Source organism: Lethenteron reissneri, chromosome 57 (assembly GCF_015708825.2).
Source record: "Lethenteron reissneri isolate LAM-NWPU_2019-01 chromosome 57, ASM1570882v1, whole genome shotgun sequence".
Taxonomy (NCBI): Eukaryota; Metazoa; Chordata; class Hyperoartia; order Petromyzontiformes; family Petromyzontidae; genus Lethenteron; species Lethenteron reissneri.
In genome coordinates, this window is record NC_083835.1 from 446,382 (window position 1) to 1,023,097 (window position 576,716).

Below are 576,716 nucleotides of genomic sequence, written 5' to 3' on the forward strand. Positions count from 1 at the left end.
CCTTCATAGGTGCTGCCCTTCATAGGTGCTGCCCTTCATAGGTGCTGCCCTTCATAGGTGCTGCCCTTCATAGGTGCTGCCCTTCATAGGTGCTGCCCTTCATAGGTGCTGCCCTTCATAGGTGCTGCCCTTCATAGGTGCTGCCCTTCATAGGTGCTGCCCTTCATAGGTGCTGCCCTTCATAGGTGCTGCCCGCTCACAGGACTTGCCCCCAACAGTCTCGTTCAGGCTCCACCGAGTGTCTCTACTTTGTGTATATAGACATATATACACCATATACACACACGCCGTGTATATGGTGTATATAGACATATATACACCATATACACACACGCCGTGTATATGGTGTATATAGACATATATACACCATATACACACACGCCGTGTATATGCCTACTGGCTAGTCGATACTTGCAGCGTGTATACCTACTGGGGACTCGCGCACACACACAGAGAGAACTGCTGCTTGTGTTGAGCGTTTCCTTCCCGCGCACCTTCGACGAGCGCGGGTGGCGCCGCACAGGTCCACATACATATATGTAGATATGCGCATGCATATGTGCGCATTATGTATGCGTGCGTGTGCGCCTTCGCACGACGTCAACGCGTTCGATACCGCGTGGTGATGGCTGAGTCGACGATGTCGGGGAGGCTCAGGACCGCTTTGGATTTTTGTTTTGTTCACCACGGCGAACATCAGTGGCGAGTGATACCAAAACTGGTGCAGTGTGTAAAAGTGGTGGCGCCCAGCACGTTCACAGCTGGACAGGTGATGTCGTGTGTGCAGAGGCAGTGGGCTACATGACCGATCCACTGCTGGATGAAGGCCTTCTCCACGCGGCGATGGTCAGTGGGGTTTTATTGACCATACTTCACCACACGCAGAAAAACCCAAAACAAATATCCTCCGTGTCACCTACGCAGGTTTTTTGGGGCAAGTGCTGTTAGCGAGCATCTTCGTTTCTTCAATGCGGATGCTGACACACGTTTACACGCCGCGTGGCGATGGCTGAGTCGACCTAGGGGAGGCTCAGGACTGGTTCGGATTTTTTTTCACTGATATTAGTCATGAGCGGGAATCGAACTTGGAGTTACAGGTTCGTAGTGCAGCGCGTTGGCCGCTACACGACAGCTCTCTCACACCAACAAAGACAACGACGAAGAACCCCGTGTCGCCTTTCCAGACTGTTGGGGCGAGCACCTTTGAAGGCCAACACGGCGGCACACGAGGGGGTGGGGTGGCCAGCACCACGCCCGGCGGCCTTTTGTCTCCCGAGTGGCGATGTTTACACACCGCACCGGGTACTCATTTGAGGCTGAGTCGACCTAGGGGAGGCACAGGACCGGTTCAAATAATCGTCACTGGTATTGGCCGTGAGCGGGAATCGAACTCGAGTCGCCGGGTTCGTAGCGCAGCGCGCTAACCGCTACACTACCTTTCCCTACCACTCTCTCTCACAAAGATAAAGATCCCCCGTATAGCCTTAACAGACTGTAGGGGCAAGTGCTGTTAGCGAGCATCTATAAAGGCCGGAACGGTATACGAGGGGGTGGGTGGCCACAGCACCACTCCCGACCGCCTTTGTCTCCCCAGTGGCGATGTTTACACACCGCACCAGGTACTCATTTCAGGCTGAGTCGACCTAGGGGAGGCCTAGGACCGGTTCAGATAATGGTGTTGGCCGTGAGCGGGAATCGCACCGGGGTCGCCAGGTTCATAGCGCAGCGCGCTAACCGCTATACTACCGCTCCTCACACACACAAAGCCACACACACACACAGCCATATACACACAGAGCCGCACACACACACAGAGCCACACACACAGTGCACGTGGTGATGAGCGAGTTGGTTGTTCAGTCGCCACGACCACCTCCCAAGTCCACCGAGGCAGACACGTGGCGAGAAGCAGAGACGCTAAACTCCACGGGGCACAAGGGCGGGTCGCAGCATCCAGTCGTCGTTCGCTGTTATGCAGTGGAGGCCCCTTCCACTAGCGGTGGTGAGAGCAATACACTTGCAGGGCTGTACCTCTACCTATTAGTGAAGTAGCAGCGGTAGGCCCAGCTACCACCACCACGCGTCTCCAAACTCCAACAACCAGTCAGCTGGCAGAACTCGATATGTTGTGTGTGGTGGAGCGGTGGCGCAGTTGTTGGATCTATGGGAAGCAGCCAGCCCTGTAATTAGAGGCTACTTTGACCCACACCTCCACTCTGACCAGTCGTCTTGGAACAAGGGGTGGGAGAGACTCCACTTCATCCCACCGCACGCGACTAACCTGCCCGTGGACTAACTTAAGGTGTATCCTTGCTGCTTGTTCCACACTGCTGGGTGAACAGAAAACTACTCAAACTATTTATTTTAATTTTTCCCAGGTAAACCCCACTGAGCTATATTGCTGTTTTTTAGAAGCGACCTGGTCATAAATTGTGGCTCGACGAAGTGGCTTGAAATATATAACAGCCAAACACTCGAAACGCGTCTTTCTATGAATGTGGAAGGGAAACACCGGAGGACCCGGAGAAAAATCCACGCTACCACAGGGACAAAGAGAGACACGCAAACTCCAAATATACAGCAAGCGTCAGGCTCGGGATTGAACTCACGACCTTCTGTATACCAGGCGAGGTAGTTAATATCTCCTAGCCACCGTGGCCCACGTCCCTTGGGTGGTGGTGGTGATTGGGTGGTGGTGGAGAAGGGTGGATTTAAGAAACGTACACGATTGTTTCAGCTGCCGCACCGGGAGATGGGATGGCCTTGGCGGCCTCTGGCGCTCGCCGTCGGCGCTGTTGTGCGGAGTCGCGGGTGTTGAGTCACGTTCCGTCGTCGCTACGAGGCCACATCTGCATATTTACGGTGCCTCTGCCGATGGGGGGGGGGGGGCAATTGATGTGAGAAAACTTTGGTCTCTCTCTCTCGGCGTGGCCGTATCGTTTAAGTTTCGCATGTAGATTGTTATCAGTGTTTAATTCTATCCGGAACAGTCCGGCTGAAGGCAATTACTTTGACGTCCAGCCACATGCCTCTTGCCCTATTTTGCTGTAAACATCTTCGTGAGATTTATTGGAATAGAGGGGATTAAAGCGAATAAAAGATTATTATGAGTAAAGATTATGATGGATATGCCTAACTTGTACTCCAAGTGGTAGTGCCGATCATCCATACTCCGAGCCAGCCTAGCAGCGTTGCTGGAAATACCGAGTGAGCCATGAAGCCCTAATAATGATGATGATTGTTGTTGTGATGTTGTCTCTGTGCGTGTGTGTCAGTCGCAACTGCGGTGGTGTTGAGAGCCATGCTGCCGCACAGATACCGCGCCGTGTTTTTTTGCAATTGCACCACGTCTGCTTTCCGACGTTTCGCTCCACGTGCGAAGGAGCTTGTTCAGGAACTCGATTGGTGGAGCTTCTTGAGAGCTCGCGGTTGTACAGCCGACCGACCGTGGTGAAATCAAGTCCGAGACATCGCGTGGACCGCTCACCGCGGTGAGCGAGGCTTTGGCGGGACCCGCCCTGCCTGCCACGGGACGCTCGCCGCGTCCTCGAGACTGGCGGCAGAGTGGCAGCCAAACACCGCAGATTGCACCCACTGATTCATCTGCGTCGCAGGCCGGGCTCTGTCCATCCCGTAGCCATCTCTCGTGGTCTCGCGCTGGAGCACGATCCATCTCGCTCCTGCACGCGAGCCGATTTCGCTGCTCCATCTCCGTGCTCTGGCGCGTTCACTCGCTTTGACGAGCCTCGGCCGTGCGTGTCGTACGTTCACAGCACATCGCAAGACGAGCACGATTAACAGTTGCACAATCACCTCGGGCACTCACACACACACCAACACTCAACAACACTCAACAACACTCACCAACACACACCAACACTCAACATTCCCGAGCATGTGTTTGTTTGTTTGCATGTTCACCGCAAGTGCGTGCGGTTAATGCAGAACGATGCCTTGCAAAGGGGTTCTGTTTGGTGCTTTAACATCCCAACACCTGTTGTATTGCCAGAAAGGGTAAAACATATTCTTATAAAAACACTCAAACTCATTGTGCTATGAGCAAGGATCATTGCCCGTAACGTCGCCGATGACTGTATATATATTCCCTTTCAAGGCATTCTCACTGTGATTACCCAGGGTTCTCAAGTGCAGTGAGTTGATGACCTTAGCTCGGTCGCCAATGACTTCTAACGAGAAAAAAATCTATCCCCATCGCGTTTAGTTTGGGTTTGTCCGCGATTTGGCTAAATTCCAGCTCTGAGATGTAAATTATGTATCGCGTTATCATGCGACGAGCACTCGCCCCTGTGGCAGGGCGGGACAGTGCCGTCGCAGTGCGGGGGTGTGCTGCCCTCTCCTGTAGACAAGACGTAACTCGCATTCATTTCAGCAGTCGTTGTGTAAGATCCACTTCCGCGGACCGTTCTGTGCCACGCGGGAGCGGAGCGGGTGGGGAGCGAACGGTTGACGATAACACGATGGGGGTTGGGGAGAGCAAGAAAATAATAAAATATATTTTATTTGTTACGTAATATATTATAGTTGTTGTGTGTTCACGTCTGGCAAGTGTCGCACCAGGAACTGATTTGAGACTAAGGCCCGGGTCAGGCAATCGTCAGTGGTGTTGGCCGTGAGCGGGCTTCAAACTCGGGTCTGCGAGTTGGAAGGGCATGGCGCTGGCCGGCAAGGCGGTGTTCGTGGCGGGCACGTGTTCTCATCTCGGCGGCAGCACGCGGGTGTCGATGGTTAACAGGCCGGGTGTGCTTTGGTGACGATTAAAATGTTCGACCCATTGTTACAATAACAACAACAAGCAGAAAATAAACACCCTCCTTTAACGCCACAACCATCCACATCACCCAAACATCCCAAATCACGTAAAAAAACTAAAATCAACCAAAAATTTACCACAAATCACGTTAAAAGACGAAAACTAACACCGCAAAAGACCCCAAAACAACCAAAACAGCCCACATAATCCCAAAACTCCAAAAAAAACTCACCCAAAACCACACAAAATTACGGGAAAAAAAATCCCACCCCACATCACCCAAAAAAACACCGCACAACACCCCCTCAAAAGCATGCAAATCAGAGGAGGCTTCCTCGGCTGGGCAAGCCTCCCTGCAGCGAGCAGGTGTCGGGGGGGGGGGGCGATGTCCCCCCCTCCCGACCCCCACTCCATCCTCCCAAATCACTCCGACTCTTATCCTCCATCTACCACCACCCCCATGCCCCCCTTCTTCCCCCCAAGCTCCTTCTCGGGCCTCGCACAGAGCGCCCCCCCTCCCCCAGCCCCTTGATTGACAGCCAGACCACGTGCGTGTCCGAGCCGCCCCTATTGAGCCGCTCCCGTTGCCCACGGATACGCGAACCGCCCAGAACTCAATCGAGTGAAAGCTACGAGCCAAGGGGGTTTCTCTCTCTCTCTCTCGCCCTTTCTTTTCAGCTCCTTTTCTTTTTCAGTTTCTTCCCACCCTTGCTTCGGACTCTCCCTACCCCCCTTACCCCCGCTCCCCCCCTCTCTCCTCTTCCTCCCACCCCCCTCTCTCGCTCCCGTAATGATTTCTCCGCCGCCGCAAATCTTGATGTGCAAAGCGTGGAGGAGGAGGAGGAGGAGAGGAGAGAGGAGCGAGCTGACGGGGCAATGCAAGGGTTAATGATGGGGTGTGCATGGGGGGGGGGGGGTGCTGGATGTGGGGGTGTGGGTGGTAGATGTTAGTGGGGTGTGGGTGGGAGGACATATACATACGTGTGTGTGTGTATGTACGTGTGTGTGTGCACACGAACGTATACATGCAAATAAACATTAGGCACAGACAAGTGCGCAAAGCAGCGTGGAGATATGGTCGCATGAATCGGGATGAATATTGCGCTCAGGTCGCGGAACAAGCGCGGAGTGAAGGGGACATTCGTGCGCACGTGGGCAGCAGCAGCAGCAGCGGCGGCAGCAGCAGCAGCGGCAGCAGCAGCAGCAGCAGAGACGTGACTCTCGAAGGGATGAGGGCGCGATGGGCCATGCTGGGTAACGGAATGGCAGCCAAAGGATGGAGGACGACCACCGCGGAGATGGAGCGATGAGAAACAGGCCACGAGTCCTGAGCGAGGATGGACGGTGGCGCCCGGGACCGTGAGAGATGACACACACACACAGACACACACACATACACACACAGACACGCACACACACACACAGACACGCACACAGACACACAGACACACAGACACACACACACACAGACACGCACACAGACACACAGACACACACACAGACACGCACACAGACACACAGACACACAGACACACACACAGACACACACACATACACACACACACAGACACGCACACACACACACAGACACGCACACAGACACACAGACACACACAACACAGACACGCACACACACAGACACACACAGACACGCACACAGACGCGCATTCACACGCAATATAGTGAGAGACGACACGCACATACAAAAGCAAGATCCCCCCTATATCCTTAACAGATTGTTGGGGCAAGTGCTTGTAGCACTTGGGAGGTCGGTGGCCAGAACCACGCCGGCCGCCTTTGTCTCCCTAGTGGCGATGTTCATACACCACAACAGGGACTCGTTTGAGGCTGAGTCAACCTAGGGGAGGCCCAGAACCGGTTAAGATAATCGTTATTGGTGTTGGTCGTCAGTGGTTAGCGCATGACGACCAAAATAAGTGACGAATATCAGTGACGCAGCGGCGCTAATCCACTGCGCCACCGTTCCCCACTCTCGCACACACACGCGGACATACACACACATACTCTGGAGCACACACACACTCTGGAGCACACACACACACACTCTGGAGCACACACACACACGCGCACACACACTCGCACACACACGCGGACATACACACACATACTCTGGAGCACACACACACACACTCTGGAGCACACACACACACACTCTGGAGCACACACACACTTGCACACACACACACTCGCACACACACACGCGCACACACACTCACACACACACGCGCTCAGTCACTTCTCGCTCCGCTCAGCACCGCGTTCAGCATGAGAACAGCGCAGCAGGGAGCGAGCGGTGGGGGAGAGGCGGGGAGAGAGGGGCAGGGGGAGAGGGGCAGGGGGAGAGGGGCAGGGGGAGAGGGGCAGGGGGAGAGGGGCAGGGGGAGAGCGGTGAGGAGCGCTAATGGGAGAGAAAAACTCGAGAGGGAGACGCGGTTTCCACACGGGCGCAGCCTCTCCAGGTATCCGTGTGTCTATGAACGCGCACGCACACACAGATGTAGGTACTAACACGTACAAGTTAGTACTCGCAGCTACTGCACATCGTGTGCACATAGACACACATCTACATATGCCGGTATGTATATATTAAACATGACCAGTTTACGTACATGCGACATTTAATGAGTACGTTGAACTTCTTTCGCACCGTACGTAGCCAACCGTGACCATCGGAGGTGCGCACTTGGCGTGGTGTGTACACCACCCCGCAGGGGAGACAAAGGCGGCCGCGCGCGGTGCCAGCAACACGACCCTCGCGGGTCTCCACGAGGGCACTTGGCTCACAGCAGGAGTCAAACAAACAACGACAACAACGATAATAATACAAGTAGCAGCAGCAGCAGTCGGTTTGGCGTTACCGGTAGTGGAATTACAAAACCGGTTACCGGTTTGTGCGTACAACCACAAGCGGAGCGCGTTTCACGTTCCTGGCCGCTGTTCCACCAAGCAGCAGTATAAATAATGGGTTCATCCACAGTTAGCGTGGAGTAGTAGGCCAAATACCATCCACTCGAGCACCCTCAAGTGAGGTCCCACTCCATCAGCAGTGCCGTGAGCGGGCACTTGCAGGGCTCCGCCTTTCGCCTCTGAACTGAGAAATTCGCGCAGATTTACCACGCGGTGCCTTAGGCCGCCGTGCGGTTTGTGCGCTCGCGCGCGCCAAGCCATCAGTGTGTCCATCGCCAACACGCCACTGACGACTGACGGTAACCGGTTCATACCGTTCGTCGTTTCACTCCCCGAGTGCGAAGTGACGCGGTCCGTCACGCACAGCCCACACGCACCACCACGCGCAGCGCGTCACGGTGATTAGCAGGGTTGTCGTTCTCACGATCGGTTAACCCGTTTGGAACGTCGTGAACCGGTAACCGTTTCAGTAACCAATATTTACATAAACACGCATTCGCATGCACGCTCATCTCGTAGCGTTCCGACTGCGTTCAATGAGAGTGAACCACGGGCGAATCATCCTCGAGCCGTGGTCGACCCACTGCTGGAGGAATCGCTACTAAAGCCGTGTTGCGAGATGTAACAATCCACCGCAGGCTGATTCCATCGCTCCATCTCCGCCGGTGGACGCCCTCTCGAGCGTGGCTTTGCTTGCTCCCTCCTTCCGCTGCCACTCTGTCAATAGTCTCGACCACGGGGCCGTCGTTGTCATCACTCATCGCCGTGACCACCAAGCCCGCTCACTTTCCTGCGCGGCCAACAGAGAGCGCGGTGGTGCGTGGGGGGGGGGGGTGAACATCACGAGGGCTGTAAACAACAACAACAACGACATCAACAACAACAGCGACGACAACAACAACAACACCGCTAGCCAGAAGTCTCAGCAACAGGCGTTGCGCGCGTTACTCAGTACACACATTACACAGCACACGCGTTACTCAGCACACGCGTTACACAGCACACACATTACACGGCACACGCGTTACACAGCACACACATTACACAGCACACGCGTTACTCAGCACAGGCGTTACACAGCACACACATTACACGGCACACGCGTAACACAGCACACACATTACACGGCACACACGTTACTCGGCACACGCGTTACACGGCACACGCATTACACGGCACACGCGTTACTCGGCACACGCGTTACTCATCACACGCATTACTCAACACACGCGTTAATCAACACACGCGTTACTCAGCACACGCGTTACACAACACGCATTACTCAACACGCGCGTTACTCAGCACGCGCGTTACTCAGCACACGCGTTACACAACACGCATTACTCAACACGCGCGTTACTCAGCACGCGCGTTACTCAGCACACGCGTTACACAACACGCGCGTTACTCAACACGCGCGTTACACAACACGCGCGTTCCTCAGCACGCGCGTTACTCAGCACGCGCGTTACTCAGCACGCGCGTTACTCAACACACGCGTTACACAGCACACGCGTTAGTCAGCACGCGCGTTACTCAACACACGCGTTACTCAACACACGCGTTACACAGCACACGCGTTACTCAGCACACGCGTTACTCAGCACGCGCGTTACTCAACACACGCGTTACTCAACACACGCGTTACACAGCACACGCGTTAATCAACACACGCGTTACTCAACACACGCGTTACACAGCACACGCGTTACTCAGCACGCGCGTTACTCAACACACGCGTTACTCAACACACGCGTTACACAGCACACGCGTTACTCAGCACGCGCGTTACTCAGCACGCGCGTTACTCAACACACGCGTTACACAGCACACGCGTTACTCAGCACGCGCGTTACTCAACACACGCGTTACTCAACACACGCGTTACACAGCACACGCGTTACTCAGCACACGCGTTACTCAGCACGCGCGTTACTCAACACACGCGTTACTCAACACACGCGTTACACAGCACACGCGTTACTCACCACACGCGTTACTCAACACACGCGTTACACAGCACACGCGTTACTCAGCACGCGCGTTACTCAACACGCGCGTTCCTCAGCACGCGCGTTACTCAGCACGCGCGTTACTCAACACGCGCGTTACTCAACACACGCGTTACACAGCACACGCGTTACTCAGCACGCGCGTTACTCAACACACGCGTTACTCAACACACGCGTTACACAGCACACGCGTTACTCAGCACACGCGTTACTCAACACACGCGTTACTCAACACACGCGTTACTCAGCACACGCGTTACACAGCACGCGCGTTACTCAGCACACGCGTTACTCAACACACGCGTTACTCAGCACACGCGTTACACAGCACACGCGTTACACAGCACACGCGTTACTCAACACACGCGTTACTCAGCACACACGTTACACAGCACACGCGTTACACAGCACACGCGTTACTCAAGCAACTCAATTTTGATCACAGGCAGCAGCGACACCGCCGCACTCCCCCGAGTTGCGGCAACGCGGCAGCATTCTCCTGTAAAGGAGTCGTGAGACTCGGCGAGGCTTTCCTCTGGGTACACAAGCGGAGCTCTAATACTTAAACAATAACAACAACAACAACAAAGCAGACCATCAGCGGACTTTTGTCGAGAGTGATTGAGCTGCACGGCCGCTAAATGTGTTCCAGACATGCGCCCACGTGGTTACTCACCATCATCGTCGTCGTCGTCGTCGTGGGGCACCGAGATGAGACGGAGCGCGTGTGGGAACGTCGCTGCGCTGGGCCAGGGCACCCATCACACGAGGGTGGCATATGCTCTCTATGCTCTCTATGCTTTCTATGCTCCACATGCTCCATATGCTCTCTATGCTCCCTTTACAATCAACGCGCCTCCTAATTATAGGGCCGCGCGGCTGTCATTAGCGAGGTGCCTGCAGGGACTTGTGAGTGACGGGAGCCAGTGACTCACAACACACGCGCCGACACATCACACACACACACACGCGTGCTTACACATTACACACATACACGTGCTTACACATCACATACACACACACACACGCGTGCTTACACATTACACACATACACGTGTTTACACATCACATACACACACACGTGCTTACACATTACACACACACGCGTGCTTACACATCACATACACACACGCGTGCTTACACATTACACACATACACGTGTTTACACATCACATACACACACACACACGTGCTTACACATTACACACACACGCGTGCTTACATATCACATACACACACACACACGCGTGCTTACACATTACACACATACACGTGTTTACACATCACATACACACACACACACGCGTGCTTACACATTACACACAACACACGCGCCGACACATTACATACACACACACACACGCGTGCTTACACATTACACACACACACGTGCTTACACATTTCTCAGTTTCAGTTTTTATTTATTAGGTATAGCCCTGTGAGCCATTCGGCTCTTGGATCGGGTGCAACCGCTACAAACAAAAAACAAAAACATGAACAAGAAAACATCTTAAAGTGACTATGCACAAACAGAAAAATCCAGAAAAACAGCAAAAACTTCCAGAAAAAGCACCGTACACTAACGCTGTGCAAAAATCCCAGTGGGATGCAAGTCAAACAACAAACAACCACAAGACAACATAGATTAAAGCCATCAGTCTAACTCCATACTACAACAAACAAACATGGGCAAATACATGTTTTTTTAATCACGAAAATAAAGCCATAAAAGCAATGTAACAGCGATCATAGGAACTGTGACCTAAATTTCACAATAAACGACATGAACAACATGTACTACCAAACCCTGCAGCCATAGCTGGCTGCATGAGTCACTCTCCACAACAGCAGGAACATTAGTAGGAGTATAAAACATTTGCAATGCACCTTTAAAGATCAGCACACTAAATCAAAACACAAGATCATACTTTGCAGCGGTCATCCGGAACGAAACATTTGATTTTAGGCCACTGAATAGCAGTGGCAGCTAGGGGCGGACAACTCCTCTAGAGAATTTATGAGTGAAGATCTCACAGGTAGTTATTCAAGTTGCAGTTTATTGGCAATAGCATTCCAGACCCTGGGGGCATCAATAGCAAAGGCCCTTCCTCCAGTATTTGTGCGGCAATAAGGAATATGAAGCTGGTAAATGAGCGAAGACCTTAGGTCAAATTTGTTCTTCGAAACAGAGAGGAGATCCAGCAGGTAGTCTGCGGATTTTTTTGTAAGTACTTCGTGAATAAATAAGATCTGGTGCACAAGCCGTCGAACATTTAGAGATGTTAAGTTTGACCCAATGTAGAGATCACTGGTGAGTCCTATATGGGCAGTTCAATGCAAATCTTAAGGCCGAGTGATAAATTGAGTCAAGCTTCTTCAGTACAGTACTGGGGGCTGATTTATATACGATGTCACAGCAATGAAGTGGAGGCAGTATGGTAGCTTTTATCAATTCCAAACGGAACATAGGGGGGAAGCAGTGCTTGTGTCGAAACAGAAAACCACTTTTTATCTTTGTCTTTTTACCAATATAATCAATGTGATCTTCAAAATTCAGTTTTGAATCCAGAATGACCCCAAGATACTTATAGATCTTGACTTGCTTTATTTGATAATTGTTTAAGGAAAGTAATTGGGGAAAAATAACGTCCTGCTTTAGTCCTGGCGAGAAGCATAGCACCTTGGTTTTGGAGGTATTCAGCACAAGTTTAAGAGCAACTGGCTGATGTTGTAGTTTGTTGAAATCACCCTGGAGCTTAGCAATCACGTCATCCAGAGAACGGCCAGCAGTACTCAGTATCGTGTCATCTGCAAAAAGATATACCCTGGAATGATCCAGGTCAGTGCCCAAGTCATTGACATGAAGAGAGAACAAGAGGGGGCCGAGGATGGAACCCTGTGGAACCCTGTGGAACATTACACACACACACGTGCTTACACATTACACACACACACACACGTGCTTACACATTACACACACACACGTGCTTACACAACATTACACACACACACGTGCTTACACATTACACACACACACGTGCTTACACAACATTACACACACACACACGTGCTTACACATTACACACACACACACGTGCTTACACATTACACACACACACGTGCTTACACATTACACACACACACGTGCTTACACACACACGTGCTTACACAACATTACACACACACGTGCTTACACATTACACACACACGTGCTTACACATTACACACACACGTGCTTACACATTACACACACACACATGTGCTTACACATTACAAACACACACGTGCTTACACATTACACACACACACACGTGCTTACACATTACACACACACACGTGCTTACACATTACACACACACACGCAGCAACTTACACACGCTTACACACATCATCACATACACACATACGCAGAACACACACACACGGGACAAACGAAGACACACACGCGGCAAATACCTACACCTGTGTCTGAGAGTACACACACTTTCAGATACAAAGACAAATATTCCCCGTATAGCCATTAACAGGCTGTTGGGGCAAGTGCTGTTGGCATGCCCCAATGAAGGCTGGCACGGCACACGAGGGTTCATGTTTACACACCACATCAGGCTGAGTCGACCAAGGAGAGGCCCAGGACCGTTTCAGATACTCATCGCCGATGTTGGCCATCAGTGGGAATCAAACTCAGGGTCGCCGGGTTCGTAGCGCAGAGCGCTAACCACTGCGCCACCGCTTCTCGCACACATACACACACGCACACGACTTCTCTCTCTCGCTCACATACATCATGTACTGCACAGACGGCGAACTCGTCCAGAATGAATTCCTCCTCTGTCTGTCCTGTGCTGTGGCTCGTGCAGCTAAGTCGCCGGGGTAAACTTTCCGTGAAATGTCGATGGTATAGATATGTTGTACACAGGACGTGTGTTCATCATCATTATCAATCAGCCATGACCAATCCACTGCTAGATGAAGGCCTCCTCAAGCTGCCGCCACTGACATCTTCCATCCCTCGGGATGAGCGTGGAGGTGCAGAGTGTCCTCCTCATTCGAGACCCAAGCCACGCACCACCTCCTGGCTCGGACATTCCTCCTCCCCGAAGACGCTGCTGGCGGAACCATCAAGCGCATCACAACATCAACCGGAAGCCAATGAGCGCACCTCCTTCATGAATGGAAAATGAAACAAACGAGCCACAGTGGTGCGACTTTGGCCATGCAACGCACACTATGGACTATGTTAGTAAATCCATAGAGAGACACACGCAGATACATAGAGACCCTTGTGGATACAGAGACCCGTAGATACACATAGAGACACGTAGAGATACATAGAGACCCATATATACACATAGAGATACATCAAGACAAGCGACAGGAGTGCGATTGTGGTCTTGTAACCAAAATGACGGACCCACAGTGAACAGCTGTGGCCTGCGCTCCTTCAACGCAGCAGGTGGAGGAGCAGCGACACGAACTCGCTCCTGATTTGAAGCTTTCGTGACTGCAGGAATCCAAACTCTTCGGTTCTTTCGGTAAAAGTCACGTAGGTAGAAAATAAAATAAATCACGACGTTTCGGGCGCAACAGAATCGTCCATCATCAGGTGGGAAAGCATGGTCTGCTGCTGAGGCAGACTGTTGTAAAAGGTTTGAAATGGGAGTAGCCCAAGGGTTATAAAGAAGTGGCCGGGGCGAGTGATGTTGGATTGCACCCGTTGGGTTGCACTCCCTCGTCCAGGAGGCCGCTCTCCTCCTATCTTACAGTTACATGCTAATTTATCACATTAACATCACTAGCCCCGGCCACTTCAGAACAGTCTGCGTCAGCAGCAGACCATGCTTTCCCACCTGATGATGGACGCTTGTATTGCGCCCGAAGCGTCGTGATTTATTTTATACCTCCGTGACATTACCGAAAGAACCAAAGAGTACGAACTCTCTCTGCTGCTAAAGCCCTCTCGTCGTGGCCAGCTACAGCAGCAGCAGCAACAGCAGCTACAGCTACAGCAGCAGCTACAGCAGCAGCAGCAGCTACAGCAGCAGCAGCAGCTACAGCAGCAGCTACAGCAGCAGCAGCAGCAGCTACAGCAGCAGCTACAGCAGCAGCAGCTACAGCAGCAGCAGCTACAGCATCAGCTACAGCAGCAGCAGCTACAGCAGCAGCAGCAGCTACAGCAGCAGCTACAGCAGCAGCAGCTACAGCAGCAGCTACAGCAGCAGCAGCAGCAGCAGCTGCAGCAGCTGCAGCAGCTACAGCAGCAGCAGCAGCAGCTACAGCAGCAGCTGCAGCAGCAGCAGCTACATTAGCAGCAGGAGCAGCAGCAGCAGCAGGAGCAGGAGCAGCAGCAGGAGACCTGCACATTTCCATCGAGCTCCTCCTGGAGACATTTCTGCTGCCACGACGCGCAAGAATGAAAATCCGGATAAAATATTTAAATTAACAAATAAAACTTCTCTCGCGATGCCGCCGATGGAGGAAACCAATCCGAGAATCACAAGTAGCTCCATCTCCACGGCGGACGTCCTCCAGAGAGTGGTGGTGATTGTTGGGGTCGCTACATCTCGACTGCCGCAGCAGCAGCAGCGGCAGCAGCAGCGGGGAATCGACACCGCGAGGGGATGAAGCCCTCGTCGTGTGACCGGGTATGGAGGAGGAGGACCCCGAGGCGGGATGTAGGGCACGGCAAGTGAACGGACTTGTGGGCCACGGCCGCGTGTAAATTATGCACGGGGACCGTGGCATTGTGGTGGCTTTTCTGAGCCGCTCACAAAGCGCCAATAGCCGGAACAATGGCGAGGCGAGTTCACTACATCGACAGTTTTGTCCGTCGCTTGTTGCGACACGAGAGCGCGGTGACACTGCGCGCTCCCAGAGCGGAGGGGGGGGGGGCACGCACGGCGCGACGTCGCATATCTGACCAACGCCAAGTGAACCGTGGCGATAGGCGGATATGCGAACGCCGTGCAGAAAATCGGTTGATCGATTCGACGTCAATGTCATCGTCATCATCACCAGACATGATCGATCCACTGCTGGACGGATGAGGGTCTCGCCCCACGCCTGCCCGTTTAGTTGCGCGTCGTGCGGGGAGCGGTGGCGCAGTGGTTAGCGCGCCGCGGTGTGAAACCCGGCTTCCTGAGTTCGATTCCCGCTCACGGCCAACATCGACGATATCTGAACCAGTCCCGGACTCAGCCTTAGGTAAACTCAGCCTTAAACGAGTAGCTGCTGTGATGTGTTAACACCAGCAATGGGGCAGGCCTTCACCAAGTGTGGCTACCAAAGCGTCTGGTCACTGTCGAAGAGTAGAACAAATAACACTCAAGAGTTCGTTCTAGAGGAGCCCCCTTCCGTCAGCAGTGGCGTGAGCGAGTAATTGCAGGGCCGCGCCTTCATAAATCTACTTAATAAACTAGCAAACGAGTTACACCATGAAACGATACTGCATTGGATGTACAGGGACTTCCATCCAGCGGTGGATGGACCATAGCTGGCTGGTGATGAGCATGATAACGTCTTCCACCAGTCTCAACACACTCACTCATCTTCGGCCCTCTGTGCGACGTTGGAGCCCTCGCTGTGTTCACGATATTCAAGCAGCTGTTGAGTTTAAAGCGGGACATTAAGACGAAATGAGTGGGGCGTCTATTCATGGATCACCTTGCACTCCAAAAGACAAAGGTCCCCCGTTTAGCCTTAACGAGCTGACGGGGCAAGTGCTGTGAGCGAGTAGCAGCATCTGCGAAGGTCGGCACGGCACACGAGGGAGTGGGGTGCTCAGAGCCACCTCGCCCTGCCCGATTTGACTCCCCGATGTCGGTGGCCACGCACCGTCACTAGCTACGGCACTCATTTGAGGCTGAGTCGACCTAGGGGAGGAGGCCCAGGACGGGTTCAGATATTCGTCACTGATGTTGGCCGCGATCAGCACGCATCGTACACAATACCCGAGTGTCATTGCTCAAACCGGTTTTTTTACATGAGCGGTTTATCAGTTAAACAGTCTAAAATGTTACGGTTATTGCTGTAAACAGTGTATCCATGTGTGCAGCAAACCGGTTACCGTTTTACCGGGTTTCTTTACCCATTCGGTTTGCCGGTTATGGGGGGGGGACCCTATATTCTAACAATCTTATTATAAACAAACTAAACTTCCACTGAAAACGGTTAGCGAGTTCTGAATTTCGTAAAACGGCAACCGATTAAAAACAAACCTGAATACACACACACAACACAAAGACAAAGCTCCCCCGTATAGAGGCAACACACTTCTGGGGCAAGTGCTGTTAGCGAGCACCTATGAAGGCCGGAATGCGTCCCGAGGGGGTGGGTGGCCAGCACCACCTTTGTCTCCCCAGTGGCGATGTTTACACACTGCACCAAGTAATCATTTGAGGCTGAGTCGACCTTGGGGAGGCCCAGGACCGGTTCAGATAATCGTCACCGGTGTTGGCCGTGAGCGGGAATCGAATTCGGGTGTCCGGATTTGGGCTAAGTGCTACACTCGCGCTCCCCACGCTTAGAATTACACATACACACACGCATATGCACATATACACACACACAACAACAACCGCCATTCGCCACTAAGTGGCGGTGACGTCACCACGACGCTTGTGCCAGGCCATGTGCACCTTGAGGCCACGTGAAGTGTCGAACGCCCGCTGGCAGGTCACGGGGCAGACCCAGATGCCACGGGTCGATTGACTAAGATGACTGGCTGATGCACCACCTGTGCCCCCTACTGTGCCAACGTGTTGTGCTTTAGCCACCCGGTGCTCCGCTTGTTGTTGTGAGCGTCGCTCCTCCGCCCTCCGTTGTTGTTGGAGGGCGACTGCCTCCAACTGCCCAGTAGTGTCCTTCACGAGCCTCCTCCACAGAGGCCGATCTTGACACCGCTGGTACCAGTCATCGGCAAGTCCACTCAGCTCCACGTCCTCCTGTACCACATCACTCCATCTCTTCTCTAGCCCGTGCCGCGCCCGTTTAACCACCTCGATTCGGCCGAACAAAAGCTGTTTAGGCATGCGGGCTACATGACCCAGCCAACGCAGCTTTGCCTGCCGGAGGAGCTCGCCGATGGGACTTTGCCCAGATATTTCAAGGATTTGTGAGCTCCTCACACAATCCAGCCTGGTTAAACCCAGGATGGATCGTAGGCAGGCCAGCCTAAATGTTTCTAACCAGCGAAGATGCTCCATATATATACACATATAAACACACACATATATACACAAACATACACATATATACACACACACTATATACACACACGTATTAAACACATAGGTACATACAGACTACACACACAAACAAGTTGACACAGCACACGCAGATAAATACTTAATATGTAAGTACACATATCTAAATATTCATACGTACAATGCACACATCGATACGGAAATGTAAACACATATCTATGTATGTTTGTTGAACTTCTTTCGCACCGTACGTAGCCACAGAAACAAACATAAACACACAAAGCCAAGACCCCCGTCGAGGCTGTTGGGACAAGGGCTATTAGCGAGCGCCTATTAAGGGAGTGGTGCGGCCAGAACCATGCCCGGCCACCTTTGTCTCCCCAGTGCTGATATTCACCAGATACTCGTTTTAAGGTTGAGTCGACCTCGGGGAGAGCCAGGACAGTAGCGGATAATCGCCACTGGCGTCAAGGAAGTCAGATAAGAGTGTTGAACCATGAGCGGGGATCGAACTCGGGTGGCCTGGGGCTCGGAGATCACTTCGCTAACCACTGCGCTATCTTCTTGGTTCTTTCGGTAAAGTCACATAGAATGGAAATAATAAAATAATAAGAATAAAACATAATAAAATAATTGTCACGACGTTTCGGCCACAACGCAAGCAGCCGTCCTCAGGTGAAGAACAGGTCTGTCTTCCTAGCGGCACCAGGTACTCATTTGAGGCTGAGTCGACCTAGGGGAGGCCCAGGACCGGTTCAGATAATCGTCACTGGTGTTGGCCGTGAGCGGGAATCGAACCCGGGTCGCCAGGTTCGTAGCGCAGCGCGCTAACCGCGACACTACCGCTACACAAAGATAAAGACCCCCCGTATAGCCTTAACAGACTGTAGGGGCAAGTGCTGTTAGCGAGCACCTATGAAGGCCTACCGCTGCACACACACGTGTACACACACACACACAGGTGTATATACACGTGTACACACACGTCTACACGCATACACGTGTACACACACTCACACGTGTACACACACACACGTGTACACACACACACGTGTACACACACACGCGTACACGTGTACACACACTCTAGTACCGACACAACGGCCTGAAGGTGTGCAGAGTGTTCGCGTGGCGTGGCGTCACCTGCACTACAGCCGTGCTGGGTCACATCCGTGTTTGCGTTGATTTAAACAAAACGGTTAATAACGGTTTGCTGCACCCGCGGCAAAGTCTATAGCAACAATAAAGACGACGCGTTCACGTTGTTCACCGAGGGAGCTGCCGCCGTTGTGAGCTCACGTCGCGCCGTGGACTTGCGACACGGAGCGCTCCGGTTCGATCCCATCGTCTATAGCCCATAAAACGGTTACCGGTTTACCAGGCATCGTTTAACAACCCGAGCATGTATCTATGTGTCTATGTTTTACAAGTTTGCACGTTTATATATGTGTCTCTGTGTGTGCTTGTTTTCTGTTAAAAAAAGCCTGTAAATTTGTTGTTGTTGTTATTGTTGTTTATGTACACACACACGCGCGCGCGCGTGCACCCACATATTGCCTGAACAGAATGTTGGGCCAAGTGCTGCTAGCGAGCGGCACCTTTGAAGGCTGACGCGGCACGCGAGTGGGTGGGTGGTCAGCACCACGCCCAGCCGCCTTTGTCTCCCCAGTGCTAGCGATGTTTACACACCGCACTAGGTACTCATTTGAGACTGAGTCGACCTAGGGGAGGCCCAGGACCGGTTTAGATAATGGTCGTAGCGCAGCGCGCGCACCGCTACACTACCGTACACACACACACACTCCTACACACACAGACACCTACACACACACACACCTACTCAGACACACACACCGACACAGACACACATCCAAACACACACACCTACACACACCTACACACACACCTACACACACACCTACACAAACACACACTCACGCACACACTCACTCACGCACACACATGCACACACACAATCACTCACGCACACACCCACGCACACACACTCACGCACACACACCCACACACACACCCACGCACTGAAATATTTAGCTCGGAGAGGGGGTGGTCGCTTCCACAAAGCCTCCTCCCCACCACCATCACCATCATCATTGGCGAGAGCGGCACTACCGGCCTCAATTATTCACGCGAAACGCGATGCCAGCCTGCGACCAGCCGTGCGTGCGTCTATGCGCACACACCTGTGTGCATGTGTGTGCGTGTGTGGACGTGTGTGCATGTGTGTGCATGTGTGTCTGTGTGCATGTTATGTGCGTGTGTGTGCATGTGTGTGCATGTGTGTGTGTGCACGTGTCGATTAAACAGCCTCAAACGGGTGCATCGTGCTTCAAATGAGACGAGGGCGGCCGGGCGTGGTGCTGGCCACCCACCTCCTCGTGTGCCCGGCCGGACTTTCATAGGTGCTCGCGAACAGCACTTGCCCCTACAATGTGTTCAGGCTATCTGGAGGATCTTTGCCTTTGTATCTATGTATCCGTGTGGTGCTTCGATGTGTGTCTGTATCTCTGTGTGTGAATGCATCTGTGGGCACACCTGTGCGCGTGTATGTGTTAGTGGATGAACAACAACATTACCACCAACAACACCACAGCGCCACCAACATCAACAACAGCGCCACCAACATCAATAACAATAGCAGCAGCAACAACAGCAGCAGCAACAACAACAGCAGCAGCAGCAACAACAACAACAACAGCAGCAGCAGCAGGACCTCGCGCGCTGACCCCGACTCGGCTGACCCTCACGCAGCGAGAGCGACGTGTTGAATGAGTGGCCCACCTATGGATGGACCGCCCTCGTCCCGATAACGTGGAATTTACCCATGCTGGTTGCTGAGTTAGATTCTCGCTCTCGACCGGAGTTGAATTTCCCTGCCACGGCTAACATCAGTGGCGAGAGGTTTGTTACTCATTGAAGGGTGAGTGCGATATGTAAAGCATCAGCATCAGCACCGGGGATACAAAGGCGGTCGCGCGGGGTGCCGGTGGCCACACCACCCTCTCACGCGCCGTGCCGGCCTTCATAGGTGCAGCACTTGACCCAATAGCCCTGCGTAGGCTATACGGGGGACCTTTGTCTTTGCTGACCTGAAGCAACACGATCTGTCATGGCGCGTGCTATGCTGACACCACGTGGTCGAGGTGCGCTATTGCAAGCGTTCCGCTCAGCCTGCTGTCAGCGAGCACCTATTAAGGACAGCATGGCGAGGTGGTGATGTGGTCACTAGCACCACTCCAAGGCCGCCTTTGTCTTCCCAGTGCAATCTTTAGACACACTGGTTGAAGTGCCTTGGGGATGAGATTGGTTCAATTCCTGATGAAGCTCGCTATGACGTGGAGCGAAACGTCGGGGATTGTACCGGCAAAAAAACAACGGCACGGCCAGAAAGCGCGCCCCCACACACGCACGCACACAGAGACAAAGATCGCCCGAATAATCTTAACATACTGCTGGGGCAAGTGCTGTTAGCGAGCACCTATGAAGACCAGCACGGCACACGAGAGAGTGAGTAGCCAGCACCACGCCCGGCCTCCTTTGTCTCCCTTTGGCGATGTTTACACACCGCACCAGGTACTCATTTTGAGGCTGAGTCGACTTAGGGGATGCACAGGACCGGTGTTGGCCGTGAACAGGAATCGAACTCCGGGTTCGTATCATTGCGCCACTGTTCCAATTTCATGATTCTAATTTAGAGTCACGATCATCAGCAGCAGTGGACATGATCATTTCAGCGCTGGATGGAGGCATCCCTCAGCCCACACCGCCTCCCATGGTCCCACACACACACACCTCGCAAGATCCTCGTGGCAAGCCTCATCTCACGGGACCTATGATGACCTCCAATTAGGGATAATGACTCGGCCGCTCCACGGCGCGTGGTAAAATAATCGCCGCGCGCTCCGCACTCGCAGGGCGACCACGCGCGGCCGGCGGCGGTCAGATCAGGCGCGTGAATATTCAGGGCTGCCTTTGTTGGAGGCGCCTTTCAAATTCATTTACTCCCAAAATTCTCATGCTAATCCCCTCCTACCGCCCGCCGCTTGAGCGTGTTCCATATTAGCATGCTGCGATTCTGTTCAAATGTAAAAAAAAGATAATTATATCGTTTTAATTAATCTCTTTGAGCTAATAATGTGATTTAATAGTTACGGGGTTTTTTTTGGTTTTGAAGGGCGGTGAAGATGTTAGTTTGAGTGGGTTGGGAAAGATGACGTCAAGTAATGCAGCACGCACGCGTGGCTGAGAGAAGAGGAGAGAGAAGAGGAGAGAGAAGAGATTTCAATCAGTGCGCCACCGCGACCCGATGTGTGCCACGTGGCTCAGAAGCACGGTGGCGGATGACAAAACACAAACGTGGAACAAAAATGGACAAAAATGTCACGAACCTACTCCGCGTGTCCCTCTTTGTCTCCCCACGCTTCTTTCGCGCACTTTCCAGTTTGTTTTATTCGGAGACCGAGCGGCCAACACCGACGTCTCAAACCCCGCGATGGCCCTCGACTCCGCGTGTGGACATGGAACGCGGGACGCGAATCACGAGATCTGTGCGCGCGAGCGTCTCTCGCTCCGCCCGCTGTATCTGCCCACGAGTGGCTCCCTCGGCACGGCACTCACTCGGAGCTGATGGATATCATCTCTAAGCCGGGAATCAGCCGCGACTTGAGCTGTAATGCGCATCCTCTATCATCCCATTTGCCAATCGACATTGCGCTTTATTTCACCGCAATGATGATACTAATAATAACAGCAGCAGCAGCCTTGCGCTCGACCCTCGATGGAGGAGGCTTCGCACTGAGAGAACGGGCGAGATCCCTCTCCACAGACAGTACTGTCGCCAGCCGTGCGCAGTCCACTGCTGGATGTGAGTCGCACGGCAATGTTAGTCTGTGGCAGGGTTCGGCAACCCAAATAACAAGAAGAATGTTTTTAATTCGGTGAAAAAAGCCCCTCAACGTTTGAAGAGCCGCAATGCGTGGTGAAGACGAGACGGGGCGACCTGTTAACGACGTCTCACGAAGCAGCAGCTCCTTAAAGAGACGCACGTGGCAATGTTAGTGTATGGGCAATGTTAGTGTGTGGGCAGTGTTAGTGTATGGGCCATGTTAGTGTATGGGCAGTGTTAGTGTATGAGCAGTGCTAGTGTGTGGGCCATGTTAGTGTGTGGGCAGTTTTTATTTCAAGCGTTCGTGACTGCAGGGATTCATCTTCTTGGTTATTTCGGTAAAGTTACGTAGAATGGAAATAATGAAGTAATAAAAATAAAACATAATAAAATAATTCTACGTGACTTTACCGAAAGAACCAAGAAGATGTGTGGGCAGTGTTAGTGTGTGGGCAGTGTTGGTGTGTGGGCAGTGTTGGTGTATGGGCAGTGTTAGTGTATGGGCCATGTTAGTGTATGGGCATTGTTAGTATATGGGCAATATCAGTCTATTTGCCGATCGAGCTATATAGAGACACAGAGATCGTGGCCGTGTATCACAAACTGTGCACGGCAGCAGAGTGAACGCACTGTGGACTGCGCTCCTTCTGCGGAGGAGGAGGTGGAGGAATAGCGACACGATACGAACTCTGTCTGCTGAAACCCTCTCGTCGTGGCGGCAGCAGCAGCAGTAGACCTCCACAGTGCATCGAGCTCCTTATTGCCATCATGCACAGTAATATAATTAAGTGTCCAAGCCGTTTAATTTTCACTTTCTCTAATTATTATTAGTGTTATAATTCGTGTTGTGTACACTGCTGTGATCCACAAAACAGTACATCTATCGGAACAAGTAAATAAATAAATTTTTCTTTTATAAACTAATACACCCCGTCATTTTAAACAGGCCCATCTGAGGATGTGGAATACACAGTTCCCGCCCGGAGAGTCCGCGACAAACGAAGTTGGGGAGGTCCGTGCGCGGGCCGCGTGTGTGATCGCAGATGTAATTGCGCGCGCGCACGCGACCGATGAGCGGCGCGTTGGGCCGCTCGCTATGAAACTCGTCCAGCGCGCTGCGTCTGGCGCCATGGATGGGTAATCACGAGCGCCTCCATCAACACCACACAAAGACAAAGAGCGCCCGTATAGCCTCTAACTGGCCGTTTAGGGGCAAGCGCTGTGGTAGTGAGTTGTACCTATCAAGGTTTGGGCGGCACGGCGCAGGAGGGGGCTGTGGGTGGCCAGCACCACGCCCGGCCGCCTTCGTCTCCCCGGTGCTGATGGTTGCTACGCACCGCCCCACCAGATACTCATTTGAGGCTGAGTCGACCTAGGGGAGGAGGCCCAGGACGTGTTCAAGATAATCGTCACCAATGTGTTGGTGTCCGTGAGCAGGAATCGACCTGGGGTCGATGGATCGCAGCGCAGCGCTCCTCTAAACGCCACCGCTCACCACCGCTCACCACCGCTCACCACCACTCACCACCGCTCACCAAACAGAGATATAAAGACAAGATCCCCCTTATAGCCTTAACAGGCTGTTGGGGTAAGTGCTGTGAGCGAGAACCTATGAAGGCCGGTACGGCACACGAGGGGGCGGGTGGCCAGCACCACGCCCGACCGCCTTTGTCTCCCTCGTGGCGCATTCACATACGTGCATAACAAACGAGCGCGCGCGCGCATGATTCCTCGCGACGCGGATTCGAATGGAAATGGAAGAGAAATTGCCGGCGGTGGGACTCTCTCTCTCTCTCCCGCGAGGAGCGAGGGCTGAGCGCGCGTGGGGTTTTTTCCTCCCCCTGCCCGTAATTTAATTACAGGGCTGCGAGAGAACGGCAGAAGTGCGGACGCCTCGACAACGCAAGATGATGTCGTCAGCCGAAATCGCGCTGTCAATCAAGCACTCACACACAGACAAAGACCCCCCAGGTAGCCTTCAACAGGACCGTTGCTGTTTGCGAGCAGCAACATACGAAGGCTGGGCACCGAGGCGGGGGGGGGGAGGGGTTTGTATGGCCAACGCAACGCCCCCAGGCCCGGCCGCCTTTGTCTACCCAATTCTGTGCACACACCACCACATCAAGTATTCATATTTTTAAGGCTGAGTCGATCTGGGGAAGGCCCAGGACCCGTTTAGATATTCGCCGTCAGTGTTGTTGTTGTTATTATTATAATTAACGGTGAGCGGCAATCGAATTCGGCTCACCGGGTTTGATGCACAGCGCGCTAACCACTGCGCCACCGCTCCCCCACACACGCACACACACGCACACACGCACACACACGCACACACGCATAGACGCGTGCGTGTGTGCGGCTGCGGTCGACGGGGTTTGTGTGTGGGGGGGGAGGGGGTATGAGCGGTGGGATTCGAGTCGCCGAGCGGGCGAAATTAACAGATACACCGTATTTATTGTCCCTTCCACACGCCTGCCCGGCACACATCTCGAATCTCTCTCTAAATTAGCTTCTTCCCAAACAAAAGCGACGCTACGGGGAGAGAGAGAGAGAGCGAGAGAAGGAAAAAAACCCACGGAGATGGTTTGACCCTGGAAAATGAGACGAAGTCGGGCCCTCTGCACCTCTCCACGGAGATGCTTGCTTTCAATTAAGCGAACCAATTTCGCGTCGACACAATGGCCAGCCCTGGCTTCAAGCAGATGGGGGAGGGGGGGGGAGAGAAGCGGGGACCGAGGAGGAGGCGAGAGGTTACACTATATCCCTCTGCCCTTGGTAATTAGAAAAGCATTCCATACTTTTCACGCAATTAGCCCAACAGTTTGCAATTTCGCAGATATGTTTGGGTGGTCTGTCGAGTGTTATGTTTAGTACGATTTTTACAAGCGCAGACAAGCAGACACGCAGAGAGAGACAGGACACTTTTTGACGCCGACAGAAATGCGAGTTCTGAATTTGGCCGCGTTATTCAAGTCCACCCTGCGGGCTCCGTTATCAGTGCGCTGCGAGATGAAGTCTCCCCAACGCCACCCGCCTTCCCCTCCACGCATGGGGGGGGGGGGGGGGGCTTGCCCATACTTTACCACGCTGGTCAATGCGGGTTTGAGGAAGGCAGTCGCGGTTCAGGTGACACCGGCCACGAATAGAACTCAGGGTCCATATCACTCTGCTAGGCGGCGTGGCGCTACTGAGACGGCGAGTGTCTGAGCGGGGTGACGGTGGACTCGAATCGCGTGTGGGAGAGGAGTGGAGCGGAGGGTGGCGCAGTGGTTCGCGCTACGCTGCGCTACGAACTCGGCGACGCAAGTTCGATTCCCGCTCACGGCCAGCATCAGTCCAGTAAATATAATCTGAACCGGGTCTGGGCCTCCCCTAGTGGCAGCCAAGGAACGGAACGCGTCTGGGAGGACGCGTACCGAGGAGGAGATGGAGCGATGTAATCATGCGCTATATGGATTGTTCGTGCTGGAGGAATTGAAAGGTTATAATATGGGACGTATTTGTGGTGAACATGCAAACAAAAAAACATGCTCTGATAATATTTGATGCATTGTCTTTGAAACTGATTGATCCACACCAGAGACAGCTTTCTTTAGAGCCTCGTCTCACTAACAGTGTTAGACCAGAGGACGCCACAAGGCGAACAGCATCAAGACAAAGCCACGATCAGGGCATTGAGAGCTCGGGGTGAGCAGCTACGATATGGGACCTTTCCCATATTGAAAAAATAAAAATAATTCTGTTTTAACATCTGAACACCTGTTTTATTGCCAGAAAGTGTAACACGTATTGTCACGGATTGAGAGATGTTGTTTGGCTCGGAGAGACAAATACAATAACATTTAAAAGTCGACCATGGAAACAAAGCTCACGAGTGCGCAGAGCAGTGTGGGGACACGAGAGACGTGCTGGCTGCAGGCTCGGCTCGGTCAGCGGCGGTGACGGAGCAGTGGCCGAGGGTGGGCGACACGTGGCGGCCATGGGACGCCTTCGTCTCGCAGTTGATTGACGATCGCTGCTGCTGCTGCTGCTGGTGATGGTGATGGTCAGCAGTACCGTGCACGCAAACGCGAGATGGCTACGTGCGGTGCGAAAGAAGTTCAAAGTGCGTGAATTGCTCATCGGTGGAGGCGCGCGCGCGCTCGCACAGCCAGTAAACGCTCACAGCCCGTTCGGCAAAATTACTCGGCGCGATTCCATCGCCACACTGAGTTAAAACGTCCCGCGGCTGACGTTTGAAGGCGTGGGTTGTAAACAGAAGTTTGAGAGTAAAATTCCACGGGGCGAACGATGGGGGGCTGGAGGGGACGAGGGGGGGGGGCGCGGGAGATTGGGACTGTGATGTGGTCTCAAGGCTGCAGCTGATGGAACCACTCCGCCGCTATTCCGCTGTGCGCTCTGCAAGGAGCGAGGAGGAGGAGGAGTGTTGAGTCGGAGAACCTTCATTTAGCACAACGCGCACGGGTCGCGCAAAGAACGGGTCGAGGTTAGGCGGTGGAAGGTCGCCAGAGAGAACGGGAATTGATTTGGTGCCGCGGTGGCGACCGACTCCCGGTTCGCGTCTTGCCGCCTGATGTCCTCTCTGCACCACTCCCACGGCCTCCAGCATCTCCCACCTCTCAGTCTGTATAGTGAATGCATCTCCCACCTCTCACTCTCTGTAGTGAATGCATCTCCCACCTCTAACTCTGTAGTGAATGCATCTCCCACCTCTCACTCTGTAGTGAATGCATCTCCCACCTCTCACTCTCTGTAGTGAATGCATCTCCCACCTCTAACTCTGTAGTGAATGCATCTCCCACCTCTCACTCTGTAGTGAATGCATCTCCCACCTCTCACTATGTGTAGTGAATGCATCTCCCACCTCTCACTCTGTGTAGTGAATGCATCTCCCACCTCTCACTCTGTAGTGAATGCATCTCCCACCTCTCACTCTGTAGTGAATGCATCTCCCACCTCTCACTCTCTGTAGTGAATTCATCTCCCACCTCTCACACTCTGTAGTGAATGCATCTTCCACTTATGTATGTAATGATTGATTGAATAAAAAACAAGTAACTTGACCAATGTCTCCCACAGTCAACTCCCTCCATTCTTTCTTAACATTCCGAAACATCCAAACACCTCAACGCCTGCCGTGCCAATCGACGCGTGGGTGGCTCGGGACGGAACCAATTCACTGCGATCATTACTGAAAACCACTTGCAGGTTTTTACCGCACGGAGCCGCGTGTAAAGATGCGGATACCGTGGTTCACATGTCAATGGTTTTGTTTCGTGTGAGCCGAGGCTGCGTCCTGAGCCTGGGTTGGGTCGCGCCAGAATCACGCCGACGCAGCCTAACCCAGGGGTCAAATTACGAATCGTAATGTTGGCTGCGAAAACGAAGATGTTACGGAGAGAAGGGATGGAGCCACTGCAACAGCGCTCCATCGTTCCTCGTTTCCGTGTCGAGGTGCCGATCGGAGGACGATCGCTTTCTGGATGTCAGTCGCTGTGAGACTCATCCACGCAAACACCGGACAACAACGACATACACAACAACAACAATAACAACAATAATAGTCAAATATGGATCTGAGCACTGACCGAGAACATACAATGTCAACAATTACAAATGGAACAAAAGCCCGTCCCACCGCGGAGATGGAGCGATGGGGTCGACCTCGTGTGTAGGGGCGTGCTGGGTGGATCGCTGCATCGTAGGGCTGATGGGTAGGGCACGGGAGGCCTTCATCTAGCAGTGGATTTACCATGACTGCTGGCGATGATCATGAGATCACAACTTACAGTGGCGACGGTCAGGTCGGCGGAGGTGGCCAGCTACCGCCGCTCGTCTGCGGAGATTCTGCGGGCGCATTTTTAGTGAGCCGCCCGTTGTCGTTCCACTGCTGACTGCGCCAGATGATGATGATGATTTTTATTTGTTTCTTCAGGCAATTGGAGCGAAGCCCGTCGACTGCTAAATCATGCACCAAGTCACCCAGCGTGTGTCCACACGCACTCACGCACGAATGTCTTCCCCCAAAATCATTTCCACCCAAAACAAGCCACGCACATTGCCCCACCACCGCACAGCCACACAGCTGAGGATTTGTTTAAAATCCAATTCTGTCTCATCAGGAGATATATATTTATTTATTTTCTGGGGGAAAGTCGAATGAGATTTAAGCTGCTGAGAAATGGCTAAAGGTATGTGAACACCGTGACGAGAAACTGCCTTATAAAGCAGCAACCCTTGGTTTAGATGAGCCTGACTCTGCTAATGACACCCAGAAAGGTGGAAATTACGGTTCCTGATCACGGGCCCAGACACCTACAAACGCAAAGCGGCCAGCAACAAAGAGCAGACTAATGAAGTTGTAATAGATCAGAGTTGCTTCTTGACTTGAGCGAGGTTGTATCATTGATGTAAGAACTTGGGTAGACAGAGGCAACGATGGTGATCGTGGTGATGATGGCAGGAAGCAATTCCAGAGAGAAGTGAGGTGACCTGGAGCGTGGTGAGTGAATAGGTGAGTGAGAGAGTGAGTGAATGGGTGAGTGTGTCAATGAGTGAGTGAATTATTTGGTGAGTGAGCAAGTAACTGAGTGGGTGGGTGAGCGAGAAAGTAGGTGCGTGCGAAAGTGAAGTGAGCGAGTCTGAGTTGGTGAGTGAGTGAGCGAGTGCGTGAGTGGGTGAGGGAGTGTTTGAGTGAGCGAGTGTTTGAGTGAGCGAGTGTGCGAGTGAATGGGTGAATGGGTGAATGGGTGAATGGGTGAGTTGATTGAGTGGGTGGATGAGTGAGTGAGTGGCTGGGTGAGTGGGTGAGTGAGTTCGTGAGCGAGTGTGTGAGTGGGTGAGTTAAGTTAGTGGGTGAGTTAAGTGAGTGGGTGAGTTAATTGAGTGGGTGAGTGTGTGAATTGGCGAGTTGGTGAGGTGAGTGAGTGAGTGGTTGAGTGAGTTAGTGAGTGAGTTAGTGAGTGAGTGAGTGTGTGAGTGAGTGGGTGAGTGAGTGCGTGAGTGAGTGGGTGGGTGGGTGGGTGAGTGAGTGGTTGAGTGAGTGGGTGAGTGAGTGGGTGGGTGGGTGAGTGAGTGGGTGGGTGGGTGAGTGGGTGAGTGGGTGAGTGGGTGAGTGGGTGAGTGAGTGGGTGTGTGAGTGAGTGGGTGAGTGAGTGAGTGGGTGAGTGAGTGTGCTATTTTGACCTCCGGTGTGGTGAGTGGGAAACTGAAATTTGGATCCGAACCGCGTCTCTCAGCTGTGCCGGCTCAGCATCTCTGCCCACGACGCCACTGGACCACCTCCAATAAAGCACGTTTCAAAACAAGTAATGTATATACATCTATACAATATTAGCGCGTGTTGTTTCTATTTGCGGAAACACAACTCGACTCGATGGGGGCACCTCCGTCGTGCGCGGCGTGCGCGCGAGGCAGACGTCGCGAGAAGCCGCGGCAGCTGTGCCGCTCACTGCCGCTGGGGTGCAACAGGACACCACCACCGTCATCTCGATTCACTCTGCCCCACACTAACCCATTGAGCTCTGCCCCACACAACCCCATTGAGCTCTGCCCCACACAAACCCATTGAGCTCTGGCCCACAAACCCATCGAGCTCTGGCCCCACACAAACCAATTTAGCGACGTACAGACACGAGTGTGTAGGTGGAGGTGGAGGGAGGGGGGCGCAGTGGTTCGCGTGCTACGAACACGGCGAGCCGAGTTCGATGCCCGCTATAAAAGTGGCGAATATTTGAACCAGTCGTGGGCCTCCCCTAGATCGACTCAGCCTCAAATGAGTACGTGGTGCGGTGTAAAAATATCGCTCCTGGGGAGACAAAATCGGTCGGTCGTGGGTGCTGGCCACCCACCGCCTCGTGTGCCGCGTCAGCCTTAAACGGTGCCCGCCAGGGGCACTCACCCCAGCGGCTAGTCCAGGCTACACGGGGAGGCTGGCGCCTTGCACCGAACACGTGGGCGAGGTGGGCGAGGGGCCGGCGAGAGGCGGCAGCGCGCGGTTGGGAGCATTGGCCGGTCGAGCCGCGTGCGTCGTGGGCTCCGAGTGATTGGGGCACGGTGGAGGGGAGGGGAGGGAGCGCAGCCGGGGGCCGAGAGGCGAGGGCATTGCCGCGGCAGCAGCGTGAGAGTGACCACGCGTCGCGGTTGACAGCTGCTGCTGCTGCGTATTTTGAGTAAGAAGAGGGAGGAGGAGGCGGCGGCGCTTGCGTGGTTGCGGCTGGGAGTTTGCCGAGTTCGGAGGCCGTTTAGATATTTGACAGCTTGGTTTAAATTGACTTTTAGGATGAAGAGAGCGCCAGTGGTGGCCTCTTTCAGATGTCCAGGGGAGACAAATTGGAGATAACAGAGAGAGAAGTTGCAATGATGCGTTCTGTGGGGGGCGTCCAGGGGCAAAGTGATGGGGCGAGTGGAGTGATGGGACGAGTGATGTGGCGAGTGATGGGGCGAGTGATGGGCGAGTGGAGTGATGGGGCGAGTGATGGGCGAGTGGAGTGATGGGGCGAGTGATGGGGCGAGTGATGGGACGAGTGATGGGTTGAGTAGAGTGATGGGACGAGTGATGGGACGAGTGATGGGGCGAGTGATGGGCGAGTGGAGTGATGGGGCGAGTGATGGGGCGAGTGATGGGCGAGTGGAGTGATGGGGCGAGTGATGGGACGAGTGATGGGGTGAGTAGAGTGATGGGACGAGTGATGGGACGAGTGATGGGGCGAGTGATGGGCGAATGGAGTGATGGGGCGAGTGATGGGGCGAGTGATGGGCGAGTGGAGTGATGGGGCGAGTGATGGGACGAGTGGAGTGATGGGACGAGTGATGGGGCGAGTGATGGGGTGAGTGGAGTGACTGGACGAGGCGTCGTCGAGTGGTGTCGGAGGCGGGCTGGTGGACGATGTCGCAATAGTCAAAGATTGTTGGTGGCTGTGACGATATCGAGACGGAGCCAAGGTGGGTGTCTACTGTGTCTATTCTTCTGTAGAGGAATCCAATTTAAAACAAATCGTATTGGTCATACGATCGATGTGGGCCCTTGAAGGACAGTTTTGAGTTCAAGATGAACAGAACACTTTTGGTTGTGACGAGTGCGATGTGAGTCCAGAGACTCGCCAGCAGAGGCCTCTGCACTCGAGGGTTGTGTGACAGGCACTCCGCAGGGGCCGTTTGGCCACACGGACCACACGTATTGGAAGAGGTTCGACTACCCACACTTTACCCCACCACAAAGTTTGAATGGAACAAATAATCAACGCGTCTCATGAGGACACAGCTCGTCTGCATTTGTGGCTCTGAGCCGCAGTTGGAAATTCCACATTCCCATGGCAGGAAACAGCATGGCAGAGAGTTGAACTCGCGACCTCGTTCTTTTGAATCCAGAACCTGTAGAAGATCCACAGCGACACCGGCCGCGTCTCTTGGTGTCACCTTCAGCGTATAGTCTGGCGAGTAGGTGGGTGAGTAGGTGGGTGAGTAGGTGGGTGAGTAGGTGGGTGAGTAGGTGGGTGAGTAGGTGAATGTGTAGGTAAGTAGGTGGGTGAGTAGGTGGGTGAGTAGGTGAGTGTGTAGGTGAGTAGGTGGGTGAGTAGGTGGGTGAGTAGGTGGGCGAGTAGGTGAGTGTGTAGGTGGGTAGGTGGGTGAGTAGGTGGACGAGTAGGTGAGTGTGTAGGTGAGTAGGTGGGTGAGTAGGTGGGTGAGTAGTTGGGTGAGTAGGTGGGTGAGTAGGTGGGTGAGTAGGTGAGTGTGTAGGTAAGTAGGTGGGTGAGTAGGTGGGTGAGTAGGTGGGTGAGTAGGGGAGTGTGTAGGTGAGTAGGTGGGTGAGTAGGTGGGTGAGTAGTTGGGCGAGTAGGTGGTGAGTAGGAGAGTAGGTGGGTGAGTAGTTGGGCGAGTAGGTGGGTGAGTAGGAGAGTAGGTGGGTGAGTAGGTGGGCGAGTAGGTGGGTGAGTAGGTGGGTGAGTAGGAGAGTGTGTAGGTGAGTAGGTGGGTGAGTAGGTGGGTAAGTAGGTGGGCGAGTAGGTGGGTGAGTAGTTGGGTGAGTAGGTAGGTGAGTAGGTGGGTGAGTAGGTGGGTGAGTAGGTGAGTGTGTAGGTGAGTGGGTAGGTGGGTGAGTAGGTGGGCGAGTAGGTGGGTGAGTAGGTGAGCGAGTAGGTGGGTGAGTAGGTGGGTGAGTAGGAGAGTAGGTGGGTGAGTATTTGGGTGAGTAGGTAGGTGAGTAGGTGGGTGAGTAGGTGGGTGAGTAGGTGAGTGTGTAGGTGAGTAGGTGAGTGGGTAGGTGGGTGAGTAGGTGGGCGAGTAGGTGGGTGAGTAGGTGGGCGAGTAGGTGGGTGAGTAGGTGGGTGAGTAGGAGAGTAGGTGGGTGAGTAGTTGGGTGAGTAGGTAGGTGAGTAGGTGGGTGAGTAGGTGGGTGAGTAGGTGAGTGTGTAGGTGAGTAGGTGAGTGGGTAGGTGGGTGAGTAGGTGGGCGAGTAGGTGGGTGAGTAGGTGGGCGAGTAGGTGAGTGTGTAGGTGAGTAGGTGGGCGAGTAGGTGGGTGAGTAGGAGAGCAGGTGAATGAGTGGAGAGGAGAGTAGGTGGGTTGTTAGGTGAGTAGGGGAGTGAGTAGGTGGGCGAGTAGGTGGGTGAGTAGGAGAGCAAGTGAATGAGTGGAGAGGAGAGTAGGTGGGTTGTTAGGTGAGTGTGTAGGTGAGTGTGTAGGTGAGTGTGTAGGTGAGTGTATAGGTGAGTGTGTAGGTGAGTGTGTAGGTGAGTAGGGGAGTGAGTGGGCAGGTGAGTGACTTGGCGCAAGTGGATGAATGAATGCGTGGGTGAGTTTTGTTGAGAGGGTGAGTGGGGGGGTGAGTCCAGGAACCCCCTACGTCTCGCGCGGTGTTGGGAGGCCTTCATTCCGCAGTGGACCGACAAAGAGGCAGCGATTTTTATTTATTTATAATTCACACTCCCTCTTGCTGCTGCTGCACCTGCGTGACCCACGTGTGTGGAATTCACGGAGTTGAAATGAACGATAAAGTTGCACACTCGATATAAATAAAAGATATATACAGTTTGTATTCACAATTATGTTTTCGTTACAAAATCATTTTGTCAAGGATGTTGGGAGTTCAGAGACACAAATCCGTGCTTTCATTACTTGGGATAGGAAAAACAAGTGCATAGTTCGCTGCTGCATTGACTGTGAAATTCGGCGTGCGTGAGTGAAAGTTATTCTTTTTCTTTCCCGATGAAGGTCGCTCGCTCGCGGGAGGCAGAGAGGGAGGGGGGGCCAGGGGGGCTATACTTCACCACTGGGGGCGGCCCCACGCCGACTCGCAGCAAAAACCCGCGAGCGCCTCCGCGCATTTGCAAACAAAGGCGCCGAGGAGGCAGGAGGAGCAACAGCCTTGGGCAGAGCGAGGTTGAGAAATCGCTCGCGACGCTGCGAGACGGAATTCCGAGCGGCAGCAGCAGCAGCAGCAGCAGTGCGTTCGTGGCCCCCACAAAGGCAGCGCCACTTCAACATCGAGAGTTCCTTTTGTCCGTGGCCCAATATTCTTCTCGTGTTGTGTGATTCTGGGTGGGGGGTGGTGGTTGTGGGGGGGGCGAAGAAAGCTTGGGGGGCTTGCAGAGTGGTGGGTGTGGGCGTGTGGGGGGGGGGGCTCGTCCCTAGCGGCCCAGCGAGCCCCCCCCCGCCCCCCACGAGAGCGCGTATTGACGCCCGTGCCGAGGCCGTCGGCAAACAGAAATTGCCGAACAATACCGCGAGGGCCGCCTTGAAGTGCCGCCCTCGCTCCCTTAAATAATAGCCGAGTCCATTAAGGAGTGAGTTAGACAAAAATAAGCTGCCTGTCAATACTTTACACCCCTCCCCGTGACCCGTGGCACATCATACAATTACAGCGCGAGCTGGGCGGCGATATTGGGGGGGGGGGGGGGGCAGGAGAATTGCAGGGTAGAAAATCAATGTAATGCGGGCGAAGTTTGAAAAGCTTCTCGTCAAAGCAATGCACGCCTCGGTCCATTCGGCGGGATAATGGCCGTAATAGCGGTTGACAGGGGCAAGCGAGCGAGAGCGGAGCGCAGTGCCGCCTTACGGCCTCGGCTCAGCCCGCGCAGACGCGGGTTGCACTGCGGCTGCTGTCGAGAGAGGAGAGCCCCAGAGAGAGAGAGAGAGACGGGGGGGTGAGTGGGGGGGGAGACGCTGCTCCACGCTGCTGCTGCTGCTGCTGAGGTCCCCACGTGACGCGGGGTGAACCGTCGTCGCTCCGTCACTCCGCGAGGCGCTCCTCTGCGGTGCCATCGATGGCTGAGGAAGAGCGGGCGTCGTGAGGGGTCCGTGAGGCTGCTGCTGTTGCTGCTGCTGTTGCTGCCGTGTGGGACGAGGCGCGTCTGGGTGTTCGTGGAGGGGCCGCTCCGAGTCGCGAGGGCCGTGGGGGTTCCAGCCGTGGTCAGGGAGCGCACTGAGCCGAGGTCTATTTGTCTTGGCGGGGTGGGAGGGGGGGGGGAAGTGATGCACGACATTTTATTTGTTGTTGTTATCGATCTCCAAATGTTGCTAACGGCGATATCCCTCAAAGGAACGCAACGCGTCCAAGGAGACGCTCCCCAAGGAGACGGAGCGACGGAATCATCTCGCGTGTGTCGGGTGGATTGTTACGTCGCTTCATGGTGAGAGGTGGCGGCCGCTTGGGGACGACTTCATCCAGCAGTGGGTTCATCGTGGTTGATGATATTTGCGAGTGAAGACTCCGTCAATTTTTACGCCATCTAACCCCAAACAACCCTTTATTATGGATGCTATTGGTCGCGAAAGCCTACGTGTTAAACAATGCGTCAATTTTGTTTCACGAATCGTATTTTTTCCTATTCCCCAAATAAGATGCAGGTATATTCATGATATTTGTTTCTTTCAGTCCAGGTTACAAGCAGCCGTGTTGAACCCGGGTAGTTCTCCACGCCAATGCAGGGAGTTAAATGTCTCAGCCCTGCCACAAATGACTGCATCCCCTTCCACCATCACACGGAATTTGGTTCGACTCTGAATGTGCCTTTAGTCACAGCTCTAATAATGAAGCACAAAGAATCAATCGGTTTGATGACCGTGCGAGTGAACACTGCCTCCTGCCGTGCGGAGGAGAGGCCCCTTCAAGGGATGTCAGATGTACTTCTGAGATATCCGTGTCCGCGAGCCGTTTTGCGGCTCTGCCAAAGTTCCGAACGGACATTTCGTCATGGAATGACACGAACCCAATAATAGCATAAGTGTCGAAAAAATTGTAGGGGGGGGGGCGGGGGGCTAAGACAAAAAAACATATATAATGATTAAAACAACAATAATGGACACGGTAATTGTATTCGCATTACGGCTGCAGCTCAATTTGCACCGCGGCTGTGGATCGATGTCCATTCAGCGGCACATCCTGCGGCCTCCAGCGCGGGTCACGTGACCCCCCCCCGCCTCTTTGCTCAGGGGGGCGGGCGAGCGAGCGAGCAGCCGTTCCCTCTTCACTTCGTCTCCGGCGCTCGCCCGAATCGGCTCAGGCGTGAACATTCCACATTCCCACGGCAGGGGGAGAATCTCTGCCGGGGACAGCCAAGCAGTGCCGGATTTCGATGTAAAGCTTTCGTGACTGCAGGAATTCATCTTCTTGGTTCTTTCGGTAAAGTCACGTAGAAGTCACGTAGAAGGGAGATAATAAAATTCAGACGCTGTCTTTCCGACAGACCTGTTCTTCACCTGAGGACGGCTGCTTGCGTTGTGGCCGAAACGTCGTGAGAATTGTATTATTTTATTATGTTTTATTTTTATTATTTTATTATTTCCCTTCTACGTGACTTTACCGAAAGAACCAAGAAGACCGTGCCGGATTATTCGAGTAGCAAAAGTAGCTGCATATGTTACGGGCCCCGCACTTTCAAAGGCCCTGATGCTTTCAAGCTATCAATTCCGGTTCGGTGATTCTGCACTTGCTCTATTACTATAGTACTATACTGCCTTCAACTTAAATGAACGATTGGGTGTTTAAGGTTCGTGATTTGTCGTGTTATCTGGCTGTATAGCAAATACAAAAATACAATTACTTTACCAGGCAAGTAAAACATTTGTGTTTTAATATTTACGTTTTTTTTAATTTATGGCCCCTTTATAACACATGCAGCAGGTCCAGCACGAGTTTTATCCGGCACTGCACCCAAGTCGTCGTCACTTGACTTGCGTGTAAGGCCACACCGTCCTCGCCCACCCCACTCCCAGTCATCCGTTCCCTTCACTGATTCCCAATTAAATCCCAAAACAACTTGAAGCTCACACTCAGCATCTTCATGATCTTACATGGACTTACCCCTGCCTCCCTCTCCCATCTCACCTAACTCTACTGCCCTCCACGCACTCTCCTACCACTCACCTCTCACCTCACTCTACTTCCATCCACGCACTCTCCTGCCTCTCCCAACAGGGAGGAAGGAGCCATCTGAGGATCCAATCGAAACCACCATCACCTTGCCATACATAGCAGGGGTAACCAAACGATTTCCAAAATCATGAACAAACACAAGATCCAGGTCCGATTTAACACAGTACATAAAATTCGTGATCTGATCCCATCTGTGAAGGACAAGATTCCTGACATGCAATACCCCGGCGTCTACAAACCACGCTGTGTCTGCGGCAGCAGTTACATTGGGGAAACTAAGCGACATGTCTCGGACCATGTTCGTGAGCATAATGCAGATTTGAAACACGGTAGGACCAATACCTCGGCCGTGGCTGATCATTGTTTTAATGCGGTGGGCTCACACAAAATAGATTTCTCTAAGACGAATGTACTTTGCAAACCCACTGGCTATCAACAAAGATTAGTGCATGAAGCAATCCATATATACAGATCAGTGACGTGTGGTGAGGCCAATGGCTGTGGAGGCACTGGCTCGTGTCAGAGACACTAGAGGGGGCGTGGCCTCACGGAGGGGGGCGTGTTAGACACGTCCCCCTCAGTGAGGCAGATGTGATAGCTGCCTCCCCTGGTGCTTTTTTATTGCAGTTTCATGACGAGACCAGCGGGACTAAATATATTTATACACATACGTGAAATTAGTTACCTGGAGTATGGAAGGCGAGGACATGAAATGAAGGGGTCTACAAACATTACATTTGTGACATACTGAGGTAGTAACAGGCACGTGCTTATTGCCCGCGCTCCATCCAGTTACTGAGGGGTTGCGCAATCAGAGGGGAGGCTGAGCTCATCGCTGCCTCACCTCTCGTCTCTTCCTGTATTTGCAGCGGAGCTCCGCAAATTTGGAGATTTTGAGTATAAAAATGATTGGAATCGTACAGAAATGACATTTATAACACAGATCACTGGAACAATCATAATATTTATTTTATTTGATTATTCTTTTTTTTTTCGTAACAGCTATTTTCATTGCAGTATAACAGGTGAGGCTCTGCCTTCCCTGCCTCCCCTGACCGCACATCCCTGATACAGACAGAGACACAATTTCAACCGAGAAGATGGGCACAAACTCAGCAATCACTGGAAGGACGTGATCAACCATTTCAAGGCATAACTGGCTGTAATGTTTCCATTTTAGACCTGGCAGCCCTTTAATTGGTGGTGGAAGCCCACCACCAGTACCATCATTACCCACTACTACCATCACCACTAGCAGTAGCCCTTTAATTGGTGGAAGCCCACCAGCAGCGCCGTGGTTGCCCGCGACTACCATCACTGACATTCACATTCGCTACCCCGCCCATGCTGCTGACGCTTGGGCTACGCCCATTTTAAACCTTTATAAACAATTTGCCTTTAGAGGCTAACCCCCTTTTCCTGATGACGACCGCTTGTGTTGCGATCGAAACGTCGTGGTATTTTTTATTTTTATTCACTTTATTTTTATTATTATTTCTCTATCTACGTGACTTTACCAAAAGAACCAAAGAAGAAAAGCTTTGGCCTCTCTCATGCACGAAGCTCAGCAGACCTGGGCTCATGAAATAATTCGGGGTGCAGCGAACGGAACATAGATTTTCATTAATAATAATACAGTTCGTCATTCTCCTGACACAGAAAATAACCGCAATTAGTCTAATTACGGTATTCCTTCGCACAGATACGTGACAATTACCTATTATCCGGATTATAAGTCGTACCCCAGTACGCCTGGTGTCAGTAACGTTATACACATCTGGTCACTCACAAAAACAACTATCTCCCGTATAATCTCCAACAGACTGTCCGGGCAAGTGGTGTTTGCGAGCACCTATAAAGGCCGGCAAGGCACACGATGGGGTGTTGTGGCCAACATCCATATCTGGCCGCCTTTGTCTCCCCAGTGCTGATCCTTACACCTCACATCAGGTACTGTACTCATTTATTAAGGTTGAGTTGAATTTAGGGGAGGCCCAGGACAGGTTCAAATATTCACCACTGTAATTACTGATCGTGAGCTGGAATGGAACTCGGTTGGGCAGGTTCGAAGCACAGTGCGCTGACCGTTGTACCACCGCTCCTCAGACATACAGACACACGCGCGCATGCTCAACGCTCCCGGTGATAAGTCGCACCTCTAACTTTACTTCAAAGTTAAAATTAAGTCAACGTGGGTTTCTGCTCAAATGAGCAGATGCGGTGCCGTTTACAACCCTGCAGAGCCAGTGGTGGAAATTCCACGTTCCTATGGCGGCGGCGCACCGCGTAGAACAACCACCCACTCTAGACTCCCCCAGGTGAAGGTGGGAGCGGCAGGGAGCGGCAGGGAGCGGCAGGGAGCGGCAGGGAGCGGCAGGGAGCGGCAGGGAGCGGCAGGGAGCGGCAGGGAGCGGCAGGGAGCGGGGAGTCGCGCGCGCTTTGTCCGCGAGCGCTGTGCGACGCACGGAGTCACGCGACCCCACGCCGTGATGACGGCCGCTTCAGGCCTCAATGAGCTGGCATTGCCGCTAAAAGCTTCATCAGTGGCGCGTCGCGGAACGATTTAAAGGGACCCTAAATTGATTACATTGTTTGGGAGCGATTAAGCCGAGGAGGTTCAAAATGCCACGGCCGTGAGCAGAAAAAAAACCCATACACACAAAGGTGCTTTCAGCTTATATATTTGATTCCCATTTGTTTCATGTGATTTGCATGAATTGCAAATATGCAGCGCACACTTAGCTGAATTAAAACGCCGCCGAATTCCTCTGTCCTTCCGAACATAATAATAATAACAAACAAACAAAAACTACCTCCAATGCCCCGAATGAATTTAGCACCTTCAAGGTTTTCCCTCTGAGCGCCTCTTGCATTCGACTGCGCCCGGCACGGTCGGCGAGGGAGCAGAAGCCGCCCCACGTGGAATTTTAATTTGGCAAATTCTTCTTTTTCTTCTTCTTTTCCCGCGCACACGACGATACTTTAATTGCGTGCTCGTTATTAGTTTGGTGGAGGAGGAGGTGGGGCGGTGCTTTGTATTATTTTCGTTTTTCTCTCATCGCATTTCTGTGTAACTTGAGCAGATTGGGCGTGGGATTCGCCACAGAGCAAGGAGCTGCAGCAACAGCTGCCGCGGCTGCGTCGCAAACGCTCGCAGACGTCGGCGCAGCTTCACCGATTCGCAGCATTTTCATTCTCAGCGCCAATGTGGCTTCACTGCCGCTGCAGGGAGTGACGTCGCGCACTCCGCTACGAAGGCGGCCACCTGAGTTCCATTACCAGCCTCGGCTCACACTTAACGCGAAATCTGAACCAGCCCTTCACCGATTCGCACTGACCACACTTCTAAGGTACGGTCAAAACAGCACGACGGACAGTGGATTGACAAATGATGATAACGTTATTTTGTTGTAGACGTGTCTGTCGCTGCTATTATGATTCGAAGGTACTGGTGGGAGTGCCTCGGGGATGAGATTGGCCCTGGGATTACTAACGGTTCAGTTCTTGAAGAAGCTCCCTCGGACGTCGAGCGAAACGTTGGGCAATGTGCCGGCAAAAAACAAGCGGTACAGCCCACAAGCACACACCCACACGCGCACACACACACACGCGCACACACGCGCACACACACGCACACAGCCACACACGCACACACACGCGCACACACACGCACACAGCCACACACACACACGCACACACACAGCCACACACACACGCGCACAGCCACACACACGCGCACACACACGCGCACACACACACAGCCACACACACACACACACAGCCACACACACACGCGCACAGCCATACACACGCGCACACACACGCGCACACACACACACACAGCCACACACACGCGCACTGCAGAACTGCGACGCTGCGCACGAGGGAGAGCTAATTCTTGTAAATTTGTTTTTTTGGCACCCATGCAACATGATTCATGTTGTCAAAACTTTCCAAAACATTTAACAAATCCGAATTGGATTTTGAAATAAACACTTATACGTGGCGACGCACACACGGGAGCGCACAGCACACCCCAGCTCCCACCGGTTCACTCCCCCAAAACAGCTTCTGGATCGCCTCTGAAATTTTCCAGTGAAATGAGCCGACTAAAAGGACCACGGCAGTCAGTTTGGGCACGACGCAGGAACGCGTTCGAGTTAAATGGCGAACCCCAAATCAATCCCAGCGTGATGGAGGCTGCTCTGACACCATTTTTAGCCAGGTCATCTCCCTCGAAGCATACGTAAAGCGTCGCAGCGCGCTGCCGCCGCGCTCACCGAGCGAAATCAATAACCCCGCGAGATTCTCACCTTTTACATCTTCACGGCGCCAAATGAAAAACCGCTCCCGTTCTCACGGCAGCCACCAGGAGGAACGCTGCTGAGCGTCGGCGAAAATAAGACGGTGGCCTTTTGCTGCTGTTGTTGCTGTTGTTGTTGCTGCTGTTGTTGTTGTTGCTGCTGTTGTTGTTGTTGTGGTGTACGCGCGAAGGCTGCGGCGTTGACACGGGCTGCGGTGAATCGTCGCCTTGCAGCCCGCGGGGCCCGGGTATCGACCGATGGATGTGCAGAGTCCGCACACCCCGAGTGTCCGCGTGGCAACCTCGAGTCACCGCGGAGAGACTGCGGTCCGGTCATTGCCGGAGTTTCGTCAAAATGACGCTGCCCCCGCTCGCCCCACCCCTGCTCGAAGGGAAGATGATATTGAGTAGATGACGTTTCAGACAATGACCCTTTTCCGTGAAAAAGACTCAAATTCAAGAGACATGGGCAATGTGAAACAAACAATGTGACACGAGCACTACACCGGTTAATGATGGCCTCTGTGGCCGTCTTGGCGTACGATCGTTCGGCAAACTCCGTGGGCTCGGCCAGGAGGTGTCACGGCCAAGGGTCGCCCGATCCTCAGCAGACACGACGACGACGACGGCTTGATGGCTACAACCTCGCGGCGCGAGAGAGAGAAACTCGCATCTGGCCACCCCCCGTGGCGTGGTCGGCTGTTCTCTCGCGTTCCTGTGTCCACCCAAGCAGTGCCGCGTGTGAAGTTCCTGCAGGAGCACCTCCCCAGTCAACATGAAACGTTGGACCAACGCTCGCAACCGCACACGAACGTTGGCGCGTTGTATGTTTACTGGGTCGTAAGGCGCGACCGGTGTCCAGTTTCCACGTCATCGCTACCCCGGAGAAACCCGGGTTGTTGCGACCAGGTTGTTCTTCCAGATACATTATATAAATAATAATAAAAAATCTGAGTTTATTTTGGAAGTAATCATTTTGTAATCATTGAAGGGTGTCCGTTACTCAATAGCAGCAAACAGTGTGACGATTCCTGTGGCATTTCATTTTGTAACTGGCGTTATCATAAACCATTTGTAAAAATGTAATTCTCATCAGGCCCCATTGTGTCACCGGGTGAAGTCTCCAACTCTATCGACGACTTCTCGTCTGGACTTCTGCGTGCCACGAAGACGGCCCATTGGCCGAAACGTCGTCTGTTATGTTTCTGTTAAGGCCACGCAGTGTCATTGACGAAAGCGTTGCGCTCCTTTTGTTAATTTGAGCCAGGTCCGTGTGGTTCAGCGAACCGGAACACATCCCCGTACCCGGCACACCACATCCAGTATGCACCTCCCGTCTCTATGGCTGCGGTGGCTGCTGCTCGTGGCAATGCCACCCCCACTCCCGTCCGCGGCCACCTGGAACACGCCCCGTGGGAGACGAGCGGGGGAGTGCCACGGGATGTGACGATGGCCGTGCCCTGACTAACGCAGCTCACCTCGCTGGCTCGCTCGAGTTAAAGCGCCGACGAATTGGAGTCGGCCAATCCACCTACCGCCACGGGCGGGGCGGGCGGCCTGGTGACGGAGGCAGCATTTGGACTCCACTTCCACGAGTAATTGTCTCCTACTGGAACATTTGCTTGACATTTCGAAACCGCTTATTTCGGAGCAGCAAATGACGGGCATTTCAATCACGAGAGATGCAGTGAAGCAAATTACGCGGCGAGCGTGTCAGTGGACGCCGCGCTAGCGGGGGGGGCCGTGTCCCCTCTCCACACACTCCCCCCCCCCCTGCCACGCCACAGTCTCAGCCCTTGGTAATTTCATATTTCAATTCGTCGCTCCGCAGACTGACAAGTGACTGACAAAGCAGCGTGCGACGGCCAGAGGCGATGGGGGGGGGGGGGAGGCTGCAGCTGTGCGCTTCGAGGCCAGGGATCGCCACGTGCCTTCTGCGCTATCCCCACGTCCGTTGTTACATTCTATAGAATAGAAATCTCCGAAGATGCAAGCGTGGAATAAACAGAACGGGCATAAGCAGGACTCTCGGACCGGACGAGGCGAATTCATTTAAAGACCCAGTTGTGATCTCAGGCAGGGACAGAGAAAGCAGCGGATCAGCTTCATGTTTTAGTTTTACGTTTTGGTTCATTTGTTGCGCGTTTCCACCATCCGAGAAGGCACCGCCCCAGACGAAACGTCAAAATAACTCGTTTCACTTTAAGTAAATTACATAGCGATGCTGGTGCACAAGCACAACAAATCCCAACGCGTTCCGTGTCAATGACGCTGTGGCCTTCAAGGAAAATGTGACGTTTCGGGCAATGGCCCTTCTTGACTGCACATAATTCATTATATATTTGTTTTTGTTAAGGCGGAGTTAGTTATTTCACACGTCATGGCTCGTGTGAGTAGGCTGCGATACGAATCGAGCGACCCACGTTCGATTCCCACTCAAGTCGATACACGGTAGTTGTGACCCAGTCTGAAAATAATAAAACATTATCGTGCCAATCAATGATGGGGGGGGGGGGGGGGGGGCGAGCCCTTGACGATGCCATCACCACTCACTCGCCCGCAGCACCCAATTGTATGTTACACTTCTTTCGCACCGTACGTAGCCAACCGTGCTAATCAGAGGTGACGTGTCCGACCTAAGCAGACGAATCGGACGAAGGCGCTCTTTCATAGCGCATCTTCAGAGAACAGCCGTTGACAGACATTTTCGCCCATGTTATGTTTTCCTTTGCAGGCAATGTTACCGAGCCGAGTTTAATTTTGTTTGGTGCTAGCGCATCACTGCCAACGAAGCATTATCACCAAATAATTTACTCTTCCCAAGTCGGTTCTGACGTCCAATTCGCGTTTGTTCTCATCCGTGCGCTCCTCTCGCTGCCATTCCGAGCACGTATCTCTGCGCACTCTTCAGCCCGTGTTGCGTTCTCTCTGCAAGCGACCACGTTTTCAATACAATGTAGCAGCAAGTTCACATTCCATTCTTGCGCACGATGGCACGACGCTCAGGCACTAAGTGCCAATGTCGAGGTCTGCAAGCGCACACCCACACACAAAGAGCTCCTCCTCTGGAGGACGCAGACGACAGCGCTTTACTGTACGGTCATTAGTTTGGGTTGCAATGCCAAAATCGCACTGTGGCTTGTCGTTAATGTTACATGCATGGAGATTCTGGCGATAGCGCCACCTGCTACGTGCCGCCAGGTTACATTAGACACAATACCGCCACCTGGGAGGGAGGGACGCGGTTAATTCGTAGCAAGTAACACGGACGGACTGACAACTTTTATCTGGAGGCACGCTCGTCCGTTTGCTTTTCTTGATCAAATTTTGCTGCACAAACGTGCTAAACAAAATTGCCGTTCAAAAAATTTCACCGAACAAAAGAAAAATTTGTTGGAAACTGGAATACACAAAAAAGGAAATCTAGCACAATGATTTAGGCAGGCTTCATGAAAGAGGCAAGGAAGGAGCGGGGCAGAGTGTTTTAGGCAAGTGTAATTTTACTGAAATTCACAGGAAAATATTCTAATTTGCAAGAACAGACACTTTACAAATTCACCTTTCCCAGATTTAATTGCATGTATATATTTTCAGACTACAAAAAAATATTTACTCATGTACAGAAAACAAGAGGGTTGAAGCCAGACGTGCGTACAGCCGACGAGGGTGCGGGTAAGATGGATGTCACGGACGGCGTGCCAACACCAAGCAGGAACGAGCGACGCAGACGTCGGAACGGGGAGACGATGCACCAACGTTGGAACACAACAACCGGTCACAACACGCATCCTTCCCTATCACCACGATCCCCAGATGACTTTTATGCGTTTTAAAGATCACAGCCAACTTGCCCTTTCAACATCAATTGTGATGTTACATTCAAATAAAACAACGTGACGACAAGTGTTGTTCACTTCGTTTATAGCTTTATCAGTAAATGCAAGAAAAAAAAGGAATCATTATCCGTCTGGTGCACGTAGATTTCGTACAATAAAAGTCCCTCCCCTGTGTGTGTGTGTTGAGACGTTCTGCGCAGGGGGACAGAGGGGCTCTGCCGGCGGTGCCTCACGACGACTGCCACTGAGCAACCAACCACCCACGCGAAGACACGCCGTGCCGCGTGGGAGGTTTGATGGCTACTAAAATATTCTGTGCCGATTAATAACCCCGATCCATTAAAACAAGCCAGACTTACCATCAAGGATCACAAGTAGCCACCGCTACTTGTGATCCTTGTGGGTCTCGCGGAATACCGTCGCGCGGTTGTAAAGCTTGCGCGATGCCAATCAGTTCAATTGTCATAAAATCGAACTGTGTCTGATTATCGATTTCGTGACCACCGGACCGACTGACAACCCCGATGACAATGCGACAGACTTGGAGCAACGGACCCCACTACTTGTGATCCTTGTTGGTCTTGCGGTAAATCATCTCGCGGAAGCCGGCGAGAATGCGGTTCTCTCTCTTGGAGCGTTCTTCCTTGTTGAAGGAGGCGAGCGCTCGTTTCTCGTCCGCGCTGTAGATCTGGTTCTCCTTACGCAGACGCACGGCCTCCATGCGGCGATGCCTTTGGTGCAAAAACAACACAAAGACGGTTCACGCACGCGAGCCTCTAAGCGTTGTTGCGAAAGTAATTAATGATCACAATTTGTATTTGCGCCCTTCTTATAGTACAAAGGCTATCATGAAGGCACTATAATAATCAAATACTTTGTGGATTTGAATGTCACCTTTACGCAGTGGCCATGCCAATCCTCTCTGCATTGTTCCAATTTGAGTAAACGTACTGCCGCAGTAAGCACTGTCTGTACTGTTGGTGGAGGGAGGGCACAGCAAGCTTCTGGATTGGGCAGCGTTTTTAGCATTTCTTCTCTCAAGCTTTTGCCACGCACTACCGCATACTGCGGGCAGTGTAACTCGATTGGGAGGAAGTGCAGGGAGGGGCAGGGCAGTTGGCCCACAACCAGTTCAAACAAATCAATCGCCAACGTTGTTAGCCGTGGACAGTAACGAAACTCGACCTGGTCACCACTCCCCTGGCGTGTACACGCCCTGGTCACCACTCCCCTGGCGTGTACACGCCCTGGTCACCACTCCCCTGGCGTGTACACGCCCTGGTGCCACTCCCCTGGCGTGTACACGCCCTGGTGCCACTCGCCCCACCGGGCGGGTGGCACGCGGCCGGGCGCGACGGAGCACCAACCTGCTGCCACTCATGACGTATCCCTGCGACTCGAAGGAGGCGATCTCGTCGCTCGTCAGCCCGATCTCTCCTCTGCGCGGAATCCTCTTGCCGGCCTTCACAAACTCCGCCATGGCCGCACCTTCTCCTGGGAGCAGCGCGTGGCCGTAGCTGTGACGGTGGGGGAGAAGGCAGGGAGCAGTACGACGTTAGACAAAGGTTTTACATTTATGTGCATTGTGTTGAATCTGTATAGAATATTGAATGTTTGATTACAAATAAGTTTACAGCATCAAACAGTGCCATCTATTGGCAAATATGGTTCTCGTCATCCACTTTAAATCAAGTGGATACAAGACCAGAGACACCTGGAACAAACCTAAACTCGCGGAGAACTTTATTTTCACGCTTGGGACACAATGCAAGAATGTTTGCCGTCCGATGCCAACACACAATCAGAAACGCCTTCTATTGTAAAGTTCTGATAGCACCATTAAGTCAAGTGGGTAATGCAATTACAGTGACAAAAAACTTACTTCATGGGTCTGTCCCCTCCATCCATTGCAGACAAAGGAGGCAGTGGTCCAATGAAGAATTCTGCATTCTCAGAGCCTGTAACGCAAATCAAATCATGAGCGCATCTGGTCTCCGTGCCGCTCCCACAGTGCCAGGCTATCACGAAGGTGCTGTTTCACAGGCTAACTCGGTCTGCTGTACTTTCACAGGTCATGATGTCACTGTGATTTTACCCAAAAAATATGCAAGTTATGTTCAAGTTTGGCAACATTTTTTACCGTGAAGCTGGGACACATGGCCTACTCTTTTTTAAAGTAACATCACGGAATTTGTAACATCCACTGTGAAGCAGAAGATGCGTATGCAGGTTGTTACACCCGCAGGATTAACCAGAGCGGCCGACAGGACTTGAACCACGAACCTCTGCAACAGCATGTCACCGCCACCAACTCAGGTTATTGGGTTCATAGTGCAGTGCGCCAACTCCTGCGCCATGGCTCAACCCAACACCGCTCTACCCTCCACGTATAAAGCATTATTTTGTATTTCTATACACAACTTTCACCACAACATAAAACTAAAATAATTGAATCAATTAATTGAACTGCAGTGGGAGTGAATTGCAACACGCCTACAGCAGGTGACAGATCTAAATGGATTACCCACATAAACTAAATTCAGACGAGTCAGATGAGTGTTAACAATGCATGGCGAGTGTTTTGATTTGTTGTGCTAGTGCACAACAACTGCCACTTGATCACTTACGCTGCTTCTCCACCCACACTTCATTGTGCTCATCCTCCGAGGCAGATTCCGACTCCGACTCATCCGAGGAGTCACTGGAAGACACAACCTTTGACCTCTTCTTCTTTGACTTTTTCCTGAAAAATGAGCATGGGACGCTTGACAACGATTTGCTTCAAGATATCACGCATCTTCCTCTACAATTGTATTCAAACTTGTGCTATCAGCATCGTCGTGAGACCAGGCGTCCATTCGGAATGCTTTCAGAGCAATGGACCGTGGAAGAAGAAATCACAAAACTCGCTTTGAGATCACTATAAATGTCTTTTTGTTTATCCACACGATCGTGGGAATACTGCCGAGTCATGCTCTGCAAATGACAGTCAAACGGAGATTTTACATTTTCACATTTGGAATTTAACCAAATTGAACAAAATTAAATAACAATCGCTAAACGTATTTCTTTACACAACTCCCTACCCATTCATGTCCCAAATACTCAAGCAGCAGAGTACTCAACGACCTCTCAGGGAGAGGGAAAGTCCTTGCAGCAAACACCATGTGTTGTAACCCGAGCTTCTTTTAACCAAATTGCCATGGGTTTCATCCCAGGCTTCACATCACGCGCCTTACCGCCGTCCACCAGCGACTCGCGATAAATATTCAGTGAGAAATGAACACCCGAGTGCACACGTGTGAGTACATCCCAACGATGAGATACACGAAACCCAGATTGCTGGAGGTGGTGTCCCCCTGTATCAAGCCTGTGGATGTCAGCAGTCAGGGCAGTAGGGAACGCAATCTCCTGGAACTATGAATGATTCTTGCGCTATTTTAAGAAGCATATTTTCTTACTTGTGACTTTTCTTTTTCTTTTTCTCTTCGGTCTCTGGAAATAAAGGACAATAATTAAAGTTTGTTGATGCACAATAACAAGGATCTATAATGCACTTGATCACTGCTTTGCTAATGATATAAATCATAATAAACCAGTTACTTGACTTGCTCATTAAGTCGACTCTAAGCGGATGATTTTGTTAATTATAATTAACAAAATCATCAGCACTGAACTAGTGGCGAGGGTTGGATTGTTTTTAACCAAATGGTGTTCAAAGACAGAGGAAACAGTTTATCTAACATTCAACCCACGATGGTCAGTGTGCGAGTCGAGTTAATACTACCCGATGTAACAAGAACAACTATCCCCCGTAGAAGCTTAACAGACTGTTGGGGCAAGCACTGTGAGCAAGCACCTATTAAGACCAGAACGGTGCACAAGTTGACAGTGTGGCAATTACCATGCCCAGCCGCCTTTGTCTCCCAAGAGTTATCGTTTACACATCACTCCAAGTACTCCTTTGGGGCTGAGTCAGCCTAGGGGAGGCCCGGGACCAGTTCAAATACATAATTCACCACAGATGATAGCCGTGGTCTGGAATCAAACCCGGCTTACCGGGTTCTTAATGCAGTTCCGCTAACCACTATGCCACCGCTCCTCATGACACACACACACATATATAGCCACACGTACACTACGTACATACAACAGTGGTGGGAGACAGATGGGAATGGCCAGGATCCAAGCCGACAGTGCCCCCCCCGCCCCGCTGTCGCTATCTTTTGTGTTTCAGCTGCGTGGCACTTTGCCGTTGTGAGACGCATCAGCCCCTCCAGCCCATACTGATTAGAAACAATCCAATACATTTTAGATTTATAACGCATCCAAATACAAAATACAACTGCACCTGATGGCCCTGGCACAGTTGGCATGTAATGAATCATTCAACTATCTGTTTTTAGGGTGTGTGTGTTGGACCCACAGCCAGGGTCAAAAGGGATTTCCTGCTCAAATGATCATTGAGGCAGTGCTAAACTCCTATTTGCAGCACTTTGCAAGTGTTTGAAATTCCACATTCCTATGGTGGGGGCAAGGATGATCTCCATAGAACGCTGGAGAGGTGCTCGGCTGAGTAAACCACCAATCAGGATTTGAACTCGGAACATTTCAACTGCGAGTCGCGCGCTCTGTGTGCACACCTGTGCATGCTGAACTTCTCTCGCACCGTACGTAGCCAACCATGCTAACTGGAGGTGCGGGGGAAGGACAACAAACTAAACACAAAAAGCAATTGTAGAGAAATGAGTTTTCAATCGACCGCTGAGCCAACGGGCCGGGTGCAACCTAGGTAGGCGCGCACAATGCGAGAGCTGTGCGCGTATGCGTTGGGCGTTGTCTGGTTTTAAACAGAGAGCCGGGCACTGTGTAATTAGCGTGGACAAACCTTCGTGTGCAGATCCGTCGCTCTCACTCTCATCCTCGCTGCCCGCCTCCTCCTTCCTGTGCTTCTTGCTCTTCTTGGACTTCTTCTTCTTCCTCTTGCGCTTCCTCTTCCTCTTCTTCTTCTCATCTACGTGGGGGACGCATCGCGTTGTTGCTCGTCGCGATCGGTAAGCGCGTCTCGGTGGAAGCACCGATCGGAACAAAGCGAAACGACGGGCACAGGCGTAGCAACAAAAAACGTCTTTCTCCCTGGTCGGTAAAGTGTGTGGCGAGGTCACTTCCCACTCAGGGGAACTTCCCACAAAGCCAAGCAGCATTTGGACGCAAGGCCACAACCTTGCACATATAGTGCCAAAACTACACGCACTTTACATGCTAACATACAATGTGGTTGATGGAAAAAGACAACAAAATATGGTATAAATGACAATGTCAATACGAACGAGATGTGACATTCATTATTTTTTTTACTCTAGAATGAAACTGCAAGCCTGAATCATGACAACTCATTGAGTAATTAGTTTCCTCCTTTAAGATGCACACCGGTGTGACGATCAACCGCATCACAACATCAACAGGCCGATTTGTGCATCTCCTTCACAAATGTTTAATTAAAGACACAAGCCACAGGAGTGTGACTGTGGCCATTCAACGCTGTAGTCTGGGCTCCCTCAATGGCTAGTAGACCTCATAGGCAATATTAGTAATAATATTATTATTGCCCATTATTGCCATTGGCCATAGGCAATAATTGAATAAGATGCACACTAGGAGATAGTAATGGTGCAGTAACAGTTGTTGTTACCTTCTGAGCTGCTTTTCAATGGTTCCACTTCCACAGGGGAATTTTCATCAGAACTGAAAAAAAACCCCACAAAATCCATATCGATCGTCATCAACTGCATACCAAGTCCACACTCGAGTGAAAAAACCACAGCACTAACATTTCAACAGCTGAGGTCACAATATAATGCCTATTTCCCAAGTGTGTCTCTGCTCAAATGGGCAATCCTAACCAGCGACGGATTTGCTGTGAGCAACCATGAGCGCCTATGGCAGCTTTATACAACACTCTGGACATCAGAACCACCCGGTCATCTCCTGGGGACACGCAGATGTTTGATATGCTTTACTAGTCTGGACATGATTGTTCTCAATATTCTACAAAGTAAGAAATCTTAAGCACACCTTGTTGATTAGCCAACATGTTGTGTTGTATTTAAGAATCACCTATGGATTGGGTCTCCATCAGAAATAAAACAAATAAAAAAATAAAAATCTAAATTTCCATATTATCATTTCCGTATTCCATCTGTGTGGAGATTGACAGTTATCCCCCTTGCAAGCGTGACCTCTCTCTGGACACTCACATTTCCTACCACGTGTATAAAACATTAATTAAAGGAGTTGGCCAAAGATGTCAATATCGGACCCCAGAGCTTGGACAAGTGTTGGCGCTAGTTCTGGCTGCCTTCCTGCTCGTCTGTGATTCCCGTGTCTCTGAATCATTCTCTGGTCGTGAATGAATACTGCGTGCGCTATATATTTCACATCATTAAATGTGTAAACAATGTTTTCACAGTAGCCTCCTTATTATATCCGTCTCTAATTTTAACGAAATTTATCACATCTTTAATTCTCCTTCGTTCCAATTAACGGTGTCCTAAATACGCGTATGCATAAATATATTAAGGAAATAAACCTTTGAATCCTGGTAGCGAGTCAGGTAAGTGGCCATGGAGATGGCTCAGAGCAGGAATGAGAAGAGAATGAGAATGGAGAAAGAGGACTGGGCAGACAGACCCTATATAAGGAATATGACTGACTGTGAGGTAGATGTGGAGATGACCAAGGAGAGGTGTGGAGGAACATTTACAGAAAAGTAGACATCACAAGTGCGGAAAAGAATCTGGAGGAAGAAGAATGAACAGCACTTAGTGAATATGAAAATTGGTAATGGTAACATTGGGTGCACAGTCGTATGCCAATTTGTGTTGGCAGCAACTGTGACATGGCTCACTATCAGAGACCACACACTCCTGTATTGGCACCTACTCGGGAGCGGGGTGCTTTGGAGATAAGGCCCAGAGCTCATCGCACCCCCTCTCAGCAATTCTCTTGCGCTGACGAAGCCTCCTGTGAAAATAAACACGATGACGCAAATTGAGCAAAATGCGCTTACTGATTTTCAAACAACAAAAAAGAAGAGGATCAAACCTATACAATAACCGTACATTTGGCAAAATGTACATCATATTGTGTCAGGAAAAAAAATATTGTGGCAGCAGTGTGAGAGGTGTATGGTATGTGATGTCATCATGCCCTAGACAGAAAAGGCAAATATATTTAGTGTTGCCCTTCATCAAGTTCTCAACATGGTCTGATTTGTACAAGGCGAGTAACCTAATAGCAAGAAAACTTTATAAAAAACAATAATAATTGCTGTGGATAATCTCTACGAGAGTCACGAACTTATCCCAGAAGTCCTCGGCTTCTTTGCGCAGCCGCTCCTCGCGCTCCCACGCGCGATTGTCGTGGTGACGGTGGACGGCAGTTCCGTCGCGCTCCCGAGAGCGGGAACGAGAGCGGGAGCGCGAGTGAGAGCGTGAGCGGAAGAGCCAGCGCTCACGGTTGCGGTGGCTCTCCGACTGGAAGTCATCGTCGTCGTCGTGAATCCTCGACGCCTGTGAAGCGAGTCGGGTGACAAGTCAGAGGTACAGCCCCGACCTCCAAAGCTCCCGCTAGCAGAGGCCCTTCTGTCAGCAGTGTCAATACAAAGCAAATGCATAAAGCGAAAGCATCTATGCATTTAACCTTACGCTGAAAAGCATTACAAATGTACAGCTCTTTGTTTATGTATCAAAGCACTATGCATGCTCAATTCTACTTCGCTATCAAGGTATGATGAAATCTGGCACGTTCCGGGTGATTTGGTTGCTTGCGAATAGTTACAATTATACTTCACAAACCTTACCTGTGATCTGGACTTGTGGTCATCACCGCCGTAGTCTCCCTTGGAATATTTATCTCCATTACGCATGTCCCCGCCATTCAAGTCGCCATCTTTGAATGCTCCCGCACCTGGTTTGAGTTCGTTTAAAAGTTCCTGAACCTCACGTTCTAATCTTTCATCCTCAGCAATCTGCTCTTTGGAGCGAGGCTCCCGTTTATCCGAGGAGGAAGGTTGCTCCTCGAATGCGGACTGCTCACCTCGTCGACGGTGGGTCTCCTCATCCTGATCCTCATGGTCTCGCCGATCTGACTCACGTTTATCACTCTGCCCTGAGAGCTCCACTACGGACTTCAGACTTTGAGACACAGATTCATCAGCCCGCTGCTCTGGCTTCTGATCTGAAGACGCCGCTTCATCATCACCCTGTTGTTCTGCCGTCTGATCTTGGGACGCAGCTCCATCAGATCTGTGGTCTGACTTCTGATCTCGAGAGACAGCTTCATCAGATCGGTGCTCTGACTTCTGATCAGAAGACGCCGCTTCATCAGATCGGTGCTCTGACTTCCGATCTCGAGGCACTTCTTCGTCCACCCGTTGCTCCGATCCGTGGGTTGGTGATGGATTTTCCGCAGAGCCACCAACTGATTGCTCCTCCTCCTTCGCGTCCATCGGAAGGGGAATTATCCTCGCAGTGCTGACACACATCAACGCACCCACGTTGGCAAATGTGCATAGTAGACTCGCACAAAAAAACTCAGCACATTTACCAATAACACTGCTGTAAAATAACAATATAAATAATATACACTTCGGGCAATGGTCCTTGTTATCAGAATAATTTCTGATCTCAATGAGATCATACCGTATATTTTATATTAAGGCAGTGTTGAAGAATGCGTTGTTTTTTGTAATTACAGTAATACCTCGATATGCGAATATATGATATGCATCTCGGATTAGCGCTGTTGGCTGCATACAGTGCGAAAGAAGTTCAACGTACATATGAAGTTTCAGTGACTTTGGATTTATTAACATTATTTTTAATGGTAATAGAAAAGCACTGAAAACACGAACTAGATAATACATTTCATAATCAACGATTTTTGGGTTTAGATCGCGTTTATTTATAAATGTGTCGTAACCCTCCACCACCCGACACGGCCAATCAGTAAAAATGTGTCACGTTGACAAAGACAAATAGTTCACTGCTTTAGCCCACCGGTGTGTTGAAGCAACAACATTTACAATTTGAGTACGACGTTTCGCTGGTAATTGCAACCAGCATCATCGGGCAATTCGCCAGAATGGTGAGGCTCTCCTGTGTCTCCCGTTCTTATATAGAGCAGCAGCAGGGTGACGTCATCATTAACTCGTTAACTCATCAGGTGCAAAGATTCAAGGGGGGAGTGATTGTAATTATATACTAGATTAGTAATCAGGCTATTGTTACGATGCGAGTTGTAGATTAGTAATCATTTGGAATGTGTTTTTATTGTGATTATGCTACATTAGTAATCAGTTAGTGGTTGTTTCCCTTATAAGTAATTGTAATGTATCTTATTTAATAATACGCTTCCAGGCCGCACTAAGCCTGTAGCTGTCTGAGCGATTAAAGTTATTTCTGTTTCTCTCAATTTCAATCGATTCTCTAATTAGTCTTTGCCAGTAGTAACGATCTGCAGTACAACATAAATAAGAATGCAATTAAGTATCTTAAATGTTTATTTTATTCGTAAGTTTTTAATGTTAATACTGTACAGTATAGACTATATTATTTTCAATATGAATTTTGTTTACAATGTGAACGGTAAGCTATTACGTGTTAATAGTATGCCATAGCAAGTTACGAAGGCTCAGAACGCATTCTCAAAGTACTGATATAAGTTATCAATATACTAAGTTTCAATATACGAAGACGCTCCAGCACCGTATCTACTTCATATATCGAGGTATTATCCCGTAAGCACCACTGCCAACGCAGTATCAAACTTGTAGTTGTATTAGCAGCGTTTACACATCAGTTCTCTCATTACTGTTGAGTTGTTACTTTTGCGGTTTATATTCCGTGCGAAAGAATTATCCTACAATATTGCGACAGTGCTTAGACTCTGCGTTATTTAAAGTCCTTTACAGGATTATAAATACTGTACATGAGTCTAATGTCCCCGTGGCTTTATTCTGAAAATCAGATTGAATGTGATACTGATGTTCTAACACAGGCGTGTGTTCGGAGGTTAAACACGTGTATTGGAATTAGCGGGAGGTATGTACAGTATTGGCTTTGATTTGTCGTTGTATCCGTAATTGTATCGAGTATTTTAGTGAGGTGTCCCACACAGACTATTGGCACGGTTGGCTATGTACGGTGCGAAAGAAGTTCAACATACACATGCATCTACTAATGGATAACCCTGCGTTTCGTCATTTTGTAATGCAGTGCTAATGAGGGCCTCCCATGCCGTGTTAGTCATGGGGGTTGTTTGACCATACTTCACCACGCTGGTCATTGCGTGTTGGTCAGTGTGGTGGGGGCAAGGCCGGTTCAGATATCAATCGCCACTGATGTTAGCCGTGGCTCCAACTCGGATCGCTGGGTTCGTAGCGCAGCGCCCCAAGCACTGCGCCACCGCTCCCCCCCGCACATTTTAGTGTGCACACACGCACACTCCTGCACGACAGATATTATTGCTCATCTAAAACACGTACCATCATACACGTAATCACTATAACGCTCACGCCAATTAATAATTGATTACTAAACGCATTTTGCTTCAACTTCCACACGAAGCCTAGAGAGTAGGCCCAGGATGTGCTCAGGGTGGTGCGCGACACCGCTCGTGACAACGCACAGGAAACGCGCTTGCCGTGTGTGCGCGCATCACGACGTCGCAAACTAACCGAGGAGCTTATTGCGAGCCGAGCGGAGGGTCCAGAACGTTCGCGGTGCGTGGAAGAAGACGAGTCGAGGCGCGGGCTGCGAACGCGGCCGACTCAACGCTGCCTCCACTCGCCCCGCGACTCGAGCTGAGCTCAGGGACCGCGGCGATTTCACCGTCACCCCGTCTCTGATTGGCCAGCGTCACCCCGTCTCTGATTGGCCAGGGGTCGGCAACCAAAATAACAATGAGAGGCATTTTTTTCTCGAATTCGTTCAAGCCCTCGATATGTCACGAGTGGCAGTGCACTTCGTGGTGAACGTGAGGCGATGGTCCTTGATAAAGAACGTCACGGAGCACTCCGTAAAGAGCCGCGTGCGGCTGCTGCGCCTCAGGTTCCCGACCCCTGCAGGCGTTGCACCTGCTCGTCAAATAGAGGCCCGTGACACCGCGTGTCCGCCAAGGTGCCCCTTTAAAGAGGACACGTGGTGGTGGTGGTGACACGTGCTCATCCAGACGCATTCTCGACAAGGCTGACGACTTACGATAAAACAAACCAATAAAAGGTTGAAACTGGCGTTGAGTTTGCTTGCTGAAACAAAAAAAAATTGAAATAAATATTTTTACTAAAGTGAAACATTTTCCAGTTGTGATTTTCACACCTGATGATGATTGCTTGTGTTGCAATCGAAACGTCGTGATTTAATTTAGATACTTCAATTTAGTTATTTCTTATTTTGATTTCCACCTACGTGACTTTACCGAAAGAACAAAAGAGTATGGATCCTTGCAGTCACGAAAACTTCAAATCGAGAATGGGAATCAGCTTGGAGGAAGAGGAAATGTTCTAATCTGCTGAACGCAGCATGGAAATCTCAAGATAACATATCACGCATCGTAATTTATATTTGAGTCAGATCGTGCAAGTAAAATGTGTCGTACACCCTCCTCCACCCGATGAAGCCATTTGATGAAGTTATCAAGTGAACAAACGTACACGTGTAGTTGCCTCAGTGTAGGAGAGATATCCACATTTGGCAATTGGATACAATCCAATAGATGAATATAAACATCGTTTTATATGGAGCAGGGGCCGGCCACCAAAATAACAATTGGAGCCATTTTTTTAGACTTCGGTAAACAAAAACTCACTGGGAGGAGGCTGCGCTTTAAAACCGTGCGAACAAATGCACATTCAAGCACAAAACACATTCGCAGAGTACACAAAAGGTGCAAGGGCCAACATGTTTATATTAAATTGTTGCAAAATATTTATTACAAATGTTTTTCGTTTTGTGTTAACAACATACTTTAAAACTCCGGACTCATTATAAAAGGTGACATATAGAACATGTGTGACTATGGACAATGTGATATCATGCAAGCTAAAAATGCTTAAAAGGTTAAACTTTAAATTTACCTTAAAGCATCTCTCATATGACATAGTAAGTTAAATTTTTATTTTACACTTTTGTCTGAAGTTAAATTTAACAGCGATCTAGGAATATTCCACAAATAACACTAAACACGTAAAATTATGTTTGATTACAAAGACTTCTTTACTCAAGGGAAAACACTGAAAATTAACATGCTATGATAGCGTATGTGTATCTTACAATTCTACCGAGCACGTTTCACTGAATAGATGATGGGCATGTAAAGTCGTGGCTATTTTTTTATCCAGTATAAGCAATTTAGTTAAGTTTACCATATTTTTTTACCATATAGATTATGGATGAAAGTTAAATGGAAACATTTGCAGAGATTGAAGTGTCCACAGCTTTTCTGATTTGCTACGAAGGGTTTCACACCTCTGATTAGCACGGTTGGCTACGTACGTTGCGAAAGAAATTCAACATAGGTACATAATGTACCATCTACGACTTTCAGCATGGTCATTCGCCACTATGGTAGAGGGAAATTATGGAGGGGGAAGACCTAAATACGGGTGAAAGGCGTGAGTGGTGAGGGGGCATTGGAGATAAGGGCGAGGGTCTTAGGCAGCCATACAGCAGCGCACACGCGGCAGGGTCAGAGGGCCATTGTCAACAAGCCATGGACCTATTGGCCTCCACAGGCTGGAAAGAGATGATGTGGCTTTGAGTGGCAGGTGCTCCCCAGATGGTGATCGAGATATGAGATTGAGTTGATTCCGAGTGAAGTGTACGTTCCCGCGGGATCATCCTGGGTCGCGTCATGCACGCAACAGTGGAACAGCGTGGCCGAGGGCCTCACGTACAGCCTGCAGATAGTGCTGCGTGAATTCCTCTTGTTGATAAATGCTCTTATCCATGGCCCGACCCTCCTTCCTTTACCACAGTTCCGTTTTAAACTTGTCGATGATTATCAAATATACAAGCAAATTCGAATAAAATGTAAAAAAAACGAATAAGTCGGGAGTCCACATTTACCAGAACGTCTACATCAATGTACAAGTTATGCAAATTTAGCTTAAGCTTCTTCTTCTTCTTGGGTAGCACTTGGAAGCAAATCTCTCTTACAGTCCAGGCATCACATATGCAATGTTGTCCAGGGTATTGGCCTTTGAACACACACACACACACACGAAGTCAAAAACATATATTAAATGTAAAGTTGTACTATTGTAGCATGTGCTATAGAGCTGGGCTGTCCGAAAATTCTCAAAATATTATTTCAATCATTCAGCGAATCGGATATCAACACAATATTTGGGAAACAAAAGATTAATCTCCGTTCCCACGTGTGCCGCAGGACTGGAGGTGCACACCCAAAAGCTGGACGCTGGGACACTTGAAGAGCAGACCTTCAGGGTCAGGTGGTGATTTAACGATAACTAAAGAATTTCGCTTGAAACTACATCAAGCATCTTCAGGACAAGAGACCCAAGGAATGCACAATATAGTCCAGCAAGTCAGGACGTGCTGAGCCATCAATGCTGCCACTCACCAACACAAGCCTGGAGCAGCCGTTGATCTCGTCCACCTGAGCGGTGAGGCAGGCGAGGGGGCCCAGTGCGCACAGCAGCGAGTCCAGCATCACAGACAGGCCGCCCGACACGGCCACCATGCCCTGCAACCGAGCCGAGCGAACAACGTTAGCGGGCCGAACAAATGCATTTGTGGCTCCTCTCGGGTCGGCTCGTGGAAGGTATAATTGTCAATTAGGGATATGTACCATCCAGCACCTGACAGAGGCAAACAAATCATGTCGGCACGTGGGAAAAATGTACCAATCGATTGTTTTTTAGCCAATCACTGACGGCTCTAGCCAAGGGGAATGCTGCAGCGCGAGCACCTCGGTTTCTTGTAGGCGGTGTCCAATGAGACTGAGAGACTCCCCCAGCAGCTGCAGGTGAGCGGCCACGTCCACGGCCTCCATGTCTAGCGCCCGCGGCTTGGGGGAGCCCGACATCCCCTTCTTGTGCGAGCCCCCCGACGCTGCGGGAGCGCACGGACGGCAGGTGTCATCATCGCCGTCGTCATCATCCTCAACAGCATCATCGTTATCAGCGGCAGCATCATCAGCAGCAGCAGGATCATTATCACGAGCAGCACCAGGTGGAACATCATCATCGCATTCGTCATGAAACTCAAGTAGTCTTGCCCCGGCACAGTGTCTCACGCTTCTGTCCTCTGGCGAGCAGCAGTGGTCTTAGTAGCCATCGTGACGCTTGATGATGTTCGTCCACTCGGTGAATACCGAGCGTAAATAACAACTACTGCATTTACAGAATGAACAATAAAAACGCAGGTTTTTTTCCTTCTGTAGCCAGTACTATGACCAACATTTGTTTTGGGGTTAGGCCGTGTTGCAGTCGGTATGTCAGAATGAACCCTGCAGCTGGTCAACACCTTTAGGTCGGGGCAGGTCTGGCTCCAAGAGGTCGCCGCCCTTCCTCCGCACCGTCGTGGCCTCGGCCTTGTTCTGCTTGTGCTGCAAGTACTGCTGCTTCTGTTTCCAGACCTAGTCAGACCAGAGCACACGCCAGCGAACATCAGCAACAATAAACACAAACAAAATGGTGCCCCCCTAGCCAGAGCAGATTTGGGGCAAGTGCTGTTAGCGGGCGCCTATAGAGGCCGGCATGGCACACAAAGGGGGTGGGGGGGTGGCCAGCACCACTTCTGGCTGCCTTTATATCCCCAGTGATGTTTACACGTTAAAACCAGGAACTCATTTAAAGCAGAGTCGACCTAGGGGAGGCCCAGGACTGGTTTAGATATTCGTTCCTGGTGTCTTTAAGAGGTTTCATCGATGAACTGTATGTAAATAAAAAAATTAATGAAGTAAGTATGCAATCTTGATTTGAAGCTTTCGTGACTGCAGGAATCCATACTCTTTGGTTCTTTCGGTAAAGTCACGTAGGTAGAATATAAAATAAAATTTAATTTAAAATTAATGAAGAACCAAAGTCTAGAACCAAAGAGTAAGTAAGTATGCAGTATATATAAATTTGGCTTTTTTCCCCGACAACACAATGCAACACGATATGGATTTAGTGACCACATCTGAAAGAGGCAGCGAGCCAGGGGCAGAGGAGAAGAGGTAGACCTTCAGCCTGGATTTGAGGAGTGGCAGGGAGCCGACAGCACGGGTGGCTGGGGGAAGGGAGTTCCAGACGGTGGGGGCAGCAGGGCAGAATGAGCGAGCTGGCTCAGCTGACTCGCTCCTTACCAGCTTCTCCTTCTCCGGTAGACGCTTCCACACATCGCCCAATTTTTTACTTATTTCTCCAAAATCTGCAACGAATAAAGTATACGCGCCATTTGCAAAATGCTTTATCATCGACAATAACACAATTCCAGTCTCCCCTAGATTGTACACATGTAACTTTCATAAACAGTAGAAATGGTTGTTACTATTAATGGTTTAGTTTTAGATAGTGGGGTCGTTCATGCAGATTTTAACTCTCACAACTGCCGAGATACAGACAAGCTGAACGGCAGCAGCCAGGTGGTGAGCCGGCACTACCAACAATTGTCCAAGCTCTGCAGTCCTCTATACATGAGGATGTATATATTAATCTGTATTTATAGAGCGCCTTTCACATCACGAGGTTTAAGGCTCTTTGCACAAGTGAAGTTGAAACGTTGACAACAAATGTAGAAAAATAATAAAATGCATTTAGAAAAGAAACGCAAATGAAATTATAAAACAATCCTAAGATGCCAGAATGATCTAGATTTGAAGTTTTCGTGACTGCAGGAATCCATACTCTTTGGTTATTTCGGTAAAGTCACGTAGGTAGAAAATAAATTAAATCACGGGCACTTATGTCGCGCCCGAAACGTCGTGATTTAATTTATTTTTTACCTACGTGACTTTACCGAAAGAACCAAAGAGTATGCCAGAATGAATTACGAATTGAACGCTTCTGAGGACAAGCGAGTGTTGGAAAGTGTTACAGAGAAATGTTGAAGACTCACCCATGCCGGGGCTCTCCGCGATGATGACGTGTCGATACTCCTTACTCCACAGGTGATACGCAGTGACAGCTTTCTTCTTCTGACCACATGGCACAAACATTTGCAGTGTGAGACTCGGGCTTTATTATTTCAGGTGGTGAGGCCCCATCGAGCCAAGCAGCTCTATTATGAGGATGAGTACAGCCCAAGACCGTCGGCAGTAGCCTCAGTCACATGACATCGTAGGGTAAAGGGAATGTGCACACTATAAAAAGCAAAGAAAACATTGTCCACGAAACCTATGCCAAAACCCAACCCTGCAATTACTTTCCCATTTAACATGTAGGCTGGCGGAAGAGCCTCTAATAGGAGGAGTTTTAAAGAGCAACCTCCAGAGGGGATTTTGGCCTACTCTGCCACGCTGGCCATAAGTCTTGGCCCACACATGACAACCTGCGAATAACCCATTTATACTGCTGCTGGGTGGACAGAAGTGGTGTCGTGGGATTGAAGAAAGCTTGGGAGTCAGGGCTACGTTAGTAGGTTTTTAGCACAGTTTTGGTGGTGCATACGTATATATACACACACATTAACACACATACACAAGACGTATGACCAAATCACATGGAATGCACCATTCTCCTGCCAGATCTCAGAAGCTAAGCAGAGTTGAGGCTGGAAAGTGCTTAAATGGGCGATCTTTGTTTACCACAGGTGTTACAGGCTGAGGGAGCTACATAATGGGCATAAGAAGGCAGTGCACCAAATTTAATTATTGTACTGTACTCCTACGCTCCCACGTTTATGCTTCCCGCGTTAACCAACCCACACAGACTAGCGTGCTTTAGTATGGCCAAATTACCCCCATGACACACACAATGTGGGGGAGGCCTTGATCCAGCAGTGGATTAACAAACGGGCCAAATGTATACATGTATATATGCACAGCAAACATATCATCTAAGTAGTGAATCGCAGAGCCCGAATTGTAACTTCCCACATTCGTAATTAACACTGCCGCCTTGTGACAGGAGAATATACAATGGCGCTGACATCGCATGCAATGGCCCTTATAGGCTATTATAAAAAGGCACTAATGATGAACGGGGTATACTTTATTTATTATTTCTGCTTGTAAAAGTACCGCCACCCTAACTTTTTCAATACGAATCTTCGAGTCGTTCATTAATTTATTCTCGGCAGACAAAACCCACCGAGGACAAACCACCACGGTGGCGCCGTGAGCACACGTTTCCACTTCATATTTCAATCCGGCGGCAAATTAAAAAATACACGCGCACACCACAGGCTCCATTAGTGACCTCTGCGGCACAAAGGCTGGTGCATAAAAAGCTTAGCGATTTTTTCTCACCTTTAAAAAAAAAAGCAATTTTCTGGGATATAATAAAATAATCATGCCGTGGTCGATGCGCGCACGCACGCGCACACAGACAAAAACGCTAAAAATACCCCGGCACCTTTTCAGGCTTTTCATCCTTCTCCTTGTCCGCCTCCCTTTTCTTCCTCTTGTCGGCCTTGCCGTCACTGTGGAGGATGGGAGGGGGCGGCTGCGGGATCGCATAGGGGCTGCCGATGCCCGGCACTCCGCTCATTTTGCCGCCAAACACCCCGACTCCTTCTGCTCCTCCCCCGTCGCCCAGCATCCCGCGGAGCGGCAGGGACGCCGCGGCCGCCGGCGACACCATTGCCACAACCGCCGCCGCCGCCCCCTGGCACTCGGGAAGCACCCCCGCGGCGTGCTTCCTGTGCTTCTTGTGCTTCTTCTGCTTGCCCTTGTCCTTCTTCTTCTTGCTCTTCTTCACCTTCTTCTTCTTGCGCACCTCGGGGCGGTAGTAGGTGCTCAGGAAGTCGCCCGTGATGAGGCCCTCCTCCTCCGACGTGCCCGTCACTTCGCCCGCCTCCAGGCCCGACAGCTCGAAGTCCGACAGGCTCTCGGCAGGCCCGTCCACCCCGAGGCCGACCACCGCCACCGCCGCCGACGCCGCCACTCCCCCTCCGCCCACGCCGACGACGCTGGCGCCCAGCATGCCAGGGTCGCCAACGCCGTCAGAGTCATCCGAGTCCGAGTCGCCGCTCTCGCTCATGTGGACCCTGGGGAGAAAAACTTTTATTTGTAAAACGTTTTTTCTCCCAAAATGTTATCTCGATTGTGCCTATGACCAATTGCCCAGAATTCACCTGATTCATCAACCAGGCTTAAAACAGCGTTGAGCCTGGCTACTTGGATGATGGGAGACTGCCTGGGAATACCAGGGTTCTAGGCTCGTGCTGCGAGTTGGACAGGAGATGGCAGGAGAGCAATGGATTCTTAATTCCATAAACCGAGTGATGAGGTGATCAGGTGGCTCAAAGGGCAGAGCATCGAGCCAGCACCACTGAGATCCTGGAGCATGGGCTGCGAGTTTAATCGGCACGTGGCAGCAGAGTAACGGACTCTCTGGTCTACATTGCCGGGCGAGCCGACGCACGCGGTGACACGTGACGGTGATGTGCCCGCTCACCTGCTGTCCGAGTACACCGAAGTCTCTGAGCTTTCGCTGACGCGCGCCAGTATGGCCGCGCTGCCCTTGCGCATCCTCACATAGTCTTCCTCCCCGATCTCGCCAGGCTCGAACCGGCTGGGAGGACGCCGCATCGTCGCCTTCTTGGCCGGCACCATCATCCCGTACGAGACCATGGAGCCCTCCTCCTCCGTGGAGGACTTGTCCTTGGGGGAGAGGATGAGCTTGAGCTTCAGCCCGTCTCCATCGCGAGACGAGATGCCTTCCGAAGACTACAAAGACAAAGATCCCCCCCCTATAGCCTCGACAGACCGTTAGCGAGCACCTATAAGTACTGTTAGAGAGCACTTATGAAGTCCGGTACGGCACACTGATGGGGAGGGTGGCCAGCATCACGACCATCCGCCCTTGTCTCCCCAATGGTGATGATTATGCATCAAATCAGGTACTCATTTGAGGCTGAGTCGATCTAGGGAAGGCCCACAACCGATTCAGATAATTGTCACTGGTGTTTGCCGTGAGCGGGAATCGAATTCTGGTCACCAAGTTCGTAATGCAGCGTGCTAACCACGACACTACCGTTCTTTACTCCGAAGATTGAAAACACGCACACACAGAACATGCAGGGTCACTCTAATCTAACGTAGTTCAGATTCTTTCAGAAGGCTAAGAAAGTGCATACATGCAATAACTAACGTTCAGTGCGAGCCACTCCACATCATAGCCAACACAATCCAGGCACATCATGTCAAGTAGGCGTGCGAAAATTTGGGTTATTAATGGGCATCGATTTATGATGGAGAAAAGGCTCCAAGATGCTCGGGGAAGAGGAAGACCGGATGTGAATGGAAGTCAAACTTCAAATACTGGACAGAATGCAAACCGCCTCAATTTAAAGACACAGCGACAGACAGATGTGTGTAGAGACACGACTGCGGTGGAGGAAATGGCCGAGAAGAAGAGGATTACCCGATGCCTCTTTTTCGAGGTCTTCCATGCCTCTGCAAAGGTCTCCTCTTCTTCCCGCAGGAAATCTTTGTAGGATCGTTTCTTTTCTCGTTGGCTTCGACCAGAAGTCCGCCCCAACTCCTCCACACCGCTCTCCCCAGCGCTCGAGTCTGTAAGATGGGAAACATGGTGCAACGTGTTATAATCGTAAACGCAATTAGAACAAGCACATATCACACGGATTGGACGCGTTGTCTGATCGAGAACTCAGAGGAATGTCCTTTACAATGTAAGTCATAATCAGGCGTCGGTTAATCAGCCGTGGGTTAATCAGCCGTGTTGGATGAAGGCCTCCGCAAGCCACCGCCACCACCTCTCACGATCCCCCTATGATGACCTGCAAGGTGGTTATCACTCCATCTCCTCGATAGACTCTTTCTGATACATTCCATTCCTTGGCGGCCACTGTTATTCTTCTTGGCCATTGACCATCGTCCCTCCTAGCCATTCGTGTCTGCCCAAGAACGCTTTATTTTATTCACAGTTTGAATGGTGTCATTGGCGTGAGTTTGTTCTCCGATCCATGTTAAATAAACGTGTTTTCCAGGAATAACGCGAGTGGATATACCGTGCCCTACATGCTGTGCATAACAGATTTTGTTTACTTGAGATGACCAGGTGGCTGAGGTCAGCATCGCTGAGCTTGGCAACAGCTGAGACCCTGGGGGGTTCGAATCGAGGTTCCAACCACCTGGCGATGAAGCCGGGGCTCTCGGGGTGCCGAGTGGATGGTCACTGAACTTGGTTCGAAACTTTGCCTCAATTCCACCCACGTCCACTTCACGGCGCCCGAGCCAACGAGACGTTTGGTGAAGCAGCCCTCACGTCCCGGGCGGCGTGGGGAGGAGGCGGCCTTCATCAAACAAGAGGCTTTAAAACAGGTTGGTGATTATTATTATCAATGACAGTGTTGATGGCTACGGCCTATTCATGCTCAGTCGCAATAGCTTTCCAGAATTATAACTAAGACATCAATTATCATGTTTACAGACAGTCATCTTAATAGACATTAAAACTATACAAATTACACGTTGATGGACTCTCTCGTTATAAATCATCGCGTTGAGAGGAATCCCGCCTTATTATCGAACTGCAATTGATAAAGGTGCAGGCCTGCAATGTCTCCATCACGCCACTGCTGACGGGAGGGCCTCCACCACGGAGTGTCTGGCCTACTCTTCCACGGCGACAAAGACGTCTTGGGAAGAGGCGAGAGATGAGGAGGGGGAATGCCACACTTGACCTCACCATCGCACGCGACCTACCGATTCTAGCGAAGCCATCCCAAGTTGCTGGGTGGGATTCAACAAACTCGGACCGCTGTTTCAGCTGCCGCGTCCGCGCCGTGGAGGAGAAGAGTTCCCGAGAAGCATCTCGACACAAAGCTTCGAATCTAATCTTGATTTAGTTCAAATCTCGTTGATTAACAATCGATTATTTTATGAGCACAACAAGATTAGCATACCTCTTTAGAAATTCTAGCGTGGATAGGCATAGCGCCGTGTAAAGTCTAGTGTGGATAAGCGCGCGCTTTGTATACCATACCACTGATGGACATACCGTCCCGCTTTCTGCCGCCCTCGAACGCCATGCCTCTCCCGACCCCTCCTGCTGGACCCCTGTCACTCCGCAGACTCCCGTCGCAACCCCCTTGGACCCCCTCGGACCCCCGTGGACCCCCGTGGACCCTCCTGGATCCCGCGTCCGCGCGGAGACGGGGGTAGGCGCCGCGGAGGAGAGCGCAGCCTCGGCCCGGCCTCAGGGTCCGCGACCATTTGACGCTCTGCTCGCCACGCGTTGTCCGCCCAGTGGAGGACGGCCCAGTGGGAGTGGCGGAGAATTTATGAACCGGTCCTGGGCATCCCCTAGGTCTACTCAGCCTTAAAAAAACTAGTACTTGGTGTAAACATGCTTTTAATTTTGATTTGTTTTCTATCTACGTGACTTTACCGAAAGAACCAAGAATATTAATTCCTGCAGTCACGAAAGTCTAAATTGTTTGTGTTTTCTCGCTTGTGATGGGACTTGTAGGATGAACTTTGAGATGTATAAGGGGCACGGGGTGACCAATACGGTCTGAATCGGTCTGCGATTAGGTCGGGCACTGATAAGGGGTTCACAGGTTTGGATACTCTAACATTGTTCATCTAAATTTCGTAAAAGGGTAATAATAAAATAGAACAATACAATTCTCACGATGTTTCGATTGCAACACAAGCAATCATCATCAGGTGTGAAAACCACAGCAAGAAAATTAGAAAAAATTAGAAAAAAATGTCTTGCTGTTTTAATAGTAAATTTTTATTATTTTATTATTTCCCTTCTACGTGACTTTACCGAAAGAACCAAGAATATATATCGTTCATCCTCAACACAAATAATAAACATGACTTGACACGTCCCATCAGCCCAGTGTGTTTCCTAGTGGCCCCTGGGAGTGGAGAGGGGGCCCCAGTCTCGAGCCGCCCTTCGTGGAGACCTTCCCACAACGGCGACGCGAGGCGGCACTTGCAGGGCCGCGCCTTCACCAATAACCCAACAGGGCCGCGGACGAAGAGCGGTTGGCAAACATCGTCCCTCGAGTTCTCGCTTGGCTCTCTCTCTCTCTCTCGTCCAGTGGAGACCCCTTCCGACGGCATCGGCGTGAGCGGCAATTTCAGGGGCTGCGCCTTCACCTCGTCGCCGTTGATGGTGCAGGGCGGAAGTGCCGCGGCTTGTAGGCGTGGTGTGCGGTGTGGTTCACCGCGGTGCCTCAGCAACCGACACGGCCTCGCACTGCGCCCACACAGCGGCAGCAGCAGCAGCAGCGAGTCGAGTAGCGAGAGGCGCCTCTGGCCGGCCTCGCCGCGCGGGTTGCGACACGCGGACACGGCGAGCCGAGGGGAAGCAGTCCCTGGTACCCTCCCAGCTGCTTCATCTCCATCCGTCGTGCAGTCGTGAGGCGCCATGGCGGGCACGGCGCTCAAGCGGCTCATGGCCGAGTACAAGCGTGAGTCGCCACGCGACGGACGCGGAACGCGGCGGCAACTGCCGCTAACAACGACTCACTGGTGTCTGTCTACTCGTATACACAACAACTACACTAATACACACTAATATACACACTACACAACAACTACACTAATACACACTAGTACACACTAACTACACAATACACAACAACTACACTAGTACACACTAACTACACAATACACAACAACTACACTAGTACACACTAATACACAACAACTACACAACAATACACACCAACACACAATAATATACACTAACTACACAATACACAACAACTACACTAGTACACACTAATACACAATACACACTAATATACACTAACTACACAATACACAACAACTTCACTAATACTAACTACACAATACACAACAACTACACTAGTACACACTAAATACACTAACTACACGACAATAGACAACTATACAACAATACACAACAACTACACTAATACACAACTACACAACAACTACACTAATACACACTAATACACACTAACTACACAATACACAACAACTACACTAATACACACTAATACACAATAACTACGCTACTACACACTAAAATACACTAACTACACAATACACAACAACTACACTAATACACACAAATATACACTAACTACACAATACACAACAACTACACTAATACACACTAATACACACTAACTACACAATACACAACAACTACACTAATACACACTAATACACAATAACTACACTACTACACACTAAAATACACTAACTACACAATACACAACAACTACACTAATACACACAAATATACACTAACTACACAATACACAACAACTACACTAATACACACTAACTACACAATACACAACAACTACACTAATACACACTAATATACACTAACTACACAATACACAACAACTACACTAATACACACTAACTACACAACAATATACAACTATACAACAATACACACTAACTACACAACAATACACACTAATACACAACAACTACACAACAATACACACCAACACACACTAATATACACTAACTACACAACAATATACACTACAATATACAACAATACACAACAATACACACTAACTACACACTAATATACACTAACTACACAACAATGCACACCAACACACTAATACACAATACACACTAACTACACACTAATATACACTAACTACACGCATACACACTAATACACACTAATACTACACCAAAAAACATAAACACACATTGACACTGCAAAATAAACTGGTACGCACTAATAACCATCAATACACACTGACATCAATACACACTAATTAACATCAATACACACTATTAAACAATGACACTAATAGATATAAACGCTGCGCGAATAATCTACGTAAGACTAACTTCCACAACATGAACACGCAAACGAATACAATCACCACGCTGATAAGTGATAACCAGCAACGCTCACTTGCACAACAACAACAATGAGTTGAGTTCACGAGGTCCGTTCCACGCTCACAAACATAACATGAACAACATAGTAACACGAACATAAACATCACTACACTAATAAACACAACAACATTACATTGTTAAATACAACGTGTGTAAACAACTGCATGCAGCAGTGATAAGCATATGACTAATAAGTAAAACATTGTACAAATTAAATAACTGCAGTAATGTATGTTAACTAACAACATTATTATTAAACACGAGCTTGTTTGCCCGTCCAAGGACGGGTGTATATTGCAGTAAATCTGAAATATTAAATAGAAAAACGTCAGCTCATGATTATTAATGAGGGGGGGGGGGTTGCCCCATGTTAGTGACGTCACCCGCTAATGGTTATTGGGGAGGGGTGCGGCACGTGGCGTGCGCGACCTTGTGCGTTACTCTTTGGTTCTTTCGGTAAAGTCACGTGGGTATAAAATAAATTAAATCGCGACGTTTCGGGCGCAACACAAGCGTCCGTCATCAGCTGGGACAACCACAGCAATAAATAATTGCTGAAGTGAGTAGTTGCTTCTTGTGTTGCGCCCGAAACGTGATTTAATTTATTTTCTACCGACGTGACTTTACCGAAAGAACCAAAGAGTATGGATCCCTGCAGTCACGAAAACTTCACATCGAGATTCTTGCGCGTTAGTGTAAATTTCCACGCGGGCATGAATATTAATGAAGTCACGCACGGAAATCCGTGGATTTCACACCTGATGTTCATTGCTTGTGTTGCAGTCGAAACGTCGTGAGAATTTTTTTTTATATTTTTATTATTTTATTGTTTCCCTTTTACGTGACTTTACCGAAAGAACCAAGAATATAAACACAAAATAAGCACGGCATTAACTCACAACTTTAAACATAACATTTACACAACGTTTAAAATATTTAATACAGTACACGTAACATCAGTGGACATATCTTGGCGCTGTACGTGGCAGATGTAATGGGCAATATCAGCACTGAAGTTTCCATGAGAGTCCATGATGATGCTTCGTTGCATGATTGTGTTCCTTTCCATGAGAGTCCCAGCCTACTGCTGCACGATGATACTGCGTTGCATGATTGTCCATAATAGAGGTTTTTTGGGTTGATATTGGTCGCGAAAGCCATCGTGTTTAATTTGCATGATCGTGTTCCTTTCCATGAGAGTCTCTGCCTACTGCTGCACGATGGTACCGCGTTGCATGATTGTGTTGATTTCCACACAGAGCTCACGCTGAATCCACCGGAGGGCATTGTGGCGGGTGAGTGTCTCTATTCTTGCTGTGTCACAAAAAGACGGATCCCCTGTCCAGCCTTTAACAGACTGTTGGGGCCAAGTGCTGTTAGCCGAGCACCTATGAAATGCTGAAATTGCACATGAGGTGACCAGCCTTTGCCTCTCAAGTGCTGATGTTTACACACTACACCAAGTACTTAATTCAGGCTGAGTCAACCTCGGTGAAGTTCATGACCAGTTTATATATTTTACACTGTTATTGGTCGTGAGCGGTAATCGAACTTGGGTCACCTGGTTTGTAGTAGGGCTGAACGATTAATCAATTTCAAATCGAAATCGCAATTGGAAACAATGCGATTAGCAAATCGCAAAGGCTGCAATTTTTGTGAGATTTGAAAAATCCTAATACTTTCTTATTGGAATTGTTAAAATTTTATTATAACTTTATTTATTTAACTTAACAATTGTTCTACATTTGATTGTTCAATTTAAATTAAAACATTTTAATTAATAAATGTTGGAAGCAATTAATATCTTTTAAGTTCTCATCCTTGCATTAGAATATATAGAGCAGTTCATATTTTGATGGTATCATGTGGTAATGCTCCATCACATGTTTTAAATATATATTACACAGTGAAAATTGAACTGAAGCTTGACTTTAAAAAATGTATCGCAAATCAAATCGCAATATCTGTCAAAAAAATCGCAATTAGATATTTTACCCAAATCGTTCAGCCCAAGTTTGTAGCACAGTGCGCTGGCCACAATACACTGCTTCTGTGTCATACGCAGTGGTGGCGTGTGCGAGTTTCCAATCATTTACCCGACCACTTCCATTGAATCACGGTAGAAAATGATCCTATTATACCCCATTAAATATAAGTGGAGAATTTATACGGATTTATTTTATTTCAAAGCCTTTACTCGTCTCCTAGCAATGTGATGCAAATTATAATTATGTTCTATAAAGGCTTGAGAGTGACTGACTGGTGAGAAATATAATGATTTTATTTGAAAGTCTGGAGACATCTCCCACCAATCTCAACACACTTATTCAATAGTTTGTAAGATATGCGAACCATCCCTTTACAACATTCAATCTGCTTTAAGAAGGTCATTAGATATCCGTGGTGTATGGAGGAATAGCAAAACTGCACAAACTCTCATCTGAAGCCTTCTCGTGGCGAGCAGATCTCAACATTGCCATTTAGCTCTTGATCAAATTTCCGTGGTACACAATAATACAATAGTGGGGTGTCTGAATGAATCATCCTATGTTTTTTTTCAGGGCCATGTAACAGCCCAATGAGTCTCGGTGTTGTCTCTCTTACAATACGGGAATGTACACATTGCCTTCGAACATAATGTCCCATTCAGGGCATTTCAATCAGCTCACGTGCAAGCTGCTTGATGGAGTATTAGACAGCAGCATCGTGAGACGTGGCGGCGGTGGCTTCGCTCGACCTTAATCAGCAGTGGATTGGCCACGGCTGCTGATGATGATGTTGATGAAATTGTCCATACGTTCCACAATGCTGTACGGTATATGATGTCGATACCTCTACAACATTGGCACACGTTCTAAACAAGCTAGGTTTCTGGCGGCGTGCATATTATGGTAATTTTGCTTATTTAATGAAACCGCATCGCATGATTATTCACTTTTGGTGTTCCTTGACCTGGATTAAAGGTCATAGATTTTACAAAGCTTGTCATTAATACCGTCGGTGCCAGACCCTGGGGTCAGAGTGTGCTCTGACTGGACTTTGTACAAGGATCCCTGCTCAAGTGTTTACATGGACAGCCTGCTCTTTTATTGTCTTGTTGTTGTTGTTTGTGATCTTAATCCGGAAATCCTTGCAGATTCACAGATGAGGGAGAATATTAAATGCCATGACCCTCACAGACTAAATTATTTCATCCCAAGAATATTCTAAATAAGAGGAGTTCTGAATTAACAGTTAAAATTTTTTACTGTTTCTGTAGAATAATAAAAGTAGACGGCGTGTCATAAACTTGGTGACATCTAATTTAGATAAGAAATGCAAATGGTTAACTGTCAAAGGGAGGTGTGATGTGCTTTAATGATTATATTGTTTTGGGATTTGAAATATAATTAATTTGGAAATAATGCATTTAACTCAAGTAGGATGTCGTGAGATCCATCGGTACACATCCAGATCTTACCTGGTAAGGACCCAATATGAATATTTAAAAGAAAATAGATTTTGCTTAGCACAGAAGCTACACATAAACACACAACGTGATCACAAATGGATACTTTATTTTTCAGTTTCCGAAAGAAGAAAATTACTCAATGCAAGTTTTACGTAGGTGTACATTCGTTTAGTCACTCCACTGCTGGATGAGGGCCTCCTTACACAGTGTGGGAGTTCTTTGACCATACTTCACACTGGTCAGTGCAGGTTGGTGAAGGCGGGGAGCGTGGTGTTATACACGTACGTTAAGGCAATGGATTTTGCTGCTACTCCCCACGTCACCCCACAGTCTAAACCACCCATCCAAGCACGAGCCAGGCTCAACTCTGCTTAGTTTCCAGAGATCTGACGAGGCAGGGTGCATTCCGGGTGATTTGGTCAAAAATGACAAATCGTGTTGTGTTTGGTATCTCGTTTTTAGGACCGGTGGACGAAGAGAACTTCTTCGAATGGGAAGCTCTCATTATGTGAGTACGACAGGCAGTGTTGCACCTGGAGACCACGAGGACACATTGATGCAACCTAAAACACTCGTAATCTGTAGATGATAGATTCACACCAGGGCTCTGGGTTCCGGGCTGTCCAGTAATAAACCTGAAACTTCGATTAATGGGAGAAACACTTTCAAGTGACTCTTCAGCGTGCCGCCTCGGCATTCCAGTGATATTACTCCAGCTATGTCTGCGGCTTATGGGTTAGAGCTCTGAGCTAGTACCATTGAAATCCTGGGTTCATATCTTGATTTTAACTTTTCAAGTTGATGGTCCCAGCCTGGTCACCATTAACTCTGGTTTCTCATTTAATTTGGTAAAATTCCATCACCCGAGAATTGACTATTAGTTTGACCGTCACGCAACAAACATTTTCCCAATGACCAAACTCAAAAGCAACTTTATTAATCATAATATTGGACGTGAAAATCTACGCGTTAACATTTCCATCTTCGGCAGAAATGGAAAGAGCGACACGAGTGAACCGCTGTGGCGGCATGCAAGAAGATCTCTTGTCCTCATGAACGTGGCTGGAATTGCACGTTGGACGTGTACAGCCTGCGCTCTTGTGCTTGCTTCGAGTCATCCCGCGAGTGGTGTTTGTGCCGAACGTTAAGAGCAACCGTTCATGTGCAGGGGCCCCGAGGGCACGTGCTTTGAAGGCGGAGTGTTCCCCGCCGTGCTCACCTTCCCTCCCGACTACCCGCTCAGCCCACCCAAGATGCGCTTCACCTGCGAGATGTTCCACCCCAACAGTGAGCCTCCTCTCTCTGTTCCATACGCACACGACGTCTGTACCCACGTGGCACACAAACGCACGTGTCACCCATAACCCACGTGTCACCTAGTGTAAGAGATTAAACGAGGCCTCCCACTCCAATTCCCCCCCCCCCCCCCCCGACTTCATAAGTCCAGGGCCTTGGTTCCTCCAGTCCGTGGTCACCAGTGCCGTTTGACGGCCTACACACTCAATAGCTACGCCACTGACGCTAATGAAGCACGTATCGAATAATGCAGTTACTCTGGTTACTGTACTGTAATATATATTTTCCACTTGCACATCGAAACCAAGCCAACATGGCGCTATCACGGTACAGGTGGGTTTTCCATTGGCATTTTACCATTGCGTGTGACGTCAGCGGCACGGCTCGTTGAGTGGAAAGGCAACGTTGGCTTCCTAACCCATGCTGGGCTGGCTCAGATGTGCCAGTGGAGGACAAGCGAAATGTTGGCGGGGTTAGCCACGTCGTGTGTTCATGATTGCTCTGCGGTCTCCACGTGTCCCCAGTTTACCCAGACGGGCGAGTGTGCATCTCCATCCTGCACGCGCCGGGCGACGACCCCATGGGCTACGAGAGCAGCGCCGAGCGCTGGAGCCCCGTGCAGAGCGTGGAGAAGATCCTGCTGTCCGTCGTCAGCATGCTCGCCGGTACACGACACATGAACCTCCCTCCGCGTGGGGGCCCCTGCTCTCCGGGTCAGGCGACGAGCGTGTCGCGCGTGTGCATGCTCACGGGGCGGGGGGGGGGCCGCGCTTGGATCGCGTTCGAACGACGTGCGGCCGGTGCGGCCGTTTCCTTCACGATAGGAAAATGAAAGAAGTCGCCGAGTTGTGAATGTGGTGAAGTGCGATCTGTCCGTCACATGTAATCCACCGCTGTCCATTGCACCGGACGTCCGATCAGAATACGTCGAGCAACTCCTGAGGCGTTCGAATTCATGATCAAGCTCAGGACATCGCTATAGCGTCCATCAGTAGATCTTCGATTGCCACAAGAGGGACTCGGCGATTCGTAAATGCGACCGTATTCTCCAGACTATAAGATGCTCCGGAAAGTAATATCAGCCCCAGACTTGTGCCCAGTGTCATTAAAAGTTATACAAATGTGGCCACACACAAACACACAGATACCGGATTACAAAACACACCCCCCCCCCCCGACTTTTGGTTTAAGATACAGGGGAAGGAGGAGTGTATCTTAGGAAGAAACATACAAATGCATAACAAAAATGTACACGTTTCTGCATGTTTTGACGCTTGTGGTTTTCTGGCCTACGCTTATTCAATCATAATGGGATTTTGTCATCATTCACATATTTGATTAATCTAAAGTATACGGAAATGAAAAGTAATATTACATGTTCCCTCAAAACAATGCGAGCTGATGGCACACCTTATCCCACTTCTTATGCCAGATTCCTCCAGCAGGGGTCAGCCTACCCACAAGACAACCACTTGCGCAACTTTCTTTCTTTTATATCATGTGATATTAAAAGTTCACTGAACAATTGAAGAATCAAAATCCTCTTTGAAACTGGAGAAATTCGATGAGCTATGAATATCTTTTTCACAGATGTTCAGTAGGGGCGTAAGATAATTGTTGGGAGGGACACAACTGGAAAACAGAGTATGTATTCGTAGGGTAGGCGTGCACAGCTTACACATGAAGGCCTGCAAGTTGCATGTGTTTACATGTGATGTGTTCACATCACCCTTGCAGCCACTGGCAGCTTGCTACATTAACCACATTCTTGAAAAATATTTTTAAAAAATGTATCGCAATGTTGAGTCACAACAATTCATGGTTACCGGCTGCTGATAACTGCCATAGTTGGGTTAGTAGCAGCATGCTGCGCATATCATCGGGGCTTCTTCACCCACTCACAACCGACCAGCGTGGTGACGACTCAAGGGACGGAGAGATCACGCCTGATGCCGATGCGAGCTTGAGTAAAGCTACGGGGGACTGATGACGATTTGTTGTTTGTTTTTTTACCGGGACGCGATCGCAGAACCCAACGACGAGAGCGGAGCGAACGTCGACGCATCCAAGATGTGGCGCGAGGACCGCGAGCAGTTCTACCGCATCGCTCACCAGACCGTGCGCAAATCCCTCGGCCTGTAGATCATCGGCACCTGGAGCTTGAGAGTTTTATTTTAAAAATTTAAAATAATATTACTACATGCTATAGAACAGAGCGTCCTCGGAATACCAGGTTCACTCGCGGGTGGTTTTTCTCATCAATTAGCCCGCTATTTTCTATTTTCAGTCCACGTACAGCTTGTGGCGGTACTGGTTAAGGTGCAGCGCTGCAATTGCTCCCTCGCGTCACTCCTGGCAGAAGGGCCTCCACTGAAGGAGTTCTAAAGGGGTTCTAGGGAGCCCCTTGAGAAAATGTGGCTTGCTCATCCACAAACAGCTTGTAATGTTTATGTTACTTGTTAAATTGTGAAAAAAACCCCACTGCGGACTCCACCGAAAATCACAAGTCAATTCTGGAATGCGCAATGCTGCGGTAGTCGCCGTGCAGTACGGTACTAGACCGCGACCGCCTGGCGCATGCGATGTCTCCACGCTGCGTGGAGATATGCGGCTAACGAGCAGTCAGTTTTATGCTGTGCACAATATCCTGGTGTTGAGCTTCCAGAGTGCCAGCTTCCATTCTCCAATTTTATTTCCATTTTAGGGGTCATTCTGAGAAAAACAACATATATAGCGGATTCTGCATATCCACTAGCATTATTTCGAGGACACTATCTCCACGAGTGAGAGGATTCTTGTCTTTGCCACAACACTGACCCAGTGATTATACTCCACCAAAGTTTGGTAGCCACCAGAGATGGCACCAGATAATTCAAATACAGCATTGGTAATCTGTGGATCTGGCCAACATTGACCGCTCAAATATGATCGTTTTTAGTTCACACGTAATTTGACTTTGGTCAACTCTGATTGCTTAGCAGATTTTGATTATTTAGTACAGGGAAAACGAATGATAACTTTGCACAGCTAGAGCATAGGCTGAATGATGTTAGAAGATATATACGCTCCCATTGGGATAGTAAGAGAATGCTTAGGATGTCACTTCTGGCTCACGTGCAAATGCCATTCGTCGTTGAGATGTTTGTAGTATGTACAGAAAAATGCATCGCCGTGCATGGAAGCGATGACAATTATAACATTGAAAAATAAAAGACAAAAAAATGTATATAATTTATGATCGGTGAGAGTGCGGTTTGTCTCGCCGCTCAATCGAGCGTGAAGACAACGGCCACCTCCATTGGTGGTGCCGAGCCAATGGTGGAAATATTAGTGAACGCATGGCCAATATTGCGATGGCTCTTTTACCCTCGGTGCGAATGTGCGAGCACAATTGAGCTAGCGCCGCAGGGAAAACTGGGTTCAAATCCAGGAAATCAAAGCAGATCCTGAAAGTTGTGGATGAATCGCTCGATTTTCAATTATCACAACGATCAGAACCCTCTATTAGCAGCTGGCGAATGACCATCCAACACAAGTCTCTTGCAGGACAGACCCAGGAAAATCAATGTACCGTCTTACACAAAAAACATGAAGTAACTAAGGATAAGTTGATGATTTTACTCTTTATATTGAGCAGTACAAACCTGAGCAAGCGGAGTTCCGTGTAGGCCGTGCACGCCGTGATCGGTGGAGGAACAGTTCACGAGTGCGCTCTTAACACCGCAACCCGCAACACAGACGTCACGCTATTGAACATGCACTGTAGGTCCAAGCGGAGTTTAATTCTTTACAGAATATTTTCGGGGACGCTGGTGGTAGACTGGGATAGGCACGTGACTGTAGTAACCACAGTCATCGCAAGAGGTGGTAGACTGGATGTGGTGTGCTCGGTGAGGAAGTATTTATCCAGGTTGCCGACCCAGGCATACCCGGCTGACCCTGGATTTATCGATTCAAGCCCTGTACATTTCAATGACTTGTCAGGATCATAAATCGTTTATTTATTTGCCCTTGTGGTGCAATTATATTCCACAGGTGTCCTAAATAATGTAATATCCTGTCGGTCTACTGCTGTATGAAGGCCACCCCACGCTGTGCAACTCACGGGGGTTATTTGACCATACATCACCATGCTGGTAAATGCGGGCTGGTGAAGGGAGGGCATGGGGGTAAGTTCAGGGCTGCTGCAGATATCACCTTAGCCTTCAGCTGTTCACAGTGCAGTGTATTAACCACTGTGCTGCCACTCCACCTACATATATTGGTACATGAAAAAAGTATCACTGCCTTGTTCAGAAATGGTCAATTCTTACACTCGATTGTGTACATTAATCAATATATTTTTATCTTATGATCAGTCAGTCCATGCGGTGAATGCATTTAGAGCTGGGCCCTGATTATGTAACTTAATCGATCACAAAATTGACTCCACTAAATCGGATGGCACAAAAATAAGTTAAAAAGAAAGTCTCATCTCTTCCCACATGTGCCGCTGAACGGGAGGTAATGAGTCGAGTTTGTCGACATCGTTGACTGCGTCACGCTGGGCGTGGCTTGTACTGCGGGGGTTTCCCACCTTCGGAAGGAAGCATATGGAAGGTTACCATTTCCGAAGTTGCCCAAGTTATTGACCACTTCAAAAAGGAGTAATTGCAATTTTTAGTCCATTGATCAACTTCACTGTCCAATCGCCGCGGTTACAAATGCATGAACAGCCCCACTGGGTCACGCGCAGTCTTCGGCGCACGGCAGCAATGGATTTTTGGGGCTTCCAACCTGAAACATGTTTATCCAGTATTGCCTAAAGAGGACGTTTAGCATTTTAAAAAGTTTGCTCGACTTTGCTCGGTAAAAATATATATTTTGATTGCTCTGTGGAGACATGCACATTTCTTTACCAAAAATGGTCAATAAACTCGCTCACGAATATGTCCTCCCTCGTCGCCTGTATTGCATTGTACACGCGGCACTTTTGCCACTACTGCTGGATGAGGGCCATACCGTGGGTTATTTGATCATACTTCACTATGCTGGTCAGTGAAGACGAGGAGCACATACGTGCAAGCACAGAAGTGGGGTACAACAACGGATTTTGTTGCACTGCCATCTGCTGCCCACCACAGCCTTGCAAACCCAATGACGTTACTGCGTGGCGGTCAACCCACTCACTATCTAGGCTCAAAGTTCATAGCTCCCGAGATTTGATGAGATAACCCATGTTTACTAGGTTGGTATTTTTGGCCTATTCAAAGTTGCGAGTACCCGCAATTTAACTCGCCACACGTGAAACTTGCCCCATTGATCAATTTGCTACGATGGATTTGACCTTGTGACCTCTTGATGTCAAGTCCAAGGTGCGCTCGCCATTTCACCATGGCAGCTCCCAATGTTATAACTTGTATTGCACCCATCATTAATCACAGTAAACCTGTTTTTCATAAATCATTAATCACATGACATTGACCCACTGTGTATGTTTAGCGCGCTTAAGAATCGACTCTGTTTCACGTGCTTAATCCATTTTAATTGACGAATAGATGCATTGTCACATGCGTCATTAATTAACGGAACAAAATACTGTACAATACTTTAGAAATGTGCGACACATGGTTGAGCAGTACACAGCGGTTCTAAGAGCAGTACTGGTGACAACGCATGCTCTCTTGTGACTTACCAACACGGGGATTTCTACCCCCACGAAAAATAGTGACCTATAAAACTGTCGTCACCATCTTGAAAATAGTTTTTTTTTAAATCAACGTTAAAAGTTTTTGCACTAAATAGTTAGGTAAAAATACTTGTTGATTTGAGTGCTCTTGTTACATCTTCAGAAAAAATTAAATCAATCCACTTGTTATAAAGCACTTATACTTTAGACAAGGAATAATTTTCAAGCTATGCAACACATACTCATGTGTTATACTTCTGTAAACAGGTTATGGGGATAAAGATTACATTGAATAAAGGAATTCTCCGTAAAAAAACGCTTGGGATGTTTTATATTATTAAATGTTCAAAGAACAGCAGGAACAAAGATCACATCTTTTCAAATGCCTAGTCTTGTGAACCGGGTGTCATGATAGCAGAAAGAGCATTTCAACCAAACCTCACACTTTCTGTAAACGATGAAAAACCCATCGAAATGGAACAGACCGTGCCGACCGGAAACAAACGAGAGGAGGGCCACTGTCTCTGCACGTGTTCAATCGTCATCTTCCATAGCCTCTAGCCAGTGTGAGCTTTCATATGCTTGTTCATGACAGAGATCTTTGTGAATCGCTCGCCGCACTCGCTACAAACGTACGACTTCTCTCCGTGCGTCTTCTGGTGGTTCTTCAAGGTGGAGTTCTGCGCGAACGCCCGTCCGCACTCGAGGCAAACGTAGGGCCTCTCGCCCGTGTGTATCCTGCGATGGTTCTTCAGCGTGGTGACCAACGAAAACGCCTTCCCGCAGTCTTCGCAGGTGTACGGCTTCTCGCCGGTGTGCGTCCGCCGGTGGTCCTTGAGCCGGCTGATCTTGGCGAACCGCTTACCGCAGTCTTTGCAGACGAACATGTAGGCCATCTTGCTGAAGGGGTCCGCGTGTATCCTCTGGTGCGCTTTGAGGTTGCTGATCTGCGCGAAGCCCCTACCGCAGTCGTCGCACACGTACGGTTTCTCTCCTGTGTGCGTCACCCTGTGGTGCTTCAGGGATGAGACGTCCGAGAATCGTTTCCCGCACTTCTCGCACGAATACGGCTTTTCTCCCGTATGTGTCCGCTGGTGGTTTTTCAGGTTGGAGATGCTCGCGAAGCCCTTGCCGCACACCTCGCAAATGTACGGCCGCTCTCCCGTGTGCGTCCTGTGGTGCTGCTTCAGCGTGGAGAGCTGGGAAAAGCCCTTGCCGCACTCGCGGCACATGTACGACTTCTCCCCGGTGTGCGTAGTCCGGTGGACAGTGAGGCTGGAGATCTGCGCGAAGCCCCTTCCGCAGTGGCTGCAGATGTACGGCCTCTCCCCCGTGTGTATCCGCTGATGGTTCTTCAACGTGGACGTGAGCGAAAACGTCTTTCCGCAGTCCTCGCAGGCGTACGGCTTCTCCCCCGAGTGCGTCCGCTGGTGCCTTCTCAGGTTGGACACCTTGGCGAAGCCCTTCCCGCACGCGGGGCACACGTAGGGCCTCTCGCCCGTGTGGATCACCACGTGCTGCTTCAGGCTGCAGTTGTGCGAGAAGCCCTTGCCGCACTCCTCGCACACGAACGGCCGCTCTCCCAGGTGCGCCCTCTTGTGCTCGGTGAGCAAGCTCTTGAGCGGGAAGGCCGCTTCGCACTCTCCGCAGGCGTACGGCGTCTCATCCGAGTGCGTCCTCTGGTGCACGAGCAGGCGCGAGACGCTCGCGAACCCGCGTCCGCACTCCGTGCACACGCGCGGCATCTCGAAGGCGTGCCTCCTCTGGTGCCTCTTGAGAAGCGATTTGCTGGAAAATGTCTTCCCGCAAGCCTTGCACGGGCGAGACTTGGCCACGTCATCTGCCGTCCCGTCTGGCTCGGGGCTGTTCTTCGCCGGCCGCCGCGTGGCACGGTGCTCCTGGCTCGGTGATAGTTTCCGCTGGGTCTGCGTTTGCAAGTGCTTTGTCAGAGCGTCAAGTCGCTTGAAGCGCTTGCCCAATTCCACGCCCATCAGGGGCCACTCGTCGGAGGGTGTCTCATCGTCGTTCGAGACTTGAGAATCGTCTGCGCAGCCCTTGCTGCTCTCTGTCGGCAAATCGGGAGTTTTCCTAACGTGTGTTCTCTGATGTTTCTTCAACAACGTGGTTCTGGAGAAGCCCTTCCCGCAGTCCTTGCACGGGTGCTGCCTCTCCACGGATTCTGCGTACAGTCAAACGGCAGGTCGCAAAATACATTTGATAAAATTGTTTTGGTATAGGTTTTATTTAAGCTTCCTTTTTCAAGTGTTTGTTTAGATTGTCCCAATGTAATATTCAAATTGTACTATCAGTGTCATGTCAAGGAAGTTTCTGTTTACAGCTCTCACTGCGAGCAGTGTATCATCACCCCATGTCAGAAAACAGCCCTGGAGAAATCTTTACTTAAAGCTTTCGTGACTGCAGGAATTGGGTCTTTCGGTAAAGTCGCGTAGATAGGTTCAAAGAAAATAAAAACGATGTTTCGATCGCAACACAAGCGGTCGTCATCAGGACCCATCTTCTCGGTTGAAATAGTGTCTGTGTCTGTATATATGGATGGCTTCATGAATGAATCTTTGTTGATAGCCAGTGGGTTTGCAAAGTATCTCCGTCTTAGAGAAATCAATTTCGTGTGAGCCCACCGCATTAAAACAATGATCAGCCACGGCCGAGGTATTGGTCCTACCATGTTTCAGATCTGCGTTATGCTCACGAACACGGTCCGAGACATGTCGCTTAGTTTCCCAATGTAACTACCTGAAGGTTGACATCACAGAACTACTTCTGAAGTCACTTCCAAAACGGTCTCTTTATCCACACTGGGGGATGCCAGGTCTCAACAGAAGTCTGTGGCCTCAAACCAATTAAATAATACAAAATATTATTTACAGTTGGTGTAGATTTTAAGTTTTCTTGACTGCAATGTTCTATACTCTTTAGTTCTTTCGGTAAAGTCACGTAGGTATAAAATAAAATTAAAGAAAAAAGTTTTTATTAATTTTTTTAAAATGTTTTTTATATAAAAAAGAGTGTTTTATTTAATTTTATACCTACGTGACTTTACCGAAATAATTTACAGTCCTTTGTCAATCCACTGCTGGATTAGATCTCACATACTGGGCACATTCTGGGTGATCTGGTTATAGGCACAAAGATGTGTAATTATTTCAAATCTATTCTCAAACTTAGTGAAATAACGTGTTGAATGTAGAACAAAGGTAAATCAGATTTTATCAACATTTCATTGAATTTATTTTAACTACACAAAAGCACAACATACGTTGCACCTAAACTGTTTACGATAACAAACTGTTTAGATAACAAAAGTGTACTGTCATATATATATATTTTACACAAACTTTGCATTGCCATGCAGCAACGTGGATAAAGGCAATACACAGAATCAGCTCGTGCTGATATTTCTGTCTGTTTTTGAGTCAGGCTACAGAGTAGTTTTATACCCCTTCACCACCCGGAATGATTGTCAGAACTTTAGTTCTGTTTCTCCACATGTTACACACAAGTGTTTTACTTGCTGGCCAGCTGATTGGCTGAGACCGGTCCAGAGCTTGCTTGCTTAAATAAAAGCTTGATAATATTGGTCTGGAAATACCAATCGGCTGCTGGACTGAAAACATTTCATGTATATGTGGAGAAGCAGAATGGGCTTGTGCGATTTCCTTTTATATATATATTGTAGTATCCTTTACGTGCCGTGAAACTATAGACAAAATAAACAACACAGCTCCCACCATCGCTAGTGTCTTCCAGTTCCACCTCTACCTCTGCCCAGCCTTGGTTGGGTGTCGTGTGCAAGCCCGGGACCTCGATGGGTCTAACGCTGGCGTCATCAGCTCCGATGTCTTCGTTTTCCAGGCCTGAAGAGCACACACACAAATACAACAAAGGAAGCAATCATTCAACAATTTGTCAGTAACATAAATATACAGTTTATGAAATACAGAGGGGTGCTGCTGTGGTGTCAATGTTGGCACACTGGACTTGCGGTAGAGGTCGCCAGTTCGCATCAATCTCCTGGAGCGACACCTGTGTGTACTCCCACCTCGAGAGGAGCTCTCCGAAGCTTTCTCTTGCACAAGGCCTCTTTGCCAGCAGTGGCACAAATAATTGCAAGGACTGGACCGTTCCGTAGATATATATGTACATAGCAGAATTTCAGTTACTTGAAGAGTATAAGGTTTAGTAATGTATTCATGCACTAGTACCTTGCTGTTCCTCAAGGCTTTTTCAGCAAGGTCCTGCTACATTGGTAAGCGTGGCCAAGCTGACGCAGGAGTGTTTGTACGCAAAAATGTTTATGACTGGTCCTCAACTAGCTGTGGTGGAACCCAATTACACTTCAGGGCTGACGGAGGTGGCGGGGAGGGGAATTTAAGAAAGTTGCACCAGTTTAAATTGCCGCACCGGGAGAAAGAGACAAATCCGGCAACCTCTGGATTGCAAACCCAGCGTGCTAACCAGCACGCACACAACTGTGGCGGCTGTCGCAAAAATGTGATGGTGATATTTGCTTTATGGATTTAATGGTGATGAAACAAGCGTTGGGTATAAAAGTACAGGAAACTCACTTGGGACACCTACCAGCATAATTTTCAGACTTCACTTCCGGCCAAATCTCACCAACATCACTTCCGATGTCTTGCATGATGGTGATGATGTCCTCTGACACCACAGCACTTGCATCTGTTAAAAGAGTTGCAGTTTCAAATAAAAAATATAATTTAAATTACTACCAGAAATGTTAATAGAGAATTCAAAGACATTGTTTAGTTATGTAATTTGATGCGCACTCTAAGTCAATGACCAAATCGGCTGGAACGCACCCAATCTCTTCAGACCTCATGAGCAAAGCTCAGTACTGGCTTGGATAAAACATGTTATAGGCTGCTGCTGCTGCTGGGCAGCAGAGGGCAGTGCAGCAGAGGGCAGGGCAGCAAGCATCTCTTGCTGTACTGTATTGTGCTTCCACATCTATGCTCCCTGACTTGTATCAACCCACAGTGACCATCGGTCAAGTATGGTCACATAACCGTCACAACCTGCACCGCGTGGGGCGACCCTCATCCAGCAGTCGACTGACACGAGCGGCTGTGCATGCAGAATGCATTCAGATTCCATGGACGTGTGTGTGTGTGCTGCATGTCAATGCTCATCCATTACCTTCCCCCGCTCAATCATTTACACAGAAATTAATATAAATTAATTGCACGGTCAAGTCGGTCTCGCTGGTGGTCATTCCACATTCCTGTGGCCAGTCCAGTGCCTCCATAACGCTGCCACTGCCGACTGACCACGACATTGACACTCAGCCCATCAACGGCGTGTTCATGAAGCGCCAGGAACCCAGGCGGCGCTCAAACCGCTCGGGGACAAATAACCCCGTGGCAGCGGTGTCAATTCCACACTCCTATGGCCGGGGCAAGTACCACCGTTCCCTTTCATACAAATGCAGTGACACGCTCGTTGTCGAGCAGAGCGCACAGCTGACCCCACGCGAGTTGCTTTAACTGCAGTACGAGAGACCTCACCCTGTCGAGGCACCGACGTCGAACAGTAGTTCTGCGAGCTCCGCTTCCGCGGACCGTTCTCCACGCGCAATGCTCTTTCAACGCGACACAGAGCGCGCATTTGGGGACAAGCAATAGCAGGCGAAATATGAGATTGCGTGTAGGAGGAGGTGGGCTCCGTCCCTCTCGTGGCGAGGAGCACGGCGGGCGGCGAGTGAGTGAGTGGCGTTCATTACCCACAGACTGCAGCCACGGGCCGAAGGCGCAGCGAAGCGGGCAGCCGCATCAGCCCGAGCGCTCCGAGACGACGACAACGGCAGCACGAGCCACGCCAACCAGTGCACGCGTCAATTAGCGCTGCTGTCACAAGGGAGAGATAAGAGAGAGAGATGGGAGAGAGAGAAGAGAGAGATGAGAGAGACATGGGAGAGAGCGCGAACCTTCAGGGCTCCTCTATCGCTCTGCAGGCGACCATGGCGCTACCCGGCATGCAGCGCGCGCACTGCAGAGACCGAGGGGGCGGGGGGAGGGGCGGGGGGAAGGGGCGGGGGGAGGGGCGGGGGGAAGGGGCGGGGGGAGGGGCGGGGGGAGGGGCGGGGGGAGGGGCGGGGGGAGGGGCGGGGGGAGGGGCGGGGGGAGGGGCGGGGGGAGGGGGCGGGGGGAGGGGCGGGGGGCGGGGGGAGGGGAGGGGCGGGGGGGGTTCAGTGATAATGATCCCTGTAGCAGCTCTGGCGTTATGAGTTTGTCATCACCATGGTGATGGTGATCACTATCACCATGGTGATGGTGATATCACCATGGTGATAATAAACTCATGTGAGGTTCATCTTCTTGGTTCTTTCGGTAAAGTCACGTAGAAGGGAAATAATAAAATAATAAAAATAAAACATTAAATAATACAAGAAGATGAATCCCTGCAGTCACGAAAGCTTTAAATCGAAATTCATGTGAGGTTATTATTAGTATGAAATCTATAGTTGGTTGGTGTTGTAAGTGTGTGAGTGTTTGTTACGACGGCAGTGATAGTCGTGCGTGAGTGTTCATATCGCTGTTGTTGTAGCACACTGCAGTACATCCTGACTTAAAGCTTGAGTGACAGCAGGAATTAATATTCTTTGGGTCTTTCGGTAAAGTCACGTAGATAGGTTCAAAGAAAATAACAAAAAGTCACGACGTTTCGATCGCAACACAAGCGGTCGTCATCAGAAAAAAAGGGGGTGGGGGGGGAGGCTACAGTCTACATTATAGACTGCCAGTACACTCACCCAGCTTAATAACCAGGCTACAGTCTACATTATAGACTGCCAGTGCACTCACCCAGCTTAATAACCAGGCTACAGTCTACATTATAGACTGCCAGTACACTCACTCAGCTTAATAATCAAGCTACAGTCTACATTATAGACTGCCAGTACACTCACCCAGCTTAATAACCAAGCTACAGTCTACATTATAGACTGCCAGTACACTCACCCAGCTTAATAACCAGGCTACAGTCTACATTATAGACTGCCAGTACACTCACCCAGCTTAATAACCAAGCTACAGTCTACATTATAGACTGCCAGTACACTAAACTCAGCTTAATAACCAGGCTACAGTCTACATTATAGACTGTCAGTACACTCACCCAGCTTAATAACCATTGCTACAGTCTACATTATAGACTGCCAGTACACTCACCTAGCTTAAAAACCAGGCTACAGTTTACATTATAGACTGTCAGTACACTCACTCAGCTTAATAACCATTGCTACAGTCTACATTATAGACTGCCAGTACACTCACCCAGCTTAATAACCAGGCTACAGTCTACATTATAGACTGCCAGTACACTCACCCAGCTTCATAACCAGGCTACAGTCTACATTACAGACTGCGAGTACACTCCGATTAAAAACCATGTAAGTTCATCAGTGGTTGTTATTGTAATAAAGTAGTTATATAACTTTATGGTGTGGTTGTTGATTGTGGAGGTATTATCGTATACCAGTTATAATGTTATAATGTTTGTATTGACGTAGTAGCAGTTATAAGTATGGTGCCAATGTGTACGTGTGTATTATGAGTAGTGTTTATATCATGAGTAGTGATTATTGTTCGTCACGGTTGCTGAGTACAGAATCAGAATCTGTATTTGGACTGCTGGAGGAATCTGATGAACTATGAAGCTCTTTTTCAGAACGTTACAACAACGAACACACTACACAAACACGGTGGCAGTGCAAGGTCAACTAACCACTTCAGGCTGCCAAGCGGCCAGTAACAAACATCACTCTCAATGTCGATTTAAAGCTTTCGTGACTGCAGGGATTCATCTTCTTGGTTCTTTCGGTAAAGTCACGTAGAAGGGAAAAAATAAAATAAATTAACACATTATAAAATTAAATTCTCACGACGTTTCGGCCACAACGCAAGCAGCCGTCCTCAGGTGAAGAACGGGGCTGTAATGCGGACGCTGTCTTTCCGACAGCCCTGTTTTTCACCTGAGGACGGCTGCTTGCGTTGTGGCCAAAACGTCGTGAGAATTTTATTTTATTATGTTTAATTTTTATTATTTCCCTTCTACGTGACTTACCGAAAGAACCAAGAAGACCACTCTGAATGGTTCAGAGTTAATCTACGGTAATCGAATTGAGCGATGTTGTTATAGAATCTTGGGGATTGAGACACCCACTGGACAATTATTTCCCAAAGTCGCGCAGAGCTACGCGTTCGAGTCTGCCTGTGAAGCATCCGCACATCCGATTATCACGGTTGGCTACGTACGGTGCGAAAGAAGTTCAACACGCGTGCATACATAGACGCTTCTCCGTGCGGTGAGAATAGGACGAAGGGAGGCTTCCCAAAGGGACCGGCTTGCCAGCTCGTAGCCGGCTGAGCCCACAAACAAGAGTTGAACCCGCGACCTCGCGATTGTCATTCAAGCGCTCTGTCCACAAAGCCACACGGCGCAACCCATAATACCCTCTGTGTGTGTCCATCTCCTCCGTTCTTACAGCACTTCCCCGAGCGGCCTATTCACACAAGCAACGCGCACACAACAACGCGCACACACACAAAAAACTCCGAGCGGAGGGTCACGCAAGAGCCGACGGATTGCGCACGCCGCGCGTAAATCCTCGCGCGGCTTCCAGGCGGATGAGATCAGTGGCTCACCCGGCGACACGTTTCGGAGGGGCCAAAACTTTGCCATCACAAAAGTCACTCACGTTCGGGGAAGGAAATGTGTCGGAACGAAGTGAAATGTTCAAAATAGCATCGTGAGTTATTTTGCTCAAATCAGCTTTAAAGCGGTTCACATCTCCCGTTGATAGTCAGTGGTGGGAATTCCACTTCTCTATGACAACCACTGTTGATCTCCCCACCAGTGGTCGTGATTTTAACGACCCCGGGAGGATGATGGGCTGAGTCAACCCCCACAACCAGAATGTGAACTCGCAACCTTCCGATGGCGAGCTGCTCGATCTACCGCTGAGCCACCTGGACATATACAACAAGTATTGTATTGTCTATCAGACGAGAAGCTGTTGTTGATTCAGCATCCACAACCGGCAACACCACCACCAAGCAGCAGCAGGCACGTGGAGCGAAACGTCGAACATCGTGCCAAACGACGCGCGGCACGACCCGAAAACACACGCTGGAGAGCCATCCAGCGCAACCCCAAAAACAATAACAACAATAACTTCCACAAACGGTAGAATAACGAGTCGCGCCGCTTTACAACTTCACATCTGTGCACAATCTCTAGAGCGGCAGAGGCGGTGATCCACGGCCTACGACGGCCACCCAAACAATCCCGGGCGCGGCGGTGGCGGCATGCGGGACGGTGATGTCGAATGCGCTCTCTGCTGCTGTTCCACCACGCCGCCGGGAGCCTCGCTGCTGACACGGATTATAATAGACGATAACTTGGACCCATTAGGGAATTCACGAGATGATGTTTGCTCGTGTCCTCCTCTCTCTCCTCCTCCTCCCCCTGCCCCCTATCCCGCTGGCGCTGTCCGTGGCAGGCGGCGCCCGCGATCTCCGTGGCTGATCAGCATGCGCGCTCTGTGGTGCCACGGAGTTTGCGGGGCCGGGATCCAAGGCGTCGCAAAGCGGGAGACATCCATCTGCAACGCCACAGAGACGAACACTGCCCCCTTTGTCAGCCGGCGTGGGGGGAGCAAGAGCCAGAGGAAGGGAGGGGGGTAGGAAGGGGAGTTTTAAAAAAAGAGAGAGACCGTCCTTAGACGTGGATCCCATTGAGCCAAGTCCAGCCCTTTTTTTTTTGCCAATGTGACAACCCCGGCGGCGATTTTTTATCGGAATAATTCCCATTCAGTGGAACATCAATCCCCGCTGGCAGTGTGAGCGCGCCCGACGCGCATAATAAACCCCGCGCCGCGCTGCGCATGACGCCATGGAAGCCGGGGGCGCACAAAGCGAGTTCCCACGCTGGATGTGGGCCCTGGCAGCCCGGCGCGAGGCCAATTACATCGTTATTGATATCGCGGCACGGCACGGCACGGCTGTTTACCCGCTCGGACGCCGCGTCTCCCGTCAAGATTTACGCGCGGAATTACGCCTGGCCGCGCTGTTTACCCACCAACACTCAAGTCGGTTTGGCCACTCCCGGTTCTATTTACGCGGTAATGTTTGAGTTTCGGTGACCCCCACCCCGAGTCGTGACGTTCTCACCTGCACCTACCGGAGATCTGTGAAAAAGAGCTTTCATCGCTCATCGGATTCCTGCAGCATAAGTAAAGATTCTGATTCTGAGTGAATTCGAGTTGCGTTATCGGAGTCAAATTACGGGGCAAAGGGTCTCAGGAGCAATGTGACTAGGAAATGGTCCGTGGAAGCAGATACCTCAGAACTAATTCTGAGATCCCTTCAAAGTGACCTCCTCTTATTCAAACACAAGTGAGCAGCACGCTCTCTTGTGTCCTGATACGTGTCAGTCACATTTTTTTTTTAATTCTCAGGCCTGGCATATTTGCAAACATTAAGAGTGACAAAACTAATTTGATGATAATTTAAACTTATAACGTGCACCGTATTCGCTCGCTCTCTAATCGAGAGCCATTCAGCAGCGAGAGGGACTACAGACGAGCAGGAAGGCAGCAGCAGCCACGCGTTGAGCCGGCGCCAACAATTGCCAAGGCTCTGCGGTCCTCTACATATTAAGGTGTTATCGGCCAATTAGGAAGTGTTCACATGCACAGGAAACCGGGGTACCCAGAGAAAACGTTCGAGGAGGCGCCACGCTGTCCCATAAGACGGAACACGTGGAGTCCACATTTTTGCTGTACTGCCTTCTCCTGGCAAACCAGGGTACGACACCTCAATACCCACGGGATGGGAGTTCCGCAACGTTTCTGCGAACCACCAACCCTCGCCACCACGGTGCTGGATTACATGCCACGTGCAAAGCCACCACCGCTCGCATGAGGAAATATTTGTCAGTAGTCATTGGTGACCGGGTTAAGACCATGGACGCGCTACAGCTGAGAAGCCGGTCGATTCACGAGCGGCTGGAACCCGGATTTGGAAGCTGGCTCAGTCATCTGACATCTGAGCCACCCAGCCAACTCAATAGAATCCGAACGCAGAGCATCGAAATATAACCAAAGGAGGGCAAAGCACGATAGACGCACGTGACCTGTGATGCAGCACCGTGGAGGCAGCGGCGAGGGTTGGTGGGCTGCAAGGAGCTATAACCCTGGCTCGCCAGGAGAGTGCAGTGAAGCATGCGATAGAGTGTTTCCCCCTCGCACGCGTGTGTGTAGGGTAACCATCGCTGACTTCGAACGAAGCTGTATTTTATCTGCCACGGCACGAGGCATGATGGGCTGAGTCGATGGCCGGTCGGGATTTGAGCTCGCGGCCAGCCACGCTGCGAGGTACGCGTGCTGCCACCGCTGTGCCACTTGACTGATGGTGGAGTACTTGATTTTATCCGCGAGTGTTGATGGGAAATTACGCGCTAATAGAAACGCACTCACATTCGCACGGCTTAGCTGTGCCATCCCGCGGCGGTGGCACAATGCGCCGGGCTTACGCCACACTGCGCGCAAGCATTCAAATGTCTCTTAATCCTCAGCCATTTCCTAACGGATCCAAGTTTTCATCTCGAATGGATGTCAGCAGTGGCGCACACGTAGGAGGCAAATGGGGGCAGTCCCTCACCACCTCGCAATCCCCACCTCCCCCCCCCCCCAATGAAATTCTGAGAAGGACGGTGAACGTCACGGATCAGGGGTGGACAGACCGCGTCTTGCGAGTCGCACGCGGCTCCGCGCCGTTCAAGTGCAACAACAGTTCAGTAAACTGAAAGTTCATTGAACAAAGCAAACAATCTCCGGAAGCGGGAGCCGCCCGGGACGCTCGTCCCTGGCAGCGGGGCCAGGCATGAGCGCTCCCGGGGCGCTCCTGCAGATTTCTAAATTCCAAACCACGCGGCCAACTGGCGCGGGCAAGCCGGCCGCGTGACCTCTTCAGGTGACTACTCTGAGTGACTTCCCCGCGTGACCTCTCCGCGTGACTGACCCACGTGACTGACCCACGTTAGCGGCCCATATGGCCACCCTACGGGCCCTCTCCGAGTGACCTCCCCGAGTGACCCTCGAGAGAAGTGGTTCTTAATCTTTACTGCAGCCTTGCACCCCTTCGGATTTGAATCGTCAAAAAACGTAAAATGTTGATAAATACATCGGGGTTTGATGAAACAAAGTAAATTGTACTTACGTGCCCGTGCTTGATTTGTATTTCGATGATTTACCTCATCACAAAATCTGGCCACGTCTCGCACCCCCAGAAAGGGCTTCTCGCACCCCCAGGGGGTGCAATGTGCACATTGCACCCCCTGGGGGTGCACATTGCACCCCCTGGGGGTGCAATGTGCACCCCAGGTTTAGAAGAACCACTGCTCTGGATCGTGCACCTGTAAGGCTGTGTGTGTGTCTTGTGGCTAGGATGGGTCAGCAGGCCTGGCCGTCCTTTCCATGGACCATGCCTGATATTTATCATCAATGTACAATTGTAAATAAATACTTCTCGCAATATGTTTTGATGTATTTTCCCCATATATCTGCTTTAATGATCATTTTAGACAAAGCGAATGAAAAAACACGATTGCTGGGTAGAGTGTAGTGGTTGAGTGAGCGAGTGAATAGTTGTGGCGTGCAGTGTCGTGGTTGAACGCAGCGGTGGTGGTGGTGGTTGTGGTTGCTGAGACGAAACAGTCAGAGAGCCTGGCAGACTTCAACACGCGTGGAGGAATCAACGAGTGAAGTTCACGGGCTCGGCAATCATGGCAGGAGTAGCAGTAGCAGCGATAGAAGAGCGACGAAGAGGCGACTGTCCGCGAGTAAGCGGAGAGTGACTCAGAATCTATATTTAGACGGCAGGAGGAATCCGATGAGCTATGAAGCTCTTTTTCACAGTTTTCCGGTCGCGGGCACGGGGTCAGCAGTGAGTGCCGGGTCATCAATCACCGCGACTGCTGCTGCGGTCGCAGCCGCGTGCTCCACTCCAGCGAAGACAGCGGCGGCAGCAGCCGCGAGATTCCACCCGCGTCGTAACGCCCCCACCGCAGTCTCCATCCCCACCACCACCACCCCACCCCCACTACCACCACCCCCACCACCATCTCCACCACCACCACCCCCACCACCACCACCCCCACCACCACCACCACCCCACCCCCACTACCACCACCCCCACCACCACCCTCACCACCATCTCACCACCACCACCCCCACCCCCACCACCACCACCACCCCCACCACCACCCCCCACCACCACTCCCACCACCCCCACCACCACCACCCCCACCACCACCACCACCCCACCCCCACTACCACCACCCCCACCACCACCCCCACCACCACCACTCCCACCACCACCACCCCCACCACCACCACCCCCACCACCACCCTCACCACCATCTCCACCACCACCACCCCCACCCCACCACCACCACCACCCCCACCACCACCCTCACCACCATCTCCACCACCACCACCCCTACCCCCACCACCACCACCACCCCCACCACCACCCCCACCACCACCACTCCCACCACCACCACCAACATCCCCACCACCATCCCCACCAGCACCACCACCCCCCACCACCCCCACCACCACCACCCCCACCACCACCACCCCCACCACCACCACCACCCCCACCACCACCCCCACCACCACCACCCCCACCACCACCCCCACCACCACCACCATCCCCACCAGCACCATCACCCACCACCCCCACCACCACCACCCCCACCACCACCACCACCATCCCCACCAGCACCACCACCCCCACCACCCCCACTACCACCACCCCCACCACCACCACCACCACCACCACCCCCACCACCACCACCACCCCCACCACCACCCCCACCACCACCACCACCCCACCACCACCCCCACCACCACCCCCACCACCACCACCATCCCCACCAGCACCACCACCCCCCACCACCCCCACCACCACCACCCCCACCACCACCACCACCATCCCCACCAGCACCACCACCCCCACCACCCCCACCACCACCCCCACCACCCCCACCACCACCCCCACCACCACCACCCCACCCGCCGTCGCCTCGCTCTGAACGCGCGGTGGGTGCCAAGGAGCGCTGCCGCCACGCGCGACAGCGCTGGACCCGTCACGCGATCTCAACTCCGCTCCGCTCATTAATTTGCATAAGCGCCGCCGCGTTCCATAATTGGAATAATGAGCCGGCTATCGAGCGCCGTTCCTCAAAAACGGCGCATTTCCACCCGCTGGAATATGCAAACGAGCCTGGTGGGGTGGCGGGAGCTCTAGCCCACAATGTGGAAGACGCTGGGAGTGTCCTCCTGCTCACGAATGCTTCCCATTGGTGATTATTGCTCAGGTTACAGAGAGGGTCCACCAAGTCCACCCACTTTGTCACGTATCAGAGAAATTGTCGGTAAAGACGCAGCCCTGGAACTGCTTGCTCACGCCCCTGCTGGCAGAAGGGCCTCGGGAGAGCCTTAGAGAGCCCCTCTCGGGAGGGCATATTGAACATCTTCCATGCAGGCCCATTCGTATTGTAGAATGTGGCAGTACCCACACTGAACCCCACCATACAAGGCCTACCGATGGACTGGCAGCGGTCTGCACCCACCAATACTGCCAAGCGGAAAGAGTCGGTGGGCGTTGGGAAACAAACGACAATTGCCCCGATGTTTCATGGTGTGGGTGTCTCTTAGCCACATCAAGACATGTTGCACCACACATTATAATTATTATCATTGAGCTTCAATGTGGAGAATAGAAGCAGCAACATAAATACCGAAAGACATAACGCCTCCCGCCCTTGTTTGTCTCTCCACGCGAACAAAATCGTTTTCTTACAAATCCCATCGGCCACACGGACTCACGAGAGGGCATCCCTTCGGCAGTCGCGGTGGTGAAACTCTCAAGCAAACTGCGAAGCGGGTTCGGCATTCAGTGCCTCATCTGAACAATGCTGGGGGGGGGGGGGGGGGCGGGCAACCTCGCCGCCCACGGGGGCCGCATCTCGCGCTGCTGATGGCGCTCGCCAATGAATGTGGAAAAATTTTGATTTTTGTGAAGGGCTGTGAGAACCAATGGTGATGCCGACCCCCCCCCCCCTCATCCCACCACCCCCCTCATTTCATCACCCCCCTCCTCATCCCACCACCCCCCTCACACCCCCTCCCTATTTAAGCTGATTCATGAGATGAAATTGTCAATCTGGCAGCAAACATCCTTCATTTCCAGCAGCGCGGAGGCGCTGGCGGTCAACCTCTCGTCAGGGCCAATGCCTCCCGACGCCGTCTCAGAGTTGACGGCCACTTGAAGAATCGCTCGGCTTCCTGGACGTTTTGAAGGAGCAATTAAACACACCGCGATCGGTAAGTCGCTCTCTTTCTTTGTTTTTTATCGCACGGGTGCCAAAGCTTGTCGCGGTTGTGCTGCTGTGCAGCTCCACCGATTTGGTTTTCCGGGTTTACCGCGTCCTATTTGGCACGACGGCTCGGAGCTTCAATTCAGAAGCACGTGGAACGAATCGTCGGACATCGTGCGAACAACACGCGGTACAACCCCAGAGCACCACGTCGGAGAGAGCGAGGGGTTTTCTGACGTTGCTCATACGGGGCCAGAGTTCCAGTGACCGTGTCCTGCTCAACTCACAACCTGGGCTCATGTTTGGGATCAATCAGCAAGAACGCTCCGTGGATCTTTACGAATGAGATTTGCTCACGGAATGTCAAATTTGCCCAGAAAACCGTGTAAGCGGTATTGTGTTTGCGCTGTTGGGGGGGGGGGGGGGGGGGGTTGCTCCTTTTCTTCTGCTGCCCTCAATGTCTGGAACTCTCTCACACCCCCCACGCCACCGGCCGTCTATGCCCTAGACACACCGAGCACAACTCTCAACTCAGTACAAGATCAAGATGATACCATCTTCGAGATCTTCCATGGACTCCCTCCTGCCTACCTCTCATATCATCTCGCTCCACTCCCCTCCACGCACTCTCCTACCTTTAATCTCGCTCCACTCACCTCCACGCACTCTCCTCTACCTTTAATCTCGCTCCACTCCCCTCCACGCACTCTCCTAACTCTTCTCCCCTCTCATCTCACTCCACTCCCACCCCCATGCAAGGCTTTCTGTGGATGCCCCCGCTCAACCTTCGCTCAGCGGGAGGTCACTCATTCTTCTCTGCTGCCCCCATTGTCTGGAATTCCCTTCCCCCTGCCGTCCGTGCCGTTGACCCCCTGCCCCAGTTGAAGTCCTCCAGGCACCTTCTTCTTTGACTGACTGCCTCTCCTCTTAAAATAGAAGCGATCGTGTCCAAACGCACCCACACACCTCATCTTCCCCATCAGCTGCACGTGCTAAAGCTACGTGTGGATGTTGAACTTCTTTCGAACCGTACGTAGCTCGCCGTGCTCATCGTAGGTGCGTAACAGAGCCTTAAGATGCAGTCGCATTGCAAGTCTCGCTCTATGAATCCCAATTGTAGTTTGTAATTGAGAATAGCACGAAGCTCGGGACACATGGGCACGCGTGACGCGAGGAATGACGCTACATTTGTCCCGGGAGGTCTGAAGTTCAGGGAATGGTCGCCCAAATTTCCCCCCAAAATCCGACTTTCTGCAGCGTGTCGCGATGCTGCTGTGGATGAGCACAGCGTCAGTGCGACACGCGCACCACGGATTCGGGGCAGCCAGCCAACGTGACGGTCTCTCAGTGGCCAAGATGAAGACGTCACAGTTGCCAAAGCTGCTGATGCCACCATAGACAAAGATTCCCCATGTAGCCTTGGACAGACTGTGAGGGCAAGTGCTTTTAGCGAGCGCCTATAAAGGCCAGAACGGCACGTGAGAGGAGGTGGGTGGCAAACACTGCACCCGGCCGCCTTTGTCTTCCCAGTGGTGATGTATACACACCACACCATATATGTTTCTGACACAGAAACACAGCAACACAGACACACAGACACGCAGACACACTGACACACAGACACGCAGATACACAGACACTCAGAAACACAGCAACACAGACACACAGACACACTGACACACAGACAGGCAGACACATAGACACACATAAATACAGACACGTGTGCCGCGGTGGCGAGATGTGAACTACTTCGCCTGCTGTGCAGGAGATTGTGGGTTCGATCCCGACCCTGACTCCTGTATATTTGGAGTTCTCACCGTAGTCGCGTAGATTTTTCTCCGAACCCTCTGGGTTTCCCCTCCACATTTAGAAACAACACGCGTTTAGAGCATTTAACGGCTTTAAATGTCCACGTGATGAGCTACTTCCTTATCATCAGACAAGGCCCACTGAGCTTCATAGCTCTGTTTAAGACGTGACCTGTCTATCACACATGTCAGCTAAACGAAGTGGCTTGTCACGTGGCAGTTTATAGCAGAAGCCAAATACTCTGACCGCGCGATTCTAAATGTCGAGGGAAAAATCCACGTGACCACGGGGAAATAGACACGCAAACTCGAAATATACAGCAGCAGGCGTCAGGGTCGGGGTCGAACCCAAGTCCTCCTGTATACCTGGCGAGGGAGTCAACATCTCACAGCCACCGCGGCACCATCACGATGTTGTATATCGTGGCACGATGTCACATCAGCGATACTCGTAGGGTCAGTTTTGTGACAATATCGACGTTCCAAATGTTTTATTTGCTGCTTTTGCTAATTCTGTCCTCGTATGTGTGGATACATTCCGTGTTCTCCTCCCGTGTGTAGACACTGAGACGTAGTCAACTAACACAATGCCGTTATGGATTAAAAAAAATATATTTGGGGACGTAACTGCATCGCCAAATATCTGTCATAAGACAAAGGCCCCCCGTGTAGCCTTTAGTAGACGGTTGGTGGAGGCGTGGGAAAGACCGCGCCCGGCCGCCTTTGTCTCCCCAATGCACTGCGGGACACGGGGGAAGAGTCGCAATCACGACGAGTTCGTTCCCAGAGCTGCAGAGACACCACGAGCTGTAGACACAGCAGAGACACAGCAGAGACACCACGAGCTGTAGACACAGCAGAGACACAGCAGAGACACCACGAGTGCCGGCCTGCTCAGGGGCTTGCTATTCGCTGGCGTGACTCGCGCCTACAGCTCGTTAAGGCGACACGGTGGGGAGACTGCGTCTTGGTGTATCCAGGAGGTGGACGGATCGTAGCACGGCGACACCGCGAGAGAGAGAGAGGCGACGGCTTGGGAAGGGGGGGGGGGGGTCATTCAGCAGTGGATAGACCACGACCGATGTCGTGATGTGTTCAGATCACCCTTTGAGTTTGCTGTTGTATGAACGTTGACCTTCTTTCGCACCGTACCTAGCCACCCGTGCTAAATGTAACGTGAACGGGAGCGGTTTGTTCTCGAGACGGAGCTGAACGACAACTCCCCTGGGGGGAGACGCGAAGCGTCGCCAGGCCGCGGCCCCCCAACCTCGGGGCCGGGCGCACCACGGAGACGCGGCCGCACCGCGAGCCGCAGCAGACGGCGCAGCCTCCCAGCATCGTCGTCGTCATCATCAGCAACGTCGTCATCATCGTCGTCATCGTCATCATCATTTCCGTCGTCATCATCATCGTCATTGTCATCATCATCGTCGTCATCTTCGTCGTCATCATCGTCGTCATTGTCATCATCGCCGTCATCTTCGTCGTCATCATCAGCAACGTCGTCATCATCGTCATCATCATTTCCGTCGTCATCATCATCGTCATTGTCATCATCATCGTCGTCGTCGTCATCGTCATCATCGTCGTCATCTTCGTCGTCATCATCGTCGTCATTGTCATCATCGTTGTCGTTGTCATCGTCGTCATCATTGTCGTCGTCATTGTCATCATCATCGTCGTCATCATCATCATCGTCATCATCATCGTCGTCGTCGTCATCATCATCATCGTCGTCATCATCATCTTCGTCGTCATCATGATCGCAACGTTGTCTCGTCACATCCATTGTCCATTACACACAACGGCCCTTCTTCATAGTAGAGAATATAAATCAAAGGGCCATTGCACGGAAAGTAAGCCATGTGGGCCATCGCTCGACACGTCACCTATCGTACACGTTTGTTTATTGTAAAGCCGCACACACAGCGTGGTTGTGAGTTTAACGCGTAGGCTTTCGCTACCATTATCATCCACAATACAGGTGTTTTTTTACGAGTGTGGTTGTTGTTGACACGTGTTGAGTTGTTGTTGATTGTGCTGTTTGTGCACCACTGCCAATAGTAGCATCACCTGATGATTCGTCTCAAACTCATGCGTGCGGGTAAACATTTAGGACCTGTGCTTTGACACGGGTTACAGATTACGGGGCCTGCACACCTCATCCACAAACGCAGGTCCCGGTGCTGTGTGTTTGTTGCGTGTCGCTGATGTACGTTGCTGATGTACGCCGCTGTTCCAGCAGTTCCACCATCCACACACGAGGAGCTGCAGACGGCAGGAGGACCACCCTGGAGGTGCTTGGACACCTCCATCCGTCGCCATGGCAGCTCACAGGCTGATGCTGCTGGGTCTGCTGCTCTCCTACCCACCTCTCTACCACCAGGCGAGGAGGGACCTCACCACCACCAGCGATGACCACCACCACCGCCAGCAGCAGCAGCAGCAGCAGCCCCACGTCTTCTCGCGCAAGGAGGCTGGAGGTGCAGGTCACGGCCGGGCAGGCCTGCCGGCCAAGGGGGCGTTCCGCAGCCGGGGCAGGCACCTGTGCCAGTGGAAGGCGACCGGCGGCGGCGGAGGGGGCGGCGGCGGCGGCGAGGTGACCGTGCGGGTGGTCTGCGCCGCACGGCAGCAGCGCCGCTCCTACTGGTGCGAGTACCGCGCCAAGCCGTCCCGCTGCGACGCCTACGGGCACAAGGCGGCGCGATACTGGAAGCAGGTCATCCGGCGGCTCAAGCACAAGGCGAACGCGTGCGAGGGCCGCAAGATGCTCAAGGCCGGCGTGTGCCGGCACGCGCCCAAGAAGGCGCACCTCACGCTCGCCTACCGCAGCCGCAAGCCTCCTCAGCGCGGAAACCACCGACCGCCTCCTCCTGCTCCTCCTGCTGCTCCTCAAGGTGCGGGGCGCGCTCTTCCAGGAGCTCCAGGGCGTCCTCCAGCGCCTCCTCTTCATCCTCCTCATCCTCCTCATCCTCACTCGGTAGCTGTGAACAGCGCAGAGGCACACACGTCGCCGGGCAGGAAGACCGCGTCTGCTGCTGCCAACAGAAATCCACTCGGAGGAGGAGATGGTGGTGGTGGTGGAGTTGGTGGTGGAGTTGGTGGTGGAGTTGGTGGTGGTGGAGGTGGAGTTGGCCCGCACCGCGTGAAGGTAGCTCACAAGGCCGGACTGGGGCCCGTGCAGAACGCGGCCACGGGCGTGAAGCCGCAGGCGGCCAAGGCGGAGCGCGACTTGCTGGTGGACAAGGCGGGGGAGGAGGAGGCCAAGGAGCAGTGGAGTGCAGAGCAGGTGGCCGAGGAGTATTGCGCTGAGGGATGGACGTCGCTCTGCTCGTTTCTGGTCGGGGCCTGGCAGGGTTGAGGAGGAGGAGGAGGGGGGAGGTGGTGGTGGAGCTGGTGGTGGAGCTGGTGGAGGTGGTGGTGGAGCTGGTGGAGGTGGTGGTGGTGGAGGTGGTGGTGGAGCTGGTGGTGGTGGTGGAGGTGGTGGTGGTGATGGTGGAGGGGGTGGTGGAGGTGGTGGAGGTGGTGGTGGGAGCCCCGGGGAGAACAGTGGAGGAGGTAGAGGGAGCCATGGAGGACGTGGTCTCAAAGTCCAGGATTCACACGAGGGGAGAGGAGGGGGAGGCGCGATGGCAACTGTCGAGCACACATCGCACACATCACACACATCGCACACATCATACACATCGCACACATCACACACATCACACACATCACACACATCATACACATCGCACACATCACACACATCACACACATCGCACACATCATACACATCGCACACATCACACACATCGCACACATCACACACATCGCACACTTCGTCGTCGTGGTCAATCCACTGCTGGATGAAGGCCTCCCCAAGCCACCGCCACCTCTCGCGACGACTGCGATGTCGAGTCCGCCAAGCGCCGCGTGCTGCACACCGACTGGCCACAGCGCTCCGTCTCCTGGGTGGCTCCCAATGCAAGTTGGTGAACACGCAATGCCTCGTCCAGCCACCCCATTGAAACCCCTCATCACCGAGCACCCAGTGAACATGTCGGCGTTGGCATGCGGCGGTAACCTTTGGATCAACGGTGACCCAACGTCAAGCTACCGTCCCATGTTTACTGGGGTAAAAGCAAAGCGCAGTAGGCAGTCTACAACCGCACGCATGCGGCCAGTCCGGTACAGGGGGCCTCGGCACTCTCACGCCGACTGATGGAGCTGCCCACGCCCCAGTCGGTCTCCATGCACAGCGTCACTCAGTTCTATAATCCACCCTCCTCCTCCTGCACGCACAGGAAGAACAACAAGAGATACAGCACCCGGACAACCACATCCAGTATACCTCTCACTTCGCCTGCGGAGCTACAGAGAGTCGGCGCCACCTTTGCACAGCCGATCAGGCAGCTGGACGCAGACTGAGCGGGACACGAAGCACCCCGAAGACACCTCCTGGATTACAGAAAGGACGCAGTGCAGCTGTCTCGTTGGGGTTGAACAACTCAAGCGAGCCGATACACGCGCGAACCTCAGTACCGGGACTGTGTAAAAACACGCGCACAGATCTCTTGGACTCTCCAAGCGGCATACACGCGGCGCACGCACTCGACTGCTCCCCTGTTCCCCGGATCATAAGGCGCTCCAGAAAGCGAAGAATCACCCCAAACGTGTGCCCGGTGTCAATAAAGTTGGGGCAAGTGCTGTTAGTGGGTAGCACCTATGAAGGCGGGTACGGCGCTTGAGGGGGTGGGTGGCCAGCACCACGCCCGGCCGCCTTTGTCTCCCCATTATGTTTGCACACAATCCGGAGAATACGGTCGATGTGTTTGTGTAATTGCTTGCAATGTCGTCTTTGTCAGATGCACTTATTAATTTCTCAGCAATGTGCCCGACTGAAGGCCAGTTCGCACTCACACTCTCACTTTGTAAGCCGCCTTGACACTTGCGAGTACAGTCATCGTTTTGACCAGCCCGGCTTCTATCGTCACACTGGAAGAGAGGCGAATTTCTCAGTTCACTGCGATCCACGGGGGGGGGGGGGGGGGGGGGGGGAGTTGAGAGCGCTCAGCGCGAGTCGTGGAGCTGCGTGGAGCCTCCGGCTGATCGGCAATGGGGCTGCCGAACTTGGGGAGCCGAATTGGAAAATGTGGAGATGATCTGATGATCAATAATTGGACAATGTGGAGATGATCTGATGATCAATAATTGGACAATGTGGAGATTATTTGATGATCAATAATTGGACAATGTGGAGATTATTTGATGATCAATAATTGGACAATGGGGAGATTATTTGATGATCAATAATTGGACAATGGGGAGATTATTTGATGATCAATAATTGGACAATGTGGAGATTATTTGATGATCAATAATTGGACAATGTGGAGATTATTTGATGATCAATAATTTAACAATGTGGAGATTATCTGATGGTCACTAATTTGACAATGTGGAGATTATTTGATGATCAATAATTTAACAATGTGGAGATTATCTGATGGTCACTAATTTGACAATGTGGAGATTATTTGATGATCAATAATTTAACAATGTGGATATTATCTGATGATCAATAACTCGGACAATGTGGAGATTAATTGATGATCAATAATTGGATAATGTGGAGATGATCTGATGATCAATAATTGGACAATGTGGAGATTATTTTATGATCAATAATTGAATAATGTGGAGATTATTTGATGATCAATAATTAATAATTGGATAATGTGGAGATTATTTGATGATCACTAATTGTACAATGTGGAGATTATCTGATGATCACTAATTGGACACAAATGTAAGATGGACACAACAGCGCTGTCGTTTACACTATGGGAACCTCATTTGCCAGTAAAAATATGATAATTGGTTCTTTACCCTTCTATCTGGCAACAAAACTGACACCTTTTTACAAGGAGTCATGTTTGCATAGACCGCAATACCTGCAGTCATAATACAAACAAAAGAACATAACTCTGATAGGACAGTGCACATTATCAGAGTTATGTTCTTTTGTTTGTATTATGACTGCAGGTATTGCGGTCTATGCAAACATGACTCCTTGTAAAAAGGTGTCAGTTTTGTTGCCAGATAGAAGGGTAAAGAACCAATTATCAGCGCTGTCGTTGTTCGGGAAAGTTGAAGGAACTAGAAGGAGAGGAAGACCTCACAGGGAATGGCTTCACGCTCACGTAAGAGACTGGTGTTCCACAAAGACGCGGCACTGCTTGCGCAGATTGGCACAAGGCAGAGGAAAGTGGAAACAATGACGACATGTGCAGTGGACACCGACGGGCTATCTGCCCATGGATCGTGATGATAATCGCTCTACGAACATTGTGTCACATTCTACCTTTCTAGACCTTTTAGAACGTATGATCATGTCTATGTATGTTAGATAATCATGGTGTGTGTGTGTACAATTATAATAATTATAGCACTTCCGTCAATCTGTTGGATGAATGCCTCCCCACGAAGTGTCAGTCGTGGGGGGAAGGGGGGTTGTTTGACCATACTTCACCACACTGGTCAGTGCGGTTTGGCGAAGGCGGGAACCGTAGAAGTGTACTACGATACATGTTGGTGCACCACCCTCTCCCGAGTATCCGGCCCTGTAGTCCTGTAAGCCCCATAACTGGAGGTGGCCCGTGCAAGCGCTGTGATACTATTAGGTCACGAGTCGCGTGATATGAAGTCGCGGACTCACATGAAGTCGTACGTTTAGGAAGTTGTGGGCAGTGTGAAGTCAAGTCATGGGTTGTGTAAAGTGGTGGGCTCTGTGACGTTAAGTGCGTGAAGTATACAGGACTTCATATTCTTTGGGTCTTTCGGTAAAGTCACGTAGATAGGTTCAAAGGAAATAACAAAAAACTACGTTTCCATCGCAACACAAGCGGTCGTCATCAAGAGAAGGGGGTTAGCTTCTAAAGGAAACCCGTTTATAAAGGTTTGAAATGAGCGTAGCACAAATGTCAGCAGCCAATGTTATGTAATTGGTGGGCAGTAACCACAACGGTGGTGGGTTTTCCACCAATTAAAGGGCTGCCAGGTGAAAATTAGCATGTTAACGTAAGATCGGTGAGCGGCCTCCATGACGAGCGTGCTGAGGTGGCGATGTTAACGTGAGAGATGAGCATGTTAATGTGAGAGATTAACATGTTAATGTGAGAGATTAGCATGTTAATGTGAGAGATGAGCATGTTAATGTGAGAGATTAACATGTTAACGTGAGAGATGAGCATGTTAATGTGAGAGATTAACTTGTTAATGTGAGAGATTAGCATGTTAATGTGAGAGATGAGCATGTTAATGTGAGAGATTAACATGTTAATGTGAGAGATGAGCATGTTCATGGTAGATTGCAGAGCCGCAACCCCGAGGTCTGCGCGCGAAGTGGCTGTGTTAGTGTGAACCTGTTAATGAACAACTAACATCGGAAGGTGGTAGGAGGGGAACGTCACAGCCAGTTATGTCTTAAACTGGTTGATAACGTCCTTGCAATGATTGCTCAGTTTGTAGCCATCTTCTCGGTTGAAATTGTGTCTGTATATCTGGATGGCTTCATGAACGAATCTTTGTTGATAGCTAGTGGGTTTGCAAAGTATCTTCGTCTTAGAGAAATCAAATTCGTGTGAGCCCACAGCGTTAAAACAATGATCAGCCATGGCCGAGGTATTGGTCCTACCGTGTTTCAGATCTGCCCTGTGTTCCCGAACACGGTCCGAGACATGTCGCTTAGGGCTGTAATATGAAGTGGTGGGTTATTTTAAATGAAGTCGCGGGCCGTGTGAAGTGTTGAAGTCACGTGGTGGATATGGCCCGCTCGCTGTAGCTTCATTCTCCTTGCTGTGCCCAGCATTTGGGCTGAACTCGTTATACCACAGAGAAAGCGCCGCCTTCGTGGCCCCGTTGCAGATGCGAACCCATGGCGAGGGGCACGCAGGGGCAGGCTGGTGCCCACCGCTCGCCTGACTTGCAAAGTCCCGAGCGAGTTCGTCCTGGATGTGTGTGCCGGAGCGGCGTGCGTGGAGTCTAATTGCCGTGATGTAGTCAAGATGTTTTTTTTCGTATTTCTTTTTCTCCCCACGAAATAAGCACAACTTTTGAAAACTAATAAAGGCAAATATTGTAGCAATGCACGTTGCCAACGCGTTTTACCTGTTGCCTGTCTCGAAGTCTAGTTGCATCCGTCTGGGTACTTGATAACTACGACATTGATCATCACCACCACCACCATCGTAATCACCATCACCATGATCATCACCGTCATCATCACCACCGTATTCACCATCAATATCTCCATCATCACCACCGTATTCACCATCAATATCACCATCATCATCGTAATGATTATCACCATCACCGTCATCACCATCATAATCATCATCACCACCACCGTAATCACCATCATTATCACCACCATCATTATCACCGTAATCACCATCATTATCATCATCACCGTAATCACCATCACCAATCATCATCATCAGCACCACCATCACCACAATCATTATCTCCATCATTCCCGTAATCACCACCACCACCACCATCATTATCACCATCATCACCATCACTCTAATCACCAGCACGCCTGTAAAATGGCACAAACAAGTGGCAAGGGAGAATTCAATGGAGGGTGTGGTTCGCCTGTATCGGGAGAGGGGGTGATGTGCAATTAGAAACACCTGCAGCAAACGAGATGTCAATCACCATCAGTGTGGCCAGTTTTCTCTCAACATGATGAACAGGATAAAGGGGTCATCCTGCGGCCTATTGTGAGCGCAGCGTTGTCCCAGAGATACGTTCCGGTGTGAAAGGCGTCAGGGTGGCTGGTCCAAAACTGAAAGACGACCCAACCCTCTCGGATCGCCTCAGGTGCACGGTATCGATTGCTCTCTCGCTAGACTCCACCCTCAATGTACACGGGCGTCACTTGGCTGACCACAACTATAATAGTGACAAAAGTGAGTCTGGAAAAGTAGGCAGGAACCAGAGCGCCACAGCACCACCACCATCATTACCACCATCACCACCACCTCCATCAATGGCGGAGCGCGAGAGGCCCGGCCTCCGGTGCAAGCTATGAAATGGATTTTGTTCCCCTCCGCCAAATCTCCCACCACGCTCTGCCGTGGCCCGGCGTCCCGCCCGCCCGCCCGCGAGGCCACCGCGCCAGACGCATCTCGCACGGGGCTGCCTGGCACGGCTAAGCTCCTGGGATCGGGGCATTGTCCACGCGCAGTTCAATGAGTGCTGGTGAAAGCGGCGGCGATTAGCATGCGTGCTCCGTTCCGCTGGGCCAATGAGCTCTGAAGCTGTTCAGCCATGATTCCGCGTAACATTGAATCTGCTCGCGGCCAAAACACAAACTCTTTGTCAATGTTTTTTTTAAATATACGTATATAAAAAAAAACCCGTCACAGCAAGGTCTTTAGATGCGGGTACCATTGAGACGAATTTCTGCTTTGTCTGGGCCACTGTCACAAAACCCGTCTCTGAAACGTACAGAATTATTCCCTTTGCGGCTCACATGAATTCGTGCACGAGGCAGGCGGAGGGCCGTGGTGCCAGGCCAGCAGTGGCACGAGCTGCCGTTCCCCGCGGTGGCGCTCGGATGGTCGCCCTCCGACCGCGGGCAATCATCTCGGCGATGTCCACCAAAACATCCCCAAATGTAGCCCGGTAGTTGCAGTCCAGGATTATTGAAAATTCCGACAGCACACCCCACGTGGTGAGAACGCCACCACCACCACCTGCGAGTTCCACTCCAGAGCTGCGCACCGTCCGGACTTGTTGCCGCTCCTCCATCATCGTCGTCGTCGTCAACTTTCATCGCTGGGTCACGATCCTGGAGCTCCCTGGCACGCGGCGGTGTGGGGTCAGCGGCGGTGTGGGGTCAGCGCCGTCACCAGCAGTGCGGGGAGAGGGCCCGGCACCACCGGCGCTGTCTCGGCGCAGCTGATCAGCGACGCCCACGGCCCGACGAGTCTCAAGTTCACATCGTCCCACTGGGAGTCTAAAGTGGACATCGAATTGACGCAGACCGCGTGGCGAGGTGCAAGCCGGGAGTTCCCCCGAGAGGCAGCGCGACGGACACACAGACGACAGAGCAGACCGCGAGGCAGAGACACCGGATCGGCTCTTCATTTTATTGTTACTCCGCTGCTTTACCACGGAAAGCCTCAAGGAGTGTCACGTAGATTTTTAAAATGATTTCTATTTATCATCCAAATTGGAGTAATTTTTCTAATTTGGCAAACTTTGACGGTAACGCCGACACTCAATGCCGCACTGTTGCAAATGATATCACGGGATCTTTAACGTCCACTGAAGATGACGGCGCGTCCTATTACTTAAGATGAATACGCACCGCAGTGTTAACCGGGGCGGCCGCTGGATTCAAACCGCGACCCTTTGCAACAAGTGGCGAGTGCTCCACACAACATGCTCCACACAACATGCTCCACACTACATGCTCCACACATGTTCCACACAACATGTTCCCACGTGCTGCATGAGGGTCAATATTCATTGCACTACCGTCGAATCAATCCATATGTTGGTAGTTCTCAGAGCTGCATGGAAGTCATCCAAATTAAGTGCAGAAGCAAATGTCACGCTTTGGTTTATCTTCTGCTCCTTCAGTGACTGGTGACCTGGCTGAGACCATGAACTCACTCCACGCGACAAATTAATTCAATGACGGGCGCGCTTGAGCCCCAGATTCAGTGCAGTCGAGGTCCTTCGCGATCCGCGATGGACGAGGCCGATGGGGGTCACGACTTCGGTTCGACAACAGTCACCTCTAGTGGCTGCGGGGCTGTCGCGTGAACGAGACCCTGTCCCTGCGTGCACCTCGAGCGGGAGAATCATCGACGCGAATCGATGAATCTGCGCCTCGTGGCACGCAGAGGCGCTGCAGTGCCAAGCCGCGTGGCTCGCAGGCTGTGCCACTTTGAATTGCGACAGGGTAACGATGCCCCCCCTCCATCTCCCCCCACCTCTCCACCCCCCCTACCGCGCCCCCCCCCCCACTGCCATTCAACGCAAGCGCCGTTCACACGAAGCCGCACGAGACCACATTGGAAGCTCGCGTGACCTCTGGCTGGGCCGTGACCCCGATTCTGCGGAGCGCTCCGTGTGGTCTTAAACTTGCGGCTCACAAAGGCACGCGGCGGAGCGGCAGCGGGAGATGAAGGGCGACGTGGCCACCGGCGATAATTGTGCGAAGGCACCGAGTAACGAACACTCGTCAACAAAAAGTGTTTGTTTTGGTGGAGTCGACGGTGGCTATGAGTGGTCGAAAATCATCGAGCGTGGTTCCACGGTGGCTACGGCCGCTGCCTACCAGACCATCACCACCATCATCACCACCACCATCATCAGCACCATCACCACCACCATCATCTCCATCATTAACACCACCATTATCACCACCATCACCACCATCACCACCACCATCATCATCACCATCACCACCACCATCATCTCCATCATCAACACCACCATTATCACCACCATCACCATCACCACCATCATCACCACCATCACCATCACCACCACCATCATCTCCATCATCATCTCCATCATCATCACCACCATCATCTCCACCACCATCACCACCATCATCATCTCCATCATCACCACCATAATCATCACCACCACCATCACCACCACCACCATCACCACCACTATCACCAACTTCATCATCAGCACCACCATCAATCACCACGACCACCGCTAGACGACGAATGCCGGCCAAAGCGCGAGTGACCGTGCCGAGACGGAGTTGCCAGAGTCCGAGTGAAGATGCCGACTGAGATGCTCTCGTCGCATCGTTACAGACTGCGGTGAGCCGAGGAAGACCGAGCGTGCCAATGGGCGATGTATATTTACATCAACACCACACTTAGCGAGTTCACCGATTGGCTCACCTGATAATACTGGGAGACGATTCGGGCAGTGGAAAATTGATTGAACTTTTGTACGTTCTGCACAGTTGTCATTATCACGGCAGTGGCATTCACCCAAAGAAATATGTAGCTAACGTTGGGGGAAATTTTAAGGGAGCGTTATTGACATAGAATGCGTTGAGGTTTATTGGCATTAACTGTGCTTGTGCACCACTGCCAACGCAGTAACAGCAGCAGCATCAAATATAAATTGGCATTGGGAATTCCATAACCAGGAGGGAGCGACCGTCCGTGACAGCAGCAGTCGCCTTCATGCAGCAGCCACGCGGCGAGCGGACTTCCAGCGACGCACAACTCGGCGAGACCTCCACAGGGCAGGCCCTCTTTGCCGACGAGACCGGACTCGGGCCCAGACAGCAACTCTGCCGCCGCCGTGTGCATTGCGAGCTCCGGTGGCGACGGGGGTGCCAAAGGCACGGCGCGACATGTTGGGGGGGGGGGGGGGTGGGGTTGGGGGCGCCCGCGCGCACAGAGCACGCGTGCTGTGTGGTCCCGTGAAACGCGCCCCCGTCCCCTCGCAATCTCACGGCTCGTGAGAAAGTGCCGGGGCCACCAGACAACCGCACATTTTGCACGGCCGCCCCCTTGTCAAGGGATTTAATCTAGCGGAACGGAATACGTCACGGCCACAATCGCGACTATGTATTGGCTAATTTGTCAAATGACGTGAAATGGGAAGAGGTTTGTGCCCGCACAAAGGTGCGGACCCTGGCTTGTCCTCGGGGGGACAGCCATTACCACCGTGAGAAAGCGCGTGGCACGCCGAGGTCCAGAAGGGTTCGGCTGGGGGAGGAGCCGGGCTGCGCAGGGCGCGGCGCCGAGGGTTGAGCCCGGGGGTCGGTGGGGTCTTGTGGTTTTTCTCTCCATGAGGAGGAGGAGGAGAGAGATCGGGGTGAGGGATGGGAGGTGGCCGCTCATTCCTGGAGCGAGTCGCCCAGGAGCCCAGCAACGGCGGCGCCTGCCGGGGAGCCGCTGGGTGTCGAGCGAGCGAGCGAGCGAGCGCCGCGTGAGCCACCACAGGGCCCTCCAGCCAACCTCACCCGCGACCAAGGCTCTCCCGCGTGGTCACACCTCGCAGGCCAAGCCGGGGCGGGCCTGGACAGCATTTGGAGTCTATTCTGGCGTACGATGGCATTACGTTCAGGAGCTAAACGCCAATGTTGAGGTCCGCTGGCCACGAGAGGGCTTCTCTGTGGTCGGCAGTTTCGTGCTTGGATGGGCGACCACCATTCACAAACCGGTGGCTTTGTCAGCTGTGTGGGTGGTAGAGGGCAGTGCAGAAACACACATTGTTGTACCGTCCTGCTATGATCCCCACATTCACAAACCCGTACTGACCAGCGTGGAGAAAGAGTCACGACCTACACGGCTGCAGGGAGGCCCTCATCCAATCCGGCTGTTCAGCTCAACGATTGGCTGAACATGACTTGAACTCGCAACCTTTCAATTGTTAGGTCAAGCACGATAACCGCAAGGCGCGCACACCGCGCACTCTCTCGCGAGTAACCACGCAGTCACTACAAGTAACAATCGTCTCATTGAACTTCATTGAATGTTTACAAAATAGTACAAAAATATTTTACCACTTTTTAGTTTTTTTACAAAACGGAGGCACAAACCTTTGACGCTCACCGCTCAAGTGCAAACAGCTGCGTCGACTCTGAGCAGCGCAGAGCGCACGCGGCACGCACGGCATATACACACGCACGGAACATACACATGCATGCAGGTGCGGTCTCATCTCCCATCACAAATGCAGAGAAGTCGCCTCCGGTCGCGAGCGTGGCAAGCGCGATCCGTCCATCGCGTCACCACGCACTGCACCGCTGCCCATCACGCGCTCACACGGGGGGCACCGTCGCCACAGATCAACCGGCTGCCGATGCCACCGGATGGATTACCAAGCTCAGCACACAGTTACGACATTTGGGCAAATGCCGTACGAGAGAGAAAGCCGTACGCATGGATAGCTGATGCGGTCGAACATCACGGGCGCTGGGGAAAGAGTCTGTTCGTCGGACGGCTTCTCATGACGGGACGATTGCCAGCGTGACGACGGTGTGCCAAGTTGATATCTTCTTGTTTGTCGCGAGCGATGAGTTCGGGCACAGACCCAAGTCTCCAACGGAAGAACAAGCGAGGACGTCACACCTTACAAATGCTATACATGAACGAACGAACGAGCGGTGAAGAATTTGACCGTATGAGGGTGAGGATTTGTAAACGCGGTAAGGGATGAAAATGAAAACTCTGGTAACAGACGAAACGGACGACTTGGGATGTCCGATGAGAGACGCATGCGGATAACAATGGAATGGAGGCCAGTGGAGAGAGTACGGAGGACGAGAGGTGGATAGAGACGGCGGAGACGAGGCGAGAACGTCCCGCACGATGGAGCGGGCCGGAGCGGGGAGGAGAGGCCGGAGCGGGGCGCCAGGGAGGGGCACCACGTGGGGCACCACGTGGGGCACCACGTGGGGGGCCACGCGGCGTCAGGCGACGCGGCGAGTCACGAACAGCTGCACGCTGCTGGGGAGAGACTTGAGGAGAGCCACCGCCTCGGCCTGAGTAAACCCCTGCAGGGGGATGCCATTGGCCTGCGCGTTCACACACACGGACAAATATCCCCCGTGTAGCCTTAACTGACTGCTGGGGCGAGCGCTGTGAGCAAGTAGCACTTATTCAGGGCAACAGTGCGAGAGGGGGTGGTGCGGCCAGCGCCTTGCCTGACCGCCTTTGTCTCCCCAGTGCTGATGTATTATACACTGCACCAGGTACTCCCTTAAGGGCAGTCGACCTAACGGAGGCCCAGCACCGGTTCAGATATTCGTCACTGTTATTGGTCGAGAGCGGATACCCAACTTGGGTTCGTCACGCAGTACACTAACAACTGCACTACCGCGTTCACACAACAACAACTGTCATTCACCACTAAGTGGCGGTGACGTCACCACGGTGCTTGTGCCAAGCTATGTGCACGGTAAGGCCACGTGAAGTGTTGAATGCCCGATGGCAGGAGGTCACAAGGCAGACCCAGGTGCCATGGGTCGACTGACTGAGATGACTGGCCAATGCACCACCTGTGCCTCCTACCGTGCCAACTTGCTGTGTTTTAGCCGCAACGGTGCTCCGCTCGTTGTTGTGAGCGTAGCTCCTCCGCCCTCCGTTGTTGCTGGAGGGCGACTGCCTCCAACTGCCGAGTAGCGTCCTACACGAGCCTCCTCCACAGAGGCCGATCTTGACACCGCTGGTACCAATCATTCGCAAGTCCACTCAGCTCTACAGCCTCTTGTAGCACATCACTCCATCTCTTCTCTAGCCCGTGCCGCACCCGTTTAGCCCCCTCTATCCGACCGAACAAAAGCTGTCTAGGCATGCGGTGGCTGGGCATGCGGGCTACATGGCCCAGCCAATGCAGCCTTGCCTGCCGGAGGAGCTCACCGATGGGACTTTGCCCAGATCTTTGAAGGATTTGTGAGCTCCTCACACAATCCAACCTAGTTAAACCCAAGATGGATCGTAGGCAGGCCAGCCTAAATGTTTCTAACTGTCGATGATGTTCCACGCACACGCGTGCATACACGCATACCCAAGCGCACATAAGCACACCCACGCGCGCATACACGCACACCCACACGTGCGCATACACGCACACCCACACGCGCGCATACAAGCATGAATAAGCACGCACACACAAGCACGCACGCGCATACACGCACAAGCGCACGCATTCACACGCGCTTGTACAAGCAGGGCAGCTGCGCGGGTTTTATCGGCTGCCCTGTGCGACTCTCCGGTTCGCCATCGGCTCGTGCCGCTGTGCCGTTGGGCCCGACGTCGGACATTTTGCTCAACGTGCCGGAAGCATCTTGAATCATGAAACACCCCCCCCCCCCCCCCGCCGCTCTCTCGATCTCCTGGCCCACGGGTGGCAAGTTGATATAGCCAATCATCAGTTGGTGGGTTGTCACGTGGCTCCGCACACCGATGCATGACTCCAAGGATAGCCTCAACGTGGAATCTGGAAGGAATCTTTAGAAGCTGGGAGCTGCCCTATTAAACACGCGTTTATTCACTTGTTTATCTCCCCCACGCTGCTGGGCAGGGACAGGCGAACGCCAGCGCACCTGGCCCGAGTAACTGTGAGCGGACGACTATACCTGAAGGATTTCATCTCCAGGCTTCAGCACCTCCTCCGCTGGCCCGCCAGGCTGCACTCTGTGCACCAAGATACCCTGGGTGGGACGAGAAGGGGCGCCGAGGGGCGGGAGAGGATGGGCGAGTTGAGCGGTGGCGAGGTGACGGGTGCCGATAAGGCTGGTGTAATACAGGAGGGCGTGGGTTCGGTCTCGACCCCGACGCCTGCTGTATATTTGTAGTTTGCGTGTGTCTCTCTCCCCGTTTTTTCTCTGGGTTTTCCCCTCTACACGTGCTATACATTTTCATGTGATAAGCAACTATGTTGAGCTATCATTTGTGGCCAGTCCGCTTCTGAAAAAGGGCTATATAGCTCAGTGGGCCTTACCTGGTAAATAGTTTAGTTTAAGCAACAGCAGCTAAGATGCAATGAGACATGCAAAACAACGTCAACGTGGATCTGCTCAGCGTTTAACTGTGGCCGTGACCTTGCGCCGCTGCACAGGGAACAGCGGGCATGTCGTTTTGCGGAGAGCCAAGTTGAGTTTGTTAAAGCAGGCGAGAACTCTAGCGAACGTGACCTGGCGAGAGAGACAGTCGGCCGTAAGCGGAGGAAGAAGCCGAGTGTTGAGCCTGGATGTGAATGGGACCAGCGAGTCGATAGCCCAGACGGCTGGGGGAAGGCAGTTCCATGTGGGCAGCAGATGATGGATTCTAATAATCCAGAGTTAACTACGAGCTCGAAATGGTCACACTGTTCAGAATTCAACACCGGCAATCCTCACATTGACTTTGGGGATTGCTCAAGTTTACGGTTTAGTTGCGACACACAGCTGCATGCGTGCAGGCGTCTGAACATGTCAAGGCTATAACCGATAAATGGTCAAGACAACATTGAAAGTGTGTGCATTTGATACTAAAAATATTTGATAAAATACAAAGCTACAAGAAAACCGAAGGGTGGCGTCGGTCCACCAGCGGCCACCGGTTCAATGTTTTTCAGTTGCGGCCTTGCTGCTTTCAGGACAGGCTCCCGAGCATGTGGAGCGAAACGTCGGACATCACGGCGAGCAACGCGCTGAACCCGGAAACGCCGGGGAGACGAGCGTGGGTCACGTGTGTGCGTCTGGCGGTGCGTGCGTCACCGTTTGTGAGCGAGGTTGGGTCCCCGCGTCCCCCACGATGCTGAATCCCAGGCCGGGCCGCTTCACCAGGACCACACACAGCTGAGGACAAACACGGACGTTATAACGACGACGACAACTATCGTAATAACGCAGAGTTGTAACGTGGGGCCGCACAGTATTGGCTAACTCTGCAAGAAGAGAGAACGATTCGGAGGTGCGAGGAGAAATCACAGACAAGCAGGGAGGCAGCAGCAGCCACGCAGAGAGAGGGACACACACACACAGGGACACGCACAGAGAGAGAGGGACACGCACAGGCACACACACAGAGACTCGCCACACCTCCTGCGCGTGGCCGGTCTCCCCCAGCTCCAGTGCTGCGTGTGACTGGGGCTGCGATAGTGGCGGCGGGGCCGGCGCGGGCGGCTGTGTGATGCGCTGCAGGATGAAGTCGATCAGCTGTTCGCGGGACGGCTGCCGCGGCACGGCCCTCGCTGCCTCCCGGCCCGGTGGCTGCGGCTGTTGCTGCGGCTGCTGTTGCTGCGGCTGCTGTTGGGATTGGTGTGTTCGTTGTAATGAAGAGGGGAGGATACGGAAAGTTGAGGTCACTTACTGCGACGGCAGCGATTCCCAAATGCTGAATAAAGTGCGTCCTGTACATCACCACGTAGGGGTCCTTTAGGGGTGAGACTGAGTTAAAGGTGCAGCCCTGCAATTGGTTGCTGACGCCACTGCTGGCAGAAGGGTCTCTACTAGAGGCGGTTCTAGGTGCGAGTACCTACATTTGACCCCACCACACGGAGACCTGCTGACTGACTGTGGGGTAAATCCATTCATACTGCTGGAGTGGACAGACGTGGCGGGGGAGTGGGGTGGCCAACATAATAAATGTGCACCGTCGTTTCAACTGCCGTGCCCGGATGCCCAAAGCCCTCTCCTCATTGCCAGCAGACCTCTACATTGGCACCGAGCTCCTGAAGCACATCGCTGCTGCTGCTGCTGCCGCCGCCGTGCGCTACAACAGAGGAGACCTCAGCTTTCCCATCGCCCGCGCGTCGCGTGACAACGGCAGGTGCCGCCGCGTCATGTGACAGACTCACTGCGTGCGGAGGGCACTGGCGAGCGTCCGGCCTATGCCAGTCGTGGCGAGGCCAGGGCGGCGAAATCTGCGCGGAAGTCGGCGGGGATCAGGGGAAGTGGAGGAACGACGACGAAGGAGGAGGGGGGGGGGGAATGAGGGCACACAGGTGACGGCAAAACAAACGATCAAGCAACGTGCGCATGCCGTGTTAGTAGTTGCGTGTGCCACCACCGTCACTGCCCCGACCACCACGAGCACGCGGGAGAAGAACCGCAGCACCGCATGCCTGTGTACGAAACAACGCGCGTGCGACGTCGTGCACCCACGGTGGGCGTCCGTGCGAGCGTTCGTAGCATTAACAAGCGAGGATCCAATCTTTGGTAAGTTTGGTGTTGGCGCGATCGTTACTACGACGAAAGGCGAACATCATGAAGGGAGGCGCTGCTGTGTTTCACAGACGCAGGCTGGGGGGGGGGGGTGATGATTGCCGTGTGCGGTCGCAACTGAATAATTTGCTACGCTCTCTGTCTGTCCAGGAAAGCCTCACGAGGCTCTTTCAGGAGGGCCCTGACATTCGGCCATTTCCCCGAACGTGCGTTTAGCACGTGGCAGGGAACGGAAGTAACCCAGGGAAAACCCTCCATGCATACGCGGAAAGAACGCCCAGAGCCCAGAGCTCAGTACAGACAGGTTCAACCCACAGACAGACCTCACAGTTACATATCTTGGCTTCCACGTCCAATATTATAGTGTGGGTTTAATGTCAGTTAGAGCTGCAGCCCTCCAGCACCCGACACAGCCAGACAAATCAAGTTGTCGTGTGGGCAAAGGAGCCCAATCGATTTTGCTTGTCAACAAAACTGGTCGGTTTGCTGGAGGTTCAACGAATCCATCTGCGAGGTGAACCCACCGCTGTGCTGACAAAATGCTGGCAACAGCCCGACGTCTACGAGGGCCAGGAAGCCCTCGATGGTTGCCCACCCGCACACCGACCAGGCTCAAGGCTGCCGACCTTCTGAGATCCGACAAGGTCGGGGGCACATCACCCGGTAGCGTGGCAGCGAATCTCTTCTACAGAAACCAGAACCGGACTTGTACGGAACGCCCACCCCATAATGGTTTGTGCCATACCATACAACGTGCGTGGTAAGTTAAGAAGATATTTGTTGTTATAGTTTCAAACTTCACACGGTTACGGGGGGGGGGGGGGGAAGTAGGCAGGGACGCTCGGCAGCTCCAAGATGATTAATGAGTAACGAGCGAAAGGTTTGAGTGCGCAGAGAAGCGAGAGAGGTGGTGGCATGCGTCAGTTCACGTTGGCGGGCTGGCTCTCGCTCTCCGCGGGGTTAGCGAGCTGCCCGCCACACCCAGGCGCAGGCGCAAGAGAGGGAAGAGGGGCCGGGGAGGGGGGCACAGAGTCGGGGGGCTGCGGAACGACAACGGCAAAAACACAGTGAGGATATAATCACCATTGGCATCGTCATCGCGAGATGTGCCACATTAGCTCTACACACGCCGCTGCTGCGTGGCTCTCTCTCTGGCTCTCTCTCTCCGTCTCTCTCTCGCTCTCTCTCTCGCTCTCTCTGGCTCTCTCTTTGGCTCTCTCTCTGTCTGTCACTCTGTCTCTCTCTGGCTCTCTCTCTGGCTCTCTCTGGCTCTCTCTCTCTCTGGCTCTCTCTCTCCGTCTCTCTCTCGCTCTCTCTGGCTCTCTCTTTGGCTCTCTCTCTGTCTGTCACTCTGTCTCTCTCTGGCTCTCTCTCTGGCTCTCTCTGGCTCTCTCTCTCTCTGGCTCTCTCTCTCCGTCTCTCTCTCGCTCTCTCTGGCTCTCTCTTTGGCTCTCTCTCTGTCTGTCACTCTGTCTCTCTCTGGCTCTCTCTCTGGCTCTCTCTCGCTCTCTCTCTCCGTCTCTCTCTCGCTCTCTCTCTCGCTCTCTCTGGCTCTCTCTTTGGCTCTCTCTCTGTCTGTCACTCTGTCTCTCTCTGGCTCTCTCTCTCCGTCTCTCTCTCGCTCTCTCTCTGGCTCTCTCTCTGGCTCTCTCCAGGGTGTTCTCGGGTCGTGCTGCGTGCGGTTCGGCACGACGTCTGACGTTTCGCGCTGGCTGCTTCTTCAGGAGCTGAATTTGAAGCTCCCGGAGCTCGGAGGGAAACGTCGGATTTAACGCTTTGAGTGGTAGATTTGTGCCACAAAGCTACCACGCGTATGTATGCACAAATAAAATTTACTTGACTTGACAGTCTACCCATAGCACTACCACAGCTGACTCGCCACAAAGTGGTACTCATTTTAAGCACGACAAAGATGAAAGTCGAACTTGAGACTTTCCTATTTTCAAATCGCACGCTCTAACCACTGTGCAACACCTACTCGCTGCTATCACCACCATCATCATCATCATCGCCAATAAACTCAGCACTGCAAGAACGACCGAGGACCGGGTTTCAATCGCGCAATCGGTACTCGTGACCAACTGGGTGACGATGGCGCCATGACTGTCGTACCTGCTCCGCCACAGGCTCAGGCCTCATCTCTTCGCGGCGGTGGAGGTGCGGGCTCGCGCACGGCGCGGTCGGCGGGCCGTAGGGCCGGTGGGACGGGCAAGCGGGGGGGGCGGCGGCGGCCGGGGCGGCGCGCCAAGGGGCCGACGGCTGCGTGGGCGGCCGAGGGACGGCGTAGTTGGCCCGTGCGCCGTCCGGGCTGCGGCGGCCGTGGCAAGCGCCCGCGATCACCGTGTCGCAGTAGTTGGCACGCGACGCGGCGAGCTGCATGCGCTCGGCGGTGTGCAGCGGCAGGTGCGCCGCGGCCGCCGGTGGCACGCCGACGCCGGGACAGGGGTCGCCACGGGAGGCGCGCACCTGGCCCACCGCGCCCGCGCGGCGCGGAACGCGCGGGGGGTGGTGGACGACGTGTTGGCGGTCGCGTCGATCGTAGCGATCGTGGTGGTGGTGCTCACGGCCATCGTGCCAGTGCGCTTCCTGCGAGCCGTACTGCGGTGCGATCTGCGCGTGCGCTGCCGCTGCTCCTGCCGTGTCCACATGCAATGCGTGCCGCGTTGCAAGGCCGCAGTCTGTGCGAGCCGGACAAGCGGCATCGGCTTCGTGTAGGCGGCGGTCGGCGTGCCACGTGGGCGGACCCGGCTGTGCGAGCGGGGGCACGCGGTTCTGGTGGTGCTCCTGGTGGTGGTCCTGGTGACGTTCCTGGTGGTGGTCGTGGTGGTGGTCCTGAGGATATTCCCGGTGCTCGCAGCACAGGCGGTGCGGCTGGCCGTGCGCTGCACCGCGCGGTGCCACCGAGCTGGCTTGCTGCGCATTCCTCCTCTTGGGGGGCAGCGGTGGCGGCGTCGTCGTCGCGTCCCTCCGCATCGCGCTCTCCCAGCGACCCGGGGCGAACGCCGTCCCAGGGCGTCGTGCCGACGTCGCGTCGGGCTCCGGGACGGACGCCGCGGCGCCGCGCTCCGCTGGAGAGGCCGCCCCATGGCCGGCCACGGGAGTCGCAATCTCGGCGGCGCGCTCCGCGGGAGCCGGCACGCGGCGCAACGGGGGGGACGGTGTGCCGCGATGGGACGGCGTCGAGGGGCCACGCGGCGAGGACGGCCACTCCTCGCGTGCCGTCACCGATTCTCGCGTGGAACTCTCCTGGCTCGGGCCGGGCAAGGTTACCCCCGAGTCCGCGTGCGTCGGCGTTCTCCCGTCCCCTGCACCTTGCCCTACGATGTTCTCTTGGCGTTCGTCTTCTTGTTCTTTATCCGTGTCTCCTCGCCGTCCATCCACGTTCCGCTTGATGACCCTCACCTGCCAGGGCTCCACGCGTACGGCACGCGGGGGCTCCGAGTGGACCACCACCACCAACGCCGCCACGGCCGCCCCCCCCGCCTGCAGCACCACGGCCTTGGCGGCACCGCGCATCACGCCAGCACGAGCGGCGCCCTCCGGCTCAGGTGGACGATCCGGGGAAGTCGCCTCTGCGACCTCGTTGTTGTCAACGTCGTTGTCAACGTCGTTGTCAACGTCGTTGTTAACGTCGTTGTCAACGTCGTTGTCAACGTCGTTGTCAACGTCGTTGTCAACGTCGTTGTCAACGTCGTTGTCAACGTCGTTGTCAACGTCGTTGTCAACGTCGTTGTCAACGTCGTTGTCAACGTCGTTGTCAACGTCGTTGTCAACGTCGTTGTCAACGTCGTTGTCGCCACCACCGCCGGACGGTTCTTGTGACGAACACTCCCGTAAAATCTCTTCACCAAGGATGTTCACCGAGTCATCTTCCGCTTTGACAACGCTCGGAGGACTGTCATCCCGGACGCCACTCGGAGGACTGTCGGAATGGGTAGTACTTGGAGGACTGTCGTCATGGTTACCACTCAGAGAACTGTCATCATGGACGGCACTCGCAGGACTGTCGTCACGGATACTACTCGGAGGCCTGTTGTCAAGGATACCACTCGGAGAACTGTCATCATGGACGGCACTCGGAGGACTGTTGTCACGGATACAATTCGGAGGACTGTCGTCACGGATACCACTCGGACTGTTGTCAGCAAAAACAGGTTGAGGGCTGTGAGCCATGGGACGGCTGGGCGGACCGCTCTGGCTGAAGACGAGCGGGGAACCGGTCGCGTTGAGGACGCACGGAGACTCATCGACCGTGGCCCCGCTGGTCCGGTCGCCCGTCTCCGGGACACGGGAGGAGCCGTCCGCCGCGAGCCCGCCCGGGCCCAGCATCGCATCGGCACCGCCGCTATTGTTGTCGCCATCCTCCTCCTCCTCCACCAGCAGACAGTCGTAGCCCAGCAGCCAGGGCAGCGTGGTGGTGCTGGCGTCGGCGTGGCCGGCGTCAGATTGGCCGCCAAAGCTCGGATCCTCAACCCCGCTCTCCACTGCGGCACACGGGAAGGGAGGCAGAGCGCATGGCGCCAGTTATCGGGAGCACCTGTGCGTCGAACGGTGCAATGACGCATCGCTTTAAAGCGATGAAGCCTCATCCTTAGAATTTTTACCAATGCTCTTTTGGAAAACGTCGTTTCACTGCTGCGCTCCCGAGATCTGACGAGATCGGAAGTGGCTACGTCCTCCCCAAACGCAAGCCCACAGAGACATGGGGCTCCACCGTAGTTGCTGGACAAGAGGATGCACTCCTCCCCCCCCAACCCTGTGTTTTTAATGCAACATTTGAGGGTGCGTCGTATAATCCGGTAGCTGTGCGCGTGCGTGAACAGATGTGTAACTTTGTAGACGCTGGGCACGGGTTTGGGGTGGGTCCTCGTGCGCGAAGCGCCTTGTGGTCGCGGGGACGCGGTGTGCGGTGTGCGAGGAGCGAGACTAACGAGCAGAGTCGAGGCTGATTAACGTTGGCACCACCAGCGGCCGATCCGAGATAGGGGGCAGCAGCTCGGCCATCCTCATTTCCATGCCGTCATCCTCTTCCTCCTCCTCCTCCTCTTCATCCGCCTCATCATCATCATCATGCTCACTGTAACCATCCTCATCCTGAAAAGTGTCCTCTTCATCATCGCCATCGCCATCATCATCGTTCTCCTCCTCCTCGTCTGATTTCATCTTTAAAACCTTGGGGGTTGCAACAAATGTTTGTCAGCGCGAGTAAAAGACACCGGTTCACCCATCTTGTCGTAACTCTCGAGGATGTGAAAAGAAAGTAATAATAAATTAAGGGTGTGTTTTTAATACGGAGCACCGAGGCGTGCCAGAGGGCAGCGCTCTATCCTACAAAGATGGAACAGGTGGAATCCACGCTTGCTGTACTGCCTTCCCCCTTGACGAGGCAGGTGATGGCACATCTTTGACGCCCACGGAAAGAGTGTGTCCACAACATTCGCGTGATCCACAAACCCTCGCTGCTGCTGCTGCTGCCTCCACAGCGCTGGATCACGACCCTAACCCTAACCTTCTGCATGGCCACCACCGCCGCCACCGCCACCACCTCTGGTGCCCGCAACGTAGCAACACGTAGAGCTAAACTCGATTGGGTCACCTCGCATAGAGGGCTGCGTGCACCGTCCTCGTTCCCTGGCTCTTCCACAAGGTCCTGGATAGGAGCAAACGATTGCGTACACTCACGATGTTTCATAATGTGTACCCGCAGCAGGTCGGCAATCCTTACAATCGCGACCAAACTGGTGGCTCAATTAACTGTACGAATTGCTCTATTTGTGTTGCTTTTGTCTCGTTGGTCACGGGTGTATGGATGGATGGGTCATTAGTCACGGGTGCGCGTGTGTGAGTTTGTGCGCGTGTGTGCGTGGCTGTGCGAGTGAGTGTGTGCTAATGTGCGTGCATGCAAGTGCGCGCTCGTGTGAGTGCGCGTGGGTGTGCATGGCGGGTGCCATCACCACGCTGTCCACGCTGGAGTCGCACAAGAACGCCACGCGGTGGCTGCCCCTCTCAGTGCCATCGCCGGACACCGGATCCGTCACCGCCCGCTCCAACGTGCCCTCCTCTCCCGGCTGCTCGCCCTCCTCGTCCTCCTCCTCCTCGTCGTCTGATGGGGAAGAAGAAGAGTTGCAGAAGAGGGTCGGAGAAGAGAAAGTGGTGGGCTATGAGCGTATTGATGGACAGACTCACAGAGACCCATAGACTTGCACAGAGACCCATAGACTCACACAGGGACCCATAGACTCACAGAGACCCACAGACTCACACAGGGACCCACAGACTCACACAGAGACCCACAGACTCACACAAAGACCTATAGACTTGCACAGAGACCCATAGACTCACACAGGGCCCACTGACTCAATGTGTTCCACAGTTTGTTGTGGTTCATCACAGTCGTATTTGGTTTATTTATTTTTAATTTCCCACGTCCACAGGAGGAGGCGTTTGCTCATGCCATGGCTGGTCTGGACACGATGCCGGGGAGTCCAGGGCTTAAAGAGGCACCGACACGGCGTAACGCGCTTACCACTCGCGCCTCGTGACAAGACGCATGGCGAGCGGTGAAACACAGGGGTGCGGCATGAACTCCATCTTCGCCGTGAACGTGCCGTGCGTGTACGCGTGTACGCGTGTATGTGCGCGTGTGTCCCCGTGCAGTCGGGAGCGGTAGTGTAGTGCACAGCAGGAGCTGCGAACCCAGCAACAGACGAGTTCGATTCCTGTGTATAGCCAACAGTGACGGTTATCTGAACTGGTTCTGGGCCTCCCCTAGGTTGACCCAGCCTGAAATGAGTACCTGTTGCGATGTGTGAACATCGCCACGAGGGAGACATCAGTGGTCGTGTGCTGTGCTGGCCACTCAACCGCTCGTGTGACGTGCCGGCCTTCATAGGTGCTCGCTAATAGCACCTGCTCCAACAGTCTGTTAAGCCTATATGGGGGATTTTTGTCTTTTGTGTCCCTGTGCATGCGGTACTGCCCATGCGTGGGTCCTTGTGTGCGCCTGCCCGTGTGCGCGTGCCGGTGCGTGTGGTACCGTATGTCTGCGTGTCTGGCTGCGGCAGCATGTAGTTTGACAGCACACGCATGCCCGTCTCCGAGTCCACATCGTTCTGCAGGGGCACCAGGGGCTTGGACTGGACGGCCAAAGAGATTCACGCACGGCAGTGTGAGGGGGCGCGCATCAACGCGCGTCCCGTGACACACGGCGACGGTAAACAACACGGACGCACGGGAGAGTGGTCGTCGCTAAGCCATCACAGCGAGGCCGCCGTCTTGAACGTTCCCCCCAGGCAGTCGCCGCCGTGATCCGTCGGCCCTCGCCAGGCGACGCGGCGCGCGTCATGAGAGCGAGTCACGGGGCACGTCACGGAGCGCGTCACAGGACGCGTCACGGAGCACGACGCGCGTCATGAGAGCGCGACGGTCCGCGAGCGGCACCAGGCCGGGCGTGGCCGTCACCGTGCGGGGCGAGGCCCACGGACGGTCGGGTTAAGTTCCGCATCTACTTTCGATGCTCGACCGCGGGGCCAGGCCAGCCGGACCGCCTGGTGGGCGAGGCGATACCGGCCCGTGCTACCCTCTGGGGTGAGTTTTCTCACCAGACTACAATCCCCAACAATAATGCCGTGCAGCGCACGTGACCCGACGTGCTGCTGTCGAGGCTTTGCCAAGCACCACCCCATCACTTTGGTTACGTCCAGTTCAATACCGCACTTGGTTCCCCGGGGAGCGCGACACCCGGTTATAATTAACGTCAATTTACAGCCACTTCATCGATGCACTGCTGGACGAGTGAGGGTCTCCCCAAGCAGAGCGGGTTATTAAACCAAACTTCACTACGCTCGTCGGCGTGGGCCGGTGAAGGCACGGACGTGTGGAAGTGCCGCCTGCTGCTCACCGCCTAGCCCCAGGTTCAGCCCTGTTTAGCCTACAAGATCTGACGAGATCGGGCGGATTCCACGTGGTTTGGCCATCGGCTCTTCCTCCCAAGGGCACACAGGTACGAGTGGAGGGAGGCACACCTGGTTGTCGGAGAGCCAGAGGGCGGAGAGGGAACGCAGTCTCATGAAGGAGAGGGGGAGAGCCCGGAGCCTGCGACACAGGGGGCGCGGGGGGGAGGAATGTCGGGGGTGCGAGGGAATGTGGGGGGCCGGGGGAACACGGAGAGTGTAGGGGAACGCAGGGGGTTACGTGAACGCAGGGGGTGCAAGGGGGGACACAGGGGGCACGTGAACGCAGGGGGGCACGTGAACGCAGGGGGTGCAAGGGGGGACACAGGGGTGCAAGGAGGGACACAGGGGGCACTTGAACGCAGGGGGGCACGTGAACGCAGGGGGTGCGAGGGGAGACACAGGGGTCATGGGGAAATGAAGGAATTCCAAGTTACTCACAAAGCCTCTTTGACCTCTGCCAGGGGTTCAAATATTCATTCATCAGGAAAGTCAAACGGTCTGTCTGCTCTAACGAGCAAGGCCCTAAATCCATCGGCGGACATTCCATATTCCAATGGCAGGAGCCAGTTTATGCATAGACGAAACACAGTTTTTTTTTTCTTTTCCTTAGGGCGCTGTCTTTCCGACAGCTCTGTTCTTCACCTGACGACGGCTGCTTGCGTTGTGGCCGAAACGTCGTGAGAATTTTATTATGTTTTATTTTTATTATTTCCCTTCTATGTGACTTTACCGAAAGAACCAAGAACACAGTTTATTTCTTTCCCATATCGGGAGGAACGTACAATGGGAAATGGAAAGAGCAACATGGGCATTAAAGAGCAAACGCAAGAGACACCACAGGACAGGTCGCTCGAAAAAATGAAGGCCGATGGTCGAGACTTATAACGGAGTGGCAGCCCAAGGGGGCACCGCGCTCGGGAAAACATCCACCACAAAGACGCGGCAACAAAATCGACTCGTGTGTGGGCGCTCGCCCAATGGTGGGCAACCTGCGTTCCACGGAGCCCCTCGCAGTGGCCTGGTCCCAGTGTGTCTAGGAGCGATGCGTGGGGGTCACGATGGGGCCCACCGAGCAGTGTGGGATTGCACGAGACGGAATGTGGCATCTCAAAACCAGGAGCTGTGGCGATGGCGCGGGGAAGCCTTCACCGGGCAGCGCGTCGATCACGGTCAACGGGGATGACGACAGCGGGTTTCCACGAGGGTGGCACCATGTGCGTGTGTGCGTGAGTGCGTGAGTGCGTGTGTGCGTGAGTGCGTGAGTGCGTGCGTGCGTGCGTGTGTGCGTGAGTGCGTGTTTCTGCATGCATTGGCCGTGACCGGGAATTAAACTCGGGGTTCGTCAGGTTTGTAGTGCAGCGTGCTAATCGCTACACTACTGCTCATAGGCGCTTGCTAACAACATTTGCTCCTACAACCTGTTAAAGCTATACGGAGGATCTTTGTCTTTGTGTGCATGCGTGAGTGCGTGCATGAGCGCATGTGCGAGTGCGTGCATGAGTGAGTGCGTGCATGATTGAGTGTGTCAGTGCGTGAGTACGTGCGTATGCATGCGTATGCGTGAGTGTGCATGAGTGCGAGCGTGTGTGCGGATGCGTGACTGTGCAAGTGCGTGTGTGCGTGAGTGTGCGGATGCGTGAGTGCGCACGACGACGCGGCGGACGGGGCGGCTCACCGGTTGTGCGCGAGGTTGAGCACGCGCAGCCGCTGGAGGCGACTCATCTCCGAGGGCAGCCAGGCCAGCTGGTTGCTGGCCAGGGACACGACGCGCACGGCGCGGCAGCTCCCCACCTTCCGCCAATCGCAGGCACAGCGCGGCAAGCCGTCACTCGGAGGCTCCCGGATTGCGCAACAACTCGTGAACTCGTTCCCACCGGGGTATCCCACAGGGGAGCCGCCACAGGGGCACGGCGGCCAGCGGCGCGCCAGGCTTGCACTCCGAAGGTCGCCGGTTCGATTCCATCTCCCGGCGCGGGGGTTCAAAGCACGGGGCCGGTTTCTTAAACCCCCCCCACCACCCCTCCCCTGTCCACCCAGCGGTGTGAATGGCTTCAGCACAGTTGGTCTATGACCAGCAGGCCGTGTGCGGTGGGGTAAAGAGTGGGTACCTCCCCACCTTTTTCTGAGCCGTCTGGCTGGTGGCGTGGAAGGATAGGCCAGATACCCTCTAGGGAGGGGGCCCCTCCAGTGCCGCCTCCACTGGAGGACGTTCTGCCAGCAGTGCCGCGAGCCGGCCGCTGCAGGGCTGCGCCGCTCCGTAACGACGCGAAGGGCCGGTCGCCGCGTGGTGAGCGAGGGGCGGGCCTCACCTCTGGGGGGAGGTGAGTGAGGCTGTTGAAGTCGGCGAGCAGCGTGTGCATGTGGTGCAGGTGCCCGATGGTGCGCGGCAGCGTCACCAGCTCGTTGTAGCTGCAGTCAAACTCCTCCAGCAGCAGCAGCCTGTGCAGGGGTCGCGGTGCCATCATCATCATCACCATCGTCACCATCGTCTCCATCGTCACCGTCATAACCATCGTCACCATCATCACCATCGTCACCATCATCACCATCATCACCATCGTCTCCATCGTCACCGTCATAACCATCGTCACCGTCATCGTCACCATCGTCACCATCATCACCATCATCACGATCGTCACCATCGTCACCATCATCACCATCGTCACCATTGACTCCATCGTCACCGTCATAACCATCGTCACCGTCATCGTCGTCGTCATCATCGTCTCTGTTTCCAAGCACTTAAAATAACCTTGCTCCATTAAAGAAATGTACGTATGTTGTATGTATGTTAAGCTTATTTCACACCGTACGTAGTCAACCGTGCTAATCAGAGGTGCGGGGGAACGACAACAAAAATGTGTCGTCTCTCATCTGTTACAACTTTAGTCATGCTGCTTGTCGCTGTGCTGGACTGTATAAAAAATTAATATATAAACCAGCGGCGATAAATGCACTTTGGCTCATGTAGCCCTTGCCCATTTGCTGGGCTCCTCTTGCTGCAAACGACGCCGTTCTTCCAACGCGACATAATCTGTGCAGTCGCTGGTGACCGGGCCGAGAAGAGGATGCAAACCCAGGCCCCTCAACATTGCGGGCCCAACGCTGTTACATAACGTCTATTGACTGGCGACAAAACCACTATAAAATTGGAACTTCTCAGCCACAAAATGCGAATAACCATGAAAGCCAGCAGACCGTCTCCACTTTTGTGTTTGTCGAATTGCTTTGTGGTTCGAGTGCTCGGCCCCGATGACGCAATATGCTTGGTTGCAAGGGGCGACTGGATATAAATTTAGAGCCGTTGAATTGTAAAGCCTATTCATCATCAGCCACAGTCAATCCTCAAGCCGGCACCATCGCTCATTCTTTTTAGACGTAACATTACATCCGGCACCTGCGCACGAGTTGATTTAATCGCTCCATGTCCACGGTAGTCTTTGTGTCGGACGCGCTCCTGCCTTCTGCTGCCACTCCGTCTCTACGTCTCGGCCGTTGGCCAGCGTCCTTTCTCGCCGTGGCGAGTCCTGCCCAAACCTATTTATATGTCTTAAGAGTGAGAGTGATGTGTGCTCTCCGATCCATGCGTTTCCTATCTACGTCTGTCAGCGTAATATTCCTAGCGTGCATCTCTCCACGCCTCTTGTGTCCACCTCTCAGCTTTTGTTCCACTTTCTTTGTCAATGCCCAACTAACCCTTTGGCAGAAATATGGAGAGAGATAGGATCTTAAAATCCAAGTGTGGGGGCTGAGTTTATCCACGCTGAATGTAGTAATGTGGCCGTGCATTGTGTGTAGGGAGTGCACGTGGTGAGTGCACATGTCCTTGGGTGTGCCAAGAGTGTGGTTCTGGCAAAGGTTCGAGGTTCGGTTCCAACAGGCCGCCCTGGTTAATGCGGACGTTGTGTATTTTAAGGTTAAAATGCCCGCTGTATTAATCGTAAAAATACGCACGCGTGGCGGCATGATGGTCCACAATTGAAAGACTGCCGTGCAAATCACTCAACTTTGGTATGACTTAGTCAATTCCCCGCCTAGACTCAGAGAAAAGCTCCCACTTGCAGGCCGCTGTCGAGCCAACTTTTGCCACACAGAAAATAGTTGCCACTGGGGATGCCCTTTCAATGATTTAGAGGAGATGCGATGTAAGAGCTTTGAGTTGCGGAGGCATTTAATCAAGTGCCACTGTGCATGCGGAGATTATTTCATTTGCAGCCAATGCAGGCTAAACGGAGATCTTTGTCCCTTGTATTTGGAGTGCAATGCTTGGGGTGGTGGTGTTACCCTCCTATGGTGCCGGGGAGTTCTGTCAGCTTGTTTCCATCCACCTTGAGCGTCTTCAGCTTCTTGAGGCCTCCTGCCAACACCCGCACAGCAAACCCACAGCCGCGTCTAATTCACCGGCGCTCAAGAGGGCAACGCGACCGGGGGTCGGTAGCTACGCTGCTTGTGGCCGATGGTAACCGAGCGCCGTGGAGATGGCAGCGAGGGTTGGTGGGTCACACAAAGATGGTGTGAAACTCCCTTCCCGTGGGCGTCGAGGAGGTGCCATTCCCTGGCTCGCGAGGAGAAGGCGGGACAGCAAGGAATGTGGACACCACCTGCTCCGTTTGTGATCCACTGCACAAAATCAATGGAGGCAGCGGCAGCGGTCGAACACCCGGCTTCACCTGAATCCGTTGCGTGGCTTTATGCTTGGATATAGGTCACAACGTTGATATTTACTCAGCTACACACAAGATGAATCTAAATGTCAAGTTCTTGGTGCAGTCTCTTGGGCGACCGGATTTATTGCCATGTGGGCATTTGAACAGCACGTGCTCGCGTGCAGGTATGATTGTAGGTATAGTCTGCCACCTAGTGGTGCAAAACACTTCTTACTGTATTGTGCACAGCTTTTTCTCCCCACAAAGTTTACATAAAACGTCGAGCGTTTTACAATCCACTGCTGAATGAAGGCTTCCCCACCCCGCGTTGGTCATGGAGGTTGATTGACCACACGTGACCAAGGAGACGGCGATCAGTTCACATCACTGTCCGCTGATGTTAGCCGCCGTGGCCGGGAATCGGACTCAGGTCGCTGGATTCAGAGCACCGTGCACATTTCCCACCTTGCCACTGCAGCACTCTTGTGAGCCAACCGTTTATATCGAGTTCTAGTAAGCGTGAAGCGTTACTCTCCTTGAACTCGGAGGACTGTTACCCTGCAGACCCGAGAGCGTTTTCGCTCCCACCTTCCCCCCGAACCGCAACTGACCGAGAGAGGCAGGCAGGCACGGCAGCTGATTGGACGACAGGAGCAGGTCCTGCAGGTCCTGGCAGCGCTCAATCTCCGTTGCGACGGTGCACAGGCGGTTCTCGCTCACGTCCAGGTAGCTGAGCGCAGCCAAGTGCCCGAGCATCTGCAAGCCCAGCAAAGACTCGTAACGTTGTTACCGCAAGACCGTGGTGCGGGTCATCTTAGGGAGAGCATGAGAAAAAAGACAGCCCCGATGACTATGCGAGCAAATGAGTAAGGCAATTAAATCACAAGCTGGCTTGCGAGCAGTCAGAGAAACGAACAGTAAATTGGGGAGCCAAGATGTTGTGCAACCGTTGGGTCAGCATTACACCCGGCCAGCCAATAACACGGTCATGTGACAAACCAACGATGTAACTATCCAGATAACTACTCCACCAACTAACAACAACTACTCAAATAATAAAACATGTGAAGGCTAGGGTTGGTTTTGCCCGAACGATTGAATGTTCAAATCAACGGCGCTTATTTCAGCCAAGTAAGTTAAGTGGAAACCCAGCGAGTGAACCAAGATTTTGTGGAAATGTTCTGGATTGGTTCGGGACCTCTCCGCGGCGTCACAGGAAAGCACATGCCACGCGAAACGCCGACACGACGGGCAGCGCACAAACGTGTACCAAGACGGTAAATGAACACAATCACGCAACCAAGGGCAGCAGCAACGCTCAAAGCGGAACCCACGCAAGCGGAAACACAACAGTTACCATTCGTTATAGGCCCGAGGCTGGTGTGCTCGCAATTCCGCAAAGCACGAAAAAATGGACAGAAATCAATATATTGCTTCGGACGAAAGATGCATGTTTGAATGTTATTATATCATAATGTAACAACCTTTGTAAATCCACTGCCGGTTGAAGGCCTCCCCACACCGCTGTCGGTCTAGGGGTTGTTTGATCATACTTCAACAAATTTCTCAGTGCGGGTTGGTGAAAGAGGCGGGGAGGAGGGACGGTCCAAAGACCGGTTCAATCTATCACTCGCCACTGATGTTTTAGCTGCGGCCGGGAATCAAACCCAGGTCGCCGGGCTCATAGAGCAGCATGCTAACCATTGTGCGCCGCTCCACCCAGTACGCGTTTACAACGCCTGAACGCTTGTATACATTTCGTGGGCTGCGTATTCCTTTGCAGAGCAGGGAGTGAATCCTAAACCAAATGTGCAACAGGAAAGCGACCTGGACGCCGAATAAGGTCGCGTAAATGGGTGACCTCACACTACAATGTTCTCGAAAAAAAGTCGCTCCCTGCTCCCACATCCACTGGGCTCACCTGCTAAACGCCACCGAGAAAGTTCCCTGGACAGACGGAGAGACAAGAAGGCCAGTGGCCAAGAGGGGGGAAACTCAGCACACGACTTCACTGTGGCAGCATCCAGCAGGACACAGCCGAGGTCACCTTCACCGGGATGGGTCATGTACATTTGTCAATTTTGGAAATATTATACAGATACCTCATCGATATTACAGGGATACATGAAAGAGGAAACAACATTTTTTTTACAAAGCCCAAACATGTCGCCCGCCAATCTTAATCCACTTTATTATATTCTAACTCTCTCCTCTGTAAGATATGCAAACCTGTCAACCGCTTATCAGTGCCTACCTAATCACAGACCAATTCAGACCTTATTGGTCACCCCGTGCCCTTATAAATCTCAACGTTCATCCTACAAAGTCCCATCACAAAGGAGTTGTTGTTGCCCGTATTGAAACGGCTGTACGATGTATGGACCTGAAAACTCAATTTCCCTCGACAAGAATACGGGTAAACCGTATGGGTTGACAGGTATGGATATGACAGCTATAACTTTCACAACAGTCAATCACCTGGTAATAAGAAAACGGGATAGAAATCAGTGGGGTGTCTATAAATGTATCACCATGTGAAAGTTATATTGAGCCATGTGTGTTGTCTCCAAGCTCAAACAGGCCAGTTGTAAAGATTCTCAATTCCAATGGCCTCCAAGGATGTAGCGCTGAGCTTGGGCTGCCGAGCATCTGGATTGGAATCCAGGTTCCAGCCGCCCACGATTAAAACCGGGTTCTCAGTAGACTGGGCACACCTACTTGGCAACAAGCTGGGTCCGTAGTTACCTCTATTTATTTGCTATCACTTTCTTTTTTCACCAAGGTCCTCCGTGGGTCACTCGTGAAACAGCTCAAGGCTGAAAGTTGACTTAGCCCGAGTCAACAAATAGAATAAAATCACATCTAAAGTGGAGTGAGTTTATGGTCTCAGCCGAGTCATCTGGTCACGAGAAGAAAAAATATCGTCAGATGAAATTTCATTCTGAAGTTAATTTCGTGTGTTATTCGAAAAAGAATAGGCCATGTGCACGGCATCACGGTCATATTTTTTCCAAAGATGAAAATTTACATCGCCCCCCCCCCCCCCCCCCTACTGGCAGCCTACTTGTGACACGGGGCCTTACGCTGTAAGACTGCCGCGATCACCAAATGTACGAAAATGATTTTTTACATTATTAGTAAGCATCGCTCAGTGCCATGGTTCTCAACTAATATGGTAAGGCGGATCCCCAATCAAGACCACTGGTCCCAGCCCCACCCCCACAACCCCCCGCGCCACCTTCCCCACACCCCATCGCACGTTCCAAAGGCCACAACACACAGGGAGATCACGAGGCCACGCCTCTGGTCAACGCAGCGTTGGTAAGGCATGTGCTTTGTGTTGTGTTTGTGTGCTTTGTGTTGTGGTTGTGTTGTGTGCTTTGTGTTGTTTGTGTGCTTTGTGTTGTGTTGTGTGCTTTGTGTTGTGTTGTGTGCTTTGTGTTGTGTTTGTGTGCTTTGTGTTGTGTTTGTGTTGTGTTTGTGCGCTTTGTGTTGTGTCTGTGTGCTTTGTGTTGTGCTTGTGTGTTTTGTGTTGTGTTTGTGTTGTGTTTGTGTTGTGTCTGTGTGCTTTGTGTTGTGTTGTGTTTGTGCGCTTTGTGTTGTGCTTGTGTGTGTTGTGTATGGATGATGCATTTTGCAGCCCCTCCGCCGTCCCAAAAAGTATTCGGGGGGGGGGGGGGCAGCCCCCTGACAGTTTGAGAATCACTGGCTTAACGCTCGTATGAGCAGAGAGACACTGTGACCTCACGTTCCCCGGATGCCGTGAGCACAGCACGTACCGCGGGGAGGATGAGCAGAGAGTTTCCGTCCATCAATAGCTCCTGTAGGGTGGTCAGCTGCTGCAGCACAGGCGGCTGACATTCGCACACACACGCGTGCGGACCAGATGTCATCGTTATGACCATGGTGAGGATCGTTCTTTAGGACAGCACCTTCTGTCGGCTGGGGCATCTCAAGAGTGCTTTAACACACGATAAGCGACTTTCATCTCAACAGCGCAACTAAAAGGGCAGCCCCAGTGGCAGCTGTTCCTGTGCGGCACAAGTGACTCAGCACCTGGCCTTCCCAGCGGGCATTATTTTGCCGGTAGGGGGCGATAATTATAATTCCGCGCTAGATACAATATGCGGTGTAATTTTTTTTAAATATGGCACATTTGGACCATGACGCCGATAAGCAATGGCCTACTGGGTTTAAATTCCATCGGAGGATCTTTAACAAACGCTACGAAGCAAACGACGCGAAGTACTTTACAGTGACTACACCCACACTATTTACTTGGGTGGGCTGCCCAATACACAATGCACACATACACAACAGCAGGGCTCTTCAGCCATGCTGCGCCGTGGGCCACAAAATGAGGGTGGGCTTGGCGAGCCCACATGACGGCATAACGTCTGTGCGGCGGCCCTCACCACGTGACTGAAGTCATTGCAGCCCAGGTCCAGTCGTCTTAACTGGCTCAGCCGGTGCATAGCCCTGCCGGGGGGTCGGGGGTCATAGGTCACAGACAAGCAGAATGTCAACAAAGTTTTGGCGTCAAGTCCGAGAGAGGCCATCGCGGCCAACGTCAATGACAACAAACCTCAAAACGACTTCCTTCACTCTGCTAGATTTAGCAGCTTTTGCACAATCGATATTCCACCTGCAGGTTGGGTCTGGCGTGGCCCAGGAATGCGCTACGCTGGAGAGAATGGGTTCCTCTTCAGGATGATATCACACTTCAATACGGTTACCAAGAGTGCAATGTGTCAGCAGCTCTTGATCATTTTACTCGTCATACAAATGAGTTTACGTGTAATAAATGTTTGACTTTGAAGGGTTCGTTTGTTACACTATATCTACTCATGGGTACCTTTCAAAGTAACAATTTAAGACTGCTGGAAAGCGGTGGCTACACGCGTCGCATGTAACCCAGCGCTGTGGACACGAGGATTGGTGGATCACCGCACACATCTTGTGAAACTCTCTTCCCGTGGGCATCGAGCAGGTGCCATACCCTGGTTCGCCAGGAGAAGGCGGTACAGCAAGTGGACTAATCGCCACCTGTTTACATTCTTACGGAGATAGAGCGTTGCCCCGTCGCGCTTCTTTTATTCTCTACGGGTGCTCTGATTTCCTCCAACACGTATAAACAAGTCATTTATTTGCTAAAGACTTCTTAAATTAAAACCCAATGCAGCAGGACCCGCTTGAAAAAGAGTCCTATGACTTCCCTGGACCAATAAGTAAATTATGTATTATTATTGTACGTTCATCTAAGAACATTCTTAAAATGTAATTTCTATCAGGGCCCCATGGTACATCGTGGAGGCTTCTATCACTCAGTCTCTCTGACCTCTCCATCTCTCTACAATGAAGTATGGCCATTGTCTGAAACGTTGCCGATTACCATATCCTCTGGATTATAAGACGCAACTCGAAAATAAAATGCATCCCAAACTTGTGCCCGGTGTCAGTAAAGGCTTACAAATCTGGAAACACACCACACGACTACCGGATTACAAGACTCACCCTCAACTTTTACTTTAAAACACTGGGGGGGAATAAAAAGTGTCTTATAATGCAGAGAATATGGTAGATCTCTGTTCTTGTGGGCAATGTCTCTGGGGGGTGAGTTGAGTGCCGGGCGGGGCTCACTTTGGCAGCGAGTTGAGGTGGTTGTCCCTCAGCTCCAGCACGCGCAGCTTGCACAGCCTGCGCACAGACAGGGCAGCAGACGATTGGCTCTCAGCCTGCTCACCAATGGCAGCACGACAGAGCCGTCCGGCCCTTCACGCACGGCTTTACCTAGAGCTGAGGCGCCTCGTAGATTTAGTCGATTAAGCAACAAATTATTGAAATCAACTCCTCTTTTATGGTCGATTACTCAGGCCCTGTTGAAAACAGACATTCCCCCCCCCAATATCCGACCGCTTGAGTGCGGGAAACCTCCTAAAATCACGCTGAGCACGACTCAGCTCAAGATGACGTCACCAAACCCCATCCATGACCACCCGTCCAGGGGCACACGTGGGAACAAGAGATTCAACCGTTTTTCTCCGTTTAACACGCAGGCTTTCGCGACCAATATCATCCATAAAAATGTTTTTTGTGGGTTAGATCGCGTAAATATATAACAGTTTTTTTCTCCAAATATGTTCGTGCTATCCGACAAGTCGAGCAATCGAACCAACAATCGGTGGGTAGTTGAACAGTTAGATAGCCGGGTGGCAGCTGGTGCATGACCGCATGCTCTTGACGACGCTGCCGTGTGCGATGTGCGAGGACTCACCGCCCCAGACTAGCCGGCAGGAACTCCAGGAGCACGTCGCTGAGGTAGAGCTCCGTCAGGCTCACCAGCTGCGTAAGGCCGTCCGGCAGCCTGGCGGCAACACGCGTATCACGCCGCTCGGGACACTTCGCTCAAGGCAAAGGCGCAGTACCGCAATGCCCTCGCTCGCTACGTCGCTGGCAGAAGGACCACCGCCATCACTGCACTCAAGGGAACTTCAATAAGGCCCTGCTAGGCATGTTTACTATTTCACGCTGGCCTGCAACGTGCGGTCTCAGCGATTGATTTTCAGGGCTTGGCTTAGTTGACAGGGCTTGTGGCAAAGAGGTATGAGCTACCAAGTAGCTCCTCAGACGGAAGAAACTACCGAGAGGTCAGATGAGAGCGTGACACCTGCTTCCGTCCTGGCCTGCTGCAGGCTTGTCAAGGCCGGCTAAACTTTGTTTAGCACCAGAGACAACAATGGAATGTAATGCAATCGGCATCGCAAGGCATAGAGTTACACTAAGAGAACGGGGATCATTAATAAACAAGAGGAATAGGAGAGCGGACAGGACTCGGGCGCAACGTTCGTCAGCGTTGTTAACAGATGGAGCAATTGCCATAACCAAGAGGGGAAGTTGGATCGACAGGATAACGTGTAAGCCATCCTTTGCAGGGCCAAACTGATTGAAATGATGAGGGTGGTGCCAGACCGAGGCTGTGCAGTGGGTGGGCGGTACTGATCTGAAAGGCACCCCCCCAGGCAGTAGTAAGACTGGATGAGGTTTACTGGATGGTGTTCCCCATGCCGCCACTTCCCGACACTCCACATCCTATGCCCCCTTGCCCACTCCCACCAATCCACACTGACCAGCATGTAAGTGGATTGACAAAGGGCTGTGCATCGTTATCGAGTGTAGAAATTATCCTGCGGTCATTCAATTGGTTTCAAATGTTGCATATTAAGTCACCTGGAGAGTGTGTTGTTGCTCACATTCACCACACTCAGTTGCCTGCAACTCCTGATGTTGTCTGGGATGTCCCGCAGCTCTGCGAGAAAAAAAAAAGGCCTCCTGTCAGTCCAACACCTCTCACTTGTAGCCCCATGACAACATTTCCTCCGTGACAGCTATCCAATGTGTTGCCAGGTCGTATTGCGTGTTGTTCGGTCTGATGTCCGAGGAGGAGCCGTACCCTAGCTCACCAGGGTATGGGTCCTTCTTGATGCCCACGGGAAGAAAGTTTTACAACGTTTGTGCATTGCACCGACCCTGGCTGCCTCGGTGCTGGATTACAGGCGTGTGTCGCCACCGCCGCCCGGCTAAACATCAGCCCCCACGGGCTTACCCCTGGCTGTATGTCACGAGTGTGCGTGCGTCTCTCCTTGCCGTTACGACTTGCGTCGATGCGACGCAGGCCGGCCAGGCCTCCGATGGCAGGCGGCAGGCTGGCCAGGTCATTGTCAGCGACGCTGAGAACCCGCAGCAGAGGCAGGGCGCACAGCTCCTGTGCACGCACGGACAAGGTGAACACATGGACAAGGTGAACGCACGGATGGGCAGGTGAATGCACGGACAGGGTGAACGCATGGATAAGGTGAACGCACGGACAGGGTGAACGCACGGACAGGGTGAACGCATGGATAAGGTGAACGCACGGACAGGGTGAACGCACGGACAAGGTGAACGCATGGATAAGGCACAGCGTCTCCTCCCACTGTGCGCTACAGCTAAGGCAGCGCACCGAATTTCCGAGCTGGCTTGCTGACGACGCTCAGAGCAGCTTGAACCGAACGTCGCCGTGCGTGGAAGTGGAATTCAGCCGTGAGAGGTCTCAGGCCAATGGCGAGGAGCTTCGTCGGTCAGAATTGGATCAATACATATGTGCAACGTCTGCATAATAATACTGGGCTAATGTGAAAATATAGTCGCGTGGTGGAGGGTTAATGACAATCATTATGGCAAAACACTACCGCCATGCGACCTAACCCAAATACATGGGCTAATTGTACTGGATGAGGACCTACGTTTAAAGTTAATCACGTGGGAATCAGTGCTTTTTTATCCGTATGTTTGGTGATGTGACAGTTCCCCGCTAAAACTCACATGTGATGGATGAATAAGAGTTGGAAATTCTACATTTGCATGGCAGGACAACTTCTGGCCAGTTATTTACAAAAAGAAAGTTTTTTTTATAAGTAACATATAGAGTTTATAAATAATAATGAATACAATAATCGCCCTGTAATATAGAGTTGAGCGTGTAAGATGATTGATTTTCTAAATACAAGAAATAACATTAAAATATAGGCAAGGCAAGATGGCTTAATATTTGCCTATGACCATGACATAAGAATTGGTTTTAGCCATGCTGCCAATTAAATAGTTGTGTTAAGATGTTAAAACACCAGAAACCTTTAGGAAGGACTCATGTCTGCATTAAACACACATACTTGTGTTTTTTTCCCCACAACCCCACCCCAGTCCCCCCACCGAGTACGCAGCGACGTTGCAGCGCTGTGCGGGCCACGTTTCGGTACGGAGGCACGTGCGTGCGTGCGCGTGTGCTTGCTCGCAACCTTGGGCAAGTCCTGAATGTAGTTTCCGTCCAGGTGAATCTCTTGCAGAGACTGAGCACTGGCTGGCGTGTACACTTGTGGGGGGACCGTGTGGAGACGCGTATGGGAGAGGTCAAGGATGAGGCTGTCGTCACCGCCCTCCCCATCCTTGATCCCAACACCTCCTCCTCTCTCCCCACTACCGCCGCTGCCGCCACCACCACCCAGGCACGAGCACACCAGCCGGGGAAACGAACGCTGCTTGCTCTGCTTGGTCAACATTCCTGTTTCACGCACGCACACACAAACGCAAGCGGCGACAAGATGGCAGATCCTCTAAAGCAGGGGGTCAGGAACCGATGGCCCCACGACTTTAATTTATGAGGCCCACGACTTCATTTCAGGAGGCCTGTCACTTGCAAAACAGCCCACAAATGACGATTCTCCATCAATGAAAGCATCTTAGCCGCACTAATCGGGCACTCGAGATGAATATTCTCAATGTGGCTGCAACTTGAAAGCTAAGCAAGGTTAAGCTGAATCTTTTAGTGCACAACTTTCATGTTATCCCGTAGACAACAAGAGTTTCCTGTGGCTTCTCTGATTTCCTGCCACGCGAAGCCAAACACTCATTAACGGAACTGGACAAACATTCCAATACAGGACCCTGCTGAAAACACAGCCTTGAGACTCAGCACTGCCATCACCATCGTTAACAACGCGCAATCTTCACGCAGGCCTTTCGAATGTACGCCACAAACCGGTGATGTCATTTTTGTAATGGTTCAGTGTTCGTCCTGGCTTGTTTAAACATGTTCTCGACATAAAATGGTTTATGATAGTTGTAACAGCAGGATAATGCAGTAAACTTTGTACGACATGGTCAGCGGCACAGATAAGTTTTATGGAGTTCACAAGGCACGCCTTGGAAGGGGAACTTTAAAAAAGGCTGGGCCATCGATGGTTTGCTAATTAAAAGTTGGGACACATTACGATTGTTAATAATTACATAGTTAAGCTTATTCTCAGTAAGTGTATGTTAATTCAATAACGTGCAAAGTAAAAAAAAATGCCCTGGCTTGAATTAGATTTCGATTTAAAGCTTTCGTGGCTGCAGGGATTCATCTTCTTGGTTGTTTCGGTAAAGTCACGTAGAAGGGAAATACTAAAATAATAAAAAATACAATAAAACACAATAAAATACATTTCTCACGACGTTTCGGCCACAACGCAAGCAGCCGTCCTCAGGTGAAGAACAGGGCTGTGGTGAAGTATGGTCGTCTGAAAGACTGCCCTGTTCTTCACCTGAGGACGGCTGCTTGCGTTGTGGCCGAAACTTCGTGAGAATTGTATTTTATTGTTTTATTTAATTTGTTATTTCCCTTCTACGTGACTTTACCGAAAGAACCAAGAAGTTGAATTCGATTTTTTAAATGTGGTAAAATTGTAAATCCATCCGATGGCTTTTACAAGGGCTGTGTGAAGCGCAGCAGTTAAGGGCACTGCCCACGAGCCCAGCCACCTGAGTTTGACTCCTGGGGCTTGGCCACGAGTGGCGGCGGGTGATGTGTGCACAGATCTTGGGCGCACCGTTCACCAAGCCACACCGATTGTGGTTAAGTATGGTCGACAACCCCACGTGACCAACAACAGTGAGGTTTCTTCGTCCAGTCGTGGATTCACCGCAACATTTTTGGTGGAAGTTAAAACCTCCACAAACCTTTGTCCTTTGATAAACGAAACCCGCATTCGGCGGAACACAGTTGTGACCCATTGACACTGATCTACATAGGCGGCGGCTAAGGGAGCCTTGTGCTTGTACGCGACTCTGTGCGATGCTATGAGAAGCTAAAGTTGGTTCAGAAACGTGTTGACCCTTCCGAGTGCCGCCAGGAGGCAAAGTACACAACACGGCTCGGGTCGAGGCGGGCGCAGGGCGTGAAGTCGTCTCGCGCGGACATTCCACACCCCCATGGCAGGGCCATGTCTGTTCACAGATCACCCGTGCGCAGTGCCGCGTGTGTGGAAGACGATGACGACGATGATGACGATACGTCTATAGTTTATTATTGCATATGGCAATAGGTTCAGGAGCTAAATGTTGAGGTCTGCTGGGCCTTGTGTTGTTGTGGGTTGCCGTGTTGCTAGTCGCTGTGTTGCTGTGTGTGGTTGTTGTGTATGGTTGTTGTTGTGTATGATTGTTGTTGTGTTGCAGGTCGCCGTGTGTTGTGTTGTTGTTGTGTGATGTTGTTGTGGTGTGTTGTTGTGTTGTGTGTTGTTGTGGTGTTTTGTTGTGTGTTGTGTTGTTGTTGTGTTGCGGGTCGCCGTGTGTTGTTGCGGGTCATCGTGTTGCTAGTCGCCGTGTGTTGTTGTGGTGTTGTTGTGTGTTATTGTGTGGTGTGTTGTTGTGGTGTGTTGTGTGTTGTTGTGTTGTTGTTGTGGTGTGTTGCTGTGTGTTGTGTTATTGTGTGTTGTTGTGTTGTTGTTGTGGTGTGTTGCTGTGTGTTGTTGTGTTGTTGTGTGTTGTTGTGTTGTGTGTTGTTGTGTTGTTGTGTTGTTGTTGTGGTGTGTTGCTGTGTGTTGTTGTGTTGTTGTTGTGGTGTGTTGTTGTGTTGTGTGTTGTGTTGTTGTGGTGTGTGCTGTGTGTTGTTTGTGTGTTGTTGTGGGTCGCCGTGTTGCTAGTCGCCGTGTGTTGTTGTGTGTTGTGTGGTGTTGTTGTGTTGTTGTTGTGGTGTGTTGCTGTGTGTTGTTGTGTTGTTGTTGTGTGTTGCTGTGTTGTTGTGTGTTGTTGTGTTGTGTGTTGTTGTGTTGTGGCTCGCCGCCGCCTGTCGTGAACTCCGTCTCGCGCTGTTGTCGAGGCGAGCGCCCGGAGTGGACGTCGCCACTGTACCTCCCCGTGCGTCCGACTCCTCTCGCCTGCCGGTGGAGGCTCTCGCCGCCGCCTACACCAACGCCTTGGCCTCCTCCTCCTCCCCGCTGCTGCCGCCGCCGCCGTCGTCGTCGTTGTTGTTGTTGTTGTTTTCTAAGCGAACGAGCACAGAGAGACGGCGCCCGCATCGACCGAACCGAGCCCCGACACAAACGTCGACTGGCAGCAATGAATGGACACCGAGACGCGGACAACACTCAAGGCCCCGGAACCTGCATAGACTACACCTGAAGGCCCCAAAACCTGCATGGACAACGGTCAAGGCCCCGGAACCTGCATAGACCACACTCAAGGCCCCGGAACCTGCATGGATAACACTCAAGGCCCCGGAACCTGCATGGACAACACTCAAGGCCCCGGAACCTGCATGGACAACACTCAAGGCCCCGGAATCTGCATGAACAACACTCAAGGCCCCGGAACCTGCATAGATTACACTGAAGGCCCCAAAACCTGCATGGACAACGGTCAAGGCCCCCGAACCTGCATAGACTACACTCAAGGCCCCGGAACTTGCATGGATAACACTCAATGCCCCGGTACTTGCATGGACAACACTCAAGGACCCAGAACCTGCATAGACCACACTCAAGGCCCCGGAACCTGCATGGACAACACTCAATGCCCCGGAAACTGCATAGACTAAACAGACACAAGGCCCCGGAACCAGCATAGACTACACTCAAGGCCCCGGAACCAGCATAGACTACACTCAAGGCCCCGGAACCTGCATTGACAACGCGAGCGGTTCCGGAACCAGCCATTGGCATCTCACGCCACCCCCTGGGCAACCGCACGCATTGCCATATATATAATAGGCGACGTTTCGGACCATGACCCTTCTTCGTAGAACGTGGGTTGTCTATGTTCTGGACGAATATGTTGAGTTTTTTTTTAACGTGCCTTTTGCCCCACTGCTAACGTAGAAACACAAAAAAGTCCAACGGGATGTTGAGAGGGTTGACATTTGTAATCCAGTATTCATCAATCCACTGCTGGATGAAGAACTCGCAAAGCTGCCTCCATTTCTCACGATCTCCCGATGTAACATTCCACCCAGCCTCTGCAAATCAACTTATGTAATCGCTCCATCTTCCTCGGGTGATGCTCTCTCAGACGCGTTTCATTGCTTGAGTGTTGATAACAATGCGATAATGCAAGATAGCCTCGCTGAGTCCCACGCCTCACGTCAGGGAGGGTGCTGCTACCCTGGGATGTGGCCAATTCCGTGAATGACTGTTGTTGGCTTCGTTTCGGAGGAAACCGGAAAACCAGAATAAAAAACCCACAAATACGAGCGTCTAACGTTGAAAGCGTCTGAAAGTGAAATTTTATAACTCACTTGCTGTACTGCCACCTGCTGGCCACCTCGCCGAACCGCAACCACGTGTAACGAAATGTGTGTGACGAGCTGACTCAATGATATAATTATCCATTTCACGGACACGGCCAAAGTACTCTATTCCACACGATGGGCTGGGAGCTTCAGAGCAGCATTTTAGCAAAACGTCGGACATCATGCCGACAAACACAGCACAACCGTAAAAAAACACATACACAGAAATAAGACCCACGGTGTCACCAATATTTATTTGTGCAAAAACTCCGTAATTTCACATGCAATTATGAGCATACATAATTACACAGTACAGGAGTACACGTGTGCTCATGGCATGTATCGTCACAACCACAATGAAGACGTATATAGAATACATTTAAAAAGTGTTGATCGTCACGAAAATCTTTCATAAATAACGAGCTTATTTTAGATATGTTACGGCCCTTAAACAGGGTCACTTCGTCACGTTAGCAAGTTCTACACAATACACATTTCTTCATTGATACATTGCGTTTTGTACGGTTAGTAAGATCATTTTAGTAATTCAACATCTGTGCCATATTGTATGCTAAGCTGTATACATGGCAGCGTTACTAATGTTAACGTCAGCTGGTCTGTGTGTGGAGAGGGACCTTGCACAATACCCCGAGACAAGCTAAATGTTTCAGATCAGGGGCAGCCAAAGCTCCTGTGATCCTCCGAGCCACAAACCAAACCCTCCACGTGGCTGAGCTCCCAAAGCACGCGGGACTTTTCACTTGATTTCTTTCGCTCGTGCTGATTGGCTGCGGGAGTTTAAATTTAGAAATCCGCAGAAGCTGCCGGGGGAGTTCAATTATCTGGCTACGCTGCCAGGGGCGAGCGGTCCCGGGCAGCAGCTGCTGCTTCAACAGATGCTTATTTTTTTGCTGTTTCACACAGCTTTACATCGAAACGTTGCATCTCAGCAGTCTCGGTTGAGCGAATTTCTTGGACTGGGAGTCGCGGTTTGGCCACAGCTCTTATGCACAAAGAGCACCGAAATCCATTGTAAGGGGCGTGATTGGTAAACAGGTAAAACCGAAGGGCCTTCAGGTTTACGTTACAATTCACGGTTTAACTGCTCACATCCAGTGTGGCGCTCTAATTAAAAAAAATAAGTGACAGGGTGCTAAAGAGTGACTTGATGGATGAGAGGTGATTATTGCTTCTCAATTGCACGAAGGGCTTAATTTAAGCCAGGCCTGGCTGAGTTGGCGAATATTTCCACACCCTGCACACCGCATCCAGTACACCTCTACCGATAGCTGTGGTAACTGATCACGTGCCACCCAATCCTTTCCAGCTCTGAGAAATTAAGCCCTCGATTTCCAGTAAACGATTATCATATATTATCATCTCCCTTCAGTCACTCTCTTGCACCCTATAACGTTTGCAACTGTATAGGCTCACGAGGACACCAAATACTTGTTTCGCTAAATCAGGGTATGAATCGATCACACGAAACCATTGTTTTAGAAACAAACCATAAGGTATGCTAATAATATGTTAACATTTACAATATGTTAACAATATGTAAAAAAATTCCTGAACGTTAATGCGGCAAATGTAAAGCAGTTTTAGAGTCAATGCTTCATTAAGCCTTGTCACAATAAACTACAAGTACAAATCATTATATTTAAACACACAACGAGCAATTATTCTCTCAACTAAGCAACGCATAACACTGACGAATGACATGTCAATTACTTAGTCATTAAATCAAATGCGTCATTTGTTGGTCATTAACTTTAATAAAATGTCCATTCTCTTCGTAATGAACCGATGTAAAAAAAAAATCTATACTTGGCATTAAGTAACTTTTAATTGCTCTGGCACTAAAACATCAAGTACTCTGATTGGTATTGCAATGCCAATACGGTCAGTTTAAGAGCCAACTGGAAAATAGCCCAGTTGCACAATTACAAGATTGTAAGACGGAAAAATCATGCATACGCATGGATTTTGTAAGACTTTCCAAAACGCATTTGTCCTCGGGAATGGGGTTTAAGATGAACCTCAGATGCATCATTCTCTCTCGTATTTTCACATTTATTTTGATAAATTAATCTTAGAGATGAACTAAATACAATCTGAAAGGCCATTATCAAACCTCTTCATGCTTCCACATCCAGTGGTCGTCGACCTCCCACCTCTGCTGCACGGTGATGACGACGGGAATTCAGCTGCAGAAAAACCTCAACACATGCGTCAAGAACACTGTGGCCTTAAAAGAAATACATTATATAACAGGTGACGTTTTTAGAAATGACCCTTTTTCATGCCATGTACTTGAAGAGGTTCTGTGTTAAGTGGACCCTAGCTTCCAGATGAGAGCTGCTTTTTATTTTTGCGTGTTTTGAGCTTCGATTTCCTCATCAGCCCATGGTGGTGCTGGGGTTGCCATCTCTGAGGTACAAAACACCGAAATTATCTCACAATACTGACAGAGGGGAAAGCTATATGTAATTGCATTGTCTTGGGTGGTGTGTTACAATACAACGTATTTTTCATGCCTGGGAAAACGTTCACATTTCCCAGCACAGCTGCCCAAAATTACCCCTTTTCCCAAAGGAACATCCGAGCTGAGGTAGCACGAGGCTGTCACGGTACTGGCGGTTTTCCATTGGTAATTAACCGTGCCGAGCGACGTCAGTGGCACGGTTCGGCTTCAGCAGTGGGACAAAAAAACCACCCAAGTGCCCCCCGAGCCACGCCGCCCGAAGCTGGCTCGGCACGGAAACCAGCGCGGCTCGGTTGCGCAAATGGAGAAAGAGTAATAGGAGGAGGACGAGTCCGGGAAGAGGCAGAGGACCGGCGGCGCCGCTAGGCCGTGCACGCGCATCCGCGCACCACGCTGATGGCGCGGCGCCTGACGGTGGCGCGCGCGCCGGAGCCGCAGCGCAGGGAGACGGCGCGCGCGACCTGCGCGTCCGGGAGGCACGCGCACGACGCCGCCAGCGCCGTGCCGCCCGCGCGGGGCACGTGGAACGAGCCGCAGTGGCCCAGGCAGAAGGCGTTGTCCACCAGCGCCGGCTCGCAGCCAGACACCCACACGCGCTGCACCAATAGAAACACGCGCAAGAATGTGAACACGCGCGCGAATGTGAACACGCGCAAGAATGTGAACACACGCGCGAATGTGAACACACACGCGAATAAAAACACGCGCGAATGTGAACACACACACGCAAATGTGAACACGCGCAAATGTGAACACACGCGAATGTGAACACACGCGAATGTGAACACACGCGAATGTGAACACACGCACACACACGAATGTGAACACACGCGAATGTGAACACACGCAAATGTGAACACACACGCGAATGTGAACACACACGCGAATGTGAACACACACGCGAATGTGAACACACACGAATGTGAACACACGCACACACACGAATGTGAACACACGCGAATGTGAACACACGCGAATGTGAACACACGCAAATGTGAACACACGCGCGAATGTGAACACACACGCGAATGTGAACACAAGCAAATGTGAACACACACGCGAATGTGAACACACACGCGAATGTGAACACACGCAGGAATGTGAACACACGCGCGAATGTGAACACACACGCGAATGTGAACACACGCACGAATGTGAACACACGCGCGAATGTGAACACACGCGCGAATGTGAACACACGCAAGAATGTGAACACACGCGAATGTGAACACACACACGCGAATGTGAACACTCGCGAATGTGAACACACGCAAGAATGTGAACACACACGCGAATGTGAACACTCGCAAATGTGAACACGCGCAAGAATGTGAACACACACGCGAATGTGAACACACGCACACGCAAATGTGAACACACGCGAATGTGAACACACACGCGAATGTGAACACACACACACACGCGAATGTGAACACGCGCAAGAATGTGAACACACACGCAAATGTGAACACACGCGAATGTGAACACGCGCAAGAATGTGAACACACGCAAATGTGAACACACGCGCGAATGTGAACACACACACAAATGTGAACACACGCGAATGTGAACACACACACAAATGTGAACACTCGCGAATGTGAACACACACAAATGTGAACACACGCGCGAATGTGAACACACACGCGAATGTGAACACACACACAAATGTGAACACGCGCAAGAATGTGAACAGACACGCAAATCTAAACACACACGAATATAAGCACACGCAAATGTATTTATACACAAATATAAACGCACACAAACACACGTAAGCATAAGCAATTGTTTCATGTGAAACTTGGCAAACGCGTTTCAACTCGTCTGACCTTCTCGTGGTCACTTTATTGTACTTAATGCAATCTCCAATGATTGATGAACTCGAGCAATCTCAGCTCTTCCATAGCAATCCCACGGTTGGCCAGGCAAACACGGTTGCCACGGGTAGCAGCACCCTCCGCGTCTCACGCGCACACGGTTGCCACGGTAACCCCTCACCTTGCAGTTGCCACGGTAACGTCCTCCTCACGCAATACGGTTGCCTCACGCGCACGGTCGCCATGGTAACCCCCCCATCGCCCCGCCCCCACCTCACGCACCTGCTGGAAAGGGATGGCGCGGCACTCGTCGGCCCGCAGGTCCTGCGCGTGCACGGGGAGGGTGAGGATCCCCCCACCCCTCGCGCCTCCCTCCTTCTCCTCTCCCTCGGCGCGCGCCACGAATTCCCGCCAAGAGCGCGCGGCTCCGTCACGTGACACCACCGCTGTCGCGTCGACGCGCGCCGCCACGTGGCCGCCACGCGGTGAGCCTTCGACGATCTCTTTGTTCTGCGTCGCGCGTTCTCTCTTCTCGTCGAGGGCGTTCTCTTTTTTCTTCTCGTTCAGGAGATTAGTTTCGCTTTTGAATATCGCCGTTTTACTTAACTTTTCGTGTTCTCTTTCTTTCCCTCCATCTTCTAGATTTGTATTTTCCAACTGGCCTGATGAGGATCCCTCCACCTCGTCTTTCTTCTCACTGTAGCCTATTTGTTGTACAATTGTCACCTTCGCTTCATTATCTCGAAATAATGTGTCTGTGTGTAGAGTATCTGTTGTTTTAGGCCCATCCTTTTTGGCCTCCACATGTCTTTCTTTCTCCAGCCCCTCATAATCCTCTTCCACTTCCTTGACGTTCTTCTGTTTGTTCTTGTACTCACCTCGCAGTAAGTTGTCTTCCGCCATCATCGCCACCACCGTCTTCTCGTCATCCTCCTGGCTCGGGGCTGACGTGGCAGATCCGTCATCATACTCATCGGTCCATGTTGGAGGCGGAGGCAGAGGAGGCATCGATGGTGATCTCACAGAGCCCGAGTGTCGTCCTTTGGCTAAGAGACCGGCCGCCTTTGAGTCAGGAAAGTCAGACGATGACACCTGGAATGGCCGCTCATAATCTGATGCCTCTAGCTGCCTGGTTGAACTGAAACCTTCATCTTCTGTCGCAGCAGAGGTCCCAAATAACGTGTGACCCGGTTGCCTGTGAAATCTTCCATCTTTGAAGAATAATTGCTTCGTTAAAGTAGCAAAATCCACACTGTGGGTTTTTTGTTTTTCAATCTTGTAGTCAGCAGGACGGATCTGGTGAGAGGTCGACTCGTGGTGAAACTCAGAGGCGTCTGCTGAGTTTGCGTTCCCTGCAGCAGCAGCAAGAAAAATTCGCTTGTACAGGTCAACTTTGTTGCTCGCAACTTGCGTTTTGTGTTGCCCCGAGTGCGCGTCGTGCAGAAGAGGCGCCGCAGGTTGTTGAATCTTGCGGCCGGGAATTGCGGGCGACCCCGGCAAATCCAGCGTCGTCTTCATCAAGGCAAATTCACCAGACAGAGGCGAAGACGCCAAGTCCTGACTTGAAAGAGCACCACCGATTTCAGGAGGAGGAGGAGGGACATGAAGGGAAGCAAGACGAGGACGAGGAAGGCGGTGCCCGTGCCAGGAGCTGAGCCCGGCGAGAGGAGACGCTCTGGCTGCCGTGTCGAGGCAGAGCACGGCCGTCAGGTAGAGGGACGACGTCGCGAACATCGCTCGCTCGATGGTCACGTGTCGGGCTTAGAGCCCCGGCAGAGTTTCAAAGCGCTGGAAGGGGCCTCAGAGCGACACGGGCCCTGGAGTCGGTGTTACTGCTGGGCGAGGAGAGGCCGCTCGGTTTAATACGCGACGGGGCTTAAGCCGCATTAGCTCGATACAAAGACACAGCTCCCCCGTATAGCCTTCACAGAGTGCCGGGAAAAGTGCCGTTAGCGAGTAGCACCTATAAACGGCACACGAGGGGGTGATGCGGCTGGCACGAGGTCCGGCCAGTGGATCTGTTTGCACAACATCGCACCAGCTCCTCGTTAAATGCTGAGTCGACACGTGGGAGTCTCAGAGCCGGTTCAGATCGTCACTTATGTTGGCTGTGAGCGGGAGTTAAATGCGGGTTGACGGGTTTGTAGCGCATTGCACACTGACCATCGATATAAACTCCACTTATTCAGTACTATAACGACAAAGGTCGCCCTAGAGGCAATTGCAGACTGTTGGGGAGAGAACTGTTAGCGAGCACCTGTGAAAAGACTGTCACGGCACACGAGGGGTGGATTGCCAGCACCACGCCCGGCCGCCTTTGTCTCCACAGTGGTGATGTATACACAGCGCACCAGGTACTAATTTGAGGCTGAGTCGACCTAGGGAATGCCCAGGACCGGGACGGGTTCAAATAATCGTCATTGGTGTTAGCCGTGTACGGGAATCGAACTCGGGTGGTCGGGTTCGTCGCGCAGCGCGCAATCCGCTACACTACCGCTCCCAATAAGCTCCAACAAAGACAAAGATCCCCCGTATAGCCTTAACAGACTGTTGGGGCAAGTGCTGTTAGCGAGCACCTATAAAGGCCAGCACGGCACACGAGGGGGTGGTTGGCCAACACCACGCCCGGCCGCCTTTGTCTTCCCAGTGGCAATGTTTACACAACGCACTGGGTACTCAATTAAGGTTGATTCGACCTAGGGGAGGCCCAGGACCGGTTCAGATAATTGTCACTGGTGTTGGCCGTGAGCGGGAATCGAACTCGGGACGCCGGGTTCGTAACGCAGCGCGCTAACCACAACACTACCGCTCCCAATTAGCTCCAACACACACACACACCTACATCCCACCTCTGCCACACACTCAACACACACACACCTACATCCCACCTCTGCCACACTCACACACACCTACATCTCACCTCTGCCACACACACACCTACATCCCACCTCTGCCACACACTCAACACACACACACCTACATCCCACCTCTGCCACACACACACACACCTACATCTCACCTCTGCCACACACACACCTACATCCCACCTCTGCCACACACTCAACACACACACACCTACATCCCACCTCTGCCACACACACACACACCTTAATCTCACCTCTGCCACACACACACCTACATCCCACCTCTGCCACACACTCAACACACACACACCTACATCCCACCTCTGCCACACACACACACACCTACATCTCACCTCTGCCACACACACACCTACATCCCACCTCTGCCACACACTCAACACACACACACCTACATGCCACCTCTGCCACACACACACACACCTACATCTCACCTCTGCCACACACACACACCTACAGTCCCACCTCTGCCACACACTCAACACACACACACACCAACAGTCCCACCTCTGCCACACACTCAACACACACACACACACCTACATCTCACCTCTGCCACACACTCAACACACACACACACAGTCCCACCTCTGCCACACACACACCTACATCCCACCTCTGCCAGACACACACACACACCTACAGTCCCACCTCTGCCACACACTCAACACACACACACACACCTACATCTCACCTCTGCCACACACTCAACACACACACACACCTACAGTCCCACCTCTGCCACACACCTACATCTCACCTCTGCCACACTCAACACACACACACCTACATCTCACCTCTGACACACACTCAACACACACACACCAACATCCCACCTCTGCCACACACACACACCTACATCCCACTTCTGCCACACACTCAACACACACTGCGCCCACTCTTCCTCTCCACTTACACAGTCCAGCCGTTAATTAGACCACAGCGGGGGTGTGAAAGCCAAGCAGAAGGCTTACCATAATGGCCAGATTTTAAGACGCACTTATTTCCGCTGTACGGTATATTAAAGCAAAAGTTGGGGGGGGGGCGTCTTATAATCCGGCCCGTGTGTGTGTGTGAGAGAGAGACACCAGATGTTTATCACTTTATCGATACCTGGCACAAGTGTGGGCTGCGTCTTAATTTCCGCAACGTCTCCTATATGTGATCAGGAGAACACGGTAAGACGTATCGGCTATCGGCATTCATTTAAATGGCAACACCGGCAATGCGTAAAGTTAAATATCTTCGAACGCATTTCACATGAACGTCAATTAGAATGAATGCTCATAAATCGACGGTGAACGATTTCCTTAACCCGGTTAATGTGCTGTGTGAATTTCAGACGACACATTTACCCTGTTTGCAACAATTACATAACCGATGTCTCCTTCACCTGATGGTCTCTCAACATCCGAACACCAAAAGCATGTCTTACACAAGCCATCAGCCCCACGGCCATCTGGGAGTGTAACATTTCAGCAGCATTGATTCAAAACAAGCAAGCTCTGGACCGGTTTCGACATTCACTGTCTCATCAGCAGGGTCAGGCTCGCTTCAATCAATGCTGGTGAAATGCCAGATGTTTAGAGACAAGGACCCTTCTCTCCACGACGTGGGCTCCTCAGTCTGAAGCAACATTATATTGCAATACATAACTCGACGCGACTCTTCGCATCGTTGTGGATAATATCCATATCGCAATGGATAAGCAATGTCTCCTGCACATATATGGAGAGATGGGCGTTTGTAGGAAACACTGCTTGTTATTTTCTTATTTATATTCTCCACAACGGCACTGATCACGTACCTCGCTGATCCCGTGCCCATGCTGGACATCTGTGAAAAGAGCTTTAGAGCTCATCGGATTCCTCCTGCAGTCTCGATAAAGATTCTGATTCTGTATTGAGTTATGCACACTGCAATGAGTATGGCGCTCCATTGTCAGCAGAGGGCATTGCAGACAAAACATCTAAATATCTACTGTTGTACTGCACAATGCCTCGACGTCTGCGCTCCCCGCCTTCATTCACCCGCGTTGACCAGCATGGTGAAGTATGGTCAACTAATCCCCGCGACCTATACGGTGTGGGGAGGCCCTCATCCAGCGGTGGATCGGCAAAAGGACTGCATGTCAGTGTTCATTTCTGGTATAAAAATAAAGTGACGGACGTATTCGGAAACTGCTTTAAAAATAATTGCAAAGATGTTCATGACTGCCCACCAAAATACCAAAGCGTGCCGAGATGATACTTGAATGGCCACACAGACTGAAAATAATTTAACGTAATCACTGTAACAAAAATAAAACTTCCGTCATGTGCCTAATTGAAATTCGATTTAAATAAAATGAAGCGCTGAGTTTGTGTGCTGGCCGCTAATCAGATTAATCAGGGAGGGTTAAAACTGTGAAGAGTCGACTTTTCGCATGGCCCTGCTTGCGTTTGGGATTAAAGCGGCAGCTGTGGTTGCCAGAGTACCTTTCTCCCGATGGCCCTAGCCCTAAACACAACAATTGGCAATAACGCTGAGTGGCAGCAGTGTTCCTCGAGAAGAGCGTGTTTATTCAGTGCTCACTCCGCGCCACGACACGGTTCGGAAATCAAGCAATCGCGATCATTGACGATAGCATGGATCGGAAATTGAAAAACGGGTTAATGGGTAACAAATGAACCGAACGTCAGAAGAACCCCTGTCGGAATGTCCTCCTACGATGGTCAGGGGATATCGCCTCGAGAAGGTGAATCTGGAGGAGCCTCCTGCACAGAGGGCCCCCGAGCGTTGAACAAGCAGCCGCCGCTCAGCACGAGACCCACTCCAGCCACAGATTCATTTTCTGGAGACTTATTCTCAACCTAACCAGGTCCAACTAATTTTACCGAAAAGTACCACAAACTACTGCAAAGCACTAGAAAGCCTCCCCCCCCAACTGAGAGCCCCCCACCTGCGCCCCCCCCCCTCGCTCACTCCTCCCGATCCCAAGTGCGACCTACGCGGCCCCCCATACCCTCCCCCCGATTGCTAGCCCCCTCTCGCGGGCAGGGCTGCCCGGTGGACGTCCTGCGGCATCTTCTTTCACTCTGTGACACGAGCGTCAGTTTCTGAAAAACAAATCACGCGCTCGTTACGTTGTCGAGTGATCACGTTAGCCGCTGCGATCGCGGAATCATGTGGAGATCATTCAACAATCCACATGCAGCCCTTTAAGGGCACCCCCAGTGGCAGCCGTCCCTGTGGGGACAACATTGCTCAGAATCGCCTGGCCTGCAAACCGGCATTTGTCTGGAAGTATGGGGTGATGATTACTTCTATGTGTCATCACAATTGATGAACCCATTCCAAATTCAACGTCATGTTAATGGTGTTTGGCCAGGCGAAAGTCAACTGAGATGAATTGTATATTTCGCTATTGAGATTTGGATAGCATTTGTCACTGAGCACATTACATTTGCTATGAAGCCAGTTAGTTTGTGGTTAGTAAAAATTGTTACAGTCCTTACCATGGGAATGTGGTATTTCCTCCACTGGCTGCTTGTTGCCAATAACGAGGACCTCTGTGAACATCAAAAACGAAAAGTGGCAAAACACTGAAAGCCTCACCCACTGCCCTGGGGACAGACGAGCGTAGACCCTAACGAGCTAATCTCTCACTAATTCTAGCCCTACCCCTACATCTTATTAAATAAATAAGCCATATTTTCTAACACTATTCGCAGTTACCTTCAAAATGATCCCGGAGTTAATGTTTAGCATGATTGTGAAGTGTTATCCGTGAGGTTACATCGTTATCGCAACTGCATTTTCTGGGAAATCATTACGGCGTGCAACCGACAGCTTGGGAATCGATGCTCAATCACAGGGTGAAGGTGCAGCCCTGCAACTGGTTTCTCACGCCACTGCTGGCGTATGAAGGGCCTCCACTCGAGGGAGCTTCAAACTGCGGCGTGGGGAAATGGAATCGAACGAGCGACCTCTGGGTTGCAAGTCCGCGGTGCTGACCGTCACACTGCGGCAGCCTCCTTGGGAATTAATAACTTTACACAACGTGTAAGCGTCAGGGCCGTTCTTAGTGGGGGGGGGGGGGGGTGCGGGGCCCGGGGCAAAGCCCACCGCGTGGGCCCCCCGACGGAAGTATTACATCTGGCAGCGTGACGTCGAAGCGTCTCCCCCCCCACCCCAAAGCGTGGGGCCCGGGGCAGTCGCCCCGATTCGCCATTCCCGTCGGAACACGGCTCTGCGTGATGATCACAGTGAGCGTGGCGGCCCGCAAGTGGTGGGTGCAGCTGCTGTGGTTGTCCCACCTGCCACGTCGCTCTGGACGACCGGGCGCTCTCTCATAGCCCGCAGGGTGTGGATCCTGAAGGTTTGCCTATCGGCGACAATGTGGCCAGCATTACAACACACCACTCGTGATGCCATATTATTGTAGTTGTTATGACCACTAATGCTACTGTTGTCTACCCATGAAAGTCTTACCGAGTCCCGTGAACTTGTTTCAGGAGGGTCCTGCTAATTTTTGCACCAGTCCAAGTTGGCGCCAACAATTGCAATTGGCCAAGATCTGTGGTCCTACGTTGGGCAGTTTGGCGAACTACACGAATGAGATGAAGATTCAGCCGTGAGACGGGGGGTCATTCTAAATCCCCCATGCAGATGGAATACGGATGGAAATTAACCCAGCCACTTGCTGTACTGCCACCATTACCCCGACAAGCCAGGAGATGCAATGTAATAAGCGTCTAAATGCAACGTCATCTCCAGACGCTTCACAGATCTGGGTGGTGACCTCGACGGCCCACGGGCAGGTGAGGGAGCTTCACACATTCCTGTGTACCACCAACCCTCACTGCCTCCACGGCGCTGCATTGCTAGGCGTGAGCAGAGAGTTCGTGATGGCCTTGCCGTCAGACCGAGCGCGTGAACTCCTCGGGCGGACCCAGGGGTGACACGGAAGCGCTTACCACTTTTTGAGGGTCCTTTTCCCTGAACAAGAACAACACAAGGACACCACCACACAGCACAGGCAGACACAGACGCGGAGTCTTACATTAGGGGCACGCCCACCTCGAGGGGGCATTGCCGAGAGGAGCGGGCCCAGCTCCCCACCGCGTGGATCGTCACAGCGACACAACCGAGGGAAAGTCTCGACCCAGTGAGGATCTCTCCCCATCTCTGGTGGGTCTGTTCGAGGATATTAACTTCAAACTCTCATAATAAACACAACATATCCCCATGAATTGTAAACTGATGAAGGATAAGCATCCCATAAACCAGGGAGGCGGCCGCTGTGTAATGGTCAGCAGCACGCTACCGGACTTGCCATACAGAAGTCGCTGGTCCGACTGCATCTCCCGGCGTGTAAGTTGAGACAAGGGTGCAAGTTTATTAACCCCCCACCCCACCTCCTGCCGCCTCTCGCCACCCAGCGGTGTAAGTTCGCTCAGCGCGGTTCGTCCATAATGGGCGAGTCGCGTGTGGTGGTGGGGGAACGTGTGGGTGCTCCCACCTCGTTTAAGTCGTCTGGCCAGCGTGCAAGTCCAGGCCACATACTCTCTAGAGGAGATCTGCAGAGCTCGTTCGAGTGGAGGCCCTCCCATCAGCCACGGTGTGAGCGAGCACCATTTACAAAACAAAAGCGCACCCCTCCTGCGCAGTTCAAGAAGAGTTCACAATCCGGCCTCGGACCCCCACGGCACGGCGCTCTGGCCCATTGAATGCACCGCTGGCAGGAGGCAGAGTTTGGCACTTACGTCGGTTGTAATTGAGCGCCGTGTCGCAGAGGCAGCTCAGTAGGGGCACCGTGGCGACCATCCCGATGCCGATCCCCACCGGCACCAACCAGAGCACGTGGGGGCACGAACGCGGGCAATTGCACGGCGCTGGCCCGGTTCCATTCGATGTGGCGTTGGTGAAAAAAAAAAAACAATCAAACTTTACTTTTATCGCAATATTCGTGCAAAAAAAGGAATACATAGTGCTTTCCAGGTATGTACAGTAAAAATGAAATTCTAGGCAAAATAAAATCAATTTGTGACACATTTCTGGGAAAGGCATAATCAAACTAACACAATTAAAGAATCCTAATTCAAAGCAAGTTTCAAAAGCAAGTCAGGTTTTAGATTTATTTTAAAAGTGCCCAACGATTCTGAAGCGCTCAGATCCCCTGGCAGGCCGCTTCGCCCGAGGCTTTGGTCCTGGCCGTCGTTGAGGTTCACGATGCGAGCGCCAACGGAACGGACAGAAATCGCATGACATTGCTTGCTGATGCTGCGTCGACGCTATGTCTTATGGAAGAAGGGCAAATGCTTGAATCGTCGCATGTTGTATATATATACATTTGGTTTAAGGGCCACGGTGTTATTGGCGAACGCGTTGAGGCTGTTTCGTTAACCGTGCGTGTGCACCGCTGGCAACGGAAGCAGCAGCAGCAGCAGCAGCACCCAATCACTTTTCGACTCCACGAGCGGCTTCTAACCCACGGACGTCGGCGCCGGGAATCTCCGGGGGTCGAGGATTTGCCCGCAGGAGTGCGCGGCGACAGATCCAGAGGACGAACACTGAGCGCACAGCCCAACTCGGACCCCCCCCCCGCTCTCCCACGCCCCCCACCCCGCTCCCCCCCGCTCCCTCACTCCCCCGCGCTCCCCCGTCCCCCCCGATCCCCCCCCCCGCTCACGGCTCGAGTCGCACGCTCCGACGGGCGGATCGCGGGCGTCGACTTTGGTTTTAAATCCACCGGAGGGAAGGTCGCTCCCTGGTCACACGCGGGTGGACGCTCCCCGCGGATCGCCCCCTCGCTGACGGAGTGACGTGCTGGCTGCGCTTTGCTATATTTTGTTTGTTTTAGGAATCGGCGTGCTGAGGTTGAACATCCACGTCACGGCTCAGTGAATAACGAGACGTGTCCAGGTGCCAAGTCCCCTTGTATCGCGTGTCTGTGCGAGAGGGCAACCCCATTACACGCGCGCGGTTTGTGAGCTGCTTTGCTCATTCGATGTCACAGCTTATACATTTGGAGTGTTTCACAATCTCCGCGTGGCTTAATCACCACAGGTTTACTCATTTGTGCTGTTGCATTGCTGTGTATGTGTTCGCGGTTGTTCTGTGTAGAGCGCTGAGGGATATTGTTTTCAGGTTGTGCCGCTTCTTGTTAGCCACGATGCTCGGCGTTTCGCTCCACGTGTTGTGGGAGCTGAGAACCTTCAGCAGGTGGAGTGTGTGAAACGTCGGACATCGTGCCGAACAACAACAACGCTATTTCCAACCCAGACAGACATCCGAGGGCTTAGCCATTCTCTCCCTGAAATGTAAACTCCCAGCGCTTCTCAAGTTCCCACGACTCCCGTCGACCGAATCGCTCGACACTGCATCACGACCCTTGCCGAAAGTGCTCGGTGACCGCGTGATATACTATCCACAAGCATCGAATTGTCTGTTCGGCAAGGTTATCATGATCGCATTGTGATCATCCCAAATACACAACAATAATGTATGGCAAGGATCGATGATGACCACGGTGGTTGGTGCTGCTGGTGACGATGGTGACGACGATTACCCGCGTCCACCCTCAGCTCCGTTTCGAAGGTCACGTGGCTGGAGTGGGCAGAGGAGAGGGTGCAGACGTAGACGCCGGTGTCCTCCTCCCTCGCCCCCACGATGCGCAGCGAGAAGTCTCTGCTGGCCTGCCCGGGCACGTCCATCCTCCGGGCGAACGCCGCATGGCAGCGCTCGGCACTCGGTGTCACCGCGGCTTGGCCGAAAGTGGCGATGGACACGAATTCGTCGTTCTGCAAGTCTGGATACCATCTCCAGGTGCCGTTCCGCTCGGAGGGATTGCCCGACGGGCACGGCAGATGAACGGTTTTGCCGGCGGTCGTCACGATGTTGGAACCGAGAGCTACCAAAATAAAAAAAAGCAAAACAAATATCCAAAATAACCAGAATATAACAATCTAGATAATAATAATGTCAACTCGTCACGATGCGCTGCCGCCGCACTGTTTTCACTCGCTCTCGTAGAGAGAGAGGGAACGACTCAGAGACAGAACGACTCAGAGGCAGAACGATTCAGAGACAGAACGATTCAGAGACAGAACGACTCAGAGACAGAACGACTCAGAGACAGAACGACTCAGAGAAAGAACGATTCAGAGACAGAACGATTCAGAGACAGAACGATTCAGAGACAGAACGACTCAGAGACAGAACGACTCAGAGACAGAACGACTCAGAGGCGCGAGAAGGAACTACAGACGAGCGGGAAGGCAGCAGCAGCAGCAGCCACGCGGTGGCGTGGAGCCGGCGCTACCACTAATTGCCCAAGTTCTGCATTCCTCTTTATATAATGTTGTTATCGACCAATTAACGAGTGTTTACTGGCGGGAAAAAAATCAGAGCACCTGGAGAAAGCCCACGTGTGCGGAGGGGGGGACACTCTATATCATACCGATGAAACAGGTGGAGTCCACATTTTCTGTACTGCCTTCTGGCAAGCCAGGGCACGGCACCTCGTTGACGCCCATGGTAAGCGCCGTGAAGGCATCGACAACAAAAATATCACAGCTCTTGGAGAAGCTCCCAGCACATAAAGCGAACGTCGGAGATGGTAGGAACACGACGCATCATAGCCGGAGGCCACATCGGCGAGTCGGCCAAGCCCACGTTTGCTCAGCTTGGGATTCACTCAAGCTAAACCAAAACGAAACTATTTTTTATTTTACCAGGTAAGGCCCACCGAGCTGCATAGCTCTTTTTAGAAGCGACCTGGCCACAAATGATATTTCAACGAAGTGGTTAATCAAGTGGACACTTATAGCGGTCAGATACTCTCAAACGGATGAGTCTCAATGTGGAAGGAAAACCCGAAGGACCCGGAGAAAAATCCATACGACCACGGGGAGAACATGCACACTCCAAATACAAAATCGACGTCAGGGTCGGGATGGAACTCACGACCTCCTGTATTCGAGGCGAGGTAATTAACATCTGGCCACCGTGGCGCCCCACGTACCTGGCGGGGGACCGATGGAAAGAAGAAGAAATACTACGAGAAGCTGAAAACCCACAGCCCCCATTGTGTGTGCGTGTCGCACAAACGGGCCGAGCGTGGAGCGACCGCCGCGTAGCTGTTGAAGCCCCCTGGCGAGTGAGGTCCCTCCGAGTTGGAATCGCCTCTTGGGGTTCACGACGATTTCGCCGCGTAGGAGAAAGGCAACGTCGTGGTTTGTTTACAGAGAAGTGGTCGCCGTTAGATCCCCCGAAATAAACTGCAGCTGCATCCTGCACAAACATAATCTACAATTTTTTAGGAATTAACATATTTAGTTTTTGATTTAAAAAAAGATGAAATATTTTCCCCGATTGTTGCTGTCGGCGTCATGGACGAAGAATCCATTTGGGAGCTCTGTTGGATTCTAGATTTGAAGCTTTCGTAACTGCAAGGATTCATCCTCTTAGTTCTTTCGGTAAAGCCACGTAGGTAAAAAATTGAATTAAAATTAATATAAATAAAATAAAAATCACGACGTTTCGGAGGCAACACAAGTCTCCGTCATCAGGTGGGACCGTCACAGCCAGATTTTCTGCATCAAGGGAGCTCTGTTGGAGCCGCGCAACCCCCTCGTGTTGGCAGAGCGGCGCCCCGAGGTCCCTGCACGCGATGCGCATTCACTGCTGCGCTGCGCCCCGCCGCTCTGCCCATGACAGTGACGTTCGCTTGACGACGACGAGCTCCGATATTTAAATTCTCGGAGCTGGCATAGCCCAATTAATTGTAAGACGGAATTTAATGCGATTGTTTGTGCGCAGTCGTTAGTGACTGGCTTGAGCCCATCATTATCTTCGTTTTAAGTAAAAAAAAATTAGTTTTTTGTTTTATAGTTTAGTTATGTATGCTCACTAAGATGGAGAACTCGCTGTAATCACAGCATTTGAACCCAGCACCTAAAACGGTGCTGCTCAGCGCTTTGATCCTTGAGCCCGGCATGGGAACTCTTCACGTTCTGAACTAACTTCACGAACGTAATCTCTGAACGTTCTGTCAGAGATGTTGGGATAATGGGTGGCGTTCCATGTGTTTTTTTTTTATTAAAAGCAAGAGATACGGAAAGATCTCCGACTTGCTAACGACACAGTCAGCTGCAACGCAATTCAACTGCAGGAAATGTTAGACGCACTGAATAAACAGATGTGTGTGTAACATTTGGTTCAGGATAATCAAGAGCAAATCCTACTTAAAAAAAAAAATCGAGTTTCAAGTTGATTTCGTTGAACCAGGCGATAATTCAAAAGCACTGCAGGGTGGGTCTCATTGGGGCACATGTCGGAGGCCAGGAGGGGGCGCTGGTTGCCGCTGCGTGCGGGAGCGAGATCCCAGGTGGAGCGAAGTGCGGTGAAACTTTCGAATGTGGACGATGGGAGCCGGGCGCGCGGCACGCATTGGCCCACTCTTGCGCCTCACGTCAGGGGATCTTTAACCACCACTGTGGATGAAGCAGGCGGCGCCCGTAGTATTATTAGCACTGGGGTTATTACACCGCGGTATTAATCAGGGCGGCCGCTCGAATCGAACCGCGAACCTCTGCCACTGCTGGGCCACCGCATCACTGCCCCCCAAATCAAGGCCATATCCAGAACAAATTCACTGAAGAAATTGAGACGTGTGTCAAGAGGGACACAACACACACGTACAAACACCCAGCAGAATGTCAGTTTTCCATTCAGCTAAACTCACGTTTAATGGTTAATGCGTCACGCGTCGAGGCAGAATGTGATCGCCTGCCGTGAGTAACGTCAGAGCGGACATTGCTTGGTTTGGGACCTGAACACAGAAGAAGTGTTCAGGTCCCAAATCAAGCAGTGTCCTACCAAGGCGATGGACTTTCTGTACGCCGATGTCAGACCAAAAAAAACGGTCCAATTAGCATGGTTGGCGACATACGGTGCGAAAGAAGTTCTACATACAGACATACATACGGGCGTGAAGATCCAATGTCTGCCCAAAGAGGGAAGTAGGCGCGTGTGGTGAATGCACGTTGGGGGTCATCTCGCCATGTGCACGGCGCTGATAAAGCGGAGGCTTCATTTGGAAAGGGCACGGGCATCTGAAGAGGACGTCCTCCCCACAGCACGTGGCACACTCCTGGCTCTGTGCAACCCCTTCCCGACTGGCACGTGGAGTTCGGCACGGTGTGCGTTGTTTTCCATTGGCGAAACGCGGAACTGAGCCAGAACCAAACCGTGATACGCTCGCCGCGTGAATTGGCATGACAGTCGCCCTTCCAAGCGCTTCCCAAGCTCAAGCCTGCTTAGCTTTCGAGATGTCATCAACTCGGCCACGTTTGGGGAATTTCTTCTTCTTCGTTAGTGGAGAGCGGCGGCTCCGGTTTTACTTTGAAGTGGTTGCTGAGACAGATAATTGCGGAAGGGCGAGTGGAGTGCATCGCTGTGATGATGCTGCCTCCTTCATCTAGATGTCTGTCTGAGTTTAAGGGCCTCGATGTGATCGATGGGTCTCAGTGTTAATCTATAGTTCTTTGTGTGATATCTATGGGAACTTTTTGCCAGTATAAAATTAAATAAAAACAAGCTTTACCCATTCCGGCAAAAAAACAGGTGTTAATATGTTTAAACACCAATTAGATAGTTTAACAGGTCGGCTGTCCGCTTGATGATGCGAGTTGTAATTACTGGCGAAACGTCGTACTGGAATTGTAAATGTTGTGGATGTTACTCTCCAACGGACCGGCGTGCTGTCCTAGTAACGAATTGCCATGTTCTGTTCACGTGACAACCCTTACTACTAAGTGGCTGTGTCGGGTGGTGGCGTCGGGTTTAACGACACATTTATATTCACGCGATCTAAGCGAATTTTTTTTTTATGGACTAAATGGACAGCTATTACAAGGCACCATGTCTGCATTAACCACACGGACGGTTGGCAAAACATGCAGACAAACATGCGCTGATAGCACACACATATATAACATAGATATGCATACTCTTTGACACCGATTGGCCCACAGCAGAGAGCAGCATCCTTCCCCATGGCCACGTCCTCACCACCGGTGGCTCGCTCGTGCGGGAGAGGGCGTCACGTGACGTCTGAGCGACCCGTGCGGCAGGGGGCAGCACGCGACCGCCGCCGTCGTCCCGAGCGGGGAGCCGCACGGCGCGGCAAGGGGCGGCTGTCGTCGAAGCAGCGAGCCGTAACAGCAGCAACATCAACGTCGCCATCAATCATCTTGATCGATCCACTGTTGGATGAAGGCCTCCCCAAGCCGCCCGCCTCCCCCTTTCACGATGCTGCGATACAACGTTCCACCCAGCGCCTGCACACGGATTTATTTCATCGCTCCATCTCCGCGATGGGTGTGCTCTCGGACGCGTTCCATTCCTTGGCTGCCACTTGCGCTACCATTCGTGACCATCGACCGTGACGCGTCCCTGCCCCGAGCGCCGCTCACTTCCCTGCACAGTTTGGACGATGCCATTTAACGCGGCTTGCGTTCTCTTTCTATCTCGCGATGTTCGCAATGGCGAGCACGTGGCCCTGCGCGCTCGTAAAGTGCTCGTGCCGCTTATTTCGTCGCTCGCGAAAGCGGTGCCCGTGGGCCACTCATTGGCTGAGCACGACGATTCTGGTTGAGGCGATTCGTACAGGCTGATTCAGGTACGTCACAGGCTCACTCAGGTGACGTCACAGGCTCACACAGGCACGTCACGGGCTCACTCAGGTGACGTCACGGGCTCACTCAGGTGACGTCACAGACTCACTCAGGTACGTCACAGGCTGATTCAAGTACGTCTCAGGCTCACTCAGGTTCGTCACGGGCTCACTCAGGTGACGTTACAGGCTCACTCAGCTACGTCACGGGCTCACTCAGGTACGTCACAGGCTGATTGAGGTACGTCACAAGCCCAACATGATGAATCTCAGCAGCAATTAGCAATGTTCTGCACTCTTATTATGATTCGTCTTCTTGTCGTTATCATGAAGCAGCTGATGGGAGTTCCATCATCATCATCATCAGCCTCGAGGGTGGCCCCTCTCCGAAATACAAAACACGGGGAGACATCGTGGCAACAAGAGGAAGACTATCTCACAGGGCAGAGAGGGGGCTGCGTGTAATGAATTGTCTCCAGTGGTGCATGGTGGGTGTTGTTGTTGTTATTGTTGTTATTACCACGCAACTGAGGAAGACCGAGACTCACAATGTCCCGGGGAAGATCGACAGGTGTCACGTGACAGCGGCTGCTGCCTCCTCGACAAAAGGATGATCCCGAGGAAACCGGGACAGATGGCAACCGCTTCCTACACGCAGCGTGGGTGTGGGGGGCTCAGCTGCCCCTGCTGAAGGTGTACCCCCCCCCTCCTCTCCTGCCCCCCCAATAAAGTGGCATTGAAGACGGAGGCGACTGCTGGGATGCTGCGCACGATAGACGGAGGGAGTTGTCCCTTCCCCACAACGTACATACAACATACATACAACATACATACAACATACATACAATATACATACAACGTACATACAATATACATACAACATACATACAATATACATACAACATACATAAAACATACATACAACATACATACAACATACATACAACATACATACAACGTACATACAATATACATACAACATACATACAACATACATACAATATACATACAACATACATACAACATACATACAATATACATACAATATACATACAATATACATACAACATACATACAACGTACATACAATATACATATAACATACATACAATATACATACAACACACATGTCACGTACATACAACATACATACAACGCACATACACGTGGAGTGGCGGTGGCGCCTCGCACACACACGGGGGGGGGGGGGGCTGAACGCACCGTGTTTTGTCCGTACGCCGCCCAACGTTTGTTTAACGTTTCGTTGAACACTGACGGTGTCGTCGTGGTGCCCCCCTAAGTGGTTTGTGTGTACCCCCCCCCCCAGTCCACTGAAACAAGGTGACGCTGCGACAGGGCTTGCCTGCGCCCGTAGTGCAGTCTGCTCCCAGCACGAGTCCGCAAGGAGGACACAAAGACCACGACGACGACGTCGTCCCGCGTGTAGCCCACGCAGCCTCATGGGGGGGGGGGGGGGGGCACGTGCTGGGAGCGAGCAGCACCTCTCTGGTGGGGGGGGGGGGGCACAACCACTCCTGGCCGCCTTTGTCTCTCGCCGGCGCTACTGTTTGCACGCCATCGCGGGAGCTCCTCGTTATTTAAGGCTGCGTCGACCTGGAGAGGCGGGCCGCGAGTTGACTCAGACATGAGCCGCCGCTGGTGGTGACCGCGGCCGCGAATTGAACCTGGACCACCAAGTTTGAAGTGCAGTGCGCGAACAACCGCTCCCTGCTCCCCGTGGACACAATCAACACGGACAAGTACATCCCCCGCTGTTAGCGAGCGCCTATTGAGGCGGGCAGGGCGACACGCACACGCACCCTTAAACCCTAGCTCCCCCCCCGCTCTATTCGAGTTGGGTGGAAGCACAGCACAAAGAGAGAGAGAGGGGGGGGGCAGCAACGGAGGAGAGAGAGAGAGAAGGAGCGAGCGAGAGAGAAAACAACCCTGGGAAACGGAATTACAATGTCAGTCACGCACCGTAGTTAATTATGCTTGACTGCAACAGAAGCAGCGCCGGCACTGCACGAACTCCCCTCCTCGGCGCTGGCAAGGCACCGGGTGAGCCTCGCAGAGCGCGCTCAGCCGGACCCTGGGAGCCCCCCAATCGGGGCCGCGGCCCCCTACCCATCCTCCCCAAGCTTCTCCCCTCTCACGCCAACTCGTGACGCTCTGCCCGCCGTCGTTGTTGTCGCCTTTTTAACTTTCCGTTCTTTGCATTCCATAATAGCACATCTTGGTGGAATGAATGGGATGTGTGGAGCAACCCACGGTCACTCGCCCCCCTCCCCCCACGCCCCCTCGACCGTCCCTCCCCGCCCTCTCTAGCCCATGGTGATGTCGTGGGGCAGTGAGCAGTGAATGCGGAGCGAGTTATTAATGGAATCGCTTCTTCACCCCCCACCCCCATCTCCTCCTCTTCCTCCTCCTAACGGACTGTGCTTCGTTTGAATAGCAGAGGCAAGACGGGGGCAGAGGGGGGTTGGGAGAAGACGGGGGCAGAGGGGGGTTGGGAGAAGATGGGGGCGGGGTGAAGGGGATTGGCATCACGTGTTGTGAATGCAGCTCAAAATCCCCCAGCCACCCAGCCGGATTGACCCTGGCCGGATCCACAGAGCCCAAGTCCCGTGTTTTGTTCGTGGTGCGTGGCGACGTTGCTCGTGCGACATTTTTTTTGGGAGATTTCTAGAAAAAGAAAGGAAAACAAAAAAAATAATCGCTACAAAAAAAAAGCCAAGATAATTTATGACGGCGGTTTCTGCCAAGGAGTGGCCGCATTGCTGGACTAATTTCACCGTTCCGAGTGGCGAGTGAGGGCTTTTGAAAGGCGCGCTGGGCAATGGTAAGTGGCCTTCAGATGGTATTTGTCCTTGAATGTCGATGATTGCCTCCTGATGCCGTTACTGCCATCGCTAGAAGAGGATAATGCAAAAAAAAAACATTCTGCAAAGTCGATTAGTAGAAGCCACAAAGTGGCATTCTAACCTTTTAAATTTAAGACCATCATACTTGTTCTGTTTAACACGTAGGCTTTCGCGACCAATGTTATTCATAATCAACGATTTTTGGGTTTAGATCGCGTTTATTTATAAATGTGTCGTAACCCTCCACCACCCGACACGGCCAATCAGTAAAAAATGTGTCACGTTGACAAAGACAAATAGTTCACTGCTTTAGCCCACCGGTGTGTTGAAGCAACAACATTCACAATTTGAGTACGACGTTTCGCTGGTAATTACAACCAGCATCATCGGGCAATTCGCCAGAATGGTGAGGCTCTCCTGTGTCTCCCGTTCTTATATAGAGCAGCAGCAGGATGACGTCATCATTAACTCATTAACTCATCAGGTGCAAAGATTCAAGGGGGGAGTGATTGTAATTATATACTAGATTAGTAATCAGGCTATTGTTACGATGCGAGTTGTAGATTAATCATTTGGAATGTGTTTTATTGTGATTATGCTACATTAGTAATCTGTTAGTGGTTGTTTCCCTTATAAGTAATTGTAATGTATCTTATTTAATAATACGCTTCCAGGCCGCACTAAGCCTGTAGCTGTCTGAGCGATTAAAGTTATTTCTGTTTCTCTCAATTTCAATCGATTCTCTAATTAGTCTTTGCCAGTAGTAACTAGTTTTACACAACACTTCCACGTTGTCAAAATCAATTGAGTGTCCCTGTTGGCATGCATGTTCTGCTACTGCCGACAGTTGTGTTTGTGATAGTTTAATATTTCTCTGGTGTTCTTTAAGTCTTACACTAACGTTACGCCCTGTCTGTCCAATATAGCATCTGCCACATACACAATTAATCCGATATACACCTTCTGTTGATAATTTAGGTAATTCGTCTTTAGTGCACGTTACTAGTTGTTGAATTTTGTGTACTGTACCAAATCTTACTGTAATGTTTTGCTTTTGCAAAACACGGGCTAATTTATCAGTTACTCCTGAGATAAATGGTATTTTTATTGTTTTAATAATCTGATCGCTTTCAGCAGTGTTGCTTTGCGATCGTGATTTGGCTTTTAGTGCTCTGTTAATTTGAGCATTATTGTAGCCATTCTGTCTTAGTGCTTCTTTAACATGTTTAATCTCTCTCACTAGACTTTCACCATCTCATACATCGGGCTAAAACAGTGTCAGATGGTGAAAGTCTAGTGAGAGAGATTAAACATGTTAAAGAAGCACTAAGACAGAATGGCTACAATAATGCTCAAATTAACAGAGCACTAAAAGCCAAATCACGATCGCAAAGCAACACTGCTGAAAGCGATCAGATTATTAAAACAATAAAAATACCATTTATCTCAGGAGTAACTGATAAATTAGCCCGTGTTTTGCAAAAGCAAAACATTACAGTAAGATTTGGTACAGTACACAAAATTCAACAACTAGTAACGTGCACTAAAGACGAATTACCTAAATTATCAACAGAAGGTGTATATCGGATTAATTGTGTATGTGGCAGATGCTATATTGGACAGACAGGGCGTAACGTTAGTGTAAGACTTAAAGAACACCAGAGAAATATTAAACTATCACAAACACAACTGTCGGCAGTAGCAGAACATGCATGCCAACAGGGACACTCAATTGATTTTGACAACGTGGAAGTGTTGTGTAAAACTAGTTACTACTGGCAAAGACTAATTAGAGAATCGATTGAAATTGAGAGAAACAGAAATAACTTTAATCGCTCAGACAGCTACAGGCTTAGTGCGGCCTGGAAGCGTATTATTAAATAAGATACATTACAATTACTTATAAGGGAAACAACCACTAACAGATTACTAATGTAGCATAATCACAATAAAACACATTCCAAATGATTAATCTACAACTCGCATCGTAACAATAGCCTGATTACTAATCTAGTATATAATTACAATCACTCCCCCCTTGAATCTTTGCACCTGATGAGTTAATGAGTTAATGATGACGTCATCCTGCTGCTGCTCTATATAAGAACGGGAGACACAGGAGAGCCTCACCATTCTGGCGAATTGCCCGATGATGCTGGTTGTAATTACCAGCGAAACGTCGTACTCAAATTGTGAATGTTGTTGCTTCAACACACCGGTGGGCTAAAGCAGTGAACTATTTGTCTTTGTCAACGTGACACATTTTTTACTGATTGGCCGTGTCGGGTGGTGGAGGGTTACGACACATTTATAAATAAACGCGATCTAAACCCAAAAATCGTTGATTATGAATACTTGTTCTGATTCACCATACTTAGCAAGCCGCCACTTGTTCACTTAAAACAATTGACATGTAGAAAGTGTACGTTTCAGGTTGCGATTGGGGAGGAGCAGTGGCGCAGTGGTTAGCGCGTCGCGCTATAAATCCCGGAGAATGAAGTTCCGCTCCGGGCCACGGCTAACATCCGTGATACGGCGAGTGACGCACGGACCGGTAGTGGTGCCCCACACTCCTCGCAACGCCCGTGGGGGTGCAGCAGCAACGCGCTGTGTGACTCGGAGGGGGGGGGGGTGCAGGGAACGCCATTGTGACGGATGCACCGATAGGCTCCGACTTCTGTGCTGTCTTCACCAACCCGCACGAACTAGCGTGGTGAAGTGCCGTCAAATAACTCCCGTGACTGACACGGCATGTGGGGAAGCCTTCAGCCAGCATTGTATCAACAGGAACTGTAAATTATTGTTGTTGTTGCAGTTCAAAAGGTCAAAGCGATTCCCTCCACAAATGAGCATTGATGCATTGGCACTCATCTCTAGTTTAAAGCACTGTATCGGGCAGTCGAAGTTCCACATTCCTATGACGGGGGTGAGTCTATCCGTAGGACAACCGCTGTTGACCTCCCCACAAATTGGTACTGGAATGTATCGACCCCGGGAAGGATGATGGGTTGAGTCGACCTTCATGCAGCACTTGAACCCGCGGCCTTTCGCTCGCTCGCCGCCCCTGCAGCCGAGAAACTCTGCGCATTTACAAAAAGTGGTGCCGCGCACTGTATTTGTGTAATGAATATTTGAAAACACGGGGGAGAATAAGGTTTAATTTAATCAATGTCTAGCCCATCCAGGGAAATAACGCAATGGATGGAATATATATTCTTTCTCATTTTGGGAAGTACATTAAAAAAAAAAATCCTTTTTTTGTTATTACCTGATTCACAATCGCACCAAACAATTCTGGCCGCAGTGTTCCGTTGAATGCTCAAACACATGAGGGGTGCTTAGTCAAATAAGGCGCAGAAAGCCATGAATTTAGATCAGAAAGCACGCGGCACATTTATACCGGGGAAAATCCACAGCAGCAGCAGCAGCGAGGACCGGCTTATGAAACGTTCAGTGAATCAGATACGGCTTGATCTCCCCGCAATGAAAAGAGAAGGGCCATTTTAGGACCGCGGCGTTATTCACGGATGCGTTGTGTGTGTTGTGTTGTTGTGTTGTTGTTGTGTTGTTGTTGTTTTGTTGTTGTGTTGTTGTGTTGTTGTTGTTTTGTTGTTGTTTTGTTGTTGTGTTGTTGTTTGTGTTCATGCGCCACTGCCAACGCAGCAGTGTCCCCCCACACGTTGTCTCCGTTATTGTATGGATACCAGATGTTAGAGAAGCTACGTCGCTTGTGTTTGCTTTATTGATGGAGGGGCCCTCTTTAAAAAGCGACATACTTCCGACAGCCGCCCACCTGCCACCATCGGGAATCTACTCGACACTCCTGTGCAGTTAACCGTTTGTGATCTCAACATTGCAGAGCAGCGCGCGAACCACTCTGCTACTGCTCCCCACGGAGACACAAACACAAAGATCCCCCGTACAGCCTCAACGGACTGTTGGGGCAAGTGGTGTTAGTGATTAGTGAGTAGCACCTATGAAGAGGGTGTGTGGCCAGCACCACGCCCGGCCGCCTTTGTCTCCATAGTGGCGATGTTTACACAACGCACCTGGCACTCATTTGAGGCTGAATGGACCTCGGCGAGGCCCAGGACGGGTTCAGATAATCGTCACTGGTGTGGCCGTGAGCGAGAATCGAACTCGCGTTGCTGGGTTTGTAGCACGACGCGCTAACCGCTACGCTACCGCTCCAAAAGACAAAGATCCCCCATGTAGCCTTAACAGACTGTAGAGGCAAGTGCTGTTAGCGAGCACCTATGAAGGCTGGAACGGTACACGAGGCGGTGGGTGGCCAGCACCACGCCCGACCGCCTTTGTCTCCCTAGTGGCAATGTTTACACACCTCACCAGGTACTCATTTGAGGTTCAGTCGACCTAGGGGAGGCCCGGGACCGGTGCAGATAATCGTCACTGGTGTTGGCCGTGAGCGGGAATTGAACTCGTGTCGCCGGGTTCATAGCGCAGCGTGCTAACCGCTACACTATCGCTCCCCACGCTACCGCATTACACACACACACACACACCTACACACCTACACACACACACACCTACACCCCTACACACACCTACACACTATCCCTGGTCCAATCTCTCATGAAGTGCCCGCTGGGATGCGTGAGGTGCAGGTGACTTCGGTCATCTGGGTCACAGCAAGGGGAGGCTATCTACACACGAGCACCAGGTCAAGGTGTACGAAAGCAATCATCACACAGACACTCGCCCCCCCTGTATTAACCCGACCGTCCGACAGACGTTCGTAGAATCGTAAAGGCGCAGCCATGCAATAGCCAGCTCGCGCCACTGTTGCCGGAAGTGGCCTCCACCAGAAATGGCTCCCGAGAGCCCTCCGCTCGAGGGTATTTGGCCTACTCTTCCACGCTGACCCAGACGTCTCGAATAAGGTGAACGAGTGTACCCACACTTTACCCCACTACACGATTAGCTGACTGTGTTGAACGTGTTTCGCATTCACACGGCTGGCTGGGCAGAGGCGTTGGGAAGGGGGGAGGGGGGTAAGAAACTGGGCCCCATTGTTTAAACTGCCGCGCCGGGAGATCGGCCCGGCGACCTCTGGTGGACAAGCACCAACAGACACCCATGGCTCACCCTCTGCTGCGCATGCTACTTCTTGGCGTCCACTCTTGAGGACGTTCTCTCTCCCATCAACACGAAACTTTGTTCGCTTGGCAACGTCACAATAACAAGAAGCGAGCCAATTTCTCCCAGGACTCCCACAGTGTCCAGTGACGAACTACAACTAGAGGCCGGTCAATTTCCTCGCTCGCTCTCTCTCTCTGCCCTGACGAAGGGCTATTGCCCGAAACGTCAGCCCACCGCACAGTAAGATTCTCGCACGATGAGGCGGGGGAGAGCGCTGGATGTGTCGAGGTTTGCGTCTCGCGCTGTGTTTCGTCACCGCTGCCAATGGCAGGGCCCCTCATTCGGACGTGAAAGTTTCATAAACAAGAACTGCTTACGTTTTGCAAGGTCAGTGCTAATGTTTTAAACTTGCGATTGCACTCTAAGTTAAGATTAATTCGCACCGAATGCTTTTGTTGGGTGGTTACAGAACGTGCACACTCCTCGCTGCTTCCCCGATGTTTGTATTTCTCAGTCTGCTCACGCTCATCGCGGATGGTTTTCAGAGCAGCAAATTTCGACATTCAGACGCAATAACCGGTGCCCTCTGCACTGCACGGGGCCCGTCATCCAACGCTGCTGTGGAGGCAGCAGCAGCAGGAGCAGCGAGTGTCGGTGGATCACTGCAGACAAATGTTGCTGTGAAACTCCCGTTCCGTGGGCGTCGAGGGGAAAGTCATTACCGTGGCTCGCCAACAAATGAGTGTTTAGACACTAGGGAGGAAACCGGAGCACCTGGAGAAAAACTCCCACGCATGCGAGGGGGCAACACTCTATCCCGTACAGATGGAACAGGTGGGAGTCCGCATTTCTTTTACCGCCTTCTCCTGGCCAAGGTAGAGGGGAGTTTCACGCGATCTGCGTGTGATCCAACAACCCTCGCTGCTGCTTCCACAGCGCTGGATCACGACAGGCAGCCACGTGTAGCACCACCATCACCACCACCACCATCACCACCACCACCATCACCACCACCATCACCACCACCACCATCACCACCACCACCTCCGTCTCTGCGTACGCATCACGCGCGGTGTCTCTGTCAACGTCCTTGCCTGGTCCCACAGGGAGCTGCGCGGGTTTGTTTCTTACCAAGCAAGACTTTTGCTACGTAATCGTGCTACACCGCCCGTGAGAAATTAACACACACACATACCATATATTTCATCTTCCCTCCCCCGACTTGAATGTAAAGCCTGCTGAGGATACGTGAGGATACACGTGAGAATACACGTGTATGCGGTGGCGGTGGCGATGGTGGTGGTGGTGGCGGGCACGAACGGTGACGTCTACTTCCGGTGAACCTTGTGACGCAGCGATGGCTGTGAACGGCGCTCCGCGTGCTGCTCCAGCGGCCTCCCTCCCTCGACGTTGGCGTCGCGAGCCCTCCTCTCTTCGTGGAACGACGTCATCCTTGTCATTAGGAAGCGACGTCATCCTTGTCATTAGGAAGCGACGTCATCCTTGTCATTAGGAAGCGACGTCATCCTTGTCATTAGGAAGCAACTTCATTTGCATGTGAATCGGGGCCGGCAGTGGAGACATGTGAAAAGGCGTACAGTTTCGATTTAAAGCTTTCGTGACTGCAGGGATTCATCTTCTTGGTTCTTTCGGTAAAGTCACGTAGAAGTAAAATAATAAAATAATAAAAATAAAACATAATAAAATAAGATAATTCTCACGACGTTTCGGCCACAACGCAAGCAGCCTGAGGACGGCTGCTTGCGTTGTGGCCGAAACGTCGTGAGAATTATTTTATTCAGTTTTATTTTTATTATTTTATTATTTTCCTTCTACGTGACTTTACCGAAAGAACCAAGAAGGCAGACAGTGTTTAGGGTGTGCGATCGAGCGTGGTGATCCGGCGTAAGTTTCGTGTAGTTTTTAGCTCTCTCGCGGTATAATGCGTAATACTGTTAATGTCGTTATTATTAGTAATGATCGCAGTACAATGTATTCATGAAAGTCTCGCAGTGGTCCTGAGTGCGACATCCACCCGGCCTGAGTTATACTTATTCAATATTATCATATAATTTATTTACATGGAGTAGTCTGGCCAAAGTGAGACGCATAGTGTAAGTTTTAACGCCATCAGTCTAATGTTAAAAAATAATCCATGTAATGTATTTATCCAGGAAAGCTTCAAATAATAACAATAATTCTTGTATTTACCTAATAGAGTGCCACGAAAGAGCCCTCCTCCCAGAAGGCATCTGGCTTCCTATTCCACCTTGGGGGCCAGAGACGTCTGGGATAGACTCTCTGTGGTAAATCTACTGACACTCTCTGTGGTAAATCTACTGACACTCTCTGTGGTAAATCTACTGACACTCTCTGTGGTAAATATATTGACACTCTCTGTGGTAAATCTACTGACACTCTCTGTGGTAAATATATTGACACTCTATGTGGTAAATCCGTTCACGCCGCGGAGTGGACTTGTGAGTTTAACTCGCGCGAGTTTAACACACGCGAGACACTTGCACACGTTGTTCCAGCTGCCGTGCCGGGAGATAGAATAATCTAACCGGTGACCTTTGCCTTGCAGATCCAACGTTAGTCCAGTGCGCCAACCATCACACACTGCACGACAGCGTCCCTTGTGCAAGTGTAGAGCATGAATGGAATACAATTCCTACCGAATGGAGAAAACAAAAATGGACTCCCACCGTGATGTGATTTATTTACATATTAAGCTATTTGTGTGCCCTTTTCCCCACTCACTCGCAATTATGTTCATTGCGGAACGACGCGGGCCTCGGTGATGCCGACGCTTGGCCGGCTCTCAGATAGCGCCAGGCCTCATTTCCATTTAGACTCCCCGTCCATTGTTCGACGTACGCCGTTCAAACGGCTGCGCGTTCCATGAAAAAAAGATCCGCCACATTCAGCACTTTTCACGTTCATTTATTTTACCATGAATTTGACCTGCCAGTTTAAAAAGCTGGGGACAACCACGTGATTTATTTCCCTATTTTACGACGTTTATCGCTCGATATTAGGGCCAAATCGTCCTAACCACGCGCAATCACATCGAACATTGGCAGCTAAGCGGGTTTCAGAGCCTGGATAAGGACTTGGATGAGCAACTCCAAGGGCTTGCCAGGTGTTGTAGGGATGGGGGTCTGCGATATGATGGGGCTAAGTGTCTCCTCCTCTTCATAGGGCAGTGCGGCCTGGGGTTTCTTTTGGTTTTACGGGTTTTTCCCACACGAAACCAACTCATCGCTCACGGACGTGGGCAAACATCCCAATGCGGCAGCACTCCCCTGCCAAGCGACTCCGCAGACGTCGCGAGATGACGTCACGCGCAATGACGTCACAGGGAAGCGAGGCGAGCACGTGGCTGGCCCCGAAAAGGCTGATCCTGAGAGAGATTTTATCGCCAAGGTTTGGGTGACGACCCTTTGACGACCAATTGGACCGGTTTTCTCTAGGGTCAGTCCCGAATAGCAAGACAGCTAACTTTACACTCGAGTTTAAATTAAACTGGAGAAGCTTGACGATTATCATGACTTCGCGTTACAGAGAGACAGACCGAGCGGGTGCACGAACGCTTTCAACTGTTGTTGGAAAGCATGAAACATGTAGTGTGTGTTTTTATTAGTACATCCGGTGTGTTTTTGGTTAGCCCTTCTGGTGTTTTGGGCCCTGAGAAGAATGTCCCGCTTACCCCCACTCCACCCCCCACCCCCAACGCCAGCCCTTCAGCTCAGGACCCCTTCAGAGGCCAGGTGCATGGGAACCCCAAGACCCCCTTAATCCGGCAGTGGGAACCCGGCTTTCTGTCGAGACGTGAAGCACCCCCATTGTGTGTTGACGATCTCGCACTTAGCTGCGCATAAAACAAATTCTGGAAATGTGTTTTTAAACCTCTTTGTCGCTGGACGCGGTTATAAACCACAACAGCGAAACCAACGAGTTCCTGGAGGCGGTCATTGTCAGTCTTGATTTTAAGCTTTCGTGACTGCAGGAATCCATACTCTTTGGCTCTTTCGGTAAAGTCACGTGGGTAGAAAATAAAAAAAATCAGTTTGCCACGCGTTGGAAGGAAGGGAATGCGCGGGGTAGCCGCGTAATGGCCACGTGACCTCCACGGCGCTGCGGTTGTTCCGAGCGGCACGGGGGCGACTTTGTGCCGGCGACCCGCGGTGGTTTGCCGAGTCGCGGTCGGAGCCTCTCGTCTCGAGCGCTTCGAACTCAATCCCGTCCCGATCGATACCTCCACCTTGTCTCCCGTACAGTCTGCGGATGTGTGTAACACCGCCTTGAAATCAAGCTTCAGAAATAAAAAAAACATCTAACAACAACAATGCACATGTACGACGCCCAGTTTCACTACCACAAGCGTCGGAGCACGTGTGCTATGAAAAGGGATAATTGCCCGAAACGTCGCTTGTTATCTATATATATAAAGTTTTCCATTTGTTGACAAGGAACGTGTTGGGTGTTGGGCACCGCTGCCAAGGTGGCAGCAGCAGCAGGAGCAGCAGCAGCAGCAGGTGCAGCAGCAGGAGCAGCAGCAGCAGGAGCAGCAGCAGCGGCAGCAGGAGCCGCTGCCGCTGCTTCGTCGCCGTGCGGATTGCAGCTTTGACTCGGCCCCCTTCTCGCTGGGAAATGCTGCCACTGTGTGGCCCATGGCGACAAAAGTTACTTCGCGTTTCCCAAACAGTTAAACCACTTTGAAAACAAAACGCGTTCTCTAAAAGGTTAAGGTGCAGGCCTGCAATTGCTTGCTCACTCCACTGCTGATGGAAGGGGCCTCCACTATAGAGAGCCCTAGAAAGCTCTCTATAGTATTTGGCCTACTCTTCCATGCTGGTCGAACGTCATGGAGGATGCAGGAGTACCCACACTTTTCCCCACCACCACAGAACCACCCCGATCCACCATGTGGCGTTACCCACGAGGACTGACGGGAGGCCAGAGGCGTTGGTGGGGGAGGGGAGTATTTAAGAAACTGCCGCGCCAGGAGATCGCCACAGGGACCTCTGGGTTGCATGTTAAGTGTGCAGGATTTAGTCGGCATATAGATCCACATCGCGCTGTATAGAGACGGACAGACCTACATAGAGACACGTGTGTTCACACAGACACCCATAGACTCACATAGACACTCATGTGTTCATACAGACACCCATAGACTGACATAGAGACCGGTGTTTTCACAGACATTCATGGACTAACATAGACACTCATGTGTTCACACAGACACCCATAGACTCACATAGACACTCATGTGTTCATACAGACACCCATAGACTCACATAGAGACCCGTGTGTTCACACAGACACCCATAGACTCACATAGAGACCCATGTGTTCATACAGACACCCATAGACTCACATAGAGACCCGTGTGTTCACACAGACACCCATCGACTCACATAGAGACCCGTGTGTTCACACAGACACCCATAGACTCACATAGAGACCCATGTGTTCATACAGACACCCATAGACTCACATAGAGACCCGTGTGTTCACACAGACACCCATCGACTCACATAGAGACCCGTGTGTTCACACAGACACCCATAGACTCACATAGAGACCCGTGTGTTTACACAGACACCCATCGACTCACATGTAGACCCGTGTGTTCACACAGACACCCATCGACTCACATAGAGACCCGTGTGTTCACACAGACACCCATCGACTCACATAGAGACCCGTGTGTTCACACAGACACCCATCGACTCACATAGAGACCCATGTGTTCACACAGACACCCACAGACTCACGTAGAAACCCATGTGTTCACAGACATTCATGGACTCAAATAGACACTCATGTGTTCACACAGACACCCACAGACTCACGTAGAAACCCATGTGTTCACAGACATTCATGGACTCACATAGACACTCATGTGTTCATACAGACACCCATAGACTCACACCGAGACCCATAGACTCTTGACTGCCTCTATAAAATGCATACGCACACCGTTTCCGTGAGGCATCCAGAGATGTGCTTTCGCATCTGGACGCTGTATAATCTGAGCTGGAGCACAATTGTAATGTAACTGCCTGCCGTGGGCGCGCGGGCTGCAAAGCAGTACAAAGTCGTGCTCGGAATTATATTGAGAGACACAGAGAGAGAGGAACACGTGGCTTAGAGAAGTGTTCAGAAAAGTGAGTGAGGCATGGGCAGGACGCGTCGCGGCCAGGAGGGACGGTGTTTGGCGGCCAAGGGTAGTAGCGGAGTGGCAGCCGAGGGACGGGACGCATCCAAGGGGGAGTCCACCGAAGAGATTGAGCGATGAAATCAGCTCGCGTGCAGGATCGGCAGGCTTGTGAGAGATGGCGACGGCTTGGGCAGGCCCTCATCCAGCGGTGAATTGATCATCGGTTCAGGTGGCTACGTACGGTGGGAAGGAAGATCAACATCCTGTACATGTATACAGCAGGGCGCTAGGTGCAGTGTGAATGGCCCAGGCCACATGTGAAGTGGTGCGACCCTGTGTCGCACCGCATTGTCTCAATGCGCTGCAGCGTGCGTGTCGCAGGTGGCCTGTTCTGTGAAGTGGTGCGACCCTGTGTGCGTGTCGCAGGTGGCCTGTTCTAGTAATGGGGTTAGTACCTGCCGACCTGTTGTCGACATGCCACCGTCAACAATCAATACACTCCGCGCACAGCCACGTGCCGAGGAGTCCGCGAACCAGGTCTTGCGTCGTTCCGTCTCTTCTTGGTATTACTATTATTATTTGTATTATTAGGAGGGTTATGCCACGTGAGGTTATCTGTGTGGCTCGTGAGGCATACGCGCTGAGCCGCCACCGCTGAGATCCGGGATTCGAATCATGGTTGCAGTCGCCGCCTGTAACCAGACCGGGTTCTGCTCGGTTACAAATGACTACACACACGTACACAAAAACCCACCCCATCACATTAATGAGGAGTTTTCAATTAAGTTATATAAACTTTAGCTCGGGCAACTAAATGATTTCGGATGAATTGACGTGTGACGGACACTCAGTTGCAGGGCCACGACGTGCACGAGGTTGTCACCCTCGCGAGGTGAGACGTAGCTCCGTCACTTCTACTTCTGCGGCCGTTCCGTCTCACGCAGGGTGACGCGCTGCTCGCTGCGAAAGCTTCCTTGATGGAGGCGTCCTCGTCCCATGCCAAGCCGCTGGCAGCACACCTGGAATGATCTTGTGGAGGGAAAGGGGCACGGGGGGAGGGGAAGGTAAATAAACACACAAATGAGACTTTCAAAGGAGTACACAAAACACGTGTCAACAAATATTGCATGAACTATGGAATGTGACTATCCAGTTTTCTAATAAGTTCGCATTGCCATACTAAACACAATGTAGCCAATGTACGCTCGTGTTACAACGACGGCCAGCGGATAATGTGTAACTCGTACACACTTGGCTGTCGGTGCACGGTACACATCGTGGCAGCAGAAAACACGGCCCTTGTCAACACCGGCGCATCGGTGGGCTCCGTATTTATTATTTTAGTAAACGGTGAATCGCGCGTGATAGACGTGTTCAAAGGTCACGCGCATAACTCAGAGGGGCCGTTAAGAAAACCGCGAATAACCCCGTGAAGTGGGCCTTAATGAGGCTTTAATATTCGTGTAAGTGCACACCATTTATTTAATCTGCGCGACCGTTAGCAAAGGTGAAATGTGCAGGCGGTGACAGTGGAATGGCGATCTTTGTTAGTTTGTTTGTGCTCGTAGCGCTCGCAATGTTTCACCGTCGCTTTGAAAGCGAATCTAAGCGGTGTCTTCGATCAGAACCAAGCGCCTTGTTTTGCGTTAATACCGCAACTCAGAAGATTACAAACGCTGCCATCAGCAGCCATTAAATCAGCCTTCGTAGTCGGGTCCCCAGGGGGGATAAAACCGCACATCCGAGATACGGATTCGTCCAGAGACCATTACCCAGTCTTTTTGTGCCGCCGAGAGGAAATGGAGCTGTCGACGGTTTGGGCCACCACCCTTCTGCAGGAGCAGTTGAGGTTTACGAGCCAGTGAGACCCTTTCTTTTGTCCTGAAGAAGACACGTTGGCCGAAACGTCGAGATATTTTATTTCCTCAAATCCCATTACAATTACTTGCAACGAATCTGTCATTCATTCCACAAGGCCAACGAGGACAACATTCGTAAGTAAACGGAGTAACAATAATGTTCGGTCACGAAAAAATGTATTGAACTACGGCAATTCCGCCTAAAGTGTTCAGGTTAACAGACGACATGTTCCAATCCCAGGCTGGTTTGCGCTGGTGGGTCCCTTTAACCTCCTTAGACACACGCCCGTGGCGTGGTGGCTCTCGTCGTGACTTTGTAGCCAAGGACACGGCAGCGGCTAGGCCCGTGGGTTGTTTGAGACGCGCACGCATTTTGTGGGAGGCGTGAGCGCGTCGGGTGCCGTGCGTCTTCAAACGTCACGCTCCAGTAAGATGCTCGCACTCGGCCTGGGAACGTCCCTCGCTATTGAGTTGGAGAATCCTGGTCCCAGTCCCCGTATCTGCAAGCGTGTTGCTTGGCCCTGGAGATGGGGGTCTCGTCATGGTGGATTGAATTGTTGTTTTGATGTTCGGTGGCCGGGTCGATGATGGCAACGGTCGTGGTTTCTCACCGAGCAGCGGTGGGCCCGCGTGAAGGCTGCCCTTAGCCACTCCACGTTCCGAGTTATGAGCGTAAAAGAAGTTTCCATCCCGAGTAAGCAATCGGCACCACGAAACAAATACTCCAATCGGTACTCTCACGCGGGAGTGCAACCGTTCGTGTTAGAGAACGGCCCACGGAAGCGGATGTCACAGAGCTACCTCTCAACCCCCGTAAAATGACCTCCGTTCGGCACAGTAGAGGGCAGCACTTTCCCACCAATGATGTCACAGAGAACAAATGTTTATCGCCTGATGGTCAAAACCGATATATATATATTTTTTAAATTCTAGAGCTGGAGTTTAGACACATTAAGTGCAGAACCAAATTGAATTGTCGGTGTTTTTTGTTGGAGTGGTCATTCGTCACGGGGCTGATGCCATCAACTGACGACACTTGAAACCCCGTTTTAATCACAGGTAGTGGCCGAAACATGGATCCGAACCCAGGGCCTCAGTGGTGCCTGGCTCAGCGTTTGACCTCTGAGCTACCCGGCTGCCTCTCAATTCAAATCTCACTGCAGCAAAGGCTCCATTCATTGATTGGTGGAGCGAGTTTAATTTCCAGCGCTCCAGGGAGGCGCGGACAATGTGCCCATGACACACGAAAGCCTAAAAGTCAGAGTGATTTCTTGCTGAGGAGCAGTGAGCCAAGGCTTTTATTGTTCCTGTTGCTTATCTGTTTCATGTAACGTGATAAACATTGATTCTTTACCAGTCAATCCTGTAAAAATACAATTTCACGCGGGCAATTTTAATGTTTGAAAACATATCCAGACATTTCCAGTTCATATTATTTCAAATCTGCGTGATTACGATACAATTAATCCGTTTGTCGTGTTGATTCACTGCTGGATGTAGCTCTGCTCCACCAATGCAGCGTCGCTCACACGGGCTCGTCAAGCCATTCTCCACCACCTGCAGAGCCAGTGGTGGAAGTTCCACATTCCTATGGCGGCGGACACTTTCTCCATAACGACAACCACTGGCGACTTCTCCTGAACGTGGTAGTCGTTTTTCCGACCCCCCCGGAATGATGGGCTGAATGACACATGAAGCGGAGCGTGGTTTCCAGCTGAGCTCCCCCCGGGACAAAGACGTGAAGTCCACACGCCGCTTACCACGGACGCCGACACGAGCGGGCGGCGAGCCCCCGGCTAACACCGTGCCGTGTGTTCATTGCTCAAATCTCTCTGCTTCCGACACTATTTTAGTTTGTTACATCCCCGCACATCCTCGCGCCGCGTCATGATTAAATAGCGAACCGACAACGGCGGCGTTCGGTTCCACGGTAAATTAACGCTGCTGCAATTAAAATACCGCAGGCAGAGATTGTGTTCGCTATATATTTATTTATATTTGTATTTCTTTACTATTATTCTGGAACCTTGGGAAGTGATTGCTTTGTGATTACCGCGGCCTTTGGCGCGTGTGGCTTCTCTGGCCCCATTTCTTCATCAGGCCGCACCGTTCGTTATCCTCCTTGAGAGCAGCACCTATTTCACGATCGGCCATGCCTCCCAACAGCTGTTTACTTCTCTCAGCCCTCCACTGCTTCCCCCGGTTTAGTTTGTTAAAGACGCCGAATCCATCGTTACCGCCACCTCCTCTCCCTTGCCTCGCTTCGCTCCTATTTCATTTAGATTTGTATCAAGAGCAACGCGTCGTGCCTCGCCGGCCATACACTGCCCGTTGGTTTAAGACAATGAATAGGCAGGCGATGCGCCCACTTCACATGGCCGCTCCCCGCACGAGAAACCTACGAGACGCATCACGTGGCCTCCTGGAGTGCTTCATCCCAACGGGGTGGGGTGGGGGTGGCACGGGGTGGGGTGGGGGTGGCACGGGGTGGGGTGGGGGTGGCACGGGGTGGGGGTGGCACGAGGTGGGGTGGGGGGTGGCACGGGGTGGGGGTGGCACGGGTGGGGTGGGGGTGGCACGGGGTGGGGGTGGCACGGGGTGGGGTGGGGGTGGCACGGGGTGGGGTGGGGGGTGGCACGGGGTGGGGTGGGGGGTGACACGGGGTGGGGGGTGGCACGGGGTGGGGGTGGCACGGGGTGGGGGTGGCACGGGGTGGGGTGGGGGGTGGCACGGGGTGGGGGTGGCACGGGGTGTGGTGGGGGTGACACGGGGTGGAGGTGGCACGGGGTGGGGGTGGCACGGGGTGGGGGTGGCACGGGGTGGGGTGGGGGTGGCACGGGGTGGGGTGGGGGTGACACGGGGTGGGGGTGGTACGGGTGGGGTGGGGTGGCACGGGGTGGGGGTGGCACGGGGTGGGGGTGGCACGGGGTGGGGGTGGCACGGGGTGGGGTGGGGGGTGGCACGGGGTGGGTGGGGGGTGACACGGGGTGGGGGGTGGCACGGGGTGGGGTGGCACGGGGTGGGGTGGGGGTGACACGGGGTGGAGGTGGCACGGGGTGGGGTGGGGGTGACACGGGGTGGGGGTGGCACGGGGTGGGGTGGGGGGTGGCACGGGGTGGGGGTGGCACGGGGTGGGGTGGGGGTGACACGGGGTGGAGGGTGGCACGGGGTGGGGTGGGGGTGGCACGGGGTGGAGGTGGCACGGGGTGGGGTGGGGGTGACACGGGGTGGGGGTGGCACGGGGTGGGGTGGGGGTGGCACGGGGTGGGGGTGGCACGGGGTGGGGGTGGCACGGGGTGGGGGTGGCACGGGGTGGGGGTGGGGGTGACACGGGGTGGAGGTGGCACGGGTGGGGGTGGCACGGGGGTGGGGTGGGGGGTGGCACGGGGGTGGGGTGGGGGTGACACGGTGGGGGGGGTGGCACGGGGTGGGGGTGGCACGGGGTGGGGTGGGGGTGACACGGGGTGGGGGTGGCACGGGGTGGGGTGGGGGGTGGCACGGGGTGGGGGTGGCACGGGGGTGGGGTGGGGGTGACACGGGGTGGGGGTGGCACGGGGTGGTGGGGGTGACACGGGGTGGGGGTGGCACGGGGTGGGGGTGGCACGGGGTGGGGTGGCACGGGGTGGGGTGGGGACACGGGGTGGAGGTGGCACGGGGTGGGGGTGGCACGGGGTGGGGGTGGCACGGGGTGGGGTGGGGGTGGCACGGGGTGGGGTGGGGGTGACACGGGGGGGGTGGTACGGGGTGGGGTGGGGGTGGCACGGGGTGGGGGTGGCACGGGGTGGGGGGCACGGGTGGGGGTGGCACGGGGGTGGGGGGTGGCACGGGGTGGGGTGGGGGTGACACGGGGTGGGGGTGGCACGGGTGGGGGGGCACGGGGTGGGGTGGGGTGACACGGGTGGGGTGGCACGGGTGGGGTGGGGGTGGCACGGGGTGGGGGTGGCACGGGGTGGGGTGGGGGTGACACGGGGTGGTGGCACGGGGTGGTGGGGGTGGCACGGGTGGGGGTGGCACGGGGTGGGGGTGGCACGGGTGGGGTGGCACGGGGTTGGGGTGGAGCTGACACGGGGTGAGGTGGCACGGGGTGGGGGGTGGCACGGGGTGGGGTGGGGGGTGGCACGGGGTGGGGTGGGGGGTGACCCGGGGGTGGGGGGTGGGCACGGGGTGGAGGTGGCACGGGGTGGGGGTGGGGGTGGACACGGGGGTGGGGGTGGCACGGGGTGGGGTGGGGGGTGGCACGGGGTGGGGGTGGCACGGGGTGGGGTGGGGGTGACACGGGGTGGGGTGGCACGGGGTGGGTGGGGGGTGACACGGGGTGGGGGTGGCACGGGGTGGGGTGGCACGGGGTGGGGGTGGCACGGGGTGGGGTGGGGGTGACACGGGGTGGAGGTGGCACGGGGGTGGGGTGGCACGGGGTGGGGTGGCACGGGGTGGGGTGGGGGGTGGCACGGGGTGGGGTGGGGGTGACACGGGTGGGGGTGGTACGGGGTGGGGTGGGGGTGGCACGGGTGGGGGTGGCACGGGGTGGGGGTGGCACGGGGTGGGGGTGGCACGGGGTGGGGTGGGGGGTGGCACGGGGTGGGGTGGTGACACGGGGTGGGGGGTGGCACGGGGTGGGGGGTGGCACGGGGTGGGGTGGGGGTGACACGGGGTGGGGGTTGCACGGGGTGGGGTGGGTGGGGTGGCACGGGGTGGGGGTGGCACGGGGTGGGGTGGGGGGTGACACGGGGTGGGGGTGGCACGGGGTGGGGTGGGGTGGCACGGGGTGGGGGGTGGCACGGGGTGGGGGTTGGCACGGGGTGGGGGTGGCACGGGGTGGGGTGGGGGTGACACGGGGTGGAGGTGGCACGGGGTGGGGGTGGCACGGGGTGGGGTGGGGGGTGGCACGGGGTGGGGTGGGGGGTGACACGGGGTGGGGGGTGGCACGGGGTGGAGGTGGCACGGGGTGGGGTGGGTGGTGACACGGGGTGGGGGTGGCACGGGGTGGGGTGGGGGGTGGCACGGGGTGGGGGTGGCACGGGGTGGGGTGGGGGTGACACGGGGTGGGGGTGGCACGGGGTGGGGTGGGGGTGACACGGGGTGGGGGTGGCACGGGGTGGGGGGTGGGAGTGCGGCCTGTGGGGGAGGGGAGAGTTGACCGAGCTCAAGGGACTGGGCGGCTCAGGAACACCGCAGTCATCAAGAGCGACAAACGTGGAAGGGAACTGATCATTACAATTGCGCAAAGCAGCACCACGGAGATGCATGCTGGGAATTAGACTGACAGATAGAGAGAGGAACGCGCGGATCAGAGAAACGCACCTCCGATTAGCACGGTTGGCTACGTATGGTGAGACAGAGTTCTACATACATACGCAGTAGTAACGTGAAGGTGAAACTCCGTCCAAAATGTGAAGCTGAGCGGGGCTTGTACAGGGCGCGTTGGGGCTCACAGGGTCGACGACCAATCAGAATAGCGGAGTGGCGGCTGAGCAATGCAACGCATCCGGGAGGGGACCCAACGATGGTATACGATTACTCATCGTGAGGCCGCCACAGATGATAACAGCTTTGGGTGGGCCTTCATCCAGCAGTGGACTAATCGTGGCCGATGATGATGATGATGATGGTGACGGATGATTGCGGAGGGCAGCAGCATCGTCCGGGATCGGAATGTCAGAGCTAAACATGCCTCTGTGGTTCATCTTCTTGGTTCTTTCGGTAAAGTCACGTAGAAGGGAAATAATAAAATAATAAAAATAAAGCATCATAAAATTCAGACGCTGTCTTTCCGACAGACCTGTTCTTCACCTGAGGACGGCTGCTTGCGTTGTGGCCGAAACGTCGTGAGAATTGTATTTTATTATGTTTTATTTGTATTACTTTATTATTTCCCTTCTACGTGACTTTACTGAACCAAGAAGATGAATCCCTGCAGTCATGAAAGCTTTAAATCGAAAAATGCCTCTGTGGGTTGAGCGGGCGGTCGGCGCGTCTTCTCGGGGGCTCTCAGGCGAGAGATCGCCCCGGGGGGTGGAGTGCGGCCGACTCTGGGTGGGGGCAGAGCGGGAATAACAACAACCACCACCACCACAACATTGCACGACTTGGCAGCGCACAGCGGGAGATGAGTTTGTGTGACCATGGGACGCGCGTTCCTCCTGTAGCGCGGCGGGGGTCGCTGCAGTGGCCCAGTGAGCGAGAGGGTTCGGGCCGTGGCCACAGAAGCAAGGCTGAACGCACCTCCGATTAGCCACGGTTGGCTACGTAGGGTGCGAAAGAAGTTCAACATGCATACATCAACACCGGGAGGTGGGATGGGCCGAGCGTGCCGGAGCGCCGTGCGTGCTGGCAGTGGACATTTGACGCCGACTGTCCCCACCCAGAAGTCGACATGGGTCCACCACGGTTACTCGATCAGCAGGTCGCCCACGGTGGGTAAAGTGTGGGCACTCGCATCTCTCTCAAGACGCCTCATCAGCGGAGAAAAGTAGTTCAAATAGACCTAGCCAGGTGGCAATGTGACGTGACGCTGGACTTACGATAGTGAACTGTTACCTTCTTCTTGCAATGTGGCAGTGTTCAGGAGCTAGATGCCAAACGCGAGGTCTGTTAGCCACGAGGGAGCTTCAGCAGAGAGACAGAGTTCCTGTCGTGTTGCTGTTCCTCCTCCTCCATTGAATGAGCGCAGACTCCTGCGGGTTTACTGCGCGGTCCACAGTTTGGGTTGCATGGCCACGGTCGCACTGTGGATTGTCTTTGATGTTCCATTCGTGGAGGAGCTGTGCGCATCGGCCTGCTGTTGATGTCACCCTGCGGTGGATAGTCCCATCAGCAGAGTATTTGAGGAGGAGGGAGGAGGACGGCCGCGTTGTTCCACTTCTGTTCGCCAGCGTTCTTCTGGATGTGAGTGAGGTTCTAGAAAGGTGCCCGCAGCAGCAGCAGCAGCTGCAGCTGCAGCAGCTCCTCCTTCTGGGATCGCGCTGCTGCAGCTGGTGCTGCTGCTGCTGCAGCTGCTGCAGCTGCTGCAACTGCAGCAGCGCGATCCCAGAAGGAGGTCGCGACTTGAGTCGGCGGCGAGGAACCTTGTCGAGGTCTTGGTCGATGATGGCCGTCGTTGGCAAGACAATCGTGACCAGCCTCTAGTGGAGGTCCTTCCGCCAGCAGTGGCATGAGCAAGACATTGCAAGGCTGCGCTTTTACTCTTTTCACCGGCAGCAAGCAATTATCATGATTAGGAATCCGCCCGGCTATCTTCGGGACAGGAGAAGGTTCGGTTTTGAGAATGATTGCTTTGCCTGTATCATTTGACATCGGGTTTTTTGGTCTCCCGTGCGTCTAATTAAGTTGCCTTCAATTTGAGGGAAAAGTTCAGGGACTGCATTAGCGACGGCGCACGAGCGCAGAGCAATGGATCGCGCCACTCTAATAATTACGTCTCTGCTTTTTAAGACGACGATATGCAGGGATAGTGCCCGCATCCATGAGCCCCGCTTCTTGTAAGTAGTACACCGCTGGTGCTCTGCGTAATTGTACCCAAGGAAAGCCTCTCTGAGCTTCGAGGCCACCCGCCGGTCGAGAGGCGCTCGATGGAGCTCCTTGGGGTGGAGGCGCCTCCGCCGGCAGTGACGCGAGAAAGCCAGTGCAGGGCTGCGCCTTTATCCTGTTACCGCATTGCACGTCGCTTCCTGTGGTGCTGATTTTCAAGCTTAAGGTTCGGCACCTTTACGCAATTCAAAAGTTAAATCCGCGAAATCTGAGCGCTCGGAGAAAACGGAGTCATCGTCTTCTTCGCACGGCTGATGTTGGTGCGGAGCAACAGCGGCGACTTTACGTCGACGGGGTGAGCCGGCTGATGGCGGAGTCAGGAGTAGCGCAGGGGTGATGCCTCCTCCGTCGTGGTTGTGAATCGGGCATCGAGTCTGCAGGAAGTCTAAAGTCTAAATTAAATATACACGAGTATTGGCATTTAAATAATAATAATACTTTGAGGCCCATTGTCCATCCATTGCTGGATGAAGCCTCTTGATGCCATGTCAGTCATGTTTGACCATACTTCACCACGCTGGTCAGTGCGAGTTGGCGAAGCGGGGGGCGCAGGACTGATTGTGAAATCGCTCGCCACTTGTGTTTGTCGCGGCTGGGAATCGAACTTAATTCGCACGGCTCATATCGCAGCGGTGTTAACCACTGCGCCACCGTTCCCCCGCCCACACTGGCATTTCGTGTCCTGACAATGGGAATCAATTACCGGCGGAACCGCGTCCGCTGCCGCACATCGCGATTGATAGCGGGGTTTTAAAAATCATCACGTAGCAGTTAGGCTCAGCGTCTGGGATGAAATCTCTAATTTAATTTTGACAAAAGTCAAAGAGCGTGGAACGCACTCGTGAATAGCACGGGCGTCATTACTCGGGGAGATTTTAATTTGTACGCCTCTTGCCGCCTAGGGAGAAGCGATCGGCCCCCTTCTTCATCGCGCCGTCGACATCGGCACGGGGACATTCACGTGTCGCTCGTTGTCGTGGACGGTCGCCGCGTCTCCCGCCGTGTCCGCCGGATCGAGAGACAGCGCGCTGACCTCATTAGCGGACTCCGCGCCGCGTGCCGAGAGCGGCAGCCGTCGAGGCCGCGTGTGAAGTTCAGGAATTGCTTTCCACGGGAGCGCGCGATCCTGAGAACAATCACTGCACTCGACTGGCAGTGTCTGTTCGGCTCTGTCCGGACGAGTTCTGATTGTCGGGACGTTCTGTGTGACGACAATTCGGACGTGACTTGTCCGATTGTTTCGTTTTGTTGGTTTTGTTTTTTTACGTGAAATTAGTGGATGAGGTTGGCCCGGTTATTTGACCATACTTCACCACACTGGTCAGTGCAGGTTGGCTGCAGGCGGGGAGCGTATATGTGGGAGCACAGAAGTACGGTACAATAAAGGATTGTGCCCCACAGCAGCAACGGCAACTTGTGGCGCACGACGATCGCCCATCCAAGCACTACCCAAGCTCAGCCGTGCTGAGATTCCTACGTCTGACAGGATTAGGTGCATTCTGCAGGTTGATTCGGTCATACGTTGCTTGATGATTATAGTCACCGAAGACAATTAAGATGCACGTGAAGACTGCATGAGGATATTCAAAACACGTCACCCACGTGCAGCGAAACACGTGATGCGCAACTGCCCGTTGTGGGTCCTCGGGAGGTCGTTTGACCATACTTCACCACGCTGGTCATTGCGGGTTCGCAAACGTATTGACAATACATTTGGAAGTCACCGTAATTAAGCATTCAAGATTTGACTTGCAATCAACACTTGACTAAACATGTACTGTACTCTCTAATACATTTACTGATTGTTTCATACCATAACCCGTTTACATTCGTAAGGCACGTGTGTATGTTGAACTTCTTTCGCACCCTACCTAGCCAACCGTGCTAATCTGAGGCGCGGGGAAGGACGGCAAACTAAACACAAAAAGCAGTTCTAAGAAATGACTTCCTCAATCTAGATGATGATTTATCAGAGCATCGCTCCAGTGGTTCCTGATGTCGGAAGGAAGATCGTTCCAGAAGGCAGCAGACGCGCATCTGAAAGCGCCACGTGATGCAGGGACCGTCGTAGACAATAAAGTTGCTGCTGCCGCTGCTGCCGCTGCTGCCGCTGCTGCCGCTGCTGCCGCTGCTGCCGCTGCTGCCGCTGCTGCCGCTGCTGCCGCTGCTGCCGCTGCTGCCGCTGCTGCCGCTGCTGCCGCTGCTGCCGCTGCTGCCGCTGCTGCCGCTGCTGCCGCTGCGAGGATGACTGGGGGAGTTCGCGTGATGATGGATTATGCTCCTTGACGAGATCAGCGAGGTATTGTGGTTCACTTGTGGCAAGCACTTTGTGTGTAATATGCGCGGCCTTATAACAATGTATTGGTTCGGCAACCGGTTAAATGGGATTGGCGGATCGGTTTGAAGCTTGGGCAAACTTCTAACGTGGAAGTGTGGTGGTGTAGAGGCCGACTGAAGAGAGGATGGAGGGTTATGGTTGAGTGTTTGGCATTCTAATTACACCAGGATGATCTACCCCTCCCCCCCCCAAAAAAAAATAAGCTAATTATGAATCAAGATATTGGTCGTGTAAATTAGCACTCGCGTCCCAACGCAGCAGGCACAGAGAGGACATACAGCTGTTAGTTCCTTACACCAGTCGTGGTTACACGTGTCACAAGAGCTGCTGCTGCCTTCTTAATGAACAATCTAAGTCATTAACACTTGTGTGTGCAGTATGTATACACTATACGTGGAAAGAACGGTAATTCCAGTTATACGCATAACTCCCATAATTAGACGACTTAATTATCCGAATTGCGCAGCACAATATGAAGAGATGGCTTTTTTATTTCATGACATTGTCAAATTACACTTCTAACTGTGTAGACCGAAAATTTAAATGGGCAAATATAGCGAAGTTGTTCAATTACGATCACCACGCGCTCTTGCCATCATCGCCATCTTCAAATTCACGTTGCTCAGCAGCCACGGACTGTGCAGACACCCGCGGATCCAAGTGCACCGTACCACGTGCTCACAAGAACCAATCTCCCCACAATGCAATGCGTCGGCAACGTTTAATAAATGTTGCGTTTGGTATAGCTGGGTTTGTTATTTAGCAGGAATACTTTGTGATTATTGAAGGGGTTGTCCGTTATTCAGGAGTTACGAATAGGTGACTATTCATATGCCCATTTAAAAAACTGTTCATGAGTAAACATGTTTCACGAATGTCATTCTCATCAGGCCCATGGTGTTAACAAGTTCCGTCTCCAACTCGTATCATCCACTCCGTCTTCTGGCCTCTCGATGTGCTATGACAGAAGGGTAATTGCCCGAATGCATCGAGTTTTTATCTTCTTTAGCCATGATCTATTTACTGCTGCGTGAAGGCCTCGAGAAGCACCGTCAGGCATTAACAAGAGTGCATCTCTCGCCTTGGTTGGCTCCGTTGGGTGGTAGTGAAATTATGGCGTCATGCCCCTACGATCTAACCCCAACATGAACTCATTCTGAATCACTCCACTTCTCGGCCGCGCCTCCCTCCTTTGGCTGCCATTCCGTTGCCAGTCTCATCCCATGGGCCGTCATCCCTTCGCGTGACGAGTCCTGTACGGACGCGTGGGAGGGAAAGCGATGACTCGAGATCAATGGAAGCTCCAGATCGTCAGATGTTCATCGCTGGCTGCACACCGTGACCACCTTTCTAATGACCCCAGGGTCACAAGAGTTTTCTCGCTCCGAGTTTTGTTGCATCCTTGTGTCCAAATTGAAACCTTGAAACTTTTTTTTATTTTACATAATTGATGGGGGTCTCATACGTGGTCACTATAATATATATAAAGTCTCGACACATCAGTACAAAGTTAGCGGTGAGCCTAATATATATATTTTTTACCTACAAATGTACTTCATTTTCTGGGTCATAGACAGGGTGACCTAAAATGTAATTTTCAGAAATGCCCTCTGTGTATGTAAAGCGATAAACTTTACACAGAAGTAAACTTTTGGCACACGAAACTTTAATTCGTCTTGGCCAAAATAATTCTCCCTGATGTGTCGTGGAGATTGCTTATTTTTTATGTTAAAATTCACAGCACAAGTCGGATTAATTTCAAGGCAGTGTACAAAAGGGTGGGGCATGTGCATCTCAGCCAGAGGCGGCTTGAGCATTGTATGGAGTGTCACCCGCTCAGCATGTGTAACAACAGCCGCCATTCAGCGCTAAGTTGTGCCAGGCTATGTGCACCTTGGGGCCACGTGAAGTGTCAAAGACTCGCGGCTGGCAGGAGGTCACGGGACAGACCCCGATGCCACGGGCTGACTGAGATGGCTGGCAGATGCTGAATTTTGTCTGCCCGGCGCTCAGCTCGTTGCTGTGAGCATTTCTCCTCTGCATTCCGTTGTTGTTGGAGCGCGACTGCCTACAACTGCCCAGTAGCATTTTTCAAGAGGCACCTCCACTGAGGCCTATCTTGACACCGATGGTACCGGTCATCGAAATGTCCAATCAGTTCCACGTCCTTCTGTGCCACATCAGTCCATCTCTTCTCTAGCTGGTGCCTCGCCCGTTTAGTCCCTTCAATCCGGCCAAATAGAAGCTGCTTGGGCATGCGGTGGCTGGGCATGCGGGATACATGACCCAGCCAAACGCAGCCTCGCTTGCCGGAGGAGCTCACTGATAGGACTTTGTCCAGATCTTTCTTGGACCTATAAGCTCCTCACACTGTAATCCAATCTGGTTAAACACAGGATGGATCGTAGGCATGCACACACACAGGAATGAACACATATGCACGCCATGTGTCATACAACTCATCTCTACCCTGTGGTACCAGGGAAGATAGGACATTTATATTCTGACTAAAACAAGCATTCTGTCTGGGATATCGGTTGCGTAACTAATTGATTATTCTACCGATTAATTATCGGTTTATTACTCGACTAATCGGATTACAGGAGAATAGTTGCAAAAAAAGTCTGACCTCTCTTCCCACGTGTGCCGCTGGACGGGAGGTCACGGACGGGGTTTGGTGATGCCATCGAATAAAGTAATCGATAATTATTTTTCATCCGGTTAATCGACTAGATCAACGAATCGCAACATAAAAACCGATGCAGACGGCTGATAACCCAACACTGGTGGCTTGACAGGTCAGAGGTTTCCCCTCTACATCCAATGCGGGCTAATTCTGGAAACTCGGCATTCAGAGTTTTGCCAGCGGGCTCTCGCGGGGCCAATTTAAGTTCGAAAGTCTTTTTTTAACACTTTATTTGTACCAGCTATAAATGTTTAGTGCCTGGGACAGAGCAGAAATCAATACGGCTTCAGGCAGCAACAACTTTTAGCAATGCAGATGTATGAACACGGCCAAAACGAGTGTGGACTATTCGATAACCGCCCCTATTCCAAGTGCCGATCGCATCGCTCGATGCCATTGGCCACGCAGAGAGAAATAGGAGCCACTGAACGTGTCTGCCACGTCAGGCGGCACCTACAAGCGAACAACTCAACTCGTTCATGGGTAAAACACGGTGGCGTTCACGTACGTATATAATAGGTGCCGGTTCTGGCAGTGACCCTTCGTAGCGCTTGAAGCATGAATGAGGGACATTTCACGAAACGTGACGTGTTATATGGAGAGTTTGTATTTGAACACCACAGTGTTATTGAGGAAAGTTTTGAGGTTTGTTTTACTTGTTAATTCTGCTGAGCTGGCTGACTGGAGAAATCGTTATTATGTTTAAGTGTTTTATTTAAAGTCAGAGTTTCTTGTTTTTTTCTAGATGATGGATTTTGTTTTTCTTCTAAATCTGCACGTAATTTGCCTATCAGTCGAGGCACTTAAAACAAATCAACGATAACAAACGCCACGTGTCCCCATCTCTGCACACAACGCAGTTGCGTCTGACGAGCACTCTCGTGCCCCGCCAATTATCTGGCGTCTTGGGAAACGTTCAGCGCGTTCAGTCGCTCCGTAAATCCACGCCGAGTGTCGTCTCGTATTGAGGATCGCATCGCAACGATGCCATTTGCTTGCCATTGGAAACGCGCCGCGACGTGACGAGGGAGCCGCGTGTGTCAGACGCGGCTCTGCCGCTGTGATAGATTATACGGAGACGTCCCCAAGGCGCCTCGGAGCCGCGTCTGCCGAGGGTGACATTTAGACGGCATAGGCCGCGGGTGTACGAATCAAGGGGGCAGGCATCCCGACACGCGTCCTGCGACGTAGAGGCACAGCACACTGCACGGAACGAGCCCCGCTGGTCTCGCCATCGCAAACCGCTCCCCTCGCCCGCCACCCCACCACGAGGCTGCGCCTCAAAGGCCGCTGCTGGGGTTAGGCGTTAGCTCCTCACCACCGCCTGGCTGCTGCTGCTGATGATGATGCTGCTGATGATGATGCTGCTGATGATGGTGATGCTGATGATGGTGATGATGATGCTGATGCTGCTGATAATGCTGCTGCTGATGATGCTGCTGCTGATGATGCTGTTGATGATGGTGATGCTGATGCTGCTGATCATGCTGCTGATGATGATGCTGATGCTGCTGCTACTGATGCTGCTGATGATGCTGCTGATGCTGCTGCTGATGATGCTGCTGATGATGATGCTGCTGATGCCCTTCCCGCTCCTCGTCTCTGATTCCTCCTGCCGCCTCTGAGTCGTCCCCTTTCTGTGAGTCGTCCTCTCTCTCTCTAAGTCGTCCTCTCTCTCTGAGTCGTCCTCTCTCTCTGAGTCGTCTTCTCTCTGAGTCGTTCTCTCTCTCTGAGTCGTCCTCTCTCTCTCTGAGTCGTCCTCTCTCTCTCTCACTGAGTCGTCCTCTCTCTCTCTCTCCCTGAGTCGTCCTCTCTCTCGGAGTCGTCCTCTTTCTCTCTCTCTCTCTGCGGTGGCGGCACTGCGTTACAAGTTCACACCATTGTTACGTCTAACCCACGTGTTCCGCATCCCGTCTCTGAATGTGATGCCCGGAATGCGTCTCTGCACACTTCTCTGCACCCTTGTCGGCTCTTGCTCCACGGCGGTGTTCCTCACTGCAAGCCCCACGGCCCACTGGCGGCCCCGAGGGGCCTTCAGTCCCTGACGTGCGGCCCCCAACAAAATACACGAAGTGAAAACACCCCAATCATCATCGTGCTGCTGGCAAACCCCCAATGGTTTACAATGTGTGGCGGCCCTCACACTGATGATGTCTCATTGGAGAAAGTGGCCCCCCCTCTGTAAACGAGTGAGGAACACTGGGCTCGTGAAGATTCATCGCCAATGGCTCCATTTCCGACTCGCGTGTCATCGTCGACCAACGAACGTTCGTCGAATCGTCTCAACTCGAACGGAAGCAATGATTGAGTCTCCTGCACACCGGTGTCTACCTCACCCACCGTCGTTGTTGTTGTTGTTGTTGTCGTTGTTGTTGTTGTTGTTACCTTCCTGAGCACCGCCGCTCAATCTCGCCCAAGGCTGCATCTCTCGGCTTGTAAGCGGCCTTGGCTTCGCCCGGAGATTGTGGATGAGCCACGTGGGCGGTGGCCATCGCTCAGCGCGGTGGCGACGGCTCCGCTACGGCGCCGCGGTCGCGGTGTTTAACCGCGTTACGGACGGGGCGGTGAGGCGAGACAAATTAAATGCGTTTCGACCCCCCCCCCCATCCCCTACCCCCCAATGCCTTCTCCACGCCTACATCTCCCAAATATATCGCTTCCAGCGAATTTATGGTCTCCAAAAAAATGTGTTTATATTTTAAAAACGTCGTATCGTCAGTTGAAGTGCCCGTTTCGGAACTCTCGCCAGAGCTCGGTGGAAATATTCGTGTCAGAGAAGGGTCCACGGAAGAGGATATCACAGAGCCACCTCTGATATCCATTCCAGTGACCTCTTGCCCACGCGCGCGTGTTATTGGGGGATGCTGCGGCCCCTGGCGGCCTTTAGTGGGGGCCATCGTCATGCTGCTGTCAAACCCCGAAGGTTTCAAAAGGTGTGGCGGCCCTCACACTGATGATGTCGTATCGGGGAAAGTGGCCCCCCTTCTAGAACATTAGTGAAGAACACTGGAGCACAGCCAGCCACGCGAAGAGCAGCCACCGCGGCCCAGCTCGTGACACCACGCACACGTAGGTTAGCAGACGAGAGAACAGCTCGGAAAATAAAGCTGCAAAGTTTGGCTCAAGATAAAATACCGCACGAGCAAAGCAAACTTCACGTGACAGGTGCTTTAATGTCAGCCGGAAACGTCGGAAAGACCGACACGGGAATGAATTGAGCGCGCCACATCCGTCATGTAACTGCTCATTAATCGGCGGATGACACCTTCATATTTAGAGGATCGCAGAACTTGGGCAATTGTTTGTAGCGCCGCTTCCTCACCGCATCGCCGCTGTTGCTGCCTTCCCGTTCTTCGTCTGTGGCTCCTCTCGTCTCCCCCCCTCTCTCTCTCTCCGCGAGCGAGCGAACACTTCTGCAGTGGCACAGTATTACAAGTTAAATTGATATCATTACTTCGCCTTATGTTGTCCTCATTTGTTGTTGTATATAAGGGTGCTTAAAAAATGTGCACACTTCTGAGAATTTGCAACAAAAACACGAGAGATGCGCTGCCTCTTCTCCAGGTGGAGACCACCTGGAGAAGATTCGAGGCGCGCGTTGACAACGTGGCGAACACGTGGGAGAGACTCTTTGACTTGTTGAAGCTACTAACATCACATTTGTCATCACGTTGCAGTGTATTATCCGTTCTTTTTCCATAAAAAAATTATAGTCCCATATAAGTGTTAATATTCTTTTGACGTACCCTGTATATAAACCTGTTCATACGAGGCATTATAGGAACATAGGGTACGATAAAACGGGATTAGTACAGATACGCGTAATCTAATAGTACTCTCGTGGTAGTACCTTACGCCGATAAATCCCCACTACGAGCCAGGCGCCTTGTAGCATCTGTCGGGACAATATCGAGGGAGGATCGATGGAGGCACGGCTCCTGGAGGAGCCATCTCCGCCCGTCGTGCGTGCGGCTGGAGCCACGGCGAGCCCACGAGAGGAGTCGCGGGGTGAGAGTGGCGGCTCCGCGCAGGCCGTGGACGTCGCCTCGCCCGGCGGGCGAAGGTCGCGTCGCTCCACACGGGACTCGGAGCGAGCGAGGTCTCAGCAACGGGGCCTCCCCTCCCCTCCCGTCCCCTCCCCTCCCTCTCATCCCCTCCCACCCCCCCATCGCCTCCCCTCCCATCCCCTCCGCTTCCATCCCATCACCTCCCATCCCCTCTCTTCCCCCCCCTCCCCTCGCCTCCCCTCCCATCCCATCCCATCCCCTCCCCTCCCATCCTCCCCCCTCGCTTCCCCTCCCATCCCCTCCCAATCCCTCCCCTCCCCATGTTTCCCCTCCCCTCCCCACCCCTCCCCCCCCCACCCCTCCCCTCCCATCCCCTCCCAATCCCTCCCCTCCCCATATCTCCCCACCCCCCCCCCCCCGTCCCCCCGTATGGCACCCGAAGTGGATGTGACTGGCGAGACCCTTGCAAGCCTGTGGCCCAGTTTTGGGAGTCGACCCGATGACATCTGCAGCCGCTCGACTGAGGAGCGGTCGCGACTGCGTGGCTGCTGACGGCCTCGCGTGGCCTTGCCCGCCAAGGGGTTGTGGTGCGGCAATTAAATCGGAGCGCGATCGTGCCGAGCCGCTACCTGCTGACAATGGGGCCTCTTCCGTGGGGGGCGGGGAGGGGGCGGTGAGGGGGGGGGGGCTAGGGATGACCTACATCGTGAGATATTGTACCACGTGCTCTGCCAGATAAATTAATGTGTGGTGGAGACATTCTTATAACGTGCGGTATACTGAGGCTCATAAGATTTCCAACTCACTTTAATTGGCATTCAGGTTAAACACAGTTTGGAAAACCAATGTAATGATGTGAAAAAAACAATACATTTATATTTTAATGAAATAAATTCCTAAAATAGATTCATTCTATCCAAATCACAACGAGTACAAATATGTCATCATCATCATCACGATTATCATCGGCAGCCATGATCTATCCACTGCTGGGTGACGGCCTCCCTAAGCCGTCTCAATCTCTCACGGTTTTGCGCGCTAACAATCCGCACAACGCGAGCTGACTTCGTTGCTCCGTCTCCTCGGTTGGATCTTTGCGGCTCGTCGAGGCCGCCTTCCGGTCTGTTGGTCGGGCCTGGCGCTCCGTGATGATCGCTGACCCCCCATGGGCAGCGTCCCCTCTTCCCTGACCTGCCCGCTCGCCCGCCACTGCTGCACCACCACCACCGCCTGGTGCCGTCGCCTCGCAGGTGACGTGAAGAAGACGCAGATAAGAAACAAAGACGGCGGTGCAATATTTGTACGCGTGGAGAAATCTCTCCGACCCATACGACTGCAAAATTCAGAAATAGCTTCGTCATATGAAACCATCACTTGCTTGTGTTCATCTGCTGCGTTCTAAACGCATTTAAATGTAAACAAACGTAATCGATGGTGTGCTGTCATTTTAGAGTAGCTTAATTTTTTCACAATAATTCCTCATTTGGTTTTCTATGGTAAAGGTAAAGGCGCGGCCCTGCAATATCCTGCTCACGCCGCTGCTGGCGGAAGGGGCCGACCACTGGAGGGAGCTCCGGAGAGTCGCGGTTGAGGGCGTTTTGGTGCTCACGGGAAAGGAGTTTCACATCATCCGTGTGTGACCCACCAACCCTCGCTGCTGCTGCTGCCTCCACAGCGCTGGGTCACAGGCAGCCACGCGCACAGCCACCACCACCGCCACCGCCGCTGCCGCGTTCTGGCTGTGCCCACTCAAGGCTCGATGATCACCACGAAGCCAACATCGCACATTTACGGAATTCGGCCAAATATCGCAAATGTGGCAGGAACCTTCTGAAAGAGTCTTGAGAAGACTCTGCCCGAGACCAGATCACACGGAGTCTCGCCCGATATCGTCCGATCTCAGAAGATAATCAAGGGGGGACCCCCTTGGGGTGCAGACCCCCAGGGGCTCGCTATGGGGGCGGGGGGGGGCCCTTGGGGTGCAGACCCCCAGGGGCTTGCTATGGGGGGAACCCCTTGGATGGGTGACCGCCGTGCACCAAACACAGGTGCTATAGGCTACGCCGAGCGCAGCAGAGGGCAGCGCAGCGAAACTCAATGTTGTCCCGCTGCACTCTATACCGCCACACTTTCACCAAGCCCGCACTGACCAGCGCGGTGAAGTATGGTCAATTAAGCCTCATCTAGCAGTGGAATTGACGTAACGGGGTCGTATATTCCGGATTATAAGACGCACCTCCACCTCCACCCAGGGTCGGATTCAGGCACGGAGCTTCAGGGGCTGCAGCCCAGGGGCCTCCACCAGCTGGAGCTTCTCCAGAGATGAAGTGAAAAGTTATTTAATTTGTGAATGCTGAATTTTATTTGTTGTTAGCCTTGTAAAAATAAAATTTTATTTTTCTTCAACTTTGTTTTCCTTTTGAAAATATCACTGGGGGTCTCACAGTACGTGTAGCCCAGGGGCCTACGCAATCCTAACGCGGCCCTGCCTCCACCACACCGACCCCGTCTTGTAAATCAAAAGGCGAGGCTGCGTCTTATAAATCGGTAAGCTGTGCGTGTGATCAGCTTCGTGCGTGGGAGCGGTGGCGCAGTGGTTAACGCACTCCCTTCAAACTCGGCGTTCCCGAGTTCGATTAACGCTCACGACCAAATAACAGCGGCGATATTATAACCCGTGCTGGGACTCCCCTAGGTCGACTCAGCCTTAAACGACTATCTGGTGCGGTGTGTACACATCAGCACTGGGGGTGAGACAAAGGCGGCCGGGCGTCGTTCTGGCCACACACAACCCGCTTTGAGTACCGGCCTCAATAGGTGATCGCTAACAGCCCTTACCTCAACATCCCGTCAAGGTTACAGATTTGTGTCACTTTCCTGTCCCCGGGGACAAGGGGAGGTGGCGCGTCTCACTTCCCGGAGCGTCTCACAATCGGGGCGAGACGCGACTCCACGTGGCAGGCTGCTGCGTGAGCGCGGGGCGCTGCCACCTCCAACAGCGTCCTCGTGTGGCGGAGAAGCTTCCCGGCAGCAAAGGCTGCGTGCCTTTTCATCCTCCAGCCCCTCCTCCTCACCCCCCCTCCTCCTCCTCTCCCCTCGCGCTCTCTCTCCCCGCACTCACCGCCTGCGCGGCGCGCTCACAGGAGGCACGGGGATTGCATCGCTCCACTTTCTCTCGCTCGCCGCTCGCAAGCAACCCGCTCTTCGATTTGCCAACGGCATCATCAGGGGACCATCTGCATCAGCGCCAGCGATGCGAGTGATGGTGGCGATAGCGGTGCGTGCGCTTTGTGATCGTGTGCATGCGCGTCTTTGTCGGTGCTCGCTAACAGCACTTGCCCCAACCGCCTATGTGGGTTATACTGGGGACTTGTGTCTTTGTGTGACCGTATGTGTCTTTGTGCAGAAATGCTTGCTAGGAGCACTTGCCCCAACATCCTATTTAAGCTATACGGGGGACCCATGTCTTTGTATGTGTGTGTCTGTATCGGTGCTCGCTATCAGCACTCGCCTCAACAGCCCGTGGAGGCTATACGGGGGCTTTATCTTTGTGTGTGTTCGCTTGTGCCTGAGCATCCATCCCGCGGGTGAGGCTGCCGCTCAGCCGCTCGAAGTGGCGTCGCGGGCGGGAGACCCGCTCCGTGCCAGGGACGCGGATCAGCTGCATCGCCCATGCGACTCATCCATCTCACTGATGCCCATCCCGTCCCGTCTGCCCTCTCCTGTCCCCTCTCTCTCTCTCTCCCTCTCCTCTCGCTCCCGTCATTTCTCCCCTGTCAATCTCTTGGCTTACCCCCCCCCCCCCCCCATGTCTCTCTCTCTCTTCTGTTCTCTTCTCGCTCGTCTCCTCGACCGCTCTCTCTCCTTCATCACTCTTCTGTCCTCCTTATCTCGCTCCCTCTTCTCGCGCTCTGCCTCTGTTCTTCTCCTGCACGCTCTTCTCTCTCCTCTGTCTTCTTCTCTCCTGTTTGCTCCCCCCCCACCACTCTCTCGCCCTCGCTATCTCTCCCTTCTCTCTTCTTCCCGCTCATCGTCCCCCTCTCTTCCCCATCACCTTAGGCGAAGGATCGATGTGGTGGCGGCTCTGGGAGGATGTACGAGGCGACGTCGTGAGCGAGTAGACATCAACGGATTGTAAATAAAACAACAACAACTTGCATCGAGAGAGAATTGGGAATTGACCGTCTCTGTGGTGCCGCGGCGCGAAGACAGCGCGACTGTGGGACGACGTGGAAGCCTCGAGCGAGCGAGCGAGAGAGCGACATCGGACGTAATTACACACAAGCTCGATATTCGTGCTCACTCTCCCCGCCAGCCAGCCAGCAAGCCAAGGCGGCCATCCGTCGTCAGTGAGCCACCCATCCCCTCGCTATTGTTCCTCTCAAGATGTGTCGCTCGCGTGGAGGCGGCGGAGGAGGAGTTACCGAAGCGATGGAGCGAGGTTTGCTGCTGCTGCGCTCTCTTGCGAACCGCGTTACTCCCGCTCCAACAACTTCATCATCAGCAGCAGCAGCAGCAACATCATCAGCAGCAGCAACATCAGCATCAGCAGCGTGGCGTTCCACGTCTCCTCGCGGCATGCTGCTGCTGTTGCTGGCGTGGGCGGTCGTGGCCGATGCGGGTGCCACGTCGTACCCGACCATCAGCACGACGTCGGGGAAGCTGCGCGGGGTGCGAATCGTGCTCAACAACGAGATCCTGGGCCCCGTGGACCAGTTCCTGGGGGTGCCCTACGCCGCGGCACCCGTGGCGGAGCGGCGCTTCCAGCCGCCCGAGCCGCCCAAGCCGTGGCAGGGAGTGCGCAACGCGACGCTCTTCGCTCCCGTGTGCCCGCAAATCATTCGCAGCGACCACCCGGAGGTGATGCTGCCCGTGTGGTTTACGGCCAACATGGACGTGGTGATGCCCTACCTGGAGGAGCAGAACGAGGACTGCCTCTACATGAACATCTACGTGCCCACGGAGGACGGTGAGTGGGCGCGAGAGTGCGTGAGTTGTTGTTGTTGTCGTCGTGGTGTTGTTGTTGTTGCCGTGGTGCGCGGTGGTGGCCACAGCTGTGTGACAACTCACTCCCCTGCTCATCATCCCTCCATGCCGCTGGCCCACTCGCTCGCTCACTCGCTCATCCACTCGGCCATCAACCTGTCTGCACGGACATTCACCCAACTCGTCTCTGTTCGTGTTAATGAATTGTTTCATAATATCATGCCAGACGTGTCCACGGCGCACTTGTCCATTTGTCTGCCCCATCCACCAACCAACCACCACAATCATCGTCGTCGTCGTCGTTATTATCATTGCCATGGCCATCGGCATCGCCAGCACCGCTGCTGCCCTGTTCACGGCGTGGAGGTAGACTCCTCCTGCATGCGTGTCTCGTGCCATCCATGGAGCGCCGCCCGTGTCTCTCTAGCCTTAGCCCTGCCACAGATGGACAACGCATGAGATAGACGAGGCACATTGAGACAGGGAAAGAGCTAAATGCGACAGAAATACGGTCTCTCTCTCTCTACGCAGATATGTGAAGTGTCCCTGTATTTGAAACCAGCTGAGAAAGCCCGTTGAGAATATAGGGCTAGGTCGCTGAGAAGATCTGGGACGTTAATATATAACAATCATATACATGTAGACAAGAATGGAAGAAATATTAATAAAACAAGATGACCATCATCTAACAGAGACGTGACACAACACACGCCTGCAATGCTACACATCACAGCGATGTGGGTAGACATCACTTCACCCAGCAAGTAACTCGGCAGTGCTTACACGCGCACGATGCGAGGGCGCGGATTTAGAAGCAACGCTCGTCACAAAGGCGTTACAATGACGTTACAGACATTACAATGACGTTACAAATACGTTACAACGACGTTACAATGACGTTACAAAGACGTTACAATGACGTTACAAAGACGAAGCGACATCGTGCTCGACTGAGCTGACGTCGTTACTGGCTGACACACAACGCGACGACGAGGTGGTGGTGAGGAGTGGTGGCGCAGCGGTTAGCGCACTGCGCTGCCAACCCGGCCACCCGAGTTCGATTCCCGCCCACAGCCAACACCGGTGACGGTTATCTGAACCGGTTCTGGGCCTCCCCTAGATTGACTCAGCCTCAAACGAGTACCTTGTGCGGTGTGACAAAGGCGGTCGGGCGTGGTGCTGGCCATCTCGTGTGCCGTGCCGGCCTACGTAGGTGCACTTGCCCCAAGAGTATGTGAAGGTCTCCGGGGGACCTTTGTCTTTGGCGCTGATTGGAGGCAGTTTAATCTCGACAAGATTCGGCGGCAGATTCAAGATTTGCGTGGACTCGCAATTATTGACGGCCCCGACACACACACGGGAACGGAGATGCTGCCATTTAGCAAACTCAGAACGAGGCCGTTGAGTTTCGCATTTAATTTAAATGGGATTTTTTTTTGTCATATCAAGAGGAGACGTGGGGGTGGTGGTGAATAATTGATGCGAGAGAAAGGAGTAATTTAACGGTGAATAATTGATACATCTCGCGGGCTTGGGGAACATCCGACGTCGATTTATAACACAGCCGGCGCAGCACGTCGGAGCGAGCCACAATTTAATAATTCTCTTGTTAAGGATTTAATAATTCAGTCATTCATTCAGTAAATACGAGTGTGTGAAGCTCAAGTCCGCTTGCGTGGGTTTGCGGTTTTGGTTTTAACGCCAAAATATTCCAGCCGTGGGGGTAGTGTCCGATAACGTTGGGGGCGTGAAGCTTTGAAGAGGCATTGTTGTACAGCTCTTCACGTGCACCGCCGAGACGCGGTCGCCTCCTCAAGCCCTGGCCATGATAATCGTGCTGTCTCAACTCACCGGTGCGCGCACGACGCCCCCCGCTATCCGAAGCCTTGTCGGTCATTGAGCGGAGGGAGCGGGGTCACCATACTTCACCGCGCTGGTCAGTGCAGGTTGGTGAACGTGGAGGGGGGGGGGGCAGAACCAGTTCCGATATCGATTGCCACCGATGTTGGCCGTGACCGGGAATCCAACTTGGATGGCAGGAGTTCGTGGTCTGTGCCGCCGATCCACTCCCCGTGGTAGCAGCTGCCAACATTCCACCCTTCAGTCGCACAGCTCCACGTGATCGCGGCGATAATTCGGTCTACAAGGGATTCTTAAAATCATATTCGATCGATACGTTGGCACCCTGTGGCTAGTGAACAGGTAACAACGATAATTATAAAGCATTGACTTGTACATGCAGGGTGCGGGTCTGTGTGCACGGGGGCAGGTCGCGTGGTCGTTAGCGCGCTGCGCTACGAACCCGACCACCCGAGTTTGTTTTCCGCCCCCGGCCAACGCCGGTGACGAATACCTGACCCGGTCCTGGGCCTCTCCTAGGTCGACTCAGCCTCAAATGAGTACCTGGTGCGGTGTAAACATCGCCGCTGGGGAGACAAAGGCGGCCCGCCGCGATGCTGGCCACCCACCCCCTATGCGCGCCGTGTCGGCCTTCATAGGCGCTCGCCAACAGCACTTGCCCCCAAAAAGTCGACTCAAGCTCTATACGGGGAGTCGTTGTGTTTGGGAGCAGGCCACCCGGGCCCTAGTGGACGCTCCCCACGCCAGTAGCGGTGGACAGCACCAGGGCACCGGCACATGTCGCAATCGCCCGCGGTGAATGGCGCCAGGCTCCAGCCAACGAGTCGCGTGGTGCAGCCTCAGCAGGGGGCGATGTCACCATTTGGCTTTACCCCCAGCGAACGGCGCGGAGGAGCCGCCGCCTTCACACGGCCGTGTCGCCGCGTAACACAATGCAATACTAAATAAAAACAAGTATGTCTAACTCAACACATCAGGCCGCACGGCCTCATTTGTGTGAGCGGATCATGTGAGCAGCATTGATTCAAGACAAGCAAAACCTCTGGACCGGTTTCAACATGCAGCTGAGTCAGGCTTTGCTCGGGTCAATTCGCGAGTCGTAAAAACGAAAAATCCATCAATTCGAGCCGTGCCGCCTGCACACACACACACACCCACACACAATTTCCTACTCGAGATTGTTGTTTTTTCCCCGAGAAACGTCACGGGGACTCTGTGACCTGCTGCCGTGAAAGCGGACGGCGTGTCCTTGCGGTTGGTCAATGCAGCCCCCCCTTCCACCTGCCCCCAGCGCAGCATTAACCAGGGCGGCCTCCTGGGGGTTAAGCCGCGACACCTTTGTGCAGCGTGCGGCAAACGCGCCGCCACCACTCCCGGGGGCAGTGTCCCGTCGTCCCCTCCAGCTGATCGCGAGCGCCACTCCGTTGGGTGTTTGAGAGTCAATTCTCAGCCCTGGCTGTGTGTGCGGCCGCGGTGCACACAACGAGCCCCTAAGCGACAACAGCAGCCTCTACAACCCACTACCACCAGCAGCAGCAGCAGAAATAATAATGTACAAAGAGAATCAAACAAGAGTTTTCGATCACCCGCAGGATTTAAATGAATTAACATTTTCCCACCACCAATCTCTCCCTCCCTACCAGCCTACGGGCTCTCGGCGCATTAATTTCCGACAGAATCGTTTTTTTGTAAAGTAGGAAAACGATGAAAAAAAATCGGTTTCCATGTTTTGCAATCTCGTCAGCAGGGCTGTGGCCCGAGTTTGACACGGGTTGATAAACTGCGGCCCGGTTTCGTTTTCAAAATCCGTCTGCTCTCTAAGTAACGGCGCGGCCGTCGAGAGCAGAACAACAGAGCCGGACTGCTCATAACATAGATCTCCCCTAACATAGATCTCTAGTGACATAGATCTCTCATAACACACACTACAACGTTGTCACCCACACACACTACAACGTTGTCACACACACTACAACGTTGTCACACACACTCACTACAACGTCGTCACACACACACTACAACGTCGTCACCCACACACACTACAACGTTGTCACCCACACACACTACAACGTTGTCACCCACACACACTACAACGTTGTCACCCACACACACTACAACGTTGTCACCCACACACACTACAACGTTGTCACCCACACACACTACAACGTTGTCATCCACACACACACTACAACGTTGTCACACACACACACTACAACGTTGTCACACACACACTACAACGTTGTCACGCACACACACACTATAACGTTGTTACACACACACACTACAACGTTGTTACACACACACACTACAACGTTGTTACTCATACACACTACAACGTTGTCACACACACACACTACCACGTTGTCACCCACACACACTACAACGTTGTTACACACACACACTACAACGTTGTTACACACACACACTACAACGTTGTCACACACACACACTACAACGTTGTTACTCATACACACTACAACGTTGTCACCCACACACACCCACACACACTACAACGTTGTCACACACACACTACAACGTTGTCACACACACACTACAACGTTGTCACACACACACACTACCACGTTGTCACCCACACACACCCACACACACTACAACGTTGTCACGCACACACACTACCACGTTGTCACACACACACACTACAACGTTGTCACACACACACACTACAAAGTTGTCACACACACACACTACCACTTTGTCACCCACACACACTACAACGTTGTCACACACACACACTACAACGTTGTCACACACACACACACACTACCACGTTGTCACCCACACACACCCACACACACTACAACGTTGTCACACACACACTACAACGTTGTCACACACACACACACTACAACGTTGTCACACACACACACTACCACGTTGTCACCCACACACACCCACACACACTACAACGTTGTCACGCACACACACTACCACGTTGTCACACACACACACTACAACGTTGTCACACACACACACTACAACGTTGTCACACACACACACTACCACGTTGTCACCCACACACACTACAACGTTGTCACACACACACACTACAACGTTGTCACCCACACACACACACACCCACACACACTACAACGTTGCGTCATCCACACACTCTGCGGTCCGCGCTGCCTTCACAGTGGGCGCCATTATTGATCACCTCTCCCCGATAATTGGCACAAGGAAGCCCCCCCCCCCCTCCACGACCCCCCACTTCCCCCCGCCCAACGCCGCTCAGAATCAGAACGGCCACCGCGTCTAATTGGCAAGACCTCCTGCCACTCAAGCGCCTTCGGTGACATTCAAGACAGCCCCCCCCCCACATCACCTCCCCACTCGCCCGCTGTTTATTTTAAAGGGGGACTGTGGCGTTTTGCAGGTCTCTCGCTCTCCATTCTCCATGGGATTTGGGCGAGAAAGGTCAAAGGGGTGACTCCCAAGTAGTCATCAAAAATCTAGAAGGGCGCAGGGCAGGGAGGAGATGGGGGGGGCAGCAGTGATTGTCGATACGCATGGCGTGGGGAGTGGTCAGTCGGTGTGCGTGCTGCCCGAGCATGGCGGGGTGAGGGGGGGCCGCTGGGGCTAAGGACGGCGTTTGACTCTCGCCGGCTCCTCATCTTAGACGGTGGCCATCTCTCAATTGGGCAAAGGGGGTGTCACATTGTCCTCTCCTTGCTCAGCTATAGATTATTGTTGTTATTGTACGGCAGTTATATTAAACCTCTTGTTTATTGTTGATATTTTTTACGACCAATGTCATGATTCATCACTGGGTTCTTTTGAGTTAGGTCACCGTGTGGGTATCATGTCAGTCGTGAACTGATAACCCTCCAGCACCCAACGCGTGGGCAGATGTGCTCATTGATTTTGTGCGTTCACAAAGCCGATTCCGTTGAAAGGCGAGACAATTCTTGACAATTTTATTACAATTGTCAACGTTTGGCATAATTTGCCAAATGTCGGGTGGTGGTGGGATATATAGTTAAACAATTGACTTTAAAATAAACTGTGAAGCCCCTTATTCTTGTGACGCCGCACAAGCACAGACGACAACAATAACATCAACTCGACACGTTCGTCAACACTGCTGCGTTACAAAAGAACAGAAACAAATTAGATGACGTTTCGGGCAATGATCCTTCTTCGTATCAGAGAAATGTCTGCAATGACGACCCTATCAAAACCATACGGCTCTCTCTCTCTTGGCAATTTCAGTGAGCTCTGCTTCAAATAAACACATTTAGCCCGAAGCGTCACATTGTGGGTCTGGCGTGGCACAACCCAGCGTCGCGCATTTACCCGATAGCCTCGTGAACACAACCACAGAGTGGCCTCAAAGACCCTTTGCATGAAAAATGAAACAATGCACTCCGCCCCCCTCCCTCCCACCGCTCGATTTTTGTGGCTGAGTGGAACCGAACCCAATGCCGCTTCCACGAGGCCAATCCGCTCCGCACGTGATGCATGCTGGGTCATGAGTCCAGAATGCTTTGCGGCGAGCACGCTCCCTCCTCTTGGACGACGGCGTTTTGTCACGCCCGTCACGATTCACGTGGGGGAGGAGGAGGAGGTTTACCGATGCGCTGCGGAAAATGTGGTTCGTCGGTGCACACAGCTCGTCTGAAGACTCTGCCACGGCCGTGGAGGCAGACGCCCGCCCGCCCCTCGTCTCTCTCCTCCGTCGTAAACTCCCCCGGGGCTGCCACGTTCAGAATCCCACTTTGAAAAAGCATTCAAAACGAAAAGAGATCGTGAATAAATGTGTCATGCCAAGGGACGTCGTGGCCACGCTGTACATGACGCGTCGTTCAGAGTCGTGGACGTTTCGCTGCGCAGTTGTTTGGGCTATAGTCGGGTTCATCACCTATGTTGGCTACGTACGGTGCGAAAGAAGTTCTACATACGTGCATACATTACGCGAGGCGTCGATGCCGCCTAGACACGAATACAACTGGGAGGGCTTGGGCGTTGATACTGCAATTGTGTTTGGGGTCGTTGCAAATGTAAATCGGTACGTGAGGACGTGTGGTCACATTGTGAGTCTATTTTCACGTCCATTCGTAATAGAAATATAGAATTCGAAAAACATACCGCTCTTTGCAAATTGATAACATACCAGTAAGAATGAATTGTCATTTCTCAGGCAATATCATGATGGTGATACTCAAAATGGTCACAATCACGCCACTAATTCTTATTAGAGATATAATTTCAGTTCCTTGAAGACCAGGAAAGAGGTTATTGTGACCTGGGTCAAACAGACGAACACAGGAGTGACACGTCTTACCGACAACCCGTTTCTAGAGTACAAAGTTAAACACAATAAAAGCGGACATGATGAGGTTCAAAGGGTTCTTGAGTTCCAAAAACATCGTACATCTCCTTCACAATTGTCAAATTCGAGACACAAGCCACAGTAGGTAATAAAAATAAAACAACAAAAGAATTTTATTATGTTTTATTTTTATTATTTTATTATTTCCCTTCTACGTGACTTTACCGAAAGAACCAAGAAGATGAATCCATGCAGTCACGAAAGCTTTAAATCGAAATTCAAGCCACAGTAGTAATGGCGGGGCGTGCACAGTGAACCCACTGTGGTTTGTGCTCCTTCAACAGCGCCACGACACGAACTCTCTCTCTCTCTCTGCTGAAGCCCTCTCGTAGTGGCCAACATCAGTAGCAGCAGCAGACCTGCACATTGGCATCGAGCTGCTGAACATATTGCTGCAATACACAAGCATAAAATAGCGCTGACAATTCCATTCAATGGGACCGCAAACAGGTTCACATTACCACCAAGATCTATGGTAAAACACAACAGCGTGTTTAGGAGCGCTAGGCGTTAGGTGTCAAATCTCAGCGTTGTCTGAAAAGAGAGAGAGATGCCAACGGCGCTCCATGTGTGTGCGTGTGTGTGTGCGTGCGTGTGTGTGTGTGCGTGTGTGCGCGCTCTTCCATGCTGCCCTGCGAGCTCCGGTGCTCTCAGAACTTTTGCTGATGTCCGCCAAGCCACGCACGGTGCCGGTGTGGCACAGAGAGGCAACACGAGCAAAGCTCGAGGCCTTAACGACGCCACTCGCTGCTCGCCCCGAGAGTCGCGCGGGGAACAAAAGGGTAACGATCGAAATGAAATCACAAATCCGATCCGGTAAAAAGAATCCCGGGTGCCCCAAAGATCTGTCCGGGACCAGCGGGATTTAAGTGAGCGTGCATATTCTACGCCGGCGATAAACTGAGACGAGACGCGCGTGCCCCACCCCCCCATCCACCTCTTCCTCCACCCCCCAGCGTGCAGTAGTACACAGCGCGGCCGTAACGCAAGCGAGAGAGAGAGAGACGAGAGATGTAGTGAGGACGTTAACTCACGGGACCCGCTATAGTCCATAGCGCCACCGCCCGAGTTTCCCCACCTTCCCTCCCCACGCCACGGAACGCCGCCACTTTTCCGGCGCTGATGAGCGAAGCAGGGGAGGTAGCGATGGATAAGTTCATCCCGGTGACTCGAGACAGGGGGCGGGTTCACTGTGGGACCCCACCACCCCCAGCCCCCCCCGCCCCCCCTTACAGCGACGTGCTGCATGCTCCTTTTTTTATTCGTCTCGGTCTTCTTCGTCTTCCCGGCCTGGCCCTGGGAGCAAATCTTATTTTCTAGTTTCTATTCACTTTTTCAGTCAAACGAATATCCAAGGAATGCGCAAGAAAGCCGGGCAAGAAAATATGTAGGAAAGGAGGTAGGTGACTCGCCTTCCCCGACACTCACAGCAGCCGGTGAGAAAACACGGCTACCACCACCACCCACCACCACCCAGCACCACCACCACCACCACCACGGCGAGGGGTAGGGTCGGCGCGAGGACATCTCCACCGGCGGAGGTGTCTTCCGACCGCACTCCGGATGTGTGCATTGTTGTGCGCTGTGCCTGAGTGTGTGAGCCATGATCATCTCAAGTGAGTAGCTGGTACAAGTGAAACATCGCCACTAGGGAGACAAAGGCGGCCGGGCGTGGTGCTGGCTACCCACCTCCTCGTGTGCCATTCCGCCCTTCATAGGTGGTGCTCGCTAACAACACTTGTCCCGACAGTCTGTTACAGGCTATACGGGGGATCTTTGTCTCTGTGTGTGAATGAGTGTATGAGTGAGCGAGTGTGTGTGAATGAGTGTATGAGTGAGCGAGTGTGTGTGAATGAGTGTATGAGTGAGCGAGTAAATATATGCGTGGCAGTAAGTGTGCGAGCGAGTGAGTGAATATTCGGGAGTGAGTGCATATCATGGCGTGTGTTAATCTTCGTAAGTGTGTTCATGTTAGTGTGTGTGTGTGCAACACAATCTGCAAGGTTTCTTTTCATTCCTGCACAAGCGCTTATTTATTGTTTAAAGTCTAAGCAGGTTACAAACGAATGTGAGATCCCAATTGCATTCAAACCGCAGCAAAACACGCGCACTTGATTTTCTCAATCGCGATGTTGCTCTCCTTCACTCAGCGGTACATTGTTCGGGAAAAAAAAGACACGCTTTGTCCTCGTCTCACACAAATGACGTATTATTTCCCAGCCAAGGTTACACCTGTACATATTTTTTGTTTATAAACCGTAATAATAACACACGTTTACGAATCAATACCAACACCACCGCCATTCGCCACGAAGTGATGGTGACGTCACCAGGGCGCCTGTGCCAGGCTAGGTGCACTTTGAGACACATGTTGACTCACCATACCAAGAGAAAATCCATTCCATTATTTTACCACAAGACAATACCGGTTGAAATGCGGCGTGGGATTCTTGGCTTTGAATTCACAATCACACACAGGGTCAATGTCAGTTTTGTTTCTATGGACCTGGCAGTGTCTCCTCTGCCGTATCGACGGGGACACGGCTGCACGCGGCTCTCTGGCTGCGGTTGCACCGAGAGAGAGGCCACTGGGCCGCATGCCCTGCCCGAGTGTGCTTGCTACGGGTATTTTAATTACACAAAGTCGGAGGCACTTTGTGTAATTAAAATAAATTAAACTCACCTTGAGACGAGAGTGGGCGCGCGATGGATGGGCTTCCGTGGAAGGATGGCATGAATCTTGCTTGTCACCAAGAGGCATGCATGCAGATTAATAAACAACCACGACACGGTCTGCAACACTTGCGCGATACGCTTCCGTAATTAATATGTATGTGTATTGCTTGTTCTAAAACTAAATAATAACCCGGAGACTTTCGTGACTAATCTTACGACTCGTAATTTATTTTTGGGTCAAATCGCGTCATTAAAAGCTGTGTCATGTACCCTCCTCCACCCAACGCAGCCAGCTAATAAAGTTGTCACGAGAGCAAACGTGGCACATAAAGCACTGCTTCAGCACCACAGGTGTGTTGGACAGCGATCGATGGCATTTACCAACTTAGTCCTGTTGTATATGTTGGGTATGAAAATTTGTTATGTTGTATGCGTGCGTGGGTGAAATTATTATGTTGTATATGTGGGTTATGAATATTCAGTGGAAATAATAATAATTAAATGAAATTTGGCCAAATATGTAATTATCCGGAAATATGTTAATTTATGTAATTACGCACATTTTAATTATGCCAATTCGAGAGGTAATCGTATTAATTATGCGAGTGGGTGTAATTATGATAACGCAAGTCGTTATGATAACCAGACCCCGGTTCACCCCGTTATCGCTTTAACATTTACTGAGTATGTATTAGTGTGTTTATTAAGGTCACCAAGTTCAAATCTCAACGCAGAAGCAGATCTTATGCATAGATTTCAGGAAAGAATCACACAACCACTTCTGTATTGATCAATTTATTACTAATTCAACCTTAACTATGATATAGTATGCGAACTCTCAATCCCGGAACGTCAATACGGCATCAATACAGTATCATCAACGATTGTCTGATTTCACTTTGACAACGGCACATGGATCCCGCATAACGCGATGGTTGTTAGTGAGAGAGAGAGTCGTTAAAACATGCAAATATGCTAAGAAAACCTTAACGTTAATGAATGATTATACTCAATATTGTTCACGCAGTACCGCACTCCTTATTGATCATACGCAACCCTTATCACGTTGTTAGCACCTTGGGTCACGGAACAGTTGAATATTCTGTAGAGGATGCGAGTACGTGCGGCGATTATGACTGAAAGATACTTGAAAGATTATACGGCGATAAAAAAAAAACACAATCAAAAACAGTTATTATTCTTAAAGGCACCAATCTCAACAGATACATCGGCAGGTTATCTCAGAACGGCTCGGAGTAAGGGCCTGCGACGGTGCTCCTTTTCCGAAGCTCGTTATCTTATACCAAGTTTACTAATTGGGGACCAGATCACCTGATAAGGATCCGGTGGGCCACCACTCCCCACGTGAGCGTGGCTCGGCGGAAGGAGGTGCCAAGAATCAGTTCGTATTGATGGATCTGTTGGGAATTTATGCGATTAAGAGTACAGCCCACTAAATATTAAAGATAAAAATTAAGAATACTCTTATAAGAGACGGAGGGCCATCCCTCGGTCTCGTTGTGATGCTTTCCAGCCACGGATGGCTTATGGGTTCGAGTGTTTTTGAGTGGTAAGAGTTGTCTTGAATAGTCAGTGTTCGGAGTCGATTCTTTAGGTCAAACAGACGCCTGGTGGTCGTGTGGTGAGGGGGCGGTGCGCGTCATACGTATCAGTCGATCCCGTGGCGAATTGGTTCGGATGGCTGTTGATACGCTGTCGCAGTTCGGAACCCGGTCGGTAGGTGGCGCCCACAACTCGCTCGTAGCGTGCAGCGCTGGATCGTCGCCAAACCGCAACGATCACCACTCCGGCGGCAGCAGAGATCTCCGGCGGCAGCAGAGATTGACGAGCTGAAGATGAGTCGAGCCGACCCGCTGGTCGCAGCTCGCTCCTGAGTCGACCCTCCCGGTCGAGCTCGCTCCTGGGTCGACCCGCTGGTCGCCCTCGCTCCTGAGTCGACTCTCTGGTCGCACTCCTGAGTGGACCCACTGGTCGCACTCCTCCTGAGCCGACTCCCCCGGTCGCGCTCCTGAGTGGACCCTCTCGTCACACTCGTTCCTGAGTCGACCCTCCCGGTCGAGCTTCTGAGTGGACCCTCCCGTCGCACTGGTTTCCAATGCTCAGGATCCTTTACTTTATGCCGAAAATTCCCCCTGGATCCCGCCCACAAGGCGGGGCTTCTTCCGATTTTTGCTGTGTCAGGATCTGTCCGTAGGCAGGTGTGTCCATGTGTCTGTCCGTATGTCCGTGTGTCCTTGTGTGCATCACTGACGGTATATTCGTTGTCACACTCCCTCCATAAAACCCACGAGCAAACAATCAGATGTTACAAATTGCCTCGAAGTCGTCTCTCTGTCTGGGTGCAATATTATCTCTTGTCTGGCCTTCTTCATGACCCAAAACACAGACGTTACAAATCGTCTCATAGGCGTCTTTGTTCGTGTTGCACAACCTGGAGGGAGGGGCAACACTCTCTCCGACCCGGCGCACAAAGAAATGGTTAAAAAGTTTTAAGTTAACATTTGTCCCTTACTATTTCACAGTTATGATTCTGTATGTAACCTAAGGTCTGTCGTTTCCCATCGTGGTGCCCGACCCAAGTGTAGGTGTTTCCCCGAGCGTACACACACTCCTATCCCGCGCTGCGGGGATACAAAGACGGCCGGGATCTCCCTTTCTCTCCGACCCTGGGTTTAACATTGTTTTTTTTTATTATGTATTTATATTCGACCTGGTGGTGATTCATCCCGTTATCCTGGCTTTTCCATAAGTTTTACTTTTGTCTTTTCATGCATATACTTATTACTATTAATTTATTTCCGATATCTTAGGTTAAGGGGTAAGTTTCTTGATCCTAGGAATTCGTATTCCTTGGTGCCTGGATGGTTATATAAGCGGAATATAGTTTACGGTGAATAGCGTTAACATTGATGTTATGTGCGATATTATGTATTGTGATGTCTTTAACTTAACTTGTTTGTCAGGGCTTTACTGACACGAAGTTGCATTCATAGCCCGCAGTCTTTGCCCCACCCTATCTCTGCTCGCCGTGGTTGTTGCAGTCCAGCTGCCGTTAATTCAAGGCCTCATTAATTTCCGTCACTCCTGAGTAGGTGAGGGCGGTTGAACCTTGGAGTCAGTTCTGGTTTTTGTCTGCCTGCTTCTTCTTGTGTCCCCTGACCCCGGGAGTTATTATTCTACTTTATGGCCTGTCGAAGCCCCACTCGCTGTTGCTGGGCTGGTGTTGTTCCCGGCTTTTTGCTTACGTTTGCAGTTCGCCGTGCTCTTGATTTCCTTCCCTCGTCAACCTTATATCGATTATTCGCTCCTGTCTGGGTGCGATTCAATTTTGACTTAGGAAGGTTCTGATTGTCATATGCTTCGGGTCGAATTGTATAGAAAGTATTGAAGTATGGAAATAACATTTCATATTGACTTAATAATGGTGATGGTTCAGTAGGCGTAACTTGTGGCCTGGTTTAATTGGAGTGGGTGTGAATATCAATAACTTTAGCCTACCCTGTTGTTAAATTCCGACTTTAACGTTACTTTAATAGCAATACAGAATAATTGGGCTTTTTGCCTTAACTATGTCTGGCTGACACTCCCACTGTCTCTGCCCTTGCACGGGTGACATGTGCCCGTTCATCAGGCCTTATCTTTCCTTGAAGCAAGGTTGCAAATTCTGCCATCCTAGCCCTCCTCCGGTTCATTACTTAACAACACCTGGTGTTTTGCAGTTTGGTGCGCTTTGGTGTGTTTCACTCATCAAAAAAACAAGTAAAAAGATAATATATAAAAATCATCAAATATTATTAATCTCAATTATGGAAGAAGGGTTAGGATACAACATACCGCCCTTTTAAAAATGACCAGTGGTCAAATGGCCACGGGTTATTTTTAAAAAAATGTATACCCTTCTTCCATCATGAACCATCGATTGTCCTCAAGTTTTGCTGCTATTCCTTACAACGCGCGCGTACGTGTCACAACTTAACATGGTTATATTTGAATTGAGCAAAGAAAATTAAACAAGCGTTAAACATCGATATTGCGTTACATCGGTTCTGATACATCATGACTCCGACGAATATTCATTTTTGTTTTTGTTAAATCCTGGGAAACGCTAGGTAGCGGTTTCGAACGCATTTATGCGTTACCTTCCTCATGTTGCCTCGTTCACCACTTATCACTTCGATAATTCGATCACGGTTTTCGGGTTCGTTTTTGTAGTTTCCTCTCTGACTCTCTGTGTCGTGGGAGTGTGTGGTGAAAAATTGTGCTGCACATAACCAGAATTCGCGCACACGACCCACTTTGACACTTGGTTCGAGGCATTCGCTCTCTCTGCGATTACATGCACATTTGCCGAGTCAGTGTGTCGATTTAATTCTGTCCCTCGTAATGTTGCCCTCTTTGTTTTTACTAGTGTGTTGGATTTCAACACCATTCCCGGTACGTCATGGACATTCGTCTCCATTTTAGCACTCCGATCCACATAATTTTTGGTTTCCCTTGGATATTTTCCATTCAAAGGCTCATGCCTGCGCTCCTCAGGGCGTGTCCCTGCTGTCTGTTTTTGTACTGTCCGATCACGCTTCAATTCAACCCTGTCCTTGTATTCGATCCGCGCGTCATTTACGGGAGCACTGTCCACGTTTTTGCCCGCCCTGTCACTTGCAGCCTGCCTGTATTTCACATTGAGCGCCGGGTTTAACACCTCGGCGGGTGTGGCGCGTATGGGCTGCCCGCTCTCAATCACTGTGGATGGTTCATCACGTATTTGGACCGTATTCTGTGTTATTCCTCTATTCCCTCCTGGTATAGCCAGTGGAGGAATTGGTCGGAATTGTATCGATTGTGTTTGACCTCCCATCCTGCGATTCTCGTGAATGTTCGCATCCATACCTCCGCGGTATGTGTAACACCTTCCCGCTAGGTGGTTATCTTCCCATCTCTGTGCGTAATTTGAACCTTGCGTGTGTCGTGGGATGGGGTGTTGATATGGTTCTGCTCTGAACCTCTCCCTCCTACGATTCTCCTGCACCCTTGGCCCAGTGTTTTTCCCATTTGGGTGCCAAATTTTTCCTGGATTGTTACTTCGCCATCCCTGTGGGTAATCTTGACCTTGCGCATGTCGGGGCATGGGGTGTTGGTATGGTTCTATTCTGAACCTCCCCCTCCTGCGATTCTCCTGAATGTTCGGCTTTGTGCCGCTCTCATTCTCGTGCCAACCTCTCTCTGGGTTATTTTGCCATGTGTGCGTGCGTTTCTGCTGCTCTCTGCATGGTGGGACTGCTCGGTGATTTTTATTCCTCTCTGAGAGGCTGGGTTCCTCATCCCTCTCCCTGTGTTCTGGATCCGAATTATGATTCTTAGCTCTGTATAACCATGCCATGTACGCCTTGCTCTCTATGCGGCGTAAGGATGCGGTTTCTGGATTCAAAACCATTCTCACCCTTTCTGTAATCTCTGGGCTCAAGGATTCAAAAAACATAATTTTGAACATTTTATCCCCTTCGTGGTATTGATTCACATCGCCTGCGTAATACGCTCTTTTAAATTGGACGAGGTAGTCACGTGGATCTTGGTCCATGCCCTGGGTCATCGATTTTACAGCATAAAACCCCTCAGTGAGTGTCGAATATTCTCCAAACTTCCGAATCACTGCCAGGCTCAATTGTTTAAAATCATTTCTAACCTTGTGTGGTAGTGACTTTACCCATGGAATAGATTCTCTATGTAAGGTCCGTTTCAACAAACTCGCTTTTTCATCCCGTCTCCTCAGCCCTCTAATCATTGCCTCCTCTTCTACTGTCGCGATATGTGTGTGGATATCCATAGTCTTATTGTGGGGGTCAAAATCGGGAATTCTGACTAGAGCCTTGTCCATCAACTTAAGGGTTTTACTGGTGAACAGGTATTCCGAAAGTTGATTGCTGACAGCGTCATCATCAAACAAGTTATCATCAGGCAATCTGTCACTTTGGTCTGTGCTGTGTCTCTTGTGTTTAAGTGGTGTGCATTTTCTGTGTGCGCGCCCAGGGCCGTGTCGCTCGTGTTGCCATTTCCCTTCAGTTTTTGCCTCTGCCCTTAGTGTACCATGTCCTGGCGATTTTACTTTAACTTTTGTGCGATCAATCCCTGGACTCTGTCCACGTACCCAAGAGAGTGATTTGATGTTACTTCCATATTTATTCTGTGGCTCAACGTCTGTGAGTTTCGCTGGTGTCGCGAGCTTTGATTTCCCCTCCCTCTCGAGGGTGTGAGGACATTTCTCGTCGTTTATTAGAGACGATTTCTCTCCCGTTTCCTTTCCAAATTTTCCCTCATTCCACAATCCCTGTCTGTACGCCTGTGTGAGAAGGTATGAGTCCTGCCCTGCCTTCTCTGCAGTTTTTGCATCGTGTTCGCCTTCGTTACTTTTTATCCAGTCAATTAGTTTCCCCCAAGGTGTGTTCGTGTTATCGATACAGCTCCCTTCCCATATGTCACTCTGACTGTACTGCTTTGTAACAGATTGGTCGGTACGTTTAAATACGAGCTCCCCGTATCCCGTAACCCATTCAAATATTGTTCTTAATCCTAGCATCTTAAGTATGGCAAGAGTTACCTTAATATTTCTTTTCAGAGTGCATATAAACAATTGTATCACAGGATGCGTCAGTTCAACTCGAGCAAATAATCTCAGCCCAGCTGTCTTTGTTATACTCTGCTACTCTGGTATTTCCCTTCAGAGCGCGTTTTGTTTGTATACCCCCGTTTACAATCACAAGGCAACGTTAGTTCACAACACTTTGATTAACACATCAGTGATTCGTTCCTGAATTCATGCACAAACTGTCTGCGAGAGATCCCGGAAGACGAGCCCCCATTATGTTGTATATGTTGGGTATGAAAATTTGTTATGTTGTATGCGTGCGTGGGTGAAATTATTATGTTGTATATGTGGGTTATGAATATTCAGTGGAAATAATAATAATTAAATGAAATTTGGCCAAATATGTAATTATCCGGAAATATGTTAATTTATGTAATTACGCACATTTTAATTATGCCAATTCGAGAGGTAATCGTATTAATTATGCGAGTGGGTGTAATTATGATAACGCAAGTCGTTATGATAACCAGACCCCGGTTCACCCCGTTATCGCTTTAACATTTACTGAGTATGTATTAGTGTGTTTATTAAGGTCACCAAGTTCAAATCTCAACGCAGAAGCAGATCTTATGCATAGATTTCAGGAAAGAATCACACAACCACTTCTGTATTGATCAATTTATTACTAATTCAACCTTAACTATGATATAGTATGCGAACTCTCAATCCCGGAACGTCAATACGGCATCAATACAGTATCATCAACGATTGTCTGATTTCACTTTGACAACGGCACATGGATCCCGCATAACGCGATGGTTGTTAGTGAGAGAGAGAGTCGTTAAAACATGCAAATATGCTAAGAAAACCTTAACGTTAATGAATGATTATACTCAATATTGTTCACGCAGTACCGCACTCCTTATTGATCATACGCAACCCTTATCACGTTGTTAGCACCTTGGGTCACGGAACAGTTGAATATTCTGTAGAGGATGCGAGTACGTGCGGCGATTATGACTGAAAGATACTTGAAAGATTATACGGCGATAAAAAAAAAACACAATCAAAAACAGTTATTATTCTTAAAGGCACCAATCTCAACAGATACATCGGCAGGTTATCTCAGAACGGCTCGGAGTAAGGGCCTGCGACGGTGCTCCTTTTCCGAAGCTCGTTATCTTATACCAAGTTTACTAATTGGGGACCAGATCACCTGATAAGGATCCGGTGGGCCACCACTCCCCACGTGAGCGTGGCTCGGCGGAAGGAGGTGCCAAGAATCAGTTCGTATTGATGGATCTGTTGGGAATTTATGCGATTAAGAGTACAGCCCACTAAATATTAAAGATAAAAATTAAGAATACTCTTATAAGAGACGGAGGGCCATCCCTCGGTCTCGTTGTGATGCTTTCCAGCCACGGATGGCTTATGGGTTCGAGTGTTTTTGAGTGGTAAGAGTTGTCTTGAATAGTCAGTGTTCGGAGTCGATTCTTTAGGTCAAACAGACGCCTGGTGGTCGTGTGGTGAGGGGGCGGTGCGCGTCATACGTATCAGTCGATCCCGTGGCGAATTGGTTCGGATGGCTGTTGATACGCTGTCGCAGTTCGGAACCCGGTCGGTAGGTGGCGCCCACAACTCGCTCGTAGCGTGCAGCGCTGGATCGTCGCCAAACCGCAACGATCACCACTCCGGCGGCAGCAGAGATCTCCGGCGGCAGCAGAGATTGACGAGCTGAAGATGAGTCGAGCCGACCCGCTGGTCGCAGCTCGCTCCTGAGTCGACCCTCCCGGTCGAGCTCGCTCCTGGGTCGACCCGCTGGTCGCCCTCGCTCCTGAGTCGACTCTCTGGTCGCACTCCTGAGTGGACCCACTGGTCGCACTCCTCCTGAGCCGACTCCCCCGGTCGCGCTCCTGAGTGGACCCTCTCGTCACACTCGTTCCTGAGTCGACCCTCCCGGTCGAGCTTCTGAGTGGACCCTCCCGTCGCACTGGTTTCCAATGCTCAGGATCCTTTACTTTATGCCGAAAATTCCCCCTGGATCCCGCCCACAAGGCGGGGCTTCTTCCGATTTTTGCTGTGTCAGGATCTGTCCGTAGGCAGGTGTGTCCATGTGTCTGTCCGTATGTCCGTGTGTCCTTGTGTGCATCACTGACGGTATATTCGTTGTCACACTCCCTCCATAAAACCCACGAGCAAACAATCAGATGTTACAAATTGCCTCGAAGTCGTCTCTCTGTCTGGGTGCAATATTATCTCTTGTCTGGCCTTCTTCATGACCCAAAACACAGACGTTACAAATCGTCTCATAGGCGTCTTTGTTCGTGTTGCACAACCTGGAGGGAGGGGCAACACTCTCTCCGACCCGGCGCACAAAGAAATGGTTAAAAAGTTTTAAGTTAACATTTGTCCCTTACTATTTCACAGTTATGATTCTGTATGTAACCTAAGGTCTGTCGTTTCCCATCGTGGTGCCCGACCCAAGTGTAGGTGTTTCCCCGAGCGTACACACACTCCTATCCCGCGCTGCGGGGATACAAAGACGGCCGGGATCTCCCTTTCTCTCCGACCCTGGGTTTAACATTGTTTTTTTTTATTATGTATTTATATTCGACCTGGTGGTGATTCATCCCGTTATCCTGGCTTTTCCATAAGTTTTACTTTTGTCTTTTCATGCATATACTTATTACTATTAATTTATTTCCGATATCTTAGGTTAAGGGGTAAGTTTCTTGATCCTAGGAATTCGTATTCCTTGGTGCCTGGATGGTTATATAAGCGGAATATAGTTTACGGTGAATAGCGTTAACATTGATGTTATGTGCGATATTATGTATTGTGATGTCTTTAACTTAACTTGTTTGTCAGGGCTTTACTGACACGAAGTTGCATTCATAGCCCGCAGTCTTTGCCCCACCCTATCTCTGCTCGCCGTGGTTGTTGCAGTCCAGCTGCCGTTAATTCAAGGCCTCATTAATTTCCGTCACTCCTGAGTAGGTGAGGGCGGTTGAACCTTGGAGTCAGTTCTGGTTTTTGTCTGCCTGCTTCTTCTTGTGTCCCCTGACCCCGGGAGTTATTATTCTACTTTATGGCCTGTCGAAGCCCCACTCGCTGTTGCTGGGCTGGTGTTGTTCCCGGCTTTTTGCTTACGTTTGCAGTTCGCCGTGCTCTTGATTTCCTTCCCTCGTCAACCTTATATCGATTATTCGCTCCTGTCTGGGTGCGATTCAATTTTGACTTAGGAAGGTTCTGATTGTCATATGCTTCGGGTCGAATTGTATAGAAAGTATTGAAGTATGGAAATAACATTTCATATTGACTTAATAATGGTGATGGTTCAGTAGGCGTAACTTGTGGCCTGGTTTAATTGGAGTGGGTGTGAATATCAATAACTTTAGCCTACCCTGTTGTTAAATTCCGACTTTAACGTTACTTTAATAGCAATACAGAATAATTGGGCTTTTTGCCTTAACTATGTCTGGCTGACACTCCCACTGTCTCTGCCCTTGCACGGGTGACATGTGCCCGTTCATCAGGCCTTATCTTTCCTTGAAGCAAGGTTGCAAATTCTGCCATCCTAGCCCTCCTCCGGTTCATTACTTAACAACACCTGGTGTTTTGCAGTTTGGTGCGCTTTGGTGTGTTTCACTCATCAAAAAAACAAGTAAAAAGATAATATATAAAAATCATCAAATATTATTAATCTCAATTATGGAAGAAGGGTTAGGATACAACAGTCCGACGTCTTTCCGGTATTTACAACCAGAATCATCAGGCAGTTGCCATTCGCTGTGTCGGGTGGAGGAGGGTTCACGACACATGTTGTACTCACGCAATCTGACCCACAACTCAATCATGAATCGTTAAAGTAAATCTATTAACTTTCCGAGATTTTGTTCCCCTGCGTGAACTGACTGAGATATTTTCACCGGCGCAATTGGTAATGATAATGATGAGGTTGCATAATCAAAGTCTTTCAGGCGAGTGTGGACAGGTTCTCAGCCAAATTACGGAAATTCCACATTCATCTGGCAGGGGGCAAGTATGCCCACAGTACATTGCTTTAAATTTCAAACTAAATGTTTTGCATTTTATTTAAATGCATATTTAGTGTTGGAGGGGCTGCTGTGAGCATCTGCAGAAAAGCGAATTATCCTCGACAGCACCAGAGCGAGGCGCGGGCAGCTTGCTGAGGTTGTAACATTCATGGCTGCGGCAGTGGTGGCTACGCTGCTGCCTGTAGACATCCAGCACTGTGAAGGGTTGTTGGTTCACTGCACACTGACACATTGTGTGCCGGGTACAGTACCCCAGCTCGACAACAGAATGCAGTGCAGCGAAGTGTGGACTGATAAAACCCGTGTCCCTTCTCGATGGGATCGCGTGTTGCTTCCTCGCATGCTTGTGGTTTCTCAGGGTGCTCCTTCCACATGTATGCGCATTCACTCACTGGCTGATAACATCTAAACACGTGGAGGATTACAGAGATATTGTTGGTAGCACCGCCTGGCTGCCTTCCAGCTCAGCGATTGTGAGAAATGCAAAGTGCATGAACGACGATCACGCTCTATAAATGCAATAATTATATTTTTGCTCTATATATTTAGATTTATTTCTGAAACTGAGTCTTTATTTCGACTGGAGGAATCCGATGAGCCTTGAAGCTCTTTTTGCACAGATCTCCAGTCGATGTGTGTCACCAGATTCGTACAACTGCATTGGGGTGCGTCGTATTTAACACGGCAGATGTGTGTGTGTATGCCTGCGTGTGACCAGATTCGTCTTTAACTCGTTAGTGGCGGGGGTCGCGAGTTTGTTGTTTGTCGGTGAATCTCTCTCGTGCCGGAGCGCCTTAACAAAGCGGGCAGCCACGGGAGAGCGACACGTGACGAGTCCTCCCTCTGTCGCTCCCGATGTCTGCCCCCCTGGAGACCAAAACCGACCGAGGACACGGAGAGTAGCGCTGTTGACCACCCTGTTCAAAGTTAACACGACTGTTACACTCTGCGGGTGAACGAGCCGGAGAGCTGCGCTCATAAATCATTCGCTATCAAGCGCCCGTCGCACCGCCTCCAAAGTAATAACCCTCGAAAAAGCGGTAACACACAAAAAATAAAGAGAAATAAATAAATATTTTAAAGGTGCGCGAAATAAAATTATTCGATGTATTTTTGTTTGCGCACCCACTCCCCCCCCCCCACTACTATTATATATTGATACATCCTATCAACGGTCGTTTGGGGGAAAAACGAGCATAAAATATTAAAGAGTTGGTAAAACCGTGACAGGAGCGATAGTGACATCTTGTGATGGAAGGCAGGATGATGTAGTATGGGCCGTGCGTGTGTGTGTGTGCGTGTGCGTGCGTGTGTGCGTACATGTGTGTGTACGTGCATGCGTGTGTGTGTGTGTGCGTGTATGCATGCGTGTGTGTGTGTGTGCGTGTGTGTGTAAGCATGCGTGAGTGTGTGTGTACGTGCATGCGTGCGTGCGTGTGTGTGCGTGCGTGTGTGTGCGTGTATGCATGCGTGTGTGTGTGCGTGTATGCATGCGTGTGTGTGTGTGCGTGTGTGCGTGCGTGTGTGTGACACACGGCTGTTTGTTCGCGGCACACGGAGGGGAATACTTGCAAACAAAACTAATTGCGGCATTAATATTTAACAAACCTTCACACGGAGATTTAACAAACATAAAAAAACGCGGCGCCTCATCAAACGCGCAAAATAACTTGCCCGCAAAGCAATTCCAGCAAATTAGCCCCACTCATTGTGAATAAATAACCGTATCATAATAACCAAATAAATAATACCCACGATTTGTGACGGGCGCAATCGGCAATTTGACGCAGCGTTCAATCGAGAACTCAGAGGCGCGGAGCCAGAACTTCAAGTCTCTCGTATCGCCTGAACAGATGAGAGCCTGAACGAGTTCATGGCCTGGACCAGGTGCAGGCTTGGATATGTGAGAGCCTGAACCAGGTGAGAGCTTGAACGAGAACATGGCCTGGTACAGGTGAGGGCCTAGATAGGTGAGGACCTGAACCAGGTGAGAGCCTGAACGAGGTCATGGCCTGGTATAGGTGAGAGCCTGCACGAGGTGAGAGCCTGAACGAGGTCATGATATGGTACAGGTGAGGGAATAGATAGGTGAGAGCTTGAACCAGGTGAGAGCCTGAACGAGGTCCTGGCCTGGTACAGGTGAGGGAATAGATAGGTGAGAGCTTGAACCAGGTGAGAGCCTGAACGAGTTCATGGCCTGGACCAGGTGCAGGCTTGGACAGGTGAGGGCGTGGACACGAGAGCCTGGAGCTGCTGTTTGCAGGTGGATGATGAGGCTGCGTGGTGGATGATGAGGCTGCGTGGTGGATGATGAGGCTGCGTGGTGGATGATGAGGCTGCGTGGTGGATGAGGCTGCGTGGTGGATGAGGCTGCGTGGTGGATGATGAGGCTGCATGGTGGATGATGAGGCTGCGTGGTGGATGATGAGGCTGCATGGTGGATGATGAGGCTGCGTGGTGGATGCTGCTGGGTGGTGGATGCTGATGCGTGGTGGATGAGGCTGCGTGGTGGATGATGAGGCCGCGTGGTGGATGATGAGGCTGCGTGGTGGATGATGAGGCTGCGTGGTGGATGATGAGGCTGCGTGGTAGATTATGAGGCTGCGTGGTGGATGATGATGCCGCGTGGTGGATGATGAGGCTGCGTGGTGGATGATGAGGCTGCGTGGTGGATGATGAGGCTGCGTGGTGGATGATGCGTGGTGGATGAGGCTGCGTGGTGGATGATGAGGCCACGTGGTGTGCGGTGGGAGGGAGTTACAGACGATGGCGGCAGCTTCGGGGGAACGGCGCTCAGCCAGCCCGGGCAGCTCGTGCGAGGAGCTTCTGCACTTTGACATTGACGCCGAGCGCACAAACTGTAATGACATTCGGGAACAGGCAAAAAGGAGATAAAACAGGAACATGCGTTGGCTCTCTGTATATATATTTCGTACTGATAGTTTCACCGTAGTTTGTTGTTGTGGATTATTCCTGGTCACGTGTGAACGTGACGCCGGCCGTAGCGATGCCACCTCGATCGTCTCTGCTCCTGAGCTCCGGCGAGACCCCGTGCGCCTCGGCGCCTTCCTCTCGATGAACTCTCAGACAACTTTGTGGCCACATTTAAGGAACTGTAAACGTTCTCACGCAGTGTCGCAACTCTCTTAAATCACCCACCCCCACCCCCGCCGCCTCTGTCCACCCAGCAGTTGTTGCTCTGGAAGCCGGGAGACCGTTGATCGATGTCCGGTCGCCGTGTCGATTATGGAATTCGTCGCGATGTATCAGCGAGCAGCGTGGGCCGCGTGAAGGCTGCCAACTTCCACACCAACCCGGCGGTACAAATGTGTGCATCGAAGTTCGTCAATCGGCCGGTCGCGTTATTGGTGGGGTAGAGAGTGGGCACTCAACCTCTTCCAATACGTCTGTGACCAGCATGCCAGAGGGGGCCAACAATGACCCTCACCGAGACGGGCACACGAGGGCTTCCTCCAATGGAGGCCGTTCTCTGAGCAGTGGCATGAACAAGCAATTGCAAGGCTGCACCTTTAGCCTTTCTATAAATGCTTGTTGGAAGAGAGGTTAAAACGTCTGGCCGGCGTGGAAGAGTAGGCCAAAAATAACCCTCTCGAGAACTTCGCCGAGTGGAGGCCCTTCCGCCAGCAGCGGCCTGACGAGCCATTGCAGGGCCGCGCCTTTACCTCTAGCGGGACGGTGACACGAAAGTGGCACACACCGGCACGGCGTGGCCGAGTGCCAGAGCGCACCGGGGCGAGTTCCTCCTCCACCGCCCCCCACGGACGCCTCTGGGGGGGGGGGGGCGTTGGAGCCGCCTCCCCCAGCTCCCCCTGCTGCTGTAGCCGCGGCTGCCACCTTGCCAGGAGCGCTGCGCTCGCACGCGCCACAGGTGTCGGCAGCATGCGGCTGCCACGCGCTCGTGCCAAGCGGGCACCGGCACGCGCCGCCGTGCTCCATCACAGCCGCCCGCAATCACCGCGGGGCCCTGAACGCGCCGTGCGCCAAGCCACGAACCTCCCACGTGATTTAAAGCTCCAAGCGAGCGAGCGGTGGAAGCGCCACGTTCCTGTGACGGGCGCAAGTCGATCAAGCACGGGTCAATCGTTGTTGACTTCTTCACGACGAAGAGGTGACTCATTCCATCCACGGCAGATGGACGACGGTGGGTGACTGAGTCAACTCACACCCCCCCCGCATCCCCGAACGAGGCTCTTGAACTCGCACATTTCCAACTGCGAGTCGCTCGCTCTGTCGCTGGGCCACGCGGGCGGCCGATGGGAGAGTGTCGCGCTTGGCACCTTGAACACGACCCACGTTTTAATACCAAAGCTTCTGGCGGATTTGATTGATTTTCATAAATATCCATGCGTAAGTAGGCGGCACGGTCGACAGGCGCTGACTGTAATTAAACTTCTCATTAAACACCCCACGCAGGTGAGATTTAGATAACTTAATTTAACCCGTGCATTGCTATTTTGTTATTAATAATGCAATTACCTTGGAGCGGAATAAAAAATAAAGTGATTGAACAAGCCGGGCCAATCGTAATGGGTTGTGAAGGACAGGCGAGCGTTGTGATTGATGCGTTCACAAACACCGCCGCCATCGCGCACTCGACTTCGCTACGTCACACAAAGACATCGAGGCCACGTGCGGCGCGCTCCGTCGCGCGCTGCTGGCGCCAACTCCCGGACGACGCGGCGATGGCGTTGACATCAAACGGCACCGCCGCACTCGGCCTCACTCGCGGTCGGTCGCCGATCGCGACCACCACGGTCGCTCACCCATTCCCGATTGTCCCAGCATCGCCCTCTGGGTGAGGGGGCAGCCGTTGCTGCCCTGGGAATTCTGTCCGTCAGCACCAGGACAAGTCCAGGCGCGAATTATAACGAGAACAACACCAGCGCGTAGTTGGTGTTGTGAGACATCCCTCGACTTCCCATGATGTGCCCCGAGTATTTTTGGAGCTCAGAGATTAGGGCCTCTACCCCGCGATGCCAAGGCCAAGACTGAGAGCCGAGGAGGCGGACGTGTGCGAGCCGCCCTCGGGGGCCCGGGACTGATCCACTCTTCGCTCCTTACCCACGCACCCGTCCGCTATGGAGCAGCGGTGATCGTAACAGCAGCGACGTTTTGAATTTTTTTTTATTTTCACCCCCCTCCCGTCAGTACAAAGACGTATAAAACATCCTTTGTTCAAACAGAAATTCTCAAAAGTCCCCGTAATTAGCTTTACGCATGCTTCTGACACCCCCCCCCCGCCAACGTGTTGTGAGTTATTATTGTCCCAGTTGCCGTGTGCGTTGCCTTCATGTGCGAGGCGAATCGCGTGATGGTGATTGCGAGCGGCGGCGACGCGCTCCTGTTGGTTTTGCGCGCCGCCGCTCCCGAGGTGGCCCGACCGCTGAGGCCTCCACTTCCGAGTCGCCTCGCGGCTTCTCCAACCTGCTCGCTCGCCAGACTGCTGCGCGGTAGCTGGAGGCAACCTTGTGTCTTGCAGCCGGGGGCAGATCCGAGGCGGTGGCGGGGCGGGTGGCTGCTGCTGCTGTTGTTGTTGTTGAGCATCAGCACTTGGGCAGCAGAGTAGCGAAGCGGTTCGATTCCCGACTCGGAAGTTTTTCTGCGTGGAGTTTATATGTTGAACCCCTGTTCTGCAGCACGTGAGTGAGTAAATGGATGAAGGCACCCCAAGCCAACGCCATCGTCTCTCACGCTCCTAAGATGTGACAACTCCACCTAGCTCCTACTCGAGACGAGAGCTGATTCCAACGCTCCATCTCCGCAGCGGACGTCTTCTCTCTGGCGCGTTCTATCGTCTCTTCGAGCAATGACGTCCCTGAACATTTCAAAACGCAATGCCCTTCAAGTGATGCACACGTTGCATATGTTTATCGAAATTATAAATGCCATTTCCCCATTTTTTTTCTTTTCATGATACGAGCGCTTTCAATTAAATACTCATTAAAAAAAACACAACTTTCATGAACCTGTCCACAGACACTTTGGCAAATCAATTAGGGGAATTATAACTCGGTGACAGCCCTTTGAGATGTGGCGCCTTCCTTGCAAGCGACACCTGGGGTACAAATAACACAGCATTACACGGCCCGAATCATTACACACAGCGGCGGCACCAAATAAGAAAATCATTAAATATAAACAAACATCATAATGGGAAATATTAACATAATATGTTAAGGAACCCGACAATCCCTTGCTGACGCCACTGCGATCGGATGGGCCTCCACGAGAGGGAGGTGGAGAGAGCTGCTATCGAGGGCCTCCTCTTCCCACTTCTCGGTGGAGGTGGGGACACCCCCCACACCTTAGCGCACCGACACGCAACCTCCGCAGTTGACTCGCTGCGGCGAACCCGTTTACACCGCTGGGAGTGACGGAAACTTGTGTCTTGCGATAGTCACGCCCGGGAGCTGGGATCGAACCGGCGAGCACCGCGTCGCAAGTGCAGAGCGCTGAGCACAGCACCGCTGTGTGACAGCATACCGAGTGCCAAATGCACGATGTCCCTCACCGGCGAAGTTTTGTAATTTGCCTCTCTTGGAGTGTGATGACGAAGGCAGCAGAAATGGGCAAAGCCCGCTGATGGTTAGTGGGCAGGCGAGCCGTACGGTACGTGCGTGCAGCTGGTGTGAGTGTGGCCCATAGGCTGGATAAAAAAAGTTACATATAGAGTGCATTGAAAGTAGTGATTAAACATAAAAATCTAGAATTAATTTTAACTTTAAAAACCTAAGCATATGAATCCTTGCAATCACGAAAACTTCAAATCTAGAATAGAATAAAAAAAAATCGGATTATATTCTCGCGTATGGCAATGACTTCAGGAGCTCGACGCCACCGTGGATGCCTGCTGCTGCAGCTGCTGCTGCTAGTCACGACGAGAGGGCTTCAGCAGAGAAAGAGAGAGAGAGTTCAGTGTCGTGTCGATGTGCCTCCACCTCCTGCGTTGAAGAAGCGCAGACGACAGTGGGTTCACTGTGCGGTCCGTAGTGTCGGGTTTTCAGACCACAATCACAACTACTGTGGCTTGTGTTTAATGTTTTATTCATGAAGGCGATACAAATAGATTCAAAGCATTCTTCGTGTCTATGGGATGTTTTTTGTTCTATTCGTGTTTTTGTCATCATTTTGCCGAGCTGTAACGCAGCTTTGTGAATGCGCAGTTATTATGAACATTCTTCGAAAAAAATATTTCCATATTAATAGTTTTGTTTAATTTGTATTGAGCGGGGTGTGTGTTGGGGGTGGTAATGGTATTCAGCGGTACCTGCCAGGGAAATTGGGCAACCAGCTGCGTGGAACACTTTGATGTGACTGAAGGGACGAGCTGCAGAGGAAGTTCGCAGGGAGGAGCTCATCACTTGATGAGACTGATTACGTTTCTCCGTTGCTTCTCGTCCATACTTCAGCCTCGAACATCTTCAAAGCTAATTCTTCACAAACTCCAGGCTCATGTTCCTATAATATATACACACACACACAAACACTCCTCTATGAGAAGTTGTTTCTTCAGTTCACGTACAAGCTCGTAGGGGCCCGGATGGGGCCGGGGGGTGGTTCAGGGGTGGGGGCACGGGGGGGGGGTGAATCAGCAGATCGCTACCAATGGACGGGTGGCAATTCCTGCGTGGCGCACATGGGGATGACCTTTGTGGAGGCCCAAACGTCTTTTTGAACGAGGCGCTTTAAGTGAATTTAGTGTGACAAAAAAACGACAAAAATTACGATCAAGAACATGTCTGCGCGTGACGCAATATTACGTAGCATTTGCGGGACCCAGATTTATTGTTGCAAGGCATATCAACGCGTTCGCATAATGCCGGGATAGTCTCGCGATCCCGCAAGGCCGCTGCAGCGTCTGCTGCCACCGTGCTTGCCGGTGCCACAGCGAACGCGGCCTGCCGTTCGTTGGACGGCTTCGCGGTTCGAGCCCAGCGGCCGCCCCTGGGCTCACCGTGAACGCTGCGGCGCCGTCTGCTTCACAGCGGAGGTCACACATGCCGCGACGTTCTTGTCGACCAGGGGTCGCCAACCAAGATAACGACAGGATTTTTGTTTTCTTTCGAATTCGGTTAACATAAAAAACAATACTTCAAGAGCCGCAATGCGATGTGAATAACGTCTCACGCAGCACGCCTTAAAGAGGCGCCGCACGCGGCTCCATAGCCGCAGGTTGCCGAACCCTGCTCGAGGCCACTGCGTGCCGGCCTCATGGTCCACATTTTCAAACAAGAACTCGTCAAATGCCTCCATTGAGTATCGATTCCACGGTGTAAAACCACGGAGCAACGTCGCCCCGACTGGCAGACGACACCTGTCTGTGAAACAGGGCGCCTTCCTGATGCCTCGTGCCACAAGAGCGTGCACGTTCCAAATGTGCAAACGACCATCACTGCTTTGTAGACGCGGAGGCTCAGCGGTGGCTCAGTGGCAGAGCGGACGGGCAACTCGCAAGCGGCAGGGGGCGAGTTCAAGTCCTGATTGGGGGTGGGGGGGGGGGGCTTGACTCAGCTCTGCGGAGTCGCTACAATAAGTAACACATTCTTGGGAAGTCAAGAGCGGTCGTTCTTTTGATGAACTCCCCCCCACCACCCCCCCAACTTAGGAATGTTGAGATTCCAGCGACTGGCTCAGGCCTCTAAACAGGAGATGAGCACCAATGGCTTAATGCTCACTTGAGCAGGAAATGACGGTGACCTTTTTGTCCCACTCTGTATCGCTATTAGTAACGTCGACCCACGGGTGCCTTCACACATTTGTGAATGAGACAAGAGCGCTCATTCACTCACGCAAGCGGGCAGACAAGACCCCCCCCCCCGCTCCTGGAGCGCCGCGCGGCCTACAGGGTGGGACATCGGCACCCCCCCCCACACCGCTCACAACCAAACGGTGGAGGGGGTAAGCGGTTGATGGGGTGGGTGGATTGTGCATTGAATAAAGACGCTCTTTGTATGATGACGTCGCTCGTCATCTCGGCGATGCGCGACACGCCGTGACCCACGACGGAAGCGGTGGCATTCCTGGAATTCCGTGGAAATGCCCGAGGCTCGTGGAGGCCGACGGCGGTACACGGACGGGAGAGGGTGGAGGAGGGCACTCTTGGTGATGCCGCCACAGCTGCCGCTTGACGAGCCCGCGGCACGCTCAGAACGAGATCCACAAAGGGGCTCTTAGATCCAGGGGCTAGCGGGAGGGGCTGAGCACATTACGGACTTGCACTTATTCCGCATTAGATGGAAGCCGATTCAATTATATTCTTAAACACGCTATATATATGAAACTCTGTGTATCGATGTATATATTTTCATGATTATTTTGACTGCCCGTCCGATCATTAGCATATTAAATCCATAATATAGGGTTTTTTGGGTTAAACCCGCCACCACCCGACACAGCCAATTAGTAAGGGGTGTCACGTAAAGAGAACGTGCCAATTCGTCACTAGTACAGCGCACTGGTGCGTTGGAGAGCCAAGCCACCACATTTACAATCTGAGTATGACGTTTCGCCAGTAATTACTACTGACATCATCAGGTGCACAGCAGCCAGATTTGTGCAGAAATCCTTCAGTTTTGTTACTTAAATAGAGGGATAGATGTGATGACGTCACTGGTGAGCCCTTCACGTGTGAAGGGGGGGGGGGATTAATGAATGCATCTAAATTACAATGGGTATCCATTGCCGGTTGCGTTATTCATATGGTAATCAACGCATATTATCCATGCATATTGTCATTGTACCTCCTGTCATTTGTGTCCACTAAAATAGCAGTGCCTCTTATTTTCTGCGTGTGGGTAATCCCCATTGGCGTATAGGCATGCTTTCAAACAACGAATTATTTGATGATTCTCTTTCAAGCAGCACTACGCCTGCAGCTGTCCGAATTGTTAAAATTATTTTAATTTCTCTCAATTTCGATAGATTCTCTAATTTGCCTTGGCCAGTAGTAACTAGTTTCGCACAGAACTCCAACATGATCAAAATCAACTGAGTGTCCTTCTTGGCCCACAGTTGTATTTGGGAGTGTTTAATATTCCTTTAGTGTTCTTTTAGTCTCGTGCTGATAATTGTTCCTGTCTGTCCAACATAGCATTTTCCACAAGTACAATTAATCCGGTACCTTCTGTTGATAGCTTCGGTGATACATCTTTAGACCCAGATATTCGTTTTTGTATCCTATATACCATGCCAAAATCTAACTCGGATGTGTCGTTTTTCCAAACATCTGGCTAATTTATCAGTTACTCCCACAATGTACGGTATTTTAATAGTTTTAATTGGTCGGTCAGTTTCAACTTTCGTGTTATTTGATTTGGTTTTGTCATTCAGCGACGTATTGATTTGGCCCAGAACTCAGCCATCTGTGTTCATAGTGCAGGTGAGCTCACCACTGCACCACCGCTCCTTTGCGATATGAGTTTGAAAAAAATATGTTTGCACATTATGTTATTAAAGCAGACATTTGAAAATGAATGGTATAAATACGATTATAAATATATTTACTCGAATAATTGTTGGGTTGTGATATTTCAATTTTTCATTTTATTTGTTGTTTCGTCTCATCCTCACTCTGTTCAAGTACCACACCGCAGGCCATAACACACACACACTCACCCACCCACTCACCCCACTCACCCATTAACCCACCCAGCCACTCATTCACCACACGGCAGGTCATACCAACACACTCAATCACCCACTCACCACACTGCAGGCCATAACACACACACACTCACCCACCCACTCACCCCACTCACCCATTAACCCACCCAGCCACTCATTCACCACACGGCAAGTCACACCAACACACTCATTCTCCCACTCACCACACTGCAGGCCACAACAAGTAATATTCCCCAAGTTCCTATAGTAAATAACCTCACTCAATTTAAGAAAACATGTCAACTGTTATCTATCACACTGTCAATAAGCGTGCAGTTTGTTGCTGGCTGTTTGTAATTCTGGGCCTTTGGGCCCTGTGCTCAGCAACCATAACATATAAATAATGAAAGCGTCGGACACAAAGGGGGTCTCTTCTTCTCGAAGAGAGTGAAAATTTTTGCCGAGTCACGTCCTGAGCCACGAGACACTGCCCCACGTGACGCAAAGGCCTGTAAAATGGCGTCGCTGGGTCAAAGGTCGATTTTGGGAAAAAGTTGACATTAGAACGAAACTACTGCCGTCTATGGATGTCTTTATTATCGGGTGGAGGCATTTATTCCGGCTTGTGGAGGCCTTCGTCCAGCAGCTGATAGACCATGGCTGATTATGACGATTTAGTAGAATTTTCTTTCAGAAATGAATGCCGTCAAAGACTGCCAGGTCAAGGCCTGGTCTATTGAGAAAGCCTTTCCTCTCTCTAGGCAAGTGCAGTGCCATTAACGATGTAAAAAAAAACACTGCCCCAATGAAATAGCGTTTGGGCGCATTTATATTTATATCTTTTTTTATTCGAAACAATTTTCTTTTTTGTAGCTGCCATGAACTGTGGAGTCTGGTAATGTTACATCACATGCCGGCCTCTTTTGTGAGTACTCTGGTGGCTCAGTGATTCCAACAATGTGTCCATTAGGCTAATGGATTTACAAACATAGGTAATTTTAATTGGATGAGTGCACAGATCTTTAAACCATAAAATATATTTTCCAAAATTAGACATTACCCTCTTTCATAATTCGTGTAAAAATAAATATTCAAATAACCAACTCGTCTGGAATGCACCCGATCTCATCGGATACTGGAAGCTAGGCAGGACTGCTTCGTAATTCTGATTGGGGGACTGTCTGGGAACATCAGCTGTTGAAGGCTTGGGCTGTAAGGTGACCACAAGAAGGATTCAATATAACCGTGCGGTGTTAGTCTCGTATTCATGGGGTTTCTCCGGGGGAAGCTTCCACAGTGGAATGGCCAGCACGCTGGACTTGCAATCCAGAGATAATCGGTTCGATTCTATCGCAGCAGTTGAAACAATGGGGCAAATTTCTTAAATCTGCTTTGCCTAAATCCACCCAGCAGTGTGAATGGGTTCACCGCAGTGAGTGGATCAGTAGATCTTGTGTGGTCGGGTAAAGTGTGGCTACTCTCACGTCTTCAAAGACGTCTGGCCACAGTGGAAATCCGAACTCTCACGAATGGAACTATGGAACTGGCCAAACATGCCAGGACCCTCCCGAGACAACAGTCCCGATGCTCGGTGTGGCTGGAGGGAGTTCGTACCGGGCGATGTCATCATCGAGCCATTGAGAGGGTTGGCAATAAATAACGAGCAGACCGCACTCGCTGCACGTCGACAGAGAGAGTGCAAGAGCAGTCGATGGACATCCAATCGCAGGTGGGGGGGGGGGGGGCGAGGGGGATGGGGGGGGCGAGGTGGCGTCACGCCGAGGTGGGTGGCGCGCTTCTCAATTACCGTAGCCGCGGGATCGCGGACCGACTCGCGGGTCCGCAGCCGTTCCGTAACGTCTGTGATTTAATAACCAATTTGGCGACAAAAACAGCACACCTCTGCATTGTGCATGAACCAGTGCAAGCAGCTGGGCAGGGGGGGGGGGGATAGGGTGGGGGAGTCTACCGGAGCCGGACGGTCGGGGTGTATCGATCCCACGGTGTAATATTAATGGCTATAAAAAAACCTCATTAGGTGGGATAATGCGTCGCCATTGAGCTCCGTGGCAAGCATTGCTGAGCCACCCAGTTAACATAAAACATAACACAAGAACAATCATGCGGGAGCTCTAGAGAGGCCTCCCCCCACGCCCCCTTTAGAGGGTGCTTTGGCCTACTCTTCCATGCTGGCCAAGACACCTTGTATGAGTTGGGAGTACCCCGCATTGAACCACCACCGCACGCGACCTGCCGATGGGAGACTGACTGCGCCTCCCCACGTGTGCTCCTGGGCGGGTAGAGGCCGCGGTGGGAGGGTGGATGGAGGAAAGTGGCGCGCCGTTGTTTCAACTGCCGCGCCAGGAGATCAGATCGAGCCGGCGATCTGTGGTTCCACGGCAGAGTAAAACTGCCTCGTGGCGTGAACGTTGCCTCGGCTGTCTAAAGATGTAACCGCGCCTGTGCCTTACTTCTAAAACCAACTTTAATTATCTCACGTTAAAGCTGCGAATGCTACAACGTTTGAGTTCATTCCCCACTCAGCTCGTACAAATTACCGGCGTGCGGTGAACGACTGCCGTGCTTCGGCTGTCCCACGACGCGTTCTTTTAATTACGAGGCTCGCCTTGAAAACCGAAAGTGGGGAAAGCGAAGAAGCTCGGGTAGAGACGGCGACGTGGATTCCACACCTCCCAGCCCCGGAGAGAGAGAGAATATCCCGTGGTCAACTGAGCCTCGGCGCACAACGCCATCGCCGCCTCGTCGTCTGAGCAGCTTCTCACAATATCACACGGGCAAGAGGTAAAGGCGCAGCGCTGCAATCATTTGCTCACGCCACAGCTGGCGGAAAGGACTCCCGGGACGAGAGGGAGCTCTGGGGAGAGATACTTTTTGTCGTCTACCAAATCTCTCCTCGCTCCTGTCGCCCTGCACTACGGCTCACGGCAGAACTCGGCACGAGAGCAGCAGCAGCAGCAGCGCGACTCACAACCACCTTCGCCGTGGCAGTCCCCGTCGTCTGGAACGCGGTCATCATCATCGTCATCATTCGTCATAATCATTGTCGTCATCATCATCGTTATTGTCGTCATCATCATCGTCGTCATCTGCGTCGTCGTCATCGTCGTCATCATCAACGCCCCCACTGCGGTGGCGTTCACCCGACACGCGACTTTTCAGAGACACTTAAATGCCCCACTTCTATCTCCTGGCTTTCGAGCGACACTAAGCTTGGTTCCACGCCCCTAAGTCATTTCTGATGTCTGAGACATATTGTGCGCCTTGCAAGTTGAATGACCGTCATTATTCGCCTTCTCGTTTGTTGTTCGGCGGTTGAGACGGCGGGGTTGAGGACGTCAATGATAACGCATTCAATGTGGGGACCAGGGCTGAACACGGCAGTAGACACCCATAGGCACACGCACCACACACAGACACCACAGACACCACACAATAGCGCGCGGCAGCATCTGCGTTGTGACGCGGAACCATTCACTGGCCCGGTGCGTTTGCATTCACGAGCGCACTTTCAATTACGCGGCCGGGCTGCAGACTTGAAAGGATGCTCTCGGGGCTTCGATTTTGCCGAGATATTGCCAGGGCACACGCGGGCCGAGAATCCACCGCGGCGATATCGTCCAGGTAGACTACGGATCGCCGGCACACATGACAGCGAAAGTCAGGACGCAGACAGAGCGAGAATTTAAATGTGAAGAAAAAGAAAACTCACAGCGACGCCGCTATCGCCGTCAGCACGCCTCGCGCAGAGAACACGCGCCGAGTGCCCTCTTAGTTCCTGTTTTTCCTTTTGATCGGCTGCGTTTTTTGTTTAAACAAATCGAATCTCAGTTTGTTCCACGTGGCCCAGCTGTGAGAGCGAGCCGCTCGCCACACCGCAAGCTTTGCGAGTTCAAATCCTGGCCGTGGGCGAGGACGACCTGATGAGCGTCACGTTGTGTGAGAGGCAACGAACATGGAAATGTGGAATTTCCACCACTGCCTCGGAGCCGCCAGGAGGAGTGGCGCAAGGCATCGTGTTCACTTAAAAAAGAAACGTCATCAGCGAATCCCGTCTCGTGTGGATTGTCGGACGCGGTGCGAATGGGAGGTGCATCACAAATGAGACGGAGATGCCCTCCGATAGGCCACGCAGGCCGTGTGGGCAACTTCCTGCCGGTGAGCGTCTACTATGGCCGGCACGACGCATGCGCTTGCCCGCCTTTGTCTCCCTTATGCTGATGCTCGCTCACCGGGTGCTCATGCAAGGCTGAGCAGGGAGACGGCTTGGCTTGGACTGAGCACACTTCAGAGACAGGCAGCAGCAGTTCCATTTCAGAGACACGTGATTTAAAATAGACGGCACGTTGAAGGCCGTAACGCTGGCAATCGGTTACGGCTGCGATGGGAGGGCCGCACTTGAGGTCGCAGCCCTGACAACGACCTTAGAGCGGCTCTCGGGCACCTCTTCCGGTGACCCGAGGCCACGAAATGCCGGGAGCCCGACTCCCCACCTCTTCCATCTCATCCTGGATGTAATGGAGAGCCGCTGCTGCTGCTATCCGTCCATGAGCTGTCGTGCCACTGCGCGCGTCGCTCTCTCGCCCTTGCGCTGCGTGGCCCTCCGCTGTGCGAGCGGGTCGCGCCGTGCGCTGTTGGGCACAAAGTCCGACGTTTCACTACCACTTGCTGGGAGCGTCTTGCAATTCTTGTCGAGTTCGCTTGGAGCTTCTTTCGGTTCAATGCGAGCAGAATCCCCGGATCGGTTTCGATGTTCGGCGTCTCATCAGCAAGAGCGCGCGAGCCCACGCCGTTGACGGGGCTAGATGAGATGAGAGATGTACGTTTCGCCTTCGTGGTGTCAAACGAACCCTGGTTATGCAGCCGTCTTTAAACAAACCAACAAACACTTTCCCGCCGTTACGAAGGGGGCCGAGATCATTGCTCGCGGAAGATTTCGCTGGGATCTTGTGGACGAAGTGCGGGAACCGGTGCAGGACCGGCAGCAGTTGTGACCTCGTGGCGAATGTCAACTGATGCAAGAGAGGCATTACAACGGGCGGCAGTACTTACAGCCGCTCTCTCTTTTTCCTGGAGCTTATTTAGAGGAGACAATTCACCCCCCCCCCCCCCCCGCTGTGAAGGAGCAATTTATTTTGTCTGTCACTTTCGGGTCGGAAAAAAAAAGAATCCCGATCGATATTTCGCCCTCGGCAAAAAAAAGAAGGCAACCGCCGTGATGGCTATCGGCAGTCCACGCGCACACCGAGGTGCGATCTCGAAGCTCATTAGTCTAGAGAGCGTGAGAACAACACAAATGGCGCTCGGACGAGGTGCTGCGCGCGTTAGGATGCGGACGAGCGCTCGCCACCAGGTGTTGGGATGAGCGTTGTTGGTACGGCCGAGGGGAAGACATCGGAGCAGATGGAGGGCGTCTGGCAGGGTGGCTCGTGACGGTGGCTGCGTCTGGATCGTTGATCTTGACGTCGTGTTTGTGATGTGAATAGCAAGTGGGGTGTATTCCCCGTTTAGCAGACGTGACGGCTTACCGGAGCCTCCCCGGCTTGCGCGAGTGAAGGCCAAACTACATTTAAATGTTGACATCGAGAGGTGGTCACGGCCAAAGCTGTTGATGCCACCACCATCGCCGCACCTCCTCCGCTAGGAGCGCTTTGCACCCTCCTGCCATATCCCACAGCTGCTGCTGCTGAACAGGAGACACACGCAGACACTTCCTAGATGTGCCCGGACAAACTCACTCCATCTGCTCTCAGATATTCCCCTTGGTCGCCAAATGTGTGGAACCACCCCCAATGGCTGTCTTGATAATTGGCCGTCGTGCATCCTGCACACGTGTTCAACAGAGCGGGGCCGTTTTCCCCGTTCATATATCTACAGTACGACCATCTGCCAGATCCTGCAGCCAGAGGCAGCCAGTCGTCGGCCAAAGAGTCTGGACTTGAAACAGGGGCAGAGAGTCGAAAGCACAGACGGCTGGGGGAGGTCGAGACCATGGGCTACAGCAGAGAAGTAGGAGCGTGCGGCTGTGAAGGAAAGATTGCTGCAACGTTGGTGCTCGGGATAGAAGAGAAGGGAACAGCACGAGGCACTGTATTGACAATGTAAACAACAACAATGGATTGCATGAATGGTGATCACGAACCATTATGATTTGTTGATTTTACAGGGATCGGGGAGGGGGGGAATCGTTACACCCATAATGCATAGCGGTCATCCTCTAGAAATAAGTGTCCCTGCCATGGTAATGAGAAATTTCTACCTGTGGCTCAAGGAGATGAGCACCTCCAATTAGTTCGCTTGGCTACATACGGTGCGAAAGAAGTTCACCATACATACATGAGCACAGCCGTATTGCTCATTTGAACGGAGAGATTATAGCAACGCTAAATCATCATTACTTCGTGCGTGACTGCCAGGGAAGCTTCATTCATATATTGCTTTTCTGGAGGACACCGTTGAATCTCTGCCCTTAATTTGGAAGCTGCCGCGAGCCCACGAAGAGACAAAGAAGAGGACTCCGCGACTCCTCGGGAGGGGGTCTCGGGGCGCCAGGGAGACCGATCTTCGCGGGGCTGAGCCGCCCCCGTCGGGGGGTGCCCTGGGGCTCGGCTCCTGCCGTGCCCGGGGTATGGCGAGCACACAACATAATCTCTCGCGACGCCTTCACCGACGTTAAATTAAAAAAATACCCGCTGCGCACGAAATTAATTCACAAGCGTTCAGTATTGATTAAGGTCGCGAGTAATATCAACCCCCACACCGCAGCCGTTTGAAGTCGCTTATCCTGCATGATTTAACTTTTATTTATGTAGCTTTATTATCAAACACCAAATATATATATTTTTTAACTTTTCTCGTTATATTGGCATGAGAAAAAGTGAAGGGAGACCTCTCTTTCTCTTTCTCGGCGGTGGTGTTGGGTCCTGCCACTCACGCGCCAGCTGTTGTTGCACCGCTCGCAACAATCCCTCGAGCGAAGACCACGGCAGAAGCTCAAACTTTCATGTTAAAATGTGTGTATGTTGCATTTCTTTCGCATCGACCGTGGAATTGGCGGAACGATTTGGGGGGACTGGAGAGCGAGGAGATGGAGCGGTGCTCCCGTGTCGGTGCTGGGTGGATTCTTGAAAGAACCAGAGAATATGGATTCTTGTAGTTGTTTATTTCATGGCGGGTGTCGTCAGATCAGCGGTTCTTAACCTCTACCGCAGCAGTGCACCTTTTTGGCTCTCAATTGTTAAATAAATGTAATGTTAATAAAAAACATTGGGGTTTCATGAAACAAAGTAGTTGTACTTACGTGCCCGTGCTGAATTTGTGTTTCGATTATTTACCTTCTAGAAAAAAATCTGGCCACGTCTCGCACCCCCAGAAAGGGCTTCTCGCACCCCAGGGGTTAAGAGCCACTGCGTTAGAGGGTGGCAGCAGCTCGGGGAGGCATTGAAGCCAGCAGCGGAACGAGCATGGCTTAACGATGAAATCTTCGTCTACTTTGCTGAATTGACCCAAGCAAAGTGTTTCTCACTCGACGTCTGCTTGTATTTACACAAATGTGTCCTGTATAGGAACGGAAGCGTCTATGGGTTACACATGGTTCACGTCTATATTTATATAGCAGTGGCAATTACCCTGGGAAATGTACGTTATTTATGTAGATATCTGTTGCGTGTTTGCCCTGAAACTCATTCCATTGCGAGTCCCTGGACTGCCCATTTATACAACGGCGACCATTTATTAGATTATCACTCTCGCTCAAACCCATTTGCTCTTTGGAAAGCAGCGTTGTTGTTGTGCATTGTTAACATGTGGGATTGTATACACAACCAGCAATTAACTCACGATATTTATCGCCCCAAATTAAAATCACTTTTTTTCAAGCGCCCCCCCCCGACATTCTCAATCGTCGTCTTATTATTATTATTATTTTATTTATCGAGGATAAAGATTTGAATTCATGATGAAGCACTTAAATGCCACGGCATCTCAAGGCACTTCGCCCAAGTCAAAAGACGAAAATACAAAGGTCGCCGGCGGCGCACAAAAAGGGGAATGAAGAGCATGGAACAGCGCGACAGGGAAGGAGACCGCCAGCCAAGGACATCGGCAGAGAGGCCCGGGGAAGGCCCGGGGATGGGAACGCAGAGGAGGTGCTACCGCCAGGGCCCAGCGTGCCGGGCACCTCAACCAATCACAACCGCGAGATCTCCACCAACCGTCAACCCGCGTGACCTACACCCGGCCAGCAGAAGCCACCCGATCACCACCAACCATCAATCTACACCACCGGAATGATGCGGCTCATGCGTATTCACCGTGGAGAGATGGAGCGATGGAATTAGCTCGTGTGCTGGCCCTGTATGGATTGTTGCACAAGCAGGACTGTAAACATTAATTGATGGTTTGGAGAGGCATTCATCCAGCAGTGTATTGATCATGTCTGATGACGACAACGGTGATGATGACGAGTCACGTCCATGGAGCTGTAGTTCCTGGGCTCAATGAGTCCTTTCTCTGCGCTGGATCAAAAACTTCCCACGGAACGTCTTGTGCGGCCGCTTGGTTGGACTGGGGAGCTCATTCCTCGCTTCACTCTCCTCGCGATACAATGCACTTTGCCGGGATTTCAGCAATCAATAGCGTCTACCAGGTACGGAAAGGTTACGTCAAAATGAGTTTGTCAAAGCCAATTAAAATTCATTTTTTCCCCTCCTGCCTGCCAGCCATTCCGAAGGCGGCGCTGCTTCTCCAGCAACAGCTGCACTCAGCTAACGACTCCGTTGTCATTCTGACACTTCCTTGACAGGGTCAAGGCGCAGCCTTGCAATTGCTCGCTCACGATGCCTGCTCTTGCGGAAGGGCCTCCACCGGAGGGAGCTCCAGAGGGCACTTAGGCCTACTCTTCCGCACAGTAAAGCACGTCTCGCAAGATGTGCGAGTAACCCGGACGTTACCCTGCACATCTGCCGACCGTCCAACTATGGCTGTACCATGCTGGGTGGACAGATGTGGATTTAATAAACTTGCCCCATCGCACCAACTGCCGAATCGAGCCAGCGACGTCTGGATTGCAAGTCCGGTGTGCGGTGGAGTGTTGACAAAGGGCTAGATTGGCCAAGAGAAAGACGACGTTCCCTGACACGTGACCTGCGGATACTCGAAGAGCGGCCAGACGAAGAGGACCGTAGCTCACAGACTGGGCCCGTGAGAGCGAGGGAGGGTCAAGGCCGACCCAGAGGAGCTTGGACTGACGAGGCAGTTGCTTGGACAGGGCCCAGTGTGGGACAACTGGCAGGAACCGGCCAAGACAGAGGAGGCCCGTGGCTTCGGATAGTCCACCTGGCATGGATATGGCAGCGGCGGCGTTTACAACGCAGCTCACTTGTGCTCCTCCTGTCGATTGGCGCGCCATGTTCAGAGTGTCATCAGATTACATAAACTCAGCACCGGGCGATTGATTATATGGTTACTTTCTGTGAGCTTGAAACTTAAAAAATGATCGTAGTAAACGTATTTACACCCACACGCTGTTCCTTTGTCGCAATCGATCCGAGTCAGTGCGGGGATAGCACGGTACGGACGGTTTTCCGCTGGATATTTACAGAACCGAGCCATAAACAAGCAGTGCCTTGCTGGCCTCGCAGAGACAACTTCTGCACCTGGCTCGGGGTCAGGCCGGGCCACAGGCGTGGCTGATGACGCGTTCATCGCGTGTGACGTCATTCATTGTGTGTGACGTCATTCATTGTGTGTGGGGTGATGCAGTCGACTGTGAGGACGCGGCATCAGCGCGTCATATACTCCTCGTGCCTCGACTCAGAACTACTTCTGTTGTCACTTGTAGTCACACTACAGGCCCAACGAGTAATGCCCTGCAATAGGTCGCTCATCACGTGTCAGTCAAAATTGATCGCTTTAAGACTCACAGCTGAAACAAGCTGAATCAAGTGAAACACCAAATCATGACGTGTTTTATTTCAGCGAAGTCACTGGTGACTGTAATGAGGCCACCAGCTAATAACACTGTAAAGTTCTCTTTGTTAGTTTCGGTATAGTCACGTAGGTAAAACAATAAAATAAAATAAATGAAAACAACTCAATTAAATCACGACGTTTCGGAGGCAACACAAGCCTCCCTCATCAGGTGTAAAAAGGCACAGCAAAATAACTTGTAGCGAAAGTTACTTGTGATGTATAGGGTAAGAGGAGGGGTAGGAGCCAAGGTGGACGGGCGCAGGATGGTGGGGGGGGTTGGGGTGTGGGCGGAGCCAGGCAGGTGATAGAGCCCAGATTGTTCGCGGGCGCGGCGGTTGGCTACGCACGGTACGAAAGAACGTCAACACACACACGCGCGCGTACGTGCGTACGGGCGGCTGAATCACAAATTCAAACCGAGGGTCTTGGCGGTGGCAGCTCAGTGCTCTGACCCCTGATCCACGCGGTGACCTCGAGTCGGGTTCTTGAGCAGCACCCTGACCTTCTAGGTCCCTTGGCGATTGGGGCGTGACCTCTTCCTCCTCGCAGTTGTCTCTCTCCACTCCCCAGCGTCCAACCCACCCGGCGTTTGGTGTTCTGACGTCCACTCGGATCGTGGTTTCCACTCTGAAAAGTATCACCTTCCACGTGTTCCCTCCATCACCGTCCTACGCAGCTTGTCACCATTCATCCGGGCCTCACGTCCGATATATCGCGGCGTGCTGTGCCTGCGCTGACTTAGTAGCCTCGATTATTTGTCTGCGTCTGACGTCTCTGCTCTCTCGCAGCTTCCATTCCGCTCCGCCGTGACGACGGGGGAACAAAACAACATTATTGCATCGCTACGACTGCAATTGCTCCGCTGCTCAGCCTCCGGGCAGCGTCTTGATATTCCTCACCAATCGCGCGAGTAACAATCACGGCTCTGAAGGCAAATTTATCGCGCGCACTTTGAGCGTAAAGATCCTAACGGTCCCGCTAATTCAACACCGTAGTGTCGTAAAACAGTGCAACCGAGTTAGAAAGTTAATCTCATTCCCATTAAGCTTGAATCAATGAGTGCCGCTACCTGAAAACTGAGTAAAAATTGCAGACACTTTGGGCATCGTAACGATAGCCCCGGGTTTACCACTCCCACGCAGAGCGCCGTTACAGCGAAGCCGTCTCCGCGAATCTCCCCTTCGTCCACGGGGGAGGCGCTTCGCTCCACGGCGTAGCGATCGTAGCGCCTCCGCTCCGACGAACGAATGCCCTCGTCAAGGCGCGCGCGGCTCCGTTTGTCAATCCGCTGCTGGAAGAGGGCCTCCCTACCCACCGCGGCGCGGGTCGTTCGACAAAACTGGCCGAGCTGTTCGCTCGTTGCAGGAGCTTCGCGGTTCGATCCCCGGCGGCCGCCCTGGTTAATACTGCGGGCGTAGCAATATCGCGGAGCGGTGAGAGAAAAGTAAACAAAACACCCACGATGTGACCGGAGGTGAAACATGATGCCCCAAACCGGCTGGAAGCTGCCTCAGTTGAAAGCTGTCTCACAGCGACAGACAGAGCAGAGGTGGAGAGAGGATCACACGCAAATATCGGTCGAGGAAACGGGCCACGGCCCTGTGGTCCCAAAGGCCAAAGGCAATGGGATGTGTGGTGTGGCAATGCCGCGTCACCGCACCACGGGAGCCGCAGAGCGTGCACGTCACACGTCACGCACCTCCATTGGCAGCAGCAGCAGCAGCAGAGTGTGTGTGTGTGGAATGTTGTTTTTATCCGTTCGCCGCAAGAAAGTGATGCGTGCGTTCCTCAAGAACAGCAAGGGCATTTGACCAAGCACATTGGCTGCAGGATGTATCACCTCCTGATGAATATTCAAAACATTACCACATAAGTACGGACATTTATTGCCACTCGTTACGTGTAGGAATGTTGTCAGCAAATGGGATAATTTCGCGGCTGTACTGAAGCGTCCTTTGTGCAAAGCAGTGAACGGTAAATTTCGTTTAATAGAGAAAGCCCTGGAAGGAGGTGTTTTTTGTCGTTGAAGAGAGCCAAATATCAGGGCCGCCGGCTGTCTCGAGAGCATGAGGACATTCTTAGTCTGGAGTTGTGTTGGGTTTAATTTGGGCAACAGACGCCTGGCTACAGCAACAACAACACACGAAAGAAGCGAGTAACAACTGTGGAGATCGTGCTCCGAATGGGATGGTCGTGCACGAACTTGATACAACGTGGACGCGCATTTTAGCGGTGCCACGTGACTCAGTGGCACAGTGAGGCGGCTCGCAGTCGGCAGGTCGCGAGCTCACATCCTGGTTGGCGGTGGTGGGGGAGGGGGGTGCCTTTTCCCATCATTCCTCTGGGGTCGATAAAATTAAGTACTTTCTGGGAAAATGAACAGTGGTTGGCTGATGGATAAACTCGTCTCTGCCATATGAATGCGGAATTTCCACCGCTGGCTCAGGGCAGGGAATCGCGTTGTTTGATATTGTAATGTTTTCGTAGAGGATGTGCCTGTTGTGTAATTATTTAAGATTCATGTGAATTTATAAATTGTGCTTGGGGAGGGTTGGGGTGATTGGGGGAGATTTATTTTTCAGATAAATGCAGCATTTTGCGGAGGGGGTGGGGGGGGGGTGTGCATGAAAAGTATCCTCGAAAAGATATTTCAATGTTAAATCCATCTGCATTGAAAAGCAATGCGCTGGGAGCTTGGCAGCAGATGTCTATATGGTGAGACCGTGACACCAAAACCCAGAGCACTTTGTCAAGGCCTGCCTCGCGGAACAGATTAAACGCATTGCGTCCGGCTCCTGCGAGGTGTATCAATGCATAAAACATAACGCATTCAATAACGCATTTGATTTACAGAAATCCCATAGATGAAATGCGTGCAGGGCACTTAATTAAACCGTGCGCTTCAGAAATCCATATGCATCTAATTGGGTGTCCTCATTACAAGCTCGGTGCCGCTGTAGGGAATCTGCTCATCGCCGTCGTCGTGAGCGCCACCATCTGTGGGGCACGCGGTGCCAGAGGGCCGCGCTGGGACGTTCAGACGATTCGCGCTCACAGCTTTCTCAGCAGGCCATGTGACCTCCTGCTGCTGCTGCTCAATTGAGCCCCATCGAGGCGTTTGGTTCTCGTCACCCGTTTACAGTTGCGAGCCAGCGGTGGAAATTCCACATTGCTATGGCGGGGGCGAGTATATTCATTGGACAACCACTGTTGGCGTCTCCGCATAGCGGTGAACATTCAATCGATCTCGGAGGGATGATTGGCTGAGTTAACCCCCAAGTAGGAATCGAACTCGCAACCTTCCGATTGCGAGCCATTCGCCCTACCTTGTTGGATAAACAGTAGTATAATATCATTACGTTATAATATATTGATGTATTATAATCAGCCATGATCAATCCATTGCTGGATAAAAGCTTCTCCAATCCGCTGCCAGCGCTCACGGCCGTGTGATGTAACAATCTGCATAGCAGCACCGACCAGTGGCGGCCCAGATGCATGGGGCGTTGGAGTGGAGTCGCTCACCATACAATAGTTACCCATCGTTCCTGCTGCCGCGCCGAGAGATAGCAATCGAACCGACGACCTCCGTATCGCCGTTCCAGTGTACCAGGCGCTCCACCGCGGCAGCAGCCGTTGTTGTTGTGAACAGGACGGGATTTATATTCCGATACTTGCTCCACTGAGAATAACGTGAACTCACCGATAAGAATGTTGACGTTTGTGTGTTCCTGAAGGGAGTTTCAGTCCAACAGCCCATTATTGTCAACACATGGTAAAAGTCTCTCGCAGGCATGGCCCATTTACCAAGTCCTCGACTTAACTGCAACATTAATGAGGATAATGTGGCTCAGTGTTACATCGCAGTAATGCGCCCACTTACTGCAGGCAGTGGAATTCAGCTGACCATCCACACTTCGTGGAGCCGTAATGAGGACAATGACAACGCATAAAACCAGCCGACTTCCGTCTGTCCCACAACACACAGGGGCGGTACATTTGAGTCCATCAGTCAAACACGCGCCTTCTGCACTCGTGTTCTTCGGCAGCATAATTTGTTTGTGTTGGCAAACTCTGGGCCAGATTTGACCTTCGGGGTGTCTCATCAGCAGTCAGTTTGGCTTGCTTGATACATGTGTATCTAATTGACGATTGCGACAGGAGTTGCGGAGTGGTGCATCACCGCCGCTGTGATGATGCCTCCTCCGTCGTGTCTGTGAATCGAGAATCGAGCCGACCTCACGTGTTCCCTGGTTCTATTCTGGGCGGTGGTCACAGTTGCCGCACACTGCCCGGAGAGGTTTTATTTTTCCATTTGCGCATCACGTGACCGCGTCTGCCATGCTGCTGGGTGACGTTAGTTCAGGACGCTCATGGGGCTGATGGACTACAATGTATTTAACTCTTATACAGACCGATACGACGGGTCAAGGGTCATCATGGATTGGCAGTGAACGTTTGGAACGCGTCAAGGTGCACGTCCACCGAGGAGACGTAGGAACGAGATGAGTTTTGTGCAGGCGCTAGGCTGATAATTATTTATGTGGCAGGATCGTGATGATTGCAGCTTTGAGAGCGCCTTCATCCAGCTGCGGATGCACCACGGGTTGTGATTGATGCTGACGACGAGACGATAACGTGTCTTTACCAACACCACGGTTCTACTGCTGTGGCTGGGGCACTGAGCCCAGACTCCCTGAGCTGAAATCCCGACCACGGTTGACATCAGCGGCGGGGGATATTTCAACCTCTCCCGCCCCCACCCCCCTCCACCAACCCGCACTCACCAGTCTGGTGAAGTCCTCTCAAACAACCGCCGCAACTGACGAGGCATAGGGAGGCTTACATCGAGCAATGGATGCACACGGGGCTGTAAGTCGCTATCGATGGCGCGTCCTGGGCGCGTGAACAAATCGGACTCTGGGCACAGAGACGGGGGGTGGGAGGACGCGGGCGGGTGTAGCACGGAGCGACGGTTACGGACGCAGGCTTCTGACCGCATTGGCAGACGGCTGAGACGAAGAGGACATGCGCCGACACGAGCGATAGATACCGGGCGCCTTTGGGGAGGCCGTGCGAGCCATCGATTCGCGATTGACGTTCGGTCAGACGCGCCGATACGATGTGGCTCGCGTGCAGAGCCTCGACACAACTCGTGAACGTGTAACGAGGTGTGTGTGAGAGAGAGAGACCAGCGAGACGAAACCGCAGCGGCTCTGACGCTTTCTAAAAGCGTGCACGCGTCGGCTCGCTGGAATCAGCACCCTGAAATTAGTTTAAAACAGCTGCAAAAGTGCAGGCCAGAAAAAAATGTTTTGTTGTTGTTGACCAGTGTTATAAATCCTTCCGAGGATACGTGCACGTGTGTAGTAGGAGCAGCGTTACGGCAGCCACGCGTAAGCGAGTGTCCTTCCTGTTAAAAGTGTCCGCTGAGCACATCATCCAATGCAAGTCCATTCACCATGCCTTCGTCGGCATGCGGTTGGTACTGTTCGGACTAACGTTGGCCCACCGTGCCAGGTTTACTGGGGATGATTCCTGCAACGGTGAAGACAGCTTCACTGACTGAAATCAGTTTCATTGACGATTAAACATTTAACGAATCATCGACTAACTCACGCGAAAAAACATTATCCTGCTCATGGCACACCGGGGGTAAAGGTGCAGCACTGCGGAATCATCACACGCCGTGAGGCCCACCGCACACACCACGTGACTCCTGCATGTGATGCTGCTCGACGCAGTGGCGTCCAACAAATGGGGACAATTAAATAATTACGTAATCACGACGAATGTATGGAACCTCTCGCGTGAATGAAGCGAGGTGGCGGGGGGTGGGGGGGGGCTCAACGCCCATTGGTGGCGGCATCTGTCAGTCGCCAATCCACGCGGCACGGCCGGCTGGTGGACGGACGCAGTGATTCTGCGCCTGGAGGCAGCCCACACAGAGTACACACAGAGCACACAGCACACACAGAGTACACAGAGTACACACAGAGCACACACAGAGTACACACAGAGCACACACAGAGTACACACAGAGCACATACAGAGTACACACAGAGCACACAGAGTACACACAGAGTACACACAGAGCATATGCAGCACACAGAGTAAACAGAGCACATACAGCTCACAGAGTACACACAGCTCACAGCTCACACACAGCACACAGAGTACACACAGAGTAAACACAGAGCACACAGAGCACACACAGAGTACACACAGCACACAGAGTACACACAGCTCACACACAGCACACACAGCTCACACACAGTAAACACAGAGCACACACAGAGTACACACAGAGCACACAGAGCACACACAGAATACACACAGAGCACACACAGAGTACACACAGAGCACACACAGAGTACACACAGAGTACATACAGAGCACACAGCCCACACAGCTCACACAGCCCCACACAGCACGACACACAGCCCCACACAGCACGACACACAGCCCCACACAGCACGACACACAGCCCCACACAGCACGACACACAGCCCCACACAGCACGACACACAGCCCCACACAGCATCCCACACAGCCCCCAGCTGCTGCTCCGGACTCAAGGGCAGATGCGGCAGCGAGCCCCGGCCATGAGCCCAGGGGGCGACCAAAACCGCGGCTCGAGCATCGCGTGCGGCTCCCCGAGCGGGCAAGTCTTGCGCGGCTCCACAGAGGCGAAGATCACGTGTTCCTTGTCGCGACAGAACTTTATTAGGAAGAGGAAAATAAATCCGCGGATGCCGTTTGAGCCGGACGCACGCCCCTCGCAGCGGAGCGGGTTTATGAGGACAATCTCCTTGGACGCTCTCGCAGATTTCTAAATTTAAAACCCTCGCGGACAGTCAAGCGGGGCGAGCGAGCCGGCCACGGTGACCTTCCCGCGTGACCTCCATTCGGCGGTGGTGTTGTAGGTCTCGGCCAGGAGGAGATTTTGGTCTGTGGCCCGCAGGGGTCAGGCAGATTGGCCACCCCTGCCATAAGTAGTGGACACGAGGTTTGGAATTCCGACAAGGCCGCCTAAAATATCCGCCCCGCTCGCGATGTGTGCACTCCGCTTAGACAGCGCCGCATGAATCCCTTTACTCAAATGTCACAACACCTTCCACTTGGCCTTTCGTCTTTACCCGAGCGCTCACGCCGCCTCTCAGCTTCCTCCCAGTCACCGATGCCCCCGCTCCCTCCCCACCCTATTCACGAAGCCCCTCTGGGTGGTTAAAGTCCGCAGGTGGACGCCCGATAGGATGACCACCTGCGGAAGATGGAGCGATGACGTCATCCCACGCGCTACGTGCACTGCTACGTTACGCGGGACCATGGGAGACGGCTTGGGGGAGGCCTTTATCCAGCAGTGGATTGATCATGGCTGATGACGATTAACACGTGCGTCATGAGCACTGCGCTACGAACCCAGCGAACTGAGTTCGCTAATGCCATTGGACCAGTGATGGGTGTCAGTCGGTGAAGAGAATCTCCACTTTCGGGCATCCCAATGTCACATCAGCATCATAGGCATCCCCATTATCACCGCGGTCATCGTTCATGATTGACACCGCTAAGCCTCACATACCGTGGATCTTCACACCAGAGCAACGGGGGTCATTGAGTTACATTTCTCTCAGTAATCAAAGGTGGGGTGGAGGCCGCACACGATGTCCGCTCACATCGCAGTACGGACGACGCAAGCTGCAACGGGGAGTTGATCCCAGTGCCATGTCCCTCTTCGTCAACTTCGAGCCCCTACATCTAAATTACTACGGATGTAGGAATGCTCCCGCGTACAATTACATCACCACCATCGGCATCAATTATCATACAAAAAAACATCGACAATTAAAACTGTAGGCATCAAATATAATCGACGTCATCGCAGTCATCGCTGTCGGTTCGCTCGAGATTCAGACAACGGCAGCCCCAACAGACGAGCGCCGCTGCAGATGCCGTATTCACATCGCTCCCACATCGAAGTACTCACACTCACGCTGCCGTGCGATCGGAGGATGTGGCCACATCGCTCGCACGTTCCGTCGATTCACGCCACTAGATTCGCTTCTCGCCAATTGAAATTGCGCCTTGACATCGCTGCAAAGCAAACAGATGCCCACCGCTGGAGACTCTCTAAATCCTCAGCAGCGCCGATCGCAGAGCCCTGATGTAAATTTAAATAACAAAAATATCCCTAGAAACGTCTAACGCAACAGCGACAGTGGAGCGTTGCAGCGCGTGTTGTGTTCTTGTGGTGTGTGTTGTGTTGTGTTCTTGTGTTGTGTTCTTGTGTTGTGTGTTGTGTTCTTGTGTTGTGTTCTTGTGGTGTGTGTTGTGTTGTGGTTCGTTCTTTTGTTGTGTTGTCTTCTTGTGTTGTTGTTGTGTTCATGTGCGAAACGGCGCTCTTGCACGAGGGGAGACAGGGAGGTCGCGAATGAGACGGCGCGCCTTGAGGACTTTGCGGCCGCGGCTTCTCAAGGAGCCGCGGCAACGGCCGCTGTGTGCAGGGTACTAACTCGGGGCAGAGTTCGCGTGCTGGTGCCACTGCAGATTGCATTCTCACCGATCTTAGACGAAAGTCCACGTGGTGGCAGATGTCAGAGTCACCACGGGCGACTCCACAGAGCCGCACCACCGTAGGAGTCACTGCTCCTGTGTGTCTGTGTGTGCGCATGGAGGGGAGGGGAAGGGGGGAGGGCATGCCCCCTTCTTCCCCTTCAACACCCCCTAAACAGTAATTAATATTTTATTTAAGAGATATATTTTGAAAAGGCACGTCATACCCAGCTTTAAACTCCCGATCTGAGCATTTGTGTTGATTAGGTGCTGTGAGGGTGTTTTCGAGTTTCTCATGGACATATCAACCTCTGTGATTTTCAATATTTTGATCCCACTGTGCTTTCAATCGCTGCCCTAGATGTGCAGCGCAACACCAACGCGTGTTGCAGTCGTGCCTCTCGGGACAGACACCTCCCGCTAGTATCTGACGAACCTGCAGCACGTGACCCTCTGCTAGGCTCGTATTTATCTTGGGACGCGACTTTGTATTCCGCTCTTGAATTAAATTATTTCTTGCATTGGTCGTTAGAGTGGCCATGCCATCGGTAGAAGCAGCGATGGGTTATGTTTTGCTGTCCCATTCACGTTAATGCGGTTGTGCGTTTCTCAAATCTAGGTCTGTAAAATGTCTTCGAATGTTATTGTGATGAAACGGGATGTCCATGTGTGACTCCCCTTAAATATACACTAATTCAACACATTCGTTAATAACACGGTGTGGCTTTAAAAGAAACCCGGGCAAAAACCCTTCATAGCGCATTGAGCACCATGTAGAAAGGAGCATTACAAATGTAATGTATTATCGTACTGTAGCCATGTCCTTTGAAGAAGCACATGGCCTTCTAATAAGTGTTTCGTTATTTCCTTTATGCGGTCTCAGTGCAGCTGTTCTACTTTTGTAATTGGGTTTTATTCAAAATATGCGGTTTTTTTATTTCACGTTGGCCTTGGACCGTGAGCGCTGGCTGTGGCACAATCCCGGCTGGCCACACTGGTGGACTGAGGACTTGGTGTGGAGCGAGCGATTTATGTAGGACTGGACTTAATGGGAAGGCGTCGTATCGACACGCCCAAAAAATACGTTTCTAATCATCCAGATATTGTCCCCGCTATGACTCGTGGGTCGGGACACTGGCAAAAACAGCGGGATACAAAGCTGAAGATGGCGCAAAGACACGCGGGAGGGGATGAAGGTTTGGAGCATTGCACTGAGAGGCAGGAAGAGGAACGCATTTATCAGGAAGCATAGACGATGATGAAAAACAAGAATAGGCTTGAACCTTTCTGTCCATGAAACAGGAGGTGGCAAGATTTTCACACACCGAATAGAAACCTACCGCAAGACGTCAAGTCTGCATTACCCACGCGTGCTTGTGGTGAAACATGCAAATGAACAAGCTCCGATCATATACGGGCATTGTCTTTGAAACCGATTGTCCGACACCAGAGACAGCCTCCTCGATGGCCTTGTCTCACCAGTGTTTGACCAGAGAACGCCAACAGGCGCACAGCAGCAACGCTCCCATAGATACAAGCGTGCAATAGTGGGAGGCGTGATATCATAGACGGTGTGGAGAACTCTGGGCGGGATGGCACGCTGGCGGTCGTTGCTCGATACGAATGTTGTTCACGAATGTGGATCGTTGTTTCTTGAGCATATGCAAGGGTGCAGCCCTGCATGTGCACGCTGACACCGCTGTTTGCTGAAGGGCCTCCACTCGAGGGCCATTGGGACGACTCTTCCCACGTTTGTCCAGACGGGGTGAGACGAGTTCGGAGTGGCCACACTTCACCCCGCCACACACGACCTGCAGCCCGACTCGGGTCGCGTGCAGGAGCGAAATGTGTGCCGCCGCTTCGTGACCCTGATGGCAAGAGTTTGGGGGAATGATTCATCTAACAGTGGATCGACCATGGCATACGCTGCTGTTGCTGATGGTGATGCTGGAAAACAGCACAGTGGGTGGCTATGGATTGTTGGGTGGACGGGGGGGGGGGGGGGGGGGGCGGGGGGGGGCGGAGGGGGGTTATAATTTACGAAACTTGCCCAGATGTTTTCCAAGTCGTCTGCGGGTCCCGTGGAGTCGGGCGAGCTAAACATCGCGCCGCGGCAGGAGCAGCAGCGTCGCGCCACGCCATTAAGTATGCAGTTGCAAATCAGCTGCAATATTTACTGCAAATAAGATTACCGGGGGCCCTGACCCACCCAGGAACGAGTGCCATGAATCTGGCCTTACTTAGCCGCGACCGTAAAACCGTGCCAGCCGTGATGCAGCTAATTTGGTGCAGTAAACAAGTGGTGTCCACTCGGTTTGTAAATCTTTTGGACGGCGTGGTCGACCCCCAGCGCTGACCCTCTCACACTCCAGGGCTCGCTGCCGAGGCGCCGTTTGTTGATTAAATTAGATGGAGATGCAGTGGGGGTCAGGGGGGGGAGGTGCCCTTCTGGAGCGTGGTGGTGAATGTGCTCAGATGTTTTGCGAATGCTTCCGCCGCGTCCACTCTCAACTCTGTCATCTGCGTGCCCCCTCTCTCTCAGGGCGCTACCTTGTTAGCCCGAATGATGAACGGCCGCGATTGGAACTGAGGCTTCGTGGGAACTCGTCGAAGATGAGGAGGAGGGGAACACGCAGGGCGACAAATTTAATCCGCGAGAATATTTGATTCAGTTAACATTAGGAGACAAACTCCAGGCCATGCTGCGTTGTGAATACGCAAAACGAACGTGTCTAGTTGTTGTTGTTGTTATTATTGTTGTCATCGCAGAGAAATAAACTCAACATGTTGCACTCTGAGCAACGTGCTCGTGTTACAGATTACCTACGCAGATTTAACAACACAAAAATATGCAACTCTACGGTATACAGTACATTAATTATTAATCAGCACGCGACCTGCGTTTAATAAAGGGGCATTCCTTGCCGCTCACCTGCGCTGCGTCTTGCTCTAAGCGGCGTGCGTCTTGCTCTAAGCGGCGTGCGTATTGCTCTAAGCGACGTGCGTCTTGCTCTAAGCGGCGTGCGTCTTGCTCTAAGCGGCGTGCGTGCTGCTCTAAGCGGCGTGCGTCTTGCTCTAAGCGGCGCTGCGTCTTGCTCTAAGCGGCGTGCGTCTTGCTCTAAGCGGCGCTGCGTCTTGCTCTAAGCGGCGTGCGTCTTGCTCTAAGCGGCGTGCGTCTTGCTCTAAGCGGCGTGCGTCTTGCTCTAAGCGGCGTGCGTCTTGCTCTAAGCGGCGTGCGTGTTGCTCTAAGCGGCGTGCGTGCTGCTCTAAGCGGCACTGCGTCTTGCTCTAAGCGGCGTGCGTCTTGCTCTAAGCGGCGTGCGTCTTGCTGTAAGCGGCGTGCGTCTTGCTCTAAGCGGCGTGCGTGCTGCTCTAAGCGGCGTGCGTCTTGCTCTAAGCGGCGTGCGTGCCGCGGCCACCCCGATTGCCTCGCTCGTGCGGGTGGCCACGCATCGCTCCGTGGAGATCCCCGCACGAGGCCGTGAGCTGTGCCCGTCCCTGCTTAGCTCAATGGGCCTCACCGACGGAAGCAATACACCGTCTGGGTCTTAGCCTGCGAGTCTCTACGTAACGCTGTCGATGTCTGTGTTATTCCATGCGTATTTGTGTTGCTATATGCGTCTCTTTCTAGCTCTGTGCATCTCTGTGTAACTCTATGAATCTACGTGCAACCATATGTAACTATATGTAACTGTACCGCTCTCTATGTAACTCGATGCAACTGCAATGTGCCGTCGTGACTGCCGCCACTACGCAAAAGGTCTTGGGCTGTGTCCCTCCTCGTAAGAGAGCCGCTTTAGCTGAACATTGGGGCCTCGCCAGCCGAGACGATCCGACCTGAGCGAGTCGCGCGCACGCCGCTGGGGATGGATCGTGGCCTGGCGCTCGTGGTGGCGTCACTGCGTCTCGACCACCCCGCGCGCACGAAGCCTCCGCGCCACGACCCCTACACACGACGGCGCAACCAGTCGCGATTGAGCACGGACTCCCGCCACGATCTGCTTTAGTTGTTTTTAGTTCTTTGCACAGGCTCGCTATTTCTCTTTACACTTTCAATTAAGCGTAATTGCGTCAGCTGTTCTGTGCGTTCGTTCGTAACGGGGTGGGGTGGGGGGGGGGGGGGCACGTTGACTCTCGTAACGATGATCCCACACGGACCAAAAACCCTTCCCCGTCAGGTTTTGTCGCAGTTAGAGACGGCATCTATTGGAAGACGGGTGACTGTGGTGGAAGGGTTGCCCCCAAAAACCTTGAGATAAACACGTGCACTCAAAAGGACAAACGCATGTTTGGAAAGCGTCAAAGATTCCATGCATATGCACGATATCCCCCCTTTCCTTGTTTAAATGCTATTTGCCCTCTTTGTCCTCGTTTTGACCCCAGGAGCGAACCCAAAGAAAAATGCCGATGATTTAGCAGCTATTGATGGTGACGAAGATGAAGGTATTTTTTGGTGCTATGAGAGCATGATGCATGAAAACACAAGAGAGAGAAAAACAGAAAACAAATAAATATTTTTAAACATATGTTTTGCTCTAAATCTTCTTTTTTAAAAAACTAAATTCATGGTGTACTCTTTTCGTGCGCCAATCATTGCCCACAAACTTTCGAGCGTCCCATGTCAGCAAAGTGGCCGACGAGAAAAACCGGCGCAAATTCAACAAATCGTCAGTTTAAGACAAAATTACCAACATCTTTCCCTTTTCCGATCTTTTTTTTATATAAAGGGATACTGTATAACAATACAAATTTCACGATGTATATTAACAAACTATTTGGAATCTTTTCAATATATTATCAGATGAGCATCAAATGCACGCTTCTTGACGAATCTAGTGCACATTTGCAATATTAATTTTATACCTATACAGTATCTCTTGTGACTGTACTCGAGTGGCCTGGCATCGCTGCTATTGTTTGCATGCGATTAAACAATATCACCCCCCACCCGCCCGCCCCATCCGATCCCATGCAACTGAAAACAAAAACCTCATCGTTTGTTCCCTTAGCTCATTTCCATGACTCCGTTAATTCGATGTGAAACCCCCGTGTGACCACGAGCGGCGGAACGCAAATCCGGCGTGCGGACCTCATGCGCTCGCGCGCGCGTGTGTGTGTGCGCGCGTGTGTGCGTGTGCGCGCGTGTGCGCGTGTGTGTGTGTGTGTGCGCGCGTGTGTGCGTGTGCGCGCGTGTGCGCGCGTGTGCGCGCGTGTGTGCGTGTGCGCGCGTGTGCGTGCGCGTGTGTGCGCGCGTGTGTGCGTGCGCTAGTGCGCGTGTGTGTGTGTGCACCTGGCGTTTCAACGTGGGTCGTGTGTATTGTGGTCCGCGCGCGCCTCTCCGTACCCGTGCGAATTCTTCGCGTGTCCGGTGCGAATCGGCGCACGAGAACGTGCCCTTGAGCGATGCCTGAGTGCGCGCGTGCCGCCGTGTTCGATGGTCGTTTTCGTGGCGTGCTTTTTTGTTCGTTTGTTTTCCGCGCCGTTCGAGATGATCGCCTTGCTGCATTTTTGCTTCCTCCCTGCCCCCCGCCCCCCGCTTCGCCCGCGACAGACATCCGCAACTCGGGGCCCAAAGCGGTGCTGGTCTACGTGCACGGCGGCTCCTACATGGAGGGCACAGGCAACTTGCTGGACGGCAGCGTGCTGGCCAGCTACGGGAACGTTATCGTCATCACCGTCAACTATCGCCTCGGCGTTCTAGGTCAGTGCCACGCGGTCGGCAGCCGGCAGCAAGCCTGGCGGCTGGGGTGGACTTCGCCTCGCGGGCACTCAGCCCCGCACTCCGCCGGCCCAGAGAATACAATCGCACGGCGCGGTGACGGATGCCGCGCCGCTCTTTCAAGGTGGAGCGATGCGGGGGTGGGGTGGGGATGCGCGTGTGCGTCACGTTGCGTGTGTTGACCCGTAACGCCTCGGTGTTCCCCATCATCTCCTGCCGGAGAGACTTCACCACTTCACGTGACCTCAAGGTGTACCTAGCCTGGCACAAGCGCCGCGCTGACATCAATGTCAATGAATGGTGAATGGGTGGCTGCCATCGTTGTTTGTGATGTGTGTGTGATGTGTGTGTGTTGGGAAAAGTGCTGTTCGCGAGCCCCCTTCCACACTCCTCCACCGCACCCCATAGCATCACACTCTTTGTGGTGTGGTAAAGTAGTGGCCAGCACGCAGCGCTGCGGACGCGATAACTCCGAGTTCAATTCCTGCTCACAGCCAAAATCAGCGGCGAATATCTGAACCCGGTGCCGAGCCTCCGTTTGGTCGACTGAAGTCTTAAGCGGGTAGGTATCTGGTTTCACAAATGTCGTCACTGGGGAAACAAAGGTTGTCTCTGTGGATACTGGCCACATCACCCCGCTGTGCGCCGTGTCAGCCTGCATAGGCGCTCGTTAGCCGCATCCGCCCCAACCAACGTTGTCGCAGGCCACACGCAGAGAGATCGCTGCGCTTGAGACGGCAGCTTGGAGGCTTGGTCCCAAACACCGCGCGCCATGACAAGGCGTCGTCGGCAGCGACGCACCGCGTGGCGAGCTGCCAACTCCGAAACATTCCCAGGGCGGGCTGCGCGGGGCAATGTTCGATGAGTGGCGTTGTAAAGCGACTGCAGAGGACCTCGCAGTGAATTGCAGAGCACGGACGTCAACATTGACAGCATTACGCACACGCGGGCACTTCTGTTTCGAGTGCCCTATTGCGAAGGATGCACAAAAGGTCGTCTCTATTTACAGCAAACCACTCGTAACGTCATGTTGAAGCAGACAAAAAAAAAACACGCGTGCGTCAATCACAGAGCTGAAACCGTGGTGTCGTGGTTGGTTGCTGGTCGACAATAACTACATCTCTCCCGATATCGGTGATGCGAGTGAATCTACCAGAGGTCACCTCTGCCTTTGGTGATGCCGTGAATACTCAGGGACCCATTATGCAGTTGTTAGTACCTTTAGCCTCCGGCTGGTTTCATTATCTTTAGTGGTTGTACTGAAGCAATACCTTTGTAGGCCGGGAGGGTCCCGACGGTTTCAGAAAGGCTGTCCACGTGTTCTGAAGCATTTGCATAAAGTTGGGATTTTGTCCCAGTTTGTCCCAACATTTTCTGGCCTCATACGGGAAAAAGGCGAAGCAGTCTGAGCAGCGGGTGGGGCTACCATTCTTCGTGTGTGGGGCTCCCTGGGCAGTGGGTGGAGCTACCTGGACAGTGGGTGGAGCTAGCTAGGCAGTGGGTGGAGCTACCTGGACAGTGGGTGGAGCTAGCTTGGCAGTGGGTGGAGCTATCTAGGCAGTGGGTGGAGCTACCTGGACAGTGGGTGGGGCTATCTGGGCAGTGGGTGGAGCTATCTGGGCAGTGGGTGGAGCTATCTAGGCAGTGGGTGGACCTAGCTTGGCAGTGGGTGGAGCTACCTGCGTAGTAGGTGGAGCTACCTGGGCAGTGGGTGGGGCTATCTGGGCAGTGGGTGGAGCTACCTGAATAATGGGTTGGGCTTATGAGCAGTGGGTGGGGCCAGTGTAGGAACGAGCCAGTAAGGAGGCTGCTCACCTGTGAGGCCACTCACACCTCAGTACCTGTGATGCCACTCACACCTCAGTACCTGTGATGCCACTCACACCTCAGTACCTGTGATGCCACTCACACCTCAGTACCTGTGATGCCACTCACACCTCAGTACCTGTGATGCCACTCACACCTCAGTACCTGTGATGCCACTCACACCTCAGTACCTGTGATGCCACTCACACCTCAGTACCTGTGATGCCACTCACATCTCAGTACACAAAGTGTATTTAGTGAAATATCTCCGATGCGTCTTTTTGCCGCGCATTTTTCGGCACGACCTTCAGTGCATGAAGAGGCTCCCAGCACGTGGAGTGAAACGTCGGACATCATGCCGAAGAACACGCCAACTACACATTGCAGAGTTGTACTCATTCATTCCTATTTATTGCAGCAGCTCCCCGTTTCTGCATGCGCTACTTGACAACATGAGGCTGGGAGGCACCGTGGGCTGATGAACTACGATATATACAGACAGATATTTTCATGTATATATTTGCGTACACAATATATTTCATTCTGGGCCGAATGAAATTCCATTTCTTTTATTGTATAAAGATGAAAAAAGCATCGCTACGCTTGCTGAAGTATCTAGATAGACACCATAAATACTCTTGACCCAAACGTGCACTAAATCAGAAGAACAGCACGCAGAATAAACCAACACAACAATTTATACAAAGCCATCACTCCCTTGGTGTGCCACGTGTGACCCACTTCCTCGGTGAGTCACGACACCAAAACTCCCAGCGCTGACAGATTACCACCGCGTCCACCCCCTTGCTGCCTGCCTCCGTCTGCTTCTACTTATTATTCTGCGTACGGCTGTTGTTGATGTAGAAAAACAGCGATAACTTTACATCGAGGTGGTTGACGGGGCAGATGATTGCGGAGTCAGGAGTAGTGGAGTGGTGCGCCGTCGCCGCTGTGATGATGCCTCCTCCGTGTTTGTGAATCGGGCATCGAGTCCACGTGGTTCGGTCCCCGTGGTTCTCTTCTGGGTGGTGACCACAGTCGCACATGTCCAGAGTTTTGAATTTTCCATCGGTGCATCGGCATCTGCTGCTACTGCTGTCATGGTTGGTGCAGTCGATGCGGTTCGGGGGTTGACGTCCATGAGCTTCGGGGTAGAGATTGACGCCAGAGGATCACCTGCGTCACCGGGTCCCTCACGAGGAGGAGTTTGTTGTTTGTGGCTCCTTGTGCACTCCATTCGGTTTGCCAAGCGTCGTCATCATCATCGGGGTTGAGGTTGCATTGACAAAGGGCCAAGCACGTGCGTCCACGACGACTTCGTGCGGCATCGAGCGGTGGCGGTGAGGGACATTGTTGAGATCTCCTCGCCACGTTGTTGTTGTCGTCGTCGTTGTCGCACGAGAGCGGAGGAGCTCGCGTGCAAAGCCCTTGCTAGGGTATGGCGAATTGGGGGCGACCGCCCCGGGCCCAGCGTTCTTGCGGGGCCCCGCGCTTCGAAATCACGCTGTCAGATGGAATAGTTGAGGTTTAGTTTGAACTTGAGCTGCCCCTCCCACCGTGTTGGGATAGCCCTGGTCACGTGGCGCGTCTCGGCGACTCACTTGGCGCGGGCCGTGGGCGGAGCCGGAGGGGCTCGCCGCGGTGACGTCACCGTGCACGCTGCCTGCTCTCCTTCACTGGAGACGTCCACTGGACCCATCTGGTGTTTACGACTGCAGCCCCCGCCACGATAAATCACCGAGGCCCTCCGAGGTTTCGAAGGGTGAAGTCCATTCAGCGTTTCTCTCTCTTCTCCCTTCGCCCAGCCACACACCCGCCTAACCACCAGGCCAGGCAGCCACCAATACCCACCCACCTACCCACTCACCCATAGCCACCAATACCCACCCACCTACCCACCCACCCATAGCCACCAATACCCACCCACCTACCCACCCACCCATAGCCACCAATACCCACCCACCTACCCCTCCACCTACCCATTCTCCAATAGCCACCAATACCCACCCACCCACTCACTCACCCATAGCCACCAACACCCGCCAATAGTGACGCAACCACCAACGACAACACGGCACAGCTGCCTCTCGACTCATTCAGCCTTATCAGACACTAAGCCGTGAGATATTGTACTCGGCATCAGTGCATCAGCCCCGAGTTAAAGGAGATGAATGTTTCTCCCTTCGTCTGCGATCCCTTGTCATATCTGATTGTTCTCTAAGGCTCCGCACGGTCACAGAAGATGTCGCTTGACAGACGAGCGCTAATTCACGATAACGCTCTAAACACTCGGCTCAATCTGAGCGGCGCGCACTACTTCAAGGAGTTTTATTAAATTTCAACCTTTGTTCTTCCCGTAAGAGCGGGAAAAAAATAACGTGTCACGGTTGTCTATTGAACTACACATTCCGTTGATCTTTTTTGTTGTTGTTTAAATATTGCCCCCAAACGAATTGTGCATCGGCCGTTTACCCGCGATCACCCGAGAAGTAATTTCGTTCTGAAGTGAGCAGAGCAGCAGGCACGCTGGGCGACACGGCACATCACTGCGGTGGTTACTGTCGTGAGTTTTTTGTGTCTACTCATCTGCGGATATCCGCGTGTCTGTAGAGAGTTGTATTTGTCGACGACGGAGCCCACTGGCATGCCCCACCGCCCGTGTTCGCGTTCACGCGGCGAGGTGCGGAGCGCTCCGAGGTGGGGGGGGGGGCGCCGCTAGCATGTTTTCGATGAACGTGTTTGCTAATTATATTTATTTAATAACCCAATGAGCTTTTAGATTTTCGGCAGAGTAATTATTCTTAAATTCGCCACGGCGAGATCTCTTTCCGTATTTAGGCCGGTGAATAATTACGTGGAGAGAACGTTTTCGTTTACAACTGCTTGTTGTTCTATCTCGTTTGTTGTTCTCCCCCCGCACCTCCGACTATCACGGTTGGCTACGTACGGTGCGAAAGAAGTTCAACATACGTACTACATACATGGCCACTATTCCCACGCCTGAGACAAAGGCGTCCAACGGGGAGAAGGAGCGACGGAATCGGCTAAACGCGCTCACGCTCGGTAGATGACCACATCTGGGATGGTGAGAAGGGTGGCATGCATCCCTCCCTTCCATCACGCGTCTCAGTTTGATCCACGTTGTTATTGTCAATGACCGACATTTAGAAGCTTCATGTCACAGCAACAACCCCTCGGTTTTCTGTGGCTTAGGCAAGGGGTGGACAACCCTCGGCTCCGGAGCCGCGTGCGGCTCTTTAAGGACCGCTCCGTGAGACGTCATTCATTGAGGACCACCGCCGTCTCCAATTCGCCACGCAGTCCATTGCAGCTCTTGAAATGTTGAGTTATTTTTACGAATTACAACAAAAACATGTCTCTTCTTGTTCTTATCGTTGTCGACACCTGGCGTATTAGGCAGAGCTGGGTCGCTCTCCAGCACGCCGGTGGTGCTGACGCAGTGGCAAAGTACAGTAACACCGTGCTCTTTGGTTCTTCGGTAAAGTCACGTGGGTATAAAATAAAATAAATCACGACGTTTCGGGCGCAACACAAGCGCCTGTCATCAGTTTCGGACGCTTGTGTTGCGCCCGAAACGTCGTGATTTATTTGATTTTCTACCCACGTGACTTTACCGAAAGAACCAAAGAGTATGGATTCGTGCAGTCACGAAAGCTCCAAATACAGTCACACCATCGCGTTTGGTCACGTCACAACTTTACTCATGTGGCTGTGTCGAGTGGAGGAGGTAATACGACACACGTTGGCATATCACTCACACAGCGAACTGACCCACAAAACAATGATGGATCTTACCATCGGCCAGTAACAGTCGTGCTGCCCACGCCGCACATTCTCACACACCGGCTCGATAGGCGATGCCAATACGTGCACGTCTCACACCGGCGAGGAGTGACATCAAAGTCCATCGCGGCGTTGGGAATCGCCGACGCGACGTGAACGACTGCGGGCCGCTCGCAGTATCGGGGTACAAGGTCACCGCTGCTGGGCGTGCATCGATTCAAAGATTCGCATCGATCCTCGCGCTGACAATACTCGCATCGAACTGCGCCTCTCCCCATCCTCAATCTCTATCAAGGGGTAAGGGCGCAGCCCTGCTATGGCTCGCTCACCCCACTGCCGGCGGAAGGGGCCTCCTCTAGAGGCAGCTCCATGGAGCCCATTTAGAGGGAATGTTGGCCTACTCTTCCACAATGTCCATATCAAGGAAGGTGAAAGCGAAGGGATGAGGGGATTTAAGTCTGAAAGATGGACAAACAGGGCACGGCTCAGAATAAGAATATTTATTTAGACTTGAGAAATCCGATGAGCTATAAAGCTCTTTTTCACAGATGTCCAGTAGAGACAGAACGTTACAACAACAACATAGGAAAGGTAAACAGATCACTTTAATAAACATACAAATAAAACAAAACTTTGTTTTGTTTATCTTACCAGCTAAACCCCAATTAGCGACGAGCTTCCTTTTCAGAAGTCACTTATCACGTGGAAATGTAAGACGAGCAGCAGGGAGCCAGACGGATGAGGAGGGCGGGGGGAGACTTGGAGGAGGGAGAGTTGGAGGAGGGGCGAGCAGCAGCAGTGAGCTGCACGGAGGAGTCTGTTTCCACAGGGGGCGGTGGGGAGGGGTCTAGAGTGGGGGTGGTCACACATACGTCACGTGATTTGCAGGAGACATCAGCTGATTGAGATACAGAGATTATCAGTTCTCAAACCATTTACAAAAACATGGTGTCAATTGGCATCCTGGACACCTCTGCACGGCACAATCCAACAACACACACGCAGTCTGGCGTTACAGGGCGTGCGGATCCCGCAGGAGAAACGCAATAGGAGTCGTCATAATAATACTTTGAAATGCTGATCCGCGAATCTCGCCGATTCCTCAACTCGGCCGGCGCCCACTCGTGGCCGCCACTCGCCGTGCCCCTCAATTCATCATCTTCCCGTTTCATCTTGGAACACTGCGCATGGACCCCCTTGGCTCCGTAACCCATGCCCGCCCAACCACCACCACCACCACTTCCCCCACTACACTGCTTCAAATGCTGCTGACCGGCAGGAGAGGCGGATAAATGCAGAGACGAGAGGGAGCCCCCCCTCTCTCTCTCTCTCTCGTTTGTTCCTTAATAATAATAATGTGAGCACAGCTACAGAGCATGTCCATGACTCCCATGGCTCACAGTATATATATAGCACATCATATGTATTATATATATACGTGCGCGTGTCGAGTCTAATCCCAAAGGCTGCCACTGGCTGAGATCGGTTCTGCGCACTCCTCCAACACCCGGCTTGCCCATCTCGACGCCAGTCCGTGGGGGGCTCATCAGAGCGGCCGCTACCCCCCCACCCTCCTTCTCTCCCGTGAGCCGACGCAGGGAGTTTGTTTTGAGAACTGACCACGATCATGACAGCCGTAAACAATTCCGGCCGCACTTCGATTTTTTTTTTTAGCTGCGGCGAATGCACGGCTCATCATTACCGGCCAGATCAACGTGATCTACGATGCACCCTGGGCAAAGGTAGTCTTTTGCAACAAAAGGAAAACAGTGTTCTCCTACATATCCATACAGACTGTCGGGGAAAGTGCCATTAGTTAGTGCCTATTAGGGATTAGGAGTTTCATTTATTGGGCACGTAACTACCCCCAGCATCCTAAACCACTTACATCACATTTTATCTCAATCATTTAAATGCGCAGCTGCAGTTTGTCTTTTTAGTTTTTAGCCGAGGGGACCCCCTGATGGCAGCTGTCCCTGTGAGTCACACAAGGTGAGCGCAGCGCCAGCTTGCAAGCAGTGGGCTTTAGTGTCTCTGTTGGGACGCGATCGCTAATGGTTATTCCAATTAACTCATTTGCCAGTTTTTTTCTAAAAAATTTGGCAAATTCAGGCTGTGATGCCCAAGGGCCACCAAATGCAGGCCAACTCGGCACGCGAGAGGAGCGGAGTGGCCGGCGCTGCCCCCGCGCTGCTTCTGCCTGAGTCTCCCCGGCGCCTGGGTTCACACACCGCGCCAGGCTGAGCAGGGCGGTGGCCAGAGCGACTTTCTCGAGGTGTGGACATTTTCAGACCGATGTCTCACAATGGCAACACGCAAAGACCCTGAGTCATCACACGTATATAAATAGAGCGACGGAATAATAACAGCAGCAGCATTGCACGACAACAAAGCAGATGATTATTAGTGTTTTCACTGAATTACGAGACCACAATTCGCTCTTTAATTTATTTTTTTTAACCTCCAAACGCGGCGGCCACGCGGCTGCTCACCGTGCGACATCACGATTTATCTCCCGCGCTGTAATAACGCCGGGGGTATTTACATTTTTTTATTATTAGCGCCAGACAGTAAATAAAATGAACACTTATACGGCTTTTCAGTAGTGCTTCAAATTTGCTGCTTGGAATATTGCGCAGTGTTCGGCGTTATTGATCACGCCGCGCGTTATGTAACTTTTCTTTCGGCCCTCTCCACGCGGCCGTTTATTTCAGAAGTGCCTCCCTAACGCACATTCCACCCCCCCGATATGGACAACGCATTACTTTCAACTTTGTTTATTGCGACTCGCGTCGCCGCAGATTATGTTTGGCACCTCCGGTGGACGCTATTCCACCCTCCCGCTGGCTCCAATCAGATATTGGGGGGCCCGGTCTTAAATATTTAAAGCGTCAATTTTTTCTTGATTTTCAAATCAATGCAATTCATTACAGCTGCCAGCTGTAATTGTAGTGTCGTGACTCTTAATGTGTACTTGCAACTTGCCACTCAATCCATGCCTCGCTCAGTATTAATTATATATATTTCCCTTTCGCTGTAAGCCCAACATTGATTGTATTTAATTATCCGTAATTGGCGTGGTTTGACAGCGGGCCCTATGAGCAGCCTTCGCTCAATACGCACACCCGCACAGCGGCCTGTGCTCGACACTGCGATGCACGTTCGCAGAGAAAACTATAATGGGTTTTACAGACACATATTCGTTGGCTGCCTTACGGCTTCATACATCTAAAGTAACATTACTACATTTACATATACAGTGCGACTCCGAGCTGCGTAGGCGAATTTTGTGAGGGAGAATACAAATGTGAAACGAGTTTGAGTTTTTTCGCAGAGGAAAAAATAAAATATCACAATGACGATTTCACGTCACAAACGTTGTCGATGCGGCCTGCGCATGGTGGCGCGCAGCGACGTCTCACGGACGTTTGTCGCAAGTTGTTCGGTTTCCTTCTCCAGGGGTGGTGAAAAAGAGCTTCATAGCTCATCGGATTCCTCCAGTGTAAGCAAACATTCTGACTCCGATATGGCAGCGTTTCCGCTACACGCAAACAGAGCGGGCCATCGGGCAGCCTCCGAACAAAGCACCCTGAGCGCGCCTCGTCACTTCGCGTCTCCAAAGCTAAGCGGGGCTCAGCCTGGCGAGTGCGTGGACGGCTCGTCAGGTGTTGTAGGCGTGTGGCTGTGAGTTGGCCAGGAGAGGGGGAGAGTGCTGAGTGTCACGCCTCTTGTATCGGGGTTTCTGCCTCCTCACAAAGCCTCACCCTCATTCGTGCCATTGGCCAAACACGCCACGTTGAGGTTTATTTGGTGAACCGGGAGTGAACTCGGGGGACCAGGGTACGTCTCATTGGCAACAGTGACCCGGGTCACCGACACTACAAGAGCAATGAAATAAATTACAGGAATCGGAGCAAAACACAACCGCGTTACAGGAGAAATCGTAAATGCCAAGGCGGGAACCACTTGAAAAACCGAGTCTTCAGACTCACCGAGGTTGCCTCGACTAACCGATTGCCATCGTTATCGGACGCGATCCGAGCAGGTGAATGTTTATTTCGCCTACGAGCAGAGCGATCGTCGCGGACCATGAACATCACCGCGGGTCTCCTCTCAACAGCAGCCTCCCCGCCCGCTCTTGTGTGGCAGAGCCTTGCCCTTGTGCCACTAATGGATGCGAATGCAATGTTTGTCAAGGTCACGCGTACTAATACCAGCAATGCCGCTCTCAACATCGGGCTATTTTTCACACACAAACATCTCACACTACATATGTATATTAATTAGAGTTGCCCTGTGTGGAGTATTCAGGTCAGAACATCCGCATAATGCTCCGCTGCAAGCCGCCAACTCCCCCGGCAGCACGTCGAGAGCGCGCTGCCTCACCCCCTGCCGCCCGGCGGCTGCACGGAGCGCGCGTTCACGGCCGCCGTTCGTTTCTATCGTTCGCGACCGTCGTTCAGGGCACGGCGGTAATGTGGGCAGCGAGCGGCGATCTCAGTTGAAAGCCATGAACAACCTGCGTGGCTACGTGCAGGCACGCATGCAGAGAGCCGCTCGGAAAAAAACCACACACACACCCCCCCCCCCCCACGTTTGGCTTGTGAGTCGTGTCCAACGTGAACGCGTGACACTCGCACAGTGGACGCGCGCTCTGGAATGACGACGCCGCTTTTTCGAAGGTTGTTGCACAATCGGCTCAGGTTCAGGGATGGATCCTGAACATCTCTGCCAGCAGTCACCGAGTCCCCATTGTGCCCGCGCCGCCGTCGTAGTTTGGAATTAGTTCTTGTGAAGTCTACAGCCACTGGAGGTGCTACAATGCACGACGACGATTGTCCTCACAAGGACAATCCATCCCACAATGTAACGTGCCAGCAACATGTAATGATACATTTTCGCATTAAACGTGTTTCTTTTGGAATACTTTTGATCGACTATTACGTAACTATTCATACGCCTATTTGAAAAAACGGATCAAATTATGATTTTAAATGTCAGTTTCATCAGGCCCCATGGTGTAAAGTGCAGCCTCCAACCCTTATTATGTATTCTATCTCGTTCGCCTCTGCTTTAGTGTCAAGTAGAAGGGCTATTGCTCGAAACGTCACTGATTGTAGACAGTTGTACCACGCGCTATGCATGGTGCTGGTGATAGAATGTTGTCTCTCGGCCAATCAGTTTCGCTCCCACAGCTCACTCCACGAATTCCCCCCGAATCTCTGCACGGAGCTGTGGCATCGTGTTTGGTGGGCAACGCAGCCTTTTACACTGGTGCGTGTACATATATTATACAGTACACGATGTTCTTTTGATTAATGTCAGTTTTAAAATACTGCACAGTATAAAATATAATTTTATTTTGTTTACAATATGAATGGTAAGTTAATAAGTGTTTGTGGTGTGAAATGGTAAGTTTCGAAGGCTTGGGATGCATCTTCATCGTACTAACGTTTTAAGCTATCAATATACGAAGTTTCAATGTGCAAACGAAGTGTCAGGAACGCATCTCATGCGTATCTGGAGGTATTGCTGCATTTTAAGGAAGCGCTGTTGGCGATTGTGTTGAGGTTTTTGTTCTATTTGGATTAAATTCTGACCACGCTCTCTTACCCAATAAACAAAGACCGTTGGGCCAACAGTTACATTCATGCCAATGTTGGCTCGACGTTGGAGTGAATTGGTGTGGCTGCCATTACTGGGGTTGTTGCCATTCAGGTTGGCACAGCGCACGCCCGTGTCACACGTGTCGCTGTGCCGATGCTTCCTTTATCTCCGCACTGCCGGTGTTTACACATCCCACCAGGTACTCGTTTGAGGCTGAGCCGACCTAAGAGAGGCCCAGAACCGGTTCCGATAATTGTCATATCGCGTGACCGGGTTGGTAGCGCAGCGCGCTCTCCGCTACACTACCGCTCCCCACACGCACGCAGACACACAGAACACGAACCCTAACACTCGTAGGTCAGCACGAACCTGCACCGCCAACCCCTTCTCTCAAACAATGCCGACGCGTGCCGATGCGTACCGCCCAGAGAGGTTCGCTAACGCACGGACCCACGGTTGAAGATCGATGCCTCCGAAGCCGAGATTTAACATGTATTGTCGCCAAGGTGTAGCCAATCAGAAAGCATCGCAACAGTCACTTGATCACTCCAAGACGCATCCCGAGCAGCAGGCTTCGTCACTCGCGGTGACGAACACTCCCCCGGATCGCGCGCGCGCCAGATGCGCATCTCGACAGGACACCACGAGAGTGCACTTCGCCTCGGCGATTTGCCGCAATTTCCTGTGATGGAGAAAACCGCCGACAACGTTCTCGATAGAAACGAGAGTGACGTGAGAGGTAGGAGAGTGCGTGGAGGGGAGTGAGATGAGAGGGGAGAGGTGGGAGAGTGCGTGGAGAGGAGTAGAGTGAGATGGGAGAGGTAGGAGAGTGCGTGGAGGGGAGTGAGATGAGAGGGGAGAGGTGGGAGAGTGCGTGGAGAGGAGTAGAGTGAGATGGGAGAGGTAGGAGAGTGCGTGGAGGGGAGTGAGATGAGAGGGGAGAGGTGGGAGAGTGCGTGGAGAGGAGTAGAGTCAGATGGGAGAGGTAGGAGAGTGCGTGGAGGGGAGTAGAGTGAGATGAGAGGGGAGAGGTGGGAGAGTGCGTGGAAAGGAGTAGAGTCAGATGGGAGAGGTAGGAGAGTGCGTGGAGGGGAGTAGAGTGAGATGAGAGGGGAGAGGCAGGAGAGTGCGTGGAGGGGAGTAGAGTGAAATGAGAGGGGAATGGTAAGATAGTGCGTGGAGGGGAGTAGAGTGAGATGAGAGGGGAGAGGCGGGAGAGTGCGTGGAGGTGAGTAGAGTGAGATGAGAGGGGAGAGGCAGGAGAGTGCGTGGAGGGGAGTAGAGTGTGATGAGAGGGGAGAGGTAGGAGAGTGCGTGGAGGGGAGTAGAGTGAGATGAGAGGGGAGAGGCAGGAGAGTGCATGGAGGGGAGTGGAGTGAGATGAGAGGGGAGAGGTAGGAGAGTGCGTGGAGGGGAGTAGAGTGAGATGAGAGGGGAGAGGTAGGAGAGTGCGTGGAGGGGAGTAGAGTGAGATGAGAGGGGAGAGGCAGGAGAGTGCGTGGAGTGGAGTAGAGTGAGATGAGAGGTGGGAGAGTGCGTGTAGGGGAGTAGAGTGAGATGAGAGAAGAGAGGTGGGAGAGTGCGTGGATGCTCTTGAAGGTGCGATCTGGATATTGATCCGGGATTGGGTTGGGAGCCGGTGGAGGGTTCAGATGACCGATGGCGTGGTCTCATTTAATGGCGCGAGTCTGGCCATGAGTGACGTGTTGGAGTTGAGAGATTGGGGGAGGGCATAAACAATGAGAGAGTTTAAAAAAGTCGAGTCGAGATGAAGCGAGGTAGAAATGCAGAAACCAGGAGAAGGAGAGAAAGACTCGAAAGGGAGAGAACGACAGACAGAGAGGCAGAGGGAGCAGAGAGGAGAATCGTCAGTTCATTGCAACAAAGATGAAGTTACTATTCGGCTTCAAAGTCAGATTGGCGCGGTGCCAAGTACTGTATTTGGCCGAATGGCAAACCGCGCTGCTGGTTGCTGCCTTAACACGAAAGGAAGACTGTGGCTGCAGATCCCATTGGCTCGCTCAGAAATGTGGACGGTTAAATGCTAAGCTGCATAGAAATCAAACTATAACGGAAAAACATAATTTTAAATGGCTTAGCCTTCACAAAGTACTCAGACCGTGAAGGCTAATGCAATTTCAAGCAAAGAAAAAAACCCACATATTTTTTTCCCCCCGTTGCACACCTCGTGACACGATGATGTTGTGCAGCAGATGAGACCGCGGGAGAAATGGAATCACCCCGTTGAGCGTGGCAGCAATGGGCCCTGCGACACGAGGCGCCAGCCCATGAGGTGGCCTTCCCAACGATGCGGTGCCGAGTTCCGTTTCAAGCACAGGCAAAGGTGCAGCCCTGCGGTTTGCAAGCCCGCGCCGCTCTTTGCTGCACGGCCTCCACTCGAGGGAGCTCTCCAGTGATGATTGGGATTGCTCTTCCACCCCGTGCCAGGCATCTAAGAGTCGAGAGTATCCGCACGGAACCACACCACACGGGACGTGGCAAGCGACTCACCGAAATTATTGATTAACTATAACTGTTGTCAAGCCTTTTCTACTGCTGGATGGACAGAGGCGGCGGTGCGGTTTGGGAAAACTCGCACTCGTTGACGGACTCTAACCGGCGGCTGTATTTGCAAGTCCGGTCGCGTTCTGCTCACCGTCATCACACCGCCGTGCACTTTGCGTTTGAACGTTCGCAGGGAAAGCGTTCGGCCGGCAGGCTGCGAGCTTGTAGTCAAGTCGGAATTCTTAATGAAGCCCCGACACTTGTTTTGTGATCTAATTGCTTTGTTAGCCCCGGGCAAAACCGAGGTGGCAGCGAGCGAGCGAGTGAGCGAGCGAGCGAGTGAACGAGCGGCGGTCTCATTGTGCACGGGGCAGCGCGTGAACAGTGCAGCACGCGCTCACGGAGCCACGGAGTGTGCGCTCGCTCCCCATTCCTCGTTGCTATGATCACGCGTCGGGTGATGAAACTCGTGAGGATCGCAAAAACAAAACGGAAGTGGCTGTGCAGTCTGTTCTTGTCGGCAGAAACCATCTCTGTGTGGTTAAAGTACGGCGCGTGAGAGTAGAATTAGCAAATGTTTCTCCGTAATCTCTCTCAAGTACGTTGACGCTAATTGTCAAATTAAACTCGTGATAATGTGTATTTGGGTCTGTCCTGGTCAGCGACCCGGAAGATTCTTCCTCGCCCGGCACGCGCTCGTCCACCGTGCCCACGTCCTCCGGTCGGTCACAGCGGAAAAGATTTGAGTGAGAAAATGAAGCGCTGGGTTTGATAAATGCATCTTTATACGAGAAAAGGTTTTTTTTTCGGAGTCAAGAACGAGGTGACCTCAAATGCCACGAATGTGTACGAGGAAATCACATGCTACCCGAGTTACAAAATAACATAATCATCGGAATTGTCGACAATAAACACCCCCTTAAAGGCCAACCTAACGCGAGGACATTTATACGTTCGTATAATTGGTTTGTCTTGCTTACAAGCGAGGGACAACACTGCGATGGCTTTGACATTTCGGAGTGTGCTTACAGCAGCAGCCAGTGCGTCGGCGGTGTTGGTGAGTGGGGGAGCCATCTGCGGTGGAGAGGAGTCATTGAAGAGCCCGCGACGGCGATCGCGAGAGCCCGGGTCATTGCCGGCTGTCATCGCGCTCGTAGTTTTGCAAATTGCACCATTCACCATTTACCAACTCAAAAGGGATGGCGCATTAATGTGGGATGCTCGTCACGTGTCTGCCAGTGCGAGAAGCGTCCTCTGGGCTACGGAGAGACGCCAACCTCCACCGGGATCGTGAAGCACGCGAGGAGTACGTTTAATTGAGTGGGAACTCGTTAATAGTTTGTTATTGGTTTATAAAGGGGAGGTTATGTGGTCTTGGGGAGGAGAGGCGGAGCAATGAAATCGACTGACGTGCAGGTGCGACGTGGATCGGCACTTCGCAAGATGCTGAGATGGCTGGCGGCTTGGGGAGGTCTTCATCCCGCAGTCGATCGAGCAAAGCCAGCGATGGTCGGCAGTCGTCGGCGTTGGCCGTTGCTTCCTTGTCGTTTGTCAATGTTTGAGATGTGGTTACATCGGTTGTGATACTGCATCAGCCATGCAACAATTGATTCACCTTGGATGTTTTGGGTCAGATCGCGAACCCACGCATGCAGTACATATCGAGGAGCCAGAAAAAGGTGGATTTGAGAAGTACTGGAAGTGATTTCAGACGAAATGTGTGTAAGTATGTTGAACGTCTTTCACACCGTACGTAGCCAACCGCACTAATCGGAGGTGCGGGGGAAGGACAACAAACTAAACACAAAAATACTGTTCTAAAGAAATGAGTTTTCAATCTAAATGATGATTTAAAAGTGCAGGGCTCTAGTGGCTTCCTAATATCGGAAGGAAGAGCGTTCCAGACGGCCACAGAAGTACATCTGAAAGCCGTGCAATGCAGTGACCGCCTTTGTTCTATCGCTAGCCAAAAGCCGCTGCGAATACGATGGTCAGACCCAATGCAGTCAATCTCGACACTCCGCACAACAGCCGAGAACAAGATCAATGTGAATGGAACAAGATGTGCTCGGGTCTGCTCGAGGTTCTGTTCACTTGTTTCGAGTTATTTACGACAATGCCCACCCCTCCTCTCCCCTCTCTCTCTCTCTCGCCTGCCACTGGCTTCCCCTGCCCGAGACACGCCATGCCATATATTTAACCTTTCAAAAAGTCAAGCATATCTCGTCTCTATATTGCACTAACTTAATACAAAAACAAAATCAAAACATTCGCCAATGACACTGCCCTACCGCGAAAGATATAGTTATCGAATAGGTGACGTTTCAGGCAATTACTCTTCTTAATTTCAGAGAGATCGATAGGCCAGAGGGCTTGAGTGATTAATAGTTGGAGACTGAGCGAAGGAATATACCGACATGAACACGATGTGAAATGTGCGTTAGACATTTTTACATTGACATGTGAACAATGTTGAGTTTATTTTGCTATTTGTGCTCGAGCACCACTGCCAATGCAGGAGGAACCATTTTTTTCTTTAACTTTTGAAAAATCAAATTTCCGGAAGACGAGTCCATGGATGCATGCAGAGGATAGCGATGGGGGGGGGGGGCAATGGGGGGGGCGAGGGGGGCACTGAACCCATTGAGCGTGGAGCCACGCGCCTGGGCTATGGCTGTGGTGTCCCTGTGCAGCTCCTTTGCCAGCGTCGGTCCCAGTGCCCATCGATACATGTCACTCCTGTGTCACATTGGGTCACATGGTGTCACTCAGTGTCACATTGTGTCACTCCTGTGTCACATTGTGTCACTCCTGTGTCACTCCTGTGTCACTCCTGTGTCACTCAGTGACACATTGTGTCACTCCTGTGTCACTCCTGTGTCACATTGTGTCACTCCTGTGTCACTCCTGTGTCACTCCTGTGTCACTCAGTGACACATTGTGTCACTCCTGTGTCGCTCCTGTGTCGCTCAGTGACACATTGTGTCACTCCTGTGTCGCTCAGTGACACATTGTGTCACTCCTGTGTCGCTCAGTGACACATTGTGTCACTCCTGTGTCACTCCTGTGTCGCTCAGTGACACATTGTGTCACTCCTGTGTCGCTCAGTGACACATTGTGTCACTCCTGTGTCACTTTGTGTCACTCCTGTATCACTCCTGTGTCACTCAGTGACACATTGTGTCACTCCTGTGTCGCTCAGTGACACATTGTGTCACTCCTGTGTCACTCCTGTGTCGCTCAGTGACACATTGTGTCACTCCTGTGTCGCTCAGTGACACATTGTGTCACTCCTGTGTCGCTCAGTGACACATTGTGTCACTCCTGTGTCGCTCAGTGACACATTGTGTCACTCCTGTGTCGCTCAGTGACACATTGTGTCACTCCTGTGTCGCTCAGTGACACATTGTGTCACTCCTGTGTCGCTCAGTGACACATTGTGTCACTCCTGTGTCACTTTGTGTCACTCCTGTGTCGCTCAGTGACACATTGTGTCACTCCTGTATCGCTCCTGTGTCGCTCAGTGACACATTGTGTCACTCATGTGTCGCTCAGTGACACATTGTGTCACTCCTGTGTCACTCCTGTCGCTCAGTGACACATTGTGTCACTCCTGTGTCGCTCAGTGACACATTGTGTCACTCCTGTGTTGCTCAGTGACACATTGTGTCACGCTGCAGCCTCTGTCTGTCTGCCACCCATGGGGTGGCAGACAGAGAGAGGGGGGGGGGCTCACTCTGGAGATGAGAAGCGAGCCTCGGTTTATTGTTTCGCGGTTTTCCTCCCCTTTTTCAGTCGGAAAGGCCACCTTCACCCCTCACTGACTTCCAATATGGTCTTTCTGAACAGAGGCGGTGCGTGTTTCAAAGTCAGAGAATGGAAGAAAAAAAAACCTCCACCACCACCACAACTCCGGTATACAGCCGCGCGCGTGTGTACGTGTGTTTGTGTGTGTGCGCGTATAGATATAAAAGGATACTTTTTAATGATTTAGCGACTCCCCGTGGCGTGAGTCGGAGAGGGGAGCCTTAATGGAGTCTCGCACGCGCGAAGGGGCTTCTGCTGGAGGGTGGCAACAGGTGGCCAGGTCACGTGGCAGGCGGGCAGCTCACGTGACAGGCGGACAGTTGGCCAGCTCACTCAAACCATCATCCCTCCGCGGTCAATAAAATTAGTACCACTTTGCAGGGAAGTAAACGGTGGTTTACATCCCTGCGATAAACAAAAAATCGGCACCAATGCAACTCCGATTAGCGTGGTTGGCTACAGTACGTACGGTGCGAATTAAGTTCAGCACGCATACTTACATTTGAGCTGGAAATCACTCAGACTCTTTTCTACGCTTCCCCGGAGTATGGGATGCATTCTCGATCCAGAATTTACACGTGAACTCATTTCATTGCTCCATCGGATGAATCCCATTTCTAGAAACGATGACTTTAACGTGTAAATGATTGCTAACTTCGCATGAAGGTTCTCATACAGCAAGAACATTTTTAGAATGAGACGGAACAAGCAGACAACTCGAATATTAAATATACATCAATGGGCGTTCAATTAATTTCACAATATTCCAGACTCTGGAATAACAGTGATGCGGCGATAGTTGTCTGCAAACTTTAGGATGTCGTGGGATTGTAATGATTCATCTCGCAATTAACGACAAAGGTTTATTTTGCAGCCAACAATGCGATTCGAAACAAAACATTTTTAGGTTAGATAAACACAAATGGTCTGGCCACGTTTCCGACTTCCTGGATCTTGTCCTGAAGATGCTTAACGGAGTTTCAATAATAACAATAACAACATCAATAACAATGAACATTAATTTGTATGGCTCCTTCTGCTAATGTCTTCGTATGATCTCAACGCAACATTGTTGATCTTCTAAAACGTCGCTCAACTTAGCAAGGAGCTGAAACAATAAGAAGACATGCCGGCTAACGTTTAGTACACACGCCAGATTCTATGTTTTTTGCCTATGCCGAGTGGTGGAGGGTTCCGACAACACAAATGTAGCCAGACTATTATGTGGCCTGACAAAAAAAATCAATTGTGAATAATTCGAGTCACCGCCGTGCGTTAGGGGAGTGAGCATTAAGCAGCAGTAGCAGCTTATGAAAGATGGGGAGCAGTGCATTGAGTCATCTTTGTTTACGAGGAGCAAAGGGGAAAAAAACGTTCCTTAATTGCGTGGATTAATTGGCTGCATAGAAAGCGGTCATAATCACCTCCGCAATTAGAAGATTTGTAATTGGACAAAACGCACTATGTCACAAACAGTGGTATAATTATTAAGTACTAAATTATTTTTTTTACAAGTACGCTTGATTAATTCATAAAATGACTGCATCACAGTTCAATCAGAAAATAATGACTTTGCATGTACAGTGTGTGTGTGTATATGTGTGTATAATTGTGTGTATATCTACACAAATTTGTGTAGCATTGTGGAAGTTTGATGAATATTGCCTCGCTGCACTTGAGCACGTTAACGTTAATGTTTAACGGATATTCACTTCGTATGTAATAACACATCAATGAATCCATGAATATATTAATATTAATAACTTAAGCTTACAACACACACAATATTCACTTACTCGCAGATGACTGGGAAGGCAGCCACATGATAGCCATCTCCAACAGTTGCCCAAGCTCTGCAATCCCCTTTATATATTAAGGCGTTATCGGCCAATAAATGAGTGTTTACGAATGGGAGGCAACTGGAGTACCTGGAGAGAACCTACGCGTGCGAGGGGGAAACACTCTATCCCATTCAGCACGACAGGTGGGAGTCCACATTGTTGCTGTTTTGGGTTCCCGTGGTAGAGCCAGGGTACGGGCTCTTCCTCGACGCGCACAGGATGGGAGTCTCGCAACATCTGTGTGCGGTGGCCCGCCAACCCAACGCTGGGTTGCAGGCAGCCACGTGCCTGGCCGCCACCGCCCACGCAAGGGTAGAATCGCGTTTACAAGAATCGATCATTGTTTAGTTTGTGCGTCTCATGTGAGATTGGCCTGTGCAAACCCTGCAGCCACTAGACGTGTTGAATCAGGAAATGTATTTGGACTGGAAGAATCTGATGAGCTTATGAATCTCGTTTTCACAGATGTCCAGTTAGGGGCGCGTCGGCAAGTCACATGCTTCACGACGGCAGAAGGGCCTCTGCTAGAAGGAGCTCAGTGCAGGGCAGTGGTGCTTAACCTGGGGTGCATCATGCAACCCCTGGGGCTGAGAGACGTGGCCAGTTTTTTTTAGAAGGTAAATAATCGAAAAGACAAATTAAGCACGGGCACGCAAGTACAACTACTTTGTTTCATCAAACCCCTATGTATGTATTAACATTATGTATGTCTTAACGATTGAGAACCAAAGGGGTGCAGGGCTGCAGTAAAGGTTAAGAACCACTGTCTAGAGAATCCCTTTAGCCTCGAGGGTAACTTGGCCTATTCTTTCACGCTGCTCCAGAAGTCTCAAAGAAAGCCGCGAGCACCCACAATTTACCCCGGGCCCCCGTCACACGTGACCGGCAATCGATGAACTGTGACAGCGGCGAACCCATTTAGGCCGCTGGGAGCACAGCGGTGGCACGGGGGATTTATTAAACCTGCCCCGTCGTTTCGACTTCCGCGCCAGGGGGAGTTGAACCGGCGACCCCAGCACTGCGAGTCCAGAGCACGCTGAGCCGTACGCCAAGGCAGCGTCCCTATTGACTAGCAGAGTGTTCGATAATAATGGAATAATGTGTATGGGTTTGAAAAACTTGGGTTTTATCGACCTGGAGTTGGTAATTGTCAACCGGAGAGAGCGAGAAAGCGAGAGAGAGAGAGAGAGAGCCGGCGTGAAAATGGATAACAAGAAAATATTAAACCAGAATGTAAACGAAAAATAAAATCCCATCGAATTCAGGTTGACTGGGTAGAAACTGAAACTGCCAGAGGGGGAGACTCACATTTTGGTTGGTACAAACGCGCGTCACCACATTCACAGCACTCGCTGAGAGGAGATCACAGGCTGCATCATGAACTCCCTGAATGCGTCTGGGCAGGTTAATTCATTCTGGGCAGGTGAATTCATGTGCGAGCAAAGTGAGCAGGTCCACGTGCACCCTCGTCACGGCGAACTCCCCTTGTCAGGGCGGCACGCGTTCCGCTCTCTTAGCACAACCTCACGATCGGCACGAAAGCGAGTCGACGCATCATCGTCACCGCCATCGTCAGCCGTGTACAATTTACTGCCGGATGAAGACCTCCATCCCCCCCTCAAAGCAGCCACCATCCGTCACAGTCACGTGATGTGATGATCCACCAGGCTCCTGCCCCCGAGCTGATTTCATCGCTCCGTCTCTGCCGGTGGATGTCCTCTCGGCCGTGTCGCATCCGTTGTCTGCTGCCTCTCTCGATATTCTTGACGTGGTCCCCCCTCGTGGCGACGTGTCCAGTCCGACACCACTGCTCCCCACGCTCAACCGCGATGTCTTCAGCCTGCGAGCTTTCTCTAATTGGCGTCCTTCTCTTCGTGTCTCTTTCAATGCGAATCCAAGCGTGCGACCTCCTCCCACCCCGCTCCCTTCTTTGTGCATCATTTCAGCTTGTGTGTGTGCGTGCGCGTGTGTGTGCGTGTGTGTACGTGCGCGTATGTGTACGTGCGTGTGTGCGTTTGTGTGTGTGTGCGTGTGTGTGTGCGTGTGTGTGTGTTTTCCTAGTTAGGTAACACGCTTGAAATTGAAAAATCGCATTATGCAGCCAGTGGCTCGGCGAACGGAAACTGCCGGGCATAATTAGCGGGCCATCGTAAGCACGGCACGACTCCGCGTGGTTACTCTGTTAACGGTCGTTGAACAAAAACCTGGCCTCAAAAAGGACAGACACACACGCTTGGGTTTTAAAAATATTTTTGTAAAAAATATGCGACGTTACTGAAATGTTGATTGGGCCGCCGCGTGCCAATGCCCGTTGGAAACAATCTCGGAGCTCCGTGCAGAGGGAGCGGTGGGCACGGCGCTGGACCCGGAGAAAAATCCACACGACCACGTGGAGAGAGAAACACGCAAACCCCAAATATACAGCAGCAGGCGTCAGGGCCGGGTTCGCACCCACGACTTCCTGTCTACCAGGCGAGGGAGTTGACATCTCTTGGCCACCGCGGCGCCCTAAAACACTCGACTAGGCACCACAATCCACCGGGGAGTCTCGTTAGGAGGCCACTCCGAGGATGGAAGTCTGATGCGGCTTGGTGGGCCACTCGGCCCGCGCGTGGCTCCCCGCCGCCGCAGCGTCGCCGTCTCTCGCGTGACTGACGAGGGGACGCTGGGGCTTCGCCGCTGGACCTCGTTAATTGCTTGATTGAGAGCGCGCTAAGTGACTGTGACAAACGATCCGTAGATCCGTCACGTAAAGACGACCGTCAGTGCATGTCAAACGGAGCGGCGTGCGGCGGCGGCAACGGCGAGCGTTTGCGTGTGTGCGCGTGTGTGCGTACGTGTCTGTGTGTACGTGTGTGCGTACGTGTGTGTGTGCGTACGTGTGTGTGTGTACGTGTGTGTGTGTACATGTGTGTACGTGTGTGTGTACGTGTGTGTGTGCACGTGTGTGTGCGTATGGTCACGGGGAGCGGTGGTGCAGCGGTTAGCGCGTCGCGTTACGAATCCGGCGAGCCAGGTGCGATTACCACTTATGGCCAACACCAGTGATGATTATCTGAACTGGTCTTGGGCCTCCCCTCGGTCGACTTGGCCTCAAATGAGTACCTGGTGCGGTGTGTAAGCATCTCCACGAGGGAAACAAAGGTGGCCGGGCGAGATGCTGGTCACCCACCCCCTCGAATGCCGTGCCGGCCTTCATAGGTGCTGCTCGCTTACAGCACTTGTCCCAACAGTCTGTTAAAGCTACACGGGGGGATCTTTGTCTTTAATGGTCTCGGGGCCCTAACAGAGGAATTGTTTGTAGGAGGCCTGAGATATCCCCAAAGCGGAGGCTCCTTTGCCAGGAGTGGCATTTTCAGCGCTGCACCTTTACCCTCCCCCTGAACCACGTGCTCCTCTTCCTTTCCCCGAGTGTGACGGTTATCGGAATTCTGGAAGTTTGATTCGAAGCAATAATAAAGCTGCTGGAACGTGAAGTGCTCGGGTGAAACCCCAGGAGCATTAACGCGCAGCCCTTGACGGTTGCCCCACGCAGCTCCCTGCGTTTGTTGGACTGTAGTGCGGTGTGTTGTTAGGCACGATGTCCGACGTTTCCTTCATCTATTCAGTTCCTGCAGAAGCTCTCAGCACGTGGAGCGAAACGTCGGACACGGTGCCGAACAACGCGCGGATCGAGTAACCGAGCTTGGGCAGAGTGAGAGGGGTTGTAGCATTACAACAGCGTGGGGGAGGCCTTCATCCAGCAGTGGATGGAACATGGTCGATGATGATGATGATGAAAATATAATTTGATTAAACTCAGATGGCATCTTTTTTTGTTTATATTTAAATGAGTGAATTTAGGACTGAGTGAATGGAATAAAATGAATCGTCTTGGGAGCGTCATTGTTCCTACTTTTCAATGGAAAATTCCGTGACACAGCAGAGGGCAGCTGGAGGTTGGTCCGAAGGATCGCGGTGAGTGCTCAGAGTAACGCGTGATGGTTGAACCGGTGGAATTAGAAAAGAGAAAAAAACCCCGACACGCGTGCCTGGCACTGTAAGCAGATGGCACCTCTGGAACTTCACGGCACGAGTGGCCACAGACCCAGACGATGAAGTCTTTAATTAGTTGCCGACGTGTGAGTGATTGCACTCAATTAGGCAAAAAAAAATCGATGCCTTTATTTTATTTAACAACGGGTGAGATCTCCCCGAGACGAGTAATCTGGGACAAGGGGGGGGGGGGTGGGATGAGCGGTCGGGGTAACGTTTCGTTACTCGGGAAACGAGATTTTTTTTTTCATCACTCGTTTTTTTGTGACAGCGGAGGCAGAAATGGGGGCGTGGGTGGTTCGCTCCGCGTCGTACAACGGCGCCTTTTGAAAATGCGATGCTATCTCGAGAATCCGTCGCGGTCCACACGATGTAAACCGTTCGCAGTTTATATCGCGTTAGCTGCTGTCTGACGCTGTGCGTGAGGCACTCGTTTTACTCTGAGTTCACCTGCGGAGCGCCACATCATGGGCCACGTTTACTTTTGGTAGATCCCTCATCTGCTGCCTCAGTTGACACCTGATCTCTTAGAACCTACGCTGACAGTCTCGCCACCACCACCACCACCTTCACCACCACCACCACCTTCACCACCATCATCGTCTTTGACCACCTTCACCACCACTACCACCACCACGTGACTCTAGGTCTTCTCTTCTCTCGGGTCGCCGACAACTGCAACGCCTCTCGATGAACCGCCCTTCGCCACCCGACACGCGTGTCCCACCCATCACAGCCTCCTCTTCCTCATTATAACACATTCCTCCTGCGGAGGGAGCTGGTAGGAACGTTGGGTTGCTCGGTCAATTGCCAGGGCCAATGACGGCGTGGTGTATTCCGCAAATATGGCCGACTGTGAGGGTGGGCACAAGCCGGCGTGAGTAGGTTAAACGTTGAGTTTTATAAGGGCACCACGGGGTGACCAGCCCCTCCCCACCCAGCCCCACCCCTCCCTCCCACCCCCCACCCAGCCCCACCCTCCCCACCCAGCCCCTCCCCACCCTCTCCACCCAGCCCCACCCCTCCAATTTTTGGATGCACGACAGACGGACGGACGGACACAATACTCCCCTGTGGGCTGGTGGAACCAGGTGGTTGCTACCAGTATTATATTCTCAACTTCAACGTTAGGTGGCCCTGCCCTGCGGGAGGAGCGCAGATCCCGATTGACTGAATCGCTGAGGATAATCTCCACGACGTCTCTTGTCGAGAGCTATTCTAGCCAGAAGGGACGCCCTCTGCATTCAGTGGGAGCCCCGTTGATGGATCAGAGCTTCTGCTCTGCTTGTGAGTTATGATGTCGGTTGGCGCCTTCTGCTGTAGAATTCAGGATGAGCCTGATGGATGTCAAAACTTTAAAAAAATGTTGGCCAAATCTAAAGTTAGACTGAGCATTGAGTAAAAGTGCCTACGGCTCACAGCTGAAGTTTAACTAAAGCTTCTTCACCAATAGGCTTCTCAGCACTTGTGATGCCACTCACATCTCAGTTCCTGTGATGTCCCTCGCTCAGGGAAAGCTCTCCGATGCGTTTTGTGTTCGTGCCGCGCGTTGGTCAGCGCGGTGCCCGACGTGTCACTGCACGTGCTGGCCGCTTCCATAAAACGTCGGACGTCACGTGATGGTCCTTCCGCGAGCCTCCTCCACGGCCCTCTAGTGCCCCGATCCCAAGCGAGCTCATTCCCTCCTAGAGATACGCTCGCATGTGAACATCGCAGGTCAGAGTATTTATTTAGACTGAGGAATCCAATGAGCTATAAAGCCCTTTTTCACAGTAGGTAGGTCACCGTGCAACTGTGACCCGACCCAGAAACCACAGAGGAGCGTCTGCTAGGCGGCCCCCCCCGCGCGTGTTGCCCCCTGGTCGCGGTGGCACCGCCACGGCAGCGGCGTGGCCGGAGCCGCGGCGGAGCGACCCGAGGCAGCGCCGCCCCCCGCGGGGCTGCGGCTCAGGCGCGCCGGGGGGGGCGGGGGGCGTCGAGCGCTGTTCCCATCACGAGGCAGAGCGCCGGAACGGCACTGCAGCGCCCCGGCGCTAAACACATATTGGGTTCGCTGCAGTGGAGTGGCGTGGTGGCATGGCATGGGTCCTACCAACGTTCAAGGTGCAGCCCAGGAATGTCCTGCTCGCGTCGCTGCTGGTGGAAGGATGCACATTGGAGGCACGTGAGAGAGCCCACCCCTCCCCGCGCCTCTTCTCGAGGATACTCCCCCTACTCTTCCATGCTCGCTACACATCTTGGAAGAGGTGGAAGTACCCACACTTGACGCCACGATGCGCGACCTGCCGGTCGTACGCCAACTGCAGAGCGTTCATTTCTCCTGCAGGGCGGACAGGGGCGGCGCGTGGTGCGTGTGGTGCGTGTGATGCTTGGCACATTCCAGTTCGGCTGTCGTTAAAAGTGGCAGAGGGGACAGAATTGGAGTACACAGCCGAGATACATTCCAGACAATCGCTGATACATGAAGGCCTCCCAGGCTGTGGCAGCGATGGGGTTTTTGTGACCATACTTCACCACGCTGCTCAGTGCGGTTGGTGCAGGCGTCAATTCCCATTCCCAGCCACTGCAGACGAGACTGGTGAGTGATTTCGTGGAGCACTGAAAATAAGAGTTTAATCCCGAGGCAATTTGTCCCGGTTAAAATTTCCAGTTAAAACCATAAATATTGTGAGGGGGACTTAATAATTTAAAGTGGGACGCACACACACGCACATTCATGTAACACTCTCTGCGTAATCCGATCTGATTGGGGAATGTGGGGGGGTGAGATCTGTGAGCCAGTCATCGCCTTTTACCAGAGAGTGTCGTCTACTTTACTTTCCAAGAAACTGAGTTTCCAATTAGAGTGGAAAAGCAGAAAATTCATCAAAGTTAAATAAAAATATTAAATCTGTCTCAATATTTAATGAGCAAATGTTGTTCTCCTCTCAATCGATGGCTTTGATCGACTCGGAGCCATCGATGAGGATGAGAATCAGAGGAACTAAACTCCCGTCCATTGACGTTCTCACAATGCGGTACGAATTTTATTGACTCCACAGATTTGTTGCAAGCCGAGCTTACACGTCACGCTGGATAATTTAATCATCTGCCGTAGCACGGCAGTTTGGCAGTACGTCTAAGAAGCAACATTTATAGAACTTTATTTTTTAAATCACCGTTGCTGATTGGAGGCCTAAAGGCCCAAAATGACAAGCGGTCAGTACCAAGCAGCACACAAATGAAGGTGTAATAGGTAGTAGTAGTAGTAATAATAACAAGTACATTTCTTAAATTGAGAGGTTATATACAAAAGAGCTGATGGAAGGGAATTCCAAAATGTGAGCGGTTCAAGGGAGAAAGAAAGAGCTGCGTTGTGAGCTGCTGTTGTGAGTCACGTGTTGAGGCTGCGATGTTGTTGGGAGCTGCTGTTGTGAGTCGAGTGTTGAGGCTGTGATGTCGTTGGGAGCTGCTGTTGTGAGTCACGTGTTGAGGCTGTGATGTCGTTGGGAGCTGCTGTTGTGAGTCACGTGTTGAGGCTGCGATGTTGTTGGGAGCTGCTGTTGTGAGTCACGTGTTGAGGCTGCGATGTCGTTGTGAGCTGCTGTTGTGAGTCACGTGTTGAGGCTGTGATGTCGTTGGGAGCTGCTGTTGTGAGTCACGTGTTGAGGCTGCGATGTCGTTGTGAGCTGCTGTTGTGAGTCACGTGTTGAGGCTGTGATGTCGTTGTGAGCTGCTGTTGTGAGTCACGTGTTGAGGCTGCGATGTCGTTGGGAGCTGCTGTTGTGAGTCACGTGTTGAGGCTGTGATGTCGTTGTGAGCTGCTGTTGTGAGTCACGTGTTGAGGCTGCGATGTCGTTGTGAGCTGCTGTTGTGAGTCACGTGTTGAGGCTGCGATGTCGTTGTGAGCTGCTGTTGTGAGTCACGTGTTGAGGCTGTGATGTCGTTGGGAGCTGCTGTTGTGAGTCACGTGTTGAGGCTGTGATGTCGTTGGGAGCTGCTGTTGTGAGTCACGTGTTGAGGCTGCGATGCCGCTCGCAGGCAGAGCCCAGAAAGCAGCGCACAGCATTCAGACTTCGAGGCCAAAGGTTCAGTGTCCACGGCTGCATTGATGCAGACAGCAATAGAAGGGTCAGTGCCAACAGACGATGTTATTCCATTGTTAAGTCGGGCTCCATGCATGACGTAGCATTCATTGTTTGTCAGTGAAAAAAAGACGAGTTTTTCACCGAGAAGGTCGTGGCCTAGCCATATCACGTTGAAAGGCAATGCAGTCGGTTGGGCATTTTGTGTAACGCACGCCATAAATATGGCCTGCGTAAAATATGACTGTCCTGCATTCTCATGCTGAACTTATTTCATTAGGATAAATGGATTGTTATTTATATATTTATTGGCATCCTTGTGTCAGGCCCGTAGCCAGCTGAGATGGAGCGAGTGGGCAGCAACACACTTAAGCAGGGAGGCACGGCCGTATTGAAGATTTACACCGCAGCAGCGTGGCTCGTGATGGAGGGGGCGGCGGCGGCGACGTTACAGACGGAGGGGGCGGTGGAGTTAGTCTCGACCAGTGGTGGCCAATCCATGGATTGCAATACACCGGTGGATTAGAGGTATTATTTCGTGGATCTGAGGACAAATTACACTAAACATTGACACTGGCATATAATAGTGGTGTGCAGAGCGTTTTGTCGCGATTAGCTTAGGGACTATGGGCGTAAACTTTATTCCCTGCCCCTTTCTTTGGACGGATATGCGGTCACGTGACTGACTTGTCAGAGTAGCGAGGTGAGGACTGGTGCCTGAGGAGCAAGCAGCTGATGATGGCGACCTCATTCTGTCTGTGACGCACACCACGTCACAGAGCGCCTCCGAGGGTCCCCACACGCCCCGTACCCCCTGGCCACGTCCCGTCTGGTGATGCTTTTGTCCCGTGTCACAAGTGGTCGGGGCTCTTACAGTGGACAAATGGAGTTGTTCGACAAATTCTACCAATGGCCCAGGGTTCTCCGTGGCCACGCCACCCAGATAAACCAGTGAATCCCCAGTTAGGACCCCGGATATTTGGAACCTGGCTACCCGTACCCCCGTTTCCTCCCGATTAACAGAGTTGGACTGCTCATTCACTAACTTATTATTCTATATATTCAAAATGTTCGTGGTTGCAGAGATATAGCGATTTCAAATCGGGTCCATCTTTTTGAAACATCCTGTATATTCATATTCTATATTACTGATGATTAGAATTGTGTGGATGGCTGTCGGGCCTAGTTAATTTCGCTAAAGGTAGAGTCTGAGTCAGGCCTAGTCGGCCATGCACAACGTGCAGCCTGCACTTAGGCCTAGTGGGTCACCACACATGGCAGGGCTACGGTGACGAGATGTTAACATCCTCGCCTGGTATACCGGAGGTCATCGATTCGAAACCGACCCTGACGCCTGCTATGTATTTGAAGTTTGCGTGTCCTCACCATCGCCGTTTGGATTTTTTTCTGGGTCCTGCAGTTTTTCCCTCCACATTTAGCATCAAACATCACGTTTACAGTATTGGGCTGTTATACATTTTCACGTGATAAGCCACTTCGTTGAGATATCATATATGGCCAGGCCTCTTCTGAAAAAGAGCTATATAGCTAAGTGGGCCTTACCTGGTTAAATAAAAATAGTAGTTAAGTTAGTTTAGAGCCTGAGTTGGGCCTCGCGATGCACTAAATGTGAATAAAACAATATATCCATGGGGTACTTTAATTTTTTGGTATTTGCATTCGGATGATGTTTTATGAACGAATGCAAAGACAACAACTCATTTACTTAAGTTTATTTTACAGAATACAGTTATGGATTTAAAGTTGGCAATTTGTGACCAACTTTACAGGCTCGTCAAAAATAACATCGTGTCTGTTTCATACGCTTCAATTTGCACATTTGTTACGTACGCAACACTTTGTGGCAGGACATGAGAAAAAGTGTTTTTGTGCGTGAAATGGAATAAATAAAATATCTTCCCTCATTTTAACAAACAGTGCTTCGGAATGACAGCGTTAAATCCAGAGAATTTTTTCGTCAGGAGCCTTCTTGGTTGTCCCCGGAGCCCGTTGAGAACAACCAAAATGAAAGATGTCACTTGGTGGATTGGCCACCAGTGACCTCGACGGTGAGGGGGCAGTCGCGTTTGGGTCACGGAACGTCACGATTTGGGCTTGCGATTTGATTTGAGAATGAGTTCTCTTTCTCATCATTTACGCTGCCGGTCTCATTTATATTTTGCGTATCCTAGATTCTGTCCGTCTTGTTGCTGTAATCCGCTTTGTACAGCCCATCGTCTTTGTCTTGTTTGGCTCGCTTATATTACCCGCCGCGTGGTGTTCTCACTCATTTTTATAGCGCCGACGCTACCCATGCTAGTGATGAACCGCCTATGTTTAGATCCCTTTTTTCGTACTCTGGTTCTGATTTGAAGCTTTCGTGACTCATTTTTTTTTAACGTGTACCAATTTTCAGAGATACTCATTACGTTTTGCACACTCTTTTTAGCTTTCTGTCACGAATTGCTTTTTTTTTAAGCATGAACTGAAAAAAATTATGTAACGGGCCTCGATGTTGCCAAAAAATACATTAACTGGGACTGGTGAACCACTGTAGTAGAAACATCATGAATGGCACACAGACCACGATTAGACAATGTCATGTTCTGTCTAAAATCTCGCCAATATGAATTACCAAGTGAGATATTTGCTAAAAGTCGGTCCAAACTTATTGTGAAAAAAAATAGAAAGCACAGTTTAATCAACAAAAGTACTGTGTTTTTTTGTGTGCAATCATACGTGCCCACGTGTCAACACGTGCACATTTCCGTTCAAAGGAACGTGTAAGCATTTACATTGTGCCACTGTATTGATGTGCCATACATTGTAAAGCAGGCCTCGAGTTACGGCCTGTAGCCAAATGACTCAAAATAACCATTTACTCGGAATAATTACAAACAAAAATATTAATCTGCCGACGAATCACGTCGGCCCTGATAAAGCACAGAAGCTTCTCGCTCAAAAGCGAAAATCAAAAGTTTATTTGGCTGCGTGCATAAAAATTACAACAACAACAACGAAAACGCTCCCCCATTTTTCATACTTTGAATGGTAATGAACTTCTCTTGGCGGGGTGGGTGGTGGGAGAGAAACACTTTTCTTGAGGCCCCGTGCCTTACAAACAACACAATTCCCTCGCTGCCAGGGACTTTAATGTGGAGTTGGAATGTGCAAGTGGCACCGCGGAGCGACGGCCTGCTCCTGGCTACGAGGGTGCTGAGCCATGCAACTGGAGAGCCTGGCTGTCAAGATAGCAGCAGCAGCAGCGTCACACACACACACTTACACACACACAAACACTTACACACACAAACACTTACAGACTGTCCATACAGTGCACTAAAAAAAACCCCGGTGCAGTAAAATGTTAAAGCTGCGTTTTGGCCATCGTTGTCAAAACCCTGGCTTAATAAATTACTTACAGCAACACTGCTGCTATATCTGTTATCGCCGTGACTCGGATTATCTGTAGAACCAAGTTCATCACTGAAATATTTTGTTCGCCGCAAATCGGCGCGCGGTTTTTCCATCGTCCGCAGTTTTTCCTCGGGATATGCGAGGAGTGTTCCCCACAGTGGCGGCAAATGTGTTGTCCTCTTGTCTTGCCGGGTGGACAGAGGAGGACCGCTGGTTTAAGAAAGGTGCACATTGTTCCAAATGCCGCGCTCGGAGATTAAACCGGTGACCTTTAGATGGCAAGGGCCATGTGCAAACCATGCACACCACAGCAGCATCTCAAAATATACTCGATGTGAATCGATCGTGGTATATTTTTCACGACATCGGCTTATGTTGTGTAAAATATATATATTGCGAGTGTAGGAATCGATTAATTGTTAGATTTATTTGTCAATTCCAATCATAACCTGCACACTCTACATTCCCAACCAGGGAAGAAGCTAGGTCATTAACAGACACTCATGGAGGGGTCCACGCCTCGAATGAATTGCATTGGGAGACAGAAAATAAACACATTAGGATGGGAGAACAAAAACAGGTTAATGACGGCAATTCACACCGTAAAGAAAAGTCACGTGGACTTGGGTAGGACACGTCACGGCCATAACGGAAGGTGATGGCCGATGGTCGAGAATTATATTTGAGTGGCGGTCAAGGAATGGAATGGATCTCGGTGGGTCCGCCCAACGAAGAGATGCAGCGATGAAATCGGGCCACGTGCAGGCACTAGCATCGCGGGATGGTGAGAGGTGTGGCGTTGGCTTGGAGAGGCCTTCACCCAGCAGCGGATTGGTCATGGCTGATGAGGATGATGATGATGATGGCCACGGAAGGGTGGTGCTCTATTACCTGTGAGAGGCTTAGGCAATCAGAGGTGACGTCGTCGCAGTGGGCTGCTAATCAGGGCCGCTTAGGATTTTGTTCATGCACGCCGAACCTGCGCCCGAGTGAAATCCTCAATACAAATTTAAATTCCTTTTTATATTTCGCATTAAACCAAATCCAATTACAACTGCATTTAATCAGTTATCAGCATGCGGGTCTGATGTACAGTAGTAGCTATTGTAGCATCATCATCACCACCATCATCGTCATGATCTATCCACTGGTGGATTGTCTACCCTATTCATTCCGCAGTCTACTCACGCACGGCCTTGCGATGTCACAATCCACCTTGCTACCGACTGCCACGTGAACCAAATACATTGCTCCATCTCCACGGTGGTCATCCTCCCATGCACGTTTCCTCCTTTAGCCGCTCGTCCATCACCAGTCTTGCCCATGGTCCTCACCCGTTTAGAAACACGTTCTGCTCAAGGCCAATGCGTGTTGATAAACATGTCACTCACGTGTCACGTTTGTCCCCCGATCTGTCCGTCTCTGTTTCTATCTCCCGACCTCCATGCCTCTTTGCACATCACCCAGAATGCACCCGGCCTCAGGAGCTGAGCTTGGCTCTGGTTTTCAATGAGCAGGTCAGCGCTTGGATGGGAATACCAGGTGTTGTAGGCTTGAGCTTTCAGCCAGCCAGGAGATTGCAATCACAGCAATGGATTCTTGAATCTACCTGTGCGGGGCATTCAGTGTTATCTCCCTGTATGCGTGGGTTTTCTCTGGGTTCTCCGGTTTTCTCCTTTAAACTCGCACTCGTTATTAATGGAACTGGGCCCAACATCCCAATGCAGGACTCTCTTGAGAAAGAGCCATGAGACTCAGTGAGGCATTCCTGGGTTAACAAAGGAAATTATTATTATTGTTGTGTATTCAGAAATCACTGCATTTAATAATTATTTGTCTGATTAACTTCTAAAATTAAATTGTTTTTTCTTGTCCGACTTGGATTTGAAATAAGCACCGTGCAGCGGCGCCCCACCCTACATGACATGCGATTGCAAAAACCGTTCTCTGTCATAGGCTAATGATTATGTTAATTGAATGCATAATTGCTGTATCGCTATTGCCACGGCTGCATTAGCGATCTCCCGATATTAAATATTTTGTCCTACAAAGGGCAGTTTGGCTATCATTTATCAATCTCTCTATATCCCCCCCCCCTCGCCCACCCAGGATGCAATGAAGTATTCCCCTAGGTCATGTGTTATGGCCATGAGCCTCAGTAGGGAAATGGCCATTATGAAATGAATTGTTTTTGTTGTATTCTTTCCAAAATATATATAACTGCCTACATATTGGACATGGCCAACACATAAACAGATGATGGATTGGCGCGTCAATATTTTAAGTGCTTCCTTGTACGTGGCCTATAATGAAACCTCTGCACGCGGCAGACGCGTTCCCAATACCGAGAGACACCTGGCACACGTGGGGCCGTCGCGGCGCGCTTTCATTGGACGTTTATTGCCGTTTATTGCCACTGTTGAAATCACGGACGTGCGTAAAATAAGTAAATAGAACAACCGACAACAATAGCGGCGACGACGACGACCAAAACAGCAAAACAATCGGGTTTGACACGCTGTCGCCAAAGTGTAGCCTGCGGCCTGAATGCTTTATCTAAAATGTATGGCGTAAAAGGAGAGGCGGGCGACAAGTGTGCTAATGCGACGGCTTATTGGCCTCGTGTCAAGCGGGGACCAGAGGCTGCCGTGGAAGTGCAGCCACGGCCGTCTCGGCGCTCTCTCGGCTCGGTCCGCCACTCCGGCTTCCTTCCGCAATTTCTCTCTCGGCCGCCAACGACGATTGGCCATCGGCCGCTCGATGCGCTCTCAGGCCGCGCCGCGTCGTCGCTTTGGGCGCAGTGCCCGACGTTTCGCTCCGCTTGCTGACGGCCGATGTGTCAGGAATTCCAGTGGATTATTAAATTGTGGGATGGTGAGAGGCGGCGGTGGCTTGGCAAGGCCTTCGTCATCCAGCGGTGGATTGACCGTGGCTGACGATGACGACGTAAGTATAGGTGTTCGTCTGCACTCTGTGCAAAATTATTATTTTATAATAATCTGAGAGGTGGCCAGGAGTGTCGTCACGTCCCTCCTGTGTGTGCGTGTCCTCCGGGCACGCCGCCGTTTCCTTCACGTGCCAAAAGAAAAACACTCGGCAAGGGGATTGACCAAACGTGTCCCCTTCCTGCTATTGAGCGCGAACTACTGGCACCTCCTGCAGGATGGGTTCCAGCTCCTCGAAGAAGCTCCCAGCACGTGGAGCTAAAACGTCGGGACACTGCGCCACAGAGTAAACACGCACGGCACAACCCGGGAAAGAAGGGGCGCATCGGAGAGAGCCGAGCGGTTGTGTGGGTAGATGGTGGGCCCCGCCACCACCGCCGTTGTGGCTGCTGCTGCTGCCGCTGATTCCGCACGCGCCGCCGCGCTCCGCTTGGGAAGGAGACTGCCGCCGAATGTCGCTCCATGCGTGCAAAGCCGATGGAAGCTGATTTTTTCTCGTTAGGCGGAACGACTGACGACACGCTGCAATTTGTCCAGCGTGCCATTGCCGGTTGGGGGGGGGGGGGTCACCGTTTGTTCTTGGTGGTGTGCATCTGTGTGTGCGTGTGCGCGCGTGTCTGTGTGTGTGGGGTGCAATAGTGGAATGGTTAGCGCGCGTGGTGTTGGCCAACCACCCCCTCGTGTGCCGTTCTGGCCTTCATCAGTGCTCGCTCGGACTATACGGGAGGATGTTTGTCTTTGTGCGCGCGTGTCTGTGCCTGTGTGTGCGTGTGTGCGTGTGCGCATGTGCGCGTGTGCGTGTGCACGTGCGCGTGTGTCCGTGTGTGCGTGCGCGTGTGTGTGTGTGTGCGCGTGTGTGTGCGTGTGCACGTGCGCGTGTGTCCGTGTGTGCGTGTGTGTGCGCGTGTGTGTGTGCATGCGCCGATTCGTGTCGCCTGCACTGCTCAAAAGAAATCTCCGCTGGAATGATTGCCACGTCGTATTGCACCGTGCGTTTAACAACAACAACAACAGCAGCAGCCGCAGCAAAATGACCTCAGCACACTCTTGTGTGTAGCCTTGAACCTGGCGAACTGAATGTGACCCCTGGACACGGCTAACAACAGTGGCGAGCGATTCCTGAACTGGTCCTGGATGGCCTCTTCACCAGTTCGTGCTTGACTCTACTCTATTGATTTCCTCCCATCGTCTCGAGCCCCAAGTTCCCGCGTAATTAAAGAATCCTATTAACTTTTACGATCAATTACAACTTTCAGTCGTGCCGTATGTTGCTGGCTGCTCGATGCTTTGCGCGTGAGTAATCCGTGATACAATAAAACCCCGCACCGACCGGCGTGGTGAAGTATGGTCAAAGAACCCCAACGACCAATACACGACGTGTTAAGGGGGGCCTTCGGATCGACAGAGGGCCGTGCACGTGCATCAGGTTCACTTGATTGTGTTTATTATACAGGTCATGGCATCAACAGAGGTGGCGCGGTAGTGCAGCGGTGAGCGCGCCGCTGCCACCACCGTTTGCCGGCGAGCGCCTTCCCCAAGCAGTCACCCCGATGAGGGGCGGCTGCCGAGCGCGGGCCGCGGAGCCAGGCCGGCCCGCGAGCCTGCCGCTCGCTCGCTCGCTCGCTGGGGGTCGGGAGGTTAAACTCCCGCAGCTGCCCAAAAGCGCCGCGCGGAATTAGCGAGGCGTGCCATCTGCCGTCGAGTTTAGACGCTCGCGACCCCGCGACATCATTTGCAAGAGTGATGTCACGGCGAAATAAAATATGCTCTCGTGTCAAGGTCTCAATCTGCTAACTTTGAAACAACTGACAAAGGACCGATTTGGAAAAATATTTTCGTGAATAATAGTGAGAAACGGGCCCCGCGTTCTGGTGATTGAACCCGACTCCACGTCACGTGCCAACAGCGGAATAGAGATTCTTAGCATTTAGTGAAAGTCACACTTTATTGGTGTAGGTATTTAATAAATAATGACGAAAACTCAAACATTTCGTCACGAACATTGCCACAAAGAGGAACAAAGTGATGGGTGACATTTTGAGCAACGGCCCTCCTTCACAAACCATCATTCGATGCGTTTTTGACATTTTGTTTGTTATGCGCTGACTGTGACTCGACTTTGCCATCGGTGGTTCAATAAAACAAATCCGGCAGCTACTGTTGCGCATGCACAGAATGACACAGGTGAAGTGAGAGATAGCAACGGCTTTGGGAGGAGGGCCTTCATCCAGCAGTAGATAGACCATGGCTGCTACCGCTGAGTCATTCATTTATTTTTATTATTATTGTTTATTAAGTCGTGAGCCAGATGGCCATGACTGGGCAAAGACATTTACCACTTTTCACCCAGATAACCGGAGAGCATGATGGACTTGTGTATTTGTGAATAATAACATGTTTAATAATGCACAAGTGAAACGTAAACATATACTCTTAAATTGAAGAATGATGATAACAAGTTTTTAAACTTGAATTCTACTCCAATATCATCATCATCATCATGCCTGATGTCCGGTGATTTGGAAATAGGGTTGTGGGAGGCAAGTACAGGAAGGTAGTAGAGAAAGTAGGTCATCGTAATATGGGTATTTAATGCTGATACTCCTGGTTGAAGTTCCCATACAAAATATTTTAAGTCAATTTGCCAATTTTTCATCGACAACCCTTTTGAAAAAGGGACCTTGAGACTTGATAATCAATTTAATTCATCAAACAACAATTCCGTGTTTTGTCGTAACATTTTTGGATGATGACCGTTTAAAACTTTCACAGACAATGCCGTCATGGCAGGCATTATTCAATAAGCACAGCGCAGAACATCGCAATTGCCCTCCTGAATTAATAATACCGGGTATGGAGCATTACTCAGAATAAACTAATCATAATGTTTTTACTTATTTATTCAAGGGTGCTTTGGCATGATTAAAAACAAATCTTGTATTTGCTGTTTGGATAAGGAAGCTATTACATGACATGTAATTTTATGGCAATAGCGAATTTATAATACATGCGGTTGTTGCTAAAGAAAACATGGTTCTGAAATGGTCAGAATGGGGCCTTGCTTGACTGTATTGCATTGAGAGAGAAAGAGGAACACGCGGATTAGAGGACATATGGCAAGTAGGTCAACGACGTCACATTGACGTTTAAGAAAAGCAAATTGGTCTTGAGCAGAACGCGTGAGTGGTCAAGACTAATGTTAGAGTGGCAGGCAAGGAATGTAACACGTCCGGCATGACGTCCAACCGTGGGGAAGCAGTGATGAAATCAGCTCGTGCGTAGGTGTTGCACGGTTCGCAGCAACGCACGATTATGAGAGATCACGACGCCTGGCAGAAGCCCTTCGTCCAGCAGTGGATTGACCATGGCTGCTGCTGACGACGACGATACAGCACGATCTTCAAGGCACACACCTGCGTCTCCTGCGGTTGACACGGAGGCCCCTGCGCGTGCCGTTCGCACGCAAGCCACTGGCGCACAGAGGTCAGGGCTCGGCTGCTTAAGCATTCGTGTTTGCGGGGTCACGTGTTCCCCGCAGTGCCCTCTGGCAGGACTAGAGAACCAGAACAGCAGAGAGAGAAGTTTCCTTTAATGGGCCATCCCTTCCAATCAGTGTCACAGACTCGCATGTACTATGCAGATTGAAGCTGCGATGGGAGGTGGGGGGGGGAGCTCTTCCTGCATCTCCCGCAGGGCAGGTGGTTCCGCTTGTTGTCCACCGCCCACCCACCGCTCCTTGCCGGCTCTGCCCGTGCCGGTGCTGTCTCGTGAACGCCTGGCAGGGGTCGTGCGGTGGCACGGCGCTCGAGCGAGCCACTCGCAGTGGGTGAGGTTGCGAGTTCAAATCCTGGTTGGGGGTTGACTCGGCCCATCATCACCCCTAAGGGGTCGATAAAAACAAAACGAGTGCCACTTTGCAGGGGGATATCGACAGCTGGTTGTCCTGTGGATAGACTCGCACCCCCGCCAAAGGAATGTGGAATTTCCACCACTGGCACAGGGCTGTAAACAAGTGATGGGCACCACCTCAATGCTCGTTCGAGGAGGAAATCACTTTGATTCTGAATTGAACTCAGGTGGCCGCAGGGGCAGATCTTGAACATTCCCAGACCCTGAAATGTCAAGCCGTTTACATAGGCCCTACATTAACAAACTGCATTGTCTCTGTTAAATCTTAATGAGGCACCAATTTCCAGGGTCTCAAAGGGAGGGGGGCAATCCCCCACGCCCCTCAGCCTTGGATCTGCCCCCTAGGGGTTGCTGTATCCATAGCGCAATGCGCTAACCACTGCGCCACCTTTCTAACCCATTGTATCCACTCGCAACATCGCTCCGGCTTCACCGTCCAACCTGGCCCCATCCACCACACAAGGCCCTCTTCAGAGACTCTCTCCACGGCACCCCATGAGGCCGGACGTGCAAGCCAGTGGACATGCGTGTGGGTGTTCAGCCAGCGCGTGGGTGGGTGTTCATCCCGCACGCACTCTTTAGACGTCGGGTGTGTGGCGGGACTTTGAGTCCACACAACAAAAGTCCCACGAGCCTTGTTTTAATGCCCCAGCCCTTTTCATTTGTTCTAATTAGGTAAATATTGCGTGCATAATCAAGCCAGTGAAAAATTAAAGTGTCTTTGTGCTCGACGGAACGCCTTATCCCCCGTCGCTTGGCGCTGAGTCAGCGGTGAAATTCTAGCATCTACGTGGAGTTCCTCCTGACCGCCGACCAATTTAGAAACGAGTTACCGTTTTTTTTTGTTTTACCAGTGAACATTTTACAACCCTAATTTTCCGTGGATTTTCGTGACGTGCCTGCATTGATTCTCAAGACCGTCTTTCAGGAGGTTCCTGTATGGGGCTGTTTGGCCACGAGTTCTCTACCCGAGCGTTTGGCTCACGGGAGGGTAACCGGAGCGCCCGGAGAAAACCTACGCGCATGAGGCATTCGCCCAGCAGTGGATAGATCATGGCTGATGGTGACTATGAGTTATTGCCGACACAGTATGGCCACTTGAGCATTATAAGGTTAATATTTACTTCAAATAAAAAGTTCGAATATATATTAAAACATAATTTGGAGCTTTCGTGACTGCAGGAATTACTCTTTGGTTCTTTCGGTAAAGTCATGTATAAAGATAAAATAATAAATTAAATAATAGCATACGACGTTTCGATTGCAACACAAGCAATCATCATCAGGTATAAATGAAATAGCAACAAAAATCTATAGTTTTCTGGTTAGATTTTTGTTGCTATTTCATTTATACCTGATGATGATTGCTTGTGTTGCAATCGAAACGTCGTATGCTATTATTTAATGTATTATTTTATCTTTATACTTGACTTTACCGAAAGAACCAAAGAGTATATATCAAAACGCCACCTGAATTGTCAGTCGTAGTTCGGTTCAAGAAGCCGTTGCTGATGCTGCGATCTCGCAGCCCAAGCTCTATAACACGTGGACATGCGAATGCTGACCAGACTCAAGCCCTGGTCAGCTTCGCTCCCAAGATTTGACGAGATCGGGCACATTCAGGGGGATTTGGTCGGAGTAACATTATGACACTGATGATAATGCAGATGTGTAAAACAATGCTGGCTACGTTAAATTTTGCTTTGAAGCTTTCGTGACTGCAGGGATTCATATTATTGGTTATTTCGGTAAAGTCACGTAGAAGGGAATCGTCGTGAGAATTTTATTGTTTTATATTTTTGTAATTTTTTTTCCCTTCTACGTGACTTTACCGAAAGAACCAAGAATATAATGCTGGCTACGTTTAATGTGCACTATGAACGGCACCGCGTGTGACGGGTTGAGGAGAGGAATCTGGGGCACGGCAGATCGTCGCGAGGCGATGCAGCTTGTGTATTTTGGGTGACTTGAAACATCGACTCGTTTTTCAATTCGCGCAAAGAACACGACAAATTGAAAAATAATTTGGCGATTTCTAAGGCGGTCGTTTTAACGTAGTGGGGATGTGAATATCTGCCTCGTGCGGAGTGTTGGGATTGTGAGACAGGATAATGGATGGTTTGGGCAAGGGTGTCATTTTTGTAATACCATGGGTCTGCAAAATGTAGTCGGTATCACTACGCACTACCCTTGCTCTATCCCCGTACGGACACGTGCTTATCACCGTGATCACCAACGTAGCACGCTATTAATTTCATAACGGTGATGACAACACGGTTGAACCGGTGGAGCGTGAATACCTCGTGCAGTAACTGAGGGGTTTGCGAGACTCTGGTTGTATCGAATCGCATCGAATGCTCCGACATCTAAATTTTGACTCGGATTACAACAAATCTGATCAACGTTTCTTTATTTGCCAATCTCATTAGTTGGGGAGCAAAATGAAATCTCAGTTGGTGAGCTGGGAATTGCAGTACTTCATGGCGCTCTACAATATCCTGTCGTCATACTCGTTGGTTCTTTCGGTAAAGTCACGTAGGTATACAATAAAATAAATCACGACGTTTCGGGCGCAACACAACCCGATTACGGACGCTTGTGTTGCGCCCGAAACGTCGTGATTTATTTTATTGTATACCTACGTGACTTTACCGAAAGAACCAAAGAGTTTGGATTCCTGCAGTCACGAAAGCTTCAAATCAACCATTCACGCTGCTAGGCGGAACACACGCAGTGGAGGATATTTAATCAAACTTGCCCCGTAGTTTCAACCACCCTGCTCAGAGACAACATCGAACCGGTGACCTCTCAATTGCAAGTCCATTGGACTAACCATTACACCACGGGAAGGGAGTTTTCGCCGATAAAGAGTTTTACTTCTTTGTGATTGCACCCAGAGGGAGAAGACGGGAGTTGCGTGCGAGTGGCCTCGATGGGAGGCGAGTTTCGGTAACAGTTGAGCGTAATCGGCAAGTCGATGCAGTGGCGTTGCGTGGGTGGCCGTGGGCCCTGACTCAGTGGGCGAAACGGGGCCACCTCCTCCTGTCCGCCTTCATCCCCCCTCGGTAGAGCCTGGCACCTGCACCCCCCCCCCCCCTCCCCACCGGCCTCGGCCCAAGCACGCCACGGTCACACATCTAATGATCTAATGCGGTGCGTCGTTTGCGTCTTCATAGCTCATCAGATTCCTCCGGTATAAAACGTGTTCTTTATTCTGATTTTGTGTGCCATACAATCAGGCTGTGTTGGCACGTCGGATCGCATGGCAGCGATAGTGATGGCACCAACAGGGCTGATGATGACAGTGATGAATTACGTGCGAAGTAGCGCCAGGGGTATTCTTTAGTTAAGCAAAAGGTGAGATTTTGTGGAGGAATTTTTGTTTATGCAGACCAAGCTAATCTAACTTGATTGAATGCCAGGTTTTCAGTTCGAGGCAGCCCGGATTATTTCTAAAAGAGAATACAAATGTTACGTTCAATAGGTTACTCTTTTCATAGCGGGGCATCCTGCCCCGGCTGTGACAGGACTCTAGAATCTCGACTTGCGAACGGGCACACCTGGCCAAGTCGACCGGCAGGTTCGCGGGTGGTGGGGGGCAAAGTGTGGGCACTCACACAATTTACAATTCGTCGGGCCGGCGTGGAAGAGTAGGCCCCAGTGGAGCTCGCTAGAGTCCCGCGGCCAGTAGTGGCTTCAGAAAGAAACTTGGAGGGCTTCCCCTTTGCCTCTTCGCCATTCCCCAAGGTCGCGTTTGCGCACGAGGCTAAGGGACGGTGACAGTTTGGGCACGCGGGGGTCGTGGTCCCGACGGCCTCTGTGCGATTGATTCTCTAGAAACACGAGGAGGAGGCTGCTGCTGCGTGGTGCAGGGAGTCGGAGTGGCGAGCCGGCGCTTGAGTCGAGTCCGGGCTCCAGCCACCAACCGATACCCGTGGCTCCATGGGGGATCTCGAGAGCAGTGAGTTAATGGTCTCAGCCTGGTCGAAACTAAACTAAACATTTTTTTTATTTCACCAGGTAAGGTCCACTCAGCTATATCGCTCTTTTCAGAAGCGACCTGGATATCACATATGATAGCTGAACGAAGTGGTTTTATCACGTGGACATTTATAGCAGCCAAATACTCTCAATGCATATTGCTAAATGTGGAGGGGAAAACCGGAGGACCCGGAAAAGAATCCGCACGACCACGAGAAGAGAGAAAGAACGTGCAATGCAAACTCCAAATATACAACAGGCGTCAGAATCGAACCCACTACCTCCTGTAAACCAGGCGAGGTAGTTAACATCTCCTCACCACCGTGGTCACCAATGACTCCTCATCGTGAACGTTCTTGTCCGTCAGTTCGTCAGCAATGTTGGGACATAACCACTTTCAATGATGGGAAAGAACTACTTTCTATTGCGTGAGTACATATCACTGATTCGCTCTCATTGCCTTCTCTTCTCCACGTTTCACCCCTGCCGGCGTCTAACCACGTTAATTTCTGCCTTGACCTCGTCGTGTTTTCATCCACCGTAGCTTGCATCCCACAATGTTTGCACAGAAATAAAATAAAAACCACGAATCTTTGACAATTACGAAAATAAGTGCCATATCCCGAGGGTGTGATAAGAGGTCATTGGACGGGATTTCAGCAGTAGTTCTGCGATATTTCCTTCCGCGGGTTGTTCACTACCACGAGGGTGACGCCGCTCCGCGCCACGGCGTTGACGTGACGCCGATAGCACAGCTGGAATATATTTGGGGAAAAATAGAAAAAAAGAACCATCTCATCCTGACGAAAGAGACTCATCTGTTTTAAAGTCGGGTTTGACATTGGATTCCGTTTTCAGCAAGTTGAATACAGCAACCCATTTGTTTAATTAAACCTGCGAATGCATGCTATGCTCTACTTTACTATTTAATAACAAAAATGATACCAAGCATGTAAATGTGTTCTCTCTGAATGGTAATATTGCTACAGTGCCTCCGCCTGCATCACACGGCGCGCCCCGAGTCGTTGCTTGGGACACGCAACGCATCGCTTTCATGCAAGGGCACATCCTCTGCTATTTTTGGAGAGAGAGAGAAAAAACAAATCTCAGTTCATTTCATAGCTCATCCACACAGACAGAAACGCGGAAAATTAAATCAATAAATGTGTCGAAGGGACGCGATATGTGTGGGGTTTGTTTAAAGCGCGCGCGTGCATGCGTTCGCGTATGTGCGTGTGTGCGTGTGTGCGCGCACATTGGGGGAGCAGTGGCGCAGCAGTTAGCGCACTGCGCGAAGAACCCAGGACAGCCCCGAGGTCGATTCTCGTTCATGGCCAACATCGGTGACGAATTTTCGAACCTATCCTTGCCCATGCCCGCCCCGAGGTTGACTCAGCCTCAAATTAGCACTTGGTGTGGTGGGTTAACATCAGCACTGGGGAGACAAAAGCGGCAGCGCGTGGTACTGGCCACTCCACCCTCCTCGCACGCCGTGGCGACCTTCCGAGCTGTTCGCTAACAGCACTTGGCCCAACAGCCTGGGAAAGGCTATTGGGGGATCTTTATCTCTGCGCACGTGCCTGTGTGCGCGCGTGTGCGCGTGTGCGCGTGTGCTCACCACCTCCGCCGCCACCAGTGCAGAGAGCGTACGTGAGCCACATGCACCTCATTGCAACTCGCGCAGAATGCTAATGCGGAGTTTGGCATGGCTCGCCGGCACTCAGCACCTACAATCATTCGGTTGTGCAGCTCTTACAGGGATTGAGAGGGGAGAGCTCTCTATTGATTTACGAGCGGAGGCTGTTATCAGAATTGTTCCCGCGCGCAGATTGATCATACGCGTCAGATGCAAACAGAGATAAACTGCGGGCAATCACATTGGATTATTTTTAATTTTAGCCCCTGATGTTTCCGTGCCATCCCGCCGATGAAGAGAAATGTCCCCGCGACCCTCCGGTGATAGCGGTGGCATTGGGCGTGAATGCTAATGGTCGGGGCGCCGTGTAGAACAAAAGGGACATTGGATGCAGTTGCACAAATCCAATCTAACCCGAATTATTCAAACGTAGCTTTGCCGACCTCGGGTCATCGTTTCCAATAGGCCTTTAAAAAGACTTTATGAAATAAAATATCGTTCGCCTGCCCCCCCCGCCTCTCTTTCCCCCCTCCCTGCCTGCCGAACACCCTCACGTTGCTATTTGTCATTTTGATGCCAGGATGAGGGCTCTAATATGTTCACAGTGGGAGCAGCTGTTTTGCGTTTATGGCCCGGCGAGCGATGCGTGTGGGGTAAAGAGAATCGTCTCCGCCAAGCGCGGCACTCAGTGCTGGCTCCCCACGAGAACTCTCTCGCTGACTTCTTTTTTGCTTAACAAAAATACAATCTCCTCTCGAGAGAAATGCGGCACACACACACACAAAGCACACACACTACCGGAGAGAACGCATCACCGCTTCATCATCACGAGTCGACACTCCACAGCTGGATGATGGCCTCCCAAAGCTGCCAACTCCCACAATCCCACGATTCAGCGATCCATCAAGCGCCTCCTTGGTGGACGTGGGCATTCAGATGTCTTCCATTCCTTGGCTGCTACTCCGCTATTAATATTGACCATCGTACATCGTTCCTGCTGTATTAAATACTACAATAGGCAACGTTTTCAGCAATGGCTCTTCGTGGTCTCTCTGCTATGAATCAAGGGCCATTACCCGAAGTGTCATTTTTTTATCGACTTATTTTTGTTTCCTTTTAAGGCCACAGTGCTACTGACAAATGTGTCCAGTTTTTCTTCTAATTATTTGTGCCTGGGTGCAACTGCCAATGTAGCAGCAGTATCACAAGCAACTTTGTTAAACGTAAACGTGGCATTCCCATCCAATGGGACATGGGGCAGTGCTGATCGGGGTCGTAACACGCTGTGTAAGCTGGGGGATGTGCTACGAGTGAATGGGTCCCGGTGGTGGTGGTAGTCGTGGTGATTAGTGGTCAGGTCACAGATAGGGTCCTCAAAGTCCTCCCTCCCCGACTTGGTCACGATCTCCGCCACTGGGGTTGTGCCCGACCCGAGGCAGCCACCGCGAGTCCGCGGCCTGCCTCGTGGCCATGGCCAGCGGTCACGACGCCTCGCGGAGCGGAGGAACTCTAAAATAACCGGGGCCTTGTCCCAAATATCGTGGTGGCCTCTGAGCCACACCCAGACGTGTCCTGTCAGTGTCTCCGAGCCACATCTGAACGTGCCGTGCGGGTTTCTTAGCCATAGACATCTGAACGCGCTGGAGGGATACCCGGACACCCACGGCGCCTGTGGCGGCTGACCAACGTGCCCTGAACTCGGAGGGTGGCACCGTGACCCCCCCCCCCCGCGTCGCCCCCACCCCCCCAAGCTCTCCTCACTCTCCCCGTGTTCCTGCCGGAGGGCGACGCCGCCCCGAGTCCCCTCCACTCGCTCGACCTTGCACAGGAGCTGCTGCCAGGCAGAGACGGAGAAAGAGAGAGAGAAGCAGAGAGAGAGAGAGAAGCAGAGAGAGAGAGAGAAGCAGAGAGGGGTTGAGGTCGGCTCGGAGGGGTGGGGAGGGCAGCGATGCAGCGACTGCGCCGTCCATCGCGCGCCATCAATCACGTCGCATGGACGCACTAATACGGGCTTCAGTTGACCTGCAATTTGAGGTTCAAACCTGGATCTGACAAGCTAAATCAAAAAAATTGCTCGCCTCAAACCTCATTATAAAGCACCATTTTTCTTTGGCTGTTATTGTTCTCGGTGCTGAGGTTTGTGTTGTTGTTGAGTAAATGCACCGGGTTTAGTCTCCCCCCCCCCCCCCCCGTGTGAGCTGACGGGGACCCGTGGCGAGATTTCTCTGCACTTACCCCCCGGGCCCCCCGTGGCTGCTGCCCCCCAAGGAGAATTATTTTTGGGAGCCCTCCCCACCCCCTCCCCACCCCCTCCTCACCCCCACCCCCTCCCCACCCCACCCCCTCCCCCACCCCACCCCCTCCCCACCCCCTCCCCAGCCCCTCCCCACCCCCTCCCCACCCCCACCCCACCTCCTCCCCCCTCCCCACCCCCTCCCCACCTCCTCACCACCCCCTCCCCACCCCCTCCCCACCCCCTCACCACCCCCTCCCCACCCCCTCCCCACCCCCTCCCCACCTCCTCACCACCCCCTCCCCACCTCCTCCCCACCTCCTCACCACCCCCTCCCCACCCCCTCACCACCCCCTCACCACCCCCTCCCCACCCCCTCCCCACCCCCTCCCCACCTCCTCACCACCCCCTCACCACCTCCTCCCCACCTCCTCACCACCCCCTCCCCACCCCTCCCCACCCCCTCACCACCCCCTCCCCACCCCCTCCCCACCCCCTCCCCACCTCCTCACCACCCCCTCCCCACCCCCTCCCCACCTCCTCCCCACCCCCTCCCCACCCCCTCACCCCCCCCTCCCCACCTCCTCACCACCCCCTCCCCACCCCTCCCCACCCCCTCCCCACCCCCTCCCCACCCCCTCCCCACCCTCCTCACCACCTCCTCACCACCTCCTCACCACCCCCTCACCACCTCCTCACCACCCCCGCTCCTCACCACCTCCTCACCACCTCCTCACCACCCCCTCCCCACCCCCTCCCCACCTCCTCCCCACCCCCTCCCCACCCCCTCACCACCCCCTCCCCACCCCCTCCCCACCCCCTCCCCACCCCCTCCCCACCCCCTCCCCACCCCCTCCCCACCCCCTCACCACCCCCTCCCCACCTCCTCACCACCCCCTCACCACCCCCTCCCCACCCCCACCCCACCCCCTCCCCACCTCCTCACCACCCCCTCCCCACCCCCTCCCCACCCCCTCCCCACCCCCTCCCCACCCCCTCCCCACCCCCTCCCTCTGAACTTTCGACTTATCAACTCCCCCGTGAGGCGGTGGAAGCGATGCAGACGCGAGGCAGAGATTTGGTGCATTGAGAGAGATGTGGAGAATTGCGAAAGAGAAATTGTGGCCATGGAGAGAGATGTTGAGGATGACAAGATAAGATGGAGAGTTACGTAAAAGACGAGAGATGTAGTATGTGGATGCTGAACCTCTTTCGCACCGTACGTAGCCAGCCGCGCTAATCAGAGGCGCAGATGAGACAGATGCAGAGAGATAAGAGAGCTGTGGGCAAAGTCGATGTTAGATGCCAGAAGAGAGATACATATAGACGATATGGTTGAGAGAGATCATTGCTATTTTTCTTGCCTCAATCAGCTGTTACGTTTTATTAGCGTTTGCATTTGAGCGACCGTTTGGTTGCCTCCTGCAGTCTGCGAGTGCGGGGCCCTGAAGCTGCCCGTGGTCCAGGCGATGCCTGTGGCCCTGAAGCTGCCCACCAAGGGTCCTGGAGCCGCTGCTCACTTTGCTTCGTGCCTCTCGCCACCCTCTGGCTGCGGCCCCCTCCCCTGCCCTCCCCTCCACTGCGCCGCCTCCCTGCCTGACCTCCAGGCACCCGTCACACTCTCTGGCGCTAATGAACGCTGAGGACATTACACGCGAGAAACACCGAAACAACCTTGGCGGGACAGCGGCATTAATGACAATGCAAATGAAGCTTTACATTCACTCTCGCTTCAAAATGTTCCCTTGCAGGTCCATTTGGGTAAATGTCTATGCCCACGTCAACCCCTCTCATCCGATGTGACGTGGGGGGGGGGGGGGGGGTGCTACCCATGTTTATCCGTGCAAATGACTCCTTTTTATCTGAGTGGCGAAGCGTGGATGATGTTTTTGTTAGGCTGTCACTCACCACTGCTGGCCAAAGGCCTGCCCCATTTTCTTGGCGTTTCTATCTTAGACTCACACACAGACCCATAGACTCGCACATAGACCTATAGACTTTTACAGACAGCCATAGACTTGCACATAGACCCATAGACTCACGCAGAGACCCGTAGACTCGAACAGAGACCCGTCGACTCATGTTGTTGTTGTCAGGCTGCCAATTCTGACTGCTGTCCAAAGGCCTGCCCCCATGTTCTTCCCCTTGCTTTCTTTCCCCAGCTGCTCATGCCCAGTTGTGACCTCTGAACTCTGCTATGTCGTCTCACTGCTGCCAGTTCTTCCGCTGTCTCCTTCCGCTTCGCTTGCGCTGTCTCGCTATCCACCGGACACTGAGGGCTGGGATAGACATGCATCAAGGGATTTATTTTCCGCCACTTCTTGGCCACCCTGCTTATCCATAGGAAGGCCCTGATTATGGGATGGATTTATCGCTACTAAGAGGCTAATTCCCAGCTAACTCTTAACCCTTAACTCGCACACTAGTTTTGAGAATAGGAATGATTTCATGGCGCTTCCGACCCGCTCCTCTTATCCGTGCAAAGGCTCGGATATTCGGTAAAATCACCGCACGGTTAATTTTAACTTGTGTTTATATATTGGTGATCACGGCTGCTCAGCACAGGTCCAAAATGCCAAGATGCTGGCAACAAACAGCACTGGTGAAGTTGCAATGGATAGGAAATGATACTTTCTTGAAATAAGGAAGTTATAAAGAAGTTGGGAAAACAGACGATAGCAGGGAATTCCAGAGTGTAGGAGTGCAGCAAGACAAGTCTTGTAACCTGCAGTGGGGTGACTGGGTGGGTGGGTGAGTGAGTAAGTGTTTTGTTATTGTGACCTGCAGTGTGGTGAGTTGGTGGGTGAGTGAGTGAGTTGTTGTTGTGACCTGCAGTGTGGTGAGTTGGTGGGTGAGTGAGTGAGTTGTTGTTGTGACCTGCAGTGTGGTGAGTTGGTGGGTGAGTGAGTGAGTTGTTATTGTGACCTGCAGTGTGGTGAGTTGGTGGGTGAGTGAGTGAGTTGTTGTTGTGACCTGCAGTGTGGTGAGTGAGTGAGTGGGTGAGCGTGTTGTAGTTGTGACCTGCAGTGTGGTGAATGAGTGGATGGGTGGGTGCATGGGTGGGCGTGTTGTTTTTGTGACTTGCAGTGGGGTGAGTGGATGGGTGGGTGGGTGAATTGTTGTTGTGACCTGCAGTGTGGTAGTGGTTGAACGCTATGCGGTGGATGAGATGAAGCAACCGGTGTCTGCGTGGAGGAATCAACTCGTGAAGTTTACGGGGAGGGTTACTATGCCAGTAACAATAGAAGCTCTAGTGTAAATCTTGACTTAAAGCTTTCGTGACTGCAGGAATTCATATTCTTGGGTCTTTCGGTAAATGTGTTATTTTCTTTGAACCTATCTAAGTGGCTTTACCGAAAGACCCAGCAATATAAGCTCTAGTGTGTTGTACGGATAATAGGAATGATAGATAATATGTATACAGATAAGAGGAGTTTCATTGCAATATAGGACTTAAAAAGTGAATGTGCACTTGGATTATTGCCGCGGTCAATTTTCATGGCACCGTGAATCTAGACCCAGCGGGCTCATCCGACCCAGCGGGCTCATCCCGCGCGCAACGCCATCCATAGGCAACGCGAGAGACGCCGTCAATGAACGATTTCCCGTCTGCGCCGCGATGGCGCCGTTGCGTTTGAGCACGTGGGCACGCAGGGCACGCATGGCAGGGAGGGCACGCTGTCCACACGCAGGTCACGTGCGCTGGGGCTGCCCGCGTGCGTTCGCACACCGCCTGTCGGGAGGTCGTGGGAATCGAGCCTTGGTCTCAGCGTGTCTCCTCCACTTTATGAAAGGCGGAGAGCATTTCCCTCCTCTGCGCCCTTATCGAGCCGAATCCAGTGGCCACTCAACGCTTTTGCAATTCTGTAATCACCGACAACTAGCTTGGGAAATTAAGCTCCTCATGCCCTCCCCGCCACAACTTAAAATAAAGATGAGGAGGCGTAGCAGTGGCGGGGTGCTGCTGCCGATGGCGCCGTGGCGGTGTGAGCTTCACACTTGACTCGTAATCCAGGGGTTGCCAGCTCGATTTCATCTGCCGTGTGTGTGCTTTTACGCGGTTGTTGAGCACAGTCCTGAAGGCGCAGCATGTTGAGCAGCCAGCGACAAACGGCACGATCCAGAGTTCTCCTTGTAAAAAAGGTGTCAGTTTTGTTGCCAGATAAAAGGGTAAAAAATCAATTATCATATTTTTCTACTGGCAAATGAGGTTCCAGTGGTGTGAATACTCACACAGAGTGAACGAGCAGGCCAAATGCTCTCTGCAGAGGACTCTCTATTGTATTCACACTCTCGTCGAAGCTCTTCCACCAGCAGTTCTCTCCGCAAGCGACTGCGGGGTTGAGCCTGGACCACCTTCACGAAGCACCTTGATTGTGAGCCGTGTGTATTAGCTGTATGTTGAACTGGTGTAGTTGGTGGAGGGGGGGGGGGGGGCAGCATGCGGAGACGACAAGCGGCGAGCCGAGGCGATGGGCTGGGAGAGGGCGGGTCGGAGCCGTTGGCTCGTGGCTACGCGCGGGCATCCCGAGCCCGCCGTATTTTGACAAAGTGCACGCGCAAGACCGTGGTCATTTTTCGCGCCGCCCAGCAACGTATTTATTGCAGACGACAGCTGCCATATTTTAATGGCCTCTAATTTAGATCTGTTTTGAAGCCCACTAAATCTGATGTCGCTGTAAAAAAGGCCGTATCCTGCGCAGCCAAATGGAACCCTCGTATTTCCCAAGGATTTACATCCGATGTGCGGCCTGCTGTGTGGCACTTACCGTCTGAAGAGACAATCCTTCGTCTAATGGAAACATCAAACCTTGTTTTCAGTTTGACATTGTGGCTTCTACCGCCGATGCTTGGCACGCTGCCGATCCCATTCTGCCGTGACTGTCGCGGGCATCTTGGGTCCCGAGGCCTCCCTCACGTGGCTTTCAGGTGCAGGTAAAGGTGCAGTCATGCAATTGCTCGCTTACACCACTGCTGGCAGATGCGCCCTATAGCTTCCTCTAGGGGGCATGTTGCCTTACTCCTCCATGCTGGAAGAGCTGGGAGTGCCCACACTTTACCCCACCATACGCGACCTGCCTCACTGGTGTACCCCTTCAAACTGCTGCGTGGACAGAGGCAAATAGATTTCAGAACTTGCCATTGATGCGGCAACCTCTGGATTGCAAGTGTGCTGCGCTGCTCACCATTCCCACCACCGTGGCCACGAATGGGTCAGCGCTCGTGTATGAGAGTGGGAGGCAGTGCATGGAAGAGGCACTGTGGGGATAGGTGGACAATGATAGGGAGGATATGTTGTGGCGGTGAGAGTGAGACATTGAGATAGTGAGAGAGAGAGCGAGCGAGTGGCTGGGCGATTGCGGAGTGGAGAGAGTGGGTGTGCTTCTCGTGATGAGGACAAGTGCGACACTTGGGGAGTTGTGATCGTGCTGTGGGCGAGGGGAGGGGCCAGAGCTTTGAGGGGCGAGTGGGTGAAAGAAGATGGAATGGCAGGCTGAGGCTGACCTTTGCCTGGCGTTTGACCTTGTGACCTTCCTAATTACGTGCCACAAGACAGATGATGAGTTTACACCGGATAATGAGAAAGGAAATGCTCAATTTTCCTGAAGCTGTCTTTAAAATTACCAATTTTTACCAATACATTAATTGCATACTATTGTTATGATTGCACATGACGCAGTCATTAGCGCGCCTATATTACACACGCGTGCGACATTTGAACGTTATTTCAACGTTGGATTTATGGGCAAGCATCCGCAACGGCTAACCGCCGGCATGATATAAAACAGCACGTTTTCATCCGGGCTGTTACATAACCCCCTTCCTTTATCTCGGTGATTTATTTGGCTCTGTGTGTCATTGAAAAGAGCGACTAAAATGGCTTGCGCGGCCGCAATAACGCTGGAAACATGCGGCAGATTAATGTGGAATCATTTCCCTTTTATTGCATAGGAGGGATTTGTTTTTTATGCTTTGTCAGACAGCGCCATGTGAAATGTTGGCCGTGTCTTCCCTGAATTGAGCAAAGCTCGCCCTTAGCTATTGCTGTTGTTTGATGATGGTGGTGCTGCTGCTGTTGTCAGCCAGTAACTTCCCACTGTTGGCCAAATGGCTGCCCCCAAATGTTCTTCTCGTTCCTTCCTTTCCCCAGCTGCTCGTGCTGGGTCGTGACCTCTGAACTCTGCCATGTCGTCTCACTGCCCCCGTCTCTTCCGCTGTCCTCCTCTGCTTCTCCCCCCTTCTTCTCGCGATCTCCGCTCCTGGAGTTCATTTTTGTCTCTCATCTCTCGCCATCTGTTTCCATGACGTTGCTCTGCCCAGTCCCACAAGACCACGTGATAAATTGAAGTTAATGTTTCGATGTATAATCGCACAATTTATATCCACGTGCGTTTGCCTTCGTAGCATCACACGGGAATGTGAAGCGCCATACCCAGCCACGCCCATGTTGAAATCACCCAGAATGCACCTGATGTCATAAGATCGCAGAAGCTAAGCAGTTTGAACCTGCATAGTGCATGCATGGGAGCCCACGGTGCACAGCAGGTGGTATCGGCAGTTGTGAGATTGTTGCTATGTTGTGGTCAAGAGAGCAGTGCAGCAAATTCCTCTGTTGTACTGTACTGCTATGCTTCCTTCCACCAGCCTGTGCTCGCCGGTGAGGTGTGGTGGAGGAAGGCCCAACAGTTGCTTGCCGTAGGGAGGCCCTCGTCTCGCTGGGGACTGACTGAGAGCTCCCTTGTACACGTGCCATGCGCACGAGGGATCAGGTTCACGGTGAAATATTTCGTATTTTGGAATGTTTAGGGACAATTTGGATATGTATGTATTGTTTATATATATAAAAAAAATAGATTTGTACGGAATTCGGTAAAAATTGTAACGTGTCTCCAAGCTTACAAAAGTGACTGTCACCCGATGCCACATGACATAATGTAAGTGATGTTATTTTCTGTAGCATCAAATTTCTGTGTCAATCAGAAACTAATGTTTTTTTCCAGAAAAAGTTCACATCCAGGAAAGATTTTCTGATTTTTTTTTCTGGGGGGGGGGGGGGGGGCGTAATCTGAACATGAGAATCACATCTTGAATGCTGACAGGCGTCGTTGCAGAGAAAATGAAATCGTTTGTCCATCGCTGGTTTATTACCGCTATCCAGAATAATGAAGGACTCTGTGCAAGTTGGTGACGCTGCCTAAAGTATGACTCAGAACGCGTGGAGATAAGGGCGAGGGCATTGAGCAGGGACTGGGTTATCGCCATTACAATAGTAATTATATGGAAGAAAAAATGAATGTCTGTAACCTACCATTCGCGATAAACTGATTGTATCTGGAGAAAAAAAAATATTCGTTGCCGAACAGAAATGGATGAATTGACTTGTCAGCAGAGAGGCCACCTAGCAGAACTTTTTTTCTTCAAATTATGATTTTGTGTGTGTTCGAGGAGAGCAGAATGTTTCGTCGCTTATTGCGTTTGAGGTTTGACATCCAATCTCCGTTCACCCGACGCGAGGCCACGTTCACCGCATCCTGGCTCGGAATTGTCCACGCGCGTTTGGCGAGAAGCAGAGTTCACGTCTGGGAAGTTGCGGAATTTTAACCGGAGTTGAGATTACACTCTCGTGGGCCTCTAAGGTCCTCGTAGCTTGTGGCTCAACGTATGTGTAAGTGCAAACGTCACCAGAAAAGAATCAGAATATTTACACACCAGAAATCCGATGAGCTATAAAGCTCTTTTCAGAGATGCCCAGTAGGGGCGGGTAAGAACGTTACAACAACTAAGAATACAAGAACATGGTAGCTGTGCAAAGTTTAAGAAAGATAAACAAATCACCCGAACACATACAAATGAAACTAAACCAGCCCGAGAGACCCTTTCATCGGGTATTTTGGCCTACTCTTCCACGCTGGCCAGATGCCTTAGAAGAGGTGTGGGTACCCCACACTTTAGCGCATCAGAATCACAATGCCGTGTATATTCATCAGGTGTGGCCTGCTGGTGTACTAACTGTGGCGTACACATTTATACTGCCGCGGTGGACAGAGGTGGCGGGGAGTGATGGGGCCGAGGGGTGGATTTTGGAAACTTGCCCCATTCTTTCAACTTGCCGTTTCAGGAGATTGAACCGGTCACCTCTTGATTGCAGAATCAGAATATTCTATTTATCCTAGAAGAATCTGATGAGCTAAGAAGCTCTTTTCCGCGGTTGTCTGGTAGAGGTTGCAAGTCGAGTGTTGCTCGCCGTCACACCACTGTGGCAGCGTCGTCTGGTCTCAACCACAGCGTGATGCATCGAGAGCCTCGTCACTTGTTTACGCAGCAGAGCACCCACCGTGTGTCGCGACTCTTTCTCAGCAGGGTGCTGCATCGGGATGTTGGGACAATTGCACTGCGGGGAGTTTTTATTTAATAATGCGGGATGAAACTGGAGCACTCACAAGGTCCGCACAGATGGGTTCATAAACCACACTGGCTGCACTGTCGCCACATTGATAAAGACACTCTGCCGACACCTGCGCACAACGACATGGTTATAACGCATTGAGAACGATACATTATGCAATATTTAAACTAATTATCAGGCAACACGAAAGCAGATTCATTATATTTCTGGTGCAGTGAATCCCTGAGTGGCAGTTTATTAAAACGAGGGCGGTAGTTAAGGGCTTGTCTTGCGAGTGCTACAAAAACAATTTGAAATACTGTAGATTAGGAAACCAAGTGACCTTGGAAAATTATTTAAGGAAAAAAAACAATTAACGTGGCAGATTTTATTTCAGACCTTTACATCCGCGAGATGTTGCGTGTTCCGTACAAATTCTCCGTGACCCATATTCACATTTTTTTAACCAAATGGCTGGAATGTCATCACTTTGGCGATTCGCCCCTTCCTCCTCTTGCTGCCCCTGTGGTGTGAAACAATCCCTCTCGCCAGACGCTCGTGCTGTCGACCCCCTGCCCCTGTACGAGTCCAGGTTTTGAGACTTCCCTCTTCTCCTTTGGCTGTGGCTGCCTCTCTTCTAGGAATGCATATACTGTATGTGTGCAACAGCTGGAAACTTGGACGATCAAATACATCGATTTCTCTCCTACTGATTATCGTTTCAATTACTCGACTCATCGGATTATATAAACATTGTTGTGCCGCTGGACGGGAGGTGATCGACACATGTCCTAGCCAACGCAAACCTTTTTTTAGCCTTTCATCATTGCTACATCATGTTACCTGGCATGTTATCTTCCAGATGGCTACTTTGCCTAAATAATATCTAGCCATGGCATTCCTTTTCATCTCTCGCAGACACCTGTACTCAAAGTGCGAGCAACTGGCTGCAACTGCTGCTTTAAATAGAAACAATCACGCAATCATTCACATTCACAGCGACCTTGGCTCCTACCAATCAAGAATTCCGCACATGCGCATGTGTTCGTGTAATCTGTGTACACCGTCAAGCAACTAAACTAACCATTAAACCAAGCCATATTTTATTTTACCAGGTAAGGCCCACTGAACTATGGAGCTCTTATTCAGAAGCGACCTGGCCACAAACGATAGCTCAATGAAGTGGCTTATCAAGTGGAAATGTACAGCAGCCAAATACCCTAAACGCATGTTTCTAAATGTGGAGGAAAAAAGCCGAAGGACCCGGAGAAAAATCAACACCACAACGGAAAGAGACACGCAAACTCCAAATATGCAGGCGTCAGGGTCGGGATCGAACCCATGGCCTCCTGTATACCAGGCCAGGGAGATGACATCTCCTAGCCACGGTGGCGCCCCACGCTCGCCTACACTGTGACGTCGGCTCAAATCGAGAAGCATCCAATTGTGTTGTGCTGTGCGAATTTAAGTACAACAGCAACGCCACTCTACGTCGCTTGTTTTCTTCAAGGCCTCTCTTCCAGGCGTGTTTACGATGTGCAAGTCAGCAAGGCAGCGTATTGGTACAGAGCCCGGCAATTAACCTCCAGCTCTGCGGAGCGTCATCACTCCGGTCCTTAAGTGGGTCATTAGCCGGAAATGTTGGCCAGACCCAGCGCAAAGACGCGTTCTCTCACCCTCTCCAACATGTCGGTGAAAGCATTTCAACCGCCCTCGTCATTAGCACTGCCCCATAACTAGAAAAATATAACAAGCTGTTTCAGGTAATGGCCCTTATTCAGAGCACAGACTTATTTTTATTATACTTTTGCACCTTAATTTTGTTGTCCGGTTCATTCACGCGCACAGCCGGCCTAATTGGGGTTCCGCGGAGAGAATGCGGAGTCTCTGAAGAGGCTCTGGGTGGTGGACAGGGCCACGTTAGACGGTAATTCCAAAACGATGTTACGAGTGGATACGATGGGTTGGAAGGGTGGCACGGTGGTTAGCGCACTGCGCTATGGATACAGAAACCTCCAAGTGGACAGATCCAGAGGGAAGGTGGACTGAGTCAACCCCATCCCAACCCTGACTCATCCAGAGGGATGATGGGCTGAGTCAACCCCTTCTCAACCCGCTCGCAAGTGACATCTGACCAGTGTGGTGAAGTATGGTCAAATAATCACCATGACTAATGGGGCATGGGCGAGGCTTTCATCCAGCAGTGGACTGACAGAGGGTTGTAATTTATTTCCTTATTAATTAAGGGATAATATACGCTTGCACCCATAATGCTCCACTGCTGCGCACAATGAGCTTGTGTTTGACAGAGCGCTGTGGCCACTTCCGTGGGTGCTGTGCGGTTGCAGTGCGGCACTAGCGCTCATGCCTCACACCATCAAGCACCACCTGGGATTAGATTCCCCACTCGGGTGCTGCTGCCTCACTGCTTGCGGCGTTTGTGTTTCTTCCCCTTGTTCTTCACGGGTTTCCTCAAGCTCCTCCGGTTTGCGTCCTACGGCCACAAAACACAAAGCGTGTGATGTAACTTGTGTTGGCCATCGAACCCCCAGTTCTAACACAGTTCCCGTCAATGACTCAATTGGGATCGCACAATAGCAGCAACATCACCCCCCTACTGCGAACACACTTGGCAGAACCGTCCTGAAAAATAGTCTTGAAAGTCGCTGATGCTTTCCTGGATAAACAAGCATAGTAAGACACAAATAATGACTGTACAGTGCATTTAACGACTGCAGATGCAGGCGGATGAAATGATAAGAGGATGAGTCTGGTTCGTAATGCTTCGTAATGCGTTAGTGTGGTTTAACAGAACACCGAATAGCTTTTTGAAACGTACAGCGTCCTATTCTCGCACCACTCTGCACGTAAAAATTAATTTGCCGAGGAGTATAAAGCTGGCGGAGAAGCCACGCAGACTTCCTGCCGTTCACTTCACACGCAATCATCGGCAGCGCAATGCCCCGGTTGAAAGAGGTAATTAATTTTGCTCAACAAGCCGAATCTCATTGCAAAAAAATAATAATAAAATATTTGGGCATTGGTCTTTGTTTTTTTCGTCCATCAAATGTGGTTCGGAGAAATGTGCAGAGTAATTATTGCGGTTCGGGCAAGCTGAGAATGACAGGAATGATGAGATGCAAATGGGGTCTGTGTTCATTATACCTGGTAGATTTTTGTCACTTGTCTTGACGCACTGATGATATTTTGGCGATGCAATGCGGTCATGAATTGATTAGCTCGGTAAAACCAAAAACTAAAAAACAGGTCGATGCCAAAGAAAGAAGTGCGTTATGTTCTGAGTAAGTCAAAGGGATGGCTCAAGGAATGAAGGTTTTAGGAGAATGGGGACCAGCGGTGGCACCGCTGTTAAAGAAGCTGCCCAAGTGACGAGGGGCCGGGCAGCTCGAGCGCCACGAGAACCACTGGCGAGAGATGAGAGGCAGAGAGTTAAGGGGCCGCCCATAAATGACGTCACGCACCTGGGGGGGGGGGGGGTCAGACATTTGTGACGATGTGTGACGACGGGGCGGGGGAAGTTTTGAAAAATGTGACGTCACATCAAAATGCACAACTTTATATAAACAACACGTTCTACTTAATTAAAGTGACTTTTTAATAAATATTTCTCCTACAGCATCAGAGTGCAGCACCACATTAAATACGCACTATAATGACAACACAGGCAGTCCTCTATTTACGATGGAGATGCGTTACGACGACCCCATCGTAAGTCGAAAATATCGTGAGTCGAAGATGGCCTAGCCTACCCAGGAGTCTTACAGAATGGTGATAATTTAGCAAAACAGAGCAATTTATCGTGGTAACCTTAAAATTAAATCGCTAAAGCTACGTATCATACATGCATTGAAAGTATCGTAACGTATCTTATTGTACTGTACTCACCAATATTCTGTCCGTCGTCTGCACACTTGAACGATGTTAGGCTGTTGATGGCAAATTTTGTCAAATCGCTATCGAAATATCGTAAGTCGGACCATCGTAACTCGGGGACTACCTGTAGTTAAATGCGATTTGAAACATGTTTTATTTTCTTTTGGGGGGGGGGGGCAGAGCTTTGTGACGTCATATTTGAGTGTGGGTCTGACTTTTTAAGACGCCGTGTGACGAAGGGGGGGGGGGGGTCAAAAATCGTCCAAAATCACGTGACGTCATTTATGGACGGCCCCTAACTACGCGGCGATGTGAACACGTGCTCGTTTTAATCGAGTGACGAGTCGCAGGCCAGTGGGTGGGGCGTGGAGGTTTGGGGGCCGGGGGTGGTGAATCGTTCCACTGCTCCTAAATGGCTGTAGCAGGGCAGTTCTCATCTTATTTTATGACCCTGCTGTGGAAATTGCATCGTCTTGTGATAGGGGCCAGCCAGTCTTTGTGCAATGAAATGGAAACTGCTAATTTCCTACAAAGTGAAGGGATGTTGGCGTGAATTCACCGCCCCCGACTAGACTTTGAATTTGCAAGCTTCCGGTTATAAGTTCGAGTGTTTTTGCCAAGAGATGTCACCCATCTGGGATGGTGTTCAAGCACTAATAGTGCACGGGAGATCTCGAGCTCGCCCGGCATTAGTTCCAGGCCACACGAGTCCCCTGGCCTTGGTCGTGAGTCACCCTCAAGAGGTGCTTGAGATATTTGACTCCCGTTTTTATGTGTAGTCGGGTTGTTTGCCACACGTTTATCCGGTGCAGCATCAATGGTCTTTAATTTAACGAGGTCCAGTTCACCGAGACGCGGCGCTTTAGTTCAAATCGCACCCGGTTACGTTTGCTTCAGCCAAGCGCTGCGTGCGTTCGCGTTTTGGTTTCTGCGTCGGTGCTTTCATGACAGTAGTATTATTTCGATTTAAAGCTTTCGTGACTGCAGGAATTCATCTTCTTGGTTCTTTCGGTAAAGTCACGTAGAAGGGAAATAAAAAAAGAATAAAAATAAAATATAATAAAATACAATTCTCACGACGTTTCGGCCACAACGCAAGCAGCTGTCCTCAGTTCAAGAACAGGGCTGTCGGAAAGACAGCGTCTGAATGGTCTTTCCGACAGCCTGTTCTTGAACTGAGGACGGCTGCTTGCGTTGTGGCCGAAACGTCGTGAGAATTGTATTTTATTAAGTTTAAGTTTTTATTATTTTATTATTTCCCTTCTACGTGACTTTACGGAAAGAACCAAGAAGATGAGTAGTATTATTATTGTTGTTGCGTCGCAATTTTTTATAGAAATGCGTTTGCGCAAATTTGAGTTATTTTAACAGCAACAACAAACAACGATAATGACGAGACTGCAGCCAACACACGTTAGGGGCTCGCGAGCAGAAGCATCGCATTGTCACATCGCCATCGAGCAACGGACGTCCGTGGCACGGAAAACGCTCCAAAATTACGCGGGGCATTAACGGAGAGGTAATATACGCATGCTCATTATTGAGACGTTTAACCAGTGCGTGGCACACGCTGTTTTGAATTGTACACGTAATGTGCACGATGGGCTTCTCATTTATTTGAGAAATTAAACTAATTTGGCGGACAGGCGACGCACAACGCTTTGACGCGTCGACGCAGCGCACTCCGTCAGGACGCCGCGCTTGCTGCGTGCGGATTTCAGCAAGAGCTGGGGCCTCGCCGCTCATCAGCCACGCAAAGCCGCGTGGAGCCACCGCTGTGTACGGCTTTTGACGCGCGCTTTCTGCCGGCTTTATGAAGCCTGAGCCCGGCTTCGTGAGCCCGCGAGGACGTGTGCAGTGGCGTCATTCCCACAGGGACGCGCGTGCGGCTCTTTCGCCGCAACCGCCGCGTGTAACCGCAAGCACCTTCGTTACCACCACCACAGCCGTGGCAGCAGCAGCCGCACGCGTGAGACCGTGCGTGCCGTGTGGCCTCTGCTGTTGGCGAGGAAGCGTTCTCACGGCGGGCAGTGCGCAGGCGATGCGACCGCGCTGGGGTCCAGCCACCAGGACACATAGAGGTGGGGGGGGGGGGGGGGTGGATGTTGGGCAGGAATTGGAATTCAACGGAGGTGCGGGGGAAGGACAACAAACTAAACACAAAAAGCAGTTCTGAAGAAATGAGTTTTCAATCGACATGATTTAAAGTGCATAGCTCCAAAGCTTCCTAATATCGGTAGAAATAGCTTTCCAGACGGCCACAGAAGCGCATCTAGCGGGGGGGGGGGGGGGGGGGCGCTTTCAGCAGCAGTGGCGTGGCGGCAGGGCTGCACCTGTGCCTCCGGCATGATGTAATCACGTAGCAGGGCGGGATCACTGGATGCGTGTGGCCTGACTGATGGGTTCATGCACCGAGATGAGTGAGTAATTAGCTCTGTATCCACCTTCTCAAAGCGGCAATTAGCGACGTGGAGAGCAAATTAGCCATCATGCACAGCGGACAGGCCACGCGGTCTTTGCTTCGCACGGTGAAGCGTTGCCAACTTTAGCCATTGATATCGCCCGCTTGTAAAACGGACGCTCCCGCTAGCGGGTGAGATTGGGGTGCCTTCTGCCATCGGTGGCAACGGTGTGAGCAGGCAATCCCTGTGCGTGGGAGGCTCCCGAGTCGCGCCTGACGGGCCGTCACGCACGAGCCGAGCGCCGGGGACCTCGCGCGCCACATTAAGCGGCGCGCGGGGACCGGTTGACCTCGCTTCCTCCCTCGGCGGTGGTGAATGTTCTTGTTTGCGCGTCAGCCGGAATGCGGCGCCCTCATTTGCAATCGGACAGGTGGTGGAGGTCGGCCAACCCGCGGCGACACCGCTTAATGGAAGCCGGCAGGCTCGTTGCGCAAAGCGCGTCGCGCGTCGCGCTCGACGTGCCGCTCGCGACGCTGCGCCCGAGCCGCGCTCTCCGCCCCTGTGAGCCAGTGGCGGGCGGCAGAGTAACGACATTGTCAGCTCAGGGGGGTGCGCCAGTCGCTCACGTGGGGAGTCCCAACATTTGATTCGCCTTGCACGGTCGCCAAACGTCACTGCTCTAATTAAATTAAAATAAAATGTGGAATACTTTTTGCATAAAATAATAATTTTAACCGCAGTTTAAATAAGTGTTGTTGTTCCTTTACACTGTTGTTGAAATATATCTCATGGTGGTAGTCAAGGGGGCCCCAACTCGTAGCTTGGGCCATTAAGGGGGTCAAGGTACCCCCTGCCTGCCCCCACGCTCGTTATGCTCCTGCTGGGAGTGCCGTCTCCGCTGTGAGTCTCCATCCAGTGACGCATCTCCGTGATGGGCGGCACATCGGACGTCGCAATGCAGAGGTCATCGGTTCCATTTAATCTGCGGGCTGTTTTGTTTTTGTAACAGTTTGCTAAGCAGGGCCACAAGGGGCCTCCAGACATTAAGTGGCCAGTAACAAACAGCGTTATAACAAAAAATGATGAGGTCTTAGAATAATCAAGCAGCCCTGCAATTGTTGTGCTTGCGTCCCTGCTGGCAGAAGTGCCTCCACTGTAGGGAGCTCTAGAGAGCCCCTCTAGACGGTATTTGGCCTGCTCTTCCACGCTGGCCATGCGTCTTGGAAAACGTGGGGAGTATCTACACTTTACTCCACCACACATCACCTTCCAATCGACTAAATGAATTGTGCCCGTTTATACTGCTGGATGGGACCAGAGGCAGCGCGAGTGAGTTTTAGAAACTTGCGCCATTGTTCCAACTGTCACGTCGGGAGGTGGAATCGGTCTGGCAAACTCAGGATTCGCATGTCCTGTGTGCTGCTCGCGGTTGCACAGTGGCTAGGTCGCTGCACGGCATGGCGGTCCTTGTGTTGCTCCAATCAGCGGCGCTGCAGGAAGTGCCTCGTCGAGGCGGTTGCTGCGCTGGCAGCACGCGGTAGCTGCTGCACTCCCTTCCTGCCCTGTGACGTCACGGCGCGTGAGGGGCGTGGCATTCAGAGACGTATTAATTCTAGATTTGAAGCTTTCGTGACTGCAAGGATTCATATTCTTAGGTTTTTTTCGGTAAAGTCACGTAGGTAAAAAATGTAAATGAATAAAAGTAAAATAAAAAGAAAATAAAAGTCACGACGTTTCGGAGGCAACACAAGCCTCCGTCTTCAGGTGGAACCGTCACAGCACGATTTAATTAAATTTTTACATACGTGACTTTACCGAAAAAAACCTAAGAATATTCAGAGATGTATTTGAATTTGCCTGAACACATCATCACGATAATTTCTTTACACGTCATTACGCCAACATTATGAAACATTAGCATATTAATGGGTGCATTGAAGATACAAATGTAATTTGCGAATTAATCGCTGTGTTTACAATCATACGAAAGCCCGCTGAGATGAAATGTCCCCTTTTTAAACGAAAACGTAATGCTGTTTGAACACTTTAATAACTTTGTAAGATGGTGATGTGCCTTCAAAGAACAGTGCAAGCAAGACTATGGCGATTTCGAATTATTATTATTTCTACAATTCATCAGTGACTTTTGGGTGAGGTCACGTAACGATCTAGCCAAGTTTCTGTCGTAAGACCCTCCACCACACCTCCGGTTAGCAAGGTTGACTACGTATGGTGAAATATAAATGCAGAGTACATACACCACCCGACATAGCCACACACATTTCCACGTGGCGTACAAGCGTTTAACAACATGCATCATCAACTGTGCTTGTCTCAGCTCACCCACCCACCAGTGAGTTGAAGACGGATCTTCAAAACCAACATTTAGAGAGGCGTAGGTTATCGAAGCCATGCAGTAAATAATAATAATAATACCTGTGCAATTTTATCAGGTGGTGGAGGGTTAATGGCAACAATTTTTGGTATAAAACTACCACCACGTGATTGAACCCTAAAACAATTATGGGTCATCGTGCGGTACCTGATTGCGGAGCCAATAACAACTATGGGCACGTTAAACTCTCATGCACCACATCACAATCTAACTTGTTTGGCTACGTTGGGTAGTGGAGGTGTCTTACAACAACACATTTTGTGAGATCGTTAAGTGGCCTAACTCACAAATCTATTTTCAATTATAATATTGGCTGAGAAAAACCTGAACTATCCTTTGGCCTGTGTCTGCTGATGAGATGCAGGAGGTTGAATGTGGGCCCGAGTTAGCCTTCTTAAACAATATAGCCACTTTTACACATTTTCACACATAGCAAATAATATATGACACTTAAATGCGTATTTTTGTCATGGCCTTTAGTCTTCACAGTATTATGTAAAATTATGATATAAATATCAATAAATGTAATTAATATCACTTTAATATAAAATTAATTACATTGATTGATGTCCTCTTGAACTGCAATAGATAATTGAGATAGATTATTTTAATTATATTCTCGTAACATTTATTTCGTAATGTGTTTAAATGCTCACGCTGCTTACTTGTGCAGTCGCTGCTGCCGCCAAATCTTGAACGGAGGAAATGAGGACTCGAAAATTCCAGCAGAGGAGAAATTGCGACTCAAATGACTGTGCATTTGCAAAGCGCTACGCATTATATTTTCCATTCAGATACAACTTGTAAAAAAACAATCATCAAGTGCTCTCCAGATATGTATATATATATAAAATATACATACCACTGCATTTCAAGCTGGTGCTAATGCCACGGGGAAAACAGAGGCAGCCGTGGCTTCACACACTTGCTTCAGCGGCCGCAAAGAAAATGAGATGTCCTGAGCTGAACAATCAGTTGTGTGCAACTGACCCGCTTATGTGTCGATGTTTCTGTTGCTAGTTGTGAGCAGTTACACAACCAGTTGCTCACAGTGGAGATGTTCGACCCGATGTTCAGTCATTCGATCCTTCGCTCGGTGAATTATGGCGACGTGTTGCATCATCACGTGACACATTTGCGCCACCGTGATTGGTCGTTACAGCCCTGATGTGGGTGGGGCGTGAGCAGATCTCCACATAGAATGAGCATGGTTATGGCGTAGAGGGCGTGGCCACTTTAGCCTACTCCCAGACGCAACTACTTGCCCAGACGTGGACAAAGCAGTCGCGGCCAGTTTTACACTGAGCGGTTTGGACAGAGATTTGGTTTGTGCAACCGATGGGCTTGACGGTGACAGGAGATGTTCAGCCACCGGCATCGTTCTCTCTTCGGCCCGTAGCGAGTGCTTGATTCCTAATACCCTCCCGCTCCTATCGATTTTCCATTAGCGCGGCTCTCCTATCGCCTCAAACAGGAATTGATTTGTTCCATCCACTCCAGCCAGCCTCGGCTCAGATGAACGCAAAACGTCGAAACGTTCACTTTAAATTTGGTTTTTCATCGTGAGGAGCTCATGTCAAGATTGGACTGATAATGGTTAATTAAGAGTCCAAAGGGCTTTTTCCTAAGAATATTGGCTGCTTTAATTGACCCGTACATCGGGGTTCTGTTTCCAGCCAAAGACCGATCGCCTCGTGTAACATCGACCGACGACGATGCAGTCACAAAAAAAAAGAGGAAAACAAGAAAGGGACCGTGCGTGGCACTCTCCAAGTTCTCAAGGACGGCCACTCGGGGGAGTGCAGCGGCCTACAGAGCATCTGGTCAGCGGCCCGAGTGCTAAATAAAAAAAATAAAGTCAATCCTTAGAAGCTTGGAACAAACTCAAAAATTCAGAAAATGGCAACTCAGCACACCGGCCCCGAAACCCTTTTAAAGCATAAAAGCCAAAGCGGTGCACGAGATGGGTATCTTGAGAAGTGGCCACTGCACAGTAGTGCATGTGGGCAACTGTTGTACTCCCCGGCAGACTCGTGATGCTCACCTTACTGAAGGAATATGAAGATTCAGTTATATACACACACACGCACGTATATAGACACACACGTAAGTCAAATATAGCGAGTGTTCGGTAGAATATTGCAGTGGAGGGGCAGCAGTGTTACGTTGGTTCACACAATGTGCTACGAACCCGGGATTCTTAAGTTCGATTCCTAGCCCACAGCTAACATCAGTGGCGGGCGATGTCTAAACTGGTCCCCGGGACCTCCTTTCAGCAACCCGCACTGACCAGCGTGGCGAGGTATGGTCAAACAAATCCCACGACTGTGGAGAGGCCGTTAGCAGTGGATTGAGACCAGGCTTTAAATGATTCTTGTTTTTATGATAACGTTATGAACCATAAGAACGATCGGACAAGGCTAAGAGATTGTCACGGTCACTGCTGCTGATGCCACCACACCTTGCCAGGGCTTCCTTCCTTTTGCTCGATGTCGCAGCTGGTGCCCGGGTGGCACATGACCTCTGGGCGCTGGGATTATGTTGTGCCACCATCTGGCTTTCGTATAGATTGCCAGGCGCCAATTTCCGTGGTGATGTGCTGGTTTTAAAACAGACAAGGTAGTGCCCACTGCTCAAAGAGACTCGCGTTATTGTTATTTTATCATAGCGTGGTGATGGTTTGTTTTTTGAATGAAAACATTATAGAGTTGGGACTCTCTCAAGTTTCACTCTCCCTCTGCCAGTGACACGACAGGAGATAGTGAGCTTCAGTAGTTTCTAATCATCCTGAGCATATCATAGCAGATGCGGGATGTAAGCTAAAATGTACCTATTCTGTCACTTAGTGGATCCCTGAAATGTCAATGTAATGCACAATTAAACATTATTTTAGTTTTTTTTAATTTGTATTTTACTGGTTGATGAATTTCCATAAGTTTGCACTCACAGTTCAATTCAATAATTGGTTCTATTTCAAAAACATTGTGGGGAATTGTTTATTTTTGTTTTTTGGGTTAGGCCACAGTGATCTGGTCGATAATATATTTTAACACCCTCCACCACGCGACCTAGCCAAACACATTGGGCATAACATGCAAGCGTTTATCACAACCAAATTGAACTATTATATACGTGCGAAGATTCTCTTCAAACTGCATTAAGCATCTTCAGGACAGAATCCAAGAAGCTAGATGACTTTCTGGGATCTAATTTCTAAAATGCGTTGTAAGAAGTCTTCCTTAACTTTCCGGTGATCTGAAACTATGATTGGTGCGTTAAATTCTTGCCCATGTCACAATGTGTTTGGGCATGTCGGGTGATGGAAGGTCTTACGACGCTAAATTAGTCAGATCATTGTGGCCCACGGAAGCATCTATTATGAATCACGATGCAGTATCGATTGGCTGCCATAGTCGATGTGTCAAATTGTGTTGAATAACGGCATCTAGTGGCTGGAGGGTTCACATGAGTCCAGTGCATGCAACATATATAAATGACGTGATTCAATGCATGTGTCGCAGGCTTAAGAATCGTTATTAATTGACGAAAGTCTGAATCCCTGCCAGGACGTATACATTGGTGATCCAGATGTAAATCCCATAACCCTGTGTCATTGCTGCCGCACGGAACGTCAGTGTCATAGTGAGCTGCATCGTTCCTATTCCGGGTAGCGGTTCGTCTGCTCACTCACGGAGCCTCTTCCTCGCACAGCCCAATTACGTCGGCGTTGATTGAATCGGGAGCTTGCAGCATGCAGTTTAAAACCTGCGAAAAGCCGTCGATCGCAGAACAACGGCTGACAGATCAAAGGTCAAAGACACCCCGCTCGCCACGACCCGGAGCAGCTTGGATTATGGACACAGACAGCGAGGAATTTAATCCGTAAAAAGCATTCTCATAGAGCACAAAAATAAAAGTTTCATTGGTTCGTGAAAATTTGATTTGCGGGGAGAAATTTAGAACCGGCGTGCGTGTCGGTGGGCACGGAGCGGTGGTGGACTGGGGCCCATCACGCCAGCGCCGCCCTGTCAAGCACCGAGTGGCGGGCCGCCGATTAGGAAGCCCACCCGTGCATGTAATAATAATATATCCGCCCTGGCGGCAATCTCGCGCCTCGATGTGTAATGCGATTGCTTTGCTCCACTTTGCAATAAAAACGAGGGCACGGCGGCACCAGGAGGGAGAGAGGGGGACGGGAGAGAGAGGGGACGGGAGAGAGAGGGGAGGGTCCGAGGTGACGAATCGGAACCGTGGAGCCGCGTGCGGGAGGCGGTGTGCCGGGGTGGCAGCCCCGAGCCGCGCTGCCCCCCCATTAACCTTCCATGTGCTGGGACTGCGGCGTGTGGCCCCTGCGCCTGAGTCGATTTCCACTGTCGCCGGCTGAAGAGGGCTTCATCCCAGGTGCGCCGTCCCCCATCGCTCGGCGGTGGTCAGGACGCAAGCTGCCTCTCGTGGAAGTGACGCCTCGCTCCGCCTTTATTGGTGCTCGTGGGCTTAATGAGCCGAGGCCGGAGCGTGAGAGAGAGAGCGAACAAAAAATTGATTATCCATGTCACGGTTACATAAAAACCTTATCACTCTGTCAAAACTTTACACTGGAAATGAGGAAAAGTATCACTTATTCTAAAACTGCTGTGCGACGAGTCAGCTCCGAGTGCGCTTCATGACCCCTGTAATGTCTCTGGCTTGTGCCACGTGACCCCCGTACTTGACTCCGCGTATCCGCAGTTATTAGAGAGTGGATCATTAAAGGGACGCGTTGCTTCCTGCGGGCAATCGCAACAAACTCTTGCCTCTCGCTCTGAGCCGCCAATTAATTGCACCACCACCCCCCTGGCAGCAGCGGCGTGAGCGTGAGAATTGAAAGACGACGGGGGGGGGGGGGTGGGGGCGATTCTTGCTCCGACACATGTGCTATTACAGGTCCTATCACACGTCCAAGGCCACAGTGGCCTCCCTCGCAGGCTTCACGGTCAGCGCCTGCAGGTTAGGTAGGTCAGGATGTGCTCCCGGGTTTCGGATTAATCTGAATGTCCAGAGAATTCAAGACCCAGATACAGCATTTTGGACGATCTGTCAAAATAGTTTTGGATTATTCCTAAAATGGAAGCGTCGACGTCATGTATTATGACATCACGTATTATGATGTCACGTATTATGACGTCAATTCGGCCATTTTCACACCAAAAATGGTGTCACGTGACATCGAGCGATGCCACATTTGTGAGCCCGGATGGCAAAAATGTACAATCACATTGTGTAAATTATCATACGTTTTTTAGTTAAAGCCAACATAAAAATTATCCTTAATGTTTCAATCTGAAACTCATCTCTAGCGTATGACGAGCTACCACACGCTCTGCTGTATACAGGGCTACTCCGGATTGTGTCGCTGTGTGTTGCTCGGCTCGATGTCCCCATGTGTTGCTCCGTGAGCTGGGAGCTTGCTCGGGACCCGTGCGATCGAGGGAGCCCTGCTCATCTCAATGTATACAAAAGCTGCAGTGCTCTCGTAATATCAAGTGTTTGTGGAACGCGCCCGTGGTGGAAAGGCAGAGGAGATGGTGGGGTACAATCTCACTCCATCGGATTAATCACTCAACTCACCACAAAGTGCTACTCATTGGCTGTGGAGGGTTAGGCTTGCCACCTGTCCTGGGTTTCCGAGGACGTTCTTGGGAAATCCTTCAAGGGACATTGAAAGTCCCGGTTTTTGCCATATGTGCAACAAAAATAGCAATGATCCACAACTCAAGACAATGAAGTTGTACAGTGCTCTCCCCTCTTCCGCTGTTGTGAGATATTCTTCTTTGCACGATATGCCGCGGATCTCTCTGTTGGCACAAATGCCACAATTTCCATGGTCGGGAGCACACCATCCCAAGAGGATGACTGCTCAACAACCCCACCACAATGGTAAAGTACTGTTTGTACTTCTTTGATTGACCCGGGGTGAAGTGTGGCAGCGACGATGATGTTGTTGACGACGATACACTTGGTACAGTGTAACTTACTGTATGGAAGTGTACGGAGCGCTCGGAGCAAGGGCATTGCTTTTAACAATGTTGTTAAGAGACATTTTGACTGTGTGGACAGCGAGAAGAAAAGCTTGTTTAGGGCTTTCTTTCTCTGTACTCTCCCCAGTGAAGTTAAGTGCACACTCTGGCGCGTGTAGGCGGAGATTAAAGGGCGTTATTTATTTAATTATCTCATTGTTTGCTGAACCTTCTTTTCTGCCAGGAAATGCCAGAGGGGCCCTTCGGGGGCGGCCTCTTAATGCCTACTTCTTCCTTAGCTCGCGGGGTGTCCAAAAGGACTCTTTCAGAGAGAGAGGTGCAGCCTCCCCCAAGGGCGTTTTCTCGCTGGCTTTGAAAAACCACGGTAGCACTTCTGTCACATGGGACCTCTTACCGATTCCAGTTTTTTGGTTATTTTTCTAGAATGATTCCCGATTACGCGCATTCCATTTAGCGAGGTGAATCTACCGCGTGACACGCGGTGTCGGGGCGCTGCTCAGCCCTGCGCCCCGCGAGACGTGTCGCGATCGAGCGCGTGGTGGGGTCAACTGGGTCAGCGCTCACATTCCCCGAGCTGTCCAGCGAGCGCTGAAGAGTAGGCCAAGTACCACCCAGAGGGGCTCTGGCGGGGACGCACTTCTGCCACCGGTGGCTTGAGCGAGCAATTGCAGGGCTGCACCTTTTTCTCTTTTTTTACAATTGGTACAACATGCAGGGCCAGCATTTGGTATTTTTAACCAGGCAGAGCAAACGAATAATTGATCAATGGATCGCTGCAAAAGAGCATAATTGAGCACAATTAATGCTTTTTTTTGGGGGGGGGAGAGAGCGCTAATCAATTAGTTATATAAATCAAGTTAATCGCCCAAGCCGAGCAATTTTGCCACAAATATGCGTGGATCGATCGCGGCCCAGCGGAGTTGCCGGAGCGTTGCGTTTCGCACCGATGGGAACGCGACGTCACGCACGGTGGCCCACAGGCAACGGCACCGCGTGGCCACGCGAACCAGCCCGGCTCACAGGGGCACTCACCCCCCCCCCCAGCACTGGCCACAGACACTGCTGCGCGGTTCATTACACGGAGCACGTGGGCGCCTTTTTTGCTCGAGGTTACGTGCCGTCCATTGCTGGTTCATTCGTCAAATGCAATGCGTCTTAAGGGGCGGCGACATGGCCGAGCGGTCGCGTGTTTGCCGCTCGCTGCGGAGGGTCGTGGCACGCCCGCCCCCCGCGTTGTATAAGCGAGCGATGACAGCCCTCGGGTGGCATCATCCCGCGGTGCGAGGCGAGAGCCTTTCGCCCGGGGACCTCATCTCTGCTGTAGCCACTGAAGTCCCCCTGCGAGAGAGCCCATTGCAAAGCGGGAGAGCAACCGAGTCACCGCGGGACAACCAAATGAACGAATAGTGAACGTGAGTGTCCATATCACCACCAGAGTTTAAGCAAAAAGCCAACATTTATTGCGAGAGGGTTTTTTGTTGTTGTTTGCAGCCGTTGGTGACTGGGATGCGACTCGCAACTCGCTACACTTGAGAACCCGGATTAATTTTGGGTGGCTGAAATCCACATTTAAACTTAGCATCCCAGCCATGCCAGCTCAGAAATTTGATCTCTAAGCCACCCGGCGATCGGATTTCAAACGCATTATCTCTCGCACGTCACCGCAGGAGAGCGATGAAGTAATCTGTGACAACTTGGCTCTCCCTGATCCATGCTGTTTGCCTACAGCGCGTGTGCTTGAAGGATTCTTGCGCGCATACATGAACACACACGCATGCACGCACGCAACTGCATGGCCATGCAGAAAATTAGTGTTTAATCTGTTGCTCCATCTCACAGCACACAAATGTACAATAAGTCTTGCATGGCACCATGCAAATTGATGCATTACGTAGGGTTATGCATGCGAGTACTTGAGTCTCACGCACACACGCGTGCCCAGCTGTATTGCGTATGCAGCGTTTGGGAGTAACTTTGCTTTACAAGTCATGCCATTGTTGATATCATCAAATCACCAATGTTAGCTGCTGGTAATCCTGTGTCATTTCCGGTGATTCCCTGTTCAAATGAGAATCAAGGCGATGCTCTCCCTTTAATTACAGACCCGAGCCAATGGTGGAAACTCCACAGTGTGATGCTCATTGCCCTGGCCCTGTGTTGAGGGCCCAATCAACCCCCATAACACCGCCATTGCAGAAGTTCAATCGATCTCACGGGTGACTTCACGATAGTTGGAAGAAGTCAAAGGCGAGGTTTTGACGGTGGTGCACGCTGCACGGATGTTTGCGACGGGTTTTCGGCTTGTGTAGCCTGCCCTTAGGCACGATGTCCGACGTTTCGCGCCACGTGCTAGGAGCTCCTTTAGAATCTGACGAAACGTACACACGCGCACGCATGTACGTGCGTGCGCACCGTATCGCGTGATACACTGCGAGCGACACCGATGTGAAACTGCGGGTCATGGGGAGCATCTCGCCTGCACGGAGAGATTAGGAGGTCGACCCCCCCCCCCCCCATTGCCAAGCGGTATCACCCGTGTATGTTGCAATCCATCCCGCTCCCCCGTCATCGTTCCCGGGCAGCGTCTGCTTCACAGCGGACGTGGGACACCCCGCGGGCCCTTGCACGCAGGCGTCACGTCGCGAATTTGCCCACGTTTTACATTTTTTTGCTGCAAAAGACTCAATCGGGGTTATAATCGTCACCCCCTACTGACAGAAAATGCCCACTTGCAGGCTGGCGCTTGATTAACTTTGTGCCGTGCAGGGCCAGCTGCCACGTGGGGGTCCCCTGCAAATGTTTCAGATGGGACGTGATGTCAGGTGCTTTGAGTTGCCGATTTATTTAAACAAGCAGCCTATGAATACAAATATCCGTATTATTTTTCGTAAGCGGGGATCTTCGGCGAGCTGCGGCGTTTCCGGCGCAGTACTCGTGGGCCTCTTCGCGATGCCCACCGAGGAACGGGACCTCGGTGCCGGTCCGGCCCTGTCGGTTCCGTGTCCACGTGGCCGCATGTGCTTCTTTCCCTTCTTACGTCTCTACACGCTGGCCCCTACCCTCCCGTTATCCTCCACGGTGATTGCTGACCCGCCCACACTGGACGTCTGTGAAAAATAACTTCATAGCTCACCGGATTTTTCCTGCAGTCTCAATAAAGTCTCTGATTGTGAGTGGCTGGGGCTAAGAGAAACACCGCTCTACCCCCTTCTGCCTGGGCCAACCCCACAGAATGACCATTAGCTCCACGGGGTCGCCACAAAAAATAAACTTGCAATCTGTGATGAGGTAAAGTAAGTGTGGATACTTCGATGGGTCCCCCCGCTCGCCAACGTTCTGCAGAATCTCCGGCTCGTTCCGGCTCGTTCTGGCTCCTTCCAGCTCATTCCGGCTCGTTCCGGCTCGTTCCAGCTCGTCCACCAGTGCGCACACTCCGGCTGCCGTGCGCGTCCGGCGAGGAGCGGCACCGCGATGTTCGCAACAACGGCGACGACGTCGCACCTCGCTTGCGGCGGCCGTCCTGCCCGTCGCCTCCTCTCGGGCGAGGTTCGCTCGTGGCGATCGGAGCCGCCCACACGCCGCAGCCGAGAGTTGAAACTTGCGAGCGGCGGGGCTGAAATCGGCGAACAAAATCTGAACGTGCCGGTCGCGCCGCTCGCCCCTCGCCGTTCGTTTTGGAGGAGGCGCTGGCCGGGCACAGCGAACTCCCGCGTGTAATCCGTGGTGTTTGGTGTTTGCGATTGTTTGACGTTATCTCGCGAGCGGTAAGAGGATCGGGGCGAGCCTAATCCGGGACAAGTTTGTGTAATTTGTACATCTGTGACGGCTTCTCGCCGAGATGCCGTGGGATTGCTCGACTTAATACACTGTCCGAGTTTGTCTGAGCGGGCATGGGGCCGGACGTCCCCCGGACGACGTGCGGGGAACGTCGTGCAGTTGGCAGGCCCCACGGCACGGGACAGCACGGGAAGGCACGGGATAGCACGGGAAGGCACGGGAAGGCACGGGATGGCATGGCTGTGGAGGAATGGCCGGCACCACCCTAAATATGTCCCAGACCATAGAGAGCTCATTACTGCACTGATACAGATATATCACTGTTACTTTCACAACATTTCCATTGTGCACTCCCTATTTAGGAATCTCTGCAATTAAAGGACGCATGCGCACATGGTGGGGTGAACGTGTGGGGTGCTCCGACCTCTTCCAACGATTGGCCAGCATGGAAGGGTCGGCCAAATGCCCTCTGCAGTGGCTCTCTCGGGGGTCCCCGGAGCTCCTGCTAGATGGAGCTCTTCTGCCAGCAGTGCCATGAGCGAGCAATTGCAGGGCTGCGACTTTACCTAAGCTTCAGCGGTGTAAAGCTTCGCGATCACATTTTTAAGAGAGAATCGATTCGTTTTGCTTACTGTGGCGATTTTTACGGCCACTCTGAGCCTAATACGTGAGCGTGCGGGAAAGCAAAATGTTCACAATTCAGTGCACATACGGTGTCGGTGAGAAATCCGATCTGACCTATAAACAGGGAGCGCTTAACAATAGCGACGGCACCACCGTGGACGAGCGTTGACCTCTGGGGACACGGGCGCGGTGTAGGAACGGAGGGGGATCTTGTCAGCTAGCGGATGGACTTGGGCATGGCAAGGAAAGAGCCACCGCGAGCCATTCCCAGCGGTGGGATGGGGGGGGGGAGTTGCGGAACATGGCATGTCGCTCCCGAAGAAGCTCCCAACACGTCGAGCGCAACGTTGGACATCGTATTCTTAGGTTTTTTCGGTAAAGTCACGTAGGTAAAAAATTAAATTTATAAAAGTAAAATTAAAATAAAATAAAAATCACGACGTTTCGGAGGCAACACAAGCTTCCGTCTTAATTTTTTTTTTGACTTTACCGAAAAAAAACCTAAGAATATGAATCCTTGCAGTTACGAAAGCTTCAAATCTAGAGTTGGACATCGTGCCGAGCAACACGCGGCACGGCGGGCGTAAGAGTGGCACTCGTGGTCACATGAAGCCAGCGGATGATGCCTGGGAACACCCGAGCGGGTGGACGGCATTGAGTGCCCCTTGTGAGCTCGTCTGCCTCCCTGGAACTTGCCACGCGCGCGAAGGGCGCCATCCACTTTGCGAGCAACAGGCTGAATGCATCCAATGTTTGTGTGCATCATCTCTCTTGCGTGAGTGCTTATTTGATTTTAAGATGCAAATTTTTTTGGTGCTGTTACAAGTCGTGGGTGCTCAGATTCAGTATTCTCAAGTAAAAAAAATTTAGTCATACTTCAGTATCTTATTTCTTTAGGATCGTGAAAGGTGGCAGTTTGGGGAAAGGGGGGGGGGGGACATCATCCAGCAGCGGATTGACCAGCGGCAGCACACTCGTTGTTATCGCGCACGACGGAGAGCAAATGAGGAGGATGACGGAGTGAATTGTTGGCTTCTGGGACGGCGCGCTCACGTGCGAGGCGGCCGCGAGAGCCCAGTCCCATTTGCATTTTAAATGTTTAATCAGCGTTCAAAGCGAACGAATTTCAATCTCGTTCTTCTCCGCCCGATGCATTGTGTGTTGTCTTTCATAGAAGTAAAAAAAAAATCACAAAAGCCCTGATTGTAATGGACGAAATGTATGCATTCGGCGTGTGTACACAGCGCGGACAAATTGTGCGCGCGCGTGCGCGTTTGTGCGTGGGTGGGTTTCGTTCTCTCGAGTGCGCGCGCCTCTTCGAGGCACGTGCGTGCGTGGCACACGTGGACGTGGCCGCGTGTGGGGTGGGGAGTCGCTGTTCACGAACACGTTGATTATAGGGCCCGGAATGGATCACATTACCCGTAATTGAAAGTGCTGAAAGATGAAAAGTATGCTTATGTATTTCAACTTGTAAACATTCGTTTTTAACATTCATATTCATATGCAATATACTTTACTTTAATCTATACCATGCATTACCCAAGCAAGCCGTAACATTCTCTTTAATTCTGCTTTTTAACTGTAATGCTTGGGATACTGTGAGGATTCAAATGAAAACGTATTTTTTATCAACCGTGTTTGGTAGTTTGCGTGAATAATAATAATAATTAACAGTGGTCAACCAATGGATAAACTGCCCTTCCTACCACCCTCCCCTCCCCCGCCCGCCAAGTGAACGTGGAATTTCCACTCCTCACTCGGTGCCACTAACCGCAGTATATTGCAACCCCAATGCAACGGGGCAGCAGTCAACACACAACGGCAGTGCAGAGCCAGTGGCAGTGTTGAACCCTGGTCTGAAGGTTGACACCGCGGCGTGCCGACAGAAGAGATTGTTTCATTGGGCGCACACGACCGGCAGCGAGTCGTGGCCCGGTGACGCGGCGTTCACAAAGACAGCGGGAGCGCAACAACGGGAACGTGTGCAAATGAGGCGTGTCGAGGTGCATGCTCGGAGTTACTTTGAGGGACAGAGAACGGAAGACGGCTGTTTTGGGCATGCACCGGTTAACGACTCGTCATTCAAACTGTTGGAAGAGTGGGCTTGGGCAGGAGGCGTCATGGTTACAAAGGGATGATGGGTCAAGAAAATAATCAAAGAGTGGCATACAAAGGTTGGAACGATTCTGAGCGGACGTCACCCCGAGGAGATGGAGCAATGAAGTCGGCTCGTGTGAAGGTGCTGGGTTGTGGTGGCGGCGGCGGCTCAGGGAGGCCTTAATCACCCAGCGAGGGTTTTATCCTGGCCGATGATGACGCTGATGACAGCACGAGGTTGTTTGTATGGTTCTGCGTCAATGTGGGGGGACACGTTTAAACGTGATAATTGGTTCTTAACCCTTCTATCTGGCAACAAAACTGACACCTTTTTGCAAGGAGTCATGTTTGCATAGACCGCAATACCTGCAGTCATAATACAAACAAAATGACGCCAAAAGGTGCGCCTTTTGGCGTCATCTGGTCCAACCCATATGAGACTAGGCTCGAAGGAAAGCTGTCTCGGGTGTGGACCAATCAACTTCAAGGACAGTGCACATTATCAGAGTTATGTTCTTTGGTTTGTATTATGACTGCAGGTATTGCGGTCTATGCAAACATGACTCCTTGCAAAAAGGTGCCAGTTTTGTTGCCAGATAGAAGGGTAAAGAACCAATTATCATATTTTTACTGGCAAATGAGGTCCCCATAGTGTAGACGTTTAAACGTGTTTGAGTGAGGTGATCGGCACACGGTGAACCACGCTGCACGAGGCAAGAAGCAGCGGTGCGGTTTTGTGGTGGCTGATGAGAGAGGAACTCTGAAGAGACGTTTAGAGTCCTTATGGAGCGTCGCTTTTCAGGCCTGGTCTGTTCCACAACGTGATGGCTCGTAGCTTTCTGTAGAGAATTCCAGGACTGTCAACCTGTGATAAAACAGGAAAGCGGGCGGCTTTAATATTAAAATCATTCCCGTACGTTAAGCAACAGGCACACATTCTTTGTGTTTCCGATCTGTGACAACGTGCCAAATATGAAGTGGCTGGCGAGGCAAACATACATTCATTATCATCATCATCATATCTCATTATCAATCCACTGCTGGATGAAAGCCTCCCCCAATCCGTTGGTTACCCACCACTCGCGATCCTGCGATGCACCAATCCCGTCCAGCATGTGCACGTGAACTGATTTCAACATTCCATCTCCGTGGTGACTGCCCTCTCGGGGGTGTTCCACTGCTTGGCTGCCACTCCATACTGCAGCAGGTGCATTGTCGCGATACTGTGATCCAACGGTCGGATCCAACAGTTGGTTCATGTGGCAGGCACTAGGATGGATCGCTACATCGCTTGGGAAGGCCTTCATCCAGTAGCGGATTGATCACGGCTGATGATGAGCCATTCCACGTGAAAAGGAATGGTAACAGTGTGTTAACGTTAACAGATGCATCATGAGTGCAAGTGAGAGGTTTTTTGTTACACGTGAAAATCCAATTACAGCCCATATATTTCAGTTTTTTTTCTAAAATTTTGATCTTTTGCGGTTCAAGTTTAAGAATGCAACCGTGAGGCTTTAAACTTAATACCTTTGCTCAGATGTTTTAATTAAAACGTGCAAAGATAGTAGATATTTCACCGCCTAATGGCGGCAGAACAGGGCACGATGATCATGTCTTGCGCCCGACGTGAGACGCTATCGCGTTGCTTGGCACGTCATCACTTCTCAGCAGCCATCACGAAAGCTTGCACGCGGAATTAATTGCACATCTGGGCAGTTTTCATTATCATCACCATCATCACGAGCTGATGCCTGTCCACTGCTGCGCGAAGGCCTCATCGTGCAGTCATCAACCCTTCCACGGTCCTGGGTCGTGCAGTGCAAGCACCAGCGTTGGGGAGACAATAGCAGCCGGGGTGTGGTGCCGGCCCTACTCCCCTCCCTCCTTGCGGTCTTTGCCGGCCTTCGTAAGTGCTCGCTGACAGCACTCTGGCCCAGAAGTCTGTTAGAGGCTACACGGGGGATCTTGCTAGAAATGTCCACGCGATCAGCCACTTTGGTGAGTTATCATTTGTGGGAAGGTCGCTTCTGAAAACGAGTTGTGTCGCTCAGTGGGCTTTAGCTGGTTAAATACAAATTGTTAATACTGAATCATCTTTCTATGCACGCGCTCAGTTACTAATTGAGAGTTACGGGATGCTGCGAGATGGGATCGGAGATGGGGCACATCTGGGGGTCCTCACGAGGATGCTGCTGGGAGACGCCGCTCCGACGGTGCCGAGGGATGCTCCGTCGCTCCGTCCCCTTGACATTTCCACTTTGATCGCTGGAGCCGCACGTCGGCACTGTACATCCAAATAAAACGGCACTCTTTGCAATGGGATTATGGAAAAAGTGCATGAAATAAAATAATAAAGAAGGGTACATTTCCTGGCATTTTCTCTTCAACGGTGTTTCAAATCTAACACCCCGATGGTTTTGCAACGCGCGTTCACAAACGTCAATAATCATCGCCAATGTTGCAGCTTACTCGCTTTGCACCAGTCGACTGAGGCGTTAATTGCATTACGAGATGGCTGACATTTAAACGGAAAATATTGGTCGTAAAGCAGTCAGAAGTTGGGCTCAAGGGTCAGAGCGCAGAGCCAGCACCGCTGAGAATCCGGGTTCGAATCGGGGCATCCACCCGTGGTGATCTCACAGCAGGGAGACGATGGTCCCCATTCACTCGTCATCACCGTCATCAGCCACGACCAGTCCAGCTGCCGCCACCTCTAATGAACCCGCAATGCCGCAGCGACCCATCCAGCACGTGCCTATTCAACGATGTCCGTCGCACCATCTCCTTGGTGAACGTTCCCTTAGACGCGTTCCATTCCTTGGCTGCCACTCCGTTATTGTTCTTGACCACACCAATTAAACCCCGTCACTCGACATCGCTCCTTAATTTGGCTGAATGGCGCGGAGAAGTCAAATATTATGTTTCATTGCCATTTGACGTTTCCCGTAAAGAGGTCGTCTCTGCCGAAGCGACTTTGGCAGTAGTTCTGTGATAGAGCCATCTTCCGCGGCGATTCAGTGGCACAGCGTGGTGCACCGTTAGCTGCAAGAGTTCCGAATGTCAAGTTCTCAATCTTACCACTTGACGTCGATTAACACAAATGGAATGTATTTGGTGGGAAAAATAACTCTGAGATTATCGCCGCTGGTCCGATCTCCCGGCGCAGCCATTGAAATGACGATCGCGTTTCTTAAATTCCCTCGGAAAAGCCACTCCAATGACACCGACTTGTGCGAGATCAGGTACCTTGGTGCAAGGTTCGGCGAAGTAGCGTTTGAGAAACGCTGACGTGAGCGAACCACGAAGAAATCTCATTAAGGCAAACTCCCTCCGACTCTCTTTCCTTTGCTTTACCAATCGCGCTACAAACCCATACAAAAAATCCATAAACAAACACAAATCTACGAACAAAAACACAAACACATCTCTCGCGTGTAGTTAGAACCTCCACTGCTCGGCTGGCAGCTCCATGGCAAAGCAGCAGGCCGAGCACAGGGCACCACGGGGCCCCTTCCAGCGTCTCGCGCAATGAGGATCGGTTAGCTTCCCCTTGGAGGGAGAAGGAGCTGTGGACACAAATGTCTCCTCTTCTGCCATGCTCAGACATTCGATGAATCGCTACGATGCAGGGTCACGATCCGATATAAAAAAGAGACGTTTTGTGATTGTTGCTACCTCGCTCTCGCCGTCTTGTCGCCTTCACGCGTCAGCTTGTTTAGGCCGCTCCACTTGTGCCGTCTCCGTGCGCGGTGGCGTCTTTGCTCTCCGCTCCGAGAGCCTAAACGAGGCGCGGAGCACGGCACGGATCCGAAACGGATTTCTCGTCACGTGACCTGACGGCGACAGCACGGCACGGACACTAATTGGGCAGACGCGGCAAAGAAACAAAAGAAAACGTAGAAAAAGGTTGGCATTTGCATACAAATGAGAAAGCCAGGCCCTCCGATGATTTGAGGAATTATTTTCACACGCGAGGTCCGAGCTCTCGTTAACACATGCCGCTGCTGGGGTGTCATGTGCAGCGACACGTCGTGTAGGATTGTTCAAACTTGGTGCGTCGTCGACAATTCCTGGGCCCCTCCGCCATCTCGAGCAACCCTCGCACAGCGATCTGAGCGCTGCATGGGGCACGGCGCTGCCCCATTCCCCGTAGCGGCTGATTTGAAGTCGCTCACGATGGGGACAAACATGAGCGGCCTCTAGACATGAGCGGCCGACCCTATGGTGGAGTGGTGGTCAGCGCCCCACGCACTGAACCCAATGACTGCGAGTTCGATTCCCGCCCATCGATGACCATCAGTGGTGACTGACATCTGGACTGGTCCTGTGCCTCCCTTACCCCTTCACCAACCTGCCACTGGCCAGTGTGGTGAAGTATGGTCAAACATCCCCGTTGACCAAAGTGCCGTACGTGTGTGCAACGTTTTAAGGGAATGTGTTTCAAATTAGTCATTTGGTATGTAACATTGGTTACAAAGGTTTCCTTTTTTTCCGGAAGATCACTCAAGTAAAAGTTGTATTGTGTATTGTAAGAGACCTTGTAATGAGTGCCTCTCACTCGTAGTGTCAGTGAGTGATAGAGCTGCAGAGTCGGCGTGCTGCCACTGTGATTGGCGCCCTGACGCCCCCCCCCAGGAGAATCAGAGACACCCCCCCGCCCCCCCACAAAGAACTCCGGAATGGCAAAGAGACGCCCACATCAGGCCTGGTAGAGGTGGTTTGCAGACACCCACAACAGTTATGTTAAATTTTTATTATTTTATTACTTCCCTTCTACGTGACTTTATCGAAAGAACCAAGAAGATGAATCCCTGCAGTCACGAAAGCTTTAAATCGAAACCCACAACAGTGTTCCCCATTCCCTCCCCCACCGCGTGTCCCGAAACCGTAGCCGCACTGGCCGCACCGCCGCCGCTGCTGTCCGACTCGGCGCGAGCGAGTTGTCCCCTGACTCTCGGTCCTTCCTCTCGGCCAACCGGCCACAATCGTCCAGTCCCCCCCACCCCCCCCATCAAAATGCACTTTCGCCAGAAAACTCGCGCTCGCTTAATAACGTATTGACCGCGGCGAGGGGGAGAGAGAGATCGGGAGAGTCATCGAGACAATGAAGGCTTCCTGAATGTTGCTGTCGAGAGCGGCGTCGCTACGGCCCGCGCGAGTTCTGCGTCCTCCTGGAAGGGAACCGCGCGGGGGTAGGTCGAGCGAAGGAGACGGATCGTTGGAAGCGGTCTCCGCTGACTATTGCCGGGGGAAGGGGTGAGGGTGGAGGGAATGGCGAATGGGACCGAACGGCTTCTGCTGCCGCATTACGTCCTAGAGCCATTATCGCACGGCTGCTGCGCCTTCCTACGTGCTAATGAATTAAATAAATCACCTTCCGTTCCATGCTCGGTGCGCGTGTGTGTGTGTGTATTAACATAAAAGTAAAATGCCTCTTGCTTGTTTCAGCCTGTCGAGGTTTTATTATGGTAATGAGCTGCTGGGCAGAAACGACGGATCGAGTGGGGAAGTGAAACGGGATGCGGTTTTCTCGCGAGAGAGAGCGAGCGGCAGTGCCTGTGATGATGTCTCGAGCCAATCAGCGCTTCATGGCTGGAGTACGGTCTGTGCCTCTTATTAGTGAAATGAACTATCGGGTCGATCTGCTGGTACATGATGTGGTATTTGTGGCCGTTCTTACCGCGCCGTGGCAATCCCCAAGGCACTGCCGCTTGCAGACGAGCGCAGCCCGCTGGAAAGTTTCCCAGTTGGGGACGGTGTTGCTCTGCGTGGTTTTTATCCCGTGAGAGCAATGTGCAAGTATTTCTTTTCAAACCCGCTAAAATGTATTCTGGTTGCCGCCGGCTCCCGTGGCCCCGCCCACGGTTTTCTTCGACATTTGCTGCGAATCCGACGGTGTGCGGTAACTCATGGTTATAAACACCACAGTATTAACCAGTGCGGCCGTGGGGCTCGAACCGCGAACCCTTGCGGCAAGCGGAAAACGCACTGCCGCACGGCCGTTGTGACCGCACAGAGCGCTGGCGCGTTCGCACGTCGGAAGTAAGTCGACGTGCCCGTATTAAATCAACACCCAAAACTTCGGAATGGACTGTCCAATGTACGCAGCCTTCTGAGCTGCGATGGAGGGGGGAGACGGGGAAGAATTAGTTGCCCCGGATCAGCTGAACAATCTCTCCGGGCGGCCGCGTTTTCCGAGCTGTATCGTTTGTGGGTCACTCCACGCTGTGCCGCACGTGGACTGCAATGCGGCGAGACCCCGATGATGATGCGCGCGCGCTTTTTAAAGAACCTCCGTTGAGTTGTCAGCTTCTGTCACATCTGGGAATGGAAATGGCGTAAGATTTGCCATCGGGGTTGTGTACCGCGCGTTGTTCCGGTATGATGTCCGACGTTTCGCTTCCACGTGGAGCGAAATGTCAGATTTCGTCGTGCCGGGCAATAATTCGGTACAAGCCGGAGAACACATCGGGCAGCTGTTCAGGTATTTGCTTTTCAAGTTTATTTTGTTAAACCTGGTGAGATCTCAAGACACCTGAGTCTCATTTGCAAGAGTGACCCGGTGCATTCGTGTGCTGGTGGGGCGCAATGATTGCTGCCGTGTGTGTCATCACAATCGAATAATTTGCGGTGTAGTTTTAATATTTGGCAAAGTTGAACGCCTTACGCCGGCGAACAATGGCCTACTCTTGCGGGGCCACGGTAGGGTCAAGGCGGGGTCACTGCGGGTTCACGGCAGGGTCACCGCGTCACCGCACAAGTGGCGTGCAAATGGCTGAGCCAGCACTGCAGGAGGCAGTTTGCGAATACGGTGGGTTAAGTGTGGCTACTTGCACGTCTTCCGAGACATCTGGCCAGTGAGGAAGAAGAGCGGACCAAAAATACCCTCGCTCTGAGGCGTTCACTCGAGTGGAGGCGCTTCCACCAGCGCATCCGATTAGAATGGTTGGCTATGTATGGTGCAAAAAAGTTCAACGTACGTAGCATGAGCAAAGCGACTGCAGGGTTGCGACTTTACTCTTGAGGACAGCTAAAAAGCCCAATTAAAAGCTACTGTGAGGAATCCTGCTGCTTTTCCAGAGACTCCTCCCTGTAGGGAAGTGTAGTTCTGTAGTCCGCGGGGGGTTGTGTAATGGAACAGAGATGCCTTGCTGCCTTGGCTGCTACAGATAACACCGCTGAATGGTGATTTTTGTGAAAAGAAATGCATTTACGGAATATATTACGTAAAAGCAGACGTGCTCCAGCAAAAAATGTCACAGACAAAAGATCGACTGTCCGATTACAATGACACGAGCAGCGACTCTGTCACCACGACTAATTGAAAGTTCGCATTTCAATTAACCACACGGCGGGTGAAGTGCGCGCAACAAATCTAATTGTAACTACTTGCTCGTCACTACGTGCGAAGCCACAATGCTTCGCCGCACTTCAAAGTCACTGTCTAATGCGAGAAACAGAAGATAAAAAAATACTCGCCGCTGCAATTACGAACACACACGTTTGCACGGTGTAGCCGAAACACAAACATTAGTCAACAGATATACTCTGGGGGATGAGCTTTAGATTTAATTATATGGATTTTATTAGACCCAATTTGAGAATTTATTTTTCAGTTTTCAGACGGAGGAACTCTGGTCGCCAAGGTTACGCGAGAGTTAACGCTGCTTTGTGCGTTTCCTAATTCCAGCTCCTGGTGAAATTCAGGATCCACGCACGCACAGCTTCTGAGGTCCGGAGAGATTCTGTGGATTCTGGGTGCTCTGGTCATCAGATTTTTATTTCTGTATAGTTTAGTGTCCAATGCAGATTTTTTTGTAAACTGCTAACTATTATTATTTTACCAGGTAAGGCAAACTTTGCTGTTTTGCTCTTTTTTAGAAGTGACCTGGCCAAAAATGATAGCTCAACGAAATGGCTTATCACATGGAAATGTATAGCAGCCAACTAATCTAAACACATGTTTCTAAATGTGGAGGGAAAAACCGGAGGACCAAGAGAAAAATCCACGCGACCATGGGGAGAACATGCAAACTCAAAATATACAGGCATCAGGGTCGGGATCGAACCCACGACCTCCTGTATACCAAGTGAGGTAGTTAACATCTCGTGTGCGTTGTACTCTAGCGGTAGTGCCTTAGGCCTATAATCTTTACCTCAAAGCCATCCTAGCAGCGCTGCGGTAAAATATCGCGACAGAGACGTAGCCGTGGATTAATATCACCGCTGTGAAAAGCCTAAACCGTGGAAATATCCAAATACTTTGTTTTAAATTCCATTAACGTCTTCAAATATAACTTTATTTTTCACGCAGTGGCTTAGAGCGCTGCCGTTTATGTTTAACGTGTTGGCGCTCACGATTTGCACTGCATGGGAGGCACAGTCGTATCGAGAATAAATGATGATGATGACGATGATGATTATGTGTGCTCGGGATATTTTCACGGAACATCGCGATTGGTTGTGATAATTGCAGTGCAGCCAGAAAGAGTTAATTCCATGAACAGCTTCCCCAGTGTGCACGCTAAAGCAGGCCATATAATCATAACGGAAAGGCCTGGGAGTTGTGTGTGTGTTTTACGTTACGAGAAATTATTATGTAATAATGAAACCACTTGCACAAACATACACAATCTGGCATTACTCACACGCGAGAACAAAGTTTATTCATGACACATACTTAATATTTACATTCATAACCTTTTGCAAGAACGTTTGTAGCTATGAGGTAGAAGATAAAGGCGCAGCCTGGCAACTGCTTGCTCACACCACTGCTGGCTGAAGGGCTTCGAGTGGAGCCACCTTTAGAGAGCCCCTCTGGCCAGGTGTAAAGGTCGCTTGGGTTTGATCGCTTACAATGAATGTGGAGTGGACCAACCGCCACCACCCGGGGACGCAGCCAGTTCGTTCGTCACGTCAATGAAAGGTGGCGACTCGCTACTGCTTCAGCACGCCGCTGTGTCGGAGAGTAAACTCGCAACATTCACGTTGAGTAAGGGTGTCGGGGGGCGTGAATTGACGCATACAATAAGCGTGCACAAATGTGCATGCTTAGTAGTCGAGAGTTGGCAAGTTTTGAAATTTGCATTTACCAAGAGTATAATGAACGACGTGAGCAGCCTACAGGAAGCGCCCGATCTCAGCAATTAAGCAAATTGCCGTTTACAACTGTAGTGAGTTACTTCCGGCACACGTCTAGTAGAAGGCTTCTTCTTTATTAAGAGGACAGAGGGCGATACACTTCGTCTGCCAGAAGCACAGCCACGTGGTCGAAGACGAAGAGATGATGACGGCAACGACGTAACCAGGACCCAGACCCCATGCTTACAGCCGCGAAGCTCTGGTCCGGTGCTCCTTATATCTGCCTGGCGAGGACAAGCTCCACCTCTGGCCACGCCCCCTTTCTAGAACCTTCTAGACCCTTCGGGATGGTTCCCAGAGCTTCTCGACTGACTCCGCCCTTGACCTTTACCCCAGATACGCCCGTTCATAATAAGGCATTATGTAATGCAGCTATAACCGTAATTACCCTTACTTGCCGGCAGGTGTCACCCTGTCATTACACATCGACCGAAGTATGGAAACCGAACTTGTACGGCTGCTGTGCAATTATTAAGGCAAAGCAGTCGAGAGTTGGCAAGTTTAGAAATTTGCATTTGCGATTTGAATGGCTGCAGAGCATCCTCATTAACAGCGCCCGCAGCAGCAGCGCCCACCCTCGTGCAACAAGTTGAAAGGCCCCGCACGGTGGAGTCAATGAAACAGAGCCGCCTCGCCGCCTCGCCGCCTCGCCGCCTCGCCGCTTTCATCTCGAGCCGTCCAATCTGCAAAAGCGCTCCTCACATTACCAAAGAACGTTGTGTGCGCGGGTGTTTGTGTGCGCGTGTGTTTGTGTGCGCGGGTGTTTGTGTGCACGTGTGTTTGTGTGAGTGCGTGCCTGCGAGTGCGTGGTCCGTTGGTCAAAGCGTCGAGCAAAGCGCCGCCAGAGATTCTCGGGTTAAAGTTGGGGTATTCACCCATGGTGATGAAACAGGGATGTCAAGTGTTAATGGTCTCACCCCAGTCGCTAATGACATGCAGGAAACCGTTTTCGTATCTCCACATAAACACAAACATTTATTTTTATACATCGCATTGGTCGCACGGCCCTCCGGGAGCGCATATTTCAGCAGCGTTGGTTTTCGACACGACTAAACTCTGGACCGGTCTCGACACGCGGTGTCTCATCAGCAGTCAGGTTTGCTGACACCAATGCTGGTCAACCACCCCATGATTAAAGCCAATGAGTCTTAGTTCCCCGATGCGGAGAATCATGCCGGCGCACGGCTCGACGTTACTCTTTGAACTCCCGATAATTAATGGGCATTGAAAACACTTCCAGCAATGCAATTCACGCACCATGCCCCCGTAGACCAATACTCGCACTCGAGGCAGCTCTCTCCGGGCCTGTTAACACGAAGCCGACATTAGGTATTGATGGCATAGACAGGATCACGATGAAAACGTTTGAGCGGCCGCTAAAGGCGGAATGCAAATGCGCCTTCGATGGCGTGTTGTTTCAGCAACAATTGCTCCTTTTACAAAACTCGTCCCTGCAATATTCGCCCACCATAATGGTCAGCCACGGGCAATCCACTGCTGGATGAAGGCCTCCCCAGCCGCCCGCTGTCTCTTGCGATCCTTTGATGTCTTGAATCACACAGAGAACCTGCACACGAACTGATGTCATCGCTCCGTATACCCGGCAGCATTCCATTCCTTGGGCTGCCACTCCATTGCTGTCCATCGTCCCTTCTGGTAATGACATGTTTCTGCCCAAGCCCAGTAACTTTTCCTGAAAGATATATTATTAAGTAACAACAATATAAAATGAGGAAAACAATTATATATATATTTATGGCAGCATTTTAAGTTTTACAACTGACGTTTTTTTATTCACCTTTAAAAAAATGTTCCACAGGAGCCATGTAATGTAGTTTATAATGGTTTCCGCAAGTAATGAAATGCTAGACTAGATTCTATTTGCATCTCTACAAGCTATGCCGCTGTAATTCCTTCAATCTGGTGGCGCTCAGCCGCACATTGGGATCGGCGGGGGCAGCGTTGCCACCCCGCGGTGGTTACGGGTCGTCCTCTTTTTAGTTTGCGAGGTTCGCGATTCGAATTCAGCGGTCGCCCTGGTTAATACCGCGGTGCGTATTAAACGTTAAAACGTACCATGCGCCGTCTGCTTCGTTGTGGATGTCAAAGATCCTGTGATGTCGTTCGCAGGAGCGGGCCACTGTGTATCGGTGTCACGACCCAAATTGGCCAAATCTTAAAGGTCATGAAATGTAAAATAACTCACTCTGGATGAATATGCATTGCAGACATTGCCCTCGACTGCGAAAACCGGACAGGACTGTCTTGAAAAGAGTCACAAGGCTCGTTTTCCTGCGTTAGCAACAGTCGAATTAGAATTAAATAATGGAAAATATCAAACTTGAATTTCGAGTGGCACCCTAGAGTGGTAGGTAAGTTTTATTGGTCAATGGGAACAGACAGCAACGGACGATGCAGTGGCACAAAGGGTGATTCATCCAACTTGCCGTGTCTAACACCCCCCCTCGGTACTCAAAGGCAGCATGGGGTCCCGTTATCTTGCGATGACATTTTTTGTAAGTGTACGTTTTTGTAAGGGGAAAAAAAAAAGATTTAGAACAGTTTTAAAATATATCATAGCGTAGTCATTCTCCGAATATGAAAGTATACTTTTGACTTTTGTTAGATAAAGAACATCGTCGTTGTGTTGGTGACAATGGCCGATTTGCAATTGTTAAGCCGCTGCGGCAACAGCAGCAAAAGTAGGTGAACAACGACACTTATCCTGTTACAGAAACATAGCAATTCGCAGGTGTATCTTAGCCAGTGCCAAAAATGCAAATACGTTTCTGGTTTGGAAATTTGCAGTTTTTTCACGCGTTGGCATTCAATCAGATGGCCTTGGCTTTATCCATTTTTCAAAAGTCTCTGTGAATTACAATAGTGCATTGGTTTCAAAGTGTCCCTCGGCAAACAGGGCATGGAGACACCTTGACATGGCAGGCTCTTTCCTTGCCTGTGCCGACCTTCTCTTGTCAGCTCCCAAAAATATGAGGATTTACTTTTTTCTTTTGTAAACTTCAGACAAAACATATCTCCGCAGTCGTGTCTGTGGCCCTATTTTGAGATCCCTTGCGTCAAACATACATTTTAACAAACATGTGGCGGCCCAATGTTAACTGAAGGTCGGAAGAGTAGTAGCAGCGCGCTCCGAAAGCAGTGATCTGAGTTCGATCCCTGGCCATGGCTTAAGATCAGTGGCGATATCATCTGAAGGAGTGCGGCCCAACCCCCACTTGAGGCACTCCAGCCATCACCAATCCATGCTGATCAGCGTGGTGAAGTAGGGCCAAACAATACCCATGGCATGGGGTGGCATCAGACGCAGAATCTTTATTCATTTTCGAGAAATCCGATGAGCTGTGAAGCTCTTTTTCACAGATGTCCAGAAAGGGCGGGTGAGAAAGTTATACATTTAAAAAAAAAACGATAAGAGTACAAAGACATAGAAAGCAAATCACTCAACAAAAATAAATATAAACAAAACTATTTATATTTTATCCAGTCCGGGAGTGGAGCTGTGATTTCTTTTGTTCGTTAAAAGTAAAAAATATGTTGCTCCTAGACAACTGTCAACAAATTATTGAGTTGTGAGCCAATGTTAATGTAAGGTCATTGCCCAGTATTTTACCAATTAATTAACATGGTTCTGGCCAATTCAATTAGAGTTTACACTCATGTCGGCTTGTTAGCGAAAAAGTTTGGATTTGAAAAATATGATTTTCTGTGCATTCCCATTGCACACGAAAGTAAAGAGCCTTCGAGCTGGCGATCGTGAGGTCACCCGACGGCATGCGACTGCTCGTCACAATTCCAGCCGAAGTGACGTCACTTCCGGTTTTCAGATCAATCCGCAACAACTTCAAATTGTGGGTCGGGAATATTGTATCTCGGTATGATGTTTGGATTTTCTCGGGAGTAGCAGTCGCTAAGCCATCAGTGGGGCCGCAGTTTTAGAGCCTTCCTCCAGGTGTTGGGATCCATCGGCCCTCACCAGGCCGCCTCCTGCACAGACACGGAGCGCGTCACGGCATGCATCACGAAGAGCGACAATCCGTGAGCGGCACCAGGCCGAGCGCGGCCGTCCTCGTGCGGGCCGAGGCCCACGCACGGTCGGGGTTTAGTTCCACGTCGTATTTCGACGGTCGACCGCTAGGCCGGGCCAGCCGGAACGTCGGCTTGTTGAAGGCGAGCTGCGTTCCTGGATGAGGCCTTCTGCGTTGGGGAGTCCAGTGCGGGTCGTCACCGTGACGGTTGTGACCGAATCAGATGACCCGGCACCAAGAGTGCGTCGCTGACAGCGCATACAAGGCAATCGGGGAGCGCGTGGCTCCTGCGTATCACATTATTGCTTTTCTGAAATGCGCCCCCATTTAAGCATCCTCGGAGATTCTGCAAAAAAAAACAAAACACCTTGGCAAACGTTATTTATTTTCCAGGTGCTGATTTTACACCGAGCTCAAAATCGCCGGGGTGGAGGCGAGAATGCTGATGTCCCCCAACTTGCACGCACGCACGCACGCACACAGCGAAGTGACCTGGAGAGGACATTTGGAGAAGTGACATCGCCACCAGTTAATGTCACGAGACCCACAATCCACTTGCATCGAGCACGCTGCACCTTGTTATTTTTGCCCCTTTTACTCTGAGACCTTTGCGGATTTTCCCAATGTCAGGTTGCGTTTGTGCTAAGCCGGACAAAGTTGACGTTTTTTTGTTTCGTTTCCTCGTCTTACGGGGAGAGAAATCAATCAAACGTGGATCGGTGACAGATCGCCACAACATTCCATTCGTTACTCGAGACGTTTAGCGTCAAAACGAGCGCTGTGCGTCCCACATTATAAAGTGCGCCCGCATCGACGGCCGTGGAACACTTTCACACCTGACTGGGATGGGGGAGCTAAGTTGTACACGTGGAGAGGCGGATTTGTGAACATCGGTTTTTAAATGACAGTTGTGCAATCTGTGAAGGGTGTGCGCAGTTGATTCGTCAGCGTGGATATGTGGCGGTTGCAGCATTCTACTGTAGCTCTGTGAAGTTTCTGCCGGAGGGAAGTACGTTAACCTCCCCTGCTTTTCCACTGTGAGAATAAAAAAGTCGGATGGAGCGAGAGCAGATCGACACTCAGAACAACTGTTGTTCCAGAATTTAAGATTGCAGATTGTGCAGCGAAACGTCAGACATCGTGCCAAAACAGAATCTCGCGGCGCGACCCAAAACGCATCGGAGAGCTTCACAGCAGCGCAGTGCGAGAGATGTGATTCTATAAAGAAGGACTTGTTCACTCATATCAGAGTCCCTCTGATACCCGAGCAACTCTCTCTGCTGGAGGCCTTCTCGCGTGTCATTTTTCAATGACGACATTCTCAACTTTTGTGTCTGTGGGGTCCAAAGCAATTTTGTTTAGAACATCCTCAAGCATTGTTCCCAGGCTGAGACACCAAATTGTTCTCCCTCCACCATCCCCCATCTGTTGTGGTTTGTACAACGCAGTGGTGACTGTCGGCCCCCTTCCCAGCTCGATGCTCTGTGTTGAGAGTCACGGCGAAGGTGCGTTGACCGATGAGCTGGGTAGGAATGCCGGCGATCGTTTGGGATGTACGTGGACCTCGACGCGCGCTGTGGGGAAGAGAAAAAAAAAGCATTGCCCGAAGATTGTCATTAAAATTCTCGCTGCTGGCACACAGAGGCTGAATTAATCAAGTTCTGCGTGGCACTCATTCATTAGTGAGAGACCACGATGGCGGTGGAATAACAACGGCCCAATGAGGTATGACACCTCATTACATCTGCGCAAAAAAAAGGCCTTTCCAATAATTCTGTTTCTGCATGTAATTTATTGAACAAAAAAAATGAGATTTTGAAAATGAGACCGAGTGTCCGTGTGGATTAGGCTGATGAAGTGACTGCGGGAGGAGGAGGAAGGGAAAAAAAACATTATTTATATATATTTTTTTACATCCAATCCAAACCTATTAGCTGTCGGCATCAACAGCCACCCCTGTCACATGAAATAAGCTGTCATTTTCAATCTTCGGCTTATATAAGTTTTGATTTGCATAAAAATGCAGCCTTCTGACAAAAGCAGGCAATTTGTCATGTTTTATTGTGAACGCTCGTAATGGAATCCTCGGAGATAAGGTTCCTCCTCATCAAATCGTCTAATAGCCATCACTGCTGGTCTATCTCCAGATTCAATTCAAATCTGACCCCCTATGTTTCATTGCGAATATGCACGATGTATTAATTGTTATTTATTTATTTAGACTGTGCATTCGTTACCCCACCCCCCACCCCCCAACACCGATATTGGCTTCCTCCTCGAGTCGGCTTTAAGTGCCAGCGTTTGGGACACAATCTAAAAACAAACAAGCAGATGCATTTCGGTAACGCTTTGATCTGAGGCCGGTGTGCGTCACCGCCTAATGCACCGGTGGCCGCTGCCGTGTGCTGCACAGAGCCCCGCTGCCGCAGTGCTCACGCAGCACTCCTCATCCTCGCGTGTCTCGGTCGCGAAGAGCGAAACGAGTGCAGTGCTCCGTGCACGAACATTTTTACATATACAAAAAAAATCCAGGAGAGCCACGCAGAGTCGTACGACTCTTTTTCAGAAGGCTCCTGCTACATATGTTTTCAGCCAGCGAATGAGCGTTACTTATTATACTTGTTGGAGGAAACAGGAGCACCCGGAGAAAACCCACGCCTTGTGCGAGGGGGGGAGGGGGGAGGGCAACACTATATCCCCGTACAGATGGATACAGATGGAGATGAGCCCACTCGACGTAGAGCCTGCTCTTGGCGAGCCAGGGTACGGCACCTTCTCGACCAACTCCCGCTGCTGCTACCGAAGTGCCGGGTTACCGGCAGCCACGTGCAGCGGTGGAGCCACCACCACTAGCACCACGTACCTCCTGGCGTGCGCAAGATGAGAAATGATGACAATTACATCTTGTAGAACAAATTCTTAACGCATTTTTCAAGAGCACGGCATTCGGCCAATCGCCTTTCTGCCCAGCAGGGAAAATATATATATGATAGGCGACGTTTAAGGCAATGGCCCTTCATGGCAGAGGAATGCATCTTGTGTGAAGGATGGCTCTCATTTGAAGCGTCGCCTAATTTTTACAAAAATAGATGATTTTGTTTTCCTTCTGGGGATGTCTTGTTGATCACAGAGTTAAGTTTTGGGTATTACTTGTGCATGACTGCCCAATGCACCGTGTAAGCATATATTTTATCAATGAAATCTTGGTTGGGAATGTTTTACTAATAACAAAGTGTGAATAATTGCAATGTTGCCTCGCCAAATATATATAAAAAAAATTCAATTTCCATTACCAGGCAGCAGTTATCCATTAACACCCTGCGCTGCAAAATATTAACATTTTATAAGGTGTTTCATAGGATATTTATAGGAATTTGTCTTTAGACACTTTACAGCACCTAACCACTTAAGAACCTGACAGTGACAGATGGTAAATTTGCGAGATTAATCCATTTATTTCGCCTCCCGTGTGCATCTAATGCTCAAAACATCGATTTGAAAGTCACATGATCTCAAATATGATTTTTTTTTACATTTGCATCAGGAGTGTTGCATATGCAGAAATTAAACGAAGTATTTGTTTGGGTTTTCTATATACACTCGCCTTTTGTCCGTCCAAGGACGGGTGTATTGGAGTAAATCTGAAACTTGCAAATACAAAGCAGAGCGCGACGTGATATTCATTGCATCAATTTGTGTGCAATTTGTAAGGACGCGGTGACACAGACTTATTTTATTTAAAAGTAATAATCCCTTGTTCATCATGACGTCCTTTTTACTTTAATGTCTCAACAACAGCGTGACGGAGATCGCGTGACGTGAGGGTTCTGCCTTTGTAGTGAGGGTTGTAAGTTGTGGAGTGACGTCACCTGCTCATGGTTATTAATGAGGGGGGACCATGTGGAGGAAGTAACCTGTTCATGATTATTAATGAGGGGGGCTGGTTGGCGTGGAGTGACGTCACGAGCATTAAGGATATTCCTGGGTGATTACAGTAGGTATTTGTTCCCATGGATACACCATGGGACGGGGAGTCGTGTGAAGGATTGAAAAGTGAATGGAAAAAGAGAAAGGAAGGGGAGGAGGGTATGGCTCAAGATGAGCGGCAGGGAGAGAGGAGGAGGAGGAGGAGCGCCGGGCAGGAAGGGGAGGCGGGGAGAAGGAACGACCGGGCCAATGTGTCGGGAGGAGAGAGTGGTGGTGGTGGTGATGAGAGGCGAGAGGGAGAGAGAGGGACGGAGAGAGCAGCGGCGAGCTGCACGGAGGAGGCGGCAGCAGCAGCAGAGGCTGTTTCCACAGTGGGCGGTGGCGGGGAGAGGGGAGGGGCTCACAGTGGGCGGTGGCGGGGAGAGGGGAGGGGCTCACAGGGGGCGGTGGCGGGGAGAGGGGAGGGGCTCACAGTGGGGGTGGCCACACAGAAGTCACGTGGTTTACAGGAGGCTTGAGCTCATTTATCTAGAGGTGTTTTCCGCAACAGATTGGAACAAATTCAGTTTGAATAATGCTAACATATTTTTTATCCTGAATTTGTTGATGCAACAGAAGTCACTCGGTAACAGGTAATAAGTAGGGAGAAAAAAATGAATTATTCTCAAAATTCTGCAGTTTTTATTCAAATAAAGTAGAATACCTTCACCATCACCAATATCTATTGATGCGTAACTCCCTTCTGTGTCTCCACGTGAAAAGAAAACAATGTTGTTTTCGTAAATTGGCTTCGTAGCCTTCTAGACCAATATTATCGAGCAGCATTACTTTAAGCAAGCAAATTCTTGACTGCTGTTCACCTCCTAGGGTCTCATCGTCAGGCTTGTTAAATATTAATTGTCTCCTTAATGGTCACTACTGATGTCATTTGTTGTGATTTAAGCGTTGATATTATATGCACGTCTTTTTTGCAATGAGAAGGAATATGTCATATGCATCTTATTTTTGACATACAAGATGTTCATTGTGTCTGGTAATGCATCCATTCAACAAAATGTAAAATAGATATGCATCTGTACCCTTGAAACATACGCTTTTGGAGCCGATATATTATCAACGGACGGTTGAAATCGTATGCAATGAACAAAGGGGGTATAATGTGTGCACAGTAAAAACTAAAAACCCGTGCGCTAAACGTTTAGCGTGAGGTCACCGGTTCAATCTCCCTCGAACAACGGAGCAAGTTTCCCAAATCCCCTCCCCCGCCTCTGTCTGCCCAGCAGGAGGCCCACAATACCCTCTGGAGTGACTCTCAATCGAGATTGAACACTCACTTCTTAAGAACTGCTTTTTGTGTTTAGTTTATCCTTCCCTTGCACCTCCAATTAGCACGGTTGGCTACGTACGATGCGAAAAAAGTTCAACATACGTACATACATAGTGAACGCCCTTTTGCCAGCGGTTGCACCAACAAGCAACTGCAGGGCTGCACCTTTAACTTTACCACCTTCACCTGATTTATAACGGGCCATCCGTGAACAACAACGTTCTCCCGCCCTGGGTCGGCAGCTACCTGCCTGAGGCCGAGCGGGCGACAGAGGCCAGGCAATGTGGACGCTGCCCCTTTACTGTCGAGGGGAGACAAAGCGTGGTGAGCCAAGCTGGCACCGTGGAAACACCGCACCACGCCAACTCACCGCAGCCGCTCAGAGAGCAGCGTTGAGAAACGGATGCAGGCTCCGGTGCGGCCAACGGGCGGTTTCGCTGTCCACTAGAAATTTACCAGCCAAACCGGTTTAGTGCAACTGGTGATTGAATTTGCCCAATATGCAAAAAAAATGAAAATTTGGTTAATGTTTTTGTTATTTCATTTTCCCATGGTTTTTTTCACTTTGATCGGTTATCTTAGCAGTTAATGAGATTGCATTGAATTGCCGGCGTTGTGGGTTGGCGTGCTGTTGCTACGTGTACCTCAAAGACACGTCCGCGTTCATACTTGTTAGATTACATGCAACCCTTTTTTGGAAAAAAAACAATTTGAAATGCAAATTGATTGGAAAATCGATAGTGCGGGTAAAAATGTCGACGTCCTCCCAAACAACTTATGTTTTCCAGCAGTAAAATCGTCGAGTTAAGCGCTTGTATGCCAAGTGACAATTTTAATCAATTGGCTTAAGTTGCGTGGTGAAGGGTCCCATGACACACACTTAGCCAGGTCATTACGTGGCCTGACCCAACAATAAATTATGAATATACTATGTAACACAACTTTTGTTCCTGGGTAGTAAGTGTTATTTCGTAATTGCTTATTCCTAAAAGTACAGAAAATGGCTATTATTCCCCACAAACTTTTCTTTTGTGACCAGGACAGTAATATTTTTAAATTTACCTATTTTCAATGAGAAAACGGGCGAATTTTTGTCTTTTCGTTCACATAAAGTCAGAAAGAAGCAACATATGAATCAAAATGAACATGTATTTATACTAAAGTAATACAAAAATGACTACAAACATATTTAGAAGTGAGTCGTTTTTCGAGATTTACGGTTATACTGTAAATCACTTTCACGAATCAGCCCCCAAATGTGGTCTCCCATCATGTTCTCGTTATACTGTCCTTGGTAGCGGCGTTCAAAGTCCAGTTTATCCTGGTGGAAGCGCTTGCCTTGCTCCTCCGAGTACGCTCCCATGTTCTCCTTGAATTTATCAATATGAGCATCAAGGATATGGACTTTGAGGGACATCCTACAGCCCATTGTGCCATAGTTCTTCACCAGAGTCTCAACCAGTTCCACATAGTTTTAGACCTGTTGATTGCCCAGAAAGCTACGACCTGCGACAAAGCTGTTCCAAGCCGCTTTCTCCTAACTAGTGAGCTTCTTGGGGAATTCATTGTGCCCCAGGATCTTCTTTATCTGTGGTCCGATGAAGACACCGGCTTTGACCTTTGCCTCAGACAGCTTAGGGAAGAAGTCTTGAAGGTACTTGAAGGCTGCCGACTCCTTATCTACAGCTCTGACAAATTGTTTCATAAGGCCCAATTTGATGTGCAGTGGTGGCATCAGCACCTTCCGGGGGTCCACCAGTGGCTCCCACTTCACGTTGTTCCTCCCCACAGAGAACTCGGTCCGCTGTCGTCAGTCCAGCCTGTGGTAGTGTGCCTTAGTGTCCCTGCTGTCCCAAAGGCAAAGATAGCAGGGAAACTGGTAAACCACCTTGGAGACCCATCAGGAATGCCGCCATTTTGAAGTCTCCGATGACCTCCTAGTACAATTCTAAATATCAATGTTCTGGTCACAAAAGCAAAGTTTATGGGGAATAATATCCATTTATTGTGCTTTTGAGGCATAAGCAATTAGGAAATAACACTTACTACCCAGGAACAAAAACAATGTCGACAGTGTAATGAATGCTAAACGCTTTTCTGCTTGGGTCCATTTTCCCAGCAGTTCGTTTGGTTATCGAAATACCACCCTAACCCTGAGTCTTCATTGCGTCCCTTTTGAGGTTATCACTTTTTTTTCTGAGGCCCCTCTCTGCGGTATTTAGTCCAAATGCGCCACACACGATTCTTGTTTTCTCCTCGCTATTATCGGTAAAATAGAAGCAGTGCCTAGATGGAAATCTCCTGACAGATTCCCGCGCTAGCTCTCACAAGTTCAACAATTTTTATATGAACCTATTTTGTCAGGAACAAGTCGAGCTGTGTGCGAGCGCTCACATTAATTTCAGTTGAAGATTTGGAGAATGGGGTTGAGTGAAAAAAAAAACGTGAGCGTTTTATTTATTACATAACTGCAAAAAAAATCCCCTTTTTAGCACTGACTCCATCTTCAATTTTCTAAACCTGATTGAAAACTTGATCGGGAAATTGCCGTAAGAAAATTGGTGGGAAATAAATAATGAAACAGAACTCACTTAAGCAAAAAAAAAAATACGAAAATACAATGATCCCCACCACATTTGTAATATAAAATACATTAAAGCGGCGATTGACATTCCAAGAAGTGAAATGTGCAACATCAGAAAATTTAGTTTGAAAGGCATAATATTATTGGCCCTTAAACTGTAAGACCACGTGATGATGCAGAATGCATTGTTGTATGCGGTGTATCAATAAAACGCGGTTTTTTTCATGCAATTACGTGCAATAAAAATGATTGCTTAATAATTTCCCGCGCAAGGTTTCCGCACATGCTGCATTGTTCTCCGATGTGCTCCCGGGTCATGCCGCACGCTTCGGCACGATGTCCGACGTTTCGCTCCGCGTGCCGAGTTGGGAGATTCTTTGAGAACTGAGTACGGTTTCACAAAATAGTTCCATTCATCTCTTCGGTGGGTTGTGAGTGAAGGGATAATTTGTGAATCTGAACGTGACCATCTGATGCTGTCACGAATACAAATATACCGCTGCTGTTCTCTGCTTCAAGAAAGGGCTGCTGCCCACAACGTGTTCCCACTACACGGAGTGTTCCTTTTATAAGGCAGGGCAAAGGGCGGTTGTAGTGAAGTATATCTGTTTCTGCCTGTCTTAAGGATGTGCTGAGAACTATCGTTGATGCAGTAGTTAGCTCACTACGCTATAAACCCGGTGACCTAAGGTAGATCCCTTAGCCGTGGCCAATATCGATGACGATTGATTTCGGATCTGGTTCTGGGTGCCTCCCTCTGCCCCTCACCCGCCACCCCATTCACCAACCCACACTCGCCAGGGTGGTGAAGTATGCTCAAACAACCCCCGTGACTGACACTGCATCACGAGCCACTGGATTGATAAAGGGCTCTGCATTATCATTATGATCACAGCCCTTTATAGCCACTGTTATTTACAGCTCTTTTTCAATACACTGCTATATACTAAGGCCTCCCCACGCCATGTAGGGAATGGAGCTGTGTCTAACTATACTTCATCACACTGGTCAGTGCCGGTTGGCAGATGGATTGGGGGGGGGGGCGTGCAGATGGGAGTGAGGAGGGTTGCCCAGGACCGGTTCTGATGCCACCTCTTGCCACTGCTGTTCCCCACGGCTGGGAATGCGACTCGGTTCACCTGGTTCATCATGCAGTGTGCCGATCGCTGCATCGCTGCGACACCACAAATGTACGCGTTCGTTCCATTGGAACCTCATTTGCCAGTAGCAAAATAGGATAATTGTTTTTTTACCCTTTTATCTGGCAACAAAACTGACACCTTTTTTACAAAGAGTCATGTTTGCATTGACCACAATACCTGCAGTCGGAATGCAAACAAAAAACATAACTCTGATAATGTATTGGCGTCATCTGGTCTAACACCATGTGAGACTAGGCTCTAAGGAAAGCTGTATCGGGTGTGGACCAATCAATTTCAAGGACAGTGCATACATGATCAGAGTTGTGTTTTTTGTTTGCATTCCGACTGCAGGTATTGTGGTCAATGCAAACATGACTCCTTGTAAAAAGGTGTCAGATTTGTTGCCAGAAAAAAGAGTTTAAAACCAATGATCATACGCGTTCATTGTTGACGGCCATGTACCAGCAGCAGCAGCGGTGTTGGTGTCCACGTGCTCGTCCCCAGGAGCGACACCTCTTGTTACCCTTCCTCTGCTCCGACGCGGCTGCAGGTGCACGGTCGTGAGCATCTCGCCATCTCACGGCACAGTTTCCTTTCTTCCCTTTCTGCTCTTTCCAAATGGGCTGTTGGAATTGTAACCGCTCCTTTTAAGTTCCCCATTGAGCCAGACTGCAGATTGCATGGTGGAAGTACATACCTTGGGTCATTAAACTTAATGGGTTTTCATGGCAAGAATTCTCAACGTGACCCAGTGCTTACGTAAAACAACAATGGTCAGAGTTCAATACGTGTCTATTACACGCGCGCACAGGGAGAGTGTGTGCGCGTGTGTTTATGTTTGTGTGTGTATGTGAGTGGTTATGAGGAGCTGTTGTAAAGCGCTCTGATGTGCTTGTGTTGTTCGGCCCGATGTCCGACGTTTCACTCCACGTGCTGGGAGCTTTTTGAGAAACTCGATTCGTGCTGCACGGCACAATCGGGAAAGCTTACGCAGCAGTGCTGGAGCAATAACATTCAATTATCACGGTTGGCTACCTACGGTGCGAAAGAAGTTCATCGTACATAGGACACAGTGCAATTATAATTAGGATTCACAGAGCGTCTATCGTTTTTAGGTCTCCCACAGCCTCTGTATACCTGGCAGTGTGAATGGGTTAGCAACACAGACTCGGCACGCTCACGCACGCACAGCGAAAATGTCCATGCGCATTGCCGCATGCATATAGCCGTGCACTCGGTGAAGACGTCAGTCGTACGGACGCCTCGATGGCGAATCGTTAACGTTCACGTGACGTACCCAGGCAGATCACACCCATTACGCCAAACGGGGGCGTTGATTGGTTCATGAAGGCATTGACGCATGGGGAATGAGGTTTAACACAAAGGCTTTCGTGACCAATATTATCCATAATACCCCCCAAAAACCCCTGCAATTATGGGGAGTGAGGCTTATTTGGAGTGTGCATGTGCCTCTCTCTCTCTCTTCCTGTGGTCACGTGGATTTTTCTTCGGGTCCTCCGGTTTTTCCCTCCACATCTCTAGATATGCGTTTAGAGTCTTTGGCCACTCTACATTTCCAAACGATGAGCCACTTCGTTGGGATATCACTTGTGGCCAGGTCACTCCAGGAAAAAGAGCTACATAGCTCTGTGGGGCCTACCTGGTCAAATAAAATATGGTTTGGTTTAATGGTCGGTTTAGTTGGCGCATCAGTAAACGCTTGTACAGGTGAATATTTAATTTGTTCCACGATGTCAGGCGGTGGAGGGTTTCAAAACATACATTTGGCCAGATAATTACGCGGCTTAACTCAAAAATCAATTACGAATCCGGGACGCTTCAACTGCTGCTGCTCAAGGCCAGACGGTGGCAGAGAAAAGGGGAACGCTGCAGAGAAGCGAAGCCACTGAACCACCTTGTCCTTATGAACAAAAGTATATTTAAATAAGTGTTTAATAATAATCGTGTTCAAGTCCTGAATGGCTTTGTGCTATTTGCCTTCACAAATCCTTCAGGCTTTAAAAAAAATATGTCGCTTGAATTTAATGTTTGACTCTCCCCCCACCCACCCCCATCTATTTTACACACAGTAGCTGATTAACTTGAATATTCCCTCATCGGACAGTCTGTTACATTCAAATATACATGCATTTGGTGGGTTTTTATAATTTTCCTGTACTGCACAAAAAAACCCCAACAATCTCAGTTGGAAATTGGATTTGACATCTCTTTCAGTCTCCGTCAATTCTATTCAAGGTCTCTCTGCATCCCCCGTCCTTCAGTGCATCATTAATTATATCGGCAAACATGCTTGCATTGTCTGGACCTTCCCGCCCAAATGAATTACATTATTTACCAGTCCGCGTACGTTTTAATCTCAGGCTCGAGGCTTAACTTTTGGGAGCCGACTCCCTGACATGACCGTCATATTACGACGTGTGCGCCCATTGAACTGCACGCGCTCATGCTTTGTGACACTGCGCGTGTACAATGAGAACACGTTAAAGTTGTAGGGTGAGGGCGCAGCCCCTGCAAGTGCTCGCTCACGCCACTGCTGGCGGAAGGGCCTCCACTGGACGGAACTCTAACGGGGAGCCCCTCGAGTGAGTATTAGGCCTACTCTTCCACTCTGTCCACATGTCTTGGAATAGGTTCATCACACTTAAGCCCTCCGCACGCGACCTGCGGATGAACTAACTGTGGCATGCCCTTGTATACTGCTGAGGGGGGGGGGGGGGGTTTAAGAAACTTTCCGATTGATGCAACTGGCGCGTCGGGAGATCGAATCGAATTGGAGACGTATTGATTGCAAAGCCCGAATGCAAACCATCACACCGCTGCAGCAGCAGCAGCAGCATAATCATAATTAGCCAATCGGCATGAAAATTACACGGCATTGCTGCGTTTAGACTAATGGAATGAACAACAGTGCGTTAAAGAGACAGGAGGACAATGTTGCTATGTTTAGATGAAATACGCACGAGACAGAGGGTGGCTCGGTGTGCATTTTAAGTGGCTCGTCTCTCGTCATTGCTCCGACATTACTCCTTGGGAACAGCAACACCACTCAGACACCCATCAATCAGTCGCCCCACTTGGTAATGACGATGAAGTCCCCGCCTCGTCGTCATCGTGGCCGCGGCGGGCGTGAGCGGCTCTCACGTTCGTGAGCTGCGTCTTCCCAGTGTCAGGCGGCGGGCTGCCCGGCTGGTTTACGGTGCGGTATTTCGGGAACAAGGTGACCTTTGTAATAAGTGTGATCATTGCCTTCTCAGTGAAGTTGAACAAAAAAGCCATTTTTATGTATTTTTTATTTTATATATATATATAAAGCATCAGCAACCTTGCTGGCTTTCAATCACGGGGACAAGTGCTATATTTTTATTTGACTCTTCTCTTCCCCACCCCGCACCCCACCTTGGGAAAATATGAAAGAGGTGACGCGTAAAACATAAACAGATAACCTTATTTTATGGTCAAAGTGGAGACAGCCCCACGTTGAATGAAACCCAAACAGGAATACGTGGATTTGACGCTACACTCCAAGGTGAATAGTGGGTTACGCGTACCGTCCTGGTGAACAGTGGATACATTAGACTTACCTTCCCGGTGAACGGTGGGGTTAAACGTACCTTCCTGGTGAACATTGGGAAATTGCCGTGATTGTAGCGGTGAGCACGATGGACTTGCAGTCCCAGATGTCTTCTGTTACGATTCCGTCTCCCGGAACGGGGGCTGAAACGACGGTCCAAGTTTCATGAATCCCGTCCACACTGCCTCTTGGCATCGAGCAGCACGAAAGGCAAATCCCAGCCGTGTGGGTGGGGTAAAATGTGGGAACTCCCACCTCTGCTGAGAAGTCTGGCAAGTGTGGAAGAGTAGGCCAAATGCCATTTAGAGGGGGCTCTAAATGCAGTAGGGCCCTTCCGCCAGGAGTGGCGTGAGCGAGCACTTGCAGGGCCACACCTTTACCTGCTTCTACCTTGTATAGAGTGCGCAAATTATCTGAGAGAAACGCACCCCTATGACAGGTTGTAAAATTGAATCAGTGTTCGCTCTTGTAGAAATTACTTTTTAATGTATGAATTTAGTCAAATAACACGAATAATAATACATATAACCATATTAATCTTACTATTATCATAATCCCGATGTTCCATGGTTACTGTCTGTTTAGGTTTTATTCCCAAGCCGCTCCGTGTTTGGAGAGATGATGTGACTGGGTTGATATTGGACAGACGTAAGAAAAAATAGCAAGAGACAGTATAAATAACATGCATGATTTATGAGCTCCTTGAATTCGCACGATAAATTATCATCCGCGGTTTTTCCCTTTTGCGCCGCTGAATGAAAGTCTGCCGGTCCACAGTGTGATGGCGTTAAGATGCTCTTTCTTTTTAAAATATGCATTTGCGAAAAGGTCAACAGAATGTAACACTCAGCTTCTATACCATCGACACATTGGTTTCAGCTGAAATTATAAAATACTGCTTTGAGTTTGCTTATTGTTTCACGCGGCGTCTGAATCCAAATATAATTATTCGGCAAAGTACATTACTCCAGCCGCCTTTCCAACAATTACATCACATTTATTACGTGTAATTATGGTCACTTGTGGAATCCTAATAGAATAAATTAGCGGACATGGCTTTGTTGTTACGGAGTAAGTAAAATGTGGCCAAAAGCAAACGTTACGTAAATTGTTATTTTGTGTTGTTATCTGTACAGAGAGTCGACGTAAAGTGAAAGATTTAAGCGGTCTGCCTGTCGCTGGGACAGGAGGCCAGGTCACTGAGTGTGGGGGTGTTGTGTGAGCTTGTACTGTACTTCTATGCTCCCGCATCTGCGCTCCCCGCCTTCGCCAACCGGGGCCGATCAACGCGGCGAAGTCCAGACAAAGACTCCCTCGCGACTAACCGCACACGCGGAGCGGCGAGGCCCTCATCCAGCAGTGGATTGGCAAAGGGGCTGTTTGTGAGGATAATAACAATTCAAGTTGTACGTATGTTGAACTTCTTTCGCACCGTACGTAGCCAACCGTGCTCATCGGAAGTTCTGCGCCTACGGTATTCCGGGATCCGATGCGATGGGGCACATTCAGGGCGATTTGGTCACAATGCCAACTTCATTATCAAATAATTACCGCATTTACATTGAACTACAGTCACCCCGATATGCTTTAAAGAAAAGGCTATGGATTTTGATGGGTGCTGACCTAGTTAAATGAAGCACGCTGATTCGTGTTGACGTGATAGTGTGGTAAGGGCTACAGAAATACAACAGACACTATTGCCATGACTGCGGCTACTGCTGCGACATTTTCATAAGTAAATTGTTTTCCGTGCGATGGTGAACGAGGAGTGCAACAATCCACCTCACCCAGCGAATCATCACGAATCTGAGCCACCTGTGGATCCCAGAATCAATGATTGCTTGGCCTCCTGTGCCGTGTCTAGAATTGTTGTTCTTCCGATCTCGTTTGTAGTTATGTTTTACTGCCTGAGCCTGAAAGTTGCCGTGGAATTCGATGTGCGTACACATTTGCATTAATAGTGAAAGTTTGGTTCCGTCACGCGCGATTTTTTTTCGCATGCGTGCGTCATCAGCGTAGGAATCGACTCGGGCAAATCTACCCATTGATTTGCCTTCCGACATCCTTCCCCCATTCCCACCCAGATTTTCCGAGGAAGCAAATAGGTTGGCACATTTGCCCACGCGACAATTTGATTGGCTGTTGGGGAGCGGAGAGTTATAAACACATTCCTCCTGCGGAGGGAGCTGGTAGGAACGTTGGGTTGCTCGGTCAATGGCCAGGGTCAACGGCGGCGTGGTGTATTCCGCAAATATGCCCGACTGTGAGGGCGGGCACAAGCCGGCGTGAGTAGGTTAAACGTTGAGTTTTATAAGGGCACCACGGGGTGACTAGCCCCTCCCCACCCAGCCCCACCTCTCCCACCCAGCCCCACCCCATCCTCCCCACCCAGCCCCTCCCCACCCTCCCCTCCCCACCCAGCCCCACCCTCCCCACCCAGCCCCTCCCCATCCTCCCCACCCAGCCCCTCCCCACCCAGCCCCTCTCCACCCTCCCATCCCCACCCAGCCCCACCCTCCCCACCCAGCCCCTCCCCACCCTCCCTCCCCCACCCAGCCCCTCCCTCCCCACCCAGCCCCTCCCTGCATGACGGACGGACACAATAATCCCCTGTGGGCTGGTGTAACCAGGAGGTTCCTACCAGTATTAAATGTTGGCGTTGTGCATGCACGGCGATATCATTGATCGCAGGTAGCCGTGTGCATCTTTACAAATATTTCCTTGTTGTTTGAAACTCACGGTTTTCCAGGGCACACTATTATTTTACTATGATATGTTTTCTCATAGTTTTAACATATTGTATTCGCAGGCCCATTGTTGTCTGACTTTACGAAATAAACAGTGGTGTGAGTCTGTTAGGTGAGCAATTACCATTGGCGCCGATATCATTTTTAAAAGCCAAAGGTGCAGCTCTGAAATTGCCTGCTCACGCCACTGCTGGCGGACGAGACTTCACCAGAGCGAGCTTCGGAGAGGGAGGGCACGTGCTCTTAATCACCGAGCTCGTTGTTTAGAAACTACTTTGTCGGGAAAGTTGAATATTTCTTGAAAAGCGAGTGATCAACGATCATCACGATGTAGGGGTACGTGTGCCCATCGTGGACGAGTGACGGCGGCATCCTTCTCGCGGCGCTCCGCTCCGCTGTGTCCTCCCGAGTCGCCTTGAACACGACCCAAAGACGTCGTCCTTGGACGTGGCTCATCGGAGCCACGGGCCGCCGCGTCGCCGGGCCAACTCGCACACCCCGCGTGACATTCGCACGCACACGGGCAGCTTTCGTAGCTTCATCGTGACAATAAAACAAAACAAAGGACGGCGCTCAAAACAAAACTGCGCGCTCAGGCGAGCGGGAGCCATAGGTTTCTTCCCGTTGGTCTCCATCGCAGAAAATGAGCGTCACGTGCCCATGCGCGTCTGTCGCAGCAATTCGCAGCGACGTAACGACACGCGATCACTGCATTGAGCACGTGGGGTTTTGTCTACGTTTTTTAAACACAACGTTCAAACAGCAATGTGCACGTATACCAACGAGCGGCAGGACGCGTGCCGGGCGGGGTGAAGTGTGGGTCCTCCCACCGCTTCTAAGACGTCTGGCTAGTGTGGAAGATTAGGCCGCAATACTCTCACGAGGGAGCTCACGGTAGGATATTTTGGAAGCCCTTGAGCTCGCAGTGGCATAATTAGAAAAATTATCGGTCTGCAACTTGACCGTTTACACTGTGGTCACGGGCAGTCTTTTTCTTTGTAAATCTTTGTATTAAAGCGTGTGTGTGTGGGCGCGTGGTGCCTGTAATTGCAATGGAAAAAACAAACAAATTGATACACAGCGGTTTATTTGTTATTAAAGTTCCTTGTGTGTTTTCATTTAAATAAATACACCACTCATCTTTGTTACATAATTTACTCTATCGGCCGGTCCACAACGCTTGTTGCATTTAAATAACGTAAACGTACTCTCTGTGTGGTGTGTGTGTCGTGTGAGCACGCGTGCATGTACTACTGTGGTTTGCACGCTCGTTAGCACAGCACACGTAATAAACGTTGCTCTGCCCCGTGGCAGTCAGTGGCAGTCAGTGGCGCGTGTTCTTTGTATTTCAAAGAGTCCTCTTTTTGCCCGCTTTACAATCGACAATCGGGCGAGTCCCAAACGGCAACGCATATCATGCCAAAGATTTGTTCCAAATTGGACCGAGAGATGTTAAGCCCCCCCCACCGCCCTTCTCCGCTACACGTGGGCAGGGCCAATGCGTGAATGCTTTGAACCTCAGACGACGCTGTCCACCCGTATATGCTAAATCCTGCTGATGCCCTTGATTGGATCCGTACAAATAGTGCCACATGTGGATACCGAATGCACAAGTCTAAAAGAAAAAAATGCCACCCCTGTGTGCGACTGTGGCTATGAACACCAACACCATGGACCACGTTACTGCACACTGCCCCAAATATACATGTGAAGGTGTTGAGTGGGTGGGTGGGTGAGTTTATGGAGTGGTGTATTTGCAATTTGCCAAATCTGAGACGAAGCAATTGAATGGCTCAACATCTTACAACGGAGCCTCCAGTGGTTCCTCTTTACTTGGCCATACGGAATCGGCAGCTCACCGTCCTGCCGATGTAAGCAAGAGAAAAGCTCGCGATGACAACACGCGACGGGTAATGCGTTATTATTGTACTCGGCCAGCTTAAGAGCAGTCATGAGTAATCTCACGTTGTCTGATCTGAACTCTCAGCATGGTGATCTGATCCCAAGGCCGGTGACTTAAAGCACGTAGGCGTTTGCGACCGATCTTGTGATTCACGATCGATGACATACGTCAATCGGCGTGTTACGCACGCAATCCGAGCCAAAAAAAATTAAAGTATGAGATCATAGCATTCCGGTTAATTACTCCGACGGACATTGGTAAACAACAACAATAACAACAAGGAGACGTCTTGCGTCTGTCGGCAAACATGGGGACACTGCAGAGTGACGGCATCGTCTAGAAGACGACGCCGTAGTCAGGACGACTGTCCCTGCCGTTCGCAGGCTTCTAATAAACACCGGGGGAGCGCCTCGCACGGCAACAGCAACAACAACGACGATTCCTCAACGCCACTAACACACGGCCGACTGTAATCATGATAAACATGTTTGCTTTGGCGAGGAAAAATTAGGCAATTCCTTACATGTTTTTTTTTATTAATCACAACTGTATTATTTTTCGATTTAAAGCTTTCGTGACTGCAGGGATTCATCTTCTTGGTTCTTTCGGTAAAGTCACGTGACTTTACCGAAAGAACCAAGAAGATGAACTGTAGTATTGTTGTTATGAACTTGATATCATTGTAGCAATCATCATAAGAATCTTTATTGTTATAATCATCATTAACGTCACAATTGTCAGTACAATACATTTGTTACAGCGATCATCATATTCGTCACCATTTCCGTAATCAGAACACATTATACAGAAACTTCGTAAGAGCACAGTTCGGTTATAAGCCAACACATGCTTACATTAGACTTGTGGAGGGATGCCCGAGACGTGTGCATCGACCGAGCTTCCACTGTCATCATCGTGACCATCATCGCCATTATTTTATATCATCATTTCGAGCAACTGTGCGTTTATCTCTCTGACACATTTTCAGGTTGCACCTCGTGCTGCTCGGCACGACGTCCGACGTTTCGCACCGCAGTCCACGGTGTGTAAAGAAGCTCCCGGGCCGCGAAATCCCGCGCGGCGCTGTAACCGTGTTTTTCTTTTTCTCTCATCCCCTTCCCTCCCCCCTCTGCCCCCTCCCCACCATTTGCCGTTGCAGGGTTTCTCAGCACTGGCGACCAGGCAGCCAAAGGAAATTACGGGCTGCTAGATCAGATCCAGGCCCTGCGCTGGATCAGCGAGAACATTGGCTTTTTCGGGGGCGACCCGCTCCGCATTACAGTGTTCGGTTCAGGCGCGGGTGCGTCCTGCGTCAATCTCCTTACCCTGTCCCACCACTCTGAAGGTAACCGATGGAGCAATTCCACCAAAGGTACTCAATTTAAAGCGGGACCGCTGATATCTTTTTGATCAATTTCGGTGTCTGCATGCTCACCACCCACACTCACCACCGCCATGCCCCCCCCCAACCACATCCGTGATGGTCGCGTGGTCTCGTGGCATGTTGTCGCTACCCACCCCCACCGCCCCCCACAGTGGCTCCCCGTGACCGCGTGTCGTTACCCCCACCGCATGCCGCGTTACCCCCACCGCGCTCGACCCCCCGCCAGGGGTTCATTCGCGATGCGCGTCGCCGCATCCTCCACAGCGTGGGGCTGCCGCAAACCGTTGGGGAGTTGGCCCACGCCACCTGAATTCGCTTTGTCCTCGCAGAAACACATTTACGTTGGTTTTTTTTGGGGGGGGGGGGGGAGGCGGTTAGGGCGGTTTAGCGATCGGGGTGTACCACCGCTCCGTCGATTACCGATGCGAGGCTGTTGCGTCACTGTTTGCTGTGTTGCCACAGTGGGGGGGGGGGGGGGGGGGTAACAATGGTTAGCACCTCGCTGACTCGCAATCACGAGGTCGCCCGTTCGATTCGATGCCCCGGCGGTGGCGGTGGTAACAACCCAGCGGTGTGAAGGGGCACGCCCACGACAACGAGTCGATCGGTGGGGTGCGTGTGGTAGAGTAAAGTGTGCGTTCTCCCACACTGAGCAGCGTGAAAGAGTAGGCCAAACGCCCTTTAGCGGAGCTCTCTGTAGCTGACTGAAGTGGAGGCTCCTACTGCCAGCGAGTGGCGTGAGCTTGCACTTGCAGTGCTGCGCCTCTGCCTCGGGCAACTGATGCTGTTGTTGCATTTAGACGATAAAAGACAAAACTCGATTTGATTCAACAATTTTCTCTTCAACAAGCGCGATGAATGGCGGCGCCTCTAGTGGCTGCCGAGATGAGCTGAACCCGTGTTACGCAACAACAGATCAGACATTGAAGACGTTGAATCTTACACGCGCGATGCAGCGCTAAATCATCGTGAGCATAAAGATCGACTCCCAATTGATGAATCGACACGCCGTTCCATTGCAAGAATTGACCAAATAAGCCCCTTGCATGGCATTGCAAGGCTTCTATTGTACAAAGGGCTAAAGGCGCTTGCAATAACCCCGGGGGGACTCCATCGCTGACCCAGATACGACAGCGAAACAGGCGAACATTCACAAAGTCAACGTCAACGAGTCCAAGACCTCTCATTCACCCTGCCGTTTCTATGGCAGCATCACGCTAATTGACCCATTTGGAGTCGTGTATTGAGCCACGCCGTCGTATCCGTGATCACTGCCCCGGCTAATGCTGTCGCATGAACTGCATGAATTCACTTTGTGTTATTAGAAGGCATCCTCGTTCATTCTCCACGAATGCATTTGAAGCACCGCACACACATTGACATGGCGACGTGTCCACGACAATTGAATTCAAGAGAGACCGAAGCCTTTACGACTCTTTTAACAGTTTCCGATAGCGACGTTTGATGTTTTTGTTATATATCAATGTAAAATATAAAATATCCCCGACGTCTTCCGAGCATATGCACCGTGCCTCGGATGTCTGAACTCGAGGCGCCGCACGCTGTGGTTGAACTTCACCGGTGATGATGTTGTGGTTGAACTTCACCGGTGAGGATGTTGTGGTTGAACTTCACCGGTGAGGATGTTGTGGTTGAACTTCACCGGTGAGGATGCTGCGGTTGAACTTCACTGGTGAGGATGTTGTGGTTGAACTTCACCGGTGAGGATGTTGTGGTTGAACTTCACCGGTGATGATGTTGTGGTTGAACTTCACCGGTGAGGATGTTGTGGTTGAACTTCACCGGTGAGGATGCTGCGGTTGAACTTCACTGGTGAGGATGTTGTGGTTGAACTTCACCGGTGAGGATGTTGTGGTTGAACTTCACTGGTGAGGATGTTGTGGTTGAACTTCACCGGTGAGGATGTTGTGGTTGAACTTCACCGGTGAGGATGCTGCGGTTGAACTTCACTGGTGAGGATGTTGTGGTTGAACTTCACTGGTGAGGATGTTGTGGTTGAACTTCACTGGTGAGGATGTTGTGGTTGAACTTCACCGGTGAGGATGTTGTGGTTGAACTTCACTGGTGAGGATGTTGTGGTTGAACTTCACCGGTGAGGATGTTGTGGTTGAACTTCACTGGTGAGGATGTTGTGGTTGAACTTCACTGGTGAGGATGTTGTGGTTGAACTTCACCGGTGAGGATGCTGCGGTTGAACTTCACTGGTGAGGATGTTGTGGTTGAACTTCACTGGTGAGGATGTTGTGGTTGAACTTCACTGGTGAGGATGTTGTGGTTGAACTTCACTGGTGAGGATGTTGTGGTTGAACTTCACCGGTGAGGATGTTGTGGTTGAACTTCACCGGTGAGGATGTTGCGGTTGATTTTCACCGGTGAGGATGCTGCGGTTGAACTTCACTGGTGAGGATGTTGTGGTTGAACTTCACCGGTGAGGATGTTGTGGTTAAACTTCACCGGTGATGATGTTGTGGTTGAACTTCACCGGTGAGGATGCTGCGGTTGAACTTCACCGGTGAGGATGTTGTGGTTGAACTTCACCGGTGAGGATGTTGTGGTTGAACTTCACCGGTGATGATGTTGTGGTTGAACTTCACCGGTGAGGATGCTGCGGTTGAACTTCACCGGTGAGGATGTTGCGGTTGAACTTCACCGGTGAGGATGTTGCGGTTGATTTTCACCGGTGAGGATGCTGCGGTTGAACTTCACCGGTGAGGATGTTGTGGTTGAACTTCACCGGTGAGGATGTTGTGGTTGAACTTCACCGGTGAGGATGTTGTGGTTGAACTTCACGGTGAGGATGTTGTGGTTGAACTTCACCGGTGAGGATGTTGCGGTTGAACTTCACCGGTGAGGATGTTGCGGTTGATTTTCACCGGTGAGGATGCTGCGGTTGAACTTCACCGGTGAGGATGTTGTGGTTGAACTTCACCGGTGAGGATGTTGTGGTTGAACTTCACCGGTGATGATGTTGTGGTTGAACTTCACCGGTGAAGATGCTGTGGTTGAGCTTCACCGGTGAGGATGCTATGTTCGCGTGGAATGGAGAAAGTCTCCTTGTTATTTTTGTTTGTCAGTGGCCCAGTGCGGACGTAACCACGATCTCCCGTCATCAACTCGCGTCGTCAGCAGCAGCGATGTGAGCGAGCGAGTGGGCGAACAGGCAAGGGCAGAGAATTGGGGGGGGGGTGGGGAGGTTTAGTGGGGGGGTGGGGGGGGGGTGGTTCAGGTCCCAGGATGGTTCGCCGTGGAGAGTTCGGTGTTTGCGTGCCGAGCTACTCAAGGTGGGTGCCGAGTGCTCACGTAGTGAGAGAGAGCGTAGCCCCCCCCCCCCCGCCTCTTGTGGCGCTCGTCACGGCGCGTGCCTTTGAGCTGTCGCGGCGCTGTCGTGCGGCTGTCTGCTGCTGCTCGCGCTGGTGCTTTAACTCGGAGGTCACGACTAACGCTCCTGTCTCACCGGCACCTCCACTTCAGGGTGACGCGCATGCCTCTGCTTTATCTCAATACTAGCTGTACTACCCGGCTTCGCCCGGGACTTGTATCCACCACGGCCGGCCGCCTTTGTCTCCCCAGTGGCGATGTTAATACGCCACAGCAGTTACTCGTTTGAGGCAGAGTCGACCTAGGGGAGGTTCAAATAATCGTCACCGGTAGTGGCCGTGAGCGGGAATCGAACTGGGTTCGCCGGGTTGGTAGCGCAGCGTAGCGTTAAGCACTACACCCACCGCTCCTCACACACCACACACGCACAGACACACACACAGACACACACATAGACACACGCAGACACACACAGACAGACACACACACAGACAGCACGCTAACCACTACACTACCGCTCCCCACACACCACACACGCACACACACAGACACACACACAGACACACACACAGACAGCACGCTAACCACTACACTACCGTTCCCCCTACACAACACACGCGCGCGCGTCCATAGGTACACATACACTCGCTTGCTGCAGACACACACATACACACACATACATACACGCAGACACACACATACACACAAACACACATACATACACACAAACACATACACAGTGACATGCGTATTCCCATCGCGGGGCACGGGACGTGCCTCCCGGCAAATCCCTCGCAAGCGATCGTACACAGATGGACAGACAACTGAACAGTACGACGTTTGGCTGGTAATTGCATCCAGCATCAGCGAAAGGACGTACTCTGAAATGGGAATTGTTGTGGTTTTACGCTTGTACACACCGGTGGGCCAAAGCAGAGACTTATGAATGTTTTATCAACGGGACACTTTTTGACTGATTGGCCGTGTGGGGTGGTGGAGGGTTACAACACATTAATAATTAAGGCGAGCGAAAGGCAATAAAGTTATTTTTGAAGAATGGTTGCGAAAGCGTACGTGTTACAAAAAGACTCACTTTACTTAAGAAGCAGGCTAATGTGTACATGATAGACTGTCAGTACAGCCACCCAGAAATATAACCAGGCTACACTGTACATTCTAGAGTGGCAGTACGCTCAGCCAGCTTAATGAGTATTTGTTGAGTGAACATTTAAACAAATCCATTATTGGCGCGTGTGGTTTAAACATAATTATACAGTAGTTTTTTCATGAGAAATGGTAATTGTTGTGGTTTTCCGCTTAAACACACCGGTGGGCTAAAGCAGTCAAGTCTTATTTTTTTATGAACGTGACAATTTTGTGCAGATTGGGCGTGTCGGGTGGTGGATAAGGGTGACAACGCCTTAATAAATAAGGCGATCTAAACGCAATAACGTTGTTTATGAATAATGTTTGCGAAAGCGTACGTGTTACAAATTGACTAACTTTACTTCCTAACCAGGCTAATGTGTACATGATAGACTGGCAGTACACCCAGCCAGCTGAATAAGCAGGCAGCAGTCTACATAATAGACGGGCAGTACGCTAAAGCAGCTTAATGACTATTTGTACAAAGAACATTTAAAGAATCGATTATAATAACCAGGCTGCAGTCTACATTATAGACTGCCAGTACACCCACTCAGCTTCATAAGCAGGCTAGAGTCTACATGATAGAGTGGCAGTACGCTGACAGAGCTTAATAAGCAGGCTACAGTGTACATAATAGACTGTCAGTACGCTCACCCAGCTTAATGAGTATTTGTACAGTGAACATTAAAATAATCGATTGTTGGCGCGTTGGGTTTAAAAGTAATATTAATAGCACACATTGTGGTGGGGGTGTAGTGAAGAGTAGGAAAAACTTTGATGAATTTACCTCAGAGTGGCGTGGTGGGTGTCGGGGCCTAGTAGCGTGCAAAGCCTGCGGCCTCGCCTAAAATTGTCGGCTTGGAAGAGGCAGGGTACGGGTGGCATTCCTCCCCCCCCCTAGCGCGCCAACAACACTGTGTAATGGCTATTATTTAATTAATTACGGAGCTTATGAAAGTGGCGAAGGCGTGGCTAGCGGTTGGCAGGGGCAACCGCCGTCCAATGAAACTGCAGCCCTTGGCGAAGGCGTCGCTAGCCGTTGCCAGGTCCAATGAAAGCGGCGAAGGCGTCGCTAGCCGTTGCCAGGGGCAACCGCCGTCCAATGAAAGTGCGTATGTTCCGGAGACACACAGACACACAGACAGACAGACAGATTCACGATTTTATATATATAGATATGTTTTATGTCCCGGACTCAACACATGCGCACACATGTAAGCGTTGCGTGCATGCGTACAGGAACACGAGCTTTGCTGTTCGCTCGTTATGCGAGTCAAACGTAACCACTTCTCCCGCGTGAGAGTCGATGCAGTGATAAAGTAGAGATTTGCATCTTTGACCGTGAATTTGTTTTTTTCCGTTAATATTTTTGCTGCTTGTTTCTTTTTTCTTCTAATATCCCCTCTGAGTTACGTTGGCGATTGCGTGCCACCTTGGTCCAACTAAACCCTTCATGTGTATTTTTATAGTCGGGGATGTTACAGATTGTTGTGTATTTCTCCAACATTTATGTGCATCGATAAGAACGTATAGACATCGGGTATGCTTTGATATTTACAGCACAGATCCTTGTTCGGATTATTTTGGTTGATATGAATGCAACGATTTGAATATTTAAATTTGATACATTTTCTTTGTAGAAATACTGCAAAAGAACACAGACATGCACATCACAGAGGCTTGAAATCAGAGGATATGGACATTTCTCACCAAATCGTTGCCACGTAGGAGATGCTGTTTATTATGCAGAAATGCAGTGACTTGTGTGTTTGGTGGTGAATGTGATTCCTATTCTACGATGCAATCACCGTCAAAGTGCTGGTGTCAGTGCCCGTGGCCTATACTCCAGCACTCTGTAGGCCGCAGCGAGAGTTGGTGGAACACACCGACCTTCGCGTGGTTCCCCCTCACATGAACACGTGGGGTTTTCCCCCTGTCCTCTGAATTACTGCTACAAGTAAACACTCATTAGTTGGCCAGCAACACCTTCATATGTGGAGGACTGTAGAGCTTGCGGGTGGAATGTGCTGCTTCCCGCTTGTCCGCGGTTTCTCTTCACGCCTTTGAGTCATCCTCTCTCTTCGAGAGTGAGCAAGTAGGACGCACGGTACAAGATGAATGAATCATTGTTTTCACTACAGAGCTTTGTCAATAGATCATTACACACTCACACAGAGAACTCTTCAGTGGGACTCGTTACATGTGTCAATTTTAATGACGTCATGTACATGCACAGCCCACTGTCAGTCGACTGCTGGATGAGCACCTCCCCACACCTCGAAGGTCATCGTGGTTGTTGTATTGAACCAGACTTCGCCACGATCGTCAGTGAGGATTGGCGGAAAGCTGTCACTGCGTGCTCAGAATTCTCCGGGGAGACCGCTGGCGAACGGCTAAAGAAGAGGAGAGGCCAAGCCCCGGCGAGTCGGCTAACTTTGAGAGCGCGCATTGGAAATCGATGTTGCTCATTTTCGGGGGTGAACATATTCTAGAGATTTTCCACCCCCAGGGGGATGCGTTCATTTTTTTTTTGGTGGCGAAACTGTTCGCACTCCAACATCGGAGCGCCATTTATTTTTGTTAGCGAAGCAATTATAACACTTCACCGGAGATGTGTTTCTAGCCCCTCTGCCAGCGATATGGGTTTTAATGGCTCACTAGAGATTCACTCGAACGTTAAAATCGTTACTTACTACCCAATACGTGGTGACTAAGGCTCATGTTGCTTGGGAGGGGTCGGGGACTATTTTCGGGGTTCACGGAGAGGTGGGCAGGAGCTGCTCAGCGCAGCAGCAGTGGTCGTGTTCGGTGCGCAACACAAGTGGACTTCTTGTTTCATTTAACTCTTTAAAGTGGCCACGTGGCCTCGCCTGCAGAACTAAAGGGTTTCCTACCTGCTGCTGCACGTGTTTGAGAATCAGGAGTGTATTCCACCAATGAAGCCCAATGGGCTGAGAGGTTCTTTCGCAAGGGCGACTCTCTCCTCCGTAGAACCAGACGGAGATTGATTGTTTGAACAGCTGGACAGCGCAACCGCGACGAAGCTTCGCAGGGACGAATTGGCGACCAAAATATTCATCAACAAATTTTTCCATGTTATTTAACGGTGACTTAACGAGCGGACGTTGTAAACCGGCGAATGCGAGCCGAGATGGAGTTAGCCCGAGTCCGCGCCGGGACTCCGACTGAGATAATGGAGGAGCGTCATTAGAGACTGCGGTGCATGGAGCAAGACCACAAACACACACAAACACGCGGTAATTGGATTTGTGTACGTACATAGCATATACACTCCGTTGACCGATTGGCTGAGCTGATCATAATAATACTGTACTGGGAGTGGGAACGAGGAGCAATTTAGAGCTACCCCCCGCACGCCAGCAATGAATGATTGCGAGTGTCTGATGAAACGTTTGACTGCTTTAAATCGACGAGACCGAGAGAATGAGTCCATTTAATTCCCCAGACTGAGGATGGACTCGCACCACATGGGTCGCCGTCTTGACTCACACTTTGCCTCTCCGAGCGAGAGAAAAAAAAACTGCTTCCTAAATGATCACTGCTAGAGGACAACGGCGGTGGTTTTCGCAGCAGCCGTCCATCTTCAAAGGGCCGATGGACACTCTCGTCGCGGGTTCCGCTTCCTCACACCGAATCGCAGAAAGAAACAAATGTACTTGATGATGCGTGCGATGACGACGCCGCCGCCGCCGCTGCTGCTGCGTTGGCAGCAATACACAAGCTCAGCGAACAAAAACACTCAACACGTTCCTCACGAACACCGTGGCCTTACACTGGAGCATAAATATAACCGGCGATGTTTTGGGCAATGGCCCTATCTTCATAGCGCGCACACAGAGAGGCCAGAGAAGAAGGGGCATCGCTCGAAACGTCGCCCGTTGTTTACATACCCTGAAACGGCCACCCTGTTATTGATGGACGTGTTGCATCCCAGAAGCCGACTGCTGCTGCTGCATAAACAAGAGCTCATTTGCAGCCGCGTAGCAGAAGCTTGATTGGTTGCTTGTGTAATCAGAGCCCTCTCGTATTTCTTGAAAAGGCCACATTTGATTGGTTTTGAATAATAACCTCTCGCTTTAATGGGCTCGGCCCCGCTGTGTTCCGAGGGGCCCCGTTCCGCCTGGCTCGCGATGAATTCTGCAAACCGCTGGTGTCTGACGTGCCGCTGTTCGTCAGCAGGGCGCGCGTGAATACAAGCGCGATGTTTTGGGGGAACGAAGCAAGAATTGAACAGCACGGACGGTGTGTGTTCTCGCCCGGTTGCAGATTGCAACGGTTTGGTGGGTAAAAATCCCACCTCGGATTAAATTGCATGATACACATAGGGGCCGTCCATAAATGACGTCACGCACCTAGGGGGGGGGGTCAGACATTTGTGATGATGTGTGACGAGGGGGGGGGGGGGTGAGAGAGAAATGTGACGTCACATAAAAATGCGCAACTTTAAATAAATATGGACAACACGTTCTACTTAATGAAATAGACTTTTAAATAAAAGTTTTCTCCCACAACTTTAGAGCGCAGCGCCACATTAAATACGCACTACAATGATAATAGTTTAAAGCGATTTGAAGCATGTTTTATTTTGGTGGGGGAGGGGGGGGCAGAGCTTTGTGACGTCACATTTGAGGGGGGGGGGGTCTGACTTTTCGTGACGTCGTGTGACGAAGGGGGGGGGGGTCAAAAATCGTTCAAAATCACGTGACGTCATTTATGGACGGCCCCCTAGAAGGTGCACTCTGAGACTTCACCGAGTCACACTTCGATCCCAATCTCATAGTTTTACATACGGCATCGCTGCGTGTTTGGCAGTGGTCTTCCTATCAACCGTGGTGGTCCTGTGGAAACCTTCATCCCCGCCGTGGCAAAGTAGAATTTCAAGCACTTGGTCAGAGCTCTCAGCAGCAAATGAGCACCGGACAGAACCCGATTGGAATGGGGAACCACTTTATTTTATACCTACGTGACTTTACCGAAAGAACCAAAGAGTTTGTGTACAGCAAGTTGGTTAGGCATGTATGAAAATCGGGAGTTGTTCCGGTTAGTGGGTGGAGCTATCCGAGTAGTGGGTGGGGCCACCCGAGTAGTGGGTGGGGCTACCCGAGTAGTGGGTGGAGCTACCCGAGTAGTGGGTGGAGCTACCCGAGTAGTGGGTGGAGCTACCCGAGTAGTGGGTGGAGCTACCCGAGTAGTGGGTGGAGCTACCCGAGTAGTGGGTGGGGCTACCGGAGTAGTGGGTGGAGCTACCCGAGTAGTGGGTGGAGCTACCCGAGTAGTGGGTGGAGCTACCCGAGTAGTGGGTGGAGCTACCCGAGTAGTGGGTGGGGCCACTCGAGTAGTGGGTGGGGCTACCCGAGTAGTGGGTGGAGCTACCCGAGTAGTGGGTGGAGCTACCCGAGTAGTGGGTGGAGCTACCCGAGTAGTGGGTGGAGCTACCCGAGTAGTGGGTGGAGCTACCCGAGTAGTGGGTGGAGCTACCCGAGTAGTGGGTGGAGCTACCCGAGTCGTCGAGTGGTGGGTGGGGCGACCTGAGGGGCAGGTGGGGTCAGTGTCAGAAAGAGATAGTTCATGTAAAAAGTTACAATTATTTTATTTTATTTCTAACCACGTGACTTTACCGAAAGGTCCAAAGAGTAAAGATAAGTGTTGTGTAGTTTTCACCATCTCCTTTGTATTTTTTTTCTTTCATTTTGTTATTCGTTCCATTAGCCTTAAGGTAACATTTCCAAATTAAATTTCATGAATCGTACATTATTGAGTCTTAGATGGATGATTCATTGCACTATCATGGGCATTAGAATCAAGTAATACTTTCTTACTGCATATATCATTTTTTTTCGATTTAAAGCTTTCGTGACTGCAGGGATTCATCTTCTTGGTTCTTTCGGTAAAGTCACGTAGAAGGGAAGTAATAAAATAATAAAAATAAAACATAATAAAATAATTCTCATGACGTTTCGGCCACAACGCAAGTAGCCGTCCTCAGGTGAAACCAGGTCTGTCGAGGCGACAGCGTCATTCAGGTGAAACCAGGTCTGTCGAGGCGACAGCGTCATTCAGACGCTGTCGCCTCGACAGACCTGGTTTCACCTGAGGACGGATACTTGCGTTGTGGCCGAAACGTCGTGAGAATTATTTTATTATGTTTTATTTTTATTATTTTATTACTTCCCTTCTACGTGACATTACCGAAAGAACCAAGAAGATGCATATATCATATACAGCACTGGTTTTATTCAGACTTTTATTTTCTTTGTGACTAAATGCATACAAAACAAATAGTTACCAATAAATACAATTAACTTTGCACGGCTACCAAGTAGATTTACAATTGTGAATATCACGCTTGAAGACAAATACAGAGACGTTGGGGCGATGTCTGTGCGCCGCGTCTGTGCCTGCCGGGTGCCGCGTCACTGATTGACGCTGCCGCGTGAAATGTGTCCCAGGTGCCGTGGTGAGACACGTGGTGGGACAGGTAGGGGGGTGGGGCTGCTGGGGGCCGGTGGGGGCCCCACCGAGATCTTTCTCATGCTAATCGAGCCACGCGCAGCGTGCGTTCTACAGGTGCGAGAGACGAGCTGCCAGTTCACTTCTGTCAAAGTCTTCACAGCAGCAGCAACAACAGCGGCTGTCATTCACCACTTAAGTGGCGGTTACAGCACCGCGGCTCTCGTGCCAGGCTAGGTGAGCTGTGAAGGAAAGGTATTTTACTCGTCCTCATGCAGACGCACGTTGCGTTATGAAACGACAATTAATGCTGACGGAAATAATTGCAGGAAATGGGCTAAAGCCCCCAAAACAATTCACGGTAATTGATAATTGGTGTGCACCTCCCCCTTGGCATTGCGATACAGCGTGTCGATAATGTGTGACGGTTCGAATCTCAAACGGAGTGGCTTTTCGTGTAAGCACTCATTAATTGTCCGATGACATCTTAATATATGGAGGACCGCAGAGCTTGGGCAATTGTTGACGCCGGCTCGCCGCGTGGCTGCTGCTGCTGCTGCTGCCTTCCTGCTCGCCTGCGGATCCTTCTTGCGTCTCCAAGTCGTTCTCTCTCTCTTTCTCTCTGCGCGTACACCGTGAGTGTTGCAAGCTAATATTATTACTAATTATGTTTGCATATTCGAGTGAATGTCAGAGATAGATGTATGAATATGTTTCGACGTTACTAAACACGGCAATGAATCATGAAACATTTACTAATGCAACTAATTGCATGCGTTGATGGAAATCTTCACAATGAAACTTTTGAGTGTGAAGTCATCCAAAGTTAAATCAGACAGTAATAGCCAAGGTCACTTTGGCAGACGAGCTGTTGATGTGCGATTTGTTCAAATGAGCAAAGTTGTCTCGCAATAAATAAATGTCTGAATGCCAATTGGCTGCAAGGTATGACTCAACCATCACTCGCTGTTCGTCTGCATGCTGTCAATGTGCACGTGTTAAAAACTGTAAGTGAACGCACGCTTGTCTTGAATAATTTGCCACTTTATGCACGGATAGTGATTGTTAGATGACGCATACGCTGATACACCACGGGGTAGCAGAGACACTGGACTTCAAAAACGAAGGATATATCATCCCCATATTAACATGTACCCAACACGAGCTAGACAAGCGTTAAAGGATTTGCCTTACAATCACGGGAACAGTTATTTTGGTTTTCGTGAGGTCGCGTGCCCGTAAATGTGTCGTACACCCACCTCCACCCGGCGCAGCCAATTAGAGAGGTTTGTCACGTGAACTGAACGTGCCAATCAGTTACCACTCCAGCACACCGGTGTGTTGGAGTGTGCCGGCCTTCATAGGTGCTACTCGCCAACAGCACTTGCCCCAACAGTCTGTTAAGACTACACGGGAGAGATCCTTATCTTTGTTATCAAGTGACGCAATTGCACGTGGGTACCGACACGGGCCAGACCGGGCCGGCTTCACCTGTACAAGGCATCGGCCTCGCACTCGCTGGCGCTAGGAGAAAATAATGAGCGGTGGGCAAGCAAGGAGTGAGCCTTTAGACACTCATTGTGAGACCCGTTGCTTTGCGATTGGGGTCAATTTGTGTTGCCCTCTGCAATCTGTGGGATAGGCGGTTGATGAGTGATTATCAATTTGCACGGCGCTTCAATGGTTCGGCAAGTCAAAGCGTTTAGAAGGGCACCCCCAGTGGCATGTGGCGACTCAACAGCAGCCTTGCAAGTGTTTAATTAGTCTGGTAGTAGGGAGTGATGACTGCTCTGTGTAATCCAAACAGAGTGAAATTTGAATCACGACGATTCCCGCACTGTTTGCACTCAACCAACGCCCTGTTGTGGGCTGGGCTCTCTGACCAAAGCGCCACCCAGTGAGACTCATGCAAAAGAAACAAAACGTCGGATCCCCTGGGATTCAATCCGGCCAGGTGGCTCAACGGAAGAGCGGCCTCCTCTTAATAGCAAGGTTTCTACTCCTGGTTGGGGAGATTGACTCAGCCCATCATCATCATCCCGTCCAGGGTCGATAACATAACGCACTACTGGGTGGTGAAATCAACACAGGCTCTAAACACGGGATAAGCACCAATGCCTAATACAGTTTTAGCAGGAAATCACTTTTACTTGACTGATTATTGTGAAGTTTACTGTTGGGTTTTTTTTTATGAAAGTTTCTGACAAAAGATCCGCGCCTATCATGAACCTCATTAGAGTCGGCAAAGCAGGTCTGAGAGTGCTTATCGGTCGAAATGACACTTGAAAACTGGCTAATCGTAATCAGATGAAAAGGCTGCGGTGCTCGCAGATATCCCGAGTGGAACGGAATGGGTGGTGAGAGAGAACGGGGCAGAGCTATTCGCGCTGCAGAGTTGGCAAGGAAACGCGATTCACTGCGCGAGATGCAGCGGGGCAGGTGATAGGAGAGTGTCAATGATGAGACTGGAGAAGGAGCGCTCGCCACTGATGGAATTGCCCGATGGAACGGAAGAAGCTTGCTCCATCCTCGATTATGGAATGGAAGAGGCGGGGGCAAGCTTCGGGGTGAGGGTGAGACAGAGCGGCGTAAGATCCCGACAGAGTCAAATTGTCCATAAGACAAGAAGACGGCTTTTGCCGTAACTCTAATGCACCGGTCCAGATGCGGCAACAGTAGTACTCCATTCCCGGGTGAAACAATGCCACCTGGGTGAAACAATGCCACCTGGGTGAAACAATGCCACCTGGGTGAAACAATGCCACCTGGGTGAAACAATGCCACCTGGGTGAAACAATGCCACCTGGGTGAAACAATGCCACCTGGGTGAAACAATGCCACCTGGGTGAAACAATGCCACCTGGGTGAAACAATGCCACCTGGGTGAAACAATGCTATTGCTTCTGAACCGCTGGTGACGCTGCGGCTGCGCGATGGTGACCACGCTCCCGGCCTTGCAGTCCATGGTCGCCGCGTACACTGCTCTGTCCACCCGACAGCGCACGTGGGAACTCCGCAGTTAGCCCGTCGTCGGTAGGTCGCGTGTCGCGGGGTAAAGTGTTGGTGCTCCCACCTATTCCAAGACGTCTGGTCAGCGTGGAAGAAGGGGCCAAAAACCTTCTAGATGGGCCCTGTAGAGCTTTTCACGTCACGGGTTTGTTGGGCAATGTGTTAACCACTGCACCACCGCTCCACCCTGTATACATTTGTTACCGGTCTTTAAACTTAAGGACTTTTTTTTTTACTTAAAGCTTTCGTGACTGCAGGAGTTCATACTCATTGGGTCTTTCGGTAAAGCCATGTAGATAGAAAAATAATAAAAAAGTCACGACGTTTCGATCGCAACACGAGCAATCGGTTTTGTCAAAGTCAAAAGTAAAAAGTGTCTATGCACATCTCGGTGAAGCAGATGAAACACTTTCCCGAGGCAGTTTTTTTCCAGAAGAGTGGAGATAAAGATATCATCACATTGTCACCAAAGCTCAGACAAAAATAGATATTCACCAACACATGAGAATGTCGGGCCCCAAGTATCTCTATTGTCAAATGAATATTGAGTGGAGCTCATTGCATTCGAAGTTTGGAGCCATTGGTGGGAATTCCATGTTCCTATGGCAGGAACTACAAGAAGCTGACCACTTGATAGCTTCCTAGTTACCGTGGTCGTCAGCCATGGTCACTCGAGTGCTGGATGAAGGCCTCCCCAAGACATCGCCACATCTGTCGTGATCCTGCCATGTAGACATCCACCTTCAACCAGCACGAGGGATGTGATTTCATCGCTCCATCTCCTCGGTGGACGTACTCTGGGACGTGATCCGTCTCTCGGCTGCCACGCTATAATTCGTGTTGACGTGTCCTGCTCAAGCCCACTCCCTGTCCATTACAGTCCGAACGATGTCACGGACACTTGATGTCATGAACACGTGATGTTCTCGAGTCCACGTGTGCCTCGAATCATCCACCTCTTCAATCGAGTCGCGAGTGCGCGGCCATCTGTGATCCTTCGTGCACTTTTCAGTCTCCCCCCCCCCCACCGTGTTTGTGACGACCGTGTCTTCGAAGCGGTAGGCAGCGGGCTCACGGTGAGCGGTGCGTTGGCCTCTCAACCCAGGGCCGCCTGTTCGATTCCATCTGCCGACACGGCAGTCAGAACGATGGAGCAAGCTTCTTCGATCTGCCCTGCACCCCCCCCCCCACCACTACCCAGCGGTAGAAATGGTTGCACTGCAGCTGCTCGATGGGCAGCTTGCGTGTGGTGGGGTAAAGTGTGCGTACTTTCGTTTGGCTAGTGTGAAAGAGTAGGCCAAGTTACCCTCTTAGTTCGGGGTTGCCCTTCTGCTGGCGGTGACGTGAGCGAGCAACTGCAGGGCTGATCCTTTATCGTTCAGTGCCAGCGAGGTCTGTTGTTTACAGCTGTGCGAGACGGGAATTAACGAGAGAATGCAAACCATTTATTTTACGGATCATTTTGAACGTAAAATGCATTCGTCGTGATAACACCGCATTAATTCTACCAACGCACTACCTTAATTTAGTTTTATTATACATTTGTGACACGTTTGGTTTCCAGTCACTTAATGAAACAAACGGCCTCGCGCCTGTCAGGTTTATAAGTTGGCTTGATGGAGCGACCCCAATTTGTTAAGATCACGGAAGGAGGGATATTACAAACGTACCTGCAATGCATTCACCGATGGCAGTAGGGCACAGAGTATGGCGTTCGTTATTGTTGTTGAGACAAGCCACGGTAGTGAGATAGTGGCCATGCAGACCTAAGACACGGACCAGAGAGTCGCGTAGTTTGCGTTCCTTCAACGGGGGAGGACGAAGCCCAAAACCGCACGAACTCCTGAAGCCCCCTCGTGGCCAGCAGACCTTGACACGTATGACAGCGAGGTTTTTGTTGCGTTTTCGGTCAAACCACTATTTTCATTATCAGAACTGGAATTTAGCAAACTTCGGTGCAGTCGCATTTAATGTGGGATTTTTACATTTTTCTTTGACTGTGCAGTCATTTTTGGATTTAAAGCTTTCGTGACTGCAGGGATTAATATTCTTGGTTCTTTCGGTAAAGTCACGTAGAAGAGAAATAGCAAAATAATATAAATATGAAACAATAAAAATTCTCACGACGTTTCGACTGCAACACAAGCAATCATCATCAGGTGTGAAATCCACAGCAAGAAATGTATTCATATTATTTTATTATTTCCCTTCTACGTGACTTTACCGAAAGAACCAAGAATATGTGCAGTCATTGCTAACCGGGACTGAGACTCAACTATCACTCGCCCCTCGAGAGCTCGGATTAATCACAGGTCACTGGCTACATTAAAACCCAGCATATCAGTGATTCCCATGTTCATTTTCTTTGCGGGACAATAAACATTCCAGCAGACTGCAGTTTAATGTTGAGATTCTATCCACGATGATTACCATTGTTGGCTTGGTACAATTGCAGTCTGAAATGATTGTTATCCTTTCGGGCCACTCCGCCACTGCCTGAACTGTGGACTTTTTGTTTAATGCAAACCGAATGTTTTATTTGTTTCTGTGGAAATTGACAGCCATTCGTTTACTTTTTGAGAGAAGTTTATTTTGTCAGGAGCGAATTATAGATTTCTTGTTGGTCTTTAATTCTCCGCCTTTACATGCGGCAGTCCTTGTCTAAAAGTGACAGATGTATCATTCTGAAACATTCCTAGACAAAATGTTTCATACTGAAAGATAATTAACCAGACATTCCATGCAAAGGGCTTGTTCTGAGACTGGGTTAGGCCTCACTCTAAGAAAACAGACATTTTTTCCTTGCCCAGATTGATTTTTTAAGTGCGCGTTTGATAACTTGGGCTCTGTTGCTGGGTATCTGTAGAATTTTAAACATGTCAAGATTATTATCTGTTCCATCGCAGCCTTACGTCCAAACAGAATAATAAAGTAGTCCCAGAAACATCCTGGCAAGCTGTAATTTTTTTTAAAGCCGTCGGGTCCAATTCTTACTCAGAATGTCTAAGCCTGTTAGCAGCTGTGAAAGGCGAAGCAAGAGGAAAGGCAGTCGACCACAAGTCATCAAACTCCCATCGCTAATCACACCCATGCACGTACAAGGCAAGGTGCAGCCCTGCAATGTCTTCACTCAGTGCCATTGTCGGCAGAAGGACTCTCTCTCTCTCGCCATCAACGGGGTTATGAAGAGGGACAACTTCTTGGGGGTATGAGGCCTGCTCTGAAATGCAAATTCAAATCGAGTCAACTTTATTTTCAATTCCTCTGTGGCACCTTCGTGACAAAGATCTGCCATCCAAGGCGTCAGACGTGAACAAAAATACGGCACAAACTAATTTTGAAGAATTCAATATCTGTTTTAAAACAAAAATCCAATTTAAAGCGCAACACCACCGTCACCACCATCACCATCGTCACCATTGTCACCATTCTTAGAAGAGGTAGGAGCTACCCACTCTTTACCCTACCGCACGCAACCTGCCATCGATAGGCTGCGACGAACACAGTCACACTCCTGGGTGGACAGGCGCGGCAGGGGGAGGAGGGATTCACAAAACTCGTCGCGTTGTTTCAGCTGCTGTGCCGCGAAATGGAATCGAACCGGTGTACTCAGGATTGTAAGTCCATCATGCTGACCATTACGCCATGGCAGCCCTATCCTTCAGTGTCCCTTCGTGTCTAACGTGCTGCGTTATTCTCAGCACTCGTGCAACCTACACTCGTGCTTGGGGTGTTTTATTTTTTGTACAGCAATAACGGTGTTATATATCCGATATGCGCCACCCTTTTTAACGGGTCAGAAATATTGGGCTCAGCAAGCTTGTGACGCAGTCGGGTTCGCAAACATTCGCTGGACGCTTGACAGGTTTCATTACTCGCTCCTCTACCGGGGCAAGGGGAGTTGCATTTTAATTCCTCGGCAAAAAAAATATATTATCATAATCTCAAAATACCAAACAAAAAAATTGTCGCCGTCTCATCTCAAACGACACGGCGGCGGCTTTGTCGCGTGTCAGCAGTATTTAAAAGAACGCTGATGGCATTCGCGTGAGCAGGTGCAAAATGACAGGGTTAGAGTGCGCAAGGCCGTCGCCGGGAATGCTGGTTATTTCCAATGCAATCTAAATGTCTCAAACACTCAATTACACGGCGACAAGCAGTCCTGTCGCCTTGTCCAAAACCATTCAACGAGACTCCGGATAACGCACGCAGATTATCTTAGACTGATTAACTCGGATCGTGGAGGGGGTGGTAATACAATTATTCACCCACCCTCCCTCCCGTGTCCATGTTTCGCGACCTTATTACATCATCATCGCGATCAGCCACGTTGGCTCCACTGCTGGACGAAGGCCTCCTCTCACGATCCGGCGACGTATCTAATCGCTCCGTCTCCTCGGTGGACGTTCCCTCCGCCGGGACGCGTTCCGCCAATGAATCTTTGACCGCCGGCGATCGTAATTTCTGTGCGTGACGCGCGTCCTGTCCGGGCTCCGCTCGGATTGATTCACGAAGCATCTCGACGCATTCGTCAGCAACACCGCGGGACTTTAAAGGCACAAAGAGCATTGTCGTGGGCCAACCTGCAACACAGGCTAAGAACCGCCAGTGCAATCGGCGTCTTCCTGCCTCTCAACGTTATTCTAAACATGCATCTACCGCCATAATACAAGTTTATTTTTGGGTTAGATCGCGTAAATATATGAATGTGTCGTCAAAACCCGCCACCACCCGACACAGCCAACGATTAAGGTTTGCCCACGACAATGCTATCTGTGCCTAGTAAGGTTTGTCACGTAAACAGAACGTGCCAATTCGTCACTAGTACAGCACACTAGTGTGTTGGAGAGCCAAGCCACAACATTTACAATCTGAGTACGACGTTTCACCAGGAATTACAACTAGCTTTATCCGGCGACAGCCAGATTTTGACGGGTTTAACAGCACATTTATATATTTACTCGATATAACAAAAAAAACACCTGTATTATGGACGATATTGGTCGCGAAAGTGTACGTGTTAAATTGATGCATTTACCTCTTCACCATTTCATTTGCGTGCTTTTCAGTTTGCTCAGAACAAGAGATTAAAATTAGTGGACTCCGAGATGACATCCCATTCAAAGCTCCGTCACGGCGCATATAAAAAACATCCAAGCGCAAGGAGCGCGCCAGTTTTCTGTGCGAGTGTGTCGCTGGGGCGGCGGGGGTCTCCGTGTCCGTCGTCTTCTCCGCACTGTTGACCCCGTGGCTCGTGCATGCGTATGGCAGGTGAAGATTACTCAAACTCACCAACCCGCATCTATTTTGCATGCGCGACAGTTTGTTCAAATCAAACGCTGGGGCAGGCGCGTACGGTGGCAATTTCTGCTCGGGGGTAGGTTCTTTGTGTTTTAATGCCATGGCCCAACATATCCAGATTTTTAATTACCCACAACAGTTTAGAGGCAAGCATGCTTTTCCCCTCTGGGGGTGTGAATAAGCCGACAGGAAGATGCAATGTCTCAAGGGGGTGTATCCCACGCGAATGAAGGACGTTCTTTGATTGACATTTCCCCCATTTCACGCGAGGAAGCGAATCGCCACGCGAGAGTTGTATAAAAACACAAAAAAATATGCCATTGCGTCGTGCATACGCGATATCTGATAACATCAGCTGTCCCTCAATCCTGTGAAATATGTATGTATGTATGCGTGTTGAACTTCTTTCGCACCGTACGTTAGCCAACCGTGCTAAGCGGAGGTGCAGTGTCGAGTTTATGGGCAGTGTTAGTCTATGGGCAGTGTTAGTCTATGGGCAGTGTTAGTCTATGGCCAGTGTTAGTCTATGGGTAGTGTTAGTTTATGGGTAGTGTTAATCTATGGACAGTAAATATGTTGAACTTCTTTTGCACCGTACGTAGCCAACCGTGCTAATCGGAGGTGCGGAAGCAGTGGCGGAGTTCGTCGAGCTTGTCTCTCCGTTGTGTTTTCTGGTTGCGCCTCGGCATGATGTCCGACGTTTCGCTCCACGTGGCTGGAAGATCTCCCCCGTGGACGTCCACTCTAGGACCGCGTTCCATCCGTTTGGCCGCCGCCGCTCCGTCATTGTCCCTGACCATCGGTCACCATCCCACGCTCGCGACGCGTCCCGCCCAGCGCGCTCGCTTCGTCTCAGCACCTTGGACGGTGCCATCGACTGGAGCAGTTAAACTACTCAATTGATTTTTTAATCGTTACCAGGTAAGGGCTACTGAGTTGTATGGCTCTTTTTTGGAAGCGACCTGGCTATCACAAATGACAGCTCAACGAAGTGACTTACCGCGTGGAAATTTATTGCAGAAGCCAAATACTCGAAACGCACGACGTGGATTCTAAATGTGGAGGGAAAAACCAGAGGACCTGGAGAAAAATCCACGCGACCACGGGGAGAGAGACACGCAAACGCCAAATATACATGTATCGTCAGAGTCGTACCCACGACCTCCTGTCTACCAGGCGAGGGAGTTAACATCTCCTAGCCACCGCATGTGGAGGGAAACCAACGGACGGCGTGCCCAACGACGCGTGGCATGACCTTACGCAAGTAGCCCGTGGGGCAGATTCAGTTTCTCTGAGAATATTTTTTGTGCAATTGGCAGAGCGAGTCACGGGGTAATTATGTTAAACGTCGTATCAGACCTCGACTCATTTCAGGTTGAATTTCCCATTCAGAATGAGAATATTGAGACTGCAGGAGACTGTAGGAGGAGGAATCCGATGAGCTATGAAGCTCTTTTTTACAGATGTCCAGTGTGGGCACGGGGTCGGCGAGTCTCAACGGCAAATACAAAATAAAGAAACAGGAGTGCAAAATTGAGAAAACTGGAAAGCGAGTCGCTAAATATACATAAACAAGACCTTAATGAATGAATTAATAATATAAGTCCGATATCTCTCGGTCACTTTAAACCAACTAAAATCTGCTGGGTGCTCGTTTGTTTGGCTTTACACGAGCCAGGCATTTGGCACGGGGCGTAGCGCAAATAAAAAAAAACATTCCATTTTGAAACACTAAAAAAAATGCCTCCCCTGTCGCATCGATTGACCGCATCGGCACCTTGTATCCTCGCTATCGAGATGCTTTTAATGTCATAATTTAATAGGGCGCATTAAACAAGGTGCTTTGGCGGCATCGATCTTGGCGTGTCATCTTAATTGATCGGGTGACCAAGGGCCTAACGACGGCGGCTGTGTGTCGTTATAGTGCAGGCCCCCTGGCCACCGTTGTCACGGCACGTGACGGACAAGGCCCCTAATGGAAGGGTTGGCCCCACAGCAGAGCGGAAGGTTGCGAGTTCTAATCCTGGTCGGGGTGCAGCGGCGGGGGAGGGAGGGTATGGTTGACTCAGTCCATCATCATTTCGGGGTCTGTTAAATGACGACCACTTTGTGGCGATGTCAAAATGTGGTTGTCCTTATCGATACTCACCTTTGAATTAGAACGCGAAGTTTTCACCAGTGGCTCAGGGCTGTAAACAGGGGACGAGCAACAATTCCCCAGGGCTCATTTGAAAAGGAAATCACTTTGACCTTTTCACAAATAGAAGTGTCCAGCCCTTGACAGCAGCGTTTATCTTCATCTGACCCTCTTGCAAGGATCATGCAGGGACATGGAAATCCTTATGATCCACACACTTGCCACCCGGTCAGTTGTCATGGGTTCAGCAGGGTAGATCCTATCAAGTGTACTGTGGATCTCGAGCCCTAGTGTCAATCCACTTCTGAATGACGACCTTCCCCACGCCACGTGTGGGTCGTGGGGCACTGTTTGACCATACTTCACCATGTTGGTCGGTGGCGAACATGGAGAACGCAGAAATACAGCGCAGGCCCTCAACCCCCTTCTCATCGCAGCCACCTTGAGGAGACTCTCGCACGATTTGTCTGGAGCTCGTTATCTGCTGCGTAAGTAAACGCTTCCATAACCGGCACACCACATCCAGTCTACCTCTCACTACGGCGGTGGCAAATAGTCTGGTGCCGCACACTCCAAGTCAGTGCCGGATTATCCTCGTAGCAAAAGTAGCTACATATGCTACGGGCCCCGCACTATCAAGGGCCCCGCGCTAAATGCTTTCAAGCTATCAATTCCGGTTCAGTGATTCTGCACTTGCTCTATTACTATAGTACTAGACTGCCTTCAACTTTTAGGAACGACTGGGTCTTTAAGTATAGCGATTGATCGTATTATCTGGCTGTATAGCAAATGGAAAAGTACAATTACTTTACTATGCAGGTAACAAAAATTGTGCTTTAATATTTATGGAATTATTTTAAAAATTTAGGGCCCCTTTATAACATATGCTACAGGCCCTGCACTCGCTTCATCCGGCACTGACTCCAGCCCATCGGCCTCCCCGGATGACGGTCAGGAATGAAGCCCTGGGCAGGACTGGAGGTGGTTCGGTGATGCGAGGTGGACGGAGTAACCCGACATCTTTATGAGGCGTGGGTTAAGGGCAATATCCGCTAGGGGACAGGTCCGAGGACGAGAACGGTTCACCAAGATCAACAGGATGTGTTTGTTTGTTCCACCAGCTGGGGAACTCGGGAGAGACCCCAAACTCTTCCACTGCAAGAGTGGCCAGGGGTCACCAACACAGTCGGCGCCGCGAAGGCCTTGGCAAGAGAGAAGGGTGTGGAGTGGTGGAGACGGGGAGAGAAGTCGTGGAAGATGGGAAGGCACAGGGAAGAGAGTTTCTCTTCCAATAAATACAGCAAGGGCCCGGAAACGCAGACTGTTGACCGTGGTGATGATGAATCCGATCTCCCCTGTGCGGTTGACGTAGGTAGGATGGGTATGATTCACACCGTTGGTAGAAGGGCACTCAAGTCCAGCGGAACGCTTCATCTGCGCGCATTTAAAAATGTATTTTTTCTCAATGAGCTCCGCCAGGGCGCCGGCCTCGCTGTGCCGAGCTCTTAACGGCCTCCTGCCAGCAAACAACGGCGAGTTGCGACACCGCTCCTCCTCCCGAGCTTAGTGCTCATTTGCGGGGTTCTCTACCGGGGGGTGGTGGCGACGCGTCGGTCCGTTGAGAGCGTTGATTTTTGCCAACGAAAAAGAAAAACACAGAAGCAGAATGCAAAGGTGGGGGAGGGGGGGTTGCTGAGTCCGTCATAGATGAGGTGGATTTTAAGGAAGAACGCCGCTGGGATTCAAGCTAGGTGAGGGGGTGGCTCGGAGGGGAGAGAAGAAATTATAAAAGCAATGGAAACACATTTTAAGCCGACAATCACTAGATTCTTTGGGTCTTTCGGTAAAGCCACGCAGATCTAAAAATAATACAAAATCTGAAAATAATAACAATATCACTATTGGGAATAATGCGTGTCTCAGGTATGTTGTGTAATTGGTTCAACACGTGTCCCCTGCAGCCACTCGAGGCGCTACAATGCGTAAAGCAGATATCCTTGAATCGAATTTGCGAAAGGGAACGAATTGCTGCTGGCCTCGTTCTTACTCATCTGCCGTAAAGTAACGATGCGGCCGCCGTTCGGGAATGTTATCTTTATTGAGTAAAGTTTCATCTGCACAGCCTTGATTGGAAATCAAACTCTTAAAAATAAAGACGAGCAGAGCTGCGCTCCATGTTCTCTGCATAGACACAAACGTCGTACGGTTCATCCGCCTACTGGCTTTACCAACCATATATACGATTTTACCCACGATGCTCCACTCTAAAACATACATGGGATTTCGTGGTTGTGCTCTCTTCAAAGATAAACAAATTATTGGGTGATGTTGCTGCTTGCTGCCTTGGCAGTGGTGAAAACGCACAGTTAACAAACCAAAAATAACTCAACGCAATCGTCAACAACACTGACCTTAAAAGGAAATATATATCATAGACGACGTTTCGGGCAATGGCCCTTCTTCAGAGCACACCACACCTAGCATGTGCGATGAAGGACGGGCTGGCGTGTCGAGTTGGTGTGGGGCTGGGCAGGATGCCTCATGGCGAGACGGGGGACGGTGGCCGACGGTCAAGAGCGGTAACGGAGCAGCGGGCAAGGATCGGAACGCGTCCGAGAGAGGACGTGCACCGGGGAGATGGAGCGATGGGATAAGCCGGGTGGATTGTTACGTCGCTGGATCGTGAGAAATGACGACGGCTCGAGGAGGCCTTCATCCAACAGGGGATCCATCGTGGCTGCTCGGAATGACGATGATGTAATAAGGTGTTGAAACGTGCACGTTGGGAAACGTCGCCTATTCTATATTTTTTCCCCCTCTTAAGGCCGGCATCGCTATTGACCAATGTGCTGAGGAGTTTCTGTTGTTGTTGGTGTCAGTGAAGCCCCTCTCGTGTGTTTTTGGCTCGAAGCACGCGCGGTGCGCAAACGCATCGGAGATTTAAAAAACACGCCGCTCCAAAAACGATCGTTTAATACAAAAGCTAACGAGAAAATGAAAGTCATTAAGCCGCCCATTTGAAAAAAGAAAATTGACAATTTTCAGCATCGCGAAATAATTAAGTAGTGACCCCCCCCCCCGCCCAGATTTTTCCGAGGCGGCTAAACATACCTTATGATCACAACCCGTTTGCTGTACAGCGCATCATTATACTGCCATCAGCGGTTAAGCAGCGATGCAGACGAGTGCTATCGGTAATGCAAAACTGATGAGAGATGCATTTGTGGTTTGTGCTGGAATTAAATACAATCTGTTATTTCATAGACACACCTCGCGCGAATTTTAAAAATTCATTTGAATCGACAATTTCCGAGCCCCGGAGGTGCATTACCTTAAGGCATTGCGGTAATTGGAGACCCGACATTAAATTTCGCGATACACCCGTATATGATTCCAAACGTAACACTCGTAACCACACCGATGGGCCGAAGAGAAATCCATTATGCAATGTTTGTTGGAGAATTGTGGGTGTAGAAACTAAATAAATAAACACACGAAAATCAATTTCTCCGCATAAAGATGAATTTACGGTTCAATTCAGCCAACGAGGCATCTCAGAATCATACTTCTCAAGAGCGTTTGTTAGAAGCCCCAAACTCCTGGACAGGTTTCGGTAATTCTGGAACCCGTCAGCACTGTCGGGCCAGTAACTCAAATGTCACCGTGTAGCGAAATGCTTCACGCATGCTGTGGGGCCCATGAGCATAATATAAATAATGTCTAAACATTACTAATTGCACGCTGTTGCGCATTATTGTGAATAACAGCCGCATAGACAAACATCCATCTCTGCACATCAACATTCTAGCCGACGGACAGACAGTGAATGCAAATAATGTGTAAATATTCATAACATTCCGTGGACCTGTATGATCTATACTTGTGCATATATGCAAGCCTAACCGTTGCTAGTGGCTATGATAATGTTGTACAAAGTTGTCACTTTGAGGCATGTGGATAAAAAACAAATCTGCCGCCGCAGGTGCGACTCGGGAATCGGTCTGCACACGGCGAGCTGCAGCATTTCTCTTCACCGTCGGTCGTGTTTTTTTTTTTATCCCATTAAGTCGATGTATTCTTCCTGCTTCGTCGTGGAGAGCCCAATGGCGGTGTGGACGCGAGCTGCGTGTCCGTGCACGGTCGCCAGCGTTACACCGCGGGAGCTTCGCTCGCTGCGCGAGGTGGTGACGCGTTTCTATTTGAGGTTGTTAAATGCTAACCGGTTTAAACCGATAGCTATCTTCAGACGAGGCTACTGGTTTCCCGAAAAGTCAGAAACCTGTAAGCGATTCCGGTAGAATTGTATAAACGGAACGCACCGATTGAAACCCGAACCGTCATTTCAACTGCGGTGCCGGACGACTGGGATCTAACCGGCGACCTCTGGATTAAATATCCGATCTGGGAACCGTGTTACCGTCAATGTTTCTCAGTTGAGCGGTTAAAGAGTTTTCTGTTCACATCTCTAGACATTTCTACGTGTGAGGCAAACCGGCGATAACTGTGTTTGGTTGTTGTTTTTACGTGGTTACTCGTGATGCAAAAAAATTGCGACTTTAGCAATCAGAAATGCCTTTAAAACAGAATCATGTTCTGTGAGAGGTAGCTCTGTGATATCCACTTCCGTGACGCGACTCCGATAGCACAATCGGGATACAGATGGCGGGGGAAATCCCATCAATAAATATAACACACATTGTTGCTGAGTAGAGGCCCAGAATTGTAACTGGCCGGCGACAAACATCAATGTGAATGAGATGAGAGTTAACAATTGTTTAAATTATTCAAGGTTATTATAGGAACTTGGGGAAACAGGAAAATGGGGGTTATGCACAGTGTTTTTTTTTACCGTTGAAGAATTCATCTTTGTCCTTACCTTCGGCCGTCTCCTGTCGGCAAAGCAAGTGCAAATTATACATTTTAGATTGTGGGTTTATGCAACGTTCAGTATTGGGGTTGAAACTTCAAGTGCGCTGCCTTATGGCTATTGCTGTCCACCCAAGGGACAAACCTGGAGCTAGAATTTGGGTTTCAAAGGTGATGGCTCAACACCCCGGCACGCGCGGCTCCCCCTCGCTCGGAGGGACCCGTCCACATCTCCCCGCACCTGTCTTGGCGTGATACGCAGGTGTCATGATAAATAATCAACAATAGAGACACAATTGTGACTGTTATACAGAGACCCACAGACTCACACAGAGACCCATAGACTCACAGAGAAACGCATAATCTCACACAAAAACCCATATAATCACACAGAGACCCACAGACTCACACAGAGACGCATAGACTCAAACAGAAAAACAGAAACCCATAGAATCACACAGAGACCCATAGACTCACACAGAGACGCATACACTCAAACAGAAACCCATAGAATCACACAGAGACCCATAGACTCACACAGAGACGCATAAACTCACACAGAAACCCATAGAATCACACAGAGACCCATAGACTCACACAGAGACGCATACACTCAAACAGAAACGCATAGAATCACACAGAGACCCATAGACTCACACAGAGACGCATAAACTCAAACAGAAACCCATAGAATCACACAGAGACCCATAGACTCACACAGAGACGCATAAACTCACACAGAAACCCATAGAATCACACAGAGACCCATAGACTCACACAGAAACAGTCCGGGAATGTTAATATTGTTTTTAATACACCTCCTTAAAATGTTTTAAATCAGTTATTAATAGAGTATAGCCAAGGAATGGAACCCATCCGTAAGTGCGTATCCCAAGGAGATGGAGCGATGAAGGCTGTTCAGATGCTTGGCAGATTATTATTACATCACTGGATGAATGGATGGCGGGAAGGGGCAGCGGCTTGGGGAGGCCTTCATCCAGCAGTGGATTTACCATGGGTGACCATGAAGATGATGATCATGAAAAGTCATGTGGCAATAAGCTGATGAGGGTGAATCCGTAAATGTAGAGCTGCACTTGGTTCTTCTGTTACTGCCATTTTAACATCCAAAATTTTGAAACGCAGATAAATGTGCGACATTTATTTTATCTGCAATCTCTCATGCTGGAACATGTGGGTTGGTAACAAAATGGGGATATCTTCATCCAGCAGTGGATGGAACATGGAGACATGTTTTGGGCAAATGGCCTGTTCTCATTGCTTGCTATATATTTGTGTTAATGTTGCAAGGCCAGTGGTTGATGTTTTCACTTGTTCTAATGCCATCTAATCTCTTTGCAAAATTAATTGGCATTCATTACACATTCGTGGTTGTTGTAAACACAACAACAACAACAGCAACATCGACGTGCTGAGTTGTAGCGCGGTTCGCGATCCTGGCAACATCAGCAGCGGCGTTCGGAGTCGTGGACCGCACGCTCGGAGCGCGCCAAGCAACAGCGCAAATTAGACGCGGAGGGGGGGTTGGAATGGCAGCGCAACGCCAAGGTTTTGTCCAAACGGATTCAAAGGAGGTTCGCGTGGAGACTTGGAGAGACGCACGGGCGCAGGTGGTTCGGAGGCTCGCGCACGGGTCGCCAAGCCCGGTTCGCGCCGTGCCAAGGGCTTGCGACGTCCGTGGCAGGTGCCAGCTTCCTAGGGCTGGCCGGGGGGGGGGGGGGGGGGGGCTGGCAGCTCAGTTCGGAGGGGGGCGATAGGCACACGGGACTTTGTATGAAAACAAAAATAGGTGCAGCCGTGCAATTTCTCGCTCCTGCCACTGGTGCCGGAAGGGCGACCCTGTACCCGCCGGGCAGACGTCAGTTTGGAGGAGGCGGGGGTACCCACGCGTTACCCCACCAAAGACAAATATCCTTCACGTCGCCTTAACATTCTGTAAGTGCGACTCGCTTACAGCCCTTAGAGCAAGTGCTCGTAGCGAGAAGCACATATGAAGGCACGCAGAGCACACGATGGCGTGGTTGGACAGTACCACGCCTGGCCGCCTTTGTCTCTAGTGGCGATCTTTACGCACCGCACCAGGTACTCATTTGAGGCCGAGTCAGACTAGCAGAGGCCCAGGACCGGTTCAGATAATCGTCACTGGTGTTGGCTGTGAGCAGGAATTGAACTCGGGTTCGTAGCGCAACGCGCTAACCGCTGCACTACTACCGCTCACCACCACCATCACCACACGCAACCTGACAATCGACTGCGGTGTGCCCATTGATACTCCTGGGTGGGCAGAGGCATGGGCGGCGGCGGGAGGGCGCTGGGGGGATTTCAGAATCTTGGCCCCCATCGTGACAAACACCGCGCCGTGAGATGGAATCTCACCCGGTGACCCCTGTATCTGCCAGCTGAGCGCGTCGCTCCCCACCACTCCAACACCGCCACCACCACACCACCACACCACCACCACCACACCACCACTCTACCACACCACCACCACACCACCACCACACCTCCACTCCACCACCACTCCACCACCACCACACCACCACTCTACCACACCACCACCACACCACCACCACACCACCACCACACTTCCACTCCACCACCACCACTCCACCACCACCACACCACCACTCTACCACACCACCACCACCACACCACCACACCTCCACTCCACCACCGCCACCACCATACCACTACTCCACCACCACCAAACCACCACTCCACCACCCCACCACCACTCCACCACCACCACACCACCACTCCACCACCACACCACCACCACACCACCACTCCACCACCGCCACCACCACACCACCACTCCACCACCACCACACCACCACCACACCACCACCACACCACCACTCCACCACACCACCACTCCACCACACCACCACCACACCACCACTCCACCACACCACCACCACTCCACCACCACCACTCCACCACACCACCACCACTCCACCACACCACCACTCCACCACCACACACCACCACCACACCACCACTCCACCACACCACCACTCCACCACACCACCACCACCACCACCACTCCACCACCACCACACCACCACCACACCACCACTCCACCACACCACCACTCCACCACCACCACACCACCACCACACCACCACTCCACCACCCCACCACTCCACCACACCACACCACCACTCCACCACACCACCACCACCACCACTCCACCACCACCACACCACCACCACACCACCACTCCACCACACCACCACACCACCACCACCACCACCACTCCACCACCACCACACCACCACCACACCACCACTCCACCACACCACCACACCACCACCACGACACCACCACTCCACCACACCACCACCACTCCACCACCACCACACCACCACTCCACCACACCACCACCACACCACCACCACACCACCACTCCACCACACCACCACCACACCACCACACCACCACCACCACACCACCACACCACCACACCACCACCACACCACCACCACACCACCACTCCACCACACCACCACCACCACACCACCACTCCACCACACCACCACACCACCACCACACCACCACACCACCACCACACCACCACCACACCACCACACCACCACCACTCCACCACCACCACTACAGTGGCGGCGGTAGCATCCCCGGGACACGGGGCGGCGGTGCAAAAATTCAAATGAACCACTACCTTGGGAGAAGGAAACACGCGTTGGCAGGGTACATTTTGAAGAAAGAGATTTTTTTTCATGCCGGGACGTGTGCATGTAACCGTCAATGTAAAAATATGCAGCCTATTTTGTGTTGAATGTAAATGCAGCTGCTGACTGCCGTGCTCTTGTCAATGATACTCAAGGTTAAAGATTGTTTTTCCTCCGCGTAGAGGACGTTGCTATGTCAACCCGCATCACAGTTGCGAGCAGATAGGCGCAGCGGCTTGGTTTGCATCGGGCGGAGAGACAAATAACTCGGCTCAATTAGATAAATTCCCAAAATATTAACTACCTGCCCTTTCAACTTAACAAAAGCGTACTCAAATTAAGAAATCATTTAATCCTTTTGTCATTCATTTATGATTACATTACCGTCGCTACTGTCATCACGCGCGGTTATTCACAAGACCGTTGATGCATGAAAGTAATCACCAACACACGTGCGACGTATACACAATTTGTGTTTGCTGCACACCAAAGATCCCCCGCATAGTCAGTAGCAGACTGTTGGGGCAAGTGTTGTTAGCGAGTAGCACCTATGAATGCCGATATGCCACACGAAGGGATGGGTGGCCAGCACGTTGCCTGGCCGCCATTGTCTCCCCAGTGGCGATGTTTACTACACACCGTACCGGGTACTCATTTGAGGCTGAGTCGACCTAGGGGAGGCCCAGTACCGGTTCAGATATTCGTCACCGGTGTTGGCCGTGCCCGAGAGTGGAACTCGGGTCGCCGCCATCTACACGCGCACACGCAGACACCGCTGCACGTCCGACGTGTGTGCGTCCACATGAAGCCGGGCCCTGGGGGCTTGGCTTGTCCTGGGGGCTGGCTCGCTCTGGGGGGCTGGCTCGCCCTGGGGGCTGGCTCGCCCTGGGGGGCTGGCTATCACGGGGGGCTGGCTCGCCCTGGGGGCTGGCTTGCACGGGTGGATGGCTCGCCCTGGGGGCTGGCTTGCACGGGTGGATGGCTCGCCCTGGGGGCTGGCTTGCACGGGGAGCTGGTTCGCCCTTGGGGCTGGCTCGCCCCGGGGGCTGGCTCGCCCCGGTGGCTGGCTCGCTCTGGGGGGCTGGCTCGCCCTGGGGGCTGGCTCGCCCTGGGGGGCTGGCTCGCCCTGGGGGCCTGGCTCGCCCGGGGGGCTGGCTTGCCCTGGGGGCTGGCTCGCTGGCTCGCCGGGAGCTCAGCCACTTGCTCAGCCAATTGAATCAAGCCGGACGTGTGCGCAATCGCCTAGCAACATCGCGGGGCACAAGCGCCGTGCATTGTTATGCAATGAGTCGAAATGTAGAATGCTGCTACCAGGGCCGTCCATAGCGCGGGGAGGGGCGGGGGCAACTCATACCGCGTGCCCCAACACCATCCCCCCAAAACGTGGGACCCGGGGCAGTCGCCCCGATTCGCAGTAGCCAAGGGGCACGGCTCTGGCTGCTACCGTGATGGTGTAATGGGTCGGCATTCTGGAATAGAAATCCAGAGGTCGCCGGTTCGATTCTATTGGATTTCCTGGCGTAGCAGTTGAATCGATGGTGCAAGGTTCTTAAATCCATCAGAACCCCGCCGGCCCCCCCGCCACCATCACCACCTACAAGTTGAAGGCGGTATAGTACTTTAGTAATAGAGCAAGTGCCGAATCACTGAACAGGAATTGATAGCTTTAAAGCATTTAGCGCGGGGCCCTTGACATTGCGGGGTCCGTAGGATATGCAGCTACTGTTGCTATGACGATAATCCGGCACTGAGTGGCGGCGTAGAGAGAGAGGCTGATGCACGACACGTAATCAATGTTCACGCAGAGAGACGACCGCGGGGGGGGGGGGGGTCTTGTTTATTTACTGCGCGCACTCATTGCGTTCGCAGGAAGCGATGTGGTCATCAAGTCCGTCTACATAGACTCAATCCGTACGTTCCCATCACTGCCGATGGGTGACACTGTGGGACACCGCGGGATTATTACATAAGTACGTGAACTACTGGGACGAGGCTCCGCAGGGCGCGTTATTTCATTTGTAACACTTTAGTAAGGATCAGGATTTGGATTTAATGAGAGTTTAAACACCACGAAAACAACAAGGAAAATACAAAGTCAGGATGACGTCGTAATTGTTGAACCACAACAGGTCTCGCGATCAGGGGTGGGGGTGTATGCAAATATGTAATAGATCAGTAATTAGCCACTTAACATGTGACTCACCTGTAAGGAATTGCAATATGTGTTGCGTATTACTTAATAATACGCTTTTAGGCTGCGCTGAGTCTGTAGCTATCACAGCGGTTGAAATTATTTGAATTCTTCTCAATTTCGAATGATTCTCTAACTAGCCTTGATGACGTCATCCTGCTGCACTATGTAAGACCGGGAGCAGGTGGAGGGCTTCACTTTTCTGGCAAATTTCCCGATGATGCTGGTTGATGTAATTTCCAGCGAAACGTCGTACTTAAAAATTTAAATGTTGTGGATTCACTCTTCAACACACCGGTGGGCCAAAGTAGTGAACTTTTGGTCTTTTGTCAACGTGACACATCTTTTACTGATTGGCCGTGTAGAGTGGTGGAGGGTTGCGACACATTTATAAATAACGCGATCTAACCCAAAAACCTGTATTATGAATAATACCCGTCGAGAAAGCCTACGTGTTAAACCGGCTCTTAAACACACGACGGTGAATCTAATTGTGGAGGGAAAATCCGGAGGACCCAAATAAAAATCCACGCAACCCGCGGGGAGAGAGCATGCAAACTCCAAATATTCTACAGGTGTCGTCAGGGTGGGGATTGAACCCACGGACCTCCTGTATACCAGGCGAGGCAGTTAACATCTCCTCGCCACAGCGGGGTTCTTGACAGCGACTTGCCGTCAATTGGTTGCCGTAAATGTATCCAAGCGCGGCTGACTTTAACGCGTCTGCCACCTTCGATTGCAACGGAGTTTGCTCGCAAAGCCATTTGACGCTTGCCATTTTCATTGACGTCTTTCACACGGAAAAAGTTTGCAAACTTCGGCGTGCGATGATTGAAATGGCGCGCGACGGTTTTTATTTCCATTCTCCGTCGGGCCAAGCGGCGAGACGCAGCGCGTAGCAGCGCAACGCGCTAACCCATCAGCGCAGAGCTGCCGTGTATCACAATCAGCATCTTTATTTAGACTGCGGGAGGAGGAATCCGATGAGCTATGAAGCTCTTTGTCTCAGATGTCTACTATGGGCGTGTCAGCAAGTTACAACAACAGCAAAACAAACCAACGATAGGAGTGCGAAATAAAGAAAATGTTAAGCAAGTCTCTAAATATGAACAAATAAATAAAGAACACTTTCCATTATATAAGTCAGATTTATCAAGCTTGGACAAGGCAGCAAAAACAACAACAAAGCAGTCCCAGACCACACCAACACAACACACACAACACACACAACACACACAACACACAGCACACAGCAGCAGTCCCAGACCACACCAACACAACACACAACACACACAACACACCAACACACCAACACACCAACACACACAACACACAGCAACACACAACACACACAACACACACAACACACCAACACACCAACACACACAACACACACAACACACACAACACACACAACACACACAACACACCAACACACCAACACACACAACACACAACACACACAACACACACAACACACACAACACACACAACACACACAACACACACAACACACACAACACACCAACACACCAACACACACAACACACCAACACACACAACACACTAACACACATCAACACACACAACACACACAACACACAACACACACAACACACACACACACAACACACACAACACACACAACACACACAACACACACAACACACACAACACACACAACACACACAACACACCAACACACACAACACACACAACACACACACACACCAACACACACAACACACACAACACACACAACACACACAACACACACAACACACACAACACACACAACACACCAACACACACAACACACACAACACACAACACACACAACACACACAACACACACAACACACCCAACACACACAACACACACAACACACACAACACACCAACACACCAACACACCAACACACACAACACACACAACACACACAACACACACAACACACACAACACACACAACACACACAACACACACAACACACACAACACACACAACACACACAACACACCAACACACACAACACACCACACACACAACACACCAACACACACAACACACAACACACACAACACACACAACACACCAACACACACACAACACACACAACACACAACACACACAACACACCAACACACACAACACACACAACACACACAACACACACAACACACACACACACACACACACACACACAACACACACAACACACACAACACACACAACACACACAACACACCAACACACACAACACACACAACACACACAACACACACAACACACACAACACACCAACACACACAACACACACAACACACACAACACACCAACACACACAACACACACAACACACACAACACACACAACACACCAACACACCAACACACACAACACACACACACACACAACACACAACACACACAACACACCAACACACACAACACACACAACACACACAACACACACAACACACACAACACACACAACACACACAACACACAACACACACAACACACAACACACACAACACACACAACACACACAACACACACAACACACACAACACAACAACACACCAACACACACAACACACACAACACACACAACACACACAACACACACAACACACACAACACACACAACACACACAACACACACAACACACACAACACACACAACACACACAACACACACAACACACACAACACACACAACACACACAACACACAACACACACAACACACACAACACACCAACACACACAACACACACAGCAGCAGCAGTAGTCCCTCCACACAATGTCGCATTAACACTGAACAATCGATACTCGACTTGCAAGGATCACAGTCGCAAATCACATTTACAATGTGACTGTGGGTGTGTGTATATATAGCGCCACCGTGACAACCTGCTCACTCGTGGTCGTGGTGTTGCCGAGACGAACAGCGCTCACGGTGTGGTTCTGTCCAGGGGCCCGACGACCCCCCAAAGGGGGGCGATGCGAATCTGCATCTGCGCGCAGACGCGGCGGTCGCAGCGCATCGCACCTCCCACGAGCGCGGCTGGCTGCGTACGGTGCGAAGGAAGTCCACCCTTCTCTTCTTCTTGTCCGTCCATCAAAGTTGATGATGACCATGGCACGTTTGTCATTTTGTTGGGTTTTGATGAGTGCGCAGATGGCTGAAGAGGCCAATCCGAGCCCAGAATTCCCTGTGGCACACTGGACAGGTCAGGGAGGATGTAGAGCTCTGAGGTGTAGCCACACGTCCTTCCTTGGTAGATTTGCGCTGCTGCCTCTTCAAGATAGCACAGGAGCGTCTCCTACTCTCACAGAGGACTGCACCTTCCTGTACTTTTCTTCTCCAGGCAGGTCGGTCCTGTGCTAGGGATTCCCAACTTTTCAGGTCGAATCCAAAGCTCTTCAAGGAAGCTTTAAGGTGCGTGCAATCGGCTACATGCGAATGCCTCTTACGGAGCGCTCCATTGACTGGTCGGGGATGGCGACATGAAGTCCCATGCTGAGAGTCGATGCATCCCAACTCCGACTGCGTAGTCGGGAGTCACGTGCGTTGTTGATCGGCGTTTGACAAAAAAAGATGCCGGTGTCCACCGTTGTCGAGAATTAGGAAACATCATCAATCCAGAGGGTCGCCAGATCGATGTGATTTTCCGGCGTAAATCCCCCAGATTATCTGTCTACGCATGTGATGGGGCAAAGTGTGGGTACCCTCACCTCTCCCGAGACCGTCTGGCCAACGTGGAAGGGTCGACCAAATACCTTCTCGAGGGGCTCTCAGAGATGCTTGTAGTAGAGGCCCTCCGCCAGCAGTGGCGTGAGTGAGCACTTGCAGGGCTGCACCTTTTCCTTTATTAGGAAGTGACTTCTGACTTCGGCTGTGTGCAGGAATGAGTCTCCATCATCACTGCAGCACGGATTCTTTCTCTCCTTTATCAGCACTCTCGTGGAGTGTTTTGGCGGCTGTAATTGGGCGAATATTATTTTTGACACGCGGTAAATAATGTTGCGTGTGTGCGAGTGTGAACATGCTGTAGTGGGGAGCGGTGTCACAGCGGTTAGCACGCTTCGCTACGAACCCGGCGACCTGAGTTTGGCTCCCATTTATGGCCGACACCAGTGACGATTGTCTGATCCCGTTCTGGGCCTACCGACGTCGACTCAGCCATAAATGAGTACCTTGTGCGGTGTGTAAACACCGCCACTGGGGAAACAAAGGGCGGCCTGGCGTGGTGCTGGCCACCCACCCCCCGTGTGTGCCATACCGGCCTTCATAGGCGCTACTCGCTAACAGCACTTGCCCCAACAGTCCTAAGAAGGATATACGGGGGATCTGTAACTAATGTAGACGTGACATCTGACTGCTCGAGTGCCTGTGCAAAAAGGCCATCATTGCCGTGAATTCTTTGTCAAGGGTCGGTGTATCGCCGGGGTTATCCATTGCAACGAATGTGCCATGTAATATCCGATTGGCTTTCGTAGTTAATTCCTGCATTATAATATCCGATTGGCTTTCGTAGTTAATTCCTGCATTATAATATCAAGATTGACTTCCGTAGTTAATTCTTGCATTCATGTCCTCTGTCCTTAGTCTGTCACATACCATTTACACTGCATGTGTCTTCCAGTTTCTTTTGAAAGTTGCGTCAAGTGCCCTCTCCAAGCGCATTTCTGGCGCATGACATTTGGACTATCTCCCCGATTGCTATCTCCAGCGATGCGCGTGGAGGGAGGGAGGGGAGCGAAGAGGTGGTTCCATCAGCGGAGGATTATAGCCGAATCGCATGCCCCCTCCTCTCTCTCTCACTACTCCGACGCTCACTGCCGTGTAAATGTCTCCCATTTAAAATTATCTTAAAAAAGCATTTTCCTGGGATTGGCTGTCTAACAGATGCAGTTTCCTGGTTCCCCGTGCCGGCCCCCTCCCCATGTGACTGCCCGTGAGTTGTCATCCATCGTACAAAGTAGGCTTTCGCGACCCATATTACGATTCGTAGTTGATTATTTTGGCCCAGATCACGTAAGTAACATGCGTGTCGTACTACCCTCCTCCATCCGACGCAGCCAATTAATGTTTGTGTGCATCTTGAATTTCTCTCGCACCGTACGTAGCCAACCGTGCTAATCAGATGTGGGGGGGGGGGAAGGACAACAAAGTGCACACAACAACAAGCAGCAGTTCTAAAGGGATGAGATTTCAATAAAGTCATTGCGTGACCAAACGTGGCACTTTTTTCTGATTGAACACAACACCAGTGGATGGCCCTTCTCGCGGCAGCAGCAGCAGCAGCAGCTGGAGCAGGCAGTTGCAGGGGTGCACCTTTACCGCTTGAGAAACCCGGCCTTAGTCTCAGCCGGGCAGCTGCTCGGATCAGAACCCGGCTCGGTGCTCCGACCTCTGAGCGACCCCTTTGCCACCTGTTGATCACGGAGACTGAGTGACTCTGACCTGTAGTAGTAGGTTTGTACCCTTTCAACTGGTACAAAAACTGACACCTTTATACAAGACGTCATCTGGTCCAACACCAATGGAGACTAGGCTCTAAGAAAAGCTGTCTCGGGTGTGGACCAATCAACTTCAAGTACAGTGCACATCATTATCATCATCACAGTTGTTTCTTTTTGTTTGCATTTTGACTGCTTGTGTTGTGGTTATTGCAAACATGATGCCTTGTATAAAGGTGTCAGTTTTTGTACCAGTTGAAAGGGTCAAAACCTACTACTATATTTTGCCACTGGTAAAGGAGGTCTCATAGTGACTCTGACCTGTTTCTGATGCCTGTGATCGGGGGGGGGGGGGGCACCGCTGGTGGCTGGCGCGCGATGTGGAGATGCAGGCAAGGTCACCCTGGCTCGAATCGTGAGGGTGCGGGTGGGGTGAGCACACGGACCAGCACGGAACATGCTCACGGCTTCCTCCTCATTATATTTTATAGGACTTTTAGTAAAGCTCTAATGAAAGCAATGTTAGCGTTAACTATCGCTTGAATTAACTTAACTTTATTTGTTACCATTTTGGCAAGGCATATTATGTTAATTAGGAATTTCCATTGTATTCCAAGGAAGTTGATTATGTAAATTATCCATTAGCGGTTACAGATTCAATTATATCTGTGCTCGTTCTAATTAGATTAATCTGTAATTCGAGCCTCGACCAGCACTTCTAAATCACTATGACCATGAGTATCCAAAGGTAAGAAATCCGTGTGGTGGCAATTCCACAGTCCTGTTGCAAGATCCAATGTCTTTCATCGGCATTGGACGTCCACATCGGTTTGTGAAGAAGCTCCCAGCACAGTGCAGCAAAGCGTCGGACATCGTGGCAACAACACGCGGTAGGGTCGTGCGCAGATCGATTTTTTTGACCCACGACCCGAACCCACAACGACCTTCAGCACCACCACCACCACCACCACCTTGCCTGCAACGTGATCCGCTTTGATGAGACCCGCAACCCGACACGGCCTCGCTGTCATTCCACCCACAAGCTGACCAGACGTGCGTTCATTGGACTCGCAATGAGACGTGCGGGACAACACAAAATCGCACCGTAGAGCGATACGGCACGAACGCGAAGACCCACGCAGCGGTGCCTGAAGCAGTCCTCCTCTTCTGTGGGCTACTCTCGAGCACGGGGTGATGCACTGCTCACTGAGAAAGATCCGAATGGACGCTTTGTCTCGTGGCGCGATGCCGGTAGCGCGCTCGGAATAGAATACGGTGGAAAAATACCAAAAACTAAATGGAAAATTAAGAAAATATCGTCGATGAGCAATGTTATTTACAGTCGGCTTTCAGATGTGCCGGAGTTCGTTTGGCACAAAACAACAGACTGAAGCTGGAATCAATTGCTGTTCTAATTCAGAGAGAGAAAGATCGCCCATACCAAGATAGCTCCATCGCAAGGGTTAGAAACTGCCGTGAAATCCTCATAATCACTCCAATAATCTAATCGTCACAGCTGCGACGTGGGCCAGCTCTGACGATTAGCTTACGACACCACGAGCCAATGCTTTACCATATTATCCCGATTATAAGATGCTCCGCAAATTAAAATGGACCGCAAGAGTGAAGCCCGATGTCGATCGAGCTCCGCGACTCTGGTGACACGTGCCGCACACACCGCTACCGTGTGACAAGACACGCCACTGAGTTTCGCTCGCGATACCGGGACAAGGTCCCTTTTTTCGTAATCCGGAGAATACGGTAATTGTGATTTTTGGCACGAAATCTTTGAATTGACCAACATGGTGAAGGGGAGCCCAGCCGAGCGCTTTGCCCCCCCCCCTTCCCACCCCCGAGTGTGGCTGAGCGCGGTTTGACACTGCCAGCCGGCTCGCATTTGCGAGCGCTGAGCGTGGGTTCAACAGCGTGGCGACAGCAAAATGTTATCAATGTGCAAAATGGGAGAGGAAAACTTCGCAGGGGAGCGAATGGAATTGGGGACATTGTTGGAAAGATATGCGGGTGTCCGCGTGCAATACAAGGTGGCGCAGCGGCCACCAAAGTTCAACACGAACAATTGTTATAATCGGCGATCATCAATCCAATGTTGGATGAAGACCTTCCCCAGGCCATCGCCATCTCTCACGGTTCTTTTACCTCTTGTCTATTCATTCATCCCCGAATAACATTTGGAACGTGCACAAATCTAACTTAAATGGGACATTCAGAGGCACGGGAGAATGAATGAAAGTGAGGACATTCTTGAGATTCCGAGAGAAGGTCGGCATTGAAGCTGACTCGTGGTGCAGCGAGAGAGGGGGAGGGAGTGATTTCCAGACTTTTTTATTTTACTAAGTAAGGCTCACTGAGCTATATAGTTATTTTTCAGAAGCAACCTCGCCACAAATGATAGCTCAACGAAGTGGCTTATCACGTGGGCATTTATAGCAGCCAACTATTCTAAACGCATGTTTCTAAATGTGGAGGGAACAACCGGAGGACGCCGGAGAAATGCAAACTCTAAATATACAACGGGCGTCAGGGTCGAGATCGAACCCACGACCTCCTGTGTACCAGGCGAAGTAGTTAATATCTCCTAGCCATCGTGGCACCCGGAGGATGCGACGCAGAAGCCACATTCGCTTCTCCTGGCTCGAGTCGGGCTTGGCGAGGTGGCCGCCACTTGAGGAAGATGCCGGACGACCCCTCGCTCGCCGTACCTCCGGAGAGCACCCCCAGATGCGGTCGCATTTAGAGGCGATAAATACATCCGCACTGCGAGTGATATTTCTATCCCTCTCAGCGGGTTGTTTGTTTGTGACCATTATTTAGTTTTGGCAGCTGCCCTGGGTGATTTGACGTCATACCACCCCATGACATTATTTTTTTGCCTGAATTACATAATTCATATCGTAGGTCATCCTGTGATGATTTCACCACCATAAATATAACAGCTATTTGAATTCATCTAAAACAGAGGCCGTATATCTCAATGGGCTCTTGTCTGGATAAATGAGGCGCACACACGTATATATATTTTTTTTTTGCCAAAAAAACGTAATGCAGCAATTACTGACAGTATTTAACATTCCGACGATCGCCGAATGCATTTTTTGTGCAATTCTTTGCTGCCGAGCATTGATTGGGCCCCGAGGTGTTTAACGGAATGCTCTTGTTCATCTTGGTTCTTTCGGTAAAGTCACGTAGAAGAGAAATAATAAAATAATAAAAATAAAACATTATTAAATAAAATCTCACGACGTTTCGGCTACCACGCAAGCAGCCGTCCTCAGGTGAAGAAGAGGGCTGTCGGTAAGACAGCGTCCTAATGAACACCACCAAGCTTGGCAGCGTATATTTAAGCTGGGCTAGAGGAGGAGAGCGCCTTGACAAAGGAATTTACATATCACTACGGGAATTGGAAAGATCTTGCCTTCATCATCATGCCACCCACACATCGGCAGCAGCGGTAGCAGCGGCAGCAGCGGCACCCGCTAAGTCACACTGCTGATAGGACCCAAAAAGTCGAAACCGGAGTTTGCTACTTAAAAAAAAAACTGTTCAAAAGAATTGGTCCAGAACACACACGTGGGCCGATACAGACTCTCGTCCGCTTCACTATGACCTTTCAATCAAAGATGATAAGTAAGAACGTGACTTTAAATCACGTGGCGGGGGTCCACCATAATTCACCATCCCAAAAAAATATGCCAAGTCAACCGTTGGGTCGTCCTTCGTTCGGCTAGACGCACCGAAAAGAGGAACATGGAATTACCACCAGTTGCCCTGCAAGGCTGTAAACATGAGATGAGCCACCAATGGCTCAACGCTTATTTGAGAAGGGAATCCCTTCGACTTGAAGTCTCGGTCACCTCGCGTGTCAAGTCTCTGCTCTGGACCAGCTGAGTGAGGAGACACTTTTACTTGAATGTTTTTTTCTCTTCTTTCAAACAACAAAAACTGTTGACCAGCACCAGCCATATAGGCCCCACAACGTCAAACGACTCGCGACAGACAGCCCTGCTAATGATAGAGTCGACACGTTTCTTGTATTGAATCAATTACAATTGCATTTAAAATGCAACATTCGGTTGGCTCCAAAGTGCACGATTAATTGGAGTACATTAGCAGTGAACCGTGCTGGAAAATGTACATCTTATAATGCCATAGTATCACTATTACCACCAGCATGAGTTTTAACATGTAAATAGAATATTAATTACGGATGGGACCGAGGTCACGGCCGACGTCGGCTTGTTAAGGCGAGCGCTTTGCGCCCCAAGGTCACAGTGGCCCCGCATGTCGCCTGCGACGTGAAGGACATCTCCGCGATGAATCGGCATGCGTGCACTTCCGTAGTTCTGTAGTGTGGTTCTGTAGTTCTGCATCTGGGCCCATCGTTGTCACTGCATCTTCGTGCTCGCGGAACGCCGCGGCTGAACGAGTCGACGCGAGAGCTGAAACGTGTCCACACACATTTTTCTGATGTAGCGATTTTTGTTTTATGACTTGAAAAAGCAGTTTTTCTTTGTTTTGCCAGAATGCTAAAAAATATATATATATTTGAAGAGAAGACGTTTTTGGGCGCACGCCAAACACATTCGAGTCTCTCTTTGTGCGTTAAATTTGTTCGTACGACTCTCCCTTTGACTGTTTGACGACGGTGGCACGCATCGTAATAAAATAACGTGAACGGCGCGCGTCTCTCCAGCCTGTCCAAACACAGCATTACATCGATCCGGTGGCTGCTTTAGAGCCACCGCCAGACAGCGCATGCCAAGCACAGCGAGAGCCGGACGGAGCCAGGTCGAGATCTAACCCTCCGCGCACCACCTTCTCCGCTTCGCAGGGCTTTTCCAGCGAGCCATAACGCAGAGTGGCACCGCGCTGTCGAGTTGGGCCATCAACTACCAGCCCGTCAAGTACACCCGCTTGCTGGCCGAGAACGTCAACTGCAACATGCTGGACACGCAGGACGTGGTGGAGTGCCTGCGCTCACGCTCGTTCCGTGAGCTCGTGAACCAGGACATCAAGCCGATGCGCTACCACGTGGCCTTCGGGCCCGTCATCGACGGCGACGTCATCCCCGACGACCCGCAGATCCTCATGGAGCAGGGCGAGTTCCTCAACTACGACGTGATGCTCGGCATCAACCAGGGCGAGGGCCTCAAGTTCGTCGAGAGCATGGTGGACATCGACGACGGCGTCTCGGCGGCCAACTTCGACAACATCGTCTCCAACTTCGTGGACAACCTCTACGGCTACCCCGAGGGCAAGGACGAGCTGCGCGCCACCATCAAGTTCATGTACACCGACTGGGCGGACCGCAACAACGCAGGAGACGCGCCGCAAGACGCTGGTGGCCCTCTTCACGGACCACCAGTGGGTGGCGCCCGCCATGGCCACGGCCGACCTGCACGCGCAGTACGGCTCGCCCACGTACGTCTACGCCTTCTACCACCACTGCCAGAGCGAGATGAAGCCCGCGTGGGCCGACGCGGCGCACGGCGACGAGACCCCATACGTATTCGGCGTGCCCATGGTGGGCCCCACTTTGCTCTTCCCGTGCAACTTCTCCAAGAACGACGTGATGCTGAGCGCCGTCGTCATGACCTACTGGACCAACTTCGCCAAGACCGGGTGAGCAAGTGTGTGTGACTCGGTGTGTGGCTGTGTGTGTGGCTGTGTGTGTGCGTGGCTGTCTGTGTGTGTGTGTGTGGCTGTGTGTGTGTGTGTGGCTGTGTGTGCGTGGCTGTCTGCATGTGTGTGTGGCTGTGTTTGTGTGTGGCTGTCATCTCGGTCATCTCAGTCAGTCGACCCAGTGGCATCTGGGTCTGCCCGGTGACCTCCTGCCAGCGGGCGTTCGACACTTCACGTGGCCTCAAGGTGCACTTGGCCTGGCACAAGCGTCGTGGTGACGTCACCGCCACTTTTGGCGAATGGCGGTTGTTGTGTGTGGCTGTGTGTGTGTGTGGCTGTGTGTGTGTTGCTGTGTGTGGCTGTGTGTGTGGCTGTGTGTGGGGCTGTGTGTGTGGCTGTGTGTGGCTGTGTGGCTGTGTGTGGCTGTCTGTGTGTGTGTGTGGCTGTGTGTGTGGTGCTGTGGGGGTGGGGAGCGGTGGCGCAGCGATTAGCGTGTTGCGCCGCGGACTCGGAGACCCAGGTAGTTCAGTTTCCGCTCACGGTCAACACCGGTGATGATTATCCGAACCGGTCCTGGGCCTCCCCTAGGTCGACTCAGCCTCAAACGAGTACCTGGTGTGATGTGTGGTGCTGGCCGTTGTTTGCTGTGCCAGCCTTCATTGGTGCTACTGGCTAACAGCACTTGCCCCAACATTTTATCGAGGTTATATGGGGGATATTTGTCTTTGTTACTGTGTGTACACATACTGGATGTGCATTCCATTAACCGGTGACGTAATTGTTTTTATAATGATTTCACTTCAGACCAATGAAACGGTGTGAATGTGGTCAGCTTTTCTTCAGTGTGGTCCAGATGTCTCGTGGCCACCATTTAATTATCAAAAAATGTACAATGTTCCATACCAATGGGTGTGAAAACAGAAATGAATTGGGACATTTGTTTATGGGTCAATTAATTGGGTGTCACAATACATCTGCACCACCCTATCTATATATTAGTCTTAGTCAAATACAACCTATGGCATTTTAGTCAAATCTCAGTCTGTAGATTTTATGGAATCATTCTCTCGATCAAGTCTACGAAAGCAGTCCCACATTTAGTCAAACCAGCTTGATTGTTAATTCACGCTGGCGTGATGGGTGCACAACTTATTCCCTCACAATGTTATCAGGCCAGCCAACCCGTGAACTCGGTCATCCTGTGTATATGCACGCACACATACATACACACATCAAATTACCACGCTCGGTCTTCCTCAGTTCCACTGCAGTGTCTTAATGACGCTCAGATTATCTCGGTCTGCGCCAACCATTCAACCTCCTCCGCTCGGTTCTCGCCGCAATCGTCCGCGCTGTGGCCAGCGGGCGCAGTCACCGCCGCGGTGCTCCGAGTGACATCCGCTCGGCGCCACCGTTCACTCCTCGCCGACCTCGTCGGGGAGCAAGAACCATCATCACGCCAGCTCCGGTCGCCCTCGCAGCAGCAGCAGCAGCGGCAGTGGCAGCAGCAGCGGCGGCTTCTGGCTGGCCATCGAACAAAGACGGTCACCGCATCGCGCGCTTTCAGATGCGCTGCTGTGGCCGTCTGGAACGTTCTCCCTTTCCGATATTAGGAAGCCAATGGAGCTGTGCACTTTAAAATCATCCAGATTGAAAACTAATTTCTATAGAATTGTTTTGTGTTGACTTTTTTGTTCTACCTCCACACCTGCGATTAGCGCGGCTCGCTCTGTACGGTGCGGTGCTACATCGGCACGTAAGACTGAAATACGAAACACTTTGGCAACTGAGGTGGTCGTTAGCAGCCAACGGTTTTGCTTCGCCATTCGTCCTCTCTGCCCGCGGTAAAGAAAGCGTCCTGCAGAAACGGCGCTGATGTGGATCGAATCGTCTAGCCGGGCAACGGCGGCGGTGGTGGCCACGCTGCTGCACGTGGCTGCCTGTGGTGATCCAGCAGCAGTAGCAGCAGCAGTAGCAGCAGCAGTAGCAGCAGCAGCAGCTGCAGCAGCAGCAGCTGCAGCAGCAGCAGCAGCTGCAGCGAGGGTTGATGGATCCCTCACAGACGTTCTGAGATTCCCTTCCCGTGGGTGTCGAGGAGGAATCATGTCCTGGCTTGCGGGAGAAGGGGGTAGAAAAAATCAACTCCATTGGTTCCATCTGTATGGGATAGCATTGTGCCACTTGCATGTGAGTTTTCTAACCAGTGCTTCAGTCTCCTCCCACATGTAAGCCCTCGTGATTTTTACACTAACACCTTCATAGATAGAGGACCGCAGATCTTGGAGGGGGTGCATTTTGTGGCGGCTCACCGCATGGCTGCTGCTGCTCCCTTCCCCGCTCGTCTGCGGCTCCTCCTCACGCCTTCGAGACTTTCCTTCTCTCTAAGAGACCGAGCGGCTACTGTGCATTGGTGGTGGCACAGCGTTGCAGTGATAATGACAAATGAAATACTCGCCGCTCAATTCCATCGCATGCCACTTGGCGGGACGTTTTTTGCCATTTTTTTGTAGCTACAGTATTAATGTAATATGAGCTCGATTTGTCACCAATGAAAACATGACTTGTGCCTCCGGTCTGAAAGCCTAGTTAATGTGCGTGTTAAGTTTCACAAGAGGACAGAATTCAGAGGCAAGGGTCCGAGTTTCTATCCTCTAATGAGCATTGGGGCGGTGGAGTCACGTGGCAGAGGCCAGTCTCTCTGTATGATGCAGCAGCGCTACCATGCTACCGAGAAGAACACAGCCATTGTTGACACTTTCACATCGTGCCGCCGAGTAGAATACAACTGTTGACACTGTCACATCGTGCCACCCGTGTAGAACACAACAACTGTTGACACTTTATCATCGTGCCACCCGAGTGCGCAAATGCAGTAAGGAATACGAACACTTCTGCGCAAAACATCGCTGGGAGGGATAAACACAAATAAAACTTATTTCTAAACATTAGCCGAGTAAACCAAACAACGGGGAGATCACTCCCGATGCTGCAGAGCGATGAGAGTAATGCAGACTGATGGATTACGGCTACACGGACTTTAGGCAATGACTTTTCCGAGAAGAGGGCTTCTACCATGAGTGGATTGAACATAACTCATGGCGACGACACTGATGATGATGACAATAATAATGGTCCATGCAATTAGTAACGCGCACAATATTTCACGGACATCAATGGCCGTGACTCTTGAAGCAGCTAGGCCTTGGAGAAAGTGGGGCCCCTTTAAGCATATTTTACAAGTCGGTGCAGATTGAACGCTGCTGCTGCTGCTCCTGCAACTGTGTAGTGGGGACGATGATAGCAGCCTTCCAGATGGCAGGGGCTGCCATGGGGAAACGGCGCCTGGCAGTGGCCACGGGTCTCCTGTTCCCTGGTGGGAAGAGGTGGTTGTGAGCTGCATTGCTGCTGCTGCTGCTGCAGAGAGTCCTATCGTAAGCCGTAGCGACGCAGCGATGGCACATGCAGCAGGAGATCTTGTAGCTGACCATGTTGGTGATTATGGGAAGCCAGTGGAGGGACTGTAGGGAGGTGAAGAAATCTAACCGAGGATGATGATGATGATTCATAGTGGCAGTCATTGCACAGAGCAGGGCAACAGCACCCGTATAGATGCTTGTGTGGACAAATGACAGTTAAGCTTTGGATTAATTTAACACTTTAAGACTAAGGTTGAAAGCGTTCATATATTAGCTCTGTCAATTTGGCTATAACGTGGGGTCATGATAACTTTCATAAACAAGAGCCAATGTAATTAACAATTTGTTGTAACGTTGGGATGCAATTAGGGACTTATCCGCGAGAAAACCAGGCAATATTACCAAGGGGTTCCTAAAAATCTTGCGATAAAACCCGGCGATAACACACAAGCCCTCTTTAATCCAATACGATGGAGAGCCACTGCCATGTACTCGCCTCAGCTCTCGATGACATCACTACACGTGACGTCGCTATTACCGCGAAGTGAACGCTTCCAGGGACAAGCGCATGTTGGGAAGTGACAGAATCCACGTGTAAGCGTGATTTCTCTTCTCTGTTCAGTGATGTGGTAAACAACCTGTAGACCGCATGGGTACGAACCATTGTATGCAGCAGCGATGATCAAATGTTATTGACATTTTAATTCATGCTCATGGCAAAAAACTCATTATCTTGTATTTACTTGGCTTGCTATAGGCGACATGGCCTGGCAAATATTTGCTTGTTTGAGCAAAAGGAAACTGCATGGTGTACAATTTTAATGATTTGAGAAAAAACAAAAAATCACAGGCGTGAATATATATTTATATTTGATGCTCATCCCAGAAGGCAAGCGACGAGACGTGTACGGTATTGGACGTGCGTGTCGACTCGAGAGGGCCATTTTCAGCCAGCGTCATGTTCGTTATTTGTCAAATTTTGAAAAAAATAATAATGTACACCGCAAATTGCTCAATTGGATGAACAAATGTTCGTTTGTTTCTCAACCCGCTTGTCCTGGTGAGGTTCGCGGAGGTAGCACGTTGAGTACGGATTCGAGCTCCTATGAGGGAATTCCCAGGTGTTCCCAGGCCAGTCGAGCGACATGGTCCCGCCAGCATGTCCTTGAAGGGGAAAGGTGAACGCACGTATCAGATGGATACATTATTGTCATTTCTATTATTTCCATTGCTATGATGTATTTTGAGAAAAAGGATGACGATGCTGCTGTGGTGTAACAGTGAGTACCCCGCAGTCCAGAGGCCACCGGTTTGATTCCATCTCCCCGGGCGGATGGTAAACAATGGAGCCGGTTTCTTAGATAACCCCCCACTCCCCACCACCGCCTCTGTCCACCGGGCAGTAAGAATGAGTTCACTGCAGTTAGTTGGTTGGCAGGCCACGTGGTGTGGGAAAGAGAGAGAAGGTCAAGAGGCCCTGGCAAGCGGTGCTCTCCAGAGCTCCCACGAGCAGAGGCCTCCCCCTCTGCCAGCAGCCAATGGCAGGGCTGCACCCTTTACCTTTCAGATGTCGTACACAGACTCGGGCCGTGACTTTATTGTACAATAACACCAACCCCGAAATCAATGCGCTTTGACAGCGGTGCGTGATGCGCGGGTCAGCTTAAAGAAAAAAAAATAAGCGTATTAACGCTGCGAGTTTGTTGTGAATGTCATTTTCAAAATGCTTTGACACGCACGCGCGCACGCGGCACTTATCATCTCCGCATTCTGGCTGACAGGGTTTGTCTTGATATCTTCCGTATCTTGAAGGGGGCACACAGACAGGGACAATGGCCCCTTTTGGCCCTATTCTTCTGAGAGAGGAATCATATGGAAACTGAGACTATAGAAATGGTGTGTGTTTTTTCATGGGGAGCGGTGGAGTAGTGGTTTGGGCACCCTGCTACGAACCATCATCCTGGGTTCAATTTTCAGCCAACCAGTGGTAGGTTGTAGCCGATCCTGCCGTGGGCCTTCTCTAATGATAATAATAATAATGACTTGTTTGCCCAGGAAAGCCACACTGAGTACTAAGACTCTTTTTGTGGAGGGTCCTGCCAACCCGCCAGCCAAGTGGACTCCACTTTAACTCGTGACCTCGTGCAGTGTGCGTGTGTGAACATTGGCAGTGGGGGGAGAGAGACAAGGACGGCCGGGTGTGGTGCTGGCCACACTATCCCTCCTGTCATGCGTCACGTGGTGGCTAACAGCGCTTGCTCCAACATTCTGAAAGATTCGTCACTTGGACAGCAGGGCCATGTTCGATAGCTACACCTTAGCGATAAAGATGGCGGTGCATCTGAGAGCACTGTGTGGACATGGCACGCATCTTATAAGGCCGACTTCCGTGCCCGCGAGCATCATCATTTGATTAATGCAAGTTTGAACGCGTTTGCGTTCGCTTACGTGAAAAAAGGAACGCACACAAAAAAACCCGGAACGTTACAAACGGACACCTTTACCAAGCGTCACCTGACTTAGGTGGCGTCCGCTTCCAGCGATGGAGGACGGTCTGCGTAGCGAGGGCAGCGTAGGCAAGCAGGCGACGCATCCAGCCCGGTCTGACGACGATCAATGATGCCCTTTCACGAGGGTGAGCATCCTCACCGCGGATGCAGGGATGCGGGCGGCGTCGCGCCGATCTGCATGCGCGCCACGGCGCATCGCGCGAGCGAGCGACCTTGAGACCGATCCACGACGTCCAGTCGCGATGTCGTGCGCACTCCTGCCGCTCGGGAGAGATTGCGAACTCGTGGTGGGGGGTGGTCAGGGTCCGGGTCAAAGCGAGTTCCAATCGTGCCTGATCTCAAGATGAATCGGTGGAATGAATGTTGATGAAACCGTCCAGAAGAGCGATGGGTGCTTGGGTAGGACATGCCGCCGGAAGGCGATGATGGTCAAGAGTAGCGACGGAGTCCCGGAGATGGAATGGAATTGGGTCCGGGAGGACGTCCACCGTAGAGATGGAGCGATGAAGTCGACTCTTGTGCAGTCGGTGGATTGTTAGAAGAACAGCACTGTGAGAGTTGCGATGGATTAGATTGCACGTTTCTTAAATTGAGCGAGGTTGTTATAAGAGCTTTGTGACAAGAGATGTTGGGAGGGAGCTGTGAGCTGCAGAGTGGTGGGTGTGCGGATGGGTGAGTGTTTTTTGTAGCCTGCAGTGTGGTGAGTGGATGGGTGATTAAATGAGTCGACCTGCGGTGTGGTACTTGAAAAGAGCATGGATGAGACAAAGCAGGGGCTTTGGTAGATCGTGTCTTCAACGTGGGAGGAGGATTCAATGGGTGCAGTTCACGGGGAGTATTAATTGTGGTAGTAGCAATGGAACAGTGACACGGCGGAAACCGACTACCGGTAAGCGAGTGCCCGGAGTTAATCAGTGAGTGCTGGGATTTGAACTTGCAACCTTCCCATTGTGAGCGACACCACACTCTACCGCAGGCCCATCAGGCATTCAATCCTGTAACCAACTCACGATTTCCAACGTGTGGTCAAGTTTATCCTGCGACACTTGAAACGACTCAGGCCGGCAACCACTGCACGGTGTACGTGGATTCGCATTCGTAGGGGGAAAAAAAGAGTCATTCTGCGTGACCTCTCTCTTTAATCACGGATGACAAGACAGCGCTTCATTGCATGAAAGGCAAGGATGGCGAACGTTTTTTTTACTAATTGGGAGATAATTTATGCCACCAAACGCGCAATTATGAAATGTAAATGGCAGCACACAGCCTTTGTTATTTTAAGACCGTCAGATGAATGATTACATCACCAATCAAGTGACAAAGCGCGACATCGATCATCGTATGGACTTCTGGGACCTATGACGCAATCAGCAGAATGACGACATTGAATTATTCCCAGCATTCATTGTTAACACCAGCCTATTGCGTCATGATACAGGATTATATGTCTAACAGGGGCATTCACGACTTTTATAATACAATTGGATATCTGATAAAGCACGGATCTTTTGCCCTAAAACAAAGTTAAGGTCAAGGATTGTTCCCTCTGAGTGAATGAATGTTGTGGGGGGCATTAGGAGTTTAAATTGTTTACTGAACAACATCTGCCTGATCTTGGTTCTTTCGGTAAAGTCACGTAGAAGGGAAGTAATAAAATAATAAAAATTAAACATAATAAAACAATTCTCACTAGTGAGAAACAATTCTCACTAGTGAGAATTCTCACTAGTGAGAAACAATTCTCACTAGTGAGAATTGTTTTATTATGTTTTATTTTTATTATTTTATTACTTTCCTTCTACGTGACTTTACCGAAAGAACCAAGAAGATGAATCCCTGCAGTCACGAAAGCTTTAAATCGAAATTTAACATCTGCCTGGAACTGGCTGTGGTCACCAATTATGTATTCATTATGCGTTTGACTGTGTGCGATGTTAACTATGTAAATGTATACTCTGCAAGTTACAGATGTAACATGCGTGTATTTCTGCCGTTGCGTGTTTGCTACATACGTCTTCACTTGACACCCTGGGCAACCCCTGCAAGTCGAGACTTTTCAATATTGTTCCATCTCGCTGTCGAGGCAAACGGAATCATGGACCCTGAATTTTTACGATTAATCGATTCGCTGGGGGAGGGAGGCAGGCAAACTGTGTTTACCCCTCGTGGAGTGTCATGCTGCTATTAAAAATAATCCATAGCCTCGAGTTTCCTGGCTGGCTGCTGGCTGGCCGCCTCTCCATCCCGGCAATGACTCTGTTGTTCGTGGATGCTGCGGGTGGAGGGCGTTGTCACTGATATGATAGCTGGGTAGTAGCTGACTACATGGGATTATCCGAGTAACAAGTAAACATTGAGTTGAGCTGAAATGGTGGAATAAGTTCGGAAGACATTCAATTGTAGATCGTGACACCGAATAGGTTGGAGCAGCGAATACAGAAGACTGACGGGGATAATTTAAAATTTCTCCAACTTTTCATGCAGTTATTTTCCCAGAACATTCTTTAAATCCTAGAGGAAATATTAAAACAACCTCCTAATACATATCATCTTGCCAGTTTATTCTTACTTAAAATAGCTTCCGATTAACGAGAAGATTGTGAGAAGAGCGCGTGTAAGTGACGGCTGTCTCTTATGTAACATTGCAGAGAAATGGGTTCTGTAATAGTTTCAATCAAAAAAGCGAATTTTTTTTCAACAAAACTTCGGAGCATTTTTTTTAAAATAGCTGCTATTCTTACACCCCCCCCCTCTCCCAAAAATGAATCATATTCCCATCTTCTCGTCTCCCTATGCCACAGAGACCTGTGCGACGCGATCATCTTCGACGTCGCGCGCATTCCCGTGCAGCCGTCTCCCACCGAGCGCGATAATTAATCCATCTATCAAACAAAAACTCCACATCAGTAGTCAATAAGCCAATCAATGCCACGCTCAATCATCTCGTTTGATTGGGGTCACAGCAATCTTGGGCTTACTCAATACCTTAATCCTGCGCTGCGCCACATGCCCACAGGCTACATACATTAACAGAAACAAAGTAGCTACCAGCACCCACAGGGGACTCGTACGTTATTCGAGAATGCCCCAAGTGGCAGACTTGATGCGTTTAAGCAGAGGCACTGCAATTGGAGGCTCAGTCAGCGCCTCTAGAAGAACGCTGGTCTGTCTCCACAAACAACAACCGCCATTGGCTACTCAGTGGCAGTGACGTCATCACGGCGCTTGTACCAGGCTAAGTGCACTTTAATGGCCACGTAAAGTGTCGAACGCCCACATGCAGGAGGTCACGGGAGAGACCCAGGTGCTATGGGTTGACTGACTGTGATGACTGGCCGATGCACCACCTGTGCCCCCATCTGTGCTAACTTGCTGTGCTCTGTTGTTGCTAAGTCACACACGTTTGTGTCTTAGCAACCGCGTATTGCTAAACACTTGTTCAAAGCGAGCAAACTCTTGAGCAGTTTCAACCAATCTGGGTCTCGTCAGCAGTCAGGTTTGTTTAATAAAGGCGTTGAGGGACGCCAGATGTTCCTGGCGATAGCAAGCCATCTAGACAACGGGCCTGTGTTGAGAGCAAAGGGCAACGCCGGATGCAAGTACACCCACAGCAATTACAACATTCACACTTATTAGTATTATTATTGATAACCACAAATAGTCCATGGCCCAGAGTAGAAATTGTTCACCAATAAAGTGTCCAAGACCTCAGTCAGATTGATTTCCTGCTCAAAATGAGCACGGAGGTATTGGTATTCTTTCGTTTACAGCCTTGAGCCAGTGAAAGACATTCCGCATTCTTATGGCGGGGGGTGAGTCTATCCATATGGGGGGGGGGGGGGGGAGTACTAATATCATAGAGAACGTGGGATAGGTTGTTGGTTGGATGGTCTGGCAGACTCACGAAAGTCAGGAACCACCAAGAGAAGGAAGTAAATAACATTCCAGCCACTGCGTGAGCGGATCATTACTAATTTCGAAAGCAATCTGCGTCGAGCGTCAAACGAGGAGATTGCACAAGGGCCAGGCAAATTTCCCAGCTCAATGAAAATCACCGCTGGCCATTATTACGTTGTCAACGCCGAGGGACCTTGTCACGGGCGAGCGGTGGAGCTCGTGCACGCCCGCCGCACCTGGGGGCCGCAGACATCATTTTCACGGGAAGATTTGCCGGCGTGGGGAATGTCACTAAACACGAGTGACATTTATCCGCCGTCGCTCGCAATGGGCCGTGTCAGGTTTCCTGAAATATAATCGGAGCGCTGCCCATGAACTTAGGTATGGATGCGACGCGCGCGCGCACGCACGCACGCGCGAGAGGCAAGGGCACGGAGCCGCTGTCAGATAAATTGAGACGGATCTCGTGACACGGTCTCCTTCAGGATCCAGATGAGATAATACCCCGATAAGTGCGGGCGACCGTCCCTGTAAGCAGAAGCAAGTAGCGGGGCGGGGGGGGTGGTGGGGGGAGGGTGAGGCAAGTCCACCAGCCAGTCAGCCCTGGCGCGGCGTGCTAATAACCTCACGCTGGCGTGATACCTGGGTGGATTAACGTCAATGGAGAGTTCCGCAGGGTCAGCATGGCCGTCAATGCCAGGATTGTCCCAGACGCCGCGGCGATTAGCGTGACGCTCGCACGCCATGGGGGGGCTGGACCATTGGCGGGCGGCCTGAGATGGAATTAGTTTTCGGTGCCCCCTACCCACCCAACCCACCCCCCCCCCCCCCACACAACTATTCCCTTCCTCTCTTTCGGTGTATTAAACTCCGAGTGAGATAGCAGAAGAGGTATCGACAAGAGATACAGAGGGTAATGTAGCCAGATTGAGAGAGATGTGGGTACGAGATAGGGATGTAGTGATATGATGGAAAAGAGATAGACGAGAGACAGACGTTTAATGAAACGAATGAGTGAGATCTACTGAGATGAAAGGAAGAGGGATGCAGACACAGCAGAGATGAGAGCGGTGAATTAACCCGCTGGTCTTATGGTGCTCACCAACATCGTCCGGCTTGGATCTCCACGAACGCACAGTTGTTTGATCATTGAAAGTATCACATGCGTGTAGAGATTAAATTAACGAATTTCTGTTCTTGAGCCCATGCTCTTTATTAGGATCTGAATTCGAGCTCACATTGGGGCGCTGCATCCGTATTTTGTTCACGAATCCAGGAAGCCAGCGCCGAGCTGCTTGAGGCCGCTAAGCATGCGCCGAGTTTGGTTCGACCTCCCGTGGCACACAGCGGCGGTGCCAGATATTTGAAAGACATCTGCGGTGGACGCAAAAGAAAAAATAAACGTACGGAACGCGATTAACTGGAAAATTAATGTAATAACAATATGGTAGTTGAGCGCAAGGGCGTTGCAAAGGCAAACAGTGCGAGCGTTAGTGCGCACGTGGCCCGAGCGTTTTTAATAGCGGTTCTCACCGCGTGCCGTGTGGCCGACCGCGTGTAAACCACGCACCCTCTTGTAGCGATGTGCCCACTTGTGTGCCCACTTGTGTGCCCACTTGTGTGCCCACTTGTGTGAACACATCGAGGTAGCGGTGTGTCCACTTGTGTGGGCACATCGAGGTAGTGACGTGCCCACTTGTGTGGGCACATCGAGGTAGCGGTGGCCACTGCGGTCGTGACGTCGCGAGAGCAACGAATAAACCCGCAGCGACAGCGGGCCCCGGTGACGCCACGGCGAGGTTATTAAGGCAGCAATTGTAAATAAGCCCGACCAATAGCGACGTTTTGTAAAGAACCACACGACGCTTGCAGACATCACCTGCGCTGCCTGCAACGTGCGGCGAAGGATGCGGTCCAGCGATTGCCGACTGGCGGCATTGCCGGCAGATGGAGGCTCCACCCCGGCCAGGAGTACCCACACTTTACTCCACCACGCGTGGCCTCCTTGATCGACTAACTCCGCTTATGAAATATACAAGGCTCCATTCGTGCCCAGCCGAGCTAGCCCGGGAGTGGCGCGGGGGGAGGGGGGCGTGTTCACGTCTGCGCCGTCTCGCGCAGATGACAAGTCCCGTTGATGCGTTGAGCGCGATGCGTTCACAGCAATTTCTGGGCACTGCGGAGGTGCCGTCTGCCGTGAAGTGCCAATTATAGACCGTGCAACATTATTTGCGAAGAGCAGACCAATTTGTGCCACTGTGTGGCCCAGACCCCAAGTTAAAATGTTGTTTGTTCTTTCCCCCCGCACATGCGATCAGCACGGTTGGGTTACGTACGGTGCGAAATAAGTTCAACATACTCATGTACCTACGAGTCGAGGATGAACACCCGGTCACGTTAGTGCTGAAGTTCCAGCAACTTGACTCGCGATTGCATGGGCACGGTTTTAAGTGTCGTTCGGGAGTGGACTCGGGCCATCATCCCTCGAGGGTTGATAAATAAGCACTGCTCTGGTTTCCTCCCACATGTAAAACGCTCATCAATCCGCCGATAACACTTTTGATATATAGAGGAGTGCAGAGCTTGGACAATTATTTGCACCATTTCTCCGCGTGACTGCTTTCTTCTTGCTTGCCACCGAGTCGTTCTTTCTCTTTGAGGACAATTGGATGGTGCGCGGTGAGTTACTATCATTAGAATTGCAGAATGGTAGAGGTAGCCCCCTCTATACAGAACCCCACTCTGTCCTCATTGTAATTGACAATTAGCAGGTGTGTAGCAGTGCGTCAAATTCGAATCTAAACACCGATTATTATGCTCGTGGCACGTATATCGAATTGTGTACCTGAAAATCTATTGTTATTCGTTTAAAGCAAAGGCAAATATTACATCCAGGCGAATGTAACCAAAGAGAGAGAACCAACAGAGACATACAAAACACAGACAGAGCAAATCGAGACAGACAGGACAGAGATGGAGAGAACAAACAGACAGACAGAACAGAGGCAGACAAAACAAACAGACACAGACAGAACATACAGATAGAACAAACAGAGACAGCTGCTGCAGAAAAGGAAGTACAGATGAGACTGAGGATACCAGTGATACGTACAGGACAAATAAGGCTAACTGAACGAACGAGACGGGCCGAACAAGACAGACGGCGCAAATGAGACAAAAAAAAAACCCAACAGAATTGATTCTGGAATCACAACTCGAGCCGAATAATGAGAATTCATCAGCCCACCCAAGAGGTGGATTGCTACACATGGAGTGGTTAAGGTGCCTTCATCTCGGGCTGCAGAGCAATCTGAGTTTACGGACTAGCCCGTCGGTGTCTAACCACCGCTATCCTATCCTCCTTGCGTATGACGATGGAAAAAATGGAACTGGGCGACAATACTATTTTTATAAGGGGTCGTGGCCAACACCTCATAGTCTCCCCGTTTGCTGGTGTTTACACCAGGTATTCATTTAAACAATAAATGTATTTTTATTTTTTATTTTACCAGGTAAGGCCCACTGAGTGACCTGGCCACAAATGATAGCTCAACGAAGTCGCTTATCACGTGGAAATGTAAAGCAGCCAAATACTCTAAACGCTCATTGATTCTAAATGTGGAGGGAAAAACCGGAGAACCCAGAGAAAAACCCACACGGCCACGGGGAGAAAATGCAAACTCCTAATATACAGGTGTCAGGGTCGGGATCGAACCACGACCTCCTGCATACCAGGCGATGGAGTTAACTTCTCACCACCGCAGCTGAGATGACATAGGGGAGGGCCTAGAGTCGCTCCAAATATTTGTCTCTTGTTATTGGTGAGTCAGCAGGTTCGTAGCACAGTGCTCAAACCCACTGTGCCACTGCTCCCCCACGATACGGAGGTACGTACACACTGCGTGCACTGCAGCAAAGCAAAATACAAAAATAAAGATGTGCTGTGAAGAAAGGGCCATTGTTACCCCGTAAGGTCACCTATTATTATTATTATATCATCTTTATCTAAAGCCACGGCGTGTTGACAATTGTGCTGAGTTCTTTTGTTTGTTAATTGTGCTTATGCACTGCTGTCAACGCAGTAAGAGCAGCAGATGATTGTATAAATATAAAATTGAAAAAATATTTTTTATTTTGCCAGGTAACGCCTACTGAGCTGTAGAGCTATTTTTCAGAAGTGACCTGGCCACAAATGATAGTTCAACCAAGTGGCTTATTACGTGGACGTTTATAGCAGCCGAATACTCTAAATGCGTGATGTTTATTATAAATATGGAGGAGAAAAACCGGGAAAAATCCATGCCACCACGGGGAGAGAGACAAGCAAACTGCAAATTTACAGGCATCAGGGTCGGGATCAACCCACAACCTCCTGCGCAACTGGCGAGGTAATTAACATCCCGCGACCGTGGCGCCCAATATCGTTGCGCTTCCGACAAAGTTGACAACGGCCCCCTTTAGAGTGATGTCTGAGACCGCGGATGCTTTTGCCGATAGTAAGTGGATTTGCGGCGAGTACATTACGCGTGTGCATTAGCAATCACGCGAGCGCGACACCACCGAATATGGCTTTGCGTGCGCATGCATGCACAAGCCGCAGATTCACATTGGCAGAAGCAATGTAACAATAATAATAATATAACATTACAATACTTTCCTCTATCAGTGGCACATTTGTTATCGGACACTTTCAGCGCTGGCACCAGAGACAGGCCGCTCCGTGGCGGAATATTTCTTGGCAGTGGCAGCCGGGCGTTCGGGCTCTTGTGATAAAATAATAATGTTCGAGAAACTCAAATCACAAAGTGTTGGCTCTCCACGATGTTGTTGAGAGAATCTGCCGTGCTCCTTCCACACAATTCTTTTCAGACATGGGTGAAGGACAGGGCAGGAGGAGCAGCTCAACCCCCAGATTATTCGACAAGCACAACATTGACGACAACATTCAAATCGTTCGTCAAAAACACCGTGTCCTTGACAGAAAAGAGTCGACAATCGGTGACAGTTTAAGGCGATTGTTCTTCTTCATAGATAAGACAGATGTATAGATGTTATTTATTTAAGCAGGAAAGGCCCAATGAGCTGCTCGCTTCAGTTTCATGGGCATATTGCGACGGTACGGATTGGATAGAGTACAGGTCTTAGTCACATGTATGTGCTCTACAGTTTAAGTTATTTGATGATGCTACGTTGGCGGTGGTGCACGGGAATAAAAGAACTTGCAAACGAAGAAGGGCCACTGCACAAAAAGTCGCCTCTGACGTCAGTTCAACGCGTTGTAGGGTTTCACGACCAATATCATCCGTGAAATAGGTTTTGTTATGGAGTTAGATCGTGTAAATATATATGTGTCGTTAAACCGCCACCACCCGACACAGCCAACTAGTATTGTTTGTCACGCAAACAGAACGTGTCAATTCGTTACTAGTACAGCACACCGGTGTGTTGGAGAGGAAAATCCACAACCTCTTACATATATATTTTTATTATAAAGCCACTGCAGCGTTACTGACAAACATGTCGAGTTCAAATGATTGACGTCCGGTTCCAGCCATCGCAATAAACAGAATTCTGTTGCCTCCACTACCCGACACGGCATCGGAGAGTCGTTTAAAATCCGATCCGATTTTCCGAGGTGGCTTATAAAACGCCTCTGCGGGCGTTTTGCGATGCCCAAATTGCTTTGGGGCCCTCTCTCTCGTCCGTCCGCTTGCAGCCACCGCGGAGTTACAATGAGATCGGACCGGCCCCCCTCCCCCTTTCCCTCGTGCAAATGTGCCACTGGCTCGGAAATGAAACAAGAGGGACGGAAGTTGCAGAAGTCCAATTTAAAAGGTCGTTTTAATTTATGGCCATTAAATGCGTAACCTTTCACAGATTATGACCTTTGTGGGGCCCTCAAGAGTGTCGTGTGGGCGGTGAGTATTTTTCTTTTTTGGATTATATTTCGCGTTAACAAATGTCACACTCCTAGGGCACTTAGCTACTCGGATGTGCGATCCGGCACGACTCCTGTCCCCGCCCCCTCCATATGGCCTTGCTCACCTCGGCAGGTAAATACGAACGCACGCAGGTAATTGGTAGTTGCACGCGAGAGGCTGCGAGAAGAAGCACTGGCATCGTGTCAAGAGCGACCTGGCACACGCGGCGTTGCGGTCAAGTGTTCTTGTTGGCAGCGAGATATCATCCCTTTGTGAGACGCTGCTTGCCGAGTGTTTTAGATTATGTATGCGGATTGGGGTGCTCAAATTGATCCAGTATTCATGGGCCATTCGCGAAAATCCTGCTTGTAGCCCGAGACCGATAATGTTGAGGCATTGCCAGAAATCCGTGTTACAAACCCTGTAACAGCATCAGGGGCAGGGTGGCGGTGCAGTGGTTAGCGCGCTGCGCCTGCAAACAGGGAGACCCGAGTTCGATTCCCAGCCACGGCTAACATCAGCGGCGAGTTTGATCCGAACCTGTCTTTGCCACCCCCCTCCCCAACTGCCCCCCCACCACCCCCTCCCTCTTTGATCAAATTGCACTGACCAGTGTGGTGAAGCATGAAAAAAATAAAATGAAACCCTCGTGACCAACATCCATTGGTGGATTAATAAAGGGTGGACAGACAATGTGGACTTGCCCAGAAACACAAAAGTGGGGTCTCTGTGAACACTCATTCGACACGATGTCATAAACAAACAAAAACATGGATTGCGACGAAAGATACGAAATGTCGGCCACTTCACAGCAAGCAAACTAAAATCCAATTCTTCACTCTGTTTGAATGCCCTGTCAGGATTGTATATTTTAACTTCAGAAATTAATGTTTCAGCCTAAAGGAAGGCACAGCTGGCTCTTTGCGAGTGTCATCAGTCATAATCAGACAGACAGCGTCACAGCTATTTTGAGCACGGGTGGAAGGAGCAGCCTTGAAGTAAATATTATTTTACATGAATCCACGAGGGTTTGATTATTTTAGGCTTTCGCCGTTCATGTTGTCGCGCGTCTCCAAAGAGAACGGCCCTCTTCTTCGTGCGTTGTGTCAGCCGAGAATTCGGGCGATGGGGTTTACGAATCCTCACGCTGACAACAATCGCAAACGTCCCCGCCGACAGGTTTACAGCCACCGCGCGACGCGGCGAGCTCAAGCACATTTCAGCGGAGCCCGACATATTTACGGCTCCCGCATGGCACCGCGGAGAATAATATGCAGCAATAACCTGATTATGCGCCGAATTTTAATACGGCGCATACATTAAAACGACATTTTATTCTCAAGTTTTACCATATTTAATGCCTTCGAAGATAATTTCCAACAAAGTTTACTCTGCCGATGTAATTAAGGCCCCTAATTTAAAGGCTGCCAGGGACTTTTACGCCTTGCATTCCTAACTTCGTGCTCACGTGTGTCACCTGGCACGCCTTTCTTTGGGCTTCTATCCACAAGGAAACATCGTTCGTACAATATCGTTGTTGTCATCGCCATCGCTTAATATCCACACCGTGCTTCTCGCACGGGACCTCTCGAGGAATCCCGTGGCAGGGGACCTCCCTGGTGGCAGCTGTCTCAGCCAGGTCCAAGGTGAACTCTGCGCCGGTTAGGAACACGTGGACATTAGTATGCCAATAGGGGGTGTCAAATGTTGCTACGTGGCTTAAGCCAATAGTTTTTCTGTGAGCAAATTTATACATTTTGGCACGTGGCCTACAGAGTGCAAACGTCGGGCCAGCGCTGGCACGTGATGAGAACGGCTGGCCCTACTTTGGCCCAACGTTCCACGTTGATTGGGTTGAGCGTGAAGCATTTTATGGTGAATATAGCCGCAATATTAACTAGAATGGCCGCTGGGCTGGAACCGCGAGCCTCTACAACAAGCGGCAAGTGCGTTACCGCTCGGCCATGTGACTAGCAGATGATACCAAGGCAGTACGACGTTACAGACGTCTCGAGGCGTGGTGGTCACACGTTGACTGATGCCACTTCAGTCGCAATGTTTTTCTATCGGTTCAAAAAATAATAATCTGTGTAGCTTTCGGATGCATTTCTGGGTCATACCGCGTGTTGTCCGGGACGATGTCTGACGGTTCGCTCCTCGTGTTGAGGGAGCTTCATTAGGAACTGGAGAAACTCTTCCCAGCATTTGGAGCTTCACCACTAGGAGCGAAAAGTCGGATATCATTCCGAACATACACGCGGCATGACCCGAAAACCGATGTAGCAGCAGCAAGATAATCCACATTTATCGCAGCAGTGAATCCTCAAGCTCCGGCTAGGGTACAATCAGTTCAAGCCTGGGAAGAACAAACTAAAACCTAATCTTAACAACAGATGTTCCTCGTTCTCATTTCACAAACGCAGCTCAGTCGGGCCAACAACATTCCAAGGTTCATGAGCAGTTCGATAACTGCCCGATACCATTTACCACCCATCCGGAATACCCGTCTGAACGAAGCTTGTGTCGTGGCTTATGCTAGCCTGTTGTGCTGGTGTCCGAACGGATTGTTTGGGCTTTTAAAACAAGGGGAGGTGATGTTGATTATCATAGCAAGGGGCCTAACTATCAAGGGTACATGGATTTTCCGTGTCTCCAGAAAGAGGTCTCAAGACCGCTTTTTGGCATTTTTTTGAATTTAAATAAATTTTACCTCCACGGTATCACAAGGAATTGTTACCAGCTTTAGCCAATGAACCAACACTCCAGATTTTTATACAGTATAATACAAACATCATTCAAATGCAGCGAGTTATTCAGGACACTTCGAATGCAGAAAAGCTGTCATCTAATTTCATTCAAGACAAACGATGTCGGCCTCAAACTCGCTAATCATATCATGCTTCTTTATATTTCACCCTGCCTTGCATCGTGTGCCTTGTATTTTTCCCCAGACCTTCCGTGGATTACTAGTATAAATTACTCACCTGGTGGTACAGGTGATGCATATTTAATGATGTTTTAACAGATGTTGACGATGTTGGTAATGGTTCGTGATCAACGATAGACGATGACGATCACATAGTGCTTCCTTTTTCTATTTGTGTCGAAGTGACACCTAAAACCTTCAAACTAAGTTTTCACGCCGCGAAAAATTGGCCGCGTGATTCCCGTCATTTTGAGTTTTACATCGCATCGCCATTCGGACAGATCCAGAAAAGTGGCCCCAAGAAATCACTGGGGGGTGCCGAGCGGGGAAAAAATACCGCCATCACGAAATCAAGAGCACCTCTCGGTGCCAAGAGCCACAACGTGCATCGGCAGGGGGCCGGCGTCAGCTCGCTCGCCTCAACACCCCCCTCATCTCCTGCACGTCCATCCGGCAGAGCCATATTTGTTAGCCCGTCCTCTGCGTTTTCATCTCCATCGCCGCGTTCTCGCCGACGTCTGCTTTTATCTCTGTCTGGTCTGCCACTCGCTCGCTCGCTCGCTCCCTTGCCTGCGTCTAGGTCTGTCTGCTCCTGTCAATCAGTCACTCTGTCTCACTCTCTAATCTCTCTTTTCCCTCTCGGCGGCACTCTATCTCCGCAGGCTTTGTTCTCTCTTGCTCCCTTCTCTATCTTTTTCTCTCTCGCCGGTCTAACGCTGCCACTGAACAGTGAGTTACACCTCGTTATTTAGGCCTTCGTTTTTGGCCTGCAAGCTGTGTTGGCGGGCGGGAGCGGTGATGGGCCAGCTGTGCTGACAGGCGAGGAAACGTCAGCGCCATAGCAACCAATTTTTCATCACTTCACCCGCGGGGTAAACACCCCCTTCAGAAGAGTGAATTTGAATTATATTATGATATGTATATATGTATTAGAAACATATTTTAGGGTTCATTATATCCACATTTTAATAGATATCATAAATGTATTGGTATTTCATTCACTGCTCGCTTTTTTTATCATCACGTTTGCCGAGCATTCTTCTCGTCCGTCGGGTATTATCGCTCACTTTTCAAGTTTTGTTCCGTTCGCGTGAACTTTCATCGCTCTCGAGGGAATTGCCAAGCTTAACTTTGCACCTTCTTTAATTCGTAGAAAAAAAATACTCCCCGCAGAGTCGTTTCTGCTCGTGACAAAACACTGCGGCGCCTGCAGCGTGCTGGCGGTTTCATTCGCAGAATGCAACGCGGTTTTCCGCTGCCGCCGTGTGATGGCCGGCGCACCGGACTTGCGATCCAGGGGGTTGCCAATGCGACCCCGTCTCCCGGCGCGGGCAGTTGGAACGACAGAGCAAATTCCTCCCCCCTCCCCTCCCCCTCCCCGCCTACCACCTCCGTCCACCCAGCGGCAATACATGGGGTCGGCCACAAGTTGGTCTACGATCGGCAGGTCGCGGTGTGGCGAGGTAAAGTGTGGGTTACTCCCGCCTCTTCCGAAGACGTCAGGCCCGCGTGGAAGACAAGGCCCAGGCTACCCTCGAAAGCAAATGGAAAAGTGCCCCCCTTTCCGCCAGCAGAGGCAGGAGCGAGAAATTTCACCACCTGCACCTCTGCCTCTTGTACCACCGTCAGTTCCTGGCTCCGTTCGTTATTGCTCATCTCGTTGCTCTGTCTCGTTCGAGCGTTTCGGCGTCGCTCCGCCCCCAAATGTGATCCGCAGAAAAAAAAGGCATCAATGGGTACCCACTGAGAGCGGAGATCATTTGGGCGTAAAAACCCCGTGTTTGGCAAGGACCCAGTGGCAATGCTGTGAGAAAATTAGGCGATTGTTTTTGCTCGGGCACGCGTAGCGAGAAAATGAGAATTAAAAATTCCCAGCGGCGACGAAACAAGCCTCGGCAACCGCGCCGCGGTAAATATGTTCTCATTTGATCGAATTTGTGGAACTGGCTCTACGTGTCGGGGGTGTTACTTGTTACGGCAAACGAGGCCGTGTAGTCGGAGGTAATGAGCGCTGTTTATAAGCGGCCTCGTTAGTCCTAATATCCTCGAATTCTCAGTGCTTGGATTTAGGCACCGGCGGACTTCAGCCAACGGTATAACCAGAAGCCGGAGGACACGATAATGTCTTCATGCCCAAGCGAGCGTGAAATGGGCAAAAGTGAGATTCTTCACCGATCCCTCTGCCCGTGAAGAGGACTCGCAGTAGATATCGTGTCAATGTTATCTTCCACAGCGATCGGCGCCAACGTTGAATCCACTATCCACAGCTTGCAGGACTTGTTTTCCTACCCACAATCTTACGATCTAGCACGTGCTGATCGTGCACCGGCGATCATTCGCCTCCTTCTCGCTACTTTATCGCTACTTTCAACAGTTACCATTTGCATCACGAACTTCACTCGCCGATTCCTCCACCCATGCTGAGGACTCGGCAACCGTGACAACAAGAACATGACGACAACTGCTGAAAACTATCCTGCTCGAGTGCGCTTTGCTAAACTCAAATTCATAAAGTTACAAGTTGAAATCGTGGGTAAACTACACCAATCATTGTCAAAATATGGGATCAATAATAGGGGCCCGGGTAGTTGTAAAGTCTGCAGAGTTTTGGTATCGGGAGTAGGGACGTCAAGATGCATCGATCTGTCAATTAATATCGCTCACGAAAGGTGTCCCCGATCATGCACGCGGGTATCAATTATTCACCGTTAACTGTACGAATGAGGCAGAAAAAAATAGCAGCAATACGAGATTGTAAAATCGATGCAAGAAAAATAATTGAACCTTGAACTGAATCGTGACCACCCCAAATAGTGACGATTAGTGTACGTCTCTGGAGGGGCATATATTATGACGTGTCTACGAAACAGCCGTACCGACAGGCTTTCTAAGCTCTGCATATTTTACTTCATATTTTCAACATAAACAACAGCAGCAGATACAGGATGAGACACAACCGGGCACATGACCTCCAAACGACCCACTCAATATGCACGCTAATGATAGCCGCCTCTTGGTACGATCTAGGAAATAATCCAACAGGAAGGAAATAGGGAACAACAGGATGCAATACAAGTGGAAGGTGGAACACAGGGTAGGATTAGAAGACGATTGATTCTATTTTTAAAAAAGCCTATAGATCTCGATCGATGTGAAAGCCACGAATAGCCAGGGCATGCAAGAGGTGACACCGAGGGGACACTGACGCCGCCTTTTCTCCCACAATGCCGGAGAAATTTAGTGCGGCGACGGCGCTTGCATGGGGGGGGGGGGGGGGCAAAACGTCCGGCGGCGCCGTCGGGGGCCGGGCGACGCTGCACGACGAGCATCAACCGTGGGGACCTCAGCTGCTCCGGAGCGACGCTCAGCCTGACCCCAGTGGTGATGCGCAAAAGCGCAGTCGCGCAGTCACGCCCGCAAGCGTGACGACCGGCCGTCGGGGGAAATGGGTCTCTTTCTTTTGCCGATGCTAATTAGCCCACGCTAATTACTTCTGGGTGTTTTGTGTTGACCCGTAGATGTAGTTGAGTTTTCTCCCCCCCCCTCTTCCGCCTTTTTATAGCGTATGCAAAATAGCAAGGTGTGAATATTAATAATGTAATTACGCGCGCCGCGAAAAACGTGTCGGAATTGACGCGTGGGTCCTCCTGCGTAGGGTTTCGCGGCTCGTTAATTGTTTCCAGTGAAGTGGTTTGGAGACGTTGCGTACAAACATCGCGGCACGCCGTCGGAACGGTGCGTGATGATTCTCCCCCGGCTGGAAGTGTCAACGGCGTGGTGGGTTACTCCAGAACGGTTGACGCTGACAATCTCTGCTGACCCATCGGGTGCCAGGCTGAGATGAAATGTTTTAGATTTTATTACAAATATATAGTTTCGTTTAACTTTTTTAATGTTTCCTGTTTGCAGAGATTAATTTTCTTTTGCCCCATCAACCAAAGTGCAACAGGTCATTTCCAAGAGATTTGCATAATGAATTAATCGTCTATCCTTATGCACGAGGTTTAACGCCTGCATCGTGAGCGAACACATCAACTTTAATCGATGTGATGGACAATCGTCACCTGCCTTGTGTGTGTGTATATATATATTCAAGGTGCTCAAAAAAATGCTAACAATTACATGGGACTATAGTTTCTAATGAAAAAAACGGATAATACACTGTAACATGAGAACAAATCTTGACTTAAAGCTTTCGTGACTGCAGGAATTCATACTCTTCGGGTCTTTTGGTAAAGTCACGTAGGTAGAAAAATTATTAAAAATCACGACGTTTCGATCGCAACACAAGCAATCGTCATCAGGTGAATTTTTTTAGCAAGAGAACTACTGAGATGGGTGCAGCCCAAGGGCGAGTGGGCGGGGTTAGAAAGGGAACATCGAGGACACCCCAAAGCTGTTGGGCTGGTCATTGTATCGTGAGAGATTAGCTTGTCAATGGAGCCACCGCCACATCGAGGAATGCAACTCAGAGAGTCGGAAATAACTGCTAACATCGGCAGGTAGGATGGAAACATCACAGCCAGTTATGACTTAAACTGGTTAATAACGTCCTTCCAATGATTTCTCAGTTTGTACCCATCTTCTCAGTTGAAATTTTGAAATTTTGTCTGTGTTTATATATCTGGATGACTTCATAAACGAATCTTTGTTGATATGCAGTCGGTTATTTTTCTATCTACGTGACTTTACCGAAAGACCCAAAGAGTATGATAACAAATGTGATGTTAATAGCTTCAAAAAGTCAAACAGTCTCTCCCACTTGTTAGCCATCGTTGTCAACGCGCGCCTGGAATCTTCTCCAGGTGGTCTCCAGGGCCCGGAGGCAGCGCATCTCTCGTGGTGTCGTTGCAAATTCTCAGAAGTGTTAAAACATTCTTGAAGCACCCTGTGTATGTCTATAGACATTTTCCCACGTAATTGGTCGTCTGTTAAAACGTAGGTTTTATCTGAAAACACATCTAGGTTTCTGTCTTCACCGGTGATATCGTGGACAAAAGGAAAGCCCCCAATTATTCGCGCGTGGCTCTGGATATCAGTGGGGGTTTTTCTTTCCTTCCAAATGCAGGTGACGTGAGCAGGCGGTTAATTGATTAATTGGCGTGCAGAGGTAATGTATTAGGAAGCATCGGAGCGCTGGTGCCAGATCGGCTCTCTTGGGAAGGCCGTGTGGATATCACGCGGCGGAAAACACGAGGCAGGAATCTACACGCTTTTTTGCAGATTGGGAAGAAAAAGAAAACCTACCGTGGCATTTGCCTCTTTATTCGTGGTAAAAAAATCTAAAATCGTAAGTAAACCGTGCATTCATGCTTAAAAATATGCATAATGTAACCGCCACGCGAAATAAAATACAAAATTTCACCGTTACTTCGAAATTAATGCGGTAAGGATAGAAGCACCGTGCAGCTTGTACGATCTGTATTCGTGACGTTACTTTTAGTTTGTTCCCAGTCACGATGCCATAAACACCGCATAGGAATAACTTGGCGAGGTTCCCGCGTGGTTCAAAGGGCTCCGCCAAAAAGCACGCCTTGTGAATTACGAAACACAGCGTGCCGAGCATGAGGAATTAGTGAATAACCAAGCAATTAACCACGCTAACAAAAGACACAACGTTTATTTTTAAGATTCTTAATGACTCCATATATTTCATTTGTTTCATATACTGCACTACATATTAGCCAGAAGTTACCTATTATCTTGCCAGAACTTGGTTTGAGGCTGCATAGTGCTCGTGGTGTATAAAACACGCACAGGCGATAGAGGGCACGTCGTGCGGGTTAGAGGGCAGTGCAGTGGAATCCACTGACGTTCTGCACTGCCTCCCCCACCTTCACCAAGCCACACTGACCAGTCTGGTGAAGTACGGTTCAAAAAACCTCACGGTGTGGACGGGCATCGATTGACAAAACGGGGTGCGCGCGTGGCGCCGCAGGAAATTGCGGAAGGCAAATACCGCCGTCGCTTTCTACGGCAACGAATGCACGAAACGGTAAAGATAACATCGGCACGCACACATCGCTTTGTGATTGCCATTATGAATCAATGAGAGGTAACTTTGTACAATCAGCAGAGGGCACCGCGCCACTTTGGGGAAGTACATTAAAGAGATGCGGTGACGCCCGAGGCCCCACGCTGCGCGCGTGCGGTGCCTTGCCCCACTCCACGCCTGCGGGGCCCACACACCGACCCAGAGAGTCTCGTCAGTGACGAAACCCCGTTCACGTTCCTTGTATTGGACTGGACGTTCACAGGAACTGGACTGAGCAAGCCACCCCGTGGCGTTGATGATGAGCCGATGTTTTGATGAGCCGATGTTTTGATGATGAGCTACCACCTGTGGTATTGATAATGGGAGTGGAGAGAGTTGGAAATTGTTTTTGCGAAAGCTATCCCCGGCGACATGATGCGCACCGATGTTTTTGTCCGAAGTGTGTACACAGCGGTTGTTCGTCTCTGTGTCTGTGCCAGTTGATGGTGTGTGTGTGTGTGTTGTCTTTGTGTGTACGCGTCTTGTGCGTTCGTGTGTCTGTCTGTTTGTCTGTATGTGTGTCGTGCAAATACATGCACAGACACTGTTAATGTGTTGTGCACACATGCACAGACCCTGCGAATGTGAGCGTAGTTTTTGTGGACGTAGGTGTCTGTGTTTTTGTGTATTATGGGAAGCGGTAGAGTAGTGGTTACCGCACTATGCTGTGAACCGGGTGACCCGAGTTCGATTCCTGTCCATGGCCAACATCGGTGACTAATGTCTAAACTGGTGCTGGATCTCCCCTAGGTCAGTTCAGCTTCAAATGAGTGCACGGTTAAACTTGTAAACAACCAGTGGAGAGACAAAGGTGGCCGGGCGTGGTGCTAGCCACACCACCCCCTCATGTTGCTGTGTTGGCTTGAAAGGGTGCTCACTAACAGCGATTGCCTCAACAGTGAGCTGAAGCTAAAGGGGGGTCTGTGTTCTGTGTGTGTGTGTCTGTGAATGTGCTGGCAGTGTGGACAGCTGAAGGATGCAAAAAGTAACAAACAATGTAATTCTTTAGATCTTTTTGTGAATTTCTTGAACACATAGCAAAGGCGGTGTACTTGTGTGTGTGTGGAAGGAGGGGAGCCTGGCAGTTGGACTCAGGAGGTGAACACCGTCTTTATCAGTTCTTGGGCACAAGCACTGGCCAGCCTGAGGCGATTTCACGGGACATTTTGAGCAATTCATTCTGCGGGTGAGGGTAGAGGATACAGTTGAAAAGTCAGAGTGACCACCATCACCACCACACAGTCCAGTGAATGTTAGAGGCATTGCTCATCTCCAAATCTCGGTCGTGTGCCAGTGGGTGAAGAGAAATTCCATCTCGTTTTTTAAAAAAATTGTTTACAAAAAAAAATCCCAATTTTATTCCAATTTTGCTCCTGCCATCACGCTACGTACGACACATATAAATGTCTACTCGGAACTCTCGCTGAACAGTACATTACCTCGTATTTAGAGAGTGTCCCACAGAAGGTGATTACCCAGAACAACTGTTGAGATCTCCCTTCAAGTGACCCCCTTACACACACACACACATTATTCCAAATATGTTTGCTTTCCCAGACGTTATGCCTAATAGAGAGATGTTCATCACCATTGGCAGTCAAAACTGAAATTTCGGCAAATGAGGTAAAAAAAACCCACGGATTTAACATCATACATGACGTCATAGATAACCAGATCCCGGCCGAACCATTAACTCGCAATAGCTCGGCATCTGCTGCTTTGATCGCAAACGGATGAAACTCAGATTCGAACCCAAGATGCCCGAGGTGCCACCTCGTCGGTGTTTCTGACCTCTGAATCAGACGGGCTACCTTAGAAATTTCATTTTCCATGACAAGAACCAGTCTCTCCATGGATGTACTGTACATGTGTGCAAATAGTTCGACATGAAATAAGATGAGTCAATGACAGCAGTGGTGGTGGGTGAAGCACAAACTGGAAATACTTTTTCACTGTTGTCATGAACAATGCCTTACAGTTGACCTATGACCACATCACTGAGTGGACCCATGTCTCACCAGATAGCAGACGCTAAGGAGAGTTGGGCCTGGTTTGTACTTGGATGGGAGACTGCCTGGACTGGAATACCAAGTGTGCCAGTACAGAAATAGAATGTTGAATCTATCTGTGTGGAGCTTTTAGTGCCATACTGTCATACGTGTGGGGGTTTTTTTGTTCAAGCAAACATCATAATTCAGGACGCTGCTGAAAAAAAAGCCTGAAGGATTTTCCTAAATAAAGGACAATATTTTTTTATTGTCGTCATAACTGATACAAATATAATAATCTACCATTTCTTGCAGCAGTCGTTCTTCAGGGAATGGTAATTATGAAGGGAGTGTTTGTTTACAAGGTGGAACAGAAGACGAATTTCGATATTTCTTCGTGCTGGAATAAATTCCGAGGTGTTAATCAAGCGTTGCATCACAACACAGAATATCAATATTTAATTTACGGGCAAAGGCATTCGCACACAATAACACAACCACTGTGCCGCCTTGCATGACCATTGTTGTTGCTGTTTTTAATCTGTCACCTCATTGAGAGCGGAACACTTGGTCAAAAAGGTAATGGAAAAGATCGGTAAAATAATTAAATCACGCACATTCATTCATTTATATATGCTATTTATAACCAGGTGAGAGGATAAATAGACCCTCTGTTTCTTTTTAACCAGCGTTCACACAATACACTATGTATACATTTGAGAAATGGTTCCTAACAGTGCATAAAACTTTTACGAATACAAACAAATTAGGCAGGAATAAAAATAACGCGGTTATAGCATTTTTTCAATCACAGCTTCTGGGCACAGGCCCAAGTCTTCAAGATTCTAAACAGCTGCCCCGACACGCGACGTGGCTGGCGCGCGCCCGTTGTACCGTACTCACGCGTCACCTGCCTTGCCCCCCCCCCCCCTCCGGGCGGATGCAGGGACCCGAACGCGCCGGTGCCGCAGGACACCAAGTTCATCCACAACAAGCCCAACCGCTACGAGGAGATGGCCTGGTCCAAGTACTCCCCCAAGGACCAGCACTACCTGCACATCGGTCTGAAGCCGCGCGTGCGTGAGCACTACCGCGCCACCAAGGTGGCCTTCTGGCTGGAGCTGGTGCCGCACCTGCACAACCTGCACGACATGTTCCAGTACACGAGCACCACCACCAAGGCGCCCTCGCCCTACGCCACGCCGGCCTCCTCCTCCTCCTCCGCCGGGGGAGCTCCCCGCCGCTCGGGGACGCGGCCCTCGTGGTCGGTGACGACCCGCCGGCCCGCCGCCGCCGTCGCCTCGTCCGCGGCGGCGCCCGGGAAGGGCCGCGGGCAGGACGACGGCGTCAAGAAGGGCGGAGACGCACGGGGCCCCGCCGACGCCTCCAGCGTCCTCGTGGAGGACCAGCGAGACTACTCGACGGAGCTGAGCGTCACCATCGCCGTGGGCGCCTCGCTGCTCTTCCTCAACGTGCTGGCCTTCGCCGCGCTCTACTACCGCCGGGACAAGAGCCGGCACGGCGCCTACCGCCGGCAGAGCCCCGAGCGCGGGTGCGGACCCGAGCGGGCGGGCGCCGGCGAGCGGATGGGTCGCGGCAACCGCGACGAGGAGGTCATGACGCTGCAGATGAAGCAGCAGCAGCAGCAGCTGGGCAGCGGCGTGGAGGGCGAGGAGCACACCTGCGACTTCCCGTGCGTGGCCCTGGACGCGCTGCGGCCCAACGTGGCGGGCGGGCCCGAGTGCGACTACGCGCTCGCCATGCGGCGGTCGCCCGACGACATTCCGCTCATGACGCCCAACACCATCACGCTCATCCCGAGCGCCATGCAGCCGATGCACACCTTCGGCGGCTTCGCTGTCATGAACAGCGCCACTCTGCCCCACGCGCACTCCACCACCCGCGTCTAGCCGCATCGAGCCGCCGGCCTCTGCCTTTTGCAACTCTTGCTACGACGACAGACGACCTGGTGATCACAAAACAATGTACAGAGACACGGATGTGCCAAGACCTTTTGATGTGCTGAACAACGAACGGTCTTTATTGAGGTGATTTTACTCCTATTCTCATTTAGCCCGACAGCTGCCGCTACCTTGCCAGGCGCGACCGGCGTATGAAGCTGTCCTTTGTTTGGTTTTATACAGCAATAAAACTTTTTCGTAAAATCTCACCCCCCCCCCTCGCCGCCTTCCTCCCCTCTGCTAATTTTATACCCTGTATACAAACAAAATCCGTTATGAAAGAATATATGAATAATAAATAAATGCTTGGAGCAGACTGTACTCTATCAACGAAACATGACAACTATCAAAGTAGTGGGATAAGCGAGCGCGCAGAAGAGAGAATGTGTGTTGTATATGCGGCGTGCGTATAGACTACACGCAGTCAGCATATGCGGTATATGTAAGTGTGTGTATATAAAACAAAGTATACATAGCGTACATTATTAGCATATAGTATATATAACAGCACAGTAAGATGTCTTTAAATGCACTTGGCTAGGATTTATGCCAAATTGGCCTTCAAGTGCTCTGTCAAAAAAAGCCCAGAACAGTCCGCGTACTGTGGCATTGCTAGCGAAGTGAAGCAATGGTTAGTCACAATATCAGCACCATTGTCTGTCCTTGTACAATGGACTCCACTGCTATAAATGTATCTTATTTTTTCCTTTATCATTCTGTTGAGTGTACAGTGAATAAGTGATTCTTACGAACAAAACAAAAGAAATATGTATAGTATATATATGTGTGTGTTGTGTATCTGGGGCAGTCACACACGGCCGACGAAGCTTTGTTAAGAAAGCGATTTACGGTCTGAGAGCCTGGTTAGTGTAATTCCTCCACATTATGAAGGCGTATCGATGACACCTGCACATTGAAATTGGTCCGATCATTCCCAACGTCGGCGATGTGTAAAAGTTAAGCAATTAAACATTTTCTAAGACTAACGACTTCTTGGGGAATACAATGAAATAAACACTTTTACAATCAAAAACATTCAATTTACAAACAAGCCATGTTAAGTCGGGGCCGTCGTAGCTAGTTGCTTTTTTCATATCGTCAAAGAGAGCTTTTAAAAAATATGAAAGTTATAGCAGTTAAAATATCTGCCGAGGGGGGAGGGAGGGGTGCTCCTGTTGTTGGGAGCGGTACTGCCCCGTTGACGTGGGGCAGTGAAAGGGATGAACCCAAACACGAGGCTGCAACACCTTCGCCAGGTTGTGTTTCCTCACGCCCGATGCTGCCCTTGTTTCGAGCCCTCCTGTGCCGCGCGCAGTCGCGTGCGCCTAGCAGACAGCACAACTCCCATCATGCCTTGCACGTCGCAACAACGCTCTCAGTCTTGTCCAGACCACCAGCCCCCTCTTCCCTCTATCCCCAAAGGAGCCGCCCGGTAAATGTGCAACGTTGGGCTAACGTTGACCCGACGATGTTCCGTGTCCACCGGGTGAGCCTGTGGCCGCCGTGTTGTTATTATTGTTGAGGTCGCACAGCATGCAGGGCACGATGGGAGTCGTGCCTTCCTGCTGGTTGTGAGCAGCGCGCCTTTTGCTCGTCGCTGTTTCTCTTTGTTTCCAGCCTGCACGCGTTCTCCTGTTGGGATGATGTGGGTTTAACTCATCGCTGACGGCAAAGTGTTGGGTTTGCGACGAGATGTTATCGACCCCAACTTTTCCACAGCACCGTGTTTTTGTTGACGCGTGTTGCTCGCAGAGCCAAGGATGACGACGATGATTGTCACTCTGCTTGCAGCCGACTGATTATTTCTCACCATGTAAAATTGTTATATCCTGTACTTTAATTTCGTTACAGTATTTGTTTTCAGGGATGAAAGACAAATGATAATTACATGTTGATCTTTTTTCTTTATGGATTACATGGATGTAAGTGATTTGCTAACGCTGCTTAGTGTATAAAGCTAATAAACATGAAGTGACAACGCTTAATATAACTCTTTATTGTGTATTGGGCTCTTAGGGACCTCGTAGGGTTACTTTTCATGTACTTAGAGCCGTTATTCTTTACAGTGTTACACCTTAGTGAGTGCAGTGCCATGCAATGTTGCGTTACAGTTATTTTCCATAGTCTACAGTCATTTTAAAGTGACCATCTTAATTATATCACGATAAATGCTTTGTTGCTCACACATAAATTGCCCAATGTGCTATAAAAAAGAAACTGTCTATAATGAATAAAAAGCTATCATACACAAGGTGTGTGTATGTGTGTGTCCATGTTGTCCGTGTGCGTGCAACGTCTTCCATAAACCGCTCGGGCGCTGTGGTTTGCGCGGTTGGAGCCCGGCGGGCAGCCTGTTTAATACTGCGTGAGAATAAAAAATAAAAGAGTAGGCGCACATGTTTCACGGAGCAGGAGAAGGCACCTGTGTGTCCACCACAGGGTCTAGATTTGTCTTTTTTTTTCATAAATTCACCGTAAATGACCGCATTGGGAAATTCAAGCAGCAACATCACCCAAACTAATGCCACTGTCATTACTCTTAACCATTGGCCATCCATTCCTTCTAGCGAATGAAACTAATTCATGCCTTTAAGCGAAATGTACACCCTAATATATTTATGTTGCTAATTATTTTACTATATTTTTCAAGTTGCTCAGTACAGGCCCAAAAACACGAAGCTTCCAGCAACACACAGCGTCAAAGTTGACAATAGATGAGCGTATTCACATTCCTAGAATTTAGCGAGGTTATAATGAGAGCTTGGGAAGAGAGATGACGAGAGGGAATCTCAAAGTCGCTCTCTGTGAGCGCAGAAGCAGAGAGAGAGAAGCGTTGTGATCTGCCGTGCGTTGGATGAACACAACGGATGAGATGGAAGTGAGTGTGGTAGGTTTGCACATTGGGTGTGTAAAAACACTGGCAGCCCCACATCACGACTCCGATTTGCCACGAGAATGGGAGAGGGAATGCCGTATCCCCACGTTGATGAGGTTTGCATTATCGTTGTGGCCTCATAATCGGCAGGGCCATCGTCCCAAAATTGAAGCTGCTGGATAATGACCAGGGAAATCAAAGTCCATCTCGTCCTGAGTACACGCAACAGCTTGCCCCAAATCACGGCAACGATTATCCAAGAGTAGAAATTGCAGACAGACGAGGCTGGGCCACAGTAGTAGGAGGCGATTATCAAGACGTTCAGAGCAGACGTTACCGTGGTTCAGTAATTGACGTATTGCAAGAACAAGCGGCCAGACACTTCCATTTCATCAGCATCCGTACGTAGGCAACTGCAAGGCATGACACTTTGCAGATGTATCCAATTTTGTTGGCTTGTCAGTGTACCACAATATTTACAGCACTCTGACCTAGAAATGTAACGTTTGGTACACAAATCATTCTTCCGCTGCAATTCAAGATTGCTTCATTTCGGAGAGACCAATGTGAAATAAGGTACACAAATTCATTATGTGTTGCCGTGGAGCATTGTGGGTAAAATAAAATATAAACTGAGTCCAATTCTGTGTCTCCGTATTCAAACACTCATATATTTAGTCCATCAGCCAACGGCTTTCAGACCAATATTGTCCAGTGGCATGTGTAATTGTAAAATTATAATAGTCATGCGAATAATGGTAAATTCCAGAGTTTTCCTGCTCACATAAGCGTGGTGCAGCGCTCATCTGTCTACAGTCCTTAGTCAATGGTGGAAAATCCACACAGGGATGAGAGTCTATCCATAGGGCTACCACTGTTGAGTTTAAAAATAAAAATTTTACAGCCCTATGTCAATCCACTCGTGGATGAAGGTCTCCCAATTCCCATGACCATACCTCACCATGATGGTCAGTACAGGTTGATGAAGAGGGAGTGACGAGGTACGGTTGTGGTATCGATCGGCACTCTGGCCAGGGATTGAACTCAAACCGCAGGGTTAATCGCGCAGCGCGTTAACCACTTTTTCTGATAAACAATGCAATCATCTTTAACGATCATTCAGAAATGCAACACTGAAAGACATTGGTGGTGAGTGTGCGGGGAGGGAGGTGGGAAGGCTTTTGTAGCGTTGCAATTACCGAACGCGCAGAGAGGCTCAGTGTGTTGCTTCTAAACTGCGTCTGCATGATAATAGCCATATAATTTATCGTAGAATTTTCACGTTTTCTATCGCCCTACAATCCCCAACTCCCTGGATCCTACCGCCACCCCCACCACCCGCAAATCCCAACAGATCGCAAGAAAAAGGTGTGGTAAGGAGGAAATAGGGAAATGATGGTTCGTATTTTTCAGAGCTCAGTCCCGGTGAGCTCCGGCTGGAATGATGCCCTGATATCAATGACCATGCAGCCAAACAACAACCACAAGCATTACAGTGCAGCAGCAGGAAAGCAGGCAAAGAGAGAGGTTGGGGCGTTGGGAGCATTTCAGCTGCTGGGCTGTGTAGAGTCAGGCCCCGGCGTACTGCTTCTAACCTGATTGAGTCTCACCCAGTGAGCCAGATTAATCCTGATAGAGCATCGCTCTCTGCCACCGCATGCCCTTCAGCCAATCTGTACCAAGGACAAATCTCCAGATTGCTTCATCCAGAGACAGTCGGTCTAACCATTAGCGCGGTGTGCTCATTAGAGCGCTATTTTACACGTACAGTATTCTAAAACAACCTCCCCACTTGACGTAAAATACAGAGTGAAATATGCTTTAAAATATTTAATCGTCCATTTTGCGAAGTTTTGAGAAAGATCTCATATGCATAGGTGTTCACAAAGGCCATTAGCAATTGCACAGACGGTATTCAGTGACACTCATGGGAATAGTCTCTTCCCAGCATGTGGTTATGCGTGACTTAAACACTCAAATATTGTTCGCCTAACACAGTAGGACGGCATTGTTTAGCTATCACATTATGTAGAATAACAACAAAATAACATCAGCGACACGAAAGAAGGCGTAGACATGCAATGATATAGATGTAGCTGCCTAGGACCTTCCTGAATAGTTGTAATTGTGGTGGTGTATTTTGAGTACACGTCTCCTGTTGAGTGACTGGATAGAGCCGGGAGGCAGAGGTTAGAGCGGACACGAAATACACTCGAACATTTCCATCGGAGAGCTTTTGTTCCTGTTGCACTTTACACCACTGATTAAAAGATCCCACCTCTACTCCCCAGACAAAACTAATATCTGCACATCACGACGTCTCTTTCCCATCTCGAGCCGGCGGAGTAGTTTTCCGCAGCTGGGGCCAAAATAACTGATATTCAATTTCAGTTTCGCTCTCCTCGTGTCCTTCCCACAGGGCTCAGCGCCTGGGGCAAGACCAGTCTCTCTATGATAACGAATATAGAGTGGACTGCGACAAGCGTAGTTGACAAAAGGGGTTTTTATTAGTGGCGTTGCCCGAAGACAAAAACAAATGTCAGCTCCACGGCACTACGAGATTATTTGTGACGGATTTGCACGGAGTGGAGAGGAATTGTTGTGAATGGCGCGGCTTGTGCCCAGCGTGTGCACAGTATCAGGATGCTTCTGCACGTTTTGCCCAGCAAAGGCATTACGGAGCAGACACGGATTGCTAAAATATGTCCCGCTTGGGATCTTCGGCCAGTTGCATTTGAAAGAGTTATACGTGCACACAACGACTAGTCGATTCACTGCTGGATGGAGGCCTCTCCATGCCGACATTACCTTTATGAGAGAGTTTAAGTGAACTCCTTTTTAGAGAGCATTTGGCCTATTCTTACACACCGGCCAGACATCAGGAAGAAGGTGGAGCACCCACACTTTGCCCCACCACACCTGACCTGTCGGTCGAATACCTACCATGCACCCATTTACTGGGTGGACAGAGGCAGTGGGGAAGGGGGGGGAACGTTGTTTCGACTGCCGCACAGAAACATGGAATCGAACTGGTGTCCTCTTGATTGCAAGTTCAGTGCGCTCACCATGACCCATTTACACCGCCACAGCATCCCTTGCCTATGGGAATACGGGACCTTGAAGTCACCGACACAGAGGAGAGGATGGCGCTCAAGCTCCACACAAATTGGTTAGAAACCCTACTTGATGTACTGCCCCCAATAGGCACGTCATTGCCCAGCAAAGAGACTCGCACACAACACTCCTCGTGAACTTTGTGAATTCTGAATGCACGTCCGCACACCATGTACCACGTGAACACCCAGGCCATCGGGGGAAAACACGGTGTGAATTAACACCATTAGCTTCATGCAAATCGGTTGCAAGATCAACGCTATTATATTATAATTTCTATCGAAAATTGTTCTGTACAGCTTAATAGCATGGAAATAATGAGGTGGCAAGCAATGATTACACCGAAACATCAAATACAATTAACAAACAATTGGCACATTCACTATTAATGCTCCCCTATATAAGATAAACACACGAGCCTAGAGTTGCCAAAATGACTCATTATTTAACGTACAGAGCGTTATCTTATTAGACATTGTGTTTAAAAGGGGCAGCCCTGCAATAGCTGGTTCAAGCCACTGCGGGAAGAAGGGTCTCCGCACTGGAGAGCCCCTCTGGATTGTATTTTGTCCGACTCATCAACGCTGGGGAGACGGTCGTGTAGGAAGGGTGCCTGGATGGGTAACCACCACGCACAACAGCCTGTTATTGTAGGCCGCAGGCAGACGTGCATTGGCAGAGAACTAGCCTTGCAGCAGCAACATCTATTGTTGTTATACTGTAGTTCTATGCTCCTATGCATATGCTGCCTGTTGTTCACGGAAGCACACCACGCCGCAGGCTGGAGGTACGGTCCAAGAACCGAACCCACACGACTCGCACGGCGTGAGGGTGTCTTCATCCAGCAGTGGACTGACCAGGGGACGCGTGCTTTGTACGCAACGGGTTCACACGCCCCTCCTGGAGTCACCAGAGCAGTGTTCTTCACTCATTTTCAGAGGGGGGGCACTTTCACCGATAAGGGGCCGTCCATAAATGACGTCACGCACCTAGAGGGGGGGAGTCAGACATTTGTGACGATGTGTGACGATGGGGAGGGGGGGGGGTGTTGAGAAATGTGACGTCACATCAAAATGCGCAACTTTAAATGAATATAGACGACACGTTCTACTTAATTAAATAGACTTTTTGATAAATGCTTTCTCCTACAACATCAGAGTGCATCGCCACATGAAATACACGCTACAATGGCAATAGTTTAAAGCGATTTGAAGCATGTGTTTATTTTTGGGGGGGCGGGGGCAGAGCTTTGTGACGTCATATTTTAGGGGGGGTCTGAATTTTTATGACGCCGTGTGACGAGGGGGGGGGGGGTCCAAAATCGTCCAAAATCGCGTGACGTCATTTATGAACGGCCCCTAAGACTGCTCAGTGTGAGGGCCACCACACATTTGACTCCATTGGGTTTCAAAGCACGATGATGATGATGATGATGGGGTGCGTCAGGGGCTGCACTAAAGGCCACAAGGGGTCACCAAATGGCCCGAGGGCCTTGCAAAGAAGAACTGCATACGAGGCTGCCACAATCACAACAATGTACACATATATAAACAAACAAAGATTAAATTATTTAATGGAATTGTGGCCGTGAATTGTGACGATTAATTAAATCGGCAAGTGCGGAGAGTGGTGCCACCCCAGACGAGAGAGGAGCGGGGAGGAGAAGGGACGGGATTACCTCCCCATCCGTGTGGATTCAAGAGCGAGCCCAGGTGACCAGGCAAGCAGGCAAGAGTTCTCTCAGAGCTGATCCAGACTGTGAAGGATGGGGTGGGAGGGGAGGAATTATGTCAGAGGGGTAAGCAGGGGCGCGAAGGAAATTGAAGGTAATGAGACAAACGCTTCGGGTGATCACAGTGGACAGCGTTGCACAGGGCTGGGGCTGCAGCGCTTTAAGTTTACAACGATGAGTCCGGGTGCCCGGCCTTGCGTTCACTTTTGTTCGCGAAGTTCGAGACGAAAATGCTCGTCAGAAAAGTATTTGAATTGACGAAATTCAAGCTTGACGAAGGACCACCGCCCACCGAAGACCGACGCGCCACTGACCGTTCCAAGACGAAACCAGCCGAGTGCGAGCGGAGACGCAGACTGAGATCGTTCAGCCGCGTCACTGGGGACTGGTGCGCTGGGGAAGACCGCGGCGTGATGGTTTCTGGCTGCGTATCCGTACACAAGCCATCTCTGACATGGTCACATGCGGTATATCGTCCCCAGCATTGTTGGTTGGCCGGCGCTAATAAGGAATGTGTCGAGTTATTGACTGTAGTAGAGTAAACAGTAATGACCGAGGGCGTTTGACCATATTTTTAAGCAATTTCGTCAACCAAAGACAATCACCTCACTGAAATCCACAAAATACCGTGACTTAATTTCTTCTTCTTCGTGTCGTCTAACCTAAATTTGGCCCAACCTAGATTTGGTCTTTTCCCAATATTCTGCACAGGCCACCGCTTCTGGTGTTGGCATTGCCAACATCTGGAGGAGTGCATTGTGGGTGCTGCAGGGCATCTCAGGAGATGGATCCATGGTGCTCTTCTCATGATAAGCACATCGTTCGGTTGCCCAGAGCCCCCCCCCCACCCCGGGCCCATGATTTCATGACAGAGTTGCATCTGCCGAAACCCACTACTCAAGTCTGCTTAGGCTGACTTAACTGACACTCTACCACAACTAAAATGACCATGACACAACAAAAGCGGAGAACGGCCACGAAAACGAGCACCGGTGCCTCCGCTGCCGGGTTCCACGCCGCGTGACGCTCACGGGGTTCATGGTATAAACATTTTGTTGCGGCTCTGAGACGACTACGACGACGACGAACGTTGGAGAGACCATGGGCATTTTGTTGTTGTTGGGGCAGTGGAAGGAGGGTCAAGGGGCGCTTGACAGAGATGAAGGGCGCGGTATGGGGGTGGCTGTTCGAGAGCAAGCGTGAAGGGGACCCCCCCCCGCCCCAAATCACCCCACCGCACACCCCCGCCGCTCGTTCTGAGCAGAGATGAAGCCGATCGTCCGCCGGACGTTGAAACGCATCGGGAAAGCGTTCGCTCGCTCGCGTGCGCTCTCCCGTTTGAGTGCGGGATAATTGGATTCGTTTTCCGCATTTGCATATCACAATGTGATGCGAGTGATGTTAGGGGGGGGGGGTGGACCACACTTTAAAGAGAACACTAAAGCTCACTAAGTGATTGCTGCCGACGCACGGGAGACAGTTGTCTGTGTGTGTAAGCGCTGTGATGTGTAAATACGTCTAGAAATACAATGGGGGGCTGTAGGGGCTCTCTCAACAAACAAGAAAGTGCCAATTGTGTGAATTACAAACGCTTGTTTACACACCCGTTAATAGCGCCCTGATGCTGGGCAGAGAAGCCTCGTTGATGCACTACAAGGTGCGACATGACAGTCCAATTTGGTTTTACAGAAACGGTCTCGGCCATCGTGTCTCCCTGCCTAGAGGGGGAGGGGGGGAGGGTCGGCTGAGGCAACCCGCACACGGGACTTGAACTCATCGCCTTCCAAATGCGAGTCAAACGCTCTGATTGCAGGAGGTAATCTAATAATGATTTACATTTGTAAGGCGAATTTTATCCGTATATTTCCAATGCGGCTAAATAGTGTGAGAAGAACGTCCTATGATCAAATCACCCGCATCTCGCATAGAGCCTGCCCAGTGAACGTGGAGCGTTGCCGCAACGTTGTGCCAACGTTAGTCCAATGGTCCCTAACCACGTGCCAACATTGGCCCAAAGATGGCATGTTCACTGGTGGATAGTGCTTGCAATGGGGGGGGGGGGGGTCCCCCATGCATCAAGCGGGCATTGGAGGCTGCTGGCTCGGCACCATTGTCACCAGAAGGGAAGGTAGCGGAAACCCGCAGTTACACTCGGCTCCAACGTCAGTGACCAGCAGGGTGAAGTATGGTCAAATGTCCCCCAGGGTTCGCACAGCATGGGGCTGGGAGGTCCTCATCCAGCAGTGGATTTATTTCAGGGCTTTTGACACCATGTCACGCGATTGCATTATCACAGCAAGGTGTGTGTTACAAGACACGGGTACAGACAGGGCCACGGTTAAGCAACTACGTACACAAAGGCAAAGATCCCCCGTATAGCCATAACAAACTGTTGGGACAAGTGCTGTTTGCGAGCACCTATGACGGCTGGCACGGCATGGAATGGGGTGGATGGGCAGCACCACGCCCGGCTGCCTTTGTCTCCCTAGTGGCGGTGTTTACACACTGCACCAGATGCTCATCTGAGGCTGAGTCGACCTAGGGGAGACCCAGAGCGGGTTTAGATATTCGCCGCTGGTGTTGTCCGCGAGCGAGTATCGAACTCGGGTGGCCGGGTGCGTAGCGGCAGTGCGCCAACCGCTGGCTCACGACCGCTACGCACACAGCACACGCGCACACTTGACAGAGAACGACCGGAGGGGTCGTGGGGAATTGAAGAGAGATAAATCAATATGAAACAGTTCGGTCTTTAGGGAGAGAGCTGAAGATATTAGGGAGAGAGTCAACAGATATGGCGAGCGTGGGGAGGAATGGCTTGGACTCCGAGAGCAGACTCGGAGGAGGACGAGGAGAGAGCAGAGATTGATGGCAGGTGAGGAGGGAGGAGAGAGCGGCACGATGAGAGATTTTTAGAGAAGGGATCCTGCGTGTGAGCGCCATCGCGCTGCTCCCACGTCGACAGATAATGCACCGATGTTTTCACGAAGCCATATCACCTGCCGCGGATTTATTTGGTGACTCTATTTATTTAGGCGACGTTTCAGGCGACGGGCTCTCGTACACAAACACGTTTAGTGCGCTGTGAAAAAGGGCCATTGCCTGAAACGTTGTCCATTATACAACTATACCATTACAATGTCACGGTGTTATTGACGAACGGGTAGAGGATGGGGGGGGGGGAATCCCAAGGGGCCTGGGGGGGGGGGGGCGAGATGGGGGGGGAGACTCCCAAGGGGGTCGGGGTGGGGGGCGATGCGGTTTCACGCAAGTCACCCACACAGCAACCCAATAAACATGGAACGTTGGCCCAACGTTCACCCAACGGATTTTAAACCACGTGGCCAGCGTTGGCCCGTCGCACGTTAACCAGGCAGTCGCCACCGCACGGCGACCTTGGTGAACACGCCAACGTTGGCCCAACGTCGCTGGGAAGTTCCCGCCGCACGGCACGGCCCGCGAGCCGCCGTCTGCTCGCGAAGCAGAGCGGGCCGATGCTCGCGCGGGATCCGTACCACGGAAATCCTCGAGCGATTCACGGGACCGAGGACGCAAGGCGTTAAAAGAGCGAGGTCCCCACTCCGTCTCGTCTGTGTTTGCGGGGGAGGGGGCGGGGGGCGCTCGGGGAATGGATTGCTGCAGGTGCGTAAGTTAAAGGCGCTGCTTGGTCGCCTAACGCGGAATTGTGCATCTTGCGCCAGCCACGAGGACTCTCTCTCAAAGTAGATCATTCGTCTTGCTGCGTCCCTTGCCGCAGAGCCGCGCTGACACGCCGAAATGGACCGGGAATTTATTCCGCCGCTTGAAAAAGAGCTCCCTTTCTCTCTCCGCAAAAAAAGTTTCGCCTGATATGAGTGTTGTGTTACGCGTCCTGTAATAGCGGCACTTTTGAACAAACGCACAAAGCGCAGCGCCAATTTCACCGACAAAGCCAGCATCAGCCCATCCGGTTGTCAAGGTAAAGGTGCAGCCCTGCTATTATGTTGCTCAAGCCGCTGCTAGCTCAAGGGCTTCCACACTAAATGTACAAGAGAGTACTTTGGTCTACTCTTCCACGCCGTCTTGGAAGAGGTGGAGGCACCCACACTTGACCCCACCGTATGCGACCTGCCGATTGACTGCGGTGGACATTGATACTGCTGCTGCGGGGACCAGGGGATGTTATGAACGTGTATATTGTTAGAGAACAGCCGCGCTGGGTCATGAAATCAAACCGGCGACCTGTGGATGGACTAACGCCACGCCATAGGAATGTGGAATGTCCATTACTCGGCTCGATGCTCCCAACACCGACGGGCAGAGTTATTTTGAACCGATGAGCACTCGAACGAAAGGCGCACGCAGAAGTCATCCGTGGGAGCCAATCGTCGTTCGACGTTCCACACCACCCCCATTCACAACAAGGCGTCCAACGGAGGGCTGGGGACGACCGCAGCGCAGCGAGTTAATTCAGTTGTAGGAATTGTACTATCAAAATCTAGGAACGGTGACATCAGGGCTCAACGCCCAAATCCCGCAAATCATCTATCGCGCGCTTGTGCTGAACCCGCCTTTTCAAAGACTGCAGTTTGTCTCCGTTTCCCGCGGACGTCGTTAGCCAGCGGCGCCGGCCGCGCGAACGGGACGCGTGCGTCCTGCGGTGCGTCGCGTGCACGTGGTGCCATCGCCGCTGCCGGGCCGTTGTGGCGTCTGCCGCGAGGTCGGACCTCGGGTCTTGTTGAAAATACATCGGCTTGTCAATACTCGCGGCACCCGCCGATGCTGTTTGCTGGGGAAAAAAATAATAATAAAACACCGCGCGAAGCCATTTGCCGTTCGTATTTAACAGCTCCACCACCATAGCTGTCACAGCCACTGCAATCCCTTGCTTGCCCTGCAGTTATTTACATCCGACGGGTGGAATTACAATGCCCCCAGGGTTGACGAGTCTGTGGAAGGTTACTCGAGGGAACCGTGTTCTTGGTGGAGAGGGAGGAAGGCTATTTTTGCCTTCATTTGACGAATGCCTAGCATCACATCACCTGCAATGTGCCTGATCTCTCGCGGGATAGGTGGCAACGCGGACCGCGACTGCTCTGAAAAGTGGTTCAAGACCCACAGAAGCTCTGAACAACAATTTTGTTTGTTGAATGCTCGTCAGGAGAACAGCAGTGTTAAGTGCAGTCTCCAACTCGTATCCGCTCTCTCCGTGGCCTATGTATCCGACACGAAAGGGAGTTATTGCCCTGCCTGTTATATATTTGTCCTTTTGATGCCAGTTTAAAGGACCAATGGTTCCGATTTTGAAGCGAGGAGGATCAGCTCAAAGCCCGCTGCACGATCAGGACCATCACGTGCTTCGGCTGGTCTCACGCTCCCTCAATCGCAAATCACTCGCGCACAGTTGATCAAATCTTTACATCATGAGCACCATTGCACGCAATTTTGACTCAGATAACATAAAGGTAGTGGAGTCAAACTTGTTTAATTATCTTTTGTTAGGGAATTAGTGAAAGCCTCTTTTTGTTCGAGATCATTTACTGCATGTGGGTAGTGTTTAATACGAGTGTCAATGTTAATTGTCATCAAGGTAAGCGAGTGGATTTGCCCAGGCGTTGTTAAGCCAAGCATACAGAGATTCGGATTCAAGGATGTCTCGTTAAATTCTCGTCTTAAATTTTAAGGCCCAGGATCTTTCAGCAGGGTCACATTTTACGAGGGAAAAAGAAAATTAAGGTGGCTTTTAAAATAAATAAACGTGGACTGCTTATGGCAGATGTTGTAATCTATGTCGCCTTGCCATATTCTGGCAACCTTACAACTTCTTGAGTGCTGTAATGAAATTGTAATTCGATAGCGAACAAAATGCGTGCTTTTTTAAAGTTGTTATTGTCCGCAGGTTGTCAGGCGCGGTGCCGTAGGCTAACGACTCTTCTCCGTACGCGTCCAGATTGCCACGACGCTATCACGGCGTCACCGCTGCTCTGGGAGGTCTCGTGGGGGCGACGGCGCGAAACGTTGGACTACGAGGGTCGGCCGGCCTAGGCTATCAAACCGGGGTGGAATGAGAGAACCGCCACCAAATGCCTGGAGCCGAATTCGCTGTCGAAGACCCCCTTCCACAAACCACTCCACCACCGTGAACAGATGACCAGTAGCGGGGTCACCTGACATCCGGTGACGTTTCGTTTGAAATCCGAAACGCATCCCTGCTCTACAGATCACTCTCACAGAAGAAGGCGAAGTCTCTCAACGCCGGACAAATTTAGGGGAGGGCATCGCCGGTTGTATATACCGCAAATAATAACAAGAGCACATTTAACAATTACGTTTGCGTGTACTGTAATTACAGGATACACCATTTAAATAAAACGTAATGACTCAGAACATATTTACAATGTCATATTTATAATTCAGTCACAACTACCAGGGAAAACGACAACTTACATTTATGTGCCCAAGAATATTGCAAACGTCTCAAGAGTGCAGAATAACCGAGGAGGAACTGGGAGGGAATGCGAGGAAGCGAAGAGGTGGAGAAAAGATGAGAAGCCACCCACACATACACTCACTCACTCTCCCACCCACTCGCTCACCCACCCACACACTCACTCACTCTCCCACCCACTCTCCCACTTACTCGCTCACCCACCCACTCACCCGCACACTCACTCACTCTCCCACCCACTCGCTCACCCACCCACACACTCACTCACTCTCCCACCCACTCGCTCACCCACCCACACACTCACTCTCCCACTCACTCTGCCACTCACTCTCCCACCCACTCGCTCACCCACCCACACACTCACTCACTCTCCCACTCACTCTCCCACCCACTCTCCCACCCACTCGCTCACCCACCCATATGCATCTGAGTGCATGAATTCTCAATAACTTCAAAACTTCCAACAGCAGTAAACACACACTTTACGCCGGTGTACGGGGAAATAACGATCAAAGTAAATGTGTCGGAACGTCTATTCTTTACGATGGCATAAAGTTCCGCATCTTAACGTCCGAGTGCTCCTTGGGACGGCCTCTCGCTTGTCACGCCACCTGCCCCTGACTCAGCAGATTGTCCCCGATTATTGCGGCGCGCGAGTGCCACTCGCTGCTCCGTGGCGGAGTCCCATTACGGCGAGAGTCGCCTCCCGAGCCACTTCAGACGCTCTGCGGGGTGAATGGGGGCGACACGGCGGCGAGACGTTCACTACCTCGCCTGGTTTGCAGGAGGCCGTGAGTTCGACCCTGACGCCTGCTGCTGTATATTTGGAGTTTGCGTTTATCTCTCTCCCATCATCATCGCGGTGGCTGGGAGATGTTAACTACCTCGCCTGGTTTGCAGGAGGCCGTGAGTTCGACCCTGACGCCTGCTGCTGTATATTTGGAGTTTTCGTTTCTCTCTCTCCCATCATCATCATCATCATCGCGGTGGTTGGGAGATGTTAACTACCTCGCCTGGTTTGCAGGAGGCCGTGAGTTCGACCCTGACGCCTGCTGCTGTATATTTGGAGTTTGCGTGTCTCTCTCTCTCATCATCATCACCGCGGTGGCTGGGAGATGTTAACTACCTCGCCTGGTTTGCAGGAGGCCGTGAGTTCTACCCTGACGCCTGCTGTTGTATATTTGGAGTTTTCGTTTCTCTCTCTCCCATCATCATCATCATCGCGGTGGTTGGGAGATGTTAACTACCTCGCCTGGTTTGCAGGAGGCCGTGAGTTCGATCCCGACCCTGACGCCTGCTGCTGTATATTTGGAGTTTGCGTGTTCTCCCCCTGGTCGCGTGGATTTTTTCTCTGGGTCCTCCGATTTTTCTCCTCTACATTTAGAATCAACATGCCTATAGAGCATTTGTCTGCTATAAATTTCCACATGATAAGCCACTTCGTTATTGGTGGCCAGGTCGCCTCTGAAAAGAGTTATATAGCTCAGTGGGCCTTTCCTGGCAAAAATAAATATATAGCCATATTTTGTTATATAATACCGTGCGTTCTTCTCAATGGGCGTCAGCGACTCCGAGCATTGTATACCCACGGGGTTTCGTTACGGAGAAGGGGATGATGAGAAACGCGGCTTGCGAGTTCACGTCGTCACATCACAAGTGCTCGTCTCAGTTTTGACACGTTGGCACGCTCGCTCCACCTACGCGGAATGCTTTGATCGCTAAAATGATAGCGGCAGCGGTTTCGACGCATTTGCCAACCCACCTATTTGCCAGCCCACGTGCTCAATCAAAAGGGGTCCCCTGACATTGATGGAGCGGGTTGAGAAACAGGAGATAGCGCACGGTTCGTTGTCATGTTTATTATCACGCGGAGGGCTCTCCCTTAACCACGTCAACCTTCTTCTTTGTACGACTGATGTTGGTGTAGATCAACAATTCCCAGTTTTACGTGGAGGTGGTTGAGCCAGATGATTTCGTATGGAGTGGTGGAGTGGACGTTGGGAGCCTTCACGCGGCCCGCTTTCTGCCGAGTGAGAAATCCCGTTCGGTGGCATCATCAACACGGCGACCGAACATCAATCAACGATCTCCCGGTCTCCAAAGCAACAACTCAAGCCGATATATCAATAACGTGACACGTGATAAACCCTCTTTATCCACAACCCTATTACCCACAACTCCTATTATTTGTGGGAGCTGTAGGGTCCGTGAAAAGTCAATTATCCACGGCCCATTTATTCCAATTATCTGTGATTATCCTAGATTGTTTTTCCAGTGGATAAGTGGACGAAATTTGTGAATAACCCTGCAGATAAAAGGATCTGAAAAATCAGTCCTTTGCATGTATCACCGCGGATAAGAGATGTTCTACAGTAAATAACTCCTCCTTTCTACATTTATTTCCCTACGTAACAAGTTAAAGTTACTTTTTAACACAACCAATCAGCTGCATAGCCTTGGAGAGACGTATGGGATTTAGGCATTATTTACATTTCCATCAACATTCTTCACAATGACCCCTACTGATTATTGTGTTACGCATTGAATAGCTTTGTTTATAAGCAATTTAGGAGCCATTTCTAACAGAGAAAGAGCGTCCTTGCTTGTAAACTTTGGGCAGTTCACCAATCAAGGCCGACTCTGCTCAAACAACCTTGAGGAATGTTGAAAAGCTCTGCTCCCGCGCGAGAGTGGAGCCCTTGTCAATGCTGGATGTAACCTCCGGTGAAACCTCGTGTAAAATTGTCAACATTTTGCTCCCTTTTCAACATTCCTCCTCCTCCGCTTTGTTCTGAAAAACCAATAAATTGGCGTGTTTAGCCCCACGTGGAAACTTGATTTGATTGACTCTGTGGTGGGAAGGTTACAATAAAATATTGACATTGTACCTCCATGACATAACACAAAATAAATTATTCATGAATCATTGCACGCTTACAATTCAGAATTTTTAAATAAAATAAAAAATGAGCATTATTTTATTGAGTCAGCTGCGGCAAGAAGCCACAAGTGTGCATACAGAACGCTAGCAACTTTGCAACCGTTTAACCCTGATCTACACAGCTACGTGTCGTCAGCAGAGACTGCTGCGGATAATTAGGTTAAATAATTACTGCGGTAATTACAAACCACTGACCCCCGATCAATTACGGAGTCGGCTTCCGTTTTTTTACTGCAGTCGGAGTAACAACGATCACCACCACCACCGTTGTTTTGTCGCTACAGACTTTGTCCTTTGACCTCGCTCAGCCATGTTCTCTCCGCAACGTTCTCGTCCAAACGCGAGCCGGAGTGGCTCTCCGGGCCCTCGAAAAATGCGTGCGTGCGTGCCACGCTGACCTCATCGTCCTGCTGCCAGACTTGCGCGCAGCATTGCTGCTGTGTCAAGCATCGTCTCATTTGTAGCGAGGGCGCGAGGCATATTAACAATCTCGGCACAACGCTTAAGGCCCCAGGCAACGTAATATCAGCTCGGAGTTCCATTCCTAACAAACATAGAAAAGGCCAAGAGAACAAAACGAATAAATCTCTCTTCTCGCATCTAACTCCCATCGTCTCTGTCCCGTGTCTACATCTCTTTCATTTGACAGCTCTGGCTCATGTGAATTTTGCCGGATATCGTAATGTCGCAATGCTTCCTCGTCTGTTCCAAATCAGGCATGAGTTATTGGGCGATTTGTCTGCTATTGAGGCCATTGTCCGAAAGAGCCTAATTTTTTTGTTGGCCAGTGTTACTGACGAATGTGTTCATTTTAAGTTTGTATTATTATTAACTAGTAACGCTTGAGATGGATTGATGACCACTGCAATGGTATTAATGTATCAAAGTTCCAAATGACCACTGCTGCTTTATTGTGAATACTTGTCTATGAAGAAGATGAAAATGCAGACCAGTAAAGTTTTATCACGTAATTTTCCACGTATGAGTAATGGCTTGGGTGCCTCTCTTGCGAGACCCACGGGGCTCAATATTGCACTGTCATCGCTTTTATTCATTCTTTCGCTGCATTTACATTCGTTCTTCGGCCCTTTGGGAACATTGCCACTGCAATACCTTGCGCGGCAAAGTGTGCAATTTTTTAATGATTAGGGTTGAGATATAGGAATAATCAAGCCTCTGAGCAAGATTAATGCAAGATCCAAAAGAAACAACAGGAGGGTCAATAGTCATGGACTAAGTTGCACTGGATTTGTTTTCATAGCGAGAGATAAAAATACATATAAAGGTGCAGCCCTGCAAGTGCTTGCTCAATGCCACGGCTGGTGAAAGGGCCCCCAATAGAGACAGCGCGAGAGAGCCCCTTGAGTGGGTCATCATGATCAATATCAACACGATCCACGGGCAGATACTGTAGCTCTTAGGTGTCCAATATGCTCAAGTAGTGCACACATCTTTCTGGAACCCAATCTCTCACGTCATCAAGGCATTCTCTATGACGTCTTTCTCTCTTTCCCGTTATTTAGTGGGTAGTAAAGCCTCGTCTTCAACGCTGGCCAGACATATCGGAAGAGATGGGGGTACCCACACTTCACCCCACCACACGTGATTTGTCGATGTACTAAACTGCAGTTGCGACGAGGGCTTACTTATATCGCCAGGGTTGTCTGGGGATGTGCTCAGGAAAAACAAAAAACGCACACACCACTGTACCACCATTGCACCCGTTAAACACATCCTGAGAGTGGCTTTTATTAAGTTCCCCATTGATTGAACAGGGGCCACGTTGACACCTGCACCGCACGAGTGAAACGTGTCCCTACAGCAGTGGCACGACGCTTCTCGTGTCGTACATCAATCGGTTCGTTGACCAAACGTAACGAACAGGTGGCGGCATTCTCCCCCAAAACCATGAATTATAGATATCGTACACTCAACGATCCTTGCACAGAAATACAATTAAAGGGCCGTGAGGGTCAGCAAATTGAAATGTTTAGAGAATTACAATAATAGGTAATTACAGCAGTGTATATTCCCGTGAACCCCGAGAGAATAGACCGTCTGCACGGGATTTTAATCAAAAAGACAACAACGCTGCGGTGCAGCGGTGGGCGCGTGCTCTGGGGTTGTGATCGACGGTTCGATTCCATCTCCGGGAACGACGCATGAAACGGCGGCGTGGTGTGGGCAAGGTTCTGAAATCAACCGCCCTCTGCCTGTGTCTGCCCAGCCGTACACAGGTGGGCACGCAACAGCAGAGTTTGTCAAGCGGCAGGTCACGTGTGGTGGGGTAAAATGTGGGTACTCCCCACTTTTTGGCCAGTGTGGAAGAGTAGGCCAACATACCGAGTGGAGGGGGCCGTAGAGCTCCCACAAGTCAGCGGAGGGCCTTCCACCGGCGGTGGCGTGAGGAGGCAATTTGGAGGTTGCGCCTTTACCGTTGGAGATGACATTAGCTGAGGAGATGGAGCGACGCGTGGCGGTTTGGGGAGACCTTTCATCCAGCAGTGGATTGACCATGGCTGATGATTGACAAATGCATATAATTAAATATTAAATCGCACAGAGTAACAGGATGTGCAGCCCTGAGCCAGTGGTGAAAAATCCACATTCCTTTAATGTGGGTGAATCTCTCCACAATGTAATGCACTGTTGATTTCCTCACAAAGCGCTCCTCATTTTTATCCAATCGGGAAGGACGATGGGGCCACGTCAACGCCTCAAGTGAGAATTCGAACAATGCTCGTTGCACCTTCTGCGGAATGATGTCGGACACGTGAGGTGTGATGCCACGCACGTGACCCTCTCGCTGCTCGCCATTTGAAATGCACTTCCATCCGGGCATTCGAGTGTGTCAGGTTTGTTGGGAATCTTTGTACAAGGTCAGTCTAACACCGACACTGTCTCGCTGGCAGACAGCACCAGCATATGGCAGTTTTAAAACTGCCACGTTGCTTGAAGACCTTAAACACATTTTAGCAGAAGCTGGCATCTTTACGATACCCATGTGGCCCCGGACATTATAATAAAATTGGTGTAATTACACAATGAGTTTTAGTGTTGCTGTGCATGCTTTTTGAATACGTTTATTCTGGATGTTTCTTTTTTTAATCAAGAATGCATCTATATGCCATATCAAACACAATTTATTATATATAAAAACACAATTATCCCAATCGTGAATGGTAATGATGACAATGATTTTAATTTTCACGCGGAGGCTCTTTCGACCAATATTACGATTCACAATTAATATTTTGGTAGGATCGCGTGAGTAAAATGTGGGTCGTAGAGCCTCCACCACCCGACATTTATTTCATGTTGTACATCAGTGTGTTTTTTGTGAGTGAGCCATTAGTTTCATGTTGTGTGTCGCTATGTTTTGTCACCACAAAGTGGCGCTGACTTTCCCCGTCCACATATGCAATGTCCTCCTGCCCGGTATCCATGCTATAGTCTGCCCCCCCCCTGACTTGCTGGGGGTGTGACCGGGGGCTCTGGACCCGGATGTTCTAATCTCTGTACCGCGCCTACGTCCAAATTCCTTCCACTGTCAACAACAACTAATATTGACATAAATCTAAACCTTCATCATAAGCTGTGCCACCGATATTTATCAGTTGCAATTAACTAATTTGTTTGACTCCACCAGCAAACACACCGTTTGTTCACCAATGATTGCAACATCACATTAACATTTTTAAGTTTCTCGCTTAACTTGTACAATATTTCCACTTTGAGAATGAGAATACGTTTGTATCCAATGCGACACATATACCCTTGTAGCAGCACGCGTGGCTAGAAAGTGTCACTTCAAGGGGTCTCGGAGCAGTTTCTTGCGAGGAGTCCTTTGGTAATGCGGTTGTTGTTGTTGTTGTTTTCCCCCGATTTATATTTGACAAATTGTTTGGTGATGTCGCTGCTACTGCTGCTGCGTTGGCAGTGGTGCACAAACACAAATAACAACAACACAACTCAACACCATTCGCCAATAACATCGTGGTCTCTAAAGAAACAAATATATAACAGGCAATGTTTCAGGCAAAGGCCTTCTTCAGAGCCCGTGATGTGCTCTGATGAAGGGTCATTACCCAACATCTCTCCTCTTGTATATTGTTTTATTTTGAGGTGCTATTATTGAGGAATGTGTTGAGTATTTTCCGATTTATATTTTGCTTATTGGCTGCACTTTACTTTGTGTTGGCGACCCAGGTCACCCGCGCATACGAGACTCCTCCTGAGCCATCTCCGAGTTCGACTAAACAAACTTGAATCTTGTTCTCTCACACGCACCGATGCACTGTTTCCAAGAGAGAATTCATCTCGTCACCCGATGCCGAAAGCGCAATTGGATATAAACTGTCGAAAAAAAGTAAAAAATATATATTACAAATTACGGCTGAGAAAGCAGAACGCATTGTAAGGAGTGCTTGATTTCATTAAGTTAACACACCTTGTCTGGCATGAACCCATCCTAATCTAACTCGATTCAGGGTTGGCGGCTATCCGTTAATGCACACCCTGCATAAAGCTGACACCAGCAGTAAGACGTAGGTGCTCGTGGAAATGATTGAGAATACAATTAAGAGGCTGATATAAGCTCCAGAATGGCTGAGAATCGGAGGAAAATTGCAGGCTGCTGACGCCCACAAATGTGGGGATAATTTCTTGTTTGAAAAAACCACGCGTCAAGAGTCAGAGGTGTTGCGTTCACGGTTTTTTTGCGCAGCGCTTTCGAAAGCATTTGTCATTAGTGACGCATACAAAGGTCGGCGTACAAAGTGCAAAATTGGTGGAAAAACGGCAGCAATTGCATCAGTTATTTTCCACACCATATCAATTCAGAGGAATGGTGACTTCCTGACGAAAAAATAATAAGACCGATTATTTAAAATATGCGAAGATGATCCGATATCTATCGCGATTATCGAGATGACGAGCAGCTTGCGTCATGGGAGCCACCGCTGCCGAGGACTTTGTCGTGGTGCTGCACGGCACTCCGATGCGTCGTGTGGCCGTACCGCGTGATGCTCGGCACGATATCTGACGTCTCTGTCCACGTGCTTCAGCAACTGAAGGACTTCATCCCTGCTGCTCTGGAGACTTTCGCTTTGTTTCCCGAAGAAGCTCCCACGCTCGCGGAGCGAAAGGTCGGACGTCGTGCCGAACGGCGCGTAGCACGACGACCCGGAAACCCCACCAAAGACCGATACAGCAATGAGTAGCAACACACAAACACACACACATATATATAACACAAACACACATATATATAACACACACAATTTCTTTTAAAGTCTTTTTTTCGTCAATCTTGGGACAAAAAATCCTACCGATCTGCGAAAAGGAAATTTCAAGGTTTGTGTGGCAAAGCTTGCAGTGATAGTTGCATGGATTTCGTGATTTTAGTGCCAATTGTGGGAAGTTCCTTCAGACAGACAGAGACAGACAGACACAGACAGAGACAGACAGAGACAGACAGAGACAGACAGAGACAGACAGAGACAGACAGAGACAGACAGAGACAGACAGACACAGACAAAGACAGACAGAGACAGACAGATAGAGCACACAGCCAGACAGAGACAGACAGACACAGACAGAGACAGACAGATAGAGCACACAGCCAGACAGAGACAGACAGAGACAAACAGACACAGACAGAGACAGACAGAGACAGACAGAGACAGACAGAGACAGACAGATAGAGCACACAGCCAGACAGAGCCAGACAGAGACAGACAGAGACAGACAGAGACAGACAGATAGAGCACACAGCCAGACAGAGACAGACAGAGACAAACAGACACAGACAGAGACAGACAGAGACAGACAGAGACAGACAGATACAGACAGATAGAGCACACAGCCAGACAGAGACAGACAGAGACAGACAGACACAGACAGAGACAGACAGAGACAGACAGAGACAGACAGAGACAGACAGAGACAGACAGACACAGACAGAGACAGACAGAGACAGACAGAGACAGACAGAGACAGACAGAGACAGACAGACACAGACAGACTAATATCTCTGGCTTGGCACAGAGTTGACCCGCTGCCTTAATGCGATTCAGAGGGGACCACAAAATTGCATCGCTCATGATACCGCACGGAATGATTAGGCAATATTAGGCGTGCTCGATTACAGCGCGCTATTCAAAATATGCCAAACCTTAGGCCGCACATTTCCAACGTTAGTGTGAAAACGATGCTGCTGTTGAAACAAATAGCGTACAGCACCCGCGCTCAGCATTTGTGCAGGATTCGCAATCGTATCCATGCATACTCCCACCTTCCACAGTGATGTTGTAAGAATAGCGTCCGAGTATCTTCTCTATTCAAAAGCTATTAAGGTATTTTATCAGGGGTACCCAGATTATTCGACATATTTGACAATAAACTAAAATATTCTGGAGCTGCCGTTGGGTAATGGACAGCGCGTCGCGTATTGCCGCTCGCTCGATTCAATTCCCCGGCGCGGCAATTGATACAACGGAGCGAGTTTCTTGAATCTCCCCACCCCCACCACCCGCTTCCGTTAACCCAGCAGTATAAGCTAACCGAAATGAGTACATTCTGACGTGTGGTGGGAATTAAGTGGCAGTACCCCCCTCCCTCTTCCAAGACATGCGGATACTGTGCAAGAGTTGGCCAAACCCCCCGTGAGAGATGGTGGGGGGGGGGCTCCCTGGAGCTCCCTCGAGTGGAGACCCCTTCCGCCAGCAGCGGTGTCAGTGAGCCATTGCAGGGCTGCACCTTGACCCCTCTACAAAGTAAACCCACTTCAGGAGCCCTGCACAACGCCGCCACCACACTGCCCTCGCCAGTTTTCACGCGCGCGACTGTCATCTGCCGACGCATTTCAGTTTAAATAAAAGAGTCGTACTCGCCACTCAGGAGCACTTGGCGACATTGCTCTTGTCAGCGCATTTCCACTGCCACGGCCGTTATCAATTTGAGGACTGTCTGTCTCGGTCTCCGTCCGCCGCCGCAGCCCACACGGGTCGGGGATTCGGCTTCTCCGCCACTTTGCGTTATAGCCTGACGACTGCATGGCATTTCATTTAAGCCCGCGTCTCGCCAGGGTGAGTGAAAACGCAATCTGCATCCGCCGCGAAACGTGGCCCCCGCTGGCACATTCAGCAGACAGCTCGGAGCAATCACTCATCGCTCAACTTTCCAGCTCATCGGCCCCCCTCCCGCCTAGCGCCCGAGCTCAAGGTCTCCGAGCAGCCCGTACTCAAATCAGCACAAAACCATTTAATACATATCCGACTCGAGCTCTCCGCATTTCACGGACGTCGGGCGAGCCGTGCCTGGCGCCGTACAGCTCGCTCGCGACATTGCTGGCTAAATCGCCTCCACCGGGAGGAGCTCTCATAGCCCCCATCTAGAGAAGACCCCCCACCCCCAGAGTGTATTTGGCCTACTCTTCCACACCGGCACTTGGAGTACCCACACACTTTGGCCCACCACACGTGACTCGACCGATTGGGTGCGGTGGTTCCCATCTAGACGGTTGGGTGGACAGAGGCACTATTGCAGAAACTTGCGCCATCGTTCCAGCTGCCGCGCCAGGAGATCGAATCGGCTTCCCCCATCTCCTTCATCAACCCTCACTCCCCCTTCCTCTGCCTCAGCTGCAGCTAAATCACACCGCAGCATACTGCATCGCAGCATACTGCGGTGTGATTTATAAACGCATTGACGAAAAAGTGCATTACACAGCTGTTTTAATGGTAACTGATTAATTAGAAATATCAATTTGATGGTAATCAACATGATAGATAACGGTTAGCAATAACGCTAACTCCAAGGGGGGCTCTGTGTTTACACGCTCCGAGTGTTCCTCAGACTCGTGTGTGCAGATCAAGTGCCGTGATTAAAACTGGAGTCTCTCTAATCAACCCACACGTTGCAGTTGTATACATCTCCGAAATACCACAAACCGACGATCTAACCCAAAATAAACCAATTATGAATCAAATATCAGAATGACTGCGTAGATTTATTGTGTGTGCGTGTCCCGAGATGCATCTTGGGACAATTAATCTCGCTCAACATCGGAAGAGGGGAGAGCTACGTGAAAATGTATTATCCAGAGTTGTGTATCATCATCATGACCATCATCATTATTGTTATTATTTTGACGAAACAAGTGAAACTAAATCTTTGAATGCGCGGGAGAGAGTCGGAAGGATTGGTAGGGCAGTGGTTGGCTCCTCAACAAGGGGCGGTTCTGAAATGGCAACCCAAAAAGTGCACCGTGCGTGGATTTCAAAAGTCGAAATGTCAACGAGAATTCTTCCTCAAATGATTATTAAGGCTCACTACCTTCTGATTGGGGGCTAGCCTACTCTGCCGTTGAGCCACGTGAATGGAGTGAGCAAGTGTCTTGTATATATATGTGTGTGTGTATATACAGTATACAGTTGCGGTATATGGATTGTGGGGAACGATAATGTGGTGGCTATGTCGCTATGCTACAGAGCTGGTGACCAGTTTTGATTTCCGGTCACGGGCAACATCAATAACGAATATCTGGTCTCGGGCTTCTCCTCGGCTGACTCGGCCTTAAATTGGTAATTGGTGTGGTGTGAAAAACATCAGCATTGGGGAGACAAAGGTGGCAGGGAGTGGTCCTAGTCACCCACGCCCTTGTGAAACGTGCCAGTAGAAATAGGTGCTCACTGATGGCACTTGCCCCAACAGGCTGTTAAAGGCTACATGGGGGATATTTGTCTTGTTGTCTTTGGTGCAGCAATTCACAAACCTCCTGCGTTCACCTGAGCGTGTCCATGTGTGACGTTATGAGCAACGATGTGGCAGCTCACTGAATTATGATACCCTGTGACCCAGGTTCAATTCCCGACCACACACACCAGTGACGAATGGTACCAATGCCCTGATGCTGTATGAACAACATCACTGGGGGAGACAACGAGAGCGAGGAATGGTAATGACCGCACCGATTCAAAGGCGGCCGTGCGCCATAACAACTCTTGCAGCTTGCCAAGATGCACAGCTCCTCGTGAACGGCACTTGCCCCACCGAGTCTAGCCGTGGTGACAAAAATAGAATCGATGAATGCCTTGCAACGTGCCTCTGAAAATTACTGGGCCCGGAACTTTAATGGGGCGAACATCTGGGAAAGGAAACAACTTGGGTCAGAAGTAGAATGGAACATTAAAGGGAATGAAAGAGGGAGTAGCAGCAGGCTATGATGAGGTACAGTATGATGGCACAATCGAGTCAGAATGGGCAGCAGGCGCGTTGCAGCTACAGACGCTAATGAGGCATCCGTGAGAAGGCGGAGAAGGCACCGTTAGGGGAGGGGGCTGGAGGGGCCCGAGGTCCACTAGTGAAGCCTCGCCCCCACCCCCCCCCCTTGATAAATCCTTATAATCAAGTCGGGACGATGTTCTGATACAATAGCAGCACCGGTGGCGAATTTTCTTCAAAGTTCACCAATTTGGCAAAACGCCGATAATCACCGCATCTGCAGCAGTCAAACAGAGGATCGGACAAAATGCACTAATGAGCAGAATTCACCGACGGGGCATAGCAGGGGAGGTCGTGAGAGCACGGTAGGCAAGAGCATATTATTCGCATTGTTACTCATTCCCTTCAGGCGTTTAATAATTGTTTACAGTTTTCTTAACGTTGATTGTGTCGTGTGCGTAGTGGCTCCGCAATTGCCCTCGCCCAGCCGGAGGGAAGGGTGGATGTGCGAGTGGGGTGTTTCGAACAATGTGGAAGGGAGGTTTTCATGGAGGTGTGTGGTGGTAGAGACAGGAGACAAGGAAGAAGGTGCTGGAAGGACGGTGGGGCTAAGTGAGCAAGTCTGAACACGAGTGGAGCGCAGCGAGCTGAGCCGAGCGAGTTGGGAGCAGCGAATGGAGCCGAGCCAACTCTTATGAAGTGCAGGGCCCAGGGTAGACATTCCTTTGAACAAGATCACCCTACAGGATTGTGCTACACGATTGGGGTAAAGGGTTAATCGTCGCTCTGCATGATAAAGGAGATAAGAAGAAATGGTGTGTGAATTACGGACGAGAAACCAACTCGTGTTACTGCTCAAGGATAATAGACAGAGTGGGAGAACGGAGTTTGGGGGAAGAGGTGCAGGTCACAAGGTTAACTGGCGATATACTTTCGTCTGCAGGGAGTCAGATACGCAAAATTCTACAGTGATGTAATAGTTACAAGAGTGGCAGTAATCACGAAAGTCTACTTACAAATCTTTAATAAAGTGGGTTGTTTTTCTTCCTCGATCATCAATTGCTTAAATGCCAAAGGTATGTGTGTGGGTATTACATAATGAGCACAGAGACGATACAACCACTGCAATGCAGTACTTTCTATTCTGCTTAAGGTATTCGGAAAACAAGCAAATCAATGGAAGTACCCCCAATGAGCGATGTTCAATATGGTAGCTATTGAGCTCAGGGCAGCGCCGTATATTTGTGGTGCCAAATTTCGTGACAGTCAATATTCATACTAAAAAACAAATTTCAAAAAGGCTGCCTCCCCCTACAGCTCAATATGTTTTCATGATACACGGTATTGAGCCGGCGTTGATGGAGCGCGCCGGCTTTCCAGTCGATATACCTGTGTTGAGTTTCACGAGGACAAACGTCCTCCACATCTCAAAATACATCACGCTTATTGAGAGGGGAAAACCAAATAATTATAATTTACATAACGGACACGTCGCGTGGACATTGCCGTTTATTAGCGACGGAGCCATTCGGCCCCTCCATGAACTGTCACCCTGCGGGTAATTGGGATGAGATTCAAAATGATTTGTCTCACATTGGAGGTTGTTTTTTACCCACAATTCACCACTTTGGTCAGTGTAGTTTGTTCAAGATGGGGAGCATAGCCATAGGAGTATAGTTCAGTACAACAATGACTTTTACTGCACGAGCCTCTGCAGAAAACAAGGGCCGCTAGAGTCGAGAGCAGCTGTTTGGCAGTGGTCCGTCCAAGCACGAACCAGGCTCAGAACTGATGGATTCTGAAAACTGGCCTACATTTCCACGCTGGTCAGACATCGGAAGAGGTGGAAGGACCAACACTTTACCCAACCACACGAAACCTACCGATCGACTAACCGTACAGAGGTGGTGCGAGGATATTTAGGAGACGTGCCACGTTGTTTTCAACCGCCGTGCCTGAAAGTGCGATTGAGCTGGCGACCTCTGAAGTCCAGTGTGCTGATCAGTTCACCGTGGCAACTTGTGCGGTCACCCAATCGAAGCGGTCAAACTCTGCCTGGCTTCTGAGATCGGCTGAGATCCGGTGTATAGCGTGGAGCATCGTGGTTGTATAAAATGATTAGGCACACGTCCCATGCGCCTCTCCATACGCAGCGTACGATGCGTATAGCTGCGAGTGAGCCGCCACCACCAGCGGCGTATGGGACAATTGGACCCCAAATCCACCACCGAAGAATCACACAACTGTGGCTTCTGCGTGTGATTACCCACCGAAACCACTACAGAGACCGATAACACTATGTAACACGATTTTTGTTCCCGGGGTAGTAAGTGTTATTTTCTAAATGCTTATGCCTCAAAAGTATAGAAAATGGCTATTATTCCCCACATACTTTGCTTTTGTGACCAGGACTTTATGTGAAGGAATGGCGCAAATGCACACGTTTTCTCATTGAAAAAAAAATAGGTTAATTTCAAAATAGCCCTGCCCTGATCACAAAAGCAAAGTTTGTGGGAAATAATAGTCATTTTCTGTACTTTTGAGGCATACACAATTGGAAACTAACACTTAGTATCCAGGAACAAAAAAAATAAAAAAAATTGTTACACAGTATAATCTGTCGCATGAAGACGCTTGCCTCTGCCTGCTGTTCCAAATAAACCTTCACCGTGAGGTCTGCGCTGCAAATGCTTCTTTGCGAGGCATTCGGAACAACGATAGCCCCCCTGCTGCCCCCCCCCCCCCCGTTAAGGATGTTGCTGCAGTGGTGTCAATAGCTAAAACAGAAACAGCGGTGCAAGTTTATTCAACGTTTCCACCTCCCACGCCGCTGTTCATCGCATTTCGGCGATCAGCGGGTGACCTGTGGGCGGGGTACAATCTTGGAGCTCCCAGGTCTCCCACAATGTCTGGCCAGCATGAAAACGTGGTCCAAAATGCCCTTTCGAGGGGCTCTCTCTCTCTCTCTCGAGCGCTCCCTCTCTGTTATCTCTCATTCGCACGTGAATGTTATACCGTTCCGTCCACTGTATGCTAACAGAATAAAAGAACAACCACAATGGAGACAACAACGTGTAATTACTCCCGCAGTGTTTCAGAGAGTCAATTAATATGGCTATTCAAAGTGATATATTTTTTCTTGTTAAACCCTTAAAATGTCTAAAAATGGAAGTCGCTCGTGATGTCTGCTCAGTCACCAAATTGAACTGGAGTGGTGTCCTCACTGAAGCACGGCACTCATTCCTTTAAAACATGAAAACAATTCATTTGTCGATTTAATGGTTTAGTAAACGAATAAGCAGGGCCATATTTAGAGCCACGATGATTATCTATCACATTCCACCGCGTAGGTTTTCGCGGTTGTGCTGTAAAACCTCTCAATGTGTTTTTTTCTTTCCGGTTGTACAATATCCGACAATTATCTCTGCATGCTGGGAGCGTCTTCAAGGAGCTGGAATCCATCATCCTGCAGGAGCTGCCAGTAGTTTGCGCTCAACAGGAGGCAGGAGGGGACACGTTTGGTCAATCCCCTTTGGCACGTGAAGAAAACGGTGGCGTGTCTGGAGCACACCAACACACAGCAGGGACGTGACGACACTCCTGGCCACCTCTCATATTATTATTAAATAATCAATTTGAGTGCAGATGAACACCTATACTTACGTCGTCTGCTGGATAATGATGGTTTTCCCCAAGCCACCACCAACGCTCACCATCCCGCGATTTAATAATCCACCCAGGACCTGCACACCAACTTCCACCACCACTTCATCTCTGTGGACGTCCTCTCGGACAAAGTTCATTTCCGGGGCTGCCACTCCGCTGGTATTCTTGACACAAAGGCCATCCCTTACAGCCACGGCGTGTCCTGCCCCAGCTCCACACACCTACTTTGCTTCAAGGTTGGAACGATGCCTTTAACCTGCACGTGTTCGCTAAGCCACGTGCGCCCCTTCCTCCTTTCCGTCATTCAATGGAATTACTTGACAAGCACGCAAGTGTAAATACAAGTAAGAAACGGGACCTATTGGACAGGACGGCAACGGGAAAAATGTCGGGATGGGATTACAAGGTGGAGAGAACCCAGCCTGGCAGCGCAAACCCAAGATCGATGTGCCACGAAGGGGAACATTCTGGAAATTGGCCATGAAAGGACGAGAATTACAAGACGACCCTTGCTGCATCGTTTTTCACGTGTCCCATACAAGGCCACTTAAACTGGGCATTCCCACGATACATGGCTTCTGGCCACCCATTGCTGTAGACAATAGATGATAAACGGCAGCCTTTAATGCATATTCCGATTTTACAAATGCTGTGTATTGATCCAGAAAACGGTCTCTCCATATTCATCAATATCACTGCAGGCTGATGTTTCAGACAATGTGGCCCTTCGAGTTGTGTGTGGTTGAAGCGTACGAGCTGTGTGTGGTTTAAGCGTACGAGCTGTGCGTTCTCAGGTTACACTGCGTGTTATTCTGCATGCTATCCGACGTTTCGCCCCCCTTGCTGGGAGCTTCCTCAGGCATTGAATTCACGTCCTCAAGTGAATTTGTGGTACACCACAGTGATTGGAGATTCGTACAGCACGACTGCTAAAATATACACCACAGTCAATGGTCCAATTCCTTTGGCCGCCGTATAATCCCTAGTTTCTTTTAATTAGCACTAATAACAGCTTACTAGACATCTGTCTAGCATGAAAGAGTAGGCCAAACACACTCTAGAAGTGCCTTCTGGAGTTCCCACTTCCGACAGCAGTGTGTGAACAAGCAATTGCAGTGCTGCACTTTTATTTCTATTTATACGAACATTGCAAGCCAATAGATCCGTATTATTATTATAATGGAGTCGAAGCGTATACATTCCCTTTTCAAGCTGTGGGCTAGTACTGCACGTCAACTTAGAGGTAAATGTACAAAATGTGACCTTATTACTTTTGGAACGAAAATTGAAACGGGGTGAGCAGCGCAGACAGCCAGAGGGATGGAAATGCACGCGCGCAGTCGGAATACAAAACCCAAGCGCCCTCCAACATCGTCTCGGGTGGCACAGGCGATGGGGTGATTGGTCACTGGAGTCTGTGTACGTGTCAGATATAGCGGAGCAGAGGTTTCACACACACACACACAGACTGCGGATGTCGCCACACTAAGTTCATTTCCTGGCCTGGCTGTGATGCTCACAATCAGTGGCAGATAATCCCCGACCCTGACCTGGTTCTCCACGCCGCTGTCTCGGCCTTAAATTAGTATCCCTTTACACATTTAGAATGATTATACATTTTTGACAAATAGCTATTGCATCATGGTGTCATTTTTCTTGAAGATGGCGAGTAATTATAAGCGTCTGCACTGCGCGAGTGTTCTGGGAAGCTGAGTGATGTGAATCACAGGGCTGGAATGACAATTAGCGGTTCCCACTGCGTATCACCACACTCGCAAGAAAACAAAATAATTACAACAAACTACAAAAGTGCTGTTAGTTTTTTTATTACCGCCATATGTTCGTGGGATTTCTTTGCAAGTTGCCGAGATAGAATTTTTTTAATTTTAATTTTACAAAAACATCTGCGAGGTTGCCCTACACTCCCCCCCGGCCCCGCCCCTACTCCTCGGCCAAAGTGGTGCCGTCGGCGAAACCACTACGTGGAGAATCCGTTCCCGAGCTCTTGCAGAGCAGGAGCGCAACCCTTCGCGTTCAGAGAGCGGGCCTCGAGCAAGTGGATATCACAGAACTACCTCGGAGATCCCTGCAAAGTGACCTCTGGTTGACGCAGTCGAGGACCTTGCTTTCCCAGAGTGTCGCGTGACGGTAAATTCGATATTTAATTCTCAAGAGATGGAAAGTGAGCCAGATTAAGTGCAACGTCTGCACAGCTTGTTCAGAAGCAAACACACCGCTCTGATGGCTAGCAATAGGTTGCTGAGTACAAGAACACCAACACAGGGCATTCACTGTCCACTTTTAAAAGTTAAAAGTGCCCTGTGGTGTAATAGGCAAAGGTGTCGCCCTGCAATTCCTTGCCCACGTCACTGCTGCTGGAACGGCCGCCACTGAAGGGAGCCCTGGTGAGCTCCTCCAGAGGGTTCCACGCATGCGCGCAATCTACGAACTGATCGATTGTAGTGTTAATTCTAGATTTGAAGCTTTCGTGACTGCAAGGATTCATACTCTTAGTTCTTTCGGTAATATCACGTAGGTAAAAAATGAAATTAATAAAATAAAACAAGTGATTTTTATTGTTATTATTATTGCTTTATTTTATTAATTTTAATTGAATTTTTTACCTACGTGACTTTACCGAAAAAACTAAGAGTATGATTGTAGTGTTACCCATCTACACTGCTCGGCTTACATAGGTGGCAGGGATTTAAGAAACCATCGTTTCAACTGCCGCGCCCGGGAGATGAGATCGAACCGGATACCTCTCTTTTGCAAGTCCAGCATGTTAACCGTGTACTGCAAGAGTATGTGTGTTCACCATCATCATCATGGTCAATCCACTGCTGGATCATGAAGACCTGCCCCCCCCCCCCAAGCCACCGCCACCTCGCACGATCCCGCGACGTATGAATCCACCCCGGCACTTGAACCCAATCCGATTGCATCGCTCCATCTCCTCTGGTGGGTGCGGTAGACCTTTGGACGATGGAGGGATGATTACGTTTTGTTTGTATCATTCGTTAAGGCACCTGCTGAGCAGTTAAGCAAGGGTGGTTGGAGGGTGTGGTGGGGGGAGGGGGTCACGCGACCGTTGCTGTCAATTAGGAGTTTTGTTTGCTGGCTGGCGCTGAGATTTGTGCTCGAGCCAATCGCACCCCCGCGTGCGAAACGTGACGAATGCGGCACGAGCGGCGGGGGCAGCTCCACTCCACCCACCTCCCACTGCTGTTAATTAAAGTCAAGCAACCCCATCTGCGCGGCACGCACCTGGCAATTATAGAGCCCCGCCGCAGAGCCTCCCCCCGTCGCACGCGAGCATCGTTCAGCAGCACCGGCGGCGGTGGCGACAACAACAGCAACAGCACAACAGAAGCAGCAGCACAACAGAAGCAGAAGCAGCAGCACAACAGAAGCAGCAGCAGCACAACAGAAGCAGCAGCAGCACAACAGAAGCAGCAGCACAACAGAAGCAGCAGCAGCACGACAGAAGCTCTGCCGTTGTATCGCACCTCCCCAACCCAGCAGCAGCAACCGCTAACAGCAGCAGTAGCAGCATTCCAATCGCGTCCAGGGAACACAGGCAGGTTCTGATAACGTGGATAACGTGGATAACATGGATAACGTGGATACCGTGGATAACCGGTAGGAGACTTGACCCCTGATCCCCCCGTTAGCTTCGATGTCGCGCTCGAACAGAGGCGAGTAACTTTCCCTCGCTCTCAACGCCCGTTAACAACACTGTGGTGTGGCCTTATAGGAATAAATAATCAGCGACGTTTTGGACGACGACCCTTCTACATCGCACATAGAGAGAGCCAGATATATATATAGACAGGTATCCCCCGCTATAGGTTGCTGACTGATGTGTTGTTTCACACATATGTTGCTCATTAAATGCGGCACACATAGCTCCGGCAAAGTTTGATGTAATGAATGATTTGTACGTGTGTGTGATGGGGCACGGGTTGTGCCGTTCAAGGACGGCACGGGCTGCGTCCCGACGTACAAATAAAACCACAACTTAACGAGTATCCTAACTCAATGAATATGTTATACCACGGCAGCAACGGATTATTTGCGACATCTCCGCATTCATCAAAACCACTTTGGTGTTCCCGTGAGCAGCAAGGTTCTCGCAGGGATGAGGCCGATGGGATTGTGAATTAAACGAGGCTGGTTCCGCATTTAATCAGCTCTTGTGCTTCATCAGCCATTTAGTCAGACTCATATTTTATATATATAATAGCAATGATGATTATGTTTCAAGCTCCTGATCCCCCTCAGGTTTATAAATATGCATTGTTATTTTAATTAAACCAAATGATAATTCATTTGTAATTATAATGAATGCTTCATCGGCGTGTATACTTATTCAGCATTAACATGCTAATTGCACGTGTAATATAGGCTAATGGAGTAATTCACACAAATTATTTCTCTGCAGTCAAATATTTGCACACATTTTACAATTAGTGTTCCTGCGTATTGCGGTTCGGTTTTTTAAAAATTAATGTGCATACAATATGCATGGGTAAGACTCTCTTTTTTGAGCTCCCATTAAAAAATATTTATAATTACGGAGAATTAAGAGAAATGTGCAATAATCTGCAGTATACTCTCGTTAACAATGTTCTGGCTGTGCTGCGCATGAAGTGCGGCCGTCCTCTGAGCTAAACTTTTCCCAAGCAGTTATTCCTTACGCACGCAACGATCTGTCAAGCGGGAACTCTTAACTCACAACCGAGATATTCAAAGTTCAACTCCGCATCAAGGCACGACTCAGCCCATCATCTCTCCGAGGTCAATTACACGAGAGTCGCTCTGTAGACGGGTTTGTCTCCGTCCATTGAATCCCGATTGTGCTGTCGGCAACGTCACGAGATGCATAATCCATTGGGGTCTCTCGCAGCGCAGCGCAACCCTTCCTTTAAAGAACGCCCACGGGAGTGGATATCATAGAACTACCTCTGAGATCTTGTCACGTGACTTCTGCTCCACATGGTAGAGGGGCAGTGCTATTCCAACTGCTCTGTAAATGTGATTAGCATCAGACAACGGAGAACCATCAACTCACTCCACTTGAGAACTTTGTTTAATCACGGGCTACTGCCTGGAGTTGAACCTAGGTCTCAGAGGTGGCAGGCAGCTCAGTGTATGACTTCTGAGCCACCCGGCCACCACACAATTCAATTATATTGATCCAATAAAAACAAAAATGTGGAATTTACATCAGTAGCCTGTTGCAGCTAATGGAAATGAGATTCTACGATATTACTTTTCACAGAAGAAAAATTAATAAGCTGATCTAATGGCCAAACAGTTTATTCACAACTTAATGGTATCTTATTCAGGCATGAACGTGGTACGTTTGCCCCCCACCCCCGCCAACCTCGAGAGGTTTTGCGATGAAGCTGATTTGGGTCCTCGAACTGAACGCCTCAATATCACTCCAACATTTACCATTCCCAGGCCTCCCAATTCAGCATCGTGGTCATCGTGTATCCCTTGATATCACGTCTCACATGCGTATAAAACAAAGCACCATTTAACAGAGCACTGCATGCAGGAAGCCAGTACAACATTCCAACGTTGAGCCAACGTTGGGCCATGTGGTTGAAACGATTGACCAACATTAGCCCAACGTTCCATGTTTTCTGGGACCAGCACACTGGAACCGAGAATCCCGTTTCTAAGACAAGCGTCGCATCCTACAATTCGTGTTGCTGTTGTTGTTGTGATGCTGCGTTGGCGGTGGTGCGCAGGCACCAGCCACACAACCCCAACACGCTGGCGCGCTGCTCCAGAGCAGATGAACAAAGAGCCATAGCTTGAAACACCGCCTCTTGCGCACGAGTTCCTTCTCGAGCAGCAACAGCAGCAGCAAGCAGCAGCAGCCGCAGCAGCAGCAGCAGCCACAGCAGCAGCAGCAGGGCTATTTATGAATGCATTGAGTTGTTGTTGTTGAGTGTGGTGTGAAAGAAGGAAAAAAAAAAACCACAACAACCTTGTATACACTTGTGCCTTGTTATCACGTCTATCTGATTCAGGGCAGGAGCGGCGATGGTGCAAATGGGCACGGGTGCTAAGGCGGGAGGAGGGGGGGTGATACGCGGGGAGGAATGCGCGCCCCGTGAACACCGGGAACGTAACTCGAACATCTGCTGTGGTCTCTCTGTCCCATTCCGAAGCCGAGGTCCCCTAGGGACCAGCAATCGGGTCCTGATCTTGTTAAAGGCCGCCCGGCGGCTAATTCCTTCGCCAAGATACTGAGCACGCGCCGCCCGAGATTCTCGGCTCATATCCTGGGCGGACTCCGCTTGAGACAACGGAGTTTCTTATCGGGAGTAAATTAATGATCTCGGTTAGGTTGCCAATGCTAGCAGGGCAAGAACCACCGCCCACCACCACCACCACCACCGTCGTCGTGTGTCGCTTTCGTCGTCTCTCTCATCGACAACGTGACATTTGTAAATCTTTATCGGATGACCACAGGAGCCCATCGTGAACACAGCGAGGACCAGCAGCTCCTGGTGGCGGGCAGCAGCGCGCGACGCCGCTGGCGAAGGGGCTGCGGTGTCGTCTCCCACAGCAGTTTGACGACGTAGTTTGACATTCGGCGGTGGGACAGCGAGTTATTATTGACAATTAGTAAGGGCAGGCTTCTGGCGGCGCGCTGGTGACATTTGTGCCTCGCAGCCAGAAGGGCCTGGGTGCGATTCTCTGTTCTCCGTGGGTTTCCTCCGGGTTCTTTCGTTTCCATCCATGGCAAAAAAAAAAACACGTGAATTGTAACTGGGATTGGGAAAAAACATCCCCAAAGCTGAAACATTCCCGGAAATTTACTAAATTGGGATTGCAACGTATCAACATCGCCCCCTCCTGCAAACACTTAACAGACTGAAAAATGAGCCCAGGTACCTGAGTTCGATTGCCAGCCAAGAAGAACATCAGCAGAAAGAAATGAGTGTTTGCAGAGAAAACCCGCACAAACTCTTCTATTCCTACTACTGAGCTAGAGTTACACTTCCCAAGAGCTGCCTTAATTGATTCCTGCGTCCATGTTGAGGACTCGGTCGACCAGATGAATAGTTTTGTCTCATAATTAGCGTATTCAACCACCACCACACCGCAGGTCACAATGTGACACACAACTCACCGGCTCCACCAGCACACCACGTGTCTACAACACGTTTCCTTCCGCTCATTCCACTCGTGCTGCTCACACTTTGAAATTCCCTCCCCGTCGTCTCTTTTCATAACGTCTTAGTTCGTACAACCTTTGCTCGTTCCCACTGCCCTTTGGTTCCGTGCTCAGCGCCCCTTGCTTCAAAATAATCCAATTACTAGCCCAGTTCAGTCCTGCTAGGCTCAAGTTGGATTGGCTGCATCAGGGTGATTTTGGTTGCAGCTGTTGAAATATAAAAAAACCCCAGCTCTGTACCACCCCAAAGCTTTTCTTTGTTCCCACCCCTCGTGTTTATTTAAAGAACACGATGGCCAACCTTGTAAAATCCTAGCGATGAGCTGCGCAATTACGAACGCGTACAACCTGTGACACTCGAGTGTCGCGTGGTTCAAACATGTGAACAAAGGAAAAAAACGGCCGTGCATTTTTAACACTCTCGCACGTACTCGCTTTCCTCTCCTCTTCATCTGCATAAGGAGTCTCCGGACCCTGTGGCCACGGTTTTACAGAGGCCACTACTGGACATCTGTGAAAGAAGAGCTTCAAACCTTATCGGATTCCTCCAATCCAAATAAAATTCTGATTCAGTTCAGTCAGCGTCTTGAAAGTGGGATGGCAACGCCTGAAATCTCTGAACCCATTCTTCCCCCGACCCACCTGGTTTCCCGTCAAGTGTTTCTCTCCGGGTCATTGAAGTCGGCCGCATCAATGCGACGGAGTCAACAGAGAAAGCCTTCCACGAGAGGAGTCCCTGTGGGCCGTACACTGCACAGACAGCGGAGCTCGAGCGGTTGATTTAAAAAAAATCGTCCTTAGCTGCCAGTCAGCCCGAAGCGAGGGAATAGCTGCCTTAGAAGCTTTAAAGAGAATGGATGATCACGGAATGATGATTACGGTAAAAAAACGCCCTTAACATTGCAGAGGTTTTCGGTATTCATAGGCAGGTGGCATTTGGGCGCTTTGTGCGCTGCTACATGTATGGTGAATGATTTTTAGAAATGATCTTCGTTTCGCTTGACAATCCTCCACTGGGGGGGTGGATAACCTTTACAAGGTGAGGCAAATTGTTTGGTCGGTCTCATAACAAGTTAAATTTCGCACATTGTCAATAAAACCAAAATTCGAACTATCCTCGGTTCGCCGATGGATGCAGACCATTGCCGTGTTGGTAGTGGGATGTTTTTTTTGTACCGTGCTACACCACGCGACTCGGTGCAGGTCGTGAACGGGGAGAGGGCAAGACCAGCTCCGATGTGGCACTTGCTACTAATGTTAGTCACGAGTGGGTGGATGGAGCGGCGGGCTCAGTGCCTTACTCGGCGAGCCGAATACAATTCCTGGCTTAGGCAAAAACGTCAGTGGCGAGACGTGTTGGAAGAGCTGGGGAAACCTCAAACTTTACCCCAGTGCGTGCAACCCCGCCGATAGACTGTGGTGGCATCATAATATTTATTTTGAATAGTTTGCAAGAGAGAGCAAAAAACAGCAGCAAAGTTCAGTCTCACACCCAGAGGTGTTCATGGCAATATTCACCTGGAAATTGTGTTGTACAACAAACGTGGCCCATATCAAGCTCCCAGCATGATCGAGGTGCACGAAACACAACACAAGAGCGATAGACAACCTTAATATGCGCTCCAATGCCTCATGTCATCAGCGGCAGCAACTGTGGGCGATCCACTGTTGGATGAAGGCCTCCTCTTGTTTTCAACCACCTCTCATGGTTCTGTGATGGAATAATCCACGAGTACCTGCACAACAAGCTTGTTTCATCACGACATCTATATCAATTTCGATTTAAAGCTTTCGTGACTGCAGGGATTCATCTTCTTGATTCTTTCGGTAAAGTCACGTAGAATGAAAAGAATTATTTATTATTATTTTCTTATTTCCCATTCTACGTGACTTTACCGAAATAACCAAGAAGACATCTATATAGTTCGTATTTTTTTAAGATTGGTTTTTAAAAAAAAAATGTTTGTGTGTGTATATATATAAGTAGCATCGTTCATACAAATTGCATCTCACACAACCGCTCAGAACCACAGGAACGAGCTGGAAATCTGCCTGGTGGTGAGCTGGTGCCAATAATTGACTGGCGTGTTTTCGGTGGACGTCCTCTCGAACGCGTTCAATTCCTTGCAGTTTAAAGTGGTGGAATTTCCTCCCGAATAAACGTCAAAAGAAATCATGCCAAACGACCCAGAAACACAATTGGAGAGCAATAATTTGAGTTTCCCGGCACTCTAACAAAAATTCACACCCATGATTTTTACCACGATTCAATTTGTTCTACAAAAATGTCATTGAGATGAAAGAGAGATTAAATGAATTGCGGACTCAAACGCCGCTTCATTTATCTAACATGTCATGCTGACAATTTGTTTAACAAAAATAGTTTTCAGTGGAGAAAATGTAATTTGTCTCTTATTGCAAAAATGTAACTGTGGACTGAACGAATCGGGAGTCCTTCATAAGGCAAAGGTGTCACTGTGTTTGCTAGAACCATAAACATTAACTCTTGTGTTTCATTATACGTAACTGAAATCGATGGTTATGCCAAGATCCAGTAGCCAGGATGATGGTTTAGTTGGGTATACTGTGGTCTACTTTAGGAGAAGCATTGCATTAAGGTTACCATATCCCTCCTCACTGCAATGAGAATAATAACAGGAACTCTCAAAGCAACACAAACCGCGTGACATCCCGTCTTCGCGAACTCAAACCACATCATCAAATCAAACGCAAAGCTGCCCATCGACGAGGCGCTAAAGAACCCTCCTCGGGAACATCGAGTCTCGTGAACCAACCACGGCACCCCGCTCGACGACGAATCCCATTTTCGTTGTGGAAGCGAGACAGAGGTCCGCAGCAAACACCTCCTGGTTGCTGCTTTTGGAGACCCAATGCAACAGCTGGAGGGCATCGACCTGCCCTGGAAACGTTGGCCCGCAAAAGGAAGGATTCCGTACCACGACGACGCTGTGCCTCCCGTACTTCGCGAGTGCGGTTCGCAACGTGACTGCAGAGGTGGTGACCAAATGATGAAACGCGTCGTGAACCCTTGCCCGAAGCAACGCTTCGGGGAACACTCGAGTGTATCAACGAAGCCACGCCAGTTATGTGGCCCACGAAAACCTCGGTATTCAGGTTAAGTTCTTCACACATAATCCAAGCAGACACCAGAAGGAGGAGAAGATGTATTTAATTCTCAAATGCCAAAGGGAAGAAAGTGGCACGATCGAAAAAAAAAGCCAATGTGATGGACAGGGTGATGAAACCTACTGCAGAATATATAATTGGGTCCTGGTTATGTGTTTTTGTAATTTGAGCCCATCTTATATGTTTCACACCGTCAACAGCTTACACGTACGTATGGTGGAGTGTTATATTCGTTACAAATTTAAACCAAATACCCTATTTGTTCTGCACAATTTTCCAGCGGTGACTTGTATAATTCCGTACACACGGGAGATAAACGTTCAGTTAAATGGTCAAAATAGAGAAACGCATGAGAAAAACAATAAAAAACAACTCAATGTGTAAACATATTGATGCAGTGCCAAAACAAATGAAAGCCGAAGAACACTGCAGCCTAATGTTTAATAGTCTTGTATTCGTTTCCAATGCCGACGTGGAACATTTTATTCGCTCTATTACATGCTGATTTATTTTCGGCAAATTTCCCGATTAAATAAAAACAATCGGACATGGTTCTTGACCACGCGGTGTAGGGGATTTACAATACTATTCATTTTTAAATGCAGAAATCTTGTAGGGGGTGTGCGGGGAATGATTGTTGGAACATTGAAAAAAAATCAATATTTGATTGAAAATGTAAATTAAAACCTTCAAAACAACCTTCAAATAAGCACCGAGATATTCTGAAGTCTATTGGCAGGATATCTGCGGCTCTATACGCGCGCGCTTTAAAGAGAGAGTAATTTATGAAAATTAGTTTTTGTGTAAGAAGCACATGACCGCATACATACATATATATTTTTTTACCCAAATAAATTTCAAGCAAGAATTATTTTGCAAACGGTTGCACATACAACATATCTGCCTGCCAACCATTGTAGAGATAAATTGAATTATTAAAATAAAGGCAAGGTTCAGCAAAAGACACATCATGAATTTCTTAGCAGAATATTCAAAACTGGGAGAGGCATTACCGAATCTCAGTGTGCCGTTTTTGAACAGAGCGGATTTAAAAATTCCCCCTGGGTACCAATAAAACGAAAGACTTTTTTTTAAATCCTTTCCCATCTGATTGAAATTAAATATATAAACTCACGGGTATTGCTTATGCACACGCCTGATTACAGGTACCTTTGTATGTATGCATGCATAGGTACATATGCATGAACGTAGTATTATAATGCTTGAGGTCAGGACACCCACCTATCAATTGCCAGAGAGATTGTGCCTCCAAGAGAGATGTTGATGGGCTGAACGAAAACGGAATACGTGTTCGTGAATGCCATAAGGGGGTGCATAAAACTGACCTCATTATTTCACGGCAATCCATATCAATTTGCGATACATGTTGAAGTATCATTATTATTTGAAGCGATGGTATTTCATCCCGTGAGCTACTCCAAAATGTGTAATTGGAATTCTTCAAGCCTTGATTGTGAATGCCCCCTCTCTGTTTGTATAGTCATAATAAGCGCCTTGACCATTCGTCAACGAGTATTGTATGTGTCCGTCCCATGTTCCGTTTTGGAAATAATTCGGCAAAAAGCGGTGGTCTTTGTACTGATGGATCACAGCGTTTTTCTCGCCGGGCGGTGGTGGATATGCATGCCTGCAATTCAGCAGTGTCGAGGCAGCGAGGGCATCACACGCATATTGTGAAATCCCATCCCCTGAGTCTGGAGATGCCCTAACCTGGCTCGGCAGGAGAAGACAGTACAACAATTGTGGACTCCACCCCTTCCATCTGTATGGAATTGAGCATTGCCCCTTGGCACGTGTGAATATTTCTTTTCCAGACGCTCTGGTTTTTTCCTTCATGAAAACGTGAATTGGCTAACTACACCTTCATATATAGAGGACTGCAGAGCTTGGTTCCTCTTCTTCGTTCTGCACTGTGCGATACACGTTTAGAAGATTGGGCTGAGTTGACCACTAGGAGGATTTTTATTTTGCAAGTGTTGATATTAGGACTATGTAATTTCGTCCCCTTTCAGCACGTGAAGAACTGTCACGGCTTCGGGGGTTCGTGAAACAATGGTTCTATTCGCAATGCTGTACTTCTCGTGGCTGCCGGGGTCCCACACAAACCAGCTACCAGGAATGTATTCAAATTAAATTCACCGATTCCTGTGCGCACGCTTGATTGTGTGTGCCGTGAGTACAGGGATCAATATTAATTGAAGAATCAATGCATCATTAGAACCCTTGCATGAATTAAACCTCCTCAAATTAGGCTGCATACAGTGCAGGCTGCTATGCGGTGCAAATCTTATTAAGCATACTTGACTGTAATTCTCTAGAATATCAAGACAATTTGTGCTCAAATTAGCACATGTTAAAACTCCACAATACAATCAGTCCAATTATAAAAAAAATACACACTGAGAGACGGAGCTAGCCGAATGGACATAATTTAATAACTAATATTTTTTTGGCAATCATTCTTAATTTAAAATATCTAGACATTTTATTGGCGTGATAGTGGCTGCCACTATCGTTATATTTAACCACAGGCCACTGTACCTTCTAGCCGTGACGTAGCCTGCCCAAGCCCACTTACTTTACTTAACAGTCAAGAATGTTGCCTCCAATCACAGTGTTGTTCTACTTATCCACGTATTCCTCCTTAACAACATTGCAACTGGCATCTATGTTAACAAGGCAATAGTGCAGCCCTGCAATATCTTACTCACACGGTCACACCATTGCTGGCGGAAAGCGCCTCCACGAGATGAAGGTGCTCGAGACGGCATCTTGGTCTACTCCTCCACGCTGCCCAGGTGTGTTGGAAGAGGTGAGAGTCGCCGCACACGTCACGACCACACCACACGTGACCAACGATCAACTGACCACGGTGAGCCCCATTATCACTGCTGGGCGGGCAGAGCCAGTGGGGATTTAAGAAACTTGCACCCCCATTGTGTCAAAATGCCAAACCCCGAAGATGCAATCGAATCGGTGACCCTCTGGTTTGCAAGTAAATTGTGCTCAACATTACAACTACGGAAGCTCACAAAGATAAGACATAGTTCTGTATATTGGACTGGGCATTCCATTTTAACCATTAAAAAACTGCAGCTCTTCCCCCACCTCCCAATGTTGCGGTAGAACAACAAAGCGCACGCTTACCGTGAAAGCCACGTGTTCTGTTCGTCACAGATGCTTGGAATAATGGGTTAATGAAATGTGGTGCCAATGCAATTTAGCAGTGACACTAAGCAACGTTTAATTGGAACCTACAAATACGAATAACCGGTTTCTAGCTGCCATAAACCCTACTTGCCAACAAGAGAGATGGATGATGGTGTTTTATGATACTATAATAGGATTTTTCCCCATTAATGTTTTACTATGCAAAAATGTTTAATTAAGTTAATCTGTGTCTCCCGTGTTTAATTAAAGCACGTTGTGCGTCTGCTCATCCACAGTGAGTGCAGTATTTAAACATTTACAGCACATTATACATCCACTCGGCACTACATCAAAACAAATATGTCACACTCACATTCTTGAAATGCAATAATTTTTTTAATAAAACACAATGTTTCCCCTTTTCCTGAATTCCATTTGCATGGCCTTGTGGGACTAATATTGACACAAATACCACAAAGTGAGCATCTGCCAAGTGAAGAGAACGGCGAGAATGTAAACGCCGGGTGCGATCATTAGTATACCATTTCGAGGTTAATGCGGAGGGTTTTAACCCAAAGCACCCATCCAGCGTCCCGCCTCTGGGGGTGCGAATGCCTCCTAGGGGGGTGGGCGGCGCTGATGCCGTGGGGGTGAAGATTTGAGTGTGTCCCGAGAGCGGGGGGCCTAAACGCCGTGTAGCAACGATAAAACACGGCAAAAGACACCTGACGAAAATGCCTTTACGCATATACACAGTATGCAAAAACATTTCTTCTATCACAAAACACTAATATACAAAATCTAACAAATGCCTTGCACAAAATTCTCACAAAAAACTTACATATGCAAAGCTTACTAATATACAACGTGCAACACATACCTGATGAACACAATACACACTAATATACACCATGACACATGTGTAACACGGAGGCTTTCGCAAACGATTCAACTTTGATTGTGTGGTTCATATTGCGTGAGTAAAACGAGTGCCATCCACCTTCCACCACCAAACACAGCGATCTCATGACGCTGTCACGTGATGAACAACCGTGACAACGTGTTACTCATTCAGCAGCAAAGCCGGCGTGGTGCTGGACAGCGATTCACGTAACAATTAACAATGTTGTGCGACGTTTCTCTGAAGATGATTTCTAGTCTTGGGCCTTAAAGAGGAGCGATGTCATCAGTGTGCCGGCAAGACAGTCAGCCGTGGCAGCAAGCGATACGTGACGTTTACGGAATTTGAAAAAAAACAAAGGGATGTTAGATAATAACATTATAATTAATTCAGATATATTCAGCAAGGACCTTACGCACAAAAGCACACACTAATTCACAACATGAACCAAACGCCTTACTCACCCCGCGTTGACGAGAGGTGTTGACATGTGATCTCGCTTGATGTCGTGGCCTTAGCAATAGCGACACGGGGGTGCGTGGGGGAGTAGGAGGGCCAGTGGTCTTTATTGGGGGAATCATCATCAAGGTTGCAAACCGCGGGGCGAATGCATTAAGAAACCCGTAATGAATGTGCACATGCGTTGCTCGTGATTTTTCATACACCACTCCACAATATCCCTATTACAGAAACAAACACTCGATACATTCCTGTTGGTCGTGCAGCAGGTCACTCAAGCACTCCACCTGGCCCACTTAATATGCTCTAATTGGCATTTTTTGCAACACAGCAAAGCGTGTGCCCTTCCTGTTTGCATTCTATTACCGGGGAGGGAACATCTGGGCTGTTTCACTCCACCATATGGCCTGCTACGAAATAACCTCAGGCAGCAAAGTCAATATTTGCAGTGTACAAGTCTCCCCTTCGTCTCCCTCCACCGAGGCCACTTGTTAGGAGGAGCCACAGGAGATTGTCGCCAGTGGACCAGATGCTACCAAATAAAGAGGCCACGGACCCTGGCTCAGGATCCATCCCAGGGTATTCGGCGAGGCAGCCACTCTCCCCACACTGCAGCCGTGTTTTGTCATTCGCGTCGTTTTGTCGTCTCGCTACTGTGTGCACCCAGCGCGTGTGAAACCCAGCGCGAAAGAGCCACTTACTTCCGATTCCTGTTGTTTTTACTGTTCACCGCGTATCGTAATTTTTTTTTCAGATGTTATACCGTCGTCTTTCCTGCATTGTACTTGAAGCGCCCACCACTTCAGAGTGTGAAGCTTGCAGCCCGATGCAGGGTAGACGTCAGTGTCCTCCTTCCGTTCAACGTCGAAGCATTGAGGCCGCCCAAGGTCAATTTATGTGACCCCCACCCCCACTCCAAACCAAGACAAACCACCTCGATACCTCGACTCGACCACTTAGATATCGCCATCACCTCAAAGCCACCAACAAGAAGATGAAATCCAGGGTCAAAATCATGCAAAACCTGGCAGGGACTACCTGGTGATGTGACGCTGCTGGTCGAACCCTTCGGACACCAACGCTATGGCCCCGGTCCATTCTGCGGCAGAATATGTTGTGTTTTTGCCTGTGGTGTAGCAGCTATGCCATTGGGCTCGCTGACACTCAACGTGGCATGCGGAAAGCAGCTCCCTAAACTCCACGCGACTGCTGCCACAGTTGAGTCTACGAAGATCTTGGAAATTCCAAACCTCTATCTGCATATCGACAACATATCCCCACTTGTCCTCCCGTCTGAAATCGAGATGACAATTTTGGACACCTGGTCCGACTCCTTTGTCAGCCGAAAAGAACTCCCACGCCATTGCCGAATGGCACAAGACGTGGGGGGGGGGGGGGGGCACAGCGGAACCCCCAAAAGAACCTCACTGAGGACCAGTGAAGGGACAGCCCTGACCAACGACAGTGGGGACCGCTGTCGACTGCGTCACCACAACAACAACAACCACAACAACAACAACCGCCGCATGTGTCGTGGAGGAAGGCGCGGGGTATTTCCTCCATTCGCGGAACGATCATGGACTACACTCAACTGCGAATGTGGTGAGGTGCAAACCATCAGGCGCACATCACCGGCGCCTACAGCAACACGCGTACTCTGGGGGAGCAAGCGGTCTCCACTTAGCTACCACCCCAGAGGCTCTGGAATGGCTGACCATGGAAAATAACACTGTAGCCTTGTTGCCTTTTTTTAAAACGCCATGCGAGATTTCAGACGTACGTTACTGGTAGGCATATTACGATGCAAATGAGGCATCAATTGAAATAAATTGATTTTTAAGCGCATGATGTATGAATGGAATTTCGCACGTGAGAAACGATTTATTTCCTATTATTTTCTATTTGAATCAAGTGTAGTAGCATTGGATGCTGGCATGGTGTAAATAGCGAGCACACCGCACTTGCAATGGGGCAAGTTTCTTAAATCCCCCCGCGTCTGACAACCCAGCAGCGTACAGTCGGTTGATCGGCAGGTGGCGTGTGGTGGGGCAAAGCGTGGGTACGCCCACCTCTCCTAAGGCATCTGGCAAGTGTAGAAGAGGCGGCCAGCTCCCAGAGGCCAAGCAGGCCTGAGCCCGTAGAATGCTTCCCTCTATACAGCTCCCTCTGGTGGAGGCTCTTCCGCCGGCAGTGACGTGAGGACAAGCAATTGCAGGGCTGCACCTTTATACATCCAGGAACACCTTGCCCCAACGTGGCTTTATAGAACGCGTGTTTTGGCTAGACACGGTCTCCCTAACGAGGTCCGTGTTCCGCAACACGGGGCTGTACGCGGTTTGACGCTGCTCAGATTCTCATCTGTACGTTGGAGTGCTGCATCCGTGGAAGGTGTGAATGAATCGACAGTGAGAGATACATATTTACCATGCCACGTTATTTGTGTGTGTACGTTTTATTTGTATGTTTGTTTTTTGCGTAATAACGTAACACACTCAACACGCCCACGCACAACGGCACAACGCAAATGTTCACGCACGTCTGCATGAATCTCGCACTCTAGTCGTTGGCGACGTCAATCAAACGGATTCCTAAGATGGCGAATCATCAGAAATGTTCAAGTGACAGCGTCAGGGGCGAAGAATAATGGAGATGGGGCTTTTGAGTGAGGTGAAATTGAAAACTAAAGAGTGTTGACACACGAAATGGAGAGTGAGTCGGCATCCTTTCGTACAATATGGGTGGAAATATTGTAAAATGAATTAATCAGAGAGGGAGGTGGTGATCATTTCGGACCCAGGAACGCAACCCTATATTTCCCATAATGTGTCTTCTTTGCCAAACGCAGTTCTGCCCACCACGCAGTAATTTCCCAGGAACTTAATTCTCAACTTCATCTCGGCTTTCCTGTATGGGTAGTAATGGATGTGTATTTATTTGTATATGTTCTACGTAACGGTTTAATTTGATTTTAAAATAAATGGATGGATTATTGAATGAATTTCATACGTAGGCTTTCACGACCAATATTATAATTCATAATTTATTTTTGGTACAAATCGTCGATTAGTATGATGTGATTTTTTTTTACTATAATCCACCACCTGACAGATCTAATGGAATCAGGTTGTCACAGGGAAAGTTAGCATATTTGTGACAATTCTCAATTAAAAAATTATCAAAACTTAGATATCACCTGACATATTTGCCCACGTGATCATTTCGATTGGCTTGTTGGGTGGTGGAGGGCTACAGAGAAAACAACATGATATTATACCTAACCCAAACGAAAATAATTATTAATTGGATTGGTGATTTGTGACCGTGAATCACGACATTTGATTCAATTGCGGGACAGGAAAATCATTACAGCCCTAGAGGAGGAAAAAAAGTACATCCTATATATCTTGTGAAATTGTTAATATTGTTTGAACAATTGAACCTTATGGCGTTACCCCGGGGTACCATAGTACCTCGGCTCTCGCATAATGTCCGTGATGCAGTCATGTTTAGTCTGTTGATGGTCGGCGATGCGGCAATCGACTCATCTCGACGAGCTGTACACGATGATGCACCACCACTACGGTGCGTACCGCGAGCTTTCAGGGTTTCAGCGCAATCGTCCTCGCTGCGTTTCGACATCACGGAGTGGCACTTTTTCGGATAGATTGGTACCCCAGTCGCGGAGTTAAGTTACACCCCTGGAAAAAAATAGTGTCCCAGAAATAAAATATTTAATTGCCTCGGCCACTTTGTATTATTTGGTACCCCGGGGTACCGCCATAAGGATCAATTACTAAATATAATTATTTTCATCATGAGCCAGATAATTGTTGCTCCAGGCTGCCAAAACATTGACTCAGTCTGAGGTTAAGTCGAAGAGAGTACAAAAAACAATTAATTATTCTAAGCCAGTTGTTAATAATTAGCTCCACCAGCTTGCTACACTGTTTGAGCCTGGAATTGTATTTGACTTTCCAGAATTTACATTGTATATTCTTGTCGAAATGTTCAAAGTGCAATTCAGTTTCGTTTACTTAGCCTCGTTAAAATGTTCTTAAATAATTGTAATTTGTGTTCGTAGCCAATATATTACATTAAAAATCATTAGAAAAATGTTGTGTGCCTTCATGGTTATAAAAGTTGCCCCTTGCAAAAGTGTAAATGATGTGCCACGTGTCTCAATTGGTTCTATTTTTATCTGCTGGTTAAAAAAGGATACCATTCTTGTAAACCCTGTGAATACAAAACCGAGGTCACAAACTCTCACAGCAGCAGAGTTGGCAAGTACGAAACGGGAATGATTATCTCAGTGACTCACCAGGCAAACCAGCATCCTCTATATTTTAAAATAATTTTCCTGCACGTAATTAAATTACGGTAAAATATTCCACAGAAGAAAGAATGCGTGTTTTGTAATGGCTTGAATATGCATGCGGAGGAACAGAAATTGGCCAGAGAACAAAAATACAAAACATTGCCATTCATCAAAATAAAACAGCGGGATGGGAGTAAAAGTAAAACTACTTTATTTTTTAACCAGGTGAATATTCTAAAAGCATGTTTCTAAATGTGGTGGGAAGACCCAGAGAAAAATTCACGCGACCAATGGGACAACATGCTAACTCCAAATACACAGGCATGAGGGTCAGGATCGAACCCATGACCTCCTGCATGCCAGGCGAGGTAGTTAACATCTCGACACCATGGCGCCCTCCACAGTACTGTCCTCCACATTGCAGACCAGAGGTCACTTGAAGGGATCTCCAGAGGTAGCTCTGTAATATCCACTTCTACGGTCCGTTCTCCAATACAAAGTTTGACAATTCTGTGCGACAATTCTGCATGAGTATCTCCATCCCATAGCACGATCGGGATGCAACTGAGAAAAAAGTAAAAATACATGTTTATTCAACAGGATGAGAACCTTAGCAGTGCAACGTGAAAGTTGTGTAAAGCAGACACATTTCTGAGTGCAGGCACATACGCAAATACCCACGGCCACGCATGCACCTTCAGCGTGGCGGCTATGCGAGGCACAGCGTGTCAAGATTTGGTGGAAAACGAGCCAGCGAGCAGGCCATGACGGCCCACGGGACAGCTGACGGCTGCGGCGCGAACGGTGGATGGACGGGCGGGCGAGCTGGGGGGATCATGCGGATAGGGAGGTAAGACGCGGCAGCCTCCTCGGAGCTTAGCGGCTTTCGTGCCCCGAGCGTGCAACGCTTTATCTCCAGCTGGATTCGGGGTTGCCACCTCCAGGGTACAAATGCGCCATGGCGTTTCGTGTGAAGAACAAAAGAAGACGACATGTGATGAACAAAAAGCCATGACTTTCAATGTTTAATGTTCCAGGAAGACTAACAGACTTCAAATATAGTCGAGTCTCGGCTTACACGGAGACAAATCCGAAAACTAAAATAGTTGCTTTTGGGCCCCTGGGAAATTATGTTTTGGGGAGATTATACAGGTTGTATTGATTAAATCACGTAATGTGACTGCATCAAAGGCAACGATTAGTCGAATCTACTATATTTGGTATTCGTGCAATTTTTATAGCACAAAAATATTGAAAAGGTGCCATAATTCATGGTTGTGGTGGAGTATACCCATAAGGGGGGCAACGTTGCAATACGATTTTACACAATCAGTTAAGTAATTTTCATATTGGGACCATGACACTGGCACCCAAGGTCTACTGATTTTTGAAAAGCGTAATGGGATCTTTGACATCCACTGTGAAGCAGATAGCGCGTAGTCTGTGAGCAATACGACCGCAGTGTCAACCTGGGCAGCCACTGGCCTTGAACCCTACAAAAGAAAAGATGTTTCCAGAAAAACCAGGACAGTTGGCAACCGGATGCCTTGGGTCCTGCCGGTGGGGCAACTCCAGAGGGGGAGGATCAAGTCAAGTCTTACGGTTGTGTTTGCTATACGGTGGGCATAGGCTTATGGAGTAAATTGTGTTTGTGCACCGGTGGCAAGGTGAGAGATGAGAAACCAAATTAACGAGAGCATGCAAACTTCAACAATGGAGAAGCTTAGGGAGACAGGTGGAAGAGATAGCAGCAGTGAGGGGACATCAATGAGTTCGGAGGCCACGACCGGACGTTGGCAACTGGCGAAAAGGAACGAGATAAAATATGGGAGGGCTTTACTCGGCAGTGGGATGTTGCAGGCTGACAATAACAACAGGTGGCAAGGAGGTGTAGTATTTGGTGTGCTCACCGCTGGACCAGTTGACATGGACCTGACAATTCAAATGTCACTGCCAGCTTGGCAATTTGTGACGGGCATCGCAGCAGCGTACAGATTGTGTCACGCAGGGATGACGGCCACCAACATTATATTTATAACATTTCTACATTTTGCCCATAATCATTCAATCCAGCGTCAACTGTACCGGTCCGTGTGGGGCGCTGCTGCTGGTAAGAACAGCCCAGACTGTGACATTTTCTCGCTGAATGATTCAATAAAGCTCTTAATGCACATATAAGCGCAACTCCATTTTGTGCCGTCACATACTGTATCAATAAAGAACATTGCCTATTGGCTTTTCATAACAGGATTATTCAGCAGCATTGTTTGAGCAAACTCTGGAAAGTTAGCACGGTTGTCGAAGATTTATTGATGATGGAATAAAACACATTTTGACGTATATGTTGAGGCTGCGGACAGAGTTCTGCTTATATTTGCCTGGGCCCCAAATGCTCCATGGCAGCATACCACTAGTGAGTTTGTGTTTGCTGTCTTTAAGGTGTATTGGGGGTTTGAGGTGTCATGGGTTCGTTTTTTGGAATTGGTCGACTGACCCTGTGCAAACCGGCACATGGCAGAGTGTTTCCACAACATGTATCAACTATACAGTTACATTATTACAATTTATTCAGTGCCTGATCATGGGCAATCAATGTAGCATTGCAACATTACATTAAAACACGTATGTAAAGAATTTCAAAGATGATCCGTTATTAAACGATTAATTTCATCATTATCCATTTGGCGTATTGCTGTTCCGGGACGATCCTGATTGGTGAGGTGGAGCAGCCACTGACAATTGGATTGGCTCGGGGATTCAAACAGTAGGCAGGAGTATGGTCAAAATTGTAACAGCTGATAGATTGTCCGAGGAGGAGGGCACCTCACAAGATAACACATGGCTCTAGAAGGTACAATTCGAATATTAAGATTGGTTATGGGGACGTCATATTGACATTGGCGGAGCTGTCAAAGCGTGAAGTTTAAGCGATCAGTGGCTGTGGCAGTAGTGGGAAGTGTGATAAGGACGCAGCTGAGCGATGCTGAAAGTGACTGGAGTGAATCAGGGAGCACATTCATCAGTGTGCACAAAAGCTGGATCCTGTCCAGAGGAGTAGGGCAGGAACTCGAGGCTACAACCCAGATATGGCACCAGCAAAGCTCAATGATGGGCTTGCACCAAGTCCCAACTAGGAATTGAACTCACAACCTTTTGATCACATGCGAGGGATTGTCATCACAGCGCTACCCAGGCAGACGGTACAACATTAATGCATTTCTCTGTAGGTCAACACAACACATAATTGCGACTAATTGATGTCAACGTAATTGTTACACGTGCCCACTTGAGTTGTCATCACACGATGCCCTCTGAAGCCGCGATATAAAACGGTCACATACTCTCTTGTTTTTAACACGTCCCCGTGCGTCGCACGAATCAAGTCATGCTGCTGATCTTTACAGCAATCACATGGCTCCTCAGATTATCTGTTTCCAGAGCAGTTAATCCGTTCGCTCTGATGTTATCGGATTAACTTCAAACACGACCTGTTCGCATTGCCTGCCGAGACAATGCAGTGTGTTCTCTTTTTTACCTTGACCATTCATGAGGAGGAAGACCGAATGCTTGAGACATCCTTTAAGTAAACTATAACTAAAGATAAGTTACTAAAACAGTGCCCTTAACACAAGGCCTCACTGCGCTTTACATAAAATAGCCCAACCCTAGAGAAACCTTTTAACGAATACAACTGAATAAAATCCTTAACATATACAAATGGATACAATTCTAAACGAATAAAACTCTTCACAAACAAATGTGAATGCAACGAAAAGGAATTCAACCAATGCCCGATCATTGTAGAATTATTCCACGAGGTTGTATCCTGTAGTCTCGCAGTAGCACCTTTTGCGGATGAAAGTATTTCACCAAGTGGAGGGGATAGCCTTTGCTTGTGGAGAGGAACTCCACCTTTTGTTGCACGAGCCGTCAGTCATCTCTCGTCGGCAGCCACATTTGTCCATCACGGTCTTGCGACTCGCCCCCGTGCCCTCATCTCCTTGGCAGTGCTCTTCCGTCCCGACCTGTGACCTCTCGTGTCCTGCCACATGTCCCATTGCTGTGCCACGTTGTTTGGGGTTCTGCAGGAAATTCAACTTGGTCGTGCACGTTTGTATTTCCCGATTGTATGGCAGTCAATTTCGGATCAATAACGCCTACATATTCAATTACCTACTAATACACTCCAGACCAAACACAGCAAATTTGCTTTGTTCCTTATTCCTTGTTATCACTGGTTTTCTGTTTTGGTTATAAATGTTAGCCCTATAGACGAATTATTGGACAATTACTCAATTGGAATCTAACATAGCAATCATCAGCCCCTACTGGGACAACTTGGCAGGACCCTCCTGAACGACATTGGTAAGAATCAGCGAGGCTGACCTGGGTAATATAATTATCAAGCGAAACTATGATGGTAGAACAGAACAACAAAAATCAATAACATAGAGGGTGGTGTATTTATAAATACCCCATTGATTTCAAAGGCCCTCTTTCTTCTCAAAGTGTTTGAATATTGTGAAAGCGATTGATCCATATATTTCAGAGGGGAGAGTTACAAGATTTAATACGTCCATTGAGATTGGTGGAAGACGCATCGAGGCTTTGAAATTAATGTTGTTTTTTCGAAAATCTTTCCCAATTTTATTCGCGAGATATCTATACACGGATCACCCTGCATATCGTTGTCTGGATGAAAAACAATATTTAGTAGAATCCACACAGCGACAACTTTGAAAAATGCTGTTTGTCTTATTTGGAGATAGCTCGAGTGTTGTAGATGGGCAGGGCACGAGGTCGACCACTGAATAGGGACACACACACGCACACACGCGCACACACGCACACACACACGCGCACACACGCACACACACACGCACACACAACAACAACCGCCATTCGCCACTAAGTGGTGGTGACGTCACCACGACGCTTGTGCCAGGCCAAGTGCACCTTGAGGCCACGTGAAGTGTCGAACGCCCGCTCACAGGAGGTCACGGGGCAGACCCAGCAGGTGCCACGGGTCGACTGACCGAGATGACCGAGATGACTGGCTGATGCACCACCTGTGCCCCCTACTGTACCAACTCGTTGTTGTGAGCGTCGCTCCTCCGCCCTCCGTTGTTGTTGGAGGGTGACTGCCTCCAACAGCCCAGTAGCGTCCTTCACGAGCCTCCTCCACTGAGGCCGATCTTGACACCGCTGGTACCAGTCATCGGCAAGTCCACTCAGCTCCACGTCCTCCTGTACCACATCACTCCATCTCTTCTCTAGCCCGTGCCGCGCCCGTTTAGCCCCCTCGATCCGGCCGAACAAAAGCTGTTCAGGCATGCGGTAGCTGGGCATGCACACACACGCACACACACACACACGCGCACACACGCACGCACACACACGCGCACACACGCACACACACGCACACGCATACACACGCACACGCACGCACACGCGCACACGCACCGCACACACACACACGAACACAAGCACACACACGCACACGGTTAGGTTAGCAGATACTTTCTCAAGGTCATTACACATCGGCATTTGTCACCGGCAATAGTTTCCAATCGGTTTCCAAAGGCAAACGTCTAATCGCTCTCTGCCATTGCCATGCTATTTTGACAAAGTTGCTCACAGCAACTGCTGTGCCACTCGGAGAATGGCACTCCGACCGACAGCTTTGTCTTGAGACGCCGTCTTGCAGCTCGGCTCCATGGAGCTGCCAGCATGAACGTCATCTGTCTACGGTTCTCATTCGAATGTATTTCATTACGGCGTTCGGCATGAAGCTCACCTCTCACATACACCTAATGTCTGTTGCATTGGCACCTGTGCATTCCGTTAAGAATTGCGGAAAAATTGTAAAGTTGCTTAAGAGTTATTTTATCGTCGGTGGCTGTGTGGATGAGAGAGGTCAGTGGCTCGGTTCGAATCCGTGCAGCTACCTGTGATCAAACCGGTTTCCCAAGTGTAGTGAGTTGATAGTTTCAGCCCAGTCTCCGATGACTGTACAAAATAAACAATAATTATATTTGGTTCTTTACTTAATTTGACTTCATTAAAGCTCTGAGGATTAAATAACAAATATGCTGTCATGCAAATACCCTTCATGATTTTTTTTATGTAAAGCAGCTGGAATAGCGCTGCCCCTCTACCGTGTGGACCAGAGGTCACGTGACAGGATCTCAGAGGTAGTTCTATGATATCCACTCCCGTGGGCGTTCTTTACAGGAAGGGTTGCACTGCGCTGCGAGAGACCCGAATGGATTATGCATATTGTGACGTTGACGACAGCACAATCGGGATTCAATGGACGGAGACAAACCCGTCTACAGAGCGACGCTTGTGTAATTGACCTCGGAGAGATGATGGGCTGAGTCGTGCCTTGATGCGGAGTTGAACTTTGAATTTCCCGGTCGTGAGTTAAGAGTTCCCGCTGCAGTGGAACCCTGCTTGGCAGATCGTTACGTGGGGAAAGTTTAGCCCAGAGGACGGCCGCACTTCATGCGCAACACAGCTCCAGAAAGGTGTTTATGAGAGTATACTGCAGATTATTGCACATTTTTCTTAATTTTCTGTAAGGAAAATGTTATTTTTACAATGGCCTAGCGATATGTCCATATGAAAACTTTGTCTGATAACATCATGCCATTAAAATGACAAACCAATGTTTCTGTTTTAAAAATATATTTTACCACTGCACCCACCTAAAAGGCATAATACCACAGGCGTTCAGAATTCGTGGGTAAGGAGTTGGTAAAAAAAAGTCTGCATAACACGTCTGAGACATGACATGCGAATGTTGATGTCTGGCAACCTGCTGAGAGGGACCTACTTTGTGTTCATCTGCGGTGTTGCTTCAGTTATTTATAGGTCGGTGCTGTGTTCAAAATAACTTTTCATTTCTACTTAAGGTCATGGCCCTTTTTGTCTACAATTGTTGATAGACGACACAGGTGTTGAGCGAACCCATATGGGCTTGAGATATGGGGTTTATGCCTAAAAAGAATGCAACACTTTAGATCAATATTTATTACTTTGTTAATCTGTGTTTACCCTTGTCTACTCAGGAAAAATTCAGTCCCGAGACGATGTTTTGTTAGAGGAGGGTCCTGCCAAGTGTTCGTAGTGCGGGACGCTGTCGCTATGTGTAATCCTAAATAAATGTTTTCACCATTAGCATGGTTGGCCAATACCAGTATTGTTAGCTGTGGGAGGAAACTGGTTAAACCTGGAGGAATCCCATGCAAAACACTCCAAAGACAAAGATCCCCCATATAGCCTGAACAGACTGTTGGGGCAAGTGCTGCTAGCGAGCACCTATGAAGGCCAGCACGGCAGACGAGGGGTGGGTGGCCAGCACCACGCCCGGCCGCCTTTGTCTCCCCAGTGGCGATGTTTACACCCCGCACCAGGTTTTCATTTGAGGCTGAGTCGACCTAGGGGAGGCCCTGGACCAGTTCAAATAATCGTCACCGGTGTTGGCTGTGATCAGGAATCGAATCCGGGTCGCCGGGTTTGTAGCGCAGCGTAGCGCTAACCGCTGCACCACCGCTCCCCACAAACTCCACTCACAGCAATAGACATTCCACGCCTTGAAGTGGCAATGACGTCACCACGACGCTTGTGCCATGCTAGGTGGACTCCACACACTTACTCTCACACTCTCTGCAGAACAGGTGGGAGAACCTCAAAAAAATCCACACAGAAAAGGCACCCAAGTCGGGAATCGAACCCAGGTGCTTCCTGGTGTGAAGCACAGGTGTTACCACTGCCAGCATCAAAGTAAACAACACTTTCCTATGGACGTACTCATCCCAAGCATAAGTAAACCATACTTTGATACTGGGAAAAAAGGTCCCATGATGTAGTTGCTCACCCCAAGTTAGTAATGCCTGATACGTGCATTGTCCTTGTGCTGGTCGCCTTTTGGCGTTCTCTGGTCGAACGCTGGTGGGACGAGGCCACGAAGAAGACTGCCTCTGGTGTAGGCCAATCAGTTTGAAAGGCAATGCAAATATTATAAGAGAATATTTGTTCGCATGTTCACCACTGGTTCGTGTGATTACAACGTTTATATTTGGTGTTTGAACACCTCAGCACCTGTTTCATTGCCAGAAAGGGTAAAACCTATTATTTTTTTAAGACTTTTATCTTGGCACAAATGTCCCATGATAACGGAAATCCACTTTGAGTTTTTTTCACTGCATTATGTCACTAGACAGAAGTGACTGGATTACATCATAAGATTGTGGTGAGTAGAAATGTTAGCTGTCGGGTTGTTTTGTATGTGTAGGTACATCGATGAATAGATCATGGAACACATCTGCCCTCCCAGAGAAATGCAACTCGCCAACTGATTGGTACGTTGGGCCAAAAGAGGCCACTGTTTGAATTTTCTAAACGTCTATATCACCACCAAACAAACGTGCCCCTAAAATACTCGCACGGTTGATGGGTGACAAAAAATTCATGGTGAGAAACATATGAAAGTACTCTTTGAAATTGGTTAGGAATGGCTGCCAAATGTTTAATTCAGGTGTGGCTGTCTCATTAAGCCTTTAAAAAACCTGAGCTTCATACACTTGATCATTCTGACACTTCAGAGAGGGCCCTGTCTGATGACATTTAACCAAATTAAAAGTTTCAAGCACTGTTACTGTGGCTGCGTTCCTTTTAGTTAACACCGGTTTAGATGTACGCTTGCTCCCACATTGTATTTATTTAATCAGACACGGCTGTTAGCGGTGGAGCAGTGGTTTAGCGCACCGTTCTATTAAGCCAGCAACCCAAGTTCAATTCCTGGCCACTGCTAAAACCATTGGCAAATGTGATCAAAATAGGTCCTCAGTGCTGCATAGAGTGGGGTGGTGAGGGGACCTTACACCAAAGAGGGCCCCACAACGGGCCTGTTATTTCATCACGAGGTGGCATTTTGCTTCAGGCTTCCAGGAACCTGTGTGCATCTCTGCTCACCTCCACCACCAACTCGCATTGACCAGTGAACTATGGTCAAACAAAAGCGCGCATGACAAGACACGGCGTGGGGAAGGCATTCGTCCAGCAGTGGATTGAGAATTGTTGGCACCAGTTTTACTTAGAATCGGACACAAGCTGCGCGAACAGCGGAGATCAATGTCCATGGCAGGCTCGGGCGTGGGCTGAACCATTCGCTGTTTTTAATCATCTCTGACAATGTTCACTGTCCTTTTGTCTTGGCCGAGAAACAAAAGAAAAACTTGTTTTTTTTCCGCGTGGTGTTTCGTGTGTGTGTGTGCACGTGCCAGGGCCAGACTTGGAATGGGACAGCAAGTGATGGATTGCGTGTGTAACACCTGCTGCACACAGCTCGCCGAGCCGGCGAAGACGAATTCAATCTGCATGGGATGGAAACGCACGCGTCCGCGCTGATGCTCCCCACTCGGGCCCGAGCAGTCGTTGAGGTGTGCGAGGGCGTTTGCCGTGCTCGGGCCGAGGCGAGGGATCACGCAGCCGTCACTTGAATCCGTAGCCGGGAGACGTTTTCGACAACCTCCAAAGTTGGAAATCCATCTCTTTGTGTTGTTGTGTTGTTGTTTTTTAAGGATCCGAGTCGCGCTCGGACTTTAGTTTGTCGCAAGTTGTGTCGTTGTTTTTTTTATTGTTTTTATCATCAGCCACTATGAATACACTGCTGGATGAAAGCTTCGTCATCACGAGAACATGACGATTGCTCGTGTTGCGATCGAAACGTCGTAGTTTTTTGTTATTTTTTGTAATTTTCTTTGAACCTATCTACGTGACTTTACCGAATGACCCAATAATATATATTATTGCATTCGACAAGATGCTTAGGAGATAGATGCCAATGTCAAAGTCTGCTGGCCACGATCAGAGGACTTCAGGAGAGAGAGAGAGAGTTCGTGTCGTTTTGCTGTTCCTCTTCCTCCTCTGTTGGAGTGCAGACCACGGTGGGTTGACTGTGTGGTCCATAGTGCGGGCTGCATGGCCACCAACCTTCGCCAGCTACTGCAACGGTCACCTACGATATGGCAATGGGTTAACATCGTGGACTTGCAATCGTGGATCTGATAACGTCGAGGAGGGAAATGAATACTACTTTAGGATTGCCCTGAGAGACGCAAGGGGACACTTGGGGTCGCAATTCCGAATACCGCCTTGTTAATAATTGGGATTCCCACAGACTGCACAATGGTACAGGAGCAATATTTGGAATCACAGGACTGAGTCTGCTTCTGAATGCAATATCAGAATACTTGACTCAGCACTAGGGAGAAAAAACCCAAATCTACCCCTGAAAGCTGATATTGTAATGCAATGCGGCACTGTTTCACACGCGCGTGCACTCGCATTAATTTGCATGTGCAGCCGCACATAAGGGAATAATATGCCATGACCACGCGTTTGGTGGGACAGGTGTCTCCTCTGCCCTTCCCCTGCATCCGTCTCTGGCTGACATTTCACGACACTCTTTTACATTATACAAGCACCGCGCTATAAATAGGCGCGAGGCTTAACACTTGTAAAACATTGCCTTCACCCACAACATGTGGACACACACCACTCTGCCACATTACGGTATTTGGCAGCCTTCCATCCGGCAAAACAACAATAAAGATAAAACAATAAACCTCTCGCTGCAAACGTTAGGTGAGCTTGCAGGAACAATACACATCGGTACAGGATGGTGCAACGCGAATAGTGTAAAGGTGCAGCTCTGCAATTACCGGCTCATGCCACTGCTGGCAGCAGGTATCTCAACTCGAGGGGCTGCACCTCTACAGAGAATTTGGCCTGCACTGGTCAGATGTCTCGGAAGAGGTGGAAGTACCCACACTTCACCGCACTACACGCGACCTGGCGATCATCGACTAACTGTGGGAGCTGTCGAGAGCTCCCTCTAGTGGAAGCCCTTCGGCCAGTAGCGACGTGAGTAGCTCACCAGTTTACCCGCTGAGCAGATACATTTGTGACATTTACCGGCGTATACTTTAAAATGTAGAACGCACACGGCCGTGGAGGTTTCCACGGCTGCGCTATGACGCACCGCGTGCTCGTTCCTGGAGAAACTTCCCAAGCATGTGGCGCAAAACGTCGGACATCGCGCCGAAACAACGAGCGGCCACAACCCGAGAACACATGGGAGGGGCGTGATTAGAAGGCGCGCACCGCCCGTAAGAAGTTATGTAGATTGTTTGTAACGTGTACCAATTCTTCGCCTTTTTCGGCGATTAAATCCAAAAGTCCACCACCGCCGCCGTCGCCGCCGCCGCCGCCACCAAGGGCGCCACGGACGTGGTCACGCGCTGCCACTTCTCGTCCCTTCGAGTCGACGCTGAGAGTGGAATCTCTTGAGGGCGTTTTGATCCTGTGGAATGGGGGAAGGAAACATGTTTTACCAAAGTCCAGTACTTATTAAGTTATATTAGTCTCGTGATACTAAACTCTGTGATCGATCACGATTTCGTTTTTACTTTTTTTAAATTAAATTATAATGGTGTCCCGTGAATATCAAGCAAGACACGTTTTTCGCTAAATCCTCAAGGTGACAGAAGGTCAAACAAAACAAATCCAGAGAGATGTTGTGTAGATGAATTTGAAAAAGCATTAACGATTGTTGAACTCCTTCGATGTAATTTTCTTCGTTTAAAGAAAGGGGAAAAACACACAGCTAATGGTTACATAGCACAGTCGCGGAGCCACTTTGGATGTCGTGGGAGTCTGGAGAACCCTATAATTTTGGCAAGATCGTGGCACAAAATACCGCCTTAGGCATGAATGCACTTTTTTTTTTATCCCTTAACCAAGGCGACACAGATGCTGATGACCACCAGAACCTCTAAGCACGCAGTGGCGCGCGAGCAGTCGGCTCAGTGTCGAGACCGTGGCCGGTAGTTTACTCTAATCACGGTTCAGGATGCCTCTTATCCGTCACGAAGCGGCGGACGAACTCCGCAAGCGCCCCGTGTAATCTCCCCAGCAATCAGCAGGGCCCACTGGCTAGGAAGCGGGCCACCCCCAGCTCCCACGGCGTGCCGCTCCACGGCTCGGGCGCAGACTGTGGCCACGCGGTCAGCTGCTTCGCCGCAGCTTCGCGTGCGGACTTTGACTGTGAGCTGCCCTGAGAAGTAGCGTGGCCCCGACCTGGTTTTAGTTTAGTTTCGTTCAACATGGCAAACGTGTCACTCCGACCCTCGCCCCGTCCACCGGTGCATTACGCATTTCCACACAAAGCTCTTATCAGTGCGGCGTCCAGAGCTCCCCGCGCTGCCGTGCGCTCGCCCGGAGCCTCGCTGCGTCTGACCCCTTTCCCCTTCTCGTGCCGCGGAGATTAACTCCGGCCTCGCCTCCTACGACGTGTCTCCCTCGCCTCAGGTGACCTTTCTATCATCAGGGGTCACGTGCCCCCTACGCCTGGCAACACCCTTCCTCGGGCTACATTTGACATCGACTCGAGCCCGTTACGTTAAGCCCTCGCTGTAAGTAATTGTCTCGGCAGCCCACAGGAAACATCCGCTCAGCTGCTCACTGCATCCGCACGGATTCGGTCTACCTTGCCGAGGTGGTGTGCTGAAATAAAAATTCACGAGCGTTTTAAAATTGTGTCGTTTGCACACCATGACAGCGCATACTCGGCGAGTCACTCTCGTGTTTCGTCTTTTTAAAGGTGAATTATTCCATTGTACACAGCTTCCTCTGTAATACATAATACAGCGGGTCTCATGGCAACATACGATGCTGATGTCACACAGAGGAAGAGCTACATTTAACCGTATGATTCATGAATGCATTTTGCTAGCAACCCGTTTCAAACATCGCACGAATTGCTAGGTGCCTGCATTTGTACAATAAAGCTCACAATGTTCATCAATAACATTGTGGATTTGACAGGCAACAATGTCATGCGTGATGTTTCGGGCAACGGCCCTTCTGCGTGGCTCGTGAATAGCGAGGGCAGAGAGACAGAGTGGATAATACGATTTAAAGCTTTCGTGACTGCAGGGATTCATCTTCTTGGTTCTTTCGGTAAAGTCACGTAGAAGGGAAGTAATAAAATAATAAAATAAAACATAATAAAACAATTCTCACGACGTTTCGGCCACAACGCAAGCAGCCGTCCTCAGGTGAAAACCAGGTCCGTCGAGGCGACAGAGTCTGAATGAAACAGCACACGGGCTTAGAGCATATATATAAGCTGGGCGCATTGACAAAGGAATTTGCATATCAACAGGAATTTAGCATATTTATGGGAAATGCAGGAATGTAATTAGTACTGCATATGCATGTGCATTATGCAGGATTAACAGCATCAAAGGGAGCTGCAGTTACTGCTGCTGCAGCAGTTGCTGCTGCTGCAGTTTCTGCTGCTGCTGCAGTTGCTGCTGCAGTTGCTGCTGCTGCTGCACTTGCTGCTGCTGCACTTGCTGCTGCTGCTGCACTTGCTGCTGCTGCTGCAGTTGCTGCCTTATCCATTTTAATATAACACTATGTATTATTCTACCCACCCTAATGTGTATCATACTGCTATATGTTTACTGTACAATTACGACACCATACATTACTCTGCACACTGCACCATGCCAGTGAGTGGAACGCGGTCTGAAAGTCACCGTTAACGTGAACACAATCAGTTAAGATCCGAAATGGTTTATTACGTCCTTCCAATGATTGCTAAGCCAGAATCCATCTTCTCGGTTGAAATTGTCTCTGTGTTTGTATATGTGGATCGCCTCATGAACGAATCTCTCATGATAGCCAGATGGCTTGCAGAGAACCTCTGTCTTGGAGAAGTCAATGTCATGTGAGCCCACTGAATTGTAACAGTGATCTGCCACGGCTGAGGTGTTTGTCCTACCGTGTTTCAGGTCTGCCTTATGTTCACGGATGCGGTCCGAGACATGTCGTTTGGTTTCTCCAATGTAACTGCTGCCACAGAGGCAACTTAGTTTGTAGACGCCAGGGTACTGTATGTCTGGAACCACATCTTTTACAGACGGGACCAGATCACGGATTTTATGTACTGTGTTGAATCGGACCTGGATCTTGTGTTTAATCAGGATTTTGGAGATCTTTTTTGTGACCCCAGCAATGTAGGGTAAGGTGATGGTCTTGAAAGGCTCCTCAACAGGATCCTTCTTGATGGTTGGAGTGATGGCTTTGCGGATTGTGTAGTCGGAGTAACCATTAGCCTTAAGAGCTTGGCGTACGTGTTTGAGTTCACTGGAAATGTGTTCATGGTCGGAGATGCATTGGGCTCTATGATATAGAGTCTTGATGAGGGAATTCTTCTGGGATGGATGGTGGTGGGAATCCGGTTTTAGATAAGCATCCGTGTGGGTGGCTTTCCTGTAGACAGAGTGGCTCATTGAACCATCAGGTCTCCTTTTGATTAGGACATCCAAAAAGGGTAGCTTGCCATCATTTTCGACTTCCATGGTGAATCTGATGGCTGGGTGTATGGAATTGATGTGGTCGAGAAATTGGTCTAGAGCAGGTCGGCCATGTGGCCAGATGACAAAAGTGTCGTCTACGTACCTCTTCCATAAGGTCGGGCGTAGAGTGGCAGTCTGGATGGCGTCCGTCTCAAATTTCTCCATGAAGATGTTGGCTACAACCGGAGATAGGGGGGAGCCCATTGGGGTGCCCTCAATTTGCTTGTAGAAGGTTCCATTCCAGGTGAAGTATGTATTGGTTAAGCAGTGTCTCACCAGGGGGGGTACCCCAGCATTCAGTCCTTGATGAACCAAGTCTTCAATGATTGCGATGGTGTCAGGCACAGGCACCTTGGTGAACAAGGAAACCACATCAAAACTGACAAGCAGGTCGTCTGGGGACAGGGCAATCCCCTTGATTGTCGATACCAGGTCAGTAGAGTTTAGTACTGCAGAGGTGGTTTTTCCAGTGAAAGGCCGTAGGATTTCGGACAAAAAACGAGCCAGTTTGTAAGTCAGACCAAACAGTTATCGTTGAAACCTTCTGCAGCCAGGCCACCAAGATTGTACGGCTTGCCAAAGATACATAAAGAAGATACACCTCTTCGTCCCATTGTCTCTACTATCAACTCCCCCACTTACAAACTGGCTCGTTTTTTGTCCGAAATCCTACGGCCTTTCACTGGAAAAACCACCTCTGCAGTACTAAACTCTACTGACCTGGTATCGACAATCAAGGGGATTGCCCTGTCCCCAGACGACCTGCTTGTCAGTTTTGATGTGGTTTCCTTGTTCACCAAGGTGCCTGTGCCTGACACCATCGCAATCATTGAAGACTTGGTTCATCAAGGACTGAATGCTGGGGTACCCCCCCTGGTGAGACACTGCTTAACCAATACATACTTCACCTGGAATGGAACCTTCTACAAGCAAATTGAGGGCACCCCAATGGGCTCCCCCCTATCTCCGGTTGTAGCCAACATCTTCATGGAGAAATTTGAGACGGACGCCATCCAGACTGCCACTCTACGCCCGACCTTATGGAAGAGGTACGTAGACGACACTTTTGTCATCTGGCCACATGGCCGACCTGCTCTAGACCAATTTCTCGACCACATCAATTCCATACACCCAGCCATCAGATTCACCATGGAAGTCGAAAATGATGGCAAGCTACCCTTTTTGGATGTCCTAATCAAAAGGAGACCTGATGGTTCAATGAGCCACTCTGTCTACAGGAAAGCCACCCACACGGATGCTTATCTAAAACCGGATTCCCACCACCATCCATCCCAGAAGAATTCCCTCATCAAGACTCTATATCATAGAGCCCAATGCATCTCCGACCATGAACACATTTCCAGTGAACTCAAACACGTACGCCAAGCTCTTAAGGCTAATGGTTACTCCGACTACACAATCCGCAAAGCCATCACTCCAACCATCAAGAAGGATCCTGTTGAGGAGCCTTTCAAGACCATCACCTTACCCTACATTGCTGGGGTCACAAAAAAGATCTCCAAAATCCTGATTAAACACAAGATCCAGGTCCGATTCAACACAGTACATAAAATCCGTGATCTGGTCCCGTCTGTAAAAGATGTGGTTCCAGACATACAGTACCCTGGCGTCTACAAACTAAGTTGCCTCTGTGGCAGCAGTTACATTGGAGAAACCAAACGACATGTCTCGGACCGCATCCGTGAACATAAGGCAGACCTGAAACACGGTAGGACAAACACCTCAGCCGTGGCAGATCACTGTTACAATTCAGTGGGCTCACATGACATTGACTTCTCCAAGACAGAGGTTCTCTGCAAGCCATCTGGCTATCATGAGAGATTCGTTCATGAGGCGATCCACATATACAAACACAGAGACAATTTCAACCGAGAAGATGGATTCTGGCTTAGCAATCATTGGAAGGACGTAATAAACCATTTCGGATCTTAACTGATTGTGTTCACGTTAACGGTGACTTTCAGACCGCGTTCCACTCACTGGCATGGTGCAGTGTGCAGAGTAATGTATGGTGTCGTAATTGTACAGTAAACATATAGCAGTATGATACACATTAGGGTGGGTAGAATAATACATAGTGTTATATTAAAATGGATAAGGCAGCAACTGCAGCAGCAGCAGCAAGTGCAGCAGCAGCAGCAAGTGCAGCAGCAGCAGCAAGTGCAGCAGCAGCAGCAACTGCAGCAGCAACTGCAGCAGCAGCAGAAACTGCAGCAGCAGCAACTGCTGCAGCAGCAGTAACTGCAGCTCCCTTTGATGCTGTTAATCCTGCATAATGCACATGCATATGCAGTACTAATTACATTCCTGCATTTCCCATAAATATGCTAAATTCCTGTTGATATGCAAATTCCTTTGTCAATGCGCCCAGCTTATATATATGCTCTAAGCCCGTGTGCTGTTTCATTCAGACTCTGTCGCCTCGACGGACCTGGTTTTCACCTGAGGACGGCTGCTTGCGTTGTGGCCGAAACGTCGTGAGAATTGTTTTATTATGTTTTATTTTTATTATTTTATTACTTCCCTTCTACGTGACTTTACCGAAAGAACCAAGAAGATGAATCCCTGCAGTCACGAAAGCTTTAAATCGAAATTTAACCGCCTCTACGGGGAGGGTTTCCACATAACTTTGAGATCCTTCAACAAGCTCCGGGATAAGAAGGCTCAGCTAATCGAGTCTCTCACCTTTCTGAAGAGATGCCGCGACTCTAAGGTAATACCAAACGCATTTACACTAACATCTGCTGCTGTAACTTCTTCTAATGCGAAACGAATTCTGTCTAGAACTAGTTTAGCTCTTATCTCAGAGAAAATCAGACTTACGCGCACCGAACTAGATCAGTTAGACAAGACACTCTACAAATCACACTTATCTTTGAGTATAACAATGTCCACATCGGATTGGGAACATGTGGAAAAAATGACTGCCTCTTCAGCTGCCGCTATGTCGAGTAAATGTAAGGACAACTTGATTTCCAAATTCAACCGCCTCTCAAACAAGAAACCGGACCCACACATTGAAAAGCTAGATGTTAACAAAGTCGTAATTAATCGCAGTAACAGTCCTATTTCTGAAGGTTTGAAATCCGTTTTAGCTAAAGGACTAAACTTTGCAGTCACACCTAGACACATACCAGTTAATGATATCATTGCTCGAGTAGATGTAGCTCTCAAGGGCTTGAGTCACATCGCTGCAGACGTAGCAAGATCTGAAATCTCTGTAACCCTCAAAAACGCTAAGATGCCAGCTAGCAACATTAGCAAAGATGAGCGTTTTGAATTAGCTCAATTAAAAAAGAGGGATGACATTGTCATCCTCTCAGCCGACAAAGGCAATGCCACTGTCATCATGGACAAAATAGAATACAACAACAAAATTCAAGAACTACTCAACGATGGCAGCTATACAAAAATAAAAAGAGACCCTACCAACAGCCTCGTCTCCAAAACCAACAACATCATTTCTGCTTCAACCGCATTAATTGATCAGACCAAACAGTTATCGTTGAAACCTTCTGCAGCCAGGCCACCAAGATTGTACGGCTTGCCAAAGATACATAAAGAAGATACACCTCTTCGTCCCATTGTCTCTACTATCAACTCCCCCACTTACAAACTGGCTCGTTTTTTGTCCGAAATCCTACGGCCTTTCACTGGAAAAACCACCTCTGCAGTACTAAACTCTACTGACCTGGTATCGACAATCAAGGGGATTGCCCTGTCCCCAGACGACCTGCTTGTCAGTTTTGATGTGGTTTCCTTGTTCACCAAGGTGCCTGTGCCTGACACCATCGCAATCATTGAAGACTTGGTTCATCAAGGACTGAATGCTGGGGTACCCCCCCTGGTGAGACACTGCTTAACCAATACATACTTCACCTGGAATGGAACCTTCTACAAGCAAATTGAGGGCACCCCAATGGGCTCCCCCCTATCTCCGGTTGTAGCCAACATCTTCATGGAGAAATTTGAGACGGACGCCATCCAGACTGCCACTCTACGCCCGACCTTATGGAAGAGGTACGTAGACGACACTTTTGTCATCTGGCCACATGGCCGACCTGCTCTAGACCAATTTCTCGACCACATCAATTCCATACACCCAGCCATCAGATTCACCATGGAAGTCGAAAATGATGGCAAGCTACCCTTTTTGGATGTCCTAATCAAAAGGAGACCTGATGGTTCAATGAGCCACTCTGTCTACAGGAAAGCCACCCACACGGATGCTTATCTAAAACCGGATTCCCACCACCATCCATCCCAGAAGAATTCCCTCATCAAGACTCTATATCATAGAGCCCAATGCATCTCCGACCATGAACACATTTCCAGTGAACTCAAACACGTACGCCAAGCTCTTAAGGCTAATGGTTACTCCGACTACACAATCCGCAAAGCCATCACTCCAACCATCAAGAAGGATCCTGTTGAGGAGCCTTTCAAGACCATCACCTTACCCTACATTGCTGGGGTCACAAAAAAGATCTCCAAAATCCTGATTAAACACAAGATCCAGGTCCGATTCAACACAGTACATAAAATCCGTGATCTGGTCCCGTCTGTAAAAGATGTGGTTCCAGACATACAGTACCCTGGCGTCTACAAACTAAGTTGCCTCTGTGGCAGCAGTTACATTGGAGAAACCAAACGACATGTCTCGGACCGCATCCGTGAACATAAGGCAGACCTGAAACACGGTAGGACAAACACCTCAGCCGTGGCAGATCACTGTTACAATTCAGTGGGCTCACATGACATTGACTTCTCCAAGACAGAGGTTCTCTGCAAGCCATCTGGCTATCATGAGAGATTCGTTCATGAGGCGATCCACATATACAAACACAGAGACAATTTCAACCGAGAAGATGGATTCTGGCTTAGCAATCATTGGAAGGACGTAATAAACCATTTCGGATCTTAACTGATTGTGTTCACGTTAACGGTGACTTTCAGACCGCGTTCCACTCACTGGCATGGTGCAGTGTGCAGAGTAATGTATGGTGTCGTAATTGTACAGTAAACATATAGCAGTATGATACACATTAGGGTGGGTAGAATAATACATAGTGTTATATTAAAATGGATAAGGCAGCAACTGCAGCAGCAGCAGCAAGTGCAGCAGCAGCAGCAAGTGCAGCAGCAGCAGCAAGTGCAGCAGCAGCAGCAACTGCAGCAGCAACTGCAGCAGCAGCAGAAACTGCAGCAGCAGCAACTGCTGCAGCAGCAGTAACTGCAGCTCCCTTTGATGCTGTTAATCCTGCATAATGCACATGCATATGCAGTACTAATTACATTCCTGCATTTCCCATAAATATGCTAAATTCCTGTTGATATGCAAATTCCTTTGTCAATGCGCCCAGCTTATATATATGCTCTAAGCCCGTGTGCTGTTTCATTCAGACTCTGTCGCCTCGACGGACCTGGTTTTCACCTGAGGACGGCTGCTTGCGTTGTGGCCGAAACGTCGTGAGAATTGTTTTATTATGTTTTATTTTTATTATTTTATTACTTCCCTTCTACGTGACTTTACCGAAAGAACCAAGAAGATGAATCCCTGCAGTCACGAAAGCTTTAAATCGAAATTTAACCGCCTCTACGGGGAGGGTTTCCACATAACTTTGAGATCCTTCAACAAGCTCCGGGATAAGAAGGCTCAGCTAATCGAGTCTCTCACCTTTCTGAAGAGATGCCGCGACTCTAAGGTAATACCAAACGCATTTACACTAACATCTGCTGCTGTAACTTCTTCTAATGCGAAACGAATTCTGTCTAGAACTAGTTTAGCTCTTATCTCAGAGAAAATCAGACTTACGCGCACCGAACTAGATCAGTTAGACAAGACACTCTACAAATCACACTTATCTTTGAGTATAACAATGTCCACATCGGATTGGGAACATGTGGAAAAAATGACTGCCTCTTCAGCTGCCGCTATGTCGAGTAAATGTAAGGACAACTTGATTTCCAAATTCAACCGCCTCTCAAACAAGAAACCGGACCCACACATTGAAAAGCTAGATGTTAACAAAGTCGTAATTAATCGCAGTAACAGTCCTATTTCTGAAGGTTTGAAATCCGTTTTAGCTAAAGGACTAAACTTTGCAGTCACACCTAGACACATACCAGTTAATGATATCATTGCTCGAGTAGATGTAGCTCTCAAGGGCTTGAGTCACATCGCTGCAGACGTAGCAAGATCTGAAATCTCTGTAACCCTCAAAAACGCTAAGATGCCAGCTAGCAACATTAGCAAAGATGAGCGTTTTGAATTAGCTCAATTAAAAAAGAGGGATGACATTGTCATCCTCTCAGCCGACAAAGGCAATGCCACTGTCATCATGGACAAAATAGAATACAACAACAAAATTCAAGAACTACTCAACGATGGCAGCTATACAAAAATAAAAAGAGACCCTACCAACAGCCTCGTCTCCAAAACCAACAACATCATTTCTGCTTCAACCGCATTAATTGATCAGACCAAACAGTTATCGTTGAAACCTTCTGCAGCCAGGCCACCAAGATTGTACGGCTTGCCAAAGATACATAAAGAAGATACACCTCTTCGTCCCATTGTCTCTACTATCAACTCCCCCACTTACAAACTGGCTCGTTTTTTGTCCGAAATCCTACGGCCTTTCACTGGAAAAACCACCTCTGCAGTACTAAACTCTACTGACCTGGTATCGACAATCAAGGGGATTGCCCTGTCCCCAGACGACCTGCTTGTCAGTTTTGATGTGGTTTCCTTGTTCACCAAGGTGCCTGTGCCTGACACCATCGCAATCATTGAAGACTTGGTTCATCAAGGACTGAATGCTGGGGTACCCCCCCTGGTGAGACACTGCTTAACCAATACATACTTCACCTGGAATGGAACCTTCTACAAGCAAATTGAGGGCACCCCAATGGGCTCCCCCCTATCTCCGGTTGTAGCCAACATCTTCATGGAGAAATTTGAGACGGACGCCATCCAGACTGCCACTCTACGCCCGACCTTATGGAAGAGGTACGTAGACGACACTTTTGTCATCTGGCCACATGGCCGACCTGCTCTAGACCAATTTCTCGACCACATCAATTCCATACACCCAGCCATCAGATTCACCATGGAAGTCGAAAATGATGGCAAGCTACCCTTTTTGGATGTCCTAATCAAAAGGAGACCTGATGGTTCAATGAGCCACTCTGTCTACAGGAAAGCCACCCACACGGATGCTTATCTAAAACCGGATTCCCACCACCATCCATCCCAGAAGAATTCCCTCATCAAGACTCTATATCATAGAGCCCAATGCATCTCCGACCATGAACACATTTCCAGTGAACTCAAACACGTACGCCAAGCTCTTAAGGCTAATGGTTACTCCGACTACACAATCCGCAAAGCCATCACTCCAACCATCAAGAAGGATCCTGTTGAGGAGCCTTTCAAGACCATCACCTTACCCTACATTGCTGGGGTCACAAAAAAGATCTCCAAAATCCTGATTAAACACAAGATCCAGGTCCGATTCAACACAGTACATAAAATCCGTGATCTGGTCCCGTCTGTAAAAGATGTGGTTCCAGACATACAGTACCCTGGCGTCTACAAACTAAGTTGCCTCTGTGGCAGCAGTTACATTGGAGAAACCAAACGACATGTCTCGGACCGCATCCGTGAACATAAGGCAGACCTGAAACACGGTAGGACAAACACCTCAGCCGTGGCAGATCACTGTTACAATTCAGTGGGCTCACATGACATTGACTTCTCCAAGACAGAGGTTCTCTGCAAGCCATCTGGCTATCATGAGAGATTCGTTCATGAGGCGATCCACATATACAAACACAGAGACAATTTCAACCGAGAAGATGGATTCTGGCTTAGCAATCATTGGAAGGACGTAATAAACCATTTCGGATCTTAACTGATTGTGTTCACGTTAACGGTGACTTTCAGACCGCGTTCCACTCACTGGCATGGTGCAGTGTGCAGAGTAATGTATGGTGTCGTAATTGTACAGTAAACATATAGCAGTATGATACACATTAGGGTGGGTAGAATAATACATAGTGTTATATTAAAATGGATAAGGCAGCAACTGCAGCAGCAGCAGCAAGTGCAGCAGCAGCAGCAAGTGCAGCAGCAGCAGCAAGTGCAGCAGCAGCAGCAACTGCAGCAGCAACTGCAGCAGCAGCAGAAACTGCAGCAGCAGCAACTGCTGCAGCAGCAGTAACTGCAGCTCCCTTTGATGCTGTTAATCCTGCATAATGCACATGCATATGCAGTACTAATTACATTCCTGCATTTCCCATAAATATGCTAAATTCCTGTTGATATGCAAATTCCTTTGTCAATGCGCCCAGCTTATATATATGCTCTAAGCCCGTGTGCTGTTTCATTCAGACTCTGTCGCCTCGACGGACCTGGTTTTCACCTGAGGACGGCTGCTTGCGTTGTGGCCGAAACGTCGTGAGAATTGTTTTATTATGTTTTATTTTTATTATTTTATTACTTCCCTTCTACGTGACTTTACCGAAAGAACCAAGAAGATGGATAATACGAGTTGGAGACGTGCGTGCAGGGTGCAGTCTTCAACTCTTATCCACTCTGAAGGAGGGCGAAACGTACACGTTGGCAATTTGGCTCACGTAGCGATCTGACACAAAAATCAATCGGAACTCATAAAGTAAAAGGTTTACATCGCAGGGCCGTGAGAGATGACAATGGCTTGGTGCGGACCTTCATCCAGCAGTAGACTGAGCATGGCTGACGACGATCGTGAGTTATGCTGATGGTTAGGAGCCATGTTGGTGAGCATGCAGACAATGCGACACACGCCGTTTCCTGGACACACCGCGCAAGGGCGCAATGGGTTAAATGTGATGCATTCTCATTCACGGGTTGAAAAGACAATTCAGCATAAAGCTAATAGTATAATTAATGTTCAGACACAGTAACAGTTCAACGTTGCCTTGCATATGTCTGCAGTTTCCCCCAACCATAACAGAAGCGGTGAAGCTGAGTTCGCATTTGTGCAAGACGAGTGGTCGTGTTTCACACACAATTTATATGGAAAAAAAATAGGTTACCACATGTGATCAATCCACTGCTGGATGAATGTCTCCACCATACTGTCACCATCGATCGTGGAACAACTGCGCTTTTATTCAACTGATAACTTTGTTGGAGTATAATATTTTATTTCCAAAATACTGCAGTATCCATAATAGAGGCTTTTGGGTATGATCGTGTAAATATAAATGCATCGTTAAATTCGCCACCGTCACCTGGCACAGCCGATTAGTAAGGTTTGTCACGTAACTAAAACGTGCCAATTCGTTACTAGTACAGCACACCGATGCGTGGGAGAGTAAACCCACAACATTTACCATTCGAGTACAACGTTATGCATACATAATGTGCATGCGTAATGTGCCCACGTAATATATGTTGATTACCCTATGAATAACCGACCCGGTAATGTTTATTCATTGTCATGTCTATTATGCCCTCCCCCCATGTGGCCTTCGCGCCCGATTGTCTCACAAGTGACGACATCACGTGTGTCCCTCAAATTAGGAGGATATCTCCACAAATCTGTCTGTCGCCTGATCACGATGATTGTAATTACTGGCGAAACGTGGTACTCCAATTGCAAATATTGTGGGTTTACTCTGCAACACACCGGCGTGCTGTACTCGGAACGAATTAACACGTTTACTTTACGTGACAAACCTTACTAACCGGCTGTGTCGGCTGGTGGCGGGTTTTAACGACACATTTATATTGACGCGATCTAACCCAAAAACCTCGATTATGGATATTGGTCGCGAAGGCCTATTACTTGTTAAACTATATTGCCGTGGTTTTGCTATCGGCACCATGTCACGGGGTTAAGAAATGTATTGTTTGGGAATTCTGCAGTTGCCACTTGCCACGTGCGTCACCCCGTGTCGGAGCCCTCCAATGACGTCGATAAAAGTCATCGCGATCCACACGAGAGGCATGCTGCTTAATGCACCAACGATATATTTCGTTTCCTGTCAATCGCGTCAACATTTTTGAGTCTTCACACCTATAATAATCCAAAACGAGTGAGAGAAAAACTAACTAACTTCAATACGAAGATTTTGTGTGGCTCTGTAAGTTCATGACCGGACCGAACCCGTCGATGCACCCACCCCACGTGACAACGTGACGTCATCGCAGTTGTCTGCTCAGATAAACTCGGGGATGCTCAGCGCCACCGTCGACCTCACGGCGTCTCCGAGTTTCACGGCGACTGGGACAGCGTGTCCAAGGTGAAGGCGCAGCCCTGCAAGTGCTAGCTCACGCCACTGCTGGGGGGGATAAAGGCCTCCACTCGAGGGGGAGCTCTGTAGAGCCCCTTTAGAGAGGGTATTTTGTATTTGCCGATCAGCTGGCTGTGTTGTACACATTACGCTGCTGAGCGGTGGGTTGGGATTTAAGAAGTGTGCCATGTGTTTTCGGCTGCAGCGCCAGGAGATGAAATTGAATGGAATCGGCGACCTCTGGACTTGTACGTCCAGTGTAATAACCATTACAACAGCTGCAAAATCCCAGTCTGTGTGTGTGTGCCAAATGTAGCCCCTCCCTTTAGCTGTACGATTGCACATAGTCACGATGTAAATGTATACAATAGCTGAGCCACGAGAGAGCTACAAATGTGTCTTGTCTGTCCTCTGAGAATAATGATCTCACGCCCCCCCCCCCCCTCTCGCTTCCCCCCCCCCTCTCGCCCCACGTGACAAGGCAATGCTTCATTTGCTGGAGGAGGAAACAAGCACGGAGCCACGTGCACGGAGTGCGGCAGTGCCACTATTTGCCGCAGAAGAGACGACAACGCATGCTGGGGAGACTACGAACGAAGATGCTAAGGGACATCGCACGCGGATGAGGCGGCTGGATGGGCGGCGGACTTCTAAGAGGCAGGGCCACCAATCTGACACGAATTTATCTCTCGTCGCCGCCGAAAGTAAATCCGCGCAAATCCACGCCAATGATCCCGTGCATGCAAATAAAAACAGGCCGAGGTCTAGCGGCACTATCTCTGAAGTTTAGGCACCAGAGGTTGCAAATAAACCTTTTATTTTGTAAACGAGGAATGTGCAAGACTCGGGGTGAATTGCTCCGCCATTAACTCACGAAGGGCTCCCTCGGCTTTGAAGGCGCGTCCAAGAGATACTTGTCAACCGCGGGGCACTCTGTTGTTCATCGATGCGCGAGGAGACCGCCTCAACCTGCAGCGCGATGTTTCTGACGCGGTTCGATGTAGAACATCGTTGGAGAGAGCAACCTTAACACCCAGAGAGGTTTTCATTTGGCTCCCAATCAGCCAACCAGATTCTTCCTGGCCCCAGAGTGTTTTCCTGTGAGTCACTGCACCGTTCCTCCATCTCGTCCATTACTCGGAATTCTCCTCTGTCCTCCCCCCGCAGGTCGCAATAATTCACGTGGAGGTCTCTCGCACAGAGCTTCTCACTCTCCACAGAGTCACTTGGGGCCATTCTTGTTCCGTCGACATGAGCCACTCTGGCGTCTTGTCGCTTCCTTACGGAAGCCACTCAAATCATTCAATTGTCCCGCGAGTTTTTCGAGACTGCTCTCCAAGGTACTTCACCGTTCTACTTTGTGACTCACCGAGTGTGTGGATGGCCCGGTAGTGCAGCAAGGGCACGAGCTACCGAGGCGGTAAGAGGTTTGTTCTAATAAACGCGTTTTAACTACATTTAAAAGCGCGAATGCATCAGCGCTGTTCCTATTTCTTGTCTAGAAATAGCAAGGTGTGCTGCTCACAAACAAAAGGAAGACACGACTCCCATTATGCCTTGCGTGCGTATCATGTGACCACGTTTAAAATAATTATTTAAACTCTTAGCGCACCTCACGGTTGTTCGCTCGCTCTCTCGAAGAGAGAAATGACTCAGAGGCTCGAGGAGAGACCACAGATGAGCAGGAAGGGAGCAGCAGCCACGCGGTGAGCCGGCGCCAACAATTGCCCAAGCTCTGCAGTTCTCTACATATTGAGGTGTTATCGGCCAATGAATGAGTGTTGACTTGCGTGATGAAAGCAGACCACCCAGAGAAAACCCACGTGTGCGAGGAGGAAATCATTTCTATCACATACAGAAGGAAGAGGTGCGGGGGGGAGGTCCACATGTTTTGTTGTACTGCATTCTCATGGCTTGCCAGGATACGGCACCTCGACACCCACTGCGAGGAGAGTGTGATCCATCAATTCTCCAATGCGCGGTGCTGGATTTCAGGCCACGTGCATAGCCGCCACCGCCCGGCTCTGTGCGCGCATTGCTCTCAAACTACCTGTCCAGCTGTCCGTCCATCTGTCTGTAACATTGGGGTCACAGTAAGCCTCAGGAAGATGACCCGATGTAAATACATGTTTACTTTGAAGTTGTGTTGCCCCGTCAGTCTTTAGTCCTGGTAATTTGCATTTAATTCACCTGTCGACAGCCGCCGTTATTTGTTGTTGTTGTTGCGTGGTTTATTCTTTTCACGCGTCAATTAAAGCTTCGCGCGTTCACTCACACCGCTTCACCCTGCCGCGTACGCCTCCTGGTAACGTATCTCGCATCTCGCTCATTTTTGCCCGTGGCCTCTGAATAGATCTCTCCCGGGGACCTGCTCGCGGCAGGCGCGCCGCGGAGTGACGGCGCGCGGAGAATCTTGATGCCTCTCCATTGTGCTCGGTGAACAATTGCGACGCCGACGCGCGGTGTGTCACGTGGCGGTTGTTGTTTTTTTTCTTTCTCCTGCTTCGTAAAGTGGAACGAGCTTGGAAGAGCGGTTTGTAAAATAATGACTAAATGAACACGATAAGATACGTGGCAAAGCGAAAACATAAATACCATTATCGTCAGCCGTGCTCAATCCACCGCTGGATGAAGGGCCTACCCCCAAGCCTTCGCCACCACCTCTGGCCATCGCGCGACGCAATAATCCCCGCTCGGCACCTGCTCACGAGCTCATTGCGTCGCTCCATCTCCGTGGTCGGACGTGCTCGCGGATGCATTCCGCTCCGTTGTTATTCTCGACCATCGACCCATCGCCCCGACTCGCAACACGAGTCCACTTTCAGTAATGTCACGCATAGCGTGCACGCCTTCTCCAATCCACGTGCTCCCCCTCCCCCCTTTCCGCCTCTCAATGTGATTCCGAGCGTGGTGTCCCAGCGTGCTTTTGTGCGCACTCTCCAATTCTTTGTTCCGTTTCGTAGTCGCGCGACGAGTGAGCGGAGGTGCGGTAAACTCACAATTTGTATCGATTCGCTTTTTGTTGTTGTTCTCTGGATTACAATGTCGAAGGAACCATTAACGGAGATGGGCGAAGTTAATGATGCGATGGTAATTGTGCAATGGTTAAGTGGTTAAGTGGAAAGGGGAATTGGAGCGGTGGGCGCACTGGTAAGCACGTGGCGCTATGCACCGGCGACCGTGCGAGTATGATACCCGGGCACGGCTCTCATCAGTGGCAAGCGATACCGGTCTTGTCTCTCCTACCCTTCACCAAGCCGCACTGATCAGCGTGTTGACTGTTATTAAACCAACCTCCCCTCCATGACCAACATGATGTAGGGAGGCCTTCTATCATTGGCAAATTTAGATTTGCTGGAGTTAATTTCATGTTTTGTTTAAGAGTCACAATCACAGCATTTAAAATGTTCTCTTTTATTTCAATAATCGTGGGTTTTACCTCATACCAAAATAAACCTAACATAACCTCATGGCATAGGCAATTATAATCCAAACACGAATAATAGCGTTTACTCATAATGTCCCATTGTAGTTTCAGCAAATAATTATAGGATGAAAATAATAATCACGTGACTGTTAGAAAAAGTGGAGTCTACCCCAACACGCAGCCTCCAGAGCACAGAGTTGGACCCAGAGATAACTATGTGCACAGCAAGCGTCACGAAGCGGGATGAGCGTCTAAAGTGTCTCAAACAGAGTTGGACCCAGAGATAACTATGTGCACAGCAAGCGTCACGAAGCGGGATGAGCGTCTAAAGTGTCTCAAACAGAGTTGGACCCAGAGATAACTATGTGCACAGCAAGCGTCACGAAGCGGGATGAGCGTCTAAAGTGTCTCAAACAGAGTTGGACCCAGAGATAACTATGTGCACAGCAAACGTCCACGAAGCGGGATGAGCGTCTAAAGTGTCTCAAACAGAGTTGGACCCAGAGATAACTATGTGCACAGCAAGCGTCACGAAGCGGGATGAGCGTCTAAAGTGTCTCAAACAGAGTTGGACCCAGAGATAACTATGTGCACAGCAAGCGTCACGAAGCGGGATGAGCGTCTAAAGTGTCTCAAACAGAGTTGGACCCAGAGATAACTATGTGCACAGCAAGCGTCACGAAGCGGGATGAGCGTCTAAAGTGTCTCAAACAGAGTTGGACCCAGAGATAACTATGTGCACAGCAAGCGTCACGAAGCGGGATGAGCGTCTAAAGTGTCTCAAACAGAGTTGGACCCAGAGATAACTATGTGCACAGCAAGCGTCACGAAGCGGGATGAGCGTCTAAAGTGTCTCAAACAGAGTTGGACCCAGAGATAACTATGTGCACAGCAAGCGTCACGAAGCGGGATGAGCGCCTAAAGTGTCTCAAACAGAGTTGGACCCAGAGATAACTATGTGCACAGCAAGCGTCACGAAGCGGGATGAGCGTCTAAAGTGTCTCAAACAGAGTTGGACCCAGAGATAACTATGTGCACAGCAAACGTCACGAAGCGGGATGAGCGTCTAAAGTGTCTCAAACAGAGTTGGACCCAGATATAACTATGTGCACAGCAAGCGTCACGAAGCGGGATGAGCGTCTAAAGTGTCTCAAACAGAGTTGGACCCAGAGATAACTATGTGCACAGCAAGCGTCACGAAGCGGGATGAGCGTCTAAAGTGTCTCAAACAGAGTTGGACCCAGAGATAACTATGTGCACAGCAAGCGTCACGAAGCGGGATGAGCGTCTAAAGTGTCTCAAACAGAGTTGGACCCAGAGATAACTATGTGCACAGCAAGCGTCACGAAGCGGGATGAGCGTCTAAAGTGTCTCAAACAGAGTTGGACCCAGAGATAACTATGTGCACAGCAAGCGTCACGAAGCGGGATGAGCGTCTAAAGTGTCTCAAACAGAGTTGGACCCAGAGATAACTATGTGCACAGCAAGCGTCACGAAGCGGGATGAGCGTCTAAAGTGTCTCAAACAGAGTTGGACCCAGAGATAACTATGTGCACAGCAAGCGTCACGAAGCGGGATGAGCGTCTAAAGTGTCTCAAACAGAGTTGGACCCAGAGATAACTATGTGCACAGCAAGCGTCACGAAGCGGGATGAGCGTCTAAAGTGTCTCAAACAGAGTTGGACCCAGAGATAACTATGTGCACAGCAAGCGTCACGAAGCGGGATGAGCATCTAAAGTGTCTCAAACAGAGTTGGACCCAGAGATAACTATGTGCACAGCAAGCGTCACGAAGCGGGATGAGCGTCTAAAGTGTCTCAAACAGTGTTGGACCCAGAGATAACTATGTGCACAGCAAGCGTCACGAAGCGGGATGAGCGTCTAAAGTGTCTCAAACAGAGTTGGACCCAGAGATAACTATGTGCACAGCAAGCGTCACGAAGCGGGATGAGCGTCTAAAGTGTCTCAAACAGAGTTGGACCCAGAGATAACTATGTGTACAGCAAGCGTCACGAAGCGGGATGAGCGTCTAAAGTGTCTCAAACTGAGTTGGACCCAGAGATAACTATGTGCACAGCAAGCGTCACGAAGCGGGATGAGCGTCTAAAGTGTCTCAAACTGAAACCCAGAACTAAATGAAAGTACTATTTTACCTTTTTTTTTATTTTTCCACGCAAAGCCCACTGATCTACGGTAGCTATTTTTCAGAAGCGACTGGCCACAAATGATAGCTCAATGAAGTGGCTTAACACGTGGAAATTTATAGCAGTAACCAAATACTCTAAACGCGCGTTTATAAATGTGGAAGGAAAACCCGGAGCACTCGGATAAATATCTACACGGCCATGGGGAGAACATGCAAACTACAAATATACAGCAGGCGTCAGGGTTTGGGATCAAACCTACAATCTCTTGCATACCAGGCGAGGGAGTCATCATCTCGCCACCGTGGCGCCCTCAATATCCAGCCAAACCATGGACAGCTGCATTCTCTTCAACTAATTTCAAGCGTTGATCGGTGTTCTGTGACGCACAGCTGCTTCAACTACGTGGTTTTCCTTATTATAAAGCCTTTAAATAAGAGGTCATTATTGAGCAACTGGGGCAGGCCTCTGAAAGGCCAGTGGCAAGCGGTATCCTTCTGCTGCCCACGACGCCACTTATTCAGAATAGTCGATACAAATGAAAAGCAAGCTGATCGTTGTAATGGCCTTTCACATCGATAGCTTTATTTGCTTCACCGCCGTCTGAGAACATTTGTTGAGGGTTGACCGGTCGTCGGAAGATCCATGGACGTTGTGGACAGCTGTTTTGTGGACTCTAGATCAGAGTGGTGGTTGGTGGGGGGTGTCTGATTACTCTGATGTACCCTTCGCATTTGAAGTAAGTAGTCTCTAAAAGCAAACCTCATTTACTCAGTGTAGTGGCTGGAACATCCTGTCCAAATGGATATTATTCATGATATTCCTAATTAATGTTATCGGGGGTTATTAGCATCTCTGAAGCTGTCATCTTTCCGCTCATTGCATCCGGCAAAAAAGAAAGAAAAACCCACCGAATTCTATCATGCCTTTTAAAAACCTTTGTTATTAGTTTTAATACCATAGCATTAAACCCTATCCCTTTAAGCACACTATTTTATATTCATGAGTTTGCATGTCGGTATCAACTGTGTTTAAATTACTTGGCCTGCAACGATATTACGGCACCAACCAAGCCGGCAGGGTTCAGTCGCACCGAATTTCCGTACTCTATATTCAATTGCGTCGTTTGAGGAGCACGGTGCCCGTGATTCTATCGACTTTGTCTGATTTTTACGTCGGCCAATGGCTGCTTTAAATTAGGTCACAACTGGCTCGACTTTCATACATGTATAATTTATCTATGAAAAGCAAGTTTTACTGAAACTGCTTTTGACGCGGCGAAAGTCGGTGAGATAGAGAGAGAGAAGAGAGAAGAGTTGCCTGCGACCGCGAGGTTCCTGTCGCCGCTATTCCCGCGTGGAGTTCCGAGCCCGCTGCGGGAGCAACGTGCGGGAGCAACGTGCGGGAGCAACGTGCGGGAGCAACGTGCGGGAGCAACGTGCGGGAGCAACATGCGGGAGTAACGTGCGGGAGCAACGTGCGGGAGCAACGTGCTGTGTAGGATACACGAACTATTTGTTGAACTACGAACTGTGTATACCAGACCCTTGGGTCAATGCTTATTGCAGGTATAGCAGCGTTGTGAGCTCATATTACAATTACAACGTTGGTGATTGCAGTTCATCATGAATGTGTGCTTGTGTGTATGTATGTTGAACGTATTTCGCACCGTACGTACCCAATCGTGCAAATCGGAGGTGTGAGGGAAGGAGAACAAACTAAATGCAAAAAGCAGTTCCAAAGAAATGAGTATTCTATCTGGATTTAAAAGTGCATAGCTCCAGTGGCTTCCTAATATCGGAAGGAAGAGCGTTCCAGACGGCCGCAGAAGCGCTTTTGAAAGCGCCACGTGATACGGTGACCGCCGTCTTTGTTTGATGGGCAGACAAAGCCGCCGTTGCTGCTGTGAGGATGGCCGCAGTTCGCGTGATGGTGGTTAATGCCCCTTGACCAGGTCAGCAGAATGACACAATTACAACGACACAATTATAGTTGTGATGCACTGCAGATCTGGTGTGCACCATAATCACTCTGCACTGGGGGTGGGCGGTTCATTGGCCAGGGCGGGCGGATATATGATGGTCATACATGCGGCGACGTACCGTGCCATACATAATTGTGGGATGCAAATGGTATGTTTCTTAACCGTTCTTTGTAATTATTATTTTAACAAGGTGAATTTCTGTGGGTTTACAATGAAACCACTTTGCCGCGTGTTTTTTTCGTGCTTTTCAGACCAATTTGTGGCACTAAGCGCCTCGTGCTTGGTTTATTCTTCACTGAGACTCTCTTCTCGGTCTCCACGGAAAGAGAGACGCGCTATCTCACCTGCTTTAAATGAAGGATATCAGTCAATCAATCAAACTCGATACTGCATTCATACGTGTTTGTTCGTGTGGGACATTCATTAACTGTGACCTCCTGGCAAACAATTTAAGAGATTCGCCACCGCCACCACCACTACAATTGAGCATCTTCCATCGGTCTTCGCCGCTACGGGGTACGCGAGATGAAATTGATACGCTCCGTATGCCCTTGAGGCAATTGCGCGCTCTGAGAGTGTGACGTGATCCTGACAGTGGTCTGGGAAGGGAAGGGTCAAAGTGCAGACATTGCACAGCGCTCGCTCAGATCATGCGGCTGCCTTCACGCTCCTCAAATAATAAAAATGCCCTTCATGTACGCGATAATGCCTACGGTGTAAAGGTTAGCGCGCTGGACTTGCAATCTAGAGGTCGCCGGTTCCAAGCCACCTCCCGGCGGGGGAGCGGTTGAAACAATTGGGTCAAGTTTCTTAAATTCCCCCTCACCCCCCCCGTCAACTGCTTCTTTCCACCCAGCGGTGTAAACGCAGTCAACCGGCGGCAGGTTGCACGTGGTGGGGTAAAGTGTGGGGATACCCACCTACTCGTCAGCGTGGAAGGCCAGGCCACAACATTCTCTAGAGGGGCTCTATGGAACACCACCCCCCCCCCCCACACCGAACCCCCCAAGTTAGTGGAGGCCCTTGCACCCGTGGTGGAACGAGCGAGACATGGCAAGGATGTCCCCGGATTTACCCAGCAAAGCCTCACTCTATCCCAAGGCTCTTTTTGCTGTTGTTGTCAGGAGGCTCCTGCATTGGAATATTTGGCCGATTACATCCACGAGTCTTTGGCTTGCACGAGGAAACACACAATCCGTGGAGAAAAAAAAAAACCCACACGCACGACTTGACAACACTCAAGAGCTTCACGCAAATATATTTAATCCACCGGTCTAATCCATAGCATGTAGTATTTAATCCACAGATCTAATCCATTGCATGCTGCAGAACATCAACTGGACCCATTTCTATCCTGCTATTTCCAGGCTTCCTCACAGCCCAAGCCTACGACATCTGGTGTGTCTACGGAGTCACTAATTTAAAGGGATAGCCAGCTTTAACTCTGCTGAGCTTCCCAGATCTGATCAGATTGGGCACATTCAGGGTGGTTTGGTCAGACTAACGCGCATATAGAGGCCATCGCATTAAAAAAGTGGAGGTGGTTTGGTGGCTCCGAGCTTCGAGTGCGGGGCTGCCACCGCTGAGATCCTTACCTCATGCCGGGGTTTCAGCGATCCAACGTTAAAATGAAACACATTATTTGGTGATGCTGCGTTGGCAGCGATACACGAACACAAATAACACACACAAATTAAACACATTCGTTAAAAAAGGACAAACTAAAAAAAAACGGTGAGACCAATGGTGCTTTCTCCGTGCCTTGTGAAAAAGGGCCACATTCCCATAAAACATAGTGATATATTTTTGTGAAGGCATCAATTTAATAATAATAATTCCACTTATAGAGCGCTTTTCATCGAGGATCTCAAAGCGATGACACTCAGCCTCAAATCATAATAAATATATTTTAAGAATAATTTACCAAATGAACTAAACGTTTAATGAGCGGAAGAGTATAACTAGGTTTTAATGTGCATTGTAAAAATGTCCACAGACTCAGAGATCCTGACATCTCGTGGAAGAGCATTCCCTAGCCTGGGGGCGACATGGGGAACATCTCGGTGACCCACGACCGAAACCTCGAGCTGGGAATGCAGAGAAGATCTTGCATCCCCAGTTCTTAGGGACCTCGAGGGGACATATGGGTACAGCATGTCAATGATGTATGCTGGGGCAAGATGGTTCACTTCTTTGTAAGTTAATAATAGTATTTTAAACTGTATTTTATGTGAAATTGGAAGCCAGCGCAGAGAGGCCAAAACGGGTGCAATATGATGTGAAGAAGGTGGGTAGTTAGTTGATGGTCTTAGCCCAGTTACACGCAAAAATCACAAAAATACATTTCGTATTTCACTTATTTTGCACTAAACTCAATCGCTGATAATACAAATTAAAATCCAGGTTTGACTGACACCAAACATGTCTCTGTAGCAGGTCATGGTATGAAGTGCTGCCCTCGTGTGTGCATGGGTCTCCCAAGTGGTTCTCTGACATCACCTTCCACTGGCCATTCTCTCTGCAGCACAAAGGGCCGCAGTGCTCTACACGAGTTCCGAGAAGACGCCAATAGCACAACCGGAATATAATTAATTGTTAAGTAAATTAAAACACGCAACAATAATCAGGGGTAGAGTATTCATCCGTTCTCCACCGACACACTAAGCCTGACATTCATTATCCACTCTTCCCACTGAGCCCCTGTCGGGACCATCTGCTCCCGAAGCTCGTGTTGACATAGTTACAGCGGCAACACTACACATGGATTCACTCCCACACGTGCGCGCACACCCTGCTAGGCGGATCTCAGCGGTGCCTACGGAATGCGCCGTGCACGACGCAGGTCTGCGGTCTACCCCGCTTCAGTTGTTCCAAACAACCGCGTGGCCTCATCCTCGCACCTCCGAGTGGCACGGTTAGCTCCGAACGGTGCGAAAGAAGTTCAACATCGTACATCCATCAAGGGAGAGAATCTGCAAAGGATTTTTTTATATTTATCAAGCAAATGGCAGATTTTTGGCGTTAATAAAGATAACTCTCGATCAGTAATAATGATAGCGATCAGCCTCTAGTGTCCTACTCCTGCTTCTGGTCAAGCCCCGAGTCTCTCCAACCAGACGAGGCGAACGTCGCTTCTCTGTCGCGACTCCAGTCGCATGGAATTCACTCCCTCCACAGACGACGGCGTAGAGACTCACACTGAGACACATTCCGCTGCTCACGCATCACGGAAAATAGCCAGGCAACCGTCTAAACGGAATCTTCATCATCATTCGAGTAACAAATCAAATAAACTAAACAATTCAATTTGGAGCCAATAGATTTGGAGACATTATGATAACATTGGCAAGGATAAGATGAGACATACGGTGTTTTGCGTCATAATTATTTGGGCCATCTTTGTGAAAGGGGTTGACAGATTTTATTGTCTCCCTGTCAGCGTCTGCCTCTATCCTGCATCTCGCGCCACCGCTCTCTCCCAGATTGGAGCATATCGAGCATCATGATCCCTTGTCAAGTGTCAAGATCAGCGAGGTTGGATACGTACGGTGCCAAAGAAGTTCAACATACATACATCTAAAGGTCATCATAGAGAATGCTGCTTATGCTGCCACCTCCTTCCTTGTGATAAATGCCACAGTTACTATGGGGTCAACCCTCCAAGGAGCACTCTTAGTGTCCAGACCGTGTGGCCTGTCGGTCTCTCCTCGTTGATCTCTGGGCGCCACTCCAATGCCTGTATCGGTAACCCCTCCCTCCCTCTTTAAAAAAAAAATATGTATTTGTATTTACCGATCAGTCCCAGGTTTGTTCACATATCGTGAGCACCATTTGTTCATCATTTTGGCGTATTTTCTTTTGCAGGTGAGTGTCCATTACTTTGGACAAGAAACTAAAATGTGCTCGTAAAGTAAACAAAGAGTGGTGCGCAACTACCAAGAGGAGGAGGTCCAGCTCAGTCAGCCATGACCAGGATTCCAGGACCTTCTTTTACCAGTGCAGCTATCAGGTGCCCGGGGGGGAGGGGGAGTCCAGGGAGTAGAGGTGGTGCCACAGCATTGGTGTCATGAGCTGGTTCACCACCAATATCTTCCCTCTGAAGCTGAGGAGCCTGCACTGGTGTTGCCAGATCCTCCGCCCCTCCCACACCTTGCACTCCAGCTCCTACCAGTTCCGCTGAAAGGAGTTCTCTCCGGGACCCAGGAACACTCCGAGATGGCGCAGAGACTGGGTGCGCCAAGTGATGCTCTGGCCTGTTCTGAAAATTGGGTTGGATCCCAGATCCCGACCTGTAGCCCACAGCACTTGCCCCAGTTATTTTTTGCAGATAAGGCATTGGAGTAATTGTCCTGGCAGGGGTAGAGCTTGGGGATGTCGCCCAGTGAGCCCACGGTGAGGAGGATGTCGTTGGCATATGCCGTGAGCACCACTCTGAGGCTTGGCTCTCTGAGGACCAGGCCGCTCAGCCTCAGTCTGAGGAGTCACAGGGAGGGCTCCACAACGAGGGTGTGCAGCTGCACCGACATGAAACAACCCTGTCGAACACCCCTCCTGAAGCTGACAGGAGCAGTGAGGGTGCTGTTGTTGACTTTGATTAGGCACTGGGCTTGAGTGCAGAGCAGACGGATCAGTCCCAAGAAACTGGTCCCAAAACCAAACACCCTCAGTGTTCCCATCAGGTACCCGTGGTCGACCCTGTTGAACACTGTCTCCTGGTCGAGAGAGATGCGCGAACAGGAGGCCCTTACTCTCGGAGAGGGTGATGAGGTCTCTGACGAGGAGGGCGCCATCATGAATTGTTCTCCCTGGGACCGTGTAGGTTTGGTCACTGCCCACTACCTGAGCCAGCACCGTCTTCAGCTTGGAAGACAGCACTTTGGCCAGAATTTTGGAGTCAGTGCAGAGCACGGACACCGGTCGCCAGTCATTCAGACACCTCAGGTCATCCTTCTTAGGGAGCAGGGTGATCACCGCCCTTCTCCGCGACTGATGCATGGTTCCTGCACGTACCGCCTCCTCCAGAACTGATGTGTATTCCTCGCAAAGCGTTGGCCAAAAGGAGATGTATAATTCTCTGGTGAGGCCGTCAACCCCCGGACACTTGTTTGTAGCCAGTTCCTTCACCGTTGTGTCCAGGTCGCTCGGCATGAAACTTTGATCCAGCGCAGTAGACCAGGCTGCTAACAAGACAAAACCCGAGTACAACCAAACAGAATAAAACACAAAAACCTGCGCCAAAAAGTATCACAAAACACAGAGAGGGGAGCCCCTCGCCCGTATATATTGTTGCGAACACAAACATAAGAAAAAAGACTGGAAGAGATTTTGACCGTTTTCCAGGAGCTCTGAAAACCCAGTCTGGCCCTCCTCCTCGCACGCCTTTCTTGCACAAAGCAGACACTTCTTTCTGCTGATTAGTGCGGCAACTTTCTTGTCACATTCTATTCCGAACTTTCCAGCCGCTCACCGCCAGTTCGTCGCAATGTTCCGCGATCAAAAGGCCAGAAGGTTCTTCTCAATAGTTGCGTGATGAAGTTAATCTACCAGACACTTGCAGTGGCGCGGACGTCACTCGCCTCTCTAAAGTAACCACCTCCTCAAGCACAAACTGCCCTCTGTCCTTCTCAACAGCGCATTTCACAAAACAACTTAGCACATTCGTTAAATAACATTGCCTTAAAACCAAAAAACTAATATTGGCGGTGTTTCAGTTAAATTGCCCTTCTTCATAGCCATACGTAGAGGGAGAGCAGTGAGAAAGAGTGGATAATAAGAGTTGGAGAGACTGCACTCAGGCCTGATGACAATTAAAATGTTTTATCTGGCACATGAAGTTACAACGAATAGTGGATATCGAGTAACAGACAACCCGCTTCAATTATCACTAAACATTACTACCACGACGACACGAACTCGTTTATATTAAAAGTATAAAACGTTGCTGGCACAATGCATCTTGCAGAGCTGTTGATTAGTTCGCTTTCTGCTCCCCTCCAGCAGGAAAGTTAATCGATCAGCACCACAGCACTCCGACTCCCTGGAGCAGCCGCTGCTTTGTCCGTGGCCCGAGTGTGACGCAACCGTTTTGTGACCTTGACATATATATATATACATATATAAACAGAGTTAAAGGCGCAGCCCCGCAAGTGTATTTATGTCTGCGTCCTTGCTGGCCAGACGACTCGAAGCACCGCCCCCACCCTCCCCCCACACTTGACCCCTCCACACGCGAACGTCCAATCGACACACCCATGCGGCGTACGCCCAAACATTCTAGTGGACATCTGTCAAAAAAAGAGCTTCATAGCTCATCGGATTCCTCCAGTATGCCTAAAGATTCTGATTCTGGTTGTGCCGGGTGGACAGAAGCGGTTGGGCCACGTGATGGAGGAATTTAGGAAGCTTGCCCTCAATGTTTCTATAACTAAACTATTTTTTTATATTTTACCAGGGAAGGCGACCTGACCACAAATGATAGCTCAACGAAGTGGCTTATCGTGTTGGGAATATATATCAGCCAAATACTCTAATCGCATGTTTCTCACAGTGGAGGGAAACATCGGAGGATCTGGAGAAAAATCCACGTGACCACGGGGAAAACATGCAAACTCCAAATATACAGCAGGCGTCAGGGTTGGGATCGGACCCACGACTTCCTGTATACCAGCCGAGGGAGATCACATTTCGAGTGGAACCGGTGACCTCTGGGATTGCAAGTTCAGCATGCGAGCCGCTACACTGCTGCGGCAGCTCCCTTGTTGCGAAGTGTGCATCGTAATTACGAATTATGTCGATGATGTTGATGATGATGATGATAACGGATGAAACTGTTGTAAGTACATAAACCTACCACTCCCTTGATAGTGCAGAGTGGAATGAATAGTGAATGTGCGATTCATTGTCTCAGAGCGCTGGCATTCACGAACTAGCGAGTGGACATATCAGCAGATCATACTTACACAAATGTAATTACCCGTAGCTATGAATGAACCCAGGGTCCTTTATTAAACGTGGACATGAAGCACCGTTGCGAGGCAGGGTTGCCGCGGGTTCTAAAGGATCGAATCAAATGTGGACAGAAATTAAACGAAAGGTGAAAGATAGCAACCAGTGAAGGGTTTGATCAATGTGATGACAACGCAGCGGGGGAGATGGAAAATATCGTGCAGAGACGGCCCAAGATCGGCCTGAAACGAAGTCACATTAGCAAAATGTATCGCAATATATCACAATGTATCGCAATGTGTATCACAATGTATCACAATGTATCACAATGTAGCGCAGTCTATCACAGTGTATCACAATGTAGCGCAATGTATCACAGTGTATCACAATGTAGCGCAATGTATCACAGTGTATCACAATGTAGCGCAATGTATCACAATATCTCACAATGTATCACAATGTAGCGCAATGTATCAACAGTGTATCACAATGTAGCGCAATGTATCACAATATATCACAATGTATCGCAGTGTATAACAATGTATCACAATGTATCACAGTGTATCACAATGTATCACAATATATCACAATGTATCGCAATGTATCACAATGTATCACAATGTATCACAGTGTATCACAATGTATCACAATGTATCGCAATGTATCACAATATATCACAATGTATCGCAGTGTATAACAATGTATCACAATGTATCACAGTGTATCACAATGTATCACAATATATCACAATGTATCGCAATGTATCACAATGTATCACAATGTATCACTGGACTGGGCTGGCGATGCAATGGCTGTAATCCAGCACTGTGAAGACGAGGGTTGTTGGATCACACACTCGCTGTGCAACTTCCCTTCCTGTCGAGGTGTCGATGTGCCATACCCTGGCTCGCCATTTAAATGCAGCACGGATAAATACGTTGCATATACATAAATAAAGTGTATATCGGAAACGGATCAGGTCTGATCAGGACTGAGCCTGATTAGTACTCGTGCGGTGATCGCCAGGGCTTGCGAGGTGTTGTAGGTGGGGGGCAGGAGGTGACCGATCTGAGGGCCACCCCCTCCGTACGCGTGGACGTGTTCTCCGGTGTCTGCCCACGTGAAGCCAAACACCCGTCAATGGAATTGGTCAAACATCCTTACAGTGGGACCCTCTTCTCACAGAGACCTCAAGACCCAATGAGGCTTCGCTTGGGAAATGACCGGCATAATAATAAGAAATAATAATCGTTATTATGCTTATCACTATCGTTATTTTCTACGACAAAAAAATGTGCCCAACTTTTAGCAAACGAGACGAGGAGTAATTGGAGACGAAGGAGAATGACAACGAACGCCCCAGAGACGTACTGCCTGATCCCTTAAATATGGTTTAAAATCTTCACAACAATTAAAGCAACAGCTGTCAAGATCCAGTAATGGAAACATTTGTTACCCGTATTGGCGAGAGGTAATGGGGTGAGCATAATTTAACATAATGTGTGAGCTTCACATGCAAATGTTCACGATGATTTGTTTTCTGAAGTCAATTTACTATTTATCACCTGAGCTATTATGTCATTATCATAGGTATTGCAAACTCTTCTTCATTCTGCTGTATCAATAATTAATATGAACATTGTAAATTCTATATACTTACTGTGTAACAAGAGGCGGTTTTTATAATAAGTCCGTTATTTATCCAGGAAAGCCTCATCGAGTCTCCAGCAGAGTTGGGCAGTCCCTACAGGCATTGCGCACGATTTATTTTAATGAATCGATGCGTCTTTTCAACCCACTGCTTACCACCCTACACCACAGCGCCACTCATCAATTCGCCCTGCCCTGCAATGGCCACGCCACGGCTTTAAGAGTAATGTAACGACGCCGCGTACGACGTTCATGAGTGATGACAATAACGCTGATGGTTATAATTGACCGTGACGTTAAAAGGAGAGTTATTGATTATGGTGACCAAGATTGGAAAATCAAGGGAAGCCCGGAATATGACTCGCGGCGACCCTGAGAAAACCGTGGAGCGTATTGCGAGCCACTGCAAACTACGAAAATACACAATTCCATGCGCAGGAATACGTTATGATAATGATGATGATGCCGTGTGGATCACAACACTCTGACTAACATTCTTCTACCCTCCCTTATCTCCCATGCCAATTCGGAGTTTGTTTTACTCTGAACATTTTCACCAGTCAGTACTAATAAGCGTTTGCCAAGACATTCACACGAAACGTTTTCAAAACATTGGAAGAGATTTACTCCCTGTCCCATGAGCGTTACATTCTTTATTCCATTTTAACCTTTTGGAGCTTCGTTCGGCTTTTGTTCTAAGTGCAGTAATATGAAAACTACTGATGAAAACAGGACGAATACGAAGAAACATATCCTTACTATCTCGCTGATGTTTTCTGGAGTTGAAAGACAGACGCAACAAAAGTTGTGGATGAAGACGAAAGAAGGAAAGTGTGTTGGTGTCACAGGCTTCACTCAACACGGGAATGTGCATCGTTGGCCATGCGAGCTAATTTGATAAAAACCTCGAATTTGCGAGCATATCAGATGGGTTATCCTCATGCTCTATATATTACCGCGCAGAAAGCGTGTCTCAGCTGATGGAGCCACACGCAGTTGCGCTATTAATATAAACTGAACATCTGGTCCACATAAGAGGATTACGCTGGAATATGATTTCATGCTTCATAGGGTGGTACATTTGCTTTTCAGTTCGTGTGGGGATTTCTTCTTCTTTTGAGTGTAGAACACGAACGAAGAGCCGCACGCGCACCTCCGCACGAAGAACGTCCGTCTCGCTGCAGCGTCTGTCGAAGGAAGTGCTGCTCATCGAGAGGACCTGTTAAGGCCAGCGTGGCCCATGCGATGGTCGAGCTGCCACTATTTGTCTCACCAGGTGCTGATTTTCACATGCGGACTGCACTTTGCACTCACTGAACGATGAGCCAACATCGGGGAAGCCAAGGACAAGCTACCAGATACCACCGCTCTTGTTACTGCCTGGGAATCTAACCTAGGAAGCAATGTTGTGACACCCCACATACGTCATATAACCATCGTAAGCCATGGTTGATCCACTGCTGGATGAAGGCCTCTCCAAGCCACCACCACCTCTCACGATTCAGTGTAGCAATCGGCCCAGCACCGGTGCACAAAATGAGTTTTAACTCGTATACGATTCCCATGCACACGAATACGAACACACACGTTTAGCCGTAAAAATCGTGTCGGCATGTGCCGCAAGCGAGCACCTATTAAGAATGGCACGGATCATGAGGTGGTGGGGCAGACCCAGAATTTCTATCTCAAAGTGCTGATGTTTACATACCAAACAGTTTAAGGCTGAGTTGACCTAGAGGAGCTTCAGCACTCGTTCAATGATGCCATGTAGGGCCAGGTGGCTAAGTTTTTAGTTGTAATCTCTTCTTGCGAATGGCAATATGTTCAGGAGCTAAATGAATGATGTGGAGGTCTGCTGGCCATGATGACTAGAGAGTCGGTGTAGTTTTTCTCCTCTGTTGAAGGAGAGCAGACGACAGTGGTTTATTACAGGGTCCATAGTTCGGGTGGCATGGACCCGCACTCACACTCCTGTGGCTTGAGTCTTTAATTTTCCATTTGATTGATGGTTCCACCACCGGTGTCTTCGAGGAGGAATGTCAAAGCCATGAGGTGCGATGATTGGGGCTGGAATGGGGAGTTTTTTATTATTATTTTGGACGCCCGCGTTTTTAGACCACGAGGCCAGCACACGAAGACCAAATCATGGCGAATGACGTCACGGAATCTCGAACGTTCATTGTATTTGTAAGTTTCCGTCACCCGCTGTAATAATCAGGACGGCCGCTCGATTCGAACCGCGAACGTCTGTGTCATGCGGCGAACGTGCAACCACTGGGCCACGTCACCTTCAACGTCTGCGTCTAGACCTTCCGGCGGATAAGTAGCGATGACGACACGCAATGACAGCACCGGGGTTTGCTTCGGGCGGAATACGAGGGCAATATAATGTGAAGATGAGTCACGGCCAAGTTATCTCACTGCCACGCGCAGAGGAACATTGCTGGTATAATGAGTTCCTGCCAGATGCTCGCATCGGCATTTCTTTAACACCACGAGTTCGTGTGAATAAATGAGCTCGCCTCCATCGGAGGTGATAACCCGCAAAAGTAACATCGAGAATATAAAGCGCGGGGCCGTGCGCCGTAATGACCTGCCACGGTGAGCCCCGTGCCACAGAGCGCCGTGGCAGTTCAATACTGGAGCACGCAACCACCAACACTCGGGATGGGGGGGGGGGGATGCAATCCATAGTCGGTGTGATTCAAGTTCTCTGTTTCCCATGCATTTATAATGTGCAAATCAATGCTTTTATCATTAATGTTTATTACTTTTAAACACATCAATGATCCCGGCCTTCATATCGGATATCGGCAGGGCTGCCAAGGAGAGGGGATTTCATGCGAGGAGTTCTGAGGAGCCACGATCCTTGGGGGGCGGGGGGGGGGGGTGTGGAGTGTGAGAGGGGGCGAGGAGCCGTTATCGGCGCGCACAAAAAATGTTTTGAGACCAAGAGAGCATCGTTTCGCACTCTGCAGGCCCAAGGAGCATTGTGTCACGTGTCAATATTCTGGCGCCAGATATATCTGAATAACTTTGAGCGATCGCTAAGACCTGCGACCACATGTTCATGAATGAACCTGATCGTGGAGGCCTTCATCCAGCAGTGGATTGATCAACGGCGATAATGATGATGATCCATTTTCTAATCAACTTTGATTTCAATTAAAAGTGAATATGTGTATTTTATTGACTTATTCAAATCAAAGTTCCGTTCGTTTTGCAGAACGGAGCTGTCCGTGGTGCTGAAAAATAACAGATTGGACAAACGGTCCATTGCATATCGAGTCTCTTGGTACACGCACGGCGTGGAGGCAATGGAACTACAGCTGAGACAGTTTAGATGATTGCAACTACCAGCAGTGCAATGTGGACAGAGGGGGATTTGTTTGTTCGGTTAATAGCATTATTCGCTATTAAAAACAACCCATGTGCATTGCACAGCATGCTGAGCATATATCGAGCAGATGGAAGAAAATAGAACTAATAATTTTAATCCTCGAATTCGTAGGAAAATCCTCGGCATTACAGCATTGCCTATTATACCATCACTAAATAAAACACTGCAATTTCCAGCTTTTTCAATAAACTGCTGGACGAAGGACTTTCCCCATGCTGTCAGTCAAGCAGCTTGTGTCGACCACTCTTGGTCAACGCTGATCGGTCCGTGTTTGGTGAAAGTGGTGGCTGCCCAGACTGGTTACTATATCACACGCCACTGAATTGAGCCTGAAAAACAGCTGTACCGTACATTCCGATAGCATGCGTTAAACAAAAAGAAGTTGGCTATGTATACACCTTGACCAGAGTTTGTCGATTGGCAGGTCACGTGCGGTCATGGCTTACTTCTGCCAAACTTGATTTGAAGCTTTCGTGACTGCAGGAATTACTCTTTGGTTCTTTCGGTAAAGTCACGTAGAAAGAAAATATCACACGCCACTTTTCTTTTTACGTGACTTTACCGAAATAACCAAAGAGTTACTCCTGCCACTTCCAAGAACAGCAAGCTGGAGGCCTTTCCACCAGCAGAAGCAAGCAAGCTGCAAAAATAACCACTCTACCGTATTATTACTACGACTACTACACATGTAACGGTCATATAAGGACCCATTTCGTTAACTACGTAATACACGCACACTTGATGGGATTGGCTGGGAGGTTCAATTGGTAGGAAAACCGGTTGATGAGGGAGAGGGGGTTTAGGGATGGTGAGGGAAGAAATCGGGCGTTTGGTGAAGGAGGAGGGGGAGGTTCTGCAACGTTCACGAAGGAATGGGATGAGAACGATTTCAGGGGAGCTTGCAGACGGCATGGTGACAAGCTTCCGATGAGTGCGTGTGTTGAGTTCCTGGAACAATAAAGTTCCTTGCCCGAGCTCGAGTCGTGGGAACTCTCTGTGAAGTAAGTTCCACGCAAGCATTGGTGATATTTCAAAACGATTTTTTTCGCATTGCTCCGAAAAATAATTTCCTTTGCATACATTCTATCCGAGCTCGTAGTACATTGAGCTGGGTAACAGCCGCTCTGTGTCTACGGCAGCACTCGCCGGGCGTGTTGACGATTGTTGTGAGCCAGTGCATTGTGGCGTTGTTAATGAGTTTGTGTCGTATCGAGATGTCCCCTGCTGAGCTCTGGTCCCACCGGAAGCTCTCGCGAACTGCATTATTCTTAACTACAGCTCTGTTCTTTTCAGACACCGTGGACTCATGGCCCAACGTTTAATCGGTGTTGCCAATCCACACTTCCTTTTTGTGCCTTAACTCTTATTGTGTTTACACAACAAATTATGTATTCATAGTGGAGGGGATGATGATGATGATGATGGTACTAATGTAAACTTGTAACGTGCCCGCTGTTCCAGTATTGGATCACTCTCGCAGAGAGAGAGAGAGAGAGTGGGCGACGCAGAGGTGCGAGGAGGAACCACAGACGAGCGGGAAGACAGCCACGCAGTGATCCGACAGTCACATTTTCCCAAGTTCTGCGTTCCTCTATATGCCATGGTGTTATCTGACAATAAATACGTGTTTATAAATGTGGAATGAAACTGGAGCACCCCGAGAAATCCCACGCACGCGAGGTGGCGACCACTTGGTGAGGCCATTAACATGCAGTCGGAGATTGATCATGACTGAAGATGATATATCGTTAGGAAAGTGGTAAAATCTAATATTTGGGCAATGCGACATCTCTCTACACTTCATGCTAACACATGTTGAAGCAATTAAGGCTCAAGTATGAAACATAATGTATATATATAGTATTTGTATATATATACTAAACGAGATTACAGTATTACTGTGTTTAGCATGGAGTGAAAGCCATCGGTCTGGCATGTGTCTGGATTAGTCTACAAAGCAATTCCCGTGCGTCTTTTGACGTAAAAATGTACTTGCAATTACGATAACATAATAACACAATGTACTTCATAAAGAATATAGGTACCTATGCTGAACATATGCCTCCCCAGTGCGTGATCATGTCCTCTTACACATGGCAAAGTTTATGATAGGAAGATTAAGGCAAGAGGAGCATGATGATTTCGTTGGAGTAGTGTTGTGGTAAATTTTACACGGTAAAAAAAAATACTCAAATAGTTAGAAGAAAATTATGAGCTAGAAATATCAAAACATTTCAACATTGTAAACTATATTTTAAGATTACATTCCCGATATATTATATACATACTGAAAGGCAGTGGCAGATGCTTTGAATTCTTAAAAATATTACAAATGTAGATTGAAAATTAATTAATTTAGGAAAGAAGTTGAATATACACGTACATTCGTGGTGTTGGGGAGTGGTCAACACCCATTACACGATTCGGTTGGGACGATTCTCTGGTAGTCACCACCCGCGTCGCCAGGTGGATGCCAATCAATTGTGACCGATGCACGATGTCCACCGGAGTCGTCCGCAGGGCAAGGTAAAGCGTTGTCGTAGCGTTTCTCTCTCTTTGGGAAAACTCTAATTTATAGGTGCTGCGTTCGGCTCGTTAAAAAATATAAAGTATTGGTTTCGAGAGACATCGCCGCAGGCCGCTGTAGGCGTTTTTCACACTTTTTTTAATGGGATAGCTAGGACGCGGTAACCCCGGCATTGAAGCGAAAGGGAGTTTTTGCCTTTGGCCACCGTCGAGGAGGGTGTTTGGCCGATGTGGTGCATCCACACGAGTGAGTCTGAGCTACCGGTGCAAGCGTCGTCCCATCGAGCGCACCATCACGTTCATACAAAATGACGGGAATCAATAAATTGCGACGACGACAACAACAACAACAGCAGCAGCAGTGCGTATTGTGTTCAGCCACACTTAGGGTAAATGTTCTGTGACAGTTTGAATTTTACATATTGTACATCAGCATTCACTGTGACTGCGGCGCTCATCTGTCAAGTCAAAGCCGCGTCGTCACGTTTCCCTGCTCGGACAAACGATGGGACGGTACTCATTTAAGCTCAAAGTGAAAATTCCACATTCCCATGGTTGGTGAGGGCCATCTTCCTGCAAGACCACCAACTTCATATGGGCGGTGATGGCCACGCTCGTAGCCTGTAATCGAGTGCTGTGGCGGCAACAGCGAGAATTGGTGGATCACTACACACCGGTGCCATACCCTGGCCTGTGCTACAAAAATGTGGACTCCATCTGTTCCGTCGGTATGGAATAGAGCGTCCCCCCTCGCACGTGTGGGTTTTCCCTGGGTGCTCCGATTTCCTGCCACGTATAAACACTCATTATTTCACTGATGTAACAGACTTATATATCGAAGATCACAGAGCTTGGGAAATTATTGCCGCCAGCAAGCAGCGTGGCTGTCATCCCGCTTGTCTGTGGTTTCTCGCGCCTCTGAGTTGTTTTCTCTTGTTTTTGAGTCAGTGAATACTGTGCGGTTTGTTACAAGTTAAAATTATTATTAAACCAGTACCTATTTTATCGACCGTGTAGGAATGATAAACGGATTTGGTTCCCAAATGCGATTTGAACTTGCGACCATCCAATTGCGAGTTCTCTGACCTCCACACTCCCCCGGGTGGACTGACAGCTAATTTGAGTTATGCGTTTGATTTTCATTGCTCCATGTACTGAGATATTTTTGTTTTTATCGAACGCACGTTAAAGAAATAAACACTGCAAGCCGCTCTGGATGCCACTGTAACATTGGCTGTGCGGCAACCTTCTTTTCACTCGGGCACAAAACACGAATAGATGCGAATAGGTGAATCTAAGTACAAATATTTTGTCTGTGGCCCCTGCGGTCAAGATAGGCTGCAGAAGAACCGATTTGCTTGGAAGCGCTTATGAATTAAGACGAAATGGCTTCTACGAGATATGCCCACGTTCAACATAAAGTTAATATTTTGACAAAATACAAACAATAAATTGCATGTGTTGATTCATAGGTTAAAATTAGTTATAATGCTCAAGATACATGCATTGATTGGTGCACATATGCATAAATGATGTATTAGTTATATGCATAACTCATAAACGATACACCTTTCCACTGAGGAGATGTCGCGGTGTAATCGACTCGCGATTTGGGGAGGTTTTCATCCATCAGTGGATCGAAGTGACTATGATGGTGATGATGATGATGATGATATGCCGTTCTATTTCTGCTGATGGAGTGAACTGTATTTTACATGCAGGACGGAAGAAAACGAGAAACAAAATACCGAATCGTTACAATTGAACCGCTTGGGAGAATAGTTTGATCATCATCATCCTCAGCCATGGTCAATCCACTGGTGGATGAAGGCACCCCTAAGCCTCCGTTTCCTCTCATGATCCTGCGATGCGGCAATACATTCAGCCAACTGTACGTGAAACTAATTTCATCAAACCCAAAACTTTTATTATAACGACACAGCAATCAACTATCCCCACGTGCACTAACCACCGGCACCCCCACGTATCTCTCTCTGGCTCTTGTCAAATGTATAATGAACCTCAATGGGCACTCTCGCGGTCAGATACGGGCATTTATAGTATGAATTAGAGGTCGCGAGACCTCAATCTGACACAGATGACAACTTCGCTTGGTCGGCGTCACTTGCGTGTCACGTGAACGGAGGGCATGTGCCCTCAGCCACGTTCGCCGTCGCTTGCGTACAGTCGGCGAGACGCAATTTATATTCAGTCCCGAATTTACCTACATCAATATTACAATTACGTTCTGAATGAATCGGCGATATGTCAGGCAGGTTATTTAAAATATGCCTCGTTCCCTTTTTTTTGGAGCGATTCCAATGTTGAAAACACTCTTTTTATATTAATGCAATGGACACTTGGAATAATGCACACTTAAAATAACAAGAGGGCTGGTATTACAGAATACATAATGCAAAACATTTACCCTGCCTTTGGCAATATGGCAAATAGCCAGATGGTAAATCATCTATCTATACGTAAACAAAATAGTTGGTGATGCTGCTGTTGTGTTTGCAGTGGTGCACAAGCACAATTAACAATAACAACAATACATTCATCAATAACACTGTGGCCTATCAAAGGACAACAAATATATAGTCGGCGACGTTTCCGGCAATAATCCTTTTTCACAGCATTTTTTTGCCTTGAAGGCAGTGACCCAAATGTCATGGAGAACATATTCGCCCAAGAAAAATAATAGTAAATGGGACACAACTGGGATGCAGAACAGAATGGTTACCTTGAGCAACTGTGGACGAAGGAGAAACTCGCGATCACAACGATGACATGAAGGGGGTGAGCTTGAGCAGGATGGAGGAGTGTATTTTTTTAATATAATTTGATCATCCACAGAAGACCACCACCGGAGTGCCTGCAAAAAGACTGAGACTACTGCCTGCTCTGCCAAGCGATTCCAGACACATCGGGAATTAAAATAAAATGGAACGCACGGTGAAAGATTAGACGGATCCCAGCATTACAGGACTGCGAGTGATGGAAAAAGCTCAAGGAGGCATTCATCGAGCAGTCGAGAGACAATTGTTGATGATGACCATGATGACGGTTCTCTTGGGTGAAGCTAGGATTGCCACCTGTCGAGGCTTCACCTGTGCAGTCCAATTGTGTTCGGGTGGCAGGAATTTAGTTGTAATAAGATCTGGTACGTCTAATCAAAAAGTATCAAATTAATAACTTGTGAGAATTATGTTTTTTTTTTTACTGAATAACTTTGTTTGTGAGGGAGCTGAAACAATGACAACAATCACAATTAACTGTCGAACCAAATATGGCCTCACCCAAAACTCAATCATGAATAATACTTGCCGTGGAAACATACTGGTTATGACGTCCAACGTTTCGCTCTACATGCGGTGAGCTTCTTCAGGAACTGAACACGTGACATAAAGATTTTGCGCAGTGCATTTCCGTTGGAATAGTTCTGGATGCTGTTCCGATAATAATTTTGGAACCCCACTCCCATCTCGCCGCACTTTGTACCAAACTTGTTCATAGAATGAAATTAAAATTGGGAACAATAGTATAGGGTAGATGTACCTTGTAATCTAGTGGTAGTGCCTTACCCCAAAATAAAAAAATCCCCACTCCCATGGCAGCCAGGAAGAATTTAGAAAAATATCGTGAGAGAAATTAAGCTGTGGCTATACGGCTCTTAGAGTTACGCAGTACAAGTGCAGATAATGTTTATTTTATGTTTGTAGATTTGCAGAAACCAATTGTCTTTGTGTCCACCCTCGGAACATGGTCTCTCGGCAGACATCTCTAATTCAGCCCAAATAATCTCTCCGCACATTCATGGTCGAGAGCCAAAAACGGACGCCAAGCCGTCGCGCAAATAATAGGTTTTAGACTGTGCCGTCACATCAGCGCTGTCCAGATGCCACACACAGACCACGCCAGCAAGGGTCTGCCTCGTGTTCCTCGTGACAGCTGACAGACTCCCCCCCCCCCCCCCCCCCGCGCAAGACGACTGTACCATTGCTACACTTGGTACCGCAGGGCCTGTGCACTTCCACTACGCCACCCTGGGGCTTAGCTACATGAACAAGATGACGGGTAAATATTAGCCGAGGTCAAATTTTTTTTCTTTTGGCACCGGGGTCAATATTTACCCATCAGCATTGCTCCATCAACTCGCCAATGTTTCCACAACGCCATTGCGTAGTCCACACATCACCGTTTTTCTTTTGCTAAATTAAGTTTGGCTTGCATGATTAAGTTTTTATGTTTACTTCAGTGATTTGATTCCACGTTATTACATTTTTTAATGTCGTGCTCTGCGATTTGCCTTTTGGATGCCTGCTCTGCCGTTGCAACGACGTTTCACTGAGAGGCATCGATTTTCTAAAGCAAATCTGTAAACGGCTTATGACCCCCAAACTTTGCAAATGGTTCAGAGTCATTTAGCGCACCAATTCAGCTGTGCTGTCTCTGACTAAACGCATCAATTTGAAAACAAATGAAAAAAAAATACCCATCTTTTGTATGTTGAACATCTTTCGTACATCGTACATAGCCAACCGTGCTAATCGGAGGTGCTGGAAAACACCGATAATTGTAAGGGGGACACAACAGAATGTTTACCTCGAGCAACTGTAAATGAAGGCTCATGGTCACAACGGTGAAATAATAATGTGTGAAAAAAAAATCAACCTCACACTCGAATTTAAAATTTAACAAACACGTGTACGCCTGGGATTTAATGCATGTGCAGAGGAGATTGGAAGATGAACTTCGTTTATTATTTATTTATCTGCCACAAACACCTTCGTAATTTAAAATTGGCACGATTACCTCCCATTAGCTGGCTTACAGCATGATACCATTACTGCCGAATTCCCATTGGCTCGTTGTCAGCGTTATATCAGCACTGCCGAGCTCCCATTGGCTGACTGTCAGCGTTATACTGCCGAAGTCCCATTGGCTGACTGTCAGCGTCATAACAGCACTGCCGAGCTCCCATTGGTTGACCGTCAGCGTTATACTGCCGAAGTCCCATTGGCTGACTGTCAGAGTTATAACAGCACTGCCAAGTGCCCATTGGCTGACTGTCAGCCTTATACTATCGAAGTCCCATTGGCTGACTGTCAGCGTTATAACAGCACTGCCGAGCTCCCATTGGCTGACTGTCAGCGTTATAACAGCACTGGATGATCGCTAGCGCACACCGGATTGGTGGCGTGTGGGGCGGGTTCGCCCTGATTGGCTGAGAGAAGCTGCAAGGTGAAAGCGAGGACAATTTAAGAGAACGAGGGGGCCTTTAAGTGGAAAAGAGATGGGATTGGCCAAAGGGATGAGGACTGTCAGGAACGTTCGAGAACGGGATCAGGTTCGCCATGAAATGGCCTTACTCGGGGTTTTCGTGGCGTTCGTTTTGCTGAGGCTCTCTGTAAGTGTTGTGTGGAGCGGCTGTCGAATAACAAAAAAAAATCCCTTTCATGAAACCACTGGTCTCTGACTGCTCTTGGCACTGTATTGTGTGTTTAATAATTATCAATGCATGCATCGTTCCACCTCGAATGTACATAAAGGTTGTTGAAGATTTGCCTACATCCACTTAGATCTTTGCAAGGCAAGCGATAGCTTGTTTTCGTGTGTGTGTGGGGGAGTGTGGTGTACATGGTGGGGACAAACACCGACTTGGAGAGAGGGAGGCACGACACGTTGAATGTTAAACGAAAGATGAACGTCGAACAAGATGAGTAACGATGCGATCTGCATTCCACGCTAGCTCTCTCGCAAGCCCACCCACGCTGCTTATGTACGTTTAATTTACGTGTAAAAAAAACCCATCTCACTTGGATCATTCCCTGAGATGGGATATCCTCATCATTCGCGGGGACATCCGTGGTGCATGAGGGGGAAATGACGATGCCCACCAATCAATTGTATTCATTTTAGAGCCGAGGGTTTTGGCCTCAATATAATGCAACATATTATAATACAACATAATATAAGACAACGCCATTTAATTCAACATAATAAAATACATCACATAATATAATACAATATAATATAATACGACATAACATAATACAATATGATATGATATAATACAACATAACATAATACAATGTAATATAATACAATATAATATAATACAATATAATATAATACGACGTAACATAATACAATATGATATGATATAATACAACATAACATAATAAAATGTAATATAATATAATACAACATAATATAATATAATACAACTTAGCATAATACAATATGATATAATACAATATAATACAACATAATATAATACAACATAATAGCTCTCCTTCGGAGGGAGTTTGGGGCGGGTGGGGGGGGGGCTCAGCCCCCTCCAGCCCCTTGCCGCTGTGTGGCCACGTGATACCGTGGCATGACATCACCTCGGCAGGGTCGGGCACTCTCCCCCTCGGCTCTTGTGGCACAGAGTTTCGCGGGGAGTCTTTTGCGCAGCGCACGCCGAATAGAAGCCGCCGCTCTGCTGCTCAATTCCGAGCGCCGGGCTCGGCCTTCAATTACACCTTGCTGGATACACCCCCAGTAAAACAGTTCATTGACCCTCAATTGTTCTGTAATATGCCATGGGAACATTTACGAAATGGGTGTGTGGGGATCTGAGGGATCACGCGCCATTATGCACAAGGGGAAGGCAATTGTGTGTGTGTGTGCGCGTGCCAATTATAACGGAGCCAAATTTGTGGAGGTGAAATTAGGGCAATTAGAATATTGGCGTGGAGGAGGCTGCGATTCCGTGTAAGTGAACCCACGCACCTCCACACAGTCACCGCACTCCGAGATGATGATGATGATGATGACGTTTATGGTAACCGATCGCTGCAACCCTGACACCGCGCGTAGATGAGGCTCGCCGCTCACTGGAGTCACAATGCCCCGAGGCCTTCATCTGTGAGAGTTTTCCCGATGCTGGCTTTTGTCCATCTTTTGGAGCTGGTCAAGACCTGCGCTGCAGACATATGCTGACTCGGACATTCAGCCTTTCTCTGATTTCCCTCTTGACCTTGTTGCTTTGCTAACGCGGTCCTAGATCATTTAACCCTGACTCTTACATCGAGATTCTGTACACCCACGCGCAGAGATGTCCCGTGCTAGACAGCTGAACCCACAATTAAAAAGGTGAGTGAGTACTAACCAGAGCTAGGTGATTGCCACAGTCCCTACACCTGGTCATCGTGATCCCATTCTTGGAATCGAATATGATTCCTCGCAGGATGATGAGATCACGCAATCAAATTCTGGTCAATACCAGCTGGCCTGTGTGCCATCAGCTATACCTTTCATCGTGCCCTGTACACTCAGTAAAATAAAATAGTGCCTTATACTGCTGATCCCTACCCCAAACCAGCTTTAGCAGCGTTCCGAAAAAATATTGAACGTCAAATAAAGCCCCGCGCAAGAACCACGACCTCCAATCCCCGTGCACAACAGGGGGAGCACATACACGCAGAAATGCGTCCGAGTCGGGAATCGAACCCAGGCCCTGCTTGCTGCGAGGCACGAGCGTTGTTACCATCGTGCCACCCTGCGCCGAGCCATTAGCTCGGCACACTTGAGACGGCGGGCTAATGACGGACGGCTCAACCCGAATTCCATCCCAGGAACTCAGCGGTGCCGGCTCTGTGCTCTGACCCTTGAGCCATCCGCCCATGCCATATATATCCCTAATTTATTACCACCTGCAACCCTAACGGAGAGCTCTCATCATGAGGCCTGCGACTATGCGTCATTGCATTCTCATTTGGCCCCAGCTGGCAACGAAGATCGATTGAGTGAGGTGGGAGAGACGCGCTGCGCTCTCTCGGCCGGTGGTCGGGTTCCTCTAGCGCCAGTGGTTGTTTAAAAATAGTGAACAAAACCTGTGGTCTGTAAATGGCACCTTCAGCGCAATGGGCGAAAAAAAAGAAACCTGCAGCACAGCGTGTACAAGTCTTGTGGGAGGGGGGGGGGGGGGGTTGACGTTGTTGGTATTCTGTACGTGACCCGGGAAGGGGGTATGAATTTGCCACTTTCAAGAAGGCGAGGAGGCTGATTTGAATATCGCATGGCGTTGCAGGTCCACTCGAGCAGCAGCAGCAGCTAAAGTGGCACGGAGGGCATTTGCCTGCGGAAGTAATAAGAGGGGGGGGGGGTGTGAAGACGCGGCGAGGAGGCTCACTCGCATTCACGCGGGCAGCCGACCTGCCATGTCACCAGGCAACGTTTGCTCAACGTTGTACGTAAGTATTTGGAACTTCTTTCGCACCGTACGTAACCAATCGCGCTAATCGGAGATGCGGAAATAAAGCATTGGCGCAACGTGTCCACGTTTACTTGGGTGCTAGGGAAAACCTCGCACTACCAAATGTCCCTTTGGCCCACGCCAAGGTCACTCTCACTAGCGGTGGCCCCCCACACAACAGCTTTACTGCCCCCCCCCCCCCCAATCTGAAAGGAGCTGGAGCCAGGTCTGGATACAAGTACACAGCTGAATTCCTGGCATTGCGAGCGAGTGCCCTTTCATATGTGACACCAGGAGGCAGCTATGTGTAACGCGTGTCATGTGTACAGTGTACGTGAACTCACTCTCAATATCAAGATGTAATCGCGGATAAAGGGGGCTGATGCCCCCACCGCACTTCGCTTACAATGCTCGCTGCCCTCCACATTCCGCAGCTTCTGCACAGTAGATACACAGCGACCGCCAAGACATTCCCAAACAGTCTCCCTCCATCATCGTCGAGGTCTTCTCAGTTCCTTGGTCGCTGAACTCGTCCAGAACATCCCAGTGTCAGTCTCGGTGGCTGGCACCTCCTCCGACATCCTGCACGGCCGTCCTGCCTGGCGCTATCTTCCTTTTTGCCATATCACATAGACGAAACTTTATCCTGCCTTGGTTTCTTCCCAACCCTGGAGTCGCTTATACCCTATCCTCCTCTACCTTGCACAGGCCCCAATGCGTAACATAAAAATAAAAATAATATTGGCGAGAACAAACACTACTATCTGACTGGATGAAAAACGAAACAGCTTATAAAACTGTTTTTTTTTCTTTTACCAGGTAAGGCCCACTGAGCTATATAGCTATTTTTCAGAAACGACGTGGCCACAAATGATAGCTAAATGAAGTGGCTTAACATGTGGAAATCTATCGCAGCCAAATGCTCTAAATGCATGTTTCTAAATGTGGAGTGAAAAACCGGAGGACCCGGAGAAAAACCTCAAAACCATGGGGATAGAGAACATACAAACTCTAAATATACAGCAGGAGTCAGGGTCAGGATTGAACCCACGGGAACTGTGATCTGTCCAACACTGTGAACTGGGATTAATAATGACCAAGACCATTTACAGCCACCTGTTAGATATTAGCCCAATTCACTTCCTTATGCCTGTTTAAGGATTCGTTGCGTCAATGCTGAGCACTCTGCCAGATTGAAATTTCCCTCCGCGTCCACAAGAATTATCCCACAGAGGCAGGCCTAGTTCACTTCATGGGGAGGGTATTTTTATGCGAAAAAATATTTAATTCATTTTATATCTCTATAACCTGCTGGCAATAATGTTGGCAAAAATGCATTATTTACAAAAAATGCCGCATTTCCGTGCGGGCTGACTCGAGCGTAGTTATTTGTTATTGTCTAAAGTGAGTTTAGAAAAGTTTGAGATTTTGCAAAATAAGTCGAAACTTCCGGAGGGTTTCCCCTCCCTCCCCCCCCTAAATGTGGCAGCTGTGATGATGATGATGATGAAGATAGTGCGAGTGGCTCTCCCCGAAGCCTTGCCTTGGGGCACACATACCCCGCTCTGGACCTCTTGAACCAAGGCGATTGCGTGGAATTAGTTCACGTGCAGGTGCTGGGTGCATTGTTGATGACGAAGTCGAGCTTTTTTTTCTTGTTCTTATGCATCGCTGGATTGTGAGATGTGACGACGGCCTTGGGGAAGCTATCATCCAGCAGTGGTTTGACCATAGCTGATTATGATGACGGTGACGAAACATAGTTCATATTTTCTGGTAGGTTTTTATGTTCATATTAAATATCAGTTCCGATACTTGCAATACGTATACGCCACATTGAAACAAAAACAAAGTGGACGGAAAGGGGGATGGAGTAGTGGCACAGTGGTTGGTGCTTTGCTTCATGAACTCGGTGACCCAGAGTTCGATTTCCGGCAACAACAACTAACAGCAGTCCTGACCCCTGCCTTGGCCAACCCACACTATCAGTGTGGTGAAGTATGACCAAACAACCCCTATGACTGACAGGGCATAGGGAGGAGGTCTGCATTCAAACAGTGACTTGACAAAGGGCTTTAAATTATGATTATTACTACTATTATATATGTCGGTTTAACATTCCACAGATTTATCGATAATTATTGATTCGTTTAATCTCAAGATACATGCATTGAATCATGTGCGTGCAAGAATGTTTTTCAATTTGTTTACTTCGCAATGGGTTCACGTGACCCCTGTGGCAGCAGGATGGTGATACATTCCCCACAATGTAGAAAAAAAACAGCCCCATGTATTATTGAATAGCATTGTGACTATGAACTGCGACAGTTCATCATAATAAACAAGATGCAATTGGGTGTGCTTGATGTTACAGGTGAGAGCTCTCTACACAACGAAATGGGACCCGAGGTTTTTCAGTACGGCTTGAAAGCTACTTTAAGTGAGGCTTCTCTCAAAAGTGATTTTGTGGCATAGGAACATTGAGTTTCGGGGTTATGTTGAGCTAGATAATGTATACGGTTTAACGTTCATTTTTATGTGATGGTAGGATATTAAAGACTTGTTTAGCCACTGCAACTTTGCGGCTTTCCAATGCCACGAGAAACCAAATTTACACGAAATGGTCTTTTAAAATATTTGTTGGATATTCCAAGCATGTTCTAAAAAATGTTGGCAAATTATTTGAAGAAGCAAGCTGACATTCCTACCCATAAAGGGAGTTCATTTAACGTTTAGTATGGAGCAAGCAGAGTGCACGGTCTTTCAATGCTCACAAAGTAACGTTGATCGTCGCCGGTAAGGATCCCAAGTGGGTCGTCGTTCTGTTCTGTGAGCCTCAGGCATTATCACGGATCACTGCGGGGACCTTCGCCCGGCTGTCCGAGAGTCGGCTATCACATTGAGCGCTGAGAATCCCAGGACTGACTTTGGTTCCTAGCGATAAGAGCATGACCATGAGGCCATGGGAATCGTAATGCTGCCTCACTCTGGTTCTGTTAGGATCAGTTCATTGAATCTCATCCTTGGGCAATCAAAGGTTCTGTGGCTTTCAACGACTCAAGACTTCGATTAGCAAAGAACCGCAAAGATCCTAAAGGGTGCCTTTGTCTGGACCTCATATTTGCACATTAATATTATCATCATCATCATCATCAGCCATGATTAATCCACTGCTGGCTGATGGCTTCTCTTAGCTGATGCCATCTGCCACAGTCCTGCGATGTTCTTCGGCCACCCGGCACCCGCAAGAGCCGATGCATTTACGTCACATCCGGGTAGGAGATGAGGATTAAACCTTTTTCTTGGTTCTTTCGGTTAAAGTCAAGTAGAATGGAAATAATAAAATAATAAAAATAAAACATAATAAAATAATTCTCAAGAATTCTGAGAATTATTTGAATAATAAAATAGTACAAATTAAACATAATAAAATAATTCTCAAGAATTCTGAGAATTATTTTATTATGTTTTATTTTTATTATTTTATTACTTCCATTGTACGTGACTTTACCGAAAGAACCAAGAAGATGAATCCCTGCAGTCACGAAAGCTTTAAATCGAAAATTAAACCTTTTGTTGAATTTTATTGTAACTATTGCCAGCACTAAATTATTACTTAAAAAAAAACTAGTATTGCCTCTTCGGGAACTGAATATGTGGATTAAATACATTTAAAATGAGTTAAATCTCGATTCCCTAGAGGCCCTAGACATTGGTCCCTGAACTTTTCTATAACAGTTATCAAATGTAACACTCTGTTCACAACTTTCATACTCACTGTAGGCAGTTTGCACTTGCGAAATCTGAAAATTACATCTCTTCAGCACTCGAACGAAAAGGCGAAAATGCACTCCACTTTTCCCGTGAAAGTGCACTTGGTCCACAGGAAGATGAAGCACCGTATCATTAGATTGTAGGTGTTTAAAGGTAAATAGACAAAGGCGAGCCTTTGATCGCTCACGCCACCGCTGGCATAAGGTCCCTCACCAGAGACAGCTGTAGAGAGCGCCTCTATGGATGGCACTTGGCCTACTCTTCCACGATAGCCGGATGTCTTGTAAGAGTTGCGAGTGCTCACACTTTATCCCACTGCACAGTGACCTGCCGATCATCTGTGGTGAATCGATCTGTACCTCTGGGTGGACAGAGGCTGTGGTGGGGGATGGGGGGTGTATGAGGGAAGAGGTGAATGAGGTATCAAACTTGCCCCATACTTTCAACTGCAGCTCCAGGAGATCAAACCAATCAAGTTCTGTTGGTGACCAAAAGGGAAGCAGCATTCACATTAATTCACACCTTGCGCAAATCCAAACCTCTCCTTCTGCAACCAACGAGACGACCCGAGTGAGACGCGACTTTTAGAATTACTTCATCAGAACAAAAACGCACAATCAAGAGGACGTGAAACGGCGCGGTGCTATAAAATTGGAAACCGAAACCTATTACGTGAACGAGGCATTTCCGTCGATGGCATGGCAAAGCGGCGTCCGCCCTGCGTGTGAGAGGGGAGTGATGGAACGGTGGAGGTGAGGAGGGGACGTTGGGATCCTGAAAGCGTGTCGATCAATCGCAGTGCGCGTCAATTTACCCGTTAAAAATGTCAATGTGTGCCGTGTGCAGTTCAGCATTTGATTACCGTGCGCAAGGCTTATTACACTGCTGCATACACAGCCCACCGTCATCCTCCTCATCATCATCCTCGTCGTAGTCATCATCATCATTCTTTTTAAGTCAATAAAACCGAGTTTATAACCATGTTGGAATTCAGCATATCTATGACTTGCACGTTTTCTCTGATCCACGTGTTCCTCTTTGCATTTCGGTAAAATAACGCTACCTCTCCACGCTTCTCTGGGCATTTTTCAGCTTTTGTAAAAAAAAATTAAAATAATTGTCCATGATTGTGATCCGTATGCCATAGCGGGTGATATACACGGGGGTGTACATCGAGTAGATACACTGAGATTGCATGAACTAAGCACGTGTGTGTGTAGAGAACAGGTGTTTCTCTCTTGTACTTGAGTGCGTGTATATGTCGCGTGTATAGCGAAATGCCGACTCATATTATCTATCATCTGCAAAAACAACTATTATCTGCGGATAGATTCTTCCTGTTTTCCAGATTTTTAAAAGATTAAAGGAGAATAATGGAAATCGCAGTAAATTAATTGTTTTATCCGTCCTTATCCATGGATAACCACACGGATATCTGGAGTTATTTGAGTGGCCAGATCGAAATAATAATATCAGCCAAGAGCATCCCCTACATCTACACGGAAGCCATCGCGGTGTCACGGTTCGCCGTTCGCATCCAGAGGTCGCCGGTTCGATTCCATCTCCCGGCGCGGCAGCCTAAACAATGAGGCGGATTTCTTAAATCTCCCCTCCCACCACCCCTGTTCACACGGCAAAATGTATCAGCAAAACACCGTCGATTGGTAAGCCCCGTGTGCTGGGGTAACGTGTCGATAGTCCCACTCCCACCTCTTCCAAGATGCCTGTCATTGTGGAAGAGGAGGCCAAGATGCCATGGCTGATTGCTCCCTTCCGTCAGCAGTGACGTGATAAATCAATTGCATGTTTGCACCTTTACCTCATTACATCCACATGGAAGGGAAATGAGTGTTGGATTTAATTATCAGACTTTTGGTGGCTGAAGGTCATCTTAATTTATTTATTCATATAAATCCGTGACTTTCTTAAACTGACAAATGCATTTGTGTTTATTGGTCGGCTGTGTGTGGGCATACGCTGTTTCGTGCGGCATAACGACTCGTGCGCTGTGCGTGTGTACAGGGTTGTGCCTGCACGACCAACATGTCCTACAAGCCGTGCGACGTAAAGCGAGACATTTTCACAGGCTCAACCGTTCTACTCAACTTCTCAATTTCATTAGCAAAAAATCCTCGGCGATTGATGGCACTGCATTGCTTTCCCTAGAATATATCAGAATGTAAGATGTCGATGTGGCATAGCGGTGGCGCAGTGGGTAACGCACTGCGCCATAAACTTAGCGATCTGCGTTTGATTCCCAGCCACGGCTAAGATTGGCTGTGAGTGATATCTGAACCGGTACTGAGTCGCCAGTCTCCTACACTTACCTGCACTGACCAAAGTGGTGAAGTATGACCAAATAACCCTCGTTATTGAAAAGGCACGGCGGGGGGAGGGGGGGTGTAGGCATTTCCCAGCAGTGGATTGACAAAACGCGATGCATTCTCATTCTCAATGTGTGAGCGTCTACCCCACATTCACGGCGGCCTCACTTCAGGAAGTAATTAGTCTCCATGGGTGCTCACAAGGTTAATATAAGGGCACTGATTGATTGATTCACGTGTACAATATAAATTGTTGTGGTTTAATTGAGTCAAACTAATTAAAAATAAATGCAATAAAATGGGGGTCTCTTTAATTAATGAAACAAAACAATATTATTTTGACCTAGGGCCTTCGAAATCGATGTTTCGCTGGACCGTAACTCAATCAGAAGCCTGTGCGTGGTTTCCTGCTCCTTTGAGTGTCATCAGCAATATTCAGCCAGTTGTACAAAGGAAGACGTCTTGGAGCGATAAAATCAGTTTGTGTGCAGGCGCTCTGTGGATTATTAAATCGCAGGACCATGAGGGATGGCTTGGCGAGGCCTTCATCTAGCAGTGCATCGATCATGGCCGACGATGCTGATATACAAACGCAACAAGTTTTTAGGTTGGGAAAATAAATCCTAATATCCGTGGACACACATTACCTATCTCTGTTTTAGCAGATAAGAGGGATGACTTATAATCCACATCTATCAACAGATCAGTCCCATGGACGTGTTCTCCCAGAAATGATGAATCCATGGCGCTCGGGTCTCTTCGTGGATAAGAGCAGAGTTTACTTGCAGACAGAGCTGTCCGGGGCTGAGCTCCTTTAGAAAAAATCACTGCCCCCCTTCTCCACCCCCACCCCCCAATTCCCATTTTCTGTCGGGCAGGAACTGAGTCCGATGGGTTGGGGATTGGGAGACCCAGGAAGAATATCCCTCGAGATATTTAGTTCCGGATAAGATAAACAGCTCGAAAGTGGTGGCGAATTTGTTGACATATCCGTGTTTATTTATGGACGAGTTTGTCGATATTGGGAGTTATTTTCACAGATATGCATGGACAATAGCAGATGATAAAAGAGTCCTGAATTTCAATGCCAAACATCTCAATATAGGGCCAAAAAGTTTGCGTAATTTGCTGGTGCCGGTTCCGGCTGTCTTTGTGCTTGTCTCCGACTGGACGTCCGTCGAAAAGAGTTTTGCAGCTCATCGGATTCCTCCAGGATAAAGAAAAAAAAGATTCATTCTCAAATATTCCGATCGTCTGTGGTTTCCCACGCCTCTGAATCATTCTCTCTCTACAAGAGAGAACATTTAAACCGTGCACATTACAAACCCTTCATCGCAATTATAAACGCGGATGAGAAGTTTCATTGTGCTGAGTTTTGATGTCATAGTCACGGGGCTTAGAGCACACTGAGATCTACGGATGAAATGCGCCTGACAAATGTACATTATTATTATTATTTAGGAGGCAAGAAAGGGTGTGTGCATGTACAATCTGCTCAGTATTTTTTTTACGAGTACAATCCCCTGCTAGATGGAGGTCTCCCACGCCATTGGGGTTGTTTGGCTCCATACTTCACCACCCTGGTCAAGGAGGGCCGGTGGAGGGTCGGGGAGGGCATCGCTCGCACACTCACTTGAGCCGTGGCCCCGGAATCGAACTCAGGTCGTCTGGTTCACAGAACAGTGAGTTACCCGCTGCATCAACACTTAATCTTCCTGTCACCAGGCCTTGAGAATAGATTGGATAATGTCTTTTTTTGAAGGCCTTTGGGTTAAAAAATAAATGGTGTTCATCAATCAAAGGTAGCATTTTTGTCTTGTTTTTATCTTGTGGAAGCTTCCCATGAAAAAAAGAGCAATTAGAAGGCAGGTGAGTGCTGTTTACTCACCCAGTTGAGGCTCTCCAACTATATATGGTACATGATCAATGTTTCTAAGCATTTGAAAATATTAAGAAATACGTAATAATAATAATAATAATGAATAATGACTTCAACTTGTAATGCACCGCACAGGATCCGTTCACGCTCGAAGGAGAGAATGAGTCAGAGGCACGAGGAGGAACCACAGACCAAGGGAAAAGCACCAAATTCCAACACCCCTCCCCCCCCCACCAAGCTCTGCAGTCCTCTATATATGAAGGTGATATGGGCCAATGAATGAGTGTTTGCATGTGGGATTAAACCAGAGCACAACCCATGTGTGCGATGGGGCAGCACTCTATCCCGTATGGACGGAACAGGTCGAGTCCACATTTGCTGTGCCGCCTTGTTTTCCTGGCTCCTCCACGCACAGCGGCAGGGGGCTTCACGATCAATCTGTCATCCACCAACCCTTGCCTCCAGTGCTGGATTACAGGCGCTTTGTAGCAACCACCGCCCCGCATCGAGGCCCTCATGCATGTTGAACTTCTTTCGCACCGTATGTAGCCAACCGCTCTAATCCCTATCCTAATATCTCCTGCCCCTTGGCTCCCGTTTTCCCATTTATTTTCCATCTCTGTCCTCTTCTTCCCTCTTCCTTCTTCCCCGTTATTTTCTCTCTTCCCATTGATCATTGACTCTGCCCCCCCCCCTTTTCCCTCGATGTACCACGGGTAAAAAAAAAAAAGTTGCTCGTATAGGTCAAACACAGCAACATTTGGCACCAAAATCATAGAAATGTGTTCCCAAATAAAATATTTCCCGCCGCGGTAGTCAATTACCCGTAGTCCACACTCGCCAACACCGCCAGTGGCTTCCTGTCTCGGCACTTCATCGCAGGGCCGCATAGTCGTGGGGGCAGCGCGTGTGATCTCCAACTGAAGGTGCTTGATAAATTGTCTGCCCAGTATGATCAATAAGAGGCAGAGAGTAATCAGCAGGCAAGCGCCGTCGTCGTGCGATCAATAAGTGGAGCGCAGTTAAATACCTTGTGTCTCACATTGTCTATTTGCGTCGGTGTGGAAATCATGAAAAAAGGAAAGAAACAAATAATATGTATTGAGTGAGCCGCACACACTTAGCAATATAAATTATCGCACAAAAAAAAATATAAAATGGGAATGTTTTCGGCGATGAGAAATAGGTTAACCTCTTTCACGCTGAGGAGGCAGCCGAAAATCTGTCCCGTGGATAACAAGCTAATCCGCCACACGATTTGGAAAAAAATAAATATTGAAAACCCCCCCTAGGTGGGAGTGCGCGTTACTTTAGAGGAGCTGAATATTCCTTCCATCCTTTCTCTCGTTGCTTTCATTTCCATTACCGTTGCGATTTATTTTCCCGTTTGCGAAGACGCAATTTTGTGTGTATTACAAGAGACTTTAAACCGAGATGAAAAAAGCCTCCCGTCTCTTCACGCGTCCACGGCCATCTTATCCGTTGTCATCCGTTCACCCGTTTGTGTTTTCTTCACAGAATGTAAAAGGTGAGCTTTGCTGGTTAGCTTGAAACAAGCAGCTACGTCCACTCACTGCAAATTGAGTGGCTTATATCACTGCCACGTCACCTATGGGCTGTTTGTAATGTTGCATACCCATGTGTAATGGTGGACACGGTTGTGTTTGTTGAGCCTGAGGTCGTGCTCTGTGATTCAAAGCAGTCTCACTCCACTCCAATGCCGTTAATGTCCCCGAGCACCCTGCCCCTTGTTAGGGCTGTAAATAATCATTCATTCGGAGATAAGCAACACAATACATGCTGCGCACAGTGCTGCTGTATTTTTTCTGGTTACCTCTCCACCAAAGCGCACTGACCAGCGTGGTGAAGTATGGTGACATGAGCACCCCCGCGACCTATCCGTCGCAGGGAGAACGTCATCTAGCAGTGGATTGCACTCCGAGATATACTTTTTGCAGAATTAAGCAAAAAGATTGTGAGAACTTCAGTCACAACTGGAGTGACAATGAGTTGTAAATTATGATTGTTATCATTGCCAAGATGATTACACTCATTATCTTGATGGCTTTTTATTTTCAAAATATACAGGGATAATTCACAACAGTGTGCAACTGTCGTCTGAGTAGGCAGTGCCACGGGGGCAGCAGACTAAGCGTGTCATACAACCGTGCGAATCGTTGCACATTCCGCAAAACACGCTTTTCACAATTTGCTTGCAGATTCTTCGTAATGCGTCGTACAAATAACTCGCTTATTCAGTAGCGGGCTGCACTTGGAGAGAGAGAGAGAAAAAACTACTTTATTTTCACTTAAAGACGCTAAAAGCCTTCCCTCCCGCTGAGAACTGTGATTGTGGTGCTTGAGGTTTCTCTTCACAACGATCGCCATAGACTCATAGAGGTACGGGGGTCCTTTGTTTTTTTTTCTGGAGTTTATGAAAATCACCGCCTTGAATGATGTATGCACGTGAAAGCTACGTCCTTGGACGTGACATCTCTTTCCTCTTCGAGGACCGGAGAACCGAAGAGAAAAAAAAATGACAGAAATACGTTGGGACATAGTTGGCATCAGTGAAATGAATTGGAAAATGTGCAACGTCGAGATGAGAAGAAAGGGATAGAACTCCACACTGCTAAAAAAGTAGCAACTTTTTCTAACAAGAGAGTGATCGTTGACAGTTATAATGGAAGAGTAGGATAATCTCTCCGGGATTTAAATATAAAAAAAATGATTCAAAAGGTTAATAAGATAGTTTCCCAGCAAGTATTACGGTTCTTTAACCACTACAATTTCAGGATAATTCAAATACATGCTCCAGCAACTCGGACTTTATTTCAGTTGGTAAGGCCCATTGAGCTAAAAGCTATTTAACAGACACGACCAACAACAAGCTGTGATGATGAAGGAACAGATCAAATGTGTGAAGAAATTTACCAACTGCAAAAATGAGGGCACGATTCAATGCAGGATCGCGATGGGTGATTTTAATGCAAAAGCACACAAACGACATGATTGGTAAATATGCCACTGAAGTGAGAAATGAAAAAGGTGAGCGTCATCTATTCGCGCTCGCAGCCTGCAACTAAACACAAATAATGAGCACAATGTGGCATCTCGGAAATGGTCGTGGTGAAACCCTAACGGTGACGTGTGGAGAGTGAGATTGCCTTGCATCTCGCGGATAATCTCCGATCGGCAGAGACGTCTCTGTGCTCAATTAATTCGATGTGGGAAGTGACCACAGGGTTGGTGCGATGCGAGTTGCACTGCAACGTCGCCAACGAGAGGCAAACGAAATTCGTTGGCAAAAGCAAAAATAGTTGGCAAAAACAAATCTGGAGCAGCAGGTTAGATAGCTGACTTTCAACCAACCAGGAGAGGAGTTCAGTTAATGTAACGGTTGTCACCACACCTGCATGAAGTACAATGTTCACGCGTAGTGCATTTGAAGCAGGAGAGAAGAAATTTTCTGAATCCACAACAGACTTTCAGGGGAAGAGGAGAGGTCTAAAAAAAGAGATGTGCATCGTAAATATAACTCTGTAAATGCACAGAACTCTGGGAAATGACGAGATGAAGAATGAGAAGAGAAATCAGAGAGCACAAATCAAGATGCCATGGGAAGCAAGGGGGAGGGGGGAGCTTGAGAGCAGCACAACGGAGGTTGATGATTGGCAAATCACAAGCGGCATCCCCTGGTGAGAAAGATGTAACTATGACGCGTGGTAAAGATAGGAGCTTAACGTTCCTGGAGAGGAATTTGATGCACATATCCGAGGAATCAAGCGGGTTTTTCTTTTTTTCAAATGCAGAGGTGGAATTTCCCGATGCCATACCTTGAAAGCTTAAATGCTGTACTTCTCCTCCCATGAGTGAACACTCGTCAATTCGCCGAGAACACCAATATATATAGAGGACCGCAGAGTGTGGGCAATTGTTGGAGGCACCAGCTCACAGCATGGCTGCTGACCTCCCACGTGTCCATGGTTCCTCCTCGCACCTCTCAGTCGTTCTCTCTCGTCGAGAGCGAGCGACGACTGCGCAGCGGCAGCGTGTTACAAGTCAACATTATTATTATTATTGTTGAACTGGGAAAGCAACTGAATGTAGCAGGGCCCTACTAAAACAGTAGTGCTGAGACTCGGTGAATCTTTTTTTCCATAAGAAACTCAAGGTCAGAAATTATTGACTTTCTTCTGCGACAGTAGCACAACCCTGTTATTTTTAATTAACCTGTTGTTCGGAAATACGCAATACGGCTCTCTGCGCTGTAATGGCGCGCATGATAACACTATGTAATACAATTTTTGTTCCTGAGTAGTAAGTGTTATTTCGTAATTGCTTATGCCTAAAAAGTATAGAAAATCGCTACTTTGTGTATTTTCGTTCACATGAAGTCAGAAAAAATAACATATGATTCGAAATTTTACATGTATTTATATTAAAGTAATCCAAAAATGACTACAAACGATTCGGAAGTGAGTAGTTTTCGAGATTTACGATTATACTGTAAATCACTTTGACGAATCAGCCCCGAAATATAGTCTCCCATCATGTTCTCGTTATGCTGTCCTTGGTAGCCGTGTTCATATTCCAGTATATCCTGGTGGAAGAGCTCACCTTGCTCCTCCGAGTACGCTCCCATGTTCTCCTTGAATTATCAAGATGAGCATCAAGGATATGGACTTTGAGGGACATCCTACAGCCCATTGTGCCGTAGTTCTTCACCAGAGTCTCAACCAGCTCCACATAGTTTTTGACCTTGTGATTGCCCAGGAAGCCACGAACCACTGCGACAAAGCTGTACCAAGCCGCTTTCTCCCTACTAGTGAGCTTATTTTGGAATTCATTGCACTCAAGGATCTTCTTCATTTTTGGTCCGACGACGACACCGGCTTTGACCTTTGCCACAGACAGCTTAGGGAAGAAGTCTTGAAGGTACTTGACGTTGTTCCTCCTCACCGAGAACTCGGTCTGCTGTGGCCAGTCCCGCCTGTGGTAGTGCGCCTTGGTCTCCCTGCTGTCTCAAAGGCAAAGATAGCAGGGAAACTTGGTGAAACCGCCTTGGAGACCCATCAGGAATGCCACCACATTTAAGTCAATGATGACCTTCCAGCCGTACTCATCATACTTTAAGGCGCCCAGCAAGGTCTTGATGCTGTTGTAATCCTCCTTTGAGGTGCACCGAGTGAGCCAGGGGAAGAGACGGGTACTTGTTACCATTATAGAGCAGCATGGCTTTGAGGCTCCTGGATGAGCTGTCAATGAAGAGGCGCCAATCATTCTGGTTACAGGCGATTCCGATTGCCTCGAATAGACTGGTCACATTTTGGCATAAGCAGAGCTCATCTTGACGGATGAAGAAGCTGCAAAAAGGTTGGTGATGCTTCCTCTGATCTGCGACTTTCACATTTTCATCCAACAGGTTCCACTGCTTGAGCTTAGATGTCAAAAACTCAGCATTGGACTTGGTGAGACGACGATCTCTGATCAAGTCGTTGTGGTCTTTTTGATTGGGGTATTATGGATTTCTCTCCTCAGCTCCACCTCTGAGATTGCCATCTGGGTCTACAACGTCTTCCCCGCTCTCTGGCTTGCTGCTCTTTTCTCAAGACGGCTGCTCTCTCTCCGGAGGAGTGGGCACGGGGAGCTCATGGCGGTGTGGCACTGGGGCGATGGATGAAGGAAGGTCCGGATATGTGATAGCAGGTGCTTTCTTGCCAGTCCGGCGTTTGGAAGGGTCCACCATGCAGAAGTAACAGTTGCTTGAGTGGTCAGTGGGTTCCCGTCAAATTTCTTGGGATAGCGAACTTCATGGCTCTCTTTTCCTCTCTGTACCATCCTACAAAAACAAATTGATTTCACCCATGACTAATGTGTAAGAGATTCTCGCAACATTTTTCATGCACGATATATATTTTCAATAACATTGAAAATTGTAAAACATTTTAAAATTAAAAACTTACAATTTTAAAAATGCTAACAAATTTTATAACGTAAAATTCCGAGCAACAATTGTCCATCTTACCTTCCAGAGTTTTTTGCATTGCTCGCAGGTGAAATGAGGTGCCCAGGGTTGTCTTGATCCCCGACAAGCATGCCGAAATATGCCTTGTAGGCCTCACACATCTCAGCAGATGCTTCCGCAGAGTACTTGTTCACTCTTGTCTTGATAAATTGGCCACAGACATAGCAAAATGCGTCTGCTGGATGCTTGCAGCCTCTTGATGCCATCTCAGAAAAATTCAGATGTGTATCCACTTAGGCAGCTGGAATTAAATTGAACTGGTGGGCTTGAAGCCCCTGTGTTTATACTACTATTGATATTACTGGACAGTTCTAGAATGTTCTAGAAGTTACTCCAGGTTTACTCAGCACTGACTCTATCTGAAATGCTCTGGAAAATAAGTAAATTTCAAAATAACAATGTCCTGCTCACAAAAGCAAAGTTTGTGGGGAATTATAGCCATTTTCTGTACTTTCGAGGCATAGGCAATTTGGGAATAACACTTACTACCCAGGAAAATTTTTTTTTGTTACACTGTAATTGTACGTGCGCCTCTTCAATGCAGCCAGAATCCCCAATTACTGGCGCAACCCCCTGCCCCCCACTTCACCCTCTGTATCTACCGCCATCCCCGCTACGCTATCCTTCTGTCTCTCCTAACCCCCACCCCGCCTGCCAATCCTCGACTGCGGGGAAAACCTCCGAGACTATTTAGCGCAGCTTCTAATCGACAACGATGCGGCCCTGCGTTGTGTTGTTGGAATGTAACGATTTAAGGAAACGTGACCCTTGCCCCGGAAAGAGGTTGGACCAGGGGTCGGCAACTTGCTGCTCTGGAGCCGCGTGCGGCTCTTGAAGGGCTGCTCCGCGTGACGTTACTTATGAAAGACACACCACCTCCGATTCAGTCACGCGCGTTGCGGCTCTTGAAATATAGCCGTAGTTTTTTTTTATACCGAATTCGAATCAACAAAGGACCCTTCTTATTATTTTGGTTGTCGACCGCTGAGTTAGATGAATTGTCACAATTTGGGTAAATAGAACCATCTCTAGAGAGCCCCTCTGGATAGAGGTCATTTTAATCTACTGTCATTTAAATAGTCACGTAATGTAAATGTTCATTTAAGAAAAGCTAAGTCATTCTAATAGAATCTCTAATGCGTGTTCATTAAATTACATTTGAAGGTCTCCTTTGAAGTGGTTGAACTCAGGGTTTTGTTCTTGAGTTTGTCTGGGCAGAGGATTCCACGCGACCAGGAGCCCAGCCTTCTGAAGATAGTCATCGCTACGCGTCTCCATGCCGGGGATTGGTGTCACAACAACAACAAGCAACAGCCATCACGACAACAACCACAACAACAACAACAAGAACGAGATCACCGCGAGCAACAGCAGCAGCAGACCCGATGTGGTGTCGTGTCTGATCGTTGGTGACAGCCGTGCATAACCGCCGACAAAAGTGCCACACCCTGCAGGAACTTTATATATAAATATAGTCAGACAGAGCTTTCACTTGGCACGCTGTGGAGCCCGAAGCCACACGTGTTGGAAGAGGTGGGCACGCCGCACCACATGCAACCTGCCGATCGACTAACTGCGGTGTAGCCAATTGAACTGCTGGGCGGATGGAGATGGGGGGGGGGGTGATTTTAGAAACTAACGCCACTATTTTTTTTATTAATATGAAATGAGTTATTTGGCGATGCTGCATGCTGTTGTTGGCAGTGGTGCACGCAAGCACAAACAGCTGACAACGTTCATCAATAACAACAACGCATGGCCTTAGAAGAAAAAGTGTCTCCTCACATTGCCCTGAACACTGCCTTTTAAGTTCGTGTTTTTAAATAATGTGGCCGGTGTTTTCATTTTTATTTTATATATTATTTTTAAAAATAAATTTCCATGCCAAGAGGTTGAACCAGAAATCTCAGGTTTGCAAGCAGTCGCGGTTCGTCCATTACGGCGTTGGGGTACCGCCCCACCTAGCAGCTGGAGATAATACATTATTTTTGTAATAAAAAATACTTTTCTATTCAATGTTTTGTTGTATTTAAGCAGAATGTATAATTATTCTTCCAACGTGAATTGCCGTGCGGGCCAATCGCGGTTCGGAGGCCATCTCATGGAAGTGCCAGAGACAATGTCGAAGTCTCCGAAGCACTTATCGGCGCGTTCCAGATCCCGGGGAGGGAGGGAGGGGGGCTGCCAAACGATCCCCGGCAGTGACCGCGATTCCTCGTCCTTCGCGTAGACAGGAGGAGGTGGTGAGTCGCGCTGCTGCTGCTGCTGTGGAGCCGGAGTGCAGGGCCACAGGAGCGAGGAGAGGTTGGGGTGACGTCTGTGGATCGAGACGTGGTGGCACAGGCTGTAGACCCTGCTGGCAAGCCAAGCCCAGCATCATCACAAACAAATATATATAGAGGGAGAAATTAAGTCCTGGAATTACACAAATGTGCGTATCTATTAAACGTTTGTAGATATCAGCCACATCTGAAGGATTGCTTTTGTGTTGTGATCTCTCCATAACACCGTCCGTCTTTTGAAACGTGCGTATTGTCTGTGGACTTGCAGGGGTAACAGATCTTATTGCACAGCAATAAAAACGACCAAGTGTAATTCTGGAGATCCCACCGAGAGAGAGAGAGAGCGATAGAGAATATTTAATTGTCGAATTAATGTTTTAAAAGAGAGACTGAAACTTTAAAGAAAATTATGCGCAACATTCACAGATAAATAATTCATTGGGTATTAACACCGGGAGAATGTTGGAGGCGCAAATACAAATGGAAAGTTATTCCAGCCAAGGGGTCCCTGGTGGCACAGCAGCACAAACTGGCAGCAGGCACAAAGACACGGCCTCGTTTGAAATAATTGTGTTTAATTGTGAACCTTAATCCACGAATACATTCGGTGCGAATGGTGGCGCAGTGGTTAGCGCATCGTGGTATGCGCCCCAGCGAACCGAGTCCGATTCACGGCCGCCACTCACACCAGTGGCGAGTGATATCCAAACCGGTCCTGGGTGCCTCCCCCCCCCCACCAACTTGCGCTGACCAGCGTGGTGAAGTATGGTCGTGAAAACCCTGAAAACCAAAATGCCGGGGAAGTCCTTGAATCCAACATTGGATTTCCACAGGGCTCTAAATTACATCGAGATATTGAGCAGCGATGCGTGTAGTGAAGTGTGGGTTGATTGACAGACCAACGGTTTATCGTGGGGGATTGGGACTGGGAGTTTTTGGATATGAGAGGCCTGGGTTGTGAAATATCAGAATCGGAATATTTATTTATACTGGAGGCATTACGATGAGCTATAAAGTTCTTTTTCACATATGCCCAGTAATTTCAGAGATGTCCAGGAGTTTCCACAGATGTCCAGCATCGAGTAAATACATGTTGTATACAACATATACGCTCTTCACATGGTATATCGACTGTCCATGATATGTGCTGTATAATTTATATACAATGTTCATAGTGAAATCACTCCCAAGTCGTCGAAGTGTGATAATTAATTAATCATGAATGATCGCAATACAACTAAATAATGGATATTTGTTTTGTTGACATTGTGGCGAATGCATTGGCTACTATCGGAGCTCCATCATAACAACATAGACCGTGCAAATGGGGAATACAACAACATTTCATTTTTACACTTGCACATTCATGCAATCGATACATCTCCGCTCACAGGACTCGCATTCACAAGCCAATTAGACTATGTTGTAAAATAGGCCTGCTTCTTTTAAGACTCAAACTGTGGTTGGTGAACATAACGAGCATTTACCAGGGCGGCCGGTCCGATTCACCGACTTCTTCTCTATGCACCACATCATGACGCTGGTTTTCCTTGTCGAATGTAATCTCTAAACTCGCTCCGTACCGCTCTCGCATGCCTCGATTTCATCAATTCGATCCCAGGCTGCCTTCAATAACTGCCCTGGGTGTGTAAACTTTGCTCTCTATTTTTTTTCTTTAAAATTTGTGTCCAATCGACAGTTTAGTGGTCACCTGGTTATACATTTGCTTGTGTTTTTTGCTAATATTTATCCTAAGCCATATTAGCATCTGCTCGAACGGCCTTAATTCACTGTTCAGGTGTTCAATAATTTAATATCCTGTACGCTCGGTCGTTCATTACCGTCGGTTGTCCAAAATATCTGTCATCAGCAAGTCTGGCACGGTTTCATATTTTCGTATGCACCGTATTTTTAACTTCTTTCGCACCCTACTTTGCCAGCTGTGCTAATCGTAAAGGTCCGCGAATAAATATATGCTTTCACCTGCTGTCTGCGTTCGGGTTTGTGTCCGGCTGCGCATCGAAAGTGTTTTCACACGCGACAGTTGCCCGGGATATTGACCCGAGCGAGGAGCATTGTTATCTACCCTGTCTGCTGTTGCAAGTGATACCTCTTGACTCAACTCTTTTGTCTGCAGACGGTGACACGAAGCCAATATCACTTCCTGAATTAATTATGCTCCCATTACAGGAGATTTGATAAAACCGTAATGAAAGTGTTGTAATTAAGTGCAATTAATCATGCATGAGCGAGCCAATACTTGTCTGCGCCGTGACCCGCTCACTGGTCCTTACAGTTCGTGATGGATGATAGAATAAATGAGAACATCTCACACAATCGCTATTGTTGTAAAGTGGCGGAGACAATGCAGGGGGAGTGAGAGATATCGAATAACTTGACTGACCATCGCAACTCTCCAGTGCGCGCGCTCGTGGCGCGTGACCTTACATCAAACGATTGTTTAATTTGCCAGGGTGACGAGACAACATTATTATTATTATTATTTGGTTGGCGGTTCACTCTCTGTACTCTCCCCGCATGGCTCAATTATTAATACTCAGCTTCAAGATAATAATTTCTTATCGGGATGTATTTGTTCAATTACCACTGATCTGTGTGTTGACTGCAGCACGTGTTCACAGTTCAGTGGGTTAAATGACACGGACGTAGCCTTCCCACCTGAAAAAGATGATAGGATGTTCAACCCATGGGAGAGAATACCATCAGCATCGTTCCTCCCTGCAGGAAGCCGGATCATGCGGTCAATCATGGCCACTTCCTGAACACCTGGGATTCTGTGTGTGCGGCCCTCGGTTGATAGTAGAGTTGCCACCTTGTCCTGGGTTTCCCAGGATTGTCTCCTGGTTGAGGAGGCATCTGCCGTCCTGGGAAATCTGTAACATTTTCCCGGGACGTTAAAAGTTCCGGAGTTTATAAGTTGTGAGCTAACGACGATGATGCACCGCTCACGACAACGCATTCACGTGCATCTCCACCCTCCTCTGGTCGTGCCGTGAGAGAGAGAGAGAGATAACATTCGTGCTGTGTTTTTATACCTCCAGAGGTAACAAGCTTAGTTAGCAGCACGTTGCTTTCTCTCCCTCTCTGAGGGCAAACTCTTTAAGATTTTTACAGAGTTCAAAAGTATTCTTGTGCAGGATGTATTTCACGTACCGCGATTATGGGTGTTGTTACATGGCAACCACTCCTGCAATTTCAATATTGACCAGTATATATTACAAGGACTGATTTCTTGGAATTTCTCTCAATTGATACAGCTATCGTGCTGTGATGGTTTCAGCTGAAGACGGAAGCTTGTGTTGCCTCCGAAACGTCGTGATTTTTATTTTATTTTTATTATTTTTTTTACCTACGTGACTTTACCGAAAAAACCTAAGAATTTGAATCCTTGCAGTCACGAAAGCTTCAAATCTAGAATTGAAATGCCCTTTGGACTCATCGGCCAGGTGAAATATTGTATGCATGTTAAACTTCTTTCGCACCTCACATAGCCAACCGAAACGAATGTCTGGCTCGCAACGACATTCTGCAACCTGTGTCTGGTTCCCAGCCAGAGCTCCAGTGAGTGGTGGGCGATATCTGACCCACCCTAGCCCCTCCCACCACCCTTGCCATTCCGCACTGAGCAGCATGGGTGAAGTATGGCCAAATAAACACCCACGTGGCCAACGTGCGGTGGGGGATCCCTTCAAGCGGCGTTGCTAAGCTTGGCTCCACTTCTCAGAGTCATCCGTCATTCAATGTGCGTGAAATATTGTGCACGCTATGAACTGCAGTTACTACTATTAAGGACTGTACTTATTTGTTTTATTTTCATAAATCTACATACGATAATTATTCTGGCAGAGATCCTAATTTCCCTGTAGGTGGTTGTTTTGTGAGCCAGGCGATCCGGTCTAAGCATGAGCTGTTACAGGACAATATACACACACACGCGTACCAACATCCCTTAACAAGACGGATTCTTAAAACATGCATTTGAGTCAATTAACTCACTGGATCCGATGCATTCAACTGATCATGTGGTCAAATTCCTGTCTGACCACATCTGATCTTACGCTTGACTTATCTGATCACCTGATCTAATCAAACATATTATAACACTGGACTGTAATTCTTTATGAACGGAGTTTGCCATTTTTAGGTGCATTGCATCATACGTTTGAAAGAATCCCAGAATTTTCCGAGAGCCACGTTCTCCCGTAACCAAAAAAATAACCAAATGTAGATGTCAAGATCAATGGAATAAAATACCGTCTTCTCGGGATCATAAGAAGACGCCCTGGAAAACAAGGCACACCACAAACGTGTGGTCACACACACGTGCACACTTACACATGACGCATTTCCAACTTTTGATTAAAAATACGGTGTCTCATAATCCAGACAATATGGGATACATTTTGAATATGGAATACATATGTTAGTCATATAAATGATGGACAAAGCAACCAATAAACACTCAACATTAGGATAGCTTTTACATTATGAGACCTCCTTTGCCAGTAGCAAGATATAGTAATAGTTTTTACGCTTTTATCTGGCACCAAAACTGACATCTGTATACAAGGGGTCATGTTTGCAATAACCACAACACTTGCAGTCAAAATGCAAACAAAAAGAGACAACTCTGGTAATGATATGCACTGTCCTTGAAATTGATTGGTCCACACCCGAGACGGCTTTTCTTAGAGCGTAGTCTCACATGGTGTTGGACCAGATGACACCAAAAGGCGTCATCAGAGTTGTCTCTTTTTGTTTGCATTTTGACTGCAAGTGTTGTGGTTATTGCAAACATGACCCCTTGTATAAAGGTGTCAGTTTTGGTGCCAGATTAAAGGGTAAAAACCTATTACTATTAGGATAGCTACCACAGTCACAATTCCATTTTCCATGATTCACAATGTCTGTCTGCCTGTTTGTAAATTTTATACATGCACATCTCTCACTAGAGGGTAAATTAAACTTAAAGTCACATAAATCAATAAACTACCATGGATTATTCGTGCACTGCCTGGGGGCAATGCTAATTTGTTAATACGTTGCTGAGTGCAAACTGGGAATTAATTGTTAAATATTCCTCTGTTGCAACACATCGGGATTTCTTGTTGTTGCTAAACGCCAACCATTTATTTCACAGCGATATGCTGTGAAATAACTAAACACCACAGTCGTTCGGCAACCTTGTTAAAAAAACAAACACACACACAGGTCAAAGGTGTCAGGAATAACAAAATAAGATATCTACCAATTGAAAAATTCCCTTTCCAAACAAAATCAATAAAGTAAATGAATAATAACAAAATGGCTTATTTTAAAAAAATCAATTTCATTTCATTTTTTTTGCAGCCGCCGAGTCGGCTGAGTGCACAAGGAGGAGGGACGTGGGGACTGCAAGCGACGCCTCCGCTCGTTGCCTGGCGTCAAAAATGAAAAACATTTCAAAAATCAACAACGAGCACTCGCCAAAATGAAATCACCCACCGACGGCAGTATTTCACGTCTCAAACTGCGGCGTGCACTAAAAACGCGTTGGGGACAATCACACAAAGTAATGAAGCGCCGGTCGGTCCGGTCGGCCGTTCACACCGTCGCCTTCCTTCTGGGCTGTAAGACGCACGCGCTCTGAGCTCTGTGCGTGCCCGCAGGTCTGGTGAATAGGGTTGCCACCTCTGAGCTACAAACATTTAAAAGGATCCCAGCAGCAGCGTATCACGTGGGAGGGAGAAGAAGGGGGAGAGATGTGCGTGAAGTGCGTTGTTTTGAGTGATGTTATTTTTATTGTTGCACAATTGTAAAAAAAAAACGGAACTTTTAACGTCCCGGGGAGCATTTGGAGATTTCCCCAGGACAGCAGCTAATGCTCCTTGACGGGTGGCAACCCCAATTGTTGATGGGTCACTTGATTACTGCAAAGAAAAAAAGTTTCAAGCTTCGCTGGCAAAAAAAACCGGGCGCAATGCAGTGTGTGTCACAGACGTCGCATATATCCCACCGTCACATGTCCACCCTGGCCAGAGCAGCGTGCACACCCCAGCGCACGATTCGTGCAGGTGTCATCGGCATAATCTACAGTTGTTCACACATCCGACCTGTTCACATATCCGACTATACCTCAGTCGGATATGTGCATATTTAACGACTAGCCTTTTGCCCGTCCACAGACTTATTTCATTTTAAGGTTATAATCCCTCGTTCATCATGGCGTCCTTTTTACTTCTATATCTCAACAGCGTTACGGAGATCGCGTGACGTCAGGGTTCTGCCTTTGTAGTGAGGGTTGTAAGTTGACGCCGAGGAGGGGGGAGGAGGGGCCTCGGCCCTCCATGTGGAGTGACGTCACCTGCTCATGATTATTAATGAAGGGGGAGGGTGCTCCATGTGGAGTGACGTCACCTGCTCATGATTATGAGGGTGGCTGGTCGATGTGGAGTGACGTCACGAGCGTTAAGGACAGACATTCCTGGGTGATTATAGTCGGTATATATGGTGCGTGAGGAGGAAGAAATATGAAGGAATTGGTAAATGTTTAATTTCGGGGCACGGTAAAAATCTGTGTACAGGCTTAATATTTTTGATAGCATGTTAAACATACAGTTTGGAAATTTTAGCAAAGATCTGTTAGATCTGACCAGCTGAGTCAGCTGGGGAGTGAGTGGCTCGCAATCTGAAGGTTGCGAGTTCAAATCCTGGTTGAGAGGTTCACTCAGCCAATCATCACTCTGCAGTCAATACAATTGGTACCACTTTGTGAGGGAAGACAACAGTGGTTGCACAATGGATACACTCACCCCTGTCATCGGATGTGGAATTTCCAGCATTGGCTCAGGGTTGTACGCAGGAGATGACCACCAATGCCCCAATGCTCACTTGAGCGAGAATCGCTTTGGCTTTGACCTTTTGTGACGTTAAAAACTGTTCGGCCCAATGCTTTAATTTTATTGTTTGAGGTTTTCACAGTGCAGTTTGTTAATTTGAACGGTCGAAGCATTGCTCCTATACTCACCAATTAAATCAAACGCTGCGTGACCGCATTTATAAGAGCAAATGACCGTTACATTAAACAATGGAGCGGGCAAGAGAATCATTTTTCTAATGCGCAAACAAGGTGAAGCAAAACACATCGATTATACATTGTGTTTTCATTTGCGTTGAAAAATAAAAACACAGCCCCTTAAATATGATTTCCATGACCGTGCAGTCATTCCATAAATATGAAAAATCGAATCACTAATCTCTATCTACGCATTGTAAATGAATGGAAGTGTTCGCTGTTGTTTTACAATGCGATGCACCGAGCATTTGCATGCAGTTTTTTTGCGTGTTTAGTTCGTTGTCCTTCCACCCCGCACCTCCGATTAGCACAGTTGGACTATGTTACGGTGTGAAAGAAGTTCAACACACGCACATACATAGATGCACATACGAACATTTGAAAGTGAGCACCCCTCCCATAATTCTACGGTTAAAGCTGATGGCGAGAGAGACGTCCTCATGTTGGGCTATCGAGGGCACGAGGCCGCCCGCCCACTCGCTCGCCCCGGACACTGGCTCAGCCCCGCTTTGTATTCTATGGGAGAGGCCTTGTCGCACTCGGCGTCACGCGTTGGTGTGAATCTAGAGGGTTGGTGGTAATCTAGAGGGTTGGTGGTAATCTAGAGGGTTGGTGGTAATCTCAAGGGTTGGTGGTAATCTAAAGGGTTGGTGGTAATCTAAAGGGTTGGTGGTCATCTAAAGTGTTGGTGGTCATCTAAAGGGTTGGTGGTAATCTAGAGGGTTGGTGGTAATCTAAAGCGTTGGTGGTAATCTAGAGGGTTGGTGGTAATCTAGAGGGTTGGTGGTAATCTAGAGGGTTGGTGGTAATCTAGAGGGTTGGTGGTAATCTAGAGGGTTGGTGGTAATCTAGAGGGTTGGTGGTAATCTAGAGGGTTGGTGGTAATCTAGAGTGTTGGTGGTAATCTAAAGGGTTGGTGGTAATATAAAGGGTTGGTGGTAATCTAGAAGGTTGGTGGTAATCTAGAGGGTTGGTGGTAATCTAGAGGGTTGGTGGTAATCTAGAGGGTTGGTGGTAATCTAGAGTGTTGGTGGTAATCTAGAGGGTTGGTGGTAATCTAGAGGGTTGGTGGTAATCTAGAGGGTTGGTGGTAATCTAGAGGGTTGGTGGTAATCTAGAGGGTTGGTGGTAATCTAGAAGGTTGGTGGTAATCTAGAGGGTTGGCGGTAATCTAGAGGGTTGGTGGTAATCTAGAGGGTTGGTGATAATCTAGAGGGTTGGTGGTAATCTAGAGGGTTGGTGGTAATCTAGAGGGTTGGTGCTAATCTAGAGGGTTGGTGGTAATCTAGAGGGTTGGTGGTAATCTAGAGGGTTGGTGGTAATCTAGAGGGTTGGTGGTAATCTAAAGGGTTGGTGGTAATCTAAAGGGTTGGTGGTAATCTAGAGGGTTGGTGGTAATCAAGAGGGTTGGTGGTAATCTAGAGGGTTGGTGGTAATCTAGAGGGTTGGTGGTAATCTAGAGGGTTGGTGGTAATCTAGAGGGTTGGTGGTAATCTAGAGGGTTGGTGGTAATCTAGAGGGTTGGTGGTAATCTAAAGCGTTGGTGGTAATCTAGAGGGTTGGTGGTAATCTAGAGGGTTGGTGGTAATCTAGAGGGTTGGTGGTAATCTAGAGGGTTGGTGGTAATCTAAAACGGCGAGGCAGGGGTGAGTGCGTGGCGTGCTGTGTAATTGCATTAAAGACTGCCCCCTTCTGCCACGATGAAGTGTGAGTCAACATTTTTTTGGAGATTGATTTTGTTGTTGTTGTTATGGCGTGCTTTATCTATAAAAAATAAAAGGCAAAAGCTACCACCCCGTGCAATGGGTTGCTAATGAGACTGCTGCTGTTAGGAGGGCCTCCTCTAGAGATCGCCTCTAGAGCGGAATTTGGCCTACTCTTCCACGCTGGCCACACACGCTCGACCCCCACCGCACGGGCCCTGACCTGCCGGTCGACTGAACCGTGGTGAACCCAATTACACTGCTGGCTTAGACAAGGGACTTGCTCCTTGTTTCCGCACCAGGAAATCGAGTGGAACTGGAGACCTTTGGGTTACAAGGCCAGCGTGCTAACTATTACACTATGGTAGCATCGTCAAAATAAATTAATGTATATTCTTATATAATTTATATTATATATATACACAGTACAGCGTATGTGTAGGTATTTTTGTTTCTCAATTATGCGCTATTTCACCTCTTGCTATCATGTTATGTGAGAAAAAAGTGTTCGTTCACAATGCTCTTGTAGAGCATTACACCATCTTCTGTTACAGAATGGTAAAAAAGAAATGCGACATCATGAAGCTAAATTTCGATTTGAAGCTTTCGTGACTGCAGGGATTCATCTTCTTGGTTCTTTCGGTAAAGTCACGTAGAATGGAAATAATAAAATAATAAAAATAAAACATAATAAAATAATTCTCACGACGTTTCGGCCACAACGCAAGCAGCCGTCCTCAGGTGAAGAACAGGTCTGTCGATAAGACTGTTCTTCACCCGAGGACGGCTACTTGCATTGTGGCCAAAACGTCGTGATAATTATTTTATTATGTTTTATTTTTATTATTTTATTATTTCCATTCTACGTGACTTTACCGAAAGAACCAAGAAGATCATGAAGCTACTTTTTTTAGGTCGTACCGCGTGTTGTCCGGTGTGACGTTTGACCTTTCACTGCACATCCTTCATTTCCTTAAGAAGCTTCCACACAGCGCGTGGAGACGGAACGTCGGACGCCGTGCTGAGCAACGCGCGGTGCGACCCGAAAACGCATTGGAGAGATTTGGCACAAATTCTCTGACCGCATGGTGTGTTTCGCAACTCGGCACGTCAGCGCAGGTAGATATCTTTCCCACAGCATCACAGCGATGATGAACCACCACCACCGCAGAGGCAGGTTGTTTACACAAGGTGAAGACCGCTGCTTACATTAAGCGAGATAAATATTTGTCGGGAGAAATTAAGTTGTTTCATCATTTACTAAAGGGATAACACAAGTTGGCGAAGCATAATGATTAAACCGAAATGTTTGCATGAAGAGCCAATACACCTTATTTGTTTGCTAACCCCTTAAGCTCAGTAATTATGAATGTGTGTATGATTGTGTTGTGGGGACAGATAGTGTAGCGGTTAGCACGCTGCGCTACGAACCCGCTCATGACAACCACCAGTGACAATTATCTAAACCAGTCGCAGACCTCCCATAGGTCGACTCAGTCTCAAATGAGTACCTGGCAGTTGGCACGGTGTGTAAACATCAACACTAGGGAGACAAAGGCGGTGCGCCGTGGTGCTGACCACCCACTCCCTCATGTACCGGGCCGGCCTTCATAGGTGCTCGTCAACAGCACTTGCCCCTCAAGTTTGTTGAGGCAATACGAGCTTTGTCTTTGCATTGTTGTAAGTGGCTGGAGATGCTCAACATAGCAATCCTTGCCATCTACTGCACCTGGCTGATGCCGAACACAGGACTCGACCCATTCACATCGGGCAGCGTGGAGTGGGAAAGCATTGTTCACCCAGCCAGCCAGCCAGCAAGAACATCTCTCAATGTTCGACGGCTTGTGCATCAGATCTAATTTATTCATTATGTACTTACAAAGAAATCCGCAGATTACCTGCTGGATCTTCTCTCTGGTTCAAAAAACAAATGTGACCTAAGGTATTCGCTCATTTACCAGCTTCACCTTCCCTATTCCCGTAGAAATACTGGAGGAAGGGCCTTTGCTATTGATGCCCCCAGGGTCTGGAATGCTAGTGCCAATAAACTGCAACTTGAATTACTACTTATGAGATCTTCACTCAAAACTTCTCTAGAGGAGTTGTACACCCCTAGCTGCCATTGCAATTCAGTGGCCTAAAATACAATGTTTCGCTCCGGATGATCGCTGCAAAGTATGATCTGTGTTTTGATTTAGTGTGCTGATCTTAAAGGTGCATTGAAAAATGTTGATACTCCGACTGATGCTCCTGCTGTTGTGGAGTGACTCATGCAGCCAGCTATGGCTGCAGAGTTTGGTAGTACATGTTGTTTACGTCGTTTATTGTGAAAATTCGGTCACAGTTCCTATGATCACTGTTTCATTGCTTTTACGGCTTTATTTTGGTGATTTTCGAAAAGTTTTTTGGTTTGGTCATATTTGTTTGTTGTGGTACAGAGTTAGACTGATGGCCTTAATCTAAGTTGGCTTGTGGTTGTTGTTGTTTGACTTGCATCCCACTGAGATTTTTGCACATAGTGTTGGTATACGGTGCTTTTTCTGCAATATTTTGCTGACTTTTCTTGGATTTTCTGTTTGAACATAGTCACTTTAAGATGTTTTCTTGTTCATATTTTTGTTTTTTGTTTGTTGCGGTTGCACCCGATTCAAGAGCCGAATGGCTCACAGGGCTATACCTAATAAATGAACTTGAACTTGAAGAAGTGCGATGCATTTTTACGATTAAAGACACAGGAATTCAATTGCAATGTCACCGTTTGTTTTGTTTGCCTCGATCGTACCGTCTCATATGTTTCCGTTTAGTCTCGTCTGTTCTGTATGTCTGGTGTGTCCTGTATCATCGGTCCCGCTGTCTCAGTTGTCACGTCTTCATTTGCACAGTCTCATTGGTACTGTCTCGAATGTTGGCCGTCTCGTTTGTGCTGTTATGCTCACACTGTATTGTGTCTGTTGTCGTCTATGCTCTCAAATGGAATATAAAAAGCTAATATCATCATCATCCTCATCTTCATCAGCGCTGATTACTCCACTGATGGATTGACGGCTTTTCCCAGTGGTCGTCTCTCACAGTTCTGCAAACGTAACAATCCACGTACAGCCCCGACTCGTGAGCTGATTTCATCACTTCGTCTCCCAAATCGAATTCCCCTCCGACACATTCCATACCTTGGCTTCCACTCCTTCGTTTTTCTTGACCATCGACCATCATTTCTTCTAGCTGTCACTTGCCATGCCCGCTCGCTTTCATTAAGAGTGTAAGTGATAATATTTAGCCAGAGTATGCTCTGTCATCAAAGCATTCTTTTGTTTCTCAATGTATATCCCAAGCATGCTTCTCTCCTTGCTTCTTCGAATGCATATTTGCATATTCTTTTCATGAACAGCTAACTAACAAATCATTACACGCACGGTTGGGCGCATACACATATATATCTTGAGCATGAAAATAAATCAGTTTTATGCAATTAATCAATGCACTATTTGAATGCCTCGCACGGAGGGTAATTGATCCCAACTATGCATTTAACACAAAGCCGCAAAATATTCCAAAGTGAGATTATTCCTGAACGTGCGGGCACGGAGGGACTCTGGGAGTCGTGCAGATCAGAGAGCAGCGCGCGTGCCACAGGACCCCAGCGGCTAAACAGAATCGGCCCAGGTTTAATAATAACCATTTTTATTGTCTACAGCACCTTTTTTTTTTCTTAAAAAGGGGCCGAGCCCAAAGCACTCGAGCCAACGCGGGCTGATGAGGTCAGGCATGACAGATGACTCCGCCGGTGCTTTGCAAACGAGACACTGCTCGGCAGGAGCTCGCCGTCGTGCGATTGTGTCCCGGTGTTTGAATTTCAGATCGTTGGCGCAATGTCCAATGCCTATTCCAGTGGGTAATGTCACGGGATCTCTAACCCAGGCTTCGCAGCAGATGGCACGTCTGGCCATCGCTGGCATGAGTTGCGTTTACGCGATTTGCGGTGCTCGGTTGGCGTAAAGCACTTAACTCAGCTGTGCACAGCAACAACAACAACAGCAGCAGCAACAACAACAACTCGCAGTGATATTTGTGCCCATAATGTAACAAATGTCTCGGAGCGAAGATATTTGTTTTTTTCTTAAGCCTAGGGAACGTCCATCGTGCACTGTGCAAGGCGGCCAAGGTCGTGCCCCGCTCCTGAGTGGCCCCAAGCAGAAATCACGTTGAGCCTTGGGTCGCGTGACTACATTACGTGACGGACACGCTGTTTGTATGGCAGTTGTGTGAAACAATTACGTTAATAGACTAGTTAAGCAATAAACAAAAAAATCACGAGTGCTATTAGAAGGATATCTTCCAAGTAGTCTCACCAGCGAGGAAGAAGAGGCCAAAGTAACGCTCCTATGCACGAGCCAATTCCATCGCACCATCTCCCCCAGTGGTCGTAACCCAACCACGCTGCTCAAGATACATTGCGCGTCCGGTCTCCGAACAAAAACCATGACACACGCAGCGTGCGATGCTCCTCGTGCGAGTTGTCAAACGAACGTGCAAAATGCATGACAATCAATAATATAAATACTGGCTGTGAAGTGGCCGAGCGCGCTCATCAACGCTCCTCTCGACGCCCACAGAGCGAGTGGCGGTGCCCGGCCACAAAGCCTGGCACGGTGGTGGTGCGTGTGGCTGGCGAGTGTGGTTCGGGAGCGGTGAGGGAGTCTCGTGGAGGACGCTGCTGGCCGGTCAGCTGGAGGCAGTCGCCCTCCAACAACAAGAACGGGGGCGCCAGAGGAGCGACGCTCACAACAACGAGCGGAGCGCAGCAAGTTTGCACGGTAGCGGGCACAGCTGGTGCGTCTGCCAGTCATCTCAGGCAGTCCCGTGACCTCATCTCAGCGAGGCGTCGACACTTCACGCGGCCTCAAAATAACGCACCTTGCCTGGTACAGGTGCGATGGTGACGTCACCGTGACTTAGTGGTGGATGGCGGATATTGGTATTGAGTGGGGAGCGTTAGCGTAACTGTTAGAGCTACGCTGCGCTACGAACCCGGCCACCAGAGTTCGACTCCCGCTCACGGCCAACACCAGTGACGATTATTTGAATCGGTCCTGGGTCTCTGCTAGGTAGAGTCGGCCTCAAATGAGTAGCTGGTGTGGTGCGTAAACATCGCCACTGGGGAAGATCAATTAGGCCGAGCGTGGTGCTGGCCACCAAGCCTACATGTGTCGCTTCTGGCACATGCCCAAACAGTCTTTGTTTGCGTGTGGTGGGGCATGTGGAGGTGCCTGCCTTAATCCGGCAGATCGTGTAACCTTTGGGGTGGAGTGAGTACAGCAAATAGGATGACGATCTATCCGTCAGTTGTTTTAGTGTCACCACCTTACATATATGTGATTTATCTTGAGGTTTCAGCTCGCCACACGAAAGCAGTGGGATTCTCATGAACTATTGGCGTGGCTGCCATGGTGTAATGGGTGGCATTTTCTTAAAAACAAAAAATGGGAAAGTGTATTCAATGCCTGCCTCTTGCTTCTCGCCACCCGGCAATGTATCTGGGTTTGCCACAGGTAGTCGAGTGGCAGGTCGCGTATGGTGGGGTAAAGTGTGGGTAGCCCCATCTCCTCTAAGACATCGAACAAGCATCGAAGAAGCAGACCAAATACCCTTGAGAGAGGTCCTTTAGAGTTGCCTCGAGTATTGGGCCCTTCTACCAACAGTGGCACGAGTGAGCACTTGCAGGGCTGCAACTTTACCCTGTATTTGTTTCCGGCAGTGGTGTAAATTTATTTTTATTTTTCACTTCAGGGTAACTATTTCCCCCCATGGATAAATGCCGATAACAGAAGGAATGTACTTGCTGATAAATATAGGATGTTACATGGATGGGAATGGTTTCGTTTTATTTGTATGTTTTTTGGGTGATCTGTTTACCTTTCTTGTACTTTGCACTGCTATCGTGTTTTTGTATTGTTTGTTGTTGAAACGTTCTTACCCATCCCTACGGGACATTTGTGAAAAAAGATACACAGCTCATCTAGTATAAATAAATACAGTATTCTGATTCTGATTTTATATGGGTCGCATATGTCACGAGTCAAGGATAAAAGGATTGCAGATAAAATTAATTCTGCTGCATAGGGGGGAGATTGAATTTATAAACATTTAAAGATAAATTACAAACACAGCTACATCTTTTGTTTTTATCAAGGATGTTTAATTATGTATATTTAATATCACTGGTGCATTTACGTTATGCATGCCATACACACCAAATGGAATTCGTCAATTTAACCAGCGGCAAAAATATCGGCAATATTTAAACGAGATAACATTTTGAAAATGTTATTTTTCTATCCGTTCAAACGATGAATGAGCAATATCAATTGACTCAAAACCCTCTTTAGAAAAGCAAGCCAAAGTATAAATTAGCCAAATTAGGGATTTAAAAGCAATACCATTGGGCTTTGAAAATCCAGGTGCACTGGTGACAAATGCCTTAATTCCATTTACATTTAAAATATTTGAACAAGAGATTTCTTTCCAATTCTGTTTTAACAGTGCTCTTCACTTGGTCAACTCCATCTGTATGCAGCACGGGCCCTCGGAATGACCGAGGAGTTAACGCATGGTAATCAGACTTCTGGCACAGAATGAGAATTTACCACGAAATTAATTACCGCAATTTCGTAGTTCAGTCAAGCGAGTGCCAAGCCCCTTCACAGGAAGGGGTCTCCATTTTTATAACAGATGCATACATTCAGCTATTCTGGCTTTTCTTGCCACTGCTGCGCCCGCAGAAAAACGACTTGCAATCGTGTTTTGTTTTCTGTTCGGCACGGTATTAAGAAGTAAATGCGTTACCGACCATGGCAGTCGTCTCGCGTGGAATATGGTGGCTTTCAATCATTTGCCGATGTCTGGATGAGTCTTAAAGATGCTATTTTCGCAGCCTTTAACCCCATAACCGCAACAATTGGACTTGAATAGCGCAATGCGTTTCTTCGCATTTTACTCATTCGAGAAAATGAGTTTGAGAATATATAACGCGCACATGCAAACCATTGGCGATGGAGTGATAAAATAAACAGCAATCACCATGCCTGTTTATGGAATTGTGGTGGGGAACAATAATAATAACAACAACAATAATGCCCATTGTTTACCCAGAAATGTCTCACTGAGTCTTAAGACTATTTCTGGAGGCTCCTGCTATCGGGGTGTTGCCCTTCACGAGCAAAGCTCTGCCGATCCACGTTTTCGGGTCGTTTGTTGTTCGGCACCGTGTCTCACGTTTCGTTCGACGTGCTGCTAGCAGCCTCTTCAGGAACAATACGCAAAACTCACGAAGACGCATCGGACAGCTGTGGGGCACAGCCGTGAAAACCGACGCAGTTCCGGTAATGATCGTTTTGGCCAGAGGAGGAAAGGAAAGAATCTACGCACACGGGAGACGCTCAGCGCTGTTAGCTCCTGGCCAGGCCTCGAGCTGCAGAACCTCCAATACCTGGCAAGCTCTGGCGGTGGTCACCCAACCAATTCAACAAAAAACTAAAGATTGTATTTAAATAGGTAAGGCCCACTTGAGCTGTATTGCTCTTTTTCAGAAGCGAGCAACCTGGCCACAAATGATTGCTCAACGAAGCGGTTTATCACGTGGAAAATTAGAGCAGTCAAATACTCTAAATGCGTGATGTTGATTCTCAATGTGAAGGGGAAAATCGGAGGACCCGGAGAAAAATCCACGCGACCACGGAGAGAACATGCAAACTCCAAATATACAGTAGGCGTCAGGGTCGGGATCGATCCCACGACTCTTCTGCATACCAGGCGAGGTACTAAACATCTCGACACCGTGACGTGATCAAATAGCCACGGCCTACTGACATTTGGTAAGCCTGCTGTAATTAGGGTTATCTGGCCAAATGAAAAACTTAACCTGTAAGCATCGAGTTAACGTGATTTTCTGCCCAAATAAGCAGGAAATCGCGTTTTTGTGGACACTCCACATTCCAACGGTGGAGGCAACCCCATTCGTATGTCAACCACTGTTGACTTCGCCACAAAATGGTACTAGTTGTATCGACCCCAGAAGGATGATGGGCTGAGACAACCCCTTACCAGGATTTGAATACACAAGCTTCTGATTGCGATTTGCTTGCTCCACTACTGAGCCACATGGCTGGTTGGAGCATATAGAGGACTTATGTATATACAGGGTGATCCATTTGTGGACATTCAGAGTGGTATGGTCGTTTGCGAACACATTATCACGAATGTGCATTTTTTTTTCTCAACACAAAGTCCAAATTTCCAAAATCACTCTGACTTTTGATTCCCGTCGCCCTCAGAAGCCGCCGTAGGTACAAATTGTCCGCCGTATTTTCAAGTCGAGTCCCTTGAAATGGACAACAACGGGCATTGCATTTCCTATCCTAAGCGCTGCGAGTTTTACACTCGATAAGAGCCACCTTAAGCACCGTACAGAGAGTCTAGATAATGACAATTGTCACAACGCAGAGCGACGAGCCAGTTGCCTGCCACGTGACGCGACGTTCCGGGAGTTCGAGGGCGCTCGCGGTAGCGCGCGCGCCTGCCGCGCTGACGGCGCCGATCTCTTTGTCGTGCGCTCAATGCTATTGTCACGTTCAAAGAGACACGAATCCATCATATTGCAAACTTGATGAGGCAGGTAATGGTGGCAATGTTTGAGCCCCCTGAAGGATCACCTCGGCGCTATGAAGTTTCGTGTGAAATCAGAGACGCCCTCAAAAGAGTTTGTGTGCAGCGATCCTGAGGGCTTGACGCGCGCCGCTACAGGGCAGAGGCATTGCTTCGTAGACAGATGTGCCCTGCCAAAGTGAAACCTGCGCTCGATTTCAGCCCCTCAACACTGCACATACGCTCTGCTCTGGGGCTAATTATGGGATTGTAATCGTTTTTTTACTCCTACATGTTTTTTTTTTCTTTCATAAATCTGTCCGTAGGATTATAATGAGCTTGTACAAGCCCGCTTGTTACGCATGCAGTTTTCGGTACGGATAGTCGCAGACCCTTTTGCCGATGGACGTCCTCAGCAAGGGAACATTTTGTTTTGTCAGTTTAACACGTAGGCTTTCGCTAGCAATATCATCCCTAATGGAGGTTTTTTGGGTCAGATCGCGTTAACGACATTTTCATATATTTAAGTGATCTAACCCAAAAAAAACTGTATTATAGATTTTGTTTTGTGCATGTTGTCCTCCCATGTCGTGTTTGGGAGATCAAGAGCGTTGCAGACGGAAGGGCAGGCAGACACATGCGGTAAAGACTTTACCGAAAGAACCAAGAATATGAATTCCTGCAGTCACGAAAGCTTTAAATCAAAATATAAACATAGTTGTTTTATTTCACCAGGCAAGGCTCACTGAGCTATAAAGACCTCTTTCAGAAGCGACCTGGTCACAAATGATATCTCAACGAAGTGGCTTATGACGTGGAAATGTATTGCAGCCAAATACCCTGCAGACATGTCGATACTAAATGTGGAGGTAAAAACTGGAGAACCTGGAGAATATCCGACGCAACCACGGGGAGAATATGCAAACCCCAGATATACAGCAAGTGTCAGGGTCGGGATCGAACCTACGTCCTCCTGTATACAAGGCGAGGTAATGAATATATGTAGATATAGGCAGCGTTCAATGAAATATTGAGTGAGAAGTGAAGTCCTGAGCGAAACGACACGAAGCTGGGTACGCTACGATCGCCAGTGTGTTCACCGGCTCTCGCTGGAGCGCTCGGCTCGCAAGCGGCAAGCTTGTCATACCCAACACCCAGGCATCACATTTAACAATCTTACCTTTTTTACTTCCACGTGTTAAACATTGCGCAACCTACAAAACAGTTGATTGCCACTGCAACAACTGTCCAATTTTAGTGAAGCAATATCTAAGAATTGAAATTGTGCAAGTTGTTTTACTTGTCATGTACGGGAGAGAAAGGTAAGACGAGCCACAATCTAATACTCACATGTTCATATTCTCATGTTAGCAACAACATCATTGCTTGAGTTTTATTTGACGATGTTGGTGTTATATTACTGGAATGTATAATGCCTTAACCAGAGAAGCCTCGCTGAGCCTCCAGACTGTTGCATGAGGGTCCTGCAAGAGCCACGCTTGGCCAATCTCATGAATGGAGTGTTATTGACGAATGCGTGGAGTTAATTTAGTTTGGTAATTTTGCCTGTGCACCAGTGCCATTGCAGCAGCAGCAGCATCAGCAGCTTCACCGACTCATGTCAATCATGAGCGTGTTGGTGTTGTGTGCAAGGGAAGGCGAGTACCTGAACAAATCACATCGCATGCGTACGGGGTGCGGTAACACCTTACAGCCTAACGCCTACAACACCTGACAAGCCCTATCGGCCACCCATCCAAGTGCTAAAAAGGCTCAACGCAGATTAGCTTCTCACACAATCGTATGCCTATAGGGTGATGTTTAAACCTCTCTCTCTTCTCACGCTGAACCTTTAACAGGTGACACTGGGTCCGTGAACGTCAAGCAGCAGCATTAGTCCCTATTGCTGGCAATCGTCATCGTATCCCTCCTGCTGACGATGTGGCCATGTGGTTCATTTCTGCTCGGTCGTTACCCTCGGCCTTGCAATGAAGCGCCTGGACCCTGGGCGGCACGGGGCCTGCTGGGCAGGGCTCGTGGTCACCGCCGCGGCAGCTCGAAGCCAGGGGATGAGGTCAAGCGGTGCTCAGTGTCGTGGGTTGACTGAGTAACACAAGTATTGTAATAGTGCAGTGGCGGCTCCTGCAAAATCTCTCAGGGGGGGCAAATGTCTGGATGATTGATAAGGATAAGTATGTAAAGGCAACTTCACTTCTTTAATATTAATGAAAAATAAAGTGACTCTTACAATACATCTTGTTTGTTTCTATACTCACTATTAATACAATCCACTCAAGTTTCTTTTATTAAAGATTCCACTAGGTGGCGACAAATTTTATTGTTGGATTAAACGTGCTTACGTATGATGACGTAAGCACGTTAGTGCGAGCCCTCCCGGAAGCCATAGAGAATGCATTGCAGCGCCCCCCGGTCGAAAAAAAACATCTTTGAATGTAAGTCTATGGGGCCACTCGGGGCGATTCTCAGCCGGAGTGAAATCGCCTAAAAAGAGGCAGTACTCCACAGAACGTGACATGACGCTGATTGGACTATATCCAGAAGCACAGTGACGGCTAGCGTGACTCTGTGGTTGAATGACATTGGTGGTGCGTCGCCCAATCGCCCTAATGAATAAACCGCCCCTGTAATAGTGGTTATAATAATTATACAGAATAGAGGTTTTTTTTTTTTTTGGGGGGGGGGGGTTAGAGCGCGTAAAAATAAATGTGTCGTTCAACCCGCCAGAGCCAATTCGTAAGGTTTGTCACGTAAACAAAACGTTCCAATTGGTTACTACTTCAGTACACCGCTGTGTTGAAGAGTAAACCCACGCCATTTACAATTCGTCTACCACGTATCACCTGCAATTACAACCAGCCTACGCGTTAAACTGAGTAATACTAATAATGGTGAATATTGTCCGTTTGGTTCAAGCATAAGATTATACAGGCGAACAGGTTGCAAGTCAATGGCATGGATATTCGCCCGTCAAGATATCCGCATGGCTGTCCATTTTTGCAACCCTCGAGCAAAGAGAGAGACGACAAAAAAAGCGGTGACTGAAAAATAAATGAAACGCGTCCCAGCCTGTCAATAATAAATATTGACATTTCACAGAGGCGTAAATGTGTGGTCTTCCTCCTTGTGGGACGCCGCTTATGGTCAGCAACTGCATCATGAATAAATAACTGGACACCGACTTCACTCTCCTGCATAACGGAGCAGGCGCACCGATAGCCCCGTGTGTGTGCACGTGTGTGTGTGTGTGTGCACGTGTGTGTGTGTGTGCACGTGTGTGTGTGTGCACGTGCGTGTGTGTGCACGTGTGTGTGTGTGCACGTGTGTGTGCACGTGTGTGTGTGCACGTGTGTGCCCGTGTGTGTGTGTATGCACGTGTGTGTGTGTGCCCGTGTGTGTGCACGTATGTGTGTGTGTGCTCGTGTGCGTGTGTGCTCGTGTGTGTGTGTGCACGTGTGTGTGTGCCCGTGTGTGTGTGCACGTGTGTTTGTGTGTGTGTTTGTGTGTGGGTGCACGTGTGTGTGTGCCCGTGTGTGTGTGCACGTGTGTGTGTGTGCACGTGTATGTGTGTGCACGTGTGTGTGTGTGTGCACGTGCGCGCGTGCGGGCTAGCGCATTAGGACAAAGACCTCACGTCGTGCCCGTGTCACGATCCCTCGTTCTGGGCGCCCGGCGACAGATGAGTGAGGGCACAGTCCCTCCTGCCGCCACCGTGTGCGGCGTCCACGGTATGATGAAGGGGCGAGCCTACCGGGGAATTGTAGCTCATTAGGAGTTTTACTTCCCCATTCGCAGCCTAATCTCCCCATTGCCGTTGTTGTGAGGGATTCGTTTGTGAGTAGGGGGGGGGGGTGTAACCGTCCGCACACTCGCGACGCGGTTAGCGTCGGTTCGACTCCGTCTACCGTCGTCGGCAGCGGTAACGATGGGGGGCGAGTTTCTGAAATCCCACGCCTCTGTCCGCCCAGCGACACGATGGGTGGCAGCCACAGGCATCGATCGGCCACCTCTTCCAAACACGTCCCAGCGATGTGGACGAGTAGACCAAATACCCTCCAGAGGTTGATGTAGCGGAGGCCCCTTCCGCTAGCAGTGGCGTGAGCAAGCGACTGCAGGGATGCACCATTGGCCATTATTATCTAACTATTTGTTTCTGGCAGCCGATGTTGGTTGTTTATGCATTATGGATATCGCCGCATTGCGAGCACACACGAGCCGGATGCCCGTCATTGGCCTTCAGCTCCGTCGCGCTGTGCTCACTGATTTTGAACGCGAACAAATTGGTGGCGAGCTTCGCGCCGGCACCAGAGCGGACGCGTCCTCTCCCCCCGCCCGCCAATAATGACGGCGCGGAGATCAATATTGGCATATCGTGACCTGTTTTGCTTGCATCAGAGTATGAAGAAGGTGTTAAGATGTTCCTAACACGAAATAGTTACCTTTTTCAAGAAATCAAGTCTGCATTAACCGTGCGTACTTGTGGTGCATAACATGCAGGAACATGCATAAAATGTATAACGTCCACGGACATGCATAAACATGCGTAACATGCATGGACATGCGGTAACATGCAAAACAAGCATGTTCACCACAAGTACGCGTGGTTAATTGCAACTTAAATCCTTGCAAGAGGTATCTATTTGGTGTTTGAACATCTTAACACCTGTTTTTTTTGCCAGAAATGGTACATCTATTCCAACTACGGGCATGTTGCGTAACGCAACAGAGACACCAACTCGGGCACAGTGCACAATGAATAAGCATTGGCGGTGCGTCGAACCATCAATGAATATTGATTCATGAGCTCACCGTGCCATGTGTAGAATTGTACGCGTGGGAAGTGGTTGCCTTCTGTTCTTTCTGCGTGTTTGTTTTGGACGAGGCCGGTGAACGGAATGGCAGCCAAAGGAGCGATCGCGTCCCAGAGGACGACCGCCACAGAGATGGAGCGACGAGATCGGTCCGCATGCAGGAGATCGTGGCAGCACTGGATAGTGAGGAATGGCGACGAAGTGGGGAGGCCTCCATCCAGCAGTGGATAGACAATGACTGATGATGAGTCTATTTTGGATAGAATTGGTACACGTGACTCTACCCTTCAGCCACTAGACGCCGATGAACCAACTCACAACAAACTTAAACAATGGATCTCCCTCTTACACGAGAATCCCCTGGATCCCGTCAGCGCTTGATTGTTACCGATCGAGGCCTCCCCTCGCTGCCACGATCCCTCGCAATCCCACAATGCAACGATGCACCCAGCAGGTTGCGCACAAAGCCAATTTAATCGCTCCATCTCCTCGCAAAACGTTCTCTCTGAACTCGTCTGCAGCACCTCTTGGCAGCCCTTCCCTCGTTAATCGTTGCCCGTCGGCCATCACCCCAAGCCCCATCATCCCAAGGACACGGCGCCATCCGCCCAAGCCCCCACTCGTATTTAAATTTCACGTCATTAACATAATTCCGTTTGGCATATGCATGACCATGCATTTGTAGGTTCGGCTTCAACAAACACAATGTAGCAGAAGTATCTGGCAATAAATTGCAGGCTTTTGCCCTAATACAGCGACATTGTGTTTCCTTATTTGTGCTTCCAATTTAGTTTTTTTTTTGCT

The 576,716-nt window shown here is 50.1% G+C and overlaps 9 protein-coding genes, 2 long non-coding RNA genes and 1 other non-coding gene across 32 annotated transcripts; 4 read left to right on the plus strand and 8 right to left on the minus strand.

The window, feature by feature from the left end:
- Nucleotides 1-45,814: 45,814 nt before the first annotated feature.
- On the minus strand, nucleotides 45,815-56,217 carry LOC133357186 (NF-kappa-B-activating protein-like). The gene is made up of 11 exons (XM_061575010.1): nucleotides 56,069-56,217; nucleotides 53,192-53,864; nucleotides 52,690-52,901; nucleotides 52,273-52,353; nucleotides 51,023-51,075; nucleotides 50,219-50,344; nucleotides 48,792-48,825; nucleotides 47,958-48,073; nucleotides 47,213-47,288; nucleotides 46,698-46,847; nucleotides 45,815-46,061 (listed from the first exon to the last, which is right to left on the minus strand). The coding sequence occupies exons 2-11, from the start codon at nucleotides 53,837-53,839 to the stop codon at nucleotides 45,890-45,892; spliced, it is 1,668 nt and encodes a 555-aa protein (XP_061430994.1). The 5' UTR covers nucleotides 53,840-53,864; nucleotides 56,069-56,217; the 3' UTR covers nucleotides 45,815-45,889.
- Nucleotides 46,190-46,296, minus strand: LOC133357352 (U6 spliceosomal RNA). The gene has a single exon (XR_009756963.1). It is a non-coding gene; the product is annotated as a U6 spliceosomal RNA (small nuclear RNA).
- A 1,072-nt stretch (nucleotides 56,218-57,289) lies between the features above and the next one.
- HMGXB4 (HMG-box containing 4) lies at nucleotides 57,290-66,720 on the minus strand. 5 transcript variants are annotated; one of them, XM_061575094.1, is made up of 10 exons: nucleotides 66,524-66,720; nucleotides 64,925-65,073; nucleotides 63,956-64,161; nucleotides 62,912-63,545; nucleotides 61,455-61,533; nucleotides 60,703-60,767; nucleotides 59,880-59,991; nucleotides 59,323-59,465; nucleotides 58,975-59,097; nucleotides 57,290-58,588 (listed from the first exon to the last, which is right to left on the minus strand). In XM_061575094.1, exons 1-10 carry the CDS (start codon nucleotides 66,552-66,554, stop codon nucleotides 58,544-58,546), a joined length of 1,587 nt encoding a protein of 528 aa, XP_061431078.1. In that variant the 5' UTR covers nucleotides 66,555-66,720; the 3' UTR covers nucleotides 57,290-58,543. The 5 variants fall into 5 exon arrangements, with proteins under 5 accessions (XP_061431078.1, XP_061431076.1, XP_061431077.1 ...); XM_061575092.1 differs by having other exon boundaries at nucleotides 63,956-64,227; XM_061575093.1 differs by having other exon boundaries at nucleotides 66,509-66,720.
- Nucleotides 66,721-67,695: 975 nt separating this feature from the next.
- UBE2G2 (ubiquitin conjugating enzyme E2 G2) lies at nucleotides 67,696-79,068 on the plus strand. Its single transcript, XM_061575095.1, has 6 exons — nucleotides 67,696-67,952; nucleotides 70,650-70,685; nucleotides 73,304-73,349; nucleotides 74,010-74,128; nucleotides 74,662-74,802; nucleotides 76,167-79,068. The coding sequence occupies exons 1-6, from the start codon at nucleotides 67,910-67,912 to the stop codon at nucleotides 76,277-76,279; spliced, it is 498 nt and encodes a 165-aa protein (XP_061431079.1). The 5' UTR covers nucleotides 67,696-67,909; the 3' UTR covers nucleotides 76,280-79,068.
- Nucleotides 79,069-79,289: 221 nt separating this feature from the next.
- LOC133357246 (gastrula zinc finger protein XlCGF26.1-like) lies at nucleotides 79,290-88,603 on the minus strand. 7 transcript variants are annotated; one of them, XM_061575083.1, is made up of 5 exons: nucleotides 88,298-88,603; nucleotides 85,567-85,687; nucleotides 84,405-84,506; nucleotides 83,555-83,680; nucleotides 79,290-81,984 (listed from the first exon to the last, which is right to left on the minus strand). In XM_061575083.1, exons 3-5 carry the CDS (start codon nucleotides 84,466-84,468, stop codon nucleotides 80,363-80,365), a joined length of 1,812 nt encoding a protein of 603 aa, XP_061431067.1. In that variant the 5' UTR covers nucleotides 84,469-84,506; nucleotides 85,567-85,687; nucleotides 88,298-88,603; the 3' UTR covers nucleotides 79,290-80,362. The 7 variants fall into 7 exon arrangements, with proteins under 7 accessions (XP_061431067.1, XP_061431068.1, XP_061431069.1 ...); XM_061575084.1 differs by having other exon boundaries at nucleotides 85,567-85,690; XM_061575085.1 differs by lacking the exon at nucleotides 88,298-88,603 and adding an exon at nucleotides 85,771-85,789.
- A 6,486-nt stretch (nucleotides 88,604-95,089) lies between these two features.
- On the plus strand, nucleotides 95,090-100,480 carry LOC133357333 (POU domain, class 3, transcription factor 3-like). Of its 2 annotated transcripts, none has more exons than XM_061575228.1 (2): nucleotides 95,090-95,238; nucleotides 99,282-100,480. In XM_061575228.1, the coding sequence occupies exon 2, from the start codon at nucleotides 99,363-99,365 to the stop codon at nucleotides 100,398-100,400; it is 1,038 nt and encodes a 345-aa protein (XP_061431212.1). In that variant the 5' UTR covers nucleotides 95,090-95,238; nucleotides 99,282-99,362; the 3' UTR covers nucleotides 100,401-100,480. The 2 variants fall into 2 exon arrangements, with proteins under 2 accessions (XP_061431212.1, XP_061431210.1); XM_061575226.1 differs by having other exon boundaries at nucleotides 99,285-100,477.
- A 10,049-nt stretch (nucleotides 100,481-110,529) lies between these two features.
- On the minus strand, nucleotides 110,530-140,226 carry LOC133357253 (uncharacterized). Of its 8 annotated transcripts, none has more exons than XM_061575100.1 (23): nucleotides 140,041-140,226; nucleotides 137,172-137,434; nucleotides 135,982-136,099; nucleotides 135,565-135,643; nucleotides 134,612-134,701; nucleotides 133,978-134,034; nucleotides 132,753-132,816; nucleotides 132,117-132,191; nucleotides 128,949-129,093; nucleotides 127,976-128,048; nucleotides 126,001-126,130; nucleotides 125,367-125,482; nucleotides 123,761-123,830; nucleotides 122,773-122,872; nucleotides 121,691-121,839; nucleotides 121,333-121,386; nucleotides 120,668-120,908; nucleotides 117,849-120,220; nucleotides 115,370-115,435; nucleotides 114,612-114,815; nucleotides 114,288-114,368; nucleotides 113,166-113,240; nucleotides 110,530-111,602 (listed from the first exon to the last, which is right to left on the minus strand). In XM_061575100.1, the coding sequence occupies exons 2-23, from the start codon at nucleotides 137,430-137,432 to the stop codon at nucleotides 111,498-111,500; spliced, it is 4,725 nt and encodes a 1,574-aa protein (XP_061431084.1). In that variant the 5' UTR covers nucleotides 137,433-137,434; nucleotides 140,041-140,226; the 3' UTR covers nucleotides 110,530-111,497. The 8 variants fall into 8 exon arrangements, 6 of the variants coding, with proteins under 6 accessions (XP_061431084.1, XP_061431083.1, XP_061431085.1 ...); XM_061575099.1 differs by having other exon boundaries at nucleotides 114,612-114,818; XM_061575101.1 differs by lacking the exon at nucleotides 121,333-121,386 and having other exon boundaries at nucleotides 114,612-114,818.
- A 1,424-nt stretch (nucleotides 140,227-141,650) lies between these two features.
- LOC133357338 (uncharacterized) lies at nucleotides 141,651-147,561 on the minus strand. Of its 2 annotated transcripts, none has more exons than XM_061575237.1 (2): nucleotides 146,003-147,561; nucleotides 141,651-144,496 (listed from the first exon to the last, which is right to left on the minus strand). In XM_061575237.1, exons 1-2 carry the CDS (start codon nucleotides 147,452-147,454, stop codon nucleotides 144,263-144,265), a joined length of 1,686 nt encoding a protein of 561 aa, XP_061431221.1. In that variant the 5' UTR covers nucleotides 147,455-147,561; the 3' UTR covers nucleotides 141,651-144,262. The 2 variants fall into 2 exon arrangements, 1 of the variants encoding a protein (XP_061431221.1); XR_009756959.1 differs by lacking the exon at nucleotides 146,003-147,561 and adding an exon at nucleotides 145,733-145,889 and having other exon boundaries at nucleotides 144,367-144,496.
- Nucleotides 147,562-151,587: 4,026 nt separating this feature from the next.
- Nucleotides 151,588-157,723, minus strand: LOC133357245 (uncharacterized). 2 transcript variants are annotated; one of them, XM_061575080.1, is made up of 7 exons: nucleotides 157,610-157,723; nucleotides 156,155-156,496; nucleotides 154,350-154,478; nucleotides 153,561-153,582; nucleotides 152,901-152,968; nucleotides 152,100-152,153; nucleotides 151,588-151,700 (listed from the first exon to the last, which is right to left on the minus strand). In XM_061575080.1, exons 1-7 carry the CDS (start codon nucleotides 157,671-157,673, stop codon nucleotides 151,675-151,677), a joined length of 705 nt encoding a protein of 234 aa, XP_061431064.1. In that variant the 5' UTR covers nucleotides 157,674-157,723; the 3' UTR covers nucleotides 151,588-151,674. The 2 variants fall into 2 exon arrangements, with proteins under 2 accessions (XP_061431064.1, XP_061431065.1); XM_061575081.1 differs by lacking the exons at nucleotides 151,588-151,700; nucleotides 152,100-152,153 and having other exon boundaries at nucleotides 152,902-152,968; nucleotides 153,561-153,575.
- Nucleotides 157,724-196,951: 39,228 nt separating this feature from the next.
- On the plus strand, nucleotides 196,952-435,383 carry LOC133357255 (neuroligin-3-like). The gene is given in 9 exon segments (XM_061575106.1): nucleotides 196,952-197,093; nucleotides 197,876-198,785; nucleotides 207,352-207,411; nucleotides 252,897-252,956; nucleotides 254,065-254,214; nucleotides 360,986-361,171; nucleotides 403,707-404,191; nucleotides 404,193-404,497; nucleotides 432,136-435,383. Coding segments are annotated over 8 exon segments (2,793 nt in total). The 5' UTR covers nucleotides 196,952-197,093; nucleotides 197,876-198,202; the 3' UTR covers nucleotides 433,100-435,383.
- An 8,181-nt stretch (nucleotides 435,384-443,564) lies between these two features.
- Nucleotides 443,565-451,316, plus strand: LOC133357340 (uncharacterized). The gene is made up of 3 exons (XR_009756960.1): nucleotides 443,565-443,743; nucleotides 446,798-447,380; nucleotides 449,223-451,316. It is a non-coding gene; the product is annotated as an uncharacterized LOC133357340 (long non-coding RNA).
- A 42,336-nt stretch (nucleotides 451,317-493,652) lies between these two features.
- Nucleotides 493,653-508,546, minus strand: LOC133357344 (uncharacterized). Its single transcript, XR_009756961.1, has 3 exons — nucleotides 508,431-508,546; nucleotides 505,509-505,613; nucleotides 493,653-493,692 (listed from the first exon to the last, which is right to left on the minus strand). It is a non-coding gene; the product is annotated as an uncharacterized LOC133357344 (long non-coding RNA).
- Between the last annotated feature and the right edge of the window lie 68,170 nt (nucleotides 508,547-576,716).

Excerpts from the sequence above, each read along its gene's own strand:
- LOC133357186 (XM_061575010.1), bottom strand. The coding sequence starts at position 53,839 with ATGGACGCGAAGGAGGAGGAGCAATCAGTTGGTGGCTCTGCGGAAAAT. Across the intron at positions 52,354-52,689 it reads GCCGAGGACTTCTGGGATAA|GAGGCTTCGTCAGCGCAAGA; the intron begins GTTCGTGACTCT and ends TTATTTTCACAG. Across the intron at positions 50,345-51,022 it reads ATTGAAAAGCAGCTCAGAAG|ATGAGAAGAAGAAGAGGAAG; the intron begins GTAACAACAACT and ends TCCCCCACGTAG.
- HMGXB4 (XM_061575089.1), bottom strand. The coding sequence starts at position 66,554 with ATGGCGTTCGAGGGCGGCAGAAAGCGGGACGGTATGTCCATCAGTG. Across the intron at positions 61,534-62,911 it reads AGGATGAAAAGCCTGAAAAG|AAGAAGAAAGCTGTCACTGC; the intron begins GTGCCGGGGTAT and ends CCATGTGGTCAG. Across the intron at positions 59,098-59,322 it reads ACCGCCTACAAGAAACCGAG|GGCATGGTGGCCGTGTCGGG; the intron begins GTGCTCGCGCTG and ends GCTCGGTTGCAG.
- UBE2G2 (XM_061575095.1), top strand. The coding sequence starts at position 67,910 with ATGGCGGGCACGGCGCTCAAGCGGCTCATGGCCGAGTACAAGC. Across the intron at positions 70,686-73,303 it reads ACCGGAGGGCATTGTGGCGG|GACCGGTGGACGAAGAGAAC; the intron begins GTGAGTGTCTCT and ends TCTCGTTTTTAG. Across the intron at positions 74,803-76,166 it reads CGTCGTCAGCATGCTCGCCG|AACCCAACGACGAGAGCGGA; the intron begins GTACACGACACA and ends ACGCGATCGCAG.
- LOC133357246 (XM_061575083.1), bottom strand. The coding sequence starts at position 84,468 with ATGCAAGACATCGGAAGTGATGTTGGTGAGATTTGGCCGGAAGTGAAG. Across the intron at positions 83,681-84,404 it reads GAAGTCTGAAAATTATGCTG|GCCTGGAAAACGAAGACATC; the intron begins GTAGGTGTCCCA and ends TGTGCTCTTCAG. Across the intron at positions 81,985-83,554 it reads ACTGGAAGACACTAGCGATG|AATCCGTGGAGAGGCAGCAC; the intron begins GTGGGAGCTGTG and ends GACTGTACGCAG.
- LOC133357333 (XM_061575228.1), top strand. The coding sequence starts at position 99,363 with ATGGCAGCTCACAGGCTGATGCTGCTGGGTCTGCTGCTCTCCTACCCA.
- LOC133357253 (XM_061575099.1), bottom strand. The coding sequence starts at position 137,432 with ATGTTGACCAAGCAGAGCAAGCAGCGTTCGTTTCCCCGGCTGGTGTGC. Across the intron at positions 132,192-132,752 it reads GCAATGACTTCAGTCACGTG|CCGCCTGTGCTGCAGCAGCT; the intron begins GTGAGGGCCGCC and ends TGCGAATGTCAG. Across the intron at positions 121,840-122,772 it reads GCCAGACACGCAGACATACG|ACGACGAGGAGGAGGAGGAC; the intron begins GTACCACACGCA and ends CTTCCCCATCAG.
- LOC133357338 (XM_061575237.1), bottom strand. The coding sequence starts at position 147,454 with ATGTTCGCGACGTCGTCCCTCTACCTGACGGCCGTGCTCTGCCTCGAC. Across the intron at positions 144,497-146,002 it reads GCGCCATCCCTTTCCAGCAG|CGCGTGTGGGTGTCTGGCTG; the intron begins GTGCGTGAGGTG and ends CTATTGGTGCAG.
- LOC133357245 (XM_061575080.1), bottom strand. The coding sequence starts at position 157,673 with ATGGGGGCTGTGGGTTTTCAGCTTCTCGTAGTATTTCTTCTTCTTTCC. Across the intron at positions 156,497-157,609 it reads TTCCATCGGTCCCCCGCCAG|CTCTCGGTTCCAACATCGTG; the intron begins GTACGTGGGGCG and ends TTATTTTGGTAG. Across the intron at positions 151,701-152,099 it reads GGAAATACCACATTCCCATG|AAACTGACGCTCGTGTCACA; the intron begins GTAAGGACTGTA and ends TTTGTTTTTCAG.